Genomic DNA, 576,716 nt, shown 5'->3' with positions numbered 1-576,716 from the left:
GTTTAACTGACAAACAAACAAATTCTTCCCTTACCACTCCTAAACACTTTTTGCATAATAATTTGGAACACAGTGTACATGTGCTTTTCCACAAAACACCAGTGGTTCACGTAGTGAATCTTACAGTTCTAACTTGCCAACCGTGGTCTGTATGGAGTTGTTCAATAAAGGGCCCAAAATTAAGATAACATAGATGGGAGAGGTCTCTATGAATAGGAATTCCTAAGTATTTGATACCCTGTGAGGGCCAGGCAAAGGGAAAGTTGGACTGGATGGAATCCTATATGGATTTGGGGAGGGAGACATCGAGGGCCTCAGACTTCGCTGCATTGATTTTAAAATTTGACCATGTAACAAAGTGATCTATTTCAGCCATAACAGCATGGATGGATATATGTGATTGAGTGATATATACTAGGACATCATCAGCAAATAGAGAGCACTTTTACTCAGTGCCTCCCACCTCAATCCACCTAATATTGGGGTTATGGCGAATTGATGAGAGCAGGTGCTCCGTCACTAGGATGTATAAGAGAGGGGACACAGAACATCCCTGCCTTGTCCCATTGGTGATTGTGAAAGGTGATGAAAATGTTCTGACGCGCCCCCTGGGCCTTGGGACACCCGGAGCCGGACCCTTTTTGGTGGATGCTGGTGGTTGTAGTCTCCGTGGCGGCGACCCGGTTCCGTGGCTCAGGGCGGTCAAACCAGTGAGCTGAGGGATACTGACCTCCATCAGGTTGCAAATTGAATATAATTTTTTTCTGCATCTAGCTCTGAAAAAATATTTGGGCTTCTAGCTGTGTGTGGGACTTGTTGTATTAGTCCATCTATACTGACCTCCATCAGGTTGCAAACTGAATATATTTTTTTCTGCATCTACCTCTGAAAAAATATTGGGCTTCTAGCTGTGTGTGGGACTTGTTCTATTAATCCATCTATACAGACCTCCATCAGGTTGCAAACTGAATATATTTTTTTCTGCATCTACCTCTGAAAAAATATTGGGCTTCTAGCTGTGTGTGGGACTTGTTGTATTAGTCCATCTATACTGACCTCCATCAGGTTGCAAACTGAATATATTTTTTTCTGCATCTACCTCTGAAAAAATATTGGGCTTCTAGCTGTATGTGGGACTTGTTCTATTAATCCATCTATACAGACCTCCATCAGGTTGCAAACTGAATATATTTTTTTCTGCATCTACCTCTGAAAAAATATTGGGCTTCTAGCTGTGTGTGGGACTTGTTGTATTAGTCCATCTATACTGACCTCCATCAGGTTGCAAACTGAATATATTTTTTTCTGCATCTACCTCTGAAAAAATATTTGGGCTTCTAGCTGTGTGTGGGACTTGTTCTATTAATCCATCTATACAGACCTCCATCAGGTTGCAAACTGAATATATTTTTTTCTGCATCTACCTCTGAAAAAATATGTGGCCTTCTAGCAGTGTGTGGGACTTTCTCTATTAGTCCATCTATACTGACCTCCATCAGGTTGCAAACTGAATATAATTTTTTTCTGCATCTAGCTCTGAAAAAATATTTGGCCTTCTAGCAGTGTGTGGGACTTTCTCTATTAGTCCATCTATACTGACCTCCATCAGGTTGCAAATTGAATATAATTTTTATCTGCATCTAGCTCTGAAAAAATATTTGGCCTTCTAGCAGTGTGTGGGACTTTCTCTATGAGTCCATATATACTGACCTCCATCAGGTTGCAAATTAAAAATAATTTTTATCTGCATCTACCTCTGAAAAAATATTTGGGCTTCTAGCTGTGTGTGGGACTTGTTCTATTACTCCATCTATACTGACCTCCATCAGGTTGCAAACTGAATATATTTTTTTCTGCATCTACCTCTGAAAAAATATGTGGCCTTCTAGCAGTGTGTGGGACTTTCTCTATTAGTCCATCTATACTGACCTCCATCAGGTTGCAAACTGAATATCATTTTTTTCTGCATCTAGCTCTGAAAAAATATTTGGCCTTCTAGCAGTGTGTGGGACTTTCTCTATTAGTCCATCTATACTGACCTCCATCAGGTTGCAAATTGAATATAATTTTTTTCTGCATCTAGCTCTGAAAAAATATTTGGCCTTCTAGCAGTGTGTGGGACTTTCTCTATTAGTCCATCTATACTGACCTCCATCAGGTTGCAAATTAAAAATAATTTTTATCTGCACCTACCTCTGAAAAAATATTTGGGCTTCTAGCTGTGTGTGGGACTTGTTCTATTACTCCATCTATACTGACCTCCATCAGGTTGCAAACTGAATATATTTTTTTCTGAATCTACCTCTGAAAAAATATTGGGCTTCTAGCTGTGTGTGGGACTTGTTCTATTAGTCCATCTATACTGACCTCCATCATGTTGCAAATTGAATATAATTTTTATCTGCATCTAGCTCTGAAAAAATATTTGGCCTTCTAGCAGTGTGTGGGACTTTCTCTATTAGTCCATCTATACTGACCTCCATCAGGTTGCAAATTAAAAATAATTTTTATCTGCATCTAGCTCTGAAAAAATATTTGGCCTTCTAGCAGTGTGTGGGACTTTCTCTATTAGTCCATCTATACTGACCTCCATCAGGTTGCAAATTAAAAATAATTTTTATCTGCATCTACCTCTGAAAAAATATTTGGGCTTCTAGCTGTGTCTGGGACTTGTTCTATTAATCCATCTATACAGACCTCCATCAGGTTGCAAACTGAATATAATTTTTTTCTGCATCTAGCTCTGAAAAAATATGTGGCCTTCTAGCAGTGTGTGGGACTTGTTCTTTTAGTCCACCTATACTGACCTCCATCAGGTTGCAAATTAAAAATAATTTTTTGTCTACATCTAGCTCTGAAAAAATATTTGGCCTTCTAGCAGTGTGTGGGACTTTCTCTATTAGTCCATCTATACTGACCTCCATCAGGTTGCAAACTGAATATATTTTTTTTCTGCATCTACCTCTGAAAAAATATTGGGCTTGTAGCTGTGTGTGGGACTTGTTCTATTAATCCATCTATACAGACCTCCATCAGGTTGCAAACTGAATAAAAAATTTTTCTGCATCTACCTCTGAAAAAATATTTGGGCTTCTAGCTGTGTGTGGGACTTGTTCTATTAGTCCATCTATACTGACCTCCATCAGGTTGCAAATTGAATATAATTTTTTTCTGCATCTAACCCAGCCAATAGTTTTGGCCTAATACCACAGTTTGGCCACTCAGCTCTGCTCGGTTCCCATCCATTGTTTTTTTGTGCAAACAACTCCAGAGTTGTGAATTAGTTAACCACCAAAATGAGTGGAAAAAGGCCTGCTGCTGGTGGAAAGGGGAATAGGCGTGTTGGGAAGGGGAAAAAAGGTTGTGTCCGTGGGGTAGGTGTTAAAGCAACAGTAACATCTGCAGAAGAAAGACCATCTTACAGCCAAACTAAAATGTCTACTTCTTTTAGCGGACAATGTGATAAGATCCCTTTCTTACGGCCACGCCAATCGCTACAAATTCCAGATGAGGCACAAAAACAGCAGGTGCTTCAACGGATATCAAGTGCTCCTTTAAGTGGGCTCTCCTCCACATCAACTTCAACATCACAAATACTCCAGTCCTCAAAGGTGTCACCCCAATCGCACTTGCTTCCTCACAGCTCCCAAATCTCCAGCTGCCCGTCTGAGTATGAGGTAGAACAGATGGTTGAGTCTGCAGAGCTGTTTACTCATACTATAGCCTGGGAATCAGAGGTCGACTCCAGCACTTCTGTGAATCCAGACGAGGAAATGATCTGCACTGATGCCCAGAATCTTTATGAGTCGGATCCAGGACCAGACGCAGAAGGTTCTGACCATAATGTAGACCCTCATTCCCAAACTGTAACTCCTGTTGGTGGAGACAATGAGGAAGACGATGATAAGACTCAAATACCTGATTGGAGCGACAACTTTAGTTTTTTGTCAGGGCAGGAACAGGTTGGCTCTGAGGACGACGGGTGTGATAACGCACAGGGTGATGATGATGAGGTTGGAGATCCCACTTACTGTCAACCCACAGTCAGCCAAGAGATGAGGTCAGCAGAGGAGGTGGAGGAAGATGCTAGTGACGACGAGGTCAGGTTGCGCCTTCCTGGACAGAGACGTAGTACTGGAAGCACGTCAACAACTGCATCCTCAAACACAACTCTGCCTCTCACCACAAGTCGTGGTGGCTCTTCAGGTCGCATGGGTGCTAAGCCTTGCATAGCCTGGGCATTTTTTCAGATCGATAAAGATGACCCAACTCGTGTTATCTGTAACATTTGTCAGCAAAAGCTAAGTAGAGGCCAAAAAATACATAGTTTGAGTACTTCATGCATGAACCGGCACATGGACATGAAGCATAAGTTGCAGTGGGAAGCTCAGTGTGCTACAATGCGGCCTAGCCGGCCAGGCCAACCACCGTCTGCCATATCTTGTGCATCCGCGGCCTCTTCATCCTCTGTGACTGGGGGGGACAGCAGTCACACCTGTTTTGGGGCGCAGACCTGCCACCTCTTTACCCGCAACAGCCAGCGTGATTGGCAGGTCATCATTTTCTTTGGAGGTGGTAACACCAGCTGGTGTTGAGTGCTGTCCGACATCGATAGCACCACTTTGGATCAAGGCAACCTAATATGTCCGCCTGCATCTTCCTCACAGACCGGCAGTTTGCCGGGGACACCCTTATCAACCCCGTCTAAGCACAATAGCCAGCCCTCGGTCCCTCAGATGTGGACAAGTAAAAGACCATTTCCTCCTAGCCATGAGAAAGCTAAGAGGTTGAATTTCACCATCTGCAAGCTCTTGGCTACAGAAATGCTGCCTTTCCGCCTGGTGGACACAGAGGATTTTCGAGACCTTATGTCCGTCGCAGTGCCCCAGTACCAGATGCCCAGTCGGCACTACTTCTCAAAGAAAGGTGTGCCTGCGCTCCACCAGCATGTCGCACACAACATCACCGCTTCTTTGAGAAACTCTGTGTGTGACAGGGTGCATTTCACCACAGACACTTGGACGAGTAGGCATGGACAGGGGCGTTACATGTCGCTGACTGGGCACTGGGTAACTATGGTGACAGCAGGACAAGGGGCTGCTGTCCAAGTCTTGCCGTCCCCACGAGTTGTGCGTCAATCCTCTTTATGTCAAAGTTCCTCCACTGCTTCTGCCTCCTCAACCTCCTCTCGGTCTTCCACCTGCACCCAAAGCCTGTCTGGTCATGCCACAAGCTTTCTAACTGCGCAGAAGGGATCCTGCACACCTCCTTACTATGCTGGCAGTAGGGCTCAACGTCATCAGGCGGTTTTTACTTTGAAATGTCTGGGAAATGTGAGTCACACAGCTGAGGAGTTGTGGTCAGCTCTGGAGAACCAATTTCATGAATGGTTGTCTCCACTGGACCTGAAACCAGGGAAGGCCGTGTGCGACAATGCTGCAAACCTGGGTGCGGCCCTTCGCCGGGGCAATGTCACACACGTGCCTTGTATGGCTCACGTGTTGAACCTGGTTGTCCAGCAATTTTTAGCCCACTATCCCAGACTAGATGGCCTTCTGCAGAGGGCACGGTCGCTGTGTGCTCACTTCCGCCGTTCGTATCCCTCAACTCAGAGACTTACATCTCTACAGAAGTCGTTGGGCCTGCCACTTCACCGGCTAAAATGCGATGTGCCTACCCTGTGGAATTCAACTCTGCACATGTTGCAGCGACTGTGGCAGTACCGACAAGCCCTGGTGCAATACGTTCTGACGTATAGCCTGGGCCAACGAGATCCAGAGGTGGGGCAAATCACGCTGGAGGAGTGGTCTCAGATCAGGGACCTATGCACCCTTCTGCACAGTTTTGAAATGGCGACGAAGATGTTTAGTGCTGACGATGCCATTATCAGCATGACTATTCCGGTGATTTACATGCTGGAGCACATGTTAAACAGAATTCAGAGTCAGGTGGTGGCACAAGAGGAGGTGGAGGAAGTAGAGGAGGAGGAGTTGTATGCGGAAGGGCTAACATCTGCAAGGTCCAGACGGTCGGCAGCACCAAGGCGGCAGGCATGTGAGGGTGGGGGAGATGGTTTTACCAGGGCGCATGGTAGCAGCCAAACTAGTGAGGAAGGTGCAGGAGCCCAGGAAGAAGTGGAGGACGAACTGATGGAAGACTCATCAGATGAGGGAGACCTTGATCACATTTCTGTTGTGCGAGGTTGGGGGGAGAGGACAGAGGAAGGAAGCATGAATGTTACCTCGCCACCAACACAACAGGGACTTGGTGCTCCTGGATGCGCAAGACACATGAGTGCCTTCTTGCTGCACTACCTGCAACATGACCCTCGAATTGTGAGAATTAGAAATAATCCTGACTACTGGGTTGCCACACTGTTAGATCCCCGGTACAAAAGTAAATTTGCAGAAATTATTCCTGCCATAGAAAGGGATGCACGCATGCAGGAGTATCAGCAGAGACTGTTGCAGAATCTTACATGTGCTTTTCCACAAAATACCAGTGGTGCACGTAGTGAATCTCACAGTTCCAACTTGCCAACCGTGGGACCGTCAAGTGTTCAGCACTCAAACCGTAACAGAAACACAGTATCTGTTGGTAACATCAATTTTGCGGAATCATTTCACCACTTTTTTAGCCCATCCTTTGCAAGGCCACAGGAGACAAGAAGTCTGACACATAGTCAACGCCTAGAGACGATGGTACAGGAGTATCTCCAAGTAAACATTGAAGCCATGACTGTGTCACTGGACCCTTGCTCTTTTTGGCCTTCCAATCTGGATAAATGGCCGGAGCTAGCCACTTACGCCTTGGAGATCTTGTCATGCCCCGCAGCCAGCGTTCTGTCTGAACGAGTGTTCAGCGCTGCTGGTGGTGTGCTGACAGATAAGCGCACGCGGCTCTCCACTGATAATGTAGACAGACTCACGTTCATAAAGATGAACAAATCATGGATCCGAAACGACTTTTCTACCCCTGTGTCATCCTGGGGAGAGTAAAAGCTTGATGATTGGTTAAAATCACCCTACCAACCGTTTTAAGCTTTCAAATTACTAATCATGTTTATCTGTATCTTGGCTGGAAAATAATTTGGGCTTTGTAGCAGTGTGCAGCACTGATTCTATTAGGCCATCTATAATAAGCTCCACCAGATTTAAAATTACTAATCATGTTTATCTGTATCTTGACTGGAAAATAATTTGGGCTTTGTAGCAGTGTGCAGCACTGATCCTATTAGGCCATCTATACTAAAGCTTCACCAGATTTAAAATTAATAATAATTTTTAGCTGCATCTAGCCCGGAAAATAATTTTGGGGCTCCGAGATGCGCAAGACACATAAGTGCCTTCTTGCTGCACTACCTGCAGCATGACCCTCATATTGTCAGAATTCGAAGTAATCATGACTACTGGGTTGCCACACTCTTAGATCCCCCAAACTTTTCGATCAACTTTTTCATTTTAATAAAGACCAAAAAAATGGTCATTTTTGAAATTATAAGCATTAGCAGGTTGTTAGAAACTGAAATCAAACAGTTTTCAACTCAAAACTTTATTCTAGGTGATGTTACATTTTCACATAGGACCCCTTGTTCGAAAGGAGCTTCTGAACTCTCTCGTCCATTGAATTTGTCAGGTTTTGGATGGTTTCTGCTTCAATTGTTTTGCATGAGGACAGAATACCCTCCCAGAGCTGTTGCTTAGATGTGAACTGCCTCCCGCCATCATAGACACTCCTTTTAAAGATGCTCCAAAGGTTCTGAATGGGGTAGAGGTCAGGGGAGCATGGGGGTCACACCATAAGTTTGTCCCCTTTTATGCCCATATCAGCCAGAGATGCAGATGTTTTATGTGCAGCATGAGATGGTGCATTATCATGCAAAAAAATGATCTTGCTGTGAAATACACGGTTCTTCTTCTTGAACCATGGCAGGAAGTGCTGTTTGAGAAAATCCACATACATTATGGAGTTCATCTTTAGCGCCTTCAGGGATCCTAAAGGGGCCGACAATCTCTCTCCCCATGATTCCAGCCAAAAACATTACTCCACCTCCTCCTTGTTGGCGCTGTAGCCGTGTTTGCGTGGGGTGTCCATCAACCAGCCATCCTCCACTCCATCCATCTGGACCATCGAGCGCTGCACGGCACTCATCCGTGAACAAAACAGTTTTGAAATCAGTCTTCATGTAATGTTTGGCCCACTGGAGCCGTTTCTGCTTGTGTGAACTGGATAGAGGAGGTCGACAGGATGGCGTATGCACAGCTGCAAACCTCTGAAGGACCCTGCATCTTGTTGTTCGGGGGACGTTGGAGGCACCAGCAGCTTCAAAAACTTGTCTGCTGCTATGACAAGGCTATTTTGCCGCTGCTGTTTCAACCTGACGTAATTGCCTGTAGGAAAGAGTCCTCAATTTGCCCTTATCAGCACGCACACGTGTGTACTGTGAATCAGCTACATACTTCTTGATTGCCAAGACACTTCATCCTGATCACCGCACAATGTTGATTGTAGTCATGCCTTGACCTAAACACTCCACAATTTGTTGCTTCTCAGCAGCCGACACATCCTTTTTCCTTCCCATTTTGGCAGAAAATGTAGGCTGCTTAATAATGTGAGGCAGCCTTCTTAAGTAGTCTTGACTTTCATTGGACACACCTGCCAAACTAATTAGCACAGGTGTCTGCAATTGCTTACAGTGATATAAAGAGCTCTGACACACATCACCATCAATGAGTTTAACTGACAAACAAACAAATTCTTCCCTTATCACTCCTAAACACTTTTTGCATAATAATTTGGAACACAGTGTACATGTGCTTTTCCACAAAACACCAGTGGTTCACGTAGTGAATCTTACAGTTCTAACTTGCCAACCCTGGTCTGTATGGAGTTGCTCAATAAAGGGCCCAAAATTAAGATAAGATAGATGGGAGAGGTCTCTATGAATAGGAATTCCTAAGTATTTGATACCCTGTGAGGGCCAGGCAAAGGGAAAGTTGGACTGGATGGAATCCTATATGGATTTGGGGAGGGAGACATCGAGGGCCTCAGACTTCGCTGCATTGATTTTAAAATTTGACCATGTAACAAAGTGATCTATTTCAGCCATAACAGCATGGATGGATATATGTGATTGAGTGATATATACTAGGACATCATCAGCAAATAGAGAGCACTTGTACTCAGTGCCTCCCACCTCAATCCACCTAATATTGGGGTTATGGCGAATTGATGAGAGCAGGTGCTCCGTCACTAGGATGTATAAGAGAGGGGACAGAGAACATCCCTGCCTTGTCCCATTGGTGATTGTGAAAGGTGATGAAAATGTTCTGACGCGCCCCCTGGGCCTTGGGACACCCGGAGCCGGACCCTTTTTGGTGGATGCTGGTGGTTGTAGTCTCCGTGGCGGCGACCCGGTTCCGTGGCTCAGGGCGGTCAAACCAGTGAGCTGAGGGATACTGACCTCCATCAGGTTGCAAATTGAATATAATTTTTTTCTGCATCTAGCTCTGAAAAAATATTTGGGCTTCTAGCTGTGTGTGGGACTTGTTGTATTAGTCCATCTATACTGACCTCCATCAGGTTGCAAACTAAATATATTTTTTTCTGCATCTACCTCTGAAAAAATATTGGGCTTCTAGCTGTGTGTGGGACTTGTTCTATTAATCCATCTATACAGACCTCCATCAGGTTGCAAACTGAATATATTTTTTTCTGCATCTACCTCTGAAAAAATATTGGGCTTCTAGCTGTGTGTGGGACTTGTTGTATTAGTCCATCTATACTGACCTCCATCAGGTTGCAAACTGAATATATTTTTTTCTGCATCTACCTCTGAAAAAATATTGGGCTTCTAGCTGTGTGTGGGACTTGTTCTATTAATCCATCTATACAGACCTCCATCAGGTTGCAAACTGAATATATTTTTTTCTGCATCTACCTCTGAAAAAATATTGGGCTTCTAGCTGTGTGTGGGACTTGTTGTATTAGTCCATCTATACTGACCTCCATCAGGTTGCAAACTGAATATATTTTTTTCTGCATCTACCTCTGAAAAAATATTTGGGCTTCTAGCTGTGTGTGGGACTTGTTCTATTAATCCATCTATACAGACCTCCATCAGGTTGCAAACTGAATATATTTTTTTCTGCATCTACCTCTGAAAAAATATGTGGCCTTCTAGCAGTGTGTGGGACTTTCTCTATTAGTCCATCTATACTGACCTCCATCAGGTTGCAAACTGAATATAATTTTTTTCTGCATCTAGCTCTGAAAAAATATTTGGCCTTCTAGCAGTGTGTGGGACTTTCTCTATTAGTCCATATATACTGACCTCCATCAGGTTGCAAATTAAAAATAATTTTTATCTGCATCTATGTCTGAAAAAATATTTGGGCTTCTAGCTGTGTGTGGGACTTGTTCTATTACTCCATCTATACTGACCTCCATCAGGTTGCAAACTGAATATATTTTTTTCTGCATCTACCTCTGAAAAAATATGTGGCCTTCTAGCAGTGTGTGGGACTTTCTCTATTAGTCCATCTATACTGACCTCCATCAGGTTGCAAACTGAATATAATTTTTTTCTGCATCTAGCTCTGAAAAAATATTTGGCCTTCTAGCAGTGTGTGGGACTTTCTCTATTAGTCCATCTATACTGACCTCCATCAGGTTGCAAATTGAATATAATTTTTTTCTGCATCAAGCTCTGAAAAAATATTTGGCCTTCTAGCAGTGTGTGGGACTTTCTCTATTAGTCCATCTATACTGACCTCCATCAGGTTGCAAATTAAAAATAATTTTTATCTGCACCTACCTCTGAAAAAATATTTGGGCTTCTAGCTGTGTGTGGGACTTGTTCTATTACTCCATCTATACTGACCTCCATCAGGTTGCAAACTGAATATATTTTTTTCTGCATCTACCTCTGAAAAAATATTGGGCTTCTAGCTGTGTGTGGGACTTGTTCTATTAGTCCATCTATACTGACCTCCATCATGTTGCAAATTGAATATAATTTTTATCTGCATCTAGCTCTGAAAAAATATTTGGCCTTCTAGCAGTGTGTGGGACTTTCTCTATTAGTCCATCTATACTGACCTCCATCAGGTTGCAAATTAAAAATAATTTTTATCTGCATCTAGCTCTGAAAAAATATTTGGCCTTCTAGCAGTGTGTGGGACTTTCTCTATTAGTCCATCTATACTGACCTCCATCAGGTTGCAAATTAAAAATAATTTTTATCTGCATCTACCTCTGAAAAAATATTTGGGCTTCTAGCTGTGTCTGGTACTTGTTCTATTAATCCATCTATACAGACCTCCATCAGGTTGCAAACTGAATATAATTTTTTTCTGCATCTAGCTCTGAAAAAATATGTGGCCTTCTAGCAGTGTGTGGGACTTGTTCTTTTAGTCCACCTATACTGACCTCCATCAGGTTGCAAATTAAAAATAATTTTTTGTCTGCATCTAGCTCTGAAAAAATATTTGGCCTTCTAGCAGTGTGTGGGACTTTCTCTATTAGTCCATCTATACTGACCTCCATCAGGTTGAAAACTGAATATTTTTTTTTTCTGCATCTACCTCTGAAAAAATATTGGGCTTGTAGCTGTGTGTGGGACTTGTTCTATTAATCCATCTATACAGACCTCCATCAGGTTGCAAACTGAATAAAAAAATTTTCTGCATCTACCTCTGAAAAAATATTTGGGCTTCTAGCTGTGTGTGGGACTTGTTCTATTAGTCCATCTATACTGACCTCCATCAGGTTGCAAATTGAATATAATTTTTTTCTGCATCTAACCCAGCCAATAGTTTTGGCCTAATACCACAGTTTGGCCACTCAGCTCTGCTCGGTTCCCATCCACTGTTTTTTTGTGCAAACAACTCCAGAGTTGTGAATTAGTTAACCACCAAAATGAGTGGAAAAAGGCCTGCTGCTGGTGGAAAGGGGAATAGGCGTGTTGGGAAGGGGAAAAAAGGTTGTGTCCGTGGGGTAGGTGTTAAAGCAACAGTAACATCTGCAGAAGAAAGACCATCTTACAGCCAAACTAAAATGTCTACTTCTTTTAGCGGACAATGTGATAAGATCCCTTTCTTACGGCCACGCCAATCGCTACAAATTCCAGATGAGGCACAAAAACAGCAGGTGCTTCAACGGATATCAAGTGCTCCTTTAAGTGGGCTCTCCTCCACATCAACTTCAACATCACAAATACTCCAGTCCTCAAAGGTGTCACCCAAATCGCACTTGCTTCCTCACAGCTCCCAAATCTCCAGCTGCCCGTCTGAGTATGAGGTAGAACAGATGGTTGAGTCTGCAGAGCTGTTTACTCATACTATAGCCTGGGAATCAGAGGTCGACTCCAGCGCTTCTGTGAATCCAGACGAGGAAATGATCTGCACTGATGCCCAGAATCTTTATGAGTCGGATCCAGGACCAGACGCAGAAGGTTCTGACCATAATGTAGACCCTCATTCCCAAACTGTAACTCCTGTTGGTGGAGACAATGAGGAAGACGATGATAAGACTCAAATACCTGATTGGAGCGACAACTTTAGTTTTTTGTCAGGGCAGGAACAGGTTGGCTCTGTGGACGACGGGTGTGATAACGCACAGGGTGATGATGATGAGGTTGGAGATCCCACTTACTGTCAACCCACAGTCAGCCAAGAGATGAGGTCAGCAGAGGAGGTGGAGGAAGATGCTAGTGACGACGAGGTCAGGTTGCGCCTTCCTGGACAGAGACGTAGTACTGGAAGCACGTCAACAACTGCATCCTCAAACACAACTCTGCCTCTCACCACAAGTCGTGGTGGCTCTTCAGGTCGCATGGGTGCTAAGCCTTGCATAGCCTGGGCATTTTTTCAGATCGATAAAGATGACCCAACTCGTGTTATCTGTAACATTTGTCAGCAAAAGCTAAGTAGAGGCCAAAAAATACATAGTTTGAGTACTTCATGCATGAACCGGCACATGGACATGAAGCATAAGTTGCAGTGGGAAGCTCAGTGTGCTACAATGCGGCCTAGCCGGCCGGGCCAATCACCGTCTGCCATATCTTGTGCATCCGCGGCCTCTTCATCCTCTGTGACTGGGGGGACAGCAGTCACACCTGTTTTGGGGCGCAGACCTGCCACCTCTTTACCCGCAACAGCCAGCGTGATTGGCAGGTCATCATTTTCTTTGGAGGTGGTAACACCAGCTGGTGTTGAGCGCTGTCCGACATCGATAGCACCACCTTTGGATCAAGGCAACCTAACATGTCCGCCTGCATCTTCCTCACAGACCGGCAGTTTGCCGGGGACACCCTTATCAACCCCGTCTAAGCACAATAGCCAGCCCTCGGTCCCTCAGATGTGGACAAGTAAAAGACCATTTCCTCCTAGCCATGAGAAAGCTAAGAGGTTGAATTTCACCATCTGCAAGCTCTTGGCTACAGAAATGCTGCCTTTCCGCCTGGTGGACACAGAGGATTTTCGAGACCTTATGTCCGTCGCAGTGCCCCAGTACCAGATGCCCAGTCGGCACTACTTCTCAAAGAAAGGTGTGCCTGCGCTCCACCAGCATGTCGCACACAACATCACCGCTTCTTTGAGAAACTCTGTGTGTGACAGGGTGCATTTCACCACAGACACTTGGACGAGTAGGCATGGACAGGGGCGTTACATGTCGCTGACTGGGCACTGGGTAACTATGGTGACAGCAGGACAAGGGGCTGCTGTCCAAGTCTTGCCGTCCCCACGAGTTGTGCGTCAATCCTCTTTATGTCAAAGTTCCTCCACTGCTTCTGCCTCCTCAACCTCCTCTCGGTCTTCCACCTGCACCCAAAGCCTGTCTGGTCATGCCACAAGCTTTCTAACTGCGCAGAAGGGATCCTGCACACCTCCTTACTATGCTGGCAGTAGGGCTCAACGTCATCAGGCGGTTTTTACATTGAAATGTCTGGGAAATGTGAGTCACACAGCTGAGGAGTTGTGGTCAGCTCTGGAGAACCAATTTCATGAATGGTTGTCTCCACTGGACCTGAAACCAGGGAAGGCCGTGTGCGACAATGCTGCAAACCTGGGTGCGGCCCTTCGCCGGGGCAATGTCACACACGTGCCTTGTATGGCTCACGTGTTGAACCTGGTTGTCCAGCAATTTTTAGCCCACTATCCCAGACTAGATGGCCTTCTGCAGAGGGCACGGTCGCTGTGTGCTCACTTCCGCCGTTCGCATCCCGCAGCTCAGCGACTTACATCTCTACAGAAGTCGTTGGGCCTGCCACTTCACCGGCTAAAATGCGATGTGCCTACCCGGTGGAATTCAACTCTGCACATGTTGCAGCGACTGTGGCAGCACCGACAAGCCCTGGTGCAATACGTTCTGACGTATAGCCTGGGCCAACGAGATTCAGAGGTGGGGCAAATCACGCTGGAGGAGTGGTCTCAGATCAGGGACCTATGCACCCTTCTGCACAGTTTTGAAATGGCGACGAAGATGTTTAGTGCTGACGATGCCATTATCAGCATGACTATTCCGGTGATTTACATGCTGTAGCACATGTTAAACAGAATTCGGAGTCAGGTGGTGGCACAAGAGGAGGTGGAAGAAGTAGAGGAGGAGGAGTTGTATGCGGAAGGGCTAACATCTGCAAGGTCCAGACGGTCGGCAGCACCAAGGCGGCAGGCATGTGAGGGTGGGGGAGATGGTTTTACCAGGGCGCATGGTAGCAGCCAAACTAGTGAGGAAGGTGCAGGAGCCCAGGAAGAAGTGGAGGACGAACTGATGGAAGACTCATCAGATGAGGGAGACCTTGATCACATTTCTGTTGTGCGAGGTTGGGGGGAGAGGACAGAGGAAGGAAGCATGATTGTTACCTCGCCACCAACACAACAGGGACTTGGTGCTCCTGGATGCGCAACACACATGAGTGCCTTCTTGCTGCACTACCTGCAACATGACCCTCGAATTGTGAGAATTAGAAATAATCCTGACTACTGGGTTGCCACACTGTTAGATCCCCGGTACAAAAGTAAATTTGCAGAAATTATTCCTGCCATAGAAAGGGATGCACGCATGCAGGAGTATCAGCAGAGACTGTTGCAGAATCTTACATGTGCTTTTCCACAAAATACCAGTGGTGCACGTAGTGAATCTCACAGTTCCAACTTGCCAACCATGGGACCGTCAAGTGTTCAGCACTCAAACCGTAACAGAACCACAGTATCTGCTGGTAATATCAATTTTGCGGAATCATTTCACCACTTTTTTAGCCCATCCTTTGCAAGGCCACAGGAGACAAGAAGTCTGACACATAGTCAACGCCTAGAGACGATGGTACAGGAGTATCTCCAAGTAAACATTGAAGCCACGACTGTGTCACTGGACCCTTGCTCTTTTTGGGCTTCCAATCTGGATAAATGGCCGGAGCTAGCCACTTACGCCTTGGAGATCTTGTCATGCCCCGCAGCCAGCGTTCTGTCTGAATGTGTGTTCAGCGCTGCTGGTGGTGTGCTGACAGATAAGCTCACGCGGCTCTCCACTGATAATGTAGACAGACTCACGTTCATAAAGATGAACAAATCATGGATCCGAAACGACTTTTCTACCCCTGTGTCATCCTGGGGAGAGTAAAAGCTTGATGATTGGTTAAAATCACCCTACCAACCGTTTTAAGCTTTCAAATTACTAATCATGTTTATCTGTATCTTGACTGGAAAATAATTTGGGCTTTGTAGCAGTGTGCAGCACTGATCCTATTAGGCCATCTATACTAAAGCTTCACCAGATTTAAAATTAAAAATAATTTTTAGCTGCATCTAGCCCGGAAAATAATTTTGGGGCTCCGAGATGCGCAAGGCACATAAGTGCCTTCTTGCTGCACTACCTGCAGCATGACCCTCATATTGTCAGAATTCGAAGTAATCATGACTACTGGGTTGCCACACTCTTAGATCCCCCAAACTTTTCGATCAACCTTTTCATTTTAATAAAGACCAAAAAAATGGTCATTTTTGAAATTATAAGCATTAGCAGGTTGTTAGAAACTGAAATCAAACAGTTTTCAACTCAAAACTTTATTCTAGGTGATGTTACATTTTCACATAGGACCCCTTGTTCGAAAGGAGCTTCTGAACTCTCTCGTCCATTGAATTTGTCAGGTTTTGGATGGTTTCTGCTTCAATTGTTTTGCATGAGGACAGAATACCCTCCCAGAGCTGTTGCTTAGATGTGAACTGCCTCCCGCCATCATAGACACTCCTTTTAATGATGCTCCAAAGGTTCTGAATGGGGTAGAGGTCAGGGAAGCATGGGGGTCACACCATAAGTTTGTCCCCTTTTATGCCCATATCAGCCAGAGATGCAGATGTTTTATGTGCAGCATGAGATGGTGCATTATCATGCAGAAAAATGATCTTGCTGTGAAATACACGGTTCTTCTTCTTGAACCATGGCAGGAAGTGCTGTTTGAGAAAATCCACATACATTATGGAGTTCATCTTTAGCGCCTTCAGGGATCCTAAAGGGGCCGACAATCTCTCTCCCCATGATTCCAGCCCAAAACATTACTCCACCTCCTCCTTGTTGGCGCTGTAGCCGTGTTTGCGTGGGGTGTCCATCAACCAGCCATCCTCCACTCCATCCATCTGGACCATCGAGCGCTGCACGGCACTCATCCGTGAACAAAACAGTTTTGAAATCAGTCTTCATGTAATGTTTGGCCCACTGGAGCCGTTTCTGCTTGTGTGAAGTGGATAGAGGAGGTCGACAGGATGGCGCATGCACAGCTGCAAACCTCTGAAGGACCCTGCATCTTGTTGTTCGGGGGACGTTGGAGGCACAAGCAGCTTCAAAAACTTGTCTGCTGCTATGACAAGGCTTTTTTGCCGCTGCTCTTTCAACCTGACGTAATTGCCTGTAGGAAAGAGTCCTCAATTTGCCCTTATCAGCACGCACACGTGTGTACTGTGAATCAGCTACATACTTCTTGATTGCCAAGACACTTCATCCTGATCATCGCACAATGTTGATTGTAGTCATGCCTTGACCTAAACACTCCACAATTTGTTGCTTCTCAGCAGCCGACACATCCTTTTTCTTTCCCATTTTGGCAGAAAATGTAGGCTGCTTAATAATGTGAGAGAGCCTTCTTAAGTAGTCTTGCCTTTCATTGGACACACCTGCCAAACTAATTAGCACAGGTGTCTGCAATTGCTTACAGTGATATAAAGAGCCCTGACACACATCACCATCAATGAGTTTAACTGACAAACAAACAAATTCTTCCCTTATCACTCCTAAACACTTTTTGTATAATAATTTGGAACGCAGTGTACATGTGCTTTTCCACAAAACACCAGTGGTTCACGTAGTGAATCTTACAGTTCTAACTTGCCAACCGTGGTCTGTATGGAGTTGTTCAATAAAGGGCCCAAAATTAAGATAACATAGATGGGAGAGGTCTCTATGAATAGGAATTCCTAAGTATTTGATACCCTGTGAGGGCCAGGCAAAGGGAAAGTTGGACTGGATGGAATCCTATATGGATTTGGGGAGGGAGACATCGAGGGCCTCAGACTTCGCTGCATTGATTTTAAAATTTGACCATGTAACAAAGTGATCTATTTCAGCCATAACAGCATGGATGGATATATGTGATTGAGTGATATATACTAGGACATCATCAGCAAATAGAGAGCACTTGTACTCGGTGCCTCCCACCTCAATCCACCTAATATTGGGGTTATGGCGAATTGATGAGAGCAGGTGCTCCGTCACTAGGATGTATAAGAGAGGGGACAGAGGACATCACTGCCTTGTCCCATTGGTGATTGTGAAAGGTGATGAAAATGTTCTGACGCACCCCCTGGGCCTTGGGACACCCGGAGCCGGACCCTTTTTGGTGGATGCTGGTGGTTGTAGTCTTCGTGGCGGCGACCCAGTTCCGTGGCTCAGGGCGGTCAAACCAGTGGCGGAACTATTTATGTGGTTTTCATGTTTAAATGTCCGACTACGCCACCCGTGGATTGCGGTCAGAGTGAACCGCCGCTACAGGGCAGACCACTGAGGCTGGTGTTGTGGGTGCAGCAGAGCGTAGCATAACTCCCCACGGGAGGAGTATAGCCTCAGGGCAGTGTATGCGGAGGATGGGGGTGATGGTGCAGGGCAGCAGCAGTAACGACACGGAGTCAGTGATGCAGTTCAGGGCCTTTACTCACAGTTCTTATTATCCAGACCACGTCTGCAGGTAACGGCTGCCCACGTCGTACTGTGCTCACCAGGTGAGGGGCTCAGACAACTCCCAGATAACTTTGGAGCACTTCACAGGACCCCCTTTGTGTGTCCTTTGTCTGGCCTTTCTTACCAACACTTCTGTCCGGCTGCCTCGGGCCTCCTCTTGGTAAACTTGGCGCCAGTTTCCCTGACCCTATGTGGTGCCTTCCTAGCGGGTGTAGCGAGGGGCTGCGCCACATAAAATGTCAGAGCCTCCGGTTTCTAGCTGAGGGTCGTTTCCTGCCTCCACTAGTTCGGGGACCGGTCTCCCCCTTTCGCCTGACCCCTCCACGCAGGTGGATTCGGGCGTGCGGTGGCGACTCGCCCGTCCGCACCCCTGGGATCCCTTCATTCCTCGTTCCTGGAGCCTTCTCCGCTCCTCTTCCTTCCTTCTCCCTCTTCCAGGCCTGGGCCTCTGTTACTAGGCCCGCCTCCGGAGCAGAGCTCATGCAGAGCCCCTGCTCCCTGCCACTTCTGCTCAGACTTCTCTGCACTGAACTAAGATGGTGCCCACCTTTTATACTCCCTTCTCAATGCACCCAGGAACTGCTTCCTCCCTGCTCCTGCACTACAGGGTTCCCCTTTCTCAGTGTTCCCTCCCCCCACTCCAGCCAGGGACAGGGACTGTCGTGCCCATCTCAGGGGCATATTGGTCGCTCTGCCCCACGGCAATGTGGTGTAATGCATGCAGGTGTCGGGTCCTGATCCACACTCCATCCTTACCTGAGAGTGAGATATCACACCTCTGGGTGAGGTGCAATACGTCTGTAGCAACCGAGCCCTCAGGGTGCTACAGTTCCATTTATCTTCAGCCTAGGTGACGTATTGCGATACAGGGCCGTGATTTTGGCTATAAAAGGGTCCCCTAGACCCCTACCCCAAGCTTTTTAAGAGAATCATATATGGCGTGCCAGGAGACTCTATGGAATGCTTTCTCAGCATCCAACGAGAGTATCTAATTACAAATTTTTAACTGCATCTAGCCCAGGAAATAATTTGTGCCTAGTAGCAGTGTCTGCTAGTGAGCGGATTATCCCGGCTGTTAAGCAAGCTGCACCACCTGTAGTTTAGACACTTAATTTTTTCAAAGGAAATGCTTCGGGACCATGGGATACTTAGTGAAGAGCATCAGGAGGCACCCCAAGGCATAGGGGCTGGGACTGGCAGTAGGATGCCTTGCGGTGGACAGCCGAGCTCGATCCTTATAAAAGCTTTTTAACTGCAGCAGCTTTAGTGGACGCTACTGGAGCTGGAATTACCGCGGCTGCTGGCATGAGACTTGCCCTCCAATAGATCCTTGTAAATGGATTTAAAGTGTATTCATTCAAATTAGAGAGACAATTTAAATTAAAAAGCTCAGAGCTGCCTCCACCACAGGGGGGCTCGCTCGACCCACCAGCGGACAGGCACCAGTATTGGGAGAGGGGGGCTGGCCGTCAGGGTTCACCGCGGCTCTGGCACAAACCCGGCGACACGGAGGTGGCACGGGCAGGAGCGGACTGGCCGTGTCGGCTTCTCACTTTTTGGATTTTAGAAGGGCATGACATGCCTATATCTGTGTCTCCCCCTCCTTTTACTCCTCCACCTCTTTTATTTTTGCATGACTATATGTACTTGTCACTTTTCCATGTGTTAGTTATGTCTTCTGAGCAGTTTGTCAGCTTTTGGACACCTTTGAAGGTGTTTTCTATGTGTTTCAATGTGTTTTTGTTTGCCTGCCATTGGTTTTAACGGTGTTCGAAGGTGTTCGACGAACAGTTCGACGAACAGTTCGGCGAACACACGGGTGTTCGACGAACCGAACCGAACTCGAACACTACGGGGGTGGCTCAACACTAGCCATAGCTTTATGCAGGCAGGTTAGCTCCATAGAGGCAGGCTAGAAAAAGTAGGCAGGTAGCTTCGCCTTGCAGACTGGCTCTGACCAGGGGGTTCGCCTTACACCCCGAGCCGTCTGCAGTAGCCGTTCTCCCAGTACCGCCTGTGAGCCATATAGAGCGGGTCTGCTCAGTCCAGTAGCACGCCAGCTGAGTGCACGAATACCTGGCGGAAATCACACCCGCACGCTAGCGCCGACTTCTATAGCGTAGCGCCTGTATCGAAGACAGGGCTACTGCTTCTCCCACGGTCACACGTCTCCCTGCGGTTCTTGGAGATTGTGCGAACCATCTTACCCTTCCGTGTGCATTAACACGAAGGGCTTGAGATAGCTTGTAGGTGCGTCGTCGGTCGCTCTCCCTCCGTGCAGTTAACGGAGATAGAGCATACCGCTTTACCCGGTTCCGTGTGAAGTTAACACGGAAGGGTTACATTTAAGTTGTCGCCTTCCTTTCCACCCGGAAAGTGTTCGGCCGCAGTCCACCAGGCTGCATTGCAGACCCCGGGGTCGGTTGCGTTCCATTAAATTAAAGTTGTCTGCAACCGCCCTCCTAACACATAGTAACATAGTTTTTAGGTTGAAAGAAGACTAAGTCCATCTAGTTCAACCCATAGCCTAAAATGTTGATCCAGAGGAAGGCAAAAAAAAAACATGTGGCAAACATTGAGCTCCACATTGGGGAAAAAAATTCCTTCCCGACTCCATATGACAATCAGACTAGTTCCCTGGATCAACACCCTATCAAGTAATCTAGCATATATAACCTGTAATATTGTACTTTTCAAGAAAGGCATCCAGGCCCTTCTTAAATTTTAGTAGTGAATCACTCATTACAACATCATGCGGCAGAGAGTTCCATAGTCTCACTGCTCTTACAGTAAAGAATCTGCGTCTGTGATTATGATTAAACCTTCTTTCCTCCAGACGTAGAAGATGCCCCCTTGTCCCCGTCTCTGGCCTCAGAGTAAAAAGATCAGTAGAAAGGTCTTGCACATAGTAATACATAGTACATACTTGCACATAGTAATCAGATCACCCCTAAGCCTTCACTTTTCCAAAGTAAATAACCCCAAGTGTAATAACCTGTCTTGGTATTGCAGACCCCCCAGTGCTCTAATAACTTTGGTCGCTCTTCTCTGCACCCGCTCTAGTTCAGCTATGTCTTTCTTATACACCGAAGACCAGAACTGTACACAGTATTCTAAGTGTGGTCGCACTAGTGACTTGTATAGAGGTAAAATTATGTTCTCCTCATGAGCATCTATGCCTCTTTTAATGCATCCCATTATTTTATTTGCCTTTGCAGCAGCTGTCTGACACTGGCCACTAAACGTGAGCTTGTTGTCCACCAATACACCCAGGTCTTTTTCAGTTACAGTTTTGCCCAGTGTTTTACAATTAAGCATATAATTATACATTTTATTTCCTCTACCCAAGTGCATTACCTTACATTTATCCCCATTAAAGCTCATTTGCCATTTATCAGCCCAAGCTTCTAGTTTACATAGATCCTCCTGTAACATAAAATTATCCTCCTCTGTATTGATTACCTTGCAGAGTTTAGTGTCATCTGCAAATATTAAAATATTACTCTGCATGCCCCCTACAAGGTCATTAATAAATATGTTAAAAAGAAGCAGGCCCAATACTGACCCCTGTGGTACCCCACTGTTAACTGAGACCCAGTCTGAGTGTTTTCCATTAATAACCACCCTTTGTTTCCTATCACTGAGCCAATTCTTAACCCACATACTTATATTTTCCCCTATCCCCATTGTTCTCATTTTATGTATCAACCTTTTGTGTGGAACCTTATCAAAAGCTTTTGAAAAGTCCATATACACATCATCCACTGCATTTCCTCGGTCCAGTCCGGAACTTGCCTCCTCATAAAAGCTGATCAGATTAGTTTGATAGGGACGGTCCCTCGTAAACTTATGTTGATATTGGGTCATGAGGTTATTCTTCTTCAGATACTCTAGTATAGCATCTCTTAGGAAACCCTCCAGGATTTTACCCACAGTAGAGGTTAAGCCTATAATTTCCAGGTTCGTTTTTTGTCCCCTTTTTGAATATTGGCACCACATTTGTTATACGCCAGTCTTGTGGAACAGATCCTGTTATTATGGAATCTTTAAAGATTAAAAATAATGGTCTATCTATGACGTTACTTAATTCCTGCAGTACTTGGGGGTGTATCCCATCCGGGCCCTGGGATTTGTCAACTTTAGTGATTTTTAGACACCGCTGTACTTCCTGCTGGGTTAAGCAAGTGACATATAATGGAGAATTTTTGTCATCACTAATCATGTTTTCTGTCATGCGATTTTCTTGTGTAAATACGGTTGAAAAAAAATCATTTAGCATATTGGCTTTTTCCTCATCCTCATCCACCATTTCACCCAGACTATTTTTAAGGGGGCCAACACTATCATTTTTTAGTTTTTTACTATTTATGTAGTTAAAGAATATTTTGGGATTATTTTTACTTTCTCTGGCAATGAGTCTCTCTGCCTCAATCTTTGCTGCCTTGATTTGGTTTTTACAGAATTTATTTAATTTTCTGTATTTATTTAATGCCTCATCACTACCTACTTGCTTCAGTTCTCTTAATGCTTTCTTTTTTCACTTATTGCGCCCCTTACAGCTCTATTTAGCCATAGTGGTTTCCTCCTATTTCTAGCATGTTTATTCCCATAGGGTATATATTATGCACAGGCCCTACTCAGGATGCTACTAAATGTCTTCCATTTGTTTGTGTAGTTTTATGTCTCAGGATATCGTCCCAGTTTATTGCATTAAGATCATCTCTCAATTGTTGGAAATTTGCCTTCCTGAAGTTTAGTGTCCTTGTAACCCCTCTACTACACATCTTATTAAAGGATACATGAAAGCTTATTTAGTGTCACCCAAGTGACCCCCAACTCGTATATTTGATATGCGGTCTGGCTTGTTGGTTAATATTAGGTCTAGAAGTGGTCCCCTTCTTGTTGGGTCCTGAACCAGTTGTGAAAGGTAATTGTCTCTCATAGTTGTCAAAAACCTATTATCTTTACTTGAACTACAGGTTTCTGTTCCCCAATGTATTTCAGGGTAGTTGAAGTCCCCCATAATAATGACTTCTCCTTGAGTCGCTGCTTCATCTATTTGCTTTACGAGGATATTCTCTGTTGCTTCCATTATTTTTGGAGACTTATAGCAAACCCCTATCAGTAATTTATTATTTTTTCCCCCTCCCCTTATCTCCACCCACAGGGACTCTACATTTTCATTAGATTCACATATATTCTCCCACAAGATGGGTTTTAAGGATGATTTTATGGTCATTTCTGAACAGACTATAGCCCTGTAAATTAACTGCCCAGTCGTGGCTCCCGTCCAGCCATGTCTCAGATATCCCCACCATGTCATAATTATTTTCCAACAAAATTAATTCTAATTCCTCCATTTTGCTGGTGAGGTTTCTGGCATTAGTGTACATGCATTTTATGTATCTCTCTGTACCTCTATTCCTTCTTACTATATTGACTGTTCTAACCCCACCCCCAATTTCTTTATTTGTGCCCAGGTCACTTTCTGCACTATCTTCCCCAACTACAAAATGAAGACCCTCCCCCCAATCCCTAGTTTAAACACTCCTCCAACCCATTGAGGTGCAGCCCGTCCCTAGTGTAGATTATGTAGCTAACTGAGAAGTTGGCCCAGTTCTCCAGGAGGCCAAACCCCTCCTTCCTACACCAGTTTTTAAGCCACTTATTTATCTCCCTAATCTCCCGTTGCCTCTCTGGCGTGGCACGTGGTACAGGTAGTATTTCAGAGAATACCACCTTGGAGGTCCTTGCTTTAAGCTTGCAGCTTAATTCCCAGAAATCATCTTTAAGGTCTTTCCACCTACCTCTAACTTTGTCATTTGTGCCAATGTGCACCATGACCGCTGGGTCCTCACCAGCCCCTCCCAGTAATCTGTCAACCCGATCAGCGATGTGCAGGACTCGAGCGCCAGGTAGGCAGCACACTATTCGATGATCCCTGTCTTTGTGACAGATTGCCCTATCTGTTCCCCTAATAATTAAGTCCCCCACTACCAGCATCTGTCTGGCCTGCCCTGCTCTCCTACAGTACAGACCAAAAGTTTGGACACACCTTCTCATTTAAATATTTTTCTGTATTTTCATGACTTTGAAAATTGTACATTCACACTGAAGGCATCAAAACTATGAATTAACACATGTGGAATTATATACTTAACAAAAAAGTGTGAAACAAATGAAAATATGTCTTATATTCTAGATTCTTCAAAGTAGCCACCTTTTGCTTTGATGACTGCTTTGCACACTCTTGGCATTCTCTTGATGAGCTTCAAGAGGTAGTCACCGGAAATGGTTTTCACTTCACAGGTGTGCCCTGTCAGGTTTAATAAGTGGGATTTCTTGCCTTATAAATGGACTTGGGACCATCAGTTGTGTTGTGCAGAAGTCTGGTGGATACACAGCTGATAGTCCTACTGAATAGACTGTTAGAATTTGTATTATGGCAAGAAAAAAGCAGCTAAGTAAAGAAAAACGAGTGGCCATCATTACCTTTAAGAAATGAAGGTCAGTCAGTCCAAAAAATTGGGCAAACTTTGAATGTGTCCCAAGTACAGTTGCAAAAACCATCAAGCACTACAAAGAAACTGGCTCACATGAGGACCGCCCCAGGAAAGGAAGACCAAGAGTCACCTCTGCTCCTGAGGATAATTTTATCCTAGTCAACAGCCTCAGAAATTGCAGGTTAACAGCAGCTCAGATTAGAGACCAGGTCAATGCCACACAGAGTTCTAGCAGCAGACACATCTCTACAAGAACTGTTAAGAGGAGACTTTGTGCAGCAGGCCTTCATGGTAAAATAGCTGCTAGGAAACCACTGCTAAGGACAGGCAACAAGCAGAAGAGACTTGTTTGGGCTAAAGAACACAAGGAATGGATATTAGACCAGTGGAAATCTGTGCTTTGGTCTGATGAGTCCAAATTTGAGATCTTTGGTTCCAACCACCGTGTCTTTGTGCGACGCAGAAGAGGTGAATGGATGGACTCTACATGCCTGGTTCCCACCGTGAAGCATGGAGGAGGAGGAGGTGTGATGGTGTTGGGGTGCTTAGCAGGTGACACTGTTGGGAATTTATTCAAAATTGAAGGCATACTGAACCAGCATGGCTACCACAGCATCTTGCAGCGGCATGCTCTTCCATCTGGTTTGCGTTTAGTTGGACCATCATTTATTTTTCAACAGGACAATGACCCCAAACACACCTCCAGGCTGTGTAAGGGCTATTTGACCAAGAGGGAGAGTGATGGGGAGCTATGCCAGATGACCTGGCCTCCACAGTCACCAGACCTGAACCCAATCAAGATGGTTTGGGGTGAGCTGGACCGCAGAGTGAAGGCAAAAGGGCCAACAAGTGCTAACCATCTCTGGGAACTCCTTCAAGATTGTTGGAAGACCATTTCTGGTGACCACCTCTTGAAGCTCATCAAGAGAATGCCAAGAGTGTGCAAAGCAGTCATCAAAGCAAAAGGTGGCTACTTTGAAGAACCTAGAATATAAGACATATTTTCAATTGTCTCACACCTTTTTGTTAAGTATATAATTCCACATGTGTTAATTCATAGTTTTGATGCCTTCAGTGTGAATGTACAATTTTCAAAGTCATGAAAATACAGAAAAATCTTCAAATGAGAAGGTGTGTCCAAACTTTTGGTCTGTACTGTATTTCCCCCCTTACTGGAGCTGACACGCTTCCGGCTTTCAGAGGACATGCTTTGCTGCAGCAGTGCTACCCCTGTACCAACACCCCCCTCATCTGCCAACTTTGCAAACTTATTGGGGTTTGCCAGATCAGGACTATCCTCCCTGGCACTCTTCCCTCTACCCCCCCTTCTGTCACCCAGCTATCTGCCTCACTGTCCTGCAGCTCCCTACTACCACCCTCCCCCACATCTACCCCAGTGAGCAGCTGCTCAGTGAGCAGCAGACTCCTTTCCATATTGTCAATGGATCTCAGTGTTGCCAGCTGCTCTTTTAGATCCAGTACCTGGGCTTCTAAATGCACAACGTGCACACATCTCACACAGCAGTATGCACCCACGACCGGCTGTTCAAGGATTGCATACATGTGGCAAGATGTACACTGGATAGCATTGTCAATAATGGAGCTCATTTCCTAATGGGGATTGCACTAGACAGAAATGTTAAGTAAACAGAAATGTAAAGAATTAATAAAATACAGACAGCAATTTAGTTCAAATTCCTCCCTTCCAAACTCCCTGAATCCAAAGTCCCTGAACAACAAGTCACATACTTACTTCCGTTTGCACTTATCCTCCGGTCACACTCAGCTCGTTCACACTCGCTAAGGAAGAAGATTTAAAGTTTTTTTTTTTTCCCTTTTAGCAGCAATCAACACTACAGCTCAATGCCCTTCCAAAGGACTGGATGCCCCAACCAGTTACCCCTTATAAACCCTTAATTATGACCCCTCACCCTTAATTAAACCCTTGTAAGTATAGCTACACCTCAGGATTTAAGTGCAATGTAGTTAACCCTTAAATACACAGGTAGTAAAATAAGAGACTGTAAAACTGTAGAGAGAAAATAGGTTTTAAAAAGCCCAATAAAACTAAACAGGTAGTAAAGCACTCAACAGTTCACAATTCAACAACTCACAGCAATTCACACAGGTATTTTCTGCAGGATTCCCAATACCTGTGAAGTGTAATACAGAAAATCTCTGATCCTAGTCATTCCTCACAATATTGCATCATTGTACAAGAGAGGGAGCCCAATTTTAGTAGTGGTGGCTGGTTCCAAAAGTATAATATCTGGGGCTGGCATTAAAATGTAGCACTGGACTTAACAAAGGACACCCAGAGCTATCTCACCAGTTTAAATACTTTGGGAAAACTTACAGCATGCTCTGATAGTCTCCTGTATATATTGCATCACAAAATCACAATATGGTGTCAGGAAAAATATGCCAGCATATCGTTAGTAAAAAAAATTTTTAAAAAGCAGTCAAAGTCCCTACATGGGGAAGGAAATGCAAAATAAAGTTTTGTATAAATAGAGGAAAAATATACCAGCAACAAAAAATAAGAAATAACCCTCACATGATTTACTTCCCATGTAACAAGCTATACCTTAACTGTATACTATAGTAGAGAAAAAAGATTTGCAGGACCTTAGTCCAGGTAGGGAGGTAGTCCATGGCTGCCAGACTAGTGCCCTAGGAACCTCCTCCTACTTACCAGAATCCCCGGCTCCTCCTCTGATTAGCTTGTACACTATGATATTTTTGCATCCTGATGCATGCTTGATATAGTGCTGGGCCTAATAATCAGAAGAGGCGCAAGGGATTCTGGTAAGTAGGAGAAGATTTTATTCAGTGATTGACAGTCTTCCCTGCATCCACTGTGCATGCAGAGACAGTTGTCAATCACTAGGAGGACCGCCCACTAGACTAGTGTACTGCCCACTGGACTCATGTTAATACAAACACCAGGGTTGTCAAAGTATTGGCTCATATGAGCGGCATCCATGTTTGTCACAGATAGCACTCCTTCCTATTATAGTCTACAGAGCTGTTCACATGTCTGATTTTTTTTGTTGTTGGACCGAGTGATCCGCACAGCAACATGGAAACTTGTCCGATATTGACCCTAGTGTTGGAAAAAACTACTAACTTCAATCTATAGATCTATGAAAAAATCACACAGAACTTGGATGCCATCAATGTGCTCAGGGCCAGCTCCAGGTTTTCGGGTGCCCCGGGTGAAAGAGTCTCAGTGGGCCCCTTTAACACATACCACGATTCATGATGCACAGATAAGAAATATAGGTATAGTACAATGCCAAAGATTTCACTTACTTCTTACATTACATGAGCGATACAATAGCTCAGAAACCGGCGAATCCTCGCAGCGCACAGTGTGTGCCCTTGGGGGGATTCAAAAGTTTTTAATTTTAGACCTGACAGTATAGTCCTCCATATAGTATTATGGACAGCACATAGTCCTCCATACAGTATTATGGATACTACATAGTCCTCCATACAGTACAGTGAGCCCCATATATTGCTCCATATGAAATAATGGACACCATATATTGCTCCATACAGTATAATGAGCCTCATATAGTCCTCAATACAGTATAATGAGCCTGATATATTGCTCCATACAGAATAATGGGCCCCATATAATGCTCCATAAAGATTGGACCCCATATAAGTCCTCCATATAGTTTTATGGGCACCACATAGTCCTGCATACAGTATTATGGACCCCGTATATTGCTCCATTCAGTATAATGGGCACCACATAGTCCTCAATACAAAATAATGGACCCCATATAATCCTCCATACAGAATAATGGACCTCATATAATGCTCCATACAGACTAATGGACTCCATATAATGCTCCATACAGAATAATGGGCCCCATATAATACTCCATACAGAATAATGGACACCATATAATGGTCCATACAGAATAATAGACCCCATATAATGCTCCATAAAGAATAATGGACCCCATAGAGTGTTCCATAAAGTATAATGGGCCCCAAATAATGTTCCATACAGAATAATGGACCCCATATATTTCTCCACACAGAATAAAGGGTCCCATATAATGCTCCATACAGAATAATGGACCCCATATAATGGTCCATACAGAATAATGGACCCCATATAATGCTCCATACAGAATAATGGACCCCATATAGTGTTCCATAAAGTATAATGGACCCCATATATTGCTCCACACAGAAGAATGGGTCCCATATAATGCTCCATACAGAATAATGGCCCCCATATTCTGCTCCATACAGAATAATGGGTCACATATATTGCTCCATGCATATAAAATAAATAATCAAATACTCACCTCTCCTCGTTCCCCGCTGGTCGCTGACCCAGACTCCTCAGCGTCTTCTGGCTCTCTGTACTGCTTAGCAGAGGGCGCACTGTAGTGTAGTGACATCATTGCGCCCTCTGCCCTGAGACGTCAGAGAGTCAGAAGACGAGGAAGACACCGGGCAGCGGAGGAACAGGGATCAGTAAATATTTCAAACAGTTTAAAATACAATGCGGGGGGCCTGATGCCAGCGCCCACTCTGGCATAGGTCCCCCCGACTCATGGGTCCAGTAGCGTATCAGTGACCTCGGCGGCAAGTGGGCCCCGGTACTTGCCAGGGTGTGCCGGGTGGTGATGCCGGCCTTGTTTGTGCTATTCGTTTTTCATTGCTGTTTGTTAGGAAAAGGTGGAGAAACCTCCATCAATGCTTTTTCAACTGAGAAAAAGAAATGAAACTCTGATGATAAAAACTGAAATTGACCAAACTCTGATGACTCTGATTAAAAACACTGGTGACACTTGGATCGTTTTTTTTTTGTATGTGAAAAATCACTGACATGTGAATGAGGCCTAAAGCAGAAACTTTTCCAATAAACCTGTGTATAATTCTGCTCAGCTTCCTAGCTGCCATGATGATTGGAGTGATGGTATGTGACAGGTTCCCATTAACTGGATTCTTTTGAATCTGATTGTTTGTTTTTTTTAATTGAGATATTATCGAAATACAAAAAGTTGGATATCAATCAAATATTCAGAGTTCTTAAATAACCACAAAATATATACGACAACAGACCTGAAAGAGTCAGTTATGAAATGTTTGGCTTATTATTATTATTTTTTTTTAAATTGGCTTCTTGACTGAGCATTTCTGGCTCTGAGCACATACATGTTACTACAAGAACTGATCATTACTTAGAGCTAACTATTGTATAATCGGAGGTTGTTCCAAAAAGAAAAACTTTTAATTCACCTTTGATCATGTCACCAGTTTATGCTATTTCTATTGAAAGGCTTCTATATTATGGTAGTGATATTATAGGGTTATTATAGGTCTCATGCTCTACTATTATGTGACTACTAGAGAAAATGGTCAAAATGTAAGGTAGGACCATTTGTCTCTTTGCCATGTTTAGACAAATTACTTATAATTTTAATCAGCTAAATAACACCAGATAGTGCTAATATAAAATAGATAGTGAACGGTGCTGCACGATAGCAGATGTAATCAAATGGAAAAATTACTAAAAAATGGACCGAAGAATAAAATAAATTAAAAGAGAATTTTATGTAAACACACACAGACACATAGCTCAAACGAGTCACTTTTTAAATACATTTTTTCCTTTATTTTATTCTTCTGGCACTTTTTTGGTAATTTTTCCATTTTATTACATCTCCTATTGTGGGAATGCCCTTAACCTGGTATCTTCTCCCTCAGTGGCGTCCTAGTAAACTGGTGTCCTAAACCCTAGATTTTTCCATGACACTACATTAAAACATTTTTTTTACTTCTCAAGGGGCATAGAAGAAAGTGATGTTTTGGTGTCTGCATTCCAGCAGCTCTTCTACCTGAGTCTCAACATGCACCATCAGACATTTTTCTCTCTCCTGGAGTATAGTGAATTCCATTTTTCTTTTTTTTTTTGACTGCTCAGATACTACTGTTAAAAATTCAAATGGGGGAGATTTAGCAATCATGTGCCAGAATTCCTGCCAAAAAACTATCCTTTATGACTTGCAAAATATTTATTTTGCCTTTAGTGATAATGAGTCAGCTGCTAAAATGTGATCTTTAGGGTATAGGAATCTTATTGTCTGGCTCAGAGGTCAGGATGAAAGCAGCAAAATTGTGAGATTTTCTGTAAATCAATAATTAGAGATGAGTGAACCCAAACAGTAAAGTTCAGGGTTCGTACCGAACATCTACTGTTCGGGCACAAACCCTGAACACGGACTTGTTCAAAAAGTCTGTGTTACTGTTTGGGTTCGGCACCCCGAACATCGGGTGTTTCCCGCACTGTCATGTGTGTGAGAAACACCGGTGGGCTCTGATTGGCGGAAGATTGTTACTGCCGATCAGAGTGCTTCGGGCTCATGCTGTCAAATGATGGCGTGAGTCCGCAGCTGTGACTGGCGGTAAAATGGTTCCCGCTGGTCACAGGCGACGGCTGATGAGAGAATACTACTCCCATCAGCTTATGTCTGCTGTCGCTGATAACAGCAAGAGCATCAGCCGGCGCCTGAGCTCCAAGTAAAGAAAAAAAAGTTAACATGAATAAATATTGAAATAAAAAAAAACACAGTTATACTCACCTTAATGACTAATCCTTGAAGCATTGTCCACTGTAAAAAAAATTAAATAAAAAAACACCATAATATTCACTTAACACCTAATCCCTGAAGCCATTGTCTCCCGTAAAAAATCAAAAATAAAAAAACACCATAATACTCACCTTATACCTAATCCCCAAGCCATTGTCACCTGTAAAAGACAAAAAATAATAAACCACCATATTAATCACCTATCCGCCGTGACCCATACTGTCCCACGACGATCTGGTTCTCAAGCAGTGGCCGTGCCGTAAGTGAGATCACTGGGGTTCATCAGCTGATGAACTCCTGTGAACTTTGTCACAGTAGCTCAGCGCTACACTGCTGCAGGGAAGAGCAGTCACATCAGTGACTGCTGATGTGACTGTTCTACAAGTAGATAGTCGTGGGATAGCATGGATTATCTTCACTGCGGACAGATGAGTATTATGTTGGTTTATTATTTTTTCTCTTTTACAGGTGACATTGGCTTTGAGGATTAGGTGTTAGGTGAGACTAAATTTGCTTTTTTATTTTCTGTTTTTTTTTTTACAGGGGGCAAAGTCTTCAGAGGATTAGGTGTTCGGTGAGTATACCTGTTACGCTGGGTATGGGGAGAACACAGTGTATAACGACAGGAAAAGGAAAGAGTGCCCTACAAGTGAGGAAAGGGGGAGTGGAGACCTAAACAGCTCAAATGACAAAACCTGACTCCCCTATGGACCCTATATAGTTTCTGCACCTATCACCAAGCAGGAAACCTGGCCCTAGCTGACCCTATAGCTAGGCCCTAGGTAGGGAGGGGGAGGGGTGAGCACTAGTCAGCCCCACTGAAAACTAAAGTACACACAAGGGAAACAAACAAGGGAATATACTTAGCTTAAAGATGACACTGGGGAAAACAAGGCAACAATCCCCAAAGGAACGCCAAGAAAATTCTAGCCGACTACTAGAATATGAGGCCTGGATAGATAAGAAACTCTCGATCACCAGCAACTCTCTAGAGAAACTGATTGTAGTTAAGGATACAGCAAGGGTTTGGCAATTATCAGCAGAAGGTGAGGATCACCGCTGGGTCCTAAAGGTATAATCCCTAAGCAAGGTGAGGATCACCGCTGGGTCCTAGAGAGAGAGGGATAATAAAAAGATCAGGAAAATGTTTGCAAGGCTAAACGCAGTGACCTTCTACAGCCGGACCCCGTATGACTGTCTGTAAAACCTGACACACCCGTGACAATAACTATGTTTTTATTTTGAAATAAATTTGTAAAACTGTGTGAACTTTTATTTCAAATAAAGTTTTTTTTGCAGGCTGTGTCTTCATTTGCAAACTGTTACTATGGGGTTAGTAATGGGGGCATCTTATAGATGCCTCTGCATTACTAGCCCCTGGGCCTCATGTCAGCTACCAATACAAGGCTGACATGAACCTCAAACCCATTACCCCAATTTCCACCGCACCAGAACAAGTGGGAAGAGCCAAGGCTAAGTGCCATCTTATTGATGTGCCATTTCTGGGGCCGCTGAGGGTTGATGTTATTAGCCTCAGAGGGGGCTAGTATCCATGGCCCCTTCCCTGGATATTAATGTCAGCCCACAGCTGTCTGTTTAGCCTTTGCTGGTTGCAATTTATTAGGGGACCCTACGTCATTTTTTTTCTGGGATCCCCCTGTAAACTAGCCAGAAAACGCTAATCAAACAGCTGTGAGCTGTTTTTAATAGCCAGGGAACATTATCGGCTAATGGCCCCTTTCTAGGCTATTAATATCACCCTGCTCTGTCTGTTTAGCCTTTGCTGGTTAGTGAATATAGGGGGGACCTCACATCAATTTTTGGGGGGGTTTCTCCTATAATAATCAGTAAAGGCTAAGCAAACAACTGTCAGCTGATATTAACAGCCTGGGAACCTTTAGGGCTATTGGTCCATTCACAGAATATTAACATCAGCCCCAAGCCATCGGCTTTCACTCTGCTGATTATGAAAATTGCGGGGGAACCCATGCTTTTTTTTTAACCTGTTTTTTTTATTAACAAATACAGTAAAATACATACCTAAGCTAACCTTAGTTCACAGCCTCCATGTGTTCCAGCAGCTGGAAACACCAGTAACCTTAAAGGAGTTGGCCGTTCAAAACCAATAAGTCTGCAGTCACTCTGTGCGACTGCAGTCTTATGAATCCCACCAGCACACCCACTGTGAGCTGCAGGGATTCCCCAGTTTCAGACCCGGGACCGAAGGGTATGTATGAGTTATACATACCCCTGGCCAGTGGGCGCAGTCTCTCTCTCCATATACTTGTATGGAGCTAGGCCACACCCTCTAGTCGGCCATGCCCACTAGTTGGCTACGTCACTAGATGGGGCGTGGCCTCGGCTCAATACAAGTGTATAGAGCAAGGCCGCACCCCTGGCAGGGGGTATGTGAAGCGCCCCCTGGGCCGTAGGGTACTCGGTAGCCAAGCCGATTGGTGCTGGTGACCCGGACCGTGACCCAGGGCGGTCAATAAAAGGTGCAAAATAAAAAGGGGAATAAAGTTTTTAGAGATAATATTTGTGACGCCACCTGTGGTATACGGTTATATGGGGCCGCCGCTGCGGTGCAGATCCACTGGAGCTGATGGTGATGCAGCAGAATTGGTTCAGCTCTCCACAGGCAGAGCTAGGCTCCAGGGCAGTGTAGAGGATTTGAAGAGTAGGTGTTGTCGGCAGGGACAGCGTCGTGCAGGGCTGAGGGCACTGGTAATGAACAGACAACACATTAATGGCGGTTTCCTATTGCTTTACTTGGGGTTTGTCAGAGCAGACCGGGGCACTGTTACTAGCTGGTAGTGGAGGTCCGGGCGGCCTGGAAGCAAATTGGGGATCCACCTCGCCAGGTGGAGTTGTAGGCCTTCTCTCTGTGCTATTCTCTTTAGCCCTGCTGCTTGCAGCTATGCTATGGCCCTCGTCCCTGAGTAAAGCATCTTTTTCCTCACCCGTATGGCAGGCAGCTCGGGCCTTCTGCAAGTGTCGCTCCACGTGGTGGTGCTGGGCCCTATGATGCTGCTGAGCCGCCGGGCGTCTGGTGGGGCCCGGAAACCTGCAGTCTCCTGCCCTCCAGATCTTGCTGCTGGGCCTTCAGTGCCCCACAGCCACGGATTCCGGTGTCCGGTTCCTTTGCACTTCTCTCCTGAGGCGAGCTTTTCCACAGCTCCCTTCCTCAGGTTCTTCCTCGTCGCTGTCCTGTCTTCAACTCCTCTCAACTAACTCTTACTAACCCCGCATCCAGATTCCAGTTGCTAAGGGGAGAAGCTCCCTTTCCTTGTCTGGAGCCAGGAAAGTGTTGTATGCTGGCATACCTGATAAGGGGACCCCTCCTTGCTTTTAGGTGACTCGCCCCCTGGGCCGTGGGGTACTCGGCAGCTGGGCCTCTGGATGCCGGTGGGGGATATCATGGTAGCTGGCCCAGTCCATGACCCAGGGCGGTCAGAAAAAAGGGAATTATTTATAGGGGATTAGGAAAGTTCGTGACGCCACCTGTGGAATGCGGCTAAGGGGTGCCGCCGCTGCGGAGCAGTCCTCTGGAGCTGGTGTTACAGCAGCAGGGATGGCTGGCTCCAGGGCAGCGTGGGATGTAATGGATGATGGTGCAGGGGAGATGGGACCCAGCCGGGTCAGAGGAAGAACAGACACACACACCGGGGCTAGTTTCAGTACCTTTACTGCAGATGGTAGTCAGGTACGGTCCGGGGCACTTGTAGGTGGTGTGCACTTCTGGTCTTGCTCCCCAGTGAGCGGGTGTAAGGCCTCCTTTCTGTATCTTCCTGTCTCTCTACCTGGAGCTTCTGACCTGCCTGGAACAGGGTCTAGCTCCCTTGATGTTTCTCTCACCGGTCTTGCTTGGCGGCGAGGGCTTTCCCACTGGTTACCACAATCCCTGGACGCTGGGGCCTTCGTGGTACCTAGTCCTCTGAGTGTGCGCTATTCACGGGTGGACTGAGGGATATGAAATCCTCCTCCATATGCCGGATTCCCTACTGGGCATAGAGATCCCAATAGGCTCGGGCCCGGTGCCCGGCTTGCAACAGGGGACGAACCCTCTGTGGTTCCTCTGTCCATCATGGCTCTTCTCTTCCTTCTTGCCTTCTAGCCCACTCTAGGCTCTCACTGGCCAGACTAGCCCGAAGCTTGGGCCTAGCCTGGCTTTCAGCCACACAGACTTCAGCATGTCTGGTGCTCCAGCATCGTGTCACACTCCCTGACTGACTTCCTGAACTCCACCCCCAGTATATATATGACTCGCCCCCTGGGCCGTGGGGCACTCGGAGCCGGGCAATCGGGAAACGATGGGGGTAGTAGTGGCGACCCGGTCCGTGGCTCAGGGGGGTCAGACCTGTGGTAGTCCCTTTATAAGTTTTAAGCGATGTCCGACTACGCCACCCGTGGATTGCGGCTATTAGGAACCGCCGCTGCAAGGCAGACCGCTGGGGCTGATGATGTATGCAGCTGGGATGGTGTGACTCCCCACGGGAAGAGTGCGGCCCCAGGGCAGTGTAGTGGATGGTGGGAGTGATGGTGGTGAGAGTCCCAGTACCGGTAGTGCCGGAGGAGCGAAAAAGCACACAGACAACGTACTGCAGTCCAGGGTCTTTACTCACGGTTAATATCCAAGTCACTTCAGCTGGCAATGACTGCCCGAGCCGTGCTGCATCCACCAGGTGAGGGGCTCAGTCAACTCCCAGGCAGCTCGGAAGTATGGCTCAGGACCCCCTTCAATCCTTCCTCTGGCCTGCCTCACCAGTGACCCACTTTTGTCCAGCTGCCGCGAACTTGTGCGGGTAAACGTGGATCCTGTTCCCCGCTGTTCTATATGGTGCCTTCCTAGCAGGTTTAATGAGGTGTCGCACCAATAAATGATCACGACGTCCGGTCTTTGGCTGAGGGTAGTTTCTCCTCCATCAACTTGGGATCCGGCACCCTTAATCTGCCTGACCCTTCACCCTGTATTCTCGTGGGTTCTTAGGGTCCCTTCCTCCTTCTTGTTCCTGAGCCCTTCTGTTTCTTTCTCTTCTTTTCCCTTCTATGTTCCTCCATCCTCTCCTTTCTCGTGGAGCTGGGATGATAAGTAATCCCAGCTCCCCTTCACCTCCTCTCTCTCTCCACTTTCCTCCTCGGCCTCTCCCTAGGCCCACTCTGGAGTAGAGCTCCTACAGAGCCTCTACTCCCTGTCTTCTCCTCTCTTTGCACAGACTGTCCTGAACTGACTGAACTGACTGTCCTAAGATGGTGCCCACCTTTTATACCTCCCTATAGCCATGAGCCCAGGTGACCAGCAACCAATGGGCTCCTACCTACGCTCAGGAACCATCCCCTCCTGCTCCTACATCACCGGGTATTCCTCCCCCCTCCCCACTCCAGCCAGGGACATGGTCTGTCGTACCTGCATTTCTGTCTAATGGGAGTACCGTTGAGCTGTCCCTCGGAAATGGGGTGAGTGTGCTGTATGCAGCTAACTGAGCCCTGGTCCATACTCCATCCTCACCCGGGAGTGGAATATCACACTTCTGGCAGAGGTGCAATACCCCTGTAGCGGCCGAGCCCTCGGGGCGCTACATATATACCTGACAGGGCTCCATCTAGTGGACTTTGGTGGAGATGTCTGCATGTATTGAGGCCACTGGGGAGAAACCATCTGTGCAGCACCCAGGAGTTCTGTGACAGCCTGCAGCCGCAGGGCATTACACAGGCATGGCATCACTCCTTGTGAGGGAGGCAATCCAACTGTGACAACCGGACATCTGGGGTGCCACATATGTATAACTCATACATACCCTACCGTCTTGGGTCAGAAACCGGCAAATCCCTACAGTGCACAGTGCATGCACGGGGCATATTCATAAGACTGCAGTCACAAAGAATGACTGCATACTTATTGGTTTTGTCCGGGCTACCCCTTTAAAATGTTCCTCAAAGTTTCCCATGAGGTTTCTGGTCCTCGCAGATGCCGGGAGACCCGGTGGCTTTGAACTCTGGTGACCTGAGTTCAAGCCACCGGGTCTCATGGTAGCTCTAGTGCCGGACTGTTGAATGCCGGAGTGCCGAGTGCCGGACAAGCACTGGGTGCTGAGTGCAGGTCACATCATTATTGCTTGTTCTCCCTGAGATTAGCGTGACCAGGCGACAATGTTGGGAGCTGCGGTCAGCACCCGCAGTGCACATTATGTGTAAAATAAAGAATTAAAGTAAAAAAACAGCTTGGACTTCCACCGATTATTCATAACCAGCAGAGGGAAAGTCGCTAGGGAAAGGGGCCATTGGATAATCTGAAAATAAATATACAACAACAGTCGTGAAAGATTCAATTCTGAAGTGTCTGTTTTATTACTTAATTTTGTGAAAAATTTGCTTCTTCTCTGAATATTTCTGTCTGTCAGCACAGACTCTGAGAGCAAATTAAAGAGATTGCCTGGGATTTTAACATTGATGACCTATCCTTAAGATAGGTCATCAGTGTCTGATTGGTGAGGGTGCAACACCCAGTAATCCCGCAGTTCAGCTGTTGCCTGTGTTGGCGGCGGCCAGAATTGCTCAATTAAGGAGCTGCACAACACAGCTATTTCAATCGAATACCCATCCACCCTCTATTCATTTGAATAGGTGGTGCATGTGCAGTACCCGGCCGCGGCTCTATTCAGTCGACAGAACTGTGCTGTGCAGCTTCGCAACTGAGCATATCCGGCTGAGGGAGATGTTGATCGGGCATGTCTGAATTTGGACTGACAATCACTTTGTTCTCCCAGAGATGTCTGCTTTCTCATAGAGAACATAGGAATGCTCATCTGAATGAGTTCTTCTGTGAATGGCTGTCTCCCAAATGATCAGCCAAAGCATCGTTCGGCCATCTCATCCACACCCGGGTACCATCCGCACATTAGACCGCATGAAAAGCGCATCAACATATACAGTGATGCGGATTCCATGCGGTCTAATGCAAGTCAATGGCGGCAAAAGAGCAGCATTTCCGCAAAATTAATTGACATGCTGCGGATTTTTGACCGCAGCGTTTACGCTGCGGAAAAATCCGCATCATGGGCACAGCACATGCGGATTTCTATTGGGGAACATTGCTGCCCTTCTACCATGCGTTTTTCATGCGTTTCCGCGGCGTTTACGCAACTGCAAAAACGCCGCGGAAACGCATGAAAAACGCATCGTGTGAACTCAGCCTTAACCTCAGAGTCACCACAGACACAATACAGAAACCAACACTGGATAGATAAACCCTGAGCCTGGTTACAGGACATCACATGCTATTTGTATGGCCAAGTATATACAGTATATAATATGTATGTCCTGTGCCAGGTGCAGGATTGATAAATCTTGTGCAGATAACATTGTACACCTGTACCATGTATAGTGTACAGGATAATACATGAGTTGTATATGGTGTACAGTGATATATACATCAGATGTTATACAGTTTACACACTGTCATAAATATTTATATATGTGACATGCAGAAGTAGTGCTGTTGCAGAGTGTGACATGCAGAGGTAGTGCTGTTGCTTTAAAAACATTCAGCAACTATTAGAAGTAACACAAGCACATGAGACAGGAAGTTTTGTTCTCCAGAAGCGTCCAGGAATTAGAGGGGTTAACACAGTCACAGGAGAACGGGAGTGTTTTAGCAGAGCCCCAGGGATATTGTGGGCATGTTGTTTATTGTCTGGCTGGAGCTGAAGAGAAAGGTAGTGTGTTCTATATCTCACAGAAGCACCCCTGCAAGTGAAAAGGTTCAAGTCAGGAGTGAAGCTAAGCACAGGTCAGGTAGAGTTCCTGAACTAGCAGTGCAGAGTATTGTCAAGCAGAAAGATAAGGACTGGAAGAAAAGGTGTCACAGGGATCATCTCCTTCAGCAAACCCCTCCTCCTCTATCTCACTGTGCTGTAAAGAATGCTGTGTTTATTAATGTGCCTTTGCATTAGAACTGTGCTGTCCTGTACTACTGGGAAGACTGTGAACTACTGTGCTGCTAAGGAAACTGTATTGTTTGTCACTGGAGCCTGTTGCTGATAAGACTTAACTTGCACTGGCTGTGTCGCTTCTTATTAAATGCTACTCTTCTACCGTTTATGAGGACTCTTGTCAAGTGTGTCTGGTCAGGAAGTGCAACAACCTACGTGTCTGTGCCTGAGGGTCAATACCCCTGTGTGCCTGAGAGAAGTTGCAGCACATGGTCTATGGTCGCCCTGAGTAGCTGTTCCCCCAGGATTCCAAAGAATTCATGTAACCTGTCTCGCCCCTATCTGCACCTAGTGGTGTGCGTGTAACATATACAATCATAGCCGAAAGTGTTGACACCCTTGAAATTGTTACAGAAAATGAAGTATTTTTCCCAGAAAATTAATGCAGTTCCACATGTTTTGCTATACATTTGTTTATTTCATTTGTGTGTATTGGAACAAAACAAAAAAAACAGAAAAAAAGGCAAATTGGACATAATTTCACACAAAACTCAAAAAAGGGCTGGACAAAATTGTTGTTACCCTCAACGCAATATTTGGTTGTACACCCTTTGGAATAAATAGCTGCAATTAATAGCTTCCTATAACCATTAACAAGCTTCTTACACCTCTCAACTGGAATTTTGGACCACTTTTCTTCTGCAAAATGCTCCAGGTCTCACTTATTTGAAGGCGCCTTCTCCGAACAGCAAATTTAAGATCTGTCTACAGGTGTTCAATGGACTTTAGATCTAGACTCATTTGCGGCCCAGTTCAGAATTCTCCAGAACTTTGTTTCCTTCTATTTCTGGGCACTTCTTGAAGTATGTTTGGGGTCATTGTCCTGCTGGAAGACCCATGACCTAGGACTAGTGTTGAGCCACCCCCGTAGTGTTCGAGTTCGGTTCGTTGAACAACCGTATGTTCGCCGAACTGTTCGTCGAACTGTTCGACGAACACCTTCGAACACCGTTAAAACCAATGGCAGAGAAACAAAAACGCATAGAAACACATAGAAAACACCTTCAAAGGTGTCCAAAACCTGACAAACTGCTCAGAAGACACAACTAACACATGGAAAAGTGACAAGTACATATAGTCATGCGAAAAGAAAAGAGGTGGAGGAGTAAAAGGAGGGGGAGACACAGATATAGGCATGTCATGCCCTTCTAAAACCAAAAAAGTGCAAAGCCGACACGGCCAGTCCGTTCCTGCCTGTGCGACCTCCGTGTCGCCGGGTTTGTGCCAGAGCCACGTTGGACCCTGACGGCCAGTCCCCCTCTCCCAATACTGGTGCCTGTCCGCTGGTGGGTCGAGCGAGCCCCCCTGCGGTGCAGGCAGGTCTAATCTTTTTAATTTAAATTGTCTCTCTAATTTGAATGAGTACACTTTAAATCCTTTTACAAGGATCTATTGGAGGGCAAGTCTCATGCTAGCTGCCGCGGTAATTCCAGCTCTAGTAGCATCCACTAAAGCTGCTGCAGTTAAAAAGCTTTAATAAGGATCAAGCTTGGCGGTCCACCGCAAGGCGTCCTACCGCCAGTCCCAGCCCCTATGCCTTGGGGTGCCTCCCCTATGCTCTTCACTGAGTGTCCCTGGGGCCTGAACCATTTGCTTTGAAAAAATTAAGTGTCCAAACTACAGGTGGTGTAGCTTGCTTAACAGCTGGGATAATACGCTAACTAGCAGACACTGCTACTAGGCACAAAGTATTTCCTGGGCTAGATGCAGTTAAAAATTTGTAATTAGATACTCTCGTTGGATGCTGAGAAAGCATTCCATAGAGTCTCCTGGCACGCCATATATGATTCTCTTAAAAAGCTTGGGGTAGGGGTCTAGGGGACCCTTTTATAGCCAAAATCACGGCCCTGTATCGCAATACGTCACCTAGGCTGAAGATAAATGGAAAATTTTCATCACCTTTCATATTCACCAATGGTACAAGGCAGGGATGTCCTCTGTCCCCTCTCTTATACATCCTAGTGACGGAGCACCTGCTCTCATCAATTCGCCATAACCCCAATATTAGGTGGATTGAGGTGGGAGGCACCGAGTACAAGTGCTCTGCATTTGCTGATGTTGTCCTAGTATATATCACTCAATCACATATATCCATCCCTGCTGATATGGCTGAAATAGATCACTTTGTTACATGGTCAAATTTTAAAATCAATGCAGCGAAGTCTGAGGCCCTCGATGTCTCCCTCCCAAAATCCATACAGGATTCCATCCAGTCCAACTTTCCCTTTGCCTGGCCCTCACAGGGTATCAAATACTTAGGAATTCGTATTCATAGAGACCTCTCCCGTCTATGTTATCTTAATTTTGGGCCCTTTATTGAACAACTCCATACAGACCACGGTTGGCAAGTTAGAACTGTAAGATTCACTACGTGAACCACTGGTGTTTTGTGGAAAAGCACATGTACACTGTGTTCCAAATTATTATGCAAAAAGTGTTTAGGAGTGATAAGGGAAGAATTTGTTTGTTTGTCAGTTAAACTCATTGATGGTGATGTGTGTCAGGGCTCTTTATATCACTGTAAGCAATTGCAGACACCTGTGCTAATTAGTTTAGCAGGTGTGTCCAATGAAATGCAATACTACTTAAGAAGGCTGTCCCACATTATTAAGCAGCCTATATTTTCTGCCAAAATGGGAAAGAAAAAGGATGTGTCGGCTTCTGAGAAACAACAAATTGTGGAGTGTTTAGGTCAAGGCATGACTACAATCAACATTGCCAAGACACTTCATCCTGATGATCGCACAATCAAGAAGTATGTAGCTAATTCATAGTACACATGTGTGCGTGCTGATAAGGGAAAATTGAGGACTCTTTCCTACAGGCAATTACGTCAGGTTAAAGGAGCAGCGGCAAAAAAGCCTTGTCATAGCAGCAGACAAGTTTTTGAAGCTGCTGGTGCCTCCAACGTCCCCCGATCAACAAGATGCAGAGTCCATAAGAGGTTTGCAGCTGTGCATACGCCATCCTGTCGACCTCCTCTATCCACTGCACACAAGCAGAAACGGCTCCAGTGGGCCAAACAATACATGAAGACTGACTTCAAAACTGTTTTGTTCACCGATGAGTGCCGTGCAATGCTCGATGGTGAAGATGGATGGAGTGGAGGATAGCTGGTTGATGGACACCCCATGCAAACACGGCTACGGCGCCAACAAGGAGAAGGTGGAGTAATGTTTTGGGCTGGAATCATGGGGAGAGAGATTGTCAGCCCCTTTAGGATCCCTGAAGGGGTAAAGATGAACTCCATAATGTATGTGGAGTTTCTCAAACAGCACTTCCTGCCATGGTTCAAGAAGAAGAACCGTGTATTCCGCAGCAAGATCATTTTCATGCATGATAATGCACCGTCTCATGCTGCACATAACACATCTGCATCTCTGGCTGATATGGGCATGAAAGGGGACAAACTTATGGTGTGACCCCCATGCTCCCCTGACCTCAACAGCATTGAGAACCTCTGGAGCATCATCAAAAGGAGTGTCTATGGTGGCGGGAGGCAGTTCACATCTAAGCAACAGCTCTGGGAGGGTATTCTGTCCTCATGAAAAACAATTGAAGCAGAAACCATACAAAACCTGACAAATTCAATGTACGAGAGAGTTCAGAAGCTCCTTTTGAACAAGGGGTCCTATCTGCAAATGTAACATCACCTAGAATAAAGTTTTGAGTTGAAAACTGTTTGATTTCAGTTTCTAATAACCTGCTAATTCTTATAATTTCAAAAATGACCATTTTTTTGTTCTTTATTAAAATGAAAAGGTTGATCGAAGAGTGTGGGGGATCTAAGAGTGTGGGGGATCTAAGAGTGTGGCAACCCAGTAGTCAGGATTATTTCGAATTCTGACAATCTGAGGGTCATGTTGCAGGTAGTGCAGCAAGAAGGCACTCATGCGGCTTGCGCATCTAGGAGCCCCAAAATTATTTTCCGGGCTAGATGCAGCTAAAAATTATTATTAATTTGAAAGCTGGTGGAGCTTAGTATAGATGGCCTAATAGAATCAGTACTGCAAACTGCCACAAAGCCCAAATTATTTTCCAGCCAAGATACAGATAAACATGATTAGTAATTTGAAAGCTTAAAACGGTGGGTGAGGTGATTTTAACAAATCATCAAGCTTTTACTCTCCCCATGATGACACAGCGGTAGAAAAGTCATTTTGGATCCATGATTTGTTCATCTTTATGAACGTGAGTCTGTCTACATTATCAGTGGACAGCCGCGTGTGCTTATCTGTCAGCACTAGTGTTGAGCCACCCCCGTAGTGTTCGAGTTCGGTTCGGTTCGTCGAACACCCGTGTGTTCGCCGAACTGTTCGTCGAACTGTTCGTCGAACACCTTCGAACACCGTTAAAACCAATGGCAGGCAAACAAAAACACATAGAAACACATAGAAAACACCTTCAAAGGTGTCCAAAAGCTGACAAACTGCTCAGAAGACACAACTAACACATGGAAAAGTGACAAGTACATATAGTCATGCGAAAATAAAAGAGGTGGAGGAGTAAAAGGAGGGGGAGGCACAGATATAGGCATGTCATGCCCTTCTAAAATCCAAAAAGTGAGAAGCCGACACGGCCAGTCCGCTCCTGCCCGTGCCACCTCCGTGTCGCCGGGTTTGTGCCAGAGCCGCGGTGAACCCTGATGGCCAGCCCCCCTCTCCCAATACTGGTGCCTGTCCGCTGGTGGGTCGAGCGAGCCCCCCTGTGGTGGAGGCAGCTCTAAGCTTTTTAATTTAAATTGTCTCTCTAATTTGAATGAATACACTTTAAATCCATTTACAAGGATCTATTGGAGGGCAAGTCTCATGCCAGCAGCCGCGTAATTCCAGCTCCAGTAGCGTCCACTAAAGCTGCTGCAGTTAAAAAGCTTTTATAAGGATCGAGCTCGGCTGTCCACCGCAAGGCATCCTACTGCCAGTCCCAGCCCCTATGCCTTGGGGTGCCTCCTGATGCTCTTCACTGAGTATCCCATGGTCCCGAAGCATTTCCTTTGAAAAAATTAAGTGTCTAAACTACAGGTGGTGTAGCTTGCTTAACAGCCGGGATAATCCGCTGACTAGCAGACACTGCTACTAGGCACAAAGTATTTCCTGGGCTAGATGCAGTTAAAAATTTGTAATTAGATACTCTCGTTGGATGCTGAGAAAGCATTCCATAGAGTCTCCTGGCACGCCATATATGATTCTCTTAAAAAGCTTGGGGTAGGGGTCTAGGGGACCCTTTTATAGCCAAAATCACGGCCCTGTATCGCAATACGTCACCTAGGCTGAAGATAAATGGAACTGTAGCACCCTGAGGGCTCGGTTGCTACAGACGTATTGCACCTCACCCAGAGGTGTGATATCTCACTCTCAGGTAAGGATGGAGTGTGGATCAGGACCCGACACCTGCATGCATTACACCACATTGCCATGGGGCAGGGCGACCAATATGCCCCTGAGATGGGCACGACAGTCCCTGTCCCTGGCTGGAGTGGGGGGAGGGAACACTGAGGAAGGGGAACCCTGTAGTGCAGGAGCAGGGAGGAAGCAGTTCCTGGGTGCATTGAGAAGGGAGTATAAAAGGTGGGCACCATCTTAGTTCAGTGCAGAGAAGTCTGAGCAGAAGTGGCAGGGAGCAGGGGCTCTGCATGAGCTCTGCTCCGGAGGCGGGCCTAGTAACAGAGGCCCAGGCCTGGAAGAGGGAGAAGGAAGGAAGAGGAGCGGAGAAGGCTCCAGGAACGAGGAATGAAGGGATCCCAGGGGTGCGGACGGGCGAGTCGCCACCGCACGCACGAATCCACCTGCGTGGAGGGGTCAGGCCAAAGGGGGAGACCGGTCCCCGAACTAGTGGAGGCAGGAAACGACCCTCAGCTAGAAACCGGAGGCTCTGACATTTTATGTGGCGCAGCCCCTCGCTAAACCCGCTAGGAAGGCACCACATAGGGTCAGGGAAACTGGCGCCAAGTTTACCAAGAGGAGGCCCGAGGCAGCCGGACAGAAGTGTTGGCAAGAAAGGCCAGACAAAGGACACACAAAGGGGGTCCTGTGAAGAGCTCCAAAGTTATCTGGGAGTTGTCTGAGCCCCTCACCTGGTGAGCACAGTACGACGTGGGCAGCCGTTACCTGCAGACGTGGTCTGGATAATAAGAACTGTGAGTAAAGGCCCTGGACTGCATCACTGACTCCGTGTCGTTACTGCTGCTGCCCTGCACCATCACCCCCATCCTCCGCATACACTGCCCTGAGGCTATACTCCTCCCGTGGGGGGTTATGCTACGCTCTGCTGCACCCACAACACCAGCCTCAGCGGTCTGCCCTGTAGCGGCGGTTCACTCTGACCGCAATCCACGGGTGGCGTAGTGGGACATTTAAACATCAAAACCACATAAATAGTTCCGCCACTGGTTTGACCGCCCTGAGCCACGGAACCGGGTCGCCGCCACGAAGACTACAACCACCAGCATCCACCAAAAAGGGTCCGGCTCCGGGTGTCCCAAGGCCCAGGGGGTGCGTCAGAACATTTTCATCACCTTTCACAATCACCAGTGGGACACGGCAGGGATGTCCTCTGTCCCCTCTCTTATACATCCTAGTGACGGAGCACCTGCTCTCATCAATTCGCCATAACCCCAATATTAGGTGGATTGAGGTGGGAGGCACCGAGTACAAGTGCTCTCTAATTGCTGATGATGTCCTAGTATATATCACTCAATCACATATATCCATCCATGCTGTTATGGCTGAAATAGATCACTTTGTTACATGGTAAAATTTTAAAATCAATGCAGCGAAGTCTGAGGCCCTCGATGTCTCCCTCCCCAAATCCATATAGGATTCCATCCAGTCCAACTTTCCCTTTGCCTGGCCCTCACAGGGTATCAAATACTTAGGAATTCCTATTCATAGAGACCTCTCCCATCTATGTTATCTTAATTTTGGGCCCTTTATTGAACAATTCCATACAGACCACGGTTGGCAAGTTAGAACTGTAAGATTCACTACGTGAACCGCTGGTGTTTTGTGGAAAAGCACATGTACACCGCGTTCCAAATTATTATGCAAAAAGTGTTTAGGAGTGATAAGGGAAGAATTTGTTTGTTTGTCAGTTAAACTCATTGATGGTGATGTGTGTCAGGGCTCTTTATATCACTGTAAGCAATTGCAGACACCTGTGCTAATTAGTTTGGCAGGTGTGTCCAATGAAAGGCAAGACTACTTAAGAAGGCTCTCTCACATTATTAAGCAGCCTACATTTTCTGCCAAAATGGGAAAGAAAAAGGATGTGTCGGCTGCTGAGAAGCAACAAATTGTGGAGTGTTTAGGTCAAGGCATGACTACAATCAACATTGTGCGATGATCAGGATGAAGTGTCTTGGCAATCAAGAAGTATGTAGCTGATTCACAGTACACACGTGTGCGTGCTGATAAGGGCAAATTGAGGACTCTTTCCTACAGGCAATTACGTCAGGTTGAAAGAGCAGCGGCAAAAAAGCCTTGTCATAGCAGCAGACAAGTTTTTGAAGCTGCTTGTGCCTCCAACGTCCCCCGAACAACAAGATGCAGGGTCCTTCAGAGGTTTGCAGCTGTGCATACGCCATCCTGTCGACCTCCTCTATCCACTTCACACAAGCAGAAACGGCTCCAGTGGGCCAAACATTACATGAAGACTGATTTCAAAACTGTTTTGTTCACGGATGAGTGCCGTGCAGCGCTCGATGGTCCAGATGGATGGAGTGGAGGATGGCTGGTTGATGGACACCCCACGCAAACACGGCTACAGCGCCAACAAGGAGGAGGTGGAGTAATGTTTTGGGCTGGAATCATGGGGAGAGAGATTGTCGGCCCCTTTAGGATCCCTGAAGGCGCTAAAGATGAACTCCATAATGTATGTGGATTTTCTCAAACAGCACTTCCTGCCATGGTTCAAGAAGAAGAACCGTGTATTTCACAGCAAGATCATTTTTCTGCATGATAATGCACCATCTCATGCTGCACATAAAACATCTGCATCTCTGGCTGATATGGGCATAAAAGGGGACAAACTTATGGTGTGACCCCCATGCTCCCCTGACCTCTACCCCATTCAGAACCTTTGGAGCATCATTAAAAGGAGTGTCTATGATGGCGGGAGGCAGTTCACATCTAAGCAACAGCTCTGGGAGGGTATTCTGTCCTCATGCAAAACAATTGAAGCAGAAACCATCCAAAACCTGACAAATTCAATGGACGAGAGAGTTCAGAAGCTCCTTTCGAACAAGGGGTCCTATGTGAAAATGTAACATCACCTAGAATAAAGTTTTGAGTTGAAAACTGTTTGATTTCAGTTTCTAACAACCTGCTAATGCTTATAATTTCAAAAATGACCATTTTTTTGGTCTTTATTAAAATGAAAAGGTTGATCGAAAAGTTTGGGGGATCTAAGAGTGTGGCAACCCAGTAGTCATGATTACTTCGAATTCTGACAATATGAGGGTCATGCTGCAGGTAGTGCAGCAAGAAGGCACTTATGTATCTTGCGCATCTCGGAGCCCCAAAATTATTTTCCGGGCTAGATGCAGCTAAAAATTATTTTTAATTTTAAATCTGGTGGAGCTTATTATAGATGGCCTAATAGGATCAGTGCTGCACACTGCTACAAAGCCCAAATTATTTTCCAGTCAAGATACAGATAAACATGATTAGTAATTTGAAAGCTTAAAACGTTTGGTAGGATGATTTTAACCAATCATCAAGCTTTTACTCTCCCCAGGATGACACAGGGGTAGAAAAGTCGTTTCGGATCAATGATTTGTTCATCTTTATGAACGTGAGTCTGTCTACATTATCAGTGGAGAGCCGCGTGCGCTTATCTGTCAGCACACCACCAGCAGCGCTGAACACACGTTCAGACAGAACGCTGGCTGCGGGGCATGACAAGATCTCCAAGGCGTAAGTGGCTAGCTCCGGCCATTTATCCAGATTGGAAGCCCAAAAAGAGCAAGGGTCCAGTGACACAGTCGTGGCTTCAATGTTTACTTGGAGATACTCCTGTACCATCGTCTCTAGGCGTTGACTATGTGTCAGACTTCTTGTCTCCTGTGGCCTTGCAAAGGATGGGCTAAAAAAGTGGTGAAAAGATTCCGCAAAATTGATGTTACCAGCAGATACTGTGGTTCTGTTACGGTTTGAGTGCTGAACACTTGACGGTCCCACGGTTGGCAAGTTGGAACTGTGAGATTCACTACGTGCACCACTGGTATTTTGTGGAAAAGCACATGTAAGATTCTGCAACAGTCTCTGCTGATACTCCTGCATGCGTGCATCCCTTTCTATGGCAGGAATAATTTCTGCAAATTTACTTTTGTACCGGGGATCTAACAGTGTGGCAACCCAGTAGTCAGGATTATTTCTAATTCTCACAATTCGAGGGTCATGTTGCAGGTAGTGCAGCAAGAAGGCACTCATGTGTGTTGCGCATCCAGGAGCACCAAGTCCCTGTTGTGTTGGTGGCGAGGTAACAATCATGCTTCCTTCCTCTGTCCTCTCCCCCCAACCTCGCACAACAGAAATGTGATCAAGGTCTCCCTCATCTGATGAGTCTTCCATCAGTTCGTCCTCCACTTCTTCCTGGGCTCCTGCACCTTCCTCACTAGTTTGGCTGCTACCATGCGCCCTGGTAAAACCATCTCCCCCACCCTCACATGCCTGCCGCCTTGGTGCTGCCGACCTTCTGGACCTTGCAGATGTTAGCCCTTCCGCATACAACTCCTCCTCCTCTACTTCCTTAACCTCCTCTTGTGCCACCACCTGACTCCGAATTCTGTTTAACATGTGCTCCAGCATGTAAATCACCGGAATAGTCATGCTGATAATGGCATCGTCAGCACTAAACATCTTCGTCGCCATTTCAAAACTGTGCAGAAGGGTGCATAGGTCCCTGATCTGAGACCACTCCTCCAGCGTGATTTGCCCCACCTCTGAATCTCGTTGGCCCAGGCTATACGTCAGAACGTATTGCACCAGGGCTTGTCGGTGCTGCCACAGTCGCTGCAACATGTGCAGAGTTGAATTCCACCGGGTAGGCACATCGCATTTTAGCCGGTGAAGTGGCAGGCCCAACGACTTCTGTAGAGATGTAAGTCGCTGAGCTGCGGGATGCGAACGGCGGAAGTGAGCACACAGCGACCATGCCCTCTGCAGAAGGCCATCTAGTCTGGGATAGTGGGCTAAAAATTGCTGGACAACCAGGTTCAACACGTGAGCCATACAAGGCACGTGTGTGACATTGCCCCGGCGAAGGGCCGCACCCAGGTTTGCAGCATTGTCGCACACGGCCTTCCCTGGTTTCAGGTCCAGTGGAGACAACCATTCATGAAATTGGTTCTCCAGAGCTGACCACAACTCCTCAGCTGTGTGACTCACATTTCCCAGACATTTCAATGTAAAAACCGCCTGATGACGTTGAGCCCTACTGCCAGCATAGTAAGGAGGTGTGCAGGATCCCTTCTGTGCAGTTAGAAAGCTTGTGGCATGACCAGACAGGCTTTGGGTGCAGGTGGAAGACCGAGAGGAGGTTGAGGAGGCAGAAGCAGTGGAGGAACTTTGACATAAAGAGGATTGACGCACAACTCGTGGGGACGGCAAGACTTGGACAGCAGCCCCTTGTCCTGCTGTCACCATAGTTACCCAGTGCCCAGTCAGCGACATGTAACGCCCCTGTCCATGCCTACTCGTCCAAGTGTCTGTGGTGAAATGCACCCTGTCACACACAGAGTTTCTCAAAGAAGCGGTGATGTTGTGTGCGACATGCTGGTGGAGCGCAGGCACACCTTTCTTTGAGAAGTAGTGCCGACTGGGCATCTGGTACTGGGGCACTGCGACGGACATAAGGTCTCGAAAATCCTCTGTGTCCACCAGGCGGAAAGGCAGCATTTCTGTAGCCAAGAACTTGCAGATGGTGAAATTCAACCTCTTAGCTTTCTCATGGCTAGGAGGAAATGGTCTTTTACTTGTCCACATCTGAGGGACCGAGGGCTGGCTATTGTGCTTAGACGGGGTTGATAAGGGTGTCCCCGGCAAACTGCCGGACTGTGAGGAAGATGCAGGCGGACATGTTAGGTTGCCTTGATCGAAAGGTGGTGCTATCGATGTCGGACAGCGCTCAACACCAGCTGGTGTTACCACCTCCAAAGAAAATGATGACCTGCCAATCACGCTGGCTGTTGCGGGTAAAGAGGTGGCAGGTCTGCGCCCCAAAACAGGTGTGACTGCTGTCCCCCCAGTCACAGAGGATGAAGAGGCCGCGGATGCACAAGATATGGCAGACGGTGGTTGGCCCGGCCGGCTAGGCCGCATTGTAGCACACTGAGCTTCCCACTGCAACTTATGCTTCATGTCCATGTGCCGGTTCATGCATGAAGTACTCAAATTATGTATTTTTTGGCCTCTACTTAGCTTTTGCTGACAAATGTTACAGATAACTAGTGTTGAGCCACCCCCGTAGTGTTCGAGTTCGGTTCGGTTCGTCGAACACCCGTGTGTTCGCCGAACTGTTCGTCGAACTGTTTGTCGAACACCTTCGAACACCGTTAAAACCAATGGCAGGCAAACAAAAACACATAGAAACACATAGAAAACACCTTCAAAGGTGTCCAAAAGCTGACAAACTGCTCAGAAGACACAACTAACACATGGAAAAGTGACAAGTACATATAGTCATGCGAAAAGAAAAGAGGTGGAGGAGTAAAAGGAGGGGGAGACACAGATATAGGCATGTCATGCCCTTCTAAAATCCAAAAAGTGAGAAGCCGAGACGGCCAGTCCGCTCCTGCCCGTGCCACCTCCGTGTCGCCGGGTTTGTGCCAGAGCCGCGGTGAACCCTGACGGCCAGCCCCCCTCTCCCAATACTGGTGCCTGTCCGCTGGTGGGTCGAGAGAGCCCCCCTGTGGTGGAGGCAGCTCTAAGCTTTTTAATTTAAATTGTCCCTCTAATTTGAATGAATACACTTTAAATCCATTTACAGGGATCTATTGGAGGGCAAGTCTCATGCCAGCAGCCGCGTAATTCCAGCTCCAGTAGCGTCCACTAAAGCTGCTGCAGTTAAAAAGCTTTTATAAGGATCGAGCTCGGCTGTCCACCGCAAGGCATCCTAGTGCCAGTCCCAGCCCCTATGCCTTGGGGTGCCTCCTGATGCTCTTCACTGAGTATCCCGTGGTCCCGAAGCATTTCCTTTGAAAAAATTAAGTGTCCAAACTACAGGTGGTGTAGCTTGCTTAACAGCCGGGATAATCCGCTGACTAGCAGACACTGCTACTAGGCACAAAGTATTTCCTGGGCTAGATGCAGTTAAAAATTTGTAAGTAGATACTCTCGTTGGATGCTGAGAAAGCATTCCATAGAGTCTCCTGGCACGCCATATATGATTCTCTTAAAAAGCTTGGGGTAGGGGTCTAGGGGACCCTTTTATAGCCAAAATCACGGCCCTGTATCACAATACGTCACCTAGGCTGAAGATAAATGGAACTGTAGCACCGAGGACTCGGTTGCTACAGACGTATTGCACCTCACCCAGAGGTGTGATATCTCACTCTCAGATAAGGATGGAGTGTGGATCAGGACCCGACACCTGCATGCATTACACCACATTGCCGTGGGGCAGGGCGACCAATATGCCCCTGAGATGGGCACGACAGTCCCTGTCCCTGGCTGGAGTGAGGGGAGGGAACACTGAGGAAGGGGAACCCTGCAGTGCAGGAGCAGGGAGGAAGCAGTTCCTGGGTGCATTGAGAAGGGAGTATAAAAGGTGGGCACCATCTTAGTTCAGTGCAGAGAAGTCTGAGCAGAAGTGGCAGGGAGCAGGGGCTCTGCATGAGCTCTGCTCCGGAGGCGGGCCTAGTAACAGAGGCCCAGGCCTGCAAGAGGGAGAAGGAAGGAAGAGGAGCGGAGAAGGCTCCAGGAACGAGGAATGAAGGGATCCCAGGGGTGCGGACGGGCGAGTCGCCACCGCACGCCCGAATCCACCTGCGTGGAGGGGTCAGGCCAAAGGGGGAGACCGGTCCCCGAACTAGTGGAGGCAGGAAACGACCCTCAGCTAGAAACCGGAGGCTCTGACATTTTATGTGGCGCAGCCCCTTGCTCCACCCGCTAGGAAGGCACCACATAGGGTCAGGGAAACTGGCGCCAAGTTTACCAAGAGGAGGCCCGAGGCAGCCGGACAGAAGTGTTGGTAAGAAAGGCCAGACAAAGGACACACAAAGGGGGTCCTGTGAAGCGCTCCAAAGTTATCTGGGAGTTGTCTGAGCCACTCACCTGGTGAGCACAGTACGACGTGGGCAGCCGTTACCTGCAGACGTGGTCTGGATAATAAGAACTGTGAGTAAAGGCCCTGAACTGCATCACTGACTCCGTGTCGTTACTGCTGCTGCCCTGCACCATCACCCCCATCCTCCGCATACACTGCCCTGAGGCTATACTCCTCCCGTGGGGAGTTATGCTACGCTCTGCTGCACCCACAACACCAGCCTTAGCGGTCTGCCCTGTAGCGGCGGTTCACTCTGACCGCAATCCACGGGTGGCGTAGTCGGACATTTAAACATCAAAACCACATAAATAGTTCCGCCACTGGTTTGACCGCCCTGAGCCACGGAACCGGATCGCCGCCACGAAGACTACAACCACCAGCATCCACCAAAAAGGGTCCGGCTCCGGGTGTCCCAAGTCCCAGGGGGTACGTCAGAACATTTTCATCACCTTTCACAATCACCAATGGGACAAGGCAGGGATGTCCTCTGTCCCCTCTCTTATACATCCTAGTGACGGAGCACCTGCTCTCATCAATTCGCCATAACCCCAATATTAGGTGGATTGAGGTGGGAGGCACCGAGTACAAGTGCTCTCTATTTGCTGATGATGTCCTAGTATATATCACTCAATCACATATATCCATCCCTGCTGTTATGGCTGAAATAGATCACTTTGTTACATGGTAAAATTTTAAAATCAATGCAGCGAAGTCTGAGGCCCTCGATGTCTCCCTCCCTAAATCCATATAGGATTCCATCCAGTCCAACTTTCCCTTTGCCTGGCCCTCACAGGGTATCAAATACTTAGGAATTCCTATTCATAGAGACCTCTCCCATCTATGTTATCTTAATTTTGGGCCCTTTATTGAACAATTCCATACAGACCACGGTTGGCAAGTTAGAACTGTAAGATTCACTACGTGAACCACTGGTGTTTTGTGGAAAAGCACATGTACACCGCGTTCCAAATTATTATGCAAAAAGTGTTTAGGAGTGATAAGGGAAGAATTTGTTTGTTTGTCAGTTAAACTCATTGATGGTGATGTGTGTCAGGGCTCTTTATATCACTGTAAGCAATTGCAGACACCTGTGCTAATTAGTTTGGCAGGTGTGTCCAATGAAAGGCAAGACTACTTAAGAAGGCTCTCTCACATTATTAAGCAGCCTACATTTTCTGCCAAAATGGGAAAGAAAAAGGATGTGTCGGCTGCTGAGAAGCAACAAATTGTGGAGTGTTTAGGTCAAGGCATGACTACAATCAACATTGTGCGATGATCAGGATGAAGTGTCTTGGCAATCAAGAAGTATGTAGCTGATTCACAGTACACACGTGTGCGTGCTGATAAGGGCAAATTGAGGACTCTTTCCTACAGGCAATTACGTCAGGTTGAAAGAGCAGCGGCAAAAAAGCCTTGTCATAGCAGCAGACAAGTTTTTGAAGCTGCTTGTGCCTCCAACGTCCCCCGAACAACAAGATGCAGGGTCCTTCAGAGGTTTGCAGCTGTGCATACGCCATCCTGTCGACCTCCTCTATCCACTTCACACAAGCAGAAATGGCTCCAGTGGGCCAAACATTACATGAAGACTGATTTCAAAACTGTTTTGTTCACGGATGAGTGCCGTGCAGCGCTCGATGGTCCAGATGAATGGAGTGGAGGATGGCTGGTTGATGGACACCCCACGCAAACACGGCTACAGCGCCAACAAGGAGGAGGTGGAGTAATGTTTTGGGCTGGAATCATGGGGAGAGAGATTGTCGGCCCCTTTAGGATCCCTGAAGGCGCTAAAGATGAACTCCATAATGTATGTGGATTTTCTCAAACAGCACTTCCTGCCATGGTTCAAGAAGAAGAACCGTGTATTTCACAGCAAGATCATTTTTCTGCATGATAATGCACCATCTCATGCTGCACATAAAACATCTGCATCTCTGGCTGATATGGGCATAAAAGGGGACAAACTTATGGTGTGACCCCCATGCTCCCCTGACCTCTACCCCATTCAGAACCTTTGGAGCATCATTAAAAGGAGTGTCTATGATGGCGGGAGGCAGTTCACATCTAAGCAACAGCTCTGGGAGGGTATTCTGTCCTCATGCAAAACAATTGAAGCAGAAACCATCCAAAACCTGACAAATTCAATGGACGAGAGAGTTCAGAAGCTCCTTTCGAACAAGGGGTCCTATGTGAAAATGTAACATCACCTAGAATAAAGTTTTGAGTTGAAAACTGTTTGATTTCAGTTTCTAACAACCTGCTAATGCTTATAATTTCAAAAATGACCATTTTTTTGGTCTTTATTAAAATGAAAAGGTTGATCGAAAAGTTTGGGGGATCTAAGAGTGTGGCAACCCAGTAGTCATGATTACTTCGAATTCTGACAATATGAGGGTCATGCTGCAGGTAGTGCAGCAAGAAGGCACTTATGTGTCTTGCGCATCTCTGAGCCCCAAAATTATTTTCCGGGCTAGATGCAGCTAAAAATTATTTTTAATTTTAAATCTGGTGAAGCTTATTATAGATGGCCTAATAGGATCAGTGCTGCACACTGCTACAAAGCCCAAATTATTTTCCAGTCAAGATACAGATAAACATGATTAGTAATTTGAAAGCTTAAAACGGTTGGTAGGGTGATTTTAACCAATCATCAAGCTTTTACTCTCCCCAGGATGACACAGGGGTAGAAAAGTCGTTTCGGATCCATGATTTGTTCATCTTTATGAACGTGAGTCTGTCTACATTATCAGTGGAGAGCCGCGTGCGCTTATTTGTCAGCACACCACCAGCAGCGCTGAACACACGTTCAGACAGAACGCTGGCTGCGGGGCATGACAAGATCTCCAAGGCGTAAGTGGCTAGCTCCGGCCATTTATCCAGATTGGAAGCCCAAAAAGAGCAAGGGTCCAGTGACACAGTCGTGGCTTCAATGTTTACTTGGAGATACTCCTGTACCATCGTCTCTAGGCGTTGACTATGTGTCAGACTTCTTGTCTCCTGTGGCCTTGCAAAGGATGGGCTAAAAAAGTGGTGAAATGATTCCGCAAAATTGATGTTACCAGCAGATACTGTGGTTCTGTTACGGTTTGAGTGCTGAACACTTGACGGTCCCACGGTTGGCAAGTTGGAACTGTGAGATTCACTACGTGCACCACTGGTATTTTGTGGAAAAGCACATGTAAGATTCTGCAACAGTCTCTGCTGATACTCCTGCATGCGTGCATCCCTTTCTATGGCAGGAATAATTTCTGCAAATTTACTTTTGTTCCGGGGATCTAACAGTGTGGCAACCCAGTAGTCAGGATTATTTCTAATTCTCACAATTCGAGGGTCATGTTGCAGGTAGTGCAGCAAGAAGGCACTCATGTGTGTTGCGCATCCAGGAGCACCAAGTCCCTGTTGTGTTGGTGGCGAGGTAACAATCATGCTTCCTTCCTCTGTCCTCTCCCCCCAACCTCGCACAACAGAAATGTGATCAAGGTCTCCCTCATCTGATGAGTCTTCCATCAGTTCGTCCTCCACTTCTTCCTGGGCTCCTGCACCTTCCTCACTAGTTTGGCTGCTACCATGCGCCCTGGTAAAATCATCTCCCCCACCCTCACATGCCTGCCGCCTTGGTGCTGCCGACCGTCTGGACCTTGCAGATGTTAGCCCTTCCGCATACAACTCCTCCTCCTCTACTTCCTCCACCTCCTCTTGTGTCACAACCTGACTCCGAATTCTGTTTAACATGTGCTCCAGCATGTAAATCACCGGAATAGTCATGCTGATAATGGCATCGTCAGCACTAAACATCTTCGTCGCCATTTCAAAACTGTGCAGAAGGGTGCATAGGTCCCTGATCTGAGACCACTCCTCCAGCGTGATTTGCCCCACCTCTGAATCTCGTTGGCCCAGGCTATACGTCAGAACGTATTGCACCAGGGCTTGTCGGTGCTGCCACAGTCGCTGCAACATGTGCAGAGTTGAATTCCACCGGGTAGGCACATCGCATTTTAGCCGGTGAAGTGGCAGGCCCAACGACTTCTGTAGAGATGTAAGTCGCTGAGCTGCGGGATGCGAACGGCGGAAGTGAGCACACAGCGACCGTGCCCTCTGCAGAAGGCCATCTAGTCTGGGATAGTGGGCTAAAAATTGCTGGACAACCAGGTTCAACACGTGAGCCATACAAGGCACGTGTGTGACATTGCCCCGGCGAAGGGCCGCACCCAGGTTTGCAGCATTGTCGCACACGGCCTTCCCTGGTTTCAGGTCCAGTGGAGACAACCATTCATGAAATTGGTTCTCCAGAGCTGACCACAACTCCTCAGCTGTGTGACTCACATTTCCCAGACATTTCAATGTAAAAACCGCCTGATGACGTTGAGCCCTACTGCCAGCATAGTAAGGAGGTGTGCAGGATCCCTTCTGCGCAGTTAGAAAGCTTGTGGCATGACCAGACAGGCTTTGGGTGCAGGTGGAAGACCGAGAGGAGGTTGAGGAGGCAGAAGCAGTGGAGGAACTTTGACATAAAGAGGATTGACGCACAACTCGTGGGGACGGCAAGACTTGGACAGCAGCCCCTTGTCCTGCTGTCACCATAGTTACCCAGTGCCCAGTCAGCGACATGTAACGCCCCTGTCCATGCCTACTCGTCCAAGTGTCTGTGGTGAAATGCACCCTGTCACACACAGAGTTTCTCAAAGAAGCGGTGATGTTGTGTGCGACATGCTGGTGGAGCGCAGGCACACCTTTCTTTGAGAAGTAGTGCCGACTGGGCATCTGGTACTGGGGCACTGCGACGGACATAAGGTCTCGAAAATCCTCTGTGTCCACCAGGCGGAAAGGCAGCATTTCTGTAGCCAAGAGCTTGCAGATGGTGAAATTCAACCTCTTAGCTTTCTCATGGCTAGGAGGAAATGGTCTTTTACTTGTCCACATCTGAGGGACCGAGGGCTGGCTATTGTGCTTAGACGGGGTTGATAAGGGTGTCCCCGGCAAACTGCCGGTCTGTGAGGAAGATGCAGGCGGACATGTTAGGTTGCCTTGATCCAAAGGTGGTGCTATCGATGTCGGACAGCGCTCAAGACCAGCTGGTGTTACCACCTCCAAAGAAAATGATGACCTGCCAATCACGCTGGCTGTTGCGGGTAAAGAGGTGGCAGGTCTGCGCCCCAAAACAGGTGTGACTGCTGTCCCCCCAGTCACAGAGGATGAAGAGGCCGCGGATGCACAAGATATGGCAGACGGTGGTTGGCCCGGCCGGCTAGGCCGCATTGTAGCACACTGAGCTTCCCACTGCAACTTATGCTTCATGTCCATGTGCCGGTTCATGCATGAAGTACTCAAACTATGTATTTTTTGGCCTCTACTTAGCTTTTGCTGACAAATGTTACAGATAACACGAGTTGGGTCATCTTTATCGATCTGAAAAAATGCCCAGGCTATGCAAGGCTTAGCACCCATGCGACCTGAAGAGCCACCACGACTTGTGGTGAGAGGCAGAGTTGTGTTTGAGGATGCAGTTGTTGACGTGCTTCCAGTACTACGTCTCTGTCCAGGAAGGCGCAACCTGACCTCGTCGTCACTAGCATCTTCCTCCACCTCCTCTGCTGACCTCATCTCTTGGCTGACTGTGGGTTGACAGTAAGTGGGATCTCCGACCTCATCATCATCACCCTGTGCGTTATCACACCCGTCGTCCTCAGAGCCAACCTGTTCCTGCCCTGACAAAAAACTAAAGTTGTCGCTCCAATCAGGTATTTGAGTCTTATCATCGTCTTCCTCATTGTCTCCACCAACAGGAGTTACAGTTTGGGAATGAGGGTCTACATTATGGTCAGAACCTTCTGCGTCTGGTCCTGGATCCGACTCATAAAGATTCTGGGCATCAGTGCAGATCATTTCCTCGTCTGGATTCACAGAAGCGCTGGAGTCGACCTCTGATTCCCAGGCTATAGTATGAGTAAACAGCTCTGCAGACTCAACCATCTGTTCTACCTCATACTCAGACGGGCAGCTGGAGATTTGGGAGCTGTGAGGAAGCAAGTGCGATTTGGGTGACACCTTTGAGGACTGGAGTATTTGTGATGTTGAAGTTGATGTGGAGGAGAGCCCACTTAAAGGAGCACTTGATATCCGTTGAAGCACCTGCTGTTTTTGTGCCTCATCTGGAATTTGTAGCGATTGGCGTGGCCGTAAGAAAGGGATCTTATCACATTGTCCGCTAAAAGAAGTAGACATTTTAGTTTGGCTGGAAGATGGTCTTTCTTCTGCACCTACCCCACGGACACAACCTTTTTTCCCCTTCCCAACACGCCTATTCCCCTTTCCACCAGCAGCAGGCCTTTTTCCACTCATTTTGGTGGTTAACTAATTCACAACTCTGGAGTTGTTTGCACAAAAAAACAATGGATGGTAACCGAGCAGAGCTGAGTGGCCAAACTGTGGTATTAGGCCAAAACTATTGGCTGGGTTAGATGCAGAAAAAAATTATTTTTAATTTGCAACCTGATGGAGGTCAGTATAGATGGACTAATAGACCAAGTCCCACACACCGCTAGAAGCCCAAATATTTTTTCAGAGCTAGATGCAGAAAATTTTTTTATTCAATTTGCAACCTGATGGAGGTCAGTATAGATGGACTAATAGACCAAGTCCCACACACTGCTAGAAGCCCAAATATTTTTTCAGAGCTAGATGCAGAAAAAAATTATTTTTAATTTGCAACCTGATGGAGGTCAGTATAGATGGACTAATAGACCAAGTCCCACACACCGCTAGAAGCCCAAATATTTTTTCAGAGCTAGATGCAGAAAAAAATTATATTCAATTTGCAACCTGCTGGAGGTCAGTATAGAAGGACTAATAGAACAAGTCCCACACACTGCTAGAAGCCCAAATATTTTTTCAGAGCTAAATGAAGAAAAAAATTATTTTTAATTTGCAACCTGATGGAGGTCAGTATAGATGGACTAATAGACCAAGTCCCACACACTGCTAGAAGCCAAAATATGTTTTCAGAGCTAGATGCAGAAAAGAATTATTTTTAATTTGCAACCTGATGGAGGTCAGTATAGATGGACTAATAGACCAAGTCCCACACACCGCTAGAAGCCCAAATATTTTTTCAGAGCTAGATGCAGAAATTTTTTTTATTCAATTTGCAACCTGATGGAGGTCAGTATAGATGGACTAATAGACCAAGTCCCACACACTGCTAGAAGCCCAAATATTTTTTCAGAGCTAGATGCAGAAAAAAATTATTTTTAATTTGCAACCTGATGGAAGTCAGTATAGATGGACTAATAGACCAAGTCCCACACACTGCTAGAAGCCCAAATATTTTTTCAGAGCTAGATGCAGAAAAAAATTATTTTTAATTTGCAACCTGATGGAGGTCAGTATAGATGGACTAATAGACCAAGTCCCACACACCGCTAGAAGCCCAAATATTTTTTCAGAGCTAGATGCAGAAAAAAATTATATTCAATTTGCAACCTGCTGGAGGTCAGTATAGAAGGACTAATAGAACAAGTCCCACACACTGCTAGAAGCCCAAATATTTTTTCAGAGCTAAATGAAGAAAAAAATTATTTTTAATTTGCAACCTGATGGAGGTCAGTATAGATGGACTAATAGACCAAGTCCCACACACTGCTAGAAGCCCAAATATTTTTTCAGAGCTAGATGCAGAAAAAAATTATTTTTAATTTGCAACCTGATGGAGGTCAGTATAGATGGACTAATAGACCAAGTCCCACACACCGCTAGAAGCCCAAATATTTTTTCAGAGCTAGATGCAGAAAATTTTTTTATTCAATTTGCAACCTGATGGAGGTCAGTATAGATGGACTAATAGACCAAGTCCCACACACTGCTAGAAGCCCAAATATTTTTTCAGAGCTAGATGCAGAAAAAAAATATTTTTAATTTGCAACCTGATGGAGGTCAGTATAGATGGACTGATAGACCAAGTCCCACACACTGCTAGAAGCCCAAATATTTTTTCAGAGCTAGATGCAGAAAAAAATTATTTTTAATTTGCAACCTGATGGAGGTCAGTATAGATGGACTAATAGAACAAGTCCCACACGCTGCTAGAAGCCCAAATATTTTTTCAGAGATAAATGAAGAAAAAAATTATTTTTAATTTGCAACCTGATGGAGGTCAGTATAGATGGACTAATAGACCAAGTCCCACACACCGCTAGAAGCCCAAATATTTTTTCAGAGCTAGATGCAGAAAAAAATTATATTCAATTTGCAACCTGCTGGAGGTCAGTATAGAAGGACTAATAGAATAAGTCCCACACACTGCTAGAAGCCCAAATATTTTTTCAGAGCTAAATGAAGAAAAAAATTATTTTTAATTTGCAACCTGATGGAGGTCAGTATAGATGGACTAATAGACCAAGTCCCACACACTGCTAGAAGCCCAAATATTTTTTCAGAGCTAGATGCAGAAAAAAATTATATTCAGTTTGCAACCTGATGGAGGTCAGTGTAGATGGACTAATAGAATGATGCTATGCCCAAAAGATTTTACTTCACTAGGTGCAGTAAAAAAATTGGTATTCTATACACAGGTGGTATATCTTGCAACACAGATAGGCTACTCCACTGACTAACACACTCTGCAATAGGCCAAAAAGGATTAGCTTTGCTAGATTCAGCCAAATGCTGTGAAAAAAACTTGCACAGCACTGGCACAGACCTGCCTGGCAAAAACTGATTAGGAACTGATGTAACCTAGTCCTGAAAAGGACTCCAATTACAATTAGTCTTTACTCCCACAATCTATCTATTTAAGAGCACAGACCTGCTTGATAAAAGTCGTAGGAAATGCTGTAACCTAGTCCTTAAAAGGACTGCAATCACAACTATTCCCTACTCCCAAGCTATCTGTATATTTGTGCGAAAATTGGCTTGAAATTAACAAGGTATAGCGCACACAGCAACAGCGGTGCCGAATAACACGCAGCTGCAGCAGTGAGAAAATGGTGGCGACGGGGAAAATGGCTTGGTCTTATAGGGCAAGGACATGTGACATACACTGCCAATCACACATGCCCTTGCTTGTGTGAAAAAAAGCACTTCGCTCCGTGTGTGCGCTGCTGATAGGCTGACAGATTGCACCTCCCCACTGCAAATGCGGGAAAGAGAAAAAAAATGGAGATCTTCATTGTTCCTGCAGAGATCCATCCCCTGCCCCTCCCCCCGCCCCGCTGTACACTCAAACTGCGTATTAACATTAATTTTCATCATTACTGAGAAAAAATCCAGTTATGATTTTGGTGCACGAACAGTTATCGAACATAACCTCGAACAGCCGAATTTTTCTCAAATTGTTCGTGTTCGCCGACCGTCTCGAACACCGCCCAAAACAGCTCGAATTTGAGATTGGCGAACAGTTCGAGTAGAACAACGCTCATCTCTACAGATAACACGAGTTGGGTCATCTTTATCGATCTGAAAAAATGCCCAGGCTATGCAAGGCTTAGCACCCATGCGACCTGAAGAGCCACCACGACTTGTGGTGAGAGGCAGAGTTGTGTTTGAGGATGCAGTTGTTGACGTGCTTCCAGTACTACGTCTCTGTCCAGGAAGGCGCAACCTGACCTCGTCGTCACTAGCATCTTCCTCCACCTCCTCTGCTGACCTCATCTCTTGGCTGACTGTGGGTTGACAGTAAGTGGGATCTCCGACCTCATCATCATCACCCTGTGCGTTATCACACCCGTCGTCCTCAGAGCCAACCTGTTCCTGCCCTGACAAAAAACTAAAGTTGTCGCTCCAATCAGGTATTTGAGTCTTATCATCGTCTTCCTCATTGTCTCCACCAACAGGAGTTACAGTTTGGGAATGAGGGTCTACATTATGGTCAGAACCTTATGCGTCTGGTCCTGGATCCGACTCATAAAGATTCTGGGCATCAGTGCAGATCATTTCCTCGTCTGGATTCACAGAAGCGCTGGAGTCGACCTCTGATTCCCAGGCTATAGTATGAGTAAACAGCTCTGCAGACTCAACCATCTGTTCTACCTCATACTCAGACGGGCAGCTGGAGATTTGGGAGCTGTGAGGAAGCAAGTGCGATTTGGGTGACACCTTTGAGGACTGGAGTATTTGTGATGTTGAAGTTGATGTGGAGGAGAGCCCACTTAAAGGAGCACTTGATATCCGTTGAAGCACCTGCTGTTTTTGTGCCTCATCTGGAATTTGCAGCGATTGGCGTGGCCGTAAGAAAGGGATCTTATCACATTGTCCGCTAAAAGAAGTAGACATTTTAGTTTGGCTGGAAGATGGTCTTTCTTCTGCAGATGTTACTGTTGCTTTAACACCTACCCCACGGACACAACCTTTTTTCCCCTTCCCAACATGCCTATTCCCCTTTCCACCAGCAGCAGGCCTTTTTCCACTCATTTTGGTGGTTAACTAATTCACAACTCTGGAGTTGTTTGCACAAAAAAACAATGGATGGTAACCGAGCAGAGCTGAGTGGCCAAACTGTGGTATTAGGCCAAAACTATTGGCTGGGTTAGATGCAGAAAAAAATTATTTTGAATTTGCAACCTGATGGAGGTCAGTATAGATGGACTAATAGAGAAAGTCCGACACACTACTAGAAGGCCAAATATTTTTTCAGAGGTAGATGCAGAAAAAAATATATTCAGTTTGCAACCTGATGGAGGTCAGTATAGATGGATTAATAGAACAAGACCCATACACAGCTAGAAGCCCAATATTTTTTCAGAGGTAGATGCAGAAAAAAATATATTCAGTTTGCAACCTGATGGAGGTCAGTATAGATGGACTAATAGAACAAGTCCCACACACTGCTAGAAGCCCAAATATTGTTTCAGAGGTACTGTAGATGCAGATAAAAATTAGTTTTAATTTGCAACCTGATGGAGGTCAGTATAGATGGACTAATAGAGAAAGTCCGACACACTACTAGAAGGCCAAATATTTTTTCAGAGCTAGATGCAGAAAAAAATTATATTCAGTTTGCAACCTGATGGAGGTCAGTATAGATGGACTAATAGAGAAAGTCCGACACACTACTAGAAGGCCAAATATTTTTTCAGAGGTAGATGCAGAAAAAAATATATTCAGTTTGCAACCTGATGGAGGTCAGTATAGATGGATTAATAGAACAAGACCCACACACAGCTAGAAGCCCAATATTTTTTCAGAGGTAGATGCAGAAAAAACTATATTCAGTTTGCAACCTGATGGAGGTCAGTATAGATGGACTAATAGAACAAGTCCCACACACTGCTAGAAGCCCAAATATTTTTTCAGAGGTACTGTAGATGCAGATAAAAATTAGTTTTAATTTGCAACCTGATGGAGGTCAGTATAGATGGACTAATAGAGAAAGTCCGACACACTACTAGAAGGCCAAATATTTTTTCAGAGGTAGATGCAGAAAAAAATATATTCAGTTTGCAACCTGATGGAGGTCAGTATAGATGGACTAATACAACAAGTCCCGCACACAGCTAGAAGCCCAAATATTTTTTCAGAGGTACTGTAGATGCAGATAAAAATTATTTTTAATTTGCAACCTGATGGACGTCAGTATAGATGGACTAATAGAGAAAGTCCGACACACTACTAGAAGGCCAAATATTTTTTCAGAGGTAGATGCAGAAAAAAATATATTCAGTTTGCAACCTGATGGAGGTCAGTATAGATGGATTAATAGAACAAGACCCACACACAGCTAGAAGCCCAATATTTTTTCAGAGGTAGATGCAGAAAAAACTATATTCAGTTTGCAACCTGATGGAGGTCAGTATAGATGGAATAATAGAACAAGTCCCACACACTGCTAGAAGCCCAAATATTTTTTCAGAGGTACTGTAGATGCAGATAAAAATTAGTTTTAATTTGCAACCTGATGGAGGTCAGTATAGATGGACTAATAGAGAAAGTCCGACACACTACTAGAAGGCCAAATATTTTTTCAGAGGTAGATGCAGAAAAAAATATATTCAGTTTGCAACCTGATGGAGGTCAGTATAGATGGATTAATAGAACAAGACCCACACACAGCTAGAAGCCCAATATTTGTTCAGAGGTAGATGCAGAAAAAAATATATTCAGTTTGCAACCTGATGGAGGTCAGTATAGATGGACTAATAGAACAAGTCCCACACACTGCTAGAAGCCCAAATATTTTTTCAGAGGTACTGTAGATGCAGATAAAAATTAGTTTTAATTTGCAACCTGATGGAGGTCAGTATAGATGGACTAATAGAGAAAGTCCGACACACTACTAGAAGGCCAAATATTTTTTCAGAGGTAGATGCAGAAAAAAATATATTCAGTTTGCAACCTGATGGAGGTCAGTATAGATGGATTAATAGAACAAGACCCACACACAGCTAGAAGCCCAATATTTTTTCAGAGGTAGATGCAGAAAAAAATATATTCAGTTTGCAACCTGATGGAGGTCAGTATAGATGGACTAATAGAACAAGTCCCACACACTGCTAGAAGCCCAAATATTTTTTCAGAGGTACTGTAGAAGCAGATAAAAATTAGTTTTAATTTGCAACCTGATGGAGGTCAGTATAGATGGACTAATAGAACAAGTCCCACACACTGCTAGAAGCCCAAATATTTTTTCAGAGGTACTGTAGATGCAGATAAAAATTAGTTTTAATTTGCAACCTGATGGAGGTCAGTATAGATGGACTAATAGAGAAAGTCCGACACACTACTAGAAGGCCAAATATTTTTTCAGAGGTAGATGCAGATAAAAATATATTCAGTTTGCAACCTGATGGAGGTCAGTATAGATGGACTAATACAACAAGTCCCGCACACAGCTAGAAGCCCAAATATTTTTTCAGAGGTACTGTAGATGCAGATAAAAATTATTTTTAATTTGCAACCTGATGGAGGTCAGTATAGATGGACTAATAGAGAAAGTCCGACACACTACTAGAAGGCCAAATATTTTTTCAGAGGTAGATGCAGAAAAAAATATATTCAGTTTGCAATCTGATGGAGGTCAGTATAGATGGACTAATACAACAAGTCCCACACACAGCTAGAAGCCCAAATATTTTTTCAGAGGTACTGTAGATGCAGATAAAAATTAGTTTTAATTTGCAACCTGATGGAGGTCAGTATAGATGGACTAATAGAGAAAGTCCGACACACTACTAGAAGGCCAAATATTTTTTCAGAGCTAGATGCAGAAAAAAATTATATTCAGTTTGCAACCTGATGGAGGTCAGTATAGATGGATTAATAGAACAAGACTCACACACAGCTAGAAGCCCAATATTTTTTCAGAGGTAGATGCAGAAAAAAATATATTCAGTTTGCAACCTGATGGAGGTCAGTATAGATGGACTAATAGAACAAGTCCCACACACTGCTAGAAGCCCAAATATTTTTTCAGAGGTACTGTAGATGCAGATAAAAATTAGTTTTAATTTGCAACCTGATGGAGGTCAGTATAGATGGACTAATAGAATGATGCTATGCCCAAAAGATTTTACTTCACTAGGTGCAGTAAAAAAATTGGTATTCTATACACAGGTGGTATATCTTGCAACACAGATAGGCTACTCCACTGACTAACACACTCTGCAATAGGCCAAAAAGGATTAGCTTTGCTAGATTCAGCCAAATGCTGTGAAAAAAACTTGCACAGCACTGGCACAGACCTGCCTGGCAAAAACTGATAGGAACTCATGTAACCTAGTCCTGAAAAGGACTGCAATTACAATTAGTCTTTACTCCCACAACCGATCTATTTAAGAGCACAGACCTCCCTGATAAAAGTCGTAGGAAATGCTGTAACCTAGTCCTTAAAAGGACTGCAATCACAACTATTCCCTACTCCCAAGCTATCTGTATATTTGTGCGAAAATTGGCTTGAAATTAACAAGGTATAGCGCACACAGCAACAGCAGTGCCGTCTAACACGCAGCTGCAGCAGTGAGAAAATGGTGGCGACGGGGAAAATGGCTTGGTCTTATAGGGCAAGGACATGTGACATACACTGCCAATGACACATGCCCTTGCTTGTGTGAAAAAAAGCACTTCGCTCCGTGTGTGCGCTGCTGATAGGCTGACAGATTGCACCTCCCCACTGTAAATGCGGGAAAGAGAAAAAAAAATGGAGATCTTCATTGTTCCTGCAGAGATCCATCCCCTGCCCCTCCCCCCACCCCGCTGTACACTCAAACTGCGTATTAACATTAATTTTCATCATTACTGAGAAAAAATCCAGTTATGATTTTGGTGCACGAACAGTTATCGAACATAACCTCGAACAGCCGAATTTTTCTCAAATTGTTAGTGTTCGCCGAACGGCTCGAACACCGCCCAAAACAGCTAGAATTTGAGATTGGTGAACAGTTCGAGTAGAACAACGCTCATCTCTAGTCAGCACACCACCAGCAGCGCTGAACACATTTTCAGACAGAACGCTGGCTGCGGGGCATGACAAGATCTCCAAGGCGTAAGTGGCGAGCTTCGGCCATTTATCCAGATTGGAAGCCCAAAGAGAGCAAGGGTCCAGTGACACAGTCATGGCTTCAATGTTTACTTGGAGATACTCCTGTACCATCGTCTCTAGGCGTTGACTATGTGTCAGACTTCTTGTCTCCTGTGGCCTTGCAAAGGATGGGCTAAAAAAGTGGTGAAATGATTCCGCAAAATTGATGTTACCAGCAGATACTGTGTTTCTGTTACGTTTTGAGAGTTGAACACTCGACGGTCCCACGGTTGGCAAGCTGGAACTGTGAGATTCACTACGTGCACCACTAGTGTTTTGGGGAAAAGCACATGTAAGATTCTGCAACAGTCTCTGCTGATACTCCTGCATGCGTGCATCTCTTTCTATGGCAGGAATAATTTCTGCAAATTTACTTTTGTACCGGGGATCTAACAGTGTGGCAACCCAGTAGTCAGGATTATTTCTAATTCTCACAATTCGAGGGTCATGTTGCAGGTAGTGCAGCAAGAAGGCACTCATGTGTCTTGCGCATCCAGGAGCACCAAGTGCCTGTTGTGTTGGTGGCGAGGTAACAATCATGCTTCCTTCCTCTGCCCTCTCCCCCCAACCTCGCACAACAGAAATGTGATCAAGGTCTCCCTCATCTGATGAGTCTTCCATCAGTTCGTCCTCCACTTCTTCCTGGCCTCCTGCACCTTCCTCACTAGTTTGGCTGCTACCATGCGCCCTGGTAAAACCATCTCCCCCACCCTTACATGCCTACCGCCTTGGTGCTGCCTACCGTCTGGACCTTGCAGATGTTAGCCCTTCCGCATACAACTCCTCCTCCTCTACTTCCTCCACCTCCTCTTGTGCCACCACCTGACTCCGAATTCTGTTTAACATGTGCTCCAGTATGTAAATCACCGGAATACTCAAGCTGATAATGGCATCGTCAGGACTAAACATCTTCGTCGCTATTTCAAAACTGTGCAGAAGGGTGCATAGGTCCCTGATCTGAGACCACTCCTCCAGCGTGATTTGCCCTACCTCTGGATCTCGTTGGCCCAGGCTATACGTCAGAACGTATTGCACCAGGGCTTGTCGGTGCTGCCACTGTCGCTGCAACATGTGCAGAGTTGAATTCCACTGGGTAGGCACATCGCATTTTAGCCGGTGAAGTGGCAGGCCCAACGACTTCTGCAGAGATGTAAGTCGCTGAGCTGCGGGATGCGAACAGCGGAAGTGAGCACACAGCGACCGTGCCCTCTGCAGAAGGCCATTTAGTCTGGGATAGTGGGCTAAAAATTGCTGGACAACCAAGTTCAACACGTGAGCCATACAAGGCACGTGTGTGACATAGCCCCGGCGAAGGGCCGCACCCAAGTTTGCAGCATTGTCGCACACGGCCTTCCCTGGTTTCAGGTCCAGTGGAGACAACCATTCATGAAACTGGTTCTCCAGAGCTGACCACAACTCCTCAGCTGTGTGACTCACATTTCCCAGACATTTCAAAGTAAAAACCGCCTGATGATGTTGAGCCCTGCTGCCAGCATAGTAAGGAAGTGTGCAGGATCCCTTCTGCGCAGTTAGAAAGCTTGTAGCATGACCAGACAGGCTTTGGGTGCAGGTGGAGGACCAAGAAGAGGTTGAGGAGGCAGAAGCAGTGGAGGAACTTTGAGATAAAGAGGATTGACGCACAACTCGTGGGGACGGCAAGACTTGGACAGCAGCCCCTTGTCCTGCTATCACCATAGTTACCCAGTGCCCAGTCAGCGACATGTAACGCCCCTGTTCATGCCTACTCGTCCAAGTGTCTGTGGTGAAATGCACCCTGTCACACACAGAGTTTCTCAAAGAAGCGGTGATGTTGTGTGCGACATGCTGGTGGAGCGCAGGCACACCTTTCTTTGAGAAGTAGTGCCGACTGGGCATCTGGTACTGGGGCACTGCGACGGACATAAGGTCTCGAAAATCCTCTGTGTCCACCAGGCGGAAAGGAAGCATTTCTGTAGCCAAGAGCTTGCAGATGGTGAAATTCAACCTCTTAGCTTTGTCATAGCTAGGAGGAAATGGTCTTTTACTTGTCCACATCTGAGGGACCGTGGGCTGGCTGTTGTGCTTAGACGGGGTTGAGAAGGGTGTCCCCGGCAAACTGCCGTTCTGTGAGGAAGATGCAGGCGGACATGATAGGTTGCCTTGATCCAAAGGTGGTGCTATCGATGTCGGACAGCGCTGAACACCAGCTGGTGTTTCCACCTCCAAAGAAAATGATGACCTGCCAATCACGCTGGCTGTTGCGGCTAAAGAGGTGGCAGGTCTGCATCCCAAAACAGGTGTGACTGCTGTCCCCCCAGTCACAGAGGATGAAGAGGATGCGGATGCACAAGATGTGGCAGACGGTAGTTGGCCCGGCCGGCTAGGCTGCATTGTAGCACAGTGAGCTTCCCACTGCAACTTATGCTTCATATCCATGTCCCGGTTCATGCATGAAGTACTCAAACTATGTATTTTTTGGCCTCTACTTAGCTTTTGCTGACAAATGTTACAGATAACACGAGTTGGGTCATCTTTATCGATCTGAAAAAATGCCCAGGCTATGCAAGGCTTAGCACCCATGCGACCTGAAGAGCCACCACGACTTGTGGTCAGAGGCAGAGTTGTGTTTGAGGATGCAGTTGTTGATGTGCTTCCAATACTACGTCTCTGTCCAGGAAGGCGCAACCTGACCTCGTCATCACTAGCATCCTCCTCCACCTCCTCTGCTGACCTCATCTCTTGGCTGACTGTGGGTTGACAGTAAGTGGGATCTCCAACATCGTCATCATCACCCTGTGTGTTATCACACCCGTCGTCCTCAGAGCCAACCTGTTCCTGCCCTGACAAAAAACTAAAGTTGTCGCTCCAATCAGGTATTTGAGTCTCATCATCGTCTTCCTCATTGTCTCCACCAACAGGAGTTACAGTTTGGGAACGAGGGTCTACATTATGGTCAGAACCTTCTGCGTCTGGTCCTGGATCCGACTCATAAAGATTCTGGGCATCAGTGCAGATCATTTCCTCGTCTGGATTCACAGAAGCTCTGGAGCCGACCTCTGATTCCCAGGCTATAGTATGAGTAAACAGCTCTGCAGACTCAACCATCGTTACCCCATACTAAGACGGACAGCTGGAGACTTGGGAGCTGTGAGGAAGCAAGCGCGATTGGGCTGACACCTCTGAGGACTGGAGTATTTGTGATGTTGAAGTTGAGGTGGAGGAGAGCCCACTTAAAGGAGCACTTGATATCCGTTGAAGCACCTGCTGTTTTTGTGCCTCATCTGGAATTTGTAGCGATTGGCGTGGCCTTAAGAAAGGGATCTTATCACATTGTCCGCTAAAAGAAGTAGACATCTTAGTTTGGCTGGAAGATGGTCTTTCTTCTGCAGATGTTACTGTTGCTTTAACACCTACCCCACAGACGCAACCTTTTTTTCCCTTCCCAACACGCCTATTCCCCTTTCCACCAGCAGCAGGCCTTTTTCCACTCATTTTGGTGGTTAACTAATCGACAACTATGGAGTTGTTTGCACAAAAAACAATGGATGGGAAGCGAGCAGAGCTGAGTGGCCAACCTGTGTTATTAGCCCAAAAGTATTGGCTGGGTTAGATGCAGAAAAAAATTAGAATGAATTTGCAAGCTGGTGGAGGTTAGTATAGATGGACTAATAGACCAAGTCCCACACACTGCTACAAGCAGAAATATTTTTTCAGAGCTAGATACAGATAAAAAATATTTTTAATTTGCAACCTGGTGGAGGTTAGTATAGATGGATTAATAGACCAAGTCCCACACACTGCTAGAAGCCTAAATATTTTTTCAGAGCTAGATGCAGAAAAAAATTAGATTGAATTTGCAACCTGGTGGAGGTTAGTATAGAAGGACTAATAGAACAAGTCCCACACACTGCTAGAAGCCTAAATATTTTTTAAGAGCTAGATGCAGAAAAATATTATATTGAATTTGCAACCTGGTGGAGGTTAGTATAGACGGACTAATAGAACAAGTCCCACACACTGCTAGAAGCTGAAATATTTTTTCAGAGCTAGATGCAGAAAAAAATTAGATTGAATTTGCAACCTGATGGAGGTCAGTATAGATGCACTAATAGAACAAGTCCCACACACTGCTAGAAGCCTAAATATTTTTCCAGAGCTAGATGCAGAAAAATATTATATTGAATTTGCAACCTGGTGGAGGTTAGTATAGATGGACTAATAGAACAAGTCCCACACACTGCTAGAAGCTGAAATATTTTTTCAGAGCTAGATGCAGAAAAAAATTAGATTGAATTTGCAACCTGGTGGAGGTTAGTATAGATGGACTAATAGAACAAGTCCCACACACTGCTAGAAGCTGAAATATTTTTTCAGAGCTAGATGCAGAAAAAAATTTGATTGAATTTGCAACCTGATGGAGGTCAGTATAGATGGACTAATACAACAAGTCCCACACACTGTTAGAAGCCTAAATATTTTTCCAGAGCTAGATGCAGAAAAAAATTAGATTGAATTTGCAACCTGATGGAGGTTAGTATAGATGGACTAATAGAACAAGTCCCACACACTGCTAGAAGCCTAAATATTTTTTCAGAGCTAGATACAGAAAAATATTATATTGAATTTGCAACCTGATGGAGGTTAGTATAGATGGACTAATAGACCAAGTCCCACACACTTCTAGAAGCCTAAATATTTTTTCAGAGCTAGATGCAGAAAAATATTATATTAAATTTGCAACCTGATGGAGGTCAGTATAGATGGACTAATAGAACAAGTCCCACACACTGATAGAAGCCTAAATATTTTTTCAGAGCTAGATGCAGATAATAAATATTTTTAATTTGCAACCTTGTGGAGGTTAGTATAGATGGACTAATAGACCAAGTCCCACACACTTCTAGAAGCCTAAATATTTTTTCAGAGCTAGATGCAGAAAAATATTATATTAAATTTGCAACCTGATGCTGGTCAGTATAGATGGACTAATAGAACAAGTCCCACACACTGATAGAAGCCTAAATATGTTTTCAGAGCTAGATGCAGATAAAAAATATTTTTAATTTGCAACCTGGTGGAGGTTAGTATAGATGGACTAATAGACCAAGTCCCACACACTGCTAGAAGCCTAAATAATTTTTCAGAGCTTGATGCAGAAAAAAATTAGATTGAATTTGCAACCTGATGGAGGTCAGTATAGATGGACTAATAGAACAAGTCCCACACACTGCTAGAAGCCTAAATATTTTTTCAGAGCTACATGCAGATAAAAAATATTTTTAATTTGCAACCTGGTGGAGGTTAGTATAGATGGACTAATAGACCAAGTCCCACACACTGCTAGAAGCCTAAATATTTTTTCAGAGCTAGATGCAGAAACAAATTAGATTGAATTTGCAACCTGGTGGAGGTTAGTATAGATGGACTAATAGAACAAGTCCCACACACTGCTAGAAGCCTAAATATTTTTTCAGAGCTAGATGCAGAAAAATATTATATTGAATTTGCAACCTGGTGGAGGTTAGTATAGACGGACTAATAGAACAAGTCCCACACACTGCTAGAAGCTGAAATATTTTTTCAGAGCTAGATGCAGAAAAATATTAGATTGAATTTGCAACCTGATGGAGGTCAGTATAGATGCACTAATAGAACAAGTCCCACACACTGCTAGAAGCCTAAATATTTTTCCAGAGCTAGATGCAGAAAAATATTATATTGAATTTGCAACCTGGTGGAGGTTAGTATAGATGGACTAATAGAACAAGTCCCACACACTGCTAGAAGCTGAAATATTTTTTCAGAGCTAGATGCAGAAAAAAATTAGATTGAATTTGCAACCTGGTGGAGGTTAGTATAGATGGACTAATAGAACAAGTCCCACACACTGCTAGAAGCTGAAATATTTTTTCAGAGCTAGATGCAGAAAAAAATTAGATTGAATTTGCAACCTGGTGGAGGTTAGTATAGATGGACTAATAGAACAAGTCCCACACACTGCTAGAAGCTGAAATATTTTTTCAGAGCTAGATGCAGAAAAAAATTTGATTGAATTTGCAACCTGATGGAGGTCAGTATAGATGGACTAATACAACAAGTCCCACACACTGCTAGAAGCCTAAATATTTTTCCAGAGCTAGATGCCGAAAAAAATTAGATTGAATTTGCAACCTGATGGAGGTTAGTATAGATGGAATAATAGAACAAGTCCCACAAACTGCTAGAAGCCTAAATATTTTTTCAGAGCTAGATACAGAAAAATATTATATTGAATTTGCAACCTGATGGAGGTTAGTATAGATGGACTAATAGAACAAGTCCCACACACTGCTAGAAGCCTAAATATTTTTTCAGAGCTAGATACAGAAAAATATTATATTGAATTTGCAACCTGGTGGAGGTTAGTATAGATGGACTAATAGAACAAGTCCCACACACTGCTAGCAGCCTAAATATTTTTTCACAGCTAGATGCAGAAAAATATTATATTGAATTTGCAACCTGATGGAGGTCAGTATAGATGGACTAATAGAACAAGTCCCACACACTGCTACAAGCTGAAATATTTTTTCAGAGCTAGATGCAGATAAAAATTATTTTTAATTTGCAACCTGGTGGAGGTAAGTATAGATGGACTAATAGACCAAGTCCCACACACTTCTAGAAGCCTAAATATTTTTTCAGAGCTAGATGCAGAAAAATATTATATTAAATTTGCAACCTGATGGAGGTCAGTATAGATGGACTAATAGAACAAGTCCCACACACTGATAGAAGCCTAAATATTTTTTCAGAGCTAGATGCAGATAAAAAATATTTTTAATTTGCAACCTGGTGGAGGTTAGTATAGATGGACTAATAGACCAAGTCCCACACACTGCTAGAAGCCTAAATAATTTTTCAGAGCTTGATGCAGAAAAAAATTAGATTGAATTTGCAACCTGATGGAGGTCAGTATAGATGGACTAATAGAACAAGCCCCACACACTGCTAGAAGCCTAAATATTTTTTCAGAGCTAGATGCAGAAAAATATTATATTGAATTTGCAACCTGGTGGAGGTTAGTATAGACGGACTAATAGAACAAGTCCCACACACTACTAGAAGCTGAAATATTTTTTCAGAGCTAGATGCAGAAAAAAATTAGATTGAATTTGCAACCTGATGGAGGTCAGTATAGATGCACTAATAGATCAAGTCCCACACACTGCTAGAAGCCTAAATATTTTTCCAGAGCTAGATGCAGAAAAATATTATATTGAATTTGCAACCTGGTGGAGGTTAGTATAGATGGACTAATAGAACAAGTCCCACACACTGCTAGAAGCTGAAATATTTTTTCATAGCTAGATGCAGAAAAAAATTTGATTGAATTTGCAACCTGGTGGAGGTTAGTATAGGTGGACTAATAGAACAAGTCCCACACACTGCTAGAAGCTGAAATATTTTTTCAGAGCTAGATGCAGAAAAAAATTTGATTGAATTTGCAACCTGATGGAGGTCAGTATAGATTGACTAATACAACAAGTCCCACACACTGCTAGAAGCCTAAATATTTTTCCAGAGCTAGATGCAGAAAAAAATTAGATTGAATTTGCAGCCTGATGGAGGTTAGTATAGTTGGATTAATAGAACAAGTCCCACACACTGCTAGAAGCCTAAATATTTTTTCAGAGCTAGATACAGAAAAATATTATATTGAATTTGCAACCTGATGGAGGTTAGTATAGATGGACTAATAGACCAAGTCCCACACACTTCTAGAAGCCTAAATATTTTTTCAGAGCTAGATGCAGAAAAATATTATATTGAATTTGTAACCTGATGGAGGTTAGTATAGATGGACTAATAGAACAAGTCCCACACACTGATAGAAGCCTAAATATTTTTTCAGAGCTAGATGCAGATAAAAAATATTTTTAATTTGCAACCTGGTGGAGGTTAGTATAGATGGACTAATAGATCAAGTCCCACACACTTCTAGAAGCCTAAATATTTTTTCAGAGTTGGATGCAGAAAAAAATTAGATTGAATTTGCAACCTGGTGGAGGTTAGTATAGATGGACTAATAGAACAAGTCCCACACACTGCTAGAAGCTGAAATATTTTTTCAGAGCTAGATGCAGAAAAAAATTTGATTGAATTTGCAACCTGATGGAGGTCAGTATAGATGGACTAATACAACAAGTCCCACACACTGCTAGAAGCCTAAATATTTTTCCAGAGCTAGATGCAGAAAAAAATTAGATTGAAATTGCAACCTGATGGAGGTTAGTATAGATGGACTAATAGAACAAGTCCCACACACTGCTAGAAGCCTAAATATTTTTTCAGAGCTAGATACAGAAAAATATTATATTGAATTTGCAACCTGATGGAGGTTAGTATAGATGGACTAATAGACCAAGTCCCACACACTTCTAGAAGCCTAAATATTTTTTCAGAGCTAGATGCAGAAAAATATTATATTAAATTTGCAACCTGATGGAGGTCAGTATAGATGGACTAATAGAACAAGTCCCACACACTGATAGAAGCCTAAATATTTTTTCAGAGCTAGATGCAGATAAAAAATATTTTTAATTTGCAACCTTGTGGAGGTTAGTATAGATGGACTAATAGACCAAGTCCCACACACTTCTAGAAGCCTAAATATTTTTTCAGAGCTAGATGCAGAAAAATATTATATTAAATTTCCAACCTGATGGAGGTCAGTATAGATGGACTAATAGAACAAGTCCCACATACTGATAGAAGCCTAAATATTTTTTCAGAGCTAGATGCAGATAAAAAATATTTTTAATTTGCAACCTGGTGGAGGTTAGTATAGATGGACTAATAGACCAAGTCCCACACATTGCTAGAAGCCTAAATAATTTTTCAGAGCTTGATGCAGAAAAAAATTAGATTGAATTTGCAACCTGATGGAGGTCAGTCTAGATGGACTAATAGAACAAGTCCCACACACTGCTAGAAGCCTAAATATTTTTTCAGAGCTACATGCAGATAAAAAATATTTTTAATTTGCAACCTGGTGGAGGTTAGTATAGATGGACTAATAGACCAAGTCCCACACACTGCTAAAAGCCTAAATATTTTTTCAGAGCAAGATGCAGAAACAAATTAGATTGAATTTGCAACCTGGTGGAGGTTAGTATAGATGGACTAATAGAACAAGTCCCACACACTGCTAGAAGCCTAAATATTTTTTCAGAGCTAGATGCAGAAAAATATTATATTGAATTTGCAACCTGGTGAAGGTTAGTATAGACGGACTAATAGAACAAGTTCCACACACTGCTAGAAGCTGAAATATTTTTTCAGAGCTAGATGCAGAAAAAAATTAGATTGAATTTGCAACCTGATGGAGGTCAGTATAGATGCACTAATAGAACAAGTCCCACACACTGCTAGAAGCCTAAATATTTTTCCAGAGCTAGATGCAGAAAAATATTATATTGAATTTGCAACCTGGTGGAGGTTAGTATAGATGGACTAATAGAACAAGTCCCACACACTGCTAGAAGCTGAAATATTTTTTCATAGCTAGATGCAGAAAAAAATTAGATTGAATTTGCAACCTGGTGGAGGTTAGTATAGGTGGACTAATAGAACAAGTCCCACACACTGCTAGAAGCTGAAATATTTTTTCAGAGCTAGATGCAGAAAAAAATTTGATTGAATTTGCAACCTGATGGAGGTCAGTATAGATTGACTAATACAACAAGTCCCACACACTGCTAGAAGCCTAAATATTTTTCCAGAGCTAGATGCAGAAAAAAATTAGATTGAATTTGCAGCCTGATGGAGGTTAGTATAGTTGGATTAATAGAACAAGTCCCACACACTGCTAGAAGCCTAAATATTTTTTCAGAGCTAGATACAGAAAAATATTATATTGAATTTGCAACCTGATGGAGGTTAGTATAGATGGACTAATAGACCAAGTCCCACACACTTCTAGAAGCCTAAATATTTTTTCAGAGCTAGATGCAGAAAAATATTATATTGAATTTGTAACCTGATGGAGGTTAGTATAGATGGACTAATAGAACAAGTCCCACACACTGATAGAAGCCTAAATATTTTTTCAGAGCTAGATGCAGATAAAAAATATTTTTAATTTGCAACCTGGTGGAGGTTAGTATAGATGGACTAATAGATCAAGTCCCACACACTTCTAGAAGCCTAAATATTTTTTCAGAGCTAGATGCAGAAAAAAATTAGATTGAATTTGCAACCTGGTGGAGGTTAGTATAGATGGACTAATAGAACAAGTCCCACACACTGCTAGAAGCTGAAATATTTTTTCAGAGCTAGATGCAGAAAAAAATTTGATTGAATTTGCAACCTGATGGAGGTCAGTATAGATGGACTAATACAACAAGTCCCACACACTGCTAGAAGCCTAAATATTTTTCCAGAGCTAGATGCAGAAAAAAATTAGATTGAAATTGCAACCTGATGGAGGTTAGTATAGATGGACTAATAGAACAAGTCCCACACACTGCTAGAAGCCTAAATATTTTTTCAGAGCTAGATACAGAAAAATATTATATTGAATTTGCAACCTGATGGAGGTTAGTATAGATGGACTAATAGACCAAGTCCCACACACTTCTAGAAGCCTAAATATTTTTTCAGAGCTAGATGCAGAAAAATATTATATTAAATTTGCAACCTGATGGAGGTCAGTATAGATGGATTAATAGAACAAGTCCCACACACTGATAGAAGCCTAAATATTTTTTCAGAGCTAGATGCAGATAAAAAATATTTTTAATTTGCAACCTTGTGGAGGTTAGTATAGATGGACTAATAGACCAAGTCCCACACACTTCTAGAAGCCTAAATATTTTTTCAGAGCTAGATGCAGAAAAATATTATATTAAATTTCCAACCTGATGGAGGTCAGTATAGATGGACTAATAGAACAAGTCCCACATACTGATAGAAGCCTAAATATTTTTTCAGAGCTAGATGCAGATAAAAAATATTTTTAATTTGCAACCTGGTGGAGGTTAGTATAGATGGACTAATAGACCAAGTCCCACACATTGCTAGAAGCCTAAATAATTTTTCAGAGCTTGATGCAGAAAAAAATTAGATTGAATTTGCAACCTGATGGAGGTCAGTATAGATGGACTAATAGAACAAGTCCCACACACTGCTAGAAGCCTAAATATTTTTTCAGAGCTACATGCAGATAAAAAATATTTTTAATTTGCAACCTGGTGGAGGTTAGTATAGATGGACTAATAGACCAAGTCCCACACACTGCTAAAAGCCTAAATATTTTTTCAGAGCAAGATGCAGAAACAAATTAGATTGAATTTGCAACCTGGTGGAGGTTAGTATAGATGGACTAATAGAACAAGTCCCACACACTGCTAGAAGCCTAAATATTTTTTCAGAGCTAGATGCAGAAAAATATTATATTGAATTTGCAACCTGGTGGAGGTTAGTATAGACGGACTAATAGAACAAGTTCCACACACTGCTAGAAGCTGAAATATTTTTTCAGACCTAGATGCAGAAAAAAATTAGATTGAATTTGCAACCTGATGGAGGTCAGTATAGATGCACTAATAGAACAAGTCCCACACACTGCTAGAAGCCTAAATATTTTTCCAGAGCTAGATGCAGAAAAATATTATATTGAATTTGCAACCTGGTGGAGGTTAGTATAGATGGACTAATAGAACAAGTCCCACACACTGCTAGAAGCTGAAATATTTTTTCAGAGCTAGATGCAGAAAAAAATTAGATTGAATTTGCAACCTGGTGGAGGTTAGTATAGATGGACTAATAGAACAAGTCCCACACACTGCTAGAAGCTGAAATATTTTTTCAGAGCTAGATGCAGAAAAAAATTTGATTGAATTTGCAACCTGATGGAGGTCAGTATAGATGGACTAATACAACAAGTCCCACACACTGCTAGAAGCCTAAATATTTTTCCAGAGCTAGATGCAGAAAAAAATTAGATTGAATTTGCAACCTGATGGAGGTTAGTATAGATGGACTAATAGAACAAGTCCCACACACTGCTAGAAGCCTAAATATTTTTTCAGAGCTAGATACAGAAAAATATTATATTGAATTTGCAACCTGATGGAGGTTAGTATAGATGGACTAATAGAACAAGTCCCACACACTGCTAGAAGCCTAAATATTTTTTCAGAGCTAGATACAGAAAAATATTATATTGAATTTGCAACCTGGTGGAGGTTAGTATAGATGGACTAATAGAACAAGGCCCACACACTGCTAGCAGCCTAAATATTTTTTCACAGCTAGATGCAGAAAAATATTATATTGAATTTGCAACCTGATGGAGGTCAGTATAAATGGACTAATAGAACATGTCCCACAAACTGCTACAAGCTGAAATATTTTTTCAGAGCTAGATGCAGATAAAAATTATTTTTAATTTGCAACCTGGTGGAGGTAAGTATAGATGGACTAATAGACCAAGTCCCACACACTTCTAGAAGCCTAAATATTTTTTCAGAGCTAGATGCAGAAAAATATTATATTCAATTTGCAACCTGATGGAGGTCAGTATAGATGGACTAATAGAACAAGTCCCACACACTGATAGAAGCCTAAATATTTTTTCAGAGCTAGATGCAGATAAAAAATATTTTTAATTTGCAACCTGGTGGAGGTTAGTATAGATGGACTAATAGACCAAGTCCCACACACTGCTAGAAGCCTAAATATTTTTTCAGAGCTAGATGCAGAAAAAAATTAGATTGAATTTGCAACCTGGTGGAGGTTAGTATAGATGGACTAATAGAACGAGTCCCACACACTGCTAGAAGCTGAAATATTTTTTCATAGCTAGATGCAGAAAAAAATTAGATTGAATTTGCAACCTGGTGGAGGTTAGCATAGATGGACTCATAGAACAAGTCCCACACACTGCTAGAAGCTGAAATATTTTTTCAGAGCTAGATGCAGAAAAAAATTTGATTGAATTTGCAACCTGATGGAGGTTAGTATAGATGGACTCATAGAACAAGTCCCACACACTGCTAGAAGCCTAAATATTTTTCCAGAGCTAGATGCAGAAAAAAATTAGATTGAATTTGCAACCTGATGGAGGTTAGTATAGATGGACTCATAGAACAAGTCCCACACACTGCTAGAAGCCTAAATATTTTTTCAGAGCTAGATACAGAAAAATATTATATTGAATTTGCAACCTGATGGAGGTTAGTATAGATGGACTAATAGACCAAGTCCCACACACTTCTAGAAGCCTAAATATTTTTTCAGAGCTAGATGCAGAAAAATATTAGATTGAATTTGTAACCTGATGGAGGTCAGTATAGATGGACTAATAGAACAAGTCCCACACACTGATAGAAGCCTAAATATTTTTTCAGAGCTAGATGCAGACAAAAAATATTTTTAATTTGCAACCTGGTGGAGGTTAGTATAGATGGACTAATAGATCAAGTCCCACACACTTCTAAAAGCCTAAATATTTTTTCAGAGCTAGATGCAGAAAAATTTTATATTAAATTTGCAACCTGATGGAGGTCAGTATAGATGGACTAATAGAACAAGTCCCACACACTGATAGAAGCCTAAATATTTTTTCAGAGCTAGATGCAGATAAAAAATATTTTTAATTTGCAACCTGGTGGAGGTTAGTATAGATGGACTAATAGACCAAGTCCCACACACTGCTAGAAGCCTAAATATTTTTTCAGAGCTAGATGCAGAAAAAAATTAGATTGAATTTTCAACCTGGTGGAGGTTAGTATAGATGGACTAATAGAACAAGTCCCACACACTGCTAGAAGCCTAAATATTTTTTCAGAGCTAGATGCAGAAAAATATTATATTGAATTTGCAAACTGGTGGAGGTTAGTATAGACGGACTAATAGAACAAGTCCCACACACTGCTAGAAGCTGAAATATTTTTTCAGAGCTAGATGCAGAAAAAAATTAGATTGAATTTGTAACCTGATGGAGGTCAGTATAGATGCACTAATAGAACAAGTCCCACACACTGCTAGAAGCCTAAATATTTTTCCAGAGCTAGATGCAGAAAAATATTATATTGAATTTGCAACCTGGTGGAGGTTAGTATAGATGGACTAATAGAAAAAGTCCCACACACTGCTAGAAGCTGAAATATTTTTCCAGAGCTAGATGCAGAAAAAAATTTGATTGAATTTGCAACCTGATGGAGGTCAGTATAGATGGACTAATACAACAAGTCCCACACACTGCTAGAAGCCTAAATATTATTCCAGAGCTAGATGCAGAAAAAATTAGATTGAATTTGCAACCTGATGGAGGTTAGTATAGATGGACTAATAGAACAAGTCCCACACACTGCTAGAAGCCTAAATATTTTTTCAGAGCTAGATACAGAAAAATATTATATTGAATTTGCAACCTGATGGAGGTTAGTATAGATGGACTAATAGACCAAGTCCCACACACTTCTAGAAGCCTAAATATTTTTTCAGAGCTAGATGCAGAAAAATATTATATTAAATTTGCAACCTGATGGAGGTCAGTATAGATGGACTAATAGAACAAGTCCCACACACTGATAGAAGCCTAAATATTTTTTCAGAGCTAGATGCAGATAAAAAATATTTTTAATTTGCAACCTGGTGGAGGTTAGTATAGATGGACTAATAGACCAATTCCCACACACTTCTAGAAGCCTAAATATTTTTTCAGAGCTAGATGCAGAAAAATATTATATTAAATTTGCAACCTGATGGAGGTCAGTATACATGGAATAATAGAACAAGTCCCACACACTGATAGAAGCCTAAATATTTTTTCAGAGCTAGATGCAGATAAAAAATATTTTTAATATGCATCCTGGTGGAGGTTAGTATAGATGGACTAATAGACCAAGTCCCACACACTGCTAGAAGCCTAAATAATTTTTCAGAGCTTGATGCAGAAAAAAATTAGATTGAATTTGCAACCTGATGGAGGTCAGTATAGATGGACTAATAGAACAAGCCCCACACACTGCTAGAAGCCTAAATATTTTTTCAGAGCTAGATGCAGATAAAAAATATTTTTAATTTGCAACCTGGTGGAGGTTAGTATAGATGGACTAATAGACCAAGTCCCACACACTGCTAGAAGCCTAAATAATTTTTCAGAGCTAGATGCAGAAAAATATTATATTGAATTTGCAACCTGATGGAGGTCAGTATAGATGGACTAATAGAACAAGTCCCACACACTGCTAGAAGCCTAAATATTTTTTCAGAGCTAGATGCAGAAAAAAATTAGATTGAATTTGCAACCTGGTGGAGGTTAGTATAGATGGACTAATAGAACAAGTCCCACACACTGCTAGAAGCCTAAATATTTTTTCAGAGCTAGATGCAGAAAAATATTATATTGAATTTGCAACCTGGTGGAGGTTAGTATAGACGGACTAATAGAACAAGTCCCACACACTGCTAGAAGCTGAAATATTTTTTCAGAGCTAGATGCAGAAAAAAATTAGATTGAATTTGCAACCTGATGGAGGTCAGTATAGATGCACTAATAGAAAAAGTCCCACACACTGCTAGAAGCCTAAATATTTTTCCAGAGCTAGATGCAGAAAAATATTATATTGAATTTGCAACCTAGTGGAGGTTAGTATAGATGGACTAATAGAACAAGTCCCACACACTGCTAGAAGCTGAAATATTTTTTCAGAGCTAGATGCAGAAAAAAATTAGATTGAATTTGCAACCTGGTGGAGGTTAGTATAGATGGACTAATAGAACAAGTCCCACACACTGCTAGAAGCTGAAATATTTTTTCAGAGCTAGATGCAGAAAAAAATTTGATTGAATTTGCAACCTGATGGAGGTCAGTATAGATGGACTAATACAACAAGTCCCACACACTGCTAGAAGCCTAAATATTTTTCCAGAGCTAGATGCAGAAAAAAATTAGATTGAATTTGCAACCTGATGGAGGTTAGTATAGATGGACTAATAGAACAAGTCCCACACACTGCTAGAAGCCTAAATATTTTTTCAGAGCTAGATACAGAAAAATATTATATTGAATTTGCAACCTGATGGATGTTAGTATAGATGCACTAATAGAACAAGTCCCACACACTGCTAGAAGCCTAAATATTTTTTCAGAGCTAGATACAGAAAAATATTATATTGAATTTGCAACCTGATGGAGGTTAGTATAGATGGACTAATAGAACAAGTCCCACACACTGCTAGCAGCCTAAATAATTTTTCACAGCTAGATGCAGAAAAATATTATATTGAATTTGCAACCTGGTGGAGGTTAGTTTAGATGGACTAATAGAACAAGTCCCACACACTGCTAGAAGCTGAAATATTTTTTCAGAGCTAGATGCAGAAAAAAATTAGATTGAATTTGCAACCTGATGGAGGTCAGTATAGATGGACTAAGAGAACAAGTCCCACACACTGCTAGAAGCCTAAATATTTTTTCAGAGCTAGATGCAGAAAAATATTATATTGAATTTGCAACCTTGTGGAGGTTAGTTTAGATGGACTAATAGAACAAGTCCCACACACTGCTAGAAGCTGAAATATTTTTTCAGAGCTAGATGCAGAAAAAAATTAGATTGAATTTGCAACCTGATGGAGGTCAGTATAGATGGACTAATAGAACAAGTCCCACACTGCTAGAAGCCTAAATATTTTTTCAGAGCTCGATGCAGAAAAATATTATATTGAATTTGCAACCTGGTGGAGGTTAGTATAGATGGACTAGTAGAATGATGCTATGCCCAAAAGGTTTTACTTCACTAGGTGCAGTAAAAAAATTAGTAATCTATACACACTTGGTGTAGCTTGCAACACAGATAGGCTACTCCACTGACTAACACACTCTGCAATTGGCCAAAAAGGATTTGCTTTGCTAGATTTAGCCAAATGCTGTGAAAAAAACTTGCACAGCACTGGCACAGACCTGCCTGGCAAAAAGTGATAGGAACTGATGTAACCTAGCCCTGAAAAGGACTGCAATTACAATTAGTCTTTACTCCCACAACCTATCTATTTAAGAGCACTGACCTGCCTGATAAAAGTCGAAGGAAATGAAGTAACCTAGTCCTTAAAAGGACTGCAATCTCAACTCTTCCCTACTCCCAAGCTATCTGTAGATTTGTGCGAAAATTGGCTTGAAATTAACAAAGTATAGCGCACACAGCAACAGCGGTTCCGTCTAACACGCAGCTGCAGCAGTGAGAAAATGGTGGCGACGGGGAAAATGGCTGGGTCTTATAGGGCAAGGACATGTGACATACACTGCCAATGACACATGCCCTTGCTTGTGTGAAAAAAAGCAGTTCGCTCCGTGTGTGCGCTGCTGATAGGCTGACAGACTGCACCTCCCCACTGTAAATGCGGGAAAGAGAAAAAAAAAGGGAGATCTTCATTATTCCTGCAGAGATCCATCCCCTGCCCCTCCCCCCGCCCCGCTGTACACTCAAACTGCATATTAACATTAATTTTCATCATTACTGAGAAAAAATCCAGTTATGATTTTGGTGCACGAACAGTTATCGAACATAACCTCGAACAGCCGATTTTTTTTTCAAATCGTTCGTGTTCGCCGAACGGCTCGAACACCGCCCAAAACAGCTTGAATTTGAGATTGGCGAACAGTTCGAGTCGAACACCGCTCATCTCTACCTAGGACGCAAATCCAGCTTTCTGACACTGAGCAATACATTGCGACCCAAAATCCTTTGGTACTCTTCAGATTTCATGATGTCTTGCCCACAGTCAAGGCACCCAGTGCCAGTGGCAGCGTAACAACCCCAAAACATTTTTGAACCTCTGCCATGTATGACTGTAGGTCTTATTCCATTTTCGGTAGACAGTAGCATGATGTGCTTTACTAAAAAGCTCTATCTTTGTCTCATCTGTCCACAAGACAGAAGAATCTTGACTTTCTCACATACATTTTGGCAAACTGCAATCTAGATTTTTTATGTCTCTGTGTCAGCAGTGGGGTCCTACTGGGTCTCCTGCCATAGCATTTAATTTCATTCAAATGTGATAGTTAGAGCTGACACTGATGCACCCTGAGCTTGCAGAACCGCTTGAATTTCTTTGGCACCTTATTGGGGATGCTTATTCACCATCCGGACTATCCTTATCCTGCGCTGCAACCTTTCATCAATTTTTCTCTGCCGTCCACGTCCAGAGACATTAGCTACAGTGCCATGAATGTAAACTTCTTGATTACGTTGTGCACCGTGGACAAAAGGACATCAAGATCTCTGGATATGGACTTGTAACCTTGAGATTGTTGATATTTTTAAACAATTTTGGTTCTCAATTCCTCAGACAGTTCTCTTCTCCTCTTTCTGTTCTCCATGCTTAGTGTGGCACACACAGACACACAATGCAAAGATTGAGTCAACTTCTCCCCTTTTTATCTGGTTTCAGGTGTGATTTTCATATTACCCACACCTGTTACTTGCCACAGGTGAGTTTGAACGAGCATTCTATGCTTTAAGCAAAGTTATTTACCCACAATTTTGGAAAGTTGCCGACAATTTTATATGGCTCATTTTTGGGGTTTTGTGTGAAATTATGTCCAATTTGCCCTTTTTTTTCTTTTTTTTTGCATTGTTCCAATACATACAAAGGAAATAAACATGTGTATAACAGAAAATGCAATAATTTTCTGGGAGAAATATTTCATTTTCTGAAACAATTTCAAGAGTGCCAGCACTTTCGGCCCTCATTGTATACACCATTATACCATCACATATAATTTTATATTTACTATCACATTATTTAATATACCATCACATATTATGTTATTGATGACATTTAGTATCTGTAATCATATCATACATCAGTAGAAATGAATTAATTCACAGAACCCTGATCCAGTAGTCAGGTCAGTAGCCTGTAGCCACAGGACAAATTTTCTGAATCAGCTCCCATCTAGAGGCATTTCTAGCTCCTCCTTTGATTTGCAGTCCTGGTACAACGTCATTTTTGCGGTATGACACATACATGACATTACACTGGGCTACAAATCAATAGAGCCTTCTGGGATGTCGGCAGGTAGGATGTGGTTCACAGGGCTCCCATCCAGAAGCTATAGACTACAGACCTGGCCACTGGACCAGGGTCCTGTAAATTAATGTGCTCATTTGTTAATACTAGTGATGAGTGAGCATGCTCGCTACTGCTCGGTGCTCGCCTGAGCATCTCACTTCTCGAGATGCTCGGCGCTCGCCGAGTATTTCCGGGGTTGCTCGGCGGAAGCTCGGGGCCCCTACCTGCATGTTTGGAGCTCCTTAGAGTGCCAATCAACATGCAGGGATTGTCTGCCACACACTGTAATGCTGCTGCCTTGTTGGTTGTGGCATTACAGTGATTGGCTGGCCGCACAGCGTCATCAGGTCTATATCAGACCTGGCGCCGCTGTACTCGTCACAGTCTCTCCGGAATCAGGCAGTGTAGGGAGAGGTGCTGATGAGCTAGGGAGAGATTTGCTTGTTTCTTACTTAGTGTAGGTATACCACCATATATTATTCTCATATCCATCTCAACTAACAGTCCTTCTGAGGACTAATCCAGCTGCATAGATATCATTTCTAGGCAGTCAGTGTATGTGGCAGACTTCAGTGCATATAGCAAGAGGGTCCATTCCAGTTCTGTCTGCTGGTGCTTTTACAGATATTTGTAGAAATAGCCCAAGGTATCAGGGGCCAGGAATAATTTTTTTTTGGATCTTAATCCTGATTATTTGCTTAAAAAGCAATCCAGACAACGCAGTTTTTCTGCACCATTTGCTTGTTGGCACTGCAGAATACAGCCAGATCCATTCTATATTACAGCGCTAAAAATCCATCTATTTAAAACTGTGGTTTGTCCGTCACATGGATCACATATAAGTGCGCTGAAAATTCTGCCTTTTCTGGCCTCCATAGAAATTTTGTTTCAGTGTGTCAGCGAAGTTATTGACACGAGGTCGCTGTTAAAAATAGTTACCGACAGGCCAGCTATTTAAAACTGTGGTTTGTCCGTCACATGGATCACATATAAGTGCGCTGAAAATTCTGCCATTTCTGGCCTCCATTGAAATTTTGTTTCAGTGTGTCAGCGAAGTTATTGACAGGAGGTCGCTGTTAAAAATAGTTACCTACAGGCCAGCTGTTTAAAACTGTGGTTTTCTGTCACACGTATCACATGTCACGTCGGTCCAACTCCAGCCATTTGTATTGAACGTAGAAAATATTGTCCTCCATTTAAAATGGGCAAGGCACGTGGCAAGGGATGGGGAAGAGGACGTGATGGAGATGATGGTGATAGCAGAGGACGAGGCCGAGGCCGTGAGCTAGATGAAATTCTGCCACAACAAACACCAACATCTTCTCGCTCGACATTCCTGTCCCAATTAATAGGGGACCACAGAACACCACTATAGAACACAGAGCAGAGTGAAAAGGTTTTTGGTTGGATAGCAGATGCTTCCAGGCACTTAGCTACCACCACCACATGTCTTCCACACGGTCAAGTCTCAGTAGCCGTGAGCTTGGACCGCATATTCCTCACCCTGATCCTCCTTCCACCATGCCGAGTGCCCGGTACAACTGATCCCACACTTGGATACTCCAAAGAGATGTTACCTTTTCCATTTATAGATTCGGGCCTCTCGTCCGGTCCACTTGAAGTGGGGCAAGAGAAGATCACATGTAGCAATGGCCAAATATTTGAGCAGCCACAGTCACACGAAGGCAACAGTGGGAAACTGTCACAAGAGGTGGACGATGATGACACAATTGGCAGAAAGTCAATAGGAGGACCAGAGTGCAGAAGTGGAAGACGAGGTTGTGGATGATATAGTAACTGACCCAACCTGGCAGGGGGACATACAGAGTGAGGACAGCAGCACGCAGGGGGAGGGAGTCGTAGCACCACAACAGGCAGGAAGAAGAAGTATGGTGGCCGCAGATAGAAAGAGGGCAACCATTCCCCATGACATCAACAAGATGGAAGTTGCCAATACAACTGTTAGGTCTTCCAAAGTCTAGTTGTTTTTTAAAGACTCTGCCAATAACCCCAAAAAGGACATTTGCACCACCTGCGAGGCCAGTATCAGCAGGGGTAGCAAAACAACCAGTCTGACCACCACCAGCATGATCAGGCACATGGCAGAAAAACACCCGACTAAGTGGGCTGAACCCCAGGGTCCAGGAACAATGTCTGCGGGTGGCACCACTGCTTCTTTCACTGTTGTGCGCGCAGGCCAATCCTCTGTCCATGGCGCATGCGAAGACGCCTCCTGCCCTGCACCTGTTGTTGCACATTCTCAAGTAGCACCATCAGCAAGCACGTCCATGTCCTTGTCCCAGCGCAGCGTTCAGTTGTCCCTACCCCAGTCCTTGGAACGCAAGCACAAATACGCAGCCAATGCCACACAGGCCACACTACTAAATTCACACATTTTGCAACTGCTTGCTCTCGAAATGTTGCCTTTTAAGCTCGTGGAGATGGAAGTTTTGTGCAACTTGATGGAGGCTGTCCCTCGGTACTTGGTCCCCAGCCATCACTATTTCTCCCGGTGTGCCATTCCCGCATTATACGAGCACATGTCCCACAACATTAGCCGTGCCCACAACAACACAGTTACTGGGAAAGTCCACCTAACCACGGAAACGTGGACAAGTGCTTGTGGGCCGGGACGGTACATCTTGCTGATGGCACACTGGGTTAACATAGTGGAAGCCGGGACCCAGTCGGATCTTGGGACGGAACACGTCCTACCGACGCCAAGGATTGCGGGCCCTGGGTCAATAATGGTTGCCCCCACATTCTACAGCTCCTGCACAACCTCCTCCTCTTCAGCATCCATCTCCGAAATGACCACATCAGTCGCAAGCTGGAAGCACTGCAGCACTGCCTCGGCCAAGCGGCAACAGGCTGTGCTGAAGTTAACATGCTTAGGAGACAAACCACACAATTCTGAAGAGTTGTGGACAGCTCTGAAAGAGCAGGCATATCTTTGGATGACACCGCTGAACTTACAGCCAGGCATGGTCGTATGTGACAATGGCCGGAACCTGGTGGCAGCTCTGAGGCGAGGCAAACTCACACATGTACCATGCCTGGCCCATGTGCTTAACCTCGTGGTTCAGTGGTTTCTCAAAACCTAACCGGATCAGTCAGATCTGCTTGTCAAAGTACGCCGCCTGTGTACCCATTTTAGAAAGTCACCTACAGCTTCCGCAGCCCTTGCCAAGTTTCAGCAGCGTTTGCAGCTTCCGGCTCACTGACTGGTGTGTGATTTCCCCACGCGTTGGAACTCTACATTACAAAATTTGGGAACGATTTGTGAGCAGAAGAGGGCAGTTGTTGAGTACCAGCATCAACAAGGCCATCGGTATTGAGTTCAGACTCCACACATAAAACCTCAGGAGTGGACATGGATGTCAGACATATGTACCATCCTCCAAAACTTTGAGTACTCCACCAAGATGGTGAGCGGCGATGACGCCACAATTATCATCACCATTCCGCTTCTCTTTCTTCTGAAGCGCTCTCTGCTCACAATCAAAGAGGATGCATTGTAGGCGGAGCACGATGAGATGGAGCAAGGAACCATAAAGGGTGATTACACACAGCCCAGCCTCATCTCATCCCAATGTGGATTGGGTGACAATGAGGAGGAGCTAGTTTCCTGCACTATAGATGTTACTACCTGCACAACTGTCACACCGTCTGTCAGGGCCAGCGTCAGCACCCGGGCAAGTGCTGGGGCCCTGAGAAGGCAGTGGGGCCCACTCATCATCGGGCACCCCGCTGTGCTATGAGACCCGTGAGCGGTGCAGTGCCTGTGTCAGCACCTGCTCCCCCTGCTTGCTTAGGGCTGCGGCACAATACTTACCTTTCCCCGTGACTCTGCAGCAGCTCCGATCTCCTCCGCGGCTGCTGCACTGTGACATCTCAGGTCAGAGGGCGTGGTGACGTCTTTACACCTCACTCTCTCCTGAGCCGTCACAGACAGTGCATAGCGGGAAGACGGCGGCGCGGGTGAGGTGTCCAGAGCTGCGGCAGCAGGTGAGAAGTGAGGTGAGTATTTGAATTTTTTTAAAATATTTATGGAGGCATGGGGCATTATATGGTGGGGGGGGGTAAGTGACATCCTGTATAGGGGATTATATGGGGAGGAACAAGTGACATCCTGTATGGGGCATTATATGGGGGGGAACAAGTGACATCTTGCATGGGGCATTATATGGGGGGTGACCAGTGACATCCTGCATGGGGCATTATATGAGGGGAGAGGTGACATCCTACATGGGGCATTATATGGAGGGGAGAGGTGACATCCTGCATATGGCATTATATGGGTGGAGAGGTGACATCCTGCTTGCGGCATTATATGGGGGGGAGGTGACATCCTGCATGGGGCATTATATGTGGGGGAGAGGTGACAGTCTGCATGGGGCATTATATGGGGGGAGAGGTGACATCCTGCATAGGACTTTATATGAGGGGGGAGGTGACATCCTGCTTGGGGCATTATATGGGGGGAGAGGTGACATCCTGCATGGGGCTTTATATGGGGGAGAGGTGACATCCTGCATGGGGCATTATATGGGGGGGAGGTGACATCCTGCATGGGGAATTATATAGGGGGGGAGAGGTGACATCCTGCATAGGGCATTATATGGGGGGAGAGGTGACATCCTGCATGGGGCATTATAAGGGGGGTGACAACCTGCATGGGGCATTATTTGGGGGCCAGTATTCTGTATGGAGCGTTATAAGGGGGCCAGTATCCTATATGGAGTGTTATATGGGGGCCAGTATCCTGTATGGAGCATTATATGGGGACCAGTATCCTGTATGGAGTGATATATGGGGACCAGTATCCTGTATGGAGCGTTATATGGGGACCAGTATCCTGTATGGAGTGTTATATGGGGACCAGTATCCTGTATGGAGCGTTATATGTGGGCCTGTATCCTGTATGGAGCATTATATGGGGACCAGTATCCTGTATGGAGTGTTATATGGGGGCCAGTATCCTGTATGGAGCTTTATATTGGGACCAGTATCCTGTATGGAGCGTTTTATGGGGACCAGTATCCTGTATGGAGCATTATATGAGGACCAGTATCCTGTATGGAGCGTTATATGGGGACCAGTATTCTGCATAGAGCGTTATATGGGGACCAATATTCTGCATGGAGCAATATATGGAGCCCATAATACTATATGGAGGACTATACTGTCTGGTCTGCACTGTGTGCTGTGAGGATTCGCCGGTTTCTGAGCTATTGTAGAATTTACTATAGACATCGCTCATGTAATGTAAGAAGTGAAATCTTCGGCCTTGTACTATATATATATATTTCTCTGCGGTATCTGTGCATCAAGAATCGTGGTATGTGTTAAAGGGGCCCACTGAGACTCTTTCACCCAGGGCCCACAAAAATCTGGAGCCGGCCCTGCCGTCTGTTCAGCGTGGATGGCCTGGGGACAGGGAGGAGGAGGAGGAGAGCATGGTCAGTCGTCCTCCTCCAAATTTTTGGCAGCCGTTGCTTCACTGCATAGGCAAACATTATGGGAGACCCACTTCCTAATAATGGGAATATTGTTTTTAGGAGGATCTCCGACCTCTAAGTCTCTTCCAAGGGGCATTGGAGTGCCTCCAAATTTTTGGCAGCCGTTGCTTCACTGCTTAGGCAAACACTATGGGAGACCCACTTCCTAATAATGGGAATATTGTTTTTAGGAGGATCTCCGACCTCTAAGTCTCTTCCAAGGGGCATTGGCGTGCCTCCAAATTTTTGGCAGCCATTGCTTCACTGCATAGGCAAACACTATGGGAGACCCACTTCCTAAAAATGGGAACATTGTTTTAAGAAGTCCAAATACAAATGCACAGGCAACCAGCACTGCCGCGACTCAGTCCTTGTGCAGAGACTCCAGAAGCTCGACCTCATCAGCTGGAGCAATCAATCTTACCATTGGGTGCAACTCCCTCCAGAAACAAAGTAAGTCACAATTCATACATGAAGAAAGCGAGGTGGCACACCGATGTAATAAAATCTTCTATTATTCCATTTCCATTAAAAATGCAGGGACGCGGCGCCTGGGCCCGTAGAAGCGTGATAGACACGCGAAACGGCCGTCGTCCGCAAAAGGCGCCGCTTCCCTGCATTTTTAATGGAAATGGAATAAAAGAAGATTTTATTACATCGGTGTGCCACCTCGCTTTCTTCATGTATGAATTGTTTTTAGAAGGCTCTCTGACCTCTATGTCTCTTGCAAGGGGCATTTGAGTGCCTCCAAATTTTTAGCAGCACTTGAAGTCACTGCATATGCAATAACAGTATAAGAGATCCACTCGTTAATAATGGGAACAACAAAGCATAGCCAGCTGATGGCTCTCTAACAATAGTGAGGGGTGACTGTCGGCCCTTTAAGAATAGTAAGGGTTGCCTGATGGCCCTATAAAAATAGGCTTTGTGACTTTCAGAGTCCCTCCATCATAAATGAAAACGGATGTGTCTGATGATGTGTCACACACTACATGGCCAGATAAGATTGTAAAATGTTAAAATGACATTTCCTGGTGAATGCATTTGTCACGGTTGAAAGTAATGCAAAAGTGCAAAAACGCATAAAAAACGCTACGTGTGAACATAGCCCAAGGTGTGGAGGAGCATTTTTGTTTTTGTATATTTATTTTGCCTTATATACAAGTCATTACCCTGGAAAGGATGTTCCTTAACATATTTCCCAGGAAAATTCATTTTGGTTTCGTTTTTGTATGTTTTATTGTGTCCGTAAAAGTGGTGTAATACCTCTGACAACATTGTTGACAGCAGTGACCTGGGAGTCAGAAATGCTTTCAGTGGTCTTCCCCATGCTGTTCCCATGTCATTTGAGCACTGTTCCCATCGATTTGGACAATTTTTAGGCCCTCTGCAGACTGCCGGGGGGAGCCGCCTGAAAAATGTTCGAGTTTCGCATATACTTATATTGGGCTCGTTGCTCGGGTCGAGCACCCGAGTATTCCAATGTGCTCGACCCGAGCATTGAGCACCCGGGCATTTTAGTGCTCGCTCATCACTAGTTAATACCAGTCATGTATTATCCTGTATACATTTTTTCCCACCAAATTTGTGCAGAATAGTGCAAAGTGTGCACATAGCCTGAAACAAGATTTTCACCATATTTTTTCATGTATCCAGGTCTACTATACAGAAAGGATATAACTAGAGAAATTGAAAGCAAAAGAACTGTATTAGTAGGAACCTAATAGTGGAAATGCATGTTCCCGGGGAAGAGATTGAAGAAGACACAAGGTCAGGTGACACCGTGTTGCAGTTACTAATTCTAAATGGCCTGGTCAGGCCGAGAAGGGTGGAGTTGGTGCCAGAACCTACACCAGGCAGATCGTGTGGCTGCAAGGTTGGCTTACAGCTACCATCACCAGAGAAGGGTCCGAGAACAGTCAGATGCCGGAGAAAGCCTGATTTGTGAGGAAAATCCATGACCAGTGCCAGTAAAAGACTGTAAGCAGCGCCAGTAGATGACCATAACCAGATGCAAGCCAGGCTCAGGAGACGATCTGGCTGTATTAGAGGACTGTTCCTGTACTCCCAGCATAGACGTACAGTACAGGGTGTGGGTTGGGGCCGTGCTTCAGGGAATGGAGATGGCCAGTGCGACGAGCACACTCTATACCCAGTGACTCGCATATTTATAACTTGTGGCCTAGCAGGAAATACCAGTGACCCCCGCTGGGGCCCATGTAGTGATCAGAGGAGCTTAGAGAGACTACAATGGGGATGGGCCTAGAACTGAGAGTGAAGCCTGAAAAGCTGACTCATAAAGGCATTAATAGTGTTTGGAATTACTGTGTTCTGATAGTGTCATAACATACTGTATTGACCTTGTTACTGTAGCCCACAATATAATGCTTACCTGTAGATATTTATACTGATAGATACTGGTTGACTACAACTGTTTCCTCATTGTCTGCACCTTTGCATCCAAGTAACTTGCTTACATACACATCCAGATATATATTAGATCAAAATTACACCTGGTTTTGTAAATAAACTGATAACCTCAGTATGACATATATTTGTTAAAGCAGGTAAGTAAGAGAGAGTTATTATCCATATTGGTTTACAGGAACTCGCCGCACCATTACCCCAATGCAGGTTTTACGTCACTCGTATCCTCAGAATGAGATATATGAACTATCAATCTATAAGGAACTGGAGTACATTCCTGTAGGAGGGGTACAGCACTTATAAGTTGAGACTAATTCATTATGTGGCATATGCCTCTTAATAAATTAGACGCATCTTACTCCAATACGCCCCTTCTTTAAGATTGGAGTGATACATACTAATAAGGATAGTCCGCTAATCATGGGCCACTGGTTTGTGCTCCTTCGCCCTTCCTGAATTTTTTTTCCAGCCAGCCTCTGGTGGGGACCCTTAACGGCCTCATGAGAGTACACTTGCTGTGTTCCAAATGGTTAATCTCTTCTTTTATTTTCCCCAGGAGCTAAGTACTGTAGGTCTGTATCTTCCATTTTCTCTGTTGAAATAACATGCCTGCTTTGCAAGAATTAAAGAGTTTGTATGGAAAAGGATTTGGATTCATATGAAGAGTTTGGCTGAAATCAGCTTCTATCACTTGCCAAATGTAAAGGAGAAGAATATATAAATGTAATGTGACACAGCTACGTAAGGTAAATTTTGCATAAATGAAATGTTTAAAGATTTCATAAATGGGTTGTGTGCAAACAGGTTTAGAAAATAAATAAAATACAATGGATGAAAATATGACCTTTATTTCTAGTATATGCATGATTGTTAACTTTATGTGCCAGAAGAAAAGAAATCAAGTATTTGATCTGAAAATTTCAAACTATTTCAAGCGTATCGACAATTGTAAAAAAGTCAACTGTAAAGATAATTGACCACACTAATATCTTCAATCATATATAATTAAGCCAAAAAAGCATATCCAAAAACCTCTGTTTAATAAGCCTATCACTACATGGACTTTATAACATCTTGTTTCTAATACAAATAGAGTTTTTTATATATTTCTCAATATTTGACAGACTTTTAATAGACATAGCAGTGCATTGTAGGTACTTATTATCTAGGTATAACCACATTCTTTCCTATATTTGTATCCCCCTATTCCATATTTTTTTATGTGTTGAAATGAAGATGTTTTTAGCCTTTTTCAAAAAAAGCCTTTTTTTTAGTGTTTGTTAAGGTAATTGGTCAAACCTTATTATTATTATAAACCTATTGGGTGTTTCAAAGTAGCCAGAAGCCTCCCTAACAGTTAGGCTATGTGCCCACGTTGCGGACCTGAAGCATATTTTTTACGCTTCTCCCTGGCGGGAAAATCGCATGCGGATATTACATGCGGTTTTCCCGCCAGGTAGAAGCGTTTGTGAGGCGTCTTTGCATGCATTTCCGCATGCGGGTTATCAAGCACTTCTCCAAGCATCACTTGGAAAAGTGCTTGACAACTTGTTCAGAATGGTAAAAAATAAAAAAATAAACTTTATACTCACCTTCTGATGCATTCTCTGCCCCGTCCGGAGGCTTGAGCGGCTCACGCTGTTGTGTGCAGGACCTGCGGTGACGTCATTGAGTCATGTGGTGGGTCACATGACTCAATGACGTGGCAGGTCCTTCAGACAACAGCGCGACGGAGGGAAAACATCAGAAGATAAGTATAAACTTTATTTTATTCTTTTTTTTACAGGTTCTTTGGTACCCAGGTCTGGATGAGAGTCTCCTCTCATCCAGACTTGGGTACCATCCGCACATTGATTCCGCTGCACTTCCGCAAAATTAATGAACATGCTGCGGATTTTTGACCGCAGCATATACGCTGTGGAAAAAACCGCAGCAAGGGCATTGACATTGCGGAATGCCATTGGGGACCATGGGGTGCGGATATACATGCGTTTTTCAAGCGTTTACGCTGCGGAAATTCCGCAGCATATACGCTTGAAAAACGCTACGTGGGCACACAGCCTTAAAGGTTAATTGAAATGTAAAACGTCTGGCAACACTAGGCAGAGAGCACTGTCAACTGATTTGTTCAATAGGAGTTACGGTACTTCTTTCTGTTGGAAAGAACCAACAAGCCACCAGACCCAAGAAATCACAAGTCTCTAAACCACAATTCATTAAAACGAGTGATATTTATAGGAGATGTAGAAAGTTGTGAGTAAAATAATGGGGAGCAGATAGATGGTGCAAAATTTTGCAGTTTCTGTGATGTAATATGTATATTTTGGGTCCTTTCCCTTTCCTTTTCCCTTTCCTTTCCCTTTCCATTATCCTTCTTTTCATTTGCTTTTCTTCCTTTCCTTTTCCACCTCCTTTCCCTTATCTTCCTTTCTTTCCTTTGCTTTTCTTGCTTTTCTTTACTTTCAATTCCCTTCTCTTACCTTCCCTTCCCTTCCTTTGCATTCCTTACTTTTCCCTTACCTTCCCTTCTTTTTATTTTCTTTTCTTTTACTTCCTATCTTCCTTTCCTTCCCTTTCCCTTACCTTATTTTCCTTTGCTTTTCTTTACTTTCAATTCCCTTCTCTTCCTTTCCAGAAAAAAAGGAAAAAAAAGAAGAGAAGAGAAGGGAAATGAAAGAAAGGGTACGGAAATGAGATAAGGGATAGAAAGGAAAGAAAATATATTTTCCTATCAAGGTTCTTCTTGAGCCACCTGCTTCTGGTGTATTATCAGAGGTGTTCTATATGCTTTTAACAATCAGAAGTCTCTCACTTCGGCTATCCCTCCCCTCTTGCAGCATGCAGTCTCACAGACACACTGAGATACACACTGAGAATGATACTGCAGCTGCTTCTTTTTCCAACTTATCTTTAGACAAATTACATTTTTTGATGATTGTGATTTTTTTAACATTCACAAGAAAAGGGAAACTACATGTAAAACTTTATGATGTAGCATTCTTTAAAGAGGACCTATGACCAGGTCAAAAGTGGATAGTTTTTTTAAATACATTTTATTCCCGCTGCTTCCCTTAGTATTCTATTTTTTTATTTTTTATTTTTTTATAGTCCGATAGAAGGCTCCTATCTATGTAGCTTTTTATTTAGTGCTAATTTTTGTGGTCTATACCTGGGGTCTTACAAGATAAATATACAGAGTAGCCTAAAGACGTGACCCCAGAGATTCTTGTAAGCGCCACCCTCTTAATAAAGACCAAAATATTAGCACTTTATAAAAAGGCCCTTATCTCTGGAACTAAATGGCGGCTGTAAGTAAAAAAAAAGGAATACTTGGGAGCAGCGGAAATAAAGCAAAAGCAAAAACTGGTCACTTTTGAACTGGTGACAGGTCCTATGTAAGGAAAAGCTTGGCATGCCATGAATGTTTGTTAGTTGCAATTTGCTTAGTCTGGCAACTCCAATGCAAAGTGGATAAGAGGTCAAACTATGCAAACTGCAGCTGGACCACCCAGGGGATACGTTGCAATAAATGAGGAATACGGTGGTTCAGAGTCTGTGCTGCCCAAGGTTCCAATATACGATCACAAAGGTAAAGCATTGATGCTTTTTATATCAACGCATTTCAAGGTTTTCAAACCTCTTCATCATGACCAAACTACAATGATAACAACCACAACCAATCATAGTGGTTTGGTCCTGCTGATGAAGTTGCTCGAAAACCTTGAAATGCGTTAACATAATAAACTGCATTCATGCTTAACCTTCGTGTGTGATCGTATCTTTGAACCTTGGGCAGTGCGAACTCTGAAGCACTGTATTCCTCATTTATTACAGCTGTTTATAATCATAGGTACATTTTGGATGTCTAACCAAACCTATATACACGTAAGCCAAGAGTTGAGCAAATCCAATGAATATTAGCCCCTTTCCGATGTGGTTAGTAATAGTACGCACCACGTCGGAAACGCCGGTTCAGCAGGGGCTCCGGCTCTGTGCCCACACTGCACCAGGCACCTGTCAGCTGATTTATACAGCTGACATGTGCCCACAACAGCCACAGGTGGAATCACGATCTACCCGCTGCTGTTGACCAGTTAAATGTCAATCTCTGACAGCGGTATTTAACTCGCGCTTCCGGGAAGCGAGTCCTAGGCCCCACCCATCGGTGACCCCATCACTGATGGGTTGGCATGACAACCCGGGGTCTGCAGCAGACCCCTGTGGTTGTCATTTCTCAATTGCTATGAGCGCCACCCAGCATTTCTACTACATAGAGCATTTCTACTACATAGAGTCGATCCGCTCATTGCCTCTATGTAGCAGAGGCGATCGGATAGCTGCTGCTTCTAGTCTCCTGTGGAGAATATTGAAGTATGCAAAAAGTGTAACAAAAAATGTTTTTAAAAATATTAAAAAAATTAAAAAAATCTAAAAGTTTAAATCACCCCCCTTTTGTCCCATTCAAAATAAAATAATAAAAAATAAACCCCACATACACATATTTGGTATCGCCGCATTCAGAATCGCCCGATCTATCAACATAAACAAAGAATTAATTCAGTCTGTAAACGGTGTAAGGAGAAAAAAATTCCAAACGCCAGAATTATGTTTTTTTTGGACCCAGCAACAATACAATAAAATGCAATAACGGGCAATCAAAACATTGGCTATACCCCAAAATGGTATCAATAAAAATGTCATCCCGGCGCGCAAAAAATAAGCCCGCACCCGGCCCCAGATTCCGAAAAATGGAGACGCTATGGTTCTCGGAAAATGGAGCCAATTTTTTTTTTTACCAAATTTTGGAATTTTTTTTTACCACTTAAATAAAAAAGAACCTATACATGTTTGGTGTCTATGAACTCGTAATGACCTGGAGAATAATAATGTCCGGTCATTTTTAGCATTCAGTGAACGTGGTAAAAAAAAAAAAAAAAACAACTGTGGAATTTATTTTTGTTGCAATTTCACCGCACTTGGAATTTTTTTCCCGTTTTCCAGTACACGATATGGTAAAATCAATGATGGTGTTTAAAAGTATAACCCGTTCCACAAAAAATAAGCCCTGACATGGCTATATTGACCAAAAAATAAACGAGTTCTGGCTCTGGAAAGAAGGGGAGCAAAAAATGAAAACGCAAAAGTGGAAAATGCTCTGGTCATTAAGAGGTTAGGATTCACTATGTATTTCAATTGAACACTAGACAATCAACTTTTCTTTCCTTTGAAAAATCAGAGATATTTTTTCAAGGGTGGGTTGGTTTGATCTACAAGTAAAGTAGCAATTTTTCTCAGACTTTAAAAAACTAACGAGGTAAAATGCAGCACTTGTACTCTGGAGGGACACTCCCCAGACCGCTTGCTGTTGGTCTGATACTTAATTCTTCCATTGAAACCACGGGTTTGAAGGTGAAATTTTGCAGTAAGGATGTAAAGAAAAGAAAGAGTTCCATCCGAGCCAGACTTTCCCCCAGACAAATTCGCTTTCCTAGCCAGAGAAAGAGAGAGAGACCATTAATTACAGAATGGCAGGGCTTGATGATATTAAAATTCATGTAGCTATTAAATAAAAATCATCAGTACAGTAATACTTTGCAATTAGTTTTAAGTGACTCTTTAAAGTCTTCTTTCTTAATTTTAAAGTCAATTACGCTAAATCAGAGGCCTTGGACATATCTCTCCCACAGACTGAAGTCTCAGAAGTTATGACTAAATTTCTATTGAAAAGGCAGAAAGAATCTTTAGGGGTCCATATTCCCTCGGATTCTAATAAATTATTTGAGTTTAACCATCAAGCTTTACTGAGTAGAACATATGGAGATCTATTGAAATATTGAAATTGAAGCTATCTTGGTTTGGAAGAATGAACGCCATCAAAATTGACATTTTACCTCTTTTCTTGCACATTTTTCATACAGTCCCGATCTCTCCTCCTCATAGCTTCGTTCGTAAACTAAAGTTAGCTATGATTAAATTCATTTGGGGTAAGATTAAACCTTGCATAAACATACAGATACTCTCTCGTCATAAATCAATGGGTGGTGCTAGCCTTCCAAATTTCAAGAGATATTTTCAGGCCTCTGCCTTGCTGAGAATCCTAGATTGGCACTTTTATGCAGACTCTAAACAATGGGCAGGGGTGGAACAGGAAGGCTTAGAAGTCCCTCTACAACATCTACCATGGTGTCAAGAAGACTCAGTGTCCTTGGTCAAGTGCAAATTAACTAGGGAAACACTTAGATCATGGTATGCCCTGAGGAAAAAAGTGTTTCCAGATAAAACTAACAGTCCACTCATATCAATATTTTATAACTCTTCCTTTCTACCCTGACATCTACGCAGGTCCTTCCTCGGTCGGTGGGCAGTGGAGGATACCCGATTGTTTCAAATATTGAAAAATGATACCTTCTTTTGTAACTTTACAAACAAAATCTCCAAATGTGAAAATCAAATGATTTGAATACTTGCAAATGTGATCCTTTCTAGTAGCACATAACCCTAATGTAAATTCGCTCTCAAACTACACCTTCTTTGAGAACATGTTCCTTGAGGAAAATGGACCGATTGACGCTATTTCTGTGATCTATGAGGGATTGGGTAGAGAGGAAGGAACAGAGAAGCTGGCATATCAGCGAGCATGGGAAAGGGACTTGGGGATTAGCTTGTCCCCTTTTGAATGGGCAAAAGGGTTTCTCTTCACACATAAGCTCACTAATGCTGGGACTGCACAAGAGAAGAACTATAAAATACATGATGGTATCACTACCCTTTTAAATTACATGCAATATACCCTACAGTCTCAGAAATGTGTCAGAGATGTGAATGTGTAGTGGGTTCCATGATTCATATCTGGTAGGAGTGTTCTAGAATTAAACCATTTTGGCTGAACATATTCGATAATTACCAACATATCACAGGTAACAGAGTAACAAGGTCTCCTCAAATAGCTCTCCTGTCAATTCTCCCTTCTTAAATAGGTACTCAAAAGAAAGACCTACTTCAATTTTGCTTAACAGCGGCATGGACGGTAATCCCTCAGTTTTGGAAACTTTAAAACCCACCTAGCATATTGGATTGGTACAATCAAATCGTGAATTTATGTAGAATGGAAGAACTTTCTGCAGAATGTAATGGAACCAACGATAAATTCAGAAGGGTTTGGAGCGGATGGATTCTGTTTCAGGATTCACATGATTTTCATACCCTGTTTTAACACTTTTAACAGATTTATGTGATTGTGCTCATAAACAGCTACATTGGCATAAGGACCCCCCCTCTCCATCCTTCATCCCATGTCTTTTCTCTCTCTTTTTCTTTCTTCTGTTTATATGATTTCTTCAGACATAATATAAAAGTTACCTCAACATAAGAAGAACCTCTTATTGGTGATTATTACATAAACAATATGATGTTCAAGGTATTACAATGTGAATTGATATTGAAAGAGGTGATCTCATTGGAACTGTAGACATTTTATATATTGTTATGTTTTCTTCGAATTCAGCATATTTTTTTATTTGCAAAATGTATAATAATCAATAATTAATGTTTGGTTAATGTTTAATAAAACAGAATGAATATAAAGTCTTCTTTCCAAAAATAGTATAGAATGGAGCAGGGGTGGGCAGTTTATTTTTATGTGAGGGGCCATGTGAAAGACCATCACTGTTGTAGTGGGCTGATCAAATAGGCTGATGTTAATTCTGCTCAATATTAATATTGTTATTAAGAAAATGTATTATTATTAATGTTGCAAATTAATATTAACTGTATCGCTTAATATGGAACAGAATTAAAGGGAAACTGTCAGCATGATTTCACTCAATCTATTTATTTGTGCATATAACTCTTTCAAAGTCCAGCAATACCTTTACATGGCGAATCCATTCCTCCATTACTGAGAAATCAGAATTTGAATTTATATGCAAATAAGGCTAAACAATTATTTGTAGATCTGATGCCTCTGTCACTCCAGCTCTATTCTCCTCCCCCTTGCCTGAAGACACACAGCATAGAAGCTGTCAGTCAAGTGGTTCACGGCAATGGTGAGCAGGGAGTGGAGCTGGAGTGACAGAGGTTTCAGATCTACCATAGCACTTCAGTATTTGAACTGATATGCAATTGAGGCTAATTTCTGGAGTATTGGAGGAGTGGATTGTATGAAAAGCCATTGCTGGACTCATCCTTGAAAAAGCTACATGCACATATAGCTAATTTAAGGGTGAAATCCTGCGGCCAGTTTCCCTTTAAGTATGTTGACTAACTGCTACTATTAAATCATATTAAATCATGTTATGATAGGTATTATTGTAACACGAATTCTTACCCAACAACCCTCCACATAGCATAATAACCTCACTGCCCCCCCAAACAGCATGGCCTCACTAAGCCCCCTCACACAATATGATGGCACACTGGCATTTTCTCTTTTTGGGCTATGGCCCTACATTTCTCTTCCATCTCCTCATCACACTTCTTCTATGTATGTTTGGGAGACATAGAAGCTTCTTGAAACCTACTTTCTGGCAACATCCAAGCAAAGAAAAGAGAAGCTACAAATAAAACTTTATATATCACACCAATTTAAAGGTGTGATACTGTTTTTGGATGGATTTCTTCTAGTGCTGGAAAATTGATTCAAGAATGATTTGCCAAGCGTGCTATAATAAAATAATCAAAGGACAGAGTCAAAGTCATAAAAAGTGTAAAAACAACACTCCTTACCAGCTGCAAAGGGCATGTGAGCATCATTCTTCTTAAAAAGACCTTTTTCATCCAAAAAATTGTTTGGGTTGAACACGTTTGGCTCAGTATAATACTCAGCATCATAATGAACGGAAGTCAAGAGCGGAGTGATTAATGTTCCCTAAAAGAAAGATAAAATTAAATAAATAAACAGAAAAGAAAGGGCAGTTTAATTCACTGGGTTGATATATTCTAAGATGTCAGAAATAGAGATGAGCGTTGTTCTACTCGAACTGTTCGCCAATCTCAAATTCGAGCTGTTTTGGGCGGTGTTCGAGCCTTTCGGCGAACACGAACAATTTGAGAAAAATTCGGCTGTTCGAGGTTATGTTCGATAACTGTTCATGCACTAAAATCATAACTGGATTTTTTCTCAGTAATGATGAAAATTAATGTTAATACGTAGTTTGAGTGTACAGCGGGGTGGGGGGAGGGGCAGGGGATGGATCTCTGCAGGAACAATGAAGATCTCCATTTTTTTTTTCTCTTTCCCGCATTTACAGTGGGGAGGTGCAATCTGTCAGCCTATCAGCAGCGCACACACTGAGCGAAGTGCTTTTTTTCACACAAGCAAGGGCATGTGTCATTGGCAGCGTATGTCACATGTCCTTGACCTATAAGACCAAGCCATTTTCCCCGTCGCCACCATTTTCTCACTGCTGCAGCTGCGTGTTAGACGGCACCGCTGTTGCTGTGTGCGCTATACCTTGTTAATTTCAAGCCAATTTTCGCACAAATCTACAGATAGCTTGGGAGTAGGGAATAGTTGTGATTGCAGTCCTTTTAAGGACTAGGTTACAGCATTTCCTACAACTTTTATCAGGCAGGTCTGTGCTCTTAAATAGATAGATTGTGGGAGTAAAGACTAATTGTAATTGGAGTCCTTTTCAGGACTAGGTTACATCAGTTCCTATCAGTTTTTGCCAGGCAGGTCTGTGCCAGTGCTGTGCAAGTTTTTTTCACAGCATTTGGCTGAATCTAGCAAAGCTAATCCTTTTTGGCCTATTGCAGAGTGTGTTAGTGAGTGGAGTAGCCTATCTGTGTTGCAAGATATACCACCTGTGTATAGAATACCAATTTTTTTACTGCACCTAGTGAAGTAAAATCTTTTGGGCGTAGCATCATTCTATTAGTCCATCTATACTGACCTCCATCAGGTTGCAAATTGAATATAATTTTTTTCTGCATCTAGCTCTGAAAAAATATTGGCCTTCTAGCTGTGTGTGGGACTTGTTGTATTAGTCCATCTATACTGACCTCCATCAGGTTGCAAACTGCATATATTTTTTTCTTCATCTACCTCTGAAAAAATATTGGGCTTCTAGCTGTGTGTGGGACTTGTTCTATTAATCCATCTATACAGACCTCCATCAGGTTGCAAACTGAATATATTTTTTTCTGCATCTACCTCTGAAAAAATATTGGGCTTCTAGCTGTGTGTGGGACTTGTTGTATTAGTCCATCTATACTGACCTCCATCAGGTTGCAAATTGAATATAATTTTTTTCTGCATCTAGCTCTGAAAAAATATTGGGCTTCTAGCTGTGTGTGGGACTTGTTGTATTAGTCCATCTATACTGACCTCCATCAGGTTGCAAACTGAATATATTTTTTTCTGCATCTACCTCTGAAAAAATATTGGGCTTCTAGCTGTGTGTGGCACTTGTTCTATTAATCCATCTATACAGACCTCCATCAGGTTGCAAACTGAATATATTTTTTTTTGCATCTACCTCTGAAAAAATATTGGGCTTCTAGCTGTGTGTGGGACTTGTTGTATTAGTCCATCTATACTGACCTCCATCAGGTTGCAAACTGAATATATTTTTTTCTGCATCTACCTCTGAAAAAATATTGGGCTTCTAGCTGTGTGTGGGACTTGTTGTATTAGTCCATCTATACTGACCTCCATCAGGTTGCAAACTGAATATATTTTTTTCTGCATCTGCCTCTGAAAAAATATTGGGCTTCTAGCTGTGTGTGGGACTTGTTCTATTAATCCATCTATACAGACCTCCATCAGGTTGCAAACTGAATATATTTTTTTCTGCATCTACCTCTGAAAAAATATTGGGCTTCTAGCTGTGTGTGGGACTTGTTGTATTAGTCCATCTATACTGACCTCCATCAGGTTGCAAACTGAATATATTTTTTTCTGCTTCTACCTCTGAAAAAATATTGGGCTTCTAGCTGTGTGTGGGACTTGTTCTATTAATCCATCTATACAGACCTCCATCAGGTTGCAAACTGAACATATTTTTTTCTGCATCTACCTCTGAAAAAATATTGGGCTTCTAGCTGTGTGTGGGACTTGTTGTATTAGTCCATCTATACTGACCTCCATCAGGTTGCAAATTGAATATAATTTTTTTCTGCATCTAGCTCTGAAAAAATATTGGGCTTCTAGCTGTGTGTGGGACTTGTTGTATTAGTCCATCTATACTGACCTCCATCAGGTTGCAAACTGCATATATTTTTTTCTTCATCTACCTCTGAAAAAATATTGGGCTTCTAGCTGTGTGTGGGACTTGTTCTATTAATCCATCTATACAGACCTCCATCAGGTTGCAAACTGAATATATTTTTTTCTGCATCTACCTCTGAAAAAATATTGGGCTTCTAGCTGTGTGTGGGACTTGTTCTATTAATCCATCTATACAGACCTCCATCAGGGTGCAAACTGAATATATTTTTTTCTGCATCTACCTCTGAAAAAATATTTGGCCTTCTAGCAGTGTGTGGGACTTTCTCTATTAGTCCATCTATACTGACCTCCATCAGGTTGCAAATTAAAAATAATTTTTATCTGCTTCTAGCTCTGAAAAAATATTTGACCTTCTAGCAGTGTGTGGGACTTTCTCTATTAGTCCATCTATACTGACCTCCATCAGGTTGCAAATTAAAAATAATTTTTATCTGCATCTAGCTCTGAAAAAATATTTGGCCTTCTAGCAGTGTGTGGGACTTTCTCTATTAGTTCATCTATACTGACCTCCATCAGGTTGCAAATTGAATATAATTTTTTTCTGCATCTAACCCAGCCAATAGTTTTGGCCTAATACCACAGTTTGGCCACTCAGCTCTGCTCGGTTCCCATCCATTGTTTTTTTGTGCAAACAACTCCAGAGTTGTGAATTAGTTAACCACCAAAATGAGTGGAAAAAGGCCTGCTGCTGGTGGAAAGGGGAATAGGCGTGTTGGGATGGGGAAAAAAGGTTGTGTCCGTGGGGTAGGTGTTAAAGCAACAGTAACATCTGCAGAAGAAAGACCATCTTCCAGCCAAACTAAAATGTCTACTTCTTTTAGCGGACAATGTGATAAGATCCCTTTCTTACGGCCACACCAATCGCTACAAATTCCAGATGAGGCACAAAAACAGCAGGTGCTTCAACGGATATCAAGTGCTCCTTTAAGTGGGCTATCCTCCACATCAACTTCAACATCACAAATACTCCAGTCCTCAAAGGTGTCACCCCAATCGCACTTGCTTCCTCACAGCTCCCAAATCTCCAGCTGCCCGTCTGAGTATGAGGTAGAACAGATGGTTGAGTCTGCAGAGCTGTTTACTTATACTATAGCCTGGGAATCAGAGGTCGACTCCAGTGCTTCTGTGAATCCAGACGAGGAAATGATCTGCACTGATGCCCAGAATCTTTATGAGTCGGATCCAGGACCAGACGCAGAAGGTTCTGACCATAATGTAGACCCTCATTCCCAAACTGTAACTCCTGTTGGTGGAGACAATGAGGAAGACGATGATAAGACTCAAATACCTGATTGGAGCGACAACTTTAGTTTTTTGTCAGGGCAGGAACAGGTTGGCTCTGAGGACGACGGGTGTGATAACGCACAGGGTGATGATGATGAGGTTGGAGATCCCACTTACTGTCAACCCACAGTCAGCCAAGAGATGAGGTCAGCAGAGGAGGTGGAGGAAGATGCTAGTGACGACGAGGTCAGGTTGCGCCTTCCTGGACAGAGACGTAGTACTGGAAGCACGTCAACAACTGCATCCTCAAACACAACTCTGCCTCTCACCACAAGTCGTGGTGGCTCTTCAGGTCGCATGGGTGCTAAGCCTTGCATAGCCTGGGCATTTTTTCAGATCGATAAAGATGACCCAACTCGTGTTATCTGTAACATTTGTCAGCAAAAGCTAAGTAGAGGCCAAAAAATACATAGTTTGAGTACTTCATGCATGAACCGGCACATGGACATGAAGCATAAGTTGCAGTGGGAAGCTCAGTGTGCTACAATGCGGCCTAGCCGGCCGGGCCAACCACCGTCTGCCATATCTTGTGCATCCGCGGCCTCTTCATCCTCTGTGACTGGGGGGACAGCAGTCACACCTGTTTTGGGGCGCAGACCTGCCACCTCTTTACCCGCAACAGCCAGCGTGATTGGCAGGTCATCATTTTCTTTGGAGGTGGTAACACCAGCTGGTGTTGAGCGCTGTCCGACATCGATAGCACCACCTTTCGATCAAGGCAACCTAACATGTCCGCCTGCATCTTCCTCACAGACCGGCAGTTTGCCGGGGACACCCTTATCAACCCCGTCTAAGCACAATAGCCAGCCCTCGGTCCCTCAGATGTGGACAAGTAAAAGACCATTTCCTCCTAGCCATGAGAAAGCTAAGAGGTTGAATTTCACCATCTGCAAGTTCTTGGCTACAGAAATGCTGCCTTTCCGCCTGGTGGACACAGAGGATTTTCGAGACCTTATGTCCGTCGCAGTGCCCCAGTACCAGATGCCCAGTCGGCACTACTTCTCAAAGAAAGGTGTGCCTGCGCTCCACCAGCATGTCGCACACAACATCACCGCTTCTTTGAGAAACTCTGTGTGTGACAGGGTGCATTTCACCACAGACACTTGGACGAGTAGGCATGGACAGGGGCGTTACATGTCGCTGACTGGGCACTGGGTAACTATGGTGACAGCAGGACAAGGGGCTGCTGTCCAAGTCTTGCCGTCCCCACGAGTTGTGCGTCAATCCTCTTTATGTCAAAGTTCCTCCACTGCTTCTGCCTCCTCAACCTCCTCTCGGTCTTCCACCTGCACCCAAAGCCTGTCTGGTCATGCCACAAGCTTTCTAACTGCGCAGAAGGGATCCTGCACACCTCCTTACTATGCTGGCAGTAGGGCTCAACGTCATCAGGCGGTTTTTACATTGAAATGTCTGGGAAATGTGAGTCACACAGCTGAGGAGTTGTGGTCAGCTCTGGAGAACCAATTTCATGAATGGTTGTCTCCACTGGACCTGAAACCAGGGAAGGCCATGTGCGACAATGCTGCAAACCTGGGTGCGGCCCTTCGCCGGGGCAATGTCACACACGTGCCTTGTATGGCTCACGTGTTGAACCTGGTTGTCCAGCAATTTTTAGCCCACTATCCCAGACTAGATGGCCTTCTGCAGAGGGCACGGTCGCTGTGTGCTCACTTTCGCCGTTCGCATCCCGCAGCTCAGCGACTTACATCTCTACAGAAGTCGTTGGGCCTGCCACTTCACAGGCTAAAATGCGATGTGCCTACCCGGTGGAATTCAACTCTGCACATGTTGCAGCGACTGTGGCAGCACCGACAAGCCCTGGTGCAATACGTTCTGACGTATAGCCTGGGCCAACGAGATCCAGAGGTGGGGCAAATCACGCTGGAGGAGTGGTCACAGATCAGGGACCTATGCACCCTTCTGCACAGTTTTGAAATGGCGACGAAGATGTTTAGTGCTGACGATGCCATTATCAGCATGACTATTCCGGTGATTTACATGCTGGAGCACATGTTAAACAGAATTTGGAGTCAGGTGGTGGCACAAGAGGAGGTGGAGGAAGTAGAGGAGGAGGAGTTGTATGCGGAAGGGCTAACATCTGCAAGGTCCAGACGGTCGGCAGCACCAAGGCAGCAGGCATGTGAGGGTGGGGGAGATGGTTTTACCAGGGCGCATGGTAGCAGCCAAACTAGTGAGGAAGGTGCAGGAGCCCAGGAAGAAGTGGAGGACGAACTGATGGAAGACTCATCAGATGAGGGAGACCTTGATCACATTTCTGTTGTGCGAGGTTGGGGGGAGAGGACAGAGGAAGGAAGCATGATTGTTACCTCGCCACCAACACAACAGGGACTTGGTGCTCCTGGATGCGCAACACACATGAGTGCCTTCTTGCTGCACTACCTGCAACATGACCCTCGAATTGTGAGAATTAGAAATAATCCTGACTACTGGGTTGCCACACTGTTAGATCCCCGGTACAAAAGTAAATTTGCAGAAATCATTCCTGCCATAGAAAGGGATGCACGCATGCAGGAGTATCAGCAGAGACTGTTGCAGAATCTTACATGTGCTTTTCCACAAAATACCAGTGGTGCACGTAGTGAATCTCACAGTTCCAACTTGCCAACCGTGGGACCGTCAAGTGTTCAGCACTCAAACCGTAACAGAACCACAGTATCTGCTGGTAACATCAATTTTGCGGAATCATTTCACCACTTTTTTAGCCCATCCTTTGCAAGGCCACAGGAGACAAGAAGTCTGACTCATAGTCAACGCCTAGAGACGATGGTACAGGAGTATCTCCAAGTAAACATTGAAGCCACGACTGTGTCACTGGACCCTTGCTCTTTTTGGGCTTCCAATCTGGATAAATGGCCGGAGCTAGCCACTTACGCCTTGGAGATCTTGTCATGCCCCGCAGCCAGCGTTCTGTCTGAACGTGTGTTCAGCGCTGCTGGTGGTGTGCTGACAGATAAGCGCATGCGGCTCTCCACTGATAATGTAGACAGACTCACGTTCATAAAGATGAACAAATCATGGATCCGAAACGACTTTTCTACCCCTGTGTCATCCTGGGGAGAGTAAAAGCTTGATGATTGGTTAAAATCACCCTACCAACCGTTTTAAGCTTTCAAATTACTAATCATGTTTATCTGTATCTTGGCTGGAAAATAATTTGGGCTTTGTAGCAGTGTGCAGCACTGATTCTATTAGGCCATCTATAATAAGCTCCACCAGATTTAAAATTACTAATCATGTTTATCTGTATCTTGACTGGAAAATAATTTGGGCTTTGTAGCAGTGTGCAGCACTGATCCTATTAGGCCATCTATACTAAAGCTTCACCAGATTTAAAATTAATAATAATTTTTAGCTGCATCTAGCCCGGAAAATAATTTTGGGGCTCCGAGATGCGCAAGACACATAAGTGCCTTCTTGCTGCACTACCTGCAGCATGACCCTCATATTGTCAGAATTCGAAGTAATCATGACTACTGGGTTGCCACACTCTTAGATCCCCCAAACTTTTCGATCAACCTTTTCATTTTAATAAAGACCAAAAAAATGGTCATTTTTGAAATTATAAGCATTAGCAGGTTGTTAGAAACTGAAATCAAACAGTTTTCAACTCAAAATTTTATTCTAGGTGATGTTACATTTTCACATAGGACCCCTTGTTCGAAAGGAGCTTCTGAACTCTCTCGTCCATTGAATTTGTCAGGTTTTGGATGGTTTCTGCTTCAATTGTTTTGCATGAGGACAGAATACCCTCCCAGAGCTGTTGCTTAGATGTGAACTGCCTCCCGCCATCATAGACACTCCTTTTAATGATGCTCCAAAGGTTCTGAATGGGGTAGAGGTCAGGGGAGCATGGGGGTCACACCATAAGTTTGTCCCCTTTTATGCCCATATCTGCCAGAGATGCAGATGTTTATGTGCAGCATGAGATGGTGCATTATCATGCAGAAAAATGATCTTGCTGTGAAATACACGGTTCTTCTTCTTGAACCATGGCAGGAAGTGCTGTTTGAGAAAATCCACATACATTATGGAGTTCATCTTTAGCGCCTTCAGGGATCCTAAAGGGGCCGACAATCTCTCTCCCCATGATTCCAGCCCAAAACATTACTCCACCTCCTCCTTGTTGGCGCTGTAGCCGTGTTTGCGTGGGGTGTCCATCAACCAGCCATCCTCCACTCCATCCATCTGGACCATCGAGCGCTGCACGGCACTCATCCGTGAACAAAACAGTTTTGAAATCAGTCTTCATGTAATGTTTGGCCCACTGGAGCAGTTTCTGCTTGTGTGAAGTGGATAGAGGAGGTCGACAGGATGGCGTATGCACAGCTGCAAACCTCTGAAGGACCCTGCATCTTGTTGTTCGGGGGACGTTGGAGGCACCAGCAGCTTCAAAAACTTGTCTGCTGCTATGACAAGGCTTTTTTGCCGCTGCTCTTTCAACGTAATTGCCTGTAGGAAAGAGTCCTCAATTTGCCCTTATCAGCACGCACACGTGTGTACTGTGAATCAGCTACATACTTCTTGATTGCCAAGACACTTCATCCTGATCAGCGCACAATGTTGATTGTAGTCATGCCTTGACCTAAACACTCCACAATTTGTTGCTTCTCAGCAGCCGACACATCCTTTTTCTTTCCCATTTTGGCAGAAAATGTAGGCTGCTTAATAATGTGAGACAGCCTTCTTAAGTAGTCTTGCCTTCCATTGGACACACCTGCCAAACTAATTAGCACAGGTGTCTGCAATTGCTTACAGTGATATAAAGAGCCCTGACACACATCACCATCAATGAGTTTAACTGACAAACAAACAAATTCTTCCCTTATCACTCCTAAACACTTTTTGCATAATAATTTGGAACACAGTGTACATGTGCTTTTCCACAAAACACCAGTGGTTCACGTAGTGAATCTTACAGTTCTAACTTGCCAACCGTGGTCTGTATGGAGTTGTTCAATAAAGGGCCCAAAATTAAGATAACATAGATGGGAGAGGTCTCTATGAATAGGAATTCCTAAGTATTTGATACCCTGTGAGGGCCAGGCAAAGGGAAAGTTGGACTGGATGGAATCCTACATGGATTTGGGGAGGGAGACATCGAGGGCCTCAGACTTCGCTGCATTGATTTTAAAATTTGACCATGTAACAAAGTTATCTATTTCAGCCATAACAGCATGGATGGATATATGTGATTGAGTGATATATACTAGGACATCATCAGCAAATAGAGAGCACTTGTACTCGGTGCCTCCCACCTCAATCCACCTAATATTGGGGTTATGGCGAATTGATGAGAGCAGGTGCTCCGTCACTAGGATGTATAAGAGAGGGGACAGAGAACATCCCTGCCTTGTCCCATTGGTGATTGTGAAAGGTGATGAAAATGTTCTGACGCGCCCCCTGGGCCTTGGGACACCCGGAGCCGGACCCTTTTTGGTGGATGCTGGTGGTTGTAGTCTCCGTGGCGGCAACCCGGTTCCGTGGCTCAGGGCGGTCAAACCAGTGGCGGAACTATTTATGTGGTTTTGATGTTTAAATGTCCGACTACGCCACCCGTGGATTGCGGTCAGAGTGAACCGCCGCTCCAGGGCAGACCGCTGAGGCTGGTGTTGTGGGTGCAGCAGAGCGTAGCATAACTCCCCACGGGAGGAGTATAGCCTCAGGGCAGTGTATGCGGAGGATGGGGGTGATGGTGCAGGGCAGCAGCAGTAATGACACGGAGTCAGTGATGCAGTCCAGGGCCTTTACTCACAGTTCTTATTATCCAGACCACGTCTGCAGGTAACGGCTGCCCACGTCGTACTGTGCTCACCAGGTGAGGGGCTCAGACAACTCCCAGATAACTTTGGAGTGCTTCACAGGACCCCCTTTGTGTGTCCTTTGTCTGGCCTTTCTTACCAACCCTTCTGTTCGGCTGCCTCGGGCCTCCTCTTGGTAAACTTGGCGCCAGTTTCCCTGACCCTATGTGGTGCCTTCCTAGCGGGTGTAGCGAGGGGCTGCGCCACATAAAATGTCACAGCCTCCTGTTTCTAGCTGAGGGTCGTTTCCTGCCTCCACTAGTTTCGGGGACCGGTCTCCCCCTTTGGCCTGACCCCTCCACGCAGGTGGATTCGGGCGTGCGGTGGCGACTCGCCCGTCCGCACCCCTGAGATCCCTTCGTTCCTCGTTCCTGGAGCCTTCTCCGCTCTTCTTCCTTCCTTCTCCCTCTTCCAGGCCTGGGCCTCTGTTACTAGGCCCGCCTCCGGAGCAGAGCTCATGCAGAGCCCCTGCTCCCTGCCACTTCTGCTCAGACTTCTCTGCACTGAACTAAGATGGTGCCCACCTTTTATACTCCCTTCTCAATGCACCCAGGAACTGCTTCTTCCCTGCTCCTGCACTATAGGGTTCCCCTTCCTCAGTGTTCCCTCCCCCCACTCCAGCCAGGGACAGGGACTGTCGTGCCCATCTCAGGGGCATATTGGTCGCCCTGCCCCACGGCAATGTGGTGTAATGCATGCAGGTGTCGGGTCCTGATCCACACTCCATCCTTACCTGAGAGTGAGATATCACACCTCTGGGTGAGGTGCAATACCTCTGTAGCAACCGAGCCCTCAGGGTGCTACAGTTCCATTTATCTTCAGCCTAGGTGACGTATTGCGATACAGGGCCGTGATTTTGGCTATAAAAGGGTCCCCTAGACCCCTACCCCAAGCTTTTTAAGAGAATCATATATGGCATGCCAGGAGACTCTATGGAATGCTTTCTCAGCATCCAACAAGAGTATCTAATTACAAATTTTTAACTGCATCTAGCCCAGGAAATACTTTGTGCCTAGTAGCAGGGTCTGCTAATCAGCGGATTATCCCGGCTGTTAAGCAAGCTACACCATCTGTAGTTTGGACACTTCATTTTTTCAAAGGAAATGCTTCGGGACCACGGGATACTCAGTGAAGAGCATCAGGAGGCACCCCAAGGCATAGGGGCTCGGACTGGCAGTAGGATGCCTTGCGGTGGACAGCCGAGCTCGATCCTTATAAAAGCTTTTTAACTGCAGCAGCTTTAGTGGACGCTACTGGAGCTGGAATTACGCGGCTGCTGGCATGAGACTTGCCCTCCAATAGATCCTTGTAAATGGATTTAAAGTGTATTTATTCAAATTAGAGAGACAATTTAAATTAAAAAGCTTAGAGCTGCCTCCACCACAGGGGGGCTCGCTCGACCCACCAGCGGACAGGCACCAGTATTGGGAGAGGGGGGCTGGCCGTCAGGGTTCACCGCGGCTCTGGCACAAACCCGGCGACACGGAGGTGGCACGGGCAGGAGCGGACTGAACGTGTCGGCTTCTCACTTTTTGGATTTTAGAAGGGCAGGACATGCCTATATCTGTGTCTCCCCCTCCTTTTACTCCTCCACCTCTTTTCTTTTCGCATGACTATATGTACTTGTCACTTTTCCATGTGTTAGTTGTGTCTTCTGAGCAGTTTGTCAGCTTTTGGACACCTTTGAAGGTGTTTTCTATGTGTTTCTATGTGTTTTTGTTTGCCTGCCATTGGTTTTAACGGTGTTCGAAGGTTTTCGACGAACAGTTCGGCGAACACACGGGTGTTCGACGAACCGAACCGAACTCGAACACTACGGGGGTGGCTCAACACTAGTCAGAAAGCCTTCTTGTACGTGTCGCATCTCATCATGAAAGACTTTATCCTAAGTCGACTTACCTAAGAGCTATATATCGTGTTTCTGTTCTTTTAAAAATATTGGAAACGTCATCTAGACACATTAGAACTTTTGACTTATATGATCTATGCATTAAAAACGCCTCCATTTCCTAGAATAAAGAGGCATGAGTTCTGGGATCTTTGGCAGGACCGAGACCAGTTATTTTAGTGCCCTTGTCATAAGAAGCCAATTTTGCCTCCCACAGCTATCCCCAAGCAAAGTAATATGTCAGAAACTAATGGAACAGGATCCCTAACATACCCTCCCCCATCAATGGTTCAGATAACAAGTGCTCTGATGACCACTTCCACAAGAATTGTGTGAGAGTAGGATTTATATTTATCTATCCTGACTTCATCTTGAGTATTGCCTCTGTAGGCAACAATCCCCACTCCACAAACTATCATACCCACGCGGAAACCTCAAACACCTTGACCTACACTCACTCTCTGAATCCCTCCTCCATCTTACAGACATCAGTTCCTTACATGATGCAGATATTGCTGCCATATTATATAACATCACAACAACTGCAGCTCTCAATTCGATCGCCTCCCTCACACATACCAAAGCTCACAGAATTAACAGACAACCCTGGCACACTGCACACCAGCCTAACCAAGGAACTGTGATGGGTCTCCAGGGTTTCTGAGCATAGATGGAAAGGGTCCCACTCCAATGAGCACTTCATCGCGTTCAAACAGTCCCTCACTACCTTCAAGTCCACACTTACTACAGCAAAACAAACATACAACTCATCTCTCCTATCCTCCCTGTCTCACAACCCCAAACAACTATTCAACACCTTCAATTCTCCCCCCCCCCCGCGCCTCCTCTCTCTCCTCTCATCTCAGCCGAAGACTTTGCCTCATTCTTCAAGCAGAATATTGACACCATGGGACAAAGTTTTTGCCTAAAGTCCCCCCCAGCCCCTACTCACACCTACTCAATACTCCTCCTCCAAAACCAGCTTCTCCACCATTACGGAAGAGCAACTTTCCTCTTTACTCTCCAAATCATGTCTCACCACCTGTGAACTTGACCCAATCCCGTCCCACCTCATCCCAAACCTTACCACTATCTTCATCCCAACCCTAACCCACCTTTTCAACCTGTCACTAACAACTGGTATCTTCCCCTCATGCTTCAAACATGCCTCGATCACACCCATTGTAGCATCGGCGTCTCTGCCCCGTTCTAGGCAGAGACGCCGTCCCTCTCACCTCCCCGCTCCTGGCGCGGCGTCCTCCAGCGCTTCTCTCCCCGCTGCTTCCGGCACGCGCTCCTTCCCCGGCAGTGTGCTTAGGGCGCGCGCGCTCCCCCTCTCTTAAAGGGACCACGCGCGTCGTCCTAAGGAGTCCCCGGCCAATTGCCGGAGGACCTCCCATATAAAAGGCACCTCCTCCAAAATGGAGGTGCCCGAGCAATGTTGTAGCTCTGTTCACTGCTCTGCTTCAGCCCTCAGGTCCCGTTGCCAGTTACCTGCCAGATACCTGCCAGTCTACTGTCTATTCCTGCCTGATATCCTGCTACCTTCCTGCTAGCCTGAGGTCCGACGGTCTGCCTTCCAACTTCTGTCAGTCTGTCTAAGGACCAGCTTGCCCGCTCACCTGGGAGCGCACATCTTCTACCTGCCTGCTTGCCTGAGGTCCGACGGTCTGCCTTCCAACTCCTGTCAGTCTGTCTAAGGACCAGCTTGCCCGCTCACCTGGGAGCGCTCATCTGCTGCCTGTCTGCTAGCCTACCAGGAGGCTCTGCCGTCACGTGCTGTGACCACCCGCCTGTCCAGAGACTCCTGCCCGCTCACCTGGGAGCGCTCATCTGCTACCTGTCTGTTGGTCTTCCTGGAGGCTCTGCCGTCACATGCTGTGACCACCCGATTATCCAGAGACTCCCGCCTGCTCACCTGGGAGCTCACGTCTATCATCTGCCGCCACAGGTCGTACCAATCCTTACCCAGAGACTGCCCCGGTCACTTGCCGTGACCTCCTGCCCGTTCATCCAGAGACTGCCCCGGTCACTTGCCGTGACCTCCTGCCCGTTCATCCAGAGACTGCCCCGGTCACTTGCCGTGACCTCCTGTCCGTTCTTTCAGAGACTGTCCCAGTCACCTGCTGTGACTGCCTGCCCGTCTACCCTGGTCGCCACCCGCTCCCTTACAAGGATCGCCCCCTTGTATAGTAGCTCAGAGGTTCCGCCTCCCAGACCCGTTACACCCATCCTCAAAAAGCCCTCCATTGTCCCATCCTCTCTGACTAGCTGTCGCCCCATATCACTTCTCCCCTGTGCCTCAAAACTAATGGAACAACATGTCCACTTTGAACTGTCCTCCCACCTCTCCTCCTGCTCTCTCTTTGACAGCTTCCAATCTGGCTTCCGACTGCACCATTCTCCTGAAATTGCCCTGACTAAAGTGACCAACGACCTACTAACTGCCAAATCCAAGCGACACTACTCTGTCCTCTTCCTCCTAGACCTGTCATCTGCCTTCGACAGAGTGGACCATTCCCTCTTACTACAGACTCTCATCTCTCGGCATCACAGACTTGGCCCTATCTTGGATCTCCTCATACTTAACAGACCAGACATTCAGTGTCTACCACTCACACACCACCTCCTCATCTCTCCCCCTATCTGTCGGTGTCCCCCAAGGTTTAGTCCTAGGACCCCTCCTCTTTTCCATCTACACCTTTGGCTTGAGACAGCTCATTGAGCCTCTCGGCTTTCAGTATCACCTCTACGGTGATGACACACAGATCTACCTCTCCGGACCCGACATCTCCTCCCTACTAACCAAAATCCCACAATTTCTGTCTGCTATTTCATCCTTCTTCTCTGCTAGATTTCTAAAACTTAACATGGACAAAATAGAATTCATCATCTTTCCACCATCTTATTCATCCCCCCCACCATCTTATTCATCAACGTCAATGGCTGTTCACTCTCCCCAGCCCGCAACCTTGCTGCCTTGGGGTAACCCTGGACTCTGATCTCTCCTTCAAACCACATATTCAAGCCCTTTTCACGTCCTGCCGACTCCAACTCAAAAATATCTCCCGGACACGCACATTCCTCAACCACGAATCTGCGAAAACACTAGTGCACGCCCTCATCATCTCCCACCTCGACTACTACAACCTCCTGCTCTGTGGCTTCCCTTCCAACACTCTCGCGCCCCTCCAATCTATCCTAAACTCTGCTGCCCGACTAATCCACCTGTCTTCCCGTTATTCTCTTACCTCTCCTCTCTGTCAATCCCTTCACTGGCTCCCCATTTCCCAGAGACTCCAGTTCAAAACCCTAACCATGGCATACAAAGCCATCCACAACCTGTCTCCTCCATATATATCAGTGACCTAGTCTCCCGGTACATACCTACAATCAACCTCCGATCCTCACAAGATCTCCTTCTCTACTCCCCTCTTATCTCCTCTTCCCACAATCATATACAAGATTTCTCCTGTGCATACCCCCTACTCTGGAACTCTCTACCCCAACATATCAGGGTCTCGCCTACCGTGTAAACCTTCAAAAGGAGCCTGAAGACTCACCTCTTCCAACAAGCATACAACCTGCAGTAACCCTCGCTTCACCATAACGCTGCACGACCAGCTCTACCCCCACCTACTGCATCCTCACCCATTCCTCGCTCATCCTGTACCAGTCACCGTCACGTTTTGTTCATGATCATTGTAATTGTTCTTGTATGTATACCCCTTTTTCATATGTAAAGCTCCATGGAATAAATAGTGCTATAATAATAAATAATAATAATAATTCTAAGTCCATTTTCTGCTTTCTTAAATGCAGTTTGAGCCAGTATGTGTGTGTGAGATAAGAAGTATTTGGAATGTCTTTGTCTAAAGACTTAGAGAAACATAAGGAAGAAACAAAACTAGAAAGTGAGAGATTCCTGAAATCCAAAAGCTGGGTGTAGACAGAATTACCTTTAGCCAATGAGATGTACTCCATGTATTCTAATGTCAGCACATATGTATAGATAAGCTGAGCCAATTATATTGTTACCATATATGACTATTAACAAGCTATAAAACTTTGACCTATGATGTAATAAAGTCAGATCTGCCCTGATGCTCAATGTATCAGAGGTGGTTCTTCCGTGCACATATTTGAATGTTATAATTTAATTTGGAACAGGCACAACGTCTCAGAATGTCCCACATTATGTGGCGATAACAATTGTTATCTTACTTACCAAAAAATACAAGCAAAAGTAAAAAAAAGTAGTGTAATTTAGAGGTGTTATTTAACAGAGAGTGCAATTTCAAAGTTAGATATAGAATAATTCATTGTTTGTAGGCTATTTACACAACACCAAGGACAAATAGAGATATTCATCTCTGACATACTATATTTTAAATGTCAAACCCGAGGATAATAATGGAAACTAATATCACTTAACTATAATGGGGGCCATTTGATTTCAATTAAGTTGTCTGGAATTTGAAATATAGCCTAATGGAAACTAAACAGACCCCATTATAAAGTGAAATGATGTTTTTTGAGTCCATCCTTTTATGGTGGATCTGGTGCTGTATTCTTGTACTAATAGTGATTCTGCTGCTGTATTTCTGTATCAATGGTGGTTCTGGTTGTAGTATCAGCGTCTCTGCCCCCTGACAGGCAGAGACGTCGTCCCTCTTACCACCGCGCTCCCTGCCCGGCTTCCTCCGGCGCTCCTGCTTCTGCTGCTGCCGGCGCGTGCAGCTTCCCGGGCACTGTGCTTAGGGCGAGCGTGCTCCCTCCCTCTTAAAGGGACCGCGCGAGCCGTCCTAATGAGTCCCCGGCCAATGGCCGGAGGACCTCTCATATAAAAGGCACCTCCTCCAAAATGGAGGTGCCCGTGCAAGGTTGCAGCTTTGTGTGTTAAACTCTGCTTCAGCCATCAGGTCCCACTGCCAGCCTGACTACCAGTCCAGCCCGCCAGCCTGACTATAAGTCCAGTCCACCAGCCTGACTACTAGTCCAGCCAGCCAGCCTGACTACAAGTTCAGTCCGCCAGCCTGACTACAAGTTCAGTCCACCAGCCTGACTACAAGTTCAGTCCGCCAGCCTGACTACCAGTCCTGTCCGCCAGCCTGACTACCAGTCCTGTCCGCCAGCCTACCAGTCCAGTCCGCCAGCCTGACTACCAGTCCTGTCCGCCAGCTTGTCTACTCTCCAGCCCGACAGTCTGTCTACAGTCCAGTCCACCATTCTTTCTATAGGCCTTGCCCGCCTGCTTACCTGGAAGCACCTGCCTGTTACCTGCCGTGCCTGCCAGCCCGCTTACCTGTAAGCACCTGCCTGTTACCTGCCGTGCCTACCAGCCAGCCTACCTGGAGGCTCCTGCTTGTTACGTGCCGTGTCTGCCAGTCCGTCTACCCGGATCACCCGTCAGCCTGCCTGCCGTGCTCATCTGCTGTACCGGTCAATCCCTGCCTTCTGACCCGTGGGAGTCACCTGGTCTCATACAAGGTCGGTTCCAGAGTAGCACCTGGTCGGTCTGCTCGGTCCTTCCCTGGTCACGGAGTCGATTGAGCCACAGTACAACCTTGGTCAGTCCGAGTTGATACCGAGTTATGCCCCTCTGGTCCCTCCTTGCACCGCAGCCTGAGGTTCCACCACCCGGATCCATAACAGTTTGCATGGGCCATGGAACCCGGTGGCCCCCAGGCCCCTTCGCTTGCTGACCTGTACCAGGAGGTTTCTCATCAGAGATCCCAACAGGAAACCAGCCTGACCTACCTGCGGTCAGTCAACTCTCACCTGGACACACTGTCTGTTCCACCTGTGGCCGCCTCAAGTCAAGCGACACCCGCTCCGGCAGTGCCACAGCCTACCAATACCACGGCATCCAGCATAGGACCCCGAATTTCTACGCCTCCTCGTTTTGGAGGTGACCCCGTCCTATGTCAGGGCTTTCTGAACCAGTGCACGCTGCACTTTGAACTTCTGGCACATCAGTTTCCCTCCGACCGGGCCAAGGTGGCGTTCATCATGTCTCACCTCACCGGGGAAGCATTGGCATGGCTAAACCCTCTATGGTAGAGAGGGAATTCCCTGGTGTCCGACCTTCCGGCTTTCCTCACTGCCTTCCGGAAGGTCTTCGATGAACCCGGATGAAGGATTTCTACTGCCTCCTCATTGCTCCGTCTCCGCCAAGGGAGTCTCACCGTGGACCAGTATGCCATACGGTTCCGTACCCTCGCTTCTGAGGTTGCCTGGGACAACGAGGCCCTGGTGTCCACCTTCTGGGAGGGTCTTTCCGGTCGGATTAAGGATGAGTTAGCCTGCCGGTACATTCCTACCACCCTGGATGATCTGGTGTCAGTAGCTACTTGGATTGACATCCGTTTCCTAGAACGTGCTAAGGAGACTACCCGGGAGAGAAGATTTCCCCATCTTGCTCCTGTTTTCCAGAAAGTGGCTTCCCAAACAGCAACTCCCCGGGCACGCTCGCCCGAACCCATGCAGATCGACCAGACCAAGATGGTCAAGTCCCACCAAGAGACACGCTGAGCCGAGGAGAGCTATTTCTACTGTGGTTGTAAGGAGCACCTGATCCGCTCCTGTCCGGTGAAGCCGGGAAACTATAGTGTCTAGGACCGCTCGGAGAGGTCATCCTGGGCAAGATTAAATCCTCTCCATTCTTGACTTTGTCCGTCTCTATCTCCTGTGGAGAGAACCGCTTCTTTGAAACCACACATCTGGATTCCGGAGCCACTGGGAATCTCATTTCCCAGTCCCTTGTAGAGAAGTATCAGATTCCTACCAAACCTCTGGCTGAACCATTGGCAGTCACTTCCGTGGATGGAAGACTCCTTCCGGTGACCATCTTGCTCGTCACAGAGCCCGCAACCCTGAAGGTGGGAATGCTGCACTCTGAGAGAATCTCCTTCCATGTGCTTTCCGGACTCTCTCACCTCCTTTTGCTAGGTCTACCCTGGCTACAGAGACATGAACCCAATCTGAATTTGCAATCCGGTGAGGTGCTCCATTGGGGGCAGGATTGCCAAGAGACCTGCCTGGTTCCGGTTCGCCCGGTTCGACCTCCATCTACTCCGGCTAATTTACCTGATCTACCAGCACCTTACTGGTCCTATGCTGATGTCTTTGACAAGAAGGAGGCAGAGACACTGCCACCTCATAGTCCATATGATTGCCCTATCGACCTGGTACCCGGTGCCACTCCACCCCATGGGCGTATTTACCCATTGTCGTTGGCCAAAACCCGGGCCATGTCACAGTACTTGGAAGAAAATCTGGCTAGGGGATTCATCCGGAAATCTTCCTCCCCGGCTGGAGCCGGATTCTTCTTCGTAAAAAAGGAAGACGGTTCACTACGCCCCTGTATCGATTATAGAGGACTCAACCAATTACTATCAAAAACAAATACCCCCTGCCGCTCATCTCTGAGCTGTTTGACCGGCCAAAAGAAGCGAAGATCTTCACCAAGCTCGATCTTTGTGGGGCGTATAACTTGGTCCGGATCCGCCAAGGAGACAAGTGGAAGACGGCATTCAATACCCGGGACGGTCACTATGAATACCGTGTGATGCCCTTCTGTCTCTGTAATGCTCCCGCCATCTTCCAAGAATTAGTTAACGACATCTTCCGTGATCTCTTATATTCTTGCGTAGTGGTGTACCTGGACGACATCTTGGTCTTCTCTCCGGATCTTCCTACACATCAGAGGGATGTTCGTCAGGTCCTGCTTAGGCTCAGGCAGAATCACCTTTATGCAAAATTTGAGAAATGCCTCTACGAGCAGACCTCTCTTCCGTTTCTGGGCTATATTATCTCTAAGACAGGTCTACGGATGGACCCCGAGAAGGTCTCTGCCGTCTTACAGTGGCCCCGTCCGAAGGGGTTGAAGGCGATTCAGCGATTTCTGGGCTTCGCCAGACTGCTCCCATCTCTGCGCTCACCCGAAAGGGAGCAAATCCTAATCAATGGCCGTCCGAAGCGGAGGAGGCCTTCCTCTCCTTAAAACAAGCCTTCTCTTCTGCCCCTGTGCTGCACCGTCCAGATAGCAACAAACAGTTCTTTCTGGAGGTTGATGCTTCCTCTTCCGGAGCCGGAGCGGTGCTCACCCAGAAATCTTCATCCGGGAGAATGGTAACCTGCAGCTTCTTCTCCAAGCTCTTCTCCCCGTCTGAGCGCAACTACTCCATAGGAGACCGAGAACTGCTAGCCATCAAATTGGCGCTGGAGGAGTCGCATTACCTGCTCGAGGGGACTCTGCACCCGGTGGTCATCTATACTGACCACAAAAACCTGGCATATCTACAGAATGCCCAAAGACTCAATCTGTGTCAGGCCCGGTGGTCTTTGTTCTTCGCCCGCTTCAACTTTACCCTACATTACCGCCCGGCGGACAAGAACGTTAAAGCCGACGCTTTGTCCCGATCCTTCCTGTTTTCTGATCAAGAGGAGGAGCATATGCATATCATCGATCCCTCCAAAGTGATGAATGTGGCCCCCTTGGACCTGTCTCGTCTCCCACCCGGTAAGACGTTTGTAGCGGTTCCGGATCTTAAGAAGGTTCTTCACTGGGGTCATTCATCCAAACTAGCTGGCTATGCTGGCCAGAAGAAGACCTTCCTGCTCATTACCTGGCATTACTGGTGGCCTACCCTGCGCCAGGATGTGGTAGACTTCGTCACGGCCTGTTCGTCCTGTGCCTGCAACAAGGTTCCCAGACATCTTCCAGCCGGCCGTCTCCTGCCGCTTCCCGTACCTGCTGCCCCGTGGCAACACATTGCTATGTACTTTATTACTGATCTTCCTGTTTCTGCTGGTTGTACAGTCATTTGGGTGATCGCTGACCGCTTTTCTAAAATGGCCCACTTCATCCCTCAGCCTGGTCTCCCATCTGCATCTGTGTTGGCTAAGGACTTTTTCCATCACATCTTTTGTCTCCACTGCCTACCCCTCCACATTGTGTCTGATCAGGGTGTCCAGTTCACTTCACGCTTCTGGAGAGCTACGTGTAAGCTGCAGGATGTGACCAATGGCCAAATGGAACATATCAACCAGATCCTTACCAGCTTCCTCTGGCACTTCATCAACGCTCACCATACCGATTTGGTGGAGCTCCTACCATGGGCCGAGTTCTCCTATAACAACCATGAGAGCGAATCTTCTTCCAAGTCCCCATTCTTTGTGGTCTACGGTCAACATCCCTGGATTCCGTTTCCCGTTTCCGCTTCAGTGAACAACCCTGCCACGGAGTCTCTGGTCAGCGAATTTTCTACTATTTAGGAGGACACTAGATCCGCACTTCTTCAATCCTATGAGTGGATGAAGAGACATGTGGATAAGAGACATCTGGATCTGCCTCAATTCCGTCCGGGAGACAAGGTTTGGCTTTCCTTCAAACATGTTCATCTCAAAATACCCTCCTATAAGTTGGGTCCACGGTTCATCGGTTCATTTGAAGTCCTCAAGCAAATCAATCCAGTAGCCTACAAGTTAAAACTCCTGGCCACCTTACAGATTCCCAACTCCTTCCACGTATCTCTCCTCAAACCAGTTGTGCTTAATTCTTTTTCCGACAATCCAGGTACCTCCCCAGCTCCGGTCTCCGCTGAGGACGTCTATGAGGTAGAGAACATTCTGGCCACCAAGAGGGTAAGAGCAAAAAACTTTTTTCTGGTGGATTGGAAGGGGTTTGGCCCAGAGGAGGGAACTTGGGATCCCAGGGAGTACATCCACACCCCGCTTCTCCTTAAAGAATTTCTTTCAGGCCTAAAAAAGAGGGGGCATAAAGGGGGGGGTTCTGTAGTATCGGTGTCTCTGCCCCCTGACAGGCAGAGACGCCGTCCATCTTACCACCGCGCTCCCCGCCCGGCGTCCTCCGACGCTCCTGCTTCTGCTGCTGCCAGCGTGCGCAGCTTCCCGGGCACTGTGCTTAGGGCGTGTGCGATCCCTACCTCTTAAAGGGGCCGCGCGCGCCATCCTAAGGAGTCCCCGGCCAATGGCCGAAGGACCTCTCATATAAAAGGCACCTCCTCCAAAATGGAGGTGCCCGTGCAAGGTTGTAGCTTTGTGTGTTAAACTCTGCTTCAGCCCTCAGGTCCCACTGCCAGCCTGACTACCAGTCCAGCCCGCCAGCCTGACTACAAGTCCAGTCCGCCAGCTTGACTACCAGTCCTGTCCGCCAGCCTGACTACCAGTCCTGTCCACCAACCTGACTACCAGTCCTGTCCACCAGCCTGACTACCAGTCCTGTCTGCTAGCTTGTCTACTCTCAAGCCCGACAGTCTGTCTACAGTCCATTCCGCCAGTCTGTCTATGGGCCTTGCCCGCCTGCTTACCTGGAAGCACCTGCCTGTTACCTGCCATGCCTGACAAGCCCACTTACCTGTAAGCACCTGCCTGTTACCTGCCGTGCCTACCAGCCAGCCTACCTGGAGGCTCCTGCTTGTTACCTGCCGTGTCTGCCAGTCCGTCTACCCGGATCACCCGTCAGCCTGCCTGCCGTGCTCATCTGCTGTACCGGTCAGTCCCTGCCTTCTGACCCGTGGGAGTCACCTGGTCTCATACAAGGTCGGTCCCAGAGTAGCACCTGGTCCCTCTGCTCGGTCCGTCCCTGGTCACGGAGTCGATTGAGCCGCCGTATGACGTTGGTCAGTCTGAGTTGATACCTAGTTACGCCCTTCTGGTCCCTCCTTGCACTGCAGCACTGAGGTTCCACCACCCAGATCCGTAAGACTGGTGTAGTATTCTGACAGTGTTTTTGGTGACATATTCATGTAGTAATGGTGGGTCTGGTGATGTATTCATATACTGATGGTGGTTCTGGTTCTATTTTCATGTACTGAAGATGGCTCTGGTGATGCATTCATGGAATGATGATGGTTCTCCTGATGTAGTTATCATTCATCAGACGAAGCATTATCAGTACGTCAATATGAAAAAAAAAATCATCATCACTATATAAATAGAACACCAGAGCCATTAACAGTACCTGAATATAGCACCAGAACCAGTAAATAAATATGGCACTAGAACCACCACCAGTACATGAATATAGCATCAGAATTACCATCAGTACATGAATATGGCACCACAGCCACCATCAGTATGTGAGCATGGCACTAGAACCATCATTCAAGTACATGAATCCATTACCAGAACCATCATCTGTATATAAATATGGTACCAGAACCAACATCAGCTCATAGATACCATAAATGTATTACCAGAACCACTAACAGTATGTGAATAGAGCACCAGAACCACCATCAGTACATGACTACAGTACATCACCAAAACCACTATTAGTACATGATTACGGCACAAGAACCATCAGCAGAAAATAAATAAAATTCCAATACGATCAGTAAATGAATAGTCACCAGAAATACCATCAGTACATGAATACAACACCAGAACCACCATCAGTACACGAATAGAACACCAGTACCATCATAAGAACATGAATACATCACTAGAACCACCATAAGTACTTAAATACAAGAACAAAGCTTAGTACAGAGATCAATTGTAATGTCAGGTCAGCCCCATACACATTTGTATGACATGAACCTACAACTGCCAGTATGTCCTCAGCAATGGAAAGGAGATACTGGCAGGTGTTGTTGCCAGCCATTATCAGACTGTAGACCATACAGGCAGCATAGTAGTTATGATAAGTAGTCAGTATCACAGATAAATATTTACTCCCAGGTACCATATAGGTAAGGTGACATCTTCTCTGATTGAGCTGTTCTCTTTCTTTTTATCCCTAATTTGCCCAGATGCCATGATGACTTTTCACAGCCAAGTTCATGTCTGCAGACTTCCATCTTCTCCGGTCTTCTGCAGCACATACCGAAACGGTGCCCTTAAAACTCAGAGTGTTATTAAAATGCCCTCTGCATAAAAATATCTGTCCACACTATGCCCTTAATAAGCCTTCTATGGTATATGGCATTCACGCTGTCCCTATGAGCTACACCTGCTACACCGTCTACCTCAGTGAGCTACAGTGGGAAAAATAAGTATTTGATTCACTGCAAATTTTGCAAGTTTTCCACCTACAAAGAATGGAGAGGTCTGAAATTTTTATCATAGGTACACTTCAACTGTAAGAGACAGAATCTAAAAAAAACAAACAGAAAATCACATTGTATGATTTTTAAGTAATTATATTGCATTTTGTTGCATGAAATAAGTATTTGATCACTTACCAACCAGCAAGAATTCTGGCTCTCACAGACCTGTTAGTTTTTCTTTAAGAAGCCCTCCTATTCTGCACTCATTACCTGTAGTAATTGCACCTGTTTAAACTCATCTGTTCACACAGTCAATGAATCACACTCCAGCCTCTCCACTATGGCCAAGACCAAAGAGCTGTTTAAGGACACCAGGGCCAAAATTATAGACCTGCACAAGGCTAGGATGGGCTACAGGATAATAGGAAAGCAGCTTGGTGAGAAGGCAACAACCGTTTTCACAATTATTAGAAAATGGAAGAAACACAAGATGATGGTCAATTTTCCTTGGTCTGGGGCTTCATGCAAGATCTCTCCTTGTGGGGTAAGGGTGATTCTGAGAAAGGTCAGAAATCAGCACAGAACTACATGGGAGGACTGGGTCAATGACCTGAAGAGATCTGGGACCACAGGCTAAAATATTACCATTAGTAAAATACTAAGCTGTCATTGATTAAAATCCTGCAGGGTACGCAAGGACCCCCTGCTCATCACACCACATGTCCAGGCCCATTTGAAGTTCGCCAATGACCATTTGGATGATCCAGAGGAAGCATGGGAGAAGGATATGTGGTCAAATGAAACCAATATAGAACTTTTTGGTATCAACTCAACTCGCTGGGTTTGAAGGAAGAAGGATGAGTACAACCCCAAGAATACCATCCAAACTGTAAAGCATGGTGGGGGAAACATCATAGTTTGGGGGTGTTTTTCTGAAAAGGAGATAGGACAACTCCATCATTTTGAAAGGTGAATGGATGGGGTCATGTATCGTGAGATTTTGGCCAATAACCTCCTTCCCTCAGTAAGAGCATTGAACATGGGTTGTGGCTGAGTCTTCCAGTATGACAATGTACACACAAATTGCCAAACGCAAGTAGAGATCCCTTATAAAGGGGGAAAACACACACTTTAAAAACACACAACACTAAATGTTCCTTCAGTGAAGGGTTATTCATCCATAATGATTAAGGTGCTCTGTGCTTATATGGTGACAGTAATCCAAACTCAACTGCCTCCCCAACATGTTTAACCATGCGGCGTCATCAGGGGAAAGAGGCTATACTGAGCTTGTCAAAATGCTGTCTGACCTTTTGAGTTGGAAGAAGTCTTAAGGGAGGCAGTGATGGATAACCTAATAACATCTGAAGAGTCTAATTTCAGTATGAATAAGTGTCCTACGATTGTAACCTTTTATACACTTCCCAAAGTGCATAAAAATTAACTGCCGATGCCCGGTAGACCTATTATGTCCAGGAATGATTCCCTAATGGAGGGGGCAAGTCGTTATTTGAATGAATTGCTCTCCCTCTTTGTCCTCACCCTACCCTCCTATGTGAGGGATACAAAGGATATGGTGTGCAAATTGAGACATATTACTGTATCAGAAATGACCAAGCAAGTAAGATTGGGTGTTGAGAGCTTACATAGCAATAGAAGACACAATCTGGGAACAAATACAGTAGCATATTTTCTTAATGCTATAGGCAGACATTTAGAAAACATAATTCCTTTCTGCTCAGATTATTGCTATTTGTGTTGGAGCATAATTATTTTACCTTTGGCTGTACCCTCTATCATCAGATACAGGGTACTGCCATGGATACGTCGTGTGTACCAACCTTTGCAATTTTTTTCTTAGGGTGGTGGGAGGACACTTTCGTTTTTGGTGAGGACCTTTCTTTCTCTACGAGTCACATTTTGTTTTGGGGTCGTTATATTGACGATGTGCTGATTTTGTGGGATGGGGATATGGATATTTTTTTAGATTTTGCATCCATCCTGAATAAGAACCAAATGGGCATGTTATTTATACATGAAGTCGGGGACAAACTGATAAATTTCCTTTATCTAACTATATCTATCAGTCATGAGGGTATGGTACATGCTAACACCTACTGGAAGCCAACTGCTACCAATAATCTTTTGGATTGGAGCAGTTGGCATCTACCGGAACTAAAAGCAAGTATCCCAGTATGGCAATACCTGTGTGCACGGCAAAATTGTTTGGATGCAGAAACTTTCAGGCAGGAAAGTAACAAACTCTTTCGGAGATTCTCCTTAAGAGGTTATCCGAAAGAAATACTGCACAAAGCATTTAACAGGGCTTAAAAAACAAATTGTGAGTCTCTTTTGAATCAGATCAAAAGAAAATCAGAGGAGAAAATTATACGGTTCATCGGAACATTAATGAGCAGGCTGAAAATGCCCTTAAAATTATAAGAAGATATTGGCCAATCTTAAGGGCTGACCCAGATATTGGAGAAGTCATTGGGATTAATCCCAATATCACCTATAGAAGAGGCTAGAACCTGAAAGATAGGAGATAGGCCTGAGGAGAATAAACAATTGAATAGGATGCTTTTATCTGCATACACAAAAATGTAATAATATTTGATAAAACGGAATTGGGATAGGTCTGACCATGTTGTATAATTTTACTCTGATTTATGTGGGATGCAATTAGTTAATGAGATATACAGTGGGGAAAAAAGTATTTAGTCAGCCACCAACTGTGCAAGTTCTCCCACTTAAAAAGATGAGAGAGGCCTGTAATTGACATCATAGGTAGACCTCAACTATGAGAGACAGAATGAGAAAACAAATCCTGAAAATCACATTGTCTGATTTGGAAACAATTTTTTTTCAAATTTTGGTGGAAAATAAGTATTTGGTCAATTACAAACAAGCAAGATTTCTGGCTCTCACAGACCTGTAACTTCTTCTTTAAGAGGCTCCTCTTAAAAAAAGACACGTCAAACAGTCACACTCCAAACTGCACTATGGTGAAGACCAAAGAGCTGTCGAAGGACACCAGAAACAAAATTGTAGCCCTGCACCAGGCTGGGAAGACTGAATCTGCAATAGGCAAGCAGCTTGGTGTGAAGAAATCAACTGTGGGAGCAATAATTAGAAAATGAAAGACATACAAGACCACTGATAATCTCACTCGATCTGGGGCTCCACACAATATCTCACCCTATGGGGTCAAAATGATTTCAAGAACAGTGAGCAAAAATCCCAGAACCACATGGGGGGACCTAATGAATAACCTGCAGAGAGCTGGGACCAATGTTACACAGGCTACCATCAGTAACACACTACGCCGCCGGGGACTCTGATCCTGCAGTGCCAGTCGTGTCTACCTGTTTAAGCCATTACATGTCCGGGCCTGTCTGAAGTTTGCTAGAGAGCATTTGGATGATCAAGAAGAGTATTGGGAAAATGTCATATGGTCAGATGAAACCGAAGTAGAACTGTTTGGTAGAAACACAACTCGTCGTGTTTGGAGGAGAAAAAATGCTGAGTTGCATCCTGTGAGGCAGTGACCGGGATCGTATACGAGGGACGTTATATATCCCCCAGAATGTGTACAGAGACCTATTAAATCCATTGGAGTGCATTGCAGTCACAAACTCACCTGCGGCTGCAATGCAGGAATGAAGGTGAGCATTGACCTGGTCAGGCTATCTGGCTAAGGCAGATTAAGTAAAACCCGGCAGGGCCTTCATTTCTTGGGGGAGGCTACAGGAAGGCAGTGGGGCGGCCTCCCCCTCCAACCCGGGTTTTCCAGTGGCTCAAGCCACAGGTCCTTTAAAAACTCTGCACTAAGGATTAGTGTTGTTCAGTGTTGGGACCTGCTAGGAGCATAGCAGGAAAACTCGGCAGGACTGTATATAGCTGAACCCACACCTGGGAAGGCTCTGCACCCATCAGGCTCTGAGCGGCTCGGCGCGGCCATTGTCCACGGCAACCATTGTGTATGGACTTTCTGTTAACTCGGCTGCGAACCAGAGGACTTTCTGTTAACCCGTGAGTTGCTGAAATAAAAGCTGGTTATGTTGGACTTGCTTGGGTCACTGCCTTAGTTACTGCACGGTGTGAACACCGCTGCCTTACAGCTTGGTGGAGAATGCGGGCAGAGTGACTGAGGCATACACCACCATCAGCTGCATGACCACAATTCTGACGGCCACCTTTCAGCCTAACCCCGTGGACAAAATGGAGGAGCGGTTAAGGCAATTGGTCCTCACGCAGCGGCAGCAGCAGGAGCAGCTCAAGCAGCAGCAGCACACCAATGAGCTGATCGTGCAGCAACTTACAGCCCTGCAGGAGACGCCGATGGCACCAGCCCCGGAGTGTCAAGAGGCCCGGGACAAGGTTCGCTCAGCATTCAGGAAGATGGGACCGGAGGACGACGTGGAAGCCTTCCTGACCATTTATGAACACACAGCGGAGCGGGAAAACCTACCAGCCGGACAGTGGGCAGAAGTGGTGGCTCCGTTTCTGGTCGGCGACACCCAAGAGGCCTACTTCGACCTCAGTCGGGAAGACGCCCTGGACTACCAGAGGCTCAAAGGTGAGATCCTTGCCCGACTGGAGGTCAATACATACGTGAGGGCTCAGCGCGTATTTTCATGGGCCTATGTGGAGACTCGACCCATCCGGTCTCAGGCGTATGACCTTTTGCAGCTGGTAAAGAGGTGGCTCCAGCCTGAGTTTTTGACTCCAGCCCAGATGGTGGAGAGGGTGGTGGTCGACCAGCTGGTGATGACTCTGCCAGCCGCTGTCCAACGTTGGGTGGGGCAAGGGGATCCTGGCACCCTCAACCAGGTGGTCAGCCTGATTGAGCGCTACTCAGCCACTCAGGACTTTATCCGAGACTCTGCCCCCTTGCGGCTGTCACGCCGATCCCTGCCAACCCAGGAACCGGGTCCTCTGCTAAGGACAGTCAGCACCGTACCCGTGCAGAAGGGGTAAACTGAAATGATAGTGGCAGGAGACCGGTTCCCCCCCAAACAGTCATAAGACGTAACAGTACTTCCACCATGAGGTTCTGGCAGTGTCAGGGCCTGGTACATGTGGTTGCTAACTGCCCCCTGATTACGGAACCCATGGACTGCGGGTATAACCGCCGGGTCTTAATGTATGCCCAGACCATCTGCACTGCGAGTGCCGACCCCTCAGACAGTAAACCTCAACTGTGCCAGGTACTGGTTAATGGGTACCCCACGGAGGCCCTCCTAGACTCGGGGTGCCTAGTGACTTTGGTACATGGGTCGCTGGTGGCAGGAGACAACCCCAATGGACGGACAGTCGGGGTTGTGCATATCCATGGAGACCTCCAAGAGTACCCAACCACGGAGGTAGTTTTGTCCACGCCATGTGGATTCATAAAACATGTGGTGAGGGTGGTAAAAACTCTTCCCTATGGGACTGTGTTGGGAAGAGACTTGCCCCTGTTCTGGACTTTGTGGAAAAACAAAATCCACTCTCCGCCGGTAAAATGTATTACAGGCGTTGTACCCGACGAACCCGAGTCAGGGGTACCTGCCGTAGGGGTGTCCAACCTAGGGACAGAGTGTGACCCCGATAGATTTCCCCTAGAGGTGCTGGCAGGAGAGGTCGAGGAGATCCCATCGATACCTGAGCTGGAAGTGTCCTGGGGCACGTTTGGGACAGATCAGCTACAGGATCCCACCTGACTCGGGCGCGGGAAAGGGTGTTAGAGGTAAATGGCGTAGCTCAACAGCCCCGTACAGATACTGTATTTCCACGCATGGTAGTCAACGGTGAGTTGCTCTATAGGGTAGACAAAATCAGGGACAAGGTCGTGGAACAGTTAGTAGTACCTCAGTCGTACTGTCGGGCGGTGCTGGAGATGGCACACACACACCTGCTGGGTGGACACTTATGAGTTAAAAAGATGCAAGAGCGTATCTTGCAGCGGTTCTTTTGGCCAGGGATTTACGCGGAGGTCTAAAGGTACTGCGAATACTGCCCCGAATGTCAGTTGACGACACCCACCACAAGTTTCCGTAGCCCATTGGTACCCCTGCCAGTGATAGAGGTACTTTTGAATGGATTGCAATGGACTTGATAGGGCCCATTGTAAAATCTGCCCATGGCCACCAACATATACTGGTGGTCGTCGACTATACCACCCGGTACCTGGAAGCTATACCGCTATGCCACACCTCGGCAAAACTGATTGCACGGTTGCTGTTTGCCATGTTCTGTTGCCTTGGACTACCTAAGGAGATCCTGACGGATCAAGGGACCCTTTTATGTCCAAAGTGACAAGGGAACTGTGCAAACTACTAAAAATTAAACAATTGCACACCTCGGTGTACCACCCTCAAACTGAATGGCTAGTAGAACGGTTCAATAAAACCCTCAAGTCCATGTTAAAAAAGGTGGTTTCTAAGGACGAAAGGGATTGGGACATGTTGCTACTAGTGTTGAGCCACCCCCGTAGTGTTCGAGTTCGGTTCAGTTCGTCGAACACCCGTGTGTTCGCCGAACTGTTCGTCGAACTGTTCGTCGAACACCTTCGAACACCGTTAAAACCAATGGCAGGCAAACAAAAACACATAGAAACACATAGAAAACACCTTCAAAGGTGTCCAAAAGCTGACAAACTGCTCAGAAGACATAACTAACACATGGAAAAGTGACAAGTACATATAGTCATGCGAAAATAAAAGAGGTGGAGGAGTAAAAGGAGGGGGAGACACAGATATAGGCATGTCATGCCCTTCTAAAATCCAAAAAGTGAGAAGCCGACACGGCCAGTCCGCTCCTGCCCGTGCCACCTCCGTGTCGCCGGGTTTGTGCCAGAGCCGCGGTGAACCCTGATGGCCAGCCCCCCTCTCCCAATACTGATGCCTGTCCGCTGGTGGGTCGAGCGAGCCCCCCTGTGGTGGAGGCAGCTCTAAGCTTTTTAATTTAAATTGTCTCTCTAATTTGAATGAATACACTTTAAATCCATTTACAAGGATCTATTGGAGGGCAAGTCTCATGCCAGCAGCCGCGTAATTCCAGCTCCAGTAGCGTCCACTAAAGCTGCTGCAGTTAAAAAGCTTTTATAAGGATCGAGCTCGGCTGTCCACCGCAAGGCATCCTACTGCCAGTCCCAGCCCCTATGCCTTGGGGTGCCTCCTGATGCTCTTCACTGAGTATCCCATGGTCCCGAAGCATTTTCTTTGAAAAAATTAAGTGTCTAAACTACAGGTGGTGTAGCTTGCTTAACAGCCGGGATAATCCGCTGACTAGCAGACACTGCTACTAGGCACAAAGTATTTCCTGGGCTAGATGCAGTTAAAAATTTGTAATTAGATACTCTCGTTGGATGCTGAGAAAGCATTCCATAGAGTCTCCTGGCACGCCATATATGATTCTCTTAAAAAGCTTGGGGTAGGGGTCTAGGGGACCCTTTTATAGCCAAAATCACGGCCCTGTATCACAATACGTCACCTAGGCTGAAGATAAATGGAACTGTAGCACCCTGAGGGCTCGGTTGCTACAGAGGTATTGCACCTCACCCAGAGGTGTGATATCTCACTCTCAGGTAAGGATGGAGTGTGGATCAGGACCCGACACCTGCATGCATTACACCACATTGCCGTGGGGCAGGGCGACCAATATGCCTCTGAGATGGGCACGACAGTCCCTGTCCCTGGCTGGAGTGGGGGGAGGGAACACTGAGGAAGGGGAACCCTGTAGTGCAGGAGCAGGGAGGAAGCAGTTCCTGGGTGCATTGAGAAGGGAGTATAAAAGGTGGGCACCATCTTAGTTCAGTGCAGAGAAGTTTGAGCAGAAGTGGCAGGGAGCAGGGGCTCTGCATGAGCTCTGCTCCGGAGGCGGGCCTAGTAACAGAGGCCCAGGCCTGGAAGAGGGAGAAGGAAGGAAGAGGAGCGGAGAAGGCTCCAGGAACGAGGAATGAAGGGATCCCAGGGGTGCGGACGGGCGAGTCGCCACCGCACGCCCGAACCCACCTGCGTGGAGGGGTCAGGCCAAAGGGGGAGACCGGTCCCCGAAACTAGTGGAGGCAGGAAACGACCCTCAGCTAGAAACCGGAGGCTGTGACATTTTATGTGGCGCAGCCCCTCGCTACACCCGCTAGGAAGGCACCACATAGGGTCAGGGAAACTGGCGCCAAGTTTACCAAGAGGAGGCCCGAGGCAGCCGGACAGAAGGGTTGGTAAGAAAGGCCAGACAAAGGACACACAAAGGGGGTCCTGTGAAGCGCTCCAAAGTTATCTGGGAGTTGTCTGAGCCCCTCACCTGGTGAGCACAGTACGACGTGGGCAGCCGTTACCTGCAGACGTGGTCTGGATAATAAGAACTGTGAGTAAAGGCCCTGGACTTCATCACTGACTCCGTGTCGTTACTGCTGCTGCCCTGCACCATCACCCCCATCCTCCGCATACACTGCCTGAGGCTATACTCCTCCCGTGGGGAGTTATGCTACGCTCTGCTGCACCCACAACACCAGCCTCAGCGGTCTGCCCTGCAGCGGCGGTTCACTCTGACCGCAATCCACGGGTGGCGTAGTGGGACATTTAAACATCAAAACCACATAAATAGTTCCGCCACTGGTTTGACCACCCTGAGCCACGGAACCGGGTCGCCGCCACGAAGACTACAACCACCAGCATCCACCAAAAAGGGTCCGGCTCCGGGTGTCCCAAGGCCCAGGGGGCGCGTCAGAACATTTTCATCACCTTTCACAATCACCAATGGGACAAGGCAGGGATGTCCTCTGTCCCCTCTCTTATACATCCTAGTGACGGAGCACCTGCTCTCATCAATTCGCCATAACCCCAATATTAGGTGGATTGAGGTGGGAGGCACCGAGTACAAGTGCTCTCTATTTGCTGATGATGTCCTAGTATATATCACTCAATCACATATATCCATCCATACTGTTATGGCTGAAATAGATCACTTTGTTACATGGTCAAATTTTAAAATCAATGCAGCGAAGTCTGAGGCCCTCGATGTCTCCCTCCCCAAATCCATATAGGATTCCATCCAGTCCAACTTTCCCTTTGCCTGGCCCTCACAGGGTATCAAATACTTAGGAATTCCTATTCATAGAGACCTCTCCCATCTATGTTATCTTAATTTTGGGCCCTTTATTGAACAACTCCATACAGACCACGGTTGGCAAGTTAGAACTGTAAGATTCACTACGTGAACCACTGGTGTTTTGTGGAAAAGCACATGTACACTGCGTTCCAAATTATTATGCAAAAAGTGTTTAGGAGTGATAAGGGAAGAATTTGTTTGTTTGTCAGTTAAACTCATTGATGGTGATGTGTGTCAGGGCTCTTTATATCACTGTAAGCAATTGCAGACACCTGTGCTAATTAGTTTGACAGGTGTGTCCAATGAAAGGCAAGACTACTTAAGAAGGCTGTCTCACATTATTAAGCAGCCTACATTTTCTGCCAAAATGGGAAAGAAAAAGGATGTGTCGGCTGCTGAGAAGCAACAAATTGTGGAGTGTTTAGGTCAAGGCATGACTACAATCAACATTGTGCGATGATCAGGATGAAGTGTCTTGGCAATCAAGAAGTATGTAGCTGATTCACAGTACACACGTGTGCGTGCTGATAAGGGCAAATTGAGGACTCTTTCCTACAGGCAATTACGTCAGGTTGAAAGAGCAGCGGCAAAAAAGCCTTGTCATAGCAGCAGACAAGTTTTTGAAGCTGCTTGTGCCTCCAACGTCCCCCGAACAACAAGATGCAGGGTCCTTCAGAGGTTTGCAGCTGTGCATACGCCATCCTGTCGACCTCCTCTATCCACTTCACACAAGCAGAAACGGCTCCAGTGGGCCAAACATTACATGAAGACTGATTTCAAAACTGTTTTGTTCACGGATGAGTGCCGTGCAGCGCTCGATGGTCCAGATGGATGGAGTGGAGGATGGCTGGTTGATGGACACCCCACGCAAACACGGCTACAGCGCCAACAAGGAGGAGGTGGAGTAATGTTTTGGGCTGGAATCATGGGGAGAGAGATTGTCGGCCCCTTTAGGATCCCTGAAGGCGCTAAAGATGAACTCCATAATGTATGTGGATTTTCTCAAACAGCACTTCCTGCCATGGTTCAAGAAGAAGAACCATGTATTTCACAGCAAGATCATTTTTCTGCATGATAATGCACCATCTCATGCTGCACATAAAACATCTGCATCTCTGGCTGATATGGGCATAATAGGGGACAAACTTATGGTGTGACCCCCATGCTCCCCTGACCTGTACCCCATTCAGAACCTTTGGAGCATCATTAAAAGGAGTGTCTATGATGGCGGGAGGCAGTTCACATCTAAGCAACAGCTCTGGGAGGGTATTCTGTCCTCATGCAAAACAATTGAAGCAGAAACCATCCAAAACCTGACAAATTCAATGGACGAGAGAGTTCAGAAGCTCCTTTCGAACAAGGGGTCCTATGTGAAAATGTAACATCACCTAGAATAATGTTTTGAGTTGAAATCTGTTTTATTTCAGTTTCTAACAACCTGCTAATGCTTATAATTTCAAAAATGACCATTTTTTTGGTCTTTATTAAAATGAAAAGGTTGATCGAAAAGTTTGGGGGATCTAAGAGTGTGGCAACCCAGTAGTCATGATTACTTCGAATTCTGACAATATGAGGGTCATGCTGCAGGTAGTGCAGCAAGAAGGCACTTATGTGTCTTGCGCATCTCGGAGCCCCAAAATTATTTTCCGGGCTAGATGCAGCTAAAAATTATTATTAATTTTAAATCTGGTGAAGCTTTAGTATAGATGGCCTAATAGGATCAGTGCTGCACACTGCTACAAAGCCCAAATTATTCTCCAGTCAAGATACAGATAAACATGATTAGTAATTTTAAATCTGGTGGAGCTTATTATAGATGGCCTAATAGAATCAGTGCTGCACACTGCTACAAAGCCCAAATTATTTTCCAGCCAAGATACAGATAAACATGATTAGTAATTTGAAAGCTTAAAACGGTTGGTAGGGTGATTTTAACCAATCATCAAGCTTTTACTCTCCCCAGGATGACACAGGGGTAGAAAAGTCGTTTCGGATCCATGATTTGTTCATCTTTATGAACGTGAGTCTGTCTACATTATCAGTGGAGAGCCGCGTGCGCTTATCTGTCAGCACACCACCAGCAGCGCTGAACACACGTTCAGACAGAACGCTGGCTGCGGGGCATGACAAGATCTCCAAGGCGTAAGTGGCTAGCTCCGGCCATTTATCCAGATTGGAAGCCCAAAAAGAGCAAGGGTCCAGTGACACAGTCATGGCTTCAATGTTTACTTGGAGATACTCCTGTACCATCGTCTCTAGGCATTGACTATGTGTCAGACTTCTTGTTTCCTGTGGCCTTGCAAAGGATGGGCTAAAAAAGTGGTGAAATGATTCCGCAAAATTGATGTTACCAGCAGATACTGTGGTTCTGTTACGGTTTGAGTGCTGAACACTTGACGGTCCCACGGTTGGCAAGTTGGAACTGTGAGATTCACTACGTGCACCACTGGTATTTTGTGGAAAAGCACATGTAAGATTCTGCAACAGTCTCTGCTGATACTCCTGCATGCGTGCATCCCTTTCTATGGCAGGAATAATTTCTGCAAATTTACTTTTGTACCGGGGATCTAACAGTGTGGCAACCCAGTAGTCAGGATTATTTCTAATTCTCACAATTCGAGGGTCATGTTGCAGGTAGTGCAGCAAGAAGGCACTCATGTGTGTTGCGCATCCAGGAGCACCAAGTCCCTGTTGTGTTGGTGGCGAGGTAACAATCATGCTTCCTTCCTCTGTCCTCTCCCCCCAACCTCGCACAACAGAAATGTGATCAAGGTCTCCCTCATCTGATGAGTCTTCCATCAGTTCGTCCTCCACTTCTTCCTGGGCTCCTGCACCTTCCTCACTAGTTTGGCTGCTACCATGCGCCCTGGTAAAACCATCTCCCCCACCCTCACATGCCTGCCGCCTTGGTGCTGCCGACCGTCTGGACCTTGCAGATGTTAGCCCTTCCGCATACAACTCCTCCTCCTCTACTTCCTCCACCTCCTCTTGTGTCACAACCTGACTCCGAATTCTGTTTAACATGTGCTCCAGCATGTAAATCACCGGAATAGTCATGCTGATAATGGCATCGTCAGCACTAAACATCTTCGTCGCCATTTCAAAACTGTGCAGAAGGGTGCATAGGTCCCTGATCTGAGACCACTCCTCCAGCGTGATTTGCCCCACCTCTGAATCTCGTTGGCCCAGGCTATACGTCAGAACGTATTGCACCAGGGCTTGTCGGTGCTGCCACAGTCGCTGCAACATGTGCAGAGTTGAATTCCACCGGGTAGGCACATCGCATTTTAGCCGGTGAAGTGGCAGGCCCAACGACTTCTGTAAAGATGTAAGTCGCTGAGCTGCGGGATGCGAACGGCGGAAGTGAGCACACAGCGACCGTGCCCTCTGCAGAAGGCCATCTAGTCTGGGATAGTGGGCTAAAAATTGCTGGACAACCAGGTTCAACACGTGAGCCATACAAGGCACGTGTGTGACATTGCCCCGGCGAAGGGCCGCACCCAGGTTTGCAGCATTGTCGCACACGGCCTTCGCTGGTTTCAGGTCCAGTGGAGACTAGAGATGAGCGTTGTTCTACTCGAACTGTTCGCCAATCTCAAATTCGAGCTGTTTTGGGCGGTGTTCGAGCCGGTCGGCGAACACGAACAATTTGAGAAAAATTCGGCTGTTCGAGGTTATGTTCGATAACTGTTCGTGCACCAAAATCATAACTGGATTTTTTCTCAGTAATGATGAAAATTAATGTTAATACGCAGTTTGAGTGTACAGCGGGGCGGGGGGAGGGGCAGGGGATGGATCTCTGCAGGAACAATGAAGATCTCCATTTTTTTTTCTCTTTCCCGCATTTGCAGTGGGGAGGTGCAATCTGTCAGCCTATCAGGAGCGCACACACGGAGCGAAGTGCTTTTTTTCACACAAGCAAGGGCATGTGTGATTGGCAGTGTATGTCACATGTCCTTGCCCTATAAGACCAAGCCATTTTCCCCGTCGCCACCATTTTCTCACTGCTGCAGCTGCGTGTTAGACGGCACCGCTGTTGCTGTGTGCGCTATACCTTGTTAATTTCAAGCCAATTTTCGCACAAATATACAGATAGCTTGGGAGTAGGGAATAGTTGTGATTGCAGTCCTTTTAAGGACTAGGTTACAGCATTTCCTACGACTTTTATCAAGCAGGTCTGTGCTCTTAAATAGATAGATTGTGGGAGTAAAGACTAATTGTAATTGGAGTCCTTTTCAGGACTAGGTTACATAGGTTCCTATCAGTTTTTGCCAGGCAGGTCTGTGCCAGTGCTGTGCAAGTTTTTTTCACAGCATTTGGCTGAATCTAGCAAAGCTAATCCTTTTTGGCCTATTGCAGAGTGTGTTAGTCAGTGGAGTAGCCTATCTGTGTTGCAAGATATACCACCTGTGTATAGAATACCAATTTTTTTACTGCACCTAGTGAAGTAAAATCTTTTGGGCATAGCATCATTCTATTAGTCCATCTATACTGACCTCCATCAGGTTGCAAACTGAATATAATTTTTTTCTGCATCTAGCTCTGAAAAAATATTTGGGCTTCTAGCGGTGTGTGGGACTTGGTCTATTAGTCCATCTATACTGACCTCCATCAGGTTGCAAATTAAAAATAATTTTTTTCTGCATCTAGCTCTGAAAAAATATTTGGGCTTCTAGCAGTGTGTGGGACTTGGTCTATTAGTCCATCTATACTGACCTCCATCAGGTTGCAAATTAAAAATAATTTTTTTCTTCATTTATCTCTGAAAAAATATTTGGGCTTCTAGCAGCGTGTGGGACTTGTTCTATTAGTCCATCTATACTGACCTCCATCAGGTTGCAAATTAAAAATAATTTTTTTCTGCATCTAGCTCTGAAAAAATATTTGGGCTTCTAGCAGTGTGTGGGACTTGGTCTATTAGTCCATCTATACTGACCTCCATCAGGTTGCAAATTAAAAATAATTTTTTTCTTCATTTAGCTCTGAAAAAATATTTGGGCTTCTAGCAGTGTGTGGGACTTGTTCTATTAGTCCTTCTATACTGACCTCCAGCAGGTTGCAAATTGAATATAATTTTTTTCTGCATCTAACCCAGCCAATAGTTTTGGCCTAATACCACAGTTTGGCCACTCAGCTCTGCTCGGTTACCATCCATTGTTTTTTTGTGCAAACAACTCCAGAGTTGTGAATTAGTTAACCACCAAAATGAGTGGAAAAAGGCCTGCTGCTGGTGGAAAGGGGAATAGGCGTGTTGGGAAGGGGAAAAAAGGTTGTGTCCGTGGGGTAGGTGCAGAAGAAAGACCATCTTCCAGCCAAACTAAAATGTCTACTTCTTTTAGCGGACAATGTGATAAGATCCCTTTCTTACGGCCACGCCAATCGCTACAAATTCCAGATGAGGCACAAAAACAGCAGGTGCTTCAACGGATATCAAGTGCTCCTTTAAGTGGGCTCTCCTCCACATCAACTTCAACATCACAAATACTCCAGTCCTCAAAGGTGTCACCCAAATCGCACTTGCTTCCTCACAGCTCCCAAATCTCCAGCTGCCCGTCTGAGTATGAGGTAGAACAGATGGTTGAGTCTGCAGAGCTGTTTACTCATACTATAGCCTGGGAATCAGAGGTCGACTCCAGCACTTCTGTGAATCCAGACGAGGAAATGATCTGCACTGATGCCCAGAATCTTTATGAGTCGGATCCAGGACCAGACGCAGAATGTTCTGACCATAATGTAGACCCTCATTCCCAAACTGTAACTCCTGTTGGTGGAGACAATGAGGAAGACGATGATAAGACTCAAATACCTGATTGGAGCGACAACTTTAGTTTTTTGTCAGGGCAGGAACAGGTTGGCTCTGAGGACGACGGGTGTGATAACGCACAGGGTGATGATGATGAGGTCGGAGATCCCACTTACTGTCAACCCACAGTCAGCCAAGAGATGAGGTCAGCAGAGGAGGTGGAGGAAGATGCTAGTGACGACGAGGTCAGGATGCGCCTTCCTGGACAGAGACGTAGTACTGGAAGCACGTCAACAACTGCATCCTCAAACACAACTCTGCCTCTCACCACAAGTCGTGGTGGCTCTTCAGGTCGCATGGGTGCTAAGCCTTGCATAGCCTGGGCATTTTTTCAGATCGATAAAGATGACCCAACTCATGTTATCTGTAACATTTGTCAGCAAAAGCTAAGTAGAGGCCAAAAAATACATAGTTTGAGTACTTCATGCATGAACCGGCACATGGACATGAAGCATAAGTTGCAGTGGGAAGCTCAGTGTGCTACAATGCGGCCTAGCCGGCCGGGCCAACCACCGTCTGCCATATCTTGTGCATCCGCGGCCTCTTCATCCTCTGTGACTGGGGGGACAGCAGTCACACCTGTTTTGGGGCGCAGACCTGCCACCTCTTTACCCGCAACAGCCAGCGTGATTGGCAGGTCATCATTTTCTTTGGAGGTGGTAACACCAGCTGGTCTTGAGCGCTGTCCGACATCGATAGCACCACCTTTGGATCAAGGCAACCTAACATGTCCGCCTGCATCTTCCTCACAGACCGGCAGTTTGCCGGGGACACCCTTATCAACCCCGTCTAAGCACAATAGCCAGCCCTCGGTCCCTCAGATGTGGACAAGTAAAAGACCATTTCCTCCTAGCCATGAGAAAGCTAAGAGATTGAATTTCACCATCTGCAAGCTCTTGGCTACAGAAATGCTGCCTTTCCGCCTGGTGGACACAGAGGATTTTCGAGACCTTATGTCCGTCGCAGTGCCCCAGTACCAGATGCCCAGTCGGCACTACTTCTCAAAGAAAGGTGTGCCTGCGCTCCACCAGCATGTCGCACACAACATCATCGCTTCTTTGAGAAACTCTGTGTGTGACAGGGTGCATTTCACCACAGACACTTGGACGAGTAGGCATGGACAGGGGCGTTACATGTCGCTGACTGGGCACTGGGTAACTATGGTGACAGCAGGACAAGGGGCTGCTGTCCAAGTCTTGCCGTCCCCACGAGTTGTGCGTCAATCCTCTTTATGTCATTTTTCCTCCACTGCTTCTGCCTCCTCAACCTCCTCTCGGTCTTCCACCTGCACCCAAAGCCTGTCTGGTCATGCCACAAGCTTTCTAACTGCGCAGAAGGGATCCTGCACACCTCCTTACTATGCTGGCAGTAGGGCTCAACGTCATCAGGCGGTTTTTACATTGAAATGTCTGGGAAATGTGAGTCACACAGCTGAGGAGTTGTGGTCAGCTCTGGAGAACCAATTTCATGAATGGTTGTCTCCACTGGACCTGAAACCAGGGAAGGCCGTGTGCGACAATGCTGCAAACCTGGGTGCGGCCCTTCGCCGGGGCAATGTCACACACGTGCCTTGTATGGCTCACGTGTTGAACCTGGTTGTCCAGCAATTTTTAGCCCACTATCCCAGACTAGATGGCCTTCTGCAGAGGGCACGGTCGCTGTGTGCTCACTTCCGCCGTTCGCATCCCGCAGCTCAGCGACTTACATCTCTACAGAAGTCGCTGGGCCTGCCACTTCACCGGCTAAAATGCGATGTGCCTACCCGGTGGAATTCAACTCTGCACATGTTGCAGCGACTGTGGCAGCACCGACAAGCCCTGGTGCAATACGTTCTGACGTATAGCCTGGGCCAACGAGATTCAGAGGTGGGGCAAATCACGCTGGAGGAGTGGTCTCAGATCAGGGACCTATGCACCCTTCTGCACAGTTTTGAAATGGCGACGAAGATGTTTAGTGCTGACGATGCCATTATCAGCATGACTATTCCGGTGATTTACATGCTGGAGCACATGTTAAACAGAATTCGGAGTCAGGTGGTGGCACAAGAGGAGGTGGAGGAAGTAGAGGAGGAGGAGTTGTATGCGGAAGGGCTAACATCTGCAAGGTCCAGACGGTCGGCAGCACCAAGGCGGCAGGCATGTGAGGGTGGGGGAGATGATTTTACCAGGGCGCATGGTAGCAGCCAAACTAGTGAGGAAGGTGCAGGAGCCCAGGAAGAAGTGGAGGACGAACTGATGGAAGACTCATCAGATGAGGGAGACCTTGATCACATTTCTGTTGTGCGAGGTTGGGGGGAGAGGACAGAGGAAGGAAGCATGATTGTTACCTCGCCACCAACACAACAGGGACTTGGTGCTCCTGGATGCGCAACACACATGAGTGCCTTCTTGCTGCACTACCTGCAACATGACCCTCGAATTGTGAGAATTAGAAATAATCCTGACTACTGGGTTGCCACACTGTTAGATCCCCGGTACAAAAGTAAATTTGCAGAAATTATTCCTGCCATAGAAAGGGATGCACGCATGCAGGAGTATCAGCAGAGACTGTTGCAGAATCTTACATGTGCTTTTCCACAAAATACCAGTGGTGCACGTAGTGAATCTCACAGTTCCAACTTGCCAACCGTGGGACCGTCAAGTGTTCAGCACTCAAACCGTAACAGAACCACAGTATCTGCTGGTAACATCAATTTTGCGGAATCATTTCACCACTTTTTTAGCCCATCCTTTGCAAGGCCACAGGAGACAAGAAGTCTGACACATAGTCAACGCCTAGAGACGATGGTACAGGAGTATCTCCAAGTAAACATTGAAGCCACGACTGTGTCACTGGACCCTTGCTCTTTTTGGGCTTCCAATCTGGATAAATGGCCGGAGCTAGCCACTTACGCCTTGGAGATCTTGTCATGCCCCGCAGCCAGCGTTCTGTCTGAACGTGTGTTCAGCGCTGCTGGTGGTGTGCTGACAGATAAGCGCACGCGGCTCTCCACTGATAATGTAGACAGACTCACGTTCATAAAGATGAACAAATCATGGATCCGAAACGACTTTTCTACCCCTGTGTCATCCTGGGGAGAGTAAAAGCTTGATGATTGGTTAAAATCACCCTACCAACCGTTTTAAGCTTTCAAATTACTAATCATGTTTATCTGTATCTTGACTGGAAAATAATTTGGGCTTTGTAGCAGTGTGCAGCACTGATCCTATTAGGCCATCTATAATAAGCTTCACCAGATTTAAAATTAAAAATAATTTTTAGCTGCATCTAGCCCGGAAAATAATTTTGGGGCTCCGAGATGCGCAAGACACATAAGTGCCTTCTTGCTGCACTACCTGCAGCATGACCCTCATATTGTCAGAATTCGAAGTAATCATGACTACTGGGTTGCCACACTCTTAGATCCCCCAAACTTTTCGATCAACCTTTTCATTTTAATAAAGACCAAAAAAATGGTCATTTTTGAAATTATAAGCATTAGCAGGTTGTTAGAAACTGAAATCAAACAGTTTTCAACTCAAAACTTTATTCTAGGTGATGTTACATTTTCACATAGGACCCCTTGTTCGAAAGGAGCTTCTGAACTCTCTCGTCCATTGAATTTGTCAGGTTTTGGATGGTTTCTGCTTCAATTGTTTTGCATGAGGACAGAATACCCTCCCAGAGCTGTTGCTTAGATGTGAACTGCCTCCCGCCATCATAGACACTCCTTTTAATGATGCTCCAAAGGTTCTGAATGGGGTAGAGGTCAGGGGAGCATGGGGGTCACACCATAAGTTTGTCCCCTTTTATGCCCATATCAGCCAGAGATGCAGATGTTTTATGTGCAGCATGAGATGGTGCATTATCATGCAGAAAAATGATCTTGCTGTGAAATACACGGTTCTTCTTCTTGAACCATGGCAGGAAGTGCTGTTTGAGAAAATCCACATACATTATGGAGTTCATCTTTAGCGCCTTCAGGGATCCTAAAGGGGCCGACAATGTCTCTCCCCATGATTCCAGCCCAAAACATTACTCCACCTCCTCCTTGTTGGCGCTGTAGCCGTGTTTGCGTGGGTTGTCCATCAACCAGACATCCTCCACTCCATTCATCTGGACCATCGAGCGCTGCACGGCACTCATCCGTGAACAAAACAGTTTTGAAATCAGTCTTCATGTAATGTTTGGCCCACTGGAGCCGTTTCTGCTTGTGTGAAGTGGATAGAGGTGGCGTATGCACAGCTGCAAACCTCTGAAGGACCCTGCATCTTGTTGTTCGGGGGACGTTGGAGGCACAAGCAGCTTCAAAAACTTGTCTGCTGCTATGACAAGGCTTTTTTGCCGCTGCTCTTTCAACCTGACGTAATTGCCTGTAGGAAAGAGTCCTCAATTTGCCCTTATCAGCACGCACACGTGTGTACTGTGAATCAGCTACATACTTCTTGATTGCCAAGACACTTCATCCTGATCATCGCACAATGTTGATTGTAGTCATGCCTTGACCTAAACACTCCACAATTTGTTGCTTCTCAGCAGCCGACACATCCTTTTTCTTTCCCATTTTGGCAGAAAATGTAGGCTGCTTAATAATGTGAGAGAGCCTTCTTAAGTAGTCTTGCCTTTCATTGGACACACCTGCCAAACTAATTAGCACAGGTGTCTGCAATTGCTTACAGTGATATAAAGAGCCCTGACACACATGACCATCAATGAGTTTAACTGACAAACAAACAAATTCTTCCCTTATCACTCCTAAACACTTTTTGCATAATAATTTGGAACGCGGTGTACATGTGCTTTTCCACAAAACACCAGTGGTTCACGTAGTGAATCTTACAGTTCTAACTTGCCAACCGTGGTCTGTATGGAATTGTTCAATAAAGGGCCCAAAATTAAGATAACATAGATGGGAGAGGTCTCTATGAATAGGAATTCCTAAGTATTTGATACCCTGTGAGGGCCAGGCAAAGGGAAAGTTGGACTGGATGGAATCCTATATGGATTTAGGGAGGGAGACATCGAGGGCCTCAGACTTCGCTGCATTGATTTTAAAATTTTACCATGTAACAAAGTGATCTATTTCAGCCATAACAGCAGGGATGGATATATGTGATTGAGTGATATATACTAGGACATCATCAGCAAATAGAGAGCACTTGTACTCGGTGCCTCCCACCTCAATCCACCTAATATTGGGGTTATGGCGAATTGATGAGAGCAGGTGCTCCGTCACTAGGATGTATAAGAGAGGGGACAGAGGACATCCCTGCCTTGTCCCATTGGTGATTGTGAAAGGTGATGAAAATGTTCTGACGCACCCCCTGGGCCTTGGGACACCCTGAGCCGGACCCTTTTTGGTGGATGCTGGTGGTTGTAGTCTTCGTGGCGGCGATCCGGTTCCGTGGCTCAGGGCGGTCAAACCAGTGGCGGAACTATTTATGTGGTTTTGATGTTTAAATGTCCGACTACGCCACCCGTGGATTGCGGTCAGAGTGAACCGCCGCTACAGGGCAGACCGCTAAGGCTGGTGTTGTGGGTGCAGCAGAGCGTAGCATAACTCCCCACGGGAGGAGTATAGCCTCAGGGCAGTGTATGCGGAGGATGGGGGTGATGGTGCAGGGCAGCAGCAGTAACGACACGGAGTCAGTGATGCAGTTCAGGGCCTTTACTCACAGTTCTTATTATCCAGACCACGTCTGCAGGTAACGGCTGCCCACGTCGTACTGTGCTCACCAGGTGAGGGGCTCAGACAACTCCCAGATAACTTTGGAGCGCTTCACAGGACCCCCTTTGTGTGTCCTTTGTCTGGCCTTTCTTACCAACACTTCTGTCCGGCTGCCTCGGGCCTCCTCTTGGTAAACTTGGCGCCAGTTTCCCTGACCCTATGTGGTGCCTTCCTAGCGGGTGGAGCAAGGGGCTGCGCCACATAAAATGTCAGAGCCTCCGGTTTCTAGCTGAGGGTCGTTTCCTGCCTCCACTAGTTCGGGGACCGGTCTCCCCCTTTGGCCTGACCCCTCCACGCAGGTGGATTCGGGCGTGCGGTGGCGACTCGCCCGTCCGCACCCCTGGGATCCCTTCATTCCTCGTTCCTGGAGCCTTCTCCGCTCCTCTTCCTTCCTTCTCCCTCTTGCAGGCCTGGGCCTCTGTTACTAGGCCCGCCTCCGGAGCAGAGCTCATGCAGAGCCCCTGCTCCCTGCCACTTCTGCTCAGACTTCTCTGCACTGAACTAAGATGGTGCCCACCTTTTATACTCCCTTCTCAATGCACCCAGGAACTGCTTCCTCCCTGCTCCTGCACTGCAGGGTTCCCCTTCCTCAGTGTTCCCTCCCCCCACTCCAGCCAGGGACAGGGACTGTCGTGCCCATCTCAGGGGCATATTGGTCGCCCTGCCCCACGGCAATGTGGTGTAATGCATGCAGGTGTCGGGTCCTGATCCACACTCCATCCTTATCTGAGAGTGAGATATCACACCTCTGGGTGAGGTGCAATACGTCTGTAGCAACCGAGCCCTCGGTGCTACAGTTCCATTTATCTTCAGCCTAGGTGACGTATTGTGATACAGGGCCGTGATTTTGGCTATAAAAGGGTCCCCTAGACCCCTACCCCAAGCTTTTTAAGAGAATCATATATGGCGTGCCAGGAGACTCTATGGAATGCTTTCTCAGCATCCAACGAGAGTATCTACTTACAAATTTTTAACTGCATCTAGCCCAGGAAATACTTTGTGCCTAGTAGCAGTGTCTGCTAGTCAGCGGATTATCCCGGCTGTTAAGCAAGCTACACCACCTGTAGTTTGGACACTTAATTTTTTCAAAGGAAATGCTTCGGGACCACGGGATACTCAGTGAAGAGCATCAGGAGGCACCCCAAGGCATAGGGGCTGGGACTGGCACTAGGATGCCTTGCGGTGGACAGCCGAGCTCGATCCTTATAAAAGCTTTTTAACTGCAGCAGCTTTAGTGGACGCTACTGGAGCTGGAATTACGCGGCTGCTGGCATGAGACTTGCCCTCCAATAGATCCTTGTAAATGGATTTAAAGTGTATTCATTCAAATTAGAGGGACAATTTAAATTAAAAAGCTTAGAGCTGCCTCCACCACAGGGGGGCTCTCTCGACCCACCAGCGGACAGGCACCAGTATTGGGAGAGTGGGGCTGGCCGTCAGGGTTCACCGCGGCTCTGGCACAAACCCGGCGACACGGAGGTGGCACGGGCAGGAGCGGACTGGCCGTCTCGGCTTCTCACTTTTTGGATTTTAGAAGGGCATGACATGCCTATATCTGTGTCTCCCCCTCCTTTTACTCCTCCACCTCTTTTCTTTTCGCATGACTATATGTACTTGTCACTTTTCCATGTGTTAGTTGTGTCTTCTGAGCAGTTTGTCAGCTTTTGGACACCTTTGAAGGTGTTTTCTATGTGTTTCTATGTGTTTTTGTTTGCCTGCCATTGGTTTTAACGGTGTTCGAAGGTGTTCGACGAACAGTTCGACGAACAGTTCGGCGAACACACGGGTGTTCGACGAACCGAACCGAACTCGAACACTACGGGGGTGGCTCAACACTAGTGGAGACAACCATTCATGAAATTGGTTCTCCAGAGCTGACCACAACTCCTCAGCTGTGTGACTCACATTTCCCAGACATTTCAATGTAAAAACCGCCTGATGACGTTGAGCCCTACTGCCAGCATAGTAAGGAGGTGTGCAGGATCCCTTCTGCGCAGTTAGAAAGCTTGTGGCATGACCAGACAGGCTTTGGGTGCAGGTGGAAGACCGAGAGGAGGTTGAGGAGGCAGAAGCAGTGGAGGAACTTTGACATAAAGAGGATTGACGCACAACTCGTGGGGACGGCAAGACTTGGACAGCAGCCCCTTGTCCTGCTGTCACCATAGTTACCCAGTGCCCAGTCAGCGACATGTAACGCCCCTGTCCATGCCTACTCGTCCAAGTGTATGTGGTGAAATGCACCCTGTCACACACAGAGTTTCTCAAAGAAGCGGTGATGTTGTGTGCGACATGCTGGTGGAGCGCAGGCACACCTTTCTTTGAGAAGTAGTGCCGACTGGGCATCTGGTACTGGGGCACTGCGACGGACATAAGGTCTCGAAAATCCTCTGTGTCCACCAGGCGGAAAGGCAGCATTTCTGTAGCCAAGAGCTTGCAGATGGTGAAATTCAACCTCTTAGCTTTCTCATGGCTAGGAGGAAATGGTCTTTTACTTGTCCACATCTGAGGGACCGAGGGCTGGCTATTGTGCTTAGACGGGGTTGATAAGGGTGTCCCCGGCAAACTGCCGGTCTGTGAGGAAGATGCAGGCGGACATGTTAGGTTGCCTTGATCCAAAGGTGGTGCTATCGATGTCGGACAGCGCTCAACACCAGCTGGTGTTACCACCTCCAAAGAAAATGATGACCTGCCAATCACGCTGGCTGTTGCGGGTAAAGAGGTGGCAGGTCTGCGCCTCAAAACAGGTGTGACTGCTGTCCCCCCAGTCACAGAGGATGAAGAGGCCGCAGATGCACAAGATATGGCAGACGGTGGTTGGCCCGGCCGGCTAGGCCGCATTGTAGCACACTGAGCTTCCCACTGCAACTTATGCTTCATGTCCATGTGCCGGTTCATGCATGAAGTACTCAAACTATGTATTTTTTGGCCTCTACTTAGCTTTTGGTGACAAATGTTACAGATAACACGAGTTGGGTCATCTTTATCGATCTGAAAAAATGCCCAGGCTATGCAAGGCTTAGCACCCATGCGACCTGAAGAGCCACCACGACTTGTGGTGAGAGGCAGAGTTGTGTTTGAGGATGCAGTTGTTGACGTGCTTCCAGTACTACGTCTCTGTCCAGGAAGGCGCAACCTGACCTCGTCGTCACTAGCATCTTCCTCCACCTCCTCTGCTGACCTCATCTCTTGGCTGACTGTGGGTTGACAGTAAGTGGGACCTCCAACCTCATCATCATCACCCTGTGCGTTATCACACCCGTCGTCCTCAGAGCCAACCTGTTCCTGCCCTGACAAAAAACTAAAGTTGTCGCTCCAATCAGGTATTTGAGTCTTATCATCGTCTTCCTCATTGTCTCCACCAACAGGAGTTACAGTTTGGGAATGAGGGTCTACATTATGGTCAGAACCTTCTGCGTCTGGTCCTGGATCCGACTCATAAAGATTTTGGGCATCAGTGCAGATCATTTCCTCGTCTGGATTCACAGAAGCGCTGGAGTCGACCTCTGATTCCCAGGCTATAGTATGAGTAAACAGCTCTGCAGACTCAACCATCTGTTCTACCTCATACTCAGACGGGCAGCTGGAGATTTGGGAGCTGTGAGGAAGCAAGTGCGATTGGGGTGACACCTTTGAGGACTGGAGTGTTTGTGATGTTGAAGTTGATGTGGAGGAGAGCCCACTTAAAGGAGCACTTGATATCCGTTGAAGCACCTGCTGTTTTTGTGCCTCATCTGGAATTTGTAGCGATTGGCGTGGCCGTAAGAAAGGGATCTTATCACATTGTCCGCTAAAAGAAGTAGACATTTTAGTTTGGCTGGAAGATGGTCTTTCTTCTGCAGATGTTACTGTTGCTTTAACACCTACCCCACGGACACAACCTTTTTTCCCCTTCCCAACACGCCTATTCCCCTTTCCACCAGCAGCAGGCCTTTTTCCACTCATTTTGGTGGTTAACTAATTCACAACTCTGGAGTTGTTTGCACAAAAAAACAATGGATGGGAACCGAGCAGAGCTGAGTGGCCAAACTGTGGTATTAGGCCAAAACTATTGGCTGGGTTAGATGCAGAAAAAAATTATATTCAATTTGCAACCTGATGGAGGTCTGTATAGATGGATTAATAGAACAAGTCCCACACACAGCTAGAAGCCCAATATTTTTTCAGAGGTAGATGCAGAAAAAAATATATTCAGTTTGCAACCTGATGGAGGTCTGTATAGATGGATTAATAGAACAAGTCCCACACACAGCTAGAAGCCCATTATTTTTTCAGAGCTAGATGCAGAAAAAAATTATATTCAATTTGCAACCTGATGGAGGTCAGTATAGATGGACTAATAGAATGATGCTATGCCCAAAAGATTTTACTTCACTAGGTGCAGTAAAAAAAATGGTATTCTATACACAGGTGGTATATCTTGCAACACAGATAGGCTACTCCACTGACTAACACACTCTGCAATAGGCCAAAAAGGATTAGCTTTGCTAGATTCAGCCAAATGCTGTGAAAAAAACTTGCACAGCACTGGCACAGACCTGCCTGGCAAAAACTGATAGGAACTGATGCAACCTAGTCCTGAAAAGGACTCCAATTACAATTAGTCTTTACTCCCACAATCTATCTATTTAAGAGCACAGACCTGCCTGATAAAAGTCGTAGGAAATGCTGTAACCTAGTCCTTAAAAGGACTGCAATCACAACTATTCTCTACTCCCAAGCTATCTGTAGATTTGTGCGAAAATTGGCTTGAAATTAACAAGGTATAGCGCACACAGCAACAGCGGTGCCGTCTAACACGCAGCTGCAGCAGTGAGAAAATGGTGGCGACGGGGAAAATGGCTTGGTCTTATAGGGCAAGGACATGTGACATACACTGCCAATGACACATGCCCTTGCTTGTGTGAAAAAAAGCACTTCGCTCCGTGTGTGCGCTGCTGATAGGCTGACAGATTGCACCTCCCCACTGCAAATGCGGGAAAGAGAAAAAAAAATGGAGATCTTCATTGTTCCTGCAGAGATCCATCCCCTGCCCCTCCCCCCACCCCGCTGTACACTCAAACTGCGTATTAACATTAGTTTTCATCATTACTGAGAAAAAATCCAGTTATGATTTTGGTGCACGAACAGTTATCGAACATAACCTCGAACAGCCGGGTTACTCGGGCGGGAGCTCGGGTCTCCGCTCTGCACATTTGACGCTCTTTACAGAGCCAATGAACATACAGGGATTGCCAGCCAGTCACTGGAATGCCGCAGCCATGTTGTTTGTGGGCATTACAGTGATTGGCTGGCCGCACAGCGTCACCTCGAGTATTTAAAACTGAGCGTCGCCATCTTGGAAACAGTCGCCCAGGATCAGACAGTGTAGGGAGAGTGCTGCTGAGTTAGGGAGAGATATATAGTGCGAAATAGGTAGTGTAGGGTCTTTAAAGCCTGCCAAATCAAACAAACAGTCCTTCTCAGGACTAATATTCATCCCAGATATCAGACAGGCAGGCAGGCTGTATAGGAGATGCAGTGGTTATACCAGCAAACACTGCATTACAGTCCTGTGTGCTCCTGTTGGTCAAATTGCTAGACTTATCCCCCGGTCTCAGGGGCCGGGAAAAATCCTTTTTTTTTTCATCTAAATCCTGTATTTTTTTTTTCCTAAGTCAGACTGTACAAATACTCGTCTTATTTACGTTTTGGTATCCCCCCCCCCAAAAAAAAAAATTGAGTGTGTCTGTGACTGTTCAGACACAAATATATCTGTTCAAAAGAGTCTGGAGTAGGCCAGAGAAATAGAACTGTGATTTTGCAGTTCCACGGGTCAAATCTCTGTAAGATCCTGCTTTTGGCATTTTTTGCCGAAAAAAAAACTATAATAGTCTCTCCCTGACTGTTCAGACACAAATATATCTGTTTAAAAGAGTCTAGTGTAGGCCAGAGAAATAGAACTGTGGTTTTGCAGTTCCACGGGTCAAATCTCTGTATTATCCTGCTTTTGGCATTTTTTGCCATAAAAAAACTGTAATAGTGTCTCCCTGACTGTTCAGACACAAATATATATGTTTAAAAGAGTCTGGTGTAGGCCAGAGAAACAGAACTGTGGTTTTGCAGTTCCACGGGAAAAAATCTCCGTATTATCTTGCTTTTGGCATTTTTTGACATAAAAAAGCCTGTAATAATGTCTCCCTGACTGTTCAGACACAAATACAGTATATCTGTTTAAAAGAGTCTGGTGTAGGCCTGAGAAATAGAACTGTGGTTTTCCTCTTTCACGGTTCTAATCTCCTTTTTATTACCCTTTTTCCATGGATAGTGCGAGTGTAAGCTATTTTACTTCATTTACAATGGGCAAGGCGCATGGCAAGGGACGTGAAACTGGATGTTCTGGTGATGGTGCGTGTAGAGGACGGGGCCGTGGCCAAGGTGAAAATGTGCCACGACCAACAGCCACATCTTCTCGCTCCCACTTCTTGACCGAATTACTAGGGAAGCACACTACAACACCAGTATTGCGAACTGATCAGTGTGAACAGGTTATTAATTGGATAGCAGATAATACTTCCAGTTACCTTGGCACCAATACCTCCGGTCTGTCTTCCACACGGTCAAGTTTTAGTAGCCGTGAGTCTCAACCGCATACTCCTCCTCACCCTGATGCTCTTTCCTCCCACCATGCTGAGTGTCGTCAGACAGCAACTGATCCCACACTTGGACACTCTGAAGAGCTGTTCACTGGTCCATTTCCATATTTGTGCCCCTCACCTGCTCCGCTTGAATTGGTGGAAGAGGAGATACCATGTAGCGATGCCCAAATATTTGAACAGCCACGGCCAGAGGATGTCGACACTGGCAATTTGTCACAAGAGGTGGACAATGATGAGACACAATTGCCACGAAGTGAGGAGGAGGATCGTGGTGAGCAAGTGGAAGAGGAGGAGATGGTGGATGATCTAGTAACTGACCCAATGTGGCAGGAGGAAACGCAGAGCAAGGCCAGCAGCACACAGGGGGAGGGAGGCAGATTACCCCAACAGGAAGGAAGAAGCAGTGTGGTGGCCGCACACAGAAGGCGGGCAATAGTTCCCCGTAACACCAACACGAGGGACGTTGCCAGTACAACCGGAAGGTCTTCCAGAGTCCGGAATTTTTTTAAAGACTTTTTAATGCCATGCCAGCATCAGCAGGGGTGACAAAACTACCAGCCTGACCACCACCAGCATGATCAGGCACATGTCAACAAAGCACCCGACTTTGTGGGGCAAACCCCAGGGTCCATGACCAGTGTCAGCGGGTGTAACCACTGCTTCTTCCGCTGTTGTGCGTGTAATAGAACCCCCTGTTGTGTGTGCAAGGCAATCCCCTGTCCATACTGCATGCAAAGATGCCCCCTCCTCTCAGTCTTCACTTGTTATGGCAGTTTCTCAAGAAACAGCATCAACGTCCACGTCCACGTCCCACCGCTGCGTTCAATTGCCCATATCCCAGAGCTATGAACGAAAGCGCAAATTCGCAGCTAATGCCCCACAGGCCACAGTCCTAAATTCGCACATTTCACGACTGCTTGCTTTGGAAATGCTGCCTTTTAGGCTAGTGGAGATGGAATCCTTCCGCAACCTTATGGCGGTGGCCGTCCTTCGGTACTCGGTCCCCAGCCATCACTATTTTGCCTGGTGTGCCATCCCCGCACTACACAAGCACGTGTCCCAAAACATCTGTCGTGCCCTCAACAACGCATTTACTGGGAGAGTCCACCTGACAACGGACACGTGGACAAGTGCTTGTGGCCAGGGACAGTACATGTCCCGTGCGGCACACTGGGTAAACATAGTGAAAGCCGGGACACAGTCGGACCTTGGGACGGAACACATCCTCCCCACACCGAGGATTGCGGGCCCTATGTCAGTCAGAGTTGCCCCTATAGTGTACAGCTCCTGCGCATCATCCTCCTCCTCCTCCTCACGTTCAGCCTCCATCTCAGATATCCCCACATCAGTTACAAGCTGGAAGCACTGCAGTACTGCCTCAGCCAAGCGGCAACAGGCTGTGCTGAACTCATAAGCTTAGGTGGTAAACCTCATACTGCTTGTGAGTTGTGGACAGCTGTGAAAGAGCAGGCAGATCTGTGGCTGAGACAGCTGAACCTACATCTAGGCATGGTCGTGTGTGACAATGGCCGTAACCTGGTGGTGGCTCTGAGGCGAGGCGAGATCACACACGTACCATGCCTGGCTCATGTGCTTAACCTTGTGGTTCAGCGGTTTCTTAAATCGTACCACGAGTTGCCAGATCTGCTCGTCAAAGTACGCTGCCTGTCAGCTCATTTTCGCAAGTCGGCTACAGCTTCCGCCACCCTTGCTGTGTTGCAGCAGCGTTTGCAGTTTCCGGCACACCGACTGGTGTGTGATGTCCCCACACGTTGGAACTCTACCCTCCACATGTTGCAAAGGATTTGTGAGCCGAAGAGAGCAGTTGTGGAGTACCAGCTGCAACAAAGCTGTTGATATTCAGGTCAGACTCCACACATAAGACATCAGGAGTGGACTTGGATGACTGACATATGTACCAACCTGACAAACTTTGAGGAGTCCACCAAGATGGTGATTGGCAATGATGCCATCATTAGCGTCAGCATCCCACTTGTCTGTCTTTTGCTACGCTCTCTGCAGAGAATTAAAGAGGAGGCATTGCAGCCAGAGTATGATGAGATGGATCAAGAAGCCATAGCGGGTGATTACACACAGCCCAGCCTCATCTCATCCCAAAGTGCATTGGGGAACTATGAGGGAGAGGAGGAGGAGGAGGAGAAAGAACAGGAGCTGGTATCACGCGCTGTAGACGGTAGTACCTGTACAACTGTCATACAGTCGGTTCAGCGTGGGTGGCCTGAGGACAGGTGGGAGGAGGAGGAGGAGGAGGAGAGCATGGTCAGTCATCATCTTGGTGAGGACACGGAAGCTTTGCCCGGCACGCATGGCTGACTTTATGTTACGCTGCCTTAACCGTGACCCTCTTGTTGTCAAAATGTTGGGTGACAGTCATTACTGGTTGGTGAAACTTTTAGACCCCGCTTCAAGGAGAACTTTCACTCTCTTATTCCTGAGGTGGAGAGGTCTACAAAAATGGGGCAGTATCAGAATGCCCTTGCTGCAGAACTGTTAAAAAAATTCCCATCTGAACATGCTAGCGTCAGAGGTCACAGTTCGTTGACCAACCAAGGCGTACAGGCGGGAGAGACGCAACTTCAATCCAGCAGAGGCAGGGGAACACTGTCAACGTTCTGGGACAGTTTTCTGAGACCCACCCAGCTTACAGGCCCTGAGACGCGGGGTACTCTCACAAGGAGTGGAAAGTTTCAAAAGATGGTGAAGGAGTACCTTGCCGACCGTACCAGCATCCTCCGTGATTCCTCTGTGCCTTTTAATAATTGGGTATCCAAGCTGGACACTTGGAATGAACTCACTCTGTACTCCTTGGAGGTCCTGGCCTGCCCTGCCGCTAGCGTGTTATCGGAGCGTGCTTTAAGTGCCGCTGGGGGAATTATAACTGATAAGCGCATTCGCCTGTCAACTGACAATGCTGACAAGCTGACCCTTATCAAAATGAACAAGGGCTGGATTGGTCCAGATTTCTCATCACCACCAATTGACAGCAGAGTAACATAAAGTCAAATCCACTGTGTTATTTCTGGAGGTGTATTCCCATGCACCGATTCACACCCACACATGGGTATACGCTTACTCATTTTGGCTGTATTTTGCTCTTCTCCTTATCCTCAGCCTCCATCACCACTATACCACCAGGGTGACCATGGTCCGTGTTGCCAGCATTGCAAATTCCTCTGTCCTAATTTTTGGCAGCTTTTGCTTGGAAGGCATAGGCAAAGACTATGGAAGACCCACTCCACAATAATGGGAATAATGTTTTTAATATGCTGTACTGCATGGCTCTTGTAAGGGCATGAAAACCGTCTTGTTAAGCTACTGCGACCTCCACCACTTTTCCAAGGGGCATTGATATTGTCTTTTTATTCCACTGCGACCTCCACCATTCTTCCAAGGGGCATTAAAACTGTCTTTTAGTATGCTGTAATCCACGTCTGTTTCAAGGGGCAATGCAGTTCCTCATAATTTTTGGAAAGCTTTCCATTCACTGCTTAGGCCAACAGTGCACAGGAGACAGGAAAAAACAGTTTAGTTAAGGTCCTCTGACCTCCATGTCACTTCCAAGGGGCATTGGAGTGCCTCAAAATTTTTGGTAGGCATTGCACTCACTGTATGCCCTATAACTGTGTAGCCGAACGCTCCTTTTGGTACAGAAACATATCCTACAAGACATGTGTGGTTGACTGGCCTGATATTGATGTGAATGGTCCCTGTTCCTCCTGCTCTTTCTCCTTTACCACCACCTCATCCATCATTCATCACCTAAAGCTTTGTTTTAACGGGAGTCATAGAACTGGGATAGTAGCAGGAAAACATCCAGCAATCATCGGAGGAGGTAGGATATGCGCCAAAACGCTGACCCCCTCAAGCCTAGCCGCTACTACATATATGCACTTGCATTCCAAGAAAACAAAGCAGATGCTCACTTCTATCATCATCATCATGCTCCTCACCTTGGCACTCTCAACTCCCCTGATGGAGAAGCCAGGGCACACCGGAGGAGTCTGGTTCTCTGGTGGGCTCGTCCAATGCTGCCCTAAAGCAGGCCAGGCTAAGAAAAGTGTGGGGGAAGTTGACAGGAGAAATAGGGGTGGCTGGGGACCGTTTATGGACACCCGGCCGCCCCCAGGCGGCTGGGCACCGTGTGTGGACACCCGGCCGTGGGGCGGCTGGGGACCGAGTATGGACACCCGGACGTCCCCTGGCGACTGGGGACTGAGCGTGGACACCCGGCCGCCGGGTGGCTGGGGACTGAGTATGGATACCAGGCCGCCGACGCAGCCATGTCTTGGTGGCCGGCGTCTGCCTCCACATGCCTAAAAGGCCCAATTTCATGTGCAAGCAAGCTAGCAGTATGGTATTGCAGTCTGGGGATGGGTGGGTGGCAGGGTGCACACTTACGCTTGTGTAGCACCCTGAGGATTCGGCTGCTACAGGGGTATTGCACCTCAACCCAGAGGTGTGATATTCCACTCCCGGGTAAGGATGGAGTGTGGATCTGAGCTCGGTAGGCTGCATGCACTACACACATCCCATTTCCGAGGAACAGGCCGACGGTACTCCCACTTAGAAATGTGCAGGTACGACCGAGTCTGTTCCTGGCTGGAGTGGGAGGGGGGTGGTACATCCCAAGTAGTGTAGGGGCAGATAGGGGGAGCAGCCTGGGTAAAGATAGGAGCTCATTGGGTGCTGGTCACCTGAGCTCACACATAGAGGGTGTATATAAGGTGGGCACCATCAGAGAACAGGGTCAGTCTGTCAGCCTTTTGCAGAGAGAAGTCAGAGGAGGAAAAGGAGCAGAGCAGTCCCAGAGAGAGAGAGAGGAGAAAGCCAGAAAGACCCAGAGGGGGAAACAGAAAAGGAACTCTGAGAACCCAAGGTCCATCAGCGGGTGAAGAGTTGGCATTAGGGTACCGGAACCCAAGCTGGTGGGGGCAAAAACACACCCTAGCCAGAGACCGGAGGCCGTGGGCAGCGTCTGCCACGGCCACCCACCACATCCACCCCGAAGGCATACCACGTGGAGGGTCAGGGAACCCAAGGCCAAGGGTCTCCCAACAGAAGGCCCGAGGGAGCTGGACCTGGGTGGATCAATAGTGGGGACGGCCAGAGAAAGGACAGAAGGAGAGCTCAGGGTCACGCTCCGGACTCGCTTGGGGGTTGGCTGGATCCAGGACCTGGTGGATGCAGCACGGCTCGGGAGGTCACTTGAAGCTGGAGTGACCGGAACATCAGCAGTGAGTAAATACCCTAAACTGCACAACCCGACTCTGTCTTCATTTTACATCTACGCTGCACCACCACAACCCCCATCCTCTGCACCTGACCCCCTGAGGCTATACCCCACCCGTTGGGGGTTATACCACCAAAAGCTGCACCTACACCATCAGCCTCAGCGGACCCTGCTGCAGCGGCGGCCATAGTGACCGCAATACAACAGGTGGCGTAGTCGACAATAAAGAACTTAATAACATCTGTAGGACTGCCACATACAACTGAGTTTGACACCCTGGGCACGGACCGGGTCACAGCCACTCGGAAGACTACAACTCCCATCTGATCCGGCTCCGGATATTCCCCCTAAAGAATATGGCCCAGGGGGCGCGTCACTTGCATTCCAAGAAAACAAAGCAGATGCTAACTTCTATCATCATCATCATACTCCTCACCTTGGCACTCTCAACTCACCTGATGGAGAAGCCTGGGCCCACCAGTGGAGTCTGGTTCTCTCGTGGGCTCGTCCAATGCTGCCCTAAAGCAGGCCAGGCTAAGAAAAGTGTGGGTGAAGTTGACAGGAGAAATAGGGGCGGCTGGGGACCATTTATGGACACCCGGCCGCCCCCAGGTGTCTGGGGACCGTGTGTGGACACCCGGCCGCGGGGCAGCTGGGGACCCAGTATGGACACCGGGCCACCCCCTGGCGGCTGTGGACCAAGCGTGGACACTCGGCCGCCGGGCGGCTGGGGACTGAGCATTGATACCTCATTGCCGAAGCAGCCATGAGGTAGTGGCCAGCTTCGGCCTCCTCCAAACTAAAAGGAACTATTTCAAGTGCAAGCTGGCAGTATGGTATTGCAGCCTGGGGGTGGGTGGGTGGCAGGCTGCACACTTGCGCTTGCATTGCAAGGAATGGGGGAGGTACAATTGAACACTGCCCTGGGACAAGGACTTGCACGGGGATAGTTGCAAGTCTGCATCTTCTGATGCAGCAAGGATTACTTCTGATTGGCACACTTTTAGGCAGTGACCTGGGTGTCAGAGATGCTTCTAGGGGTCTTCCCCATGCTGTTCCCATGTCTTTTCAGCACTGTATGCATGTGTCACACAGCACATGGCCAGATAAGATTGCAAAATGTTAAAATTACATTTCCCGGTGAATGCATTTGCCACGGTTGAAAGCAATACAAAAGTGCAAAAACGCATAAAAAATGCTACTTGTGAACATAGCCCAAGGTGTGGAGGAGTATCTTTGTTTTTGGTTATTTATTTTACCTTATACACAAGTCTTTACCCTGGAAAGGAAGTTCCTTAACATATTTCACAGGAAAACCGTTTCAGTTTCGTTTTTGAAGGTTTTATTGTAAGCCCGTAAAAGTGGTTTAATACCTCTGACTACGTTGTTGACAGCTGTGACCTGGGGGTCAGAAATGCTTCCTGGGGCGATGCCCATGCTGTCCCCATGTCATTTGAACACTGTCACTATCGTTTTGGGCACTTTTTAGGCTTTCTACAGACTGCCGGGGGTGCCGACGCAAAAATGCTCAGGTCTCCCATAGACTAACATTGGGCTCGTTGCTCGGGTCGAGCACCCGAGTATCACGGTGAGCTCGGCCTGAGCTTCGAGCACCCAAGCATTTTAGTGCTCACTCAACACTAATCGGTACCCGACAATTTAGAACAGAAAGAATAGAGCATCATACATAGATTAGATAGATAGAAACATGTCAGCCACAGCTGGGGGCTGATATTAGTAGCCTGGGAAGCTCCGTGGGTATTACCCCCTTCCCAGGCTTCAAACATCTGCCCCAGCCATCTTCTTAACCTCCGCTAGAAACTTAAATTAAGGGGAACCCCACGCCAATTTTTCTTTTAATAACACTAAATGACAAGTACAGTAACCAACACTGTCACTGTACTTATTATATACAGTATGTGACTGACATGTTTCTATCTATCTAATCTCTGTGTGATACTCTATTCTATCTGTTCTAAATTGTCGGGTACCGATGTATGCCGCTGATGAATTGCCGGCCGGCTTTTTTAAAGAGACAAAAACACTATTTTTTTTTTTTAATAAATCCTTTATTTTAACACTAAATAACAAGTACAGTAACCAACACTGTCACTGTACTTATTATATATATGACTGACATGTTTCTATCTATCTAATCTATGTGTGATGCTCTATTCTTTCTGTTCTAAATTGTCGGGTACCGGTGTATGCCGCTTATGAATTGCCCGCCGGCTTTTTTAAAGAGATGGGTGCATGAAAATTGGAGGCCACTAGTGTGCTTCAAGTGCCCTGCTATGTTTTTCATGCACTCTCCTATATACCCTGCATGCCTATTTGCCTATATAGTCTGCCTGCTTGACGTTTAATTGAGCACTGTTCCCATCGATTTGGGCAATTTTTGACCTTCTGCAGACCGCCGGAGGGGACCTCTAGAAAAATGCTTGAGTTTCCCATAGACTTACATTGGGCTCGTTGTTCGGGTCTAGCACCCGAGTATTCCAATGTGCTCGACCCGAGCTTCGAGCACCCGAGCATTTTAGTGCTCGCTCATCACTAATAATAATACATGGACTGGTCGCCAGCCAGTATGTGTACAGTCCTGACAGAGGCTATTAAGTACATGGATGGTATGAACCTGAAATTGAAGAAGATTTTAATATGGGGGAAAACTGTGACGGACAGATAGTGTGTTTAGGCGGTACAAATATAATAATCCATTATACAGTAGTTGTCTGCTGGGTGAGATAACATTGACTAATATAAGATTTTGGTTATGTGTCTCCCCCTGTGTGATCAAGAATAGCTGAAGGAGTGATGCATTAGGATTCAATGGCATGCGCAGTGCATGCCTGATGGCAGCGATGTGAGCGCGCTCTGGTGGGCGTTGATATGTGAGGCACGGAGAGAAGATAAGCGTAATCCCGTGCCCCTGGCATGCCCATAGGAATACGCATAGCAATGATGCTATCTCCACTCTGGAGAGCGGAGGATGTCCGGCAGCATGACACGCACGCTGGATATGACCCGTTTTGACTAGCGAGGAACATGATTATGTGGGGACTACAAAATGTAGAGATATGGGTAATAAGTGAACTAATTTGATTGGAGGGGGACCCCTTAGTTGTTACCTTCTTATGGTGGAGTGGTTTTGATTTGTTAAGGCAACATATCATTATAGTTTTAACTATATGTATTCCTGGTAATGAAGTCTCAAGTCTTACTATTGGCTATGACGTCAGTGGCTTCCACTGGTTAGTAGAATGAAGACATTCTGTGACATACAGAAGTAGTGCTGTTGCTTCAAAAGCATCCAGCAACTATAAGAGTTAAGATAGTCACAAGTGACGGCAAATGCTGTGCTTCAGAAGCATCCAGCAACTAGAGGGGTTAACACAGTTACAGGAGACAGGGAGTGTTTTAGAAGAGCCCCAGGTGAATTGCGGGGAACTTGCTATTGTAGTCTGGCTGGAGCTGAAGAGAGAGGTGGTGTGTTATCTGTATCTGACAGAAGGCAACTGAACAGGATTCAGACCAGGAGATAAACTAAACACAGGTCAGTTAAACTCTCTGAACTAACAGTGCAGAGTATTATCGGGCAGGAAGATAAGGACTGGAAGCAATTGTGTCACAGGGATCATTTCCCCTATCAAACCCTCCTTCCTCCATCTCCTTGCAGGATAATGAATGCTGTTTACTAGTGAGTCCTTGTGAAGGAAAAGCCTGCTGTTTATGCATAGAAGTGTGCTGCCAAGAGATCTAATCTGTGCTGAATTATGCTACTGAAGAGACCGACGTTATTGTGCCTGCTTTATGAGAATGTACTGTAATGAAGATTGTTGCTGTAATATCCCTGAATTGCAATGGCCATGCTTCAGTTTAAATTCCACTGTTAAACTGTTGAAAAAGACTCTTGTCAGATGTGTCTGGTCAGCAACTGAATCTATCGTGTGCCTGAGAGAAGCTGCAGCCTATGGTCGCCCTGAGTAGCTGTTCCCCCAGGATTCCAACGAATTCATGAAACCCGTCTTGCCCTATCTGAACCTAGTGGCGTCCGTGTAACAATGAGACAAACAGAGTAATTGGATGACCTTTGGTAGTGAGGTCACACCTAAGCTTTTAAAAGGTTAGACAGCATTTTGAGAAGCTCAGTATAGCCTCTTTCCCATGGTGAAACATGTTGGGGAGGCTAATGCCTGCTAATTTTAACTAGCATAACCTGAATGTTGAACACAGTGATGAAACAAGAGATGTGCTTTAAAGCTAATAAATAAATCTCAGAGTAGCTAAGTAACTCCTATTAGAAAATGAATTGAAAAGGAGTATGTCAATTGGAGAGCACTGATGACAACTAAGTGCTATAACTCAAAGTGTAATACATTTAAGGAGTGTTTAAACTATTGATTGGGGGGGAGGGTATTCATTTTATAGGTTGGGAAGATAGTGCAGATAGTGACCTGGGCACAAATAAAGAAATTGGGGGTGGGGTTAGAACAGTCAATATAGTAGGAAGGAATAGAGGTACAGAGAGATACATAAAATGCATGTTCACTAATGCCAGAAGCCTCACCAACAAAATGGAGAAATTAGAATTAATTTTGTTGGAAAATAATTATGACATGGTGGGGATATCTGAGACATGGCTGGATGAGAGCCATGACTTGGCAGTTAATTTACAGGGCTATAGTCTGTTCAGAAATGACCGTACAAACAAGTGAGGGGGGGTGTGTGTTCATATGTAAAATCATCCTTAAAACCCATCTTGCGTGAGAATATATGTGAATCTAATTAAAAAGGAAGAGTCCCTGTGGGTGGAGATAAGGGGAGGGGGAAAAAATAATAAATTACTGTAGGGGTTTGTTATAAGTCTCCAAAAATAATGGAAGCAGCGGAGAATATCCTCATAAAGCAAATAGATGAAGCAGCGACTCAAGGAGAAGTCATTATTATGGGGGACTTTAACTACCCTGAAATACACTGTAGTTCAAGCAAAGGTAATAGGTTTTTGACAACTATGAGAGACAATTACCTTTCACAACTGGTTCAGGACCCAACGAGAAGGGGGCCACTGTTAGACCTAATATTAACCAACAGGACTGACCGCAAATCAAATATACGAGTTGGGGGTCACTTGGGTAATAGTGATCACAAAATAATAAGCTTTCATGCATGCTTTAATAAGATGTGTAGTAGAGGGGTTACAAGGACACTAAACTCCAGAAAGGCAAATTTCCAACGGTTGAGAGATGATCTTAGTGCAATAAACTGGGACGATATTCTGAGACATAAAACTACACAAAGCAAATGGGAGACATTTATTAGCATCCTGAATAGCACATGTGCACAATATATACCCTATGGGAATAAACATGCTAGAAAAAGGAGGAAACCACTATGGCTAAATAGAGCTGTAAGGGGTGCAATAAGTGACAAAAAGAAAGCATTTAGAGAACTAAAGCAAGTAGGTAGTGATGAGACATTAAATAAATACTGAAAATTAAATAAAACCAAAAACCAAATCAATGCAGCAAAGATTGAGACAGAAAGACTCATTGCCAGAGAAAGTAAAAATAATCCCAAAATATTCCTTAACTGCATAAATAGTAAGAAACTAAAAAAATGATAGTGTTGGCCCCCTTAAAAATAGTATATGTGAATTGGTGGATGAGGATGAGGAAAAAGCCAATATGCTAAATGATTTTTTTTCAACAGTATTTACACAAGAAAATCGCATGACAGAAAACATGATCAGTGATAACAAAAATTCTCCATTACATGTCTCTTACATAACTCAACAGGAAATACGACGGCGTCTAAAAATCACTAAAGTTGACAAATCCCCGAGCCCGGATTGGATACACCCGTGAGTACTGCAGGAATTATGTAAAGTCGTAGATATACCATTATTTTTAATCTTTAAAGATTCCATAATAACATAATCTGTACCGCAGGACTGGCGTATAGCAAATGGGGTGCCAATATTCAAAAAGAGGACAAAAACTGAACTTAGAAATTATAGGCCAGTAAGCTTATCCTCTACTGTGGGTAAAATCCTGGAGGGTTTCCTAAGAGATGCTACTGTGGCACCCCAGGGGTCCAGTTGCCACAGTGGCATTGCTTCCCTCACAAGAGGTGATGCCATGCCTGGAAGCAAGCATGGGTCCCCTAATTAGGTTTTTCTAAACATGCAACACTGTCCTGGCTCCAGACCAGCAAGGGGAGTCCCTCCCCTTGGCAACTGGGATCTGGGGGCGGGGTTAGTTAGACTTAGTGTGAGGAGTTGAAGTGAGGACATCGAGGAGAGAGGAGCTGGGGAGTGGAGCTGCGTAGCAGTTCATCCCAGAAGGAGCCAACTCAGAGGAACCGGACACGGGAGTCCGAGGCTGTGGGGCACTGAAGGCCCAGTGGCAGAACTCAGAGGACAGGAGTCTGCAGGTCTCCTGGCCCCATCAGATGCCCTGAGGCTCAGCAGCACATAGGGCCCAGAACTGCCACGTGGGAGCGGCGCATCAGGAAGGCCCGAGCAGCCTGCCATACGGGTGAGCACAAAGACATTGCACTCAGGGACGAGGGCCACTGCACAGCTACAAGCAGCAGGGCCAAAGAGATTAGTGGAAAGGGAAGGCCCCCAACTTCACCTGGTAAGGTGGATTCCTTACTTGCTTCCAGGCTGCCCGGACTTCCACTTCTAGCCAGTACCCCAGTCCCGGTTTGCCTAATCACCGCCAGTAAAGATAAGAGGAAACCACCAATTATTGCTGTGCCATCAAACCCTGCACTACAACGCCCAGCATCACCTATAACATCTACACTGCCCTGGAGCTAAGCTCTACCTGTGGAGAGCCACACTAGCTTTGCTGCACTAACATCAGCTCCAGAGGACCTGCTCCGCAGCGGCGGCTCCCTTTAGCCACATACCACAGGTGGCGTCACGAACTTTGTACATAAAAACGATAAAATCCCCTTTTTACTGACCGCCCTGGGTCACGGACCGGATCACCGCCACTGTGACATCTCCCCTAGCAACGACCGGCCTGGCACCGAGTACCAAACGGCCCAGGGGGTGCGTCACTATACTAGAGTATCTGAAGAAGAATAACCTCATGACCCAATATCAACATCGGTTTACGAGGGACCTTCCTGTCAATCTAATCTGATCAGCTTTTATGAGGAGGCAAGTTCTGGACTGGACCAAGGAAATGCAGTGGATGTTGTGTATATGGAGTTTTCAAAAGCTTTTGATACGGTTCCACCCAAAAGGTTGATACATAAAATGAGAACAATAGGGATAAGGGAAAATATATGTAAGTGGGTTAAGAATTGGCTCAGTGATAGGAAACAAAGGGTGGCTATTAATGGAACACACTCAGACTGGGTCTCAGTTAACAGTGGGGTACCACAGGGGTCAGTATTTGTCCCGCTTCTTTTTAACATATTTATTAATGACCTTTTAGGGGACATACAGGGTAATATTTCAATATTTGCAGATGACACTAAACTCTGCAGGGTAATCAATACAGAGGAGGACAATTTTATATTACAAGAGGATCTATGTAAACTAGAAGCTTGGGCTGATAAATGGCAAATGAGCTTTAATGGGGATAAATGTAAGGTAATGCACTTGGGCAGAGTAAATAAAATGTATAACTATATGCTTAATTGTAAAACATTGGGCAAAAGTGTCACTGAAAAAGACCTGGGTGTATTGGTGGACAACAAGCTCACATTTGGTAGCCAGTGTCAGGCAGCTGCTGCAAAGGCAAATAAAATAATGGGATGCATTAAAAGAGGCATAGATGCTCATGAGGAGAACATAATTTTACCTCTATACTAGTCACTAGTGTGACCACACTTAGAATACTGTGTACAGTTCTGGTCTCCAGTGTATAAGAAAAACATAGCTGAACTAGAGCGGGAGCAGAGAAGAGCGACCAAGGTTATTAGAGGACTGGGGGGTCTGCAATACCAAGACAGGTTATTACGCTTGGGGTTATTTAGTTAGGAAAAACGAAGGCTTAGGGGTGATCTTATTACTATGTACAAGTATATGAGGGGACAGTACAAAGACCTTTCTACTGATCTTTTTACTCTGAGGCCTGAGACGGGGACAAGGGGGCATCTTCTACGTCTGGAGGAAAGAAGGTTTAATCATAATCACAGATGCGGATTCTTTACTGTAAGAGCAGTGAGACTATGGAACTCTCTGCCACATGATGTTGTAATGAGTGATTCACTACTAAAATGTAAGAAGGGCCTGGATGCCTTTCTTGAAAAGTATAATATTACTGGTTATAAATAATAGATTCCTTGATAGGGCGTTGATCCAGGAAACTAGTCTGATAGTCGTATGGAGTCAGGAAGGAATTTTTTTCCCCAATGTGGAGCTTAGTGTTTGCCACATGTTTTTTTTTTGCCTTCCTCTGTATCAACATGTTAGGCTATGGGTTGAACTAGATGGACTTAGTCTTCCTTCAACCTTAAAAACTATGTTACTATGTTATATGAGAATTAATAGTGACAAGATAGATGGTTACTCTTAGGCTATCGGTGAAAGATATGTTGAAAGCCTTAGAAGGCCATATTGTACATAGACCGACAGTTGTTGTGACCTGATTAGTTGCCTATAGGTCCACTACAAGTGGTGATTTCCTCTGATCGTCAATATATGAAGCAGTTGAGTTTGCATTACTGTCACCATATAAGCACAAAGCACCTTAATCATTATGGGTGTATAACCCTTCGCTGAAGGGACAGTTAGTATTGTGTGTTTTTAAAGTGTATGTTTTCCTCCGTTAATTATAATTTGAATTAAAATAAAAGTTAGATTTTAAATCTAGGTCTTAATAAGGGATCTCTATTTGCCTTTGGCAATTTGTGAGTACAAGAAGTAAATAGTTTTGAGCAAATTTGTTCGGTGAATATTCAAAAGTTTCAAATTCAGCACAAATATGGTAGATTCGGTTTCGTTATCGCAAATGCGAGCAAATTTTCTTAAAATCGGAAAAGTTTGATGAATTTGCGCGGGACCGCGAATACAGGAATATGACGGTGTTTTGAACAGTTTTGATAGCATAGTGCAAGTGTATGATGAGTGGAGACATGTGCCAGGTGAGTGTGGGGGCTGTGGAGCGCTTAGAACAGGTCAGATCAGCAGCACACTTTTTTTTTTCCTGTGGGTGGTAAGAGATATAAGCTAGATAGATGGGCGCTTGTGTGGTAGTCAGATAGTGTAGATAATTCCTGGCCTGTGTACCTCTGCAACCACAGGTGCAGAACATTTTTGGTGTTCTTGTGCAATTACTGAGATTCTGACTGAAACAGAGGGCCTCTTACTAGGCCCAGTCCAAAAAATATTTTTTCCTGTGCCAAAAGTCATACAGTGCTATAAGCCAGCTACTGCATCAGTGGCGGTCAAAGTCAGCTGGACGCAGAGCTTCTGAAAATATTTTTTGCTCTATGAAAAGTGTTACAGCTGGCTAGATCTGAGCTTGAAATATTTTGGAGCATATATTCTATGTCATACTGGCCTCATCCACATTAAAAAAAAAAATTCTTCTGTTCCTAAAGTAATACAGCAGGGGAGATCTCAGTTTGAAATTGTTTGGAGAATATCTTGTAGGTTTTATCGGCATCATGCACACTAACAAATGTCTTTTGTTTGTTAGTAATGTTATACGGCAGGCCATATCTGACCTTGTTATTTAGTGTCGCAGAAATTCAGGTGAATTATTGTACAGAAAAAAAACATTTTTCTTTAGTTAATTGCGTGCTCCTACTACTGTATCTGACCAACATGAGTGGGAAAAAGAGAGGGCGTGGTGGAAGGGGGAAATAGGCTTGGTGCTTAAGGTGTACGTGGGGTACATGGTAATGTTAGTGAAAGCACTAGTGAACCAACACAAATAGGTCCTATCCAAAGACAACTGACAACTTATGTTAGTGGACGGCCTACTGCACTTCCTTCCTTTGGCAGCCGCACAATGATACGCTTTATTGATAAGGCCCAGAAAGAGCAGGTGCTTCAGTGTATGGCAAGCTCTACTTCCAGTGCCCTCTCCTCTTCTTCCTCCACCTCAACATCACACGCAGTACAGTCCACAGAGGTGGTACCCCAATTACCCTCGCTTCCTCCCGCGTCACAACTGGCCAACTGCCCAACTGACTGTAGCGAACCACAGATGGGCACTACGACAGCTAAGAGATACTAACACCTACTCTAGAATGTCGTTTAATCCCACTGCCTCCTTCTCCGCCACCCTCCAGGGGATCCTGGCCTGGGCCTGTGAACAACATATCATTGATAAGAAAACCATCGAGGCGTTAACGGTACGCTCTCCCCGGATGGCTACGTTCTATCTGCTCCCTAAAATCCACAAGGACGCCCTCTGCCCCCTGGGCGTCCGATCGTGTCTGGTTTGGGGGGTCTTAGTGGACCGATTTGTACCTATATTGATAATCATCTCCGGCAATTTGCGGAAACACTACCCTCCTACATTAAAGACACGAAGGTCATCCTCAGGCGGGTCGATGGCGTCCTCGTGGATGAGAGCACTCTCATGGTCACGGCTGACGTTGAGAGCCTGTATACCTGCATTAAGCATGATCTCGGTTTGACAGCGGTCCGCCTCTTCCTCGGGACTTCCGATCTGGATGGCCCATCACGTGATTTTCTCCTCGAGTGCCTCCACTTTGTCCTCCATCACAATTATTTTCTTTTTAAAGATTTGGTATACCTACAGAGGCATGGCACGGCAATGGGGGCGGCCTTCACGTCCTCGTACGCAAACCTCTTCCTGGGCGCTTGGGAGAGGGAAATTTTTGGTGGCAAGGGGGTGCAGGGCGTGGTCTGGGTCGTGACATGGCTCAGGTACATAGATGATGTTTTCTTTCTTTGGCAGGGTACAGTGGAGGAGCTCGATTAATTCATGAGGAGGTTGAACCTTAATGAATGGGGTATTAAGTTGACATATACTTACCATCAACAAACAATGCACTTTTTGGACATCACTCTGGAGGTTGAGAAGAATTGTCGCATCCAGACTGATGTATTTCGTAAACCAACGGCAGTCAACTCCCTGGTTCATGCCTCCTCTGCACATCATAAATCAACTATTAGGGCCGTCCCGATTGGACAGTTCCTTAGGATGAGGCGGATCTGCTCCTCTGATTCTCAATCTGAGAGACAGGCGGCTGATCTTACTGACTGCTTTAAAAGCCGAGGGTATAGCAACAGGTGCATCGGCCGTGGCTATGGGAGGGCACGGGGTACCTCGCGTAACCGCTTGTTGTACCCCGTCCCAACGGACAGGAAGAACAATTCGGGGAAGGTCTGCTACATCTCCACCTTCAACCATGAGTGGGAGAAGATACGGCGGATCTTCTCCCGACATGGGGGGTCCTCGGTTCGGAGCCCTCGCTGCGTGACCACATTGGAGATTTTTATAATGACTCCTCGCAAAGTCAAAAATTTGGGAAACCTGTTGGTTTCCAGCCACTATGTCCCCCCACCTACTAATCCCTTCCGATCCCACGGACCCGTGAAGGGGTTCTTCCCATGCGGTCACTGCCTGGCATGCGCGAATGTCATGCGCTCTGTTTCCTTCACCTCATCAGATGGCTCCCGTGAATTTCAGATCTGCAGTTACATCTCATGGGGCTCCACATATGGAATCTACTACGCCACGTGTGCTTGCCAATTAATTTATATTGGCTTGACCACTAGGGAGCTGAGGGTGAAAGTTTGGGAACATGTGCGTGACATTTGTGCGGCCAGGTCAGTGACCGACCTCCGGGAACTTAGGACTCTCCCATGTCACTTTCGGCGCAAACATAATTGCGATCCAAAATCTGTGTGCGTGGGATAGATATCCTACACTTAGGATCCCGTGGAGGAAATGGGGGGAAAATTGTGGCCCAGAAAGAGGCCAGATGGATCATCAACCTTGACACCATGGCTCCGCGAGGTTTGAATGAGTCATTGGGTTTTGCTTCCTTTCTATGAATAATATGATTTATTTGTTCTCCTGTCAGTCCCATTATTTAAATATCTGCCTTTTTTTTAATTGTACTTTAAAATGTTATATTGTATCTATGCTTATTGTTTGTTCTTTTCTCTGATTAACACCTGAGTGGGACCTGACTTCACTCTCTGAGCCACCAGACTGGAAAGAATATTTGGCGTGTCATTTCAACTACTCTTCTCATGGGACTGCCAGCTGTCTATATTCTACTGTATTGATTGGGGATTTCCCAGTTTCATATGTGTGTATATATGAGTACTATGACACGGGTAGTCTTGTTATATGATGTAATGGATTTACTAATATCGCCAGTTTTTTGTGGTATCTAAACCTTCCCATATGTCTGTTTTCCCCTGTGGCACTTTGATGCACCTTACATCACACTGTGCGGTGCGCGTGCGTGGTGGTTCCCCGGTTACCTGGCCCGGGCTTGGCTGTCTCCGCTCGGCCGCGTGCTCCCTGTATGTGTGTCCTTGCACTCCTGGGTGCGCGCTGCCGCTTGACGGCCAGTGCTCGTGCCCTGGGACTCCGGGGGCCATACGCATGCGACATGAAGCACTTACTGTGAAGGAACTTCCAGTCACATGACCTCAATTTTGTCATGTGATTTGTGGGAGGGTGTATTTAAGGTCCTGCTATACAGTTCTGAGCATGCCTCATGAAAAAGCCAGCGGTTATAGCGGCGAAAGACGCGTCGGGGCATTTTTTTGCCGCGACACCACCTTGCTGCGGCCCTCCACACTATCTCCCATCACACCCAGCGGTAAGCATTGCCAGTCTGACTCATACGTAAGCACTGCCTGTCTGACTCATACGTTGTATCATAACCTTGGAACCAAATTATTTATACTATTTTCATGAATTGAACTAGGGTTTCCAACTGGTCTTGTACCTCTCAGCTGTGATGTGGTAAACGCTATGGGGGGACTTGTGTTAGAGCACGGCAGCTTTACTTCCCAGCACATTGCACCTTTTCCTGTTATGATAAAAACTTTCTGATTGAATACTTCAAAATTTTATATTTGTATTAAATAAAAAATTCTATTTTTATGCCATATTTACTCATCGTTTCTCTTAATTTCTACTAGATGGGCAAGTCTGTAGAACTCTTCACCCATTCTACACCATGTGCATCAGAAGTGTACTCCAAACAGTCACAGAGTCAAGGGGAGAAAAGCATCTGCACCGATGCCCAAAGTTTTTTTAGCTTGGATTTGGGGCAGGACGAAGTAGGGTCTGAGCAGGTTCCTAACCCTCGTCAACAAACGTTAACCGCAGGGGAGAGAGGTGATCCCATGAGACTCAGATACCTGGGGACTGTACTGTGCTGTCAGGGCAACAAGAGGAGAGGGGTCACTCTGATGGCGAGGAATGGGATAACACATTGGATGATGACAAGGTTGAAGATCCTACTTGGTGTGAACCCAGTGTCACGCGGCTGAGTAGCTCATCTGCGGAGGTGGAGGAGGAAGACAAAGAGGTTACATTTCGCCCTACGGTGCAGACACGGAGTGATGCTAGCATGAGGAGCACTGCATCCTTAGTCACAACCGTGGCTGTGGCCAGCAGCGGTCACCGGTCTGCAGCTTGCAGGGGCAGCAAGGGTTGCCTAGCATGGGCCTTTTTTGTCTCTGCAAAGGATGAGCCAACTCACGTTATCAGCAAACTTTGCGATAAAAAAATTAAAAGAGGGAAAAACTGCAATAATTTGACTGCTACATGCATGAACATTCACATGCTCAAACAACATTCTTTACGCTGGTAATCTTACCGTGCTGAAATGCGGACCAGCGCACCTCAACAGCCATCAGCTGCCCCATCAAACGCATCCGCTACTTCTTCCTCCTCCTCTGTTATCGTGCCAAGTATTGTCACACAGGTCTCCCATCGCAGAAAATCCGGTTTACCCGCTCCAGTCAGGCTGAGTGACAGCCCTTCAGCTGTAATGGAAGGGACACGCCTGCTGTGCTTGTTTCACCAAGCAAACCACATATTTCTCAATCCACTGCAACATCTGCACCTCACTCACGCTCCACCAGTTTTTCTGGTTCACCATACTCCCCCATCTCTCAGCACCTTAGCCAGTCTTTGGTCCCGCAGTTGTGGTCACGTAAAAGATTGTTTCATCCTACGCAAGATAAAGCTAAGAGGTTGAACTCCACCATCTCCAATCTGTTGGCCACGGAAATGCTGCCTTTCCGCCTGGTAGATACAGATGGTTTCAGAAAACTGATGGCTGTTGTAGTCCCCCAGTACCAGTTGCCCAGTCGCCATTACTTATCTAAGAAAGCTGTGCCTGCGCTACACCAGCATGTCGCAGATAACATCACCCATATCTTGTCTACATCTAGGTGTGCCAGGGTGCATTTCACCACAGACACCTGGACGAGTAAGCATGGCCAAGGGCGTTACATCTTGCTGACTGGTCACTGAATGACTCTGGTGGCTGTGGGGTCAGGCGGGGAAGGGGTGGCTCCACAAATCTTGGAATCCCCAAGACTTGCAGAAGAAACCTCTGTATTTCCCACTTCCTCCGCTGCTTCAGCGTCTTCCACCTCCTCTAGGGCCTTCACCTGCGCACTCAACCTCTGCCTTAATGAAACATGCGTTCCAAGGGTGCAGAGCGAATACACACCACCTCTGTACTGCGCAGTCAGGGCTCACTGTAATCAGGCAGTCTTCAAATTAATATGCCTTAGAGATCGCAGTCATACAGGTGAAGAGTTGTGGGCAGCTCTCCAGGCTCAGTTTGAGCAATGGCTGTCTCCGCTGAACCTAGAGCCAGGGAAGGCCGTGTACAATAATGGTGCAAACCTGTTAGCGGCCCTAGGCCGAGGTAAGCTCACACACCTGCCTTGCATGGCTCACGTCCTCAACCTGGTGGTAGAGCGATTTCTCTGCCACTTTCCCGGCCTGGATGTGTAGCTTCACAAAGTGCGGAAGCTGTGTGCACACTTCTGCCATTTGCACCGCTCATGTCATCGACTTGCATCGATACAGAGGTCTTTGTCCATGCCAGTTAACAGATTGATCTGCGATGTGCCGACACGGTGATAGGGCGTTGATCCAGGAAACTAGTCTGATTGCTGTATGTGGAGTCAGGAAGGAATTTTTTCCCCAATGTGGAGCTTAGTGTTTGCCACATGGTTTTTTTTTGCCTTCCTCTGTATCAACATGTTAGGCTATGGGTTGAACTAGATGGACTTAGTCTTCCTTCAACCTTAAAAACTATGTTACTATGTTATATGAGAATTAATAGTGACAAGATAGATGGTTACTCTTAGGCTATCGGTGAAAGATATGTTGAAAGCCTTAGAAGGCCATATTGTACATAGACCGACAGTTGTTGTGACCTGATTAGTTGCCTATAGGTCCACTACAAGTGGTGATTTCCTCTGATTGTCAATATATGAAGCAGTTGAGTTTGGATTACTGTCACCATATAAGCACAAAGCACCTTAATCATTATGGGTGTATAACCCTTCGCTGAAGGGACAGTTAGTATTGTGTGTTTTTAAAGTGTGTGTTTTCCTCCATTAATTATAATTTGAATTAAAATAAAAGTTAGATTTTAAATCTAGGTCTTAATAAGGGATCTCTATTTGCCTTTGGCAATTTGTGAGTACAAGAAGTAAATAGTTTTGAGCAAATTTGTTCGGTGAATATTCAAAAGTTTCAAATTCGGCACAAATATGGTAGATTCGGTTTCGTCATCGCAAATGCGAGCAAATTTTCTTAAAATTTTCTTAAAATCGGAAAAGTTTGATGAATTTGCGCGGGACCGCGAATACAGGAATATGACGGTGTTTTGAACAGTTTTGATAGCATAGTGCAAGTGTATGATGAGTGGAGACATGTGCCAGGTGAGTGTGGGGGCTGTGGAGCGCTTAGAACAGGTCAGATCAGCAGCACACTTTTTTTTTTCCTGTGGGTGGTAACTTTAACTGAGGAAAGCGCGACCAGCCAATCATAGCGCAGGAAGCATCTACACTGTCCAGACATAAGGGCTTCTGCAATTGGCTGCAGAAGTCACATGTCCTCTCAATATAAAAAGCGGCCATGTTCCCTCAGTGCCATTATATCCATGTCACTGCTGGAGACTGACGCAGCTCAGTGTTCTCCTGTGTAGTGAGAGATATAAGCTAGATAGATGGGCGCTTGTGTGGTAGTCAGATAGTGTAGATAATTCCTGGCCTGTGTACCTCTGCAACCACTGGTGCAGAACATTTTGGTGTTCTTGTGCAAGTACTGAGATTCTGACTGAAACAGAGGGCCTCTTACTAGGCCCAGTCCAAAAAATATTTTTTCCTGTGCCAAAAGTCATACAGTGCTATAAGCCAGCTACTGCATCAGTGGCGGTCAAAGTCAGCTGGACGCAGAGCTTCTGAAAATATTTTTTGCTCTATGAAAAGTGTTACAGCTGGCTAGATCTGGGCTTGAAATATTTTGAAGCATATATTCTATGTCATACTGGCCTCATCCACATTAAAAAAAAAATTTCTTCTGTTCCTAAAGTAATACAGCAGGGGAGATCTCAGTTTGAAATTGTTTGGAGAATATCTTGTAGGTTTTATCGGCATCATGCACACTAACAAATGTCTTTTGTTTGTTAGTAATGTTATACGGCAGGCCATATCTGACCTTGCTATTTAGTGTCGCAGAAATTCAGGTGTGTGCTGAATTATTGCACAGAAAAAAAACATTTTTCTTTAGTTAATTGCGTGCTCCTACTACTGTATCTGACCAACATGAGTGGGAAAAAGAGAGGGCGTGGTGGAAGGGGGAAATAGGCTTGGTGTTTAAGGTGTACGTGGGGTACATGGTAATGTTAGTGAAAGCACTAGTGAACCAACACAAACAGGTCCTATCCAAAGACAACTGACAACTTATGTTAGTGGACGGCCTACTGCACTTCCTTCCTTTGGCAGCCGCACAATGATACGCCTTATTGATAAGGCCCAGAAAGAGCAGGTGCTCCAGTGGATGGCAAGCTCTACTTCCAGTGCCCTCTCCTCTTCTTCCTCCACCTCAACATCACACGCAGTACAGTCCACAGAGGTGGTACCCCAATTACCCTCGCTTCCTCCCGTGTCACAACTGGCCATCTGCCCAACTGACTGTAGCGAACCACAGATGGGCACTACGACAGCTAAGAGATACTAACACCTACTCTAGAATGTCGTTTAATCCCACTGCCTCCTTCTCCGCCACCCTCCAGGGGATCCTGGCCTGGGCCTGTGAACAACATATCATTGATAAGAAAACCGTCGAGGCGTCAACGGTACGCTCTCCCCGGATGGCTACGTTCTATCTGCTCCCTAAAATCCACAAGGACGCCCTCTGCCCCCTGGGCATCCGATCGTGTCTGGTTTGGGGGGTCTTAGTGGACCGATTTGTACCTATATTGATAATCATCTCCGGCAATTTGCGGAAACACTACCCTCCTACATTAAAGACACGAAGGTCATCCTCAGGCGGGTCGATGGCGTCCTCGTGGATGAGAGCACTCTCATGGTCACGGCTGACGTTGAGAGCCTGTATACCTGCATTAAGCATGATCTCGGTTTGACAGCGGTCCGCCTCTTCCTCGGGACTTCTGATCTGGATGGCCCATCACGTGATTTTCTCCTCGAGTGCCTCCACTTTGTCCTCCATCACAATTATTTTCTTTTTAAAGATGTGGTATGCCTACAGAGGCACGGCACGGCAATGGGGGCGGCCTTCGCGTCCTCGTACGCAAACCTCTTCCTGGGCGCTTGGGAGAGGGAAATTTTTGGTGGCAAGGGGGTGCAGGGCGTGGTCCGGGTCGTGACTTGGTTCAGGTACATAGATGATGTTTTCTTTCTTTGGCAGGGTACAGTGGAGGAGCTCGATTAATTCATGAGGAGGTTGAACCTTAATGAATGGGGTATTAAGTTGACATATACTTACCATCAACAAACAATGCCCTTTTTGGACATCACTCTGGAGGTTGACAAGAATTGTCGCATCCAGACTGATGTATTTCGTAAACCAACGGCAGTCAACTCCCTGGTTCATGCCTCCTCTGCACATCATAAATCAACTATTAGGGCCGTCCCGATTGGACAGTTCCTTAGGATGAGGCGGATCTGCTCCTCTGATTCTCAATCTGAGAGACAGGCGGCTGATCTTACGGACTGCTTTAAAAGCCGAGGGTATAGCAACAGGTGCATCGGCCGTGGCTATGGGAGGGCACGGGGTACCTCACGTAACCGCTTGTTGTACCCCGTCCCCACGGACAGGAAGAACAATTCGGGGAAGGTCTGCTACATCTCCACCTTCAACCATGAGTGGGAGAAGATACGGCGGATCTTCTCCCGACATGGGGGGTCCTCGGTGCGGAGCCCTCCCTGCGTGACCACATTGGAGATTTTTATTATGACTCCTCGCAAAGTCAAAATTTGGGAAACCTATTGGTTTCCAGCCACTATGTCCCCCCACCTACTAATCCCTTCCGATCCCACGGACCCGTGAAGGGGTTCTTCCCATGCGGTCACTGCCTGGCATGCGCGAATGTCATGCGCTCTGTTTCCTTCACCTCATCAGATGGCTCCCGTGAATTTCAGATCTGCAGTTACATCTCATGGGGCTCCACATATGGAATCTACTACGCCACGTGTGCTTGCCAATTAATTTATATTGGCTTGACCACTAGGGAGCTGAGGGTGAAAGTTTGGGAACATGTGCGTGACATTTGTGCGGCCAGGTCAGTGACCGACCTCCGGGAACTTAGGACTCTCCCATGTCACTTTCGGCGCAAACATAATTGCGATCCAAAATCTGTGTGCGTGGGATAGATATCCTACACTTAGGATCCCGTGGAGGAAATGGGGGGAAAATTGTGGCCCAGAAAGAGGCCAGATGGATCATCAACCTTGACACCATGGCTCCGCGAGGTTTGAATGAGTCATTGGGTTTTGCTTCCTTTCTATGAATAATATGATTTGTTTGTTCTCCTGTCAGTCCCATTATTTAAATATCTGCCTTTTTTTTTATTGCATTTTAAAATGTTATCTTGTATCTATGCTTATTGTTTGTTATTTTCTCTGATTAACACCTGAGTGGGACCTGACTTCACTCTCTGAGCCACCAGACTGGAAAGAATATTTGGCGTGTCATTTCAACTACTCTTCTCATGGGACTGCCAGCTGTCTATATGCTACTGTATTGATTGGGGATTTCCCAGTTTCATATGTGTGTATATATGAGTACTATGACACGGGTAGTCTTGTTATATGATGTAATGGATTTACTAATATCGCCAGTTTTTTGTGGTATCTAAACCTTCCCATATGTCTGTTTTCCCCTGTGGCACTTTGATGCACCTTACATCACACTGTGCGGTGCGCGTGCGTGGTGGTTCCCCGGTTACCTGGCCCGGGCTTGGCTGTCTCCGCTCGGCCGCGTGCTCCCTGTATGTGTGTCCTTGCACTCCTGGGTGCGTGCTGCCGCTTGACGGCCAGTGCTCGTGCCCTGGGACTCCGGGGGCCATACGCATGCGACATGAAGCACTTACTGTGAAGGAACTTCCAGTCACATGACCTCAATTTTGTCATGTGATTTGTGGGAGGGTGTATTTAAGGTCCTGCTATACAGTTCTGAGCATGCCTCATGAAAAAGCCAGCGGTTATAGCGGCGAAAGACGCGTCGGGGCATTTTTTTGCCGCGACACCACCTTGCTGCGGCCCTCCACACTATCTCCCATCACACCCAGCGGTAAGCATTGCCAGTCTGACTCATACGTAAGCACTGCCTGTCTGACTCATACGTTGTATCATAACCTTGGAACCAAATTATTTATACTATTTTCATGACTTGAACTAGGGTTTCCAACTGGTCTTGTACCTCTCAGCTGTGATGTGGTAAACGCTATGGAGGGACTTGTGTTAGAGCACGGCAGCTTTCCTTCCCAGCACATTGCACCTTTTCCTGTTATGATAAAAAATTTCTCATTGAATACTTCAAAATTTTATATCTGTATTAAATAAAAAAATCTATTTTTATGCCATATTTACTCGTCGTTTCTCTTAATTTCTACTAGATGGGCAAGTCTGTAGAACTCTTCACCCATTCTACACCATGTGCATCAGAAGTGTACTCCAAACAGTCACAGAGTCAAGGGGAGAAAAGCATCTGCACCGATGCCCAAAGTTTTTTTAGCTTGGATTCGGGGCAGGACGAAGTAGGGTCTGAGCAGGTTCCTAACCCTCGTCAACAAACGTTAACCGCAGGGGAGAGAGGTGATCCCATGTGACTCAGATACCTGGGGACTGTACTGTGCTGTCAGGGCAACAAGAGGAGAGGGGTCACTCTGATGGCGAGGAATGGGATAACACATTGGATGATGACAAGGTTGAAGATCCTACTTGGTGTGAACCCAGTGTCACGCGGCTGAGTAGCTCATCTGCGGAGGTGGAGGAGGAAGACAAGGAGGTTACATTTCGCCCTACGGTGCAGACACGGAGTGATGCTAGCATGAGGAGCACTGCATCCTTAGTCACAACCGTGGCTGTGGCCAGCAGCGGTCACCGGTCTGCAGCTTGCAGGGGCAGCAAGGGTTGCCTAGCATGGGCCTTTTTTGTCACTGCAAAGGATGAGCCAACTCACGTTATCAGCAAACTTTGCGATAAAAAAATTAAAAGAGGGAAAAACTGCAATAATTTGACTGCTACATGAATGAACATTCACATGCTCAAACAACATTCTTTACGCTGGTAATCTTACCGTGCTGAAATGCGGACCAGCGCACTTCAACAGCCATCAGCTGCCCCATCAAACGCATCCGCTACTTCTTCCTCCTCCTCTGTTATCGTGCCAAGTATTGTCACACAGGTCTCCCATCGCAGAAAATCCGGTTTACCCGCTCCAGTCAGGCTGAGTGACAGCCCTTCAGCTGTAATGGAAGGGACACGCCTGCTGTGCTTGTTTCACCAAGCAAACCACATATTTCTCAATCCACTGCAACATCTGCACCTCACTCACGCTCCACCAGTTTTTCTGGTTCACCATACTCCCCCCTCTCTCAGCACCTTAGCCAGTCTTTGGTCCCGCAGTTGTGGTCACGTAAAAGATTGTTTCATCCTACGCAAGATAAAGCTAAGCGGTTGAACTCCACCATCTCCAATCTGTTGGCCACGGAAATGCTGCCTTTCCGCCTGGTAGATACAGATGGTTTCAGAAAACTGATGGCTGTTGTAGTCCCCCAGTACCAGTTGCCCAGTCGCCATTACTTATCTAAGAAAGCTGTGCCTGCGCTACACCAGCATGTCGCAGATAACATCACCCATATCTTGTCTACATCTAGGTGTGCCAGGGTGCATTTCACCACAGACACCTGGACGAGTAAGCATGGCCAAGGGCGTTACATCTTGCTGACTGGTCACTGAATGACTCTGGTGGCTGTGGGGTCAGGCGGGGAAGGGGCGGCTCCACAAATCTTGGAATCCCCAAGACTTGCAGAAGAAACCTCTGTATTTCCCACTTCCTCCGCTGCTTCAGCGTCTTCCACCTCCTCTAGGGCCTTCACCTGCGCACTCAACCTCTGCCTTAATGAGACATGCGTTCCAAGGGTGCAGAGCGAATACACACCACCTCTGTACTGCGCAGTCAGGGCTCACTGTAATCAGGCAGTCTTCAAATTAATATGCCTTAGAGATCGCAGTCATACAGGTGAAGAGTTGTGGGCAGCTCTCCAGGCTCAGTTTGAGCAATGGCTGTCTCCGCTGAACCTAGAGCCAGGGAAGGCCGTGTACAATAACGGTGCAAACCTGTTAGCGGCCCTAGGCCGAGGTAAGCTCACACACCTGCCTTGCATGGCTCACGTCCTCAACCTGGTGGTAGAGCGATTTCTCTGCCACTTTCCCGGCCTGGATGTGTAGCTTCACAAAGTGCGGAAGCTGTGTGCACACTTCTGCCATTTGCACCGCTCATGTCATCGACTTCCATCGATACAGAGGTCTTTGTCCATGCCAGTTAACAGATTGATCTGCGATGTGCCGACACGGTGGAATTCCACTCTGGACATGTTACAGCGACTGTGCCAGCAGCAACGAGTTCTGACGCAGTATGTCATGGCGCATAGCTTGGGGCAATGCAGTATCGACTTGCGGCATATCACGTTTGCGGAGTGGGAACTGATTAAGGACCTCTGCACACTTCTGCATGGTTTTGAAATGGCTACTAAACTGGTTAGTGCTGACTAGAGATGAGCGTTGTTCTACTCGAACTGTTCGACAATCTCAAATTCGAGCTGTTTTGGGCGGTGTTCGAGCCGTTCGGCGAACACGAACAATTTGAGAAAAATTCGGCTGTTCTACGTTATGTTCGATAACTGTTCGTGCACCAAAATGATAACTGGATTTTTTCTCAGTAATGATGAAAATTAATGTTAATACGCAGTTTGAGTGTACAGCGGGGTGGGGGGAGGGGCAGGGGATGGATCTCTGCAGGAACAATGAAGATCTCCATTTTTTTTTTCTCTTTCCCGCATTTACAGTGGGGAGGTGCAATCTGTCAGCCTATCAGCAGCGCACACACGGAGCGAAGTGCTTTTTTTCACACAAGCAAGGGCATGTGTCATTGGCAGTGTATGTCACATGTCCTTGCCCTATAAGACCAAGCCATTTTCCCCGTCGCCACCATTTTCTCACTGCTGCAGCTGCGTGTTAGACGGCACCGCTGTTGCTGTGTGCGCTATACCTTGTTAATTTCAAGCCAATTTTCGCACAAATCTACAGATATCTTGGGTGTAGGGAATAGTTGTGATTGCAGTCCTTTTAAGGACTAGGTTACAGCATTTCCTACGACTTTTATCAGGCAGGTCTGTGCTCTTAAATAGATAGATTGTGGGAGTAAAGACTAATTGTAATTGGAGTCCTTTTCAGGACTAGATTACATCAGTTCCTATCAGTTTTTGCCAGGCAGGTCTGTGCCAGTGCTGTGCAAGTTTTTTTCACAGCATTTGGCTGAATCTAGCAAAGCTAATCCTTTTTGGCCTATTGCAGAGTGTGTTAGTCAGTGGAGTAGCCTATCTGTGTTGCAAGATATACCACCTGTGTATAGAATACCAATTTTTTTACTGCACCTAGTGAAGTAAAATCTTTTGGGCATAGCATCATTCTATTAGTCCATCTATACTGACCTCCATCAGGTTGCAAATTGAATATAATTTTTTTCTGCATCTAGCTCTGAAAAAATATTGGGCTTCTAGCTGTGTGTGGGACTTGTTGTATTAGTCTATCTATACTGACCTCCATCAGGTTGCAAACTGCATATATTTTTTTCTTCATCTACCTCTGAAAAAATATTGGGCTTCTAGCTGTGTGTGGGACTTGTTCTATTAATCCATCTATACAGACCTCCATCAGGTTGCAAACTGAATATATTTTTTTCTGCATCTACCTCTGAAAAAATATTGGGCTTCTAGCTGTGTGTGGGACTTGTTGTATTAGTCCATCTATACTGACCTCCATCAGTTTGCAAACTGAATATATTTTTTTCTGCATCTACCTCTGAAAAAATATTGGGCTTCTAGCTGTGTGTGGGACTTGTTGTATTAGTCCATCTATACAGACCTCCATCAGGTTGCAAACTGAATATATTTTTTTCTGCATCTACCTCTGAAAAAATATTGGGCTTCTAGCTGTGTGTGGGACTTGTTGTATTAGTCCATCTATACTGACCTCCATCAGGTTGCAAACTGAATATATTTTTTTCTGCATCTACCTCTGAAAAAATATTGGGCTTCTAGCTGTGTGTGGGACTTGTTCTATTAATCCATCTATACAGACCTCCATCAGGTTGCAAACTGAATATATTTTTTTCTGCATCTACCTCTGAAAAAATATTGGGCTTCTAGCTGTGTGTGGGACTTGTTGTATTAGTCCATCTATACTGACCTCCATCAGGTTGCAAACTGAATATATTTTTTTCTGCATATACCTCTGAAAAAATATTGGGCTTCTAGCTGTGTGTGGGACTTGTTCTATTAATCCATCTATACAGACCTCCATCAGGTTGCAAACTGAATATATTTTTTTCTGCATCTACCTCTGAAAAAATATTGGGCTTCTAGCTGTGTGTGGGACTTGTTGTATTAGTCCATCTATACTGACCTCCATCAGGTTGCAAACTGAATATATTTTTTTCTGCATCTACCTCTGAAAAAATATTGGGCTTCTAGCTGTGTGTGGGACTTGTTCTATTAATCCATCTATACAGACCTCCATCAGGTTGCAAACTGAATATATTTTTTTCTGCATCTACCTCTGAAAAAATATTGGGCTTCTAGCTGTGTGTGGGACTTGTTGTATTAATCCATCTATACTGACCTCCATCAGGTTGCAAACTGAATATATTTTTTTCTGCATCTACCTCTGAAAAAATATTGGGCTTCTAGCTGTGTGTGGGACTTGTTCTATTAATCCATCTATACAGACCTCCATCAGTTTGCAAACTGAATATATTTTTTTCTGCATCTACCTCTGAAAAAATATTTGGCCTTCTAGCAGTGTGTGGGACTTTCTCTATTAGTCCATCTATACTGACCTCCATCAGGTTGCAAATTAAAAATAATTTTTATCTGCATCTAGCTCTGAAAAAATATTTGGCCTTCTAGCAGTGTGTGGGACTTTCTATATTAGTCCATCTATACTGACCTCCATCAGGTTGCAAATTGAATATAATTTTTTTCTGCATCTAACCCAGCCAATAGTTTTGGCCTAATACCACAGTTTGGCCACTCAGCTCTGCTCGGTTCCCATCCATTGTTTTTTTGTGCAAACAACTCCAGAGTTGTTAATTAGTTAACCACCAAAATGAGTGGAAAAAGGCCTGCTGCTGGTGGAAAGGGGAATAGGCGTGTTGGGAAGGGGAAAAGAGGTTGTGTCCGTGGGGTAGGTGTTAAAGCAACAGTAACATCTGCAGAAGAAAGACCATCTTCCAGCCAAACTAAAATGTCTACTTCTTTTAGCGGACAATGTGATAAGATCCCTTTCTTACGGCCACGCCAATCACTACAAATTCCAGATGAGGCACAAAAACAGCAGGTGCTTCAACGGATATCAAGTGCTCCTTTAAGTGGGCTCTCCTCCACATCAACTTCAACATCATAAATACTCCAGTCCTCAAAGGTGTCACCCCAATCGCACTTGCTTCCTCACAGCTCCCAAATCTCCAGCTGCCCGTCTGAGTATGAGGTAGAACAGATGGTTGAGTCTGCAGAGCTGTTTACTCATACTATAGCCTGGGAATCAGAGGTCGACTCCAGCGCTTCTGTGAATCCAGACGAGGAAATGATCTGCACTGATGCCCAGAATCTTTATGAGTCGGATCCAGGACCAGACGCAGAAGGTTCTGACCATAATGTAGACCCTCATTCCCAAACTGTAACTCCTGTTGGTGGAGACAATGAGGAAGACGATGATAAGACTCAAATACCTGATTGGAGCGACAACTTTAGTTTTTTGTCAGGGCAGGAACAGGTTGGCTCTGAGGACGACGGGTGTGATAACGCACAGGGTGATGATGATGAGGTTGGAGATCCCACTTACTGTCAACCCACAGTCAGCCAAGAGATGAGGTCTGCAGAGGAGGTGGAGGAAGATGCTAGTGACGACGAGGTCAGGTTGCGCCTTCCTGGACAGAGACGTAGTACTGGAAGCACGTCAACAACTGCATCCTCAAACACAACTCTGCCTCTCACCACAAGTCGTGGTGGCTCTTCAGGTCGCATGGGTGCTAAGCCTTGCATAGCCTGGGCATTTTTTCAGATCGATAAAGATGACCCAACTCGTGTTATCTGTAACATTTGTCAGCAAAAGCTAAGTAGAGGCCAAAAAATACATAGTTTGAGTACTTCATGCATGAACCGGCACATGGACATGAAGCATAAGTTGCAGTGGGAAGCTCAGTGTGCTACAATGCGGCCTAGCCGGCCGGGCCAACCACCGTCTGCCATATCTTGTGCATCCGCGGCCTCTTCATCCTCTGTGACTGGGGGGACAGCAGTCACACCTGTTTTGGGGCGCAGACCTGCCACCTCTTTACCCGCAACAGCCAGCGTGATTGGCAGGTCATCATTTTCTTTGGAGGTGGTAACACCAGCTGGTGTTGAGCGCTGTCCGACATCGATAGCACCACCTTTGGATCAAGGCAACCTAACATGTCCGCCTGCATCTTCCTCACAGACCAGCAGTTTGCCGGGGACACCCTTATCAACCCCGTCTAAGCACAATAGCCAGCCCTCGGTCCCTCAGATGTGGACAAGTAAAAGACCATTTCCTCCTAGCCATGAGAAAGCTAAGAGGTTGAATTTCACCATCTGCAAGTTCTTGGCTACAGAAATGCTGCCTTTCCGCCTGGTGGACACAGAGGATTTTCGAGACCTTATGTCCGTCGCAGTGCCCCAGTACCAGATGCCCAGTCGGCACTACTTCTCAAAGAAAGGTGTGCCCGCGCTCCACCAGCATGTCGCACACAACATCACCGCTTCTTTGAGAAACTCTGTGTGTGACAGGGTGCATTTCACCACAGACACTTGGACGAGTAGGCATGGACAGGGGCGTTACATGTCACTGTCTGGGCACTGGGTAACTATGGTGACAGCAGGACAAGGGGCTGCTGTCCAAGTCTTGCCGTCCCCACGAGTTGTGCGTCAATCCTCTTTATGTCAAAGTTCCTCCACTGCTTCTGCCTCCTCAACCTCCTCTCGGTCTTCCACCTGCACCCAAAGCCTGTCTGGTCATGCCACAAGCTTTCTAACTGCGCAGAAGGGATCCTGCACACCTCCTTACTATGCTGGCAGTAGGGCTCAACGTCATCAGGCGGTTTTTACATTGAAATGTCTGGGAAATGTGAGTCACACAGCTGAGGAGTTGTGGTCAGCTCTGGAGAACCAATTTCATGAATGGTTGTCTCCACTGGACCTGAAACCAGGGAAGGCCGTGTGCGACAATGCTGCAAACCTGGGTGCGGCCCTTCGCCGGGGCAATGTCACACACGTGCCTTGTATGGCTCACGTGTTGAACCTGGTTGTCCAGCAATTTTTAGCCCACTATCCCAGACTAGATGGCCTTCTGCAGAGGGCACGGTCGCTGTGTGCTCACTTTCGCCATTCGCATCCCGCAGCTCAGCGACTTACATCTCTACAGAAGTCGTTGGGCCTGCCACTTCACCGGCTAAAATGCGATGTGCCTACCCGGTGGAATTCAACTCTGCACATGTTGCAGCGAATGTGGCAGCACCGACAAGCCCTGGTGCAATATGTTCTGACGTATAGCCTGGGCCAACGAGATCCAGAGGTGGGGCAAATCACGCTGGAGGAGTGGTCTCAGATCAGGGACCTATGCACCCTTCTGCACAGTTTTGAAATGGCGACGAAGATGTTTAGTGCTGACGATGCCATTATCAGCATGACTATTCCGGTGATTTACATGCTGGAGCACATGTTAAACAGAATTCGGAGTCAGGTGGTGGCACAAGAGGAGGTGGAGGAAGTAGAGGAGGAGGAGTTGTATGCGGAAGGGCTAACATCTGCAAGGTCCAGACGGTCGGCAGCACCAAGGCGGCAGGCATGTGAGGGTGGGGGAGATGGTTTTACCAGGGCGCATGGTAGCAGCCAAACTAGTGAGGAAGGTGCAGGAGCCCAGGAAGAAGTGGAGGACGAACTGATGGAAGACTCATCAGATGAGGGAGACCTTGATCACATTTCTGTTGTGCGAGGTTGGGGGGAGAGGACAGAGGAAGGAAGCATGATTGTTACCTCGCCACCAACACAACAGGGACTTGGTGCTCCTGTATGCGCAACACACATGAGTGCCTTCTTGCTGCACTACCTGCAACATGACCCTCGAATTGTGAGAATTAGAAATAATCCTGACTACTGGGTTGCCACACTGTTAGATCCCCGGTACAAAAGTAAATTTGCAGAAATTATTCCTGCCATAGAAAGGGATGCACGCATGCAGGAGTATCAGCAGAGACTGTTGCAGAATCTTACATGTGCTTTTCCACAAAATACCAGTGGTGCACGTAGTGAATCTCACAGTTCCAACTTGCCAACCGTGGGACCGTCAAGTGTTCAGCACTCAAACCGTAACAGAACCACAGTATCTGCTGGTAACATCAATTTTGCGGAATCATTTCACCACTTTTTTAGCCCATCCTTTGCAAGGCCACAGGAGACAAGAAGTCTGACACATAGTCAACGCCTAGAGACGATGGTACAGGAGTATCTCCAAGTAAACATTGAAGCCACGACTGTGTCACTGGACCCTTGCTCTTTTTGGGCTTCCAATCTGGATAAATGGCCGGAGCTAGCCACTTACGCCTTGGAGATCTTGTCATGCCCCGCAGCCAGCGTTCTGTCTGAACGTGTGTTCAGCGTTGCTGGTGGTGTGCTGACAGATAAGCGCACGCGGCTCTCCACTGATAATGAAGACAGACTCACGTTCATAAAGATGAACAAATCATGGATCCGAAACGACTTTTCTACCCCTGTGTCATCCTGGGGAGAGTAAAAGCTTGATGATTGGTTAAAATCACCCTACCAACCGTTTTAAGCTTTCAAATTACTAATCATGTTTATCTGTGTCTTGGCTGGAAAATAATTTGGGCTTTGTAGCAGTGTGCAGCACTGAATCTATTAGGCCATCTATAATAAGCTCCACCACATTTAAAATTACTAATCATGTTTATCTGTATCTTGACTGGAAAATAATTTGGGCTTTTTTAGCAGTGTGCAGCACTGATCCTATTAGGCCATCTATACTAAACCTTCACCAGATTTAAAATTAATAATAATTTTTAGCTGCATCTAGCCCGGAAAATAATTTTGGGGCTCCGAGATGCGCAAGACACATAAGTGCCTTCTTGCTGCACTACCTGCAGCATGACCCTCATATTGTCAGAATTCGAAGTAATCATGACTACTGGGTTGCCACACTCTTAGATCCCCCAAACTTTTCGATCAACCTTTTCATTTTAATAAAGACCAAAAAAATGGTCATTTTTGAAATTATAAGCATTAGCAGGTTGTTAGAAACTGAAATCAAACAGTTTTCAACTCAAAACTTTATTCTAGGTGATGTCACATTTTCACATAGGACCCCTTGTTCGAAAGGAGCTTCTGAACTCTCTCGTCCATTGAATTTGTCAGGTTTTGGATGGTTTCTGCTTCAATTGTTTTGCATGAGGACAGAATACCCTCCCAGAGCTGTTGCTTAGATGTGAACTGCCTACCGCCATCATAGACACTCCTTTTGATGATGCTCCAGAGGTTCTGAATGGGGTAGAGGTCAGGGGAGCATGGGGGTCACACCATAAGTTTGTCCCCTTTTATGCCCATATCAGCCAGAGATGCAGATGTTTTATGTGCAGCATGAGATGGTGCATTATCATGCAGAAAAATGATCTTGCTGTGAAATACACGGTTCTTCTTCTTGAACCATGGCAGGAAGTGCTGTTTGAGAAAATCCACATACATTATGGAGTTCATCTTTAGCGCCTTCAGGGATCCTAAAGGGGCCGACAATCTCTCTCCCCATGATTCCAGCCCAAAACATTACTCCACCTCCTCCTTGTTGGCGCTGTAGCCGTGTTTGCGTGGGGTGTCCATCAACCAGCCATCCTCCACTCCATCCATCTGGACCATCGAGCGCTGCACGGCACTCATCCGTGAACAAAACAGTTTTGAAATCAGTCTTCATGTAATGTTTGGCCCACTGGAGACGTTTCTGCTTGTGTGAAGTGGATAGAGGAGGTCGACAGGATGGCGTATGCACAGCTGCAAACCTCTGAAGGACCCTGCATCTTGTTGTTCGGGGGACGTTGGAGGCACAAGCAGCTTCAAAAACTTGTCTGCTGCTATGACAAGGCTTTTTTGCCGCTGCTCTTTCAACCTGACGTAATTGCCTGTAGGAAAGAGTCCTCAATTTGCCCTTATCAGCACGCACACGTGTGTACTGTGAATCAGCTACATACTTCTTGATTGCCAAGACACTTCATCCTGATCATCGCACAATGTTGATTGTAGTCATGCCTTGACCTAAACACTCCACAATTTGTTGCTTCTCAGCAGCCGACACATCCTTTTTCTTTCCCATTTTGGCAGAAAATGTAGGCTGCTTAATAATGTGAGACAGCCTTCTTAAGTAGTCTTGCCTTTCATTGGACACACCTGCCAAACTAATTAGCACAGGTGTCTGCAATTGCTTACAGTGATATAAAGAGCCCTGACACACATCACCATCAATGAGTTTAACTGACAAACAAACAAATTCTTCCCTTATCACTCCTAAACACTTTTTGCATAATAATTTGGAACACAGTGTACATGTGCTTTTCCACAAAACACCAGTGGTTCACGTAGTGAATCTTACAGTTCTTACTTGCCAACTGTGGTCTGTATGGAGTTGTTCAATAAAGGGCCCAAAATTAAGATAACATAGATGGGAGAGGTCTCTATGAATAGGAATTCCTAAGTATTTGATACCCTGTGAGGGCCAGGCAAAGGGAAAGTTGGACTGGATGGAATCCTATATGGATTTGGGGAGGGAGACATCGAGGGCCTCAGACTTCGCTGCATTGATTTTAAAATTTGACCATGTAACAAAGTGATCTATTTCAGCCATAACAGCATGGATGGATATATGTGATTGAGTGATATATACTAGGACATCATCAGCAAATAGAGAGCACTTGTACTCGGTGCCTCCCACCTCAATCCACCTAATATTGGGGTTATGGCGAATTGATGAGAGCAGGTGCTCCATCACTAGGATGTATAAGAGAGGGGACAGAGAACATCCCTGCCTTGTCCCATTGGTGATTGTGAAAGGTGATGAAAATGTTCTGACGCGCCCCCTGGGCCTTGGGACACCCGGAGCCGGACCCTTTTTGGTGGATGCTGGTGGTTGTAGTCTCCGTGGCGGCAACCCGGTTCCGTGGCTCAGGGCGGTCAAACCAGTGGCGGAACTATTTATGTGGTTTTGATGTTTAAATGTCCGACTACGCCACCCGTGGATTGCGGTCAGAGTGAACCGCCGCTCCAGGGCAGACCGCTGAGGCTGGTGTTGTGGGTGCAGCAGAGCGTAGCATAACTCCCCACGGGAGAAGTATAGCCTCAGGGCAGTGTATGCGGAGGATGGGGGTGATGGTGCAGGGCAGCAGCAGTAATGACACGGAGTCAGTGATGCAGTCCAGGGCCTTTACTCACAGTTCTTATTATCCAGACCACGTCTGCAGGTAACGGCTGCCCACGTCGTACTGTGCTCACCAGGTGAGGGGCTCAGACAACTCCCAGATAACTTTGGAATGCTTCACAGGTCCCCCTTTGTGTGTCCTTTGTCTGGCCTTTCTTATCAACCCTTCTGTCCGGCTGCCTCGGGCCTCCTCTTGGTAAACTTGGCGCCAGTTTCCCTGACCCTATGTGGTGCCTTCCTAGCGGGTGTAGCGAGGGGCTGCGCCACATAAAATGTCACAGCCTCCTGTTTCTAGCTGAGGGTCGTTTCCTGCCTCCACTAGTTTCGGGGACCGGTCTCCCCCTTTGGCCTGACCCCTCCACGCAGGTGGATTCGGGCGTGCGGTGGCGACTCGCCCGTCCGCACCCCTGAGATCCCTTCGTTCCTCGTTCCTGGAGCCTTCTCCGCTCCTCTTCCTTCCTTCTCCCTCTTCCAGGCCTGGGCCTCTGTTACTAGGCCCGCCTCCGGAGCAGAGCTCATGCAGAGCCCCTGCTCCCTGCCACTTCTGCTCAGACTTCTCTGCACTGAACTAAGATGGTGCCCACCTTTTATACTCCCTTCTCAATGCACCCAGGAACTGCTTCCTCCCTGCTCCTGCACTACAGGGTTCCCCTTCCTCAGTGTTCCCTTCCCCCACTCCATCCAGGGACAGGGACTGTCGTGCCCATCTCAGGGGCATATTGGTCGCCCTGCCCCACGGCAATGTGGTGTAATGCATGCAGGTGTCGGGTCCTGATCCACACTACATCCTTACCTGAGAGTGAGATATCACACCTCTGGGTGAGGTGCAATACCTCTGTAGCAACCGAGCCCTCAGGGTGCTACAGTTCCATTTATCTTCAGCCTAGGTGACGTATTGCGATACAGGGCCGTGATTTTGGCTATAAAAGGGTCCCCTAGACCCCTACCCCAAGTTTTATAAGAGAATCATATATGGCGTGCCAGGAGACTCTATGGAATGCTTTCTCAGCATCCAACGAGAGTATCTAATTACAAATTTTTAACTGCATCTAGCCCAGGAAATACTTTGTGCCTAGTAGCAGGGTCTGCTAGTCAGCGAATTATCCCGGTTGTTAAGCAAGCTACACCACCTGTAGTTTGGACACTTCATTTTTTCAAAGGAAATGCTTCGGGACCACGGGATACTCAGTGAAGAGCATCAGGAGGCACCCCAAGGCATAGGGGCTCGGACTGGCAGTAGGATGCCTTGCGGTGGACAGCCGAGCTCGATCCTTATAAAAGCTTTTTAACTGCAGCAGCTTTAGTGGACGCTACTGGAGCTGGAATTACGCGGCTGCTGGCATGAGACTTGCCCTCCAATAGATCCTTGTAAATGGATTTAAAGTGTATTTATTCAAATTAGAGAGACAATTTAAATTAAAAAGCTTAGAGCTGCCTCCACCACAGGGGGGCTCGCTCGACCCACCAGCGGACAGGCACCAGTATTGGGAGAGGGGGGCTGGCCGTCAGGGTTCACCGCGGCTCTGGCACAAACCCGGCGACACGGAGGTGGCACGGGCAGGAGCGGACTGAACGTGTCGGCTTCTCACTTTTTGGATTTTAGAAGGGCATGACATGCCTATATCTGTGTCTCCCCCTCCTTTTACTCCTCCACCTCTTTTCTTTTCGCATGACTATATGTACTTGTCACTTTTCCATGTGTTAGTTGTGTCTTCTGAGCAGTTTGTCAGCTTTTGGACACCTTTGAAGGTGTTTTCTATGTGTTTCTATGTGTTTTTGTTTGCCTGCCATTGGTTTTAACGGTGTTCGAAGGTGTTCGACGAACAGTTCGACGAACAGTTCGGCGAACACACGGGTGTTCGACGAACCGAACCGAACTCGAACACTACGGGGGTGGCTCAACACTAGTGCTGACGATGCCGTCATCAGCATCACTATTACTGTCATATACATACTGGAGAAAACTTTGAATAACCTGCGGCAGGAGGTGGTGGCCCCAGAAGAAGGGGAGGATGCGGTAGGGATACCAATGTCTCAAATTTTCAGACTGTCGTCACACAGGTGGATGCCAAGTGAAGGTGGATTACAACGATCGAGGGGGTTTGGTGACACTAGGCAAACTGTTAGTGCCTACTGCAGTCTGATACAGACTCTGCCTGCTGCAGTCTGATACAGACTCTGCCTGCTGCACTCTGATACAGATACAGACTCTGCCTACTGCAGTCTGATACAGACTCTGCCTGCTGCACTCTGATACAGATTCTGCTGCTGCATTCTGATACAGACTCTGCTTGCTGCACTCTGATGCAGACTCTGCCTGCTGCACTCTGATACAGATTCTGCCTGCAGAACTCTGATACAGTCTCTGCCTGCTGCACTGTGATACAGACTCTGCCTGCTGCACTCCTGATACAGACTCTGCCTACTGCACTCTGATACAGATTCTGCCTGCTACACTCTGATACAGACTCTGCATGCTGCACTCCTGATATAGACTCTGCCTACTGCACTCTGATACAGACTCTGCCTGCTGCACTCTGATACACACTCTGCCTGCTGCACTCTGATACAGATACAGACTCTGCCTGCTGCATTCTGATACAGACTCTGCTTGCTGCACTCTGATGCAGACTCTGCCTGCTGCACTCTGATACAGACTCTGCCTGCTGCACTCCTGATACAGACTCTGCCTGCTGCACTCTGATACAGACTCTGCCTGCTGCACTCCTGATACAGACTGTGCCTGCTGCACTCTGATACAGACTCTGCCTGCTGCACTGATACAGACTCCGCCTGCTGCACTCTGATACGGACCTTGTCTGCTGCACTCCTGATACAGACTGTGCCTGCTGCACTCCTGATACAGACTCTGCCTGCTGCACTCCTGATACAGACTCTGCCGGCTGCACTGATACAGACTCTGCCTGCTGCACTCTGATACAGACTCTGCCTGCTGCACTCCTGATACAGACTCTGCCTACTGCACTCCTGATACAGACTCTGCCTGCTGCACTCTGATACAGACTCTGCCTGCTGCACTCTGATACCTACTCTGCCTGCTGCATTCTGATGCAGACTCTGCCTGCTGAACCATCTAGTTTGTCCTATTGGGTACAGCTGCTGCGTGTCCATTGATCTGTCCTGGAGTGGCACCTGGCATTCATTGGGAGCCAAGTCTAACCTCTCCATCAGAGGCACTAGTGAACAGTCTGGTGCTCGCTTAGTCACGCCCATCCAGGCTCTCCGGGGTCCGTGGCACAGTGGTTCCACAAACCACATCCGTGACAGTGCGCCCTCGCAGGCAGGGTCCTCTCTCCTGTTGTACCAGTCGGTGACCTCTTTTGACATGTAAAGCGCAACTGAATAAATGTTGCTGTCACAGTAATAATAATTATAGCACTTGTACTCTGGGTTAATTGATGGCACTTCCCTGGTGTCTACACCTAATTTGATGTGTTTTGGCAGCTTTTGGTCCCCATTCTAGTTGTTGTATATACATTTTTTTGGTTCCCTCATTGACTCCTATGGGATTCGGGTATGTTCGACGAACATTCAGCGAATATCAATTTGTTCGACGAACTTTTAGAACCGAACATTGAAATGTTCGCTCATGCCTAGAAGTAAACCCTGGCTGACCTTGAACAGTATTTTCTAGTGTGTGTTCCAGCATGACAATGACCCGAAACACACAGCCAGGGCAACTAAGTAGTGGCTCCGCAAGAAGCATTTCAAGGTCCTGGAGTGTCCTAGCCAGTCTGCAGATTTGAACCCAATAGAAAATCTTTGGAGGGAGCTGAAACCCAATATTGCCCAGCGACAGGCCCGAAACCTGAAAGATCTGGAGAAGATCTGTATGGAGGAGTGGGCCAAAATCTCTGCTGCAGTGTGTGCAAACCTGGTCAAGAACTACAGGAAACTTCAGACCTCTGTAATTACAAACAAAGGTTTCTGTACCAAATATTAGGTTCTGTATTTCTATTGTATTATATACTTTTTTCATGCAATAAAATGCAAATTAATTATGTAAAAAATCACACTGTCTATCACAGTTGAAGTGTACCTACGATGAAAATTACAGAGTCAGACCTCTCCATTCTTTGTAGGTGAGAAAACTTGCAAAATTGGCAGTGTATCAAATACTTATATTTCCCACTGTATAATTACTCCACACTGTTAGCTATTATCAGCTATAAGTCCGCCCTTATGAACCATGGCCTATAACATAACAGGGCAGCACAGTGGCTCAGTGGTTAGCACTGCAGCCTTGCAGCGCTGGGGTCTTGGCTTCAAATCCCACCAACTACAACATCTGCAAGGAGTTTGTATGTTCTCCCCATGTTTGCGTGGGTTTCCTCCGGGTTCTCTGGTTTCCTCCCACACTCCAAAGACATACTGATAGGGAATGTAGATTGTCCCCCAATGGGGACAATGCCCATGATGTCTGTAAAAATTGTCTCAATTGTAAAGCACTGCGGAATATGTTGGCGCTATATAAATAAAAAAAATATTATTATTATTATTATTATTACATGGCTTTCACCTCTCCACTGTTTTCCCTTATACTTTCCTTATCTCTACAATGTCCCCTGCCATGCTAACCTCTCTCCATATTATGCCTCCATTTCACACAGCCCCCTCTCCATATCTATTGTGTGCCCCATATTCACACTATGCCCTCATAGTGCCCACCATGCTGCCTTCTCCAAACTGTACCCCTTCCTCACACAGTCCTACAGAGAATGATAATCACCACAGTCACTCTTACAGTTTGGTATCCAAAACAGCCCCCAATATACACTAAGATTTCTACCACCACCCCTCATAAAGTATGGTCATCAAAGCTCCCCATATATTATGATGTCCTTCACAGCCCCCCATACAGTATGATGTCCACCACCGATCCCCATTATATAGTATGGTCACCACCACAGTCCCCCATATATAGCATAATGTTAACCACAGCCACCGTTATATAATATGATGGTCCCCACAGCACCCCATATGGTAACATGGCCCCCACAGTTCCCCATACAGTATGATGGCCTCCACAGCCCCTTATATACTGTATAATGTGTATATATGGTCATGACAGCCCACAGTATAATGTACCACATAGCTCCCTATTCAGTATGTACATCATATGCCCCAGTATTATGTCACTCACAATGCCCTATACAGTATGGTCACTACAGCATACACCCAGTATAATGTCTCCCACGGCCCCCTATATAGTATGGACACCACAGCCCCCAATATAATGTCCCCATAGTCCTCTATACAGTATGGACACCACAGCCCCCCAGTATACCGGGGGGGCTGTGGTGTCCATACTGTATAGAGGACTATGGGGACATTATATTGATATATCGCCTATAAGACTGTTCATTCCCCAGAGCCCCTTATGTGATGTTTCTCACAGCCCCCATTTAGTAGTCAAATAATATAAGAAAAATAAAGAAGAGTTTATATTCACCTAATCCAGGCTCCCCATTCTCTGCTGCCTTTGTCTCCTTTTCTATCTTGAGTAGCCGTGGGCACTGGCGGCGCGATGCAGTAATTTCAACAGGTAGTCTGATGTCATCTGCGAGGTGCTATCATCCAACAAGGTGCAGGTCGGAAGTAGCTTTAAATACCTGAATACAAATGAGTGCGGAGAGGGAGTGACCGCCAGGGCGCATCCAGACAGAGCAGTGTTAGTTACTCGCTGACACCGCTCACCTGTGCCTGTGCCCCAGCTGACAGTGTGCTGAAAGCCTGTGGTCGGAAGAAGGCACAGCCGTACGGATAGTGATGTAAATTTTTTTTAAACTGCACACTCCTCACAGAGAAAAGAAGTAGCATCCCAGGCAGGTCCTACCCTGCCTACCCTTCATTCCAGCCCTGATCTTTGGCTAAGATTCAGCTCACACGGTTCTTTGAGAAATTAAAGAGCACAATGAGCAGCCAACATTTTCTGACCATGTAGACTATGTTCACACCCAATTAAAATTCTAACTTGTGCTTCCAGCACAGAGATTTCAGGCTGACTCTTGGATTTCTGCCATGATTTGCATTTTGGACTGTCATTTAATGGTGCTAATCCTCAACCATTCTTTGCAGAATCCATCCAAAATAAGTAGCATGCAACCTCTTTTGACAGTGGTAATTTTTTCCTTATTGGTGCCAAAAATCTATAAGGAAATGTATTATTGCATGTGAATACGGCTGTGGAAATCCCATTGACAGTCATGGGATATAGATTGTCGTTGAATTTTACTTGAAATGGTCACAAACCTTTGGAATTGAGAATCCTCTGAAAACTGTATTTTTTGATGTGCTGCGAGGAAGACTGATAGGTATGACATCACAGAATCTCATGAATTCATAGATAGTTGCCTCGGTGTAGGGCATCTTACTCCTATCCGCTATTGATGGGCTTCTATTTCGTCCAACAACGCTATCAATTTCCTTTTGAATTCTCTCTGGATCAGGGTAAAGAAACATGTTATTACATGATTGTATAATGGGCCAGGTATCATAAAATGTAACCAAAATTCATCCAAATAACAAAACACCAATAATACACCATTTGATTCAGTGGTGTATTTCTATCAATATATGTAACATTTTCTGAAGGGTGGATGTTAAGTGATGACCGACTCAGCCAAAATTCAAATTCAGCAGGTTGCTCATACAGTGTTTGTCCAGGAAATTTGCATTGATTTTATTAGTTGTGAATTGATATTACATCGCTATTCCTTGAGGTTCCGAGAGACACCACTGTATGTTAAATGTCATGTCCCACAACTTGGGAATCATACAGGATTGGATTGTCATTGTATTGTTGTTGTTATACTGCTATAAAATCAAGTTTGCCTTTCAGAAGTTTGTCCTTTCTCTCTCACTGTAGCCCAGTTCTAATGTAAGTAACCCCTTCCTTCTACCTCCTCAATTAGTGTTTGTCATCCATCTTGCTAGGTTAATCTTTGCATATCTCTGTTTCAGAATTGTCTTTTTACTTGGTGCAATTGTTAGAGCTGCTGCTGTTACTATTGTGCATAATGCAAAAATTTAGTCTGACAATAAACTTCTGGAATTTTGATACATGCCTCTACAGTCGAGTTAAGCTATTTGATGAAGTTTCTTTGTGTGAGTACTGGTTCAATGCAAACATCCATGGAAACACAGTCTCAAGAGCTTCACACTTGCAAACTAGTTATGGAGTTAGAATAATAAACATATGTAAAACTTTTTTTTTAAAATAAAGTTAGTAATACTGATCCAAAACCTCACCTGTTCTGCTGCACAGCCCTTTTCCTGACCATTTTTTTTTTTGTCCAATTACCAGTGTGGTGTTCACTGAGACATTATCTGCATCCTCCAGTGGCGGAAATCTTCGGGCATCTTCCAGTGCCCAGCATTTTTGAAGGCTCATGTGTTGGTTAGGCCATAACAATATGCATAAGATATCACAATGTCGTGTATTGGCACCAAGGCCTACTCAACACAGAAGACTTCAAAGTTGCTGATCACCAGAAGACACTGAAGATGAACATTTGAAGACCTCACTAATGATCATACAGACGCCTTCTAAAACCTAGGGGTAACGGCTGAATGAGTAATTTTCTAAAAATTGGTTTTAACTCTTATTTTCAGCCTCTTTGAATCCAGTTAATAGTAACTGATTGGTCACCATTTTGCTGGATTTGAGTGAATTGAATCTTCCAAAAAAAAATTTGTGAAATTCGATGCAAATTCAATTCACCTTCAAGTGACTCTTTCATCTCTAGTATGCATCCTTTGCTTATGCTACAATAATCACCATATATGAGTTCTGAGTTCACCTGCTATCTCTGGATATTTCATAAGGATAAGGATTCCATATCGCAGAGTCGTACTGACAGTCTCTGTTCCACCAAAGAGCAGATTTTGAATGGTTCTTTGCAAACTTTTGATATAGAAGCTGGTATCTGGGATATCCGCCTCCTAAGAATATAAAAATGTTAAATTACCTAGAACAGATTGGTTTTGCTAAATTACAAGAAAGATAATAAAATTTTGACTCGGCGCATTCTACCATAAACATGGAGTCTTCAGCATATGCTCAAACAAGAAGTACTGGAAATATCATACTCACTAGCATCTGGCCAAGTGATTTTGATTAATTAATTACTTGATATGACTGATGATTAGGAAAGAGTCAGAGCGCCATATAACTCGGATGAGGATCACAAGGCAATGATCGGACCTGCCATTAGGTCTCCCAACCTGAGCTTGACAGCTGCATAGAAATTTATGCTGTCACGCTCAGGTCGGGAGAGATGCCGGCCAGTCCGAGCATTTCCTTTCTATCCTCGTCCGAGTTATATAGTTATATGGCCATCTTATTCTTTCCTTACTGCCAGAATTTTACTTATTTGGGGTCATAAGCAAAGCAAGGCTATATGCATCGAGTTGTTGATGAGTTTATGGGAGGCACTTTTTCTTAAACGTTACATGTAAGACAATATTAGATCACTTTAGATAAAAAATTTTCAAGCAAGTCCTGCAGGCTGTAGTGAGTTCCTTATCGGGGTGTCCTTCTCACTGGTGTAAGCGCAATGTGGGGGACTCGTCCACAAAAAAACCCCAACGTAGGCCCTGGGCGTGGCTGCAGGGCATAGCTGATCCACTTGTTGGACCACGTGCTGGGCCATGCCAAATGGGTTTTTGTTCAGTGGTCTATAAAACCAACAAGAAGCACCTTAATAAGTGCTAACCTTTTACAATATAAGTTTTTGGGTTAATCACCGTCCTTAACCGCAAAGTCCTTTTACCTTAACCGGGTACTATAAAAACTTTCTAGCACACAAGAATTATACTAATACCCTTCCGGGTAACTATATACATTTTTTTTCTCTGATTTTTAACTCAGTTCAGTGGTGGTGCTCCCTCCGGGGAAACGTTTGGTCACCACTGGATGACTATGCCGGGTCATCAGCTTCTGATGGCAGGGGTACGTCCTCCTCCTCCTCCACTCTGCGCACATTTAGGGCATACAACCCATGTTCTCCACGGTGACGGGTGTAGGTGACACTGTCTCTGGGGTACAGATCCCGTCCCGTGTGTCCCTGTTGTAGGTGGGACTCCACGTCACACTGGTTGACAAATACGTCCGTGGCTACCTGAGGCTCCCGGATAAAGCCCCAGCCCTTGTACAGGTTGACCTTTAATACGGTGCCCAGCATTCTCAAACTTGTGTTGTATTCACAGAGCTGCAGCAGCTGGGATGGATGGATGGGATTCCACAGCACAGGGCCACAGCAGCTGGATGGATGGGATCACACAGCACAGAGTTGCAGCAGCTAGGATGGATGGATGGGATCACACAGCCCTCTGCAGGGGGAGGTGACAATCTCCCCCTCTCACTCTGATGCAAAGGGGAAGGCTGCACCTTTCAGCCTGAGTGACTGACAACTTTGGTACAGTCTATGCAAGTGGGAGGGGCCTATTTTGGCGCCGTTTCCAAGGCTCCGCCCATGATCGGACACCCCACATATCATTAACTCCGAATGTGCTACAGTAATGGCTGCGGTTTATACAGTTGTACACAGCCTTTGTGGCACACAGGATCCGGTTAATGGGTCGGTAGCTCCTGTTCATAACGCCAAAGTTGACACTCCCCCTGGGGCCATGGGGTACTCAGTAGCCGGACTGGTCTGTTCCTTATTTGGGGGTAGTCACGGCAGCAGTGGCCTGGTCCATGGCCCAGGGCGGTCAATGAATGAAAAGTCAATTGGGGGAACAAAGAAAAGGGGAAATAAAGTTTGTGACACCACCCATGGTTTGTGGCTATATGTGGCTGCCGCGGCTGTTCAGATCCACTGGGGCTGTTGGTGACGCAGCACAGATGGTTTAGATCTCCACTGGTAGAGCTAGGCCCCAGGGCAGTATATAGGTCTTGATGAGGTAGATGTTGTTGGTGTAGTGCAAGGCAGGTGATGCAGTAATTAAGTGAAGGACACAGCGGGGTGCAGTCTTCAAGTATTTACTCACAGTTGTCAAGATGCTCCAGATTACAATGACCAGATTATAACCCCCCACGTCATCCTGTGTCCTCCGGGGAAGTGATCCAGCCAACTGTCAGGTAACTTAGGTGCACTTGAATGGGACCCCTTTCTGTGTACCTCTCCAGGTCATCTCCCTGTGCTGGCTCTCTCCCTCCTGCCCTGCACCTCACACACAGTGTCCTGAGCCAGTGGCCCCGGGCCTTGTTCGGCGACGTATGGTCTGTGGTTGTTGGTTACGGCACTTGAAGATACCGCAACCTCCGGTTTGCTAGCTGAGTCTTGTAGTCCTCCACTAGTCTGGGGCCGGTCCACCACTGCGGCTTGATCCCTCCACAATCAGCGTGAACTCGGGAGCACAGGTGGCATCCTGCACTCGCCGTGCCCCTAGGATCCCTTCTAACTCTGGAGCCCTCCTCACTGCTCCGGTGTTCTCTCCTCACTCTCCTCCTAGGCCCCTTTTACTGAGCCCCTTCGCCATCAGGACCTTACTCCTCACGGTCCTCTGAACAAACATCTCCACTGGAACTGCTAACTAACTCTTTCTAGATGTTTCTACCCTTGCTTTTATACTGTTCTGTCAGTGCTCCCCTAAACTACTTCCTCCACCTACCTCCTCTACTTAGTTCCGCCTTCCTAACAAGGACCAGGCCTGTGCTCTCCCTTAGGAGCTATCTGATCCTTCCCTTATGAAGTGGTGTAGTGTTGGATGTGAGTGGTTGGGTCCTGGGTAGTGCTCCCTCCTTATCTGAGAGTGAGGTACCACACTTCTGGCTGAGATGCAGTACCTCTGTGGCAACTGGACCCGCAGGGCGCCACAAAAGGACTTGGGAAACCATATCTAATCCAGCTGTCATTTCTCCCAGGAAGTACTCTAAAGCTGCTTTCACTCGAAATGTAGCCTTTTAGGTTCGTGGAGGCGGAAGCTTTTCACAACCTCATGCCTCATGTCTCGTCTCCATACTCGGTACCCAGCCGCCACTATTTCTCCCGGTGTTGTCTCCACCTTCTACAAGCGCGGGTCCCTGAACATTACTGCTGGTACTTTTCTGTGGGAATCTCCTTGCCTCCTACCAGCCTGGAATATTTCCAGTAAACTATGGTACGACGCCATGGTATTATCACTGCCCCCAGCATCAGTAGCGAAGCCATCCTCAATTTCCTTCTCAGGAATTTTATTTGATAGACAGAGTGGCTGCCCAAATACATTAGTTTCTCACAAAGGAGCTTAAGATAGAGTGGCAGTAGGTGCAAGTTTCTCCAGCCTGTTAGATATTAGAGGGTGAACGGCAGCACATTGGATCAGTGGTTAGAACTGAAGCCTTGCAGCGCTGGGATCCTGGGTTCAAATCCCAGCAAGGACAACATCTGCAAGGACTTTGTATGTTCTCCCCGTGTTTGCGTGGGTTTCCACCTCAGTAAAAAAGCAGCCATAGAGTGTCCGAGAACCTTCTCACACACTTTTCTTAGCCAGGACTGCTTCTCGGCAGGGTTGGACGGTCCTACCAGAAAATCCTCTGGTGTGCCCTGGCTTCTACATGAGGAGAGTTCATGATAGCGCTAACTTTGCAGCTGCTATAGGGCTCTTGAGCAGGGCAGAAAGGTGAGCCCTCAGAATCAAATCCTCTGGTGGGCCCAATGTTTTTCAATCTGAAACAGCTTCTCAGTGGGAGTTGTATTTCACCACAGCCATATTCTTTAGCTCGGTGAAAGGACCTGGCATAGAGGGAAACCGTATCTACTACGGCTGTCATTTCTCCGTCACCAGGTTCCGCCCATTGTCACACACGACCATGCCTGGCTGTATGTTCAGCGGTGAGAGCCATAGATGAAGCTGCTGTGTTACAGTTTTCAACAACTCTGCAGCGCTGGACGGTTTGTCACCTAAGCATTAAACATGTTATCTTCAGCACAGCCTGTTGCCGCCTGACCAAGGCAGTGCTGCAGTGCTTTCAGCTTGTGACTGATGTGGTCATTTCGGAGATGGAGGAGGAGGTGAAGGAGCTGAACAATGTGATTGCATTGAGGTTACATTGGCGACTTTTATACTAAAGAAAGATCCTTCTGTTTTTTTTATTTTACGTTACTTTTTAAAGCAAATGCATTCAATGGGAAATGTAATTTTAAAATTTTACAACCTTATCTGGCAATGTGGTGTGTGATACATCATCAGACACATCCTGTTTCATTTATGATGGAGGGACTCTGAAAGTCACAAAGCCTATTTTTATAGGGCCATCAGGCAGCCCTTACTGTTCTTAAAAGGCCAGCAGTCGGCCCTCGCTATTGTTATAGAGCCATCAACTGGCTATGCTTTGTTGTTCCAGTTATTAATGAGTGGGTCTCCTATACTGTTATTGTATATGCAGTGACTGCAAATGTAGCACCCTGAGGATTCGGCTGCTACAGGAGTATTGCACCTCAACCCAGAGGTGTGATATTCCACTCCCGGGTAAGGATGGAGTGTGGAACTGAGCTCGGTAGGCTGCATGCACTACACACATCCCATTTCCGGGGAACAGGCCGACGGTACTCCCACTTAGAAATGTGCAGGTACGACCGAGTCTGTTCCTGGCTGGAGTGGGAGGGGGGTGGTACATCCCATGTAGTGTAGGGGCAGATAGGGGGAGCAGCCTGGGTAAAGATAGGAGCTCATTGGGTGCTGGTCACCTGAGCTCACACATAGAGGGTGTATATAAGGTGGGCACCATCAAAGATCAGGGTCAGATGCAGAGGATCAGATGCAGAGAGTCAGTCAGCTGCAGAGAACAAGTCAGGAGCAGAGGAGAGAAGAAAGACAAAGACCCAGAGTGAGAGAGGAGAAAAGAGAGAGACCCAGAGCACAGAAGAGAAGGACTCTGAGATCCCAACTCAAAGCACCGGGTGAAGAGTCGGCATCAGGGTACCGGAACCCAAGCTGGTGGGGGTAAAAACATTCCCCAGCCAGAGACCGGAGACCGTGGGCAGCGTCTGCCACGGTCACCCATCACATCCACCCCGAAGGCACACCACATGAAGGGTCAGGGAACCCAGGGCCAAGGGTGTCCCAACAGAAGGCCCGAGGGAGCTGGACCTAGGTGGATTACTGGTGGGGACGGCCAGAGAACGGGACAGAAAGAGAGCTCAGGGCCACGCTCCGGACTTGTTTGGGGGTTGGCTGGATCCAGGACCTGGTGGACGCAGCACGGCTCGGGTGGTCACTAGCAGCTGGAGTGACCAGTACAACATCTGCAGTAAGTAAACACCCTTAACTGCACAACCCGACTCTGTCTTCACTGCCGTCTGCACTACACCACCACAACCCCCATCCTCTGCGCCTGTCCCCTCTGAGGCTATACCCCTCCCGTTGGGGGTTATCCCACCAAGCTGCGCACCCACCATCAGCCTCAGCGGACCCTGCTGCAGCGGCGGCCACAGTGACCGCATCACAACGGGTGGCGTAGTCGACACAAAAGAACTCTTAATAACATCCGTAGGACTGCCACATAACACTGAGCTTGACGCCCTGGGCACGGGGCCGGGTCACAGCCGCTCGGAGACTACAACCCCCCATCTGATCCGGTGCCGGGTATTCCCCTCAAAAAGGAATATGTCCCAGGGGGCACGTCAACTTTGGCGTAGTCGGCAGGATTACGTGCCCGCAACACCCGGGTACTGCGTGCCTGAAGAAAAGTGCAAGTTTACCTCAGAAAGAAGTCTCCCGCCGGTTCCGGAGGGTCCACGCCATCGGACTCCATCACCAGTCGTTTCCCGCCGATTGTCCGCCATTTCCAACTTGTTCCCGCCATCTGCAGAGTTTCCCGCCACTGGGCGACGCTTCCCGCCAAAACCGCAGATTTCCCGCCTTGGAAGAGCAGCGGACGCCATTATGGGCGTGCCAAAGGAGGGCAAGAGGCCACCTCCCATCGTGGGCCAGGACAGAAAATGGCGCCAAAAGTGGAAACCGCCCCCGCCAACAGAGACTGTGATGCTAGAGGTGTCTGTCAGCGTGAAAGAACAGCCCCTGGAGCTGACAATCACCAAGTGGCCCCGGGACCGCCCTCGAAGGGGGAGGAGACGAAAGAAGAGAGAAAAGATGGGTGTCGCTTGGAGCAGTCTGGAGCGAGCGCACCCGGAGACAAGAAGTCTGGAGAGGAGTAGCAGAGAAGCTCACCCGGAGATGTCCAGAGAGCAGAGCAGCACCGGCCCGCTGGCCAGGAGCCTGCTGGAAGAAGAGCAGAGCAGCACCGATCCGTTGGTCAGGAGCCTGCTGGACACCACGACCCCACTAGGCCTAGTGGAGGTCCTTGCACAGCTCCCCCGAGACCGGGAGTGTGCGCAGACTGCCCTGGAGGGCCTCGCACGGAGGATGGCCCGGGTACAGCGCGAGATATTGGCGGAATGGAGCCGGGAGATGGCCCAGCAAGCTGAAACCAAGACGCAAGCTGAAACCAAGACCCGGAGCATGCCAGCCGAGATGAGGAAGGAGACCGCCTCTGAGGATGGCGCGGGAGGACCCAAGGCCGGAGACGGCGCCGAGGAGGGAGCCGAACGCATGGAGGCAGGTAAAGGGGACGCCTATACCCCAAGCCGTGACACCGCTTACCTGCCCCAGCTCCCCGTCGCAGAGCCCGAAAGTCCCCCTGCTGTGCCCGAAAACGCCATGTCACCGACGCAGACTAGGCCCCAACCGGAAGCCGCCGCGACCCCTGTGACGTCACACGCCTCGACCCCGAGCGTGACCAAGCAGGAAGTACCACCAGCCTGGTCGCAAGGCCTAGTACCCCCGGGCGCCGCAATACCAACAGCGCCCCCTACCTCCGCGGAGCCTCCGGCCTGGCCGCAAGGCCAGGTAGCCCAGGGCGCCGCCGTATTAACGGTGCCCTTCACCTTCCAGGTGCCCCAGGCCTGGCCGCAAGGCCTGGGCAACACGGGCACCACCACCACCGCGCCCGCACCCGTAAAACCAAGGGTGCCGCGTCTGGGAGAGGACTTGTTTGCCCAGCACACGTGGCCGGACGGGCAGCCTTTCATCTGGCCCCAGAAGTATTACGAACTGGAGCACCAGAGGAGGGTTGGGGCCATGTGTGCACCCCTGATTCCGGCTCCGAAGCCCGTAATAAGGATCTCGCCCCCGCTAGCGGAAGCACAGTTTGAGTGGGACCCCACCGGAGAAGATCTAATGGGGTTCACTCAGGAAACTAGGGCAGCTGCAGCAGAGCGTGCGGAGTGCTGCCGCCAACAGCTCGAGGAGTTTGCGAGGGAGCGGAGAGAGAGGCGGGTCCGGGAACAACAGGCCCAAATAAGGAGCGCCGAGCAAAAGAGCCGGACCAGGAGGGACCCCCGTGCAGCGCACAGTCCCCGTACCACCGGGACTGTAATCAAGTTCAACCAGCAGCATGGGTGGGGCTTCATTCGAGACAACAACACCCCCGGCGACGTCTTTGTCACGCGCAGAGACGTGGAGTCCCATCTGCCGGAGGGGCACAGAGGTCGTGACCTCTACATCGGAGACGAGGTCACCTTTACCCGGCACAAGTGTGCCAAGGGACCTTATGCCCTCCACGTACACCACCTGACGGAGGAGGAGTTGCGGTGCGAGGAGGAGGAGCAAGAGGACCCGGACGGGTCTGAAGTTACCACCAGCTATAAGCAAAGAGCAGGAGGAAGACGCCGTTGAGTGCGGCAGAGCAGGTGCTGTAAATAAGTTACCCAATCGGGGTATAAAGAAACTGAAACTGTTGCTACATATATATAGTCCCCGTTGGGACCAGCTGAGTGAACTGTTTACCCGTTAACCCCTTAATCCCACAGGCTGAGGACTGTGAGCAGCCATTCCCTTCCCTCTACCTGGCCGAGGACTGAGAGCGGCCAACTTCCCCTGTATATAGTTGCGCTTCCTAAAGCGCCCCCTACCGGTTTTATAGGAAAACCAGTTTTTCTAAGAGACTGTCGCACTTTTCCCGGACACACGTTGCACAGTGTCCGGAGGAGGAACCTGAAACAAGAGACGACGAGAATGTTTATATGAAAAGTTTTATATATATAATGTTTTATATGTTTTATTATGTTTTTATGAAAAAAAAAAATTGTATGTTTTGGTGTTATTTATGTCTTACAGCCCGAGGACGTGCTGTGATTTACCAGGGGGGAATGTAGCACCCTGAGGATTCGGCTGCTACAGGAGTATTGCACCTCAACCCAGAGGTGTGATATTCCACTCCCGGGTAAGGATGGAGTGTGGAACTGAGCTCGGTAGGCTGCATGCACTACACACATCCCATTTCCGGGGAACAGGCCGACGGTACTCCCACTTAGAAATGTGCAGGTACGACCGAGTCTGTTCCTGGCTGGAGTGGGAGGGGGGTGGTACATCCCATGTAGTGTAGGGGCAGATAGGGGGAGCAGCCTGGGTAAAGATAGGAGCTCATTGGGTGCTGGTCACCTGAGCTCACACATAGAGGGTGTATATAAGGTGGGCACCATCAAAGATCAGGGTCAGATGCAGAGGATCAGATGCAGAGAGTCAGTCAGCTGCAGAGAACAAGTCAGGAGCAGAGGAGAGAAGAAAGACAAAGACCCAGAGTGAGAGAGGAGAAAAGAGAGAGACCCAGAGCACAGAAGAGAAGGACTCTGAGATCCCAACTCAAAGCACCGGGTGAAGAGTCGGCATCAGGGTACCGGAACCCAAGCTGGTGGGGGTAAAAACATTCCCCAGCCAGAGACCGGAGACCGTGGGCAGCGTCTGCCACGGTCACCCATCACATCCACCCCGAAGGCACACCACATGAAGGGTCAGGGAACCCAGGGCCAAGGGTGTCCCAACAGAAGGCCCGAGGGAGCTGGACCTAGGTGGATTACTGGTGGGGACGGCCAGAGAACGGGACAGAAAGAGAGCTCAGGGCCACGCTCCGGACTTGTTTGGGGGTTGGCTGGATCCAGGACCTGGTGGACGCAGCACGGCTCGGGTGGTCACTAGCAGCTGGAGTGACCAGTACAACATCTGCAGTAAGTAAACACCCTTAACTGCACAACCCGACTCTGTCTTCACTGCCGTCTGCACTACACCACCACAACCCCCATCCTCTGCGCCTGTCCCCTCTGAGGCTATACCCCTCCCGTTGGGGGTTATCCCACCAAGCTGCGCACCCACCATCAGCCTCAGCGGACCCTGCTGCAGCGGCGGCCACAGTGACCGCATCACAACGGGTGGCGTAGTCGACACAAAAGAACTCTTAATAACATCCGTAGGACTGCCACATAACACTGAGCTTGACGCCCTGGGCACGGGGCCGGGTCACAGCCGCTCGGAGACTACAACCCCCCATCTGATCCGGTGCCGGGTATTCCCCTCAAAAAGGAATATGTCCCAGGGGGCGCGTCACAAGGGCTTCCAAAAATTCGGACGCAACCCAATACCCATTTGAAGAAACATAGAGGATGGTTTCAGTAAAAAAAAGTTCCCAATATAAAGGAGCGGGTCTCTTATAGTGGTAATGCCCATGCTGTGGCTGCAAGGGCTGCCAAAATTTTGGAAAAAACCCACTAAGAATTTAAAGACACATAGAGCAGGGCCACAGTAACGAGTATGACATGTTCCCATTAGAAAGGAAAGGGTCTGCTATACAGTTATAGGGTATGCAGTGAGTCCATTTACTGACGAAATTTAGGAAAAACTCCACTAACAATTTAAAGACACATAGAGCAGGGCCACAGTAATGAGTACGACATGTTCCCATTAGAGAGGAGAGAGTCTGCTATACAGTTATAGGGTATGCAGTGAGTCCAACGGCTGACCAAATTTAGGAAAAACCCCACTAACAATTTAAAGACACATAGAGCAGGGCCACAGTAACGACAAATTCCCATTAGAAAGGAGAGGGTCTCCCATTGCGTTGGCCTATACAGTGAATGCAAGGGCTGCCAAAAATTGGGAGGCACTCCAATGCCCCTTGGAAGAGACTTAGAGGGCCTCATAAAAAATGTTCCCATTAGAAAGGAGCGGGTCTCCTATACTTGTAATGCCCATACACTAAGTGTATGGGCTCACAAACATTTACCCCTGGGGGGGTATACATGAGTATACTTTATAAAAAAAAATTTTTACGGGCATCATAAACACTCTTTAAAAAAATTATGTGGGTGTTGCATCACGGTCCACGGTCAACCTGGTGATATGGTGGAGGAGGATGATGATGAGGAGAAGGAGGAGGACAAGAGCAAATAGCCAAAATCAAGAAGCGTATACCCATGTGTGGGTGTGAAAAGGTGCATGGGAATACACCTTCCAAAAATTCCACTGGACTTAAGTTTATGTTATGCTGCTATCATTCGGTGGAGTTGAGAAGTCTGGCCCAATCCTGCCCTTGTTCATTTTTATAAGAGTCAGCCTGACAGCATTTTCAGTTGACAGGCGGATGCGCTTATCAGTTATAATTCCACCAGCGGCACTAAAAACTAGCTCTGATAAAACGCTAGCAGCAGGGCAGGCCAGGACCTCCAAGGCATAGAGAGCCAGTTCATTCCACATATCCACCTTGGATACCCAATAATTATAAGGCACAGAGGAATCACCGAGGATGTTGGTACGGTCGGCAAGGTACTCCCTCAGCATCTTCCCAATCTTTGCATTCCTTGTGAAAGTAACCCGCGCCTCAGGGCTTGTGTGATGGTAGGGGCTGAGAAAATTCTCCCAGAACTTTGACAGTGTTCCCCTGCCTCTGCTGGATTGGAGCTGCGTCTCTCTCGCCTGTAATCCTTGGTTGTCCAACGAACTATGACCTCTGCCGCCAGCGTTTTCAAAGGGACAGTTTTTTAATAGTTCCCCAACAAGGGCATTCTGGTACTGCCCCATTTTTGTAGACCTGTCCACCTCAGGAATAAGAGATATAAAGTTCTCCTTGCAGCATGGGTCTAGAAGTGTCACCAAACAGTAATGACTGTCACCCAAAATTTTGTGAATGCGAGGGTCATGAGAAAGGCAGCATAACATAAACTCAGCCATGCGTGTGTAGCACCCTGAGGGTTCGGCTGCTACAGGGGTATTGCACCTCAACCCAGAGGTGTGATATTCCACTCCCGGGTAAGGATGGAGTGTGGAACTGAGCTCAGAAAGCTGCATGCACTACACACATCCCATTTCCGAGGAGCAGACCAACGGTACTCCCACTTAGAAATGTGCAGGTACGACCGAGTCTGTTCCTGGCTGGAGTGGGAGGGGGGTGGTACATCCCAGTAGTGTAGGGGCAGATAGGGGGAGCAGCCTGGGTAAAGTTAGGAGCTCATTGGGTGCTGGTCACCTGAGCTCACACATAGAGGGAGTATTTAAGGTGGGCACCATCTAAGATCAGGGTCAGTCTGTCAGCCTTTTGTCAGAGCAGAGCAGAGGAAGAGAGCAGAGGAGAAGAGCAGCTCCAAGGCCCAGAGAGAGAGAGGAGAGAAAGAGAGACCCAGAGGGGGAAACAAGAAGGAACTCTGAGAACCCACATACAAACCTAGGGTGAAGAGTTGGCAATAGGGTACCGGATCCCAAACTGGTGGGGGCTTAAGCACACCTCAGCCAGAGACCGGAGGCCGTGGGCAGGATCTGCCACGGCCACCCACCACATCCACCCTGAAGGCAAACCACGTGTAGGGTCAGGGAACCCAAGGCCAAGGGTCGCCCAACAGAAGGCCCGAGGGAGCTGGACTTAGGTGGATCCCTGGTGGTGACGGCCAGAAGAAAGGACAAGAAGGAGGGCTCAGGGACACGCTCCGGACTTGCTTGGGGGTTGGCTGAATCCAGGACCTGGTGGACGCAGCACGGCTCGGGTGGTCACTCAAGGCCGGAGTGACCGGAATATCTGCAGTAAGTAAACACCCTGAACTGCACAACCCGACTCTGTCTTTACTTATCACCTACGCTGCACCACCACAACCCCCATCCTCTGCACCTGACCCCCTGAGGCCATACCCCTCCCGTTGGGGGTTATACTATCTAAAGCTGCACCAACACCATCAGCCTCAGCGGACCCTGCTGCAGCGGCGGCCGTAGTGACCGCAATTCAACGGGTGGCGTAGTCGACATAACGAACTTTGTAACATCTGTAGGACTGCCACATACTCTGAGCTTGACACCCTGGGCACGGACCGGGTCACAGCCACTCGGAGACTACAACCCCCATCTGATCCGGCTCCGGGTATTCCCCTAAAGAATATGGCCCAGGGGGCGCATCACGTGCAAGACTGCTAACAGGCAAGACTTCCATGTCCTCACCAAGAAGACGAGTGACCAGGCTTTCTTCCTCCTCCTCCTCTTTGTCCTCCGGCCATCCACGCTGAAAAGACGGTATGAAAGTTGTGCAGGTAGTACCGTCTATAGCGCATGAAACTAGCTCCTGTTCTTCCTCTTCCTCATTGTTTCCCAATCCATGTTGGGATGAGATGAGGCTGGGCTGTGTGTAATCACCCTGTATGGTTCCTTGTTCCATCTCATCGTGCTCCACCTACAATGCATCCTCTCTGATTGTGAGCAGAGAGCGTTTAAGAAGACAGAGAAGTGGGATGGTGACACTAATTATGGCGTCATCGCCGCTCACCATCTTGGTGGAGTCCTCAAAGTTTTGGAGGATGGTACATATGTCTGACATCCATGTCCATTCCTGAGGTCTTATGTGTGGAGTCTGAACTGAATACCGATGGCCTTGTTGATGCTGGTACTCAACAACTGCCCTCCTTTGCTCACAAATCCTTCCCAACATCTGCAGTATAGAGTTCCAACGCGTGGAGACATCACACACTAGTCTGTGGGCCGGAAGCTGCAAATGCTGCTGAAGCACGTCAAGGGTGGCGGAAGCTGTAGCTAACTTTTTAAAATGGGCACACAAGCGGCGTACTTTGACAAGCAGATCCGGTAGCTCCGGGTAGGATTTGAGAAATCGCTGAACCAAGAGACTAAGCACATGGGCCAGACATTGTACATGTGTGAGCTCACCTCTCCTCTGAGCCGCCACCAGGTTCCGGCCATTGTCACACACTACCATGCCTGGCTGTAGGTTCAGCGGTGTGAGCCACAGATCTGGCTGCTCTTTCAGAGCTGTCCACAACTCTTCAGCATTGTGCGGTTTGTCACCTAAGCATATAACATATAACATAAGCATATAAGCATATAACACAGCCTGTTGCTGCTTGGCCGAGGCAGTGCTGCAGTGCTTCCAGATTGTGACTAATGTGGTCATTTTGGAGATGGAGGCTGAAGAGGAGGAGAAGGCAGAGGAGGATGAGGTGCAGGAGCTGTGGACTGTGGGGGCAACCCTGGTTGACCTAGGGCTTGCGATCCTTGGCGTCTGAAGGACTTGTTCCGTCCCAAGGTCCGACTGGGTCCCATCCCTGCCCACAAGCACTTGTCCACGTGTCCGAGGTTAGGTGGACTTTCCCGGTAACTGCGTTGTTGAGGGCACTGTTAGAACCCTCCTGTTTGTTTTTTCCATCTTGTGTTTTGCGGTCACGTGACCATCTGCCTTTATATTCCAGCTCCACCCTTTTGGCTGTGCTGGACTTCAGTGTTTGACTGTTTCTCCAGCCAGGTGCTTCAGTGCCTTTCTCTGTCAGTTCGCTTGGTCCTTCTGGGACCTCTAGTACCTTTTGTCAGTTTGTCTTTTTTGTGTTCTGCAACTACTTCTCTGTTTAGGAGGTGCCCCATTTTTGTACCAGTCCTTAGTTCGTTTAGGGACCCCTCCCTTTATGCTATAGGTCTTCGTTCAGACTAGCCGAGGACTAAGGCAGGTCTGTTCGCTAGGAACAGGCAGCCCGCTACATCGTAGGGATTCAGCTTAGTCTTACTGTAGGGACAGCCTTCCCCTATCTTTCCTTAGTTCATGTTGCAGATCATAACAGTAAGTCCAGCCCAAAAATCTAAAAGGAAAGAAATTCGGGGATCAGTATGGTTTCCGTACAGGATTTGGCTCAACGCCTGCAGGGATTGTCTCTGGAGGTGGCCGAGCTTCAGCAACACGTGAGTAGCTGTACTGGAGCGCATTTTGTTGAACCTAAGGTGGGACTGCCTGATGTTTTTTATGGTAAACAGCAATATTTTTTTTCCTTTAAAAATGCTTGTTTGTTATATTTTCGTTTGAGACCAAGATCCTCTGGCAATGAATCACAGCGCATTGGTTTTATTATGTCACTTTTGCGCAATGAACCACAGGGATGGGCCTTTTCTCTCCAACCTAATGATCCATGTTTAAGGTCTGTTGAAGAATTTTTTTCTGCTATGGGGCTATTATATGACAATCCTGATCGAATCTCATCTGCTGAGGCAGAACTCAGGCGTTTGAATCAGGGGTATGGTGATGTTGAAAATTATTGCACACACTTCAGGAGATGGGCCTCAGAAGTTAAATGGAATGATTCTGCGCTGAAATGTTTATTTCTTGCTGGTCTGAGTGAAAGGGTTAAGGATCTGCTAATTGCATTCCCTGCACCTGAGACTTTGCAGGATGCCATGCAATTAGCTGTTTGTGTGGACAGGAGGCTGAAGTTCAGGCTGAATGAGGCAAAGACTTCTGTAATGTCAGTTCCTAGTCCCCCAAAAATCTGCTCAGACGGCGGAGAACTGATGGAGGTTGGGGCGATGTCACTCCGCTCTCAGTAAAGAGACCGGAGGTTCGCCGAGGGATTATGTCTTTATTGTGGTAAAGCTGACCATTTGATTAAGTATTGTGAGCTTCGTTTAAGTAAAGAAAAAAAAAAGGTCAGTTACGCCCGTATAGCTTGTTTATGCTATGCAGGAGTATTTCTTTCTGGGAGTACTACTTTGCAGGGAGATTTGATTGAATTTCAGGTATTTGTGGATTGTGTTTCTACACTTAATATGATTGCTAAAGGGTTTTTGGAAAACCTTAAATTGAAATCCAAACCTTTGTCATCACCTATTTCTGTGATTGCAATTGATAACACTCCCTTGAAATGTATTACTCACAAGGTTGCTGCATTTCCACTCACTATCAATGGAGTTCACCAAGAAATTTTGGACTTGGTTGTTTTAGATAATTTACCCTCTCTGGTTGTTCTAGGATTGCCTTGCTTAAAACGGCACAATCCTTTACAGGACTGGTCTACTAATGTGATTAAGTCTTGGAGTCCAAAGTGCTATGATAAATGTTGTAATGGTCGCATTGCGGCGGTGGAAAAAGGGGAATTAGCTGTACCTATTCAAGATTTTTGGAGGGTTTTTTCGGAGGAGGAGTCGCAAGTTTTACTTCCTCATAGGTAGGGATTATGATTGCGCCTTGCTTTATCTCGCAGCTTCTCTCCTATGGTCGGTGACGAGGAGGAGAGCATTTTACTGAAAAGTGTTGTGGTGGCGGCATTGGACTCCGTGTTGGAGAATGGGATTCTGAAAGCTCAAGATGATGCTCCATCTAACACTCCCCATGGAAGGCTGCTCGTGCCCTGAGCGTTTAGGAGAGATTTTTTGTGGAGTGTCATGAGTCTCGGTTGGCAGGTCATCCAGGAATTTCGGAGACTAAGAGACATATTAGTTGCAGATTTTGGTGGCCTGGATGGCAGAAGGAAGTCTTTAAGTGGGTGCATCAATGTACTGTGTGTGCTAGGTCAAAGGCTTCACATACTCCTGCTGTGGGGTTGCTTTGCTCTCTGGAGGTTCATAGTGCGCCTTGGACGCATCTCACAATGGATTTTATTACTGATCTTCCTGTGTCCGAGGATTTTACTGTCATCTGGGTGGTCGTGGACCGTTTTAGTAAGATGTGTCATTTGGTTCCATTCATTAAGTTGACCTGCACCAAGAAACTCGCTAAGGCGTTTGTTAAAGAGATTGTCAAGCTCCATGGCGTTCCCACGGATATTGTTTCTGATAGAGGACCTCAGTTTGTGGCTCGCTTTTGGCGTGCTTTTTGTGACAGTTTGGGAGTCCATTTGTCATTTTCGTCTGGTTATCATCCTGAGTCTAATGGACAGACTGAAAGAAAGAACCAGGATGTTGAACAGTTTTTACGTTGTTTTGTGGCGGACAATCAAGAGTTGTGGTCTGAGTTTCTGCCTCTCGCAAAATTTGCTCTTAACAATCATACATCCTCATCTGCTAGGTGTACTCCTTTTTTTTGTTGTACTGGGAGACATCCGTCTTTTGGTTCGTTCTCCAAATTGGGGTCAGTGGTGCCGGAGGAGGAGAATTTTTCCAGTGATTTGGAGAGAGTTTGGACTAATGTACATTGCAACCTTCAAGAGGCTAACAAGAAGTCCAATAAGTATTTTGACAGGAAACGTAAGGAGGTTTTGTTTACTGTGGGTGACAAGGCTTGGTTGTCCTCGAAGAACCTGCGGTTGAGGATTCCCTCTAAAAAACTGGGTCCTAAGTTTGTGGGTCCATTTAAAGTGCTTCAGGTTGTTAACCCGTCTGCTGTTAGGTTGGATGTCCCTACTTCCTGGTAGATTAATCCTGTGTTTCATGTTTCCTTGTTGGAAAAGGCTGATGTATCTGATAGGGACGCCACTGTCACGGTTCCTCCTGTGGTGGAAGATGGCGAATATGAAATTTCTTGTATCTTGAATTCTAGATGGCATAGAGGGAGATTACAGTATCTCGTCTCCTGGAAGGGTTTCGGTCCCGAAGACAACTCCTGGGTAAGGACGGATGATGTCTCTGCTCCTAGGCTTGTTAAAGCTTTCCGCAAGAGGTTTCCGGATAGGCTTGGGCCTGGAGGATCCGGAGGATCCTCATAAAAGAGGGTGTACTGTTAGAACCCACCTGTTTGTTTTTTCCATCTTGTGTTTTGCGGTCTGCCTTTATATTCCAGCTCCACCCTTTTGGCTGTGCTGGACTTCAGTGTTTGACTGTTTCTCTAGCCAGGTGCTTCAGTGCCTTTCTCTGTCAGTTCGCTTGGTCCTTCTGGGACCTTAAGTACCTTTTGTCAGTTTGTCTTTTTTGTGTTCTGCTACTACTTCTCTGTTTAGGAGGTGTCCCATTTTTGTCCCAGTCCTTAGTTCTTTTAGAAACCCCTCCCTTTATGCTATAGGTCTTCGTTCAGACTAGCCAAGGACTAAGGCAGGTCTGTTCGCTAAGAACAGACAGCCCGCTATATCGTAGGGATTCAGCTTAGTCTTACTGTAGGGGCAGCCTTCCCCTATCTTTCCTTAGTTCATGTTGCAGATCATAACAGACACGGCTAATGTTTTGGGACACGTGCTTGTGTAATACCGGGGACGGCACTCCGGGAGAAATAGTGGCGGCTGGGGACTGAGTACCGAGGAACGGCCACCGCCATCAGGTTGCGGAATGCTTCTGTCTCCACGAGCCTAAAAGGCAACATTTCTAGCGCACGCAGTCGCGAAATGTGGGAACTTTATAGTGTGGCCTGTGGGGCGTTGGCTGCGTATTTGCACTTGCGCTGCGCTGGGACAAGGAAGTGGACGTGCTTCCTGATGCTGCAACTTGAGAGTGTGCAATGACAGATGCAGGGCAGGAGGCATCTTCGCATGCACCATGGACATGTGATTGGCTTGCATTTCCCAACAGCGGATAAAGCAGTGGTGCCACCCGCAGACACTGTTCCTGGATCCTGGGGTTTGGCTCACAAAGTCGGATGCTTTGCTGCCATGTGCCTAATCATGCTGTTGGTGGTCAGGCTGGTCGTTTTGCCACCCCTGCTGATGCGGGCCTGGCAGGTGGTGCAATAGCCTTTTTGGGGTTATCGGCAGAGTCTTTAAAAAACAACCAGACTCGGGAAGACCTAACAGTTGTACTGGCAACTTCCTTCGTGTTGGTGTTATGGGGAACGGTTGCTTACCTTCTTTCTATGGCCATCACACTGCTTCTTCTTGCCTGTTGGGGTGCCCTGCCTCCCTCCCCATGTGTGCTGCTCTCCTCGCTCTGCATGTGCTCCTGTCAGGTTGGGTCAGTTACTATATCATCCACCACCTCCTCTTCCACTTCCACATTCTGGTCCTCCTCCTGAATTTCTAGCAATTGTGTCTCATCATCGTCCACCTCTTGTGACACTATCCCACTGTCGCCTTTGTGTGACCGTGGCTGCTCAAATATTTGGGCATCGCTACATGTGATCTCCTCTTGCCCCACTTCAAGTGGACCGGGCGAGAGGCCCGAATCTATAAATGGAAAAGTGAACAGCTCTTTGGAGTGTCCAAGTGTGGGATCAGTTGTCTCTGGGCATTCGGCATGGTGGGAGGAAGGAGGTTCAGGGTGAGCAATATGCGGTTCAGACTCACAACTACTGTGACTTGACTGTGTGGAAGACAAGGTGGTGGCGGTGGTGGCTAAGTGACTGGAAGCATTATCTCCTATTCAACCAATAACCTTTTCACACTGCTCTGTGTTCAATAGTGGTGTTCTGCGGTCCCCTATTAATTGGGACAGGAAGGTCGAGCAAGAAGATGTGGTTGTTTGTTGTGGCACAATTTCAGCTTGCCCATGGCCTCGGCCTCTGCATGCACCATCACCATTACGTCCAGTTCCCCATCCCTTGCCACGTACATTGCCCATTTTAAATGGAGGACAATATCTTCCACGCTCACTACAAATGACTGAATTTGGAGTGAACTTATATATGATCCGTGTGACAGACAAACCACAGTATTAAATAACTGGCCTGTAGGTAATTATTTTGAACAGTAAACTGGTGTCAATTGCTTCACTGACACACTGTAACAAATTTTTAATGGAGGTCAGAAATGGCAGTATTTTCTGAAAACGTATATGTGATCCATGTGACGGAGAAAACACAGTTTTAAATACCTGGCCTGTAGGTAACTATTTTGAACAGCAAACTGGTGTCAATTGCTTCACTGACACACTGAAACAAATTTTTAATGGAGGCCAGAAATGGCAGTGTTTTCTGAAAACTTATATGGCAGTATTTTCAGCGCAATTATATATGATCCGTGTGACGGACAAACCAGAGTTTTAAATAGCTGGATTTTTAGCGCTGTAATATGGAAGGACCTGGAAGTGTTCTGCAGTGCCAACAAGCAAAAGGCGCAGAAAAACTATGTTCTCTGGATTGCTTTTTAAGCAAACAATGAAGATTAAGATCCGCAAAAAAATATTCCTGGCCCCTGAGACCTGGGCCTATTTCTAGAAATATCTAACAGCAGCAGCAGACAAAACTGGAATGGAGCCTCTTGTGCTATGTGCATTGTTGTCTGCTATATATCCTGCCTGCCTGCCTATATACAGTGCCTGCCTGATATCTCTGCAGATGGATTAGTCCTCAGAAGGACTGTTTGTTGAGATGGATATGTGTCTCTAATATAGTTTGGTACACCTACACTAACTAGAAACAAGCAAATTTCTCCCTAGCTCAGCAGCACCTCTTCCTACACTGTCTGATTCCGGAGTGACTGTGACGAGCACGGCGGCGCTAGGTCTGATATAGACCTGATGACGCTGTGCGGCCAGCCAATCACTGTAATGCCACAACGAACATGGCTATGACATGTGTGGCAGGCAGTAGAGATGAGCGGTGATCGACTCGAACTGTTCGCCAATCTCAAATTCGAGCTGTTTTGGGAAGTGTTCGAGCCGTTAGGAGAACACGAACAATTTGAAAAAAATTCGGCTGTTCGAGGTTATGTTCGATAACTGTTCATGCACCAAAATCATAACTGGATTTTTCTCAGTAATGCTGAAAATTAATGTTAATACGCAGTTTGAGTGTACAGCGGGGCAGGGGGAGGGGCAGGGGATGAATCTCTGCAGAAATAATGAAGATCTCCATTTTTTTTTCTCTTTTCCGCATTTACAGTGGGGAGGTGCAATCTGTCAGCCTATCAGCAGCGCACACACAGAGCGAACTGCTTTTTTTCACACAAGCAAGGGCATGTGTCATTGGCAGTGTATGTCTCATGTCCTTGCCCTATAAGACCTAGCCATTTTCCCCGTCGTCACCATTTTCTCACTGCTGCAGCTGCTTGTTAAACGGCACCGCTGTTGCTGTGTGCGATATACTTTGTTAATTTCAACCCAATTTTCGCACAAATCTACAGATAGCTTGGGAGTAGGGAATAGTTGTGATTGCAGTCCTTTTAAGTACTAAGTTACATCATTTCCTATGACTTTTATCAGGCAGGTCTGTGCTCTTAAATAGATAGGTTGGGAGTAAAGACTAATTGTAATTGCAGTCCTTTTCAGGGCTAGGTTACATCAGTTCCTATCACTTTTATCAGGCAGGTCTGTGCTCTTAAATAGATAGGTTGGGAGTAAAGACTAATAGTAATTGCAGTCCTTTTGAGGGCTAGGCTACATCAGTTTCTATCACTTTTTGCCAGGCAGGTCTGTGCCAGCGCTGTGCAAGTTTTTTTCACAGCATTTGGCTAAATCTAGCAAAGCAAATCCTTTTTGTCCTCTTGCAGTGTGTGTTAGTCAGTGGAGAAGCCTATCTGTGTTGCAAGCTACACCACCTGTGTATAGAATACAATTTTTTTTACTGCACCTAGTGAAGTAAAACCTTTTGGGCATAGCATCATTCTATCAGTCCATCTATACTAACCTCCACCAGGTTGCAAATTCAATATAATTTTTATCTGCATCTAGCTCTGAAAAAATATTTCGGCTTATAGCAGTGTGTGGGACTTGTTCTATTAGTACATCTATACTAACCTCCACCAGGTTGCAAATTCAATATAATTTTTTTCTGCATCTAGCTCTGAAAAAATATTTCGGCTTGTAGCAGTGTGTGGGACTTGTTCTATTAGTCCATCTATACTAACCTCCACCAGGTTGCAAATTCAATATAATTTTTTTCTGCATCTAGCTCTGAAAAAATATTTCGGCTTGTAGCAGTGTGTGGGACTTGTTCTATTAGTCCATCTATACTAACCTCCACCAGGTTGCAAATTCAATATAATTTTTTACTGCATCTAGCTCTGAAAAAATATTTCGGCTTGTAGCAGTGTGTGGGACTTGTTCTATTAGTCCATCTATACTAACCTCCACCAGGTTGCAAATTCAATATAATTTTTTTCTGCATCTAGCTCTGAAAAAATATTTCGGCTTGTAGCAGTGTGTAGGACTTGTTCTATTAGTCCATCTGTACTAACCTCCACCAGGTTGCAAATTCAATATAATTTTTTTCTGCATCTAGCTCTGAAAAAATATTTCGGCTTGTAGCAGTGTGTAGGACTTCTACTATTAGTCCATGTATACTAACCTCCACCAGGTTGCAAATTCAATATAATTTTTTTCTGCATCTAACCCAGCCAATACTTTTGGGCTAATACCACAGTTTGGCCATTCAGCTCTGCTCGGTTCCCATCCATTGTTTTTTGTGCAAACAACTCCAGAGTTGTGAATTAGTTAACCACCAAAATGAGTGGAAAAAGGCCTGCTGCTGGTGGAAAGGGGAATAGGCGTGTTGGGAAGGGGAAAAAAGGTTGTGTCCGTGGGGTAGGTGTTAAAGCAACAGTAACATCTGCAGAAGAAAGACCATCTTCCAGCCAAACTAAGATGTCTACTTCTTTTAGTGGACAATGTGATAAGATCCCTTTCTTACGGCCACGCCAATCGCTACAAATTCCAGATGAGGCACAAAAACAGCATGTGCTTCAATGGATATCAAGTGCTCCTTTAAGTGGGCTCTCCTCCACTTCAACTTCAACATCACAAATACTCCAGTCCTCAGAGGTGTCACCCCAATCGCACTTGCTTCCTCACAGCTCCCAAGTCTCCAGCTGCCCATCTAAGTATGGGGTAGAACAGATGGTTGAGTCTGCAGAGCTGTTTACTCATACTATAGCCTGGGAATCAGAGGTCGGCTCCAGAGCTTATGTGAATCCAAACGAGGAAATGATCTGCACTGATGCCCAGAATCTTTTTGAGTCGGATCCAGGACCAGATGCAGAAGGTTCTGACCATAATGTAGACCCTCGTTCCCAAACTGTAACTCCTGTTGGTGGAGACAATGAGGAAGACGATGATGAGACTCAAATACCTGATTGGAGCGACAACTTTAGTTTTTTGTCAGGGCAGAAGAGGTTGGCTCTGAGGACGACGGGTGTGATAACACACAGGGTGATGATGATGAGGTTGGAGTTCCCACTTACTGTCAACCCACAGTCAGCCAAGAGATGAGGTCAGCAGAGGAGGTGGAGGAGGATGCTTGTGACAACAAGGTCCTTCCTGGACAGAGACGTAGTACTGGAAGCACGTCAACAACTGCATCCTCAAAAACAACTATGCCTCTGACCACAAGTCGTGGTGGCTCTTCAGGTCGCATGGGTGCTAAGCCTTGCATAGCCTGGGCATTTTTTCAGATCGATAAAGATGACCCAACTCGTGTTATCTGTAACATTTGTCAGCAAAAGCTAAGTAGAGGCCAAAAAATACATAGTTTGAGTACTTCATGCATGAAGCGGCACATGGATATGAAGCATAAGTTGCAGAGGGAAGCTCACTGTGCTACAATGCGGCCTAGCCGGCCGGGCCAAACACCGTCTGCCACATCTTGTGCATCCGCGGCCTCTTCATCCTCTGTGACTGGGGGGACAGCAGTCACACCTGTTTTGGGACGCAGACCTGCCACCTCTTTACCCGCAACAGCCAGCGTGATTGGCAGGTCATCATTTTCTTTGGAGGTGGAAACACCAGCTGGTGTTCAGCGCTGTCCGACATCGATAGCAGCACCTTTGGATCAAGGCAACCTAACATGTCCGCCTGCATCTTCCTCACAGACTGTCAGTTTGCCGGGGACACCCTTCTCAACCCCGTCTAAGCACAACAGCCTGCCCTCGGTCTCTCAGATGTGGACAAGTAAAAGACCATTTCCTCCTAACCATGAGAAAGCTAAGAGGTTGAATTTCACCATCTGCAAGCTCTTGGCTACAGAAATGCTGCCTTTCCGCCTGGTGGACACAGAGGATTTTTGAGACCTTATGTCTGTCGCAGTGCCCCAGTACCAGATGCCCAGTCGGCACTACTTCTCAAAGAAAGGTGTGCCTGCGCTCCACCAGCATGTCGCACACAACATCACCACTTCTTTGAGAAACTCTGTGTGTGACAGGGTGCATTTCACCACAGACACTTGGACGAGTAGGCATGGACAGGGGCGTTACATGTCGCTGCCTGGGCACTGGGTAACTATGGTGACAGCAGGACAAGGGGCTGCTGTCCAAGTCTTGCCATCCCCACGAGTTGTGCGTCAATCCTCTTTATCTCAAAGTTCCTCCACTGCTTCTGCCTCCTCAACCGCCTCTCGGTCCTCCACCTGCACCCAAAGCCTGTCTGGTCATGCCACAAGCTTTCTAACTGCGCAGAAGGGATCCTGCACACCTCCTTACTATGCTGGCAGCAGGGCTCAACGTCATCAGGCGGTTTTTACTTTGAAATGTCTGGGAAATGTGAGTCACACAGCTGAGGAGTTGTGGTCAGCTCTGGAGTACCAGTTTCATGAATGGTTGTCTCCACTGGACCTGAAACCAGGGAAGGCCGTGTGCGACAATGCTGCAAACCTGGGTGCGGCCCTTCGCCGGGGCAATGTCACACACGTGCCTTGTATGGCTCACGTGTTGAACCTGGTTGTCCAGCAATTTTTAGCCCACTATCCCAGACTAGATGGCCTTCTGCAGAGGGCACGGTCGCTGTGTGCTCACTTCCGCCGTTCGCATCCCGCAGCTCAGCGACTTACATCTCTACAGAAGTCTTTGGGCCTGCCACTTCACCGGCTAAAATGCGATGTGCCTACCCGGTGGAATTCAACTCTGCACATGTTGCAGCGACTGTGGCAGCACCGACAAGCCCTGGTGCAATACGTTGTGACTAGTGTTGAGCGAGCACTAAAATGCTCGGGTGCTCGAAACTCAGGCCGAGCTCACTGTGATACTCGGGTGCTCGACCCGAGCAACGAGCCCAATGTTAGTCTATGGGAGACCCGAACATTTTTGCGGTGGCTCCCCCGGCAGTCTGTAGAAAGCCTAAAAAGTGCCCAAAACTATAGTGACAGTGCTCAAATGACATGGGGACAGCATGGGGATCGCCCCTGGAAGCATTTCTGACCCCCAGGTCACTGCTGTCAACAACGTGGTCAGAGGTATTAAGCCACTTTTACAGGCTCACAATAAAATGTTCAAAAATGAAAGTGAAAGTGCTTTCCTGTGAAATATGTTAACCCCTTAACGACCATGGGTCTTTCTGTTTTTGTGTTTTCCTTTTTTGCTCCCCTTCTTCCCAGAGCCAGAACTTTTTTAATTTTCGTTCAATATGGCCATTTGAGGGCTTATTTTTTGCGGGATGAGTTGTACTTTTAAACACCATCACTAGTTTTACCATATCGTGTGCTAGAAAATGGGAAAAAAATTCCAAGTGCAGTGAAACTGCAAAAAAAATGCAATTCCACAGTTGTTTTTTGGGTCCTTTTTCTACCACGTTCAAAGATTGCTAAAACTGACCTGCCATCATTATTTTCCAGGTCGTTACGAGTTCATAGACACCAAACATGTATAGGTTCTTTTTTATTTAAGTGGTGAAAAAAAAATCCAAAGCTTGCTAAAAAAACAAAAAAAAATTATGCCATTTTCCGAGACCCTTAGCTTCTCCATTTTTCGGGATCTGGGGCCAGGTGAGGGCTTATTTTTTGCGTGCCGGGCTGACGTTTTCATTGATACCATTTTGGGGTAGATCCGATGTTTTGATCGCCCGTTATTGCATTTTATTGCAAAGTTTTAGCGACCAAAAAATCTTAATTCTGGCGTTTAAAATTTTTTTCTCGTTACGCCGTTTACTGATTGTATTAATTCTTCTTTTATATTGATAGATCGGGCGATTCTGAACGCGGCGATACCAAATATGTGTATGTGTTTTTTTTTTATATATATATATTTTATTTTGAATGGGGCGAAAGGGGGGTGACTTAAACTTTAATATATATATTTTTTTTTTATTCTTTTAAAAACTTTTTTTTTACACTTTCTGCTTGCTTCTATAGTCTCCAGAGGAGACTAGAAGCAGCAGTTGTCTGATTGCTTCTACTGCATACAAGCGATGAGCAGATCGCTTGTATGCAGGAGAAATGCTCACTTGCTATGAGCGCTGACCACTAGGTGGCGCTCATAGCAATTGAGACATGACAACCACAGGCGTCTGCTGCAGACCCTGAGTTGTCATGCCCACCCATTGGTGACCCGCGATCACGTGACGGGGTCACTGATGGGCGGGGCTTAGGACTCCCGGAAGCGCGAGTTAAATGCCACTGTCAGAGATTTAACATGTTAACAGCCGCGGGTGGATTGCGATTCCAATAATCAGCTGACATGTGCTCGTTTCAGTGTGGGCTCACCGCCGGAGCCCCCGCTGAACCGGCCTTCCCGACCTGGTGCGTACTATTACTGACCAGGTCGGAAAGCGGTTAAGGAACATCCTTTCCAGGGTAAAGACTTGTGTATAAGGTAAAATAAATAACCAAAAACAAAAATACTCCTCCACACCTTGGGCTATGTTCACAAGTAGCATTTTTTATGCGTTTTTGCATGTTTGTATTGCTTTCAACCATGACAAATGCATTCACCGGGAAATGTCATTTTAACATTTTACAACCTTATCTGGCCATGTGCTGTGTCACACATGCATACAGTGCTAAAAAGACATGGGAACAGCATGGGGAAGACCCCTGGAAGCATCTCTGACACCCAGGTCACTGCCTAAAAGTGTGCCCATCAGAAGTGATCCTTGCCGCATCAGAAGATGCAGACTTGCAACTATCCCCGTGCAAGTCCTTGTCCCAGGGCAGTGTTCAATTGTACCTCACCCATACCTTGCAATGCAAGCGCAAGTATGCAGCCTGCCACCCACCCACCCCCAGGCTGCAATACCATACTGCTAGCTTGCTTGCACTTGAAATTGGGCCTTTTAGGCATGTGGAGGTGGAATCTGGCCACCACGTCATGGCTGAGTCGGTAGCCTGGTATTGATACTCAGTCCCCAGCCGCCCCGCGGCCGGGTGCCCAAACACAGTCCCCAGCCGCGTGGGGGTGGCCGGGTGTCCATAAACGGTCCCCAGCCGCCCCTATTTGTCCCAGTGCGCCTTATACACAAGCGCGCATACCAAAACATTACCTGTGCCCTCCCCAGTGCATTTAGTGGGAAGGACAGCCTAACCACAAACACGTGGACAAGTGAATGTGGCCAGGAATGGTCCATCTCACTGACGCCTTCACACTGGGTTAATATTGTGGAAGCCAGGACACAGTTGGACACTGGGATGCAACACGTCCTCCAGACATAGAGGATTGCGGGTCCTGGGTCAATCAGGCTTCAACACAAAGTTCAGAAGGTAGACAGCAGCAGTGGTCGGCCTCCTACACAACGAATAAATTATTCATGATCATGAGGCCATCCACCTCCTTAGCTTTCTGTTCCTTGGAATGCAAGCACATGTATGTAGTAGCAGCTAGGCCTGAGGTGGTCAGCGTTTTGGCGCATATTCTACCTCCTTCAAGGAATGCTGGATGTTTTCCTGCTACTATCCCAGTTCTATGACTCCCGTTAAAACAAAGCTTCAGGTGATGAATGATGGATGAGGTGGTGGCAAAGGAGAAAGAGCAGGAGGAACAGGGACCATTCACATCAATATCAGGCCAGCCAACTACACATGTCTTGTAGGATATGTTTCTGTACCAAAAGGAGCGGTTCAGCTACACAGTTATAAGGCATACAGTGAATACAATGCCTACCAAAAATTTCGAGGCACTCCAATGCCCCTTGGAAGTGACATGGAGGTCAGAGGGCCTTAACTAAACCGTTTTTTCCATTTATAGCAACTGGGTCTCCTGTACACTGTTGGCCTAAGCAGGGAATGGAAGGCTTTCCAAAAATTATTAGGCACTGCAATGCCCCTTGAAACAGATGTGGATTACAGCGTATTAAAAACCATCTACCCATTATTGGGGAGTGGGTCTCCCTTAGTGTTCGCCTATGCATTGAAAAGCAAAAGCTGACAAAAATTAGGAGGAAATGCAATGCCGTTGCAAGAGTCGTGGAGGTTAGAGGTAATTAAAAACAACATGTCAATGCCCCTTGGAAGAGCTGTGGAGTTCAGAGTGGTTTAACAAGATGGTTTTAATGCCCTTTAGAAGAGACGTGGAGTTCAGAGTGGTTTAACAAGACAGTTTTAATGCCCCTTGGAAGAGATGTGGAGGTCACAGTAGCTTAATAAGATGGTTTTAATGCCCCTTGGAAAAGACGTGGAGTTCAAAGTGGTTTAACAAGACAGTTTTAATGCCCCTTGGAAGAGTGGTGGAGGTTACAGTGGAATAAAAAGACAATATCAATGACCCGTGGTAGAGACGTGGAGGTCACAGTAGCTTAAACAAGACGGTTTTAATGCCCCTTGGAAGAGTGGTGGAGGTCGCAGTGGAATAAAAGGACAACATCAATGCCCCTTGGAAGAGTGGTGGAGGTTACAGTGGAATAAAAAGACAATATCAACTCCCTGTGGAAGAGACGTGGAGGTCACAGTAGCTTAACAAGACGATTTTAATGCCCCTTGGAAGAGTGGTGGAGGTCGCAGTGGAATAAAAAGACAATATAAACGACCCTTGGAAGAGACGTGGAGGTCACAGTAGCTTAACAAGACGTTTTTAATGCCCCTTACAAGAGCCATGCAGTACAGCATATTAAAAACATTATTCCCATTATTGGGGAGTGGGTCTCCCATAGTCTTTGCCTATGCCTTCCAAGCAAAAGCTGCCAAAAATTAGGAAGGGGGAACTTGCAATGTCCCTTACAAGAGCCATGCAGTACAGCATATTAAAAACATTATTCCCATTATTGGGGAGTGGGTCTCCCATAGTCTTTGCCTATGCCTTCCAAGCAAAAGCTGCCAAAAATTAGGACAGAGGAACTTGCAATGCTGGCAACATGGACCACGGTCACCCTGGTGGTATAGTGGTGGTGGAGGCTGAGGATAAGGAGAAGAGCAAAAAACAGCCGAAATGAGGAAGCGTATACCCATGTGTGGGTGTGAAGCGATGCATGGGAATACACCTCCCGAAATAACACAGTGGATTTGACTTTATGTTACTCTGCTGTCATTTGGTGGTGATGAGAAGTCTGGCCCAATCCAGCCCTTGTTCATTTTGATAAGGGTCAGCTTGTCAGCATTGTCAGTTGACAGGCGAGTGCGCTTATCAGTTATAATTCCCCCAGCGGCACTAAAAACACGCTCCGATAACACTCTAGCGGCAGGGCAGGCCAGGATCTCCAAGGCATACAGAGTGAGTTCATTCCAAGTGTCCAGCTTGGATACCCAATAATTAAAAGGCACAGAGGAATCATGGAGGACGCTGGTACTCCCTCACCATCTTTTGAAACTTTCCACTCCTTGTGAGAGTACCCTGCGCCTCAGGGCCTGTAAGCTGGGCAGGTCTCAGAAAACTGTCCTAGAACATTGACAGTGTTCCCCTGCCTCTGCTGGATTGGAGTTGCGTCTCTCTCGCCTGTATGCCTTAGTTGGGCAGTGAACTGTGACCTCTGCCGCTACCGTGTTCAGATGGGAATTTTTTTAATAGTTCAGCAGCAAGGGCCTTCTGGTACTGCCCCATTTTTGTAGACCTCTCCAACTCAGGAATAAGAGAGTGAAAGTTCTCCTTGTAGAGGGGGTCTAAAAGTGTCATCAACCAGTAATGACTGTCACGGTTAAGGCACCGTAACATAAAGTCAGCCATGGGTGCCAGACTGGTAACGGGCAAGACTTCGGTGTCCCCACCAAGATGACGACTGATAGTGTTGAGCGATCACTAAAATGCTCGGGTGCTCGAAGCTCGGGCCGAGGTTACCGTGATACTCGGGTGCTCGACCCGAGCAACGAGCCCAATGTTAGTCTATGAGAGACCCGAGCATTTTTGCGGCAGCACCCCCAGCAGTCTGTAGAAAGCCTAAAAAGTGCCCAAAACGATAGTGACAGTGCTCAAAAGACATGGGGGCAGCATGGGGATCGCCCCTGGAAGCATTTCTGACCCCCAGGTCACTGCTGTCAACAACGTGGTCAGAGGTATTAAGCCACTTTTGCGGGCTCACAATAAAACGTTCAAAAACGAAACTGAAACGGTTTTCCTGTGAAATATGTTAAGGAATTTCCTTTCCAGGGTAAAAACTTGTGTATAAGGTAAAATAAATAACCAAAAACAAAAATACTCCTCCACACCTTGGGCTATGTTCACAAGTAGCATTTTTCATGCGTTTTTGCACTTTTGTATTGCTTTCAACCGTGACAAATGCGTTCAACGGGAAATGTCATTTTAACATTTTACAACCTTATCTGGCCATGTGCTGTGTGACACATGCATACAGTGCTGAAAAGACAAGGGATCAGCATGGGGAAGACCCCTGGAAGCATCTCTGACCCCCAGGTCACTGTCTAAAAGTGTGCCCATCAGAAGTGATCCTTGCCGCATCAGAAGATGCAGACTTGCAACTATCCCCGTGCAAGTCCTTGTCCCAGGGCAGTGTTCAATTGTACCTCCCCCATTCCTTGCAATGCAAGCGAAAATATGCAGCCAACCACCCACCCACCCGCAGGCTGCAATACCATACTGCTAGCTTTCACTTGAAATGGGGCCTTTTAGTTTGGAGGAGGCCGAAGCTGGCCACTACCTCATGGCCGCTTCGGCAGCGAGGTATCCATACTCTGTCCCCAGCCGCCCGGCGGCCGGGTGTCCACGCTCGGTCCCCAGCCGCCAGGTGGCGGCCAGGTGTCCATACTCGGTCCCCAGCCGCCCTGATTTCTCCTGTCACCTTCCCCCACACTTTTCTTAGCCGGGCCTGCTTTAGGGCAGCATTGGACGAGCCCACCAGAGAACCAGACTCCTCCGGTGGGCCCTGGCTTCTCCATCAGGGGAGTTGAGAGTGCCTATGTGAGGAGCATGATGATGATGATAGAAGTTAGCATCTGCTTTGTTTTCTTGGAATGCAAGCGCATGTATGTAGTAGCGGCTAGGCCTGAGGTGGTCCGCGTTTTGGCGCATATCCTACCTCCTCCGAGGATTGCTGGATGTTTTCCTACTACTATCCCAGTTCTATGACTCCTGTTAAAACAAAGCTTCAGGTGATAAATGATGGATGAGGTGGTGGCAAAGGAGAAAGAGCAGGAGGAACAGGGACCATTCACATCAATATCAGGCCAGTCAACCAGATATGTCTTGTAGGATATGTTTCTGTAACAAAAGGAGAGGTTCGGTTACACAGTTATAGAGCATACAGTGAGTGCAATGCCTACCAAAAATTTCGAGGCACTCCAATGTCCCTTGGAAATGACATGGAGGTCAGAGGGCGTTAACTAAACCTTTTTTTCCCCATTTATAGCAACTGGGTCTCCTGTGCACTGTTGGCCTAAGCAGTGAATGGAAGGCTTTCCAAAAATTATGAGGAACTGCAATGCCCCTTACAAGAGCCATGTGTGGCACCCCAGGGGTCTGGTCACCACAGTAAAAGAGATATTACGTCGGAGAGCAAGTGGGAGGTTTCCTGGTCAGGATCCCTTAAACATGCAACATCCTCCTGCCCCAGTCCTGGGAGGGAGAATTCTGCCCTTATAAACTGGATCTGGGGCGGGGTTGAGTGAGTCAGAGAACAGTCAGAGTCAGAGTGAGAGCAAGGGAAAGTAATAGCAAGGAGCTCTGTAGGAGCTAGGAGCTAAAGACCAGGGGCTGGAAGCTGAGCAGAGCTCGCCCTGGCAGAAGACAATAGGAATCGGACACAGGAGTCCGAAGCTGTGAGGACTTATATATCCAGCAGCAGAAACCAACCGGCAGGGGATTTCAGGTCCTCTGGCCATAGAAGCCCGGAGGCTCAGTCACAAGCAAGGGACCAGCACCGCCGTCGTGGAGCGGAGGCTAACAGAAGGCCCCAAGTCACCAGACATACGGGTGAGCACTACACGGTACACTCAGGGACGTGGGCTACTTCTACCCGCTTACAGCAAGGTAGCCAGGAAGAGTGCAGACAGACGGGGAGGCCTACAACTCCACCTGGCCAGGGGAACTCCTGCTTGCTCACAGACTGACCAGGCCTCTTATGCTAGCCAGTACTCCCGGGAGGGTCTACCTTATAATCATCAGTAAAGACCCTGAACTGCACTGCAAACACTCTGAGTCATTCCTGCTGCGCTCGTGCACCATCACCCCCATCATCCACACTCGCTGCCCTGAGGCTATACTCCTCCCGAGGGGAGTTATCCCATTCTATTCTGCGCACACAAAACCAGCCTCAGCGGTCTGCCTCGCAGCGGTGGTACTCCCTGACCGCAATCCACGGGTGGCGCAGTCGGACAATTAACCTCAAAACCTAAGAAAGACTGCCACTGGTTTGACCAGCCTGAGCTACGGGACCGGGTCACCGCCACGGAGACTACAGACCCCAGAGACCCGGCACCGGGTATCCCACACACGTGTACACACGGCCCAGGGGGCGCGTCACATGCAGTACAGCATATTACAAACATAAGTCCCATTATTGGGGAGTGGGTGTCCCATAGTATTTGCTTATGCCTTGCAAGCAAAAGCTGCCAAAAATTAGGACGGAGCAACTTGCAATGCCCCTTACAAGAGCCATGCAGTACAGCATATTACAAACATAAGTCCCATTATTGGGGAGTTGGTGTCCCATAGTATTTGCTTATGCCTTGCAAGCAAAAGCTGCCAAAAATTAGGACGGAGCAACTTGCAATGCCCCTTACAAGAGCCATGCAATACAGCATATTACAAACATAAGTCCCATTATTGGGGAGTGGGTCTCCCATAGTATTTGCTTATGCTTTCCCAGCAAAAGCTGCCAAAAATTAGGACGGAGCAACTTGCAATGCCCCTTACAAGAGCCATGCAGTACAGCATATTACAAACATAAGTCCCATTATTGGGGAGTGGGTGTCCCATAGTATTTGCTTATGCTTTCCCAGCAAAAGCTGCCAAAAATTAGGACGGAGCAACTTGCAATGCCCCTCACAAGAGCCATGCAGTACAGCATATTACAAACATAAGTCCCATTATTGGGGAGTGGGTGTCCCATGGTATTTGCTTATGCTTTCCCAGCAAAATCTGCCAAAAATTAGGACGGAGCAACTTCCAATGCCCCTTACAAGAGCCATGCAGTACAGCATATTACAAACATAAGTCCCATTATTGGGGAGTGGGTCTCCCATAGTATTTGCTTATGCTTTCCCAGCAAAAGCTACCAAAAATTAGGACGGAGCAACTTGCAATGCCCCTTACAAGAGCCATGCAGTACAGCATATTACAAACATAAGTCCCATTATTGGGGAGTGGGTCTCCCATAGTATTTGCTTATGCTTTCCCAGCAAAAGCTGCCAAAAATTAGAATGGAGAAACTTGCAATGCCCCTTACAAGAGCCATGCAGTACAGCATATTACAAACATAAGTCCCATTATTGGGGAGTGGGTGTCCCATGGTATTTGCTTATGCTTTCCCAGCAAAAGCTGCCAAAAATTAGGACGGAGGAACTTGCAATGCTGGCACCCTGGTGGTATAGTGGTGGTGGAGGCTGAGGATAAGGAGAAGAAGATTAAACAGCCGAAACGAGGAAGCGTATACCCATGTGTGGGTGTGAAGCTGTGCATGTGAATACACCTCCCGAAATAACACAGTGGATTTGACTTTATGTTACTCTGCTGTCATTTGGTGGTGATGAGAAGTCTGGCCCAATCCAGCCCTTGTTCATTTTGATAAGGGTCAGCTTGTCAGCATTGTCAGTTGAGAGGCGAGTGCGCTTATCAGTTATAATTCCCCCAGCGGCACTAAAAATACGCTCCGATAACACGCTAGCGGCAGGGCAGGCCAGGACCTCCAAGGCTTACAGAGCGAGTTCATTCCAAATGTCCAGCTTGGATACCCAAATAATTAAAAGGCACAGAGGAATCACGGAGGACGCTGGTACGATCGGCACGGTACTCCCTCACCATCTTGTGAAACTTTCCGCTCCTTGTGAGAGTACCCCGCGCCTCAGGGCCTGTAAGCTGGGCGGGTGTCAGAAAACTGTCCCAGAACGTTGACAGTGTTCCCCTGCCTCTGCTGGATTGGAGTTGCATCTCTCTCGCCTGTACGCCTTGGTTGGGCAACGAACTGTGACCTCTGCCGCTAGCGTGTTCAGATGGGAATTTTTTTAAGAGTTCTGCAGCAAGGGCCTTCTGGTATTGCACCATTTTTGTAGACCTCTCCACCTCAGGAATAAGAGAGTGAAAGTTCTCCTTGTAGCGGGGGTCTACAAGTGTCACCAACCAGTAATGACTGTCACCCAACATTTTGACAACGCGAGGGTCACGGTTAAGGCAGCGTAACATAAAGTCAGCCATGCGTGCCAGACTGGTAACGGGCAAGATTTCCGTGTCCTCACCAAGATGATGACTGACCATGCTCTCCTCCTCCTCCTCCTCTTCCTCCTCCCCCCTGTCCTCAGGCCACCCACGCTGTACCGACGGTATGACACTTGTACAGGTACTACCGTCTACAGTGCATGATAGCAGCTCCTGTTCTTCCTCCTCCTCCTACTCCTCCTCCTCCTCTCCCTCATTGTCCCCCAATGCACGTTGGGATGAGATGAGGCTGGGCTGTGTGTAATCGCGCGCTATGGCTTCTTGATCCATCTCATCATACTCTGGCTGCAATGCCTCCTCTTTAATTCTCTGCAGAGAGCGTTGCAAAAGACAGACAAGTGGGATGCTGACACTAATGATGGCGTCATCGCCACTCACCATCTTGGTGGCCTCCTCAAAGTTTGTCAGGATGGTACATATGTCAGACATCCAGGTCCACTCCTGAGGTCTTATGTGTGGAGTCTGACCTGAATATCGACGGCCTTGTTGCAGCTGGTACTCCACAACTGCTCTCTTCTGCTCACAAATCCTTTGCAACATGTGGAGGGTAGAGTTCCAACGTGTGGGGACGTTACACACCAGTCGGTGTGCCGGAAGCTGCAAACGCTGCTGCAACACAGCAAGGGCGGCGGAAGCTGTAGCCAACTTGCGAAAATGAGCTGACAGGCGGCGTACTTTCACAAGCAGATCTGGCAACTCGGGGTACGATTTAAGAAGCCGCTGAACCACGAGGTTAAGCCCATGAGCCAGGCATGGTACGTGTGTGATCTCACCTCGCCTCAGAGCCGCCACCAGGTTACGGCAATTGTCACACACGACCATGCCGGGATGTAGGTTCAGCGGTCTCAGCCACAGATCTGCCTGCTCTTTCACAGCTGTCCACAACTCACAAGCAGTGTGAGGTTTATCACCTAAGCTTATGAGTTTCAGCACAGCCTGTTGCCGCTTGGCGGAGGCAGTACTGCAATGCTTCCAGTTTGTAACTGATGTGGTGATATCTGAGATGGAGGCTGAATATGAGGAGGAGGAGGAGGAGGAGGATGCGCAGGAGCTGTACACTGTGGGGGCAACTCTGACTGACATAGGGCCCGCAATCCTCAGTGTGGGGAGGATGTGTTCCGTCCCAAGGTCCGACAGTGTCCCGGCTTCCACTATGTTTACCCAGTGTGCCGTCAGAGAGCTGTACCGTGTCTGGCCACAAGCACTTGTCCACGTGTCCGTTGTCAGGTGGACTCTACCAGTAACTGCGTTGTTGAGGGCACGGCAGATGATTTGGGACACGTGCTTGTGTAGTGCGGGGATGGCACACCGGGCAAAATAGTGTCGGCTGGGGACCGAGTACCGAGGGACGGCCATAAGATTGCGGAAGGATTCCGTCTCCACCAGCCTAAAAGGCAGCATTTCCAATGCAAGCAGTCGTGAAATGTGCGAATTTAGGACTGTGGCCTGTGGGGCGTTAGCTGCGAATTTCCGCTTTCGTTCAAAGGTCTGGGATATGGACAATTGAACGCTGCGGTGGGACGTGGACGTGGACGTTGATGCTGTTTCTTGAGAAACTGCCATAAGAAGTGAAGACTGAGAGGAGGGGCATCTTTACATGCAGTATGGACAGGGGATTGCCTTGCACACACAACAGGGGGTTCTATTGCACGCACAACAGTGGAAGAAGCAGTGGTGACACCCGCTGACACTGGTCGTGGACCCTGGGTTTCGCCCCACAAAGTCGGGTGCTTTGCTGCCATGTGCCTGATCATGCTGGTGGTGGTCAGGCTGGTAGTTTTGTCACCCCTGCTGATGCTGGCATGGCAGGTGGAACATATGGCCTTTTTGGGGTTTTCAGCAGAGTCTTTAAAAAAATTCCAGACTCTGGAAGACCTACCGCTTGTACTGGCAACGTCCCTCGTGTTGGTGTTACGGGGAACGGTTGCCTGCCTTCTGTCTGCGGCCACCACACTGCTTCTTCCTGCCTGTTGGGGTACTCTGCCTCCCTCCCCCTGTGTGCTGCTGGCCTCACTCTGCATGTCCTCCTTCCACGTTGGGTCAGTTACTAGATCATCCACCACCTCCTCCTCTTCCACTTGCGCACCACGATCCTCCTCACTTCCTGGCAATTGCGTCTCGTCATCGTCCACCTCTTGTGACAGATTGCCAACGTCGACTTCCTGTGGCCGTGGCTGTTCAAATATTTGGGCATCGCAACATGGGATCTCCTCTTCCACCACTTCAAGCGAATCAGGCGAGGGGCCCAAATATGGAAATGGACCAGTGAACAGCTCTTCAGAGTGTCCAAGTGTGGGATCACTTGCTGTCTGAAGACACTCGGCATGGTGGGAGGAAGGAGCATCAGGGTGAGGAGGAGTATGCGGTCGAGACTCACGGCTACTAAGAGTTGACCGTGTGGAAGACAGACCGGAGGTGGTGGTGCCCAGGTAACTGGAAGTATTGTCTGCTATCCAATTAATAACCTGTTCACACTGATCAGTTCTCAATACTGGTGTTGTTCTGTGCTTCCCTAGTAATTCGGTCAAGAAGAGGAACGAGAAGATGTGGCTGTTGGTTGTGGCACATTTTCACCTTGGCCACGGCCCCGTCCTCTGCACGAACCATCACCAGAACGTCCACTTCCACGTCCCTTGCCACGCGCCTTGCCCATTGTAAATGAAGTAAAATAGCTTATACTTGCACTATCAATGGAAAAAGGGTAATAAAGAGTAGATTAGAACCGTGGAAGAGGAAAACCACAGTTATTGTTTACTGGGGTATACCACACTTTTTAAAATAGAGATATTTGCGGCTGAACAGTGAGCGACACACTCAAACTGCTTTTTTTTTAGATACCAAAGGCCCAAAACTGGATAGTACAGCGATTTGACCCGTGGAACTGCGAAACCACACTGGGATGTCGGGCCTACACAAGACTATTTTCAACAGATATATTTTTGTGTCACAACAGTCAGGAGACACTACTGTTTTTCTTTACGGAAAAAACTACCAAAGCCTGAATAATAGAGATTTTTTACCGTGGAACAGCAAAACCACAGTTATAATTTACTGGTGTATACCAGGCTTTTTAAAATATATATATATTTGCGGCTGAACAGTGAGCGACACACTCAAACTGTTTTTTTTAGATACAAATGGCCCAAAAGTGGATAATACAGAGGTTTGTACCGTGGAACCGCAAAACCACACTTGTATTTCTCGGGCCTACACCAGACTATTTTCAACAGATATATTTGTGTCTGAAAAATCAGGGAGACACTATTTTTTTTTTTTACAACAAAAAATGCAAAAAGCAGGATAATAGAGATTTTTTAACGTGGAACAGCAAAAGCACACTTCTGTCTCTCTGGCCTACACCAGACTATTTTCAACAGATATATTTGTGTCTGAAAAATCAGGGAGACACTATTATTATTTTTATACAGCAAAAAATGCCAAAAACAGGATAATAGAGATGTTTTACCGTGGAACATCAAAACCACAGTAATAATTTACTGGTGTATACCAGGCTTTTTAAAATATATATATATTTGCGGCTGAACAGTGAGCGACACACTCAAACTGTTTTTTTTAGATACAAATGGCCCAAAAGTGGATAATACAGAGATTTTTTACCGTGGAACAGCAAAAGCACACTTCTGTCTCTCTGGCCTACACCAGACTATTTTCAACAGAGATATTTGTGTCTGAAAAATCAGGGAGACACTATTTTTTTTTTCTTTTTACAGCAAAAATGCAAAAAGCAGGATAATAGAGATTTTTTACCGTGGAACAGCAAAAGCACAGTAATAATTTACTGGTGTATACCAGGCTTTTTAAAATATATATATATTTGCGGCTGAGCAGTGAGCGACACACTCAAACTGTTTTTTTTAGATACAAATGGCCCAAAAGTGGATAATACAGAGGTTTGTACCGTGGAACTGCAAAACCACACTTGTATTTCTCGGGCCTACACCAGACTATTTTCAACAGATATATTTGTGTCTGAAAAATCAGGGAGACACTATTTTTTTTTTTTTTTTACAGCAAAAAATGCAAAAAGCAGGATGATAGAGATTTTTTACCGTGGAACAGCAAAAGCACACTTCTGTCTCTTTGGCCTACACCAGACTATTTTCAACAGATATATTTGTGTCTGAAAAATCAGGGAGACACTATTATTATTTTTATACAGCAAAAAATGCCAAAAACAGGATAATAGAGATGTTTTACCGTGGAACATCAAAACCACAGTAATAATTTACTGGTGTATACCAGGCTTTTTAAAATATATATATATTTGCGGCTGAACAGTGAGCGACACACTCAAACTGTTTTTTTAGATACAAATGGCCCAAAAGTGGATAATACAGAGGTTTGTACCGTGGAACTGCAAAACCACACTTGTATTTCTCGGGCCTACACCAGACTATTTTCAACAGATATATTTGTGTCTGAAAAATCAGGGAGACACTATTTTTTTTTTTTTTTACAGCAAAAAATGCAAAAAGCAGGATAATAGAGATTTTTTACCGTGGAACAACAAAAGCACACTTCTGTCTCTCTGGCCTACACCAGACTATTTTCAACAGATATATTTGTGTCTGAAAAATCAGGGAGACACTTATTATTTTTATACAGCAAAAAATGCCAAAAACAGGATAATAGAGATGTTTTACCGTGGAACATCAAAACCACAGTAATAATTTACTGGTGTATACCAGGCTTTTTAAAATATATATGTATTTGCGGATGAACAGTGAGCGACACACTCAAGCTGTTTTTTTTAGATACAAATGGCCCAAAAGTGGATAATACAGAGGTTTGTACCGTGGAACTGCAAAACCACACTTGTATTTCTCTGGCCTACACCAGACTATTTTCAACAGATATACAGTGCCTACAAGTAGTATTCAACCCCCTGCAGATTTAGCTGGTTTGATAAGATGCAAATAAGTTAGAGCCTTCAAACTGCAAACGAGAGTAGGTTTTATGAACAGAAGCATAAATCTTACAAACCAAAAAGTTATGTTGCTCAGTTGAATTTTATTAAATTTTAAACATAAAAGTGTGGGTCAATTATTATACAACCCCTATGTTTAATATTTTGTGGAATAACCCTTGTTTGCAATTACAGCTAATAATCGTCTTTTATAAGACCTGATCAGACCGGCACAGGTCTGTGGAGTTATCTTGGCCCACTCCTCCATGCAGATCTTCTCCAAGTTATCTAGGTTCTTTGGGTGTCTCATGTGGACTTTATTCTTGAGCTCCTTCCACAAGTTTTCAATTGGGTTAAGGTCAGGAGACTGACTAGGCCACTCCAACACCTTGACTTTTTCCCTCTTGAACCAGGCCTTGGTTTTCTTGGCTGTGTGCTTTGGGTCGTTGTCTTGTTGGAAGATGAAATTACGACCCATCTTAAGATCCTTGATGGAGGAGCGGAGTTTCTTGGCCAAAATCTCCAGGTAGGCCGTGCTATCCATCTTCCCATGCATGCGGACCAGATGGCCAGGCCCCTTGGCTGAGAAACAGCCCCACAGCATGATGCTGCCACCACCATGCTTGACTGTAGGGATGGTATTCTTGGGGTCGTATGCAGTGCCATCCAGTCTCCAAACGTCACGTGTGTGGTTGGCACCAAAGATCTCGATCTTGGTCTCATCAGACCATAGAACCTTGAACCAGTCTGTCTCAGAGTCCTCCAAGTGATCATGAGCAAACTGTAGACGAGCCTTGACATGACGCTTTGAAAGTAAAGGTACCTTACGGCTCGACTGGAACGGAGACCATTGCGGTGGAGTACGTTACTTATGGTATTGACTGAAACCAATGTCCCCACTGCCATGAGATCTTCCCGGAGCTCCTTCCTTGTTGTCCTTGGATTAGCCTTGACTCTTCGGACAAGCCTGGCCTCGGCACGTGAGGACACTTTCAAAGGCTGTCCAGGCCATGGAAGGCTAACAGTAGTTCCATAAGCCTTCCACTTACGGATGATGCTCCCAACAGTGGAGACAGGTAGGCCCAACTCCTTGGAAAGGGTTTTGTACCCCTTGCCAGCCTTGTGACCCTCCACGATCTTGTCTCTGATGGCCTTGGAATGCTCCTTTGTCTTTCCCATGTTGACCATGTCTGAGTGCTGTTCACAAGTTTGGGGAGGGTCTTAAATAGTCAGAAAAGGTTGGCAAAAGAGATCTTTAATCCACACATGTGAAGCTCATTATTCTTGGTGCCTGAACTACTTCTTAATACTTTAGGGGGACCAAACAGAATTCTTGTGGTTTGAGGGGTTGAATAATAAATGACACTCTGAATTAACTTTTAACGTTTTAAAAAAATAACAAAAAAAAAAAAACAAAACAATATTTGCTGCAGTGCATTTCCCACTTCCAGGCTGATCTACAGTACAAATGTCACAATGCCAAGTTAATTCCGCATGTGTCAACCAGCTAAATCTGCAGGGGGTTGAATACTACTTGTAGGCACTGTATTTGTGTCTGAAAAATCAGAGGCACACTTTTTTTTTGGGGGGGTGGGGTGGGGGCACCAAAAGGTTAATAAGATGGGTATTTGTACATTGTGAAGGAGGAAGAAAAAAAGAGGATTTAGATTAAAAAAAAAGGATTTTTCCTGTCCCCCGGGACCTGGAGCTAAGTCCAGCAATTTCAGCAACAGGAGCAGCACACAGGACTGTAATGCAGCGTTTGCTGGTATAACCACTGCGTCTCCTATACAGCCTGCCTGCCTGATATACCTGGGATGGATATTAGCCCTGAGAAGGACTGTTTGTTTGATCTGGCAGCCTTTACAGACCCTACACTAACTATTTTGCAGAATATATCTCTCCCTAAATCAGCAGCGCTGTCCCTACACTGTCTAATCCGGAGCGACTGTGTCCAAGATAGCGGCGCCCGGTTTTAAATACTCGAGGTGACGCTGTGCAGCCAGCCAATCACTGTAATGCCCACAAACAACATGGCTGCGGCATTACAGTGACTGGCTGGCAATCCCTGCATGTTCATTGGCTCTGTAAAGAGCGCCAAACATGCAGGGCGGAGACCCGAGCTCCCGCCCGAGTAACCCGGAAATGCTCGGTGCTCACCGAACATCCCGAGTAGCGTGATGCTCGGGCGAGTACCGAGCAGTGTCGAGCATGTTCGCTCAACACTAGTTGTGACGTATAGCCTGGGCCAATGAGATCCAGAGGTGGGGCAAATCACGCTGGAGGAGTGGTCTCAGATCAGAGACCTATGCACCCTTCTGCACAGTTTTGAAATGGCGACGAAGATGTTTAGTGCAGACGATGCCATTATCAGCATGACTATTCCGGTGATTTACATGCTGGATCACATGTTAAACAAAATTCGGAGTCAGGTGGTGGCACAAGAGGAGGTGGAGGAAGTAGAGGAGGAGGAGTTGTATGCGGAAGGGCTAACATCTGCAAGGTCCAGACGGTCGGCAGCACCAAGGCAGCAGGCATGTGAGGGTGGGGGAGATGGTTTTACCAGGGCGCATGGTAGCAGCCAAAGTAGTGAGGAAGGTGCAGGAGCCCAGGAAGAAGTGGAGGACGAACTGATAGAAGACTCATCAGATGAAGGAGATCACATTTCTGTTGTGCGAGGTTGGGGGGAGAGGGCAGAGGAAGGAAGCATGATTGTTACCTCGCCACCAACACAACAGGGACTTGGTGCTCCTGGATGCGCAAGACACATGAGTGCCTTCTTGCTGCACTAACTGCAACATGACCCTCGAATTGTGAGAATTCGAAATAATCCTGACTACTGGGTTGCCACACTGTTAGATCCCCGGTACAAAAGTAAATTTGCTGAAATTATTCCTGCCATAGAAAGAGATGCAAGCATGCAGGAGTATCAGCAGAGACTGTTGCAGTATCTTACATGTGCTTTTCCCCAAAACACTAGTGGTGCACGTAGTGAATCTCACAGTTCCAACTTGCCAACCGTGGGACCGTCGAGTGTTCAGCACTCAAAACGTAACAGAAACACAGTATCTGCTGGTAACATCAATTTTGCGGAATCATTTCACCACTTTTTTAGCCCATCCTTTGCAAGGCCACAGGAGACAAGAAGTCTGACACATAGTCAATGCCTAGAGACGATGGTACAGGAGTATCTCCAAGTAAACATTGAAGCCATGACTGTGTCACTGGACCCTTGCTCTTTTTGGGCTTACAATCTGGATAAATGGCCGGAGCTCGCCACTTACGCCTTGGAGATCTTGTCATGCCCCGCAGCCAGAGTTCTGTCTGAACGTGTGTTCAGCGCTGCTGGTGGTGTGCTGACAGATAAGCGCACGCGGCTCTCCACTGATAATGTAGACAGACTCACGTTCATAAAGATGAACAAATCATGGATCCGAAACGACTTTTCTACCCCTGTGTCATCCTGGGGAGAGTAAAAGCTTGATGATTTGTTAAAATCACCTCACCAACCGTTTTAAGCTTTCAAATTACTAATCATGTTTATCTGTATCTTGGCTGGAAAATAATTTGGGCCTTGTAGCAGTGTGCAGTACTGATTCTATTAGGCCATCTATACTAAACTCCACCAGATTTAAAATTACTAATCATGTTTATCTGTATCTTGGCTGGAAAATAATTTGGGCCTTGTAGCAGTGTGCAGTACTGATTCTATTAGGCCTTCTATACTAAACTCCACCAGATTTAAAATTACTAATCATGTTTATCCGTATCTTGGCTGGAAAATAATTTGGGCTTTGTAGCAGTTTGCAGTACTGATTCTATTAGGCCATCTATACTAAGCTCCACCAGCTTTCAAATTAATAATAATTTTTAGCTGCATCTAGCCCGGAAAATAATTTTGGGGCTCCTAGACGCGCAAGACACATGAGTGCCTTCTTGCTGCACTACCTGCAACATGACCCTCAGATTGTCAGAATTCGAAATAAAACACACTACAGGGTTGCCACACTCTTAGATCCCCCACACTCTTCGATCAACCTTTTCATTTTAATAAAGAACAAAAAAATGGTCATTTTTGAAATTATAAGCATTAGCAGGTTATTACAAACTGAAATCAAATAGTTTTCAACTCAAAACTTTATTCTAGGTGATGGTACATTTGCACATAGGACCCCTTGTTCGAAAGGAGCTTCTGAACTCTCTCGTCCATTGAATTTGTCAGGTTTTGGATGGTTTCTGCTTCAATTGTTTTGCATGAGGACAGAATACCCTCCCAGAGCTGTTACTTAGATGTGAACTGTCTCCCGCCATCATAGACACTCCTTTTGATGATGCTCCAGAGGTTCTCAATGGGGTTGAGGTCAGGGGAGCATGGGGGTCACACCATAAGTTTGTCCCCTTTTATGCCCATATCAGCCAGAGATTCAGATGTGTTATGTGCAGCATGAGACGGTGCATTATCATGCATGAAAATGATCTTGCTGCAGAATACACAGTTCTTCTTCTTGAACCATGGCAGGAAGTGCTGTTTGAGAAACTCCACATACATTATGGAGTTCATCTTTACCCCTTCAGGGATCCTAAAGGGGCTGACAATCTCTCTCCCCATGATTCCAGCCCAAAACATTACTCCATCTCCTCCTTGTTGGCGCCGTAGCCGTGTTTGCATGGGGTGTCCATCAACCAGCCGTCCTCCACTCCATCCATCTGGACCATCGAGCGTTGCACGGCACTCATCGGTGAACAAAACAGTTTTGAAGTCAGTCTTCATGTATTGTTTGGCCCACTGGAGCCATTTCTGCTTGTGTACAGTGGATAGAGGAGGTCGACAGGATGGCTTACGCACAGCTGCAAACCTCTGAAGGACCATGCATCTTGTTGTTCGGGGGACGTTGGAGGCACCAGCAGCTTCAAAAACTTGTCTGCCGCTATGACAAGGCTTTTTTGCCGCTGCTCTTTTAACCTGACGTAATTGCCTGTAGGAAAGAGTCCTCAATTTTCCCTTATCAGCACGCACACGTGTGTACTGTGAATCAGCTACACACTTCTTGAATGTGTGATGTTAAGATGAAGTGCCTTGGCAATGTTGACTGTAGTCATGCCTTGACCTAAACACTCCACAATTTGTTGCTTCTCAGCAGCCGACACATCCTTTTTCTTTCCCATTTTGGCAGAAAATGTAGGCTGCTTAATAATGTGGGACAGCCTTCTTAAGTAGTCTTGCCTTTCATTGGACACACCTGCCAAACTAATTAGCACAGGTGTCTGCAATTGCTTACAGTGATATAAAGAGCCCTGACACACATCACTATCAATGAGTTTAACTGACAAACAAAAAAATTCTTCCCTTATCGCTCCTAAACACTTTTTGCATAATAATTTGAAACACCAGTGGTTCACGTAGTGAATCTTACAGTTCTAACTTGCCAACCGTGGTCTGTATGGAGTTGTTCAATAAAGGGCCCAAAATTAAAATAACAGAGACGGGAGAGGTCTCTATGAATATGTATTCCTAAGTATTTGATACCCTGTGAGGGCCAGGCAAAGGGAAAGTTGGACTGGATGGAATCCTGTATGGATTTTGGGAGGGAGACATCGAAGGCCTCAGACTTCGCTGCATTGATTTTAAAATTTGACCATGTAACAAAGTGATCTATTTCAGCCAAAACAGCAGGGATGGATATATGTGATTGAGTGATATATACTAGGACATCATCAGCAAATGCAGAGAACTTGTACTCGGTGCCTCCCACCTCAATCCACCTAAAATTGGGGTTATGGTGAATTGATGAGAGCAGGTGCTCCGTCACTAGGATGTATAAGAGAGGGGACAGAGGACATCCCTGCCTTGTCCCATTGGTGATTATGAAAGGTGATGAAAATGTTCCATTTATCTTCAGCCTAGGTGACGTATTGCGATACAGGGCCGTGATTTTGGCTATAAAAGGGTCCCCTAGACCCGTACCCCAAGCTTTTTAAGAGAATAATATATGGCGTGCCAGGAGACTCTATGGAATGCTATCTCAGCATCCAACAAGAGTATCTAATTACAAATTTTTAACTGCATCTAGCCCAGGAAATACTTTGCGCCTAGTAGCAGTGTCTGCTAGTCAGCGGATTATCCCAGCTGTTAAGCAAGCTACACCACCTGTAGTTTGGACACTTAATTTTTTCAAAGGAAATGCTTCGGGCCCCCGGGACACTCAGTGAAGAGCATCGGGATGCACCCCAAGACACAGAGGCTGGTACTGGCGGTAGGACGCCTTGTGGTGGACCGCCAAGCTCAATCCTTATAAAAGCTTTTTAACTGCAGCAGCTTTAGTGGACGCTACTGGAGCTGGAATTCCCGCAGCTGCTGGCATCAGACTTGCCCTCCAAAATATCCTTGTAAAAGGATTTAAAGTGTACTCATTCAAATTAGAGAGACAATTTAAATTAAAAAGCTTAGACCTGCCTCCACCGCAGGGGGGCTCGCTCGACCCACCAGCGGACAGGCACCAGTATTGGGAGAGGGGGGCTGGCAGTCAGGGTTCACCGCAGCTCTGGCACAAACCCAGCGACACGGAGGTCGCACGGGCAGGAACGGACTGGCCGTGTCGGCTTCGCACTTTTTTGGTTTTAGAAGGGCATGACAAGCCTATATCTGTGTCTCCCCCTCCTTTTACTCCTCCACCTCTTTTCTTTTCACATGACTATATGTACTTGTCACTTTTACATGTGTTAGTTGTGTCTTCTGAGCAGTTTGTCAGCTTTTGGACTCCTTTGAAGGTGTTTTCTATGTGTTTCTATGTGTTTTTGTTTGCCTGCCATTGGTTTTAACGGTGTTCGACGAACAGTTCGGCGAACATACGGGTGTTCGACAAACCGAACCGAACTCGAACACTACGGGGGAGGCTCAACACTAGCAGGCAGTCCCTGCATGTTCATTGGCTATGTAAAGAGCGCCAAATATGCAGGGAGGACATTCAAGATAAAAATTTAATTTAAAGAATAGAATATTTTCTGATGACAAATTCCCTTTAGGTCTGGCAAAAGTCCTTTTGTTAAGTGGTTTCAAAGTCTACTTTGGAAATCCCTATTTGACATATGGACCCCCTACCAATAACCTGATCACATGATGTTCCACTTCCAATTCCGCCGACGGTCAACTGTACTCTAGAATGATTGAGAGGGCTCAGTTTTCCTGCACTGCCTCTACAGGTGAAATTTAGTATTACAGAGATTGCATTGAAATCAATCAGAAATCAGCAATAAATAAACATGTTGGATCCTCTAGAGAAAGAGACACTCTGTGTAGTCATTCTCAAGTAATGTTAGGCAGATATATTAGGGTCTTACACAAGGATCCCCTCTTGTATCCCTAATTATGTATTTGAAATACATTTTATGAATCAGATGATCATCATGTGAAAATTTTAGAATTGGCAATTTTTACCTCTTTTATCTTGATGAGGAAGCAGTCTATATAATCTCGTGGATTTTTTGGATCAAGCGTCTTCTCGTGATTCTCGATTAAGTCTGCTGAAATGTCATAGATATCTTGAAAATTTCTCCTCATTTTCTTATGTGGACCAGGCAAATATTCCATAAGATCTGGAAACATGTTGTAGAGCTAAGGCAGAAGAAAAAAAATAAATAATCTTTTTTTAAGGAAAATTAATGTTTAAGGGAAACGAAAGGTAGATCCAGCACCATAGTTCTTAATGAAGTCATAATTAAAGGGGTTGTCCCACAAACTATATCTTAATCAATAGATGCTAGAATAATAAGTGCCAAGATTGGATGTGTTAAAAAATGTTTCTGTTCTGAGATAAATGTGCCCCTACAATGTACTGTGTAACGGCTGTGTCCGACTTTCCAGAGCTTCTCCAGTTCATGGTGGGCACATCCCACCTCCAGGGGGAAGGCATTTGTCTCTTATGATAAGTGAGCATACTAATGAAACATCAGTGGTTCCCAACTGCCACTTTCTAAGGTAACACTTTCTGCCTGTTTTATCACAATAGCGTGTGTTTCTGCCATATCATCATTCCTGTAAGCTCATCATAATTCAAGTCAGTGACATAAAAGTTCAGCGGCCGGTGGAGCTCCTACATCGCTGACTTGATTTATGATGAGCTCAGAGGGCTGGAGACATGGAAGAAACAATCACTCGTGTGTTACCTCAGGTAGAGAAATGTTTTATCGTCTATATACTCAATTATTATAAGTGATCAAGTGGTATGTCTTGCCATGAACTGGAGCAACTCTGAATGGTCGGACACAGCCATTACACAGTAGACAGCAGGGGCACATTTATAAGATTATCTCAGCGTAGGAACATTTTTTTTAACACATCTAATTGTGGAACTATTTTTTATTCCAAGATCTATTGATTAAAATGTACTTTGCGGGATGCTCCCCTTAAGCATGAGTTCTGACACACCTAGAGGATGTTCTCAATTTTTCATGCAACTATTCTGTGTGTTTTTCATGGTGGCCACTTTGCTTCCTGATTTTATAGAATTTATTAACAAAGAAGAATATTTAGAGGTGAAAGAGACCAGAGATAGGCTCTCCCTTGAGGATGAGGTAAGTTGCTCCAACAGATAGATTAAAAAATAAGAAGTGATTAAAAGAAAAGATGCACTGCAAACCACTCATACAATACAAAAAGAGTGATTCCTACTTGTCTTAGAGAAAATGGTAGTCCAAATGAAGTACTTCAGATATAAGCGTACAGCTTTCAGGGGTCCTTTGAAGAAGTCACAACTGAAACTAGAGGTGATAGACACGTGCCGGAGTCTGTAGAACGAGCTGTGAGTATTGCAGAAAATGGGTTCAGATGGCGTGTTAACACCGGAGATAGAGGGCTGCAGAGACTCTCAGAGACTCGGGCTTTCAGGTACATGTAGCCGTTGCACTAGGTGGATACAGGGATGAAGATCATGGGTGAGAAGGACTGCAGACAGCCTGATAGGTGTGCCGGCCAGTCACACCTGTAGGTAAAGCTGATGATCAAGGACGTGAGCGCTTAGTATCTGTGTGACGTCACAACAGCTGGGGGATTCCACTGAGGGAAAACCAGTCCAGCGCTTATCCAACAAGTTCCAAGGTCACGGCCTCCTTCGTCAGGAATTTGCAGACACAAGGCGCTCCCTTGTATATATAGGTGGATAATCATCCCATAAATTAGCAAAAAAAAAGACATTTAATTAAAGGCAAAAAGCTTGATCTCACTGTTGAGGCCATGTGGTTTCAGTGAGTTCATTCTGAATATCCATCCACTTTCTGCTTTGCACATTAGTTTGACATAATCACCACCTCTCCAATGTTTTTTAATTTGTTCAATTCCCCAAAATTTAGTGCCTATTAATTTACCTTTATGGGCCATTTTATAATGTAAAGAAAGCGGATGACCTTTATATTGTTTAATAATATTGTTTGCATGTTCTTTTAATCTCACCTTTAATTGTCTTTTTCTTCTCCCTATATAGTGCTTATTACAAGGACATTGTATACAATAAATTATTCCTCTTGATTGACAAGATATGTGTGTATAGATACTGATTGTTTCTTCATCATTAGAAAAAGATAGTACTGATTCTTTCGCCTTAGTTCCTTTGCACATAGTACACACCTTGCAAGGAAAAAAACCTTTTGTCCATTTCTCATTTATTACCCCATTTTCTTTATACACCACTGTAGGGGCTATCTTACTTGTCAGATATTTGTCCTCCCATATACAAAACTAGGCTTAGGAGGCACGTAGTCTCTAGTGTTGAGCCACCCCCGTAGTGTTCGGGTTCGGTTCGTCGAACACCGGCATATTCGCCGAATGGTTCGTTGAACACCGTCGAACACCGTTAAAACCAATGGCAGGCAAACAATAACACATAGAAACACATAGAAAACACCTTGAAAGGTGTCCAAAAGCTGACAAACTGCTCAGAAGACACAACTAACACATGGAAAAGTGACAAGTATATATAGTCATGCGAAAAGAAAAGAGGTGGAGGAGTAAAAGGAGGAGGAGACACAGATATAGGCATGTCATGCCCTTCTAAAATCAAGAAAGGATGGAGTAAAAATCTAAAATCAGCCTACCAACACCCAGACGTCGTGACAAGAAAATTAAAAAAATAAATATCTTTAGGTAGAATGGCGGTTCCATTCAGAACACTTTCCTTACAAGACATAGTGGTATCCCCGTTGGGAGTCGTGCCAAAAACAGAACCCAATATATTCGGACTAATCCACCGTTTGTCATATCCAAGGGGCAGGTCAGTAAAAGACAACATTGACGCGGAACCAAGTATAGTAGTATATACTGTACCTCCTTTGACAAGGCAATCAGGTGGGTTAAGAAGTTGGGAAGGGGCACCCTAATGGCCAAAACAGACATTGAGGTGGCGTTCCGGTTACTTACTACCTGTGCCTCTTAATAGTGTCTGCCTATTGGGCTGCTTCTGGGAAGGAGCATACTATATAGATCGCTGTTTGCCCATGGGGGTCTCCATATCCTGGTCACTATTTGAGGCGTTAAGTTGCTTCCTCGAATGGGTCGTCATGGACATTTCTAAGGGGGCACATATTATCCATTACTTAGATGACTTCTTATGCCTGGGCCCAAAAGATTCGCCACAGTGTGAATACACGCGGTAGTCCACCTGTGAGAAGGAGAGAGCTGGAGGGAGAGCGGACACCACAGAGCCGAGGGGTTAGATGGAGAACGGAAGAAGGAAAGAGGGCGAGGGAGGTAAGGGAGTACGGTGGAAGGCCGGCCTGAGCTCCCCCATGTTCTTGCTGGGCGGGGAACAGCCCTGGGAAGAAAAGCCGCTTGCGCATCCCTTTGAGATTACGGGCGCGAGCGGTCAGAGAGACTACGCTGGAGTGCGAAGCCGACACGACCAGGCCGTTCCCCCCCATGCGACCTCCGTGTCGCCGGGTTTGTGCCAGAGCCGCGGTGAACCCTGACGGCCAGCCCCCCTCTCCCAATACTGGTGCCTGTCCGCTAGTGGGTCGAGACCCCCTGCGGTGGAGGCAGGTCTAAGCTCTCTAATTTATATTGGCACTGTAATTTGAATGAGTACACTTTAAATCGTTTTACAAGGATCTATTGGAGGGCAAGACTGGTGCTAACTAGAGATGAGCGGTGTTCGACTAGAATTGTTCGCCAATCTCAAATTCGAGCTGTTTTGGGTGGTGTTCGAGTTGTTCGACGAACCCGAACGATTTGCAAAAAATTCGGCTGTTCGAGGTTATGTTCGATAACTGTTCGTGCACCAAAAGCGTGTCCTGCATGTCTGACGCTATTTAGAGCACCAATCATGCAGGGATTGTCTGCCACTCACTGTAATGCCACAGCCATGGTGGTTGTGGCATTACAGTGATTGCCCAAATCGATGGGAACAGTGCCAACAGTGAAACATGAAAAGCCGGCAATTCATCAGCGGCATACACCGGTACCCGACAATTTAGAACCGAAAGAATAGAGCTTCACACATAGATTAGATAGATAGAAACATGTCAGTCACACATATAAGAAGCACAGTGACAGTGTTGCTTACTGTACTTGTCATTTAGTGTAAAGGATTTACCAAAAAAAATAATAGTGTTTTCATGCACCGTCTCTTTAAAAAAGCCGGCTGGCAATTCAGCATCTGTACCCGACAATTTAGAATAGAAGGAATAGAGAATCACACATAGATTAGATAGATAGAAACATGTCAGCCACATATATACGAAGTACAGTGACAGTGTTGCTTACTGTACTTGTCATTTAGTGTAAAGGATTTATTAAAAAATATAATAGTGTTTTCGTGCACCATCTCTTTAAAAAAGCCGGCCGGCAATTCAGCATCTGTACCCAACAATTTATAACAGACAGAATAGAGCTTCACACATAGATTAGATAGATAGAAACATGTCAGTCACATACATATGAAGTACTGTGACAGTGTTGCTTACTGTACTTGTCATTTACTGCAAAGGATTTATTAAAAAAAATAATAGTGTTTTCATGCACCGTCTCTTTAAAAAAGCCGGCCGGCAATTTAGCATCTGTACCCGACAATTTATAACAGAAAGAATAGAGAATCACACATAGATTAGGTAGATAGAAACATGTCAGTCACATATATATGAAGTACTGTGACAGTGTTGCTTACTGTACTTGTCATTTACTGCAAAGGATTTATTAAAAAAAATAATAGTGTTTTCATGCACCGTCTCTTTAAAAAAGCCGGCCGGCAATTCAGCATCTGTACCCGACAATTTATAACAGACAGAATAGAGCTTCACACATAGATTAGATAGATAGAAACATGTCAGTCACATATATAATAAGTACAGTGACAGTGTTGGTTACTGTACTTGTCATTTAGTATTAAAATAAAGGATTTATTATTTAAAAAAATTGGCGTGGGGTTCCCCGTAATTTTAGTCTCTAGCGGAGGTTAAGCAGACAGCTGGGGCAGATGTTTGAAGCCTGGGAAGGGGGTAATACCCACGGAGCTTCCCAGGCTACTAATATCAGCCCCCAGCTGAATACCTAGCCTTTACTAGCTATTAAAATGGAGGACCCCCCCCAAAAAAAATGACGTGGGGTCCCCCCTAATTTAATAGCTAGCAAAGGCTAGGCAGACAGCTGGGGGCTGATATTAATAGCCCAGGAAGGGAGCCATGAATATTGGCCCCCTCCCAGGCTAGAAACACCAGCCGTCAGCCGTCCCAGAAATGGCGCATCCATAGGATGCGCCAACTCTGGCACTTAGCCTCGCTCTTCCCACTGCCCTGTAGCGGTGGCAGTGGGGTAATAGGGTTGGGGTTGATGTCAGCTTATAATGCCAGCTGACATCAAGCCCAGGTTAGTAATGGAGAGGCGTCTATAAGACACCCCCATTACTAACCCCATAGTCAAAGTTAAAAGAAAACACAAACACCCAGAATAAAGTCCTTTAATTGAAATAAAGACACATTCCTTTATTGTTCTAAATTAAACCATACTTACCGTCACGCCCATTCCAGCTGAAGCCAACGATCTCCTGCAATAAAAGAAAAATAATAAAGCAACCTCATCCTTACCTTTCCATGGTTCCCACGACAGCTTCAGCTCTGCTACATCGAGATAACAGGCTGGACCGCAGCAGAACGCTGCCATCCAGCCTGTCATCCCGCAGACACTGAGAAGCGCAGGCATGCTTGCGCTCTGCAGTGTCTGGCTGTGACGGCATAAAGATGAGACGAGTTCATGTCCAATGAACTCGGCGCACCTCATGCACGTCACTGACAGCGTGGGAGAATTCTCCTGCACTCAGCACTTCAGCGTGAGAATTCTCCCACGCTGTCAGTGACGTGCATGAGGTCAGCTGAGTTCATTGGACATGAATGAGCTCACCTCATGCACGTCACTGACAGCGTGGGAGAATTCTCACGCTGTAGCGCTGAGTGCAGGAGAATTTTCCCACACTGTCAGTGACGTGCATGAGGTGAGCTGAGATCATTGGACATGAATGAGCTCACCTCATGCACGTCACTGACAGCGTGGGAAAATTCTCCTGCACTCAGCGCTTCAGCGTGAGAATTTTCCCACGCTGTCAGTGACGTGCATGAGGTGAGCTCATTCATGTCCAATGAACTCAGCTGACCTCATGTACGTCACTGACAGCATGGGAGAATTTTCACGCTGAAGTGCTGAGTGCAGGAGAATTCTCCCACGCTGTCAGTGACGTGCATGAGGTGCGCCGAGTTCATTGGACATGAGCTTGTCTCATCTTTATGCCGTCACAGCGAGACACTGAGGAGCGCAAGCATGCCTGCGCTTCTGAGTGTCCGCGGGATGACAGGCTGGATGGCAGCGTTCTGCTGCGGTCCAGCCTGTCATCTCGATGTAGCAGAGCTGAAGCTGTCGTGGGAACCATGGAAAGGTAAGGATGAGGTTGCTTAATTATTTTACTTTTATTGCAGAAGACATTGGCTTCAGCTGGAATGGGCGTGACAGTAAGTATGGTTTAATTTAGAACAATAAAGAATTGTGTGTTTATTTCAATTAAAGGACTTTATTCTGGGTGTTGTGTTTTTTTAAATACTTTACTAGAAATTCATGGTGGTCATGTCTAATATTGGCGTGACCCCATGAATTTCGGGCTTAGGGCCAGCTGATAATGCCAAGCTGGCCTTAACCCCTTTATTACCCAGTGAGCCACCGCACCAGGGCCCTGGATGAGTTGGGTACAGCGCCAGAAGATGGCGCTTCTATGAACGCGCCATTTTCTGGGGCGGCTGCGGACTGCAATTTGCAGCAGGTGGGGCCCAGAAAGCTTGGGCCTCCCTGCGCTGCAGATTCCAGCTCCCAGCTGCCTAGTTGTACCTGGCTGGGCACAAAAATAGGGCGAAGCCCCACGTATTTTTTTTTTTAATTATTTCATGAAATTCATGAAATAATGAAAAAAAAATTGATGTGGGGCTTCGCCCTATATTTGTGTCCAGCCAGGTACAGCAGGCAGGAACGGGCTGCTCCCAACCACCAGCTGCCTATTTGTACCTAGCCGGACACAACAATATAGGGAAGCCCTTTTTTTCTTAATTATTCCATGAATTTCATGAATTTAAAAAAAAAATACGCGGAGCTTCGCCCTATTTTTGTGTCCAGCCAGGTACAACTAGGCAGCTGGGGGCTGGAATCTGCGGCGCAGGGAGGCCCAAGCTTTCTGGGCCCCACCCGCTGCAAATTGCAGTCCGCAGCCGCCCCGGAAAATGGCGCGTTCATAGAAGCGCCATCTTCTGGCGCTGTACCCAACTCATCCAGGGCCCTGGTGCGGTGGCTCACTGGGTAATAAAGGGGTTAAGGCCAGCTTGGCATTATCAGCTGGCCCTAAGCCCGAAATTCATGGGGTCACGCCAATATTAGACATGACCACCATGAATTTCTAGTAAAGTATTTAAAAAAAACACAAACACCCAGAAAAAAGTCCTTTAATTGAAATAAACACACAATTCTTTATTGTTCTAAATTAAACCATACTTACCGCCACGCCCATTCCAGCTGAAGCCAATGATCTCCTGCAATAAAAGTAAAATAATAAAGCAACATCATCCTTACCTTTCCATGGCTCCCACGACAGCTTCAGCTCTGCTACATCGAGATGACAGGCTGGACCGCAGCAGAACGCTGCCATCCAGCCTGTCATCCCGCAGACACTGAGAAGCGCAGGCTTGCTTGCGCTACTCAGTGTCTGGCTGTGACGGCATCCAGATGAGCCGAGGTCATGTCCAATGAACTCGGCTCACCTCATGCACGTCACTGACAGCGTGGGAAAATTCTCACGCTGAAGCGCTGAGTGCAGGAGAATTTTCCCACGCTGTCAGTGACGTACATGAGGTGAGCCGAGTTCATTGTCGGCTCATCTGGATGCCGTCACAGTCAGACACTGAGGAGCGCAAGCATGCCTGCGCTTCTCAGTGTCTGCGGGATGACAGGCTGGATGGCAGCGTTCTGCTGCGGTCCAGCCTGTCATCTCGATGTAGCAGAGCTTAAGCTGTCCTGGGAACCATGGAAAGGTAAGGATGAGGTTGCTTTATTATTTTTCTTTTATTGCAGGAGATCGTTGGCTTCAGCTGGAATGGGCGTGATGGTAAGTATGGTTTAATTTAGAACAATAAAGAATTGTGTCTTTATTTCAATTAAAGGACTTTATTCTGGGTGTTTGTGTTTTTTTTTTAACTTTGACTATGGGGTTAGTAATGGGGGTGTCTTATAGACGCCTCTCCATTACTAACCTGGGCTTGATGTCAGCTGGCATTATAAGCTGACATCAACCCCAACCCTATTACCCCCTGCCACCGCACCAGGGCAGCGTGGAAGAGCGAGGCTAAGTGCCAGAATTGGCGCATCCTATGGATGCGCCATTTCTGGGGCGGCTGACGGCTGGTGTTTCTAGCCTGGGAGGGGGCCAATATTCATGGCTCCCTTCCTGGGCTATTAATATCAGCCCCCAGCTGTCTGCCTAGCCTTTGCTAGCTATTAAATTAGGGGGGACCCCACGTCATTTTTTTGGGGGGGGTCCTCCATTTTAATAGCTAGTAAAGGCTAGGTATTCAGCTGGGGGCTGATATTAGTAGCCTGGGAAGCTCCGTGGGTATTACCCCCTTCCCAGGCTTCAAACATCTGCCCCAGCTGTCTGCTTAACCTCCGCTAGAGACTAAAATTACGGGGAACCCCACGCCAATTTTTTTTAATAATAAATCCTTTATTTTAATACTAAATGACAAGTACAGTAACCAACACTATCACTGTACTTATTATATATGTGACTGACATGTTTCTATCTATCTAATCTATGTGTGAAGCTCTATTCTGTCTGTTATAAATTGTCGGGTACAGATGCTGAATTGCCGGCCGGCTTTTTTAAAGAGACGGTGCATGAAAACACTATTATTTTTTTTAATAAATCCTTTGCAGTAAATGACAAGTACAGTAAGCAACACTGTCACAGTACTTCATATATATGTGACTGACATGTTTCTATCTATCTAATCTATGTGTGAAGCTCTATTCTGTCTGTTATAAATTGTCGGGTACCGCTGCTGAATTGCTGGCCGGCTTTTTTAAAGAGACGGTGCACGAAAACACTATTATATTTTTTAATAAATCCTTTACACTAAATGACAAGTACAGTAAGCAACACTGTCACTGTACTTCGTATATATGTGGCTGACATGTTTCTATCTATCTAATCTATGTGTGATGCTCTATTCCTTCATGTCTAAATTGTCGGGTACCGGTGTATGCCGCTGCTGAATTGCCGGCCGGCTTTTTTAAAGAAAGCGTCTTCTGAGCAGTTTGTCAGCTTTTGGACACCTTTGAAGGTGTTTTCTATGTGTTCCTATGTGTTTTTGTTTGCCTGCCATTGGTTTTAACGGTGTTCGACGGTGTTCTAAGGTGTTCGACGAACAGTTCGACGAACAGTTCCTCGAACATCCCGGTGTTCGACGAACCGAACCGAACCCGAACACTAGGGGGGTGGCTCAACACTAGTGCTAACAGCCGCGGTAACTCCAGCTCCGGTAGCGTCCACTAAAGCTGCTGCAGTTAAAAAGCTTTTATAAGGATCGAGCTTGGCAGTCCGCTGCAAGGCGTGCTACCGCCAGTCCCAGCCCCTTTGACTTGGAGCTCCTTCCCGATGCTCTTGACTGAGTGTCCCGGGGACCCGAAGCGTTTCCTTTGAAAAAATTAAGTGTCCAAAGCACAGGTGGTGTAGCTTGCTTAACAGCTGGGCTACTCCACTGACTAGCAGAAACTGCTAATAGGCCCAATGTATTGCCTGGGCTAGATGCAGTTAAAAATTTGTAATTAGATCTACAGGTGGTGTAGCTTGCCTAACAGCTAGGCTACTACGCTGACTAGCAGACACTGCTACTAGGCCCAAAGTATTACCTGGGTTAGATGCAGTTAAAAATTTGTAATTAGATCTACAGGCGGTGTAGCTTGCTTAACAGCTGGGCTACTCCGCTGACTAGCAGACACTGCTACTAGTCCCAAAGTATTGCCTGGGCTAGATGCAGTAAAAAATTTGTAATTAGATCTACAGGTGGTGTAGCTTGCAAAACAGCTGGGCTACTCCACTGACTAGCAGACACTGCTATTAGGCCCAAAGTATTGCCTGGTCTAGATGCAGTTAAAAATTTGTAATTAGATCTACAGGTGGTGTAGATTGCTTAACAGCTGGGCTACTCTGCTGACTAGCAGACACTGCTACTAGCCCAAAAGGATTTCCTGGGTTAGATGCAGTAAAAGGTTGTTATAAGATGCACAGGTTGTGTAGCTTGCTTCAGATGGGCTACTCTGCTGACTACGAGACACTGCTACTAGCCCAAAATGATTGGCTGGGTTAGATGCAGTAAAAAATTGTTATTAGATACACAGGCGGTGTAGCTTGCTTCACAGCCGGGCTACTACGCTGACTAGCAGACACTGAAGCTTTGGAGCAGATCTCTGATTCCCAGGCTATAGTATGAGTAAACAGCTCTGGAGACTCAACCATTTGTGTTACCCCAAGCCACAGTGTATGTAGCTTCTTACGGTTAAAGGGGGGGGGGGGACCCGACCCATCTGGAATTGACGATACCAACGTCATGTAAAGCACAGCAAGGGGACTCCAAAAAGAGTCTCCATTTTTTCCAAAAATTGTGGCACAAACACCACTTAAGTGGCATCAATTGCCCCAGAGTTGCTTAAAATGGTTGGTGAGGTGATTTTCCAAAATCCTCAAACTTTTAGTCTCCCCAGGATGATACAGGGGTAGAAAAGTCCTTGCGGATCCATGATTTGTTCATCTTTATGAAAGTGAGTCTGTCTACATTCTCAGTGGACAGTCGCGTGCGCTTATCTGTCAGCACACCACCAGCAGCGCTGAACACACGTTCAGAGAGAACGCTGGCTGCGGGGCACGACAAGATATCCAAGGCGTGAGTGGCGAGCTCAGGCCATTTTTCCAGATTGGAAGCCCAAAATGAGAAGGGTCCAGTGACAGAGTCATGGCTTCGATGTTCACTTGGAGATACTCCTGTACCATCCTCTCTAGGCGTTGAGTATGTGTCAGACTTCTTGTCTCCTGTAGCCTTGCAAAGGATGGTCTAAAAAATTGGTGAAACGATTCCACAAAATTGCTGTTACCAACAGAAACGGTGTTACTGTTACGGTTTGAGTGATGAAGACTCGACAGTTCCACGGTTGGCAAGTTAGAACTGTGAGATTCATTACGTGCACCACTGGTGTTTTGTGGAAAAGCACATGTAATATTCTGTAGCAGCCTCTGCTGATAATCCTGCATGCGTGAATCCCTTTCAATGGCAGGAATTATTTCGGCAAATTTACTTTTGTACCGGGGATCTAAGAGTGTGGCAACCCAGTAGTCGGGATTACTTCGAATTCTGACAATCCGAGGGTCATGTTGCAGCTAGTGTAGCAAGAAGGCATTCATGTGTCTTGCACATTCAGGAGGACCAAGTGCTTGTTGTGTTGGTGGCGAGGTGAGAATCATGCTTCCTTCCTTTGCCCTCTCCCCCGAACCTCGCACAACAGAAATGTGATCAAGGTCTCCCTCATCTGATGAGTCTTCCATGCCCATTGCCAGTTCGTCCTCCACTTCTTTCTCGGCTCCTGCACCTTCCTTAACAGTTTGGCTGCTACCATGCGCCCTCGTTAATCCCTCTCCCCCACCCTCCCATGCCTGCTGCCTTGGTGCTGGTGACCGTCTGGACCTTGGAGATGTTATCCCTTCCGCATACGACTCCTCCTGTACTTCCTCCCCCTCCTTTTGTCCCACCACCTGACTCCGAATACTGTTTAAAGTGTGCTCCAGCATGTAAATGTCCGGAATAGTCATGCTGATAATGGCATCGTCAGCACTAAACATCTTCGTCGCCATTTCAAAACTGTGCAGAAGGGTGCATAGGTCCCTGATCTGAGACCACTCCTGCAGCGTGATTTGCCTCACCTCTGGATCTCGTTGGCCCAGGCTATACGTCATAACGTATTGCATCAGGGCTCGTCGGTGCTGCCACAGTCGCTGCAACATGTGCAGAGTTGAATTCCATCGTGTCGGCACATCGCATTTCAGCCAGTGAACTGACAGGCCCAATGACTTCTGTAGAGATGTAAGTCGTTGAGCTGCGGGATGCGAACGGCGGAAGTGAGCACACAGTGACCATGCCCTCTGCAGAAGGCCATCTTGTCTGGGATAGTGGGATAAAAATTGCTGGACAACCAGGTTCAACACGTGAGCCATACAAGGCACGTGTGTGACATTGCCCCGGCGACGGGCCGCACCCAGGTTTGCAGCATTGTCGCACACGGCCTTCCCTGGCTGCAGATTCAGTGGAGACAACCATTCATGAAACTCGGTCTCCAGAGCTGACCACAACTCCTCAGCTGTGTGACTCACATTTCCCAGACATTTCAAAGTAAACACCGCCTGATGAAGTTGAGCCCTGCTGCCACCATAGTAAGGAGGTGTGCAGTATTTCCATCTGCACAGTTAGAACGCGGGTGGCATTACCAGACAGGCTTTGGGTGCAGGTGGAGGACCGAGAGGTGGTTGAGGAGGCAGAAGCAGTGGAGGAACTTCTAGATAAAGAGGATTGACGCACAACTCATGGGGACGGCAAGACTTGGACAGCAGCCCCTTGTCCTGCTGTCACCATAGTTACCCAGTGCCCAGTCAGCGACATGTAACGCCCCTTTCTATGACTACTCGTCCAAATGTCTGTGGTGAAAGGCACCCTGTCACAAACAGAGTTTCTCAAGGAAGCGGTGATGTTGTGTGCTACATGCTGGTGTAGCGCAGGCACAGCTTTCTTTGAGAAGCAGTGGCAACTGGGCATCTGGTACTGGGGCACTGCGACGGACATAAGGTCTCGAAAATCCTCTGTGTCCACCAGGCGGAAAGGCAGCATTTCTGTAGCCAACAGCTTGCAGATGGTGAAATTCAACCTCTTAGCTTTGTCATGGCTTGGAGGAAATGGTCTTTTACTTGTCCACATCTGAAGGACCGAGGGCTGGCTGTTATGCAAACTGTCGGTCTGTGAGGAAGAAGCAGGCGGACATGTTATGTTGCCTTGATCCAAAGGTGGTGCTCTCGATGTCGGAGAGCGCTCAACAATAGTGTTGAGCCACCCCCGTAGTGTTCGAGTTCGGTTCGGTTCGTCGAACACCCGTGTGTTCGCCGAACTGTTCGTCGAACTGTTCGTCGAACACCTTCGAACACCGTTAAAACCAATGGCAGGCAAACAAAAACACATAGAAACACATAGAAAACACCTTCAAAGGTGTCCAAAAGCTGACAGACTGCTCAGAAGACACAACTAACACATGGAAAAGTGACAAGTACATATAGTCATGCGAAAAGAAAAGAGGTGGAGGAGTAAAAGGAGGGGGAGACACAGATATAGGCATGTCATGCCCTTCTAAAATCCAAAAAGTGAGAAGCCGACACGTTCAGTCCGCTCCTGCCCGTGCCACCTCCGCGTCGCCGGGTTTGTGCCAGAGCCGCGGTGAACCCTGACGGCCAGCCCCCCTCTCCCAATACTGGTGCCTGTCCGCTGGTGGGTCGAGCGAGCCCCCCTGTGGTGGAGGCAGGTCTAAGCTTTTTAATTTAAATTGTCTCTCTAATTTGAATGAATACACTTTAAATCCATTTACAAGGATCTATTGGAGGGCAAGTCTCATGCCAGCAGCCGCGTAATTCCAGCTCCAGTAGCGTCCACTAAAGCTGCTGCAGTTAAAAAGCTTTTATAAGGATCGAGCTCGGCTGTCCACCGCAAGGCATCCTACTGCCAGTCCCAGCCCCTATGCCTTGGGGTGCCTCCTGATGCTCTTCACTGAGTATCCCGTGGTCCCGAAGCATTTCCTTTGAAAAAATTAAGTGTCCAAACTACAGGTGGTGTAGCTTGCTTAACAGCCGGGATAATCCGCTGACTAGCAGACACTGCTACTAGGCACAAAGTATTTCCTGGGCTAGATGCAGTTAAAAATTTGTAATTAGATACTCTCGTTGGATGCTGAGAAAGCATTCCATAGAGTCTCCTGGCACGCCATATATGATTCTCTTAAAAAGCTTGGGGTAGGGGTCTAGGGGACCCTTTTATAGCCAAAATCACAGCCCTGTATCGCAATACGTCACCTAGGCTGAAGATAAATGGAACTGTAGCACCCTGAGGGCTCGGTTGCTACAGAGGTATTGCACCTCACCCAGAGGTGTGATATCTCACTCTCAGGTAAGGATGTAGTGTGGATCAGGACCCGACACCTGCATGCATTACACCACATTGCCGTGGGGCAGGGCGACCAATATGCCCCTGAGATGGGCACGACAGTCCCTGTCCCTGGCTGGAGTGGGGGGAGGGAACACTGAGGAAGGGGAACCCTGTAGTGCAGGAGCAGGGAGGAAGCAGTTCCTGGGTGCATTGAGAAGGGAGTATAAAAGGTGGGCACCATCTTAGTTCAGTGCAGAGAAGTCTGAGCAGAAGTGGCAGGGAGCAGGGGCTCTGCATGAGCTCTGCTCCGGAGGCGGGCCTAGTAACAGAGGCCCAGGCCTGGAAGAGGGAGAAGGAAGGAAGAGGAGCGGAGAAGGCTCCAGGAACGAGGAACGAAGGGATCCCAGGGGTGCGGACGGGCGAGTCGCCACCGCACGCCCGAATCCACCTGCGTGGAGGGGTCAGGCCAAAGGGGGAGACCGATCCCCGAAACTAGTGGAGGCAGGAAATGACCCTCAGCTAGAAACAGGAGGCTGTGACATTTTATGTGGCGCAGCCCCTCGCTACACCCGCTAGGAAGGCACCACATAGGGTCAGGGAAACTGGCGCCAAGTTTACCAAGAGGAGGCCCGAGGCAGCCGGACAGAAGGGTTGGTAAGAAAGGCCAGACAAAGGACACACAAAGGGGGTCCTGTGAAGCGCTCCAAAGTTATCTGGGAGTTGTCTGAGCCCCTCACCTGGTGAGCACAGTACGACGTGTGCAGCCGTTACCTGCAGACGTGGTCTGGATAATAAGAACTGTGAGTAAAGGCCATGGACTGCATCACTGACTCCGTGTCGTTACTGCTGCTGCCCTGCACCATCACCCCCATCCTCCGCATACACTGCCCTGAGGTTATACTCCTCCCGTGGGGAGTTATGCTACGCTCTGCTGCACCCACAACACCAGCCTCAGCGGTCTGCCCTGGAGCGGCGGTTCACTCTGACCACAATCCACGGGTGGCGTAGTCGGACATTTAAACATCAAAACCACATAAATAGTTCCGCCACTGGTTTGACCGCCCTGAGCCACGGAACCGGGTCGCCGCCACGGAGACTACAACCACCAGCATCCACCAAAAAGGGTCCGGCTCCGGGTGTCCCAAGGCCCAGGGGGCGCGTCAGAACATTTTCATCACCTTTCACAATCACCAATGGGACAAGGCAGGGATGTTCTCTGTCCCCTCTCTTATACATCCTAGTGACGGAGCACCTGCTCTCATCAATTCGCCATAACCCCAATATTAGGTGGATTGAGGTGGGAGGCACCGAGTACAAGTGCTCTCTATTTGCTGATGATTTCCTAGTATATATCACTCAATCACATATATCCATCCATGCTGTTATGGCTGAAATAGATCACTTTGTTACATGGTCAAATTTTAAAATCAATGCAGCGAAGTCTGAGGCCCTCGATGTCTCCCTCCACAAATCCATATAGGATTCCATCCAGTCCAACTTTCCCTTTGCCTGGCCCTCACAGGGTATCAAATACTTAGGAATTCCTATTCATAGAGACCTCTCCCATCTATGTTATCTTAATTTTGGGCCCTTTATTGAACAACTCCATACAGACCACGGTTGGCAAGTTAGAACTGTAAGATTCACTACGTGAACCACTGGTGTTTTGTGGAAAAGCACATGTACACTGTGTTCCAAATTATTATGCAAAAAGTGTTTAGGAGTGATAAGGGAAGAATTTGTTTGTTTGTCAGTTAAACTCATTGATGGTGATGTGTGTCAGGGCTCTTTATATCACTGTAAGCAATTGCAGACACCTGTGCTAATTAGTTTGGCAGGTGTGTCCAATGAAAGGCAAGACTACTTAAGAAGGCTGTCTCACATTATTAAGCAGCCTACATTTTCTGCCAAAATGGGAAAGAAAAAGGATGTGTCGGCTGCTTGAGAAGCAACAAATTGTGGAGTGTTTAGGTCAAGGCATGACTACAATCAACATTGTGCGATGATCAGGATGAAGTGTCTTGGCAATCAAGAAGTATGTAGCTGATTCACAGTACACACGTGTGCGTGCTGATAAGGGCAAATTGAGGACTCTTTCCTACAGGCAATTACGTCAGGTTGAAAGAGCAGCGGCAAAAAAGCCTTGTCATAGCAGCAGACAAGTTTTTGAAGCTGCTGGTGCCTCCAACGTCCCCCGAACAACAAGATGCAGGGTCCTTCAGAGGTTTGCAGCTGTGCATACGCCATCCTGTCGACCTCCTCTATCCACTTCACACAAGCAGAAACGGCTCCAGTGGGCCAAACATTACATGAAGACTGATTTCAAAACTGTTTTGTTCACGGATGAGTGCCGTGCAGCGCTCGATGGTCCAGATGGATGGAGTGGAGGATGGCTGGTTGATGGACACCCCACGCAAACACGGCTACAGCGCCAACAAGGAGGAGGTGGAGTAATGTTTTGGGCTGGAATCATGGGGAGAGAGATTGTCGGCCCCTTTAGGATCCCTGAAGGCGCTAAAGATGAACTCCATAATGTATGTGGATTTTCTCAAACAGCACTTCCTGCCTTGGTTCAAGAAGAAGAACCGTGTATTTCACAGCAAGATCATTTTTTTGCATGATAATGCACCATCTCATGCTGCACATAAAACATCTGCATCTCTGGCTGATATGGGCATAAAAGGGGACAAACTTATGGTGTGACCCCCATGCTCCCCTGACCTCTACCCCATTCAGAACCTTTGGAGCATCATTAAAAGGAGTGTCTATGATGGCGGGAGGCAGTTCACATCTAAGCAACAGCTCTGGGAGGGTATTCTGTCCTCATGCAAAACAATTGAAGCAGAAACCATCCAAAACCTGACAAATTCAATGGATGAGAGAGTTCAGAAGCTCCTTTCGAACAAGGGGTCCTATGTGAAAATGTAACATCACCTAGAATAAAGTTTTGAGTTGAAAACTGATTTCAGTTTCTAACAACCTGCTAATGCTTATAATTTCAAAAATGACCATTTTTTTGGTCTTTATTAAAATGAAAAGGTTGATCGAAAAGTTTGGGGGATCTAAGAGTGTGGCAACCCAGTAGTCATGATTACTTCGAATTCTGACAATATGAGGGTCATGCTGCAGGTAGTGCAGCAAGAAGGCACTTATGTGTCTTGCGCATCTCGGAGCCCAAAAATTATTTTCGGGCTAGATGCAGCTAAAAATTATTATTAATTTTAAATCTGGTGAAGCTTTAGTATAGATGGCCTAATAGGATCAGTGCTGCACACTGCTACAAAGCCCAAATTATTTTCCAGTCAAGATACAGATAAACATGATCAGTAATTTTAAATCTGGTGGAGCTTATTATAGATGGCCTAATAGAATCAGTGCTGCACACTGCTACAAAGCCCAAATTATTTTCCAGCCAAGATACAGATAAACATGATTAGTAATTTGAAAGCTTAAAACGGTTGGTAGGGTGATTTTAACCAATCATCAAGCTTTTACTCTCCCCAGGATGACACAGGGGTAGAAAAGTCGTTTCGGATCCATGATTTGTTCATCTTTATGAACGTGAGTCTGTCTACATTATCAGTGGAGAGCCGCGTGCGTTTATCTGTCAGCACACCACCAGCAGCGCTGAACACACGTTCAGACAGAACGCTGGCTGCGGGGCATGACAAGATCTCCAAGGCGTAAGTGGCTAGCTCCGGCCATTTATCCAGATTGGAAGCCCAAAAAGAGCAAGGGTCCAGTGACACAGTCATGGCTTCAATGTTTACTTGGAGATACTCCTGTACCATCGTCTCTAGGCGTTGACTATGTGTCAGACTTCTTGTCTCCTGTGGCCTTGCAAAGGATGGGCTAAAAAAGTGGTGAAATGATTCCGCAAAATTGATGTTACCAGCAGATACTGTGGTTCTGTTACGGTTTGAGTGCTGAACACTTGACGGTCCCACGGTTGGCAAGTTGGAACTGTGAGATTCACTACTTGCACCACTGGTATCTTGTGGAAAAGCACATGTAAGATTCTGCAACAGTCTCTGCTGATACTCCTGCATGCGTGCATCCCTTTCTATGGCAGGAATAATTTCTGCAAATTTACTTTTGTACCGGGGATCTAACAGTGTGGCAACCCAGTAGTCAGGATTATTTCTAATTCTCACAATTCGAGGGTCATGTTGCAGGTAGTGCAGCAAGAAGGCACTCATGTGTGTTGCGCATCCAGGAGCACCAAGTCCCTGTTGTGTTGGTGGCGAGGTAACAATCATGCTTCCTTCCTCTGTCCTCTCCCCCCAAACTCGCACAACAGAAATGTGATCAAGGTCTCCCTCATCTGATGAGTCTTCCATCAGTTCGTCCTCCACTTCTTCCTGGGCTCCTGCACCTTCCTCACTAGTTTGGCTGCTACCATGCGCCCTGGTAAAACCATCTCCCCCACCCTCACATGCCTGCCGCCTTGGTGCTGCCGACCGTCTGGACCTTGCAGATGTTAGCCCTTCCGCATACAGCTCCTCCTCCTCTACTTCCTCCACATCCTCTTGTGCCACCACCTGACTCCGAATTCTGTTTAACATGTGCTCCAGCATGTAAATCACCGGAATAGTCATGCTGATAATGGCATCGTCAGCACTAAACATCTTCGTCGCCATTTCAAAACTGTGCAGAAGGGTGCATAGGTCCCTGATCTGAGACCACTCCTCCAGCGTGATTTGCCCCACCTCTGGATCTCGTTGGCCCAGGCTATACGTCAGAACGTATTGCACCAGGGCTTGTCGGTGCTGCCACAGTCGCTACAACATGTGCAGAGTTGAATTCCACCGGGTAGGCACATCGCATTTTAGCCGGTGAAGTGGCAGGCCCAACGACTTCTGTAGAGATGTAAGTCGCTGAGCTGCGGGATGCGAACGGCGGAAGTGAGCACACAGCGACCGTGCCCTCTGCAGAAGGCCATCTAGTCTGGGATAGTGGGCTAAAAATTGCTGGACAACCAGGTTCAACACGTGAGCCATACAAGGCACGTGTGTGACATTGTCCCGGCGAAGGGCCGCACCCAGGTTTGCAGCATTGTCGCACACGGCCTTCCCTGGTTTCAGGTCCAGTGGAGACAACCATTCATGAAATTGGTTCTCCAGAGCTGACCACAACTCCTCAGCTGTGTGACTCACATTTCCCAGACATTTCAATGTAAAAACAGCCTGATGACGTTGAGCCCTACTGCCAGCATAGTAAGAAGGTGTGCAGGATCCCTTCTGCGCAGTTAGAAAGCTTGTGGCATGACCAGACAGGCTTTGGGTGCAGGTGGAAGACCGAGAGGAGGTTGAGGAGGCAGAAGCAGTGGAGGAACTTTGACATAAAGAGGATTGACGCACAACTCGTGGGGACGGCAAGACTTGGACAGCAGCCCCTTGTCCTGCTGTCACCATAGTTACCCAGTGCCCAGTCAGCGACATGTAACGCCCCTGTCCATGCCTACTCGTCCAATTGTCTGTGGTGAAATGCACCCTGTCACACTCAGAGTTTCTCAAAGAAGCTGTGATGTTGTGTGCGACATGCTGGTGGAGCGCAGGCACACCTTTCTTTGAGAAGTAGTGCCGACTGGGCATCTGGTACTGGGGCACTGCGACGGACATAAGGTCTCGAAAATCCTCTGTGTCCACCAGGTGGAAAGGCAGCATTTCTGTAGCCAAGAGCTTGCAGATGGTGAAATTCAACCTCTTAGCTTTCTCATGGCTAGGAGGAAATGGTCTTTTACTTGTCCACATCTGAGGGACCGAGGGCTGGCTATTGTGCTTAGACGGGGTTGATAAGGGTGTCCCCGGCAAACTGCCGGTCTGTGAGGAAGATGCAGGCGGACATGTTAGGTTGCCTTGATCCAAAGGTGGTGCTATCGATGTCGGACAGCGCTCAACACCAGCTGGTGTTACCACCTCCAAAGAAAATGATGACCTGCCAATGACGCTGGCTGTTGCGGGTAAAGAGGTGGCAGGTCTGCGCCCCAAAACAGGTGTGACTGCTGTCCCCCCAGTCACAGAGGATGAAGAGGCCGCGGATGCACAAGATACGGCAGACGGTGGTTGGCCCGGCCGGCTAGGCCGCATTGTAGCACACTGAGCTTCCCACTGCAACTTATGCTTCATGTCCATGTGCCGGTTCATGCATGAAGTACTCAAACTATGTATTTTTTGGCCTCTACTTAGCTTTTGCTGACAAATGTTACAGATAACACGAGTTGGGTCATCTTTATCGATCTGAAAAAATGCCCAGGCTTTGCAAGGCTTAGCACCCATGCGACCTGAAGAGCCACCACGACTTGTGGTGAGAGGCAGAGTTGTGTTTGAGGATGCAGTTGTTGACGTGCTTCCAGTACTACGTCTCTGTCCAGGAAGGCGCAACCTGACCTCGTCGTCACTAGCATCTTCCTCCACCTCCTCTGCTGACCTCATCTCTTGGCTGACTGTGGGTTGACAGTAAGTGGGATCTCCAACCTCATCATCATCACCCTGTGCGTTATCACACCCGTCGTCCTCAGAGCCAACCTGTTCCTGCCCTGACAAAAAACTAAAGTTGTCGCTCCAATCAGGTATTTGAGTCTTATCATCGTCTTCCTCATTGTCTCCACCAACAGGAGTTACAGTTTGGGAATGAGGGTCTACATTATGGTCAGAACCTTCTGCGTCTGGTCCTGAATCCGACTCATAAAGATTCTGGGCATCAGTGCAGATCATTTCCTCGTCTGGATTCACAGAAGCGCTGGAGTCGACCTCTGATTCCCAGGCTATAGTATGAGTAAACAGCTCTGCAGACTCAACCATCTGTTCTACCTCATACTCAGACGGGCAACTGGAGATTTGGGAGCTGTGAGGAAGCAAGTGTGATTGGGGTGACACCTTTGAGGACTGGAGTATTTGTGATGTTGAAGTTGATGTGGAGGAGAGCCCACTTAAAGGAGCACTTGATATCCGTTGAAGCACCTGCTGTTTTTGTGCCTCATCTGGAATTTGTAGCGATTGGCGTGGCCGTAAGAAAGGGATCTTATCACATTGTCCGCTAAAAGAAGTAGACATTTTAGTTTGGCTGGAAGATGGTCTTTCTTCTGCAGATGTTACTGTTGCTTTAACACCTACCCCACGGACACAACCTTTTTTCCCCTTCCCAACACGCCTATTCCCCTTTCCACCAGCAGCAGGCCTTTTTCCACTCATTTTGGTGGTTAACTAATTCACAACTCTGGAGTTGTTTGCACAAAAAAACAATGGATGGGAACCGAGCAGAGCTGAGTGGCCAAACTGTGGTATTAGGCCAAAACTATTGGCTGGGTTAGATGCAGAAAAAAATTATATTCAATTTGCAACCTGATGGAGGTCAGTATAGATGGACTAATAGAGAAAGTCCCACACACTGCTAGAAGGCCAAATATTTTTTCAGAGCTAGATGCAGATAAAAATTATTTTTAATTTGCAACCTGATGGAGGTCAGTATAGATGGACTAATAGAGAAAGTCCCACACACTGCTAGAAGGCCAAATATTTTTTCAGAGCTAGATGCAGATAAAAATTATATTCAATTTGCAACCTGATGGAGGTCAGTATAGATGGACTAATAGAACAAGTCCCACACACAGCTAGAAGCCCAAATATTTTTTCAGAGGTACTGTAGATGCAGATAAAAATTATTTTTAATTTGCAACCTGATGGAGGTCAGTATAGATCGACTAATAGAGAAAGTCCCACACACTGCTAGAAGGCCAAATATTTTTTCAGAGCTAGATGCAGATAAAAATTATTTTTAATTTGCAACCTGATGGAGGTCAGTATAGATGGACTAATAGAGAAAGTCCCACACACTGCTAGAAGGCCAAATATTTTTTCAGAGCTAGATGCAGAAAAAAATTATATTCAGTTTGCAACCTGATGGAGGTCAGTATAGATGGACTAATAGAGAAAGTCCCACACACTGCTAGAAGGCCAAATATTTTTCAGAGCTAGATGCAGATAAAAATTATTTTTAATTTGCAACCTGATGGAGGTCAGTATAGATGGACTAATAGAGAAAGTCCCACACACTGCTAGAAGGCCAAATATTTTTTCAGAGCTAGATGCAGATAAAAATTATTTTTAATTTGCAACCTGATGGAGGTCAGTATAGATGGACTAATAGAGAAAGTCCCACACACTGCTAGAAGGCCAAATATTTTTTCAGAGCTAGATGCAGATAAAAATTATATTCAATTTGCAACCTGATGGAGGTCAGTATAGATGGACTAATAGAACAAGTCCCACACACAGCTAGAAGCCCAAATATTTTTTTCAGAGGTACTGTAGATGCAGATAAAAATTATTTTTAATTTGCAACCTGATGGAGGTCAGTATAGATGGACTAATAGAGAAAGTCCCACACACAGCTAGAAGGCCAAATATTTTTTCAGAGCTAGATGCAGAAAAAAATTATATTCAGTTTGCAACCTGATGGAGGTCAGTATAGATGGACTAATAGAGAAAGTCCCACACACTGCTAGAAGGCCAAATATTTTTTCAGAGCTAGATGCAGATATAAATTATTTTTAATTTGCAACCTGATGGAGGTCAGTATAGATGGACTAATAGAGAAAGTCCCACACACTGCTAGAAGGCGAAATATTTTTTCAGAGGTAGATGCAGATAAAAATTATATTCAATTTGCAACCTGATGGAGGTCAGTATAGATGCACTAATAGAACAAGTCCCACACACAGCTAGAAGCCCAAATATTTTTTCAGAGGTACTGTAGATGCAGATAAAAATTATTTTTAATTTGCAACCTGATGGAGGTCAGTATAGATGGACTAATAGAGAAAGTCCCACACACTGCTAGAAGGCCAAATATTTTTTCAGAGCTAGATGCAGAAAAAAATTATTTTTAATTTGCAACCTGATGGAGGTCAGTATAGTTGGACTAATAGAGAAAGTCCCACACACTGCTAGAAGGCCAAATATTTTTTCAGAGCTAGATGCAGAAAAAATTATATTCAGTTTGCAACCTGATGGAGGTCAGTATAGATGAACTAATAGAGAAAGTCCCACACACTGCTAGAAGGCCAAATATTTTTTCAGAGCTAGATGCAGATAAAAATTATTTTTAATTTGCAACCTGATGGAGGTCAGTATAGATGGACTAATAGAGAAAGTCCCACACACTGCTAGAAGGCCAAATATTTTTTCAGAGCTAGATGCAGATAAAAATTATATTCAATTTGCAACCTGATGGAGGTCAGTATAGATGGACTAATAGAACAAGTCCCACACACAGCTAGAAGCCCAAATATTTTTTCAGAGTTACTGTAGATGCAGAAAAAAATTATATTCAGTTTGCAACCTGATGGAGGTCAGTATAGATGGACTAATAGAGAAAGTCCCACACACTGCTAGAAGGCCAAATATTTTTTCAGAGCTAGATGCAGATATAAATTATTTTTAATTTGCAACCTGATGGAGGTCAGTATAGATGGACTAATAGAGAAAGTCCCACACACTGCTAGAAGGCGAAATATTTTTTCAGAGCTAGATGCAGATAAAAATTATATTCAATTTGCAACCTGATGGAGGTCAGTATAGATGGACTAATAGAACAAGTCCCACACACAGCTAGAAGCCCAAATATTTTTTCAGAGGTACTGTAGATGCAGATAAAAATTATTTTTAATTTGCAACCTGATGGAGGTCAGTATAGATGGACTAATAGAGAAAGTCCCACACACTGCTAGAAGGCCAAATATTTTTTCAGAGCTAGATGCAGAAAAAAATTATTTTTAATTTGCAACCTGATGGAGGTCAGTATAGTTGGACTAATAGAGAAAGTCCCACACACTGCTAGAAGGCCAAATATTTTTTCAGAGCTAGATGCAGAAAAAATTATATTCAGTTTGCAACCTGATGGAGGTCAGTATAGATGAACTAATAGAGAAAGTCCCACACACTGCTAGAAGGCCAAATATTTTTTCAGAGCTAGATGCAGATAAAAATTATTCTTAATTTGCAACCTGATGGAGGTCAGTATAGATGGACTAATAGAGAAAGTCCCACACACTGCTAGAAGGCCAAATATTTTTTCAGAGCTAGATGCAGATAAAAATTATATTCAATTTGCAACCTGATGGAGGTCAGTATAGATGGACTAATAGAACAAGTCCCACACACAGCTAGAAGCCCAAATATTTTTTCAGAGTTACTGTAGATGCAGAAAAAAATTATATTCAGTTTGCAACCTGATGGAGGTCAGTATAGATGGACTAATAGAGAAAGTCCCACACACTGCTAGAAGGCCACATATTTTTTCAGAGGTAGATGCAGAAAAAAATATATTCAGCTTGCAACCTGATGGAGGTCTGTATAGATGGATTAATAGAACAAGTCCCACACACAGCTAGAAGCCCAATATTTTTTCAGAGGTAGATGCAGAAAAAAATATATTCAGTTTGCAACCTGATGGAGGTCAGTATAGATGGACTAATACAACAAGTCCCACACACAGCTAGAAGCCCAATATTTTTTCAGAGGTAGATGCAGAAAAAAATATATTCAGTTTGCAACCTGATGGAGGTCTGTATAGATGGACTAATACAACAACTCCCACACACAGCTAGAAGCCCAATATTTTTTCAGAGGTAGATGCAGAAAAAAATATATTCAGTTTGCAACCTGATGGAGGTCTGTATAGATGGATTGATAGAACAAGTCCCACACACAGCTAGAAGCCCAATATTTTTTCAGAGGTAGATGCAGAAAAAAATATATTCAGTTTGCAACCTGATGGAGGTCTGTATAGATGGATTAATAGAACAAATCCCACACACAGCTAGAAGCCCAATATTTTTTCAGAGGTAGATGCAGAAAAAAATATATTCAGTTTGCAACCTGATGGAGGTCAGTATAGATGGACTAATACAACAAGTCCCACACACAGCTAGAAGCCCAATATTTTTTCAGAGGTAGATGCAGAAAAAAATATATTCAGTTTGCAACCTGATGGAGGTCTGTATAGATGGATTAATAGAACAAGTCCCACACACAGCTAGAAGCCCAATATTTTTTCAGAGGTAGATGCAGAAAAAAATATATTCAGTTTGCAACCTGATGGAGGTCAGTATAGATGGACTAATACAAAAAGTCCCACACACAGCTAGAAGCCCAATTTTTTTTTAGAGGTAGATGCAGAAAAAAATATATTCAGTTTGCAACCTGATGGAGGTCTGTATAGATGGATTAATAGAACAAGTCCCACACACAGCTAGAAGCCCAATATTTTTTCAGAGGTAGATGCAGAAAAAAATATATTCAGTTTGCAATCTGATGGAGGTCAGTATAGATGGACTAATACAACAAGTCCCACACACAGCTAGAAGCCCAATATTTTTTCAGAGCTAGATGCAGAAAAAAATTATATTCAATTTGCAACCTGATGGAGGTCAGTATAGATGGACTAATAGAATGATGCTATGCCCAAAAGATTTTACTTCACTAGGTGCAGTAAAAAAATTGGTATTCTATACACAGGTGGTATATCTTGCAACACAGATAGGCTACTCCACTGACTAACACACTCTGCAATAGGCCAAAAAGGATTAGCTTTGCTAGATTCAGCCAAATGCTGTGAAAAAAACTTGCACAGCACTGGTACAGACCTGCCTGGCAAAAACTGATAGGAACTGATGTAACCTAGTCCTGAAAAGGACTCCAATTACAATTAGTCTTTACTCCCACAATCTATCTATTTAAGAGCACAGACCTGCCTGATAAAAGTCGTAGGAAATGCTGTAACCTAGTCCTTAAAAGGACTGCAATCACAACTATTCCCTACTCCCAAGCTATCTGTAGATTTGTTCGAAAATTGGCTTGAAATTAACAAGGTATAGCGCACACAGCAACAGCGGTGCCGTCTAACACGCAGCTGCAGCAGTGAGAAAATGGTGTCGACGGGGAAAATGGCTTGGTCTTATAGGGCAAGGACATGTGACATACACTGCCAATGACACATGCCCTTGCTTGTGTGAAAAAAAGCACTTCGCTCCGTGTGTGCGCTGCTGATAGGCTGACAGATTGCACCTCCCCACTGTAAATGCGGGAAAGAGAAAAAAAAAATGGAGATCTTCATTGTTCCTGCAGAGATCCATCCCCTGCCCCTCCCCCCACCCCGCTGTACACTCAAACTGCGTATTAACATTAATTTTCATCATTACTGAGAAAAAATCCAGTTATGATTTTGGTGCACGAACAGTTATCGAACATAACCTCGAACAGCCGAATTTTTCTCAAATTGTTCGTGTTCGCCGAACGGCTCGAACACCGCCCAAAACAGCTCGAATTTGAGATTGGTGAACAGTTTGAGTAGAACAACGCTCATCTCTACTCAACACCAGTAGGTGTTTCCACTTCCAAATGAACTGATGACCTGCCAATCACACTAGCTGTTGCGGGTAAAGAGGTGGCAGGTCTGCGTCCAAAAACATGTGTGACTGCTGTCCCCCCAGTTACAGAGGATGAAGAGACCGCGGATGCACAAGATGGGGCAGACGGTGGTTGGCCCGGCCCACTAGGCCACATTGTAGCACAGTGAGCTTCCCACTGCAACTTATGCTTCATATCCATGTGGCAGTTCATGCATGAAGTACTCAAACTATGGATTTTTTTACCTCTACTTAGCTTTTGGTGACAAATGTTTCAGATAACAATAGTTGGGTCATCCTTTGCGATCTCAAAAAATGCCCAGGCTATGCAAGGCTTAGAGCCCATGCGACCTGAAGAGCCACCACGACTTGTGGTCGGAGGCAGAGTTGTGGTTGAGGATGCAGTTGTTGATGTGCTTCCAGTACTCCGTCTCTGTCCAGGAAGGCGCAACCTAACCTCGTCATCACTAGCATCCTCCTCCACCTCCTCTGCTGACCTCATCGACTGGCTGACTGTGGGTTGACAGTAAGTGGGATCTCCAACCTCGTCATCATCACCATGTGTGTTCTCACACCCGTCGTCCTCAGAGCCATCCTCTTTCTGCCCTGACCGAAAAGTCAAGTTGTCGCTCCAATCAGGTATCTGAGTCTCATCATCGTCTTCCTCATTGTCTCCACCAACAAGAATTACAGTTTGGGAATGAAGGTCTACATTATGCTCAGAACCTTCTTCATCTGGTCCTGGATCCGACTCATAAACATTCTGGGCATCAGTGCAGATCATTTCCTTTTCTGGATTCACAGAAGCTCTGGAGCAGACCTCTGATTCCCAGGCTATAGTATGAGTAAACAGCTCTGCAGACTCAACCATCTGTGTTACTCCATACTTAGACGGGCAGCTGGAGACTTGGGAGCTGTGAGGAAGCAAGTGCGATTGGAGTGGCACCTCTGAGGACTGGAGTATTTGTGATGTTGAAGTTGAGGTGGAGGAGAGCCCACTTGAAGGAGAACTTGATATCCGTTGAATTTGTAGCGATGGGCGTGTCCGTAAGAAAGGGATCGTATCACATTGTCCACGAAAAGAAGTAGACAACTTAGTTTGGCTGGAAGATGGTCTTTCTTCTGCAGATGTTATTGTTGCTTTACAACCTACCCCACGGACACAACCCTTTTTTCCCTTTCCAACACGCCTATTCCCCTTTCCACCAGCAGCAGGCCTTTTGCCACTCATTTTGGTGGTAAATTAATTGGCAACTCTGTAGTTGTTTGCACAAAAAACGATGGATGGGAACCAAGAAGAGCTGAGTGGCCAAACTGTGGTACTAGCCCAAAAGGATTGACTGGGTTAGATGCAGTAAAACAATTTAATTAGATACACAGGCGATGTAGCTTGCTTCACAGCTGGGCTACTTCAATGACTACGATACACTGCTACTAGGCCCAAAAGGATTTCCTGGGTTAGATGCACTAAAAAATTAGAATTAGATACACAGGCGGTGTAGCTTCCTTCACAGGTGGGTTACTCCTCTAACTACCAGACACTGCTACTAGGCCCATAAAGATTTCCTGACTTAGATGCAGTAAAAAATTAGAATTTAATACACAGGTGGTGTAGCTTCCTTCACAGGTGGGCTACTCTGCTGACTACCAGACACTGCTACTAGACCAAAAAGATTTCCTGAGTTAGATACAGTAAAAAATTAGAATTAGATACACAGGCGGTGTAGCTTCCTTCACAGGTGGGCTACTCCGCTGACTACGAGAGACTGCTACTTGGCCGAAAAGGATTTACTGGGTTAGATTAAGTAAAAATTGTTATCAGATACACAGGTGGTGTACCTTGATTCAGATGGGCTACTCTACTGACTACCAGACACTGCTACTAGGCCCAAAAAGATTTCTTGGGTTAGATGCAGTAAAAAATTAGAATTAGATACACAGGCGGTGTAGCTTCCTTCACAGGTAGGCTAATCCACTGACTACCAGACACTGCTACTAGGCCCAAAAAGATTTCCTGGGTTAGATTCAGTAAAAAATTAGAATTAGATACACATGCAGTGTAGCTTCCTTCACAGGTGGGCTACTCGTCTGACTACCAGACACTGCTACTAGGCCCAAAAAGATTTCCTGGGTTAGATGCAGTAAAAAATTTGAATTAGATACACAGGTGTTGTATCTTCCTTCACAGGTGGGCTACTCCGCTGACTACTAGATACTGCTACTAGGCCCAATAAGATTTCCTGGGTTAGATACAGTAAAAAAATTTGAATTAGATACACAGGCGGTGTAGCTTCCTCCACAGGTGGGCTACTCCGCTGACTACGAGAGACTGCTACTTGGCCCAAAAGGATTTACTGGGTTACATGAAGTAAAAATTGTTATTAGATACACAGGCAGTGTACCTTGCTTCAGATGGGCTACTTTACTGACTACCAGACACTGCTACCAGGACCAAAAATATTTTTTGGGTTAGATGCAGTAAAAAATTAGAATTAGATACACAGGCGGTGTAGCTTCCTTCACAGGTGGGCTACTCCACTGACTACCAGACACTGCTACTAGGCCCAAAAAGATTTCCTGGGTTAGATTCAGTAAAAAATTAGAATTAGATACACAGGCAGTGTAGCTTCCTTCACAGGTGGGCTACTCGTCTGACTACCAGACACTGCTACTAGGCCCAAAAAGATTTCCTGGGTTAGATGCAGTAAAAAATTAGAATTAGATACACAGGCGCTGTAGCTTCCTTCACAGGTGGGCTACTCCACTGACTACCAAACACTGCTACTAGGCCCAAAAAGAATTCCTGGGTTAGATGCAGTAAAAAATTAGAATTAGATACACAGGCGGTGTAGCTTCCTTCACAGGTGGGCTACTCTGCTGATTACCAGACACTGCTACTAGGCCCAAAAAAAATTTTCCTGGCTTAGATGCAGTAAAAAATTAGAATTAGATACACAGGCGGTGTAGCTTCCTTTACAGGTGGGCTACTCCGCTGACTATGACACACTGCTACTATGCCCAAAAGGATTTACTAGGTTAGATGCAGTAAAAAATTGTTATTAGATACAAAGGTGGTGTAGCTTGCTTCAGATGGGCTACTCCACTGACTGCCAGACACTGCTTCTAGGCCCAAAAGGATTTCCTGGGTTAGATGCAGTAAAAAATTAGAATTAGATACACAGGCCGTGTAGCTTCCTTCACAGGTGGGCTACTCCACTGACTACCAGACACTGCTACTAGGCCCAAAAAGATTTCCTGGGTTAGTTGCAGTAAAAAATTAGAATTAGATACACAGGCGGTGTAGCTTCCTTCACAGGTGGGCTACTCCGCTGACTACCAGACACTGCTACTAGACCCATAAAGATTTCCTGGGTTAGATGCAGTAAAAAATTAGAATTAGATACACAGGCAGTGTAGCTTCCTTCACAGGTGGGCTACTCCGCTGACTACGAGACACTACTACTATGCCCAAAAGGATTTACTGGGTTAGATGCAGTAAAAAAATGTTATTAGATACACAGGTGGTGTAGCTTGCTTCAGATGGGCTACTCCACTGACTACCAGACACAGCTACTAGGCCCAAAAGGATTTCCTGGGTTAGATGCAGTAAAAAATTAGAATTAGATACACAGGCGGTTTAGCTTCCTTCACAGGTGGGCTACTCCGCTGACTACCAGACACTGCTACTAGGCCCAAAAAGATTTCCTGGGTTAGATGCAGTAAAAAAATAGAATTAGATACACAGGCAGTGTAGCTTCCTTCACAGGTGGGTCACTTCGCTGACTACCAGACACTGCTACTAGGCCCAAAAAGATTTCCTGGGTTAGATGCAGTAAAAAATTAGAATTAGATACACAGGCGTTGTATCTTCCTTCACAGGTGGGCTACTCAGCTGACTACTAGACACTGCTACTATGCCCAAAAGGATTTCCTGGGTTAGATGCAGTAAAAAATTTTAATTAGATACACAGGCGGTGTAGCTTCCTCCACAGGTGGGCTACTCCGCTGACTACGAGACACTGCTACTCTGCCCAAAAGGATTTAATGGATTAGATGCAGTAAAAAATTGTTATTCGATACACAGGTGGTGTAGCTTGCAACTAAGATAGGCTACTCCAATGACTAGCAGACACTGCTACAGGCCCAAAAGGATTGGCTGAGCTACATTTCACCAAATGCTGTGAAAAACACTTGCACAGCACTGGCACAGACCTGCCTGGCAAAAAGTGCTATGAACTGATGTAACCTAGTCCTCAAAAGGGCTGCAATTAGAACTAGTCCCTACTCTCTAAACCTATCTCTCTATGTAACTGGAAATTCGCTCTCAATTCACACAGTTATACTGTATAGCGCCCACAGCAGCAGTGGTGCTGTCTAACACTCAGCTGCAGCAGTGAGAAAATGGTGGTGACGGGGAAAATGGCTGGGTCTTATAGGGCAAGGACATGTGACATACACAGCCAATGACACATGCCCTTGCTTGTGTGAAGAAAAAGCACTTTGCTGCGTGTGTGCGCTGCTGATAGGCTGACAGACTGTACTGCCCCACTGTAAATGCGAGAAAGAAAAAAAAATGGAGATTCGCATTATTTCTGCAGAGATCCATCCCCTGCCCCTCCCCCCGCCCACTCTAAACTGAAACTGTCTACATTGATTAACATTATTACTGTGAAAAAATCCAGTTACACTTTTGGTGCACGAACAGTTATCGAACATAACCTCGAACAGCCGAATTTTTTGCAAATCGTTCGAGTTCGTCGAACGACTCGAACACAGCCCAAAACAGCTCGAATTTGAGATTGGCGAACAGTTCGAGTCGAACACCGCTCATCTCTAGTTGTCTCCAATAATTTTGTCCTCCATTAATAACGGCCAATACTTTTGGACAATTATTTTTAATTTACCACATTCGTGATTATACTGGGTGATTATTGGGATTTTAAAAACATCATTATTAGTGTTGAGCAAGCACTAAAATGCTCTGGTGGTCGAAGCTCGGGCTAAGCTCGCCATGATACTCAGGTGCTCGACCCGAGTAACGAGCCCAATGTTAGTCTATGGGAGACCCGAGCATTTTTGCGGCTCCACTCCCGGCAGTCTGTAGAAAGCCTAAAAAGTGCCCAAAACGATAGTGACAGTGCTCAAAAGACATGGGGACAGCATGGGCATCGCCCCAGGAAGCATTTCTGACCCACAGGTCACTGCTGTCAACAACGTGGTCAGAGGTATTAAGCCACTTTTACGGGCTCACAATAAAACGTTCAAAAATGAAACTGAAACGGTTTTCCTGTGAAATATGTTAAGGAACTTCCTTTCCAGGGTAAAAAATTGTGTATAAGGTAAAAGAAATAACCAAAAACAAAAATACTCCTCCACACCTTGGGCTATGTTCACAATTAGCATTTTTTATGCGTTTTTGCACTTTTGTATTGCTTTCAACTGTGACAAATGCATTCACTGGAAAATGTCATTTTAACATTTTACAATCTTATCTTGCCATGCATACAGTGTTGAAAAGACATGGGAACAGCATGGGGAAGACCCCTGGAAGCATCTCTGACACCCAAGTCACTGCCTAAAAGTGTGCCCATCAGAAGTGATTCTTTCCGCATCAGAAGATGCAGACTTGCAACTATCCCCGTGAAAGTTCTTGTCCCAGGGCAGTGTTCAATTGTACCGCCCCCATTCCAAGTATGCAGCCTGCCACCCACCCACCCCCAGGCTGCAATACCATACTGCTAGCTTGCTTGCACTTGAAATGGGGCCTTTTAGTTTGGAGGAGGCAGAAGCTGGCCACTACCTCATGGCTACTTCGGCAGCGAGGTATCCATACTCAGTCCCCAGCCTCCCGGCGGCTGGGTGTCCAAGCTCGGTCCCCAGCCGCCAGGGGGCGGCTGGGTGTCCATACTCGGTCCCCAGCTGCCCCCATTTCTCCTTGGAACATCCCCTCACACACTTTTCTTAGCCCGGCCTGCTTTAGGACAGCATTGGACGAGCCCATCAGAGAACCAGACTCCTCCGATGGCCCCTGGCTTCTCCATCAGGGAAGTTCAGAGTGCCAAGATGAGGAGCATGATGATGATGATAGAAGTTAGCATCTGCATTGTTTTCTTGCAATGCAAGCGTAAGTGTGCAACCAAACACCCACCCACCCCCAGGCTGCAATACCATACTGCTAGCTTGCACTTGAAATAGAGCCATTTAGTTTGGAGGAGGCCGAAGCGGGCCACTAGTTCATGACTGCTTCGGCAGCGAGGTATCCATACTCAGTCCCCAGCCGCCCGGCGGCTGGGTGTCCACGCTCGGTCCCCAGCCGCCAGGGGGCCGCCGGGTGTCCGTACTCGGTTCCCAGCCGCCCCGCGGCCGGGTGTCCACACACGCTCCCCAGCCGCCTGGCGGCGGCCGGGTGTCCATAAACGGTCCCCATCCGCCCCCATTTCTCCTTGGAACATCCTCCCACACACTTTTCTTAGCCCAGCCTGCTTTAGGGCAGCATTGGACGAGCCCACCAGAGAACCAGACTCCTCCGGTGGGCCCTGGCTTCTCCATCAGGGGAGTTGAAAGTGCCAAGATGAAGAGCATGATGATGATGATAGAAGATAGTGTCTGCTTTGTTTTCTTGGAATGCAAGCGCATGTATGTAGTAGTGGCTAGGCCTGAGGTGGTCAGCGTTTTGGCGCATATCCTACCTCCTCCGAGGATTGATGGATGTTTTCCTGCTACTATCCCAGTTCTATGACTCCCGTTAAAACAAAGCTTCAGGTGATGAATGATGGATGACGTGATGGCAAAGGAGTAAGAGCAGGAGGAACAGGGACCATTCACATCAATATCAGGCCAGTCAACCACACATGTCTTGTAGGATATATTTCTGCACCAAAAGGAGCGGTTTGGCTACACAGTTAAAGGGCATGCAGTGAGTGCAATGCCTACCAAAAATTTTGAGGCACTCCAATGCTCATTGGAAGTGACATGGAGGTCATGGAGGTCAGAGGGCTTTAACTAAACCATTTTTTACATTTATAGCAACAGGGTCTCCTGTGCACTGTTGGCCTAAGTAGTGAATGGAAGGCTTTCAAAAAATTATAAGGAACTGCAATGCCCCTTGACGTGGATTACAGCATACTCAAAACCTTCTACCCATTATTGGGGAGTGGGTCTCACTTAGTGTTTGTCTATGCATTGAAAAAAGCGGACTAAAATTAGGAGGAAATGCAATGCCCCTTGAAAATGTTATGGAGGTTGCAGTAGCTTAACAAGACGGTTTTAATGCCCCTGGGAAAAATGGTGGAGGTCGCAGTAGCTTAACAAGACGGTTTTAATGCCCCTTGGAAGAGCGGTGGAGGTCGCAGTAGCTTAACAAGACGGTTTTAATGCCCCTTGGAAGAATGGTGGAGGTCACAGTAGCTTAACAAGTTGGTTTTAATGCACCTTGGAAGAGATGTGGAGGTCGCAGTGGAATAAAATGACAATATCAATACCCCTTGAAAATGTGGTGGAGGTCGGAGTAGCTTAACAAGACGGTTTTAATGCCTCTGGGAAAAGTGGTGGAGGTTGCAGTAGCTTAACAAGACGGTTTTAATGCCCCTTGGAAGAGACGTGGAGGTCGCAGTAGCTTAACAAGACGGTTTTAATGCCCCTTGGAAGAGTGGTGGAGGTAACAGTAGCTTACAAAGACAGTTTTAATGCCCCTTGGAGAAGTGGTGAAGGTCGCAGTAGCTTAACAAGACGGTTTTAATGCCCCTTGGAGAAGTGGTGGAGGTCGCAGTAGCTTAACAAGACCATTTTAATGCCCCTTGGAAGAGACGTGGAAGTCGCAGTGGAATTAAAAGACAATATAATTGCCCATTGAAGATGTCGTGGAGGTTGAAGTAGCTTAACAAGACTATTTTAATACCCCTGGGAAAAGTGGTGGAGGTCGCAGTAGTTTAACAAGATGATTTTAATGCCCCTTGGAAGAGACGTGGAGGTCGCAGTGGAATAAAAAGACTATATCAATGCCCCTTGAAAATGTGGTGGAGGTCACAGTAGCTTAACAAGACGGTTTTAATGCCCCTTGGAAGAGACGTGGAGGTTGCAGTGGAATAAAAAGACAATATCAATTCCCCTTGAAAATGTGGTGGAGGTCGCAGTAGCTTAACAAGACGGTTTTAATGCCCCTGGGAAAAGTGGTGGAGGTCGCAGTAGCTTAACAAGATGGTTTTAATGCCCCTTAGAAGAGATGTGGAGGTTGCAGTGGAATAAAAAGATAATATCAATGCCCCTTGAAACTGTGGTGGAGGTCGCAGTAGCTTAACAGGACTGTTTTAATGCCCATTGGAAGAGTGGTGGAGGTCACAGTTGATTAAAAAGATGGTTTTAATGCCCCTTTGAGAAGTGGTGGATGTCGCAGTAGCTCAACAAGACGGTTTTAATGCCCCTTGGAGAAGTGGTGGAGGTCACAGTAGCTTAACAAGATGGTTTTAATGCCCCTTGGAGAAGTGGTGGAGGTCGCAGTAGCTTAAAAAGACGGTTTTAATGCCCCTTGGAGAAGTGGTGGAGGTCGCAGTAGCTTAACAAGACCGTTTTAATGCCCCTTGGAAGAGACGTGGAAGTCGCAGTGGAATAAAAAGACAATATAATTGCCCATTGAAAATGTCGTGGAGGTTGCAGTAGCTTAACAAGACTATTTTAATACCCCTGGGAAAAGTGGTGTAGGTCGCAGTAGTTTAACAAGATGGTTTTAATGCCCCTTGGAAGAGACGTGGAGGTCGCAGTGGAATAAAAAGACTATATCAATGCCCCTTGAAAATGTGGTGGAGGTCGCAGTAGCTTAACAAGACGGTTTTAATGCCCCTGGGAAAAGTGGTGGAGGTCGCAGTAGCTTAACAAGATGGTTTTAATGCCCCTTAGAAGAGATGTGGAGGTTGCAGTGGAATAAAAAGATAATATCAATGCCCCTTGAAACTGTGGTGGAGGTCGCAGTAGCTTAACAGGATGGTTTTAATGCCCCTTGGAAGAGTGGTGGAGGTCACAGTAGATTAAAAAGATGGTTTTAATGCCCCTTTGAGAAGTGGTGGATGTCGCAGTAGCTCAACAAGACGGTTTAATGCCCCTTGGAGAAGTTGTGGAGGTCGCAGTAGCTTAACAAGATGGTTTTAATGCCCCTTGGAAGAATGGTGGAGGTCGCAGTAGCTTAAGACAAAGGTTTTAATGCCGTTTGGAAGAGACGTGGAGGTCGCAGTGGAATAAAAAGACAATATTAATGCCCCTTAAAAATGTGGTGGAGGTCGCAGTAGCTTAACAAGATGGTTTTTATGCCCCTTGGAAAAGACGTGGAGGTCGCAGTGGAATCAAAGGACAATATCAATGCCCCTTGAAAATGTGGTTGAGGTTGCAGAAGCTTAACAATATGGTTTTAATGCCCCTGGGAAAAGTGGTGGAGGTCGCAGTAGCTTAACAAGATGGTTTTAATGCCCCTTAGAAGAGATGTGGAGGTCGCAGTGGAATAAAAAGATAATATCAATGCCCCTTGAAACTGTGGTGGAGGTCGCAGTAGCTTAACAGGATGGTTTTAATGCCCCTTGGAAGAGTGGTGGAGGTCACAGTAGATTAAAAAGATGGTTTTAATGCCCCTTTGAGAAGTGGTGGATGTCGCAGTAGCTCAACAGGACGGTTTAATTCCCCTTGGAGAAGTGGTGGAGGTCGCAGTAGCTTAAAAAGATGGTTTTAATGCCCCTTGGAAAAATGGTGGAGGTCGCAGTAGCTTAAGACAAAGGTTTTAATGCAGTTTGGAAGAGACGTGGAGGTCGCAGTGGAATAAAAAGACAATATTAATGCCCCTTAAAAATGTGGTGGAGGTCGCAGTAGCTTAACAAGATGGTTTTTATGCCCCTTGGAAAAGACGTGGAGGTCGCAGTGGAATCAAAGGACAATATCAATGCCCCTTGAAAATGTGGTTGAGGTTGCAGAAGCTTAACAATATGGTTTTAATGCCCCTGGGAAAAGTGGTGGAGGTCGCAGTAGCTTAACAAGACGGTTTTAATGCCCCTTGGAAGAATGGTGGAGGTCGCAGTAGCTTAACAAGATGGTTTTAATGCCCCTTGGAAGAGACATTGGGGTCGCAGTGGAATAAAAAGACAATATCAATGCCCCTTGAAAATGTGGTGGAGGTCGCAATATCTTAACAAGACGGTTTTAATGCCCCTGGGAAAAGTGGTTGAGGTTGCAGTAGCTTAAAAAAACGGTTTTAATGCCCCTTTGAGGAATGGTGGAGTTCGCAGTAGCTTAACAAGATGGTTTTAATTCCCTTTGGAGAAGTGGTGGAGGTCGCAGTAGCTTAACTAGACAGTTTTAATTCCCCTTGGAGAAGTGGTGGAGATCGCAGTCGCTTAACAAGGCTGTTTTAATGCCCCTTGGAAGAGACGTGGAAGTCGCAGTGGAATAAAAAGACAATATAATTGCCCATTGAAAATGTCGTGGAGGTTGCAGTAGCTTAACAAGACTATTTTAATACCCCTGGGAAAAGTGGTGTAGGTCGCAGTAGTTTAACAAGATGGTTTTAATGCCCCTTGGAAGAGACGTGGAGGTCGCAGTGGAATAAAAAGACTATATCAATGCCCCTTGAAAATGTGGTGGAGGTTGCAGTAGCTTAACAAGACGGTTTTAATGCCCCTGGGAAAAGTGGTGGAGGTCGCAGTAGCTTAACAAGATGGTTTTAATGCCCCTTAGAAGAGATGTGGAGGTCGCAGTGGAATAAAAAGATAATATCAATGCCCCTTCAAACTGTGGTGGAGGTCGCAGTAGCTTAACAGGATGGTTTTAATGTCCCTTGGAAGAGTGGTGGAGGTCACAGTAGATTAAAAAGATGGTTTTAATGCCCCTTTGAGAAGTGGTGGATGTTGCAGTAGCTCAACAAGACGGTTTAATGCCCCTTGGAGAAGTGGTGGAGGTCGCAGTAGCTTAACAAGATGGTTTTAATGCCCCTTGGAAGAATGGTGGAGGTCGCAGTAGCTTAAGACAAAGGTTTTAATGCCGTTTGGAAGAGACGTGGAGGTCGCAGTGGAATAAAAAGACAATATTAATGCCCCTTAAAAATGTGGTGGAGGTCGCAGTAGCTTAACAAGATGGTTTTTATGCCCCTTGGAAGAATGGTGGAGGTCACAGTAGCTTAACAAGATTGTTTTAATGCACCTTTGAAGAGACGTGGAGGTCGCAGTGGAATAAAAAGACAATATCAATGCCCCTTGAAAATGTGGTGGAGGTCGCAGTAGCTTAACAAGACGGTTTTAATGCCCCTTGGAGAAGTGGTGGAAGTCGCAGTAGCTTAAAAAGACGGTTTTAATGCCCCTTGGAGAAGTGGTGGAGGTCGCAGTAGCTTAACAAGACCATTTTAATGCCCCTTGGAAGAGACGTGGAAGTCGCAGTGGAATAAAACGACAATATAATTGCCCATTGAAAATGTCGTGGAGGTTGCAGTAGCTTAACAAGACTATTTTAATACCCCAGGGAAAAGTGGTGTAGGTCGCAGTTGTTTAACAAGATTGTTTTAATACCCCTTGGAAGAGACGTGGAGGTCGCAGTGGAATAAAAAGACTATATCAATGCCCCTTGAAAATGTGGTGGAGGTCGCAGTAGCTTAACAAGATGGTTTTAATGCCCCTTAGAAGAGATGTGGAGGTCGCAGTGGAATAAAAAGATAATATCAATGCCCCTTGAAACTGTGGTGGAGGTCGCAGTAGCTTAACAGGATGGTTTTAATGCCCCTTGGAAGAGTGGTGGAGGTCACAGTAGATTAAAAAGATGGTTTTAATGCCCCTTTGAGAAGTGGTGGATGTCGCAGTAGGTCAACAAGACGCTTTAATGCCCCTTGGAGAAGTGGTGGAGGTCGCAGTAGCTTAACAAGATGGTTTTAATGCCCCTTGGAAGAATGGTAGAGGTCGCAGTAGCTTAAGACAAAGGTTCTAATGCCGTTTCGAAGAGACGTGGAGGTCGCAGTGGAATAAAAAGACAATATTAATGCCCCTTAAAAATGTGGTGGAGGTTGCAGTAGCTTAACAAGATTGTTTTTATGCCCCTTGGAAAAGACGTGGAGGTCGCAGTGGAATCAAAGGACAATATCAATGCCCCTTGAAAATGTGGTTGAGGTTGCAGAAGCTTAACAATATGGTTTTAATGCCCCTGGGAAAAGTGGTGGAGGTCGCAGTAGCTTAACAAGACGGTTTTAATGCCCCTTGGAAGAATGGTGGAGGTCGCAGTAGCTTAACAAGATGGTTTTAATGCCCCTTGGAAAAGACATTGGGGTCGCAGTGGAATAAAAAGACAATATCAATGCCCCTTGAAAATGTGGTGGAGTTCGCAATATCTTAACAAGACGGTTTTAATGCCCCTGGGAAAAGTGGTTGAGGTTGCAGTAGCTTAAAAAGACGGTTTTAATGCCCCTTTGAGGAATGGTGGAGTTCGCAGTAGCTTAACAAGATGGTTTTAATTCCCTTTGGAGAAGTGGTGGAGGTCGCAGTAGCTTAACTAGACAGTTTTAATTCCCCTTGGAGAAGTGGTGGAGATCGCAGTCGCTTAACAAGGCTGTTTTAATGCCCCTTGGAAGAGACGTGGAGGTCGCAGTGGCATAAAAAGACAATATCAATGCCCTTTGAAAATGTGGTGGAGGTCGCAGTAGCTTAACAAGACAGTTTTTATGGCCCTGGGAAAAGTGGTGGAGGTCGTAGTAGCTTAACAAGATGGTTTTAATGCCTCTTGGAAGAGACGTGGAGGTCGCAGTAGCTTAAAAAGACGGTTTTAATGACCCTTGGAAGAGTGGTGGAGATCACAGTAGCTTAAAAAGACGGTTTTAATGTCCCTTGGAGAAGTGGTGGAGGTCGCAGTAACTTAGCAAGACGGTTTTAATGCACCTTGGAAATGTAGTGGAGGTCACAGTAACTTAACGTGACGGTATTAATGCCCCTTGGAAGAATGGTGGAGGACGCAGTAGCTTAACAAGATGGTTTTAATGCCCCTTGGAAGAGATGTGGAGGTCGCAATGGAATAAAAAGACAATATCAGTGCCCCTTGAAAATGTGGTGGAGGTCGCAGTAGCTTAACAAGACGGTTTTAATGCCCCTGGGAAAAGTGGTGGAGGTCGCAGTAGCTTAACAAGACGGTTTTAATGCCCCTTGGAAGAGACGTGGAGGTCGCACTAGCTTAACAAGACGGGTTCAATGCCCCTTTGAAGAGTGGTGGAGGTAACAGTAGCTTAAAAAGACGGTTTTAATGCCCCTTGGAGAAGTGGTGGAGGTCGCAGTAGCTTAAAATGTCGGTTTTAATGCACCTTGGAAGAATGGTGGAGGTCGCAGTGGAATAAAAAGACAATATCAATACCCCTTGAAAATGTGGTGGAGGTCGGAGTAGCTTAATAAGACGGATTTATTGCCCCTGGGAAAAGTGGTGGAGGTCGCAGTAGCTTAACAAGACGGTTTTAATGCCCCTTGGAAGAGACGTGGAGGTCGCAGTAGCTTAACAAGACGGTTTTAATGCCCCTTGGAAGAGTGGTGGAGGTAACAGTAGCTTAAAAAGACGGTTTTAATGCCCCATGGAGAAGTGGTGGAGGTCGCAGTAGCTTAACAAGGCGGTTTTAATGCCCCTTGGCAAAGTGGTGGAGGTCGCAGTAGCTTAAAAAGACGGTTTTAATGCCCCTTGGAGAAGTGGTGGAGGTCGCAGTAGCTTAACAAGACGGTTTTAATGCCCCTTGGAAGAGATGTGGAGGTCGCAGTGGAATAAAAAGACAATATTAATGTCCCTTGAAAATGTGGTGGAGGTCGCAGTAGCTTAACAAGACTGCTTTAATACCCCTGGGAAAGTGGTGGAGGTCGCACTGGTTTAACAAGATGGTTTTATTGCCCCTTGGAAGAGACGTGGAGGTCGCAGAGGAATAAAAAGACATTATCAATGCCCCTTGAAATTGTGGTGGAGGTCAAAGTAGCTTAACAAGACGGTTTTAATGCCCCTTAGAAGAGACGTGGAGGTCGCAGTGGAATAAAAAGACAATATCAATTCCCCTTGAAAATGTGGTGGAGGACGTAGTAGCTTAACAAGATGGTTTTAATGCCCCTGGGAAAAATGGTGGAGGTCGCAGTAGCTTAACAAGACGGTTTTAATGCCCCTTAGAAGAGATGTGGAGGTCGCAGTGGAATAAAAAGATAATATCAATGCCCCTTGAAACTGTGGTGGAGGTCGCAGTAGCTTAACAAGACGGTTTTAATGCCCCTTGGAAGAGTGGTGGAGGTCACAGTAGATTAAAAAGACGGTTTTAATGCCCCTTTGAGAAGTGGTGGATGTCACAGTAGCTCAACAAGACTGTTTTAATGCCCCTTGGAGAAGTGTTGGAGGTCGCAGTAGCTTAACAAGATGGTTTTAATGCCCCTTGGAAGAATGGTGGAAGTCGCAGTAGCTTAAGACGATGGTTTTAATGCCGCTTGGAAGAGACGTGGAGGTCGCAGTGGAATAAAAAGACAATATTAATGCCCCTTAAAATTGTGCTGGAGGTCGCAGTAGCTTAACAATATGGTTTTAATGCCCCTGGGAAAAGTGGTGGAGGTCGCAGTAGCTTAACAACACTGTTTTAATGCCCCTTGGAAGAGCGGTGGAGGTCACAGTAGATTAACAAGATGGTTTTAATGCCCCTTGGAAGTGTGGTGGAGGTCACAGTGGAATAAAAAGACAATATCAATGCCCCTTGGAAAAGTGGTGGAGGTCGAAGTAGCTTAACAAGATGTTTTTAATACCCCTTGGAAGAATGGTGGAGGTCGCAGTAGCTTAAGAAGACGGTTTTAATGCCCCTTGGAAGAGACATGGAGGTCGCAGTGGAATAAAAATTAAATTTAAATGCCCCTTGAAATTTTGGTGGAGGTCACAGTAGCTTATCAAGATGGTTTTAATGCCCCTGGGAAAAGTGGTGGAGGTCGCAGAAGCTTAACAAGACGGTTTTAATGCCCCTTGGAAGTGTGGTGGAGGTCACAGTGGAATAAAAAGACAATATCAATGCCCCTTGGAAGAGTGGTGGAGGTCGCAGTAGCTTAAAAGGAAGTTTTTAATGCCCCTTGGAACAATGGTGGAGGTTGCAGTAGCTTAACAAGACCGTTTTAATGCCCCTTGCAAGAGACGTGGAGGTCGCAGTGGAATAAAAAGACAATATCAATGCCCCTTGAAAATGTGGTGGAGGTCGCAGTAGCTTAGCAAGATGGTTTTAATGCCCCTTAGAAGAATGGTGGAGGTCGCAGTAGCTTAATAAGACAGTTTTAATGCCCATTGGAAGAGACATGCAGTACTGCATCTTAAAAACAGTATTCCCATTATTGGGGAGTGGGTCTCCCATAGTCTTTGCCTATGCCTTCCAAGCAAAAGCTGCCAAAAATTAGGAAGGAGGAACTTGCAATGTTGGCAAACAAGAGCCATGCAGTACAGCATCTTAAAAACATTATTCCCATTATTGGGGAGTGGGTATCCCATAGTCTTTGCCTATGCCTTCCAAGCAAAAGCTGCCAAAAATTAGGAGGGAGAAACTTGCAATGCTGGCAACACGGACCAAAGTCACCCTGGTGGTATAGTGGTGGTGGAGGCTGAGGATAAGGAGAAGAGCAAAATACAGCCGAAATGAGGAAGCGTATACCCATGTGTGGGTGTGAAGGGGTGCATGGGAACACATCTCCCAAAATAGCAGAGTGGATTTGACTTTATGTTACTCTGCTGTCATTTGTTGGTGATGAGAAGTCTGGCCCAAACCAGCCCTTGTTAATTTTGATAAGGGTCAGCTTGTCAGCGTTGTCAGTTGACAGGCGAGTGCGCTTACCAGTTATAATTCCCCCAGCGGCACTAAAAACACGCTCCGATAATACGCTAGTGGCAGGGCAGGCCAGGACCTCCAAGGCGTACAGAGCGAGTTCATTCCAAGTGTCCAGCTTGGATACCCAATAATTAAAAGGCAAAGAGGAATCACGGAGGACGCTGGTACAGTCGGCAAGGTACTCCCTCACCATCTTTTGAAACTTTCCACTCCTTGTGAGAGTACCCCGCGTCTCAGGGCCTGTAAGCTGGGCGGGTCTCAGAAAACTGTCCCTGAATGTTGACAGTGTTCCCCTGCCTCTGCTGGATTGGAGTTGCGTCTCTCTCGCCTGTACACCTTGGTTGGTCAACGAACTGTGACCTCTGCCGCTAGCGTGTTCAGATGGGAATTTTTTTAAGAGTTCTGCAGCAAGGGCCTTCTGGTACTGCCCCATTTTTGTAGACTTCTTCAACTCAGGAATAAGAGAGTGAAAGTTCTCCTTGTAGCGGGGGTCTAAAAGTGTCACCAACCAGTAATGACTGTCACCCAACATTTTTACAACGCGAGGGTCACGGTTAAGGCTGCCTAACATAAAGTCAGCCATGCGTGCCAGACTTGTAACGGGCAAAACTTCCATGTCCTCACCAAGATGACGACTGACCATGCTCTCCTCCTCCTCCCCCCTGTCCTCAGGCCACCCACGCTGAACCGACGGTATGACAGTTGTACAGGTACTACCGTCTACAGCGCATGATAACAGCTCCTGTTCTTCCTCCTCCCCGTCCTCCTCTCCCTCATTGTCCCCCAATGCACGTTGGGATGAGATGAGGCTGGGCTGTGTGTAATTGCCCGCTATGGCTTCTTGAGCCATCTCATCATACTCTGGCTGCAATGCCTCCTCTTTAATTCTCTGCAGAGAACGTTGCAAAAGTCAGACAAGTGGGATGCTGACTCTAATGATGGCGTCATCGCCACTCACCATCTTGGTGGACTCCTCAAAGTTTGTCAGGATGGTACATGTCAGACATCCAGGTCCACTCCTGAGGTCTTATGTGTGGAGTCTGACCTGAATATCGACGGCCTTGTTGCAGCTGGTACTCCACAACTGCTCTCTTCTGCTCACAAATCCTTTGCAACATGTGGAGGGTAGAGTTCCAGCGTGTGGGGACATCACACACCAGTCGGTGTGACGGAAGCTGCAAACATTGCTGCAACACAGCAAGGGCGGCGGAAGCTGTAGCCGACTTGTGAAAATGAGCTGACAGGCGGCGTACTTTGACGAGCAGATCTGGCAACTCGGGGTACGATTTAAGAAACCGATGAACCACGAGGTTAAGCATATGAGCCAGGCATGGTACGTGTGTGATCTCGCCTCGCCTCAGAGCCGCCACTAGGTTATGGCCATTATCATACACGACCATGCCTGGATGTAGGTTCAGTGGTCTCAGCCACAGATCTGCCTGCTCTTTCACAGATGTCCACAATAGAGTTGAGTCACCCCCGTAGTGTTCGAGTTCGGTTCGGTTCATCGAACACCCGTATGTTCGCCTAACTGTTTGTCGAACTGTTCGTCGAACACCGTCGAACACCGTTAAAACCAATGGCAGGCAAACAAAAACACATAGAAAACACCTTCAAAGGTGTCCAAAACCTGACAAACTGCTCAGAAGACACAACTATCACATGGAAAAGTGACAAGTACATATAGTCATGTGAAAAGAAAAGAAGTGGAGGAGTAAAAGGAGGGGGAGATACAGATATAGGCATGTCATGCCCTTCTAAAACCAAAAAAGTGCGAAGCTGACACGGCCAGTCCGTTCCAGCCCGTGTGACCTCCGTGTCGCCAGGTTTGTGCCAGAGCTGCGGTGGACCCTGACGGCCAGCCCCCCTCTCCCAATACTGGTGCCTTTCCGCTGGTGGGTCGAGCGAGCCCCCCTGCGGTGGAGGCAGGTCTAAGCTTTTTAATTTAAATTGTCTCTGTAATTTGAAAGAGTACACTTTAAATCCTTTTACAAGGATCTATTGGAGGGCAAGTCTGATGCCAGCAGCCGCGGGAATTCCAGCTCCAGTAGCGTCCACTAAAGCAACTGCAGTTAAAAAGCTTTTATAAGGATCGAGCTTGGCGGTCCACCACAAGGCATCCTACCGCCAGTCCCAGCCTCTGTGCCTTGGGGTGCCTCCCCGATGCTCTTCACTGTGTGTCCCGGGGGCCCGAAGCATTTCCTTTGAAAAAATTAAGTGTCCAAACTACAGGTGCTGTAGCTTGCTTAACAGGTGGGATAATCCGCTGACTAGCAGACACTGCTACTAGGGCCAAAGTATTTCCTGGGCTAGATGCAGTTAAAAATTTGTAATTAGATCTACAGGCGGTGGCTACTCCGCTGACTAGCAGACACTGCTACTAGGCCCAAAGTATTGCCTGGGCTAGATGCAGTTAAAAATTTGTAATTAGATCCTCTCTTTGGATGCTGAGGAAGCATTCCATAGAGTCTCCTGGCACGCCATATATTATTCTCTTAAAAAGCTTGGGGTAGGGGTCTAGGGGACCCTTTTATAGCCAAAATCATGGCCCTGTATCGCAATCCATCAGCTAGGCTGAAGATAACTGGAACATTTTCATCACCTTTCATACTCACCAATGGGACAAGGCAGGGATGTCCTCTGTCCCCTCTCTTATACATCCTAGTGATGGAGCACCTGCTCTCATCAATTCGTGATAACCCAAATATTAGGTGGATTGAGGTGGGAGGCACCGAGTACAAGTGCTCTGCATTTGCTGATGATGTCCTAGTATATATCACTCAATCACATATATCCATCCCTGCTGTTATGGCTGAAATAGATCACTTTGTTACATGGTCAAATTTTAAAATCAATGCAGCGAAGCCTGAGGCCCTCGATGTCTCCCTCCCCAAATCCATACAGTATTCCATCCAGTCCAACTTTCCCTTTGCCTGGCCCTCACAGGGTATCAAATACTTAGGAATTCGTATTCATAGAGACCTCTCCCATCTATTTTATCTTAATTTTGGGCCCTTTATTGAACAACTCCATAAAGATCTTAATTCTTGGACGGTGAAGGATTTTTCCTGGTTCGGCAGAATAAGTATACTAAAAATGAACGTCCTACCTAAACTCTTATACTTCTTCCAGACCATTCCCGTGGTAATTCCCTCAAATTTTTGGAAAAGGCTACGCAGTAGCTTTTAGTCTCCCCGGGATGACACAGGTGGGGCAGATGGTGGTTGAGCTTCGCACTGCAACTTATGCTTCATATCCATGTGACGGTTCATGCATGAAGTACTCAAACTATGTATTTTTTGGCCTCTACTTAGCTTTTGGTGACAAATGTTACAGATAACACGAGTTGGGTCATCCTTAGCGATCTGAAAAAATGCACAGGCTATGCAAGGTTTAGAGCCCATGCGACTCTGCTGCTAGCAATAATATCAAATGATTGGCTGGGTTAGATGCAGAGCGTCTGGGTTTGGTTGGGGGTCCCCACAGTCTGCCTAGGCTATATGCAGTTAAAAATTCTCATTAGATACACAGGCGGTGCAGCTTGCTTCGCAGCTGGGCTAATATGCCTAAAGTATTGGTAGACTCTATACTAAATAAGGAAGGATTCACTGACTGTGGTGGCCCCTCCGTGGGCCGTGGTGATTGGTGGAGATTTTGTCCATGATTATAGGAGAAAGCTCCTTAATAGAGAAAGTTGGTGGATTTATACTTTAAATACACGTGTACCAGCGGGTTTAAACATCAGACATGATTTGATGTATCATTAAGAGTGATCATATATAGATTATTATTATATATATGTTCCTTTTTTCTTCTTTTCTTTTTCTTTTTGATTATTTACAATTATATGCATTGTTTCTATGCTATACGATTTTAACATGGTATGTGTGTTTAAATTTCTGATTAACTCAGCCTTGAACAGGTGCATAGCAGGACATGACATATAAATACCACTTCCTTGCTGTTTTTTTGCTATGCAATGATTAAGAACTCGTATATATATTGTGCAGAAAGAAGGGTGAAAGTCCGCCCAGGCGGAAGGAAATTGGAGTTTCATAACACATATTTTAACTGGAGAGGTATTAGAGGCCTGCAATGGCCACAGGTACTAATGGAGGTAATCAAGGTAGGGAGAGAGGCAAGAGGTCCGGTCATTTTAGTTATACAGGCCGGGGGAAACGACATAGCTTATCACAAGAGCGCATAACTAATGGAAATAATGAAACTAGACACTCAGCGCTTCAGAGAATTTTTCACAAAACTAACTATAGTATGGTCAGAGATTGTGCCGAGAATGGTATGGCAAGGTGCGTGAGACATCACGGCCATTGAACGGACAAGGCAGGTAATAAATATTCGGATGGCAAAATTTATAAGAGACAGAGGCTGTGTAGTGATAAGACACCGACAACTGGAAGGAGATAAAGCAGGCCTCATACGGCCCGACGGTGCTCACTTAATGGATATTGGACTGGACATATTACTGTCAAGACTCTAGGACGGAGTGGAAAAAGCGTTAAGAGTGATGGATGGGGGTCGGAGTCCTGCATACAAGTAAGCAGGATCCTCCGTGGCGTGGAAATAGAAAGGACATGTTGGAGAGTTACACTTGTTGGCCAACTTGCCGTTGTGGAGACTGGAGACACAGGGCATGCTGCAACAAGCTGAATTATTTTAGAAATAAAATGCATTTCTAATGGAATGAGTATAAACAGTTAATAAAGCTGTGACCGATCCTCACCCATCCAGTTGTAAGAGTTACATGATTGTATTGTCAATGAAAGGGGAGCGTTAGGGGGCTGAGCGTCTGGGTTTGGTTAGGGTTCCCCACAGTCTGCCTAGGCTAGATGCATTTAAAAATCATTATTAGATACACAGGCGGTGCAGCTTGTTTCGCAGCTGGGTTACTACGCTGACTTGACTAGCAGACACTGAAGCTTTGGAGCAGACCTCTGAGTAAACAGCTCTTCAGACTCAACCATCTGTGTTACCCCAAGCCATAGTATATGTATTTTCTTACGGTTAAAGGGGGGGGGGGCGGGGGGACCCAACCCACCTCTAATTGACGATGGCAACGTCACGTAAAACAAAGCAAGGGGACTCCAAAAAGAGTCTCCATTTTTTCCAAAAATTTGTGGCACAGACACCACTTAAGTGGCATCAATTGCCACAGAGTTGCTTAAAACGGTTGGTTAGAATGAGTACCACACAATGCTACTATGCCCAAAATTATTTTCCAGACAAGATGCAGTTAAAAAATATTAGTAATTTGCAAGCTGGTGGAGCTTAGTATAGATGGCATAAAAGAATGAGTACCGCACACTGCTACAGGCCAAAAATTATTTTCCAGACAAGATGCAGCTAAAAATTATTAGTAATTTGCAAGCTGGTGGAGCTTAGTATAGATGGCATAATAGAGTGAGTACCGCACACTGCTACAGGCCCAAAATAATTTTCCAGACAAGATGCAGCTAAAAATTATTAGTAATTTGCAAGCTGGTGTAGCTTAGTATAGATGGCATAATAGAATGAGTACCACACACTGCTACAGGCCCAAAATAATTTTCCAGACAAGATGCAGCTAAAAATTATTAGTAATTTGCAAGCTGGTGGAGCTTAGTATAGATGGCATAATAGAATGAGTACCACACACTGCTACAAGCCCCAAATTATTTTCCAGACAAGATGCAGCTAAAAATTATTAGTAATTTGCAAGCTGGTGGAGCTTAGTATAGATGGCATAATAGAATGAGTACCACACACTGCTACAAGCCCCAAATTATTTTCCAGACAAGATGCAGCTAAAAATTATTAGTAATTTAAAAGTTTAAAAAGGTTGGTGAGGTGATTTTACGAAATCCTCAAGCTTTTACTCTCCCCAGGATGACACAGGGGTAGAAAAGTCCTTGCGGATCCATGATTTGTTCATCTTTATGAATGTGAGTCTGTCTACATTCTCAGTGGACAGCCGAGTGCGCTTATCTGTCAGCACACCACCAGCAGCGCTGAACACACGTTCAGAGAGAACGCTGGCTGCGGGGCATGACAAGATCTCCAAGGCGTAAGTGGCGAGCTCCGGCCATTTATCCGGATTGGAAGCCCAAAAAGAGCAAGGGTCCAGTGACACAGTCATGGCTTCGATGTTTACTTGGAGATACTCCTGTACCAACATCTCTAGGCGTTGACTATATGTCAGACTTCTTGTCTCCTGTGGCCTTGAAACGGATGGGCTAAAAAAGCTGTGAAATGATTCCGCAAAATTGCTGTTACCAGCAGATACTGTGTTTCTGTTACGGTTTGAGTGCTAAACACTCGACAGTCCCACGGTTGGTAAGTTAGAACTGTGAGATTCACTACGTGCACCACAGGTGTTTTGTGGAAAAGCATATGTAAGATTCTGCAACAGTCTCTGCTGATACTCCTGCATGCGTGAATCCCTTTCTATTGCAGGAATTATTTCGGCAAATTTACTTTTGTACCGGGGATCTAAGAGTGTGGCAACCCAGTAGTCAGGATTATTTCTAATTCTGACAATTTGAGGGTCATGTTGCAGGTAGTGCAGCAAGAAGGCACTCATGTGTCTTGCGCATCCAGGAGCACCAAGTCCCTGTTGTGTTGGTGGCGAGGTAACAATCATGCTTCCTTCCTCTGCCCTCTCCCCCCAACCTCGCACAACAGAAATGTGATCAAGGTTTCCCTCATCTGATGAGTCTTCCATCAGTTCGTCCTCCACTTCTTCCTGGGCTCCTGCACCTTTCTCACTAATTTGGCTGCTACCATGCACCCTGGTAAATCCATCTCCCCCACCCTCACATGCCTGCCGCCTTGGTGCTGCCGACCGTCTGGACCTTGCAGATGTTAGCCCTTCCGCATACAACTCCTCCTCCTCTACTTCCTCCACCTTCTCTTGTTGCACCACCTGACTCCGAATTCTGTTTAACATGTGCTCCAGCATGTAAATCAGCGGAATAGTCATGCTGATAATGGCATCGTCAGCACTAAACATCTCCGTCGCTATTTCAAAACTGTGCAGAAGGGTGCATAGGTCCCTGATCTGAGACCACTCCTCCAGCATGATTTGCCCCACCTCTGGATCCCGTTGGCCCAGGCTATACGTCAGAACGTATTGCACCAGGGCTTGTTGGTGCTGCCACAGTCACTGCAAAATGTGCAGAGTTGAATTCCACCGGGTAGGCACAACGCATTTTAGCTGGTGAAGAGGCAGGCCCAACGACTTCTGTAGAGATGTAAGTCGCTGAGCTGCGGGATGCGAATGGTGGAAGTGAGCACACAGCGACCATGCCCTCTGCAGAAGGCCATCTAGTCCGGGATAGTGGCCTAAAATTGCTGGACAACCAGGTTCAACACGTGAGCCATGCAAGGCACGTGTGTGACATTGCCCCGGCGAAGGGCCACACCGAGGTTTGCAGCATTGTCGCACACGGCCTTCCCTGGTTTCAGGTCCAGTGGAGACAACTATTCATGAAACTGGTTCTCCAGAGCTGACCACAACTCCTCAGCTGTGTGACTCACATTTCCCAGACATTTCAAAGTAAAAACCGCCTGATGACGTTGAGCCCTGCTGCCAGCACAGTAAGGAGGTGTGCAGGATCCCTTCTGTGCAGATAGAAAGTGTGTGGCATGACCAGACAGGCTTTGAGTGCACGTGGAGGACCGAGAGGAGGTTGAGGAGGCATAAGCAGTGGAGGAACTTCTAGATAAAGAGGATTGACGCACAACTCGTGGGGACGGCAAGACTTGGACAGCAGCCCCTTGTCCTGCTGTCACCATAGTTACCCAGTGCCCAGTCAGCGACATGTAACGCCCCTGTTTATGCCTACTCATCCAAGTGTCTGTGGTGAAATGCACCCTGTCACACACAGAGTTTCTCAAAGAAGCGGTGATGTTGTGTGCGACATGCTGGTGGAGTGCAGGCACACCTTTCTTTGAGAAGTAGTGTCGACTGGGCATCTGGTACTGGTGCACTGCGGCGGACATAAGGTCTCGAAAATCCTCTGTGTCCACCAGGCGGAAAGGCAGCATTTCTGTGGCCAAGAGCTTGCAGATGGTGAAATTCAACCTCTTAGCTTTCTCAAGGCTAGGAGGAAATCGTCTCTTACTTGTCCACATCTGAGGGACCAAGGGCTGGCTGTTGTGCTTAGACGGGGTTGAGAAGGGTGTCCCCGGCAAACTGCCGGTCTGTGAGGAAGATGCAGGCGGACATGTTAGGTTGCCTTGATCCAAAGATGGTGCTCTCGATGTCGGAGAGCGTTCCACACCAGCTGGTGTTTCCACCTCCAAATAAAATGATGACCTGCCAATCACGCTGGCTGTTGTGGGTAAAGAGGTGGCAGGTCTACGTCCCAAAACAGGTGTGACTGCTGTCCCCCCAGTCACAGAGGATGAAGAAGCCGCGGATGCACAAGATGGGGCAGATGGTGGTTGGCCCGGCCCGCTAGGCCGCATTGTAGCACAGTGAGCTTCCCACTGCAACTTATGCTTCATATCCATGTGATGGTTCATGCATGAAGTACTCAAACTATGGATTTTTTGGCCTCTACTTAGCTTTTGGTGACAAATGTTACAGATAACACGACTTGGGTCATCCTTATCGATCTGAAAAAATGCCCAGGCTATGCCAAGCTTAGCACCCATGCGACCTGAAGAGCCACCACAACTTGTGGTCAGAGGCCGAGTTGTGTTTGAGGATGCAGTTGTTGACGTGCTTCCAGTACTACGTCTCTGTCCAGGAAGGCGCAACCTAACCTCGTCATCACTAGTATCCTCCTCCACCTCCTCTGCTGACCTCATCGACTGGCTGACTGTGGGTTGACAGTAAGTGGGATCTGCAACCTCGTCATGATCACCTTGTGTGCTCTCACACCCGTCGTCCTCAGAGCCAACCTCTTCCTGCCCTGACAAAAAACGCAAGTTGTCTCTCCAATCAGGTATTTGAGTCTCATCATCGTCTTCCTCATTGTCTCCACCAACAGGAGTTACAGTTTGGGAACGAGGGTCTACATTATGGTCAGAACCTTCTGCGTCTGGTCCTGGATCCGACTCATAAAGATTCTGGGCATCAGTGCAGATTATTTCCTCGTCTGGATTCACAGAAGCTCTGGAACCGACTTCTGATTCCCAGGCTATAGTATGAGTAAACAGCTCTGCAGACTCAACCATCTGTTCTACCCCATACTCAGACGGGCAGCTGGAAACTCGGGAGCTGTGAGGAAGCAAGTGCGATTGGGGTGACACCTCTGAGGACTGGAGTATTTGTGATGTTGAAGTTGAAGTGGAGGAGAGTAGAGATGAGCGTTGTTCTACTCGAACTGTTCGCCAATCTCAAATTCGAGCTGTTTTGGGCGGTGTTCGAGCCGGTCGGCGAACACGAACAATTTGAGAAAAATTCGGCTGTTCGAGGTTATGTTCGATAACTGTTCGTGCACCAAAATCATAACTGGATTTTTTCTCAGTAATGATGAAAATTAATGTTAATACGCAGTTTGAGTGTACAGCGGGGCGGGGGGAGGGGCAGGGGATGGATCTCTGCAGGAACAATGAAGATCTCCATTTTTTATTCTCTTTCCCGCATTTGCAGTGGGGAGGTGCAATCTGTCAGCCTATCAGCAGCGCACACACGGAGCGAAGTGCTTTTTTTCACACAAGCAAGGGCATGTGTGATTGGCAGTGTATGTCACATGTCCTTGCCCTATAAGACCAAGCCATTTTCCCCGTCGCCACCATTTTCTCACTGCTGCAGCTGCGTGTTAGACGGCACCGCTGTTGCTGTGTGCGCTTTACCTTGTTAATTTCAAGCCAATTTTCGCACAAATATACAGATAGCTTGGGAGTAGGGAATAGTTGTGATTGCAGTCCTTTTAAGGACTAGGTTACAGCATTTCCTACGACTTTTATCAGGCAGGTCTGTGCTCTTAAATAGATAGATTGTGGGAGTAAAGACTAATTGTAATTGGAGTCCTTTTCAGGACTAGGTTACATCAGTTCCTATCAGTTTTTGCCAGGCAGGTCTGTGCCAGTGCTGTGCAAGTTTTTTTTCACAGCATTTGGCTGAATCTAGCAAAGCTAATCCTTTTTGGCCTATTGCAGAGTGCGTTAGTCAGTGGAGTAGCCTATCTGTGTTGCAAGATATACCACCTGTGTATAGAATACCAATTTTTTTACTGCACCTAGTGAAGTAAAATCTTTTGGGCATAGCATCATTCTATTAGTCCATCTATACTGACCTCCATCAGGTTGCAAACTGAATATAATTTTTTTCTGCATCTAGCTCTGAAAAAATATTTGGGCTTCTAGCAGTGTGTGGGACTTGGTCTATTAGTCCATCTATACTGACCTCCATCAGGTTGCAAATTAAAAATAATTTTTTTCTTCATTTAGCTCTGAAAAAATATTTGGGCTTCTAGCAGTGTGTGGGACTTGTTCTATTAGTCCTTCTATACTGACCTCCAGCAGGTTGCAAATTGAATATAATTTTTTTCTGCATCTAGCTCTGAAAAAATATTTGGGCTTCTAGCGGTGTGTGGGACTTGGTCTATTAGTCCATCTATACTGACCTCCATCAGGTTGCAAATTAAAAATAATTTTTTTCTGCATCTAGCTCTGAAAAAATATTTGGGCTTCTAGCGGTGTGTGGGACTTGGTCTATTAGTCCATCTATACTGACCTCCATCAGGTTGCAAATTAAAAATAATTTTTTTCTGCATCTAGCTCTGAAAAAATATTTGGGCTTCTAGCAGTGTGTGGGACTTGGTCTATTAGTCCATCTATACTGACCTCCATCAGGTTGCAAATTGAATAAAAAAAATTTCTGCATCTAGCTCTGAAAAAATATTTGGGCTTCTAGCGGTGTGTGGGACTTGGTCTATTAGTCCATCTATACTGACCTCCATCAGGTTGCAAATTAAAAATAATTTTTTTCTGCATCTAACCCAGCCAATAGTTTTGGCCTAATACCACAGTTTGGCCACTCAGCTCTGCTCGGTTACCATCCATTGTTTTTTTGTGCAAACAACTCCAGAGTTGTGAATTAGTTAACCACCAAAATGAGTGGAAAAAGGCCTGCTGCTGGTGGAAAGGGGAATAGGCATGTTGGGAAGGGGAAAAAAGGTTGTGTCCGTGGGGTAGGTGCAGAAGAAAGACCATCTTCCAGCCAAACTAAAATGTCTACTTCTTTTAGCGGACAATGTGATAAGATCCCTTTCTTACGGCCACGCCAATCGCTACAAATTCCAGATGAGGCACAAAAACAGCAGGTGCTTCAACGGATATCAAGTGCTCCTTTAAGTGGGCTCTCCTCCACATCAACTTCAACATCACAAATACTCCAGTCCTCAAAGGTGTCACCCAAATCGCACTTGCTTCCTCACAGCTCCCAAATCTCCAGCTGCCCGTCTGAGTATGAGGTAGAACAGATGGTTGAGTCTGCAGAGCTGTTTACTCATACTATAGCCTGGGAATCAGAGGTCGACTCCAGCGCTTCTGTGAATCCAGACGAGGAAATGATCTGCACTGATGCCCAGAATCTTTATGAGTCGGATCCAGGACCAGACGCAGAAGGTTCTGACCATAATGTAGACCCTCATTCCCAAACTGTAACTCCTGTTGGTGGAGACAATGAGGAAGACGATGATAAGACTCAAATACCTGATTGGAGCGACAACTTTAGTTTTTTGTCAGGGCAGGAACAGGTTGGCTCTGAGGACGACGGGTGTGATAACGCACAGGGTGATGATGATGAGGTCGGAGATCCCACTTACTGTCAACCCACAGTCAGCCAAGAGATGAGGTCAGCAGAGGAGGTGGAGGAAGATGCTAGTGACGACGAGGTCAGGTTGCGCCTTCCTGGACAGAGACGTAGTACTGGAAGCACGTCAACAACTGCATCCTCAAACACAACTCTGCCTCTCACCACAAGTCGTGGTGGCTCTTCAGGTCGCATGGGTGCTAAGCCTTGCATAGCCTGGGCATTTTTTCAGATCGATAAAGATGACCCAACTCGTGTTATCTGTAACATTTGTCAGCAAAAGCTAAGTAGAGGCCAAAAAATACATAGTTTGAGTACTTCATGCATGAACCGGCACATGGACATGAAGCATAAGTTGCAGTGGGAAGCTCAGTGTGCTACAATGCGGTCTAGCCGGCCGGGCCAACCACCGTCTGCCATATCTTGTGCATCCGCGGCCTCTTCATCCTCTGTGACTGGGGGGACAGCAGTCACACTTGTTTTGGGGGCGCAGACCTGCCACCTCTTTACCCGCAACAGCCAGCGTGATTGGCAGGTCATCATTTTCTTTGGAGGTGGTAACACCAGCTGGTCTTGAGCGCTGTCCGACATCGATAGCACCACCTTTGGATCAAGGCAACCTAACATGTCCGCCTGCATCTTCCTCACAGACCGGCAGTTTGCCGGGGACACCCTTATCAACCCCGTCTAAGCACAATAGCCAGCCCTCGGTCCCTCAGATGTGGACAAGTAAAAGACCATTTCCTCCTAGCCATGAGAAAGCTAAGAGGTTGAATTTCACCATCTGCAAGCTCTTGGCTACAGAAATGCTGCCTTTCTGCCTGGTGGACACAGAGGATTTTCGAGACCTTATGTCCGTCGCAGTGCCCCAGTACCAGATGCCCAGTCGGCACTACTTCTCAAAGAAAGGTGTGCCTGCGCTCCACCAGCATGTCGCACACAACATCACCGCTTCTTTGAGAAACTCTGTGTGTGACAGGGTGCATTTCACCACAGACACTTGGACGAGTAGGCATGGACAGGGGCGTTACATGTCGCTGACTGGGCACTGGGTAACTATGGTGACAGCAGGACAAGGGGCTGCTGTCCAAGTCTTGCCGTCCCCACGAGTTGTGCGTCAATCCTCTTTATGTCATTTTTCCTCCACTGCTTCTGCCTCCTCAACCTCCTCTCGGTCTTCCACCTGCACCCAAAGCCTGTCTGGTCATGCCACAAGCTTTCTAACTGCGCAGAAGGGATCCTGCACACCTCCTTACTATGCTGGCAGTAGGGCTCAACGTCATCAGGCGGTTTTTACATTGAAATGTCTGGGAAATGTGAGTCACACAGCTGAGGAGTTGTGGTCAGCTCTGGAGAACCAATTTCATGAATGGTTGTCTCCACTGGACCTGAAACCAGGGAAGGCCTTGTGCGACAATGCTGCAAACCTGGGTGCGGCCCTTCGCCGGGGCAATGTCACACACGTGCCTTGTATGGCTCACGTGTTGTACCTGATTGTCCAGCAATTTTTAGCCCACTATCCCAGACTAGATGGCCTTCTGCAGAGGGCACGGTCGCTGTGTGCTCACTTCCGCCGTTCGCATCCCGCAGCTCAGCGACTTACATCTCTACAGAAGTCGTTGGGCCTGCCACTTCACCGGCTAAAATGCGATGTGCCTACCCGGTGGAATTCAACTCTGCACATGTTGCAGCGACTGTGGCAGCACCGACAAGCCCTGGTGCAATACGTTCTGACGTATAGCCTGGGCCAACGAGATTCAGAGGTGGGGCAAATCACGCTGGAGGAGTGGTCTCAGATCAGGGACCTATGCACCCTTCTGCACAGTTTTGAAATGGCGACGAAGATGTTTAGTGCTGACGATGCCATTATCAGCATGACTATTCCGGTGATTTACATGCTGGAGCACATGTTAAACAGAATTCGGAGTCAGGTGGTGGCACAAGAGGAGGTGGAGGAAGTAGAGGAGGAGGAGTTGTATGCGGAAGGGCTAACATCTGCAAGGTCCAGACGGTCGGCAGCACCAGGGCGGCAGGCATGTGAGGGTGGGGGAGATGATTTTACCAGGGCGCATGGTAGCAGCCAAACTAGTGAGGAAGGTGCAGGAGCCCAGGAAGAAGTGGAGGACGAACTGATGGAAGACTCATCAGATGAGGGAGACCTTGATCACATTTCTGTTGTGCGAGGTTGGGGGGAGAGGACAGAGGAAGGAAGCATGATTGTTACCTCGCCACCAACACAACAGGGACTTGGTGCTCCTGGATGCGCAACACACATGAGTGCCTTCTTGCTGCACTACCTGCAACATGACCCTCGAATTGTGAGAATTAGAAATAATCCTGACTACTGGGTTGCCACACTGTTAGATCCCCGGTACAAAAGTAAATTTGCAGAAATTATTCCTGCCATAGAAAGGGATGCACGCATGCAGGAGTATCAGCAGAGACTGTTGCAGAATCTTACATGTGCTTTTCCACAAAATACCAGTGGTGCACGTAGTGAATCTCACAGTTCCAACTTGCCAACCGTGGGACCGTCAAGTGTTCAGCACTCAAACCGTAACAGAACCACAGTATCTGCTGGTAACATCAATTTTGCGGAATCATTTCACCACTTTTTTAGCCCATCCTTTGCAAGGCCACAGGAGACAAGAAGTCTGACACATAGTCAACGCCTAGAGACGATGGTACAGGAGTATCTCCAAGTAAACATTGAAGCCACGACTGTGTCACTGGACCCTTGCTCTTTTTGGGCTTCCAATCTGGATAAATGGCCGGAGCTAGCCACTTACGCCTTGGAGATCTTGTCATGCCCCGCAGCCAGCGTTCTGTCTGAACGTGTGTTCAGCGCTGCTGGTGGTGTGCTGACAGATAAGCGCACGCGGCTCTCCACTGATAATGTAGACAGACTCACGTTCATAAAGATGAACAAATCATGGATCCGAAACGACTTTTCTACCCCTGTGTCATCCTGGGGAGAGTAAAAGCTTGATGATTGGTTAAAATCACCCTACCAACCGTTTTAAGCTTTCAAATTACTAATCATGTTTATCTGTATCTTGACTGGAAAATAATTTGGGCTTTGTAGCAGTGTGCAGCACTGATCCTATTAGGCCATCTATAATAAGCTTCACCAGATTTAAAATTAAAAATAATTTTTAGCTGCATCTAGCCCGGAAAATAATTTTGGGGCTCCGAGATGCGCAAGACACATAAGTGCCTTCTTGCTGCACTACCTGCAGCATGACCCTCATATTGTCAGAATTCGAAGTAATCATGACTACTGGGTTGCCACACTCTTAGATCCCCCAAACTTTTCGATCAACCTTTTCATTTTAATAAAGACCAAAAAAATGGTCATTTTTGAAATTATAAGCATTAGCAGGTTGTTAGAAACTGAAATCAAACAGTTTTCAACTCAAAACTTTATTCTAGGTGATGTTACATTTTCACATAGGACCCCTTGTTCGAAAGGAGCTTCTGAACTCTCTCGTCCATTGAATTTGTCAGGTTTTGGATGGTTTCTGCTTCAATTGTTTTGCATGAGGACAGAATACCCTCCCAGAGCTGTTGCTTAGATGTGAACTGCCTCCCGCCATCATAGACACTCCTTTTAATGATGCTCCAAAGGTTCTGAATGGGGTAGAGGTCAGGGGAGCATGGGGGTCACACCATAAGTTTGTCCCCTTTTATGCCCATATCAGCCAGAGATGCAGATGTTTTATGTGCAGCATGAGATGGTGCATTATCATGCAGAAAAATGATCTTGCTGTGAAATACACGGTTCTTCTTCTTGAACCATGGCAGGAAGTGCTGTTTGAGAAAATCCACATACATTATGGAGTTCATCTTTAGCGCCTTCAGGGATCCTAAAGGGGCCGACAATCTCTCTCCCCATGATTCCAGCCCAAAACATTACTCCACCTCCTCCTTGTTGGCGCTGTAGCCGTGTTTGCGTGGGGTGTCCATCAACCAGCCATCCTCCACTCCATTCATCTGGACCATCGAGCGCTGCACGGCACTCATCCGTGAACAAAACAGTTTTGAAATCAGTCTTCATGTAATGTTTGGCCCACTGGAGCCGTTTCTGCTTGTGTGAAGTGGATAGAGGAGGTCGACAGGATGGCGTATGCACAGCTGCAAACCTCTGAAGGACCCTGCATCTTGTTGTTCGGGGGACGTTGGAGGCACAAGCAGCTTCAAAAACTTGTCTGCTGCTATGACAAGGCTTTTTTGCCGCTGCTCTTTCAACCTGACGTAATTGCCTGTAGGAAAGAGTCCTCAATTTGCCCTTATCAGCACGCACACGTGTGTACTGTGAATCAGCTACATACTTCTTGATTGCCAAGACACTTCATCCTGATCATCGCACAATGTTGATTGTAGTCATGCCTTGACCTAAACACTCCACAATTTGTTGCTTCTCAGCAGCCGACACATCCTTTTTCTTTCCCATTTTGGCAGAAAATGTAGGCTGCTTAATAATGTGAGAGAGCCTTCTTAAGTAGTCTTGCCTTTCATTGGACACACCTGCCAAACTAATTAGCACAGGTGTCTGCAATTGCTTACAGTGATATAAAGAGCCCTGACACACATCACCATCAATGAGTTTAACTGACAAACAAACAAATTCTTCCCTTATCACTCCTAAACACTTTTTGCATAATAATTTGGAACGCGGTGTACATGTGCTTTTCCACAAAACACCAGTGGTTCACGTAGTGAATCTTACAGTTCTAACTTGCCAACCGTGGTCTGTATGGAATTGTTCAATAAAGGGCCCAAAATTAAGATAACATAGATGGGAGAGGTCTCTATGAATAGGAATTCCTAAGTATTTGATACCCTGTGAGGGCCAGGCAAAGGGAAAGTTGGACTGGATGGAATCCTATATGGATTTAGGGAGGGAGACATCGAGGGCCTCAGACTTCGCTGCATTGATTTTAAAATTTTACCATGTAACAAAGTGATCTATTTCAGCCATAACAGCAGGGATGGATATATGTGATTGAGTGATATATACTAGGACATCATCAGCAAATAGAGAGCACTTGTACTCGGTGCCTCCCACCTCAATCCACCTAATATTGGGGTTATGGCGAATTGATGAGAGCAGGTGCTCCGTCACTAGGATGTATAAGAGAGGGGACAGAGGACATCCCTGCCTTGTCCCATTGGTGATTGTGAAAGGTGATGAAAATGTTCTGACGCACCCCCTGGGCCTTGGGACACCCGGAGCCGGACCCTTTTTGGTGGATGCTGGTGGTTGTAGTCTTCGTGGCGGCGATCCGGTTCCGTGGCTCAGGGCGGTCAAACCAGTGGCGGAACTATTTATGTGGTTTTGATGTTTAAATGTCCGACTACGCCACCCGTGGATTGCGGTCAGAGTGAACCGCCGCTACATGGCAGACCGCTAAGGCTGGTGTTGTGGGTGCAGCAGAGCGTAGCATAACTCCCCACGGGAGGAGTATAGCCTCAGGGCAGTGTATGCGGAGGATGGGGGTGATGGTGCAGGGCAGCAGCAGTAACGACACGGAGTCAGTGATGCAGTTCAGGGCCTTTACTCACAGTTCTTATTATCCAGACCACGTCTGCAGGTAACGGCTGCCCACGTCGTACTGTGCTCACCAGGTGAGGGGCTCAGACAACTCCCAGATAACTTTGGAGCGCTTCACAGGACCCCCTTTGTGTGTCCTTTGTCTGGCCTTTCTTACCAACACTTCTGTCCGGCTGCCTCGGGCCTCCTCTTGGTAAACTTGGCGCCAGTTTCCCTGACCCTATGTGGTGCCTTCCTAGCGGGTGGAGCAAGGGGCTGCGCCACATAAAATGTCAGAGCCTCCGGTTTCTAGCTGAGGGTCGTTTCCTGCCTCCACTAGTTCGGAGACCGGTCTCCCCCTTTGGCCTGACCCCTCCACGCAGGTGGATTCGGGCGTGCGGTGGCGACTCGCCCGTCCGCACCCCTGGGATCCCTTCATTCCTCGTTCCTGGAGCCATCTCCGCTCCTCTTCCTTCCTTCTCCCTCTTGCAGGCCTGGGCCTCTGTTACTAGGCCCGCCTCCGGAGCAGAGCTCATGCAGAGCCCCTGCTCCCTGCCACTTCTGCTCAGACTTCTCTGCACTGAACTAAGATGGTGCCCACCTTTTATACTCCCTTCTCAATGCACCTAGGAACTGCTTCCTCCCTGCTCCTGCACTGCAGGGTTCCCCTTCCTCAGTGTTCCCTCCCCCCACTCCAGCCAGGGACAGGGACTGTCGTGCCCATCTCAGGGGCATATTGGTCGCCCTGCCCCACGGCAATGTGGTGTAATGCATGCAGGTGTCGGGTCCTGATCCACACTCCATCCTTATCTGAGAGTGAGATATCACACCTCTGGGTGAGGTGCAATACGTCTGTAGCAACCGAGCCCTCGGTGCTACAGTTCCATTTATCTTCAGCCTAGGTGACGTATTGTGATACAGGGCCGTGATTTTGGCTATAAAAGGGTCCCCTAGACCCCTACCCCAAGCTTTTTAAGAGAATCATATATGGCGTGCCAGGAGACTCTATGGAATGCTTTCTCAGCATCCAACGAGTGTATCTACTTACAAATTTTTAACTGCATCTAGCCCAGGAAATACTTTGTGCCTAGTAGCAGTGTCTGCTAGTCAGCGGATTATCCCGGCTGTTAAGCAAGCTACACCACCTGTAGTTTGGACACTTAATTTTTTCAAAGGAAATGCTTCGGGACCACGGGATACTTAGTGAAGAGCATCAGGAGGCACCCCAAGGCATAGGGGCTGGGACTGGCACTAGGATGCCTTGCGGTGGACAGCCGAGCTCGATCCTTATAAAAGCTTTTTAACTGCAGCAGCTTTAGTGGACGCTACTGGAGCTGGAATTACGCGGCTGCTGGCATGAGACTTGCCCTCCAATGATCCTTGTAAATGGATTTAAAGTGTATTCATTCAAATTAGAGGGACAATTTAAATTAAAAAGCTTAGAGCTGCCTCCACCACAGGGGGGCTCTCTCGACCCACCAGCGGACAGGCACCAATATTGGGAGAGGGGGGCTGGCCGTCAGGGTTCACCGCGGCTCTGGCACAAACCCGGCGACACGGAGGTGGCACGGGCAGGAGCGGACTGGCCGTCTCGGCTTCTCACTTTTTGGATTTTAGAAGGGCATGACATGCCTATATCTGTGTCTCCCCCTCCTTTTACTCCTCCACCTCTTTTCTTTTCGCATGACTATATGTACTTGTCACTTTTCCATGTGTTAGTTGTGTCTTCTGAGCAGTTTGTCAGCTTTTGGACACCTTTGAAGGTGTTTTCTATGTGTTTCTATGTGTTTTTGTTTGCCTGCCATTGGTTTTAACGGTGTTCGAAGGTGTTCGACGAACAGTTCGACGAACAGTTCGGCGAACACACGGGTGTTCGACGAACCGAACCGAACTCGAACACTACGGGGGTGGCTCAACACTAGAGGAGAGTCCACTTAAAGGAGCACTTGATATACGCTGAGCCTCATCTGGAATTTGTAGCGATTGGCGTGGCCGTAAGAAAGGGATCGTATCATATTGTCCGCCAAAAGAAGTAGACATCTTAGTTTGGCTGGAAGATGGTCTTTCTTGTGCAGATGTTACTGTTGCTTTAACACCTACCCCACAGACACAACCTTTTGTTCCCTTCCCAACATGCCTATTCCCCTTTCCACCAGCAGCAGGCCTTTTTCCACTCATTTTGGTGGTTAACTAATTGACAACTCTGGAGTTCTTTGCACAAAAAACAATGGATGGGAACCGAGCAGAGCTGAGTGGTCAAACTGTGGTATTAGCCGAAAAGGATTGGCTGGGTTAGATGCAGTAAAACAATTTTATTACATACACAGGTGGTGAAGCTTAGTATAGATGGACTAATAGAATGAGTCCCACACACTGCTACAAGCCCAAAATTATTTTCCGAGCTAGATGCAGATAAAAATAATTTGTAATTTGCAAGCTGGTGGAGCTTAGTATAGATGGACTAATAGGATAAGTCCCACACACTGCTACAAGCCCAAAATTATTTTCCGAGCTAGATGCAGATAAAAATTATTTGTAATTTGCAAGCTGGTGGAGCTTAGTATAGATGGCCTAATAGAATGAGTCCCACACACTGCTACAATGCCCAAAATTATTTTCTAGACAAGATGCAGCTAAAAATTATTTGTAATTTGCAAGCTGGTGTAGCTTAGTATAGATGGCCTAATAGAATGAGTACCACACACTGCTACTATGCCCAAAATTATTTTCCAGACAAGATGCAGCTAAAATTATTTGCAATTTGCAAGCTGGTGGAGCTTAGTATAGATGGACTAATAGAATAAGTCCCACACACTGCTACAAGCCCAAAATTATTTTCCGAGTATGATGCAGATAAAAATTATTTGTAATTTGCAAGCTGGTGGAGCTTAGTATAGATGGACTAATAGAATAAGTCCCACACACTGCCACAAGCCCAAAATTATTTTCCGAGCTTGATGCAGATAAAAATTATTTGTAATTTGCAAGGTGGTGGAGCTTAGTATAGATGGCCTAATAGAATGAGTACCACACACTGCTACTATGCCCACAATTATTTTCCAGACAAGATGCGGCTAAAAATTATTTGTAATTTGCAAGCTGGTGGAGCTTAGTATAGATGGACTTATAGAATAAGTCCCACACACTGCTACAAGCCCAAAATTATTTTCCGAGCTAGATGCAGATAAAAATTATTAGTAATTTGCAAGCTGGTGGAGCTTAGTATAGATGGCCTAATAGAATGATGCTATGCCCAAAAGGTTTTACTTGGCTAGTGTAATGCAGCGACGTGCTTGCATTATGGTAATGGTCTAGAATGTGTTTTACCTGACCATATACCTTTCCCTCAGGTGACTGGTCACATGACTGTGACATCACACAGGTCCTGTATGCACAGTAAAGGTCTGTATACATGACTGGGACAGCACACAGGACCTATACACACAGCTGACTGATCACATGACTGTGACATCAGCAAGGTCCTGTCAGTTTGTGTGTGTGTGCACAGGATATATAAACCCTGGTAATTTGAGACAGGTGTGTTCGGTGTGAGGCGTGAGGCCTGTGCTCCGTGTGTGTGGGACACTGTTTGTGAGAGGCCTAGTGAGGCCAAGTGAAGCCTGGTGCCTGAAAGGCAAAGCCTGGATCCTGTGTGGATGCTAGTGACCTTTGAGGGAGAGCCGGCTTGGCATAAAAGAGTCCTGAAAGGCGCAGGCTGGATGTGAGTGAAGACATACCAGTAGCCTTCGAGGAACGATGGCTGGAGACCCCTACCTTGGAAGCCGCAAAGCCACAGTGGTGGCGGAGTAATGGACTGAGACAGCTAAACCCGGCAAAGGTAATACCCTGTGTTATACGGACATTGCTATCTGATTACCTTGCTGAAGGCTGTACCTGCAGCAAGTGGGCCGGTCTGCCACTTGGCTCGTGAACATTATATGTATATGTGAGTCGGCGTGCCACTGAGTTGGACCCGGTGAACTGTGGTTTATGAAGTGCAATAAACTGCAGCATTGTGAAATACCGGAAGGACATTGCTGGTGTGCTTTGATTTACCCGGTGCAGCGAGTATCCCCCATTATGATGACTAGTGCTGCCTTACATATGGTTCAAGAATGCGGGCAGCGGCAGCCCGGTTGCTAGCGGCAACGATAACCCGGTTGCTAGGGGCAACGACACAGGACGACGAGTGTAGATAAAGCATCTTGCTGCAACTCGGCGGGGTTGCGAAGATTGGCGTCGCACTCAAATCCGGTTGTTTGCTGCAACTCGGCGGGGTTGCGAAGATTGGCGTCGCACTCAAATCCGGTTGTTTGCTGCAACTCGGCGGGGTTACGAAGATTGGCGTCGCACTCAAACCTGGTTTGCTGTGGCTCGGCGGGGCTCATGAAATTAAAAGCATCTGACTGCAACTCGGCGGGGTTGCGAAGATTATCGTCGCACTCAAACCTGGTTTGCGGTGGCTCGGCGGGGCCACTAATATTTTTCCGGGAGAGCGGTGAAGTTCTAGTGTGAACAGCGTACCGCGATGGCTGCGAGCAAAGCAGCAGATCTGTCTGGAACTATTGAGCGGTTGAAGGGCCGGTTGGGACCGGAGCAGGTATTTGGGAAACTTTTACTGGACATGGTGCAGGAACCGCAGGAGCTGTGGGCACCAGGTGGAATGGCGGCAGTGGACCATTCTATGGACTCTCCGGGGGCGCCAGTGTTGTCCCAGAGTGCCCGGGGAGGAGGTAAGAGATGTTGTGAACTGAGTCCTAAGACTACTGCTGATTTTTTGTGTAAAAATTACCCTGCCGGTGTGGTTGTTAAAAAGGGGGTGGAGTCTAAAAAGGGGCGGATTTTCACAAGAGTGTGGACTGCAGAAAACTGGAAATTGTTACTGGTTGTGGGTCGGTACCTACTAAAAATGACAATGTGACCATTGATAACGGGGTAACTCCAGTAGAAGGGGGTGACGTCAAAGTGGGAGGTGACCTGTTAGTCCACAACACCATGGGGAGGGACACAGACCCCGTAGCTGACTGTGACACTATGAAAGTAAAAAGTGAGTTCAGTCAGGAGGGGCTAGATGAGGGGAGAGAGTTCCCCTCTCGTCGTCGACGGCGCAAGGGCCACAAAAAGGTTGCTCCGGTAGTACTCCCTGAAAATGAAAATAAAGCGAATGTAGTACTGTGTGCCTATGCTTCAAGTGTGGATCCTCCTTTAGAGGTAGAAGAGGAGATGACGTTGCCATTAGCAACCTCCGGTACAGTACTGAGACTGACGGATCAGGATCCGACAGCCCTGAAAGGGGAGGCGGCCAGTCATGACCAAGTGCGGGAGCCTATCAGGCCGCAGTGTCAGATTGACGTGCAGCAGATATGTGGAAACCTGGGAAGCGTGTCCTCAGACCAGCTGAACCTGGAGTCTGAGCAGCAGAAAATATACCAGGTTATGAGGAACTGGCAGCGAGACATGGAGGGAAGCAATGCGGAAATTAACCATTGAAAGGAAATGTTCTACGGAATAAAGGAGGACCGCCGTAAAATCAAGGAGGAGGTTTTTCAATTACAGATTGACAAAACGGTGTATGAAGATGAGTTATGCGAGGTGAAAGATCGCTTCTCCCTGGTACAGTTAGAGCTGTCAGCCCTCAAAGAGGCGCTGCAGCATGAAGTTGCTGGGCGTGAACAAAACCTAGAACGATTGCGCGAACAGTTCAACCAGGAGCTGTGTGACTCCAAGAAGGAGTGTGATGAAAAGTTCGGTATGGAACTGCAACAACTTAAGAGAGATTATGAGGATCTCCTCAAGGTAAAAGAAAAACTAGAGGAGGATAAGGCGGGTGCAGAGCACGTGCGCCAAGTGGGTGAGACCACTCTGCAAGAGACCCGTGAGGAGAATGATTATCTCCGTGGAAAGACCCTAGGTCTGGAAGCTCAGGTGAAGGAGCTACAGATGTCCTGTGAAACTCTCCAGAGGGCAGAGACGTGCCTTAAAGAAACAGTCAGCAAGATGGAAGCTGAGCGGAAAAAGATGGAGGAGTCCATCGGAGAAGCCACAGACCAGGGCCAGGAGTTGGCCGCTGGTGAGGGGAGGTATGAAGCAGATACCTCCTCGAGTGATGCGAGCTTGGATGATTCGATGGAAGTAAGAGCCGAGATCAGGGAGCTCAAGGAATTGCTTCAGGCCCATTTGAAGCAGGAAGAGCTTCAGAGACAGGCCGCTGAGAGGCGAGTGACGGAACTAGAGGAAGAGGTTTCCGGGCTCAAAAGTCGCCTGACAAAGTATCACTCGGTGAACGAGGCCTCCTTGGAGAAGGAAAAGGGCAAACACGTTGCGCTCACTCCCTTATACCATGAGAAGGTGGACCTGAGGAGAGCTAAGAGCATGGTAACAGAAGATAAATATGAAGTGGAAGTGGTCAAGACGAAAATTCGTGAATTTGTAGCTGTGAGTCAGCTCAGGGTAAGCATACAGGGGGAAGAAGCTGAAAGTCAGTTATCCCTGAACCCTGAGCTGGTTGATCGTCTGGAAACTACTGGTGAGACCGAAACGTCTTGGTACAAATGCCTCGTAGATGTACCCGAGGATTTGAGGGAAGAATGCACCCGTGAGTCCATGCATGAAGAGTTTAAGAAGGCTGTGGGAGCCTGTAAGGTGTACTTGACCTCTGAAGCTAAACAGCTGGTGGTTCTGTCCATGACCGAAGTCACAGTGAAGAGGGTGGCGATCCTAAGTGATATGCATTGGCGATGTATTCGCACGAAGCGGTTTCTCCGGTTGAAGACGGAACAAGCCGCTAGACAACTAGAGCTGATGAGGAAAGCTCAGAGTATGCTTGAAGAGGTCATCCGGGTGCCTCATGTTCTGGTGAGAAAGCTCATTGGGAGAAGCGGTCGAGCCATGCAGATGATGGTCAAGAAATCTGGTGTGGTGAAAGTAAGCAGTCCACGTGATCAGGACTGGATACCAGACGAAGACGGCATGGTGTCCTTCTCCGCTGTAGGAACAGAAGAAAGCCTAGAATATATACGCATGCTGATTGAGTACCGAGTGATCTACCTGCAGGAGGTAGAACAATTGAATCTCGCTAGACTGCGAGTAGATAGACAGCATCATCTGAGCAGCAGAAGATGGAAGCCATCTAGAAATAGTGAGACCCGACAGAGAAAGGGCCCCCTCAATAACAGAACAGCTACAGCTGGAGTTAGGAACCTTTCAAGATGTCCTGAGAGTAGTGGGCGTGGGTTTAGAGGTAGTGAGACCTCCAGTAACTCAGGTTTGAGCAGCCCATACAAACGACCCCATAGAGGACGGGACAGTACGGAGTCGAACCGGACCTTAGATACCAGGGCATGTGAGTCACACCGCTGTATGACTGACTGCTGGGAGCGGGGGAGACCTGACAAGGTTACAACTGACCGCTGGGAGCGGGGGAGCTCTGACAAGGTTACGACCCGGAAAGGTGACCCGACGAAGTCAGTGACAGTAACAAATGGTAGGTCCCTAAGGAATGGGCTAATGTCATTGACTAATATTCCAGGGGCTGAACAGAGCAATTGACAAGTACATGGTCTCGGTATGAGCTGTGGGATATGAGGTGATTGTGTATATTATGTGTTCAACCCCACAAGTTTGAACAGAGGGGGGGATATGTAATGCAGCGACGTGCTTGCATTACGGTAATGGTCTAGGATGTGTTTTACCTGACCATATACCTTTTCCCTCAGGTGACTGGTCACATGACTGTGACATCACACAGGTCCTGTATGCACAGTAAAGGTCTGTACACATGACTGGGACAGCACACAGGACCTATACACACAGCTGACTGATCACATGACTGTGACATCAGCAAGGTCCTGTCAGTTTGTGTGTGTGTGCACAGGATATATAAACCCTGGTAATTTGAGACAGGTGTGTTCGGTGTGAGGCGTGAGGCCTGTGCTCCGTGTGTGTGGGACACCAATTGTGAGAGGCCTAGTGAGGCCGAGTGAAGCCTGGTGCCTGAAAGGCAAAGCCTGGATCCTGTGTGGATGCTAGTGACCTTTGAGGGAGAGCCGGCTTGGCATACAAGAGTCCTGAAAGGCGCAGGCTGGATGTGAGTGAAGACATACCAGTATCCTTCGAGGAACGACGGCTGGAGACCCCTACCTGGGAAGCCGCAAAGCCACAGTGGTGGCGGAGTAATGGACTGAGACAGCTAAACCCGGCAAAGGTAATACCCTGTGTTATATGGACATTGCTATCTGATTACCTTGCTGAAGGCTGTACCTGGAGCAAGTGGGCCGGTCTGCCACTTGGCTCGTGAACATTATATGTATATGTGTGTCGGCGTGCCACTGAGTTGGACCCGGTGAACTGTGGTTTATGAAGTGCTATAAACTGCAGCATTGTGAAATACCGGAAGGACATTGCTGGTGTGCTTTGATTTACCCGGTGCAGCGAGTATCCCCCCTTACACTAGGTGCAGTAAAAAAAATTGTATTCTATACACAGGTGGTGTATCTTGCAACACAGATACGCTACTCCACTGACTAACACACACTGCAAGAGGCCAAAAAGGATTTGCTTAGCTAGATTTAGCCAAATGCTGTGAAAAACACTTGCACAGGACTGGCACAGACCTGCCTGGCAAAAAGTCCTAGGAAATGCTGTAACCTACTCCTCAAAAGGACTGCAATTACAACTAGTCCCTACTCCCAAGCTGTCTATTTAAGAGCACAGACCTGCCTGCTAAAAGTCTTAGGAAATGCTGTAACCTAGTCCTCAAAAGGACTGCAATTACAAGTAGACCCTACTCCCAACCTATCTATTTAACAGCACAGACCTGCCTGCTAAAAGTCATAGGAAATGCTGTAACCTAGTCCTCAAAAGGACTGCAATCACAACTATTCCCTACTCCCAAGCTATCTGTATATTTCTGAGAAAATTGGCTTGAAATTAACACTGAAAGTATAGCGCACACAGCAACAGCGGTGCCGTCTAACACGCAGCTGCAGCAGTGAGAAAATGGTGGCGACGGGGAAAATGGCTGGGTCTTATAGGGCAAGGACATGTGACATACACAGCCAATGACACATGCCCATGCTTGTGTGAAAAAAAGCAGTTCGCTCCGTGTGTGCGCTGCTGATAGGCTGACAGATTGCACCTCCCCACTGTAAATGCAGGAAAGAGAAAAAAAAATGGAGATCTTCATTATTTATGCAGAGATCCATCCCCTGCCCCTCTCCCCACCCCGCTGTACACTCAAACTGCGTATTAACATTGATTATCAGCATTACTGTGAAAAAATCCAGTTATGATTTTGGTGCACGAACAGTTATCGAACATAACCTCGAACAGCCGGATTTTTTTCAAATCGTTCGTGTACGCCAAACGGCTCGAACACCACTCAAAACAGTTCGAATTTGAGATTGGCGAACAGTTCGAGTCGAACACCGCTCATCTCTAGTCCACAACTCACAAGCAGTGTGAGGTTTATCACCTAAGCTTATGAGTTTCAGCACAGCCTGTTCCCGCTTGGCTGAGGCAGTACTGCAGTTCTTCCAGCTTGTTACTGATGTGGTGATATCTGAGATGGAGGCTGAACATGAAGAGGAGGAGGATGAGGTGCAGGAGCTGTACACTGTGGGGGCAACTCTGACTGACATAGGGCCCGCAATCCTCGGTGTGGGGAGGATGTGTTCCGTCCCACGTCCGACTGGGTCCCGGCTTCCACTATGTTTACCCAGTGTGCCGTCAGGAAGATGTACCATCCCTGACCACAAGCTCTCCCAGTAACTGCGTTGTTGAGGGCACGGCAGATGTTTTGGGACACGTGCTTGTGTAGTGAAGGGATGGCACACCGGACAAAATAGTGTCGGCTGGGGACCGAGTACCGACGGACGGCCACCGCCATAAGGTTGCGGAAGGATTCCGTCTCCACCCCTCTAAAAGGCAGCATTTCCAATGCAAACAGTCGTGAAATGTTCGAATTTAGGACTGTGGCCTGTGGGGAATTGGCTGCGAATTTGTGCTTTCGTTCAAAGCTCTGGAATATGGACAATTGGATGCTGCGGTGGGACGTGGATGTTGATGCTGTTTCTTGAGAAACTGCCATAACAAGTGAAGACTGAGAGGGGGGGCATCTTTGCATGCAGTATGGACAGAGGATTGTCTTGCACGCACAACAGGGGGTTCTATTACATGCACAACAGTGGAAAAAGCAGTGGTGACACCCGCTGACACTGGTCGTGGACCCTGGGGTTCGCCCCACAAAGTCGGGTGCTTTGCTGCCATGTGCCTGATCATGCTGGTGGTGGTCAGGCTGGTAGTTTTGTCACCCCTGCTGATGCTGGCATGGCAGGTGGTACAAATGGCCTTTTTGAGGTTATCAGCAGAGTCTTTAAAAAAATTCCAGACTCTGGAAGACCTACCGGTTGTACTGGCAATGTCCCTCGTGTTGGTGTTACGAGGAACTGTTGCCTGCCTTCTGTGTGTGGCCACCACACTGCTTCTTCCTGCCTGTTGGGGTACTCTGTCTCCCTCACCCTGTGTGCTGCTTGCCTTGCTCTGCGTGTCCTCCTGCCACGTTGGGTCAATTACTAGATCATCCACCACCTCCTCCTCTTCCACTTGCGCACCACGATCCTCCTCCTCACTTCGTGGCAATTGTGTCTCATCATCGTCCACCACTTGTGACAAATTGCCAGCGTTGACTTCCTCTGGCTGTGGCTGTTCAAATATTTGGCCATCGCTACATCGGATCTCCTCTTCCACCACTTCAAGCGGAGCAGGCGAGGGGCACAAATATGGAAATGGACCAGTGAACAGCTCTTCAGAGTGTCCAAGTGTGGGATCAGTTGCTGTCTGACGACACTCGGCATGGTGGGAGGAAGGAGCATCAGGGTGAGGAGGAGTATGCAGTCGAGACTCGCGGCTACTAAAACTTGACCGTGTGGAATACAGACCAGAGGTGGTGGTGCCCAGGTAACTGGCAGTATTATCTGCTATCCAATTAATAACCTGTTCACACTGATCAGTTTGCAATACTGGTGTTGTAGTGTGGTTCCCTAGTAATTTGGTCAAGAAGTGGGAGCGAGAAGATGTGGCTGTTGGTTGTGGCACATTTTCACCTTCGCCACGGCCCCGTCCGCTACACGCACCATCACCAGAACGTCCAGTTCCACGTCCCTTGCCACGCGCCTTGCCCATTGTAAATTAAGTAAAATAGCTTACACTCGCACTATCAATGGAAAAAGGTTAATAAAAAGGAGATTAGAACCGTGGAAGAGGAAAACCACAGTTATATTTTTCTGGCCTACACCAGAATCTTTCAAACAGATATATTTGTGTCTGAACAATCAGGGAGACACTATTACTGTTTTTCTTTACGGAAAAAATACCAAAAGCTGGATAATACAGAGATTTGAACCGTGGAACTGCAAAACCACAGTTATATTTTTCTGGCCTACACCAGGCTCTTTCAAACAGATATATTGGTGTCTGACCAGTCAGGGAGACACTAGTACATTTTTTTTTAAGGCAAAAAATGCCAAAAACAGGATAATACAGAGATTTGACCCGTGGAACTGCAAAACCACAGTTATATTTTTCTGGCCTACACCACACTCTTTTAAACAGATATATTGGTGTCTGACCAGTCAGGGAGACACTATTACGTTTTTTTTTTACGGCAAAAATTGCCAAAACAGGATATTACAGAGATTTGACTCGTGGAACTGCAAAACCACAGTTATATTTTTCTGGCCTACACCAGACTCTTTTAAACAGATATATTGGTATCTGACCAGTCAGGGAGACACTATTACAGGTTTTTTTTTACGGCAAAAATTGCCAAAAACAGGATAATACAGAGATTTGACCCGTGGAACTGCAAAACCACAGTTCTTTTTTTCTGGCCTACACCAGACTCTTTTAAACTGATATATTGGTGTCTGAACAGTCACAGACACACTCAATTTTTTTTTTGGGGGGGGGGGGATATACCAAAAGTTTAATAAGACGCGCATTTGGACAGTCTGACTGAGGAAAAAAAAATACAGGATGTAGATAAAAAAAATAATAATTTTTCCTGGCCCCTGAGACCGGGGTGATAAGTCTAGCAATTTGACCAACAGGAGCACACAGGACTGTAATGCAGCGTTTGCTGGTATAACCACTGCGTCTCCTATACAGCCTGCCTGCCTGATATCTGGGATGGATATTAGCCCTGAGAAGGACTGTTTGTTTGATTTGGCAGGCTTTAGAGTCCCTATACTAACTATTTCGGACTATAAATCTCTCCCTAGTTCAGCAGCACTGACCCTACACTGTCTGATCCGGAGCGACTGTGTCCAAGAAGGCAGCGCCCGGTTTTAAATACTCGAGGTGACGCTGTGCGGCCAGCCAATCACTGTAATGCCCACAAACAACATGGCTGCGGCATTCCAGTTACTGGCTGGCAATCTCTGCATGTTCACTGGCTCTGTAAAGAGCGCCAAACGTGCAGGGCGGAGACCCGGAAATGCTCGGTGCTCGCCGAACATCCCGAGTAGTGAGATGCTCGGGCGAGTACTGAGCAGTGTCGAGCATGTTCGCTCAACACTAATCATTATTGTTCTTTTTTTTATATCACACATTTTTTATTTAGCAACAACTGATTTCTAGGAATTTTCCCTACCTGTTCTCTCAGATTCTCAAGGTCTGTATGATTATAGCCTTTTTGGGTGAATTGGTCTATCATCTTTTCAGATTCATTCTGGTAATCTTCATAATAAGTACAGTTCCTCCTTGTCCGCATAAATTGGCCTTTAGGAATATTTTTGAGCCACGCAGGTGACTCACCCCATGGGGCCGTAGGGTACTGGGCAGCCGGGCCGGTCCTGTATTGGGGTAGTCACGGTGGCAGTGACCCGATCCGTAGCCCGGGCAGTCAAATAAAGAGCAGTGAAAGTCAATTTGGGGAAATAAAGATTTGGGGATAATGTTCGTGACGCCACCCTTGGTATGTGGCTATATGGGGCCGCCGCTGCAGTGCAGATACACAGGGGCTGATGGTGACACAGCAGAGTTGGTTCAGCTCTCCACGGGCAGAGCTAAGCTCCAGGGCAGTATATGGTGATTTTTACAAGTAGATGTTGCCGGCAGGGACAGTGTAGTGCAGGGCTGGTGACGCAATAATTAGTCAAGGACACAGTGGGGTGCAGTTTTCAGGCTTTACTTACAGTTGTTAAGCTGCTCTAAGTTACAATTGTGACGCACTGCGGCTGCAGGCTGTCACAGAACTCCTGGGTGTAGCACAGACGGATTTTCCCCAGTGGCCTCAATACATGCAGACACCTCCACCCAAGTCCACTAGATGGAGCCCTGTCAGGTATATATATAGTGGGGGGTGGAGTTCAGGAAGTCAGTCAGTGGGAAGCAGGGAGTGTGACACGATGCTGCAGCACCAGACAAGCTGAAGTCTGTGTGGCTGAAAGCCAGGCTAGGCCCAAGCTGCGGGCTAGTCAGGCCAGTGAGAGCCTAGAGTGGGCTGGAAGGAGAGGAGAGAGGAGTTGAGGGGGCAGAGGAGCATCATAGGTTCACCCACGAGTATACAAACCAGACAACGGGTCCGCGCCTACAGGGTCCCTTTATACCCAGTAGGGATCACCGGTATACCAGGAGGACTACAAGTCCCTGGCCGACCTGAAGCTAAACCCATTACAGGAACAGGAACCACGAAGGCCCCGGCTCCCAGGGATAGTTGTTGCCGGCGGAAGGTCCTACTACCAAGCGACAGGTGAAGAGAGCAACACGACACAGAAGCTAGGCCCAGTTGCAGGCTGGCCAGGAGCTTAGAGAGAGGGAGACATGGACCAGGAGGCCTTATACCCACTCACTGGGGAGAAGTCCTGAAGTGCACCCTTCCTACTGAGTACCCTGTACCGTACCTGACATCCGCACCAGTAAAGGTATTGAAGCGATTCCCCTGTCTCTGTCACTTACTCCTGCTGCACCATCCCGACTGCACTACAAGCCCCAGCATCACCACCACCACCCACAGTCAAACTCTACACTGCCCTGAGCTCCCTGTAGGGAGCTGCTCCATCCTAGCTGCCTATCAACTGCCTCAGAGGTCTGCAGCAGCGCTGTTACAAATTACCAGAAACCACAGGTGGCATCACGATCAAACTACAAATCCCATATAAACTATCCCCTTTTTGCTGACCACCCTGGCCAACGGACCGGGCCAGCCACTGTGACATATTCCCCCCCCCCCAGCATCCATAGGCCCGGACACCAAGCACCCCACTGCCCTGGGGGCGCGTCACAATGGCCAGGTTATAATCGCCCACGTCGTCCTGTGTCCTCCGGTGAAGTGATCCAGTCAACTCTCAGTTATTTTGGAAGCACTTGAACGGGACCCCTTTCTGTGTACCTCTCCAGGTCGTTTCTCTGCGCTATCCTCTTTGGCCCTGCTGCTTAAAGCTATGCTCCAGCCCTCGTTCCTCAGCAAACTTCTATTCCTTGCCCGTATGGCAGGCAGCTCGAGCCCTTTTTAGGTGTCGCTCCTTCGTGGCGGCGATGGGCCCCAGGATGCTGCATAGCCATCGGGCGTTTAGTGGGGCCAGGAGACCTGCAGTCTCCTGCCCTCCGGATTTAGCTTTTGGGATTTTAGTACCCGAACAACCATGGACTCCGGTGTCCTGTCTCTTGCGCTTTTCTCTGGGGCGAGCTTGGTCACAGCTCCCTTCCCCAGGTTCTCCTTCGTCCCTCTCCTGTCTCCAACTGCCTTTTCTCACTCCAACTGACTTTTCTAAACCCCGCCTCTAGGCTCCAATTTAAACGGGAAGCTCACCCTTCTGGTCTGGAGCCAGGAAATGTGCTGGATGCTGGTGTTACATGATAAGGGGACCCCTCTTTGCTTCTAGGCATGGCATCACCCCCTGTGAGGGTGGCAATGCCAATGTGGCATCCCTACTCCTGGGGTGTCACACAGGTAAATGGCAACTACTTATGTCAATATAACTGTTACTATCAGGAGGCTTTCTATAACTTTTTGTAATTAGCTGCCCATTTTCCATAAAAACTGTGATATCTAAAAAATTAACTGACGATGTACTGGTGGCTGACGTAAATTTCAGATTAAAATAGTTTTTATTAATTTCCATCATCAATAAAACGTTTCCATAGGACAAGACCCGCGCCAGGCCCCTGGTGGGGAGGGAGGTGAAGCACTCGTACCTCCACAAGTAGAGATTAGCAAAACGCGGCACGAATCAGGTCCCCATCTCGATTATGTCAAATAAATGTCCAAAGCGGAAAGCAGATAGATATTCAGAATGAACTCACTGAAACCACATGGCCTCAACAGTGAGATCGAGATTTTTGCTTTTAATTAAGTTTTTTTGGAGTTTTTTTTGCTAATTTATGGGATGATTATCCACCTATATATACAAGGGAGCGCCTTGTGTCTGCAAATCCCTGACGAAGGAGGCCGTGACCCCGGAAACGCGTTGGATAAGCGCTGGACTGGTTTTCCCTCAGTGGAATTCCCCAGCTGTTGTGACGTCACACAGATACTAAGCGCTCACGTCCTTGATCATCAGCTTGTCCTGCAGGTGTGATCGGCCGGCACATCTATCAGGCTGTCTGCAGTTCTTTTAACCCATGATCTTCATCCCTATATCCACCTAGTGCAACGGCTGCATGTACCTGAAAGCCCGAGTCTCTGAGAGTCTCTGCAGCCCGCTATCTCCGGCGTTAACATGCCGTCTGAACCCATTTTCTGCAATACTCACAGCTCGTTCTACAGACTCCGGCACTTATCCGTCACCTCAAGTTTCAGTTGTGACTAGAGATGAGCGGTGTTCGACTAGAACTGTTCGCCAATCTCAAATTCGAGCTGTTTTGGGCGGTGTTCCAGTCGTTCGACGAACGCAAACGATTTGCAAAAAATTCGGCTGTTCAAGGTTATGTTCGATAACTGTTCGTGCACCAAAAGCGTAACTGGATTTTTTCACATCATACAGGGATTGTCTGCCACTCACTGTAATGCCACAGTCATGGTGGTTGTGGCATTACAGTAGTTGCCCAAATCGATGGGAACAGTGCTCACAGTGAAACATGAAAAGCCGGCAATTCAGCAGCGGCATACACCGGCACCCGACAATTTAGAACAGAAAGAATAGAGCATCACACATAGATTAGATAGATAGAAACATGTCAGTCACATATATAATAAGTACAGTGACAGTGTTGGTTACTGTACTTGTCATTTAGTGTTAAAGGATTTATTATAAAAAAATAATAGTGTTTTCATGCACTGTCTCTTTAAAAAAGCCGGCCGGCAATTCAGCATCGGTACCTGACAATTTAGAACAGAAAGAGTATAACATCACACTTAGATTAGATAGATAGAAACATGTCAGTCACATATATAATAAGTACAGTGACAGCTGGTGCTTCTAGCCTGGGAGGGGGTCAATATTCAAGGCACCCTTCCTGGGCTATTAATATCAGCCCCCAGCTGTCTGCCTAGCCTTTGCTAGCTATTAAAATAGGGGGGACCCCTCGTCAATTTTTTTTGGGTCCCCCATTTTAATAGCTAGTAAAGGCTAGGTATTCAGCTGGGGGCTGATATTAGTAGCCTGGGAAGCTCCGTGGGCATTACCCCCTTCCCGGGCTTCAAACATCTGCCCCAGCCGTCTGCTTAACCTCCGCTAGAGACTAAAATTACGGGGAACCCCACGCCAATTTTTTTTTAAATAAATCCTTTATTTTAACTCTAAATGACAAGTACAGTAATCAACACTATCACTGTACTTATTATATATGTGCCTGACATGTTTCTATCTATCTAATCTATGTGTGATGCTCTATTCTTCCTGTTCTAAATTGTCGGGTACCGATGCTGAATTGCCGGCCGGCTTTTTTAAAGAGAGTGTATTCTGAGCAGTTTGTCAGCTTTTGGACACCTTTGAAGGTGTTTTCTATGTGTTTTTGTTTGCCTGCCATTGGTTTTAACGGTGTTCGACAGTGTTCTAAGGTGTTCGACGAACAGTTCCACAAACATCCCGGTGTTCGACGAACCGAACCAAACCCGAACACTACGGGGGTGGCTCAACACTAGTTGTGACTTCTTTAAAGGACCACTGGAAGCTGTACGCTTATATCTGAAGTGCTTCATTTGGACTACCATTTTCTCTAAGACAGGTAGGAATCACTCTTTTTGTATTTTGAGTGGTTTGCAGCGCATCTCTTTTCTTTTAATCATTTCATTATTACTTGCACCATGGCATACGGTGCTTTGAGATTGCGGCTCTTTGCCTATCTGATCTTACTATAGCTGCAGCGCTATTGCAGTTTTTTTTAAATATTTTACTCTAATAAATAAGAAGTATATAGAAATACTTTTTATTTAAAAAACACAATGTGTTTCGGCTGCATCCATCCTTTCGCAGGTGCCTCAGCACAACTTCACCAAGTAAGATTTTTTTCTCCAGATTTGGTTTTACTACATTCAGAAAGGGCTAGTTTCTCTCCTCCATATACTGGTATAAAGAAGAGTTTTTATCAACTTGGTGTTAGATCTACCTTTAATTTTCTTCGGTATTTGTGAAAACCTTTTTGATCCGTAACACTAGTGTGGGTGACCTGCATTTAATTTTTGTATATATATATACATAGTGAATATTTGTTGCTTCCAGGATGTCATGATACATATTAAAGGGGTATTCTAAGCATAAAAATCCCTTTGACAGTTGAGACTTAGATGCTATGTGCTATTCGAAAGACTACAGAGCAGGTTGAGGGCAATTGCACAAGCCCTGAACCAGTTGCCTAAGTTGAAACTCATGGGTTCCAATGTAAAATTTTTAACATGGCCCCAACTATCATAGGTCTTTGATGGTATTGGTTTTTCCATATGGGCCAAATGGATCTTTTGGGCCTTCTTGAGCTTCAGAGGCGAGGAGTGACTACAACTCTTACACCCACTGTAGTTATGTCCCTGCCCTAAACCCCCTATACATCTGAATAGAGAAGCAGAGAGGTAGGTATAGATTTTTGGTTTAGGGAAGGGAATAGTACCTAGAAATGGTACACTTTTGTGACACCATTGGCATCCATAAGTTTATCATTTTTGGCAAATTCTATCACTTGGAGTGGGAGTAAGTAGATAGGATTAACCCTTTAAACAGAACCGTGCGTGTGCTGCCATATAGAATCCAAACATCGCAATTGCCTCAATTGGATGCCAAATTTTAAGGCTGGAGCCATCACTATCATAATTGTACTGCATAGCGTATTGTTATACTCACAGTCCCCCACGTGCTACTCATGATACAGAAGTTGTTGTAGATACTGGCAGTGATTGCTAACAGTCTCTTGTCCTCGTAATCAAAGCGATTGCCAGAGATTATGGAGCAGATCACATTGGAGACTGCCCGAGCCAAGTATACCGTAAGATCCACTGGAGATCCTAAGTAGCAAAAGGTACAAAGAGACATTATCTTATATTAACTAAACAAAGTGTAAATTAAGTTTTTATGGTTTACATATAGATCAAATCTATGGAAAATATTAGGCCATTTCGTACGTACGTTGCATTATTTATCTGGTACTGATTTTAAATTTCAGCTTGTATTATAGTTTAGAGCTGCATTTATAATTCTGCAGGCTTCGGAGTACAAATCTCCCAGAATTCCTTGATGGCTCAGTGTATGATCCTTAATTCCAGTTTGTATTACAGTCCAGAGCTGCATTTATAATTCTGTAGGCTTCGGAGTGCAAAGCTCCCAGAATTTCTTGATGGCTCATTGTCACCACAGAGCTTACTCTTGTGATTTACAGTATTGAGAGAAAAATCACACGTCTGATGACTTAAAAATAAACGTTGATCCTTATTTACCTGATCCTGCTCTATTGCCCTTGGTCATCATTCTCTGTCTCGGTAGCTCTGACTTTGTGGGTGTCACTGGTAGCAAGGGCGATAGTGTCATGCCCTGCTATCTCCTGCTGGGCAGTGTAATTGCCATCCAACCACTTCCTGACTGATCTACTTGCCTTACATCTCTGCCTCACCCCTGAACTTGCCCTCATCTTTCCTCTTAATCAAGACCCTGTCTATAGATTTTGTCATTGTCCCTATTTCTGTCTCTGACCTGTCTTGGGGGCCATTCTACTTTCAACTTGTTCCACCGGCCAGTAGATCGATGCAGCCTTGGAGTCACTGCAGTGAAGGACAAATCCCTGTACAGGGACGGAAGGGTGAAAAACAGGGCATTCCCTGGTACCTGCTAAGAAAAGTGGCTAGTGCCTAGTCTGGCTACGGAAGATCTACTGTATTAAAATTTGATAGATACCCAACTACAGAAAAATGCAAGTATCAAAAAACAGATTAGTCGATACACCCACAGAATTGCATCCCCCTGACATTTGGGATGCCTATTTAAAATGTGAGCTCAATTCAAATTACACTACTTCATTTTTATGGGGCTGAAAAGCATTACTTGACAAAATTCATGGAAATCATCATCAATTTTGGAACGTCAGCACAATAAACACTAACATACATTGTAAATGTTTCTATGACCTTACTCTTTGTGTTTTCAAACTCCTTGATGAGGAATTGCGTCTCCTCCAGGATCCTATCTTCTATGCTCTTTTTCCCCATTCCAAAGTTTCTCAGTGTCTGCAAAGCAAATCGCCGGCGATTCCTCCATTGCTCACCATTGGTAAATCCTATATCTATGGGGGCAAAAGTTTACTCATAAAGGGAAACTATAATAAGCACATGAATCAATCCCACAACAACCTCACACATTTTATAACAGTATTATAGCAGTGTTCTTTTATTTACCTATTAGAGATGAGCGGTGTTCGACTAGAACTGTTCGCCAATCTCAAATTCGAGCTGTTTTGGGTGGTGTTCGAGTTGTTCGACGAACCCGAACGATTTGCAAAAAATTCGGCTGTTCGAGGTTATGTTCGATAACTGTTCGTGCAGGAAAAGCGTGTCCTGCATGTCTGGCGCTATTTAGAGCACCAATCATGCAGGGATTGTCTGCCACTCACTGTAATGCCACAGCCATGGTGGTTGTGGCATTACAGTGATTGCCCAAATCGATGGGAACAGTGCCAACAGTGAAACATGAAAAGCCGGCAATTCAGCAGCGGCATACACCTGTACCCGACAATTTAGAACCGAAAGAATAGAGCTTCACACATAGATTAGATAGATAGAAACATGCCAGTCACATATATATGAAGTACAGTGACAGTGTTGCTTACTGTACTTGTCATTTAGTGTAAAGGATTTATCAAAAAAAATAATAGTGTTTTCATGCACCGTCTCTTTAAAAAAGCCGGCTGGCAATTCAGCATCTGTACCCGACAATTTAGAATAGAAGGAATAGAGAATCACACATAGATTAGATAGATAGAAACATGTCAGCCACATATATACGAAGTACAGTGACAGTGTTGCTTACTGTACTTGTCATTTAGTGTAAAGGATTTATTAAAAAATATAATAGTGTTTTCGTGCACCGTCTCTTTAAAAAAGCCGGCCGGCATTTCAGCATCTGTACCCGACAATTTATAACAGACAGAATAGAGCTTCACACATAGATTAGATAGATAGAAACATGTCAGTCACATATATATGAAGTACTGTGACAGTTGATGTCAGCTGGCATTATAAGCTGACATCAACCCCAACCCTATTACCCACTGCCACCGCACCAGGGCAGCGTGGAAGAGCGAAGCTAAGTGCCAGAATTGGCGCATCCTATGGATGCGCCATTTCTGGGGCGGCTGACGGCTGGTGTTTCTAGCCTGGGAGGGGGCCAATATTCATGGCTCCCTTCCTGGGCTATTAATATCAGCCCCCAGCTGTCTGCCTAGCCTTTGCTAGCTATTAAATTAGGGGGGACCCCACGTCATTTTTTTGGGGGGTGTCCTCCATTTTAATAGCTAGTAAAGGCTAGGTATTCAGCTGGGGGCTGATATTAGTAGCCTGGGAAGCTCCGTGGGTATTACCCCCTTCGCAGGCTTCAAACATCTGCCCCAGCTGTCTGCTTAACCTCCGCTAGAGACTAAAATTACGGGGAACCCCACGCCAATTTTTTTTAATAATAAATCCTTTATTTTAATACTAAATGACAAGTACAGTAACCAACACTGTCACTGTACTTATTATATATGTGACTGACATGTTTCTATCTATCTAATCTATGTGTGAAGCTCTATTCTGTCTGTTATAAATTGTCGGGTACAGATGCTGAATTGCCGGCCGGCTTTTTTAAAGAGACGGTGCACGAAAACACTATTATATTTTTTAATAAATCCTTTACACTAAATGACAAGTACAGTAAGCAACACTGTCACTGTACTTCGTATATATGTGGCTGACATGTTTCTATCTATCTAATCTATGTGTGATGCTCTATTCCTTCTATTCTAAATTGTCGGGTACCGCTGCTGAATTGCCGGCCGGCTTTTTTAAAGAGACGGTGCATGAAAACACTATTATTTTTTTTAATAAATCCTTTGCAGTAAATGACAAGTACAGTAAGCAACACTGTCACAGTACTTCATATATATGTGACTGACATGTTTCTATCTATCTAATCTATGTGTGATGCTCTATTCTGTCTGTTATAAATTGTCGGGTACCGCTGCTGAATTGCCAGCCGGCTTTTTTAAAGAGACGGTGCACGAAAACACTATTATATTTTTTAATAAATCCTTTACACTAAATGACAAGTACAGTAAGCAACACTGTCACTGTACTTCATATATATGTGACTGACATGTTTCTATCTATCTAATCTATGTGTGATGCTCTATTCCTTCATGTCTAAATTGTGGGGTACCGGTGTATGCCGCTGCTGAATTGCCGGCCGGCTTTTTTAAAGAAAGCGTCTTCTGAGCAGTTTGTCAGCTTTTGGACACCTTTGAAGGTGTTTTCTATGTGTTCCTATGTGTTTTTGTTTGCCTGCCATTGGTTTTAACGGTGTTCGACGGTGTTCTAAGGTGTTCGACGAACAGTTCGACGAACAGTTCCTCGAACATCCCGGTGTTCGACGAACCGAACCCGAACACTACGGGGGTGGCTCAACACTATTACCTATGCCTTCTATAAGAGAAAATTCCAAAATTAGTTCATAAACCATCATGTGCATCAAAGTGTAAAAGAGTATGTGAAAAAGTGCATGTAAAGAGGTATACTGTATATAACTGTATGAAATATATATGCAAAAAATTATATATAAATTATACATAACAGGCAAGGAGCTGTGTGGAAATGAAAATAGCAAAAACAGGGAAAAAAATAGCAAGATACAAAAGAATGAATAATAAATAATAAAAATGTATAAAATAAAAAATGAAAAATGATAGATAAATAACAGAATAAAAAAAATAAAAAAAGGAATAGATATGGTGTATACTCTATATGGGTATATGCACATTCATATAAATCTACACACATAGACCCACACAAATCCATAAATTACATATAAAGAAAAATTGGATAGTGAAAGTGTGCATATCAGTAAAATAGAAGTAAATAGATTTGATAAAGGGAGAGGAGGGGACATGACAAGTACACTGTAGGGAAAGAAAGAAAAATACCAAGCCAAACTTAAATCAACCAAACCACCCATGATTTGCTTACAAGAAAAGAGAAAATAGTTTTATATATATATATATATATATATATATATATATATAAATATATATATATATTTACAGATATATATATATGTGTATATATATATATATGTACACATATATACAGAAAAGTCTTATGTATATAGACATGTATATATACTGTATGTACAGGTGCTTCTCACTAAATTAGAATATCATCAAAAAGTTAATTTATTTTAATGAAATTCATATTTTACATAGAGTCATTACAAACAGAGTGATCTATTTCAAGTGTTTATTTCTGTTAATGTTGATGATTATGGCTTACAGCCAATGAAAACACAAAAGTCATTATCTCAGGAAATCAGAATACTTTATAACAACAGCTTGAAAAATGATTTTAAAATCCAAAATGTTGGCCTACTGAAATGTATGTTCAGTAAATGCCCTCAATACTTGGTCGTGACTCCTTTTGCATCAATTACTGCATCAATGCGGCGTGGCATGGAGGCGATCAGCCTGTGGCACTGCTGAGGTGTTATGGAATCCCAGGTTGCTTTGATAGCAGCCTTCAGCTCGTCTGCATTGTTAGGTCTGGTGTCTCTCATCTTTCTCTATAGGGTTAAGGTCAGGCGAGTTTGCTGGCCCATCAAGCACAGTGATACTGTTGTTTTTAAACCAGGTATTGGTACTTTTGGCAGTGTGGACAGGTGCCAAGTCCTGCTGGAGAATGAAATTTCCATCTCCAAAAAGCTTGTCGGCAGAGGGAAGCACGAAGTGCTGTAAAATGTCCTGGTAGACGGCTGCGCTGACTTTGGTCTTGATAAAACACAATGGACCTAAACCAGCAGATGACATGGCTCCCCAAACCATCACTGATTGTGGAAACTTCACACTAGACCTCAAGCAGCTTGGATTGTGGCCTCTCCACTCTTCCTCCAGACTCTGGGACCTTGATTTCCAAATGAAATGCAAAATTTTTTTTCATCTGAAAACAACACCTTGGACCACTGAGCATCAGTCCAGGTCTTTTTCTCCTTGACCCAGGTAAGACGCTTCTGGCGTTGTCTATTGGTCATGAGTGACTTGATACAAGGAATACGATACTTGTAGACCATGTCCTGGATACGTCTGTGTGTGGTGGCTCTTGAAGCAATGACTCCAGCAGCAGTCCACTCCTTGTGAATCTATCCCAAATTTTTGAATGGCCTTTTCTTAACAATCCTTTCAAGGCTGCAGTTATCCCAGTTGCTTGTGCACCTTTTTCTTCCACACATTTTCCTTCCACTCAACTTTCATTTAATATGCTTGGATACAGCACTCTGTGAACAGCCAGCTTCTTTAGCAATGACTTTTTGTGGCTTACCCTCCGCGGCAGTGAGGGGAGCGGCGTCTCTGCCCGGCAGGAGGCAGAGACGCTGACACTACAGGGTTAAGGTGAGGCGAGTTTGCTGGCTAATCAAGCACAGTAATACTGTTGTTTTTAAACCAGGTATTGGCACTTTTGGCAGTGTGGACAGGTGCCAAGTCCTGCTGGAGAATGAAATTTCCATCTCCAAAAAGCTTGTCGGCAGAGAGAAGCATGAAGTGCTCTAAAATTTCCTGGTAGACGGCTGCGCTGACTTTGATCTTTATAAAACACAGTGGACCTACACCAGCAGATGACATGGCTCCCCAAACCATCACTGATTGTGGAAACTTCACACTAGACCTCAAGCAGCTTGATTGTGTGCCTCTCCACTCTTCCTCCAGACTCTGAGACTTTGTTTTCCAAATGAAAATTGGAACTCTGGGACCTTGTGGAGTATGTCAATGACTGCCTTCTGGACATCCGTCAAGTCTGTAGTCTTCTCCATGATTCTGGAGCCTACTGAAACAGACTAAGGGACTTTTTTAAACGCTTAGGAAGCCTTTGCAGGTGTTTTTTGTTAATTATTCTAATTTACTGAGATGGGGTCCAGAACATGGGGGCATAATGGTAACACCCACGTACGGCTTCCGGGACACCCTGTGTGCGCATCATCACAATACGTCATGGACTTCCTTCCTCTAGATGGTGCCACCCCTTGACAAAAGAAACGCTGAAACGAGTGTCGAGGTAGGTGCATCTTGTCCCTGGGAGTCTCTGCTGCTGCTACTACCACTAAATTATGAATGCATAAATGATATATAAAGAAAAACTGGATAGTGTAAGTGTGCATATCAGTAAAATAGAACTGAAAGAACTGAAAAGATTTGATAAGGGGAAAGGAGGGGACATAACAACTACACTGCATGGAAAGAAAGAAAAAATACAAAGTCCAAAATATGACAAGGACAGATTTTCATTCCCTGGATATACAATAATTGCACGTATTTACATACAAACTGTGCGTAAAATGACTGGTCACAGGATAGGGGATAAACTGTTGATCACCTAGGGTCAAACTGCTGGGACCCCCAGCGATGTAGAAAATGGAGAACTGTAACCTCTTAGAATGAGGTTCTACAGACCCATCTTGAATGGAGTGAAGGTGTGCTTGCTCAACATTCGCTCCACCCATTGCCAATGAAATCGCTGGAAATAGATAATCAAAGCATTCAACTATTTCCTGCAATCACATAGACAATGAATGGAGTGGACTTTGAGTAAGCTGCCTCCACTCCATTTAATGGGGCTGCCGAGCCCCATTCTTAGGAGTCTCAGAATTCCCATCTCGGTATCAATAATAATAATAATAATAGTTATAGTTTTTATTTTTATAGCGCCAACATATTCCGCAGCACTTTACAAATTTTAGGGGGACATATACAGACTATACAGAATAAGCATATCTCATATCGAAAGGAGTGAGGGCCCTGCTCGCAAGCTTACAGTCTATGAGGAAAAGGGGGAGACACAAAAGGTAAAAAGTACATATATTGTATAATGCAGCCTTGATATACTAAATAGGATAAATAATAATACATGGACTGGTCGCCAGCCATATCGATGAGTATCCCTTCGATCAGACCTTCAGAGATCGGCAAAGGATAGGCGATAATTTGTGATTTTGGGAATATTTAATTACAGCAGTGTTTCTCAACTCCAGTCCTCAAGACTCCCCAACAGATAAGGTTTTCAGGATCTCCTTAGTATTGCACAGGTGATGGAATTATTATCAAGGCATCAAAAAATGCCACAGGTTCTCTCACCTGTTCAATACTAAGGAGATCCTGAAAACCTGATATGTTGGGGGGTCCTGAGGACTGGAAATGAGAAACACTGATTTAGAGAATATTCAATGTTGACATTGGCGTAATATTACCGTGTTCTCCTATGAAGTTGAGGAAAACTGGATATTCTCCTCTATCACCAAACACATCATTTTGGTCAATCAAGGCCTCCTTCAGTGCTTTGTAGCCACATATGACGACTCCAGGTTTAGGTCCTAAGTAAAGGGTGTACACTGGCCCATATTTCTGTTTTAGCTGTGAAAAAATAAATGAACACATCAATATTTTAGCATAAAATAACTTCAACAGGATGGATAGTTAGAGAACACTCTATATATTATATTGAGACAAACCATATGGCTGCTATACAGCAGTTGGAGAGAGGACGCCCAGGATTGGTGGGTTTGTACAAACCTAGGGGAGGCTGTAGTTGTGTCCTATTGCAACACTTAGGAAGATCTATTTGGGATGATAGATAAGTCTAGTGAGATCTGGTTGATCTCTTATATATAACCCTGAAATAAACTGGACTAAGTGAAGTACACAAAAGGGAGAAATGGGCCAGTGGGAGCCATTGGGAATCACGGCCAAGAAATAAAACACTTTAGCCTGAGTCTGAAGTGTGGCATAATTAACCCATTGTGAGACTGCTTAATGGATGGTACCTGGGAGAGAACTTGAGTGTGGACAAAGCCCTTAAGAAATAGAGTTTGCATCAAAGAGAATGAGCCGTTAAGAACATGTGGTATAAAAAAAAAGAATGTGATAGACTCTAGCCAGAGATACGCCAGTGCTAAAAACATTAGTGTGAGAATGGTGTGAACTAAAACGGTGCTGGGAGTTGTTTCCATTAAAAGAACAGAGACCTGAGTGACGAGATTGTTTAACTTAATAATGAAAAATGCCTTAATCGATCACATTTAATCCTGGGCCATAATTTATGGTGCAAGTTTAAATCTCCAACTTCTTCATTCTAGAAAGAGCATATCTGATTCCCACAGTAAGACACAGCTGAAGACCCAAAGCAGAAGACAGGAACGGTTTATTACGGCTTCTGTCTTTTCTTTTACTGGCTACATAGAGCTCAATGAGCGCTAAGTAGAAAATAGATTAATCAACTCTGCCAATGCTTCTATTAGACCTGGCAAACATGTCATCTGGCATACTAGACCTGACATAGCAGAATTATAAAAGTTCTGAGAAAAAAGTTATATTTTTTTTTCATATGTTTTATTATATTTGGAACATAGAAAAACATACATACTTTTGTTATCCACATGACACTAATAACCCGGATAATTACTTCAATATGATCTTCAATGTAAAACATGAACAGTAAAAAATCTAAGCAAACAAATTAATAAAAAATTTATTATTTTTCTATTGTTGCATTGCAAAAAGAAATTATATTAATTACGGTACTTAGTAACCCAACCCATAATAACCTAGTCTAACCCAAGGCAGAGAAAAAAACTGTTTGACTTTATTGAACTTTCACTGAGATTGTCTTCTTTCTTTAAAGAGAAGCTGTCACTTGCTCTAAATTTGTAATTTTCTCTGGTGGTCTCCAGAATCTGGCAGAATTTTGCTTTTCTTCCTATGCCTCTCCAATCCTTAGATTTAGCTCCCTCTTTTCTGTATATAAATCTAGTCCTTTTTTTAGTCAGTTGGGTGTTGCCATCAACTCTCCTCTTTGGGGGTCTTTTTGGTACCACACCCAATTGTCTAAAAAGACTAGATTTATATATAAGGAAAAGAAGGCCATATCTCGGGAACGGAGAGGCGCAGTAAGAAAAGGAAACCCATGTCATATTTGGGAGAACAGCGGCATTTACATCAGAAAAAAGCAATTATTTTTGTCAAGTGACAGGTTCTCTTTACAGGAAACTATTCAGGAATAACACCCTACAGACTATTAATTTATTGTTGATTTTCCAACTGCATCTCCTGTGAGTTTGCTCCAAGCATTTTCTACTCTTCAGTATAATAACAGCACCTAAAAGCCTCGGACTTCACATCATGCTCAGACTTTGAGGAAATCAGTATTATTCCAGCTGGAATCTCTAAGAGACATTCCAAAAAGAATTACTACTTTTATGAGAAGAGAATTATACTGGATCTCCAAACTCCAATCCTTTCATCCATAAGGACTATATGAGATCATCGAGTGGGTAAAAAAACCCTAAACTGCTGCTTTGAAGTGTAATTTTATACAGTATTATTGAGTAAAGCAAATAAGTGATTGGACTATGCCATTGTAACCTTGAATTGAAGTAAATTAAATATTCTCCTTGTATAAACATGTTACATAACAACATCACTGATCTTTCATGCAGAAAGTTTCATCATTTGAACCTGTAGTCACAAGGGTGACATATTGTAAAAGACGACCTCCATGCCAGGGTGTTCAGTTGCAAAAGAGCTGTTTATTCCGCCATCCCAAAACACACAATGTTTCGACCCTGTGTGAGTCTTTGTCAAGTATAGGTGAAAAACACGGCGCCATCCTTATGTAATGTTGGGAGGTTAAGCCTTTGCAGTAATTGGTGATCTGTTGTGAACCACACTACATAAGGACGGCCCCGTGTTTTTCACCTATACTTGACAAAGACCCATACAGGGTCGAACGTGTGTTTTGGGATGGAGGAATAAACACCTCTTTTGCAATTTAACACCCTGGCATAGACGCTGTCTTTTACTTTTGTATGCTGCTGATATTTCCTCAAATGGGTTCCTTGAGGATTATGGACGTGCATCCCTTGCAGTGAGTGCTGCTGACCACCATGTTTCTTGAAGGGTGACACATTGGTCACTGTCCTCAATAGTGTAACTGGTTGTTTTTCATAGATACCATACTCTCACCACCTACGACTATGAGCTCTGTACTATCTGGTTACCCCTGAATGCACAGAGTCATTGGTCTCTTAGTAATGTACCATACTAATTACCTTCTTCTTTCTTCAGTGTTTTATGGCTTTTTTTCCCTATCTCTATGACTAAGCTGTGAGATGTGACAGTCTCTCATTATTCAGATTCACCGCAAAATGGCGGCTGCATTCCATGCCTCTGCTTTTATACAGACTATGATAATCCCTCCTGATTGGCTATGCTATACAATGTGACGTAATAGCTACAAGACATTATGAGGAAGCCTCCCCAGCTGTGCCAGAGGTCACATGATCCTTCTCTGACTGATGCAATCATCTGCAATAAGCAAAATTATTATTTCAGCCAGGTATGTTTTACAGAGAATGCATACAAAATTTTCAGAGAAAACATACTTTAAAATGGGGCAAGGGATGAGATGAGTAGGATGATTGGTCACAGGTATATTTCCACCAGCTATTCTTCGCTGCACTAAGCTAGATGGATAGGTTCCTCCCTACACTGTAGACACTTAGGATAAGATCTGTCAATTATGCAAAGTCAGGCGGGGAACAGCCTACGGTGACAGCCCTCTGTGACTTGTCATCCTTGTCAAATGGTCCCCACTTTAAATTTTGTTAACTTTGAAACTTTATAGTGTTGGAGAGTAAAATACATATTTGCAATAGCGGAACTGATCTCTGATTCATGCTGTTGGTGGTTAGAGTGGTAAGAATCATCTGACAGGTTTCCTTTAGCTACGTCTCACCTGAGCTCTATTTTTATATAAAGGATTTTCTCCGGGGTCTGTATTTATTTAGGGTGTCTGTTCTGTGGTCTGTTTTTAGGTGGTTTGGTATAGAAGTTTGTAATATTTTCGAGATTCTACTGTGGTTTATGCATTTGTTTAGAGGTCTTGTCTAGGGTATGAGTATATTTAGACAGGTCGGTCTGAGGTCTGCAATCATATAGTTTATCTGACATAGAGTCAGTATCCGTTTAGGGGGTCTAGTCTGAGAACTGTATTTAGAAGTGTTCAGCTTAGGGGTTTATATTATATAATAATAATATAATCTTTTTATTTATATAGCGCACACATATTCTGCAGTGCTTCACAATTCAGATAATTTACAGACAATATCAGCACTGTCCCCATTGGGGCTCACAATCTACATTTGTCCTATCAGTATGTCTTTGGAGTATGGGAGGAAACCGGAGAACCCGGAGGAAACCCAATGCAAACATGGGGAGAACATACAAACTCCTTGCAGATGTTGTCCTTGAAGGGATTTGAACCCAGGATCCCAGCGCTGCAAGGCTGCAGTGCTAACCACTGAGCCACCACGCCGCTCAGTTTAGGGAGTCTTTTCTGAGGTCTATATTTGTTAAGTGTGTTTAGCCTGGGGGTATTTAAAAATGTAAATGTAATCTCTGCCCATCTAGCCTGATCTTCAGCTCCTCAGTGTCTCTCTTCCCCGCTGAAATCTCTCACTGCTCAGTACAACCTGCAGTCAGGCTGGGAGGGGACTGAATACACTTGCACTTAAAAGCTCCCTCACTGAGTAGCTGAACTCATAAGTGGGAGTTTCAAAGTAGGTACCTCATCAGATCTATTTAATTATATATGCTGTATATATAGTCAAATTAGGTAACAGATCAGGTTTCAATGGAATTGAACACTATAGAGTCAGCAAAGTAAAAAAAAAAGTTAATCATTAAACAACCCTAAATTTATGTTTTAGGATTTGTGAGCTATTTAAAGGGGTCTTCCAACAAACAAAGTTAATTTTAGTTAGCATTTTAATCAATAGATCTTTGAATAATGATTAGTTCCACAATTGGATGTGTTTAAAAAAAATGCTGTGCTGAGATAATCTTATACATGTGCCCCTGCTATAGTATATGCTGTGTAATGACTGCTTCTGACTATGGAGGAACATGGTCTGATCATCTCCTGACCTGGGGAGGAAGCAAAAGAGAGGATACAGACAGGACAGCACAGGATCACAAATTATTCTTTCTTTCAGGTGAAACATTACTTAAAAACAGGCAGTGAAATGTTTTATTTCACAAAAAAAATAATTTGTAATCCCATGCTGTAATGTCTGTATACTCTTTTCCTTCCTCCCCTGCCCAGGAGATGTGGTATGATCAGACCATGTTCCTGTACAGTCAGACACAGCCATTACACAGTACACAGCAGGGGCACATTTACAACTCCTGGAAAAAATTATGTAATTACCCGGCTCGGAGGAAGTTCATTCAGTTGTTTAATGTTGTGGAAAAAAAGCAGATCACAGACATGGCACAAAACTAAAGTCATTGCAAATGGCAACTTTAGGGCTTTAAGAAACACTAAAAGAAATCAAGATTAAAAATGTGGTACTCAGTAAGGGTAATTTTTTTCAGACCAAGCAGAGGGAAAAAATTATGGAATCACTCAATCACTGTGAATCCGGCATTTGTTCACCGGCGTCCGCCTGTGCTGCCTTGTAGGTCTCTGACTTCGACCTGTCAGGCTGGTTTCCTCAGTGCATCCCGAGCGCATCTCCTTCTCTCTGCAGCTTGGCGCCGAAATCACCTGAGGTTTGGCGCGCTCGACCGTTATATTTAAAAACTCCTCATTGGACGTCACCTGACCAGGTCTCACATTCAAAACTGTTCCCCCTTCAACATTCCTGAGGCATCTTGGTTCCGTTTGATTGCGGTCAACCAGCAGATGACAATAAGGCTTTTTGACTTCTATTACATTAGCATTCCACTGGGTCCTACTATAAAACCAGATGCCTGTACAGGGGTTAAAGGATATTGGGATTTCTCTGAAGTCTGCCAGAAGGAGTCTGTCCGAGGCAGCCTTTGAGCCTGTGGCCTCGGGCAGACATTACAATAAAGGCACAACCACTCAATTTTTGGGGAAATGCCCAACTAAACATTGTAGCAATACAAAAATAGAGTATCCATAATATCTTAACGCCCAAGGGATCTGACTTTACATCAGGCCCAGAATTTTAGTCAAATTAATATTATTCCAGTTGGAATAAAAAAAAGACATTGCAAAAAGATTTACTTCTTTGAAGAGAAAGAAATCATACAGGATTTTCAAATTCAGGTCCTTTCATCAGGTCTAAATGAGACCACCAAGTTGGAATAAAAGAAACTTGAACTGCTGTTTTTAAGTTCAACGACTAGAGCCAATATGTTCTGATAGGTCTTTGTGATTACAAATAGGAGGAAATTAAATATTTCCCTTGTACAAACACGTTACATAACACTCAACATTCAGAGTAATTATGCAGGAAGTTTCAGCATTTGTTTGAGTCTCTAGACCCAAGAGTTTAACTGTCTACCTGCTAGACTGTAATCTTCTTCTCTCTTTTTTATAGTATCCTGTTTTAGATAGGACGATGGAAGTCATATCGAAGTTTTAATTTTTTTGTGTCCAGGTAATGTATTCATTTTCCATGAAAGTCCTGGGGCACTCGAATGGGCACTGAAATTTGGTTGATATACATGGAATACAAAAATGCCATGTCCCAGTACTAGCAACATATTTAAATTTATTATGTCTGTGGCCAAGGCTTGCCTCAGTCCCAGCAAGATCAAAAACATCCCATCGCGCCCAACTGCTCTCTGCACTATTGTGAAAATTTTCCTACACAGGGTTCTTTCCCAGCACACTAACAATGCTCAGGGTATTACTCTACATATTTAACTCATCATTTGCTTTCACTAGGTCCCTCCTGAATTTAAAATCCAATTCTTGCTGTAAAGGTGGCAGAAACACTACCAGTGAGCCAGTGAGAGAGGATTTTCTCTGACTAAAAAGCTCAATAGCATTTTTTTTTTTACTAGCGTAATGTACTGGTTTACAAAATATACTGTATCTCTATGCCAGTATTTTCTAGGTGGAAGAACAATTACTAATCAAAAGTTACATTTTGTATCTGTTATTAAAGATACTAAAAATTACCGTTCAAAAATAATTACACCAAATTCATTTTTGAAATATATTTTTATGAAAAAAATCACAAAACGGTAAATAATAGTCAAATTTAGTTTTCTTGTAATCGTAAATCGATGCAATAGAGTTTAGCACATTACTTATGGTGATCAGTAAATGATGGAAATAAAAATGGCTCAAAAGGTTTTTTTTTACCCAATAATAACATTTAATTATTTGGTTAGCTTCGTGTATGGCTATTGTAGATATGATAGTGGGAAGGTAAAAACAACAGGAAAAATTCTTCTGACTATCTGAAGGAATATTTACTGGTAATAAAAGTGTTACAGCAGAGGTCTCCAACCTTTCTTACCATGACAGTCACATTCAACTTTGAGAAATGGTTGTGAGTTACATACTGACCTATCACACCCCGACCCTCACAATAGTGACCCTCTGAGACCAAATTCCTGTATAATTACAGCCAAAGCTTCTTCATAAAAAGGACACTGCGACCTTGTGCCCCCTCCCATATAGGCAGTAGTCTAATTAAATCTAAGGGTTCCCACTTTACCCTTACTTGGTAGTCTCATATCAAGCACACCCTCCACACCATCGCATCCAGCTTCAAGTTGCCCTCTAACAGTATCCTCCTATCTCTAGCTTACTATATTTATCATTCCCCTCCCACAAGTATATGCATATCCAGATCTTCTTTTCTGTGCAGGGTTATTCATAAAAGTCATAATCTGGAAAATTCATCTTCATAGATGGTTGCTAGATCTAAGTGCTAATTCACCAAGCTGGCAGACAGTCACAAGCTACTCATCTTTGGTATGCGAGCCACATGTGCCTCCCGAGACACAGGTTTGAGATTCTTGCATTGCAGCATACTATTCTCCTTATAGGGGTACGAGCTATTGAACCCATTCTACGCCCGGGTGGTGAGCATTTTTATTGGTATATGGTCTCCCATGTTGGTATGTGCTGCCCCCGTCCTTGTATTTGTGCTGCCCCCATCCTGTCCCCACCATGTAATCCTGGTATGCGTGGTACCCCTCACCCCCAATCCTGGTATGCGTGAAACCCCTCACCCCCAATCCTGGTATGCGTGGCACCCCTCACCCTCAATCCTGGTATGAGTGGCACCCCTCACCCCCAATCCTGGTATGCGTGGCACCCATCACTTCAAATCCTGGTATACGTGGCACCCCTCATCCCTATCCTGGTGTGTATGGTATCCCTCAATCCTGGTATGCGTGGCACCCATCACCCCCCATACCAGTATGCGTGGCACCCCTCACCCCCAATCCTGGTATGTGTGGCACCCCTCATCCTGGTGTGCGTGGCACCCCTCACCCCCAATCCCGGTATGCGTGGCACTCCTCATCCCAAATCCCGGTATGCGTGGCACCCCTCATCCTTATCCTGGTGTGTATGGTATCCCTCATCCTGGTATGCATGGTACCCCATCCCTCATCCCTATCCTGGTGTGTATGGTATCCCTCATCCTGGTATGCATGGCACCCCATACCTCATTCCCAATCCTGGTATGCGTGGCACCCCTCATCCCTATCCTGGTATGCGTGGCACCCCTCATCCCTATCCTGGTATGTATGGCACCCCTCATCACTATCCTGGTGTGTATGGTATCCCTCATCCTGGTATGCATGGCACTCCATCCCTCATCCCCAATCCCGGTATGCGTGGCAGCCCTCATCCCCAATCCCGGCATGCGTGGCACCTCTCATCCCGAATCCCGGCATGCGTGGCACCCCTCATCCCCAATCCCGGCATGCGTGGCACCGCTCATCCCCAATCCTGGCATGCATGGCACCCCTCATCCCTAATCCCGGCACCCCTCATCCCCAATCCCGGCACCCCTCATCCCCAATCCCGGCATGCGTGGCACCCCTTATCACCAATCCTTGTATGCGTGGCACCCCTCATCCCCAATCCCGGTATGCATGGCACCCCTCATCCCCAATCCCGGTATGCATGGCACCCCTCATCCCCAATCCTGGTATGCGTGGCACCCCTCATCCCCAATCCCGGTATGCGTGGCACCCCTCACCCTCAATCCTGGTATGCATGGTCCCCTCACCCCTCAATCCTGGTATGCGTGTTACCCCTCACCCCCCAATCCTGGTATGCGTGGCACCCCCCACCCCCCAAACCTGGTATGCGTGGTACCCCTCACCCCCCAATCCTGGTATGCATGGCACCCCTCATCCCCCAATCCTGGTATGTGTGACATCCCTCACCGCCCAATCCTGGTATGCGTGGTACCCCTTACCCCCCAATTGTGGTATGTGTGGTACACCTCACCCCCCAATCCTGGTATGTGTGGTACCCCTCACCCCCCAATCCTGATATATGCATGGTCCCCTCACCCCACAATCCTGTTATGTGTGGCCCACTCATCCCTTTCACACTGTACACACATACAAAAAAAATAAAGTTATGCTCACCTTTCTTCTCTGTACTCCAGCGCTGCGGTGTCCTCTTCTGCTGGAGGCCGGGGGAGGAGTGCAGCGCCGGAGCACCGCGCTGTCTGGCGCCATTTTGCTGAAGACACACTGTAAATGTGTCTTTAGTAAAATGGAGCCGGATAGCGCAATGCGCACGCGCCGGTCTGACGCCTTCACTCCGCCCCCGGTCTCCAGCGAAGAGAGACGCCGCGGCAACGCTCCTACCGGTCAGGTAAGTATGTACAGTACAGACCAAAAGTTTGGACACACCTTCTCATTTAAAGATTTTTCTGTATTTTCATGACTATGAAAATTGTACATTCACACTGAAGACATCAAAACTATGAATTAACACATGTGGAATTATATACTTAACAAAAAAGTGTGAAACAACTGAAAATATGTCTTATATTCTAGGTACTTTAAAGTAGCCACCTTTTGCTTTGATGACTGCTTTGCACACTCTTGGCATTCTCTTGATCAGCTTCAAGAGGTAGTCACCGGAAATGGTCTTCCAACAATCTTGAAGGAGTTCCCAGAGATGCTTAGCACTTGTTGGCCCTTTTGCCTTCACTCTGCAGTCCAGCTCACCCCAAACCATCTCGATTGGGTTCAAGTCTGGTGACTGTGGAGGCCAGGTCATCTGGCGCAGCACCCAATCACTCTTCTCCTTGGTCAAATAGCCCTTACACTGCCTGGAGGTTTGTTTGGGGTCATTGTCCTGTTGAAAAATAAATGATGGTCCAACTAAACGCAAACCGGATGGAATAGCATGCCGCTGCAAGATGCTTTAGTAGCCAAGCTGGTTCAGTATGCCTTCAATTTTGAATAAATCCCCAACAGTGTCACCAGCAAAGCACCTCCACACCATCACACCTCCTCCTCCATGCTTCACGGTGGGAACCAGGCATGTAGAGTCCATCCGTTCACCTTTTCTGCGTCGCACAAAGACACGGTGGTTGGAAGCAAAGATCTCAAATTTGTACTCATCAGACCAAAGCACACATTTCCACTGGTCTAATGTCCATACCTTGTGTTCTTTAGCCCAAACAAGTCTCTTCTGCTTGTTGCCTGTCCTTAGCAGTGGTTTCCTAGCAGCTATTTTACCATGAAGGCCTGCTGCACAAAGTGTCCTCTTAACAGTTGTTGAAGAGATGTGTCTGCTGCTAGAACTCTGTGTGGCATTGACCTGGTGTCTAATCTGAGCTGCTGTTAACCTGCGATTTCTAAGGCTGGTGACTCGGATAAACTTATCCTCAGAAGCAGAGGTGACTCTTGGTCTTCCTCTCCTGGGGCGGTCCTCATGTGAGCCAGTTTCTTTGTAGCGCTTGATGGTTTTTGCAACTGCACTTGGGGATACTTTCAAAGTTTTCCCAATTTTTCGCACTGACTGACCTTCATTTCTTAAAGTAATGATGGTCACTCGTTTTTCTTTACTTAGCTGCTTTTTTCTTGCCATAATACAAATTCTAACAGTCTATTCAGTAGGACTATCAGCTGTGTATCCACCAGAATTCTGTACAACACAACTAACGGTTCCAATCCCATTTATAAGGCAAGAAATCCCACTTATTAAACCTGACAGGGCACACCTGTGAAGTGAAAACCATTTCCAGTGACTACCTCTTGAAGCTCATCAAGAGAATGCCAAGAGTGTGCAAAGCAGTCATCAAAGCAAAAGGTGGCTACTTTGAAGAACCTAGAATATAAGACATATTTTCAGTTGTTTCAAACTTTTTTGTTAAGTATATAATGCCACATGTGTTAATTCATAGTTTTGATGCCTTCAGTGTGAATGTACAATTTTCATAGTCATGAAAATACAGAAAAATCTTTAAATGAGAAGGTGTGTCCAAACTTTTGGTCTGTACTGTAAGTATGGCGCCGGAGATCGTGGTATGCGTTCAGTGTCTACGCATACCGCGCGATCTCCGGCGCCATACACCTCCTCTTACCTGTAACGGCTGGATGCGTGCTTCTCTCTGGAGCCAGACTGCGCGTCACGCATGCGCAGTCTATCGAGGCTTCAGACAGAGACACGCATCCCGCCTTATATTATAGATATTCACACATTTTACTACAGTTTTTTAGCAAAATGGTAGAAAAATATATTTGAGTAGAAAAATTGAGTGGATTCCAAGAAAACCTGATTGAAATTGATAATTGCTGCAGAAAAGCAAGGAGAAATTCCCAAGATGTCTGGCTGGAGCAACCTACAAAAATACAGGGAGGGCAATAGGTACAAGTGCATCTCACTAAATTAGAATATCATCAAAAAGTTAATTTATTTCAGTTCTTCAATACAAAAAGTGAAACTCATATATTATATATAGTCATTACAAACAGAGTGATCTATTTCAAGTGTTTATGTCTGTTAATGTTGATGATTATGGCTTACAGCCAATGAAAACACAAAACTCCATTAACTCAGTAAATTAAAATAATTAACAAAAAAACACCTGCAAAGGCTTCCTAAGCGTTTAAAAAGGTCCCTTAGTCTGTTTCAGTAGGCTTCACAATCATGGGAAAGACTGCTGACTTGACAGATGTCCAGAAGGCAGTCATTGACACACTCCACAAGGTCCCAGAGTTCCAATTTTCATTTGGAAATCAATGTCCCAGATTCTGGAGGAAGAGTGGAGAGGCCACAATCAAGCTGCTGGAGGTCTAGTGTGAAGTCTCCACAATCAGTGATGGTTTGGGGAGCCATGTCATCTGCTGGTGTAGGTCCACTGTGTCTTATCAAGACCAAAGTCAGCGCAGCCGTCTACCAGGACATTTTAGAGCACTTCATGCTTCCCTCTGCCGACAAGCTTTTTGGAGATGGAAATTTCATTCTCCAGTAGGACTTGGCCCCTGTCCACACAGCCAAAAGTACCAATACCTGGTGTAAAAACAGCAGTATCACTGTGCTTGATTGGCCAGCAAACTCGCCTGACCTTAACCCCATAAATAATCTATTATAGAGAATCTATGGGGTATTGTCAAGAGGAAGATGAGAGACACCAGACCCAACAATGCAGACGAGCTGAAGGCTGCTATCAAAGCAACTTGAGAAAGAAGGAATTCTGCGGTGTTAGTGAAGCGCTAGAACAACTAGACAGGGGATTAGGTTATAACACACAAACCTTTTATTGTTTAGTACTGAGAGGATGATAGGAGTTATACTTCACCCAAGACTACGATGTAAGACACAGATGAAGTTATTCTTCCCTTATCTGGACATTTGGACTGACGCCCAGAAATTAGATTGTAACTTGTTTTTAGCTGTCTCAGCAACCTTCTACTGCTATGAATTATCACTTTTCTGCTTATGAAACTTTCTTATCAACATTCCAATGTTATGAATCATCACTTCACTGCTTGTGAAACAAAGGCATTTTACTGCGCATGTGTGACAAAAAAACTATGATTATTAGTATAAATAAAGGGACAGCACCTATAGAGGCAGACGCGCTCAGGGGCTTCCCAGTACTTGATTATACACTACGTGTCTGTGTATTTCTTGTTACGGGGATACCCCGACTCCAACAAGGACCCTCCATGGCTGAATGATCCTAACAATTCCTGGCGCCCGAACAGGGACCCGAGGTCTGCGTATTCCTTCAAGTTCATCGACCGGCACGAGTAACCGCTGAGATTGGGACATCGGAACAGCAGATGACAAACCTGGCCAGGTAAGAGACACTGTTAGTTCTCTTACATCTGCTCTGCGATAGTCCGTAAATTTCATGCATATCTTGTGTTGGGATTGAGGAACTAGTAGAGAAGGATACCTATAGCTCGGGTCATTCATGTATATACTGTAGGATCTGCCGAAGGAGAGGTCAGAGAAGGTTATGAAATGGATGGTATGAAAGAGATGTGGATGTCGGGAATAGCCTCATAAGCCGCACTAAGGTAGATGACATAAGTATTACGGAGATTGCCTAACTGAGTCATAAGGTTGTGTCCTTTCGGGGAAACCTTCGCTCACGCTTAACTCCCGAACCTTTGTCCTCCTTTTTGACGGATAAGAGATTGACAGAATGAGCCCATGGAAGTAATGATAATACTCCAGGGACACGATATATAATGGAGACTGTATGGTTCATTTTATGTATTGTTGGTCTTGCCCTTGTTGCCATATATATATGTGTTAGAATTACTCTACACTTCAGACAAAACGGTCCAGAGAAACCGTTTCAGATACTGGCTCCTTAGGACAGAATAGGTAACGAGGAAAGGTAAAATATAGAATATATTTTATCTAACCCAAAAAGCCTCCTAAGGTAGGAATAGTCAGGAAAAATGGGCAACAAACAGACTAAGACCACAAATGATGAACAAGATGTCTATACAATCGTGAAAGAAAGGTGTGGTGTAGAAGCAACTAAGAATTTAGGGAAAGTTTGCAAAACTTTTCAGGTAGCAAGGCATGACAGGTTCAACAGGAAACTATGGGAGGACATTGGATTAGAGAATGCAGGAAAAAAGCCAGGGATATAGAAGATGGTACCTATGTCCCAAGAGAATCACAAGAAAAGACAGTACAGGCTTCTGCTTCTGCAGCAAGCGAGTGACTAGACGTGATGCAAACCACTTTGACTGGAAGGCGCCCAATAATTCAGGTAAAAGTAGCAGGAAAACAATGCCCTTTTCTAATAGATACCGGAGCAACTTCCTGCGTCCTCAATGAAGACGCCTTACCAAATGCTGATTGTTTATCAGATGATGTAACCTATACCGAAGGGTATGATGGAGGAATCAGGCCACTCCCATATAGTATTCCCCTTGAAACAAAGATAGGATCTAAAATATTTTTATCTAAATTTCTTTTTGTCAAAGGGGCACCTACTTGTCTTCTAGGTACAGACCTATTAAAGCAGACAGAAATGAATATCCAATTTTTGGAGGATGGTAGAGTCCAAATTTTGGTGCCTGATGACCAAGAGTCTCTAGAAAACATTGTAAAAGTCCAAGCCTTAGAGGATGAGAAAGATCCTGCCCCTACCCAAATTATTTTAGATCTTTCTGAGGTACCAGAAAAATTATGGGCACAACATGACACCGATGTAGGACTAATGCCAATAGCTCCAGTAAAAGTCACTCCTGTTCCAGGTGTGACACTACCCCAATTGAGACAGTATCCTATTAGTGCCCAACAAGAACACGCCATAGGAGAACAGATAAAAGATTATCTAAAAACTGGAGTACTGATAGAAGTAAAGTCACCAGCCAATACACCGTTGTACCCCGTAAAAAAGAAATCTACTGAGGGGTCAGCTGCTAGATACCGGATGGTACATGATTTAAGAGAGATAAATAAAATTTTGGAACCTATTACTCCTGTTGTGCCAAATCCACACACGTTGCTATCACAGATCCCAGCAACAGCACGAGTATTTTCTGTCATAGACTTATCAAATGCATTTTTTTCAGTACCATTACACCCAGACTGTTACAAACTGTTTGCATTTACATTTAAGAATAGACAATTAGCATGGACAAGATTACCACAGGGTATGATACATTCACCTACCTTGTACTCAGAAGCTATGAGATCAGTTCTTCAAAATTTCAAACCTACGGATGAGGTTGTAATTCTTCAATATGTTGATGACCTATTATTATGTGCCCCTGCTCAAGAGTCCGCAAACAGCAACACAATAAGATTGTTAATATTTCTAGCAGACATGGGCTGTAAAGTTAACAAGAAAAAAGTACAACTTTGTATGACTACGGTAGTATTTCTAGGACACTGCATTTCACAAGGTATTCGGCACCTCACCGCCGACAGACTAAAAATCATTAGAGATCTTGTTCCTCCCAAGAACTACAAAACATTAAGAGCATTTTTGGGAATAGTATCACACTGCAGACAATGGGTTATACATGCTAGTCAGCCTATGCAACCTCTATATGATTGTTTAAAAATCGAGCCTTTTCAGTTAACTGAATCAGCGCTCATAGCCTTTCAAGACCTCAAGAAAGGTCTCATGTCAGCCCCGGCCTTGGGAATCCCAGACTACGCCAAACCATTCCAATTAATGGCTGCGGAAATGTCTAATCATGCTACAGGAGCACTAACACAGAAACATGAAAATAAACAAAGACCTGTCGCATACTATTCTGCTCAATTAGATAATGTTACCAAAGCTGCACCATCATGTGTCAGAGTAGTAGCAGCTGTCTCTCTTTTGGTAGAAAAAGCCTCAGAAATAGTACTAGACCATGCCTTAATAGTACAAACTACACATGATGTACATGGCATACTGAATCAGGTATTGCCAAAACACATTTCAATGGCTAGACATCTTAGATTACAATGCTCCTTACTAATGCCACCAAACCTCACTTTTCGCCGCATATTGTCTCTAAATTTAGCCACTCTGTTACCACTAGAGACAAAGGGGGGAGTGGAAGGAGGTCAGGAAGACGAAGATGAAAATTTTTTACAATACCACGAACAAGACAATATAATACATGATTGCTTACAGTGTATAGAACAAGAAACACAAGGGCTACCTAATGTACAGGACACCCCTCTTGACAATCCAGACCTACATATGTATATAGATGGTAGTAGGTATGCAGATGAAACTGGTAACTAGAGATGAGCGGTGTTCGACTAGAACTGTTCGCCAATCTCAAATTCGAGCTGTTTTGGGCGGTCTTCGAGTTGTTCCACGAACCGAACGATTTGCAAAAAATTCGGCTGTTCGAGGTTATGTTCGATAACTGTTCGTGCACCAAAAGCGTGTCCTGCATGTCTGGCGCTATTTAGAGCACCAATCATGCAGGGATTGTCTGCCACTCACTGTAATGCCACAGCCATGGTGGTTGTGGCATTACAGTGGTTGCCCAAATCGATGGGAACAGTGCCAACAGTGAAACATGAAAAGCCGGCAATTCAGCAGCGGCATACACCTGTACCCGACAATTTAGAACCGAAAGAATAGAGCATCACACATAGATTAGATAGATATAAACATGTCAGCCACATATATACGAAGTACAGTGAAAGTGCTGCTTACTGTACTTGTCATTTAGCGTAAAGGATTTATCAAAAAAAATAATAGTGTTTTCATGCACCGTCTCTTTAAAAAAGCCGGCCGGCAATTCAGCAGCGGTACCCGACAATTTATAACAGACAGAATAGAGCTTCACACATAGATTAGATAGATAGAAACATGTCAGCCACATATATACGAAGTACAGTGAAAGTGTTGCTTACTGTACTTGTCATTTAGCGTAAAGGATTTATCAAAAAAAATAATAGTGTTTTCATGCACCGTCTCTTTAAAAAAGCCGGCCGGCAATTCAGCAGCGGTACCCGACAATTTATAACAGACAGAATAGAGCTTCACACATAGATTAGATAGATAGAAACATGTCAGTCACATATATATGAAGTACAGTGATTGTGTTGGTTACTGTACTTGTCATTTAGTATTAAAATAAAGGATTTATTATTAAAAAAATTGGCGTGGGGTTCCCCTTAATTTTAGTCTCTAGCGGAGGTTAAGCAGACGGCTGGGGCAGATGTTTGAAGCCTGGGAAGGGGGTAATACCCACGGAGCTTCCCAGGCTACTAATATCAGCCCCCAGCTGAATACATAGCCTTTACTAGCTATTAAAATGGGGGACCCCCCAAAAAAAAATGACGTGGGGTCCCCCCTAATTTAATAGCTAGCAAAGGCTAGGCAGACAGCTGGGGGCTGATATTAATAGCCCAGGAAGGGAGCCATGAATATTGGCCCCCTCCCAGGCTAGAAACACCAGCCGTCAGCCGCCCCAGAAATGGCGCATTCATAGGATGCGCCAATTCTGGCACTTAGCCTCGCTCTTCCACGCTGCCCTGGTGCGGTGGCAGGGGGTAATAGGGTTGGGGTTGATGTCAGCTTATAATGCCAGCTGACATCAAGCCCAGGTTAGTAATGGAGAGGCGTCTATAAGACACCCCCATTACTAACCCCATAGTCAAAGTTAAAAAAAACACAAACACCCAGAATAAAGTCCTTTAATTGAAATAAAGACACAATCCTTTATTGTTCTAAATTAAACCATACTTACCGTCACGCCCATTCCAGCTGAAGCCAACGATCTCCTGCAATAAAAGAAAAATAATAAAGCAACCTCATCCTTACCTTTCCATGGTTCCCACGACAGCTTCAGCTCTGCTACATCGAGATGACAGGCTGGACCGCAGCAGAACGCTGCCATCCAGCCTCTCATCCCGCAGACACTGAGAAGCGCAGGCTTGCTTGCGCTGCTCAGCGTCTCTCTGTGACGACATCCAGATGAGCCGAGTTCATGTCCAATGAACTCGGCTCACCTCATGGACGTCACTGACAGCGTGGGAAAATTCTCCTGCACTCAGCGCTTCAGCATGAGAATTCTCCCACGCTGAAGCGCTGAGTGCAGGAGAATTTTCCCACGCTGTCAGTGACGTGCATAAGGTGAGCTCATGTCCAATGAACTCAGCTCACCTCCTGCACGTCACTGACAGCGTGGGAGAATTCTCCTGCACTCAGCGCTTCAGTGTGAGAATTCTCCCACGCTGAAGCGCTGAGTGCAGGAGAATTTTCCCACGCTGTCAGTGACGTGCATGAGGTGAGCCGAGTTCATTGGACATTAACTCGGCTCATCTGGATGTCCTCACAGAGAGACACTGTGGAGCGCAAGCAAGCCTGCGCTTCTCAGTGTCTGCGGGATGACAGGCTGGATGGCGGCGTTCTGCTGCGGTCCAGCCTGTCATCTCGATGTAGCAGAGCTGAAGCTGTCATGGGAACCATGGAAAGGTAAGGATGATGTTGCTTTATTATTTTTCTTTTATTTCAGGAGATCGTTGGCTTCAGCTGGAATGGGCGTGATGGTAAGTATGGTTTAATTTAGAACAATAAAGAATTGTGTGTTTATTTCAATTAAAGGACTTTTTTCTGGGTGTTGTGTTTTTTTTAAATACTTTACTAGAAATTCATGGTGGTCATGTCTAATATTGGCGTGACCCCATGAATTTCGGGCTTAGGGCCAGCTGATAATGCCAAGCTGGCCCTAACCCCTTTATTACCCAGTGAGCCACCGCACCAGGGCCCTGGATGAGTTGGGTACAGCGCCAGAAGATGGCGCTTCTATGAACGCGCCATTTTCCGGGGTGGCTGCGGACTGCAATTTGTAGCGGGGGGGGGGCCCAGAAAGCTTGGGTCTCCCTGCGCTGCAGATTCCAGCCCCCAGCTGCCTAGTTGTACCTGGCTGGACACAAAAATAGGGCGAAGCCCCACGTACTTTTTTTTTAATTATTTCATGAATTTCATGAAATAATTAAGAAAAAAAGGCCTTCCCTATATTGTTGTGTCCGGCCAGGTACAAATAGGCAGCTGGTGGTTGGGGGCAGCCCGTTCCTGCCTGCTGTACCTGGCTGGACACAAATATAGTGCGAAGCCCCACGTCAATTTTTTTTAAATTATTTCATGAATTTCCTGAAATAATTTAAAAAAATTGAAGTGGGGCTTCGCACTATATTTGTGTCCAGCCAGGTACAGCAGGCAGGAACGGGCTGCCCCCATCCACCAGCTGCCTATTTGTACCTGGCCGGACACAACAATATAGGGAAGCCCTTTTTTTCTTAATTATTTCATGAATTTCCTGAAATAATTTAAAAAAATTGAAGTGGGGCTTCGCACTATATTTGTGTCCAGCCAGGTACAGCAGGCAGGAACGGGCTGCCCCCATCCACCAGCTGCCTATTTGTACCTGGCCGGACACAACAATATAGGGAAGCCCTTTTTTTCTTAATTATTTCATGAATTTCATGAAATAATTAAAAAAAATTGAAGTGGAGCTTCGCACTATATTTGTGTCCAGCCAGGTACAGCAGGCAGGAACGGGCTGCCCCCAACCACCAGCTGACTATTTGTACCTGGCCGGACACAACAATATAGGGAAGGCCTTTTTTTCTTAATTATTTCATGAAATTCATGAAATAATTAAAAAAAAAGTACGTGGGGCTTCGCCCTATTTTTGTGTCCAGCCAGGTACAACTAGGCAGCTGGGGGCTGGAATCTGCAGCGCAGGGAGGCCCAAGCTTTCTGGGCCCCCCCCCGCTACAAATTGCAGTCCGCAGCCACCCCGGAAAATGGCGCGTTCATAGAAGCGCCATCTTCTGGCGCTGTACCCAACTCATCCAGGGCCCTGGTGCGGTGGCTCACTGGGTAATAAAGGGGTTAGGGCCAGCTTGGTATTATCAGCTGGCCCCAAGCCCAAAATTCATGGGGTCACGCCAGTATTAGACATGACCGCCATGAATTTCTAGTAAAGTATTTAAAAAAAACACAACACCCAGAATAAAGTCCTTTAATTGAAATAAACACACAATTCTTTATTGTTCTAAATTAAACCATACTTACCATCACACCCATTCCAGCTGAAGCCAACGATCTCCTGCAATAAAAGAAAAATAATAAAGCAACCTCATCCTTACCTTTCCATGGTTCCCACGACAGCTTCAGCTCTGCTACATCGAGATGACAGGCTGGACCGCAGCAGAACGCCGCCATCCAGCCTGTCATCCCGCAGACACTGAGAAGCGCAGGCTTGCTTGCGCTGCTCAGCGTCTCTCTGTGACGACATCCAGATGAGCCGAGTTCATGTCCAATGAACTCAGCTCACCTCCTGCACGTCACTGACAGCGTGGGAAAATTCTCCTGCAATCAGCGCTTCAGCGTGAGAATTTTCCCACGCTGTCAGTGACGTGCATGAGGTGAGCCGAGTTCATTGGACATGAACTCGGCTCATCTGGATGTCGTCACAGAGAGACGCTGAGCAGCGCAAGCAAGCCTGCGCTTCTCAGTGTCTGCGGGATGACAGGCTGGATGGCGGCGTTCTGCTGCGGTCCAGCCTGTCATCTCGATGTAGCAGAGCTGAAGCTGTCGTGGGAACCATGGAAAGGTAAGGATGAGGTTGCTTTATTATTTTTCTTTTATTGCAGGAGATCGTTGGCTTCAGCTGGAATGGGAGTGACGATAAGTATGGTTTAATTTAGAACAATAAAGGATTGTGTCTTTATTTCAATTAAAGGACTTTATTCTGGGTGTTTGTGTTTTTTTTAACTTTGACTATGGGGTTAGTAATGGGGGTGTCTTATAGACGCCTCTCCATTACTAACCTGGGCTTGATGTCAGCTGGCATTATAAGCTGACATCAACCCCAACCCTATTACCCCCTGCCACCGCACCAGGGCAGCGTGGAAGAGCGAGGCTAAGTGCCAGAATTGGCGCATCCTATGAATGCGCCATTTCTGGGGCGGCTGACGGCTGGTGTTTCTAGCCTGGGAGGGGGCCAATATTCATGGCTCCCTTCCTGGGCTATTAATATCAGCCCCCAGCTGTCTGCCTAGCCTTTGCTAGCTATTAAATTAGGGGGGACCCCACGTCATTTTTTTTGGGGGGTCCCCCATTTTAATAGCTAGTAAAGGCTATGTATTCAGCTGGGGGCTGATATTAGTAGCCTGGGAAGCTCCGTGGGTATTACCCCCTTCCCAGGCTTCAAACATCTGCCCCAGCCGTCTGCTTAACCTCCGCTAGAGCCTAAAATTAAGGGGAACCCCACGCCAATTTTTTTAATAATAAATCCTTTATTTTAATACTAAATGACAAGTACAGTAACCAACACTATCACTGTACTTCATATATATGTGACTGACATGTTTCTATCTATCTAATCTATGTGTGATGCTCTATCTTTCTGTTCTAAATTGTCGGGTACCGCTGCTGAATTGCCGGCCGGCTTTTTTAAAGAGACAGTGCATGAAAACACTATTATTTTTTTTGATAAATCCTTTACACTAAATGACAAGTACAGTAAGCAACACTGTCACTGTACTTCATATATATGTGACTGACATGTTTCTATCTATCTAATCTATGTGTGAAGCTCTATTCTTTCTGTTCTAAATTGTCGGGTACAGATGCTGAATTGCCGGCCGGCTTTTTTAAAGAGACGGTGCATGAAAACACTAATATTTTTTTTAATAAATCCTTTACACTAAATGACAAATGCAGTAACCAACACTGTCACTGTGCTTCTTATATGTGTGACTGACATGTTTCTATCTATCTAATCTATGTGTGATGCTCTATTCCTTCTTGTCTAAATTGTCGGGTACCGGTGTATGCCGCTGCTGAATTTGCCGGCCGGCTTTTTTAAACAGAGTGTCTTCTGAGCAGTTTGTCAGCTTTTGGACACCTTTGCAGGTGTTTTCTATGTGTTTCTATGTGTTTTTGTTTGCCTGCCATTGGTTTTAACGGTGTTCGACGGTGTTCTAAGGTGTTCGACGAACAGTTCGACGAACAGTTCCTCGAACATCCCGGTGTTCGACGAACCGAACCGAACCCGAACACTACGGGGGTGGCTCAACACTACTGGTAACTTTCACACAGGTTATGCCATTGTATCAGATCATGATGTTATTGAAGCTGAGCCAATGCAGGCCAGCTGTTCAGCCCAGGAAGCTGAACTATTAGCTCTAATACGAGCATTACAGTTAGCAAAAGAAAAAAACGCTAATATTTTTTACTGATTCTAGATATGCATATGGTATTGTACATGATTTTGGATGTATATGGAGAGCTAGAGGTTACATGACAGCTTCAGGTCAACCAGTAAAACATGGACAGATGATTAGACAAATCCTAGAATCAGCTGCCTCAACCAAACAAGTAGCAGTAATAAAAGTACCTGCACATGTAAGACTCAACACCGAGATAGCTAGGGGTAATGACCGAGCCGACAAGGCTGCTAAGCGAGCTGCAGTAAAACCTCTGACAACTGACCACACTATTAGTGCAGTATCAGAATTTGACTTAATTACACGGCTCAAAGAAGCCCACCAGCAGGTGAGTAGAGAAGAAAAAGAAGAGTGGCAGAAACAGGGGGCAGAAGAAAAAGAAGGACTATGGAGAAAAGGAGATGAGCTTTGTCTCCCCCGAGCGTGGTACCCTGTTGTGGTCAGTGAAGCCCACGGACCTACACATGTGTCTGCAAACGGTATGATACAGAGGGTCAGACAGAAGTGGTTAGCCCCAGGGTTCGGCCAGGTAGCTCGAGCAAAATGTGGTTCTTGTGAAATCTGTTTAGCCCACAATCCAGGACAGACTGTTAAGACCCCCCAGAAGCACCATGTAAGACCACTATATCCGTTCCAGAGACTTCAGATCGATTACATCCAGATGCCTAAGCATGGACACTATGAGTATGTACTGGTATGTGTGGACATGTTTTCGGGGTGGCCAGAGGCTTATCCAGTTCATACAGCCACGGCTAAAGTCACTGCAGTAAAAATAGCACATGAACTGGTACCCCGTTATGGTATCCCAGAAGTGATCGAGTCAGATAGAGGTACACATTTTACTGGAGAGATCTTTCAGAATGTAATGAAAATGTTGTGTATAAAAAGTGAACTACACACCCCTTACCACCCACAGAGTTCTGGTAAGGTTGAGAGAATGAATGGAACACTTAAGTTAAAAATACAGAAAGCCATGGCAGAAACACAGAAACCATGGACTGAGTGTCTCCCAATAGCATTGTATTCAGTCAGAAACACCCCCCAGGGAAAGAGCAAACTCACCCCCCATGAAATATTGTTTGGTAGAGTTGCCAATACAGGATTGTATTTCCCACAGACTTTAATGTTAGAAACTGAAAGCTTAACTGCTTATGTACAAAATTTATGTAAGCATGTGTCTAAAATACACTCTTTAGTGTTCTCTTCCATTCCAGATCCTGATTCCATTGAGGGAACGCACAAGCTGCAACCAGGAGACGAAGTTTACTTAAAAAGACATAACAGAAGAACGCTAGAACCCAGATTTGAGGGTCCATATCAGGTGTTATTGACAACTCCAACTGCAGTAAAATTGGAAGGAAAATCAGCATGGGTACATGCAAGCCATTGCAAAAAGAAATAGTGGTGATTGTACTTGTGTTAGCTATAACGATAGATCAGGGAGACCTGTGGGATAAACTAAGTTCCCCAAAACCTGCAGATAATAAATTTATAAAACATCATGAGACATTGGTAAACGGGCTGCTCGATGGCGGACAGAAAATAGCAGACTGTTGGATTTGTACGCATTCTCCAATATCAGCCACGAGCATACCCTTCCTGGCCGTACCCATGACCCCTGAGGAAGTGTTTACATGGACTAATTGCTCAGACAAATTAGCAAATAACCAAACCGTTAATTCTAGATTATGGAACACCACTGTTGCCATCCCAGTTGTGGGGTGGGTGGGATTTCCCTGGTGGCAAGGTAATATGACCGGAAAAATAAACAACTTACAATATTTAGCGTTTAAAGGAGGTGTATGGGTTCCTAGAAATAAGACGGGACTAACAGACTTAGGGTTAATTCCTACAGAAAATATACAACTCAGTTTTAGTAGCACAGTATCTTCTTCTCAACCTTTTAAACCTGATATAGTAGAAAAATACATACACAATAATGGTTGGAAATATTCACAATTATTCCCCGATGGAAACAATGATACATGTTCAAAGATACCAGGTAATATATTATGTAATGAGTCAAGTGCATATGACCCAGGTACACCGACTTGTGAAAATCCAGATGCAGGATACTGTAGTCCATTAGGTCAAAAACCCCCTTGGTGTATACTTCAGAATGTATCTAAATTTTTAGATTTGGTACATAGGTTGGTGCTCCAACACTCTGCAATATGGGATCTGCCTGAAGGAACCTTCTGGATTTGTGGAAATGGAGCATACAAATGGCTCCCAGTAGGAATAAAAGGTGCATGTACTCTAGGACGCTTAACACCGGCCACATTTATAGTTCAGAATCAGCAGGTAGATATGCAAGCAGTACCTAAACACACACTATACAAAAGAGCAGCCGACAACTCGCCTAGACCTTCAGGTAGGCCACATGTGGTCCAAATGGGAATTCCTAATAAAATATTCAGCACTTTCTTTGTGTATCCAATGTTGATGCAGATGTGGGATAAATTAGTTCAGGCCACCGACTATCTAGATGATCAGATATGGGATATTATGGATATACTTAATACTAGTATAGCTGTCCAAAATCAACTTATAATTGTTACTAATCAACATACTGTAGTATTAGACTACCTAACTGCGGCCCAGGGAGGAATGTGTCAAATTATTGGTCCAACCTGTTGTCATTACATAGATCCAAACAGTACAATGAGTATGAGGTTCAAGCTGGCAGATATACAACGATTACGGGATGAATATGACAGACACAATGACCAAAATAAAGATAGCTGGTGGTCAGACACCTTCTCCTTTCTCAACCCAAAGAACTGGTTTAAGGGTATTGGAGGTTGGGTGGCTGGAATTCTGCAAGGTATATTACAGATTGTGCTAATTATAGTAGTCATATATGTAGTGTTTAAAATAGGATTAAAAATTATTTTAATATGCATAAATAAGCTTTGTAACACGGACTCAAGAATATGAAAGAAAAGAACTCCCGGACCAGGTTTTCTACCAAAAGTCCATAAGGAAGAATCAAAGGGGGGACTGGGAGGATGATAGGAGTTATACTTCACCCAAGACTACGATGTAAGACACAGATGAAGTTATTCTTCCCTTATCTGGACATTTGGACTGACGCCCAGAAATTAGATTGTAACTTGTTTTTAGCTGTCTCAGCAACCTTCTACTGCTATGAATTATCACTTTTCTGCTTATGAAACTTTCTTATCAACATTCCACTGTTATGAATCATCACTTCACTGCTTGTGAAACAAAGGCATTTTACTGCGCATGTGTGACAAAAAAACTATGATTATTAGTATAAATAAAGGGACAGCACCTATAGAGGCAGACGCGCTCAGGGGCTTCCCAGTACTTGATTATACACTACGTGTCTGTGTATTTCTTGTTACGGGGATACCCCGACTCCAACAAGGACCCTCCATGGCTGAATGATCCTAACAGTACGCTCTCACACTGTGGCGTTAGCGTACTAAACAATAAAAGGTTTGTGTGTTATAACCTAATCCCCTGTCTAGTTGTTCTAGCGCTTCACTAACACCGCAGAATTCCTTATTTTTTGATTGCTAATCTCCCCTGTGGAGAGCGGTGGAAGCTGCTCTGTTTACAACTAGCCTACTATAGGACCTGCCGTGATGTCATTGTGGAACGCCCACTTTGGTCACACGGTCCTGGTCATGTGACCGCTGAAGCAGACAGAAGCTCCTTACAACAGTTCCTGATAAGTTGTGATCATCTTACAGACTCCCACCTGGAAGCGTTTTCCCTTGTTGTGCGGGGCTCCTTTGCACAACAGGGCCAGGTGAGTGGTCACTACATCTCCCCCTTCATCCCCCCCCCCAAACCTCAGGCTCTTCACCATTGGCGCTCCTACTGTTTTTGTTTTCCATCAAAGCAACCTGGGCTTCCATAACCCCTCAGCAGAGTCACAGGCTGATCGCCTCCATGCCACATTGCCGCATTGATGCTGTAATTGATGCAAAAAGAGCCCCGACCAAGTATTGAGGGCATTTACTGACCTTACATTTTTAGTAGGACAACATTTTGGATTTTAAAAACTTTTTTCAAGCTGTTGTTATAAAGTATTCTAATTTACTGGGATATTGACTTTTGTGTTTTCATTGGCTGTAAGCCATAATCATCAACATTAACAGAAATAAACACTTGAAATAGATCACTCTGTTTATAATGGCTCTATGTAATATATGAGTTTCACTTTTTGTATTGAAGAACTGAAATAAATTAACTTTTTGATGATATTCTAATTTAGTGACATGCACCTGTATAATGCACCAGGGACCTCCACCACTAAATTTCCTAATATCTCCCCCCGCAGATCTTGCTAGCAGCTACACATAAAGACAAGAGAGCTTGGATAAATCCACAGGGAACCTCCAACAATATACCTTCCTACTATATTCCTTAGTTTTGCTTTTGGCCATATCCCTAGGAGTGAGGTTGGAGATTTCCAGATTTCTTAAAAAAACGTAGCCTTGTAATACTGTGTTATGATAGGTGATAAATTACTAATTACTGGGACCACCATCAATTCTGAGAATGGAGCAGTGGAGTTCCCAATTTTGAACAATGGCAGTGCGTGTTTCTTAATGATCTCTTCATTGCCTATAGGGCTGTTGGAGCTAGGTGAGCAAAGTACTAGGCCTTCCCTGTCAGTCCCATAGACAAAAAATGGAATGCTCTTTTTAAAGAGAAGTTTCCCTTGTAGACCGTGAGCTCTCGTGGGCAGGGTCCTCTCTCCTCCTGTACCAGTCAGTGACTTGAATTGTTCAAGATTATTGTACTTGTTTTTTATTATGCATACCCCTTTTCACATGTAAACTGCCAAGGAATAAATAGTGCTATAATAATAAATAATAATAATAAATAATATGGTATACTTTATATTAGTAAAGAAAGCATTGTGAAAAAGGTGAAAGATGGAAAGCTTCGTTGATGCATTTTTGTAAGAGTCCATTGTGAAGACACGGGGTCTGCAGTAGGCATAATACTAGTGATGAGCGAGCAATAAAATGCTCTGGTACTCGTTGTTTGGGTCGAGCACATTGGAAAACTCGGGTGCTCGACCCGAGCAACGAGCCCAATGTAAGTCTATGGGAAACTCGAGCATTTTTCAAGCAGCTCCCCCCGGCGGTCTGCCGAGTGCCTAAAAATTGCCCAAATTGATGGGAACAGTGCTCAAATGACATGGGAACAGCATGGGGAAGACCCCTGGAAGCATCTCTGACTCCCAGATCACTGCTGTCAACAACGTTATCAGAGCATTACGCCATTTTTACGGACTCACAATAAAACATACAAAAACGAAACCAAAATGGATTTTCCTTGGGAAATATGTTAAGGAACATCCTTTCCAGGGTAATGACTTGTATCAGGGGCGGAACTACCGCCCGTGCAGCCGGTTCATTGAACGGGGGCCCCGAGGGAGAGGGGGCCCCTCCAGCCTCCAGCAGGGCCGCCATCAGGGCATGTCTGCCCTGACTCCAGTGTGGGGCCCAGCCGGTAGGGGCCCCCTTGGAGCCCCGTTGGGGGCCCCCTCTTGTGAGTCTCTCTCCTCATGGGGCCCCCGGCCCCATGCTAAGCGCCGGGTCCGGGACATCTCAGCGCTGCGCTGCGCTCCTGCGGCAGCGCCTTCATGATTCCCCTGATTTCCGGTCATGTGACGGCGCCGTCACATGGCCGGAAGTCAGGAGAACCTAGTGTCAGCGATTTGGACGAGCGCCAGGATTCTGCAGGGATCGCATGGGGGTAAGTATAACAAGTTTTGTTTTTTTCAAAATACAATTTACTAGGAGTGGGGGGAATGGGAGGTGTGTGTGTATGTGTGTGTGTGTGTGTGTGTGTGTGTGTGTGTGTGTGTGTGTGAGATAAGAGATGCACATGGGGGGGGGGAGATGATAAAAGATGCACATGGGGTGGGGGGGATGAGAGAGGTGCACATGTGGGGGGAGGGGGATGAGAGAGGTGCACGTGGGGGGAGGGGGATGAGAGAGGTGCACGTGGGGGGGGAGATGATAAAAGATGCACATGGGGTGGGGGGGATGAGAGAGGTGCACATGTGGGGGGGGATAAGAGATGCACATGGGGGGGAGATAAGAGATGCACATGGGGGGGAGATAAGAGATGCACATGGGGGGAGATAAGAGATGCACATGGGGGGGAGATAAGAGATGCACATGGGGGGGAGATAAGAGATGCACATGGGGGGGGGATGAGAGAGGTGCACATGTGGGGGAGGGGGATGAGAGATGTGCACATGTGGGGGGGATGAGAGATGCACATGGGGGGATGAGAGATGCACATGGGGGGATGAGAGAGGGGCACATGTGGGGGAGGGGGATGAGAGAGGGGCACATGTGGGGGAGGGGGATGAGAGAGGGGCACGAGAGATGTGCACATGGGGGGGTGGTGAGAGCTGCTCATGGGGTGGTGAGAGCTGCACATGGGGGAATTGGGAGAAAATGAGCTGCACATGGGGGAATTAGGAGTAGGGGGATAATGAGCTGCACATAATGAATGTGGGGTGGGGGAGAGTAAATGATAAATGACGATGGGGTGGGGAGAGCACGGACATGATATAATGAATTGGGGCAGGGGGTGCATGTAAGTAATGAATGCGGGGAGCAGGAAGTATAGAGTAGAGGTTCTAATTAAATTATATATTAAGTGCCTATTTACAGTTAATGGGGGCACCGTGGTGGATTACAATTTATATTTGGAATGGTAGGTTGCATAATAACTAACCATATATTGATGGTGGATGCACGTCTGTATTCAGCTGCGTAATGTAGAAGTTGGGGAATGTGCTCTAGATAACTGTGTTATTTTATGCAGAGACGAGTCCTGGCTGGAAGACGTGATGGCGGTCTGTGCTGGATGAAGGAGGAAAGCGTAGCTGAAGGACTTCACCTAGAGACGTCACCAGTGAGTCAGTGCATTACATGTACACTTACACTATATACTATGTACCGGGCTCCTGTGTATAATGTCACTGGTGATCACTGTATTACCTATACACTATATACAGAGCTCCTGTGTATAATGTCACTGGTGATCACTGTATTACCTGTACACTGACACTATATACAGAGCTCCTGTGTATAATGTCACTGGTGATCACTGTATTACCTGTACACTATATACAGAGCTCCTGTGTATAATGTCACTGGTGATCCCTGTATTACCTGTACACTATATACAGAGCTCCTGTGTATAATGTCACTGGTGATCACTGTATTACCTGTACACTGACACTATATACAGAGCTCCTGTGTATAATGTCACTGGTGATCACTGTATTACCTGTACACTGACAATATATACAGAGCTCCTGTGTATAATGTCACTGGTGATCCATGTATTACCTGTACACTATATACAGAGCTCCTGTGTATAATGTCACTGGTGATCCCTGTATTACCTGTACACTATATACAGAGCTCCTGTGTATAATGTCACTGGTGATCACTGTATTACCTGTACACTGACACTATATACAGAGCTCCTGTGTATAATGTCACTGGTGATCACTAGATTACCTGGACACTTACATTATACATACCATGTATAGAGCTCCCGTGTATAATGACACTTATGGTAATATTAGTAATGTGGTGGTAATATTAGTAATGTGGTGGTAATATGTGGTCTGGTCATGGTGTGGCAGTTTTTCTCCCTTCTGTGTGGTATTATTCGGTCACTATGTTGTGGTAATATGTGGTCTGGTGATGGTGTGGCGGTATTCCCTGTATGTGGTATTATTGGTCATTTAAAAAAAAAATGTATATGACACATTCCCTTAAAGAAAACTAAATAAAAATATATCTAAAAAGAGTATTGGATATTTTAAGAAAATTTTAATAGGTTAGAGTAGGGCCCGGCCAGAAGAGTCTACCTTATCGTAGTGGCAGCTTTAAAAATCTTTTGGCCAAAACAAAAGCTGTTGGCTATGTATGTGGCACCGTCACATGGCCGAACGTCAGGAGAGCCTGGTGGCAGCGACGTGGACGAGCGCCAGGATTCTGCAGGGATCGCATGGGGGTAAGTATAACAAGTTTTATTTTTCTTAAATACAATTAATTAACTAGGAGTGGGGGGGATGAGAGATGCACATGAGGGGGGGTGAGAGATGCACATGGGGGGGGATGAGAGATGCACATGGGGGGATGAGAGATGCACATGGGGGGGATGAGAGATGCACATGGGGGGGATGAGAGATGCACATGGGGGGGATGAGAGATGCACATGGGGGGGATGAGAGATGCACATGGGGGGGATGAGAGATGCACATGGGGGGTGAGAGATGCACATGGGGGGGTGAGAGATGCACATGGGGGGGTGAGAGATGCACGGGGGGGGATGAGAGATGCACGGGGGGGATGAGAGATGCATCGGGGGGGTGAGCTGCACATGGGGGGGATGAGAGCTGCACATGGGGGGGTTATGTTTACATAACTTTGTTGCCTTATGAAGCGCAGGGGGGGGGCCCCAAAAAATTTCTTGCACAGGGGCCCACTACAGTCTGTGTCCGCCCCTGACTTGTATAGAAGGCAAAATAAATAACCAAAAAACAAAAATACTCCTCCACACCTTGGGCTATGTTCACATGTAGCGTTTTTGATGCGTTTTTGCACTTTTCCATTGCTTTCAACAAAGACAAATGCATTCACCAGGAAATGTCATTTTAACATTTTACAACCTTATCTGGCCATGTGGTGTGTGACCCATCATCAGACACATGCATACAGTGCTGAAAAGACATGGGAACAGCATGGGGAAGACCTCTGGAAGCATCTCTGACTCCCAGGTCACTGCTTAAAAGTGTGCCCATCATAAGTGATCCTTGGCGTATGTGAAGATGCCTCCCACCATGCACCTGTCATTGCAGACTTGCAACAATCACCATCCACGTCCTCGTCCCAGTGCAGTGTTCAGTTGTCCCTACCCCATTCCTTGGAATGCAAGCGCAAGTATGCAGCCAGCCACCCACCAATCCACAGGCTACAATACTATACTGCCAAATTTTTGACAGCTGCTTTCACTTGAAATGTTGCCTTTTAGGCTCGTGGAGGCGAAAGCTGTCCACAATTTTATGGCGGCGGTGACCGGGTGTCCATACTCGATCCCCAGCCGCCACTATTTGTCCCGGTGTCGTCTCCACCTTCCACAAGCACGGGTCCCTCAACATTACCTGTGCCCTCCCCAGTACAGTTACTGGGAAGGACCGCCTAACCACAAACACGTGGACAGGTGAATGCGGCCTGGGACGGAACGGAGCCATTCCACAGCTTTTTTTGCTGAGTTGTATTTCACCACAGCCATATTCTTTAGCTTGGTGAAAGGACTTGGGAAACCATATCTAGCCAGCTGTCATTTCTCCCAGGAAGTCCTCTAAAGCTGTTTTCACTTGAAATGTTGGCTTTTAGGCTCATGGAGGCGGAAGCTTTTCACAACCTCATGCCGGCGGTGGCCGGGTGTCCACACTCGGTCCCCAGACGCTACTGTTTCTCCAGGTATTGTCTCCGCCTTCCACAAGCACTGGTCCCACAACATTACCCTTGCCCTCCCCAGTGCACTTATTGGGAAGGACCGCCTAACCACAAACACGAAGACAGGTGAATGAGGCCAGGGACCGTTCAGAGCCAGTCCACAGCTTTTTTTGCTGAGAGTTGTATCTCACCACAGCCATATTTTTTAGCTCGGTGAAAGGACTGGCATAGAGGGAAACCATATCTACTCTGGGTGTCATTTCTCCCAGGAAGTCCTCTAAAGCAGCTTTTGCAGAAGCAATGGCAGCCGGTCCAACATCAACTCGCACTTCTCGGTGGTGCTTTGACAGACAAGCATCTTTCTTTGCACATTTAATTTCATGACTACAGAGTTGGGCAATGGCCTGATCTGCAATCCGGTTTGAGAAATAACATGCATAAGCATATCCGATCCACATTTAAAAAACAGCCATAGAGTGTACGGGAACCTTCCCACACACTTTTCTTAGCCAGGGCTGCTTCTTAGCAGGGTTGGACGGACCCACCAGAAAACCAGAGACTCCTCCGGTGGGCCCTGGCTTCTCCTTCAGGAGAATTCATAATGCCCCAAGGTGAGGCCATGATGATGATAGAGGCCACCATCTGCTTAGTTTTCTATTACTTGGAATGCAAGCGCAAGTATGCAGCCAGCCACCCACCCCCAGGCTGCAATACTAAACTGCCAGATTTCTGGGCAGCTGCTTGCATTTGAAATGTGGCCTTTTAGGCTTGTGGAGGTGGAAGCTTTTCACAACCTCATGCCTCATGTCCATACTCGGTCCCCAGCCGTCACTATTTCTCCCGGTGTTATCTCCGCCTTCTACAAGCGCTGGTCCCCTGGTACTTTTCTGTGGGAATTTGCTTGCCTCCTACCAGCATGGAATATTTCCAGTAAACTATGGTACGACACCATGGTATTAGCACTGCTCCCAATAACAGTAGCGAAGCCATCCCCCATTTTCCTTTTCAGGAATTTTATTTGGTAGACTTGAGTGGCTGCCAAAATACATTATTTTTTTCACAAAGGAGATAGAGTGGCAGTAGGTGCAATTTTTTCCAGCCTGTTAGATATTAGAGGGTGAACGGCAGCACATTGGATCAGTGGTTAGCACTGAAGCCTTGCAGCGCTGGGATCCTGGGTTCAAATCCCAGCAAGGACAACATCTGCAAGGACTTTGTATGTTCTCCCCATGTTTGAGTGGGTTTCCACCTCAGTAAAAAAGCAGCCATACAGTGTCTGGGAACCTTCCCACACACTTTTCTTAGCCAGGACTGCTTCTCGGCAGGGTTGGGCAGTCCCACCAGAGAATCCTCTGGTGTGCCCTGGCTTCTACATCAGGAGAGTTCATGATAGTGCTAACTTTGCAGCTGCTATGGGGCTCTTGAGCGGGGGAGAAAGGTGAGCCCTCAGAATCAAATCCTCTGGTGGGCACAATGTTTTTCATTCCGAAACAGCTTCTCAGTGGGAGCTGTATTTCACCACAGCCATATTCTTTAGCTCGGTGAAAGGACTGGCATAGAGGTAAACCGTATCTACTCCGGCTGTCATTTCTCAGTCACCAGGTTCCGCCCATTGTCACACACGACCATGCCTGGCTGTATGTTCAGCGGTGAGAGCCAAAGATCAAGCTGCTGTTTTACAGCTTTCAACAACTCTGCAGCACTGGGCGGTTTGTCACCTAAGCATTAAGCATGTTATCTTCAGCACAGCCTATTGCCGCTTGGCCAAGGCAGTGCTGCAGTGCTTTCAGCTTGTGACTGATGTGGCCATTTTGGAGATGGAGGAGGAGGTGCAGGAGCTGAACAATGTGATTACATTGAGGTTACATTGGCGACTCTGTTTTATACTAAAGAAAGATCCTACTGTTTTTTTTTTTTTACGTTACTTTTTAAGGCAAATGCATTCACCGGGAAATGTCATTTTAACATTTTACAACCTTATCTGGCAATGTGGTGTGTGACACATCATCAGACACATCCTGTTTCATTGATGATGGAGGGACTCTGAAAGACACATAAAGCAGGGCCACAGTAACGAGTACGACATGTTCCCATTAGAAAGGAGAGAGTCTGCTATACAGTTATAGGGTATGCAGTGAGTCCAACGGCTAACCAAATTTAGGAAAAACCCCACTAAGAAATTAAAGACACATAGAGCAGGGCCACAGTAACGACAAATTCCCATTCGAAAGGATAGGGTCTGCTATACAGTTATAGGGTATGCAGTGAGTTCAACGGCTGACCAAACTTAGGAAAAACCCCACTAAGAAATTAACGACACAAAGAGCAGGGCCACAGTAACGACAAATTCCCATTACAAAGGAGAGAGTCTGCTATACAGTTATAGGGTATGCAGTGAGTCCAACGGCTGCCCAAATTTAGGAAAAACCCCACTAAGAAATTAAAGACACATAGAGCAGGGCCACAGTGACAAGTACGACATGTTCCCATTAGAAAGGAGAGGGTCTGCTATACAGTTATAGGGTATAGTGAGTCCAACGGCTGACCAATTTAGGAAAAACCCCACTAACAATTTAAAGAGACATAGAGCAGGGCCACAGTAGCGAGAAATTCCCATTATTAGGGAGTGGGTCTCCCATAGTGTTGGCAAATGCAGTGAATGCAAGGGTTGCCCAAAATTTGGAGGCACTCCAATGCCCCTTGGAAGAGACGTGGGCCTCATAAAAAAATGTTTCTATTAGAAAGTAGTGGGCCTCTTATATTTGTAATGCCCATGCACTAAGTGTATGGGCTGACAAACATTTACCCCTGGGGGTATACATGAACATAATGTATAAAAAAAATTTTTTACGGGCATCATAAACACTCTTTAAAAAATTATGTGGGTGTTGCATCATGGACTATGGTCACCCTGGTGATATGATGGTGAAGGATGAGGAGAAAGAGGAGGACAAGAGCAAATAGCCAAAATCAGGAAGCGTATACCCATGTCTGGGCATGAAAAGGTGCATGGGAAAACACCTCCCAAGAAAAGATACTGGATTTGAGTTTATGTTACGCTGCTATCATTAGGTGGTGTTGAGAAGTCTGGCCCAATCCAGCCCTTGTTCATTTTTATAAGAGGTCAACCTGTCAGCATTTTCAGTTGACAGGCGGATTCGCTTATCAGTTATAATTCCCCCAGCGGCACTAAAAACCCGCTCTGATAAAATGATGGCGGTAGGGCAGGCCAGGACCTCCAAGGCATAGAGAGCCAGTTCATTCCACGTATCCACCTTGGAAACCTAATAATTAAAAGGCACAGAGGAATAACGTAGGATGTTGGAACTGTCAGCAAGGTACTCCCTCAGCATCTTCCCAAACTTTGCACTCCTTGTGAGAGTACCCCGCTCCTCAAGGCCTGTGCGATGGGGGGATCTGAGAAAACTCTCCCAGAACTTTGACTGTGTTCCCCTGCCTCTGCTGGATTGAAGTTGTGTCTCTCTCGCCTGTCCAACAAAGTGTGCCCTCTGCCGCCAGCGTTTTCAGATGGGAATTTTTAAATAGTTCCGCAACAAGGGCCTTCTGGAACAGCCATATTTTTGTAGACCTGTTCGCCTCAGGAATAAGAGATAAAGTTCTCCTTATAGCGTGGGTCTAGAAGTGTCACTAAACAGTAATGACTGTCACCCAAAATTGTGAGAACACGAGGGTCATGGGAAAGGCAGCATAACATAAACTCAGCCATGCGTGCCAGACTACTAACAGGCAAGACTTCCGTGTCCTCACCAAGAGGATGACTGACCATGCTCTCCTCCTCCTCCCTGTCCCCTGGCCATCCACGCTGAACAGACGGTATGACATCTGTGCAGGTAGCACCGTCTATAGTGCATGAAACTAGTTCCTGGCCTTCCTCCTCCTCCTCTTCCTCATTGTCACCCAATCCACGTTGGGATGAGATGAGGCTTGGTTGTGTGTAATCACCCTGTATGGTTCCTTGCTCCAACTCATCGTGCTCCGCCTGCAGTGTATCTTCTTTGATTGTGAGCAGAGAGCATTTCAGAAGACAGAGAAGCGGGATGGTGATGCTAATTATTGCTTCATGGGAGCTCACCATCTTGGTGGAGTCCTCAAAGTTTTGGAGGATGGTACATATATCTGACATCCATGTCCACTCCTGAGGTCTTATGTGTGGAGTCTGAACTGAATACTGATGGCCTTGTTGATGCTGGTACTCAACAACTGCCCTCTTCTGCTCACAAATCTTTCCCAACATCTGCAGTGTAGAGTTCCAACGTGTGCGGACATCACACACTAGTCTGTGAGCCGGAAGCTGCAAATGCTGCTGAAACACGGCAAGGGCGGCGGAAGCTGTAACTGACTTTCTAAAATGGGCACACAGGCGGCGTACTTTAACAAGCAGATCCGGCAGTTCCAGGTAGGATTTGAGAAGCTGCTGAACCATGAGGTTAAGCACATGGGCCAGGCATGGCACGTGTTTGAGCTTGCCTTGCCTCAGAGCCGCCACCAGCTTCCGACCATTGTCAAGCATGACCATGCCTGGCTGTAGGTTCAGCAGTGTGAGCCACAGATCTGCCTGCTCTTTCAGAGCTGTCCACAACTCTTCAGCATTGTGCGGTTTGTCACCTAAGCATATTAGCTTCAGCACAGCCTGTTGCCGATTGGCCGAGTCAGTGCTGCAGTGCTTCCAGCTTGTGACTGATGTGGTTATTTCAGAGATGGAGGCTGAAGAGGTGGAGGCTGAGGAGGATGAGGTGCAGGAGCTGTAGACCGGGGGGGCAACCCTGACTGACCTAGGGCCCGCAATCCTTGGCGTCGGGAGGACGTGTTCCGTCCCAAGGTCCGACTGGGTCCCGGCTTCCACTATGTTAACCCAGTGTGCCATCAGCGAGATGTACCATCACTGCCCACAAGCTCTTGTCCACGTGTCCGTGGTTAGGTGGACTTTCCCAGTAACTGCGTTGTTGAGGGCACGGCTAATGTTTTGGGACACGTGCCTGTGTAATGCGTGGACGGCACACTGGGAGAAATAGTGGCGGCTGGGGACCGAGTACCGAGGGATGGCCGCCGCCATCAGGTTGCGGAATGCTTCCGTCTCCACGAGCCTAAAAGGCAACATTTCGAGTACAGGCAGTCGTGAAATGTGAGAATTTAGTAGTGTGATCTGTGGGGCATTGGCTGCATATTTGTGCTTGCGTTCCAAGGACTGGGGTGTGGACAACTGAACGCAGCGCTGGGACAAGGACATGGAGGTGCTTCCTGATGCTGCTACTTGAGAGTGCGCAACGACAGGTGCAGGGTAGGAGGCATCTTTGCATCCACCATGGACAGGGGATTGGCTTGCATGCACAACAGTGGAAGAAGCAATGGTGCCACCCGCAGACACTGTTCCTGGACCCTGGGGTTCGGCCCACAAAGTTGGGTGCTTTTCTGCCATGTGCCTGATCATGCTGGTGGTGGTCAGGCTGGTCGTTTTGCCACCCCTGCTGATGCTGGCCTGGCAGTTGGTGCAAATGGCCTTTTTGGGGTGATCGGCAGAGTCTTTAAAAAACAATCAGACTCTTGAAGACCTAACAGTTGTACTGGCAACTTTCTTCATGTTGGTGTTACGGGGAACGGTTGACTGCTTTCTGTGTGCGGCCACCTCACTGCTTCTTCCTGCCTGTTGGGGTGCTCTGCCTCCCTCCCCCTGTGTGCTGCTGTCCTCGCTCTGCATGTCCTCCTGCCAGGTTGGGTCAGTTACTCTATCATCCACCACCTCGTCTTCCACTTCCGCACCCTGGTCCTCCTGACTTTCTGGCAATTGTGTCTCATCATCGTCCACCTTTTGTGACACTTTCCCACTGTCGCCTTCATTCGACCGTGGCTGCTCAAATATTTAGGCATCACTACACGTGATCTCCTCTTGCCTCGCTTCAAGTGGACCGGGCGAGAGGCCCGAATCTATAAATGGAAAAGTGAACAGCTCTTCAGAGTGTCCAAGTGTGGGATCAGTTGTCTCCGGGCACTTGGCATGGTGGGAGGAAGGAGGATCAGGGTGAGGAATATGCGGTCGAGACTCACAGCTACTGAGACTTCACTGTGTGGAAGACAGGGTGGTGGTGGTGGTGGTGGCTAAGTGACTGGAAGCATTATCTGCTATCCAACCAACAGCCTTTTGACACTGCTCTGGGTTCAATAGTGGGGTGCTGTCCCCTAGAAATTGGGACAGGAAGGTCAGGCGAGAAGATGTGGCTGTTTGTTGTGGTACAATTTCAGCTTGTTCACGGCCTTGTCCTTGGCCTCTGCATGCACCATCACCATCACGTCCAGTTCCCCGTCCCTTGCCACGTGCCTTGCCCATTTTAAATGGAGGACAGTATCTTCCACGTTCACTACAAATGACTGAGTTTGGAACGAACTTATAAGTGATCCATGTGATGGAGAAAACAGAGTATTAAATACCTGGCCTGTGGGTAAGTAGTTTGAATAGCAAACTGGTGGGAATTGCTTCACAGACACACTAAAGGAAATATTTAATGGAGGTCAGAAATGGCAGTATTTTCTGACAACATATATGTGATCCGTGTGATGGTAAAACAGAGTTTTAAATACCTGGCATGTAGGTAAGTAGTTTGAACAGCAAACTGGTCGGAATTGCTTCACTGACACACTAAAGGAAATTTTTAATGGAGGCCAGAAATGGCAGTATTTTCTGAAAACGTATATGTGATCCGTGTGACGGAGAAAACAGAGTTTTAAATACCTGGCCTGTAGGTAAGTACTTTGACTTTGAACAGCAAACTTGTGTGAATTGCTTCACTGATACCCTGAAAGAAATTTTTAATGGAGGCCAGAAATGGCAGTATTTTCTGACAACGTATATGTGATCCGTGTGACGGAGAAAACAGAGTTTTAAATACCTGGCCTGTAGGTAAGTAGTTTAAACAGCAAACCAGTGTCAAAAGTGTCGCTGACACAGTGAAAAAAAATTGGAATTGGGGCCAAAAATGGCAGTATTTTCTGAAAATGTATATGTGATCCGTGTGACGGAGAAAACACAGTTTTAAATAGCTGGATTTCTAGCGCTGTAATATGGAAAGGACCTGGCTGTATTCTGCAGTGCCAACAAGCAAATGGTGCAGAAAAACTGTGTTCTCTGGATTGCTTTTTAAACAAATAATGAGGATTAAGATCCAAAAAAAAGTATTCCTGGCCCCTGAGACCTGGGCCTTTGTATAGAAATGTCTAACAGCAGCAGAAGGCAGAATTGGAATGGAGCCTCTTATCCTATGTGCACTGCAGTCTGCTATATACACTGCCTGCCTGCCTATATACCCTGCCTGCCTGATATCTCTGCAGATGGATTAGTTAGTCCTCAAAAGGACTGTTTGTTAAGATGGATATGTGTAATGTACGGTTTTTCTCCCTACACTACCTAATACACAAGCAAATCTCTCCCTGACGCAGCAGCACCTCTCCCTACTCTGCCTGATTCTGACTGTGATGAGCATGGCGGCGCCAGGTCTGATATAGACCTGATGATGCTGTGCGGCCATCCAATCACTGTAATGCCACAACCACCATGGCTGCGGCATTATAATGAGTGTCAGGCAATCCCTGCATGTTGTTTGGCGCTTTAAAGAGCGGCAAACATGCCGGGAGGGGACCCGAGCTCCGGCTGAGCAACCCCGGAAATACTCGGCGAGCGCAGAGCATCTCGAGCAGTGAGATGCTCGGACGAGCACCGAGCAGTAGCGAGCATGCTCGCTCATCACTACATAATACCACTCAGACAACACAGGGTGAGGGTAAAACAGTGCTGCAACACTTTTTTTAACCACCAAACAGACAATAAACATATAGAACAGTCACAGCAAATACCAAAGATGGTGCAAAGTTACACACTTACCCTTTTGCTGGCCTGCCTAGGAATTGAACAGCTACAACTTTGGGACTTCCAGGGCCAACTACCTCAACCTGTGGCCCCCCACTTTTGGTGAGCACCCACAGAGAGGAGCTAGCGGCAAACTTAGGAAGCTGACAGTCCATCGATGTACAAGGCCAGGAGACCCGAGAGTCCCACTCTGGCCTCTCTGTGAGTTTACAAGGGGCAAGATGACCGGCTGGTCCCAGTCTGGCTTCTCCGAATGTTTCCATGGGTTTCAGGCGACTGGAGGGTCCCATTTGGTCACCCCAAACAGCATATTCATGGGGCTAGGTTACTTCATTATTCCAACCTGGTCTTCACAAATTCATCCATGGGTTCTCTGATGGTCAATGGAGCAGATCCTTATCCTTACAGTCAGGGCCATGTACCCTTAGGCCGGAATCATGTAGAATTCAAATCTATGTCTCTCTGGAGGAAGACATGCTATCAAGCTGATGTCCCAAGGAGTCTGACTGATATTTGATCTTTCTTTCAATTCTGACTACTACAGAGGCATATGTCTCTTAAATAGTTGCAATTGCACTTTCAAGTACACTTCCACAGGTTAAGAATTAGGGATGATATTATTTCACAGGGCTCGGTCTCATTGTTTGTGCATTTAATCAATTTACATAGTTGGTATAGTAGGGGGCTCTTTATATCAACAATTAGCTGGCTTTAGTACAATATGTAATTAGCATATTAAGAAACATTATTATTTTCAAACCAAGAGAAAGCAACATTCAGGTTTATACACAGAATAGTATGTCCTTCTTGACCAGCCAAAGAAAAACACATTAGTGATGAGCTGTTAGAACCCTCCTGTTAGTTCTTTTTCTATTTTGTTGGTCACATGACTTTCTGCCTATATAATCCAGCTCCGCCCCTTCTGGCCTTGCTGGACTTCAGTGTTACATTTACTCTTAAGCTAGCCAGGTGCCTTGTACCTAACTCTGTAGTTTGCTTGGTCTTTGGACCACTAGTACTTTTTGTTTGTTTGTCTTTGCTCTGCTACAATTTCTGCTAGGAGGTGTCCAACTATATCCCAGTCCTTAGTTCTTGTAGGGACCCCTCCCTTATATCTATAGGTCTGTTTTCAGACTAGCCGAGGACTTAGGCGGGTCTGTTCACAGGGAACAGGTCCCCCGCTGCATCGTAGGGAATCAGCTTAGTCCTATTGAGGGACAGTTTTCCTATCTTTCCTTAGTGCTTGTAGAAGTTCATAACAGTAAGTCCAGCCCAAAATAAAACACTCTAAGGAAAGTAATCCAGATATCAGCATGGTGTCGGTTCAGGAGATGGCTCAACACCTGCAGGGACTGTCTTTGGAGGTGGCCGAGCTCCAGCAACACGTGAGTAGCTGTCCTGGAGCGCATTTTGTCGAACCGAAGGTAGGACTGCCCGATTTTTTTTATGGTAAACAGCAAGATCTTTTTTCCTTTAAAAACGGTTGTTTATTATATTTTCATTGAAGACCCAGGTCCTCTGGGAATGAATCACAGCGCATTGGGTTTATAATGTCACTTTTGCGCAAAGAACCACAGGGATGGGCCTTTTCTCTACAACCTATTGATCCGTGTTTTAGATCTGTGGAGGATTTTTTTTCTGCTATGGGGTTGTTGTATGATGATCCTGATCGAGTCTCATCTGCTGAAACGGAATTAAGACGTTTGAAGCAGGGATCAGGTGATGTGGAAAATTATTGTACATACTTCAGAAGATGGTCGGCTGAAGTGGAATGGAATGACTCAGCATTAAAATGTCTGTTTCTTGCTGGTCTAGGTGAAAGGGTTAAGGATCTGCTGATTGCCTTCCCAAAACCTGGAACCTTGCAGGAGGCAATGCAATTAGCTATTCGTGTAGACAGGAGACTGCATGCTAGGATTAATGAAGAGAAATCTACTGCTATGGCAGCTTCTAGTTTTCAGAGGGTCTTTCAGAGGTGGAGAACCGATGGAGATTGGGGCAATGTCACCCCACTCTCAGGAAAAAGACCGCAGGTTTGCTAAGGGATTATGTTTTTATTGCGGTAAATCTGACCACTTTATTAAGAACTGTGTGCATCGTTTGAACAAAGAAAAAAAAAAAGAGGTCAGTTACGCCCGTATAGCTTGCTTAAACTCAAAAGGAGTATTTCTTTCTGGAAGCACCTCATTCCAGGAGGAGTTGATTGAATTTCGGGTATTTGTGGATTGTGCTTCTACACTCAATGTGATTGATAAGGGATTTTTGGAAAAATTTAAATCAGAATCCAAACTTTTGTCATCTCCTATTTCTGTGGTTGCTGTTGATGGCTCTCCCTTGAAATGTATTACTCACAAGGTTTTTGAATTTCCCCTCACCATTAATGGTATTCACCAAGAGAATTTGGATTTGGCGGTATTAAATAATTTGCCTTCTCCAGTGGTTTTGGGGTTGCCTTGGTTAAAATTGCACAATCCTGTACTGGACTGATCTACCCATGAAATTAAGTCTTGGAGTCCTAACTGTCATGATAAATGTTGTAACGGTCGCATTGCTGCTGTGGAAAGAGGGGAATTACCTGTACCTATTCAGGATTTTTGGAAGGTTTTTTCTGAGGAGGAGTCACAAGTTTTGTCTCCTCATAGGGACTGTAATTGCACCATTGAGTTTGTTCCTGGAGCTACTCTTCCCAAGAGTCGCTTATTTAATTTGACTATCCCTGAGAGAAAGGCCTTGGAGGAATACATACAGACAAGCTTGGCCGCCGGTCACATTAGACCTTCTAAGTCTCCTGTAGCTGTTGGATTTTTTTTTGTAAAAAAAAAAGGACGGCGGTTTATATCCATGTCTGGACTTTCGCGAAATTAATAAAATTACCGTACGCAATTCCTACCCACTGCCATTAATTCCTGACTTGTTCAACCAGTTAGTGGGGGCCAAGTGGTTCTCTAAAATTGATCTCCGGGGGGCATACAATTTGTTACGTATGAAGGAAGGTGATGAATGGAAAACTGCTTTTAACACTCCTGTGGGTCATTTTGAGAATCTGGTTATGCCTTTTGATCTTACCAATGCACCAGCGTTTTTTCAGAACCTTATTAATGACATCCTAAGACCGTTGATTGGTAAGAATGTGGTGGTGTATTTGGATGACATTTTGATTTATTCGCCAGATCTGGAGTCTCATTGGCAGAGCATGCTTGAGGTATTGCAGTTGTTAAGTGACAATTCGCTTTTTGCTAAGCTGGAGAAATGTGAGTTCGCTGTGCAGAGAATTAGTTTTTTGGGCTACATTATCTCCAGCGAGGGCTTTGAGATGGACCCGGTGAAGGTTCAGGCAGTGCAGGAATGGCCTAGGCCTATTGGTTTGAAATCGATACAGAGATTTTTGGGTTTCGCCAATTATTACAGAAAATTCATTAAGAATTTTTCTATAATTGTTAAGCCGCTGACCGATCTCACCAGGAAAGGTGCGAATACGGTCCAGTGGACTACGGAGGCCATTGAAGCTTTTGTGTATCTCAAGGAGAGGTTCAGTTCTGCCCCCATCCTTATGCAGCCTGATGAGACCAAGCCTTTTTTGGTTGAGGTTGATGCTTCTTCGGTGGGGGTCGGGGCTGTTATGTCTCAGGAAAACAAGGATGGAGTACATCCCTGTGCCTTTTTTTCAAAAAAATTTTCTGAGACCGAACTTAATTACGATGTTGGTAATCAGGAATTGCTGGCTATTAAACTTGCATTTGAACATTGGCGTCATCTCTTGGAAGGTGCTAAATTTCCCATTCAGGTTTTCACTGATCATAAGAATCTGATCTATCTTGATGCTGCCAAGCGCTTGAATGCCCGTCAGGCTAGGTGGGCACTTTTTATTTCGCGGTTTAATTTTTCTGTTACTTACATCCTGGGTACCAAGAATGTAAAAGCTGATGCTTTATCTCGCAGCTTTTCTCCCATGGTTGGTACCGAGGAGGAGGAGAGCATTTTACAGGAAGGTGTTATGATAGCAGCATTGGACTCCGTTTTGGAAGATGGGATTCTGAAATCCCAGGAGGATGCCCCGTCTAACACTCCCCATGGGAGGTTGTTTGTGCCTAGGAACTTTAGGAGAGATTTGTTTGTGGAGTGTCAAGAGTATCGGTTGGCAGGTCATCCAGGAATTTCTGAGACTAAGAGACTTCTAGGTCGCAGTTTTTGGTGGCCTGGGTGGCAGAAGGAAGTCATTAAGTGGGTGCGTCAATGTACTGTGTGTGCTAGATCTAATTCTTCACATGCTCCTGCTGCGGGGTTGCTTTGCCCTCTGGAGGTTCCTAGTGCACCTTGGACGCATCTTGCTATGGATTTTATTACTGACCTTCCTGCCTCTGAGGGTTTCACTGTCATCTGGGTGGTCGTGGACCATTTTAGCAAAATGTGTCACTTGGTTCCTTTCATCAAACTGCCCTGCGCTAAGACACTCGCTAAGGCTTTTGTTAAGGAAATTGTCAGACTCCATGGCGTTCCTACCGACATTGTTTCCGATAGGGGACCTCAGTTCGTGGCTCGTTTTTGGCGTGCCTTTTGTGACAGGTTGGGAGTTCATTTGTCATTTTCATCTGGATATCATCCTGAGTCTAATGGACAGACAGAAAGAAAGAACAAGGATGTTGAACAGTTTTTGCGTTGTTTTGTGGCTGACAATCAAGAGGGGTTGTCTGAGTTTCTACCACTTGCTGAATTTGCTCTTAACAACCATACATCCTCTTCTGCTGGGTGCTCTCCTTTTTTTACTTGTACTGGGAGACATCCGTCGTTTGGGTCATTCTCCAAATTGGTATCGGCTGTGCCGGAGGAGGAGAATTTTTCCGGTGATTTGGAGAGAGTTTGGACTGATGTACGTTGTAACCTTCAAGAGCCTAACGAAAAATCTAAGAGGTACTTTGACAGGACAGGTCAAGAGGTTTTGTTTACAGTTGGTGACATGGTTTGGTTGTCCTCTAAGAATCTGCGGTTGAGGATTCCTTCTAAGAAATTGGGCCCGAAATTTGTAGGGCCATTTAAGGTACTTCAGGTACTTAACCAATCTGCTGTTAGGTTGGAGGTTCCCACCTCTTGGAAGATTAATCCGGTGTTTCATGTTTCCTTATTGAAAAAAGCTGAGGATTCGGATAGGGATGCCACTGTCTCTGTTCCTCCAGTGGTGGAAGACGGTGAATATGAAATTTCTCGCATTCTTAATTCTAGGTGGCATAGAGGGAGATTGCAGTATATCGTCGCTTGGAAAGGTTTCGGTCCCGAGGATAACTCCTGGGTAAAGGCGGATGATGTCTCTGCTCCTAGACTTGTTGGAGCATTTCACAGGAGGTTTCCTGATAGTCCTGGGCCTGGAGGATCCGGAGGATCCTCATAGAAGAGGGGGTACTGTTAGAACCCTCCTGTTAGTTCTTTTTCTATTTTTGTTGGTCACATGACTTTCTGCCTATATAATTCAGCTCCGCCCTTCTGGCCTTGCTGGACTTCAGTGTTACATTTACTCTTAAGCTAGCCAGGTGCCTTGTACCTAACTCTGTAGTTTGCTTGGTCTTTGGACCACTAGTACTTTTTGTTTGTTTGTCTTTGCTCTGCTACAATTTCTTCTAGGAGGTGTCCAACTATATCCCAGTCCTTAGTTCTTGTAGGGACCCCTCCCTTATATCTATAGGTCTGCGTTCAGACTAGCCGAGGACTTAGGCGGGTCTGTTCACAAGGAACAGGTCCCCCGCTGCATCGTAGGGAATCAGCTTAGTCCTATTGTAGGGACAGTTTTCCTATCTTTCCTTAGTGCTTGTAGCAGTTCATAACATGAGCGAGCACTAAAATGCTCGGGTGATCGAAGCTCGGGTCGAGCACATTGGAATACTCGGGTGCTCGACCTGAGCAACGAGCACCATGTAAGTCTATGGCGGTCTGCAGAAGGTCAAAAATTGCCCAAATCGATGGAAACAGTGCTCAATTAAACGTCAGGCAGGCAGAATATATAGGCAGACAGGCAGGCAGGGTACATAGGAGGGTGCATGAAAAACAAAGCAGGGCACTTGGAACACACTAGTGCCTTCCGATTTTCATGCACCCTTCTCTTTAAAAAAGCTGGCTGGCAATTTAGCAGCGGCATACACTGGTACCCGACAATTTAGAACAGAAAAATAGAGCATCGCACATAGATTAGATAGATAGAAACATGTCAGTCACATATATAATAAGTACAGTGATAGTGTTGATTACTGTACTTGTCATTTAGTGTTAAAATAAAGGATTTATTAAAAAAAAAAATTTGGCTTGGGGTTCCCCGTAATTTTAGTCTCTAGCAGAGGTTAAGCAGACGGCTGGGGCAGATGTTTGAAGCCTGGGAAGGGGGTAATACCCACGGAGCTTCCCAGGCTACTAATATCAGCACCCAGCTGAATACCTAGCCTTTACTAGCTATTAAAATGGGGGACCCCCCAAAAAAATGATGTGGGGTCCCCCCTATTTTAATAGCTAGCAAAGGCTAGGCAGACAGCTGGGGGCTGATATTAATAGCCCAAGAAGGGTGCCATGAATATTGGCCCCCTCCCAGGCTAGAAACACCAGCCGTCAGCCGCCCCAGAAATGGCGCTCAGCTGCCATCCAGCCTGTCATCTCAATGCCATCCCAGCGTGGGAGAATTCTCCTGCTGAAGCCCTGAGCGCAGGAGAATTTTCCCACGCTGTCAGTGACGTGGATGAGGTAAGCTCATGTCCAATGAACTCAGCTCACCTCATGCACGTCACTGACAGCGTGGGAGAATTGCCTGCGCTCTGCAGTGTCTATGAAGGATGGCATGCTGGATGGCAGCACTCAGCTGCCATCCAGCCTGTCATCTCAATGCCATCTCAGCGTGGGAGAATTCTCCTGCGCTCACCGCTTGCGCAGGAGAATTCTCCCATGCTGTCAGTGACGTGCATGAGGTGAGCTGAGTTCATTGGACATGAACTCGGCTCATCTGGATGCTGTCACAGCGAGACACTGAGGAGCTTCACTGAGAAGCTTCTCAGTGTCTGCGGCATGGCAAGCTGGATGGCAGCTTTCTGCTGCGGTCCAGCCTGTCATCTCGATGTAGCAGAGCTGAAGCTGTCCTGGGAACCATGGAAAGGTAAGGATGAGGTTGGTTTATTATTTAATTTTTATTGCAGGAGATCATTGGCTTCAGCTGGAATGGGCGTGACGGTAAGTAGAGTTTAATTTAGAACATTAAAGAATTGTGTGTTTATTTCAATTAAAGGACTTTATTCTGGGTGTTTGTGTTTTTTTTTAACTTTGACTATGGGGTTAGTAATGGGGGTGTCTTATAGATGCCTCTCCATTACTAGCCTGGGCTTGATGTCAGCTGTCATTATAAGCTGACATCAACCCCAACCCTATTACCCCACTGCCACCGTTACAGGGCAGTGGGAAGAGCGAGGCTAAGTGCCAGAATTGGCAAATCCTATGGATGCGCCATTTCTGGGGCGGCTGACGGCTGATGTTTCTAGCCTGGGAGGGGGCCAATATTCATGGCACCCTTCCTGGGCTATTAATATCAGCCCCCAGCTGTCTACCTAGCCTTTGCTAGCTATTAAAATAGGGGGGACCCCACGTCATTTTTTTGGGGGGTTCCCATTTTAATAGCTAGTAAAGGCTAGGTATTCAGCTGGGGGCTGATATTAGTAGCCTGGGAAGCTCCGTGAGTATTACCCCCTTCCCAGGCTTCAAACATCTGCCCCAGCCATCTGCTTGACCTCCGCTAGAGACTAAAATTATGGGGAACCCCACGCCAATTTTTTTTTTAATAAATCCTTTATTTTAACACTAAATGACAAGTACAGTAACCAACACTATCACTGTACTTATTATATATGTGACTGACATGTTTCTATCTATCTAATCTATGTGTGATGCTCTATTCTTTCTGTTCTAAATTGTCGGGTAACGATGATGAATTGCCGGCCGGCTTTTTTAAAGAGACAAGTGCATGAAAACACTATTATTTTTTTTTAATAAATCCTTTAACAGTAATGACAAGTACAGTAACCAACAGTGTCACTGTACTTATTATATATGTGACTGACATGTTTCTATCTATCTAATCTATGTGTGATGCTCTATTCTTTCTGTTCTAAATTGTCGGGTACCGGTGTATGCCGCTGCTGAATTTCCGGCTTTTCATGTTTCACTGTGAGCACTGTTCCCATCGATTTGGGCAACCACTGTAATGCCACAACCACCATGGCTGTGGCATTACAGTGAGTTGCTGACAATGCCTGCATGATTGGTGCTCTAAGTAGTGCCAGACATGCAGGACGGGGACCCGAGCCCCCGCCCGAGCATCGCGCAAGTATTCGGCGAGCTCCGAGCATCTCGAGTGGTGAGCATGCTCGCTCATCACTAAAACACATACATTCACAAGTCAACACAAACACAATAGTGTATTTATCTTGGCTTAACAAATCTAGACGCCTGGCTGATTAAGATTAGAAACTGTTTCGTCACACCCATCCTAATACATGGATGAAAATTTCTCCATATTTAATAGGTAATTTTTGGCTGAATTATATTGGATTACTAGTATGACACTATTAGTGAAGAGTGAACTTCTACCAAATTTTAGTCCAGAGGCTTCCACGGACCCTGACTTAAGCCTTTTTACAGATGCACATATTTCCTGACTGATTCTTCTACTGTGGTTGATGTGATTGTTATTAAATCAGCCCTTTTACAAACCTTGATAAAGATTAGTAGATTCACACCTGGATCCACACAATAATGGTGGTTTCAGGTATATTCCAGTATTATGATCACTAAAACAATGCACCAACACTCTGAATTTGCTTTTCGATAAGGTAATCAACACCTTATCCATATATTGACACAGTATTATAAATTCTCAGAATACTTAATAACAGGTATAAGGAAACGTATTGAATTACGTACTGTTTACCTTTCCTACAACTGGTGCTTGTAATCTACTTTTAGGGATTGTTTTACACATTCGGGAGGGTTGTTATAGAATTTTCTTATTTGGATTGGATAACTTTGAGTAAGATCACATAACTTATTGTAAACGGGTAGAATTGTTATAGATATTACATAAAATAAACATCTCATGTATAGATCACTTTGCATTAGATATCAGTTCCTAATCTTGTTGGGAAAAACTGATTTATAATAGAAAATGGAATAATTATAAGTCAGAGCTATTAAAAGGTGAACTCCAGCAAGCAATTGTGATCTGTGAAGATGCCTGGAGGCAAGTGTTTTATTTTCCCACAGTGTCCCTGAAGGGAAAATCGAGTATTACACAATTCTAGTAGAGAGTTCGATTAAATTCAAATTTGTCAGTTTGAATGAATTTGTCCAAGAAACTAGATTTACATTGAAGTTATGTTATGTAATTTGAACGTGCCTTATTTAGGGTCTCTCAAAACTCTAGAACCTAATAATCATTGGGTACGATGGTACGATGATGACATACAACACATTCATATGATTCCATACATCATTATGTGATCATGTTTGCACTAATATATGGCCTTCACCCCACAAGTAGCTCTCACCTTCATGAGTGTGCTGACTATGTCACTCGTGTTGATCTGAAGAAGATTTCCCAGGAATGGAATTGGCATTGGTCCTGGAGGAAGTGTTGACTTCTCTTTGAGGATCTTCATGTAGCTCAAGATGATAAAAGACAGGCAGAAGAGGAAAAGAAGAACAATGGTGCTGGACCAGTCCATCCTGCAAAAAGTCAGTTTTATATAGAACTGAATAATAATTTACATATTCACCAATCATGATGTACAACAAGTTAAAGCAAATCTCCAGTTTTTAACACCATGCTGTTATTAGGTCCAATATATTTTTTGGAATGTGGTCAAGGAGGCAGCTAAAACACTGCTATCAGACTAAGGAGAAAAATCCTAATGACAGGTTCCCTTTATGTTTTTCTCTACGTAGATAACATGCATTAAACAGAAAATGATGTACAAAAAAGGGAAAGAACCACTCACTTCCAATATCAAGGAATTAACAAGATTTTAAGAATCAGCTTTTATGAGAAGTTGAGATGGTCTAAGGGTGGGATTGGGAGGTATTATAGATACTGTGGTAGATCTGCTCACTCGGCTGCACATGGAGGTAGACACGGAACACTGTATCTTTAAATTTTCAGTTGGTTTATTAAGCAGCATAAACTAATGTAGAGTTCATGAAAATAAACACAGGTCATCTGGCATAACGGCAAAACAAAAAAAGAAAATGTCAAATAAAGTCCTTGCACCGGCCACTTGGGATTAGCAAAAGCCACACAGTTCAAATTATCACAAATAAACACAAGCTCCTCTCTCTGGAGCTGGCCTCCAGATACTGAAGGACACCTGAGTGAAAAGGCTGGCTATTTAAAGCCCAAGCCACACACTGAGGTGGAGATATGGTGAATGACCTCCTGCCCACACTTTGGTCATTCATCTATCAAACATGCCTTTTCAAATCTGTCTGATTAACCCTCTCTGCACTTACTATGCAGGAGAAGACTCCCATGTTTCACATCACTGTAGCGAACAGCCTCAGTGAAACATATCTCCCCTCCAATATTCTGCCAGTGACTTTGTCACAATACCTAAAAAAATGGACTGATTGTCTTGAATTCGGAGATTATCATAGTATAACTGGCAAATTAATATGGGGATTACTATGACTTTGGGCAAGTTTTGAGTCACAACTTGATCACATATACTTCTTCATGCTGCGATGTAGCAGCATAGTACAATTTTTGGCAATGCTACAAGTTTCACAGCCAAAGTTGACATGTAATCAAAGCCTTATCAGGAAAGTATATTTCTGTGTAAACACAGTCTTTTAGTCTAGAAATACACTCTAGATTATCATAAGCATTAGTCATTGAACAACCATATATATGCTCTCCAAGAATTCATCCCATCCCATGAAGGTCAGTGGACTCCAATTATAATTTTGGTAAATATTTCTCTACCTTTTAAATTCTTTAATCTATCTGTAATTATTAATATTATTTATTTTACAGATGTGACCTTAGAATGTGTAAAGTCACAGTGACAAAAAATGCATCGAGTCTGGACATGCTTGGTCTAATAAATCCTTTTGGGAAATTTGATCTCTGTTTGTAGAGCCTACATCTAATACTTAGCATTGTCCTGGTGACATTTTGAAACTTAGAGGAACATTCAAGGCAATATATGATAAAACTGCAGGAGCAATTAATGAAGGATTTGGATGTATATTATTTGACCTAATATTACTTTTAAAGCATTTTTTTTCTTTTACCTCTATCTGTTATTAAGTAAAGTAATCCGTCAAGTCAAATGGTCATCCATGGAAAGACTTGGCACTAGCCATTCCTCTTAGCAGGTCCCAAAGGTTACCTCTTTTACCTGTTACTGGGGCCCTTGAATTGCATCCATGGAGAAACTGCGGGCTGGTAGAGTGATAAGAAGGAAAAATTTGTACAAGCCAAGTCAGAACTAGAGAAGAGGAGACAATGCCAAAATCAGAACCTAAGGAAAGCCAAGTCGTGGTGGTCAAACAGAATGATCAGGCAGAGATAGTAATTGGTTAGATAAGGAGGTCAAATCAGGCCAGGTGTATGTGGCAGGAGAAAAAAAAGTGCGCCCGGAACAGAGGTCAATTGCATATAAAGAGTAGAAGAACAAACAAAAATTACTGGGAACTGGCCAAGAGGGTAATTATATAGAGCACTTACTGTATGTCAAACTAGTCTGCTTATTGATCGGTTGGCCAGATCTAACAATGCTCTGGCCAAAAGGACCTTCAAAAACAACATTCATAATGATAAATTTATTGGTTTGATGACACATGTGCTACTAAGCCAGAGGCGAGAGCACTGGACATCCTGAGTCAGCTCCAGAAGAATTATATGAGTGGTGATGAGTGCACCACCCAACATGGGGAGAGCCAAATCCTATGTCAGATTCTGCCTCCAGGAATTAATCATCTGAAAGTAGGGAAGCCTGATGCAGTAGCAAGGCCAAGCTACAGATTAGACAGATTAGACCTGAAACAACTTGCGATATTTGGGAATAGCTGCTTGATAGTTTTGGATTAGGTGTTTTTAGATTTCCCTCCCTAGTTGGCTTGGTGCCAATGTGTTTTTAAGCAAGGGGGTCAATCTGTACATCATTACAGGTCTTCATGAAAGGTTAATAGCAAGATAGGGGCCATGTACCAGAATGGATCAACATCTTACTATTATATTATGGCTAGCAATGAGTAACTGGTTGTAAGGGGTGATGATTTTGGGTTCCACTTCAATGTAAGATTTATCATCTTAGGCTGTGGAATTTTTGGAGGGTAACATTTCCTTTGCTTTTGAAAATGCTACAATAATTATAATTTTGGTTAAACGATTAACAGAAAAACATGTTTTTGAAGTAATGTCATGGGTGTGGAATTTAGAATCATTTACTTTATAACAGTATCTGGTTAAGGGGATGACAGTGTTTAAATCGGGTTTTTGTTACATCTATTAAAAAAAAATTGCAATTTTTTTCTCATACCACAATCTTCATTAAAAAAAAAAGTAATCTTGCAATTTTCACACTGGCGACTGGAGCTATTTTAGACATATGCTGTCCTTTTAGAAAAAAAGTTTTTACCTGGCTCTTCAGATCATCAGAGGCAGAACAATGACAGGTAACTAGTGTTGAGCATTCCGATACTGTAATATCGGGTATCGGTCGATATTCGCGGTATCGGAGTTCCGATACTGAGTTCCTATATTTTTACAATATCGAATACCGGAATCGGAAGTTCCCATAATGCCTGCGCTCTGCAGTGTCTCTGAATGATGACAAGCTGGATGGCAGCGCTCAGCTGCGATCCAGCCTGTCATCAGAATGCCATCCCAGAATTCTCCTGATTGTTTAAAAGCCGGCGGGCGGTAAAAAGCCGCCGGCTTTTAAACAATCACACAGCCCCATACTGCTTCCCCGCAGCCTCCCACCCCGATCCTCCGCTCCCCTCTCACCTCCCTTCCCGATCGCAAGTTAGGACCGGGCGGGGAGCGCAGCACCAGGGAGCGAAGGACCCGGGCGGGGAAGCCGGCAGTGAAAAGACTTCACCACGGCTTTCCCGTTCTGTGCTGCGCTTTCCCGCCGGTTATTTCAAATGAACAGCTGAGGTATCAGGTGATGCCGATCAGCTGTTCATTTGAAGTAGCCACGGTGCCCTCAGAGGGTTCATGTGAGTTCATGCTTGACTGCATTGCATGCACTCACATGAACTTTCCCACGGCCGCACAGGTCAGCCTCACCTCCCAGACCATCAGCCTGTCATGATTGGTGTCTGCGCGATGTGTGTGCGCGATGTGTGTGCGCGATGTGTGTGCGCGATGTGTGTGCGCGTGTTACGGGGCCAGGTGGTGGAACCTCTGTGCTGAGGTGCAAGGAGGGACCCAGAGGGGCGTGACTAAGTATCCACCCGAACCGACCCTGGTCATACGGCAGCTAACGACACAGTGACCAGGGAGGATCCGGGCTGAGGGACCAGGTGCTACTTTGGGGACGACTTTGTAAGAGAGCAGGTGGCTCTAACGGGTCATATGGCTGGGACTGACTGGTATGGCGGATGGACACGGCAAGCAGGCGGAAGTCTCTGGTAGCTGGCAGGTGGACACAGTTCGAGAAAGCAGGGCAGGTAGCAGTCTATAGGTTTTACCCGGAAGATGGTCACAACAAATGATGGCAGGGTCTCCAGGCAGGCTGGCAGGAAACAGGCAGGTGCTCCCAGGTGAGCGGGCAGACAGATGAGGCGGGTAACTGGCAGGTAACTGGTGGGCGCTCCCAGGTGAGCAGGCAGACGGACACAGCAGGTAACAGGTGGGTGCTCCCAGGTGAGCGGGCAGACAGACGAGGCAGGTAACAGGCAGGTAACTGGTGGACGCTCCCAGGTGAGCGGTCTGACAGACGAGGCAGGTAACAGTCAGGTAACCGGTGGATGCTCCCAGGTGAGCAGTCAGACAGACGCGGCAGGTAACTGGCAGGTAACTGATGGACGCTCCCAGGTGAGCGGTCTGACAGCCGAGGCAAGTAACAGTCAGGTAGGCAGGACGAGAAGTCAGGCTAGCAGCGGAACCTGAGGGCTGAAGCACAGGTGAGACACAGTGCAAACAACTTTGCTCGGGCACCTCCATTTTGGAGGAGGTGCCTTAAATATGGGAAGTCCTCCGGCAATTGGCCGGGGATTCCTTAGGACGACACGCGCTGCCCCTTTAAGAGAGGGGGAGCGCGCGCGCGCGCGCCCTAAGCACAGTGCCCGGGAAGGAGCGCGCGCCAGCAGCAACGAGGGAAGGAGCGCAGGAGGACGCCGCGCACTGAACAGGAAGGTGAGAGGGACGGTGTCTCTGCCTAGCAGGAGGCAGAGACGCCGATGCTACAGCGCGCAGGCAGACATAGGCCGATGTGACACTACTACTCCCATCGGCCTATGTCTGTCCCCCGTCCACTCGTGCCAGCAGGATCAGCTTGATGGGAGCAGTAGTTCCCATCAGCCTGATCCTGCTATTTAAGTTGCCCTTTAAACTGGTCCATATGTTATTTTGTCCCCCATAGTTTTCTATTTTTGTCCCTATACATGTTTTATTTAGGCCCCCATATTTTTTTGAGGGGGTTGTTGATCCCCAATAAATTTTAAATAAATTTCATTGGTGGCCAGTGGTTACCTGAAATAAATTAGTTTATACATTACCTGTCCCCGCCGATCGCCACCTAAAATAAAGTAAAAAATAAAAAACTACACCTATACTCACCTAGACACCTAATTCCCCGAAGCCATCGATCTCCTCTAATAAAATATAAAATAATAAACCACAACCTTATCCTTACCCCCCGTAGTAGTCCACGAGTGTCCCACGATGATCTCCAGTTTAGAGCAGCCACATAGAATGTGACCGCTCTGAACCGCTGCCGCCGCTAGAATGACGGGGCCGTAAAGCAGCCCCGTCATTGCATAAGCGGGTTCACCGGAGTTCAGGCAGCACTGCTCCGGTTACCTCCTTTACGGCCCTGCTGTACCGTGAGAAATTCCCACGGTACAGCAGTGCCGTAAAGGAGGTCTCCGGAGCTGCGCTGACTGAATGCACTCCGGTGACCTCAGTCAGTGGCTCACGCTGCCGGGAGCGGATGTGTTCCCGGCAGTGTGAGCTTACAGCAGCCATGACAGCTGTCACATCTCCAGATGTGACAGCTGTGCATGGGAGATCAGCGCAGGAACGTGGACAGGTAACTATTTTTTTTTAGTAAACTACGAATTAAATAAAATGGTGTGTTTTATTTCAAACAAATTATTTTTTTCTGGGTGTAGTGTGTGTTTTTTCATTTTAACACTTTGTAGGTTAGTAATGGGTGTGTCTTATAGACGCCCATCATTACTAACCTGGGCTTCATGGCAGCTGGCGCTGACATGAACCCCAGCACTGTTACCCCCTGCCACCGCACCAGGGCAGCGTGGAAGAGCGAGGCTAAGTGCCAGAATTGCCGCATCCTATGGATGCGCCATTTCTGGGGCAGCTGAGGGCTGGTGTTTCTAGCCTGGGAGGGGGCCAATATTCATGGCACCCTTCCTGTGCTATTAATATCAGCCCCCAGCTGTCTGCCTAGCCTTTGCTAGCTATTAAAATAGGGGGGTCCCCACGTCATTTTTTTGGGGGGGTCTCCCATTTTAATAGCTAGTACAGGCTAGGTATTCAGCTGGGGGCTGATATTAGTAGCCTGGGAAGCTCCGTGGGTATTACCCCCTTCCCAGGCTTCAAACATCTGCCCCAGCCGTCTGCTTAACCTCCACTAGAGACTAAAATTATGGGGGATCCCACGCCAATTTTTGTTTTAATAAATCCTTTATTTTAACACTAAATGACACTTGAGGGGTTAATAAAGATGCAGTCCCTAAATTATTATTTATTTTTTAATTAATTTTTCCCAAAAATTTTGACGTGGGCTTTGCCATATTTTTGTATGCCAGCCAGGTACAGCATCCAGGAACGGGCTGCCCCCAACTCCCAGCTGCCTATTTGTACCTGGCCAGACACAACAATATAGGGAAGCCCTTTTTTTTAAATTATTTCATGAAATAATTAAAAAAAAACTGACGTGGGGCTGCGCACTATATTTGTGTCCAGCCAGGTACAGCAGGCAGGAACGGGCTGCCCCCAACCACCAGCTGCCTATTTGTACCTGGTTGGACACAACAATATAGGAAAGCCCTTTTTTTCTTAATTATTTAATGAATTTCATGAAATAATTTTAAAAAAAAAATACGTGGGGCTTCGCCCTATTTTTGTATCCAGCCAGGTACAACTAGGCAGCTGGGGGCTGGAATCTGCAGCGCAGGGAGACCCAAGCTTTCTGGGCCCCACCCGCTGCAAATTGCAGTCCGCAGCCACCCCGGAAAATGGCGCGTTCATAGAAGTGCCATCTTCTGGCGCTGTACCCAACTCATCCAGGGCCCTGGTGCGGTGGCTCACTGGGTAATAAAGGGGTTAGGGCCAGCTTGGTATTATCAGCTGGCCCTAAGCCCGAAATTGATAGGGTCACGCCAATATTAGACATGACCTCCATGAATTTCTAGTAAAGTATTTAAAAAAAAACACAACATCCAGAATAAAGTCCTTTAATTGAAATAAACACACAATTCTTTATTGTTCTAAATTAAACCATACTTACCATCACGCCCATTCCAGCTGAAGCCAACGAGCTCCTGAAATAAAAGAAAAATAATAAACCAACCTCATCCTTACCTTTCCATGGTTCCCAGGACAGCTCCAGCTCTGCTACATCGAGATGACAGGCTGGACCGCAGCAGAAAGCTGCCATCCAGCCTGTCATCCCGCAGACACTGAGAAGCGCAGGCATTTTTGCGCTCCTCAGTGTCAGGCTGTGACGGCATCCAGATGAGCCGAGTCTCTCACGCTCACCGCATGCGCAGGAGAATTCTCCCACGCTGTTAGTGACGTGCATGAGGTGAGCTGAGTTCATTGTCGGCTCATCTGGATGCCGTCACAGCCAGACACTAAGGAGCGCAAGCATACCTGCGCTTCTCAGTGTCTGCGGGATGACAGGCTGGATGGCAGCTTTCTGCTGCGGTCCAGCCTGTCATGTGAATGTAGCAGAGCTGGAGCTGTCCTGGGAACCATGGAAAGGTAATGATGATGTTGCTTTATTATTTTTCTTTTATTGCAGGAGATTGTTGGCTTCAGCTGGAATGGGCGTGACGGTAAGTATGGTTTAATTTAGAACAATAAAGAATTGTGTCTTTATTTCAATTAAAGGACTTTATTCAGGGTGTTTGTGTTTTTTTTAACTTTGACTATGGGGTTAGTAATGGGGGTGTCTTATAGACGCCTCTCCATTACTAACCTGGGCTTGATGTCAGCTGGCATTATAAGCTGACATCAACCCCAGCCCTATTACCCCACTGCCACCACTACAGGGCAGTGGGAAGAGCGAGGCTAAGTGCCAGAATTGGCGCATCCTATGGATGCGCCATTTCTGGGGCAGCTGACGGCTGGTGTTTCTAGCCTGGGAGGGGGCCAATATTCATGGCTCCCTTCCTGGGCTATTAATATCAGCCCCCAGCAGTCTGCCTAGACTTTGCTAACTATTAAAATAGGGGGGACCCCACTTCATTTTTTTTGAGGGGGTCCCCCATTTTAATAGCTAGTAAAGGCTAGGTATTCAGCTGGGGGCTGATATTAGTAGCCTGGGGAGCTCCGTGGGTATTACCCCCTTCCCAGGCTTCAAACATCTGCCCCAGCCATCTGGTTAACCTCCGCTAGAGCCTAAAATTACGGGGAACCCCACGCCAATTTTTTTTTTAATAAATCCTTTATTTTAACACTAAATGACAAGTACAGTAAGCAACACTGTCACTGTACTTCATATATATGTGACTGACATGTTTCTATCTATCTAATCTATGTGTGATGCTCTATTCTTTCTGTTATAAATTGTCGGGTACAGATGCTGAATTGCCGGCCGGCTTTTTTAAAGAGACGGTGCATGAAAACACTGTTATTTTTTAAATAAATCCTTTACACTAAATGACAAGTACAGTAACCAACAGTGTCACTGTACTTCGTATATATGTGGCTGACATGTTTCTATCTATCTAATCTATGTGTGATGCTCTATTCTTTCTGTTCTAAATTGTCGGGTACCGGTGTATGCCGCTGCTGAATTGCCGGCTTTTCATGTTTCACTGTGAGCACTGTTCCCATCGATTTGGGCAACCACCTCCCCCAATACATTCTACATTATTGTTAGTTGTTTTCCTTCATGTAGAATTAACCTACAAGGAAAGAAAGGGTTTATTTTCATTCCGATATTTGTGTTCCATTGACTTGCATTGGTTTCCGGTTTCGGAATCGGCGATATCCGATACTTTTTGGCTATCGGCCCGTTCCAATCCGATCCGATATTTCCGGATATCGGAAGGTATTGCTCAACACTACAGGTAACACATCTATATACAGGATCCAATATTCACAATAGGTGATGTCACAGCTCACCTCCTCCTCATGTACAATGACTGATAACACCTCTACATACAGGAGATAACACAGGATCCACCATTCACAATATGTAATGTCACAGCTCACCTCCTCCTCATCCTGTACAATGACTGATAACACCTCTATATAAAGGAGATAACACATTATCCACTATTCATAATATGTGAGGTCACAGCTCACCTCCTCCTCCTGTAGAATGACTGATAACACCTCTATAACCAATAGATAACACAAGATCCGCCAATCACAATAGGTGATGTCACAGCTCACCTGCTCCTCCTGTACAATGACTGATAACACCTATATATACAGCAGATAACACAGGATCCACCATTCACAATAGGTGGTATCACAGCTCACCTCCTCCTCCTCCTCCAGTACAATGACAGATAACACCTATATATACAGTAGATAACACAGGATCCACCAATCACAATAGGTGATGTCACAGCTCACCACCCCCCCTCCTCCTGTACAATGACTGATAACACCTCTATATACAGTAGATAACACATATACCACAATTCACAATAGGTGATGTCACAGCTCACCTCCTCTTGTACAATGACTGATAACACCTCTACATACAGTAGATAACACAGGATCCATCATTCACAATAAGTGATGTCACAGCTTCCCTCTTCCCCCTTCTATATAATTACTGATAACACCTCTATATACAGGAGATAATACAAGATCCACCATTCACAATAGATGATATTACAGCTCATCTCCTGCTCCTCAAGTACAATGACTAATAACACCTCTATATGCAGTAGATAAAACACGATCCACCAATCACAATAGGTGATGTCACAGCTCACCTCCTCCTCCTGTACAATGACTGATAACAACTCTATATGCAGTTGATAAAACACGATCCACCAATCACAATAGGCGATGTCACAGCTCACCTCCTCCTCCTGTACAATGACTGATAACACCTCTATATACAGTAGATAACACAGCATCCATCATTCACAATAGGTGATGTCACAGCTCACCTCCTCCTCCTGTACAATGACTGCTAACACCTCTATATACAGTAGGTAACACAGGATCCACCATTCACAATAGGTGATGTCACAGCTCACCTCCTCCTCCTGTACAATGACTGATAACACCTCTATATACAGTAGATAACACAGGATCCTCCATTCACAATAGGTGATATCACAGCTCACCTCCTCCTCCTGTACAATGACTGATAACACCTCTATATACAGTAGATAACACAGGATCCACCATTCACAATAGGTGATGTCACAGCTCACCAGTGCTGTTTCTCAGACCCCCATCAATCTGATATTGATGAACTATTCTGTGGATAGTTCTTTAATATCATAGTAAACAAAAAGAAATCCTTTAAAAACAAATAAATGCAAAATCTCTATTCCAATAAAGTGATCTAAGGGGTAAGGTTTCTCCTTGTGTGACATGCCAGGTCTGGCACCCCAGTATGAGGAGACTTAAATGCATTGCATGCTCCTCTGGGAAATTATGCAAATGGCTCTTCATAGCGAAAGAGGACTTGAACTCTAGTGCCATCTATTATAAGTAGCAATCCTACAAGTCAATGTCGACCCTGTAAAGAGTCGTGCAATATGACTTAAGATAAAAGCCAAATCAGAATCTCAATTTGCAGGCACGGTGTTTCGGGGTATTGCCCCTCGTCAGTGCAAAGTATGAGATCTGATTTGGCTAGATGAGAGGCTAAGACTGGGGGATTAAGTACTCTTTCTCTATGAAGAGACAATTTTCATATTCCAATAATGTAAAAGAAAACTGAAACATTTACAATAGTCATGTAGTAAGTAACAAACGGTTTAGTGTCTGAATTCCCCCAACCTACCTGCTATTTCCAGTATAAAATGCAATTTTCAAAACAATTTTGGAAAATATCTGGGACAGGACCGGGCATCCCCTTTAAATACAATAAAGTATAGTAGGGTATACTAATTGTAGTGGAATACAGTACAGCCTTGTATAGTAAATGTAATAAAGTAGAACATATTATAATGCAGAATAATGTGATATTAGATAGAATAATAAAATGTGATATACTAAAGTACCTTATAGTAAAACGCAGAACAATATATTATGTGGTATAATACAATAAAGCATAGTAAGATATACTAAATACAGTACAATCTCGCTTAGTAAATTTAATATAGTGGGACATAATAGAATACAGAATAATATAATATTGGATGGAATAATATAAAGTATAGTAGAATAATATTTAGTAATAAAGTAAAATATTGTACAGTTATGAAGACACAGTACATCAGAATATTGGTTAGAATAATATACTGTATATAAAGTCTAGTAGAATAATATATAGTAATTTAGAAATATATAATACATTTATATGTACAATATAGCATAATATTGGATAGAATAATATAGAATAACATGGTATAATATAATATTGTACAGTACAGTATGCTATATAAATATAATAATAGTATAATATAGTGTAGCAAAATATTATATAGTGTAAATAATGCAGTCTAATATACTGTAGTAGGGTATGTATTATAACTTTGTGCATAATAATAAATATAGTTTATATAATATAATCTAGTATAATATCTGGGTAGAAAATTATCTAGAAGAGCATAATAAAGTTACAGCTTAGATGAGTGTAATATGTGACGATTTATAATCTTACGACTACTTATCGAAGTGTTCTTTGATTTCTACATGAAGTAAGGAATGTTTCTCACCTGAAGCAGCAGACTTCTCCCTCCGAGTCAATTCTCTCCGAGTCTCTCTCCGAGGTGGTGATTGTTATCTGAGGTTTATAAGAGAAGCAGCCAGCTGGAGAATAAATGAACACTACTTACTGCTTTAATAGTGTTTGCTGGTATTAGCTAGAATAGTAGTGGAACAAATGCCATTGTTCCTTTTGAATCACCCCCTTTTCTTGCAGATTGTGAGCTCAGCCCTTTCTCCTTATGTTTATGCTGTAATATTGCATCTGACTATAAGTATGTGTCCCTTTATCCTGCAATTGATTGGGATATTTTGGTGCTTTATAAATAGAATGTTCATTAAAGGGAATCTGTCAGCAGGTTTTTGCTATGTAATTTGAGAGCACCGTGATGAAGGGGCTGAGATCCTGACTCCAGTGATATTGCTTTTGCGGGGATGTGTGTGGCTGATTCAATAAAATCAGTGTTTTATTAGCAGGAGATTATCACTACAGGACTAGGTATCTCGTGCTTCCTAGTCAACTGCTCTTTGTAACCCCATCCCCATCACTGATTGGAAGCTTTCTGTCAATATACAATGTACACAGAAAGCTGCCAATCAGTTGTGTGGGCAGGGTTATACAAGGCTCAGCATTCAGATCTCTGCTAGATCTGCAGCAGTAAATTAAGTAATACATCACTGGAATCAGGATCTCTGTCCCTACTTCATTCTTCTGACATATTACATGACAAAAATCTCTTTAAAGATTCACATAAGTATTGAAGTTTACAGTTCTCAATAAGTTTATGACAAGCAATGGACTGACCCTCAGGGAAACAGGTGAACTTCCCCGGTGGGCCTTTAGGCACCCATCCTATACATGTGCAGTACACTTGATGCACTATACAGACAGAGGCAGCATATGGCTGGCTTTCTCATATTTTTTTTACAAGTTAAATATGCATAATCTAAGAAGACATAAAGGAGCAGCAGACCACCCAGTATCCTCCATCCCAAAGCTCACCGCCTTCTTGAAATGGCGAGCAGGGACCCTTTACCCTCCAATCAAGTTGCAACTTCTTGTTTCCACTGCTTGTGACCTGCCATTTTGTGAGGATGGTTCCCCAGGCCACAGCGCTAAGAGGGTCCCTAGTCCGTCAGTCTACTGGCTACTGATTTGGTTGCCACCTTTCCATTTAAGTACTGTATATGAAAAATGTATCAGCTGGGAATTTGTAAATGAGGGTCAGGTAATATTTACATGTAGCCGTAGTATGGGCCCCCAGAATGAATTAGACTGATCAGCCCCTCCACTCTAGTCCAACACTGTCTTGAGAATTTTATCCTCAAAGTCATTGTTCCCAATTGGCAATTTTAATGCATCACAGACAGGTGGCGCCGGTGCAGCAAGGCAATCTATTTGGAAGAATGGTAACAAAGAGCTGGAACAATGGAATAACTGAACTAGAACAAGGGAAGCAGATCTGGAATAGCAATGTAGCAGAGTAGAATCAGCAATCTGGATCGATTTAGGTTTGCAGTGGCAGCTAAATGTAGGGGAACTTGTACAGTGATATAGCAGAATTGACTCTGTGAAGAGGAACTGGATTAGCACATGTAAGTTTGCAATAGAGGCCAAATATAGTAGAGCTAATATGGAGGATGCAGCAGTGCTGGAACCACAGAATAGAATTAAGGCAATCTGGAAACTCTACCTTCCTCAAGGACAGATTGATGGTGTCAAAGAGCAGTGGCCGAATATACAGATGTAGTATTTCTTAACCTAACATAATACAGTAACTATACCGTGTCACAAAAATATATGTTTCTGAAAACTGTACCTGGACACTTAAATTGGGCATCTACTACTTGGACAGCCCCTCCTAAATCCTTATATTCCCCCCAGTAATCCAGTAATATAATAAGAGCTCTATTCACCTCCAGTGCCTGCACCGTTCCAGCTGTGTTAGCACTGCCTCTTCCTGGGATTGCGTGACATTGTTATGTCACTCAATCCCTGCTGCCAATCAGCGCTAGCAGCAACACCCGGCACCCCCACTGATCAGCTTTTCCCCGGACTGGAACTGCTCTGTTACGGAGCTGCACAGCACAGCTTCGTCGATGGAATAGTGACCGCGGCCAGGTACTGCAATCTACCCCCCCTATTAATTTGAATGGAGGCGGATGTGCAATACCTGGCCGTGGTCACTATACAGTCGATGGAGCTTTGTAGCTCTGTAATGGAGCATTTCCAGTTGCCCCCAACACCGCGAAAAGCTGATCGGCAGGGGAAGGTGGGTGTCGCACCCCCACCAATCAGACATTGATGATCTATCCTAAGGATAAACCATCAATGTTAAAAAAAGAGATAACTAGCTCATATCACCTGATACTCACAGGAATCCCAGGCTCACGGATTACTGTCCAGCATACACTTGCAAGGATATACAGTACAGACCAAAAGTTTGGACACATCTTATTTAAAGATTTTTCTGTATTTTCATGACTATGAAAATTGTACATTCACACTGAAGGCATCAAAACTATGAATTAACACATGTGGAATTATATAGTTAACAAAAAAGTGTGAAACAACTGAAAATATGTCTTATATTCTAGGTTGTTCAAAGTAGCCACCTTTTGCTTTGATGACTGCTTTGCACACTCTTGGCATTCTCTTGATGAGCTTCAAGAGGTAGTCACCGGAAATGGTCTTCCAACAATCTTGAAGGAGTTCCCAGAGATGCTTAGTACTTGTTGGCCCTTTTGCCTTCACTCTGTGGTCCAGCTCACCCCAAACCATCTCGATTGGGTTCAGGTCTGGTGACTGTGGAGGCCAGATCATCTGGCGCAGCACCCCATCACTCTCCTTCTTGGTCAAATAGCCCTTACACATACTGGAGGTGTGTTTGGGGTCATTGTCCTGTTGAAAAATAAATGATGGTCCAACTAAACGCAAACCGGATGGAATAGCATGCCGCTTCAAGATGCTGTGGTAGCCATGCTTGTTCAGTATGCCTTCAATTTTGAATAAATCCCCAACAGTGTCACCAGCAAAGCACCCCCACACCATCACACCTCCTCCATGCTTCACGGTGGGAACCAGGCATGTAGAGTCCATGCGTTCACCTTTTCTGCGTCGCACAAAGACACGGTGGATGCAACCAAAGATCTCAAATTTGGACTCATCAGACCAAAGCACAGATTTCCACTGGTCTAATGTCCATTCCTTGTGTTCTGTAGCCCAAACAAGTCTCTTCTGCTTGTTGCCTGTCCTTAACAGTGGTTTCCTAGCAGCTATTTTACCATGAAGGCCTGCTGCACAAATTCTCCTCTTAACAGTTGTTGTAGAGATGTGTCTGCTGCTAGAACTCTGTGTGGCATTGACCTGGTCTCTAATCTGAGCTGCTGTTAACCTGCGATTTCTGAGGCTGGTGACTCGGATAAACTTATCCTTAGAAGCAGAGGTGACTCTTGGTCTTCCTTTCCTGGGGCTGTCCTCATGTGAGCCAGTTTCTTTGTAGTGCTTGATGGTTTTTGCAACTGCACCTGGGGACACTTCCAAAGTTTTCCCAATTTTTCACACTGACTGACCTTCATTTCTTAAAGTAATGATGGCCACTCATTTTTCTTTACTTAGCTGCTTTTTTATTTCCATAATACAAATTCTAACAGTCTATTCAGTAGGACTATCAGCTGTGTATCCACCTGACTTCTGCACAACACAACTGATTGTCCCAACCTCATATATAAGGCAAGAAATCCCACTTTTTAAACCTGACAGGGCACAAATGTGAAGTGAAAACCATTTCCTGTGACTACCTCTTGAAGCTCATCAAGAGAATGCCAAGAGTGTGCAAAGCAGTCATCAAAGCAAAAGGTGGCTACTTTGAAGAACCTAGAATATGAGACATATTTTCAGTTGTTTCACACTTTTTTGCTAAGTATATAATTCCACATGTGTTAATTCATAGTTTTGATGCCTTCAGTGTGAATGTACAATTTTCATAGTCATGAAAATACAGAAAAATCTTTAAATGAGAAGGTGTGTCCAAACTTTTGGTCTGTACTGTATAAAGAAGGTTAAATCTGGTGCCACATGCGATAAATCCTTTTATTCCAAAATTAAAAATCACAACATGTCCCTAGGAGGGGAACAACTGGACGCGTTTCGAGGACACAGGCCTCGAAACGCTTCCAGTTGTTCCCCTCCTAGGGACATGTTGTGATTTTTAATTTTGGAATAAAATGATTTATCGCATGTGGCACCAGATTTAACCTTCTTTATACATCAATGTTAAAGTTCCAGACAATCCCTTTGAGGAAACAGTATAAATGATTGTTGTGTATTGCCAGCCTGGACATCCTGCCAACTTCTCCCACACAGAAAATGCCACTGAACTTGTCCTTAAGTAACATGGCTTATCTAAGGTCTCTGACTTGGATAAACATTCTCTATTTTACCTCAAGTAACTCTATAAAAAAAATAACCTTAAAGTACCATCAATAAAATAATTGATTGTGTGCTGCTAGCAGAATCCTTCCATCTGAAACGTACCATCCATTAACCCCTTGCCTTCACAGCCGATTTTTGTTTTTCTACACTTTTGATTTTTTTTCCTCTCCTTCTTCCAAGAGCTATAAAATAGCCATATGAGGGCTTTTTTTGTTTGTTTTTGGACGAGATGTACTTTTGATTTACTCCATTCATTTTACCGTATAATGTGCTAAAAAAAAGGGCAAAAAATACAAATGGGATGAAATTGAGAAACATAAACAATTCTGTCATTATTTTTGGAATTTTTGTTTTTACGGTGTTCATTGCATGGTAAAAAATCACCTGGCATCATGATTGTTTAGGTCATTACAATTATGGCAATAACATTTTTTTTCATTATATTATTTACATGGTGAAAAAAAATTCAGAAATTTATAGAAAAAAAATAATTTTGGTTTGTGCTGCCATTTTTAAAGAAACTGAACATTTCTTTTCATTAATTGAGATGTGTGACAGCTTGTTTTTTTTTGAGTGGTGTGCTGATGGTTTTATTAATACAAATTTAGGGTACAGTTAGGTCCATATATATTTGGACAGAGACAACATTTTTCTAATTTTGGTTCTAGACATTACCACAATGAATTTTAAACAAAACAATTCAGATGCAGTTGAAGTTCAGACTTTCAGCTTTCAATTGAGGGTATCTACATTAAAATTGGATGAAGGGTTTAGGAGTTTCAGCTCTTTAACATGTGCCACCCTGTTTTTAAAGGGACCAAAAGTAATTGGACAGATTAAATAATTGTAGATAAAATGTTAATTTCTAGTACTTGGTTGAAAACCCTTTGTTGGCAATGACTGCCTGAAGTCTTGAACTCATGGACATCACCAGACGCTGTGTTTCCTCTTTTTTGATGCTCTGCCAGGCCTTCACTGCGGTGGTTTTCAGTTGCTGTTTGTTTGTGGGCCTTTCTGTCTAAAGTTTAGTCTTTAACAAGTGAAATGCATGCTCAATTGGGTTGAGATCAGGTGACTGATTTGGCCATTCAAGAATATTCCACTTCTTTACTTTAATAAACTCCTGGGTTGCTTTGGCTTTATGTTTTGGGTCATTGTCCATCTGTAGTATGAAACGAGGACCAATCAGTTTGGCTGCATTTGTCTGGATCTGAGCACACAATATGGCTCTGAATACATCAAAATTCATTTGGCTGCTTCTGTCCTGCGTCACATCATCAATAAACACTAGTGACCCAGTGCCACTGGCAGCCATGCATGCCCAAGCCATCACACTGCTTCCGCCGTGTTTTACAGATGATGTGGTATGCTTTGGATCATGAGCTGTACCATGCCTTCGCCATACTTTTCTCTTTCCATCATTCTGGTAGAGGTTGATCTTGGTTTCATCTGTCCAAAGAATGTTCTTCCAGAACTGTGCTGGCTTTTTTAGATGTTTTTTAGCAAAGTCCAGTCAAGCCTTTTTATTCTTGATGCTTATGAGTGGCTTGCACCGTGCAGTGAACCCTCTGTATTTACTTTCATGCAGTCTTCTCTTTATGGTAGATTTGGATATTGATACGCCTACCTCCTGGAGAGTGTTGTTCACTTGGTTGGCTGTTGTGAAGGGATTTCTCTTCACCATGGAGATGATTCTGCGATCATCCACCACTGTTTTCTTCTGTGGGCACCCAGGTCTTTTTGCATTGATGAGTTCACCAGTGCTTTCTTTCTTTCTCAGGATGTACCAAACTGTAGATTTTGCCACTCATAATATTGTAGCAATTTCTCGGATGGGTTTTTTCTGTTTTTGCAGCTTAAGGATGGCTTGTTTCACCAGCATGGAGAGCTCCGTTGACCGCATGTTTACTTCACAGCAAAACCTTACAAATGCAAGCACCACACCTCAAATCAACTCCAGGCCTTTTATCTGCTTAATTGAGAATGACATAACGAAGGGATTGCCTACATCTGTCCATGAAATAGCCTTGGAGTCAATTGTCCAATTACTTTTGGCCCCTTTAAAAACAAGGTGGCACATGTTAAGGAGCTGAAACTCCTAAACCCTTCATCCAATTTTAATGTGGATACCCTCAAATGAAAGCTGAAAGTCTGAACTTCAACTGCATCTGAATTGTTTTGTTTAAAATTCATTGTGGTAATGTCTAGAACCAAAATTAGAAAAATGTTGTCTCTGTCCAAACATATATGGACCTAACTGTACATACAAAGTTTTTATAGCTTTTTATTGCATTTTTTAGGGAGGTGTGGTGATAGAAATTCTGACATTTTAATTTATTTTCTCTTTATGACGTTTACCTATCAGTTAATTAATTTGATATTTTAATACATTAGATTATTAAGGACACTGTAATACCGAATATGTTTATTTTGTTTTCATTTTTAATGGGGGGGGGGGATTTTTTAATCTCTTTTATATATATATATTTTTTTTCATTTAGTCTGCATAGGGGATTTGAACCTGCGATTGTTCCATTGTTTGTACTATACACAATAGTATTGCGGTACATAGTTAAAACTGAGGTCTCCTATGAAGCTGAGCCCGTGGCTTGAATTCACAGGAGAAGCAAGATGATAGTAGAGCTGAATTTGTAACAGAGTCACAAATAGAGCAGGCAGTGTTATCCAGCTGCTGTATATAGCTGAGCAGAGTTTACCACAGACTCTAAATCAGAGCTGGCATAGCAGTAATGCAGGGTTAATTAATGTAGTATAGCTGGGTTAGTCACAAAATCAAAGGCAGAGCTGGCTAGTGGTATAGCAGAGTTAACCAGCGATGCAACAGAGCTGGGTTTAAAACAGTCTAAGGCAGAGTTTGCACTTTGGTATAGCATCATTATTTAGCGATATGGCAGAGCTAGGTTTGTTGCAGAGTCCAAGGCAGAGCTGGCAATTGGTGTAGCATAGCTTCTCAGCCATGTCACAGAGGTGGGTTTTTGTCATAGAAGCCAAGAAAGGGTTGGCAAATCAGTATAACAGAGTTCCTCAGTGATGTAGCAAAGTTGTTTTTTTCACGAGTTTCTAGGAAAAGCAGGTAGGCCTCGGAGACACCAAAATTTTTTTACTTCGGCAGCATCCTGGCACCCAAAATTGTTTTTTGAAGCCTGATGTCAGAGTTGAGTGTGGGGGGGAGCACAGTAACCTGATACACCAAGGAAGGGAAAGAGCTGGTAGGGGAAGAGGACACAGTGCCTGGCACAGGAGTCAGGGCAGGTGAGTAACATTTCTTGCCGCCTGAGTACATAGCTGTACAGTATTAACATCTAGAAGTGTCGGTTTTATTTATACCAGAAGGATAATCCTTCTTTCCAAAACTAGGTCCTCTAACACTACAAACTCTTTATAGGGGTATAGGTCATATAAATGTAGTTCCCTAATTTTTAATCTAAATATAATACCAGAGCAAAGCTCAATACATACAGTATTAGAACCAAGCTGGTTACATTCATACAGTATCAGAACCAAGCTCACTACATACAGTTAGGACAAGAAATATTTGGAGAGCGACTGAATATTTGTGATTTCAGTTCCGCAGGCCACTATTTTTGATTTAATAGGAAACCACTGAGATCCAATTGAAGTGGAGACTTTCGGGTTTAATAAAAAGGGTTGAACAAAAATGTTTAGTAATTGCAGCTATTTTTTCTGCAAAGCTTCCTGATTTCAGGGGCTCAAAAGTAATTGGACAAATTAACTTTACCATGAATAAAATATTCATTTTTAATACTTTGTAGAGAATCCTTTGCAGGCAATGATTGCCTGCAGTCTGGAAGCCATAGACGTCACCAAACACTGGGTTTCCTCATTTGTGATGCGTTGCCAGACCTTTACTGCAGCTGACTTCAGTTATTGCTTGTTTATGGGTCTTTCTGCCTTAAGTTTTGACTTAAGCATGTGAAATGCAGCTCAATGGGGTTGAGATTAGTGTTGAGCGAACATGCTCGACACTGCTCGGTGCTTGCCCGAGCATCACGCTACTCGGGATGTTCGGTGAGCACCGAGCATTTCCGGGTTACTCGAGCGGGAGCTCGGGTCTCCGCCCTGCATGTTTGGCGCTCTTTACAGAGCCAATGAACATGCAGGGATTGCCAGCCAGTCACTGTAATGCCGCAGCCATGTTGGTTGTGGGCATTACATTGATTGGCTGGCCGCACAGCGTCACCTCGAGTATTTAAAACCGGGCGCTGCCATCTTGGACACAGACGGCTGGGATCAGACAGTGTAGGGACACCGCTGCTGATTTAGGGAGAAATATATACTGCAAAATAGTTAGTGTAGGGTCTGTAAAGGCTGCCAGATCAAACAAACAGTCCTTCTCAGGACTAATATCCATCCCAGATATCAGGCAGGCAGGCTGTATAGGAGACGCAGTGGTTATACCAGCAAACGCTGCATTACAGTCCTGTGTGCGCCTTTTGCTGAAATTGCTGGACTTAGCTCCAGGTCTCGGGGGCCAGGAAAAATCCTTTTTTTTCATCTAAATCCTCTTTTTTTTTCCTCCTTCACACTGTACAAATACCTGTCTTATTAACCTTTTGGTGTCCCCCCCCCAAAAAAAACAAAACAAAAAAAAAAGTGTGTCTGTGACAGATCAGACACAAATATATCTGTTGAAAATAGTCTTGTGTAGGCCAGAGAAACAGAAGTGTGGTTTTGCAGTTCCACGGTTCAAACCTCTGTGTTAACCACTTTTGGGCCATTTGAATCTAAAAAAAACTGTTTGAGTGTGTCGCTCACTGTTCAGCCGCAAATATATATATTTTAAAAAGTCTGGTATACACCAGTAAATTATAACTGTGGTTTTGCCATTCCACGGTAAAAAATCTCTATTATCCAGCTTTTGTTATTTTTTCCGTAAAGAAAAACAGTAATAGTTTCTCTATAATTGTTTAGATTGTTTAAAAGAGTCGGGTGTAGGCCAGAGAAATAGTACTGTGGTTTTCCTCTTCCACGGTTCTAATCTACTTTTTATTACCCTTTTTCCATTGATAGTGCGAGTGTAAGCTATTTTACTTCCTTTACAATGGGCAAGGCACGTGGCAAGGGACGTGGAACTGAACGTTCTGGTGATGGTGCGTACAGAGGATGGGGCCGTGGTCAAAGTGAAAATGTGCCACAACCAACAGCCACATCTTCTCGCTCCCACTTCTTGACCGAACTACTAGGGAAGCACAGAACAACACCAGTATTGCGAACTGATCAGTGTGAACAGGTTATTAATTGGATAGTAGATAATACTTCCAGTTACCTGGGCACCACCACCTCCGGTCTGTCTTCCACATGGTCAAATCTTAGTAGCCGTGAGCCTCGACCGCATACTCCTCCTCACCCTGATGCTCCTTCCTCCCACCATGCCGAGTGTCGTCAGACAGCAACTGATCCCACACTTGGACACTCTGAAGAGATGTTCACTGGTCCATTTCCAGATTTGTGCCCCTCGCCTGCTACGCTTGAAGTGGTGGAAGAGGAGTTCCCATGTAGCGATGCCCAAATATTTGAACAGCCACGGCCACAGGAAGTCAATGCTGGCAATTTGTCACAAGAGGTAGACGATGACGAGACACAATTGCCAGGAAGTGAGGGGGAGGATCGTGGTGTGCAAGTGGAAGAGGAAGAGTTGGTGAATCATCTAGTAACTGACCTAACGTGGCAGGAGGACATGCAGAGCGAGGCCTGCAGCACACAGGGTGAGGGAGGCAGAGTACCCCAACAGCCAGGAAGAAGCAGTGTGGTGTCCGCACACAGAAGGCAGGCAACAGGTCCCCGAAACACCAACACGAGGGACGTTGCCAGTACAACCTGTAGGTCTTCCAGAGTCTGGAATTTTTTTAAAGACTGCTGATAACCCCAAAAAGGCCATTTGTACCACCTGCCATGCCAGCATCAGCAGGGGTGACAAAACTACCAGCCTGACCACCACCAGCATGATCAGGCACATGGCAGCAAAGCACCCGACTTTGTAGGGCGAACCCCAGGGTCCACTACCAGTGTCAGCGGGTGCCACCACTGCTTCTTCCACTGTTGTGCGTGCAATAGAACCCCCTGTTGTGTGTGCAAGGCAATCCTCTGTCCATGCTGCATGCAAAGATGCCCCCTCCTCTCAGTCTTCACTTGTTATGGCAGTATCTCAAGAAACAGCATCAATGTCCACGTCCGCGCCTCACTGCAGCGTTCAATTGTCCATATCCCAGACCTTTGAATGAAAGCGGAAATTCGCAGCTAATGCCCGACAGGCCACAGTCCTAAATTCGCACATTTCACGACTGCTTACGTTGGAAATGCTGCCTTTTAGGCTGGTGGAGAGGGAATCCTTCCGCAACCTTATGGCGGTGGCCGTCCCTCGGTACTCGGTCCCCAGCCGACACTATTTTGCCCGGTGTGCCATCCCCGAACTACACAAGCATGTGTCCCAAAACATCTGCCGTGCCCTCAACAACGCAGTTACTGGGAGAGTCCACCTGACAACGGACACGTGGTCAAGTGCTTGTGGCCAGGGACGGTACATCTCCCTGACGGCACACTGGGTAAACAAAGTGGAAGCCGGGACCCAGTCGGACCTTGGGACGGAAAACATCTTCCCAACATGGAGGATTGCGGGCCCTATGTCAGTCAGAGTTGCCCCCACAGTGTACAGCTCCTGCGCATCATCCTCCTCCTCCTCCTCATGTTCAGCCTCCATCTTAGATATCACCACATCAGTTACAAGCTGGAAGCACTGCAGTACTGCCTCCGCCAAGCGGCAACAGACTGTGCTGAAACTCATGAGCTTAGGTGAGATACCTCACACTGCTTGTGAGTTGTGGACAGCTGTGAAAGAGCTGGCAGATCTGTGACTGAGATCGCTGAACCTACATCCAGTCATGGTCATGTGTGACAATGGCCGTAAACTGGTGGCGGCTCTGAGGCGAGGCGAGATCACACACATACCATGCCTGGCTCATGTACTTAACCTCGTGGTTCAGCGGTTTCTTAAATCGTACCCCGAGTTCCCAGATCTGCTCGTCAAAGTATGCCACCTGTCAGCTCATTTTCGCAAGTTGGCTACAGCTTCCGCCGCCCTTGTGTGTTGCAGCTACATTCGCAGCTTCCGTCACACTGACTGGTGTGTGATGTCCCCACACGTTGGAACTCTACCCTCCACATGATGCAAAGGATTTGTGAGCAGAAGAGAGCAGTTGTGGAGTACCAGCTGCAACAAGGCCGTCGATATTCAAGTCAGACTCCACATATAAGACCTCAGGAGTGAACCTGGATGTCTGACATATGTACCATCTCGACAAGCTTTGAGGAGTCCACCAAGATGGTGAGTGGCGATGACGCCATCATTAGCGTCAGCATTCCACTTGTCTGTCTTTTGCAACGCTCTCTGCAGAGAATTAAAGAGGAGGCATTGCAGCCAGAGTATGATGAGATGGATCAAGAAGCCGTAGCGGTCGATTACACACAGCCCAGCCTCATCTCATCCCAAAGTGCATTGCGGGACAATGAGGGAAAGGAGGAGGAGGAGGAGGAGGAGGAGGAAGAGCAGGAGCTGGTATCATGCGCTGTAGATGGTAGTACCTGTACAACTGTCATACCGTCGGTTCAGCGTGGATGGCCTGAGGACAGGGGGGAGGAGGAGGAGGAGGAGGAGAGCATGGTCAGTCGTCATCTTGGTGAGGAAACGGAAGTCTTGCCTGTTACCAGTCTGGCACGCATGGCTGATTTTATGTTACGCTGCCTTAACCGTGACCCTCGCGTTGTCAAAATGTTGGGTGACAGTCATTACTGGTTGGTGACACTTTTAGACCCCTGCTACAAGGAGAACTTTCACTCTCTTATTCCTGAGGTGGAGCGGTCTACAAAAATGGGGCAGTACCAGAAGGCCCTTTCTGCAGAACTGTTAAAAAAATTCCCATCTGAACACGCTAGCGGCAGAGGTCACAGTTCGTTGCCCAACCAAGGAGTACATGCGAGAGAGACGCAACTTCAATCCAGCAGAGGCAATGGAACACTGTCAACGTTCTGGGACAGTTTTCTCAGACCCTCCCTTCAGACAGACCCTGAGGCGCGGGGTACTCTCACAAGGAGTGGAAAGTTTCAAAAGATGGTGAGGGAGTACCTTGCCGACCGTATCAGCGTCCTCCGTGATTCCTCTGTGCCTTTTAATTATTGGGTATTCCATCTGAACACTTGGAATAAACTCGCTCTGTATGCCTTGGAGGTCCTGGCCTGCCCTGCCGCTAGCGTGTTATCGGAGCGTGTTTTTAGTGCCACTGGGAGAATTATAACTGATTAGGGCACTCGCCTGTCAACTGACAATGCTGACTAGCTGACCCTTATCAAAATGAGCAAGGGCTGGATTGGGTCAGACTTCTCATCACCACCAAATGACAGCAGAGTAACATAAAGTCAAATCCACTGTGTTATTTTGGGAGGTGTATTCACATGCACCACTTCACACCCACACATGGGTATACACTTCCTCATTTTGGCTGTTTTATGTTCTTCTCCTTATCCTCAGCCTCCACCACCACTATACCACCAGGGAGACCGTTGTCCATGTTGGCATTATTGAAAGTTCCTCCATCCTTAATTTTGTCAGCTTTTGCTTGGAAGGCATAAGCAAAGACTGTGGGAGACCCACTCCCCAATAATGGGAATAATATTTTTAAGATGCTGTACTGTATGACTCTTGTAAGGGGCATAAAAACCGTCTTGTTAAGCTACTGCGACCTCCACCTCTTTTCCAAGGGGCATTAAAACCGTCTTGTTAAGCTACTGGGACCTCCACGTCTCTTCAAAGGGGCATTAAAACCATCTTGTTAAGCTACTGTGACCTAGACCACTTTTCCAAGGGGCATTAAAACCGTCTTGCTAAGCTACTTCGACCTCCACTACTTTTCCAAGGGGCAGTAAAACCGTCTTGTTAAGCTACTGGGACCTCCACCACTTTTCCAAGGGGCATTAAAACCGTCTTGTTAAGCTACTGGGACCTCCACGTCTCTTACGAGGGGCATTAAAACCGCCTTGTTAAGCTACTGTGACCTCAACGTCTCTTCCGAGGGGCAATAAAACCATCTTGCTAAGCTACTGCGACCTCCACCCCTTTTCCAAGGGGCAGTAAAACCGTCTTGTTAAGCTACTGTGACCTCCACCATTTTTCCAAGGGGCAATAAAACCATCTTGTTAAGCTACTGCGACCTCCACCACTTTTCCAAGGGGCATTAAAAGCGTCTTGTTAAGCTACTGGGACCTCCACGTCTCTTCCAAGGGGCATTAAAACCGTCTTGCTAAGCTACTGTGACCTCCATCACTTTTCCAAGCGGCATTAAAACCATCCTGTTAAGCTACTGTGACCTCCACGTCTCTTCCGAGGGGCATTAAAACTATCTTGTTAAGCTACTGGGACCTCCCCGTCTCTTCCGAGGGGCATTAAAAGCATCTTGTTAAACCACTCTGAACTCCACAGCTCTTCCAAGGGGCATTGAAATGTTGTTTTTAATTAACTCTAACCTCCACGACTCTTCGAACGGGCATTGCATTTCCTCCTAATCTTTGGCAGCTTTTGTTGGAAGGCATAAGCAAAGACTATGGGAGACCCACTCCCCAATAATCTGAATAATGTTTGTTATATGCTGTACTGCATGGCTCTTGTAAGGGGTATTACAAGTTCCTCCATCCTAATGTTTTGCAGCTTTTGCTTGGAAGCCATAAGGAAAGACTATGGGAGACCTACTCCCCAATAATGGGAATAATGTTTTTAAGATGCTGTACTGTATGGCTCTTGTAAGCGGCATTCAAACCGTCTTGTTAAGCTACTGTGACATCCACCTCTCTTCCGTGGGGCATTAAAACCATCTTGTTAAGCTACTGTGACCTCCACGTCTCTTCCGAGGGGCATTAAAACCATCTTGTTAAGCTACTGTGACCTCCACGTCCCTTCCGAGGGGCATAAAAACCCTCTTTTTAAGCTACTGTGACCTCCACGTCTCTTTTGAGGGGCATTAAAACCGGCTTGCTAAGTTACTGTGACCTCATCCACTTTTCCAAGGGACATTAAAATCGTCTTGTTAAGCTACTGCGACCTCCACGTTTCTTCCAAGGGGCATTAAAACCATCTTGTTAAGCTACTGTGACCTCCACGTCTCTTTCAAGGGGCATTAAAACCGTCTTGTTAAGCTACTGTGACCTTCACCACTTTTCCAAGGGGTCATTAAAACCATCTTGTTAAGCTACTGCGACCTCAACCACTTTATCAAGGGGCATTAAAACCGTCTTGTTAAGCTACTATGACCTCCACGTCTCTTCCGAGGGGCATTAAAACCATCTTGTTAAGCTACTGTGACCTCCACGTCTTTTCCGAGGGGCACCAAAACCGTCTTGTTAAGCTACTGTGACCTCCACGTCTCTTTCGAGGGGCATTAAAACCATCTTGTTAAGCTACTGTGACCTTCACTACTTTTCCAAGGGGTCATTAAAACCGTCTTGTTAAGCGACTGTGACCTCAATCTCTTTTCCAAGGCGCATTAAAACCGTCTTGTTAAGCTACTGTGTCCTCCATGTCTCTTCAAAGCGGCATTAAAAGCGTCTTCTTAAACCACTCCGATCTCCACTGCTCTTCCAAGGGGCATTGAAATGTTGTTTTTAATTACCTCTAACCTCCACGACTCTTCCAACGGGCATTGCATTTCCTCCTAATTTTAGTCAGCTTTTGCTTTTCAATGTAAAGGCGAAAACTAAGGGAGACCCACTCCCCAATAATGGGTAGAAGGTTTTTAGTACGCTGTAATCCACATCAGTTTCAAGGGGCATTGCAGTTCCTCATAATTTTTGGAAAGCCTTCCATTCACTGCTTAGGCCAACAGTGTACAGGAGACCCAGTTGCTATAAATGGTAAAAACGGTTTAGTTAAGACTAGTGTTGAGCCACCCCCGTAGTGTTCGAGTTCGGTTCGGTTCGTCGAACACCCGTGTGTTCGCCGAACTGTTCGTCGAACTGTTCGTCGAACACCTTCGAACACCGTTAAAACCAATGGCAGGCAAACAAAAACACATAGAAACACATAGAAAACACCTTCAAAGGTGTCCAAAAGCTGACAAACTGCTCAGAAGACACAACTAACACATGGAAAAGTGACAAGTACATATAGTCATGAGAAAAGAAAAGAGGTGGAGGAGTAAAAGGAGGGGGAGACACAGATATAGGCATGTCATGCCCTTCTAAAATCCAAAAAGTGAGAAGCCGACACGTTCAGTCCGCTCCTGCCCGTGCCACCTCCGTGTCGCCGGGTTTGTGCCAGAGCCGCGGTGAACCCTGACGGCCAGCCCCCCTCTCCCAATACTGGTGCCTGTCCGCTGGTGGGTCGAGCGAGCCCCCCTGTGGTGGAGGCAGCTCTAAGTTTTTTAATTTAAATTGTCTCTCTAATTTGAATGAATACACTTTAAATCCATTTACAAGGATCTATTGGAGGGCAAGTCTCATGCCAGCAGCCGCGTAATTCCAGCTCCAGTAGCGTCCACTAAAGCTGCTGCAGTTAAAAAGCTTTTATAAGGATCGAGCTCGGCTGTCCACCGCAAGGCATCCTACTGCCAGTCCCAGCCCCTATGCCTTGGGGTGCCTCCTGATGCTCTTCACTGAGTATCCCGTGGTCCCGAAGCATTTCCTTTGAAAAAATTAAGTGTCCAAACTACAGGTGGTGTAGCTTGCTTAACAGCCGGGATAATCCGCTGACTAGCAGACACTGCTACTAGGCACAAAGTATTTCCTGGGCTAGATGCAGTTAAAAATTTGTAAGTAGATACTCTCGTTGGATGCTGAGAAAGCATTCCATAGAGTCTCCTGGCACGCCATATATGATTCTCTTAAAAAGCTTGGGGTAGGGGTCTAGGGGACCCTTTTATAGCCAAAATCACGGCCCTGTATCACAATACGTCACCTAGGCTGAAGATAAATGGAACTGTAGCACCCTGAGGGCTCGGTTGCTACAGACGTATTGCACCTCACCCAGAGGTGTGATATCTCACTCTCAGGTAAGGATGGAGTGTGGATCAGGACCCGACACCTGCATGCATTACACCACATTGCCGTGGGGCAGGGCGACCAATATGCCCCTGAGATGGGCACGACAGTCCCTGTCCCTGGCTGGAGTGGGGGGAGGGAACACTGAGGAAGGGGAACCCTGTAGTGCAGGAGCAGGGAGGAAGCAGTTCCTGGGTGCATTGAGAGGGAGTATAAAAGGTGGGCACCATCTTAGTTCAGTGCAGAGAAGTCTGAGCAGAAGTGGCAGGGAGCAGGGGCTCTGCATGAGCTCTGCTCCGGAGGCGGGCCTAGTAACAGAGGCCCAGGCCTGCAAGAGGGAGAAGGAAGGAAGAGGAGCGGAGAAGGCTCCAGGAACGAGGAATGAAGGGATCCCAGGGGTGCGGACGGGCGAGTCGCCACCGCACGCCCGAATCCACCTGCGTGGAGGGGTCAGGCCAAAGGGGGAGACCGGTCCCCGAACTAGTGGAGGCAGGAAACGACCCTCAGCTAGAAACCGGAGGCTGTGACATTTTATGTGGCGCAGCCCCTCGCTACACCGGCTAGGAAGGCACCACATAGGGTCAGGGAAACTGGCGCCAAGTTTACCAAGAGGAGGCCCGAGGCAGCCGGACAGAAGTGTTGGTAAGAAAGGCCAGACAAAGGACACACAAAGGGGGTCCTGTGAAGCGCTCCAAAGTTATCTGGGAGTTGTCTGAGCCCCTCACCTGGTGAGCACAGTACGACGTGGGCAGCCGTTACCTGCAGACGTGGTCTGGATAATAAGAACTGTGAGTAAAGGCCCTGAACTGCATCACTGACTCCGTGTCGTTACTGCTGCTGCCCTGCACCATCACCCCCATCCTCCGCATACACTGCCCTGAGGCTATACTCCTCCCGTGGGGAGTTATGCTACGCTCTGCTGCACCCACAACACCAGCCTCAGCGGTCTGCCCTGTAGCGGCGGTTCACTCTGACCGCAATCCACGGGTGGCGTAGTCGGACATTTAAACATCAAAACCACATAAATAGTTCCGCCACTGGTTTGACCACCCTGAGACACGGAACCGGGTCGCCGCCACGAAGACTACAACCACCAGCATCCACCAAAAAGGGTCCGGCTCCGGGTGTCCCAAGGCCCAGGGGGTGCATCAGAACATTTTCATCACCTTTCACAATCACCAATGGGACAAGGCAGGGATGTCCTCTGTCCCCTCTCTTATACATCCTAGTGACGGAGCACCTGCTCTCATCAATTCGCCATAACCCCAATATTAGGTGGATTGAGGTGGGAGGCACCGAGTACAAGTGCTCTCTATTTGCTGATGATGTCCTAGTATATATCACTCAATCACATATATCCATCCATGCTGTTATGGCTGAAATAAATCACTTTGTTACATGGTCAAATTTTAAAATCAATGCAGCGAAGTCTGAGGCCCTCGATGTCTCCCTCCCCAAATCCATATAGAATTCCATCCAGTCCAACTTTCCCTTTGCCTGGCCCTCACAGGGTATCAAATACTTAGGAATTCCTATTCATAGAGACCTCTCCCATCTATGTTATCTTAATTTTGGGCCCTTTATTGAACAACTCCATACAGACCACGGTTGGCAAGTTAGAACTGTAAGATTCACTACGTGAACCACTGGTGTTTTGTGGAAAAGCACATGTACACTGCGTTCCAAATTATTATGCAAAAAGTGTTTAGGAGTGATAAGGGAAGAATTTGTTTGTTTGTCAGTTAAACTCATTGATGGTGATGTGTGTCAGGGCTCTTTATATCACTGTAAGCAATTGCAGACACCTGTGCTAATTAGTTTGGCAGGTGTGTCCAATGAAAGGCAAGACTACTTAAGAAGGCTCTCTCACATTATTAAGCAGCCTACATTTTCTGCCAAAATGGGAAAGAAAAAGGATGTGTCGGCTGCTGAGAAGCAACAAATTGTGGAGTGTTTAGGTCAAGGCATGACTACAATCAACATTGTGCGATGATCAGGATGAAGTGTCTTGGCAATCAAGAAGTATGTAGCTGATTCACAGTACACACGTGTGCGTGCTGATAAGGGCAAATTGAGGACTCTTTCCTACAGGCAATTACGTCAGGTTGAAAGAGCAGCGGCAAAAAAGCCTTGTCATAGCAGCAGACAAGTTTTTGAAGCTGCTTGTGCCTCCAACGTCCCCCGAACAACAAGATGCAGGGTCCTTCAGAGGTTTGCAGCTGTGCATACGCCATCCTGTCAACCTCCTCTATCCACTTCACACAAGCAGAAACGGCTCCAGTGGGCCAAACGTTACATGAAGACTGATTTCAAAACTGTTTTGTTCACGGATGAGTGCCGTGCAGCGCTCGATGGTCCAGATGGATGGAGTGGAGGATGGCTGGTTGATGGACACCCCACGCAAACACTGCTACAGCGCCAACAAGGAGGAGGTGGAGTAATGTTTTGGGCTGGAATCATGGGGAGAGAGATTGTCGGCCCCTTTAGGATCCCTGAAGGCGCTAAAGATGAACTCCATAATGTATGTGGATTTTCTCAAACAGCACTTCCTGCCATGGTTCAAGAAGAAGAACCGTGTATTTCACAGCAAGATCATTTTTCTGCATGATAATGCACCATCTCATGCTGCACATAAAACATCTGCATCTCTGGCTGATATGGGCATAAAAGGGGACAAACTTATGGTGTGACCCCCATGCTCCCCTGACCTGTACCCCATTCAGAACCTTTGGAGCATCATTAAAAGGAGTGTCTATGATGGCGGGAGGCAGTTCACATCTAAGCAACAGCTCTGGGAGGGTATTCTGTCCTCATGCAAAACAATTGAAGCAGAAACCATCCAAAACCTGACAAATTCAATGGACGAGAGAGTTCAGAAGCTCCTTTCGAACAAGGGGTCCTATGTGAAAATGTAACATCACCTAGAATAAAGTTTTGAGTTGAAAACTGTTTGATTTCAGTTTCTAACAACCTGCTAATGCTTATAATTTCAAAAATGACCATTTTTTTGGTCTTTATTAAAATGAAAAGGTTGATCGAAAAGTTTGGGGGATCTAAGAGTGTGGCAACCCAGTAGTCATGATTACTTCGAATTCTGACAATATGAGGGTCATGCTGCAGGTAGTGCAGCAAGAAGGCACTTATGTGTCTTGCGCATCTCGGAGCCCCAAAATTATTTTCCGGGCTAGATGCAGCTAAAAATTATTATTAATTTTAAATCTGGTGAAGCTTTAGTATAGATGGCCTAATAGGATCAGTGCTGCACACTGCTACAAAGCCCAAATTATTTTCCAGTCAAGATACAGATAAACATGATTAGTAATATTAAATCTGGTGGAGCTTATTATAGATGGCCTAATAGAATCAGTGCTGCACACTGCTACAAAGCCCAAATTATTTTCCAGCCAAGATACAGATAAACATGATTAGTAATTTGAAAGCTTAAAACGGTTGGTAGGGTGATTTTAACCAATCATCAAGCTTTTACTCTTCCCAGGATGACACAGGGGTAGAAAAGTCATTTCGGATCCATGATTTGTTCATCTTTATGAACGTGAGTCTGTCTACATTATCAGTGGAGAGCCGCGTGCGCTTATCTGTCAGCACACCACCAGCAGCGCTGAACACACGTTCAGACAGAACGCTGGCTGCGGGGCATGACAAGATCTCCAAGGCGTAAGTGGCTAGCTCCGGCCATTTATCCAGATTGGAAGCCCAAAAAGAGCAAGGGTCCAGTGACACAGTCGTGGCTTCAATGTTTACTTGGAGATACTCCTGTACCATCGTCTCTAGGCGTTGACTATGTGTCAGACTTCTTGTCTCCTGTGGCCTTGCAAAGGATGGGCTAAAAAAGTGGTGAAATGATTCCGCAAAATTGATGTTACCAGCAGATACTGTGGTTCTGTTACGGTTTGAGTGCTGAACACTTGACGGTCCCACGGTTGGCAAGTTGGAACTGTGAGATTCACTACGTGCACCACTGGTATTTTGTGGAAAAGCACATGTAAGATTCTGCAACAGTCTCTACTGATACTCCTGCATGCGTGCATCCCTTTCTATGGTAGGAATAATTTCTGCAAATTTACTTTTGTACCGGGGATCTAACAGTGTGGCAACCCAGTAGTCAGGATTATTTCTAATTCTCACAATTCGAGGGTCATGTTGCAGGTAGTGCAGCAAGAAGGCACTCATGTGTGTTGCGCATCCAGGAGCACCAAGTCCCTGTTGTGTTGGTGGCGAGGTAACAATCATGCTTCCTTCCTCTGTCCTCTCCCCCCAACCTCGCACAACAGAAATGTGATCAAGGTCTCCCTCATCTGATGAGTCTTCCATCAGTTCGTCCTCCACTTCTTCCTGGGCTCCTGCACCTTCCTCACTAGTTTGGCTGCTACCATGCGCCCTGGTAAAACCATCTCCCCCACCCTCACATGCCTGCCGCCTTGGTGCTGCCGACCGTCTGGATCTTGCAGATGTTAGCCCTTCCGCATACAACTCCTCCTCCTCTACTTCCTCCACCTCCTCTTGTGCCACCACCTGACTCCGAATTCTGTTTAACATGTGCTCCAGCATGTAAATCACCGGAATAGTCATGCTGATAATGGCATCGTCAGCACTAAACATCTTCGTCGCCATTTCAAAACTGTGCAGAAGGGTGCATAGGTCCCTGATCTGAGACCACTCCTCCAGCGTGATTTGCCCCACCTCTGAATCTCGTTGGCCCAGGCTATACGTCAGAACGTATTGCACCAGGGCTTGTCGGTGCTGCCACAGTCGCTGCAACATGTGCAGAGTTGAATTCCACCGGGTAGGCACATCGCATTTTAGCCGGTGAAGTGGCAGGCCCAACGACTTCTGTAGAGATGTAAGTCGCTGAGCTGCGGGATGCGAACGGCGGAATTGAGCACACAGAGACCGTGCCCTCTGCAGAAGGCCATCTAGTCTGGGATAGTGGGCTAAAAATTGCTGGACAACCAGGTTCAACACGTGAGCCATACAAGGCACGTGTGTGACATTGCCCCGGCGAAGGGCCGCACCCAGGTTTGCAGCATTGTCGCACACGGCCTTCCCTGGTTTCAGGTCAAGTGGAGACAACCATTCATGAAATTGGTTCTCCAGAGCTGACCACAACTCCTCAGCTGTGTGACTCACATTTCCCAGACATTTCAATGTAAAAACCGCCTGATGACGTTGAGCCCTACTGCCAGCATAGTAAGGAGGTGTGCAGGATCCCTTCTGCGCAGTTAGAAAGCTTGTGGCATGACCAGACAGGCTTTGGGTGCAGGTGGAGGACCGAGAGGAGGTTGAGGAGGCAGAAGCAGAGGAGGAACTTTGACATAAAGAGGATTGACGCACAACTCGTGGGGACGGCAAGACTTGGACAGCAGCCCCTTGTCCTGCTGTCACCATAGTTACCCAGTGCCCAGTCAGCGACATGTAACGCCCCTGTCCATGCCTATTCGTCCAAGTGTCTGTGGTGAAATGCACCCTGTCACACACAGAGTTTCTCAAAGAAGCGGTGATGTTGTGTGCGACATGCTGGTGGAGCGCAGGCACACCTTTCTTTGAGAAGTAGTGCCGACTGGGCATCTGGTACTGGGGCACTGCGACGGACATAAGGTCTCGAAAATCCTCTGTGTCCACCAGGCGGAAAGGCAGCATTTCTGTAGCCAAGAGCTTGCAGATGGTGAAATTCAACCTCTTAGCTTTCTCATGGCTAGGAGGAAATGGTCTTTTACTTGTCCACATCTGAGGGACCGAGGGCTGGCTATTGTGCTTAGACGGGGTTGATAAGGGTGTCCCCGGCAAACTGCCGGTCTGTGAGGAAGATGCAGGCGGACATGTTAGGTTGCCTTGATCCAAAGGTGGTGCTATCGATGTCGGACAGCGCTCAACACCAGCTGGTGTTACCACCTCCAAAGAAAATGATGACCTGCCAATCACGCTGGCTGTTGCGGGTAAAGAGGTGGCAGGTCTGCGCCCCAAAACAGGTGTGACTGCTGTCCCCCCAGTCACAGAGGATGAAGAGGCCGCGGATGCACAAGATATGGCAGACGGTGGTTGGCCCGGCCGGCTAGGCCGCATTGTAGCACACTGAGCTTCCCACTGCAACTTATGCTTCATGTCCATGTGCCGGTTCATGCATGAATTACTCAAACTATGTATTTTTTGGCCTCTACTTAGCTTTTGCTGACAAATGTTACAGATAACACGAGTTGGGTCATCTTTATCGATCTGAATAAATGCCCAGGCTATGCAAGGCTTAGCACCCATGCGACCTGAAGAGCCACCACGACTTGTGGTGAGAGGCAGAGTTGTGTTTGAGGATGCAGTTGTTGACGTGCTTCCAGTACTACGTCTCTGTCCAGGAAGGCGCAACCTGACCTCGTCGTCACTAGCATCTTCCTCCACCTCCTCTGCTGACCTCATCTCTTGGCTGACTGTGGGTTGACAGTAAGTGGGATCTCCAACCTCATCATCATCACCCTGTGCGTTATCACACCCATCGTCCTCAGAGCCAACCTGTTCCTGCCCTGACAAAAAACTAAAGTTGTCGCTCAAATCAGGTATTTGAGTCTTATCATCATCTTCCTCATTGTCTCCACCAACAGGAGTTACAGTTTGGGAATGAGGGTCTACATTATGGTCAGAACCTTCTGCGTCTGGTCCTGGATCCGACTCATAAAGATTCTGGGCATCAGTGCAGATCATTTCCTCGTCTGGATTCACAGAAGCGCTGGAGTTAACCTCTGATTCCCAGGCTATAGTATGAGTAAACAGCTCTGCAGACTCAACCATCTGTTCTACCTCATACTCAGACGGGCAGCTGGAGATTTGGGAGCTGTGAGGAAGCAAGTGCGATTGGGGTGACACCTTTGAGGACTGGAGTATTTGTGATGTTGAAGTTGATGTGGAGGAGAGCCCACTTAAAGGAGCACTTGATATCCATTGAAGCACCTGCTGTTTTTGTGCCTCATCTGGAATTTGTAGCGATTGGCGTGGCCGTAAGAAAGGGATCTTATCACATTGTCCGCTAAAAGAAGTAGACATTTTAGTTTGGCTGGAAGATGGTCTTTCTTCTGCAGATGTTACTGTTGCTTTAACACCTACCCCACGGACACAACCTTTTTTCCCCTTCCCAACACGCCTATTCCCCTTTCCACCAGCAGCAGGCCTTTTTCCACTCATTTTGGTGGTTAACTAATTCACAACTCTGGAGTTGTTTGCACAAAAAAACAATGGATGGGAACCGAGCAGAGCTGAGTGGCCAAACTGTGGTATTAGGCCAAAACTATTGGCTGGGTTAGATGCAGAAAAAAATTATATTCAATTTGCAACCTGATGGAGGTCTGTATAGATGGACTAATAGAACAAGTCCCACACACAGCTAGAAGGCCAAATATTTTTTCAGAGGTAGATGCAGAAAAAAATTATATTCAATTTGCAACCTTATGGAGGTCAGTATAGATGGACTAATACAACAAGTCCCACACACAGCTAGAAGCCCAATATTTTTTCAGAGGTAGATGCAGAAAAAAATATATTCAGTTTGCAACCTGATGGAGGTCTGTATAGATGGATTAATAGAACAAGTCCCACACACAGCTAGAAGCCCAATATTTTTTCAGAGGTAGATGCAGAAAAAAATATATTCAGTTTGCAACCTGATGGAGGTCTGTATAGATGGATTAATAGAACAAGTCCCACACACAGCTAGAAGCCCAATATTTTTTCAGAGGTAGATGCAGAAAAAAATTATATTCAGTTTGCAACCTTATGGAGGTCAGTATAGATGGACTAATAGAACAAGTCCCACACACAGCTAGAAGGCCAAATATTTTTTCAGAGGTAGATGCAGAAAAAAATTATATTCAGTTTGCAACCTTATGGAGGTCAGTATAGATGGACTAATAGAACAAGTCCCACACACAGCTAGAAGGCCAAATATTTTTTCAGAGGTAGATGCAGAAAAAAATTATATTCAGTTTGCAACCTTATGGAGGTCAGTATAGATGGACTAATAGAACAAGTCCCACACACAGCTAGAAGGCCAAATATTTTTTCTGAGGTAGATGCAGAAAAAAATATATTCAGTTTGCAACCTGATGGAGGTCTGTATAGATGGATTAATAGAACAAGTCCCACACACAGCTAGAAGCCCAATATTTTTTCAGAGGTAGATGAAGAAAAAAATATATGCAGTTTGCAACCTGATGGAGGTCAGTATAGATGGACTAGTACAACAAGTCCCACACACAGCTAGAAGCCCAATATTTTTTCAGAGCTAGATGCAGAAAAAAATTATATTCAATTTGCAACCTGATGGAGGTCAGTATAGATGGACTAATAGAACAAGTCCCACACACAGCTAGAAGGCCAAATATTTTTTCAGAGGTAGATGCAGAAAAAAATTATATTCAGTTTGCAACCTTATGGAGGTCAGTATAGATGGACCAATAGAACAAGTCCCACACACAGCTAGAAGGCCAAATATTTTTTCAGAGGTAGATGCAGAAAAAAATATATTCAGTTTGCAACCTGATGGAGGTCTGTATAGATGGATTAATAGAACAAGTCCTACACACAGCTAGAAGCCCAATATTTTTTCAGAGGTAGATGAAGAAAAAAATATATGCAGTTTGCAACCTGATGGAGGTCAGTATAGATGGACTAGTACAACAAGTCCCACACACAGCTAGAAGCCCAATATTTTTTCAGAGCTAGATGCAGAAAAAAATTATATTCAATTTGCAACCTGATGGAGGTCAGTATAGATGGACTAATAGAACAAGTCCCACACACAGCTAGAAGGCCAAATATTTTTTCAGAGGTAGATGCAGAAAAAAATTATATTTAGTTTGCAACCTTATGGAGGTCAGTATAGATGGACTAATAGAACAAGTCCCACACACAGCTAGAAGGCCAAATATTTTTTCAGAGGTAGATGCAGAAAAAAATTATATTCAGTTTGCAACCTTATGGAGGTCAGTATAGATGGACTAATAGAACAAGTCCCACACACAGCTAGAAGGCCAAATATTTTTTCAGAGGTAGATGCAGAAAAAAATTATATTCAGTTTGCAACCTTATGGAGGTCAGTATAGATGGACTAATAGAACAAGTCCCACACACAGCTAGAAGCCCAATATTTTTTCAGAGGTAGATGAAGAAAAAAATATATGCAGTTTGCAACCTGATGGAGGTCAGTATAGATGGACTAGTACAACAAGTCCCACACACAGCTAGAAGCCCAATATTTTTTCAGAGCTAGATGCAGAAAAAAATTATATTCAATTTGCAACCTGATGGAGGTCAGTATAGATGGACTAATAGAATGATGCTATGCCCAAAAGATTTTACTTCACTAGGTGCAGTAAAAAAATTGGTATTCTATACACAGGTGGTATATCTTGCAACACAGATAGGCTACTCCACTCACTAACACACTCTGCAATAGGACAAAAAGGATTAGCTTTGCTAGATTCAGCCAAATGCTGTGAAAAAAACTTGCACAGCACTGGCACAGACCTGCCTGGCAAAAACTGATAGGAACTGATGTAACCTAGTCCTGAAAAGGACTCCAATTACAATTAGTCTTTACTCCCACAATCTATCTATTTAAGAGCACAGACCTGCCTGATAAAAGTCGTAGGAAATGCTGTAACCTAGTCCTTAAAAGGACTGCAATCACAACTATTCCCTACTCCCAAGCTATCTGTAGATTTGTGCGAAAATTGGCTTGAAATTAACAAGGTATAGCGCACACAGCAACAGCGGTGCCGTCTAACACGCAGCTGCAGCAGTGAGAAAATGGTGGCGACGGGGAAAATGGCTTGGTCTTATAGGGCAAGGACATGTGACATACACTGCCAATGACACATGCCCTTGCTTGTGTGAAAAAAAGCACTTCGCTCCGTGTGTGCGCTGCTGATAGGCTGACAGATTGCACCTCCCCACTGCAAATACGGGAAAGAGAAAAAAAAATGGAGATCTTCATTGTTCCTGCAGAGATCCATCCCCTGCCCCTCCCCCCACCCCGCTGTACACTCAAACTGCGTATTAACATTAATTTTCATCATTACTGAGAAAAAATCCAGTTATGATTTTGGTGCACGAACGGCTCGAACACCGCCCAAAACAGCTCGAATTTGAGATTGGCGAACAGTTCGAGTAGAACAACGCTCATCTCTAGTTAAGACCCTCTGACCTCCATGTCATTTCCAAGGGGCATTGGAGTGCCTCGAAATTTTTGGTAGGCATTGCATTCAATGTATGCCCTATAACTGTGTAGCCAAACCGCTCCTTTTGTTACAGAAACATATCCTACAAGAGATATGTGGTTGACTGGCCTGATATTGATGTGAATGGTCCCTGTTCCTCCTACTCTTTCTCCTTTGCCACCACCTCATCCATCATTTATCACCTGAAGCTTTGTTTTAACGGGAGTCATAGAACTGGGATAGTAGCAGGAAAACATCCAGCAATCCTCGGAGGAGGTAGGATATGCGCCAAAGCGCTGACCACCTCAGGCTTAGCCGCTACTACATACATGCGCTTGCATTCCAAGAAAACAAAGCAGGTGCTAACTTCTATCATCATCATCATGCTCCTCACCTTGGCACTCTCAACTCCTCTGATGGAGAAGCCAGGGCCCACCGGAGGAGTCTGGTTCTCTGGTGGGCTCGTCCATTGCTGCCCTAAAGCAGGCCAGGCTAAGAAAAGTGTGTGGGAAGGTGACAGGAGAAATAGGGGCGGCTGGGGACCGTTTATGGACACCCGACCACCCCCAGGCGGCTGGGGACCGTGTGTGGACACTCAGCCGTGGGGCGGCTGGGGACCGAGTATGGACACCCGGCCGCCCCCTGGCGGCTGGGGACCGAGTGTGGACAACCCGGCTGCCGGGCGGCTGGGGACTGAGTATGGATACCAGGCATGATGTGGTGGCCAGATTCCGCCTCCACATGCCTAAAAGGCCCAATTTCAAGTGCAAGCAAGCAAGCAGTATGGTATTGCAGCCTGGGGGTGGGTGGGTGGTTGGCTTCATATTTGCGCTTGCATTACAAGGAATGGGGGAGGTACAATTGAACACTGCCCTGGGACAAGGACTTGAACGGAGATAGTTGCAAGTCTTCAATGACAGGTGCAGGGTGGGAGGCATCTACGCATGTACCATGAACAGGGGTTTGGCATGCACACACTACAGCGGAATAGGCTGTCCTTCCCACTAAATGCACTGGGGAGGGCACAGGTAATGTTTTGGTATGCGCGCTTAATCCTATGTATAAGGCGCACCGGGACAAATAGGGGCGGCTGGGGACCGAGTATGGATACCTCGCTGCTGAAGCAGCCATGAGGTAGTGGCCAGCTTCGGCCTCCTCCAAACTAAAAGGCCCCATTTCAAGTGCAAGCTAGCAGTATGGTATTGCAGCCTGGGGGTGGGTGGGTGGCAGGCTGCACACTTACACTTTCATTCCAAGAAAACAAAGCAGATGCTAACTTCTATCATCATCATCATGCTCCTCACCTTGGCACTCTCAACTCCCCTGATGGAGAAGCCAGGGCCCACCTGAGGAGTCTCTGGTTGTCTGGTGGGCTCGTCCAATGCTGCCCTAAAGTAGGCCAGGCTAAGAAAAGTGTGGGGAAGGTTCCCGGGACAAATAGTGGTGGCTGGGGACTGAGTATGGAGACCTCGCCGCCAACGCAGCCATGAGATAGTGACCAGCTTCCGCCTCCTACAAACTAAAAGGCCCCATTTCAAGTGCAAGCTAGCAGTATGGCATTGCAGCCTGGGGGTGGGTGGGTGGCAGGCTGCACACTTACGCTTTCATTCCAAGAAAACAAAGCAGATGCTAACTTCTATCATCATCATCATGCTCCTCACCTTGGCACTCTCAACTCCCCTAATGGAGAAGCCAGGGCTCATTGGAGGAGTCTGGTTCTCTGGTGGGCTCGTCCAATGCTGCCCTAAAGCAGGCCAGGCTAAGAAAAGTGTGTGGGAAGGTGACAGGAGAAATAGGGGCATCTGGGGACCGTTTATGGACACTCGGCCGCCCCCAGGCGGTTGGGGACCTTGTGTGGACACCCGGCCGCGGGGCGGCTGGGGACCGAGTATAGACACCTGGCCGCCCCCTGGCGGCTGGGGACAGAGCGTGGACACCCGGCCGCCGGGCGGCTGGGGACTGAGTATGGATACCTCGTTGCCGAAGCAGCCATGAGGTAGTGGCCAGCTTCGACCTACTCCAAACTAAAAGGCCCCATTTCAAGTGCAAGCTAGCAGTATGGCATTGCAGCCTGGGGGTGGATGAGTGGCAGGCTGCACACTTACGCTTGCATTCCAAGAAAACAAAGCAGATGCTAACTTCTATCATCCTCATCATGCTCCTCACCTTGGCTCTCTCATCTTCTCTGATGGAGAAGCCAGGGCCCACCGGAGGAGTCTCTCGTTGTCTGGTGGGCTCGTCCAATGCTGCCCTAAAGCAGGTCAGGCTAAGAAAAGTGTGGGGAAGGTTCCCGGGACAAATAGTGGTAGCTGGGGACTGAGTATGGAGACCTCGCCACCGACGCAGCCATGAGGTAGTGGCCAGCTTCAGCCTCCTCCAAACTAAAAGGCCCTATTTCAAGTGCAAGCAAGCAATATAGTATTGCAGCCTGGGGGTGGGTGGGTGGTTGGCTATATATTTGCGCTTGCATTGCAAGGAATGGGGGAGGTACAATTGAACACTGCCCTGGGACAAGGACTTGCACGGGGATAGTTGCAAGTCTGCATCTTCTGATGCGGCAAGGATCACTTCTGATGGGCACACTATTAGGCAGTGACCTGGATGTCAGAGATGCTTCCAGGGGTCTTCCCCATGCTGTTCCCATGTCTTTTCAGCACTGTATGCATGTGTCACACAGCACATGGCCAGATAAGGTTGTAAAATGTTAAAATGACATTTCCCTGTGAATGCATTTGTCACGGTTGAAAGCAATACAAAAGTGCAAAAACGCATAAAAAATGCTACTTGTAAACATAGCCCATGGTGTGGAGGAGTATTTTTTTTTGGTTATTTATTTTACCTTATACACAAGTCTTTACCATGGAAAGGAACTTTCTTAACATATTTCACAGCAAAGCAGTTTCAGTTTAGTTTTTGAACGTTTTATTGTGAGCCCTTAAAAGTGGCTTAATACCTCTGACCACGTTGTTGACAGCAGTGACCTGGGGGTCAGAAATGCCTCCTGGGGCGATCCCCATGCTGTCCTCATGTCATTTGAGCACTGTCACTATCGTCTTGGGCACTTGTTAGGCTTATAAAAGACTGCCGGGGGTGCCGCCACAAAAATGCTCGCATCTCCCATAGACTAACATTTGGCTCGTTGCTCGGGTCGAGCACCCGAGTATCACGGTGAGCTCGGCCCGAGCTTCGAGCACCCGAGCATATTAGTGCTCACTCAACACTAGTTGAGATCTGTGATGACTCGGCCATTGCAGAATATTTCACTTCCTTGGCTTAAACTCCTGGGTTGCTTTCACAGTATATTTTGGGTTATTGTCTATCTGTACTGTTCAGCACCGTCCAGTCAACCTTACTGCATTTGTCTGAATCAGAACAGAAAGTATAGCCCTGTACACCTCAGAATTCATCCAGCTACTTCTTTCTTCAGTTTTGTCATCAATAATCTATAGTGACTCAGTGTCATTGGAAGCCATGGATTCCCATGCCATCACACTGCCTCTACCATGTTTTATAGAGGATGTGGTGTGCTTTGGATCAAGAGCTTTTCTAAGCCATCTCCAAAATTACTTCTTCCCATCATTCTGGTGCAGGTTGATTTTAGAATAATCTGTCCAAAGAATGTTTTTCTGGAACTGGGCAGTTTCTTTAGATTTTTTTTTGGCAAAATATAATCTGGCCTTTCTGTTTTCAAGGTCTTTTAATGGTTTGCACATTGTAGTGAACCCTCTGTAAGGGGGAAGACCGGGGTGTAATTGCTTTCAGAGCAAGGGATGTACCTCCTGTTGAAGGGGGAAGACAGACTGCGAGCACAGGAGTCATGTGACTGGGAAGTTGGGGGTGTGTCCAGAGAGAGAGCTGGGAAGTCAGGTGACCAAGGGACTCCGGGTGTGACTGGAGAGAGGGAGAGACGAGGACATTTTGCGCGGGAAAGCGGAGCTGAGTCCTGCGCAGGAGAACAGTGTGAGAGGGTCCAGGGTCCTGGCTCGAGTACTGGGAGCAGGAGTCAGGTGGAGTGGACCGGAGGAGTCAAGCCCGACTATAGAGACAAGGGACACAGGGTCCGTGGAGCCGAGGCACGTGAGGTGCCGTGTTATGGACTAGGGGCTCAGCGGGTAAAACCGGAGACCGCCCGCTGCCGCCAGAAGACGGAGCATTGTTTGGGCGGGGAAGCCTGAAGAAATCATCACCTGCATCCACTGGCGACTTCCTTGTGAGGAGCCAGAGTCAGCTAAGTGTACAAACTAATGTTTACAACCGGTTTGGCTCTGTTACATCTTGCCAGACTGTGAACTGTTAGTTATAGACTTTCACCTGCTATTTTCCTTGTTTTCCCCTCATATTTTCCTTGTTGCTCCCTGCGTGGAGATTTACCTTGTTCTTATAACCCCCCCTGTTTATTAACCCCGTATTGGCTGCTCTGTGTTTCTGTGTCACTGCATCTAAAGTACCCGTGTTACACCTCTGTATTTGCTCTCATGAAGTCTTCTCTTTATGTTAGACTTAGATACTGAAACTCCTACTTCCTGGAGAGTGTTCTTAACTTGGGTGGATATTTTGAAGGGGTCTTTCTTCATCATGGAAAGGATTCTGCAATCATCCACCACTGTTGTCTGCCATGGATGTCCAGACATTTTAGAATTCCCAAGCTCATCAGTGCTCTCTATTTTTGTAGAATGTACCAAATTGTTGATTTGGCCACTCCTAACTTTTATGCTAACTCTGTGATGGATTTCTTTTTTTCAGCCTAATGATGGACTGTTTCTCTTCTATTAAGAGCTCCATTGACCACATGTTGTTAGTTCACAGCAACAGCTTCCAAATGCAAATGTCAAACTTGGAATTAGCTCCAGACCTTTTATCTACTTAATAATGGCTTAATGAAGGAAAAGCCCATTCAGAGCTTATGAGATTCAGTAATTGCCCAATTACTTTTTGTAACGGGTCTGGGAGGCGGAACCTCTGGGCTACTATACAAGGGAGCGGTCCTTGTAAGGGAGCGGGTGGCGACCAGGCAGGCAGTCACAGCAGGTGACCGGGACAGTCTCTGGGTGTACGGGCAGGAGGTCACGGCAAGTGATCAGGGCAGTCTCTGGAAGAACGGGCTGGAGGTCACGGCAAGTGACCGGGGCAGTCTCTGGAAGAACAGGCTGGAGGTCACGTCTCTAGGTAAAGGGTAGGTACGACCTGTGATGGCTGAACCTCCAGGTAGGCTAGCAAGGCAGATGGAGGATGTGTGCTCCCAGGTGAGCAAGCGAGAGTCTCTGAAATAGCAGGTGGTCACAGCACGTGACGGAGGAGCCTCCAGGTAGGCAAGCAGGCAGGTAGCGGAGAAGCGCTCCCAGGTGAGCGGGCAAGAGTCTCTGGAATAGCTGGTGGTCACAGCACGTGACAGCGGAGCCTCCGGGCAGGCAAGCAGGCAGGTAGCGGAGAAGCGCTCCCAGGTGAGCGGGCAAGCTGGTCCATAGACAGACTGACCGGGGTTGTAAGGCAGACCGTCGGACCTCAGGCAAGCAGGCAGGTAGCTGATGTGCGCTCCCAGGTGAGCGGGCAAGTTGGTCCTTAGACAGACTGACCGGAGTTGTAAGGCAGACCGTCGGACCTCAGGCAGGCAGGCAGGTAACAGGAAATCAGGCAGGATTAGGACAGCAAGCTGGCAGGAATCTGGCAGGTAACTGGCAGGTAACTGGCAACGGGACCTGAGGGCTGAAGCAGAGTAGAACGGTGCAACAACATTGCTCGGGCACCTCCATTTTGGAGGAGGTGCTTTATATATGGTAAAGTCCTCCGGCCATTGGCCGGGGTCTCCTTAGGACGGCGCGCGCGGCCCCTTTAAGAGGGAGGGAGGGCGCGCGCGCGCGCCCTAAGCACAGTGGCCGGGAAGGAGCGCGCGCTGCCAGCAGAGCGGGAGAGGGACGCCGGGCACGGAGCAGAGCGGTGAGGGGAACAGCGTCCCTGCCTAGCAGAGGGCAGGGACGCCGGCACTACAGTACCCCCCCCCCTTTAGGCCCCCCCTTTTTTAGACCAGATAGAAATTTAGCTAGGATGAGAGGGGCATGGATGTTCTCCCGGGGCTCCCACGTTCTCTCCTCAGGACCAAACCCCTTCCAATCTACCAGAAAAAAGGTCTTTCCTCTTACCCTTTTGGTGGCAAGAATGTTCTCTACCTCAAACTCGTCCTCAGCAGAAACCGGAGCAGGAGGCGTACCTGTAGACTTGGAAAAAGAGTTAAGCACCACGGGTTTGAGGAGAGATACATGGAAGGAGTTAGGGATCCGTAAGTTGGCCGGGAGTCTCAATTTATAGGCCACCGGGTTGATCTGACTGATGACCTCCAGAGGACCGATGAACCGAGGCCCTAACTTGTAAGAAGGTATCTTGAGTCGAACATATTTAGATGAGAGCCAGACTTTATCTCCTGGACGAAATTGTGGAGGATCCAGGCGTTTTTTGTCAGCGTGTCTTTTCATACGCTCGGATGACAGAAGGAGTGCGGACCGGGTACTCTCCCATATGGAGGAAAATTTGCTAACGAGAGATTCCGCAGCCGGGTGGTCCACAGAGGTGGAGACAGGCAAAGGAATCCGAGGATGCTGACCAAAGACTACAAAAAACGGGGATTTGGAGGAGGATTCGCTCTCGTGATTATTATAAGAGAACTCGGCCCATGGTAGGAGATCCACCCAGTCAGAATGGTGGGCATTAACGAAGTGCCGGAGATAACTGGTCAGGTTCTGATTGATCCGCTCCACTTGACCATTGGACTGTGGGTGGTAAGCGGAAGAGAAGTCCAGGGTGACGTCTAGTAGTTTACAAGTGGCTCTCCAGAAACGTGAGGTGAACTGTACCCCACGATCCGACACGATGTGGAGGGGCAGGCCATGAAGACGGAAGATGTGGCGGATAAAGTCTTTAGCCAGCTCAGGTGCAGACGGAAGGCCTGGCAGGGGAATAAAGTGAGCCATCTTGGAAAAGCGGTCAGCGACCACCCAAATGACCGTACAACCGGCAGAGACGGGGAGATCAGTTATAAAGTCCATTGTTATATGCTGCCAGGGGGCAGCAGGTACAGGAAGCGGAAGGAGGCGTCCGGCTGGCAGATGTCTCGGGACTTTGTTGCGGGCGCAGGACACACAGGCAGAAACAAAGTCTATTATGTCCTTGTGCAGGGTAGGCCACCAATAGTACCGGGCAATAAGCTGGAGGGTCTTTTTCTGACCGGCGTGGCCAGCTAGTTTAGACGAATGGCCCCAGTGTAGGATCTTCTCCCGATCAGGTACTGAAACAAACGTCTTACCGGGAAGGAGACGATTTAGACTCACGGGAGCCACCTGCATTACTCTGGCGGGATCGATGATATGTTTAGGTTCTTCCTCGAGATCGGACACCAGAAAGGATCGGGACAAGGCGTCTGCTTTGACGTTTTTGTCAGCCGGACGAAAATGAAGAACAAAATCAAAGCGAGCAAAAAACAAGGACCACCGGGCTTGGCGCGGGTTAAGTCTCTGGGCATGCTGGAGGTAAGCCAAGTTCTTGTGGTCAGTGTAAATTATTACCGGATGAAGAGCCCCCTCGAGTAGGTAACGCCACTCCTCCAACGCCAGCTTGATGGCCAATAACTCTCGGTCTCCTATGGAATAGTTGCGCTCAGAAGAGGAGAAGAGTTTGGAGAAGAAGCCACAAGTTACCATTCTCCCGGAAGATGATTTTTGAGTAAGTACCGCTCCGGCTCCAGAGGAGGAGGCGTCAACTTCCAGGAAGAACTGCTTGTTGCCGTCCGGGCGATGCAGCACCGGGGCGGAAGAGAAGGCCTGTTTTAGGGAAAGAAAGGCCTCCTCTGCTTCGGGCGGCCACTCTTTGGGATTAGTACCCTTACGGGTGAGCGCGGAAATTGGGGCAGTCCGGGAAGAGAAGTGTGGGATGAAGAGGCGGTAATAGTTGGCGAAGCCCAGGAACCGTTGAATAGCCTTCAACCCCTCTGGTCGGGGCCATTTCTCGATGGCAGACAGTTTCTCAGGATCCATTTGTAGGCCGGTCTGAGAGATAATGTAGCCCAGAAACGGAAGCGAGGTCTGCTCAAAGAGGCACTTCTCATATTTAGCGTAGAGATGGTTCTGCCTGAGCCTGAGCAGGACCTGACGAACATCCCTCCGGTGAGTCTGGAGATCCGGAGAGAAGACCAAGATGTCGTCCAGGTACACCACTACGCAGGAGTAGAGAAGGTCCCGGAAGATGTCATTGACCAACTCTTGAAAGACGGCAGGAGCGTTACAGAGGCCAAAGGGCATTACCAGATATTCATAGTGGCCGTCCCGGGTATTGAATGCCGTCTTCCATTCATCCCCCTGACGGATACGAACCAGGTTGTACGCCCCACGGAGGTCCAGTTTGGTGAAGATTCTAGCCCCCCTCAGACGATCAAATAACTCCGGAATGAGCGGAAGGGGGTACTTATTCTTCACCGTGATCTGGTTAAGGCCTCTATAGTCTATACAGGGACGGAGAGAGCCGTCCTTCTTTTTGACGAAAAAGAAGCCTGCTCCCGCCGGGGAGGTAGATTTCCGGATGAATCCCCTGGCCAGATTCTCCTCAATATATTCGGACATCGACCGGGTCTCAGCAGCGGATAATGGATAAATACGCCCACGGGGAGGAGAAGTACCAGGTAACAGGTCGATAGGGCAGTCGTATGGTCTATGAGGGGGTAGTGTCTCTGCCTCCTTTTTATTAAAGACATCAGCATAAGACCAATAAGGAATCGGAAGTCGAGGTAGATTAGCTGGGGTAGGAGAAGGATGGACGGGATGAACGGGAACCAGACAGGTCTTATGGCAGCCCTGTCCCCAGCGAAGGACTTCTCCGGTCTGCCAGTCAAGAATGGGTGCATGTTTCTGGAGCCAAGGTAGGCCTAGCAAGAGGGCGTGAGAGAGTCCAGGCAGAACATGGAAGGAGATACTTTCAGAATGCAGCATTCCCACCTGCAGAGTAATGGATTCGGTGATGAGTTGGATGGGGCGTGGTAAGAGCCCCCCATCCACGGCAGCAACAGACAAGGGTACAGCCAGAGGTTTGGTGGGGATGCGGTATTTCTCTACCAGGGACTGTGAAATAAGATTCCCGGCTGCTCCAGAGTCCAGTTGGGCTCGTTCGAAATAACGGTTCTCCCCGTAGACGATTGAAACTGACAACAGCAGGGATGGAGAGGATTTATTCTTGTCTAGGTGGACCTCTCTGAGCGAACCTAGACACAGGCGTTTCCCGACCTCTCCGTGCAGGCACGGATCTGGTGCTCCTTACTGCCACAGTAGAAGCAGGTCCCCTCGGCACGGCGTAAGTCCTGACGGGTCTTGACCATCTTGGTCTGGTCGACCTGCATAGGCTCAGGAGGGTGTACCTGGTTAGAGACAGAAGGAGTGACGGGTTTCTGAAAAGTAGGAGCTAGACGTGGTAACCTCCTCTCACGGGTGACCTCTCTGGCACGCTCCTGGAACCGTAGGTCAATCCGGGTGGCAAGAGTTATTAAGTCATCGAGAGTGGTAGGAATGTCCCGACCGGCAAGTTCATCTTTAATACGGCCGGACAGACCCTCCCAGAAGACGGAAACCAGAGCGTCGTTATCCCAGGCCAGCTCCGAGGCAAGGGTACGGAACCGTATGGCATATTGGCCCACGGTGAGACTTTCCTGACGGAGGCGTAGCAACGATGATGCGGATGAGGTCTTCCGTCCGGGTTCGTCGAAGACTTTCCGGAAAGCCGTGAGAAAAGCAGGCAAGTTGGACACCAGGGGGTCTCCTCTCTCCCATAGAGGATTTAGCCAGGCCAGGGCCTCCCCGGTGAGATGGGACATGATGAATGCAATTTTGGCTCGGTCGGAGTTAAACTGGTGGGACAATAGTTCAAAGTGCAGGGTGCACTGATTTATGAAGCCCCGAGCCTGGGCTGAGTCGCCTCCGAAGCGAGGAGGTGCAGAAAGCCGAGGTCCGGGGTAGGATATCATGGTGTTAGTGGACAGCGGAGCTGCCGGATTGCGAGACATGGCACTGGCGGAGGTTGTTGGTGGAGCAGTCAGAGTGTCCAGGCGAGTATTGACATTCCGCAGGTGACCCAGGATGGACTCCTGTTGGGACCTTTGACGGGACAGTTCATGACACAGGTCCGAGAGCGAGGGAGCTTGGGTGCCACCGGGTTCCATGGCCCGAGCAAACTGTAACGGGTCTGGGAGGCGGAACCTCTGGGCTACTATACAAGGGAGCGGTCCTTGTAAGGGAGCGGGTGGCGACCAGGCAGGCAGTCACAGCAGGTGACCGGGACAGTCTCTGGGTGTACGGGCAGGAGGTCACGGCAAGTGATCAGGGCAGTCTCTGGAAGAACGGGCTGGAGGTCACGGCAAGTGACCGGGGCAGTCTCTGGAAGAACAGGCTGGAGGTCACGGCAAGTGACCGGGGCAGTCTCTAGGTAAAGGGTAGGTACGACCTGTGATGGCTGAACCTCCAGGTAGGCTAGCAAGGCAGATGGAGGATGTGTGCTCCCAGGTGAGCAAGCGAGAGTCTCTGGAATAGCAGGTGGTCACAGCACGTGACGGAGGAGCCTCCGGGTAGGCAAGCAGGCAGGTAGCGGAGAAGCGCTCCCAGGTGAGCGGGCAAGAGTCTCTGGAATAGCTGGTGGTCACAGCACGTGACAGCGGAGCCTCCGGGCAGGCAAGCAGGCAGGTAGCGGAGAAGCGCTCCCAGGTGAGCGGGCAAGCTGGTCCATAGACAGACTGACCGGAGTTGTAAGGCAGACCGTCGGACCTCAGGCAAGCAGGCAGGTAGCTGATGTGCGCTCCCAGGTGAGCGGGCAAGTTGGTCCTTAGACAGACTGACCGGAGTTGTAAGGCAGACCGTCGGACCTCAGGCAGGCAGGCAGGTAACAGGAAATCAGGCAGGATTAGGACAGCAAGCTGGCAGGAATCTGGCAGGTAACTGGCAGGTAACTGGCAACGGGACCTGAGGGCTGAAGCAGAGTAGAACGGTGCAACAAAATTGCTCGGGCACCTCCATTTTGGAGGAGGTGCCTTATATATGGTAAAGTCCTCGGCCATTGGCCGGGGACTCCTTAGGACGGCGCGCGCGGCCCCTTCAAGAGGGAGGGAGGGCGCGCGCGCGCGCCCTAAGCACAGTGGCCGGGAAGGAGCGCGCGCTGCCAGCAGAGCGGGAGAGGGACGCCGGGCACGGAGCAGAGCGGTGAGGGGAACAGCGTCCCTGCCTAGCAGAGGGCAGGGACGCCGGCACTACACTTTTGTTCCCTTGAAAAAGAGCAACCTACATATTAAAGAGTTGCCATTCCTAAATCCTTTCTCCAAATAGGATGTGAACATCCTCAACTGAAGCTGAGAGTCTGCACTTTAAAGCCATATTGATTATATAAATGTATCTTGATTGTGTTTTGGTAAACAGCTAAATGTCAAAACTTGTGTCACTGTCCAAATATTTCTGGACCTAACTGTACATACAGTAGCAGAACCAAGCTAGTTATATTCATGCAGTACCAGAACCAAGCTCATTACATACATATAGTGCCAGAACCAAGCTGGTTACATTCATGCAGTATCAGAACCAAGCTCATTACATACATGTAGTACCAGAACCAAGCTCTGTCATTACATGCATACAGTACCAGAACCTAGCTGGTTACAATCATACAGTATCTGAATCAAGCTCATCAAGTAAATACACTATCAGTGCCAATACTAAGTACATAACGATATAGCAGAAAATGCGGGCCGTGAATGATGCTGGCACCCCCATGTTTCACAGTTGGGATGGTGTTCTTAGGCTTCCAAGCTTCTCCCTTTTTCCTCCAAACGTAACGATGGTCATTATTCCCAAATTCAATTCAGACCACAGGACATGTCGCCAAAAATTAAGGTCTTTGTTTCTGTGTGCATTTGCAAACATGAAACGTTTTTTATGTTTCTTTTGGAGTAATGGCTTCTTCCTGGCAGAGTGGCCTTTCAGATGATTTCTTTAGACTTACAACCAAAGGTGTGTCTCTAATTAACTTAGATGTTGCCAAAAAATCTATCTGAAGCTTCCAAACACATGACATCATCATATGGGCAGTCCAGAATTGTTGAAAGGCATAGTAATCTTAGTGTATGTAAACTTTTGACTTTGCAGTAATAAAAATGCCTGAAAACATTCTCTCTCTCATTATTCTGGCATTTGGCAAATATTAAAAATTATGGTAATCCTAATTGACCTAAAACGAGAAAGGTTTATTCTCTTCTCATGTCATATATTGAGAAAAACATGCAGATGTGTCTTTTTATATAGTGTATGTAAACTTCTGATTTCAACTGTATGGAGTGGGCTCAGAAACGGAAACTTCTTAATATGATGGGTGCCAGCTGTGTCATGCAGCCAGGACCTGCAAGTGACATCTGTGATTTGAGCTACAGTATCTCTATCTCTTAGCAGTTTTACTCCCTTTTATTACATGGTCAATAGGAGTGTGGTAAAATGACAACACAGAAGGTTGCAAGACTCTTTCTAACACAAAGAAAAATGTAATATTGGTTAAAAGATTTTATATAGAAAAATCAAATAATAAAATAATAAACATTATTACTATTATATGATAAAACAATTGAAGAAAAGAAAAAAAAAATGAAAAAGAACTGCAACCTCAAAAAATATGTAACACACAGTTTATGAGATACTGTAGTAACACCTATCTCGCACCTATCTCGCACATCTCGCTTCATTGATAAGTTCTGGTAATGTATTGCCAAATGACTGAACTAAAACAATAAATAATGCAGAACACAAAAGTAGATATCCTTCCGGAGCTATTGGATATTGCATTTCCTGACTAATAAACCTTCACTTATCAGACTGGACTCTTCCACTGTTGTTGGCATCGAAGCGCTTAGATTCATTAATTTGCACACATTGGCGGCAGCAGTCTAGCTACATTTCTTCCATTTGAAACGACAGGTTCACTTATGTTATATGGTATTTTGGGTGTTGTCGTTTTCTGCTCTATGATATCCATGCTTTTACTTAGGACTCCAAATAAAATCAAAATTACCTGTGTGCTGTGATGTTACATAGGACTGCAAGTAACATCTACTACAGTATCTTTGCTCCGAGAGTTATTACTATTATTTGCAGTGTTGCACATGACTGCAGGTAACATCTACTCCATTATCTGCACCGAATTATCAGTAAATGGTATCTTTAGTGTTACATAGGACTGCAGACAACATCTACTACATTATCTGTACTCAGAGAGTCCTCATAGTGTACATAGTGTACATGGGACTGCAGGTAAAATCGACTTTATTATCTGTACTGAGCTATCACTAAGTGTTATGTGTAGTGTTACCTAGGACTGCAGGTAACATCTACTCCATTATCTGTTCTAAGTTATCAATTAATATGTCTGTAATGTTACATAGGACTGCAGGTAACATCTACTCTATTGTCTATACTGAGTAGTCACTGTGTGTTCTGTCTGATGTTACATGGGACTGCAGGTAACATCTACTGCTTTATTTGTACTCAGAGAGTTATCATTATGTGTTAACTATACTGTTACATAGGACTGCTGTTAACTGCTACATTTTCTGTATTCAAAAAGTTACTGATGTTCGTTATCTGTAGTGTTACATAGGACTGCAGTTAACATCTACCCGTTATCTGTTCTAAGTTATCACTGTGTGTTATCAGTGGTGTTACATAGGACTGCAGGTAACATCTACTACTACTATTGTCTGAACTAAGTTATCACTACAGTAAGTGTTACCTCTAGTGTTATTACATAGGACTGAGGATAACATCTACTCCATTATCTGTAATGAGTTATCACTGTTTGTTATCTGTAGTGTTACATAGGGCTGCTAGTAACATCTACTACATTATCTTTACTCATAGAGTTATCACAATGTGTAATCTATGATGTTGCATGGGACTACTGCATTACCTGTGTGCTCTCTGTAGTGTTACATGGGACTGCAGGTTAAACATATGCATTATCTGTACTCAGAGAGTTATCACCATCTATTATATGTACCTTTACATGGGACTGCAGTTAGGAACTACTAAATTATCTGTACTCAGAGAGATATCACTGCTATATGTGATGTTATATTTTTTTGGTGGTTGAGGAAGAGTGGGAGCAAAACATAAGTCTTGGGGCTTATGCTCCAGACCTGAGCAACAGAGAACCCCCCCCCCCAAAAAAAAAAAAATAGTGCCACACAAATGCCCTAAATAAAAATGATGTTATTGCACAAATGTCCCACAAAAAATATTAGTGCCATACACATGCTCTACATAAAAATGATATTGTTGCACAAAAAGAGAAATAATGTCACACATTCCCCCCAGAAAACTGAGAGTGCCACATAAAATCATCAGTGAGCGCCATTTATGCCCCATGTCTGATACAAATGTTTTTTGCATAATAAATGTACTTTTTAATACATTTCAGATGCACATGATTGGGTTATAGCTGGATATATATATTTTTTAAGTTTCTAATAGAACGGCTGATTGCAAAATTCATCACCTTAAAAATCTGCAGCAACAATTTCATATACATTCCCAAAAATACTCTTATTGCTCTCAATAAGAGGAAGAAAATGATAGATAACAGTCATGGAATCAATATCACAACTGACGAAGAGACCTAAATGGACTCTAAAGCTCTCCAATATCTTTTATTTTAAGTATCTATCAAATGATTGCAGTTTTTATGTTCTCCCCGTGTTTGTGTGGGTTTCCTATGTAGCACCCTGAGGATTCGGCTGCTACAGGGGTATTGCACCTCAACCCAGAGGTGTGATATTCCACTCCCGGGTAAGGATGGAGTGTGGAACTGAGCTAGTAGGCTGCATGCACTACACACATCCCATTTCCGGGGAACAGACCGATGGTACTCCCACTAGAGAAATGTGCAGGTACGACAGTGTCTGTTCCTGGCTGGAGTGGGAGGGGGGTGGAACATCCCAGTAGTGTAGGGGCAGATAGGGGGAGCAGCCTGGGTAAAGCTAGGAGCTCATTGGGTGCTGGTCACCTGAGCTCACACATAGAGGGAGTATATAAGGAGGGCACCATCTTAGATCAGGGTCAGTCAGTCAGTCAGTTGTCAGTCTGTGAGACGTCAGTCTGTCAGAGTGTAACCTGAGAAGCAGAGCAGAGGAGAAGAGAGAGAGACCCAGAGGCGCAGAGGGGACCCCAAGAGCCCATAAGAGAGCTAATAGGGTGAAGGGTCGGCAACAGGGTACCGGATCCCAAGCTGGCAGAGGCTACAGCACACCTTAGCCAGGAACCGGAGGTCGTGGGCAGGATCTGCCACGATCACCCACTAAATCCACCCGGAAGGCAGACCAAGAATAGGGTCAGGGAGCCCAGAGGAGGCTTGACCAACAAGAGGCCCGAGGGAGCCGGACTTAGGTGGATCCCTGGTGGTAACGGCCAGAAGAAGGGAGAGACAGAAAGGAGCTCAGGACCACACTCCGGAGTTGCCTGGGAGTTGACCGAGTCCAGGACCTGGTGGACGCAGCACGGCTTGGGTGGTCACTGCTGTACACAGTGACCCGAGCAACACCAGTAAGTAAAACCCTGGAACTGCATTTTATGCCTCTGAGTCTCCTTGCTGCACCTTCACAACCACCATCCTCCACGGCTGACCCCCTGAGGCTATACCCCTCCCGTTGGGGGTTATACTACCTAAGCTGCACACACATCACCAGCCTCAGTGGACCCTGCTGCAGCGGCGGCCGTATTGACCGCAATTCAACGGGTGGCGTAGTCGACACAAAAGAACATCTAGTAACATCATAAGGACTGCCACACACTGAGCTTGACACCCTGGGCACGGACCGGGTCACCGCCACTCGGAGACTACAACCCCCATCTGATCCGGCTCCGGGTATCCCTAACAACATGGCCCAGGGGGCGCGTCACCTACAGGTTCTCCGGTTTCCTCCCACACTCCAACGACATACTGATAGGGAATGTAAATTGCGAGCCCCAATGGGGACAGTGCTGATAATGTCTGTAAAGCGCTGTGGAATTAATGGCGCTATATAAATGAGTAAAATAAAATAAATAAAATCTATTTTCTACTTATTAAGAGCAATAAGACTTTTTCAAGTGGCTACTAGCCCTGCAACAAACTTTCACTTTTTGCATAAAAAGAAGCAGATGTCACCACCACGTACCTTACCAGAATTACCAAACGTGATGAGGATGAGGCTTACTGTATCTTCCCTGAAAATACAGTGACTGATGTAATACCATCATCACCATCACACACATATTCACTACTCATAAAGCACCAAAGGACAAAGTTCAGTTGGCAGCAGGAAAGAAATCAGGGTCATGTTGCACAGTCTGTCTGGAATTTCCAGCTCTGTCTACTGGACAATACAGGCTCCATAGAGTTACTCAGTAACATTCCATGTTGATATATAAAATAGATATAGTAAACAATAATGCCGAGAAATATATTACCCTGTAAGGCTGTGTGCCCACGATGTGTTTTTAATGCGTTTCTGTAGCGTTTTTGCAGCTGCGGAAACGCATTAAAAACGCATGGTAGAAGGTCTGCCCTGTTCCCCAATGATAATCCGCATGTGCTGTGCACATGCTGCGGAAATTTCCGCTGCGGATTATCATTGCGGAAAAAAACACAGCACTACCGGAAGCGCTGCATTTTCGCCGCCATTGACTTGCATTAGAACGCGACAATTCCGCAAGACTGCATCTGTACTTGCGTAATTGTGTGTATAGTACCCAGGTGTGGAGGACAGGAGAGTCACATACACACCCAGGAAACATAGAAACTATAAAAAAAAGAATAAAATAAAAAATAAAGATTATATTTACCTTATGACGGCCCGCGCTGCGCTCCTTCTCCTTTGCTGGCGCATCGCGTTGGACTGTAGGACCTGCGGTGACGTCACGTGACGATAGGTCCTTCAGTACAGGGCATTGCAATATCCCGGCAGCCAGGAACGAGCGCAGCAGCACACCCGGGCCATCGGAAGGTAAGTATAGGTTTATTTTTTTATTTTTAACCATTCTAAAGGTCACACTATATAAATCCCTGCTGTTTGCATGGATTTATATAGTGTGACCTAGTTGTCAAGCACTTTCCAAGTGATGCTAAAATCGCCTGGAAAGCGCTTGTCAATCCGTATGCAGAAATGCAAGTGAAGATCGGCTTCATTTTCGCATGTCCCTGGCAGGAAAACGCATGTACAATTCACATGTACAATCCGCATGCGTTTTTTTTCTGCCAGGGAGATGCAGAAACGCTCAGGAAAAATCCTGAGCATTTCTGCATCGTGGGCACATAGCCTAAAAGAAAGACCTTGAAAATGTTCTGTAACATTTTGTATCTGACGCGCCCCCTGGGCCAGTGCTGTTTGGGGGATTACCCGGAGCCGGATCAGATGGGGGGTTGTAGTCTCCGAGTGGCGGCGACCCGGTCCGTGCCCAGGGTGTCAAGCTCAGTGTGTGGCAGTCTTTACAGATGTTACTGATGTTCTTAGTGTCGACTACGCCACCCGTTGATTTGCGGTCAAAAGGCCGCCGCTGCAGCAGGGTCCGCTGAGGCTGGTGGTATAGGTGCAGCTGTGGTAGTATAACCCCCAACGGGAGGGGTATAGCCTCAGGGGGTCAGGTGTAGAGGATGGTGGTAGTGGTGGTGCAGTGTGGATGTTAAGAAGACTCAGAGTCGGGCTGTGCAGTTCAGGGTTTTTACTTACTGCTGTTCTGTTGGTCACTCTGGCCTTGAGTGACCGCCCGAGCCGTGCTGCGTCCACCAGGTCCTGGACTCGGCCAACCCCCAAGCAATTCAGGAGCGTGGTCCTGAGCTCTCTTTCTGACTGTCCTCTCTACTGGCCGTTCCCACCAGGGGTCCACTTATGTCCGGCTCCCTCGGGTCTCCTGTTGGGTGAACCTTCTTTGGCTTCCCTGACCCTATGCTCGGTGTGCCTTCTTAGTGGACTTGGTGAGGGGCTGCTCCACATGTAATGTCGCAGCCTCCGGTTCTTAGCTGAGGGTAGTTTCTCTCCTCCACTAATTTGGGATCCGGTTCCCTTGCGTGCCAACCCTTCACCCTTCTGGTCTAATTCTGGGTTCTTGGGGTTCCTTCTTCTTCCCCTCTGGGTCCTTCTCTTCTCCTCTCTCTCTGCAGGCGCTCCTGGACCTCTCTCAGGACAGACTGACCCTCTACAGAAGACTGACCCTGTCTCTAGATGGTGCCCACCCTATATACTCCCTCTATGTGTGAGCTCAGGTGACCAGCACCCAATGAGCTCCTAGCCTTACCCAGACTGCTCCCCCTATCTGCCCCTACACTACTGGGATGTTCCACCCCCCTCCCACTCCAGCCAGGGACAGACACTGTCGTACCTGCACATATACTGGTGGGAGTACCGTCGGTCTGTCCCCCGGAAATGGGATGTGTGTAGTGCATGCAGCCTACTGAGCTCAGTTCCACACTCCATCCTTACCCGGGAGTGGAATATCACACCTCTGGCTTGAGGTGTAATACCCCTGTAGCAGCCGAGTCCTCAGGGTGCTACATATCCGTACTAAGAATAGATGGAACAATGAGCATGAGTCCAGGATCACACCACACAGTACCAGGCAGCTATAGATAAAAAAATGTTAGGAAGCTTTCAATCAAGTCTATATGTAAAGTTGCTTCAATTTATATTTCAGATGTATTGGTAGAATTAAAGGACATACAATTTATCACCTTCCTGACATTGGATGTGCTGGTATGTCCAACGTTGGCAAAACAGTTCCAAAAATTAAAATAATTGAAAAAGTGGAGATGGTCATTGCCATGCACCCTCCACCGGCTTCCTAGATAGTCACGCTGGTGATGAGATAGATGCCACTACCTCAAGGCCTGACATGCAGGAGATTTGCATGAAGTGACTGTGCTCCCCATATCTCCACTTACTTTCTTTTTGAGAAAGGTCTTTAACATATTCCCCTGATGAATGTCTGATTGTGTTAAAGTGAAACGCTCTTGGTTGAACTGTGATTCTGGATGCCTTTAGGCTGACTGTCAGATGAGTATACAGGGGTCAGAGGGACTATCTGTTAATTGTGCTGTTGTATCTATGTACATAGGATAAGAGTGGAGATGATCCACACTCTGGCCCCTGGGAAGATTCCCAGGGACCACAGTGCACGCAGTGTTCTCTACTGAATGTTGTGGTGAGTGCAATGAAAGATTATGTCCTCATGCTGGCCAGTGCTAATGTCAGAACATAGCTTGTGAGCAGAGTTAGCGCACTATGCTCTCCCCTCCCACAGAGGAAGACAGCAGCACCTCCTGTGATGTCTATACTGGAGCCCCAGCATCTCCTTTAATGTCTATACCGCAGCCTCAGCATCTCCTATGATGGCTACACTGCAGCCCCAGCATCTCCTGTGATGGCTATACCGCAGCCCCAGCATCTCCTGTGATGTGTTTACAGCAGCGTCATGTCTCCTGTGATGTCTATACTGCAGCCTCTTGTATCCTGTGATATGTATGCTACAGCTCCTTATCTCCTGTGATGTCTATTCCGCAGCCTTATGTCTCCTGTGATGTATATGCCATAGCCTCATGTCTCCTGTGATGTATATGCCATAGCCTCATGTCTCCTGTGATGTATATGCTGCAGCCCCATGTATCCTGTGATATGTATGCCACAGATCCTTATATCCTGTGATGTCTATTCTGCAGCCCTATGTCTCCTTTGATCGCCTCCATGCCACGCCACATTGATGCAGTAATTTATATAAAAGGAGCCACGACCAAGTATTGAGGGCATTTACTGAACATACATTTCAGTAGGACAACATTTCGGATTTTAAAAACATTTTTCAAGCTGTTGTTATAAAGTATTCGAATTTACTGAGATAATGACGTTTGTGTTTTCATTGGCTGTAAGCCATAATCATCAACATTAACAGAAATAAACACTTGAAATAGATCACTCTGTTTGTAATGACTCTATATAATATATGAGGTTCACTTTTTGTATTGAAGAACTGTGAGATGCACCTGTACATTAGACCCAGGAACCTATGCTCGTCACAGTCTACCCCATCAAACAGGCAGAGTAGAAAGATGTGGAGAGCGAGGGAGAGAATTAGCGCTCATTTTAGGCAGGCTTTCCACACCAATGTTATTTATTTAATCTTCACCAACAGTCCTTGTAAGGGCTCATTCTGATGAATATCAATACTGCTATTAGCAGTAGTTAGGCAGAGTTTGTGGAGAGCTAGTATAGTACAGAATAGGGTCCATTGCATGTTCTTTCTGCTGCTGGAATTCATATCAATAGCCCTAGATATCAGGACTAATAATATTTTTTTTGCTCTTAATCATGATGATTTTGGTAAAAAGCAATGTTATACACCATTTATACTGCTCCATCTGCTTGTTAACAGCATACAGCCAGATTTAGTTGATTTGAATATCATTACTCTATAATGCAAGCAGAGAAACTCGTCCATAATCTCAGATGTTCAAATATTACTATAATAATCCAGACATTTTTTGGAAGCTGCCAAATATTATATGCCATCTAAATTGTGGCAGTTGTGCATTCAAAACATATCCACACTTGGCATCTGACCAATAGCATCACTGTAATGCCAATGCATGGTCATCACAAGTGATCAAATATTACTGCGGTAATAATCCTGATATTTTTTGGAAGCTGTCAAATATTGTACTCCATTTAAAATGGGAAAGACTTGTGGTAAGGGACGAGGAAGTGGATGTGATGGTGATGGTGCACACAGAGGCCGAGGTCATGGCCCTGGGCAAGGTGAAACTGTGCCCAGGCCAGGCGTCAGCACCCGGTGCACCCGGGCAAGTGCTGGAGCCCTGAGCAGGCAGGGGGGCCCACTCACCGTCGGGCACCCCTGCGCGGTGCTTGCTCAGGGCCCTGGCAGCCGGCACAATACTTACCTCTCCCCGTGCCTCCGCAGCAGCTCCGATGTCTTCCGCATGCTCTGACTGTGACGTCTCAGGTCAGAGGGTGCGGTGACGTCTTTCCACTGCGCCCTCTGCTGAGCCGTCACAGCACAGAGTGGGAAGATGCCAGCGACGCTGAGGACTCCAGTCAGAGCAGCGGCAGCAGGTGAGGAGAAGTGATGTGTTTGATTTTTTTTTCTTTATGTATGGACACATGGGGAACTATATGGGGGGGCTGACATCCTGCATGGGGCATTATATGGGGGGGTAAGTGACATCCTGCATGGGGCATTATATGTTGGGGGGTGATGACATCCTGCATGGGGTATTATATGGGGGAGGAAGTGGCATTCTGCATGGGGCATTATATGGGGAGGGATTGACATCCTGCACGGAGCATTTTATTGGGGGGGGGTACTGACATTCTGCATGGGGCATTATGTGGGGGGAAGTGACATACTGCATGGGGCATTATCTGGGGGGAGTGACATCCTGTTTGAGGGATTATATGGGGAGGAAGTGACATCTTGCGTGGGGCATTTTATGGGGGGGTGGAGTGACATCCTGCATGGGGCATTATGTGTATGGGGGGGAACAGCCCGCATGGGGCATTATGTGGGGAGGCAAAGCCTGCATGGGACATTATATGGGGGCCAGTATCCTGTATGGAGCGTTATAAGGGGGCCAGTATCCTGTATGGAGCATTATATGGAGGGCCAATATCCTGTGTGGAGCATTATATGAGGGCCAGTATTCTGTATGGAGCATTATATAGGGTCCATTATTCTGTATGGAGCAATATATGGGGCCCATAATACTGTATGGAGGACTATGTGGTGCCCATAATACTATATGGAGGACTATACTGTCCGGTCTGCATTGTGTGCTGCAAGGATTTGCCAGTTTCTGAGCTATTGTAGAATTTACTATAGATATCGCTCATGTTATGTAAGAAGTGAAATCTTTGGCATTGTACTATATATATATTTATTTCTCTGCGGTATCTGTACATCATGAATCATGGTATGTGTTAAAGGGGCCCACTGAGACTGGCCACAATTCTAAACTGCCACATTTACAGACTGCTGGTGCTGTAAATGTTGCCTTTTAGGCTCATGGAGACAGAATATTTCCACACCCACATGGCAGTGGCTGTCCCTCGCTACTCGGTCCCCAGCTGCCACTATTTCTCCCAGTGTGTCGTACTTGTCTTACACAAGCACATGTCTCAGAACATTAATCATGCCGTCACCAACGTAGTTACTGGGAAGGTCCACCAAATCAAGGAAACATGGACAAGTGCTTGTGGCCAGGTATGGTACATTTAACTGACGACAAACTGGGTGAATATTGTGGAAACCAGGACCCAGTCGACCCTGGGACGGAAAACGTACTACCGACGCCGAGGATTGCGGGCTCTAGTTAAATCAGGATTGCACCCACCTTCTACAGCAGCTCCTGCACCTCCTCCTCCTCTTCTTCAGCCTCCATCTCTGAAATGACCACCTCAGTTGCAAGCTGGAAGCACTGCAGCACTGCCTCGACCAAGCAGCAACAGGCTCTGCTGAAGCTAATCTGCTTAGTTGACAAACCGCACACCATTGCAGAGTTGTTGAAAGCTGTTACAGAGCACGCAAGTCTGTGGTTCTCACCCCTTAACCTACAGCCAGGCATGGTCGTGTGTGACAATGGCACGTACCTAGTGGCAGCTCTGAAGCTTGGCAACCTTGCACATGTACCATGTCTGGCCCATGTGCTCAACTTAGTGGCTCAGCGATTTCTCTAAACCTACCCTGATCTGCCTGAGATGCTTGTGAAAGTACGTCGCGTGTGTGCCCATTTTGGAAAGTGAGCTATAGCCTCCACCGCCCTGGCAGTGCTGCAGCAGCGTTTACAGCTTCCAGTTCACCGACTGGTGTGCGATATCACCACACGTTGAAACTCAACGTTGCAGATGTTGGGAAGGATTTGTGAGCAGCAGAGGGGCAGTTGTTGAATACCAGCTACAATGTGCTCATCGGTATTCTGGTCAGCCTCCGCACATAAGAGCTGATGAGTGGGCATGGATGTCAGACATCTCTGCAAGTGATGAGTGAACACTAAAATGATCGGGTGCTTATTGCTCAGGTCGAGCAAATTGGAATGCTCAAGTGCTCGAGTGCCCCCCGGCGGTCTGCAGAGGGCCTAGCAATTGCCCAAATCGATGGGAACAGTGCTCAAATGACATGGAAACAGCATAGAGAAGCCCCTGGAAGCATCTCTGATTCCCAGGTCACTGCTGTCAACAATGTTGTCAGAGGTATTACGCCACTTTTACGGACTCACAATAAAACATACAAAAACAAAACCAAAATGGATTTTCCTGGGAAAAATGTTAAGGAACATCCTTTCCAGGGTAATGACTTGTATGTCAGGCAAAATAAATAACTAAAAACAAAAATGCTCCTCCACACCTTGGGCTATGTTAACACGTAGCGTTTTTGATGCGTATTTGCACTTTTGCATTGCTTTCAACGGTGAAAAATGCATTCACCAGGAAATGTCATTTTAACATTTAACTACCTTATCTGGCCATGTGGTGTGTGAGATATCATCAGACACATCCTATATCATTTATGAAGGAGGAACTCTGAAAGTCACAACCACTATTTTTATAGAGCCATCAGGCGACCCTTACTTAAAGGGCCAGCAGTCGGCTATGCTTTGTTGTTCCCATTATTAAAGAGTGGGTCTCCTATACTGTTATTAGGTATGCAGCATCTGCAAGGGCTGCCAAAAATTTGGAAGCACCCCAATACCCCTTTGAAGAGAAATATAAGAGGGTCTCAGTAAAATAAAATGTTCCCATTATAAAGGAGTGGGTCTACTATAGTGGTAATGCCCATGCAGTGACTGCAAGGGCTTCCAAAATTTAGGAAAATCCCCAATACCAATTTAAAGACACATAGAGCTTGGCCACAGTAGCAACATGTTCTCATTAGAAATGAGCGGGTCTACTATACAGTTATAGGGTATGCAGTGAGTCCAACGGCTGCTAAAATGAAGGAAATACCCAAATAACAATTTAAAGACCGATAGAGTTGGGCCACAGTAACAACATGTTCCCATTAGAAAGGAGTGGGTCTCACATACTGTTTGCCTATGCAGTGAATGCAACAGCTGACAAAAATTTGGAGGAACTCCAATGTCCCTTGCAAGAGACGTAAAGGTCGGAAGGCCTCCTGAAAACAATCTGTTCCATATATCAGCAATAAAAATCCAGAAATTTGAATTGAACATGGAAAATATTGGCCTCCTTTTCCATTCTGTTGCAGTGTGTCGGTGAAGCTATTCACACTAGGTCTCCGTGTAGAATAATATTAGTAAATTACAGGCCTACAATTTAAAGCCGTTGTTCTCTGTCAGACATATCACCTAAAAGACTATTCAAAAATCATACATTTCTTCCATTTTCATTTTGTTGCAGTGTGTCGGTGAAGCTATTCACACTACTTGTCACGCACTGTCTAGCGCTGTGTATCTGCAGTCTATTCTAGATGCCGCTGTAACTTAAACTGTGAAATTCCCTCTTGCACTGCATGGGTCAATGCCAGTTCTATTGCCGTGTCCTGGTGGATGTGAGTTTCTGTTTGAGTCTCCTCCCCCTAGTCTTTAAGTAGCCTTTCCTTCCACCAGGTGTTGCTGCTGATAGAGTTTCACTCTATACCTGGAAGCCCTGCTGTGCAGTCCTGTTCGTTTGTGCTGCTGAAGTCCTTTCCTTTGAGATTGCTGTACCTTTGTTCTGTGGAGGGAGGTGAGGGGGATTAGCGCAGGGCTTGTGGAGGAGTTAAGGCCGCGTCACACTAAGCGATGCAGCAGCTATCCCAACAACGATACGACCTGTCAGGGATCATTGCTGCATCGCTAATGCATCGCTGGTGAGCTGTCAAACAGGCAGGCTCACCAGCGATCAGGGGAGCAGCGATATCGTGGAAAGAATCTTTCCACGATGTCCTGCTCCGGTTACCAGCCTGCTGCTCAAGCAGGAGCAGGCTGGTAACTATGGTAAACATCGGGTTACTAAGTGCGCGTGTGCCCCTAGTAACCCGCTGTTTACCATGGATACCACTCTGCTACGGTGCGCGGGAGGTTACCGTTCACCTTAGCAGAGTCGTATCCATGATAAACATCGGGTTACTAGGGGCATACGCGCACTTAGTAACCCGATGTTTATCATGGATACGACTCAGCTAAGGTGAACGGTAACCTCCCGCGCACCGTAGCAGAGTGGTATCCATGGTAAACAGCGGGTTACTAAGTGCGCGTGTGCCCCTAGTAACCCGATGTTTACCATGGATACCAGCCTGATCGTTGGTCCCGCTGGTCACACACAGCGATGTGTGCTGGCCAGCGGGAGGCCAACGACCAAAAAATGGTCCAGGACACTTTGCAGCGATCAGCGACCTCACAGCAGAGGCCTGATCATTGCAAAGTGTCACACATAGCGACATCGTTGGTGAGGTCGCTGTTGCGTCACCAAAATCGTGACACAGCAGCGATCTCGCTAGCGAGATCGCTATGTGAGACGGGGGCTTTAGGGCTTAGGGTGGAGACCCGAACCTTTTCACCATCAGAGATATCTTCGGGGTCAGGGCTATTCAGGGTTCCCAGTCTATGGACAGACTAGTTTTCCCTGCTCACCCTGCCCATATCTGCCATTTCCTCACCAGCATTTCCACTACACCGTGACACTACTTCTCCGTGTAGAATAATATTAGTAAATTACAGGCCTGCTATTTAAAATCGTGGTTCTCTGTCAGACATATCACATATAACTGCGTTCCAAAATCAGCCATTTCTCGTGAACGTGGAAAATATTGTCCTCCATTTAAAATGGGCAAGGTGCGTGGCAAGGGTCGGGGAAGTGGACGTGATGGTGATGGTGCATGCAGATGACGAGGACATGGCCATGGGCAAGGTGAAATTGTGTCACAACAAACATGCACATCTTGTCAATCGACCTTCCTTTCCCAATTATTAGGCGACCGCAGAGCACCACTATTGAACACAGAGCAGTGTGAAAAGGTCATTGGTTGGATATCAGATAATGCTTCCAGTCACTTGGCCACCAACACCTCCACCCTGTCTTCCAAGTCTCATTAGCCATGAGTCTGAACCGCATATTCCTCACCCTGATACGCCTTCCTCCCACCATGCCGAGTGCCCGGAGACAACTGATCCCACACTTGGACACTCAGAAGAGCTGTTCACTTTTCCATTTGTAGATTCGGGACTCTCATCCGGCCAGCTTCAAGTGAGTCAAGAGCAGAACGTGTCTAGTGATACCCAAATATTGGAGTAGCCACAGTCACACGAAGGCGACAGTGGTAAAGTGCATTTACTGTCGCAAGAGGCGAATGATGATGATGAGAAACAATTGCCAGAAAGTCAGGAGGAGGACCAGGGTGCAGAAGTGGAAGATGAGGTGGTGACACACAGAGCAAGGACAGCAGCACACAGGAGGAGGGAGGCGTAGCACCATAACAGGCAGGAAGAAGCAGCGTGGTGGCCGCTGACAGAAAGCGGAAAAGCGTTTCTCGTAATGCCAACGCGACAGAAGTTGCCAGTACAACTGTTAGTTCTTCCCGAGTCTGGTTATTTTTTAAAGAATCTGCCGATAACCCCGAAAAGACCATCTGTTCCACCTGCCAGGCCAGCATCAGCAGGGGTAGCAAAACTAGCAGCCTGACCACCAAAAGCATGATCAGGCACATGGCAGCAAAGCGCACCCGACTAAGTGGGCCGAACCCTACGGTCCAGCAATAGTGTGTGCAGGTGACACCACTGCTTGTTCTGCTGTTGTGCGTGCACGCCAATCCCCTGTCCATGGCGCATGCCAAGCTAACTCCCGCCCTGTACCTGTCATTGCACACTCTCAACTAGCACCATCAGCAAGCACGTCCACGTCCTTGTCCCAGCACAACGTTCAGTTATCCCTACCCCAGTCCTTGAAACGCAAGCGCAAATATACGCAGCAAACACCCCGCAGGCCACACTACTAAATTCACACATTTTGCGAATGGTTGCGCTCTAAATGTTGCCTTTTAGGATCATGGAGACAAAAGCTTTCTCCCGGTGTGCCATCCCCGCATTACATGAGCACGTGTCCCACAACATTAGACGTGCCCTCAACAACGCAGTTACAGGAAAATTCCACCTAACCACAGACACGTGGACAAGTGCTTGTGGGCAGGGACGGTACATCTCGCTGATGGCACACTGGATTAATATAGTGGAAGCCGGGACCCAGTCAGACCCTGGGACGGAACACGTGCTCCCTAGGTCAATCAGCATTGCCCCCACATTCTACAGCTCCTGTACCTCCTGCTCTTCAGCGTCCATCTCCAAAATGACCACATCAGTTGCAAGCTGGAAGCACTGCAACACTGCCTCAGCCAAGCGGCAACAGGTTGTGCTGAAGCTAATATGCTTAGGTGACAAATCACACATTGTGGACAGCTCTGAAACAGTAGGCAGATCTGTGGCTGACACCGCTGAACCTACAGCCAGGCATGGTCGTGTGTAATAATGGCCGGAACCTGGTGGCGGCTCTGAGGTGAAGTGAGCTCACAAACGTACCATGCCTAGCTCATGTGCTTAACCTCGTGGTTCAGCAGTTTATCAAACCCTACCCAGATCTGTCGGATCTGCTTGTCAAAATACGCTGCCTGTGTGTCCATTTTAGAAAGTCAGCTACAGCTTCCGCGGCCCTTGCCGTGCTTCAGCAGCGTTTGCAGCTTTCAGCTCACGGACTGATCTGCGATGAACCCATGCTTCAGACTCCACACATAAGACCTCAGGAGTGGACATGGATGTCAGACATATGTACCATCCTCCGAAATTTTGAGGACTCCATCAAGATGGTGATCGGTGATGACGCCATAATTAGTGTCACCATCCCGCTTCTCTGTCTTCTGAAATGCTCTCTGCTCACAATTAAAGAGGATGCATTGCAAGTGGAGCACAATAAGATGGAGCAAGGAACCATACAGGATGATTCCACACAGCCCAGCCTCATCTCATCCCAATGTGGATTGGGTGGCAATGAGGAAGAGGAGGAGGAAAAACAGGAGCTAGTTTCCTTCGCTATAAATGGTACTACCTGCACAACTGTCATACCGTCTGTTCAGCGTGGATGGCCTGAGGACAGGGAGGAAAAGGAATATGAGGAGGAGGAGAGCATGGTCAGTCATCCTCTTGGTGAGGACACGGAAGTCTTGCTTCTTTGTAATTTGGCACACATGGCTGAGTTTATTTTCCGCTGCTTTCCCCGTGACCCTCGCGCTGTCCAAATTTTGGGTGATAGTCATTATTGGTTGGTGACACTTCTAGACCCAAGCTACAAGGAGAACTTTATGTCTGTTATTCCCTTGCAGGACAGGCCTAATAAAATGGTGCAGTACGAGAAGGCCCTTGTTGCGTAATTATTAAAAAAATTCCCATTTGAAAACGCTGGCGGCAGAGGTCACAGTTCTTTGGACAACCAAGGAGTACAGATGAAAGAGACACAAATGCAATCGAGCAGAGGCAGAGGAACACTGTCAAAGTTCTGAGACAGTTTTCTCAGACCCTCCCATCGCGCAAGCCCTGATGCGCTGGGTACTCTCTCAAGGAATGAAAAGATTTGGAAGATGGTAAGGGAGTACCTTGCCGACCATACCAACGTCCTCCATTATTCCTCTGTGCCTTATAATTATTGAGTATCAAAGCTGGACACGTGGCATGAACTGGCTCTCTACACCTTGGAGGTCTTATCCTGCCCTGCCGCTAGCGTTTTGTCAGAGCGGGTGTTTAGTGCCACCGTTGGAATTATAACCAATAGGCGCTTCCGACTGTCAACAGAAAATGCTGACAGGCTGACTCTTATAAAAATGAACAAGGGCTGGATTGGGCCAGACTTCTCAACACCACCGAATGATAGCAGCGTAACATAAACTCAAATACAGTGTCTTTTTTGGGAGGTCTAACGCTATTCCCATGCACCTCTGTCTTCACACCCAGACATGGATATAAGCTTCCTGATTTTGTCTATTTGCTCTTGTCCTCCTCATCCTCCACCACCATATTACCACCATATGTACCATATTAACATATCTACATCTCTTGTATGGGAGACATACTTCCTAATAATGGGAGCATTTTTTGCAGGAGGCCTTCCGACCTTACATCTTTTGCAAGGGGCATTGGAGTTCCTCCAAATTTTTGGCAGCCATTGCTTCACTGCATAGGCAAATAGTATGGGAGACCTACTTCCTAATAATGGGAGCATTGTTTTCAGGAGGCCCTCCATTCTCTACGTCTCTTGCAAGGGGCATTGGAGTTCCTCCAAATTTTTGGAAACCGTTGCTTTCACTGCATACCCTTTAACTGTATAGCAGACCCTTTCCTTTCTAATGGGAACATGTCATTACTGTGGCCCAGCTCTTTGTGTCTTTAAATTGTTAGTGTGTTTTTTCCCAAATTTTGGCAACCCTTGCAGTCACAGCATGGGCATTACCACTATAGGAGACCCGCTCCTTTATAATGGGAACCTTTTTTAATGAGGCCCTCCTTTATGTCTCTTCAAAGGGGTATTGGGTTGCGTCCAAATTTTTGGCAGCCCTTGCAGTCACTGGATACGCAATAACAGTATAGAAGACCCACTCATTAATAATGGAAACAAAAAAGCATAGCCGGCTGATGGCTCTCTAACAATAGCGAAGACTGACTGCTGGCCCTTTAAGAATAGTACGGGCTGCCTGATGACCCTATAAAAACAGGCTTTGCGACTTTCAGAGTCCCTCCATCATAAATGAAACAGGATGTATCTGATGATGTGTCACATACCACATGGCCAGATAAGGTTGTAAAATGTTAAAATTACATTTCCCGGTGAATGCATTTCTCTTAAAAAATAAAGTAAAAAAAAAAAAATAAAAAAAAATAAAAACACAGTAGGATCTTTGATTAGTATAAAAACCAGACTCGCCAATGTAACCTCAATGTAATCAGATTTTTCAGTTCCTGCACCTCCTCCTCCATCTCCGAAATGACCACATCAGTCACAAGCTGAAAGCACTGCAGCACTGCCTTGGCCAAGAGACAACAGGCTGTGCTGAAGATAGCATGCTTAATGCTTAGGTGAGAAACCACCCACCGCTGCAGAGTTTTTAAAAGCTGTAACACAGCAGCCTGATCTGTGGCTCTCACCTCTGAACATGCCGCCAGGCATCTTCGTGTGTGACAATGGGCGAAACCTGGTGGTGACCTAGAAATGACAACCAGAGTAGATACGGTTTTCCTCTATGCCAGTCCTTTCACCGAGCTAAAGAACATGGCTGTGGTGAAAACAATTCCCACTGAGAAGCAGTTTCAAACTGAAAAACATTGGGCCCTCCAGAAGATTTGATTTCTGAGGCCTCAACTTTCTCCCCCGCTCAAGAGCCCCATAGCTGCTGCAAAGTTTTCGCCTGTCATGAACTCTCCTGATGGAGAAGCCAGGGCCCACCCGAGGATTCTCAGGTGAGCCCATCCAACCCTGCCAAGAAGCAGCCCTGGCTTAGAAATGTGTTGGGGAAGGTTCCCGGACACTCTATGGCTGCATTTTTAATTTGGACTGGCTCCGTACTGGAGGTACTTCCCACCTAAGTGCACTGGGGAGGGCACGGGTAATGTTGTGGGACCCGTGCTTGTGGAAGGTGGAGACGACACTGGGAGACACCCGGCCGCCATGAGGTTGTGGACAGCTTCCGCCTCCACGAGCATAAAAGGCCACATTTCAAGTGCAAGCAGCTGCCCAGAAATCTGGCAGTTTACTATTGCGGCCTGTGGGTGGGTGGGTGGCTGGCTGCATACTTGCGTTTGCATTCCAAGTAACAGAAAACTAGCAGATGGTGGCCTCTATCATCATCATGGCCTCACCTCGGCACTATAAACTCTCCCGAGGGAGAAGCCAGGGCCCACCGGAGGAGTCTCCGGTTCTCTGGTAGGCCCGTCCAACTTTGCCGAAAAGCAGCCCTGGCTAAGAAAAGTGTGTGGGAAGGTTCCCGGACACTCTATGGCTGCACTCTATGGTCGCACACAGACTGCACCTGTGTGCAACCTGCTGGCTTCCCTCAGCAATGCATGTTGCACGCACAGTCACAATTTTTTCCGGAGGTTTGATACCTTATGCATTCAGTCCTGATGAAGGTCTGAGTCAAGGCTGAAAACATTTAACCTTTGAATGCAAAAATAAAAAGGAACTTTATTTCTTATTGAGTGCCAAGTTTTCTGTTCTACATGAAGTACTGGTTGGATGCCCTCCTTGTGCACCAGGCCTACTAGCTACAAGAGTGCCGTATATCATCTTGAAAAAGATGTTATGATGGGTTCCAAACTATTCTATGGACTCCCATCTCCACTGCCAGTCGTACGTAACGACCACCCCCCAACTCTCGCTACCTTACTGCTAGCAGGCCCGCTAGCATGTCTCCAGCCCTGGTCCACAGGCTTCTGCACCTGCCGCTGTCATGCCATCTTGGTCTGGCTCCAATATTCCTCCGTTCGCTTCCTCGAGAGTCTTGTGGGATTCTGCCATCTTTGTTGCCTTGTTTCCCACTACGCATGTAACACTGTATGCATTATTAATTCAATCCAGAATTTTTTTTCCACAATAAAACACAAAGTATGTTATACTCTATGGATGATTAATTGAATCCAGAAAATTTTTTAAACGCTTTTTTGGAGAGTTATCTACCACCGAAATGTAATAGAAAGCATGTAGTATTCTATGGATGACTAACTGAATCCAGAATAGAGATGAGCTGTGTTCGACTCGAAGTGTTCGCCAATCTCAAATTCGAGCTGTTTTGGGCGGTGTTCGAGCCGTTCGGCGAACACGAACGATTTGAAAAAAATTCAGCTGTTCGAGGTTATGTTCGATAACTGTTCGTGCACCAAAATCATAACTGGATTTTTTCTCAGTAATGCTGAAAATTAATGTTAATACACAGTTTGAGTGTACAGCGGGGCAGGGGGAGGGGCAGGGGATGGATCTCTGCAGAAATAATGAAGATCTCCATTTTTTTTTCTCTTTCCCACATTTACAGTGGGGAGGTGCAATCTGTCAGCCTATCAGCAGCGCACACACGGAGCGAACTGCTTTTTTTCACACAAGCAAGGGCATGTGTCATTGGCAGTATATGTCACAAGTCCTTGTCCTATAAGACACAGCCATTTTCCCCGTCGCCACCATTTTCTCACTGCTGCAGCTGCGTGTTAGACGGCACCGCTGTTGCTGTGTGCGCTATACTTTGTTAATTTGAAGCCAATTTTCGCACAAATCTATAGATAGCTTGGGAGTAGGGAAGAATTGTGATTGCAGTCCTTTTAAGGACTAGGTTACATAATTTCCTGCGACTTTTATCAGGCAGGTCTGTGCTCTTAAATAGATAGGTTGGGAGTAAAGACTAATTGTAATTGCAGTCCTTTTCTGGGCTAGGTTACATCAGTTCCTATCACTTTTATCAGGCAGGTCTGTGCTCTTAAATAGATAGGTTGGGAGTAAAGACTAATTGAATTTCAGTCCTTCTCAGGGCTAGGTTACATCAGTTCCTTTCACTTTTTGCCAGGCAGGTCTGTGCCAGGGCTGTGCAAGTTTTTTTCGCAGCATTTGGCTAAATCTAGATAAGCAAATCATTTTTGGCCTATTGCAGAGTGTGTTAGTCAGTGGAGAAGCCTATCTGTGTTGCAAGCTACACCACCTGTGTATAGAATACCAATTTTTTTACTGTACCAAGTGAATTAAAACCTTTTGGGCATAGCATCATTCTATTAGTCCATCTATACTAACATCCATGTAGTGTCGGCGTCCCTGCCTCCTGCTAGGCAGGGACGCTGTTCCCCTCACCTCTCCGCTCCATGCCCGGCGTCTTCCTCCCGCTCTGCTGGCAGCGCGCGCTGCTTCCCAGTCACGGTGCTTAGGGCGCGCGCGCGCACGCTCCCCCTCTCTTAAAGGGGCCGCGCGCGCCGTCCTAAGGAGTCCCCGGCCAATGGCCAGAGGACTTCACCATATATAAGGCACCTCCTCCAAAATGTAGGTGCCCGAGCAATGTTGTTGCAAAGCCTTCACTCTGCTTCAGCCATCAGGTCCCGTTACCAGTTACCTGCCAGTCATCTGCCAGATTCCTGCTTGTTACCTGCCAGTCACCTGCCAGATTCCTGCTTGTTACCTGCCAGTCACCTGCCAGATTCCTGCTTGTTACCTGCCAGTCACCTGCCAGAATCCTGCTTGATACCTGCCTGATATCCGCTTACCTGCTTGCAAGCCTGCGGTCCGACGGTCTGCCTTCCGACACCTGTCAGTCTGTCTATGGACCAGCCTGCCCGCTCACCAGGGAGCGCTCACCTACTATCTGTCTGCTAGCCTACCTGGAGGCTCCGCCGTCACGTGCTGTGACCACTTGCCTGTCCAGAGACTCTTGCCCGCTCACCTGGGAGCGCTTACCTGCTACCTGCCTGCTAGCCTGGAGGCTCTGCCGTCACTTGCCGTGACCACCTGCCCGTCCAGAGACTCTTGCCCGCTCACCTGGGAGCGTCCACCTGCTACCTGTCTGCTAGTCTACCTGGAGGCTCTGCCGTCACTTGCCGTGACCACCTGCCTGTCCAGAGACTCTCGCCCGCTCACCTGGGAGCGCTCACCAGCCACCTGCCTGCTTTCCTTCTACCCAGAGACTGTCCCTGTCACTTGCCGTGACTACCTGCCATTCTACCCAGAGACTGTCCCTGTCACTTGCCGTGACTACCTGCCCGTCTTCCCTGGGAGCCACCCGCTTCCTTACAAGGACCGCCCCCTTGTATAATAGCTCAGAGGTTCCGCCTCCCAGACCCGTTACAGTTTGCTCGGGCCATGGAACCCGGTGGCACCCAAGCTCCCTCGCTCTCGGACCTATGTCATGAACTGTCCCGTCAGAGGTCCCAACAGGAGTCCATCCTGAGTCACCTGCAGAGTGTCAACTCTCGCCTGGACACTCTGACTGCTCCACCAGCAACCACCGCTAGTGTCATGACTCGCAACCCGGCAGCGCCGCTGCCCACCAATACCATGGTATCCTGCCCCGGACCCCGGCTTTCTGCACCTCCTCGCTTCGGAGGTGACTCCGCTTAAGCTCGGGGCTTCATAAACCAGTGCACCCTGCACTTTGAACTCTTGTCCCACCAGTTTATCTCCGACCGGTCCAAAGTAGCCTTTATCATGTCCCACCTCACGGGGGAGGCTCTGGCTTGGCTAAATCCTCTATGGGAGAGAGGAGACCCTCTGGTGTCCGACCTGCCAGCCTTTCTCACGGCTTTCCGGAAAGTCTTCGACGAACCCGGACGGAAGACCTCATCCGCATCGTCTCTGCTACGCCTCCATCAAGGAAATCTCACCGTGGGCCAATATGCCATACGGTTCCGTACCCTTGCTTCGGAGCTGGCCTGGGATAACGACGCCCTGGTGTCTGTCTTCTGGGAGGGTCTGTCCGGCCGTATTAAAGATGAACTCGCCGGTCGGGACATTCCTACCACTCTCGACGACTTAATAACACTTGCCACCCGGATTGACATCCGGTTCCAGGAGCGCGCCAAAGAGGTCACCCGTGAGAGGAGGTTTCCACGTCTAGCCCCTACCTTCCAGAAACCCGTCACTCCCTCCGTTACTCCCCAGGCACACTCACCTGAGCCTATGCAGGTCGACCAGACCAAGATGGTCAAAACCCGTCAAGACTTACACCGTGCCGAGGGGAGCTGCTTCTACTGTGGCAGTAAGGAGCACCGGATCCGTTCCTTCCCAGAGAGGTCGGGAAACGCCTGTGTCTAGGATCGCTCAGAGAGGTCGCCCTAGACAAAAGTAAACCCTCTCCATCCCTGATGCTGTTAGTCTCTATCATCTGCGGAGAGAACCGCTATTTCGAACTGGCTCAACTTGACTCAGGAGCTGCTGGAAATCTCATCTCTCAATCCCTGGTAGAGAAATACTGCACTCCCACCAAACCTCTGGCTGTACCTTTATCTGTCGCCGCCGTGGATGGGGGCCTCTTACCACATCCCATCCAACTCATCACCGAATCTCTAACTCTACAGGTGGGAATACTGCATTCTGAGAGAATTTCCTTTCATGTTCTGCCTGGACTCTCTCACGCACTCTTGCTAGGTCTACCTTGGCTCCAGAAACATGCACCCGTGCTTGACTGGCAGACCGGAGAAGTCCTTCGCTGGGGACAGGACTGCCATAAGACTTGTCTAGTTCCCGTTCATCCTGCTCGTCCTTCTCCTACCCCAGTCAATCTACCCGGTCTACTGGTTTCCTATTGGTCTTATGCGGATGTCTTCAATAAAAAAGAAGCAGAGACATTATCCCCTCATAGACCATACGACTGCCCAATCGATCTGATACCCGGCTCTACTCCTCCCCGTGGGCGTATCTACCCTTTGTCGGCTGCAGAGACCCGGTCCATGTCAGAATATATTGAGGAGAATCTGGCCCGGGGATTTATCCGGAAATCTACCTCCCCGGCGGGAGCAGGCTTCTTCTTCGTCAAAAAGAAGGACGGCTCACTCCGTCCATGTATAGATTATAGAGGCCTTAACCAGATTACAGTGAAGAATAAATACCCCCTCCCGCTCATTCCTGAATTATTTGACCGTCTGAGGGGGGCTAGAATCTTCACCAAACTGGATCTCCGTGGGGCGTATAACCTGGTCCGTATCCGTCAGGAGGATGAGTGGAAGACGGCATTCAACACCCGGGACGGCCACTATGAGTACCTTGTAATGCCCTTCGGTCTCTGTAACGCTCCTGCCGTCTTTCAAGAGTTGGTCAATGACATCTTCCGTGACCTTCTCTACTCCTGCGTGGTGGTGTACCTGGACGACATCTTGGTCTTCTCTCCGGACCTTCCTACTTACCTGAGGGATGTTCGTCAGGTCCTGCTCAGGCTCAGGCAGAACCACCTCTACGCTAAATATGAGAAGTGCATCTTTGAGCAGAGCTCTCTTCCATTTCTGGGCTACATAATCTCTCAGACCGGCCTACAAATGGATCCTGAGAAACTGTCTGCCATCCAGAAGTGGCCCCGACCAGAGGGGTTGAAGGCTATTCAGCGGTTCCTGGGTTTCGCCAACTATTACCACCTCTTCATACCGCACTTCTCTTCCCGGACTGCCCCTATCTCTGCGCTCACCCGTAAGGGCACTAATCCCAGAGGATGGCCACCTGAAGCTGAGGAGGCCTTTCTTTCCTTAAAACAGGCTTTCTCCTCCACCCCGGTGCTGCATCGTCCGGACGCAATAAACAATTCTTCCTAGAAGTTGACGCTTCCTCCTCCGGAGCCGGGGCGGTACTTACCCAAAAGTCATCTTCCGGAAGAATGGTAACCTGCGTTTTTTTCTCCAAACTCTTCTCCTCTTCTGAGCGCAATTATTCTATTGGAGACCGAGAATTGTTAGCCATTAAGTAGAGATGAGCGTTGTTCTACTCGAACTGTTCGCCAATCTCAAATTCGAGCTGTTTTGGGCGGTGTTCGAGCCGTTCGGCGAACACGAACAATTTGAGAAAAATTCGGCTGTTCGAGGTTATGTTCGATAACTGTTCGTGCACCAAAATCATAACTGGATTTTTTCTCAGTAATGATGAAAATTAATGTTAATACGCAGTTTGAGTGTACAGCGGGGTGGGGGGAGGGGCAGGGGATGGATCTCTGCAGGAACAATGAAGATCTCCATTTTTTTTTTCTCTTTCCCGCATTTACAGTGGGGAGGTGCAATCTGTCAGCCTATCAGCAGCGCACACACGGAGCGAAGTGCTTTTTTTCACACAAGCAAGGGCATGTGTCATTGGCAGTGTATGTCACATGTCCTTGCCCTATAAGATCAAGCCATTTTCCCCGTCGCCACCATTTTCTTACTGCTGCAGCTGCGTTTTAGACGGCACCGCTGTTGCTGTGTGCGCTTTACCTTGTTAATTTCAAGCCAATTTTCGCACAAATATACAGATAGCTTGGGAGTAGGGAATAGTTGTGATTGCAGTCCTTTTAATGACTAGGTTACAGCATTTCCTATGACTTTTATCAGGCAGGTCTGTGCTCTTAAATAGATAGGTTGTGGGAGTAAAGACTAATTGTAATTGGAGTCCTTTTCAGGACTAGGTTACATCAGTTCCTATCAGTTTTTGCCAGGCAGGTCTGTGCCAGTGCTGTGCAAGTTTTTTTCACAGCATTTGGCTGAATCTAGCAAAGCTAATCCTTTTTGGCCTATTGCAGAGTGTGTTAGTCAGTGGAGTAGCCTATCTGTGTTGCAAGATATACCACCTGTGTATAGAATACCAATTTTTTTACTGCACCTAGTGAAGTAAAATCTTTTGGGCATAGCATCATTCTATTAGTCCATCTATACTGACCTCCATCAGGTTGCAAATTGAATATAATTTTTTTCTGCATCTAGCTCTGAAAAAATATTGGGCTTCTAGCTGTGTGTGGGACTTGTTGTATTAGTCCATCTATACTGACCTCCATCAGGTTGCAAACTGCATATATTTTTTTCTGCATCTACCTCTGAAAAAATATTGGGCTTCTAGCTGTGTGTGGGACTTGTTCTATTAATCCATCTATACAGACCTCCATCAGGTTGCAAACTGAATATATTTTTTTCTGCATCTACCTCTGAAAAAATATTGGGCTTCTAGCTGTGTGTGGGACTTGTTGTATTAGTCCATCTATACTGACCTCCATCAGGTTGCAAATTAAAAATAATTTTTATCTGCATCTACAGTACCTCTGAAAAAATATTTGGGCTTCTAGCTGTGTGTGGGACTTGTTCTATTAGTCCATCTATACTGACCTCCATCAGGTTGCAAATTGAATATAATTTTTATCTGCATCTAGCTCTGAAAAAATATTTGGCCTTCTAGCAGTGTGTGGGACTTTCTCTATTAGTCCATCTATACTGACCTCCATCAGGTTGCAAATTAAAAATAATTTTTATCTGCATCTACCTCTGAAAAAATATTTGGGCTTCTAGCTGTGTGTGGGACTTGTTCTATTAATCCATCTATACAGACCTCCATCAGGTTGCAAACTGAATATATTTTTTTCTGCATCTACCTCTGAAAAAATATTGGGCTTCTAGCTGTGTGTGGGACTTGTTGTATTAGTCCATCTATACTGACCTCCATCAGGTTGCAAACTGAATATATTTTTTTCTGCATCTACCTCTGAAAAAATATTGGGCTTCTAGCTGTGTGTGGGACTTGTTCTATTAGTCCATCTATACTGACCTCCATCAGGTTGCAAATTAAAAATAATTTTTATCTGCATCTACAGTACCTCTGAAAAAATATTTGGGCTTCTAGCTGTGTGTGGGACTTGTTCTATTAGTCCATCTATACTGACCTCCATCAGGTTGCAAATTGAATATAATTTTTATCTGCATCTAGCTCTGAAAAAATATTTGGCCTTCTAGCAGTGTGTGGGACTTTCTCTATTAGTCCATCTATACTGACCTCCATCAGGTTGCAAATTAAAAATAATTTTTATCTGCATCTACCTCTGAAAAAATATTTGGGCTTCTAGCTGTGTGTGGGACTTTTTCTATTAATCCATCTATACAGACCTCCATCAGGTTGCAAACTGAATATATTTTTTTCTGCATCTACCTCTGAAAAAATATTGGGCTTCTAGCTGTGTGTGGGACTTGTTGTATTAGTCCATCTATACTGACCTCCATCAGGTTGCAAACTGAATATATTTTTTTCTGCATCTACCTCTGAAAAAATATTGGGCTTCTAGCTGTGTGTGGGACTTGTTCTATTAATCCATCTATACAGACCTCCATCAGGTTGCAAACTGAATATATTTTTTTCTGCATCTACCTCTGAAAAAATATTGGGCTTCTAGCTGTGTGTGGGATTTGTTCTATTAATCCATCTATACAGACCTCCATCAGGTTGCAAACTGAATATATTTTTTTCTGCATCTACCTCTGAAAAAATATTGGGCTTCTAGCTGTGTGTGGGACTTGTTGTATTAGTCCATCTATACTGACCTCCATCAGGTTGCAAACTGAATATATTTTTTTCTGCATCTACCTCTGAAAAAATATTGGGCTTCTAGCTGTGTGTGGGACTTGTTCTATTAATCCATCTATACAGACCTCCATCAGGTTGCAAACTGAATATATTTTTTTCTGCATCTACCTCTGAAAAAATATTGGGCTTCTAGCTGTGTGTGGGACTTGTTCTATTAATCCATCTATACAGACCTCCATCAGGTTGCAAACTGAATATTTTTTTTTCTGCATCTACCTCTGAAAAAATATTGGGCTTCTAGCTGTGTGTGGGACTTGTTGTATTAGTCCATCTATACTGACCTCCATCAGGTTGCAAACTGAATATATTTTTTTCTGCATCTACCTCTGAAAAAATATTGGGCCTTCTAGCAGTGTGTGGGACTTTCTCTATTAGTCCATCTATACTGACTTCCATCAGGTTGCAAATTCAAAATAATTTTTTGTCTGCATCTAGCTCTGAAAAAATATTGGGCTTCTAGCTGTGTGTGGGACTTGTTGTATTAGTCCATCTATACTGACCTCTATCAGGTTGCAAATTAAAAATAATTTTTATCTGCATCTACAGTACCTCTGAAAAAATATTTGGGCTTCTAGCTGTGTGTGGGACTTGTTCTATTAGTCCATCTATACTGACCTCCATCAGGTTGCAAATTGAATATAATTTTTATCTGCATCTAGCTCTGAAAAAATATTTGGCCTTCTAGCAGTGTGTGGGACTTTCTCTATTAGTCCATCTATACTGACCTCCATCAGGTTGCAAATTGAATATAATTTTTATCTGCATCTAGCTCTGAAAAAATATTTGGCCTTCTAGCAGTGTGTGGGACTTTCTCTATTAGTCCATCTATACTGACCTCCATCAGGTTGCAAATTAAAAATAATTTTTATCTGCATCTACCTCTGAAAAAATATTTGGGCTTCTAGCAGTGTGTGGGACTCATTGTATTAGGCCATCTATACCAAGCTCCACCAGCTTTGAAATTAATAATAATTTTTAGCTGCATCTAGCCCTGAAAATAATTTTTCCCAATAGTGGTAGCAATAGAAATATGGGACGCGCGCCTGGCTAACAAAAATATACGCTTCATAACACAAAACACCAGCCTAGCGCACTGCATTAATAAGATGGCATCATTGTCTCTCCCAGTGCTAGGCCTACTACGCAGGCTAGTATTCCTGTGCCTAAAACACAATGTATGGGTCCGCGCTAGCCACTATGCTGAGGGGTATAAAGCTGCTGCTAACGCTTTATAACAATTCAATTGGCAGATTTTCACAGAGCTCTTCCACAACGCCCACCCATCGGGCAAAAGTTGCCCACCCTCCCTATGGGATCTAGTGGCGAATAGTTGATGCCATTAATCAGAGCGTCAGTTGCCCCGTCAATGTGGCAAGCATACGGTAAGGCATGGGAAGAGTGGACACGACTAGTAGCAGGCAGACGGGTTGACCAATGTGAACAAGCCAGATCACAAGTCACCATAGAATTTCTCCACCAGCTAATGATGAGGGGCATATCAGGGGCGTCAGCGCAGCGGTGTCTGACCGGAGTAGCATTTCACTTCCAACTACTGAATTGGGGAGATGTGACAAAGATTCATTATCAGACAATCCATAAAAGGGTGGAAAAGGGGTCAGCCAAGTCAGGAATGTAGACGTCCCGTCCCGTGTCACTAAAACTGATTTCTCACATCTTATCCCTAACACCATTAACATGACACTCACAATTTGAAGCAACACTAATGTCTACTGCATTTGTGATCGCCTTCTTCGGGGCGCTATGTATAAGCGAATTAGTCCCTCAATCCAAAATTACCACCAGTGGACGCTTATTACACCAGGAAGTAGTCATAGCCAATAATGCAATAAGTGTACGCATACACCAATCGAAAACGGTTCCAGCGGGCAGGGGTACTTGGGTACTTCTACAACCCACAAACGGTACACTGAGTCGGGTAACAATTGTAAAAACATATCTAACCATCAGATCACAAAGTAATTTCTTCGTATCACACATTGATGGAACGCCATTATCAAGATACCTGTTCCAAGCTATATTTAATAAATGCATAACATCGGCAGGGAACCACCCCATTATTACGGGACACACTCATTCCGCATAGGTGCGGCCATGGAAGCAGCAAGAGCAGGACTGTCAGAAACGGAAGTTCAGAGGATAGGGAGATGGCGATCCACGTGTTTGGCGAGATAAATAAGACCGGACTTGTTATCCTAACGTGGTTTGTTTCTTTTACAGGTGACGCTAAGCCAACAGAATGAGTGATTGGCCACTCGTATATATATTGGGCACAAAAAAGGGCGAAAGTCCGCCCAGGCGGGAGGAAATTAGAGTTTCATAACACATATTTCAACTTGAGAGGTATTAGAGGCCTGCTATGGCCACAGGTACTAATGGAGGTAATCAAGGTAGGGAGAGAGGCAAGAGGTCCGGTCATCCTAGTTATACAGGCCGGGGGAAACAACCTAGGTCATCACAAGAGCGCATAACTAATGGCCATAATGAAATTAGACACTGAGCGCTTCAGAGAATTTTTCACAAAATTAGCTATAGTATGGTCAGAGATTGTGCCGATAGCGGTATGGCAAGGTGCGCTAGACATCTCGGCCATCGAATGGACAAGGCGGGTAATAAATATTCGGATGGCAAAATTTAGAAGAGACAGAGGCGGTGTAGTGATACGACACCGACAACTGGAAGGAGATAAAGCAGGCCTCATACGGCCCGACGGTGTTCTCTTAATAGATATTGGACTGGACATATTCCTGTCAGGACTCCAGGACGGAGTGGAACAAGCGTTAAGAGTGATGGGTGGGGGTCAGAGTCCTGCATACGAGTACGCTGGATCCTCCGTGGCCTGGAAATAGAAAGGACATGTTGGAGAGTTACACTTGTTGGCCAACTTGCCGGAGTGGGGACCCAGGGCATGCTGCAACAAGCTGAATTATTTTAGAAATAAAGTGCCTTTCTAATGAAATGAGTATAAAGAGTTAATAAAGCTGTGACCGATCCTCACCCATCCAGTTGTAAGAGTTACATTATTGGGTTGTCCATGAAAGGGGGGCGGTAGGGGGGCTGAGCATCTGGGTTTGGTTGGGGGTCCCCACAGTCTGCCTAGGCTAGATTAATTTAAAAATTCTTATTAGATACACAGGCGGTGCAGCTTGCTTCGCAGCTGGGCTACTACGCCCAAAGTATTGCCTAGGCTAGATGCAGTTAAAAATTCTACGCTGACTAGCAGACACTGAAGATTTGGAGCAGACCTCTGAGTAAACAGCTCTTCAGACTCAACCATCTGTGTTACCCCAAGCCATAGTGTATGTAGTTTCTTACAGTTAAAAGGGGGGGGTGCGACCCAACCCACCTGGAATTGACGATGCCAACGTCACGTAAGACACAGCAAGGGGACTCCCAAAATTGTGGCACAGACACCACTTAACCCTAGAACGCATACCTGTGGCCTTTCAGGCCCGCCCAGTTAATTGTTTTCTATTTTCTGCAAGATTGCTTTAGTTAGAATTTTGAAACTCTAGGTATACTTCATGTATATAGTTGTTTGTCATTTGAGTTTGAGTTATTCCATGTTATTTGCACACGGGCCTAAAGGGCCCCAGGTATGTGAAAGTGTAGATTTTTATGGTCATGCGTTCTAGGGTTAAGTGGCATCAATTGCCCCACTGTTGCTTAAAACGGTTGGTGAGGTGATTTTACCAAATCCCCAAGCTTTTAGTCTCCCAAGGATGACACAGGGGTAGAAATGTCCTTGCGAATCCATGATTTGATCATCTTTATGAACGTGAGTCTGTCTACATTCTCAGTGGACAGCCGCGTGCGCTTATCTGTCAGCACACCACCAGCAGCGCTGAACACACGTTCAGAGAGAACGCTGGCTGCATGGCATGACAAGATCTCCAAGGCGTGAGTGGCGAGCTCCGGCGATTTTTCAAGATTGGAATACCAAAATGAGCAAGGGTCCAGTGACACAGTCATGGCTTCGATGTTCACTTGGAGATTCTCCTGTACCATCCTCTCTAGGCATTGACTATGTGTCAGACTTCTTGTCTCCTGTGGCCTTGCAAAGGATGGTCTAAAAAAGTGGTGAAACGATTCCACAAAATTGCTGTTACCAGCAGATACTGTGTTACTGTTACTGTTTGAGTGATGAAGACTCGACAGTCCCACCGTTGGCAAGTTAGAACTGTGAGATTCACTACGTGCACCACTGGTGTTTTGTGGAAAAGCACATGTAAGATTCTGCAACAGATACTCCTGCATTCGTCAATACCTTTTTATGGCAGGAATTATTTTGGCAAATATACTTTTGTACTGGGGATCTAAGAGTGTGGCAACCCAGTAGTCGGGATTACTTTGAATTCTGACAATCCAGGGGTCATGTTGCAGGTAGTGCAGCAAGAAGGCACTCATGTGTCTTGCGCATCCAGAAGGACCAAGTCCTTGTTGTGTTGGTAGCGAGGTAAGAATCATGCTTCCTTCCTCTGCCCTCTCCCTCCAACCTCGCACAACAGAAATGTGATCAAGGTCTCCCTCATCTGATGAGTCTTCCATGCCCATTGCCAGTTCGTCCTCCACTTCTTCCTCGGCTCCTGCACCTTCCTCAACAGTTTGGCTGCTACCATGCGCCCTGGTTAATCCCTCTCCCCCACCCTCCCATGCCTGCCGCCTTGGTGCTGCCAACCGTCTGGACCTTGGAGATGTTATCCCTTCCGCATACGACTCCTCCTCTACTTCCTCCACCTCCTCTTGTCCCACCACCTGACTCCGAATTCTGTTTAACATGTGCTCCAGCATGTAAATCACCGTAATAGTCATGCTGATAATGGCATCGTCAGCACTAAACATCTTCGTCGCCATTTCAAGACTGTGCAGAAGGATGCATAGGTCCCTGATCTGAGACCACTCCTCCAGCGTGATTTGCCCCACCTCTGGATCTCGTTGGCCCAGGCTATACGTCAGAACGTATTGCACCAGGGCTTGTCGGTGCTGCCACAGTCGCTGCAACATGTGCAGAGTTGAATTCCACCGTGTCGGCACATCGCATTTCAGCCGGTGAACTGGCAGGCCCAACGACTTCTGTAGAGATGTAAGTCGTTGAACTGCGGGATGCGAACGGCGGAAGTGAGCACACAGCGACCGTGCACTCTGCAGAAGGCCATCTAGTCCGGGATAGTGGGCTAAAAATTGCTGGACAACCAGGTTCAACACGTGAGCCATACAAGGCACGTGTGTGACATTGCCCCGGCAAAGTGCCGCACCCAGGTTTGCAGCATTGTCGCACATGGCCTTCCCTGGTTGCAGGTCCAGTGGAGACAACCTTTCATGAAACTGGGTCTCCAGAGCTGACCAAAACTCCTCAGCTGTGTGACTCACATTTCCCAGACATTTCAAAGTAAACACTGATGCGTTGAGCCCTGCTGCCAGCATAGTAAGGAGGTGTGCAGGATTCCTTCTGCGCAGTTAGAAAGCAGGTTACCAGACAGGCTTTGGGTGCAGGTGGAGGACCGAGAGGAGGTTGAGGAGGCAGAAGCAGTGGAGGAAGTTCGAGATAAAGAGGATTAACACACAACTCGTGGGGACGGTAAGACTTGGACAGCAGCCCCTTGTCCTGCTGTCACCATAGTTACCCAGTGCCCAGTCAGCGACATGTAACGCCCCTGTCCATGCCTTCTCGTCCAAGTGTCTGTGGTGAAGTGCACCCTGTCACACACAGAGTTTCTCAAAGAAGCGGTGATGTTGTGTGCGACATGCTAGTGGAGCGCAGGCACACCTTTCTTTGAGAAGTAGTGCCGACTGGGCATCTGGTACTGGGGCACTGTGACGGACATAAGGTCTTGAAAATCCTCTGTGTCCTCCAGGTGGAAAGGCAGCATTTCTGTAGCCAACAGCTTGCAGATGGTGAAATTCAACCTCTTAGCTTTCTCATGGCTAGGAGGAAATGGTCTTTTACTTTTCCACATCTGAGGGACCGAGGGCTGGCTGTTGTGCTTAGACGGTGTTGAGTAGGAAGATGCAGGCGGACATGTTAGGTTGCCTTGATCCAAAGGTGGTGCTCTCGATGTCGGAGAGTGCTCAACACTAGCAGGTGTTTCCACTTCCCAATGAACTGACGACCTGCCAATCACACTGGCTGTTGCGGGTAAAGAGGTGGCAGGTCTGCGTCCAAAAACATGTGTGACTGCTGTCCCCCCAGTCACAGAGGATGAAGAGGCTGCGGATGCACAAGATGGGGCAGACGGTGGTTGGCCCAGCCGGCTAGGCCGCATTGTAGCACAGTGAGCTTCCCACTGCAACTTATGCTTCATATCCATGTGACGGTACATGCATGAAGTACTCAAACTATGTATTTTTTGGCCTCTACTTAGCTTTTGCTGACAAATATTACAGATAAAACGAGTTGGGTCATCCTTATCGATCTGAATAAATGCCCAGGCTATGCAAGGCTTAGAGCCCATGTGACCTGAAGAGCCACTACGACTTGTGGTCAGAGGCAAAGTTGTGGTTGAGGATGCAGTTGTTGACGTGCTTCCAGTACTCCGTCTCTGTTCAGGAAGGCGCAACCTAACCTCATCGTCAATAGCATCTGTGATGCCCCGCTGCGCTTGGTATCACAGATCCTAAAAGAGTGCATTGATGGAATCCTCCACAAGAGGCCCCCATAAACATTCACACATCTCCACCTTCCACCTCAGACCAGCAGAGGGAGCCCGTTAGGGATATAAATAGGGAAGGTGGAGCTAGGCAGTTCAGTTCCTCTGAAGAGTTCCTGCAGTAGAGAAGCCTAAGAGAGGTCAGTCTGCAGTGGAGCTCAGTCTAGTCTAGAGAACGCAGTTAATAGTTCAGCAGTGGAGCACGAGGCTCCTGCTTGCTAGATTCAGGGAGCCCAGATAGAGCTTAAGGTGTGCCGGTGCCGTAAGATCAGTGAAGCGCGGCAAGCTGCCGTTAGTGTGTATAGCCTAGTGAGGGCCCGAGTAGGCCGAAGGCGAGTGGCGAGTTAGTACATAAGGGGCAGAGGAGCTTAACCAGCTCACCCCGAAGCATTTACCGGACACAGGATCCGAGCTTACCGGTATCTCTATGACCCAGTAAGGCATAACCGGAATCCCTGGAGAACTACAAGTCCCAGGATCGCTAAGGTGCTGATATGTAACAGAGCCAGGAGACGCTTAGGCCCCGCATACTGGGAGCGTGAACTCCAAGAGAAGGCCCTACCACAAAGTCAGCCAGCGCAGGACAGAGACAAAGTTAGGCCTAGCTCCAGGCAGGTCAGAAACTTACTACGCAGAGGCAAGAAACAGGAGGCCCTACACCCGCTCATTGGGGAGGATCCTGATATGCACCCTTCACCCTACAGTGCTCCGGGATGTGCTTGAATTTCCACCAGTAAAAGGTACTGAAGTGACTACCGTGTCCGTTCCCGTTCTTGCTCTGACCCAGCTGGGTCTCGCCTGTCCTGCATTCCCCCTGCATACGCTGCCCTGAGACCTAGCTCCACCTGTGGGGAGCTATACCATCGAGCTGCCTTATCACCGGCCTCAGTGGACTGCTGCAGCGCTGGTGCTTGTCACCAGATACCACAGGTGGCGTCATTAACTCTTATAAAATTAACAATTATCCACCCTTTTAAAGAGAGACCCCAGGGTACGGGCCAGGGAGCCGACCACCGCGACATCCCCAAGGTCAGGCAAATGCCCGGGTACCGAGTCATCCCCATCCCCAGGTCTAGTCACATCCTCCTCCACCTCCTCTGCTGACCTCATCGACTGTCTGACTGTGGGTTGACAGTAAGTGGGATCTCCAACCTCGTCATCATCACCCTGTGTGTTATCACACCCGTCGCCCTCAGAGCCAACCTCTTCCTGCCCTGACCGAAAAGTCAAGTTGTCGCTCCAATCAGGTATTTGAGTCTCATCATCGTCTTCATCATTGTCTCCACCAACAGGAGTTACAGTTTGGGAACAAGGGTCTACATTATGCTCAGAACCTTCTTCATCTGGTCCTGGATCCAACTTATAAAGATTCTGGGCATCGGATCAGATCATTTCCTCATCTGGATTAACAGAAGCTCTGGAGCAGACCTCCGTTTCCCAGGCTATAGTATGAGTAAACAGCTGGGCAGACTCAGCCATCTGTGTTACCCCATACTCAGACGGGCAGCTGGAGACTTGGGAGCTGTGAGGAAGCAAGTGCGATTGGGGTGACACCTCTGAGGACTGGAGTATTTGTGATGTTGAAATTGAGGTGATGGAGAGCCCACTTGAAGGAGCACTTGATATCCGTTGAAGCACCTGCTGTTTTTGTGCCTCATCTAGAATTTGTAGCGATGGGCGTGTCCGTAAGAATGGGATCGTATCACATTGTCCACGAAAAGAAGTCGACATCTTAGTTTGGCTGGAAGATGGTCTTTCTTCTGCAGATGTTACTCCCCCCCCCACCGTGGGGGGCCTCGACCCACCGGCGGACAGGCACCAGTATTGGGATAGGGGGGCTGGCCGTCAGGGTCCACCGCGGCTCTCTGGCACAAACCCGGCGACACAGAGGTGGCACAGGCAGAAACGGACTGGCCGTGTCGGCTTCTCACTTTTTGGATTTTAGAAGGGCATGACATGCCTATATCTGTGTCTCCCCCTCCTTTTACTCCTCCACCTCTTTTCTTTTCGCATGACTATATGTACTTGTCACTTTTCCATGTGTTAGTTGTGTCTTCTGAGCAGTTTGTCAGCTTTTGGACACCTTTGAATGTGTTTTCTATGTGTTTCTATGTGTTTTTGTTTGCCTGCCATTGGTTTTAACGGTGTTCGAAGGTGTTCGACGAATAGTTCGACGAACAGTTCGGCGAACACACGGGTGTTCGACGAACCGAACCGAACTCGAACACTACGGGGGTGGCTCAACACTACCATTAAGCTGGCACTGGAGGAGTGGCGTTACCTGCTCGAGGGGGCTCTTCACCCGGTAATAATTTACACGGACCACAAGAACTTGGCTTACCTTCAGAGCGCCCAGAGACTTAACCCGCGCCAAGCCCGGTGGTCCTTGTTTTTGATTTTGTTCTTCATTTTCGCCCAGCAGACAAAAACATCAAAACTGACGCCTTGTCCCGATCCTTCCTGGTATCTGATCTAGAGGAGGAACCTAAGCACATCATTGATCCCGCCAGAGTAATGCAAGTGGCCCCCGTGAATCTAAATCGTCTCCCTCCCGGTAAGACGTTCGTAACAGTACCTGATCGGAAGAAGGTCCTACACTGGGGTCACTCGTCTAAGCTAGCTGGCCACGCCGGTCAGAAAAAGACCCTCCAGCTCATTACCCGGCATTACTGGTGGCCTACCCTGCACAAGGATGTAATAGACTTTGTTTCAGCCTGTGTGTCCTGCGCCCGCAACAAAGTTCCGAGACACCTGCCAGCCGGTCGCCTCCTTCCTCTTCCAGTACCTGCTGCCCCGTGGCAGCATATAGCTATGGACTTTATAACGGATCTCCCTGTCTCTGCCGGTTGTACGGTCATTTGGGTGGTCGCTGATCGCTTTTCCAAGATGGCGCACTTCATTCCCCTGCCGGGCCTCCCGTCTGCACCCGAACTGGCTAAAGACTTTATCCGCCACATCTTCCATCTCCATGGCCTGCCCCTCCATATCGTGTCAGATCGTGGGGTTCAGTTCACCTCACGCTTCTGGAGAGCCACATGTAAGTTGCTTGACGTCACTCTGGACTTCTCCTCCGCTTACCATCCACAGTCCAATGGTCAAGTGGAGCGGATCAATCAGAACCTGACCAGTTACCTCCAGCACTTCGTTAATGCCCACCATTCGGACTGGGTGGATCTCCTACCATGGGCCGAGTTCTCTTACAATAATCACGAGAGCGAATCTTCCTCCAAATCCCCGTTTTTTGTAGTCTTCGGTCAGCATCCTCGGATCCCATTTCCCATCTCCACCTCGGTGGACAATCCGGCTGCAGAATCTCTCGTTAGCGAATTCTCCTCCATTTAGGAGAGTACCCGATCCGCACTCCTTCAGTCGTCCGAGCGGATGAAAAAACACGCTGACAAAAAACGCCTGGATCCTCCACAATTCCGTCCTGGAGATAAAGTCTGGCTCTCGTCCAAATATGTCCGGCTCAAGATTCCCTCCTACAAGTTAGGGCCTCGGTTCATCGGCCCACTGGAAGTTATCAAACAAATCAATCTGGTGGCCTATAAATTGAAACTCCCGGCCAACTTACGGATCCCTAACTCCTTCCATGTATCTCTCCTCAAACCCGTGGTACTTAACTCTTTTTCCAAGTCTACAGGTACGCCCCCTGCTCCGGTTTCCGCTGAGAACGAATTTGAGGTAGAGAACATTCTGGCCACCAAAAGGGTAAGAGGAAAAACCTTTTTTCTGGTAGATTGGAAGGGGTTTGGTCCTGAGGAGAGAACGTGGGAGCCCCAGGAGAACATCCATGCCCCTCTCATCCTTGATCAATTTCTCTCTGGCCTAAAAAAGGGGGGGCCTAAAGGGGGGGGTACTGTAGCGTCGGCGTCCCTGCCTCCTGCTAGGCAGGGACGCTGTTCCCCTCACCTCTCTGCTCCGTGCCCGGCGTCTTCCTCCCGCTCTGCTGGCAGCGCGCGCTGCTTCCCGGTCACGGTACTTAGGGCGCGCGCACGCGCGCTCCCCCTCTCTTAAAGGGGCCGCGCGCGCCGTCCTAAGGAGTCCCCGGCCAATGGCCGGAGGACTTCACCATATATAAGGCACCTCCTCCAAAATGGAGGTGCCCGAGCAATGTTGTTGCAAAGCCTTCACTCTGCTTCAGCCCTCAGGTCCCTTTACCAGTTACCTGCCAGTCACCTGCCAGATTCCTGCTTGTTACCTGCCAGTCACCTGCCAGATTCCTGCTTGTTACCTGCCAGTCACCTGCCAGATTCCTGCTTGTTACCTGCCAGTCACCTGCCAGAATCCTGCTTGATACCTGCCTGATATCCGCTTACCTGCTTGCAAGCCTGTGGTCCGACGGTCTGCCTTCCGACACCTGTCAGTCTGTCTATGGACCAGCCTGCCCGCTCACCTGGGAGTGCTCACCTACTACCTGTCTGCTAGCCTACCTGGAGGCTCCGCCGTCACGTGCTGTGACCACCTGCCTGTCTAGAGACTCTTGCCCTCTCACCTGGGAGCGCTCACCTACTACCTGTCTGCTAGCCTACCTGGAGGCTCCGCCGTCACGTGCTGTGACCACCTGCCTGTCCAGAGACTCTTGCCCGCTCACCTGGGAGCACTTACCTGCTACCTGCCTGCTAGCCTGGAGGCTCTGCCGTCACTTGCCGTGACCACCTGCCCGTCCAGAGACTCTTGCCCGCTCACCTGGGAGCGTCCACCTGCTACCTGCCTGCTAGCCTAGAGGCTCGGCTGTCACTTGCCGTGACCACCTGCCTGTCCAGAGACTCTTGCCTGCTCACCTGGGAGCGTCCACCTGCTACCTGTCTGCTAGTCTACCTGGAGGCTCTGCCGTCACTTGCCGTGACCACCTGCCTGTCCAGAGACTCCTGCCTGCTCACCTGGGAGCGCTTACCAGCCTCCTGCCTGCTGTCCTTCTACCCAGAGACTGTCCCTGTCACTTGCTGTGACTACCTGCCCTTCTACCCAGAGACTGTCCCTGTCACTTGCCGTGACTACCTGCCCGTCTTCCCTGGGAGCCACCCGCTTCCTTACAAGGACCGCCCCCTTGTATAGTTGCTCAGAGGTTCCGCCTCCCAGACCCGTTACACTCCATCAGGTTGCAAATTCAATAAAAAAAAATTCTGCATCTAGCTCTGAAAAATATTTAGGCTTCTAGCAGTGTGTGGGACTTGTTCTATTAGTCCATCTATACTGATCTCCATCAGGTTGCAAATTCAATATAATTTTTTTCTGCATCTAGCTCTGAAAAAATATTTCGGCTTGTAGCAGTGTGTGGGACTTGTTCTATTAGTCCATCTATACTGATCTCCATCAGGTTGCAAATTCAATATAATTTTTTTCTGCATCTAGCTCTGAAAAAATATTTCGGCTTCTAGCAGTGTGTGGGACTTGTTCTATTAGTCCATCTATACTGACCTCCATCAGGTTGCAAATGCAATATAATTTTTTTCTGCATCTAGCGCTGAAAAAATATTTCGGCTTCTAGCTGTGTGTGGGACTTGTTCTATTAGTCCATCTATACTGACCTCCATCAGGTTGCAAATTCAATATAATTTTTTCCTGCATCTAGCTCTGAAAAAATATTTCAGCTTCTAGCAGTGTGTGGGACTTGTTCTATTAGTCCATCTATACTAACCTCTACCAGGTTGCAAATTCAATAGAATTTTTTTCTGCATCTAGCTCCGAAAAAATATTTCGGCTTCTAGCAGTGTGTGGGACTTGTTCTATTAATCCATCTATACTAACCTCCACCAGGTTGCAAATTCAATATAATTTTTTTCTGCATCTAGCTCTGAAAAAATATTTTGGCTCCTAGCAGTGTGTGGGACTGGTTCTATTAGTTCATCTATACTGACCTCCATCAGGTTGCAAATTCAATATAATTTTTTTCTGCATCTAACCCAGCCAATACTTTTGGGCTAATACCACAGTTTGGCCACTCAGCTCTGCTCGGTTCCCATCCATTGTTTTTTGTGCAAACAACTCCAGAGTTGTGAATTAGTTAACCACCAAACTGAGTGGAAAAAGGCCTGCTGCTGGTGGAAAGGGGAATAGGCATGTTGGGTAGGGAAAAAAGGTTGTGTCCGTGGGGTAGGTGTTAAAGCAACAGTAACATCTGCAGAAGAAAGACCATCTTCCAGCCAAACTAAGATGTCTACTTCTTTTAGCGGACAATGTGATAAGATCCCTTTCTTATGGCCACGCCAATCGCTACAAATTCCAGATGAGACACAAAAACAGCAGGTGCTTTAATGGATATCAAGTGCTCCTTTAAGTGGGCTCTCCCCCACCTCAACTTCAACATCACAAATACTCCAGTCCTCAGAGGTGTCTCCCCAATCGCACTTGCTTCCTCACAGCTCCCAAGTCTCCAGCTGTCCGTCTGATCATAGAATCATAGAATCATAGAATGGTAGAGTTGGAAGGGACCTCCTTGGTCATCTGGTCCAACCCCCTGCTCAAAGCAGGATTCACTAGATCATCTCAGACAGATGTCTGTCCAGCCTCTGTTTGAAGACGTCCATTGAAGGGGAACTCACCACCTCTCGTGGCAGCCTGTTCCACTCATTAATCACCCTAACTGTCAAAAAGTTTTTTCTAATATCTAATCTGTGTCTCCTCCCATTTAGTTTCATCCCATTGCTTCTAGTCTTTCCTTGTGCAAATGAGAATAAAGATGATCCTTCTACAATGTGACAGCCCTTGACATATTTGTAGACAGCTATTAAGTCTCCTCTCAGTCTTCTTTTTTGCAAGCTAAACATTCCCAAATCCTGCAACCGTTCCTCATAGGACATGGTTTGCAGACCAGTCACCATTCTGGTCGCTCTTCTCTGAACTTGCTCCAGTTTGTCTATGTCTTTTTTAAAATGTGGTGCCCAAAACTGTACACAGTATTCCAGATGAGGTCTGACCAAAGAGGAGTAAAGACCGATAATGACTTCACGTGATCTAGACTGTATGCTTCTGTTAATACATCCCAGAATTGTATTTGCCTTTTTTGCTGCTGCATCACACTGTTGACTCATGTTCAGTCTATGATCTATTAGTATACCTAAGTCTTTTTCACATGTACTGTTGCTTAGCTCTATTCCTCCCATTCTGTATATGCTTTTTTCATTTTTATTGCCCAGATGTAGTACTTTGCATTTTTCCCTGTTAAAAACCATTCTGTTGGTTGCTGCCCACTGCTCCAGTTTATTTAGGTCTTTTTGAATCCTCTCTCTCTCTTCTCTAGTATTAGCTATCCCTCCTAGCTTTGTGTCATCAGCAAATTTAATCAGTTTACCCTCAATTCCTTCATCTAAATCATTGATAAAGATGCTGAACAATACAGGTCCCAGGGTCGGAGCCCTGTGGTACCCCACTTGAGACATTCATCCAGCTGGATGTGAAGCCATTTACAACCACCCTTTGAGTCCGATCACTAAGCCAGTTATGAATCCACCTAACAGTTGCCTGGTCCATTGCATACTTGGTCATTTTTTCAATAAGGATGGTGTGAGATACTTTGTCAAATGCTTTGCTGAAGTCAAGATATACTATATCTACAGCATTTCCCTGATCCACCCAGTCAGTGATTCTGTCATAGAAGGAAATTAAGTTAGTCTGACATGACTTGTTAGTTACAAACCCATGCTGACTCTGGTTAATCACTTCATTCTTATCCATGTACTTACATACATGTTGTTTAATAATTTGTTCAAAGATCTTTCCTGGTATAGAAGTCAGACTCACCGGCCTATAGTTCCCTGGGTCCACCTTCTTCCCCTTTTTGAAGATAGGAACAACATTTGCTCTTCTCCAGTCTTCTGGGACTTCTCCTGTTCTCCAAGAATTTTCAAAGATTATGGAGAGTGGTTCTAAAATTTCTTCTACGATCTCCTTCAGTACTCTGGGGTGTAATTCATCTGGACCTGGAGACTTGAACTCATTTATGTTAGCTAAATATTCCCTCACAATCTTTCTGTTTACAGATAACTTGGATTCCTCTATTCCTTTAAAAGGACAGTGAAGATCAGTTGATGTTACATTTTCTTTTTGAGAGAAAACAGATGCAAAATAGGAATTAAAAAGTTTGGCCTTCTCAACATCCTCTCTTACCATTTCTCCATTTTCATCCTGTAAAAATCCTATAGCATCTTTGACTTTTCTTTTACTTTTGACATACCCCCAAAATCCTTTTTTATTGCTTTTGACATCTCTTGCAAGCCTTAATTCATTGTCAGCTTTAGCTAACCTGATACGTGCCCTACAGGATCTGCAGACTGCATTATAATCTTCTTTAGATATGCCTCCCTCTTTCCATTTAATAAACATTTCTTTCTTTCTTTTTAGCATGTGTTTAAGTTCTGTGTTCATCCATCCTGGTTTCCTTAAATGCTTCCCATTCTTCCTACTTTTCGGGATTGTTAACGATTGTGCTTTGAGAATCTCATTTTTAAAAATTTCCCATCCTTCCTGGACATTTTTGTCCTTAAGGACATCCAGCCATTGGATCCCTCCTATTCTCTTTCTGAGTCTCTTAAAATCTGCCTTTCTAAAATCTAACCTTGAAGTTTGAGTCTTCACATGTCTTCCTCCTCTAGTTATCCAAAATTCTATAATAGCATGATCGCTGCCTCCTAGGGTCCCAGCCACCTTTACCTCCTCAACCATTTCCTCCCTGTTTATAAGGATTAGATCCAAAGTAGCAGATCCCCTTGTTTTCTCCCCTACCTTTTGGAAGATAAAGTTGTCAGCAAGAGAGGATAAGAATTTGCTTGACCTGTTAGTTTTACTTGAGAGAGATTCCCAACAAATGTCTGGATAGTTGAAATCTCCCATGACCACTACGTCATATTTTTTGGAGAACTTGGTCATTTGATACATAAAGAGTTCATCCATATCTTCAGCTTGCCCAGGTGGCCTGTAGTAAATGCCTACAATGGTGTCCTTTCCGTTGTTCTCTCCTTGTATTCTTACCCAAACAGTTTCCACAGAACTCCCAGTCTCTGAAGCTTCAATCTCTGTGCAGATATACGCTTTTCTAACATACAATGCAACACCTCCTCCTCGTTTATCAAGTCTGTTTCTTGCAAATAAGTTGTATCCTTTTAGCCTTTTATTCCAATCATGTGTTTCGTCCCACCAAGTTTCAGTGATTCCAATGACATCATATTCCTTTTCCTGCATTAGTAGTTCCAATTCTCCTTGTTTGTTGCCCATGCTTTGTGCATTTGTATAAAAACATTTTAGTTTGTGATTGGTTTCTCTTCCTCCCATATTTTTATTATTTAGATTTTTTTGTCTTTGTTCTTCTTTTCCACTTCCAGTAGCAGAGATCTCAATAGTATTTGTCAGCTGTATGGCTTTTTCTGGCCTTTTGCTTCCCTTCCCACATTGTTCTAGTTTAAAGCTCTTCTGATGAGTGTAGCAAGGTGACTTCCAAATACATGTTTTCCAGTCTTCGTAAGGTGCACCCCATCTCTAGCAAGTAGTCCATCGTATAGGTAATTCATTCCTTGATCCAGAAATCCAAATCCTTGTTGACGGCACCATCGACGTAGCCAGTTGTTCACCTGTAGAATCTTATTCCACCTCATTGTTCCATGGCCATCCACTGGGAGGATGGATGAGAAGAGCACCTGCGCTCCCAATTCTTTCACTTTCTTGCCTAAGTCTTCAAAGTCACTGCAGATGGTTTCCAGGTCCTTTCCTGCGGTGTCATTTGTCCCCACATGTATTAGCAGGAATGGGTAGTGATCTGTAGGTCTGAAGAGTCTTGATATCCTGTCAGACACATCTTTAATTTTTGCTCCTGGAAGACAGCACATTTCTCTTGAGGTTATGTCTGGTCTGCAGATAGCGGCCTCTGTTCCTCTTAACATGGAATCCCCCATGACCACCACTCTCCGTTTTTTCTTCACAACATTCTTCTTTCTCCATCCAGGAGGATTCTGAGGGCTTACAAGGTTATTCATTGCTGGCAAAGTCTTATTTTGCTGTATTTCTTCATGGTTCTCCTGCGTGAGAGCCTGGTACTGGTTCTTGAGCAGTATGGGTGCTGACTGCCTCTCGATCCTCCTGCTTCTGTGGGTCACATGCTTCCATTCCTCTGTTTCGTCAGGTGCAGTTCGAATTTCTTCTCTTTCTGAATCATGAAGAGATAATGCTGCTCTGTCTAAGAACTCTTCACCTTCCTTAATGATTTTCAAGGTAGTTAACCTCTCTTCTAGATTTCGCAACTTTTCCTCCAACAGGGACACAAGCTTGCATTTCTGGCGTGTGAAGTTTGGCTTTTCCACTGGCAAGTCTGTGAACATGTAGCAGGATATGCAGCTCACCAAATGGCTCCTGGACTCTTCCATGTTCTTATTGTTAATGTTCTGAAAACAGTGAAAAAAGCTTAAAAAAAAGCTTCAAAATGCGCGCGCGGTTTACCGATGTCCTCTTTTCAGCTCCAACAGCCAAAATCCAGTGTTCTTTGAGCTCGCGGAGACTCTTCACTTACCCCAAAATGCAGTGGGAATATGCAAATTATCTCCTCAGGACTCCTCCCCTGAGTATGGGGTAGAGCATATGGTTGAGTCTGCAGAGCTGTTTACTCATAATATAGCCTGGGAATCAGAGGTCGGCTCCAGAGCTTCTGTGAATCCAGATGAGGAAATGATCTGCACTGATGCCTAGAATCTTTATGAGTCGGATCCAGGACCAGACGCAGAAGGTTCTGACCATAATGTAGACCCTCGTTCCCAAACTGTAACTCCTGTTGGTTGAGACAATGAGGAAGACGATGATGAGACTCAAATAACTGATTGGAGCGACAACTTTAGTTTTTTGTCAGGGCAGGAACAGGTTGGCTCTGAGGACGAGGGGTGTGATAACACACAGGGTGATGATGATGAGGTTGGAGATCCTACTTACTGTCAACCCACAGTCAGCCAAGAGATGAGGTCAGCAGAGGAGGTGGAGGAGGATGCTAGTGACGACGAGGTCAGGTTGCATCTTCCTGGACAGAGACGTAGTACTGGAAGCACGTCAACAACTGCATCCTCAAACACAAATCTGCCTCTGACCACAAGTCGTGGTGGCTCTTCAGGTCACATGGGTGCTAAGCCTTGCATAGCCTGGGCATTTTTTCAGATCGATAAAGATAACCCAACTTGTGTTATCTGTAACGTTTGTCAGCAAAAGCTAAGTAGAGGCCAAAAAATACATAGTTTGAGTACTTCATGCATGAACCGGCACATGGACGTGAAGCATAATTTGCAGTGGGAAGCTCACTGTGCTACAATGCGGCCTAGCCGGCCGGGCCAACCACCGTCTGCCACATCTTGTGCATCCGTGGCCTCTTCATCCTCTGTGACTGGGGGGACAGCAGTTACACCTGTCTTGGGACGCATACCTGCCACCTCTTTACCCGCAACAGCCAGCATGATTGGCTGGTCATGATTTTCTTTGGAGGTGGAAACACCAGCTGGTGTTAAGCGCTGTCCGACATCGATAGCACCACCTTTGGATCAAGGCAACCTAACATGTCCGCCTGCATCTTCCTCACAAACCGGCAGTTTGCCGGGGACACCCTTCTCAACCCCAGTCTAAGCACAACAGCCAGCCCTCGGTCCCTCAGATGTGGACAAGTAAAAGACCATTTCCTCCTAGCCATGAGAAAGCTAAGAGGTTGAATTTCACCATCTGCAAGCTCTTGGCTACAGAAATGCTTCCTTTCCGCCTGGTGGACACAGAGGATTTTCGAGACCTTATGTCCGTCGCAGTGCCCCAGTACCAGATGCCCAGTCGGCACTACTTCTCAAAGAAAGGTGTGCCTGCGCTCCACCAGCATGTTGCACACAACTTCACCGCTTCTTTGAGAAACTCTGTGTGTGACAGGGTGCATTTCACCACAGACACTTGGACGAGTAGGCATGGACAGTGGCGTTACATGTCGCTGACTGGGCACTGGGTAACTATGGTGACAGCAGGTCAAGGGGCTGCTGTCCAAGTCTTGCCGTCCCCACGAGTTGTGCGTCAATCCTCTTTATCTCAAAGTTCCTCCACTGCTTCTGCCTCCTCAACCTCCTCTCGGTCCTCCACCTGCACCCAAATCCTGTCTGGTCATGCCACAAGCTTTATAACTGCGCAGAAGGGATCCTGCACACCTCCTTACTATGCTGGCAGCAGGGCTAAACGTCATCAGGCGGTTTTTACTTTGAAATGTCTGGGAAATGTGAGTCACACAGCTGAGGAGTTGTGGTCAGCTCTGGAGAACCAGTTTCATGAATGGTTGTCTCCACTGGACCTGAAACTAGGTAAGGCCGTGTGCGACAATGCTGCAAACCTGGGTGCGGCCCTTCACCGGGGCAATGTCACACACGTGCCTTGTATGGCTCACGTGTTGAACCTGGTTGCCCAGCAATTTTTATCCCACTATCCCGGACTAGATGGCCTTCTGCAGAGGGCACGGTCGCTGTGTGCTCACTTCCGCCGTTCGCATCCCGCAGCTCAGCGACTTACATCTCTACAGAAGTCGTTGGGCCTGCCACTTCACCGGCTAAAATGCGATGTGCCTACCTGGTGGAATTCAACTCTGCACATGATGCAGTGACTGTGGCAGCACCGACAAGCCCTGGTGCAATACGTTCTGACGTATAGCCTGGGCCAACGAGATCCAGAGGTGGGGCAAATCACGCTTGAGGAGTGATCTCAGGTCAGGGACCTATGTACCCTTCCGCACAGTTTTGAAATGGCGACGAAGATGTTTAGTGCCGACGATGCCATTATCAGCATGACTATTCCAGTGATTTACATGCTGGAGCACATGTTAAACAGAATTCGGACTCAGGTGGTGGCACAAGAGGAGGTGGAGTAAGTAGAGGAGGAGGAGTTGTATGCGGAAGGGCTAACATCTGCAAGGTCCAGACGGTCGGCAGCACCAAGGCGGCAGGCATGTGAGGGAGGGGGAGATGGTTTTAACAGGGCGCATGGTAGCAGCCAAACTAGTGAGGAAGGTGCAGGAGCCCAGGAAGAAGTGGGGGACGTACTGATGGAAGACTCATCAGATGAGGGAGACCTTGATCACATTTCTGTTGTGCGAGGTTGGGGGGAGAGGACAGAGGAAGGAAGCATGATTGTTACCTCGCCACCAACACAACAGGGACTTGTTGCTCCTGGATGCGCAAGACACATGAGTGCCTTCTTGCTGCACTACCTGCAACATGACCCTCGAATTGTGAGAATTAGAAATAATCCTGACTACTGGGTTGCCACACTGTTAGATCCCCGGTACAAAAGTAAATTTGCAGAAATTATTCCTACCATAGAATAGGATGCACGCATGCAGGAGTATCAGCAGAGACTGTTGCAGAATCTTACATGTGCTTTTCCACAAAACACCAGTGGTGCACGTAGTGAATCTCACAGTTCCAACTTGCCAACCGTGGGACCGTCGAGTGTTCAGCGCTCAAACCGTAACAGAAACACAGTATCTGCTGGTAACATCAATTTTGCGGAATCTTTTCACCACTTTTTTAGCCCATCCTTTGCAAGGCCACAGGAGACAAGAAGTCTGACACATAGTCAACGCCTAGAGACGATGGTACAGGAGTATCTCCAAGTAAACATTGAAGCCATGACTGTGTCACTGGACCCTTGCTCTTTTTGGGCTTCCAATCTGGATAAATGGCCGGAGCTAGCCACTTACGCCTTGGAGATCTTGTCATGCCCCGCAGCCAGTGTTCTGTCTGAACGTGTGTTCAGCGCTGCTGATGGTGTGCTGACAGATAAGCGCACGCGGCTCTCCACTGATAATGTAGACAGACTCACGTTCATAAAGATGAACAAATCATGGATCCAAAACGACTTTTCTACCCCTGTGTCATCCTGGGGAGAGTAAAAGCTTGATGATTTGTTAAAATCACCTCACCAACCGTTTTAAGCTTTAAAATTACTAATCATGTTTATCTGTATCTTGGCTGGAAAATAATTTGGGCCTTGTAGCAGTGTGTAGTACTGATTCTATTAGGCCATCTATACTAAGCTCCACCAGATTTAAAATTACTAATCATGTTTATCTGTATCTTGGCTGGAAAATAATTTGGGCTTTGTAGCAGTGTGCAGTACTGATTCTATTAGGCCATCTATACTAAACTCCACCAGATTTAAAATCACTAATCATGTTTATCTGTATCTTGGCTGGAAAATAATTTGGGCTTTGTAGCAGTTTGCAGTACTGATTCTATTAGGCCATCTATACTAAGCTCCACCAGATTTAAAATTACTAATCATGTTTATCTGTATCTTGGCTGGAAAATAATTTGGGCTTTGTAGCAGTTTGCAGTACTGATTCTATTAGGCCATCTATACTAAGCTCCACCAGCTTTCAAGTTAATAATAATTTTTAGCTGCATCTAGCCCGGAAAATAATTTTGGGGCTCCTAGATGCGCAAGAAACATGCGTGCCTTCTTGCTGCACTACCTGCAACATGACCCTCAGATTGTCAGAATTTGAAGTAAACCTCACTACTGGGTTGCCACACTCTTAGATCCCCCACACTCTTCGATCAACCTTTTCATTTTAATAAAGAACAAGAAAATGGTAATTTTTGAAATTATAAGCATTAGCAGGTTATTAGAAGCTGAAATCAAACAGTTTTCAACTCAAAACTTTATTCTAGGTGATGTTATATTTGCACATAGGACCCCTTGTTCGAAAGGAGCTTCTGAACTCTCTCGTCCATTGAATTTGTCAGGTTTTGGATGGTTTCTGCTTCAATTATTTTGCATGAGGACAGGATATCCTCCCAGAGCTGTTGCTTAGATGTGAATTGCCTCCCGCCATCATAGACACTCCTTTTGATGATGCTCCAGAGGTTCTGAATGGGGTTGAGGTCAGGAGAGCATGGGGGTCACACCATAAGTTTGTCCCCTTTTATGCCCATATCAGCCAGAAATGCAGATGTGTTATGTGCAGCATGAGACGGTGCATTATCATGCATGAAAATGATCTTGCTGCGGAATACACGGTTCTTCTTCTAGAACCATGGCAGGAAGTGCTGTTTGAGAAAGTCCACATACATTATGGAGTTCATCTTTACCCCTTCGGGGATCCTAAAGGGGCCGACAATCTCTTTCCCCATGATTCCAGCCCAAAACATTACTCCACCTCCTCCTTGTTGGCGTTGTAGCCGTGTTTGCGTGGGGTGTCCATCAACCAGCCATCCTCCACTCCATCCATCTGGACCATCGATCGTTGCACGGCACTTATCGGTGAACAAAACAGTTTTGAAGTCAGTCTTCATGTATTGTTGGGCCCACTGGAGCCGTTTCTGCTTGTGTGCAGTGGATAGAGGAGGTCGACAGGATGGCTTATGCACAGCTGAAAACCTCTGAAGGACTCTGCATCTTGTTGTTCGGGGGACGTTGGAGGCACCAGCAGCTTCAAAAACTTGTCTGCTGCTATGACAAGGCTTTTTTGCCGCTGCAGTTTTAACTTGACGTAATTGCCTGGAGGAAAGAGTCCTCAATTTTCCCTTATCAGTACGCACACTTGTGTACTGTGAAACAGCTACAAACTTCTTGATTGTGCGATGATCAGGATAAAGTGTCTTGGCAATGTTGATTGTAGTCATGCCTTGACCTAAACACTCCACAATTTGTTGTTTCTCAGCAGCCGACACATTCTTTTTCTTTCCCATTTTGGCAGAAAATGTAGGCTGCTTAATAATATGGGACAGCCTTCTTAAGTAGTCTTGCATTTCATTGGACACACCTGCCAAACTAATTAGCACAGGTGTCTGCAATTGCTTACAGTGATATAAAGAGCCCTGACACACATCACCATCAATGAGTTTAACTGACGAACAAACAAATTCTTCCCTTATCACTCCTAAACACTTTTTGCATAATAATTTGGAACACAGTGTACATGTGCTTTTCCACAAAACAACAGTGGTTCACGTAGTGAATCTTACAGTTCTAACTTGCCAACCGTGGTCTGTATGGAGTTGTTCAATAAAGGGCCCAAAATTAAGATAACATAGATGGGAGAGGTCTCTATGAATACGAATTCCTAAGTATTTGATGCCCTGTGAGGGCCAGGCAAAGGGAAAGTTGGACTGGATGGAATCCTGTATGGATTTGGGGAGGGAGACATCGAGGGCCTCAGACTTCGCTGCATTGATTTTAAAATTTCACCATGTAACAAAGTGATCTATTTCAGCGATAACAGCAGGGATGGATATATGTGATTGAGTGATATATACTAGGACATCATCAGCAAATGCAGAGCACTTGTACTCGGTGCCTCCCACCTCAATCCACCTAATATTGGGGTTATGTCGAATTGATGAAAGCAGGTGCTCCGTCACTAGGATGTATAAGAAAGGGGACAGAGGACATCCCTGCCTTGTCCCATTGGTGATTTTGAAAGGTGATAAAAATGTTCCATTTATCTTCAGCCTAGGTGACGTATTGCAATACAGGGCCGTGATTTTGCCTATAAAAGGGTCCCCTAGACCCCTACCCCAAGCTTTTTAAGGGAATAATATATGGCATGCCAGGAGACTCCATGGAGTGCTTTCTCAGCATCCAACGAGAGTATCTAATTACAAATTTTTAACTGCATCTAGCCCAGGAAATACTTTGTGCCTAGTAGCAGTGTCTGCTAGTCAGCGGATTATCCCAGCTGTTAAGCAAGCTACACCACCTGTAGTTTGGACACTTAATTTTTTCAAAGGAAATGGTTCAGGCCCCCGGGACACTCAGTGAAGAGCATCGGGGAGACACCCCAAGGCATAGGGGCTGGGACTGGCGGTAGGACGCCTTGCGGTGGACCACCGAGCTCGATCCTTATAAAAGCTTTTCAACTGCAGCAGCTTTAGTGGACGCTACTGGAGCTGGAATTACGTGGCTACTGGCATGAGACTTGCCCTCCAATAGATCCTTGTAAAAGGATTTAAAGTGTATTCATTCAAATTAGAGAGACAGTTTAAATTAAAAAGCTTAGACCTGCCTCCACCACAGGGGGGCTCGCTCGACCCACCAGCAGACAGGCACCAGTATTGGGAGAGGGGGGCTTGCCGTCAGGGTCCACCGCAGCTCTGGCACAAACCCGGCGACACGGAGGTCGCACGGGCAGGAACGGACTGGCTGTGTCGGCTTCGCACTTTTTTGGTTTTAGAAGGGCATGACATGCCTATATCTGTGTCTCCCCCTCCTTTTACTCCTCCACCTCGTTTATTTTCGCATGACTATACAGTACAGACCAAAAGTTTGGACACACCTTCTCATTTAAAGATTTTGTTGTATTTTCATGACTATGAGAATTGTACATTCACACTGAAGGCATCAAAACTATGAATTAACACATGTGGAATTATATACCTAACAAAAAAGTGTAAAACAACTGAAAATATGTCTTATATTCTAGATTCTTCAAAGTAGCCACCTTTTGCTTTGATGACTGCTTTGCACACTCTTGGCATTCTCTTGATGAGCTTCAAGAGGTAGTCACCGGAAATGGTCTTCCAACAGTCTTGAAGGAGTTCCCAGAGATGCTTAGCACTTGTTGGCCCTTTAAAAAATCTTTAAATGAGAAGGTGTGTCCAAACTTTTGTTCTGTACTGTATGTACTTGTCACTTTTCCATGTGTTAGTTGTGTCTTCTGAGCAGTTTGTCAGCTTTTGGACACCTTTGAAGGTGTTTTCTATGTATTTCTATGTGTTTTTGTTTGCCTGCCATTGGTTTTAATGGTGTTCGAAGGTGTTCGACGAACAGTTCGACGAACAGTTCGGCGAACATACGGGTGTTCGACGAACCGAACTCCAACACTACGGGGGTGGCTCAACACTAATCCAGAAACATTTTTGAACACTTTTTTGGAGTGTTGTATACCACTGTAATGTAACACAAAGCACGTAAAACTGTATGGATGACAATATAGTAAATTTTTTCACCCCCAAAAAAATAATGCGGTGAACTGCCACAGCTATATATTTAGCAATGGACTGCAAAGCCCTAAACTCTGTCTAGAGACTGTATTTAGCCACTCTCCCTGCTCCTGCAACTATCCCTCCCTAGGCTAAATGCAGAATGTATCTGATACAAACAGCAAAGCACAGGATTTGTCCTTACAAGGACTGTTAATATGATGGTTCAGCATCGGCAACAGTATCACCACTAGAGGACTCTAGTTCGTTAAACTGTGCACAAACAGGCCTGGTCAACCACTCTCTCGCTCCAATAAGGGCTGTCCCTGACCTGTGCAATGCAGTCAGTGTGCCTTTTGTAACCTCTGATGAGGTAATGCAGCCAGTCAATCACAGCAATTCCACTACCAAGATGGCTATGGCATTACAGTGACTGGCAGGCCAATCCCACATGTTTATTGGTTGTTATTCAAGCTTCGAATCTGAGCACTAGCCAATGCTCGTCGAGTACCGAGCACATCCAAGCACCCAGATACTCAAGTGATATTCGAGTATCACCGAGCATTCCTAGAAATAAAATTAAGCTCTACTAAAAGCATTTTCCTGGTGTTTTTACAGCAAGACCCATTTTCTGTAAAGAGCATACAACACAGCAAAGTGATCTCATTATTGAAAGTTATCAGTCAGGAGGACGGTACAAAAACTTTCCAAGACTTTAGGCATATCATGGAGCACTGTGAAGATATCAAAAAAGAGGCTTGAGTTTGGCACAACATTGACATTACCTAAAGCTGAACGTCCCTCAAAAATTGATGAAAAAAACAAGAAGAAAATTGGTCCAGGAGGCGCCGAGATGCCTACTATAGCCTTAACCCCTTCACAACCTTGAGATTTTCTGTTTTTGCATTTTAGTTTTTTGCTTCTCTTCTTCCCAGAGCAATTACTTTTTTATTTTTCTATCAATATGGCCATATGAGGGCTTGTATTTTTGAACGACACCATTGATTTTACCATATAGTGTACTGGAAAATGAGAAAAAACTTCCAAGAGGGTGAAAATAAAAAAAAGGGCAATTCCATTTTTTTTTTTTAAGTTATTTTTTAACATGTTCACTAAATACTAAAACTGACCTGCCATTATGATTTTCCAGGTCATTATGAGTTCGCAGATACCAAACATGTATAAGTTCTTTTTTAATTGGTGAAAAAAAAATCCAAAGTATTTGAAAAAAAATGGTGCCATTTTCTGAGACCCGTAGAGTCTTCTGAAACCCGTAACATCTGGGGCCGGGTGAGGGCTTATTTTTTGCACACCTAGCTGATGTTTTTATTGATTCCATTTTGGGGTAGATACAATGTTTTGATCACCTGTTATTGCATTCTATTGCAATTGCAACCAAAAACAATAATTCTGGCATTTAGATTTTTTCTCTATTTACCTATTGGATTAATTTAGTTTATATTTTGACAGAAGGGAGTTTCTGAACTCAGTGATACCAAATATGAGTATTTTTCACTTTTTTATTGTTTCATTTTGAATGAGGTAAGAGGGGCGTGATTTAAAGTTTTATATTTTTTTAATATTTTTAAAACCTTTTTTTTTCTACTTTTTACTTGCTCCAATAGTCTCCATAGGAGACTTGAAGCTGCAATCATCCAATTGTTTGTGCTACACATAACAGGGCTTCAGCCCTGCTATGTGCAGCAAAAATCATCATCTTCTATGAAAGCCATCCAGACGTCCATAGCAGATCTACTATGACAAACAAAGGGATCTTCTGCCAAACCCTGTTGTCATGCCAACTTATTGGCGTCCCATGATCATGAGACAGGGGTGCCGACGTCCGTGGTTTGCAACGCGCTTCCTTTAAGCGTCAGTTAAATGCCGCTGTCAAAGATTGAATTGCTGTAATAAACAAACACCAAAACATTCAACTTTCGGTAGAAATGTAATCATTCTAAAAATCAGTATTGTGATACTTGTTTATATTGTGTATTATATTAAAAAAGAAAAAAATATTATTTTGTGTCTCCTTATTCTGACCGAAAAGCAAAAATTCTGGCACTATTTTTAATATAGCGTATACTTTTTTGGGATAAATGATATTTTAAAAGTTTGACGCAGTGATATCAAATATGATTATTCTTTTATTGTTTAGGTTTTTTATGTAGCAAATTAAACATTTATCTATTGTGTTTTTTAACCTTTAACATTTTTTTGTAATTCTTTTTCTTAACCCACTTCAGGATTTTTTTTCGTTTATGGTGTTTACCATTATGTTGTTTATGGTGTTTACCATATATTTTGATATATCTGACTTTTCTGAATGCGGTGAGACCACATATGTGTATTTTTTTTTAAATATCTTTATTTCACATGTACGGGGGATGTTGTGAGGGGATTAAACTTATAAAAATAAGTTTAAATCACCTCCTTTTCCCCAAATCTAAATAGCAAAATCTGAAAAAATTACATATTTTCTGCCATTTTGCCAAGTTTTGAGTTTTGTAAAACAGAGATGGAAAAATCCAGTGAGTGATGAACTGTTAAATACCTTTGACAAGAATTTTATAAGTCTACCTGGAAAACATATAGTATCTTATCACCATTCTCATCTCAAAATAAACGGTAAACAAAATATTTTGAAGATATTGTAGAGGATATATCCTGATTAAATCTTATATGAGTGGATCCACATTCAAAAGTTAACAATTAATGAGTGTTGATGAGAGACCAAAGTCAATTGCAGTTTTAAGATTGCATCAAAAGCTCCATGTAGGCCGACAGTATGTCCCATGTGTTAGCAGCCTAAAAGGGACTTGATTCATAGCATTGTCCTAATATTAAACAATTTGAAATCCAAAAAGCCAAATTTACACATGATAATTGGGATGTTTGGGTATTATCAAGTTCTCAATTTCTGTTATTTCATCAGTAACAGACAGGTGCTTCTCACAAAATTAGAACATCATCAAAAATTTTATTTATTTCAGTTCTTCAATACAAAAAGTGAAACTCATATATTATATAGAGTCATTGAAAATAGAGTGATCTATTTCAAGTGTTTATTTCTGTTAATGTTGATGATTATGGATTACAGCCAATGAAAATACAAAAGTCATTATCTCAGTAAATTAGAATAATTAACAAAAAACACCTGCAAAGGCTTCCTAAGCTTTTAAAAAGGTCCCATAGTCTGTTTCAGTAGGCTCCACAATCATTCGGAAGACTGCTGACTTGACAGATGTCCAGAAGGCAGTCATTGACACACTCCACAAGGAGGGTAAGCCACAAAAGGTCATTGCTAAAGAAGCTGGCTGTTCACAGAGTGCTGTATCCAAGCATATTAATGGAAAGTTTAGTGGAAGGAAAAAGTGTGGTAAAAAAAGGTGTACAAGCAACTGGGATAACTGCAGCCTTGAAAGGATTGTTAAGATAAGGCCATTCAAATATTTGGGGGAGATTCACAAGAAGTGGACTGCTGCTGGAGTCATTGCTTCAAGAGCCACCACACACAGACGTATCCAGAAAATGGGCTACAAGTGTCGGATTCCTTGTGTCAAGCGACAGAAGTGTGGTACCTGGGCCAAGGAGAAAAAGACCTGGACTGATGCTCAGTGGTCCAAGGTGTTGTTTTCACATGAAAGTAGATTTTGCATTTCATTTGGAAATCAAGGTCCCAGAGTCTGGAGGAAGAGTGGAGAGGCCACAATCCAAGCTGCTTGAGGTCTAGTGTGAAGTTTCCACAATCAGTGATGGTTTGGGAGCCATGTCATCTGCTGGTGTAGGTCCACTGTGTTTTATCAAGACCAAAGTCTAAAGCAGGTGTGATGGAGTGCACCAAAATACCCACTATGGTATCATATACATAGATTGAAATGTGGGTGCTTTTTCCGGCATTGAAAATGAGACAATAATGCAAGGGAGAAAGGAGAGAAACAATGCAAAAAGGGATATCCACACCAAATAGCCAAAAGTATACAAATTTATTCAAGAAAGATCAGTGCACACACATGAAAACATCGGAAACATTTAAAAACTAATGACTGAAAGGACCATGTCCACAAAAAGCTTGATATATTGTAGGATAAACAGTTACATATAAACAGAATATACCAAAGAATATACAAACAATGCTGCAACCCACTCCTAAAGCATGATAACCAAAACTGCTGGACAGATATTAATGCATAGTAACAAACATCACAGCCCCAAGGCGTCCCTATGCAAGAAGTATGTCTCAATCATACAGGCTACATGGACAAATCCTGCCAAGTAAATGTATAAGAAGCACGCCCAAAGATAGAAGGTATATGCCTCTACAGCTGAAGCCCCCACTGTTCTGTCAGAATATATACCTCAAGTACTACCTGCTATACCTAGCAAAACGGGACCAGGTGTATCATGGAACTATGTTTTTGAGCCCTTGGGACAGGGGCAGATGATGGCATTATTGACATTCTTCATCTTGCAATTTATGTAAGACTTAAGAGGAAACTGCTGATGATTAAGGGGGTTTGAAAAGTTGTTTCTAGTGGGACACATGAAGAGACAGACGTTGCAGTCCCCACATGGAAACGAGCCCTTCAAGACTATGCCCTGATTTAGTGTCAATGTGGGTCTAGTAAATTGACTGGAGGTAAGTAGATTCGGTGCTCTTCTGGCTTACATCAAAGGCTCCGGACTTACAACAGTGGATGTGTGCGCTTCCAGGGTAAGGACGGGCCAATTCCTCTTCCGTATGTGCCTCATCTGGTTCCATCCAGTAATGTAGTCCGTAACAGATCTCGGCCTCAAATACTGTGCACGGTTCCAGAGTACCTGCAATGAATCCTGTTTACAGCTCTTGGCCCTCTGGAAAGCCATTGATATAATCCTCTTAGGGTAACCCTTTGTTGGAACCTCTGCGTCAGAGCCCTTGCCTGGGTTAGAAAGCCCCCACCCAAGGAGCCGTTCCGGCGAACCCTAAGGAACTGTCCAATGGGCACGCCACTTTTGGTGTGCGCAGGATGAAAGCTGCTGAACTGGAGTAAGCTATTCTTCCAGGTTGGCTTCCAATAGAGATCTGTGATCAGTTGGGCACCAGAGATGTCAATCTGGAGATCCAGGAAGGTGACCGTGCTGGATGAGAAGGAATGTGTGAGAAAGATATTAAAATCATTGCAATTAAGATATTTTATGAATTGCACACATTCCATTTCTGTACCTGACCAGACAAAAAACACGTTGTCAATATACTGATACCAGTGTGTTACACACTGTTGGAATATGCTGAAGCGGTACACCACAGTCTCTTCCCACCAGCCTAAGAAAATATTTGCATACGCCTGTGCGCATGATGCGCCCATGGCCACACCACAACAACAGAGACCTGTTGATATAATTGATGATCGAATAAGAAATAATTGTGACAGAGCACAAAATTAAGGAGATCTATCACAAACGAATTGTGCATTTGATCTTGCCCTTCCAATTTATTCAGAAAAAAAGTGAGCGCCTTAATCCCATTCTTGTGGTCAATGTTTGAGTAAAGGGATTCTATGTCACAGGTTACAATGAGCGCTGAGTCCGGTAAGGTAATGCCATGGCAGATGTCAATAAAGTGAGAGGAGTCCCTGATGTAGGAAGGCAGTGGCGGAATTAATGGCTGTAGAATAAAATCAACATAAGTTCCTGCCTTCTGGCACAAACTCCCTATACTAGAAGCAATGGGCCTCCCAGGTGGCTTGGTTGCATTCTTATGCACCTTGGGGAGAAGGTAGAAGGTGGAGATAACTGGGAAGTCCACCCACATAAACTTCTCATTTAATGAAATTATGCCAAGGTTATATGCTCGGTTTAACAGACCCTGAAACCTCTTAGTAAAAACTTGGGTTGGGTCTTTGGGTAACTTCTAATAAAACCGGGGGTTACTAAGTTGCCTCTGTGTTTCCTCTAGATAGAGGTTAACCGGCCAGCGCAAAACGTTACCCCCTTATCAGCTTCCTTGATCAGGAAGCTGTTATTGCTTTGGAGGGTCTGCAGAGCCTTCTTCTCCATAGGTGTAAGATTACATGAGGGGGAGATCTGTTCTGGCATACCCATAATATCCATTTTAACCAATTAAAAAAAAATATTGTCTATATAGTATATACACTGTGTTCCAAATTATTATGCAAATAATATTTTCTCAGATTTTCCCAAATTACCTATATGAATTGCAGTCATTGTAATTTTCCAGTCAAATAACTATTAGAGTACAATTGAAAGGTTTTTGTACAAACTGCCTATGATAACAGTATATTTTTAAAAAAATAAAAAACTCAAACTGCACTCAAAATGCATGTCCCAAATTATTATGCACAGCAGAGTTTTCAAACTTTTCATTTTAATAAAGAACAAAAAAAATGGTCATTTTTGAAATTATAAGCATTAGCAGGTTATTACAAACTGAAATCAAACAGTTTTCAACTCAAAACTTTATTCTAGGTGATGTAACATTTGCACATAGGACCCCTTGTTCGAAAGGAGCTTCTGAACTCTCTCGTCATTGAATTTGTCAGGTTTTGGATGGTTTCTACTTCAATTGTTTTGCATGAGGACAGAATACCCTCCCAGAGCTGTTGCTTAGATGTGAACTGCCTCCCGCCATCATAGACAATCCTTTTGATGATGCTCCAGAGGTTCTCAATGGGGTTGAGGTCAGGGGAGCATGGGTGCCACACCATAAGTTTGTCCCCTTTTATGCCCATAGCAGCCAGAGATGCAGATGTGTTATGTGCAGCATGAGATGGGGCATTATCTATGACCAGCCCCGATGAAGCCACTAGTTGGTGATACGCATGGGTTCTTCCCATGTCCAGGTCTTCCTCTCCCCTCCTCCGCTGCTAGGTCCCATTTTGCTAGGTATAGCCGGTAGTACTTGTGGTATATATTCTGACAGAACACCTTCTATCTTTGGCATGATTTGTCCGTGTACCCTGTATGACTGAGACAAATGTTTTGCACACACTCCCCCATAGGGACGCCTTGGGGCTGTGATGTCTGTTATTATGCATTAATATCTGTCCAGCAGTTTTGGTTATCATGCTTTAGGAGTGGGTTGGATCATTATTTGTATATGCTTTGGTATATTCTGTTTATATGTAACTGTTTATACTACAATATATCAAGATTTTGTGGACATGATCTTTTCGGTCATTAGTTTTTAAATGTTTTTAATGTGTTCACGTGTGTGCACTTTCTTGAATAGATTTGTATACTTTTGGCTATTTGGTTTATCACTTTTTGCATTGATTCTCTCCTCTCTCCCTTGCAATATTATCAAGATCAAAGTCAGCGCAGCCGTCTACCAGGAAATTTTAGAGTACTTCATGCTTCCCTCTGCCGACAAGCATTTTGGAGATAGAAATGTCATTCTCTAGCAGGACTTGGCACCTGTCCACACTGCCAAAAGTACCAATACCTGGTTTATACAACAGTATCACTGTGCTTGATTAGCCAGCAAACTCGCCTGACCTTAACCCCATAGAAAATCTATGGGGCATTGTCAAGAGGAAGATGAGAGACACCAGACCCAACAATGCAGAGGAGCTGAAGGCTGCTATCAAAGCAACCTGGGCTTCCATAACACCTCAGCAGTGCCACAGGCTGATCGCCTCCATGCCACATTGCCGCATTGATGCAGTAATTGATGCAAAAGGAGTCCCCACCAAGTATTGAGGGCATTTACTGAACATACATTTCAGTAGGCCAACATTTCTGATTTTAAAAACATTTTTCAAGCTGGTGTTATAAAGTATTCTAATTTACTGAGATAATGACTTTTGTGTTTTCATTGGCTGTAAGCAATAATCATCAACATTAACAGAAATAAACACTTGAAATAGATTGCTCTGTGTGTAATGACTCTATATAATATATGAATTCACTTTTTGTATTGAAGAACTGAAAAAAATAAATTTTTTGAAAATATTCTAATTTTGTGAGAAGCACCTGGAGATTGTCGAAGATCACACGAATATTCATGGACTGTTATTGACTGTTAAACGGTGTTCAGTAGAATAAATGTTAAACCTCAGTACTCTTTCTATGGCCACTGACTGGCTGCAGTGGTCGCAGGATGTCACATTGTCATGTGACTGCCAGGAAACACAGCTCCAACATCAGGGAAACATCAGATTTTTTTTTAACTGTATATACTAGAAAAACTGATAACACTTGGATCAAATTCGTATGAAACTCTGACCAAAAATCACTGATGACACTCAGTTAGTTTTTCTCATAGGTAAAAAAAAACCTGATGTCTGAGGCTATGTGTGCACATTCAGGATTTGATTGCAGAAATTTCCGCAGTGTTTCTGCATCTCTTGGCAAGAAAAACGCAACAGAAAAAAAACGCGTGTTTTGCCGTGGTTTTGCCCCTTTTTTGACGTATTTTTTGATGTGGTTTTTAATGCATTTTTAATGCATTTTTTCAAGCATTTTTGTACATCAATGCATGCTTTTTGGAGCATAATAAAGTTATTTGAAAGGAGAAATGTGGGACATTGCGTTAACCCTAGGATTACCGTCAGACCTGGGGTGAGTATATTGGTTAATTTAAATGATTAAAGAATGTGTCTGTTGTACTTCAAATAAAGTGCTTACTCCGTGTCTGTGTGTTTATTTAGCTCTTTACTTTAATTAGGTGCAGTAATGAAAGGGTCTGATTGACACCTTGTCATCACCACACAAAAGGTCTAGGTGTCAGCTAATGCATAAACCCAATCTTCATTAGCATTTCCATTCATATAATTTCTGGGGCAGCTGAGAGCTGCTATTTGTAGCCTAGAAAGGTGCCATTAGACAAACTTTTTCCCTGGCTTTAATAACAGATCACATCTGTTTCGTTAGCCGCTATGTCCCTCTGATCAGCACTCAGCAGCGCTTTGGATGCAGCGTATTTTTGCTGGATCCAAAATGCTGTGTTCTAATGCTGCACTTTTGTTGTCAATACTTGCGGATCCACCGCATATAATGGCAATTCAATCGGTCAAAATCTGCGATGGGCGTCTCCGCTACAGAAATTTACATGATGCGGGTGAGTTTGGGTACAAGGCCACAGTCAGGAGCCACTGCAGATTTGAAGCTGTGTATTTATGCAGCATCAAACCCACAGCAGCCAGATGTTACAGCATAGTGAATGGGATTTCCACTATGCATGCATATGAGGCTGCAGATCACCCATGGACACTGACATGCCGCACATCTTTCAGGACAACAGCGTGTCAAATTCTCTCGCGGAGTTGCTTTTCTCTGCAACAGATATTTGATCACTAGAAAGTATTGAATGCGATAAATCTGCAAGGTTCAGTAAACACGTGTGAATTTACCTGCGTTCGATAGAAGGCAGCGTTTCGGATGCAGCAAAATTATGCTGCGTTTAAAGCGCTGCTGCATCCAGATCGTAGGCACATAGCCTAAAAAAATGATGTGGGCTCCCATGTCATTTTTTATAACCAGCAGAGGAAAAGCTGACGCTGGGAGCTGATATTAGTAGCCGGGGAAGGGGCCATTAGCCAAAAATGTTTCCTGCCTATTAATAACAGCCCACAGCTGTTTGCTTAGCCTTTACTGGCTAGATTAAAGGGGATCCCCTGAAAAATATTTATGTAGAGTCCCCCTATAAAATTTAACCAGAAAAGGCTAAACAGACAACTTGGGGCTGATATTAATAGCCAGGGAAGGGGCCATGGATACTAGCCCACTCCACGGCTAATAATAGCACCCCTCAGCAGTTCCAGAAATGGTGCATCCATAAGATGCGCCAAATCTGGCGCTTAGCCTCTACTCTTCCAACTGCCCTGTAGTGGTGGCGAGTGGGGTAATGAGGTTGTGGTTCATGTCAGCCTTCTATTGACGGCTGACATGAAGCCCAGGTTAGTAATGGACCGCTTTGTAAAGTTTTCAATGCTTTTTCAATAAAAGACACCACCAGAATAAAGTATTTTATTGAAATAAAATTACACATGGTTTTAATATTTTTTTTATTACACGCCCAGTCCCCGAATCCCTTGATCTGCGGTAAAAAAACAAAAATAACAAACAACCATATCCCTCAACTGTCCGCCATCACGATGTAATCCAGATTGTCCCTCGGCAATCTGTGTCACTTCTACAGCAGCCACATCAATCACTAATGGGACTGCTGTAGAAGTCAGCAATGTACACTGACTGGAGTGTAAAATTACTCCTGTCAGTGCTCATTGCTCAGCTGCAGGAGTGAGGTAACTTTGGTACATCAGCTGAAGATCAGCTGATCAGCGCCGGTGAACTCAGCAGCAGTGGTACGTGGGAACATTCTCACGAATGTTCCCACGCAGCACCGGTGCCGTAAAGTGAGGTCCCGAGCTCATCAGCTGATTTCCAGATGTGAATTCGCATGACCTCAGCCGGCACCGCAGTGATGTACTCTGCCGGGAGCGAGGGCGTTTCCGTCAGTGTACCGCCGGCCGCCGGGGGCCACCGGGGGACATCACGAGGACACCGGGAGGACGGCGGGGAATGCCGGACAAGTGAGAATAGGTATTTTTTTAGTTTTTACACTCGCCACGCACACACCGACTTGGCTGAGGAGACCACTGCTCCCCTCAGCCACGCCACTCTCACTGTTATCAGCCAGAGCAACAGTCAGATGATTGGAGAAGTAGTCTTCCCCTGCCGACCCGCGTACCACTCTATTTGCATTTTTGCAGCGTATTTGACCCATTGGCTAGTCAAATACGCAGCAAACAACCGCAGCAAATCCACAAATATATTTATACCTGCGGGTTTGCTGAGTTCAATTAAAGTCAATGGGTGGGAAACGCTGCATTTATGCTACATAGAATAGACATGCTGCGTATTTAAACGCAATGACAATCCTGAGCGGAAAACTCCACATCATTTGCACAGCACATCAGGATTGTCATTGCATTAGCTGGCATACAGATCACATAGCATTTTTGATGCATTTCCGCAAGGAAAAAACGCTGCGAAAATGCATCAAAAATGCACAGTGTGCACTTAACCTTAATGAGGCCTTAAACACTTCAGGGGCCAGAACTAATAGTGACCAGGTGAGCTTTTAGTGTTCAGGTCAAGCAGATGCGATGCTCAAGGGAAGTAGTTTGACACTTAATTAAAAACTCATTGCTAATGTTAAAGAGGAACTGTCACCAGATAAAATGAGGCCAAATATTCCCCTTATTTTATTCCCTCTGCTTCCCTGAGTATTCTGTTTTTATTTTTTATGGGAACATAGTAAAAGCAAAAAGTAACCACTTTTAATCCAGTGGCAGGTCCTCTTTAAGTTATAACTAGTGTTGAGCTTTCCGATACTGAAATATCGGGTATCGACCGATATTCGCTGTATCGGAGTTCCGATACTTTTACAATATCGAATACCGGAATCGGAAGTTCACATAATGCCTGCGCTCTGCAGTGTCTCTGAAGGATGACAAGCTGGATGGCAGCACTCAGCTGCGATCCAGCCTGTCATCAGAATGCCATCCCGCTAGAGACTAAAATTACGGGGAACCCCACGCCAATTTTTTTTTTAATAAATCCTTTATTTTAACACTAAATGACAAGTACAGTAACCAACACTGTCACTGTACTTATTATATATGTGACTGACATGTTTCTACCTATCTAATCTATGTGTGAAGCTCTATCTTTCTGTTTTAAATTGTCAGGTACCGCTGCTGAATTGCCTGCCGGCTTTTTTAAAGAGACGGTGCATGAAAACACTGTTATTTTTTTAAATAAATCCTTTAACACTAAATGACAAGTACAGTAACCAACACTGTCACTGTACTTATTATATATGTAACTGACATGTTTCTATCTATCTAATCTATGTGTGAAGCTCTATTCTTTCTGTTCTAAATTGTCGGGTACCGGTGTATGCCGCTGCTGAACTGCTGGCTTTTCATGTTTCACTGTGAGCACTGTTCCCATCGATTTGGGCAACCACCTCCCCCAATACATTCTACATTATTGTTAGTTGTTTTCCTTCATGTAGAATTAACCTACAAGGAAAGAAAGAGTTTATTTTCATTCCGATATTTCTGTCCCATTGACTTGCATTGGTTTCCGGTATCGGAATCGGCGATATCCGATACTTTTTGGGTATCGGCCCGATCCAATCCGATCCGATATTTCCTGATATCGGAAGGTATCGCTCAACACTAGTTATAACACAGATGATAAAAACAACAAAAACAAAGCATAATTAAAGGTGTCTCTCAAAACTTGATGAAATAGGTCTCATTCAGACGTCCATTTTTCATGTACGCGTTCTAGCTATATTTTTCCCGAGTAGAACATATACCCATTATAGTTCGACGGTACTGCTCACATGTAAGTGCTCTTCTGCGGACTATGGGGCCGATACATGAAGACTGGCATTACGCATGCTAGTCTTAATGAATGGGTTTGCTGGAGTGCGATATGCCTAATTCATTAAGAGATGTAAGCCACTTAATAAATAAGGTATATCTTTTAACTAGCGTGCACCACTGCAACAAATGTACTCCAATCAGAAACTGGAGTACATTTAGAAGTAAGTTATGCTAGTGTTGTAATTTTTCATAAATTTGATAGGTGGTCATAGCCATGCACCCATGTTATGCCCATGAAAATACCAAAAACCACAACTGCCATGTTGCACAAAAATCAGGAACTTCAGATTTACGCTACTGTCTTAACCTGCCATTCATATATTATACAGTGTCTTGAAAAAGTATTTATACCCTATTACCTTTTACACCCAAAAACTTAAAAGTATTTAATTGAAATTTTAAGTGATACCAGCACAAGTTAGTAAGTATTTGTGAAGTATAAGGGAAATTATACATGGTTTTCCAATTATCTTAAAAATATTAATCTGAAAATTGTGATCTGCATTTCTATTCAGCCCCCTGAGTCAATACATCATAGGACCATATTTCGCTACAATTACTGCTTTTGTGGTCTGTCTCTACCAGCTTTGTACATCTAGAGGCTGAATTTTTGCCAATTCTTCTTTGCAAACTAGCTTTAGTTCAGTGAGTTCTGATGCAGAGCATCTGTGAACAGCAATTTTCTTGTCTTTCTACAGATGGGATGTGGACTGGATCAATGGGATGTGGGCTATGACTGGGCTATTCACAGACATGATTATGCTTTGATCAAAACCATTCTATTGTAGCTCTCGCAAGATGTTTAGGGTCGTTGCCCTGTTAGAAGGTGAACCTAGGCCCCAGTCTCAAGTCTTTTGAAGCCTCTAACATGTTTTCATCCAGGATTGCACTGTATTCAACTACTTCCATCTTCCCATCAACTCTGACCAGCTTCCCTGTCCCTGCTGAAGAAAAGCATCCCCACATCATGATGCTGTGCCCATCATGTTTGATGGTGGGGATGGTATTTTTAAAGTGATGTGCTGTGTTAGTTTTCCACCGCGCATAGCATTTTGCATTTAACCGAAAAAGTTCTACTTTGGTCTCATCTGACCAGAGCACCCTCTTCCACATGGTAGCAGTGTTCCCTATATGGCTTTTTTTCAACCTGCAAATGGGACTTCTTATTGCTTGCTTTCAAAAATGGCTTTCTATTTGCCACTCTTCCATTAACGCCAGATTTGTGGAGTATATGACTAATATTTGTCCTGTGGACAGATTCTTCCACCTGAGCTGTTGATCTCTGCAGCTTCCCCAAAATAACTATGGGCCTCCTGGATGTGTTTCACTGGTGCCTCTGTCTCCTGCCCCTCTTCCCCGGCAGAGACGCCGACTCTCTTACCGCCGCGGGTCCAGGTCGGGGTGTCCCGCTCCTCTGCCCCTACTCCACACCGAGGCTGTCCGGGGTGCGCAGATCCCCGGGCACTGTGCTTAGGGCACACGCTCGCTGTCTGCCTCTTGAAGGGGCCACACACGCTGTCCTAATGTGTCCCCGACCAATGGCAGGAAGACTTGCAATTTAAGGCACCTCCTTCAACATGAAGGTGCCTGTGCAATGTTAAAGTTTATTGCCTAAAAACTTCTGTCAGTTCTCAGGTGCCAGTGATTCTTGCCCACCAGCCTGTCTACCAGCTGTGCCTGCTGCCAGTCTACCAGTCGTGCCCGCCTGCCAACCATGCCCACCTGCCTGTCTACCAGCTGTGCCCGCCTGCCTATCTACCAGCCCTTCCCGCCTGCCTGTCTATCTGTCGTGTCTTTCTGCTCCAGTCCCTTGGGGGTCATCTGCCGTCCAGTAGAGGTCAGTCCTGGAGTAGCACCTGGTCCACCTTCCTGGTCCTTCCTCGGATTGCGGAGTCATCTAGCCGCCATACATCTAAGCTCAAATTTGGTGAGGTCCCTAGTTATGCCCCTCCAGACTCTCCTCACACCAAGGCACAGTGGTTCCACAACCTGTCCCATTACGGGCTGCTTCTCTAATTAGTGCTCTCTTGCTTGAAATGTCAGCTATGCGACTCCTAAAGGAAATTTGTTACTCAGAATTTCATTTAGGGGTTATAATATAAATGCATGTCACAATTTTCAAATGTATATTTTTTAAATAACTAGAAACCATGTATCATTTCCTTCAGACTTGACTAATACTTGCTACTTTGAGCTGATGTATCACATAAAATCCTAATGAAATATATTTCAACTTATGGTTGTAACATGGAAAAATGTGGAAAAGGTCACAGGGTATGAATATTTCTTCAAGAAACTGTATATCTCAGTACAAGGTAATTTTAACAACCCTGTAAAAGCCTGAAAATGCTTACAGTTCAACCACATTGCAAGATATTGAGCAGCCATAAGAAAGACAGATATCATAGCCAAATAATTATAATGTTGTTGCATGCCACAAGTTCACCTTCCATTAAGGAATATTGGACAAGATAATTATTACGGTTATGGAACAAAGAAATCTGAACATCGCCCGCTAGGAGATTCCACTGCTGTAGCCTGGGACCTAAGATGTCAGACTTACACATGGGCTGATCCAAATCTCTAATAAGATCGTTCAGTTCACTTTGTGTTATAAGTTGCGGTTCAGTTGAGGTTGCTGACAGGAAGTCTGGGTCGTAAGAGGAAGATATTTCATGACACCAAGTACCCTCTTCTTCCTCACTTGACTAGATTGAAAATGTTTCTGGTGATTTTGGAACCAGCAGTTCTTCTGTATGTGGTACTGGGCATATTGAAGATGGAATTTTGGATACTGTAAAGTCCACTTCTTCTTCCTTGAAACTCCTTTCCTAATGGGGTGCACCAAGAAGAAATAGCAATTGGTAGTGTGATCAGTTGTCTCTCTCCAGATCATTGGGACTGCAAAAGGCATACATAGATTGTCTCTTCCCATGCAACCACTGGGTAAGATGTGATGCACATCTATTGCAGCATATATGTGGAGCCCAACTCTTGTCCTGATTTCCTATTCTGCAGCCAAAATACAGGTTGTAGGTTTTCCTTATCATGGTAGTCAAGTTTCGCCTTTGTGACGCAAAAGTAGTTTCTGCTACATATGCAGAGAAGTTATCTGCTTTGATAATGCAAGAACAAGGCATATCTGAAAAAACATATAGAAACATGTCCATATACTAAGAAACTAAGCTAAGAAATCCTAAAACTGTATACCTTACACAGAGAGCATTTATAAAAGTAGGTGATGCAATTGTAATTAAGATTACGTCGTCGGAGCCGAGTTGGCATTTTTTGATTGCTCACCCTAAGATGATAGAATACTGAAGGCTCAATAGGCTAAATAGATGATGTAATAAACGAGCTTTTACAATGCAATGATGATGATGAATTAAGAAAGATGCAATTTTTCTATTCGTCTGCATGAAAGATGTCATAAATAATTACAACCTCCTCTGGATCTTGAAAATTAGAGCCAATCAGCAAATTTAAGCATCATATTCGTTTTCAGCACCACAAAATTAGTTAACTTCAATTGTTTTCGTCTCTGAACCAATTTGACTGTAGAATAGTGTAATCCATGTACTTTGCATCTCAACAGACAGTAACATTAAGGGTATATCAGGACATGAGAAAGTGAGTCATTGTCTGATTTTGCCATGAGGGCCCCCATTCTGCCTCTAGCAATACCCCATCAAAGGAAACTTTTGAAAGGCATCCTCTGTTGATACACAAACAATTTCTCTTATTTATGGGATATAAGGTGATGTATGAGACTCACTTCTTTGATTACCCTCTGAAAAACTACTTAAAGTTAGAAAACAGGTTTCGGCTGTGTGCCCACGATGCTTTTTTAAGCATTTCCAGAGCGGCAAAAATGCTGTAGAAGGCTTGCCATGTCCCCCAATGATAATCCGCATGTGCTTTGCACATGCTGCGGAAATTTCCGCTGCGGATTATCATTGCGGAAAAAAATGCAGCACTACCAATTATTTTGCGGAAGTGCTGCGTTTTTGCCGCCATTGACTTGCATTAGAACGCGCCAATTCTGCAAGACTGCATCTGTACTTGCGTAATTGGTGCGTTCTAATGTGCGGATGGTACCCGGGTGTGGAGGAGAGGAGAGTCTCATCCACACCCAGGTACCATTAAAAAAGCTGTAAAAAAAGAATAAAATAAAAAATAAATATATACTTACCTTCTGGCAGCCCATGCTGCGCTCCTCCTTGCTTCCCGGCACTTCGCGATGTATCTACTGTATTCTCACCCATCCCTTGTAGATTGTGAGCCCTCGCGTGCAGGGTTCTCGCTCCTCCTGTACCAGTCGCTGTCACATTGAGTTCAAGATTATTGTAATTGTTCTTGTATTATACCCCTTTATCACATGTAAAGTGCCATGGAATAAATGGCGCTATAATAATAAATAATAATAATAATAATAATGAAGGACCTGCGCTGATGTCAGAGTCATGTGACGAGTCACGCGACGCTGACGTCGGCAGGTCCTTCACTCTACCGCTGCCGGCAGCCGGGACTGAGCGAAGCAAGCCAGTGCGGGCCATCGGAGGGTAAGTATATATATTTTTTTTTATTTTTTGACATTCTCTCGGGTCACACTATATAAATCCCTGCTGTTTGCATGGATTTATATAGTGTGACCAAGTTGTCAAGCACTTTCCAAGTGATGCTAAAATCGCTTGGAAAGCGCTTGTCAACCCGCATGCGGAAATGCATGTGAAGAACGCTTCACTTCCGCATGTCCCTGGCAGGAAAACGCATGTACAATCCGCATGTAAAATCTGCATGTACAATCCGCATGCGTTTTTTTCTGCCAGGGAGATGCAGAAACACTCAGGAAAAAATCCTGAGCATTTCTGCATCGTGGGCACAAAGCCTTAGAAAGGCATCCTTTGCTCATCTTCTTATCTTATCACGTAAAATCTCTACTTTGTTCCTGGATAATTAAAGTTTGTCATTAAAAGTATGTAAACTGAAAATGTTGAGCCATAAACGGGTAATTAGAGCTAAGTGCAGGGTGGCTTCCAGTTTAAAGCTTTGTTTGATGCATGCCCAATAAAGCTTCACACCTCAACATGGATGTGTACCCTAAACCCTCATCTTACAAGTCTAATGATAAATCAATAGAGCTAACTAGGCTGTAAAAGAATGGAGATGCTCAAAATCCCTGCGTTCAAACACATGAAACATGCACTCTATCTCTAAGCTACATCTGCTGGACCATAGAGCTCCTGGTCTCCTAATAGTAACTAACCCTTGGATATTTGCCTAGAGCCAGTCATCCCAGGCCTGTTGTGTTTGCTATGTACGGCTAATTCCATAAAAAACCTTGTATCTCAAAACTGGCCCCAGTGACCATGGGTTCTGCACGTTCTAAACCAGACGACCCTGCAGGAGAAGCAACTGCGATAGAAGGCTGGGGGCTGGGATCAAACCTTTGCCCAATGCTTCTTGGAGCCCAAGGCCTCCAGTTGCACCCTCTTGTCAGCCATACTTGCTTGGATCAGTAGGCATCTGGTAAGAGGCAAATCAATGTATGCATGGGCCTCCAGCCATAATGACGAGCAGCAGGCAGTCAATGCGGGGGTCACAGTTACAGCCTCCGCTCTCTATACACAGAGTGGTGACTGTACCCGTGCTGGCACCGCCCCATGAGTGAAACCTGAAAGAGGCCAGGGGGAATAAAGTTCATTTCCTCCCGGCAGCGGAAGTCTAAGGGTAACATCAGTTTAACCCCATATCTGTAGGTTAATAGCGTTTTTTCACATGACTGGTTCCCTTTAAAAGGAATGTTTTGTCAGAAAATGGTTTATTGTTTACATCAGATTTTTGTGTAACAAGTATTTGTTTTGGTTTTTGGTAATGTTTTATTTTTTTTTTCCATATCACAAACTTTATTAAAAAGTAAAATTAATCATCTTGCAAATTTCATACTGGTCACTGCGACCAATATTGACTTGTACTTCCCATTTTTCCAGGAAGAGCTTTCAGCAGGCTCCTTATCAGCAGAGGCAGGATTACAGTACAATGGCAAATAACACCTCTATACACAGCTGATAACATTGGATCCACCAGTCACAACAGGCAATGTCATAGCTGACCGGCTCTGGTCTTCCTCATCCACCTTCTGATGAGTTTCACTGGTTGGAAGCAGCTTATTGGAAGCTATTATTAGTCTGAAGCAATTTTTTAAGCAATTTTAGCTATTTTATCAGTCTTTCTTTGTCCTGCTCCACTGGACCATACATTTTCCAGAATTCTATGGAGGATTATTTCTGATGGTTGCCCGTAACAATTTAACTATTTTTAGCCGATGCAGTAAAATGTTCTTTAATGTCCTTTAAATCTGTTGTCTGCATCCGAAAAACAATATCTAGGAAAAAAGGGGCTTAGAATAAATAAACACAGTAATATAGACTTTAAAGTCCAGAAACATGACTTGCTTTAGTTTATTTTGCATCCATAATAATAAACGGCCCTTTATAGTTTAGGCAAAAAAAAACCTGGAAATAAATGATGATTTTACTCTGTCCTGTAATGTGACTTGCTTTGCCTTTGTTGTGTAACAAGCAGGTTGAGTCCAGGTTAAAAGAATTATCCACTGTGCTCAGGGCTGCACCCCCTATTGGTATGTCAGACAAAGGACCGAAAACTGATGACACATGGACCGTATATTGATTACACAAGACCGTACACTGATGACACACGGACCGTACACTGATGACATAGGACCATACACTGATGACACACGGACCGCACACTAATGACTAGTGTTGACTGAATTTGTTTGGCATTTCTAATTCGTGTTTGGGGTTCTGACTTGTTCATGCCAAAAAATCGTCTCTGCCCATGAACATTCCTGATTTGCCACGCTGTCACGCAGATGTCATCTGTGTGACAGTGTGACAAATCAGGAATGTTCATGGGTCGGAGCAGATTTGTTGGCACAAACAAGTCAGAACCCCAAAAATGCCGAACAAATTCGCTCAACACTACTAATGACACGGTATGCATGGCTCCCCTCATCCACAATCCTGGTATGCGTGGTACCCCTCACCCCCCAATCCTGGTATATGTATGGTCCCCTCACCCCACAATCCTTGTATATGCATGGTCCCCTCACCCCACAATCCTGATATGTGTGGCCCCCTCTTCCCTTTCACACTGTACACACATACAAAAAAAAATAAACAGTTATACTCACCTTTCTTATCTGTACTCCAGCGCTGCAGCGTCCTTTTCTGCCAGAGGCCGGGGGAGGAGAGCGGCGCCGGAGCACCACGCTGTCCGGTGCCATTTTGTTGAAGACACACTGTAAATGTGTCTTCAGTAAAATGGTGAAGGATAGCGCTATGCGCATGCGCCGACCCGACGCCTCACTCCTGCCCCCGGTCTCCGGTCAGAAGACAGGCGCCGCGGAAACGCTCCTCCCGGTCAGGTACAGTGGTGGCCAAAAGTATTGGCACCCCTGCAATTCTGTTAGATAATACTCAGTTTCTTCCTGAAAATGATTGCAATCACAAATTCTTTGGTATTATTATCTTCATTTAATTTGCTTGCAAGGAAAAAACACAAAAGAGAATGAAGCAAAAATCAAATCATTGATCATTTCACACAAAACTCCAAAAATGTCCCAGACAAAAGTATTGGCACCCTTAGCCTAATACTTGGTTGCACAACCTTTAGCCAAAATAACTGCGAACAACCGCTTCCGGTAACCATCAATGAGTTTCTTACAATGCTCTGCTGGAATTGTAGACCATTCTTCTTTGGCAAACTGCTCCAGGTCCCTGATATTTGAAGGGTGCCTTCTCCAAACAGCCATTTTGAGATCTCTCCACAGGTGTTCTATGGGATTCAGGTCGGGACTCATTGCTGGCCACCTTAGATGTCTCCAGTGCTTTCTCTCAAACCATTTTATAGTGCTTTTGGAAGTGTGTTTTGGGTCATTGTCCTGCTGGAAGACCCATGACCTCTGAGGGAGACCCAGCTTTCTCACACTGGGCCCTACATTATGCTGCAAAATTTGTTGGTAGTCTTCAGACTTCATAATGCCATGCACACGGTCAAGCAGTCCAGTGCCAGAGGCAGCAAAGCAACCCCAAAACATCAGGGAACCTCCGCCATGTTTGACTGTAGGGACCGTGTTCTTTTCTTTGAATGTCTCTTTTTTTCTCCTGTACACTCTATGTTGTTGCTTTTTGCCAAAAAGCTCTACTTTTGTCTCATCTGACCATAGAACATTCTTCCAAAACGTTTTAGGCTTTCTCAGGTAAGTTTTGGCAAACTCCAGCCTGGCTTTTTTATGTTTCGGGGTAAGAAGTGGGGTCTTCCTGGGTATCCTACCGTACAGTCCCTTTTCGTTCAGACGCCGACGGATAGTACCAGTTGACACTGTTGTACCCTCAGACTGCATGGCAGCTTGAACTTGTTTGGATGTTAGTCGAGGTTCTTTGTCCACCATCTGCACAATCTTGCGTTGAAATCTCTCGTCAATTTTTCTTTTCCGTCCACATCTAGGGAGGTTAGCCACAGTGCCATGGGCTTTAAACTACTTGATGACACTGCGCACGGAAGACACAGGAACATTCAGGTCTTTGGAGATGGACTTGTAGCCTTGAGATTGCTCATGCTTCCTCACAATTTGGTTTCTCAAGTCCTCAGACAGTTCTTTGGTCTTCTTTCTTTTCTCCATGCTCAATGAGGTACACACAAGGACACAGGACAGAGGTTCAGTCAACTTTAATCCATGTTAACTGGCTGCAAGTGTGATTTAGTTCTTGCCAACACCTGTTAGGTGCCACAGGTAAGTTACAGGTGCTGTTAATTACACAAATTAGAGAAGCATCACATGATTTTTCAAACAGTGCCAATAGTTTTGTCCACCACCTTTTTTAGGTTTGGTGTGGAATTGTATCCAATTTGGCTTTAGGACAATTCTTTTTGTGTTTTTTCATTGAAGACAAATTAAATGAAGATAATAATACCAAAGATTTTGTGATTGCAAACATTTTCAGGAAGAAACTGAGTATTATCTGACAGAATTGCAGGGGTGCCAATACTTTTGGCCACCACTGTAAGTATGTAGGTATGGCACCGGAGATCGCGGTATGCGATCTCTGGCACAATACACCTCCTCTTACCTGTAACGGCTGGATACCTGCTTCTGTCTGGAGCCAGACTGCGCGTCACGCATGCGTAGTCTATCGAGGCTTCAGACAGAGCTACGCATCCCCGGTTATATTATAGATGTGCACAGAAGAAGCATATTAAAGGAGTTGTCCAGGTTTGTCATGTCATACAAGTGAATTGAGTGAGGCCGCGCAAGTCTAGTCTATGCTGTGCACCTGAATAAATAATTGCTCCTCACTGTGCTCCCTGCCCAAAAAGTAACGCCCACACTGTCCCTCTTATGATACATGGCCTCCACACTGTTCCCCTCATGATACAGGGCCTCCACACTGTCCCCCTTATGATACATGGCCTCCACAGTGTCCCCCTTATGAAACATGGCATCCACAGTGTCCCCTTTATGATACATGGCCTCCACACTGTCCCCCCTATGATACGTGATCTCCACACTGTCCCCCCAATGATACATGGCCTCCACAGTGTCCCTTATATATACTATAACCACCATCCCCCCGCATTAACTATGTCCGCCACACTGGCTTTCCTTAAGAACAATATTCATCAAACTATCTCCTCTTAACAAATATGGCCTAATACTGCCTCCCATACTGTGCCTTTACTTTGTATACTGAGTGAACACCCCTATTCCCCCTCCCACAGTCCACGGTAAAATTTCCTCGCATCATCAGCTCCACTATGGAGCATTTACCTTCTCCCTTCGCCTCCTTTGTGGTGCTCTATCACACACAGCGTGCACCCCCTTGCACGCCTCTATCTCTCGCACCATGCACTCCCTTGAACAACTTGATCTCACACCCTCTTCACCCCCTTGCATGCCTCTATCTCTCGTACTCTGCACCCCCTTGCACACCCCGATCTCACGCACCCTGCAACCCTTGCACTCCTCTATCTCATGCATCCTGCACTCCCTTGCATGCCTCTACCTTATGCACCCTGCACCCCCCTTATCTCACACACCCTGCACCCCCTTGCATGCCTCTATCTCACACACCCTGCACCCTCTTGCACGCCTCTATCTCATGCACCCTGCACCCCATTGCATGCCTCTACCTCACGCACCCTGCACCCCCTTATCTCACACACCCTGCACCCCCTTGAACGCCCCTCTCAAGAACCCTGCACCCCTATATCTCATGCACCCTTCACCCCTCTATCTCACGCACTCTGCATCTCTTTGCACCCCTCTATCTCACACTCTGCACCCCCTTACACTCCTCTCTCACGCACCCTCTACCCCCCTGCACCACTCTCTCATGCACCCTGTACCCCCTTGCATGCTTCTATCTCATGCACCTGGCACGCCTCTATCTCACGCACTCTGCATCCCCTTATATCACACACTCTGCACCCCTTCATCAAACACTCTGCACCCCCTTGCATCCCTCTATCTCATGCACTCTGCACCCCCTTGCACACCTCTATCTCACACACTCTGCACCCCTTCATCACACACTCTAGACCCCCTTATATCACACACTCTACACCCCCTTATATCACACACTCTGCATCCCTTCATCACACATGCACCCCCTTGCACACCTCTATCTCACACACTCTGCACCTCCTTATCTCACACCCTCTGCACCCCTTCATCACACACTCTGTACCCCCTTGCACCCCTCTATCTTCCACATCCTGCACTCCTTTATCTCTCACACCCTGCACCCCCTTGCATCCCTCTATCTCACACTCTGCACTCATCTGTCAAAGTCTGTGTCCCTCTATTTCCCACACCCTATACCCCCACACATCCCTCTGTCAGTGTGCACCCCCACAGGTCACAGAGCCTGTACCTCGCTATCACATACACCCTGCACTCCCTATGTACCCTGTTCCCTCATTACCACTCACACATTTTTCCATCTCCTGCAGCTTCTCCTGCAGTTTCCAGCAGGCAAAATTCTGTGGCTCCTCCCCCTCTTCAGTCACATGATCCAGGTCTTGTACCATTGGTATGTATTTTCTTCCATTTAGGCAGAAAGCCGTTTACTGCTCCTCTGCCCCTGCTGCGACTTGCACATGAAATCTCCCCCTCATCCTTAAAAACATGCTGGTTTTGATACTTGGTCTGGCCAAGGGGAAGGGGGTTTAAAAAACAAGAAAAATATATATATTTTTTTACCTTCAAGATGGCGCCGTCCCTTTAACCTGCCACCCTAGGCATCCACCCTCCAGTGCCTAGTGGCTAATACGGCCCTGACTGTGCCCAAAGGAAACTCTTTGCGTGCCAAGTGCCAATCATCCTGCCCAAGAGATGGTTTCATTTGGGGTTTGAATTAGACGGGTATTCCCATTTCCAAGATACTATCCTGAAATGTAGTAGGTGTAATACTAATACTATTAGCAAATACTTCCATTTAGAATGTAGTATAGTTCTTCTTATTATCTATGTTGCTTACCTCCTGTGCAGGGTATTGCAGTAGCTCAGGTATGCATGATTATAACCACTCATATAGTTAGTTGTTAGTGATTGTAATCATGGATAACGAAGCTACTGCAATGCCCTGCACATGGGGTAAGAGACACATTGAATCAAAAGAACTATACTGCATTTCTAATTGGAGGTATTTGTTAATATTATTATACCTACTACATATTGGGGTAAAAGATTGGAAATGGGAATACCCCTTTATTTTTAAGATGTGGTGTGGTGTCTAATTTAAGGTCAGCTCTTAGTATCTCAATTAATTTTAAGAATCTCTGTGAGTTTAAAGGGAAAGTAGATCTCAAATACTCTAAAATACAAAACTGAGCAGGTGCTCACCCTTCCTGGATCCAGCGCTAGTTCCCCACCCCTTGTCAAGTCCTAGTGTTTTGGCTGCCAAGGTATCGTCAAGAAGACAGCACACACTGTAACGCTGAAGCCAATCACTGAGATCAGCGGCTATGCAGAAGTAAGTCATGCGAGCTGCTGATCTCAATTATTGGTTATGCCAGCGATTCATGCTGTCGATATGACGTTACCCTTGCAGCCAAAATACCAAGACATTCTCAACGGTGGACAGGTCTAGGCAGTGGCAGACTGAAAAACATTGGGTCCACCAGAGGATTTGATTCTGAGGGCCCATCTTTCTCTCCCACTCAAGAGCCCCATAGCAGCTGCAAGATTTGCACTATGCACTTGACGCGCCCCTGGGCCTGAGTCGCGCAGCGTTGCGCACGCGGGAGCCTGCCCGGAGCCGGATCGGATAGGGGTAGTAGTCTCGTGGCGATGACCCGGTCCGTGCCCAGGGAGTCAGACTAAGTGACGGTATATTAGCAGTAGATGTAGGACGACTACGCCACCCGTTGAATGCAGCTATGGAGCTGCCACTGCAGGGCAGACCGCTGAGGCCGGTGGAAGGATGGTGCAGCGTGGATGGTGTAACCCCCAACGGGAGGGGTATGGCCTCAGGGCAGCCGACGTGGATGATGGGGGTAGCAGGAACCACTCAGAGACGATGCGGTGTAGTTCAGGGTCTTTACTGGTGACAAAGATAGACCCTCCCGGAGTACTGGCTAGCGGTCGGGGCCTGGTCAGTCCTTGAGCAGATGGGATCCCCCTTGGCCAGGCGGAGTTGTAGGCCTCCCCAACTAATTGTACTCTTCTGGCTTCCTTGCTAGAGGCGGGTAAAGGTAGCCCACGTCCCTGAGTGTACCGTGTGGTGCTCACCCGTATGGCCGGTGACTCGGGGCCTTCTAGTGGCTTCCGCTCCACGACGGCGGTGCTGGTCCCACGCGTGTGACCGTGCCTTCGGGTTTCTTGGCCAGAGGACCTGAAATCCCCTGCCGGTCGGTTTCTGCTGCTGGGTCAAGGTTAATCCCCACAGCCTCGGACTCCGGGTCCGGTGGTAACTCTTCAATCAGGGCGAGCTCTTCAGCTGCCAGCCCCTGATTCCTTTTAGCACTGCTCCCACTGAGCTCCTGATCTTTCTTTCCTAAGCTGCTCCTCTTCTTCTCTACTCTTCTTCTCTCTAACCCTGCCTCAGCCCCAGTTTTATATAGGGGAAGTTCTTCCCCTCCCAGGACCGGGCAGGAGGTGTGGCATGAATAGGATTCCTGACCAAGAGACCTCCCACCTGCTCTCAGACATAACATTGCTATTACTGTAGAGACCAGACCCCTGGGGTGCCACATTCCCCCCTAGTGAAATTTAGTACTCCGGGACTAAACATACTTTTGTAAACATAACAAGGTGTAAACAATAACATACTGATAAAGACAACACATAAGGTGGTCACGGCGTGTCCGCAACCGGGTGTAACTTTTGAGGAAAACAAGGGTGTCCATTTCACCAACACAGGGAGACGTAACCAGGTAGGGGTCTGTCCTGCCCCGAGTCCTTAACAGTCTTTCAGTCCGTCCTGGGTTACGCTCCAACTATATGCACAAAGGATTCCCGGTAAATCCACCAAGACTCCTATAAATAACTAGAAAGACATAATTATACACAAGCAACAATAAACAGGTAAACATTAATGAAATAGCTTGAACATTTAGATCCTCCACCGTATGGGCAGCTGGCCTCTAGTGACCCTAGTGGACCTACGGAGCTGGTTGATTGGTCCTGAGCTACAGGGTATAGGAGCTGTCAAGGGTAAACTGGGCAGCCGTCTACGGACTCTTTGGGTCACTAGGGGTATGGCGGGCTCACTATAAGCAGAGGGTTGATTTTCCTGGTCTGCTTGTGTGGGACCTTCTGCCTCCTGGACCGGCTGTTCTTCCAGTTCTACCTGTGTCTCCGTAGGCACTTGGGATGCTGGTTGGAGGAACGTGAGGACGGGTACCACAACAGCACCATTGACTTGAGTCCAAGACCGAGGGAAGTCTCCGAGCACAGTACTAACCATATCTTCCCTTTCCTCTATGGGTCGAGGGTCCTCTTGTTCCTCTTCAGGGTTCCGTAGCTGTTCGGGACACTTCTTTAGGTGATCCCGGGATACAATGGCTGTGGTTTCCCCTCCGTCTTTACTGATTGTACAGATCTTTGGGTTGTCGTGGCTTGAAGGCAGTACGGTGTACGGGTCCTTCTCCCATTGGTCGTCCAACTTGTGGAGCCGTCTTTTCCTCTTCAAGACCTGCTCTCCGGGCACCAGGGGAACAGCGGGAGCATACTGGTTGTAGGTTTTCTCTTGTCTTTCCCTAGCTTGACAGAGACTACGCTCCACGCTCTCCTGTACTTTTCGGTATTGCTGCTGCCTCTCTGTGTCCCAGTTGGCTTCTGGTGAAGTGTCCTCGGGTGTCAGGACTCCCATTTCCAGATCAACAGGAAGGTTACCAGGTCTTGCCCTCATTAGGTAAGCTGGGGTACAGTTGGTGGAACCTACAGGGATGTGGTTGTATAGGTCCACCAGGTCGGGCAGCTTCTCAGGCCACAGACTGCGTTCCTCCAGGGGCAATGTTTTCAGGAGATCTATCACCACCTGGTTCATTTTCTCACAAAGTCCATTAGTTTGCGGGTGATAGGGTGTTGTTCTTATCTTCCGGCATCCATACAGGGTGCAGAACTCCTGGAAGACCTCCGCTTCAAAGGCAGGCCCCTGGTCCGTCAGCACCTGCTCCGGGTATCCATGCGGACGGCAGAAGTGCTGCTGGAAGGCTCTAGCTGCTGTGTGAGCCGTTAAGTCCTTGACGGGGACGACAACCAAGAACCGGGAGTAGTTATCCACGATGGTTAACGCGTAGACGTAGCCACTTCTGCTTGGGGTCAGTTTTACATGATCCAAGGCTACCAGTTCCAACGGCTGTCTGGTGATGATGGACCGCAGGGGAGTCTTCTGGCTGGCACGGTCCCTCCTTCTTAAGTTGCATGGGCCACAGTCTCTGCACCACCTCTCGATGGTTCCTCTCATGCCTACCCAATGGAACCGCCCGCGCAGCAGGAACTCCAGCTTCTTCCATCCGAAATGCCCAGCACCGTCGTGGTATGCCTCCATCACCATAGCTGCGTCTCTTCTTGGCACCACTACTTGCCAGATTAGTTCATGCGTCCGGGAGTTAACCATTCTGCGGCACAACTTTCCCTTGTAAAGGAACAGTCGACTCTTCTCAGCCCACAGTTGCTTGGCTTCCTCCGGAGCGTCTGGGTCAAGGCGTGCATCTGGCCGAGTCAGCATCTCCTTTACCAGACGGACGGCAGGGTCACTGTCTTGCGTCTCCACCCAGTTGTAATGAGGTAAGGGGTTGAACGTAGCGGTTTGCTTACTTCTTACACGGTGGGAATACTGGATAGTCCCATGACGGTGGAACGCGGGGAGCTCAACTTCTTCCAGTTCCTCTGAATCTTCCCCTACGTCCGGTAGGTTTGGCATCCTGGACAGGGCGTCTGCGTTGGTATTGGAGCGTCCTGCCCGGTATTTGATTGTAAACTCATAGTTGGACAAGCGGGCCATCCATCTCTGCTCTAGGGCACCGAGTCTTGCAGTGTCCAGGTGTGTCAATGGGTTGTTATCCGTGTACACAGTGAACCGGGAAGAAGCGAGGTAGTGCTTAAAGCGTTCGGTGACTGCCCACACCACTGCCACGAACTCTAGCTTAAATGAGCTGTAATTCTCAGGGTTTCTTTCGGTGGGTCGCAGTTTTCGGCTGGCGTAAGCAATTACCCATTCTTTCCCCTGCTGGATCTGGGATAGTACGGCTCCTAGCCCGATGTTACTGGCGTCGGTGTAGAGGATAAAGGGCTGGCTATAATCAGGGTACACCAGGATTTCATCCCCCGTGAGGGCCATCTTCAGCTGGCGGAAGGACTCTTCTTCCAACTTCTCCCATCTGAAGGGCGGCTTCTGGTTCTTGGCCTTCCTGGACTGGCCTATCAGGAGGTCCTGCATAGGAGCTGCCTTTTTGGTGAAACCGGGAATGAACCTTCGGTAGTAGCCTACCAACCCGAGGAACTGCCTCACTTCCTTTACGCTGGAGGGGCTTGGCCATTCCTTAATTGCGGTGATCTTATCAGGGTCGGGAGCCACTCCGTCAGCACTCATCACGTGTCCCAGGTACTGCACCTTTGGCTTCAGGAGGTGACACTTGGAAGGTTTCACCTTTAGGCCGTAACTTGCCAGAGCTTCAAACACTTCCGCCAGGTGCTTCAGGTGGTCCTCGTAGGTCTTGGAGTAGATGATGACATCGTCCAGGTATAACAGGACCGTCTCAAAGTTCCGGTGTCCCAGACAGCACTCCATCAATCGCTGGAAGGTTCCTGGTGCGTTGCAGAGTCCAAACGGCATGCAGGTAAACTCGCTAAGTCCCATCGGGGTGGTGAATGCGGTCTTCTCCCGATCCGCCTCTGCTACAGGAACCTGCCAGTACCCGCTAGTGAGATCCAAGGTGGAGAAGAAGTTAGCAGATTTTAAAGCAGCCAAAGACTCCTCTATTCTTGGTAAGGGGTACGCATCTTTGTGTGTGATACGGTTAATTTTCCGGTAATCTACACACATTCTCATGGTGTTGTCTTTCTTTTTGACCAAGACTAGTGGAGCTGCCCAGGGGCTACAGCTATCCCTGATTACCCCAGCCTCCTTCATGTCTCTAAGCATCCCATTGGCGTGTTGGTAGTGTGCAGGGGGTACGGGCCGATACCTCTCTTTTATGGGAGGATGGTCTCCCGTGGGGATGTGGTGTTCTACCCCCTTGACTCGCCCGAAGTCTAACGGGTGTTTACTAAACACTCTCTCGTACTCTTGAACCACCCGGTAGACTCCCTGTTTCTGGTGGGAGGGAGTGGAGTCAGTACCCAAATGTAGTTGCTGACACCAATCCTCCATTATTTTCTCAGAGCCGTTACCTTCCTCCGGATGAGATGGAGGCAAGGGTTCCACAGACTGTATAGAATTTTGGTTGATAGTATATAATTTGGCTAGCGTAGCATACCGGGGCAGGTATACTTCCCTTTTCCCAATATTTATTATGCGAACGGGTACCCTCCCATGGCGTACATCAACTACCCCCCGGGCTGTCAAAATGGTGGGCCTACTGTCTGAGTAGACTGGCTCTACCATGGCCTGGTAATCTCTACCTCTCAGACCAATAGCTGCCCGGCACCAAATCATCATTTCACTTTTCGGGGGTATGGCAATAGGGAAAGGGTCACACATTCTTACGCTACCAATCTCACCGCCGGAGAGTTCCACTTGTTGCCGTCGCATCAGTGCCCGGATCTCTTTCTGGAGCACTCGCTGCTGGCCGGAGCTGGCGTTCTTGGCAACCTGCTGTAAAATGAAAATCACCTCTGCAAGACAATTTTCAATCACATTAGTTCCTAGAGTTATCTTTGGGTGACTCTCGCGCTTGTCAATGTCCACAATGATCAGTCCCTGTGCTGCCAGTTCGACTCTACCGATTTTAATGGTCATCTCTTTAAATCCGATCTGCGGCACGGGTTGACCATTGCTGGCAGTGATACTCAAGTCGTCGTCAGGGTAGCGGGTTATATCCGAGTCATTCCAGTACTGCTTGAAGAGCACGTACGGGATGGTGGTGACCTGTGACCCGGTGTCCAGTAGGGCACTCATAGGAATGCCATCCAGTACCACAGGCAAGACTGGACGTCCTCCCACATATTTGTCGCGCCAGTTCGATGGGCCTGGTGATCTTTTTCCTGGGGGTTGGCCCTCTACCCCAGGTTGTGCCAGTTTAAAGGACAGTACCTTGCCATATGTCCGGGTTGATTGCAGCGGCGGCAGATGGGTTGTCCGTCCTCGTTGTATCGGTCGCTGGGTCTTCCTCTGGCCGGTGGGGTCCTCTTTGGTCGACGCCACGGGATGTCCTCCGGTCCGGATGCCAGCTGGATCTTCCCTGGAGTGGAAACCTGTAAAGACTGCACAGTTCGGGTTAGCGCAGCAACGCTTTTAGCTAGCTCTTGGACCTGATGGTGCAGGTCTGGAGCCGGGTCATTGTTCAAAGCCTGCGCATCAGCCCCCACAGGCCTTGCCGACAAGGGCGCCGCCTCCTGGTGGTAAGTGATAGCTGGGCGCCTGTGGGTCACAACGCCACCCGGTGCCGGTTCTCGGAGCACCCGGATGGCTCTGTCCTTGAACTGTGCAAAGTCCAGATGAGGATCCTGTAAGGCTATGGCCCGCAACTGGGTTCGGTGGACATTGCAATATAGTCCCTCTATAAATTGTTCGGTCAACAGCCTGTCCTCGTTTCCCACGCTGTCGGGGTCGGTCTGCTTAATGGCTCTCAGGGCCTCTTGTAGGTTTAGTGCATAGTCCCTTATACTCTCATGTGCTCGCTGCTTGCACCCATAGAATTTAAGCTTAATCTCGGCTGAGGTGCGGGTATCAAAGGTGTCCCTCAGCCGGGTTAGTATCCCCGCGACAGTCCTCCTCCCAGGTGGCCAGGACTTTACCTCCCTTTGGGCTGCCCCGGTTAGTTGGGCCACCAGGATGCTCACTTTTTGCTCTTCTGTGAGGGGGTACACCTGGAAGAGGCTATCCAGCTTTTCTCTAAAGTCATTCAGGGTATGTGACTCCCCTGAGTATTGGGGTAGCCAGGCTGCTCCCGGGATATAGGGCATGGTAAAAGGCATGACTGCAGCAGCGCTGGCGCTGGCGGGGGTTGAGGCAGTGAAGCTCTCCTCCGTATCCGACATCTTCCTCTCCCCTAGTGGACCGTGGCCTACCTTGCGATGATCCTCTTCCATAGGCCGCGGCTCCGCAGTGGATCGTCAGGGTTGAGGACCTTCCGTCGCGCTCCTGTGACGTCAGCGTCTGCTGGGCTCCTTCCAGGACCTTACGCAACGTCTGGACGTGAGGCGGGGCTTCAGTTCTCGCGCGCTTTTGGAATCCACGCCCCTCTTCTTCCCGCGCGGCGTCTTCAAGATGGCGTCCAACGGCGGGAAAACTCCACGGAAGGCGGGAAGAAGGCTGAAAATGGCGCCGGATGGCGGGAATCTTCACCGATGGCGGGAAGAAGGCTGAAGATGGCGCCGGATGGCGGGAAGAAGGCTGAAGATGGCGCCGGATGGCGGGAATCTTCACCACAGGTAAGTTTAAAAGTCTCTTTTTTCAGGCACGCAGTACCCGGTGGTTGCGGGCACGAAATCCTGCCGACTACGCCAAAAGCTGACGCGCCCCCTGGGCCATGTTCAAGGGATACCCGGAGCCGGATCTGGATAGGGGTAGTAGTCCTTGTGGCGGTGACCCGGTCCGTGCCCAGGGTGTCAGACTAAGTGGCGGTATATTAGCAGTAGATGTAGGACGACTACGCCACCCGTTGAATGCAGCTATGGAGCTGCCACTGCAGGGCAGACCGCTGAGGCCGGTGGAAGGATGGTGCAGCGTGGATGGTGTAACCCCCAACGGGAGGGGTATGGCCTCAGGGCAGCCGACGTGGATGATGGGGGTAGCAGGAACCACTCAGAGACGATGCGGTGTAGTTCAGGGTCTTTACTGGTGACAAAGATAGACCCTCCCGGAGTACTGGCTAGCGGTCGGGGCCTGGTCAGTCCTTGAGCAGATGGGATCCCCCTTGGCCAAGCGTAGTTGTAGGCCTCCCCAACTAATTGTACTCTTCTGGCTTCCTTGCTAGAGGCGGGTAAAGGTAGCCCACGTCCCTGAGTGTACCGTGTGGTGCTCACCCGTATGGCCGGTGACTCGGGGCCTTCTAGTGGCTTCCGCTCCACGACGGCGGTGCTGGTCCCACGCGTGTGACCGTGCCTTCGGGTTTCTTGGCCAGAGGACCTGAAATCCCCTGCCGGTCGGTTTCTGCTGCTGGGTCAAGGTTAATCCCCACAGCCTCGGACTCCGGGTCCGGTGGTAACTCTTCAATCAGGGCGAGCTCTTCAGCTGCCAGCCCCTGATTCCTTTTAGCACTGCTCCCACTGAGCTCCTGATCTTTCTTTCCTAAGCTGCTCCTCTTCTTCTCTACTCTTCTTCTCTCTAACCCTGCCTCAGCCCCAGTTTTATATAGGGGAAGTTCTTCCCCTCCCAGGACCGGGCAGGAGGTGTGGCATGAATAGGATTCCTGACCAAGAGACCTCCCACCTGCTCTCAGACATAACATTGCTATTACTGTGGAGACCAGACCCCTGGGGTGCCACACACTCTCCTGAAGAAGAAGCCAGGGCCCACTGGAGGATTCTCCAGTTCTCTGGTGGGCCAGTCCAACTCTGGGTCTAAGTGTTTTGGCTGCAGGGGTAACGTTACAAAGACAGCGCACATAAAACTGGGACTAATCACCAAGATCACTGGCTGTGCTGAGGTAGACGACACATGCCAAGGCTGAGGTCAGTTACTGGGTGATATGCGCTGTCGACGTGATGTTACCCTGCAGCCAATACACCAAGACCCTTACAATGGCGGGAAGCCTGCTCTAAACCATCAGCTATTTCTCCTGACTACACCTTATGTATGCTTAGCGCAGCTGAGGGCACATGTTTTTTAGTGACAAAGGAGTCAATTTCTGCCAGTCAATGCTGGAAATATTGGGTGCCACCCCCGAGGAGCCACAAGAGAACAATACAGGGTTTCCATATGTATGTACAGTGTCTATTCATATTATGCTTTCTCACAATAAATGGATAGCTAGACGAGGCCTGGTTGCGTGGTCACAACGATCACTTACCCAGATAGACATTTTATTTTGGGGGGATTTTGTCAAAGATTATGTATATTCAAGAAAACCTAGCATAGTTGATCCGACTATCCTTTCACTAAAATTCACAATATCCCTCTAGTTTACGTGCAGGGTTTAAAGATAAGGGAACCAGAGTGGGGAATTATGAAAATGAGTGTCTCCTTAAAGGGAATGTGTTTTCAGAAAATGACTTTTTATATAAATCAGGTTTTTTTGTTAGATATAAGTTTTCTTTTATAACAATTTTTGGGAAATTTCTTTTTACTTGTCACAATCTGTGTTAAATCAAAAAATCCTGCAACTTTCACACTGGCCACTGGAACTTTTTTTGGACTTTAACTTCCTATTGTTCCATTAAACACCACGTTTACAAGGCTATGGCAATTGATCCTGCCTATCTTTTGTATTGAACCGTCAAATGAGCTTGTGCTAAGGTCATTGTGAAGACAGAAGGAGCAGGGTCAAAAGTGACATTACCTATTGTGATTGATGGATCCTGTGTTATCAGCCTAGTATAAAGTTGTTAACTGTCATTGTAATCATGAATCTCAAAAAAGTCCCAGTCGCTGGTGTGAAAATTGCAGGATTACTAATTTTTTTTTTTTAATAAAAATTGTTAACTGAAAAAAAAACAAACATTGCCAACATATTTTTTTTAAATACATGTAACACAAACTTCGCTTTAAGGAAAACTTTTCATCAGAAAATGACCCATTTTTTATGTTAAGCATATTGTTTAAGAATTTTTTGTTATGTTTATTTATTTTTTTCATTTTTAATGCCATTATCTGTCTTATAAAAAGCTGGATATCTTGCATTTTTTCCCCTAACTACTGCATGAAAATAGGCTGATACTTCTTGATCTGTAGGGATTACTTTTCAGCAGTCATCTCATTATCATCACAGACATGATTGATTACAATGGAAGGTAAAACCTTCATGCAGGTAACACAAGCTCACTCCCCATTATTTTCTCATTTTTATTAGTAAAAAAAACTATAAGTTGTACAATCACTTTGAAGGCGATATATACATCTTTGCACATTTTTTACTATTATTCATTTGCTTCCTAATTGCAAATTTTAGGGTGACCATAATTATTACACCTTACATTATTTCTATGTAAGATAGTAAAAGCCAAGTTCTTACATATCTTTCTGTCCGCCAATGGGTATTCAATCACAGAGAAAAACAACAGTGAATATTTAAGCAAATGAGGCAGTAAGTGAACCAAGGGCGGAATGATTCCTAGCTACTGTATCAATCATCCAATTTCCTCCCCCCCCCATGTGTTTAATTGACATCTTATATGTGCTGCTGCCTCTTCAACTATTACTGATATACTAGGGGAAATCGAATAACCCTAGGTTGAATCCACATTTAAATAAAGATTCAAAGATGATTTTCTTAGCGATAGAAAATCCATTTGTGAACGGGAAGTTATCTTCAAACTTGTCTTTTTTCACCTTATAATAGTCACTATTGAACATTTCCAACTGTTTTTCTGCTGTAGAGTCTGTGCAACTTCACATAGCTGGCTGTACTGCTGCTTCTAGCACAGATGCAAGAGCTTGTTGCTCCTGAATCCTGTTGGTCAGAACTGATATCAACTGCTGTGTCTGCTCTACCCATCACTCCTCTCACAGTAGCACAGTGTTAGCTATATCAGCGGGGAAACATCAGTACAATGAGCTAAAAAAGAAAGAACACAGATGCTGCAGAAGGAGGGGGGACATCACACATCAGACAGCATAAGAGTCTGCAAATTAATAGGGAAATCATTGTTTTAGAAGGAGAAATCAGTACCAAAATGAAGCTGTGCTAATACATGAAAGCTAGTGCAAGGAGCAGCATCTTGCACACATAGACCTTACATCCAGCAAGTATTACTGGGATCAGTTTATTCAGTAAATTTTGGTTCTTTTGGCTCGCAAAACTGAAAAAAAGCAGTGGATTTGCTTCAGAAATGTGTGACTTAAATTATGTCTGCCTGATAACCATATCTGCTTTGGAAGGCACTTCTCAAAATTGCTTAGTGATGACAAAATTCACAATTTACCCTTGATTTGAAGCACAACACATTGATGGGCTAGTGTTTTTTCACATAACTGTGGAGCAAAATTATAAAATTCTGTATGAATTCAATGTAGTTTAAAGGGATTTTCGGTCTTTTACAAAAATGTAACAATTTCAGGAATGGTTTTAGAACAATAAAATGACTTGTACTCACCTGCTGTAACCTTCTTGGATCTAGTGCTGGTCACACCACAAAGAAACAAATGACTTCTCATTCTTAAATCACCTGACATCGGAGACTTGTGATTGGCTGCAGCAGTCATATTATTCTAATGAAACATCCCAATCACTTGTCTGCTGCAGCCAATCACTACCTTTAGTGGTCAAGTTACTGAAGAACATGATGTCATTGCTTCATATCCTGGTGCAGATTACTGGAGTGGCCAATGCTGGATCCACAGGGATGAGAGCCAGTGAGTGTGCCTTATTTTATCACTTTAAAACTATCCTTAATATTTGTAAGAATTTAACCCCTTGATAAGGGTTCTGCACTATTGGGCATCCCCTGCTTATTTAATTCAGCACCCCAATTAAATTAAAAGCAATTGATATCTGCCACAGCTGCATCACTATTCCTGGTGGATGGTATTCCATTGCGAACGAAAGATCAATGTTTTTCAATAGTGTACATCGTATCTCAATAAATTTTTGACATATTACTGCAGATTTTTTTTACCATGGTGAAAGTTTTTTTTACATTTTGTTCTGATAATACATTTGAGAGCTGCTTCTTATCCACCAATATAAATGACAATGCTGCTCTCTATTGGTCGGCACCAAATCCATTTTCTATACCAACGAATTACACGTGAATTGCTCTTCACTAAGTAGCCTAGCGAGGTACTGCTCTGAGCTGGTAAATAGGGGGCACATTGCCAACGCCGCTGACTGATGGGGTCAGGTCAATCTCTTCAGGTTGCACCGTGGGCTTGAAAGTCAAATTTTGCAGAAAAGTAGTAAAAAATATGAAAATCTCCATGCGGGCCAACCCTTCCCCCAAGCAGATACGTTTACCTGAAGAATAAAAACACATAGGATCATTAACATAATAGTAAAGGAAGAGTTTTCTTTGCATATTACATGTAGGCTTTTTTTGGACATTTTCTCCCAGACTATTCCCAACATTGTAATGAATGGCAGCCCAGAAAAGAGGATATATCATTGGTAGCTCCAACTGTGATTTCTCAGATGAAGCTTCTTCTGCTCCATTGCTCATCTCTGATGCATTATAGGAGCTTTGTGTATTGGCAGGGGTCAGTATGGGCACTGTAACCATTCTTTGTCTATTTAGTCCCATATGCAAAAACCCCCAATGTGCTATGTGAGCTGAAAACTTTTTATCATAGTAGGAGGGAACTTTTTCAGTAATGTTTTCTACAGTGACTTTTCCATGGGATCGGATCAGATTGGCTAAACTTTTTCATGATTACACACATCAATGAGTCTTGGGCTCCCATGGTCCTCTTGCCGATACACTGATTGTCCTTTCCTGGACCACTGCATACTGGAACACCCGCCACAAGACCTGCCATTTTCAAGATGCCATCACAATTTGACCCTTGCCATAATTCTCATACTCTTACGTTTGCCCATTTTTTGTGCTTCCAACACATCAACCTGAGGAACTTGATACAGTATACAGTATATCCCTCTAAATAACCGGTGCCATTGTCATGAGTTAATGTTAATTACCTCACCTGCTGGTGGTTTTATTATTATGGTTTATTTATTTATTTTACTCACTTATATACCATATTTCCATGAATTCGACAGTGCTTTTACAGACATTGTCGCTGTCCCCATCGGGGTTCACAATCTAGTCACAAAGTCACAAAGACTCTAGTATGTCTTTGGAGTGTGGGAGGAAACCGGAGAACCCGGAGGAAACCCACGCAAACACGGGGAGAACATCCAAACTTCTTGCAGATGTTGTCCTTGGTGGGATTTGAACCCAGTACTCCAGCGCTGCAAGGCTGAAGAGGTAACCACTGAGCCACCATGCTGCCCATGGTTGATCAATATTCCTAAAGCGCTGGGCGCTATTAATATTTTAGGTAGGAGACTAGCAGCCTTCACTGAAGAGCATGCTCAGAACCAGAAGTACAGCCTGCTGAAGCCATCCTTCTGTGTTTTTATTGAAATGGATTTCTTCTTCATCGTCATCCACACCATAATGCAAATCTACGATCAGGGCCATAAATTAGAAGACCAGGAGATACATAGGAGGTAATTGATTCTATTGCCCTGAACAAGCAGAGTGAATTGCACATGCGCCAGTCTTCTCATTTTGCCAGGGTCACATGGTCGTTGTTTCTCCCTTGCGAGAGAATCGGGCCGATTATGTTAAAGACACTCTTTTCAAACTCTGTTGGAGATTGAGCCAAGTGTGATCCGATTCTCGCATGTGAGGATAGCATCACAGGTGGGAGAAGATGGAGAACTTAATTTCTCCATCTTCTCCATTGTCTCTGCCCACAGATGTTGGACTGCGCACAGAGGGAATCCGATAGACTTGTATGGTTGTGTGCGATCCGAATATCAGAGCCACTCTCAGCTGCAATTGTTTTCTCATGCTGAATTGGCATGAGAAAAAAAACCTCGCAAATCCTTAGTAAAACATTGGGCCGAGTGCTATCCGATAAAATATTAGAGAGCACTCGGCAGCATAATGCACCGTGTGAGCTAGTACTTAGGGAGGCAAATGCTGTGGAGGGGCAAGGAACATTTTTTTTTTACATCAAATTTAAGATATAGAAAGAAGATAGCACTGGTGTTGAATGGAGAAACCTTATGGTTCCCTTTAAATGCTGGTTTCATAAAGAGTTGTACTTGATACAATTAGACACCATTTTGAAAGTCTACGGGGGACAGTACAGAATATAATATTACAATGTTTGACGCAGACGACTCATGCATCATGTAGATAAAAGAAACCTGGTCGATGCGTATTAAAAAAAGAGTTCATTACATTTTCCTAAATTTTACCTTTGGATTTTTATTTCATTGGATCTATGAGTTAGTAAATATACATGCTCATTTAATGTCATTATTATGTACCTGTAGAGAAAGGCATAAAAGCCTCATTATTCTTGAACCGATTATTTTCATCCAAGAAGTTTTCTGGGTTGAACATTTCAGGTTCCTTGAACTTCTCAGGATCATTGTGGACTGAGGTGAGGACTGGGATCACATTTGTGCCCTGTAAGACAGTCATATATAATATTCATTATTATGTTTCATACATTGCATTATTTTTTAATGATCCTCTCAAGATTTCCGCTCTTTGCTACCATTCCTCCATACTGTCTATATCAACAACAAAATACAATGTATACTAAACCCTATTAAAGGTTAAGTCTAACAAGACTCTGGGCTAGAATGAGACACTTATGACTTTTTCCCTATTTGTTATCAAGGTGAGTATTGTACATTTATATGAAAAAGTTTGGGCACCCCTATTAATCTTAAGCTTAATGTTTTATAAAAATTGGTGTTTTTGCAACAGCTATTTCAGTTTGATATATGTAATAACTGTTGGACACAGTAATGTTTCTGCCTTGAAATGAGGTTTATTGTACTAACAGAAAATGTGCAATCTGCATTCAAACAAAATTTGACAGGTGCATAAGTATGGGCACCTCACCAGAAAAGTGACATTAATATTTAGTAGATCCTCCTTTTGCAAAAATAACAGCCTCTAGTCACTTCCTGTAGCTTTTAATGATTTCCTGGATCCTGGATGAAGGTATTTTTGACCATTCCTCTTTACAAAACAATTCCAGTTCAGTTAAGTTTGATGGTCGCCGAGCATGGACAGCCCTCTTCAATTGATCCCACAGATGTTCAATGATATTCAGGTCTGGTGACTGGGATGGCCATTTCAGAACATTGTAATTGTTCCTCTGCATGAATGCCTGAGTAGATTTGGAGCGGTGTTTTGGATCATTGTCTTGCTGAAAGATCCATCCCCTGCGTAACTTCAACTTTATCACTGATTCTTGAACATTATTGTCAAGAATCTGCTGATACTGAGTGGAATCCATGCGTCCCTCAACTTTAACAAGATTCCCGGTGCCGGCATTGGCCACACAGCCCCAAAGCATGATGGAACCTCCACCAAATTTTACTGTGGGTAGCAAGTGTTTTTCTTGGAATGCTGTGTTTTTTTGCCGCCATGCATAACGCCTTTTTGTATGACCAAACAACTCAATCTTGGTTTCATCAGTCCACAGGACCTTCTTCCAAAAAGAAATTGGCTTCTCCAAATGTGCTTTTGCATACCTCAGCCGACTCTGTTTGTGGCGTGCTTGCAGAAACGGCTTCTTTCGCATCACTCTCCCATACAGCTTCTCCTTGTGCAAAGTGCGTTGTATAGTTGACCGATGCACAGTGACACCATCTGCAGCAAGTTGATGCTGCAGCTCTCTGGAGGTGGTCTGAGGATTGTCCTTGACTGATTTCACCATTCTTCTTCTCTGCCTTTCTGATGTTTTTCTTGGCCTGCCACTTCTGGCCTTAACAAGAACTGTCCCTGTGTTCTTCCATTTCCTTACTATGTTCCTCACAGTGGAAACTGACAGGTTAAATCTCTGAGACAGCTTTTTGTATTCTTCCCCTGAACAACTATGTTGAATAATCTTTGTTTTCAGATCATTTGACAGCTGTTTTGATGAGCCCATGATGCCACTCTTCAGAGGAGATTCAAACAGGAGAACAACTTGCAAGTGGCCACTTTAAGTAGCTTTTCTCATGATTGCATACACCTGGCTGTGAAGTTCAAAGCTCAATGAGGTTACAAAACCCAAAAAAGTGCTTTAGTACGTCAGTAAAAAGTAGGTAGGAGTATTTAAAACAAGAAAATGATAAGGGTGCCCATACTTATGCACCTGTCGAATTTTGTTTGAATGCAGATTGCACATTTTCTGTTAGTACAATAAACCTCATTGCAAGGCAGAAACATTACTGTGTCCAACAGTTATTACATATATCAAACTGAAATAGCTGTTGCAAAAACACCAATTTTTATAAAACATTAAGCTTAAGATTAATAGGGGTGCCCAAACTTTTTCATTTAACTGTATATTATTTGTATTATTTGCAGTATTTTCAAGCTCAAACCAAAATACAATAGAGTTGCACAACTGCACATTTCTCTATTTTTCTATTCTCTGCGTATGCTCCAGTAATTTTGGCTAACAAATACTGCAAATGCATAATACTGACCTGAATAGTTAATTTACAAAATCATATCTTCGTACACTATGTAGTGTCCATTGCCAAAACCTGCAGCTCAGTACATATTGAAGTGAATCTGGCCCCCAGCTGATCGGTTGGGGTGCTGGATTGACATATCTGATCTTGATGACCTATCCAAGAATAGATCATCAATATCCTAAGTTTGGACAACTCTTTTAATGGGACATACTAAGTCATTCATAATATTGTAGATACAATTTTTGGAAAACACCAATTCTTGCAGGATTGGCCAACACACTGTTCTCCGAACTAGTCACTTTGCTGTAGATAAGCAAAGGTTCATTTTCCTTTGTCTACTAAATTAATCCAAGCCAAATGTTTGATGTGCCCCATCATCTGAGTAGGATTTATTTGAGCCTTGTCTACTAATCTAACTACTTTCTACCCTTCACCTATTAAACAAATATTCAATGTCACCTGCTTACCCTTCAAATTTGTTTATGGTTGAAAAGGTTTTTTCTTAACTTCTATATGATTTATGACCCTATATGTATTCGCAATACCTTCTAAAATCAAGAATTGCAACTTATATCCGTATGCTCAAATCAGCCATATGGCATTGGATTAGCTATTGGGGTTGCAGTTGCACCTGGACCTTGGCTCAAAAGGTCCTCTGCCATTTAAGAAGACATCAATATTCTAAATGGCTCATGGTAGGGCATGTATGTCCCTGTTACAGATTTTGAATTGAGGCCCAGAAGTTTCAAGTTCTGACAAATGGACAGTGGTTATGGTTATGTGAAGGACTCTAACGTCACTTCAACCGTGACATGGGCTTTACTTCTCACCTTAGGCAGATAATAACCTCTGAACTGGGTATCTTGTATGACACAATGTGGTAGACTCAGTGGAATTATACTGGTAAAACGTTGTATCTCGTGGATCACAGCATCAGTGTATGGCATCTTACTTCTGTCCTCCACTGTTGGGCAACGGTTTCTTCCAATCACTTTGTCTATCTCTTGGTGAACTTTTTCTGGTTGGATACAAAATAATTCATTTGAATTCTAAGCATCAGTATATCTAAAGTGATACTAGAACTAACTAGTCTAAATATGAAATGGTGGATGATTGGTCAAGGGAGTAGCTAAAGGGGATTCAGATGTCTCCATGTCTTGGCGTCTGCGGAGGCCTTTGAGTCAGATAAGAATATTCAAGGATTATAAATGACACTTGGTACATGGCGGAGGGCCCAGCTATAGATTTTACATTGTGGCTAGTGTTGAGCATTCCGATACTGTAATATCGGGTATCGGCCGATATTCGCGGTATCGGAATTCCGATACTTAATTCCGATACTTTTACAATATCGGATACCGGAATCGGAAGTTCCCATAATGCCTGCGCTCTGCAGTGTCTGTGAAGGATGACAAGTTGGATGGCAGCGCGATCCAGCCTGTCATCAGAATGACATCCCAGCGGGGGAGAATTCTCCTGATTGTTTAAAAGCCGGCGGGCGGTATAAAGCCGCCGGCTTTTAAACAATCACACAGCCCCATACTGCTTCCCCGCAGCCTCCCACCCCGATCCTCCGCTCCCCTCGCCACCTCCCATCCCGATCGTAAGTTAGGACCGGGCGGGGAGCGCAGCTCCAAGGAGCGGGGAGTGAAGGACCCGGGCGGGGAAGCCGGCAGTGAAAAGACTTCACTGCCGGCTTTCCCGTTCTGTGCTGCGCTTTCCCGCCGGTTATTTCAAATGAACAGCTGAGGTATCAGCTGATGCCGATCAGCTGTTCATTTGAATTAGCCGCGGTGCCCTCAGAGGGTTCATGTGAGTTCATGCTTGACTGCATGAACTCACATGAACTTTCCCACGGCCGCACAGGTCAGCCTCACCTCCCAGACCATCAGCCCGTCATGATTAGTGTGTGTGCGGGGTGTGTGTGCGGTGTGTGTGCGCGATGTTTGTGCGGGTGTGCGCGGTGTCTGTGCGATGTGTGCGGGTGTGTGCAGTGTGTGTGCGGGTGTGTGCGTGCAGGCAGACATAGGCCGATGTGACACTACTACTCCCATCGGCCTATGTCTGTCCCCCGTCCACTCCTGCCAGCAGGATCAGCTCGATGGGAGCAGTAGTTCCCATCAGACTGATCCTGCTATTTAAATTGCCCTACTGTGTCCCCAATAAATGTTAAATACATGTCATTGGTGGCCAGTGGTTACCTACAATAAATTAGTTCATACATTACCTGTCCCCTCCGATCGCCACCTAAAATAAAGTAAAAAATAAAAAACTACACCTATACTCACCAAGACACCTAATTCCCCGAAGCCATCGATCTCCTGTAATAAAATATAAAATAATAAACCACAACCTTATCCTTACCCCTCCGTAGTAGTCCACGAGTGTCCCACGAAGATCTCCAGTTCAGAGCAGCCACATAGAATGTGACCGCTCTGAACCGCTGCCGCCGCTAGAATGACGGGGCCGTAAGGGTTCACCGGAGTTCAGGCAGCGCTGCTCCGGTTAGCTCCTTTACGGCCCTGCTGTATCGTGAGAAATTCCCACGGTACAGCAGTGCCGTAAAGGAGGTCTTCGGAGCTGCGCTGCCTGAATGCACTCCGGTGACCTCAGTCAGTGGCTCCCGCTGCCGGGAGCGGACGTGTTCCCGGCAGCGTGAGCTTACAGCAGCCATGCACAGCTGTCACCATCTCCAGATGTGACAGCTGTGCATGGGAGATCAGCGCAGGAACGTGGACAGGTAACTATTATTTTTAGTAAACTAAGAATTAAATAAAATTGTGTGTTTTATTTCAAATAAATTATTTTTTTCTGGGTGTAGTGTGTTTTTTCTTTTTAACACTTTGTAGGTTAGTAATGGGGGTGTCTTATAGACGCCCATCATTACTAACCTGGGCTTCATGGCAGCTGGCGCTGACATGAACCCCACCACTATTACCCCCTGCCACCGCACCAGGGCAGCGTGGAAGAGCGAGGCTAAGTGCCAGAGTTGGCGCATCCTATGGATGCGCCATTTCTGGGGCGGCTGACGACTGGTGTTTCTAGCCTGGGAGGGGGCCAATATTCATGGCACCCTTCCTGGGCTATTAATATCAGCCCCCAGCTGTCTGCCTAGCCATTGCTAGCTATTAAAATAGGGGGGACCCCACGTCATTTTTTGGGGGGGGGTCCCCCATTTTAATAGCTAGTAAAGGCTAGGTATTCAGCTGGGGGCTGATATTAGTAGCCTGGGAAGCTCCGTGGGTTTTACCCCCTTCCCAGGCTTCAAACATCTGCCCCAGCCGTCTGCTTAACCTCCTCTAGAGACTAAAATTATGGGGGATCCCACGCCATTTTTTTTTTAAATAAATCCATTATTTTAACACTAAATGACATTTGAGGAGTTAATAAAGATGCAGTCCCTAAATTATTATTTATTTTTTAATTAATTTTTCCCAAAACTTTTGACGTGGGCTTCGCCATATTTTTGTATGCCAGCCAGGTACAGCATCCAGCTTCTATGAACGCGCCATTTTCCGGGGCGGCTGCGGACTGCAATTTTCAGCGGGGGGCAGAAAGCTTGGGCCTCCCTGCGCTGCAGATTCCATCCCCCAGCTGCCTAGTTGTACCTGGCTGGACACAAAAATAGGGAGAAGCTCCACGTTTTTTTTTTTTTTTATTATTTCATGAAATTCATGGAATAATTAAGAAAAAAAGGGCTTCCCTATATTGTTGTGTCCAACCAGGTACAAATAGGCAGCTGGTGGTTGGGGGCAGCCCGTTCCTGCCTGCTGTACCTGGCTGGACCCAAATATAGTGCAAAGCCCCACGTCAATTTTTTTTTAATTATTTCAGGAAATTCATGAAATAATTAAAAAAAAATTATGTGGGGCTTCGCCCTATATTTGTGTCCAGTCAGGTACAGCAGGCAGGAACGGGCTGCCCCCAACCACCAGCTGCCTATTTGTACCTAGCCGGACACAACAATATAGGGAAGCCCTTTTTTTCTTAATTATTCCATGAATTTCATGAAAAAATTTAAAAAAAAAATACGTAGGGCTTCGCCCTATTTTTGTGTCCAGCCAGGTACAACAAGGCAGCTGGGGGCTGGAATCCGCAGCGCAGGGAGGCCCAAGCTTTCTGGGCCCCACCCGCTGCAAATTGCAGTCCACAGCCGCCCCGGAAAATGGCGCGTTCATAGAAGCGCCATCTTCTGGCGCTGTACCCAACTCATCCAGGGCCCTGGTGCGGTGGCTCACTGGGTAATAAAGGGGTTAAGGCCAGCTTGGCATTATCAGCTGGCCCTAAGCCCGAAATTCATGGGGTCACGCCAATATTAGACATGACCACCATGAATTTCTAGTAAAGTATTTAAAAAAAACACAAACACCCAGAAAAAAGTCCTTTAATTGAAATAAAGACACAATTCTTTATTGTTCTAAATTAAACCATACTTACAGTCACGCCCATTCCAGCTGAAGCCAACGATCTCCTGCAATAAAAGTAAAATAATAAAGCAACCTCATCCTTACCTTTCCATGGTTCCCAGGACAGCTTCAGCTCTGCTACATCGAGATGACAGGCTGGACCGCAGCAGAACGCTGCCATCCAGCCTGTCATCCCGCAGACACTGAGAAGCGCAGGCATGCTTGCGCTCCTCAGTGTCTCGCTGTGACGGCATCCAGATGAGCCGAGGTCATGTCCAATGAACTCAGCTCACCTCATGCACATCACTGACAGCGTGGGAAAATTCTCCTGCACTCAGCGCTTCAGCGTGAGAATTTTCCCACGCTGTCAGTGACGTGCATGAGGTGCGCCGAGTTCATTGGACATGACCTCACCTCATGCACGTCACTGACAGCGTGGGAAAATTCTCACACTGAAGCGCTGAGTGTAGGAGAATTCTCCCACGCTGTCAGTGACGTACATGAGGTGAGCCGAGTTCATTGTCGGCTCATCTGGATGCCGTCACAGCCAGACACTGAGGAGTGGAAGTATGCCTGCGCTTCTCAGTGTCTGCGGGATGACAGGCTGGATGGCAGCGTTCTGCTGCGGTCCAGCCTGTCATCTCGATGTAGCAGAGCTGGAGCCGTCGTGGGAGCCATGGAAAGGTAAGGATGAGGTTGCTTTATTATTTTTCTTTTATTGCAGGAGATCGTTGGCTTCAGCTGGAATGGGCATGATGGTAAGTATGGTTTAATTTAGAACAATAAAGAATTGTGTGTTTATTTCAATTAAAGGACTTTTTTCTGGGTGTTTGTGTTTTTTTTAAATACTTTACTAGAAATTCATGGTGGTCATGTCTAATATTGGCGTGACCCCATGAATTTCGGGCTTAGGGCTAGCTGATAATGCCAAGCTGGCCTTAACTCCCTTTATTACCCAGTGAGCCACCGCACCAGGGCCCTGGATGAGTTGGGTACAGCGCCAGAAGATGGCGCTTCTATGAACGCGCCATTTTCCGGGGCGGCTGCGGACTGCAATTTGCAGCGGGTGGGGCCCAGAAAGCTTGGGCCTCCCTGCGCTGCAGATTCCAGCCCCCAGCTGCCTAGTTGTACCTGGCTGGACACAAAAATAGGGCGAAGCTCCACTTTTTTTTTTTTTAAATTCATGAAATTCATGGAATAATTAAGAAAAAAAGGCCTTCCCTATATTGTTGTGTCCGGCCAGGTACAAATAGGCAGCTGGTGGTTGGGGGCAGCCCGTTCCTGCCTGCTGTACCTGACTGGACACAAATATAGGGCGAAGCCCCACATCAATTTTTTTTAATTATTTCATGAATTTCCTGAAATGATTTAAAAAAAACTGACGTGGGGCTTCGCACTATATTTGTGTCCAGCCAGGTACAGCAGGCAGGAACGGGCTGCACCCAACCACCAGCTGCCTATTTGTACCTGGCCGGACACAACAATATAGGGAAGCCCTTTTTTAAAAAAATTATTTCATGAAATAATTAAAAAAAAATTGACGTGGGGCTTCGCACTATATTTGTGTCCAGCCAGGTACAGCAGGCAGGAATGGGCTGCCCCCAACCACCAGCTGCCTATTTGTACCTGGTTGGACACAACAATATAGGGAAGCCCTTTTTTTCTTAATTATTCCATGAATTTCATGAAATAATTTAAAAAAAAAATGCGTGGGGCTTCGCCCTATTTTTGTGCCCAGCCAGATACAACTAGGCAGCTGGGGGCTGGAATCCGCAGCGCAGGGAGACCCAAGCTTTCTGGGCCACCCCCGCTGCAAATTGCAGTCCGCAGCCGCCCCAGAAAATGGCGCGTTCATAGAAGCGCCATCTTCTGGCGCTGTACCCAACTCATCCAGGGCCCTGGTGCGGTGGCTCACTGGGTAATAAAGGGGTTAAGGCCAGCTTGGCATTATCAGCTGGCCCTAAGCCCGAAATTCATGGGGTCACGCCAATATTAGACATGACCACCATGAATTTCTAGTAAAGTATTTAAAAAAACACAACACCCAGAAAAAAGTCCTTTAATTGAAATAAACACACAATTCTTTATTGTTCTAAATTAAACCATACTTACAGTCACGCCCATTCCAGCTGAAGCCAACGATCTCCTGCAATAAAAGTAAAATAATAAAGCAACCTCATCCTTACCTTTCCATGGTTCCCAGGACAGCTTCAGCTCTGCTACATCGAGATGACAGGCTGGACCGCAGCAGAACGCTGCTATCCAGCCTGTCATCCCGCAGACACTGAGAAGCGCAGGCATGCTTGCGCTCCTCAGTGTCTCGCTGTGACGGCATCCAGATGAGCCGAGGTCATGTCCAATGAACTCAGCTCACCTCATGCACATCACTGACAGCGTGGGAAAATTCTCCTGCACTCAGCGCTTCAGCGTGAGAATTTTCCCACGCTGTCAGTGACGTGCATGAGGTGCGCCGAGTTCATTGGACATGACCTCACCTCATGCACGTCACTGACAGCGTGGGAAAATTCTCACACTGAAGCGCTGAGTGTAGGAGAATTCTCCCACGCTGTCAGTGACGTACATGAGGTGAGCCGAGTTCATTGTCGGCTCATCTGGATGCCGTCACAGCCAGACACTGAGGAGTGGAAGTATGCCTGCGCTTCTCAGTGTCTGCGGGATGACAGGCTGGATGGCAGCGTTCTGCTGCGGTCCAGCCTGTCATCTCGATGTAGCAGAGCTGAAGCTGTCGTGGGAGCCATGGAAAGGTAAGGATGAGGTTGCTTTATTATTTTACTTTTATTGCAGGAGATCGTTGGCTTCAGCTGGAATGGGCGTGATGGTAAGTATGGTTTAATTTAGAACAATAAAGAATTGTGTGTTTATTTCAATTAAAGGACTTTATTCTGGGTGTTTGTGTTTTCTTTTAACTTTGACTATGGGGTTAGTAATGGGGGTGTCTTATAGACGCCTCTCCATTACTAACCTGGGCTTGATGTCAGCTGGCATTATAAGCTGACATCAACCCCAACCCTATTACCCCCTGCCACCGCACCAGGGCAGCGTGGAAGAGCGAGGCTAAGTGCCAGAATTGGCGCATCCTATGGATGCGCCATTTCTGGGGCGGCTGACGGCTGGTGTTTCTAGCCTGGGAGGGGGCCAATATTCATGGCACCCTTCCTGGGCTATTAATATCAGCCCCCAGCTGTCTGCCTAGCCTGTGCTAGCTATTAAATTAGGGGGGACCCCACGTTATTTTTTTTGGGGGGGTTCCCCCATTTTAATAGCTAGTAAAGGCTAGGTATTCAGCTGGGGGCTGATATTAGTAGCCTGGGAAGCTCCGTGGGTATTACCCCCTTCCCAGGCTTCAAACATTTGCCCCAGCTGTCTGCTTAACCTCCGCTAGAGCCTAAAATTAAGGGGAACCCCACGCCAATTTTTTTTTAAATAAATCCTTTATTTTAACACTAAATGACAAGTACAGTAATCAACACTGTCACTGTACTTCATATATATGTGACTGACATGTTTCTATCTATCTAATCTATGTGTGATTCTCTATTCTTTCTATTCTAAATTGTCGGGTACAGATGCTGAATTGCCGGCCGGCTTTCTTAAAGAGACGGTGCATGAAAACACTATTATTTTTTTAAATAAATCCTTTACACTAAATGACAAGTACAGTAAGCAACACTGTCACTGTACTTCATATATATGTGACTGACATGTTTCTATCTATCTAATCTATGTGTGATTCTCTATTCTTTCTATTCTAAATTGTCGGGTACAGATGCTGAATTGCCGGCCGGCTTTCTTAAAGAGATGGTGCATGAAAACACTATTATTTTTTTAAATAAATCCTTTACACTAAATGACAAGTACAGTAAGCAACACTATCACTATACTTCTTATATATGTGGCTGACATGTTTCTATCTATCTAATCTATGTGTGAAGCTCTATTCTGTCTGTTATAAATTGTCGGGTACCGCTGCTGAATTGCCGGCCGGCTTTTTTAAAGAGACGGTGCACGAAAACACTAATATTTTTTTTAATAAATCCTTTACACTAAATGACAAGTACAGTAAGCAACACTGTCACTGTACTTCATATATATGTGACTGACATGTTTCTATCTATCTAATCTATGTGTGAAGCTCTATTCTTTCTGTTGTAAATTGTCGGGTACCGGTGAATGCCGCTGATGAATTGCCGGCTTTTCATGTCATTCTACATTATTCTTAGTTGTTTTCCTTCATGTAGAATTAACCTACAAGGAAAGAAAGGGTTTATTTTCATTCCAATATTTGTGTCCCATTGACTTGCATTGGTTTCCGGTATCGGAATCGGCGATATCCGATACTTTTTGGGTATCGGCCCGATCCAATCCGATACGATATTTCCTGATATCGGAAGGTATCGCTCAACACTAATTGTGGCCCATCAAGCTCCATGTTATGTCTCCACTGTTGGATTTTTGCTGGATACCTGGCAATTCCTAGTTATTAGTGTTGAGCGAACATGCTCGACACTGCTCGGTACTCGCCCGAGCATCACGCTACTCGGGATGTTCGGCGAGCACCGAGCATTTCCGGGTTACTCAGGCGGGAGCTCGGGTCTCCGCCCTGCATGTTTGGCGCTCTTTACAGAGCCAATGATCATGCAGGGATTGCCAGCCAGTCACTGTAATGCCGCAGCCATGTTGTTTGTGGGCATTACAGTGATTGGCTGGCCGCACAGCGTCACCTCGAATATTTAAAACCGGGCGCCGCCATCTTGGACACAGTCGTTCCGGATCAGACAGTGTAGGGACAGCGCTACTGATTTAGGGAGAGATATATCCTGCAAAATAGTTAGTGTAGGGTCTGGAAAGGCTGTCAGATCAAACAAACAGTCCTTCTCAGGACTAATATCCATCCCAGGTATATCAGGCAGGCAGGCTGTATAGGAGACGCAGTGGTTATACCAGCAAACGCTGCATTACAGTCCTGTGTGCTGCTCCTGTTGCTGAAATTGCTGGAATTAGCTCCAGGTCCCGGGGGCCAGGAAAAATCCTTTTTTTTTATCTAAATCCTCTTTTTTTTTTCCTCCTTCACAATGTACAAATACCCATCTTATTAACCTTTTGGTGTCCCCCCCCCCAAAAAATAAAAAAAAGTGTGCCTCTGATTTTTCAGACACAAATATATCTGTTGAAAATAGTCTGGTGTAGGCCAGAGAAATAGAAGTGTGGTTTTGCAGTTCCACGGTTCAAACCTCTGTATTATCCACTTTTCGGCCATTTGTATCTAAAAAAAACAGTTTGAGTGTGTCGCTCACTGTTCAGCCGCAAATATATATATATTCAAAAAAGTCTGGTATACATCAGTAAATTATAACTGTGGTTTTGCTGTTCCACGGTAAAACATCTCTATTATCCTGCTTTTGGCATTTTTTGCCGTAAAAAATAAATAGTGTCTCCTGATTGTTCAGACACAAATATATCTGTTGAAAATAGTCTGGTGTAGGCCCGAGAAATACAAGTGTGGCTTTGCAGTTTCACGGTTCAAACCTCTGTATTATCCACTTTTGGGCCATTTGTATCTAAAAAAAACAGTTTGAGTGTGTCGCTCACTGTTCAGCCGCAAATATCTCTATTTCAAAAAGTGTGGTATACCCCAGTAAACAATAACTGTGGTTTTGCCATCCCACGGTAAAAAATCTCTATTATTCAGGTTTTGGTAGTTTTTTCTGTAAAGAAAAACAGTAGTGTCTCCTGACTGTTGTGACACAAAAATATATCTGTTGAAAATAGTCTTGTGTAGGCCCGACATCCCAGTGTGGTTTCGCAGTTCCACAGGTCAAATCGCTGTACTATCCAGTTTTGGGCCTTTGGTATCTAAAAAAAAAGCAGTTTGAGTGTGTCGCTCACTGTTCAGCCGCAAATATCTCTATTTAAAAAAGTGTGGTATACCCCAGTAAACAATAACTGTGGTTTTGCCATCCCACGGTAAAAAATCTCTATTATTCAGGTTTTGGTAGTTTTTTCCATAAAGAAAAACAGTAGTGCCTCCTGACTGTTGTGACACAAAAATATATCTGTTGAAAATAGTCTTGTGTAGGCCCGACATCCCAGTGTGGTTTTGCAGTTCCACGGGTCAAATCGCTGTACTATCCAGTTTTGGGCCTTTGGTATCTAAAAAAAAAAAGCAGTTTGAGTGTGTCGCTCACTGTTCAGCCGCAAATATCTCTATTTAAAAAAGTGTGGTATACCCCAGTAAACAATAACTGTGGTTTTCCTCTTCCACGGTTCTAATCTACTCTTTATTACCCTTTTTCCATTGATAGTGCAAGTGTAAGCTATTTTACTTCATTTACAATGGGCAAGGCGCGTTTCAAGGGACGTGGAAGTGGACGTTCTGGTGATGGTTCGTGCAGAGGACGGGGCCGTGGCCAAGGTGAAAATGTGCCACAACCAACAGCCACATCTTCTCGCTCCCACTTCTTGACCGAATTACTAGGGAAGCACAGAACAACACCAGTATTGAGAACTGATCAGTGTGAACAGGTTATTAATTGGATAGCAGACAATACTTCCAGTTACCTGGGCACCACGACCTCCGGTCTGTCTTCCACACGGTCAACTCTTAGTAGCCGTGAGTCTCAACCGCATACTCCTCCTCACCCTGATGCTCCTTCCTCCCACCATGCCGAGTGTCATCAGACAGCAAGTGATCCCACACTTGGACACTCTGAAGAGCTGTTCACTGGTCCATTTCTATATTTGGGCCCCTCGCCTGATACGCTTGAAGTGGTGGAAGAGGAGATCCCATGTTGCGATGCCCAAATACTTGAACAGCCACGGCCACAGGAAGTCGACGTTGGCAATCTGTCACAAGAGGTGGACGATGACGAGACACAATTGCCAGGAAGTGAGGAGGAGGATCATGGTGCGCAAGTGGAAGAGGAGGAGGTGGTGGATGATCTAGTAACTGACCCAACGTGGTAGGAGGACATGCAGAGTGAGGCCAGCAGCACACAGGGGGAGGGAGGCAGAGTACCCCAGCAGGCAGGAAGAAGCAGTGTGGTGGCTGCAGACAGAAGGCAGGCAACCGTTCTCCGTAACACCAACACGAGGGACGTTGCCAGTACAAGCGGTAGGTCTTCCAGAGTCTGGAATTTTTTTTAAGACTCTGCTGATAACCCCAAAAAGGCCATATGTTCCTCCTGCCATGCCAGCATCAGCAGGGGTGACAAAACTACCAGCCTGACCACCACCAGCATGATCAGGCACATGGCAGCAAAGCACCCGACTTTGTGGGGCGAAACCCAGGGTCCACGACCAGTGTCAGCGGGTGTCACCACTGCTTCTTCCACTGTTGTGCGTGCAATAGAACCCCCTGTTGTGTGTGCAAGGCAATCCCCTGTCCATACTGCATGTAAAGATGCCCCCTCCTCTCAGTCTTCACTTGTTATGGCAGTTTCTCAAGAAACAGCATCAACGTCCACGTCCACGTCCCACCGCAGCGTTCAATTGTCCATATCCCAGACCTTTGAACGAAAGCGGAAATTCACAGCTAACGCCCCACAGGCCACAGTCCTAATTTCGCACATTTCACGACTGCTTGCATTGGAAATGCTGCCTTTTAGGCTGGTGGAGACGGAATCCTTCCGCAATCTTATGGCGGTGGCCGTCCCTCGGTACTCGGTCCCCAGCCGACACTATTTTGCCCGGTGTGCCTTCCCCGCACTACACAAGCACGTGTCCCAAAGCATCTGCCATGCCCTCAACAACGCAGTTACTGGGAGAGTCCACCTGACAACGGACACGTGGACAAGTGCTTCTGGCCAGGGACGGTACATCTCTCTGACGGCACACTGGGTAAACATAGTGGAAGCCGGGACCTAGTCGGACCTTGGGACGGAACACATCCTACCCACACCGAGGATTGCGGGCCCTATGTCAGTCAGAGTTGCCCCCACAGTGTACAGCTCCTGCGCATCCTCCTCCTCATGTTCAGCCTCCATCTCAGATATCACCACATCAGTTACAAGCTGGAAGCATTGCAGTACTGCCTCCGCCAAGCGGCAACAGGCTGTGCTGAAACTCATAAGCTTAGGTGATTAACCTCAAACTGCTTGTGAGTTGTGGACAGCTGTGAAAGAGCAGGCAGATCTGTGTCTGAGACCGCTGAACCTTCCTCCCGGCATGGTCGTGTGTGACAATGGCCGTAACCTGGTGGCGGCTCAGAGGCAAGGTGAGATCACATACGTACCATGCCTGGCTCATGTGCTTAACCTCGTGGTTCAGCGGTTTCTTAAATCGTACCCCAAGTTGCCAGATCTGCTCGTGAAAGTACGCCGCCTGTCAGCTCATTTTTGCAAGTCGGCTACAGCTTCCGCCGCCCTTGCTGTGTTGCAGCAGCGTTTGCAGCTTCCGGCACACCGACTGGTTTGTGATGTTCCCACACGTTGGAACTCTACCCTCCACATGTTGCAGAGGATTTGTGAGCAGAAGAGAGCAGTTGTGGAGTACCAGCTGCAACAAGGCCGTCGATATTCAGGTCAGACTCCACACATAAGACCTCAGGAGTGGACCTGAATGTCTGACATATGTACCATCCTGACAAACTTTGAGGAGGCCACCAAGATGGTGAGTGGCGATGATGCCATCATTAGTGTCAGCATCCCACGTGTCTGTCTTTTGCAATGCTCTCTGCAGAGAATTAAAGAGGAGGCATTGCAGCCAGAGTATGATGAGATGGATTACGAAGCCGTAGCGGGCGATTACACACAGCCCAGCCTCATCTCATCCCAACGTGCATTGGGGGACAATGAGTGAGAGGAGGAGGAGGAGGAGGAGGAAGAACAGGAGCTGCTATCATGCATTGTAGACGGTAGTACCTGTACAAGTGTCATACCGTCGGTTCAGCATGGGTGGCCTGAGGACAGGGGGGAGGAGGAAGAGGAGGAGGAGGAGGAGAGCATGGTCAGTCATCATCTTGGTGAGGACACGGAAATCTTGCCCGTTACCAGTCTGGCACGCATGGCTGACTTTATGTTACGCTGCCTTAACCGTGACCCTCGCGTTGTCAAAATGTTGGGTGACAGTCATTACTGGCTGGTGACACTTTTAGACCCCCGCTACAAGGAGAACTTTCACTCTCTTATTCCTGAGGTGGAGAGGTCTACAAAAATGGGGCAATACCAGAAGGCCCTTGCTGCAGAACTCTTAAAAAAATTCCCATCTGAACACGCTAGCGGCAGAGGTCACAGTTCGTTGCCCAACCAAGGCATACAGGCGAGAGAGATGCAACTCCAATCCAGCAGAGGCAGGGGAACACTGTCAACGTTCTGGGACAGTTTTCTGACACCCGCCCAGCTTACAGGCCCTGAGGCGCGGGGTACTCTCACAAGGAGTGGAAAGCTTCAAAAGATGGTGAGGGAGTACCTTGCCGATCGTACCAGTGTCCTCCGTGATTCCTCTGTGCCTTTTAATTATTGGGTAACCAAGCTGGACACTTGGAATGAACTCGCTCTGTACGCCTTGGATGTCCTGGCCTGCCCTGCCGCTAGCGTGTTATCGGAGCGTGTTTTTAGTGCCGCTGGGGGAATTATAACTGATAAGCGCACTCGCCTGTCAACTGACAATGCTGACAAGCTGACCCTTATCAAAATGAACAAGGGCTGGATTGGGCCAGACTTCTCATCACCACCAAATGACAGCAGAGTAACATAAAGTCAAATCCACTGTGTTATTTCGCGAGGTGTATTCACATGCACCGCTTCACACCCACACATGGGTATACGCTTCCTCGTTTCGGCTGTTTAATCTTCTTCTCCTTATCCTCAGGCTCCACCACCACTATACCACCAGGGTGCCAGCATTGCAAGTTCCTCCGTCCTAATTTTTGGCAGCTTTTGCTGGGAAAGCATAAGCAAATACCATGGGACACCCACTCCCCAATAATGGGACTTATGTTTGTAATATGCTTTACTGCATGGCTCTTGTAAGGGGCATTGCAAGTTGCTCCGTCCTAATTTTTGGCAGCTTTTGCTGGGAAAGCATAAGCAAATACTATGGGAGACCCACTCCCCAATAATAGGACTTATGTTTGTAATATGCTGTACTGCATGGCTCTTGTAAGGGGCATTGCAAGTTGCTCCGTCCTAGTTTTTGGCAGCTTTTGCTTGCAAGGCATAAGCAAATACTATGGGACACCCACTCCCCAATAATGGGACTTATGTTTGTAATATGCTGTACTGCATGGCTCTTGTAAGGGGCATTGCAAGTTGCTCCGTCCTAATTTTTGGCAGCTTTTGCTGGGAAAGCATAAGGAAATACTATGGGAGACCCACTCCCCAATAATGGGACTTATGTTTGTAATATGCTGTACTGCATCGCTCTTGTAAGGGGCATTGCAAGTTGCTCCGTCCTAATTTTTGGCAGCTTTTGCTTGCAAGGCATAAGCAAATACTATGGGACACCCATTCCCCAATAATGGGACTTATGTTTGTAATATGCTGTACTGCATGTGACGCCCCCCCTGGGCCGTGTGTACACGTGTGTGGGATACCCGGTGCCGGGTCTCTGGGGTCTGTAGTCTCCGTGGCGGTGACCCGGTCCCGTGGCTCAGGCTGGTCAAACCAGTGGCAGTCTTTCTTAGGTTTTGAGGTTAATTGTCCGACTGCGCCACCCGTGGATTGCGGTCAGGGAGTACCACCGCTGCGAGGCAGACCGCTGAGGCTGGTGTTGTGTGCGCAGCGTAGAATGGGATAACTCCCCTCGGGAGGAGTATAGCCTCAGGGCAGTGAGTGTGGATGATGGGGGTGATGGTGCATGAGCGCAGCAGGAACGACTCAGAGTCTTTGCAGTGCAGTTCAGGGTCTTTACTGATGATTATAAGGTAGACCCTCCCGGGAGTACTGGCTAGCATAAGAGGCCTGGTCAGTCTGTGAGCAAGCAGGAGTTCCCCTGGCCAGGTGGAGTTGTAGGCCTCCCCGTCTGTCTGCACTCTTCCTGGCTACCTTGCTGTAAGCGGGTAGAAGTAGCCCATGTCCCTGAGTGTACCGTGTAGTGCTCACCCGTATGGCTGGTGACTTGGGGCCTTCTGTTAGCCTCCGCTCCACGACGGCGGTGCTGGTCCCTTGCTTGTGACTGAGCCTCCGGGCTTCTATGGCCAGAGGACCTGAAATCCCCTGCCGGCTGGTTTCTGCTGCTGGATATATAAGTCCTCACATCTTCGGACTCCTGTGTCCGGTTCCTATTGTCTTCTGCCAGGGCGAGCTCTGCTCAGCTTCCAGCCCCTGGTCTTTAGCTCCTAGCTCCTACAGAGCTCCTTGCTGTTACTTTCCCTTGCTCTCACTCTGACTCTGACTGTTCTCTGACTCACTCAACCCCGCCCCAGATCCAGTTTATAAGGGCAGAATTCTCCCCTCCCAGGACTGGGGCAGGAGGATGTTGCATGTTTAAGGGATCCTGACCAGGAAACCTCCCACTTGCTCTCCGATGTAATATCTCTATTACTGTGGTGACCAGACCCCTGGGGTGCCACACATGGCTCTTGTAAGGGGCATTGCAGTTCCTCATAATTTTTGGAAAACCTTCCATTCACTGCTTAGGCCAACAGTGCACGGGAGACCCAGTTGCTATAAATCGAAAAAAAGGTTTAGTTAACACCCTCTGACCTCCATGTCATTTCCAAGGGGCATTGGAGTGGCTCGAAATTTTTGGTAGGCATTGCACTCACTGTATGCCCTATAACTGTGTAGCCGAACCGCTCCTTTTGTTACAGAAACATATCCTACAAGACATATCTGGTTGACTGGCCTGATATTGATGTGAATGGTCCCTGTTCCTCCTGCTCTTTCTCCTTTGCCACCACCTCATCCATCATTTATCACCTGAAGCTTTGTTTTAACGGGAGTCATAGAACTGGGATAGTAGCAGGAAAACATCCAGCAATCCTCGAAGGAGGTAGAATATGCGCCAAAACGCTGACCACCTCAGGCCTAGCTGCTACTACATACATGCGCTTGCATTCCAAGGAACAGAAAGATAAGGAGGTGGATGGCCTCATGATCATAAATAATTTACTCGTTGTGTAGGAGGCCGACCACTGCTGCTGTCTACCTTCTGAACTTTGTGTTGAAGCCTGATTGACCCAGGACCCGCAATCCTCTATGTCTGGAGGACGTGTTGCATCCCAGTGTCCAACTGTGTCCCGGCTTCCACAATATTAACCCAGTGTGAAGGCGTCAGTGAGATGGACCATTCCTGGCCACATTCACTTGTCCATGTGTTTGTGGTTAGGCTGTCCTTCCCACTAAATGCAATGGGGAGGGCACAGGTAATGTTTTGGTATGCGCGCTTGTGTATAAGGCGCACCGGGACAAATAGGGGCGGCTGAGGACCGTTTATGGACACCCGGCCACCCCCACGTGGCTGGGGACTGTGTGTGGGCACCCGGCCGCGGGGCGGCTGGGGACTGAGTATGGACACCCGGCCGCCCCCTGGCGGCTGGGGACCAAGCGTGGACACCCGTCCGCCGGGCGGCTGGGGACTGCGTATGAATCCCAGGCTACCGACGCAGCCATGACGTGGTGGCCAGATTCCACCTCCACATGCCTAAAAGGCCCAATTTCAAGTGCAAGCAAGCTAGCAGTATGGTATTGCAGCCTGGGGGTGGGTGGGTGGCAGGCTGCATACTTGCGCTTGTATTGCAAGTTATGGGGGAGGTATAATTGAACACTGCCCTGGGACAAGGACTTGCACGGGGATAGTTGCAAGTCTGCATCTTCTGATGCGGCAAGGATCACTTCTGATGGGCACACTTTTAGGCAGTGACCTGGGTGTCAGAGATGCATGGCCAGATAAGGTTGTAAAATGTTAAAATGACATTTCCCGGTGAATGCATTTGTCACGGTTGAAAGCAATACAAACGTGCAAAAACGCATAAAAAATGCTACTTGTGAACATAGCCCAAGGTGTGGAGGAGTATTTTTGTTTTTGATTATTTATTTTACCTTATACACAAGTCTTTACCCTGGAAAGGATGTTCCTTAACCCGTTTCCGACCTGGTCAGTAATAGTACGCACCAGGTCGAGAAGGCCGGTTCAGCGGGGGCTCCGGCGGTGAGCCCGCACTGAAGCGAGCACATGTCATCTAATTATTGGAATCGCAATCCACCCGCGGCTGTTAACATGTTAAATCTCTGACAGTGGCATTTAACTTGCGCTTCCGGGAGTCCTAAGCCCCGCCCATCAGTGACCCCGTCACGTGATCGCGGGTCACCAATGGGTGGGCATGACAACTCAGGGTCTGGAGCAGACGCCTGTGGTTGTCATGTCTCAATTGCTATGAGCGCCACCTAGTGGTCAGCGCTCATAGCAAGTGAGCATTTCTCCTGCATACAAGCGATCTGCTCATCGCTTGTATGCAGTAGAAGCTATCAGACAACTGCTGCTTATAGTCTCCTCTGGAGACTATTGAAGCATGCAGTAAGTGTAAAAAAAAAGTTTTTAAAAGAATAAAAAAAATAAAAAATATATAAAAGTTTGTCACCCCCCTTTCGCCCCATTCAAAATAAAATATATATATATAAAAAAAAAACCACATACACATATTTGGTATCGCCGCATTCAAAATCGCCCGATCTATCAATATAAAAGAAGAATTAATACAATCAGTAAACGGCGTAACGAGAAAAAAATTTTAAACGCCAGAATTACGTTTTTTTGGTCGCTACAACTTTGCAATAAAATGCAATAACGGGCGATCAAAACATCGGATCTACCCCAAAATAGTATAAATAAAAACCTCAGCCCGGCACGCAAAAAATAAGCCCTCACCTGGCCCCAGATCCCGAAAAATGGAGAAGCTAAGGGTCTCGGAAAATGGCGTCATTTTTTTTTGTTTTTTTTAGCAAGCTTTGGATTTTTTTTTCACCACTTAAATAAAAAAGAACCTATACATGTTTGGTGTCTATGAACTCGTAACGACCTGGAAAATAATGATGGCAGGTCAGTTTTAGCAATCTGTGAACGGAGTAAAAAAAGGACCCAAAAAACAACTGTGGAATTGCATTTTTTTTGCAGTTTCACTGCACTTGGAATTTTTTTCCCATTTTCCAGCACATGATATGGTAAAACCAGTGATGGTATTTAAAAGTACAACTCGTCCCGCAAAAAATAAGCCCTCACATGGCCATATTGAACGAAAATTAAAAAAGTTCTGGCTCTGGGAAGAAGGGGAGCAAAAAAGGAAAACACAAAAACAGAAAGACCCATGGTCGTTAAGGGGTTAACATATTTCACAGGAAAGCACTTACACTTTCGTTTTTGAACGTTTTATTGTGAAACCGTAAAAGTGGCTTAATATCTCTGACCACGTTGTTGACAGCAGTGACCTGGGGGTCAGAAATGCTTCCAGGGGCGATCCCCATGCTGTCCCCATGTCATTTGAGCACTGTCACTATCGTTTTGGGCACCTTTTAGGCTTTCTACAGACTGCCGGGGGTGCCGCCGCAAAAATGTTCGGGTCTCCCATAGACTAACATTGGGCTCATTGCTCGGGTCGAGCACCCGAGTATCACAGTGAGCTCGGCCCGAGCTTCGAGCACCCGAGCATTTTAGTGCTCGCTCAACACTACTAGTTATATGACAAGTGGCTATTTAATTTGATGTCTAGCTGAGTAGTTGGCTTGCCTAAGCGGTCTCCACAGACTTTAGTGAAAAGGGTCATGTGCATGTGCAGACAACTATGCAAGTGGATGGGTGGGTGTGTTTTAGTCTGGTTCGGACAACAGAGTTTACCATTAAGTTTTTGGACAATAGAAAACTTATAATGCAGCTGAGGATACTTCTTACCTGTGATTTCTGGGTATTTCATCAGAATAAGGATCCCATATCTTAAAGTAGTGCTAACAGTTTCTGTTCCTCCAAAAAACAGATTTAGGGTAGTCATCACAAGGGTCTTCATGCTGAAGGTGCTCGTAGGATTTTCTTTCTCCTAAAACCAGCCGAAATAATTTATATTTAACCTACACCAACATAGAAGCATAAGCCATCGCAGTATTTTTCTATCAATCTTTATTACATCAATTTAATTAAAATAGATGAAAAAGGGAAAAACCAAACAGAATAATCACCAATAACTGGTAATACCAATTCATCACACAAGGGGGAGCTCAGACTATATACAAAAACTATGATAAATGTCGGTACAACAAATCTAAATTACTACCATAAAGATTAGCGTATCAAGGTATTTTTCAGAACCAAGGCATCCAAGCTCAAGTAGAGATATGGGTAAAGTGCATACATTTTGCGGTTAACTTCTTCCAGGGGAATAGGTCTGGAAGAACGTAACCGCGAAACGCGCATCGGGGCCAGTGACACCGCAACAGGTCGTACCTGTCATCTCTAGCACTCTGCTCTTCATGTTAGTACCGTTCATCTCCAGCACTCTGCTCTCTATGTTTGTTGTTTATGTGGTATGCTTTGCTGCTTTGCATGACAGTAGATATCTCCTTGCACTATTCTAGGCACCTTATAATGTGGCACTTGCTGTTGAGGATTTTCTATATACTTTGCATGCTACTAGATGTATACATATATATTTTTTTGAACTGTACTAGGCACTTTATAGTGTGGGTTATTAAGATGCATACCTAGGTATAACCTCATATTATAGATAGCAAGATTTATTACCCACATAGGCATTGTATATCGTTGCCTTCTTCAGTACACATGTACAAATTGGGCTCTGTTTGATCCTACAATTATACACTCTGTTGATGGAAAAATATATGCACTTTACCCATATCTCTACTTGAGCTTGGATGCCTGGGTTCTGAAAAATACCTTGATATACTAACCTTTATGGTAGTAATTTAAATTTGTTGTACTGAAATTTATCATCGTTTTTGTAGGGAGTCTGAGCTCCCTCTTGTGGGATGAATTGGTATTACCCATTATTGATGTTTATTCTGCTTGGTTTTTCCCTTTTTAACCTATTTTAATTAAATTGATGTAATGAAGATTAATAGAAAAATACTGTGATGGCTTATGCTTCTATGTTGGTGTAGGTTAAATAATTTAGGTTGAAGTGCCATCTATACAATGACCCTATCTTAGGTTTACCGAAAGGCTTTATATACAGAAGACATTATTAAAAAAAGACAGAGGTGAAAAAGCACAGAGTCTCTCATTGATAACTATTTCTTGAGCATCTGATTTATTTACTTACCTTTTGCATTTTGATAAGGAAACAGTCTATGAAGTCACGTGGACAATCTGGCTGAAATGTTTTCTGATGATCTATCACATTCTCCAGCACAAAGTCTTTAAGTTTTTCTAAATTTTTGAAAATGCGATGGTGAGGTCCTGGTAGATAATTCATGATGCCAGGGAACATGTTATAAAACTGTTCAGGATAAAAGTAATGGTTAATATTTTCAGACAGCTAATATATATATATATGATGCTTATACCATGGTAATAATGAAAGTGAATTATCTGTTGAATCATCGGGGTTTGACTTTATAAGACCATCCAGAGCTCACTACTTGAAAATGTAGTATACCTTGTGTAAGTTCAACTCTTAGGCTGTGTGCCCACGATGCGTTTTTTTTAAGCGTTTCCGCAGCGGCAATTCCGCCGCGGAAACGCTTAAAAAACGCTTGGTGGAAGGCCTGCCATGTTCCCCAATGATAATCCGCATGTGGTGTGCACATGCTGTGGAAATTTCCGCTGCGGATTATCATTGCGGAAAAATCCACAGCACTATCATTAATTTTGCATAATCGCAAAGTTTTCACTTGCATTAAATCACCTAATATCCGCATGACTACATGTGCACATGTGGATATTCTGCGATTCAATGTGCAGATAGTACCCGGGTCTGGAGAAGAGGAGACTCTCCTACAGACCCGAGTAACATAGTACCTGTAAAAAAAAAAGAATTTAAAATAAAAAATAAACGTTATACTTACCTTCTGATGGCCCCCGGTCTTCTCTCCGGTGCATCCTGGCTTCCCGGCGGCTCGCGATGGTGTAAAAGGACCGTCCATGACCTCATTTAGTCATGTGACAGGTCACGTGACCGCTGACGATGGCGGTCGCATGACCTGTCACATGACTAAATTACGTCATGAAAGGTCCTTTTACACCACCGCGAGCACATGCGTTTTTTCTGCCAGGGAGATGCAGAAACGCTCAGGAAAAATCCAAAGCATTTCAGCATCGTGGGCACTTAGCCTTATAGCAATGTCCCTAACCTGTGCCTGTCTCCGCACTGGTTCCCCATTCACTACAGAATGTAATTTAATCTAATATTTCCCACAAAGTACATTTTCATCTGCTACCCTATCCCTGCTCTCTTCTGCGCTTCCAATAATCTAAGATTAAAATTCTCCATAATTTTAAACTCCTACACCAAACTCCAAGACTTCTCTCGAGCTGCACAAGTAATCTGGAATGCAATTCCTCATACAATCCCGTTAATTCCCAATGTCAACAGTTTTAAACTTGCCCAAAAATCATATTGTTTTAGGCAGACAAATCACATTCACTAATCTAATTCTTCCCTGATTCGCAATCTCAACATTTTTCATTAGAACTTGGTCTTGCATTTGATCTATTTTCCCCAAAACTCCATGCACTCAAATCCACTTCATAACTGTGAATATGTGAGGGGGTGGTTGAAGACTCCCACTCCACTCCCATCTAAAGCTGTTTTATCAGATATATATTACATGTATAAACATAAAAGATGTTATTGGTGTTTAGTAGAAATGTATAACATGTATAAACATGAGAGATGTTATTTGAGTTTTGGCCATTAGATGGCAGCTGCTTGCACATTCATTCTACTGTCACCTGTGTGTCTTTTGGCACACAGGAAAATAACCAGTTTGAACCGCCTCAAGAGACAGTTGAAAACTGATGGATTTCGGAGGATTGAAGGCTGCCATCTTAGAGTGCAGTTGTAAAGACAGTGAATAGAGACAGACGTGAGAGGGTTCCTGTCACAGACAGACTGTTCCTGTAATTCTTTTCAGAGAAGAAGAAACACATTGGGGGGATGACTATGTTTGGATGCAGACTTGGATTCTCCCCCAAAAGCATCAACTGTGACGTGAATGGTCTTCTGCTAGCCTGTCAGGCTAAAACTACTCTTCAGGTGGCAAGCCCAGAATCCCCTCCACGGTCTCCCTGCTAAATGGCCGTTCAATCGATCAGGCAGCCTTTTCCGTGATCAGTTAACGGCCGGTAAGTCCTGTGCTCAGGCCCCACCACAGGGATCAATATGGGCGTATGCACGCAGTCTATAGAGAGAGTTTGGCGCCAAACATAAATTGTCAGTTAGAGACATTGTTTGCTAATAGGGCTGTGTGAATATTAGCTAGATACTCCCCTCAGTGGGAGAGCTTGTGTATAGAGAGCATAACTGAATTGTAATTTTAGAGAGCTATTAAGTTTGTAAATCTCTGCGCTGCACCACTGCAGGGGCTGCCTCTTGCACTCATCTAAATACAACCTTGCTCTGGGAAACTCCCGGTTACTGCATTAGGCATAACCTCAGGTCAGGCAAATTATAGTCTATCTGATAGAACATACTGGGCCTATCGGTTGTGTAGCGCAGGGGTCCTAGCTGATCTGAGCTAGGTATGTGTGATATTTATCTGTGTTTCTTTCTTACGTTTCCGGGGTAACACTGTTTTTGTTGTTAGTAAAAATTAGTTTCTTAACAAATTGCCTAGTCATGTTCTTTGTCATCAGCCCACTGTATTCTGAGAGAGACCACCCCTTTACATGGTCTACAAATACACAAATACTGGCTCATGATTATGTCATGCAGATATACATTTTCTACTGTATCTTATTTAATATAAGAACCTCTTGCATTTACATCTTGTGTCACCCCTAGTTTCTCATAGATTGTAAGCTCTTGGGAGCAGGGTCTCACTCCTCTTGTTTGAGATTGTTGAATATTTTGTTACTGATATTAATAATACTAATATTTTGTTTGTTACTCAGTAATGTGTGTACATGTACTGTATCTTTTGAACTTTAACATGCTGCAAAATATTTTGGCACTATGTAAATGCATGGATGCTATATACATGAGTGTACCTAACCTGCCACAGCCACTCTTACCTAGAAGATCTCCCATTAGGCTCAAGACTCTCCTACTATGACACTCATATATGACCTGTGTGGCATGTGGAAATGGGTTGTCTTAATCAGACCAGATAATCCTCTTCAAGTAGTAGGTCAACTCATCACATTTAATGCTAATCCACAATTTTGTGGGCCATAAAAATCCTCCTAGAATACAGAAATTTCAGACTCGTCATATTATTAATTGACTCCATCTACATGGGCTTGGGGAGCCGCTAAACAATAAAACCAAGGAGGTTATAGCTAATGTCCTCTTTCTTTACTATAATCTTCCAGGTTGGCCAGTCTTCTAGTACTACTGACTCGCCCCCCTGGAGCCGTGGGGTACTCGGTAGCCAGGCCGGTCCTGTATTGGGGTAGTCACGGTGGCAGTGACCTGGTCCGTGGCCCAGAGCGGTCAAATAAAGGACAGTAAATTGGGGAAAAAAGTGTTTGGGGATAAAGTTTGTGACGCCACCTGTGGTATGCGTCGATGTGGGGCCGCCGCTGCGGTGCAGATCCTCTGGGGCTGATGGTGACGTGGCAGAGTTGGTTCAGGTTTCCACAGGCAGAGCTAAGCTCTAGGGCAGTATATGGTGATTTGAAAAGGTAGATGTTGTCGGCAGTGACAGTGTAGTGCAGGGTTGAGGGCGCATAATGATCAGACAACACAAGAATGGCGGTTTCCTCTACCTTTACTTGAGGTTTGACAGTGAAGACCGGGGCACTGGTAATAGCTGGTGATGGAGATCTGAGCGGCCTAGAAGCAATTTGGAGATCCACCTCACCAGGTGGAGTTGTAGGCCTTCCCTCTGCGTTATCCTCTCTGGCCCTGCTGCTTAAAGCTATGCTGCGGCCCTCATTCCTGAGCAATTGTTTATTCCTCGCCCATATCGCAGAAGGCTCGAGCGCTTTTCAGGTGTCGCTCCTTCGTGGCGGCGCCGGGTCCTAGTATGCTGCTGAGCCACCGGGCGTTTGGTGGGGCCAGGAGACCTGCAGTCTCCTGCCCTCCGGATTTAGCTGTCGGGACTTTAGTACCTGAACAACCACGGACTCTGGTGTCCTGTTTCTTGCGCTTTCCTCTGGAGCGAGCTTGGTCACAGCTCCCTTCCCCAGGTTGTCCCTCGTCGCTCTCCTGTCTCCAACTCCCTTTTCTCACTCCAACTGACTTTTCAAAACCCCACCTCCAGGCTCCAATTTAAAGGGGAGGAGCTCCCCCTTCTAGTCTGGAGCTGTGAAAAGTGTTGGATGCTGGTGTCACCTAATAAGGGGACCCCTCCTTGCTTCTAGGCATGGCATCACCCGCTGTGAGGTAGGCAATGTCAATGTGGCAACCTGACTCCTGGGGTGCCACAGTACCCCGTAAACCCATGATTTCTCTATGTGGCTCTGATTTATGCAACTTGGAATAGATGGATCTATAATGGTTAAATCTTTAGCTGTGATGTTCAGTAAAATTTTTAGGCATAGATGGGAACACGGGTAAAATTAAAGGAATTGTCCGGGACAGTGATATTCTATATTCTTAGGACAGGTCATCAATATCAGATCGGTTTTGTTGCCACTGGAAGGACACAGTGAATGGAGTCAAGATAGCTCTTTATTCTTTGTAGTGGTCGTTCTCAAGTACTCAAGTTATCAAGGGCTGAAGCACCCAAGAATGCTCAATACACAATCTATGGAGATATGGAATTCTTGTTGCCTTTACTGGGAATTTTAGGAGACGATGGCACCAAATATCAGCATATCGGTGGAGGGCACCATATAACATCCAGAGGATTATTCTGAAAAGATAGACACCTTAGAAGCCAATCTATCCACAGAAAACCCTGGCGGGTCCATCTTCTGTCAGCAACTGCAGTAAAAGAGGCACGGACCACTACCAACCATTTAGGAGTGAAGAGAATCCAACGGCGACAGTGACATCTAAAAGACCCTCATCCTGACCCTGACCTTGGACCCTTTTTGACCTCCTCCAGATACCTGGAGACATTGCAATAAAGATAGCAGAGTGGATTGCCGGTGGTCCGGGGAGCAGCACAGTGCATCAATTGAGAAGAGAGGAAATACAGCGAATACTATACACACTGTCACCTGTGTCCCTATAGACCTCACCTGACCCTCCTCAGGTGTAGCAGTAGTGAAAAATCTGGGGATCGTGGATCTCTGTTCTCTCTATGTGGGCGCATACAGGGAGACTTGCGGTCCTGAAACAGTCAGACAGCGCAGAGGGTAGTTTAAGGGGTCCCTGACAGTCATTACACCCCGACCCTGACCCTCACCTGGATCTTTTGTGAACCTCCATCAGCCTCTTGGAAGCTCTGCAACAAGGATACAGATAGGATTTACCAGCGGCTCTGTGGAACTGCCGGTGGTCCGTGGAGCAGGACAGCGCTCCAACAGAAGTGAGTGACAGCAAGGCAGACACTACTTACAGTGCCACCTGTATCCCTATAGACATCACCTGATCATTTTCAGGTGAAGCAGCAGTGGGATCTCTGAGGAGGAATCAGGGGATCACGGATCTCTGTTACCCCTGTTTGTGGCACATGCAGGGAGACTTGCGGTTCAGTTAGAGGAGCGCAGAGAATAATCTAAGGGGACCCTGACAGTCATAATACCCTGACCCTAACCCTAACCCTCACCTGGATCTTTTGAGAACCTTCCTCAGTCTCTTGGAAGCGCTGCAGCAAGGACACAGACAGGATTTACCGGCGGGTCTGTGAAATCGCTGGCGGTCCGTGGAGCAGCACAACGCACTAATAGAGGTGAGTGACAGCAAAGCAGACATCACTTACATTGCCACCAGTGTCATTATAGACATCACCTGACCCTTCTAAGGTGAAGCAGCAGTATGATTTTTGAGGAGGAATCAGGGGAGCGCGGATCTCTGCTGCCACTGCTAGCGGGCGTACGCAGGGAAACTTGCGCTCCTGGAATACTCAGAGGAGTGCGGAGAGTAATCTAAGGGGACCTTGACAGTCATAATACCCTGACCCTCACCCAGATTTTTTGTGGACCTCCACCATACCTTGGAAGCGCTGCAACAAGGTCTTGGGCAGGAATTAGCAGTGGATCTGCATTAAAAAAAAGCGCATTAGCTCTCCTGCTGGCAACTGAGGTGAAAACACCGAAGCACTGAAGCCAGTGTCATCAAAACCCCTATCTGCTTATATTTGCAGGGGTCACCTGAGAATCTGTGGAGTTATGATCCCTCTGTTTGCGGGATCATATTCAGTGGGTTGTGTGGCACTATCTTAGTATAATAAAAATGGAATAAAACCTTTGGTGAATCTATTACATAAAAATCACTTTGAGTTTAACCATTATTTGGGATTTTCTGACCATCACTTGGATTCCTAAAAGTATTCAAGTAAGGAAACAAGCATAAGCTATTGTTGGATCTGCAGAATAATACAGTATCTCTTCCCCTGCTGATAACCGAAGTTAAATAACGGAGCCCAGGAGCCGGCACCTTTAATGCTTCAACTACTGCATTGCTACCTGGTGCTTCACCAGTTTTCACCTCAAAGACGGGGGCAAAAGCTTTAATAATCCTTTGTTTTGTTAAAGCAACTATATTAACGACTCTTATATTTGTCGAGTAAATTTAAGCACGATAAGCTGATTTAATTGTTTTATAATTACTCAAAGGTTATATGTTCACTCGTCTTATATAACAACAACATTATATTCATATTAACCTAAACTGGTTATATAGTCTTATAAGCCAAAGAGCATTGTTGAAACTTAATTGACATACGTTACTTACTACGTTTTATGTACCCTTATGAGTACAGCTACATTGAGTGTTGTATTATTCTATTATATTTCTCATACTTAACCTAAATACTTATATTGAATGATACTAATTTTTGTCTGCCGATAGATAAAATGATATACTCTCAATTAGACTTAACTAGTTCACAATGGATAAAAATAATCTTACTAATAAAACAAAAGTTACACAAGAAAGTAACTCTACAGTCAGCCCTAATAAGGTTCGCCCACAAAGAATGAAACAGTCCCAAAAATCCTCATCTCTCACAAGCTCTTCTAGACACTCACCTGAAATAGAGTCCGCTATTTCTAGTTATATTAAAGGGGCAGAAGGAGCATCATACAACCCAGGTAATGGAGAGGACACAAATACTAAAATGTTGAAAGAATTAGACAATATAATTAATGACCAACCAACTAAAATGGAAATTTCTATTCCCACTAATTCTAATAAAAAATCTAAAAGAAACAAAGAGGAATTAGTTAAAAAAAAACAAAAAAAAAGACACAATATCTGAATCGGAGGACGAATTTTATGATGCTTCCCTATCGCAAAGCCCTGAAAAAAGTAGACCTAGACTAGACAAAGACACTACTTCTAATGACACCCCAGTAATCAGACCAAAAACATATACAAAAATTGATCAAGTACAAGCTTCATGGAAAAATGCTTCTGAACAGTATGTAAAAGATCTAGTATATGCATTGAATGACAACTTCGAATCAGTCTTTGACAAACAAACCAAACTTTTACAAGCTAACTTAGAATTGATTAACCATAGACTCGACAATGGTGACACAAGAATTGATGTCCTGGAAAAAAAGAGTGATGGTTTAAATGAACAACAACAGGATAGCCAAAAAGAAATCCAATACTTACGGACCAAATTAGCAGATCTTGAAGATCGGAACCGACGTAATAACGTTAAAATAAGGGGTACATCAGAGAAAATTTCACAAAATAAACTTCCCCATCACATCAAAAACATTTTGCAAAAAGTACTCCCATCGATTCCAGAACTCAAACTAATGATAGCCAGAATACATTGTTTGTCACGCCCCAATTCAATTCCCACTGAAATCCCCAGAGATACAACTCTCCGCTTCCATTTCTACTCCACAAAAGAAAAACTATTGGAGTATATGAAAGAGAAAAAACAATTTCCTGAACCATACGATCACCTTAAAATTTACGCCGATCTATCTAAAGAAACTCTACAAGCAGGACAATCCTTTATCGAATTTACATCTATCCTCCGTAAAAAAGGAATACTATATAGATGGGGATTCCCCACTAAAATACTAGTCAACTACAGAGGTAGAATTATTTCAATCCTATCGCCACAGGAAGGGATGGAATTTTTCTCACACCTGGACAAGGAGGTAGATCCATCGGGGATATTCAAGGCCGAAGGACTGAACAATAAAGATATAATTTTTCCAAATTCCTTTCGGTCTTAAATTGTTACCTGAAGAAAAAGGTAACAAACTCTCATGTACAAACAGGAATCTTCTAAAAATATGTAGATGAGATTCCGGAGCTAGATCACAAACTTTTCCCGTGAGGAAGAATACCCACTGAAGGACTGGGTTCTTCCAATATTGAACTGTTTTGATATTAGATATTACTAAAGGTTTCTAATTTGTTTTAATGGATACTAAATTTCTGACTTTAAATGTGAGAGGATTAAATAGTCCAAAGAAAAGATTTGTAACATGGAAAGAAATTAAAAACAGTAAAGCCGATATTATATGTCTCCAAGAAACTAAACTAACTAGGGAAGATCACCCAAAGTTTGAACATAAAGATTACCCATTTATCTTCAAATCATTGAATGCAAAAAAAAAAGCAGGAGTCATAACCATCATTAAAATACCAGCTCGATTGAACTATTATCTGAATACTCAGACTCTGAAGGAAAGTACCTTATCTTAGTTTGCTTAATTAACAATCATTTAACGACTATTGCCAATGTTTCTACGCCAAATAAAGCGCATATGCATTTCCCTGATAATCTAGCAACCAAAATCAAGATATAAAAAAAGGAACTCTGTTATTATTAGGAGATTTTAATCTTGTACCAGATGGTACTCTACATTCCACTGCTCCCAACAGAGGTTCCTTTCCCACTCTTAAAAAATGGTTACATAAACAAGAATACTTAGACGTATTTAGATGTTTGAACGCAACTTCATTGGAGTACTCATTTTATTCTGAGGTCTACAAAACTTTCTGTAGTGTAGACTTAATTCTAACGGACTCACCTTCAATCTCGAAATTTAAAAAAGTAGTAATAAATGCAAAAACCTTCTCAGACCATTCACCAATATTATGTGAAATATCTTTGGGAAGGCCCAACTATTCAAATTTCTTATGGAAATGCAATTCTTCCCTCTTGCAATCTCCATTGTACAAAAAAGAAATAGAACAAACCATTAGTAATTATTTCAAAGAAAATAAAATTGATAATATATGCCCATTTATCATACGGAACGCCCACAAGGCGGTAATTAGGGGTTTGTTGACTCACATCTCCTATAAAAACAACAAGATCAATAAAGAAAAAGTTTCTAAATTACAATCAGAACTCAAAGCTAAGGAAACCTTACAACAGAATTTACTTAGCCCCTCACCAAAACTACATTCAGAAATCCTCAAAATTAGAACTGAATTAAGGTCAGCTTTATATAACAAATATGACAAATTTGCTAGAATAATGAAATCTAACTATTATTCATCTTTTAACAAGTCAACCAAATTAATGGCCCAAAAACTTAAAGCAATAAGAATAAAAAAAATAATTAATAGGATTTATCACAGGGGATTATTAGTGACCCACCCTAAAGATATCGCTAATGCTTTTGCGGAATACTACACCAATCTATATAACTTGAAATTTGATAGAAACACTTCGCAACCTACTAAGGGAAAAACGGAGGATTTTATTTCCCAAATTAATCTACCTTCAATCCCTGAACAACAATTAAAGCATCTTAATTCTCCAATAACTGAAGGCGAAGTTATAGAAGTTATTAAAAAACTGAAAACCAAAAAATCACCTGGCCCTGATGGTTATTCTAACAAATATTACCTACTTTTTAGCCCTTTATTAGTCCCACATTTGACAGAAGTTCTTAATAAGGTCTCAAGAAAAGGAGAATTTCCCCCAGAAATGTTATAGGCCACTATAACATTAATCTCCAAGCCCAAAGGAGACTAAGAACAAGTCAAAAATTATAGGCCCTTAACTCTTATTAATACAGGATTATACAGGATGTCAAAATCTTTTCAAAAATCATTGCAAATAGACTGAAGAAAATTCTACCAAAAATTATCCATAAGGACCAACTTGGATTTATCGAAGGACGACAAACGACTGATGGCGCCAGAAAAATCTTTAATGTAATCAATATCATAAAACAGACTATGACTCCATCAATTTGATTAACGTTAGATGCCGAAAAAGCCTTCAACAGAATCAACTGGGACTTCCTTAATGCAACACTTCTTAAATTTGGATTTAATTCTCAATTTATAAGAACAACTTTGACACTTTATGCCATATCTTTTATCTCTTAATTATTGAAAAATTTTCAAAACTATCCTACTATAAAATTAACGCTACTAAATCAACAATTTTGGACTTTTTTATTGAGGATTCTACGAAAAACGATATGAAGAGCTTTTCTTCCTTTGAATGGGAAGCAGAAGCTATCTCATATTTGAGAATACACTTAACCAGATACCGATATAACACAATAAGTCTCAATCTAAAAACTATTACGAAATCTATACAAAGTGAATAGTGTTGAGCGAGTATGTTCTGTTAATCCTTTCGCCGAGTACACTCGGGCCGAGCACCGAGTATTTATAGCTGCTCGGTGATATGCTTGAATCACTCCCGTGTGCATGATTTGCGACTGTTTGACAGTTTTATTACATGGGAGGAATGTCTATTTCTTACACATTCCTCACAAGTAATAAAGCTGCCAAACAGTTGCAAATCATGCACACGGGAGCGATTTAACCATATCACCAAGCAGCTATAAACACTCGGAGCTTGGCCGGAGCGTACTCGGACAGAACATACTCGCACAACACTAAAAGTGAACTAAACAATTTTTCCAAATACGAGTTATCTTGGGTGGGCAGAATTATTACTTTTAAATTATTCTCTTTACCAAAAATACTATATATCTTTAGGGCCATTCCATTGGTTATTCCTATTAATACCTTGAGAAAACTTCAAACTATTCCGAACAGTTTTATATGGAACCAAAAGAAAGCCAGGGTAGCAAGTAAAACATTAGTTAAGAGTAAACTTAACGGAGGATTAGCTCTCCCTAGCATTATTAATTATTATAACACAAATTTAATTAAACAATCTGTAAATTGGATCAAAACGGAAAATCTTCCAGCATGGGTAGAAATTGAGCAGTACTTAAAAGCATTCCATTAAAAGAGCTAATTCTAAACCATCTACTGTCTCCTTCCTTTAGACTCCCCCACACCCGCCATTTTGTCAGCTACTATCCAGGCATGGAAATTTCTTGCAGAACAACAAAGTAAAGGGAGATGTAGGTATGACCAATTAAAACATGTATCATTAAAGTTCCTCGAACTAATGTCAAACGAGAAACTTCCTGATACATGGAGATCAAAAAACATAACTAAATTTAAAGATCTTCACAATGGTAATGATTTTTTCTCAAACCAACAATTAAAAGATCAAAATTACTTTACCAACGAGGACCTTATCTCCCTTGACGCAATAAAAAAATTATTACACTTTCTTCTCAAAAAAAATCGTTAGTTACTGAGCCTGTTAGTTCTATGATCTGTAACCCCAATAATAACCTATATTTGAAATCAAAGAATATTTGTGGTCTCCTAAATAAAGACTCAGAATTCAAGAAAACATCTTTCATAAACAATTAGGAAAAAGATTAAATATTACTTTTACTTCAGAACAATGGCAATCTTCATTTAAATCTATGTATTCATCTAACATTTGTGCCTCATTACATGAATCTTTTTTTAAAATAGTATCGAGATGGTATTTCACTTCAGTAAAATTAGCTAAGGCTTTTCTGGATCAATCCGCTTCCTGTTGGAGAGACTGCGGTTCAAAAGGGGATTTAATCCATATGTTTTGGGGATGCCCTAGATTACTTCCCCTTTGGAACGATGTAAAAATTTTGATTAACAAAATCACACAACTAAAATTGGCTACAACGTCTCAAATGGCTCTGCTTTCCCTTGATCTAGAAAATATCAACCCAAATTATGAGCCAATTATAATCCATACTAGATGGTGGCCCGATTCTAACGCATCGGGTATTCTAGAATATGTTTGCGGCTGACCGGGCGCAATCAGCAGCGCGGTGTTTAAATTTGGCACCAATATCGCTGATTGGTCGCGGCCGGTGGCCTCGACCAATCAGCGATTTTGGTGCCAAATATAAACACGCTCTCCTGTCCTCACTAACACGGTTTGCTGATTGGTCGCGGCCGCCGGCCACGACCAATCAGTGATATTGGCGCCAAATTTAAACACCACTAGCGCCGGTCATCTCCTGCCTGAATCGCAGCTGACATCCGTGCAGCAGATGAGCCGCTAACGGCTGCCATCTTTTTCTGAAATCCCACGTCGCTGATTGACCGCGGCCGGACCAATCAGCGACGCGGGATTTCCTGGACAGAAGGGCAGACATACAGACAGACAGAGAGACAGGCGGGATAAGACGATTATATATATTAGATTTTCTTAGTAACCAAAAATGCTATAGCGGCACTATGGAAAGAAATGTACCTACAATTAGTGAACTTACTAACAAAATTACTTTACACAATTCTTATGAAAGAAGTCATGCAATAGCGAATAATTATTACGAATCATATTACAAAAGATGGAAACCTTGGATTTGCTACTCTTCCTAATACTGACTATTTACCGTATTTTTTGGACTATAAGACGCACTTTTTTCCTCCAAAATTTTGGAGGAAAATGGGGGGTGCTTCTTATAGTCCGAATGTTGGGGGGGTGTATCGGTGGAGGAGTGGGGCACAGGAGGCAGCAGCCGCCTGCTGCAGCCTACACTGTCCCCGCTGCTAAAGAAAATTAATATTCACTGCTCCCCATGCCCATGGGCAGCAGCGCGGCTACACTTTGTGCCGGCTATGAAGGAGAGTGAAGTCACTGCTCCCTGCGCACACAGTCCCGACGTGGGGAGCAGTGACTTCCGGCAGCTGATCTCTCCTTGTGAGCCGCGCATGGCAGTGACGTCATGCGCGGCTCACATGGAGAGATCAGTGCAGGAAGACAGGACGCAGTCCTGGAGGAGAGAAGAAAGGTGAGTAGGAGTTTTTATTTTTTTTATGTGCAGAATGATGGGGATTAGGGGGACCATGTATACTAGGCTAAGGATGAGGGGGCCATACATACTAGTGTAAGGATGAGGGGTGCCATGCATACCAGGATAGGGATTAGGGGTGCCATACATACCAGGATAGGGATTAGGGGTGCCATGCATACCAAGATAGGGATTAGGGGTGCCATGCATACCAGGATAGGGATTAGGGGTGCCATGCATACCAGAATGGGGATTAGGGGTGCCATGCATACCAGGATGGGGATTAGGGGTGCCATGCATACCAGGACTGGGATAAGGGGTGCCATGCATACCAGGACAGGGATGAGGGGTGCCATGCATACCAGGACAGGGATGAGCGGTGCCATGCATACCAGGACAGGGATGAGGGGTGCCATGCATACCAGGATGGGGATTGCTGTGCCATGCATACCATGATAGGGATTAGGGGTACCATGCATACCAGGATAGGGATGAGGGGCCATGCATACCAGGACAGGGATGAGGGGTGCCATCCATACCAGGATAGGGATGAGGGGTGCCATGCATACCAGGACAGGGATGAGGGAGCCATGCATACCAGGATAAGGATGAGGGGTGCCATGCAAACCAGGATAGGGATGAGGGGTGCCATGCATACCAGGATAAGGATGAGGGAGCCATGCATACCAGGATGGAGGGGTTACATGCACACCAGGATGGGGATGGGGACCACGTATAAAAGGAAGGGGGGGCATATATACCAGGATGGGGGATATTGTCAGAATTGGGGGACATTACCGCTATACCAGTGTCAGCAGAAGACCCCCTCCCCCTTAAAAGTGCATCATGAACACATTTTTGGCTTAAATTTTTTTTTTCCTCCTCTAAAACCTAGGTGCGTCTTATGGTCCGGTGTGTCTTATAGTCCGAAAAAATACGGTATTATTCCTCTCTAATTATAAATACGATTAGTAAACTAAATGACAAAATGGTTTAACAATTATTATATGTATGAAAACATTACGCTTAAGGTTATATATATGTATTTATATTTACCTATCCTTCATTCCCTCAGACTACCCTCCAGTTGGACTTCCCCAATAAAACAAAGTAAGAACCTATGTTGTCGCATCCTCCCCAAATAACCCTTTTCCCTTTCCTATCCAAATGTATGTTAATTAAAAACTTAATAAAATTGTTTGAAAAAGCATATCGGTGGAGGTACTTGGTGTTGGATACTCACAAATCTGCTATTGATGACCTCTCCCTAGGCTGTCAAGGTTTCACTCCCTTTAATTTAAATGGGTTACATACCTCTTATATTAAGATTTTGTGATGAACATGAGCTATATATAATTACTAATAAATCCGAGTGCAGTTCAAAGATATTTTTCCTAAAATTGTCTCAAAAAAGTGTTTGAATTTTAAGGGACATTTGCATAAAAGAAAACCCAACTAACCCAAATGTACCATAGCCATAATGACAGTAGCACACCAAACTAAGCACTGCCTCTCTTACCATCTGTATCCTCACAAGGACCCCATAGTAGTCGTGGTTTCAGCCTCCATAGTAGGTACAAAGATAAAGTGAAGTAAAACACAAAATTAAATTTTGTTCCTCTTACCATTCCCCAACCAGAGCTTAAGACTTGAAAATTGTCGTTGATGAGTTGAACAAGTGACAGGAACCTCTTGTCTTCATATTCCAACCGATTACCGAAGATGATTGAGCAGATGACATTGGAAACGGCTCGGCTCAAGAAGAAAGTTGGATCAAAGGTTTTTTCTGCAGAGTAAACAAAGTTAATAAAGATCAGTTTTAATAAAGAAATCAACTTGGAAATCAATTGTAGTAAATCTTTTCAGTATTTTCTTCTGCAAAGGAAAAAAGACTTTTTAGAAAGAGTCAGTACAGAAAATTTTTAAAAGAACATGCAACTTTTCAGGATTTCCTGGTCCTTACGCTTTGTGTTCCTAAACTCTTCCAACATGAATTGCGCTTCCTCTTGAATTCTTTCTTCTATACTCCTCTTTCCCATTCCAAAATTTCGAAGGGTGACCAATGCAAAACGCCTGAGTAGCTTCCACTTCTCACCATTGGAAAATGCTATCCCTAAGTTAGGAGAAAATATGCATACACAGTAAAAGTTGAACTCGTAACATTAAGGACTTATTAAGATGACTATAATATTTGCATCCACATTATGGATCTGGGTGTAATAGCCTGAACTCAAACCATGGTAAGGCTTTTGATGCTTTTAGTTTGGGTCTACAGATCTACGATTAACACTTGTTTGAAAGAGCATTTAATGACTATGTTAATATAGTCAGAAAGATCCTATAGAAAAAAAAAAACTAAAATATCAATGGAAAAGGATTTCTCGAGAATAAAGTTGCTTGACTCATCTGTGATTCATTGGACCTTTTGAAACTTAAGGTACAGCTCAATTCAAGTGAATTTAGATAAATGAAATTACCGTACCAGCCCAGTGCAAGGAATGATGATATCAGGTACATACAGACAGGAATCTTATGCAAGAAGAGTATGTGGACTGCTTGGTTTCCAGTAGAGCATCTCTCCCATGTTTTCAATAATCCATCAGTAATTGTAATGCATGAAATTTATTAGCTTGGGTCATTTTTCAGGTGACATTGAGCCCCTTATCTAATGGTCCCAGTGCACTGCACTTTTCTGCCTTTGAGGCTCAAATATTTTTTTAATCAATGGTCAGACATTCACTGATCAGTATGTAAGGAGGTTAAAATGCAGTCCGCTGACACCTAACAAGCAAAGTGGACTGCTGCCATATTGGATCCACCTGTGATACTATAATCATGCTGTGTCATGGGTGTGTCAAAAGTGACAGACAGTCGCCCTGCAGTGGGTTGCAGGAGATCTCCATGTTTGGCATTGCAGACATCTGCTTAGATAGGAGGCTGTCTTTTGGACCGAGCATCTTCCTCTCTCTTGCTAATTAGCTCTCTTGCCTGGGTGTATATATATGACGCGCCCCTGGGCCTGTGTCGCGCTGCGGTGCGCACGCGGGAGCTTACCCGGAGCCGGATCCGTGGAGGGTTGTAATCTCGTGGCGGTGACCCGGTCCGTGCCCAGGGAGTCAAACTAGACGGCAGTCTATTAGTAGTAAATAGTTGATGACTACGCCACCCGTTGAGTGCAGCCAGGAAGCTGCTGCTGCAGGGCAGACCGCTGAGGCCGGTGGTAGGATTGTGCAGCGTGATAGTATAACCCCCAACGGGAGGGGTATGGCCTCAGGGCAGCCGACGTGGATGATGGGGGTAGCAGGAACCACTCAGAGACGGTACGGTGTAGTTCAGGGTCTTTACTGGTAACAACGACAGACCCTCCCGGAGTACTTGCTAGCAAACGGGGCCTGGTCAGTCTTTGAGCAGATGGGATCTCCCCTGGCCAGGCGTAGTTGTAGGCCTCCCAAACTGACTGTACTCTTCTGGCTACCTTGCTAGAAGCTGATGTAAGTAGCCCACGTCCCTGAGTGTACCGTGTGGTGCTCACCCGTATGGCCGGTGACTCGGGGCCTTCTAATGGCTTCCGCTCCACGATGGCGGTGCTGGTCCCACGCGTGTGACCGTGCCTTCGGGCTTCTGGGCCAGAGGACCTGAAATCCCCTGCCCGACGGATTCTGCTGCTGGGTAGGAGTTAGTCCCCACAGCCTCGGACTCCGGGTCCGGTAAAGAATCTTCTTAGTCAGGGCGAGCTCTGTAGCTGCCAGCCCCTGACTCCTTGTAACTCTGCTGTTTCCTATGCTGCTTCTCTTCTCCACTCTCCTTGTCTGACTCACCCTGCCTCAGCCCCGGGTTTATACAGGGGAAGTTCTTCCCCTCCCAAGACTGGGCAGGAGGTGTGGCATGCACAGGATCCCTGACCAAAGGACCTCCCACCTGCTCTCAGACATAATATCTCTATCACTGTGGCAACCAGACCCCTGGGGTGTCACATTCCCCCCTAGTGAAATTTAGTACTCCGGGACTAAACACATTTAGAAAAACATAACAAAGTATAACAATAACAATACTATAAGAAAAACACATAAGATGGTTACGGCGTGTCCGCAACCGGATGCAGTCTTTGAAGAAAAGCAAAGGTGTCCATTTCACCAACACAGGGAGACGTAGCCAGGTAGGGGTCTGTCCTACCCCGAGTCCTTAACAGTCTCTAGTCCATCCTGGGTTACGCTCCAACTATATACAAGGATTCCCGGTAAATCCACCAAGGTTTCCTAAAAATAACTAGAAACACAAAATTATACACAAGCAACAAGACACAGAAAAACATAAATAAAACAATTTATACACTTTAAATTCTCCAGCGTGAGGGTAACTGGCCTCTAGTGGCCCGAGTGGACCTACGGAGCTGACTGTCTGGCCCTGAACTACAGGGTGTAGGAGCTGTCAAGGGTAAACTGGGCAGCTGTCTACCGGCTCTTTGTCTCACTAGGGGTACGGCAGGCTCACTATAAGCAGAGGGTTGATTCTCCTGTTCTGCTTGTGTGGAGTCTTCTGCCTCCTGGACCGGCTGTTCTTCTAGCTCTACCCGTTGCTCCGTAGGTTCTTGGGATGATGGTTGGAGGAAGGTGAGTACGGGTACCACAACTGCACCATTGACTTGAGTCCAAGACTGAGGAAAGTCCCCGAGCACGGTACTAACCATATCTTCCCTTTCTTCCACGGGTCGATGGTCTTCTTGTTCCTCTTCAGGGTTCCTCAGTTGTTCGGGACACTTCTTCAGGTGGTCCCGGGATACAATGGCTGTGGTTTCCCCTCCGTCTTTACTGATGGTACAGACCTTCGGGTTCTCGTGGCTTGAGGGCAGTATGGTGTACGGGTCCTTCTCCCACTGGTCGTCCAACTTGTGGAGCCGTCTCTTCCTCTTCAAGACCTGCTCTCCGGGTACCAGGGGAACAGCGGGAGCATACTGGTTGTAAATTTTCTCTTGTCTTTCCCTAGCCTGACAGAGACTTCGCTCCACGCTCTCCTGTACTCTCCGGTACTGCTGCTGCCTCTCTGTGTCCCAGTCTGTTTCTGGTGAAGTGTCCTCGGGGGTCAGGACTCCCATTTCCAGGTCAACAGGTAACTTACCAGGTCTTGCCCTCATTAGGTAAGCCGGGGTACAGTTGGTGGAACCTACCGGGATGTGGTTGTATAGGTCCACCAAATCGGGCAACTTTTCAGGCCACAGACTGCGTTCTTCCAGGGGCAACGTTTTTAGAAGATCCATTACCACCTGGTTCATTTTTTCACAAAGTCCATTAGTCTGCGGATGGTAGGGTGTCGTCCTTATCTTCCGGCAGCCATACAGATTGCAGAATTCCTGAAAGACCTCCGCTTCAAAGGCAGGTCCCTGGTCCGTCAGCACTTGGTCCGGGTACCCGTGTGGACGGCAGAAGTGCTGCTGGAAGGCTCTAGCTGCTGTTTGAGCCGTTAAGTCCTTGACGGGGACGACAACCAAGAACCGGGAGTAATGATCCACGATGGTTAACGCGTAGACGTAGCCACTTCTGCTTGGGGTCAGTTTTACATGATCCAAGGCTACCAGTTCCAACGGTTGCCGGGTGACGATGGACTGCAGGGGAGTCTTCTGGCTGGCTCGGTCCTTCCTTCTCAGGTTGCACGGGCCACAATCTCTGCACCACTTCTCGATGGTTCCCCTCATGCCTACCCAGTGGAACCGCTCGCGCAGCAGGAACTCCAGCTTTTGCCACCCAAAGTGTCCAGCTCCGTCGTGGTATGCCTCCATCACCATGGCTGCGTCTCTTCGTGGCACCACTACTTGCCAGAGTAATTCATGCGTCCGGGAGTTAACCATTCTGCGGCACAACTTCCCTTTGTAAAGGAACAGTCGACTCTTCTCTGCCCATAGTTGTTTGGCTTCCTCCGGAGCGTCTGGTTCAAGGCGAGCCTCCGGCCGAGTCAGCATCTCCTTCACCAGTCGGACGGCAGGGTCGCTGTCTTGCGTTTCCGCCCAGTTGTAGTGGGGTAAGGGGTTCAACGTAGCAGCCTGCTTACTCCTTACCCGGTGGGAATACTGAATAGTCCCATGACGGTGGAACGCAGGGAGTTCAACTTCTTCCAGTCCCTCCGGATCTTCTCCTCCGTCCGGCAGGTTGGGCATCCTGGACAGGGCGTCCGCGTTGGTATTGGAGCGTCCTGCCCGGTATTTAATTGTGAACTCGTAGTTGGACAGACGGGCCATCCACCTCTGCTCCAGGGCACCGAGTCTTGCCGTGTCCAGGTGTGTCAGCGGGTTGTTATCCGTGTACACGGTGAACCGGGAAGAAGCGAGGTAATGCTTAAAGCGCTCAGTGATTGCCCATACTACGGCCAGGAACTCTAACTTAAATGAGCTGTAATTCTCGGGGTTCCTTTCGGTGGGTCGCAGTTTTCGGCTGGCGTAGGCGATTACTCGTTCCTTCCCCTGCTGGATCTGGGACAGTACGGCTCCTAGCCCGATGTTACTGGCGTCGGTGTAGAGGATAAAGGGCTGGCTATAATCCGGGTACGCCAGGATTTCGTCCCCCGTGAGGGCCATCTTCAGCTGGCGGAAGGACTCTTCTTCCAGCTCTTCCCATTTGAAGGGCGGCTTCTGGTTCTTGGCCTTCCGGGACTGGCCTATCAGGAGGTCCTGCATAGGTGCTGCCTTTTTGGTGAAACCGGGAATAAACCTTCGGTAGTAGCCTACCAACCCGAGGAACTGCCGCACTTCTTTTACGCTGGAGGGACTTGGCCATCCCTTAATTGCGGTGATCTTATCGGGGTCGGGAGCCACTCCGTCAGCGCTCACCACGTGTCCCAGGTACTGCACCTTTGGTTTCAGGAGGTGACACTTGGAGGGTTTCACCTTTAGGCCGTAACTCGCCAGAGCCTCGAACACTTCCGCCAGGTGTTTCAGGTGGTCCTCATACGTCTTGGAATATACGATGACATTGTCCAGGTACAACAGGACCGTCTCGAAGTTTCTGTGGCCCAGACAACACTCCATTAGGCGTTGGAAGGTTCCTGGTGCGTTGCAGAGTCCGAACGGCATGCAGGTGAACTCGCTAAGTCCCATCGGGGTGGTGAATGCGGTCTTCTCCCGGTCCGCCTCTGCTACAGGAACCTGCCAGTACCCGCTAGTGAGATCCAAGGTAGAGAAGAAGTTAGCAGATCTTAAAGCAGCCAATGACTCCTCTATCCTTGGTAAGGGGTACGCATCCTTGTGTGTGATACGGTTGATTTTCCGGTAATCTACACACATCCTCATGGTGTTGTCTTTCTTTTTGACTAAAACTAATGGGGCTGCCCAGGGGCTACAACTATCCCGGATTACCCCAGCCTCCTTCATATCTCTAAGCATCCCCTTGGCGTGTTGGTAATGTGCAGGGGGTACGGGTCGATACCTCTCTTTTATGGGAGGATGATCTCCCGTGGGGATGCGATGTTCTACCCCCTTGACTCGCCCGAAGTCTAACGGGTGTTTACTAAACACTCTCTCATACTCTTGAACCACCCGATAGACTCCTTGTTTCTGATGTGAGGGAGTGGAGTCAGTACCCAAATGTAGTTGCTGACACCAGTCCTCCATGTCTTTCTTAGAGCCGTTACCTTCCTCCGGGTGAGATGGAGGCAAGGGTTCCACAGATTGTATAGAACTTTGATTAGTGGTATATAATTTGGCTAGCGTGGCATACCGGGGCAGGTACACTTCCCTCTCCCCGATATTTATTATGCGAATGGGCACCCTCCCATGGCGTACATTGACCACCCCCCGTGCTGTCAAAATGGTGGGCCTACTGTCTGAGTAAACTGGTTCTACCATTGCCTGGTAATCTCTACCTCTCAGACCAATAGCTGCCCGGCACCAAATCATCATTTCACTTTTTGGGGGCATGGCAATAGGAAAAGGGTCACACATTCTTACGCTACCAATCTCACCGCCGGAGAGTTCCACTTGTTGCCGTTGCATCAGTGCCCGGATCTCTTTCTGGAGCACCCGCTGCTCGCCGGAGCTGGCATTCTTGGCAACCTGCTGTAAAAGGAAAATCACCTCTGCAAGACAATTTTCAATTACATTAGTTCCTAGAGTTATTTTTGGGTGACTCTCATGTTTATCGATATCTACAATGATCAGTCCCTGTGCGGCCAGTTCGACTCTACCAATTTTGATGGTCACCTCTTTAAATCCGATCTGTGGCACGGGCTGACCATTGCTGGCGATGATACTCAAGTCGTCGTCGGGGTAGCAGGTAATATCCGAGTCATTCCAGTACTGCTTGAAGAGCACGTACGGGATGGTGGTGACCTGTGACCCGGTGTCCAGTAGGGCACTCATGGGAATGCCATCCAGTACCACAGGCAAGACTGGACGTCCTCCCACATATCTGTCGCGCCAGTTCGATGGGCCTGGTGATCTTTTTCCTGGGGGTTGGCCCTCTACCCCAGGTTGTGCCCGTTTAAAGAACAGTACCTTGCCATATGTCCGGGTTGATTGCAGCGGCGGCAGATGGGTCGTCCGTCCTCACTGTATCGGTCACTGGGTCTTCCTCTGGCCGGTGGGGTCCTCCTTGGTCGACGCCACGGGATGTCCTCCGGTCCGGATGCCAGCTGGATCTTCCCTGGGGTGGAAACCTGTAAAGACTGCACAGTTCGGGTTAGCGCAGCAACGCTCTTAGCTAGCTCTTGGACCTGATGGTGTAGGTCTGGAGCCGGGTCATTGTCCAAAGCCTGCGCATCAGCTCCCACAGGCCCTGCTGACAAGGGCGCCGCCTCCTGGTAGTAAGTGGTAGTGGGGCGTCTGTGGGTCACAACGCCACCTGGTGCCGGTTCTCGGAGCACCCGGATGGCTCTGTCCTTGAACTGTGCAAAGTCCAGATGGGGATCCTGTAAGGCCATTGCCCGCAACTGGGTTCGGTGGGCATTGCAATATAAACCCTCTATAAATTGTTCAGTCAACAGCCTGTCCTCGTTTCCCACCCCATCAGGGTCGGTCTGCTTTATGGCCCTCAGGGCCTCTTGTAGGTTTAGTGCATAGTCCCTTATACTCTCATGCGCTCGCTGCTTGCACCCGTAGAATCTAAGCTTAATCTCGGCTGAGGTGCGGGTATCAAAGGTGTCCTTCAGCCGGGTTAGTATCCCTGCGACAGTCTTCCTCCCAGGTGGCCAGGATTTTACTTCCCTTTTGGCTGCCCCGGTTAGTTGGGCCACCAGGATGCTCACTTTTTGCTCTTCTGTGAGGGGGTACACCTGGAAGAGGCTATCCAGCTTTTCTCTAAAGTCATGCAGGGTATGTGACTCCCCTGAGTACTGGGGTAGCCAAGCTGCTCCCGGGATATAGGGCATGGTGAAGGGCATAACTGCAGCAGCGGTAGCGCTGGCGGGGGTTGAGGCAGTGAAGCTCTCCTCCGTATCCGACATCTTCCTCCCCCCTAGTGGACCGTGGCCTACCTTGCGATGATCCTCTTCCGTAGGCCGCGGCTCCGCAGTGGATCGTCAGGGTTGAGGACCTTCCGTCGCGCTCCTGTGACGTCGGCGTCTGCTGGGCTCCTTCCAGGACCTTACGCAACGTCCGGACGTGAGGCGGGGCTTCAGTTCTCGCGCGCTTTCGGAGTCCACGCCCCTCTTCTTCCCGCGCGGCGTCCTCAAGATGGCGTCCAATGGCGGGAAAACTCCACGGATGGCGGGAAGAAGGTCGAAGATGGCGCCGGATGGCGGGAAAACTTCGCGGATGGCGGGAAGAAGGTAGAAGATGGCGCCGGATGGCGGGAAACCTTCACCACTGGTAAGTTTGAACAGTCTTTGCTTTTCAGGCACGCAGTACCCGGTGGTTGCGGGCACGAAATCCTGCCGACTACGCCAAAGTTGACGCGCCCCTGGGCCTGTGTCGCGCTGCGGTGCGCACGCGGGAGCTTACCCGGAGCCGGATCCGTGGAGGGTTGTAATCTCGTGGCGGTGACCCGGTCCGTGCCCAGGGAGTCAAACTAGACGGCAGTCTATTAGTAGTAAATAGTTGATGACTACGCCACCCGTTGAGTGCAGCCAGGAAGCTGCTGCTGCAGGGCAGACCGCTGAGGCCGGTGGTAGGATTGTGCAGCGTGATAGTATAACCCCCAACGGGAGGGGTATGGCCTCAGGGCAGCCGACGTGGATGATGGGGGTAGCAGGAACCACTCAGAGACGGTACGGTGTAGTTCAGGGTCTTTACTGGTAACAACGACAGACCCTCCCGGAGTACTTGCTAGCAAACGGGGCCTGGTCAGTCTTTGAGCAGATGGGATCTCCCCTGGCCAGGCGTAGTTGTAGGCCTCCCAAACTGACTGTACTCTTCTGGCTACCTTGCTAGAAGCTGATGTAAGTAGCCCACGTCCCTGAGTGTACCGTGTGGTGCTCACCCGTATGGCCGGTGACTCGGGGCCTTCTAATGGCTTCCGCTCCACGATGGCGGTGCTGGTCCCACGCGTGTGACCGTGCCTTCGGGCTTCTGGGCCAGAGGACCTGAAATCCCCTGCCCGACGGATTCTGCTGCTGGGTAGGAGTTAGTCCCCACAGCCTCGGACTCCGGGTCCGGTAAAGAATCTTCTTAGTCAGGGCGAGCTCTGTAGCTGCCAGCCCCTGACTCCTTGTAACTCTGCTGTTTCCTATGCTGCTTCTCTTCTCCACTCTCCTTGTCTGACTCACCCTGCCTCAGCCCCGGGTTTATACAGGGGAAGTTCTTCCCCTCCCAAGACTGGGCAGGAGGTGTGGCATGCACAGGATCCCTGACCAAAGGACCTCCCACCTGCTCTCAGACATAATATCTCTATCACTGTGGCAACCAGACCCCTGGGGTGTCACATATACCTGGTGTCTGGTGTATGAGAGGGCGTCGCCGTTTATATTCATTTCTACTTGTGAAGCTTAGCAGAAGCAGTACTTCGTCCTCTCTGGAGCTTTAGGCCGTGTGCACATTTGGAGTTCATCTAAAGCTAAGCCATTTAACCCTGTTTTGTCAACCCTTGTTGTCTTTAGAGTTTTAGTGGAGGTTGACAAGTGCTCATCTCCTTCCATCCCTAGCAGTAGCCTTACGCCAGGGAAAGTAGGGAAAGGCACACGATCGGCGATAGCTGAGGATGCTATATAGGGACGTTAGTTGAAACAGGGTGACACTAGACCAGACTAGGAGGTCTCCACTTCCCCCTTTCCCTAGTGTCTGGGCTCCCTCTCCCTTTTCCCTCTGTTTTGCACTTATACCTGGCGTGACATGCTGATTTTGTAGAAGTCTAATTTTGTTTGCAACCATACCATGTAAATCTTAAAGGGTTTGTCCAAGCTTATGGTAATGATAGATCAACAACATCAGGACCCCCATTGATTAGCGGTTTTTAGCCCTGTAAGTGGCTAGATAATAACAGTAAATGGATAAGAATACCACCCATAACCCATCCCTGTTGTGCGATTGTTGGGTGTAGATTTGTTGCCATGGTGGGCTGTTCAAAGCCCCTGTGGTTGCCATGTTGGTACTTTTGGGGCTGGGCTTTATAGGAGTCTCCATGGGCTGGGCTTCATAGGAGACTCCATGGGCTGGGCTTAATAGGAGACTCCATGGGCTGGGCTTCATTGGAGACTCCATGAGTTGGGCTTAATAGAAGACTCCATGGGCAGGGCTTCATAGGAGACACCATGGGCTGTGCTTTATATGAGACCATGAGCTGGGTTTTATAAGAGACTGTGATTATAGCTACATACTACAATATAGTTGTATTATAGATGAGAGGGATGGCATGGGATGTGATCAGATAGAAGATTCAAGTCCCCTGAAGGGGACTAAAAAAATAGTTAATCATAAAAAATAAAAACAAAACTTTGAATCATGTTGCTATTTAATTTTTACTGCACAATTAATGCTGTAAAAACCAATCCCCAAAAAACTATGGCGGTATTACTTTTTTTTTCACCATTTCACCTCAATTGTAATTTTTATAATAAAATGAGTGGTGTAATTCAATTTGCAACCTGTCCCACAACAAAAAAAAACAAGCCGTCATACGGAGAGAAATATAAAAAAGTTAATGATCTTGGAAAAAGAGGAAGAAAAGAATGAATAAGTAAAAATAAAAATTAGCCTCAACACTGTGGGTAGGGTATTAATTTTATAGGTGGGGAAGATAGTGCAGATAGTGACCTGGGCACAAATAAAGAAATTGGGGGGGGGGTTAGAACAGTCAATATAGTAGGAAGGAATAGAGGTACAGAGAGATACATAAAATGCATGTACACTAATGCCAGAAGCCTCACCAACAAAATGGAGGAATTAGAATTAATTTTGTTGGAAAATAATTATGACATGGTGGGGATATCTGAGACATGGCTGGATGGGAGCCATGACTGGGCAGTTAATTTACAGGGCTATAGTCTGTTCAGAAATGACCGTACAAACAAGCGAGGGGGGGGGGGTGTTTATATGTAAAATCATCCTTAAAACCCATCTTGCGTGAGAATATATGTGAATCTAATGAAAATGTAGAGTCCCTGTGGGTGGAGATAAGGGGAGGGGGAAAAAATAATAAATTACTGATAGGGGTTTGTAATAAGTCTCCTAAAATAATGGAAGCAGCGGAGAATATCCTCATAAAGCAAATAGATGAAGCAGCGACTCAAGGAGAAGTCATTATTATGGGGGACTTTAACTACCCTGAAATACACTGGGGAACAGAAACCTGTAGTTCAAGCAAAGGTAATAGGTTTTTGACAACTATGAGTGACAATTACCTTTCACAACTGGTTCGGGACCCAACAAGAAGGAGGGCACTGTTAGACCTAATATTACAAAACAGGCCAGACCGCATATCAAATATACGAGTTGGGGGTCACTTAGGTAATAGTGATCACAAAATAATAAGCTTTCATGTATCCTATAATAAGATGTGTAGTAGAGGGGTTACAAGGACACTAAACTTCAGGAAGGCAAATTTCCAATGGTTGAGAGATGATCTTAGTGCAATAAACTGGGACGATATCCTGAGACATAAAACTACACAAAGCAAATGGGAGACATTTATTAGCATCCTGAATAGGACCTGTGCACAATATATACCCTATGGGAATAAACATGCTAAAAATAGGAGGAAACCACTATGGCTAAATAGAGCTGTAAGGGGCGCAATAAGTGACAAAAAGAAAGCATTTAGAGAACTAAAGCAAGTAGGTAGTGATGAGGCATTAAATAAATATAGAAAATTAAATAAATTCTGTAAAAACCAAATCAAGGCAGCAAAGATTGAGGCAGAGAGAATAATTGCCTGAGAAAGTAAAAATAATCCCAAAATATTCTTTAACTACATAAATAGTAAGAAACTAAAAAAATGATAGTGTTGGCCCCCTTAAAAATAGTCTGGGTGAAATGGTGGATGAGGATGAAGAAAAAGCCAATAAGCTAAATGATTTTTTTTCAACAGTATTTACACAAGAAAAACACATGACAGAAAACATGATCAGTGATAACAAAAATTCTCCATTAAATGTCACTTGCTTAACCCAGCAGGAAGTACGGCGGTGTCTAAAAATCACTAAAGTTGACAAATCCCCGGGCCCGGATGGGATACACCCGCGAGTACTGCAGGAATTAAGTAACGTCATAGATAGACCATTATTTTTAATCTTTAAAGATTCCATAATAACAGGGTCTGTACCACTGGACTGGCGTATAGCAAATGTGGTGCCAATATTCAAAAAGGGGACAAAAACTCAACTTGGAAATTATAGGCCAGAAAGCTTAACCTCTACTGTGGGTAAAATCCTGGAGGGCTTCCTAAGATATGCTATACTAGAGTATTTGAAGAAGAATAACCTCATGACCCAATATCAACATGGGTTTACGAGGGACCGTTCCTGTCAAACTAATCTGATCAGCTTTTATGAAGATGTAAGTTCTGGACTGGACCAAGGAAATGCAGTGGATGTTGTGTATATGGACCTTTCAAAAGCTTTTGATACGGTTCCACACAAAAGGTTGATACATAAAATGAGAACAATGAGGATAGGGGAAAATATATGTAAGCGGGTTAAAAACTGGCTCAGTGATAGGAAACAAAGGGTGGTTATTAATGGAACACACTCAGACTGGGTCTCAGTTAACAGTGGGGTACCACAGGGGTCAGTATTGGGCCCGCTTCTTTTTAACATACTTATTATCGATCTTGTAGGGGGTATACAGAGTAGTATTTTATTATTTGCAGATGACACTAAACTCTGCAGGGTAATCAATACAGAGGAGGGCAATTTTATGTTACAGGAGGATCTATGTAAACTAGAAGCTTGGGCTAATACATGGCAAATGAGCTTTAATGGGGATAAATGTAAAGTAATGCACTTGGGCAGAGGAAATAAAATGTATAATTATATGCTTAATTGTAAAACACTGGGCAAAACTGTCATTGAAAAAGACCTTGGTGTATTGGTGGACGACAAGCTCACGTTTGGTGGCCAGTGTCAGGCAGCTGCCGCAAAGGCAAATAAAATAATGGGATGCATTAAAAGAGGCATAGATGCTCATGAGGATAACATAATTTTACCTCAATACAAGTCACTAGTGCGACCACACTTAGAATACTGTGTACAGTTCTTGTCTCCTGTGTATAAGAAAAACATAGCTGAACTAGAGAGGGTGCAGAGAAAAGCAACCAAGGTTATTAGAGGACTGGGGGGTCTGCAATACCAAGACAGGTTATTACACTTGGGGTTATTTTCTGTGGAAAAACGAAGGCTTAGAGGTGACCTTATTACTATGTACAAGTATATGAGGGTACAGTACAAAGACCTTTCTACTGGTCTTTTTACCCTGAGGCCTGAGACGGGGACAAGGGGGCATCTTCTGCGTCTGGAGGAAAGAAGGTTTAATCATAATCACAGACGGGGATTCTTTACTGTAAGAGCAGTGAGACTATGGAACTCTCTCTGCCGCATGATGTTGTAATGAGTGATTCACTACTAAAATTTAAGATGGGCATGGATGCCTTTCTTGAAAAGTATAATATTACAGGTTATATATACTAGATTCCTTGATAGGGTGTTGATCCAGGGAACTAGTCTGATTGTCGTATGGAGTCAGGAAGGAATTTTTTTCCCCAATGTGGAGCTTAGTGTTTGCCACATGTTTTTTTTTGCCTTCCTCTGGATCAACATGTTAGGCTATGGGTTGAACTAGATGGACTTAGTCTTCCTTCAACCTTAAAAACTATGTTACTGACTGAGCTCAGTGGCACAGTTATTTTTCCTACACCAGTACCTACTGCTGGTGCCTGGTTAAGATGACACTTTCTTTACTAGAAATCATCCTATACCAGTACCTACTACCCGGTGCCTTATAAAGATCTCACTTAACTTTCCGTACTACAAATCACCAAGTTGTGTGTGACCATTGAGCCAGTAAATAACACTGGGAGATATCAGCTCTGGAGCCTTCAGAATAGTGAATGCAACACTGGACTGTAACACAAACTGTCACTCAAAATCATTACAAAATGTGATGTCATGTGTTTACAAAGTAACTTCGCTTTTACATAATTTACAATGCACTCACATTTCTACAGAGATTTGCAGATACCATTTTAATTCCAGATATTTGTGCCAGATCATGTAAGCCAGTAGACAATGTTTGGGCCAAGAGTTTTACACATTACATAATGTAATGGATTCAGTTACCAATCTAAGCTGTTTTCACAATATTTACTGTGCAGATCATTTTTATCCACAGAGAATGGGGCACATTTTGTTGGAGGGCCGTGAAGTGTTCATGTCTGAACAATGGTAAGAACACAACATCATGAATATCTATTGGTAATGACTAAGTCACAAGCACTAGTCTAGTATTGCAAAGCTGCAGGTCACAGCTCAGCCACAAAATAAAAAGCTTAGATCAGGATTAATTATTATTATGTGATGTAGTTTTGACTGGGAGCTTAGCCAACAGTCACCATGCAAGGTGTTGATGTACCCAAGCTAACAAACTCTTGTTTCTGTCTCCTGGAATCTATAATACCATTACAAAACATACATCGGAACAGAAAATCAAGTATTACGGGAATTCTCTGACTGTACAAGGAGAGTGAATTGTGTGACCCCCATTTTCATCCTATAGACTGTCCATATATCTGTTACTACTGGCTGTTTCTTTAAAAAGACTACTTAGATGTTTATTGGTTATGCCATGTATATACAGTATGTGATGTATCGCCATGCAATGCTTTATTGCAGACCAGATGGTTGGCAGGTTGTGGTGTACATGGGTGCCATTACATGTTGAGTGATGTGATTGGAAAAGTAACAAAGGTCTTCTGAGTGACAGGAGAGATAGAGAGGACAAGCAAGGTCCAGGGAGCTAGCGAAGATTGGAGCTGTCATGCAAGGTGTGGGAAAGACTTAGTGCAACACAAAGGGAAGAGAGAAACAGTTCTCATGGCAGTAATTTTCCCATTCAACAATCTCCTCGGTTTGCCAATCCACCAACGGATTATGTTTAACAAGCCAAGGAATACCCAAAGCAATAGGTGTGGGAAGATTGTGCAAGACATAGCAAGGGATTATTTACCAATGAACTGACCCCACCCTCAGTTTTATATTAGGTACAATCTAAGTAAATGCTTTCTGTGCAAGTGGCGCCGAGTCAATGGCAAAGATGGAAATAGGTTCAGCTAAAGCACAGCAAGCGAGACCATGAGTCTTCACAAACTCAGCACCAACCATGCTGACTCTGGCTCCACTGTCAACAAACACAGAAATTTTCTTGGTTTTGCTATCTAGCACCACCTCTGCTGACAGGACAAAGCAAGAACTGCAGGTTGGTAACAAATGAACCCCTTGTTTATCCAACTCCAGACTGCCAAGAGTTAATCGAGTCTCCTTTTGTTTAGGAATTGAATGACAGATGGCAAAAAAAATTATATTTTTCCCACAAAAAACATACTCTTTTTCTCCTGCGAATCTCCTTGGAGATGTATGTTGTATAGTCACTCCCTAAATGGATGGGTTCCTCCACCTCCCCCAGCACTGGCTCAACCCCAGACCGCTCCCCCAGTAATGAACATCACCGGCACCTCCCTCTGGAACACAGCAGGTATTTATACACACAGGCCAGGGTGTTAATTAGCCAGAGGAAAGTAGCCGCTGAGACCTAGAGATAGTCTCTAAGAAGATGCCTGTAATGCCAAATGTAGAGATCTCCTGCAACCCACTGCAGGGCGACTGTCTGTCACTTCTGACACACCCATGACAGGAGCTTGTTGATGCTGAGGCATTCTGCATATAAGCCTATGATCCTATAAGCCTATAAGAGGGGGAATTTTGGAGGCAATTTTGGGATGTGTGGACAATCTGCATGCTGAGAATCTGGTCAAGAGATAGGCCTGGACATGGTCACCAGTGGGGTCAAGCTTCTCTATCTGCTTTGAAGTAGTGTAGATGGAAGGCTGCAGCTATAAAAGTGGTCAATCAAAGGTCAGGTGGTATCATAATATATGCCTGAGTGAAGAGAAAAGTCCCCTGCCAAGAGTAAGGGAGCCTTCGAGAGTAAAACAGTACCACTGCTTTTGGCAAGCAATGCCTAGAGCATTTGTAAGGGGGAGTTAGCAGAATGGCAACTAGTATGGTCATAAAGGAGGTGGGCCACCACAACCATCAACCTAGAATGGACAGCTTTGGGAAGACTGCTTTGGCTGTACAGATACTGTAGCAAGTTAAAAAGACCAGTGTTTGGTGTGTCTTAGTGGGAATCAATCCCAGGTGAAGTAGTAGTTGGATCCTATTGGGGGCCAAAGATGATCCCTGTTATTGCAGGCTAAAAAACTAGCTACTATGAGGTCTAGTTGCCCTGAAGGCCTTAGTTGTGGCATGGTAGTAGACAGTGTGAGTTGTGGCACAATGGAAACCCTTTAGACTCAGGGCCAGGGTGGGAGGACTATCCCATTACTTCTGGGTTATTTTTGGACTTACAGCTATTTGCTGGGGGTTCCAACAGAATACCACCCTGGGGTCGCTATATCATTAGGTGACCCTTCTGACACATAAAGATTGTTCAAAGTGCACAATCTCTTTAAATTATGGGTAGAGATGAGAGAATAAATTTACTCTTGCCTGAATCAATGGCCAGGTCAGTATTCCATTGCCTCTGGGAAGAAGGCCTCCTCATGAGAAAAGCTGACCTACAACAATGGTATGTGTGTGTCATGATGTATTCACACCAGGATGGTTAATTAAAAGAGAATCTGCGAATGTAAGCAGGTACAAGGCGTTTTGCAGTGCTCCCCTCCAGCGGCCATGAAATTCTGACCTGGCAGCCGGACCAGAGTTCTTTGAATTGATTTGCTCACCTCTATTTATGAGTAAAACTTCAGTTTATCCAAAACCATTCTCTCATATTAATATTAAAGCACATGATCCTATCTTAAATGAATAACAGCTCATTATTCAAGTCTCTGGTACTAAGATACTTACCATTCCCTTGAGTGAATCTATAAAATGCGGGGAACTCTCCTCTGCCACTAAAATCTTCAGACTGTTCCACCAGAGCTTCACGAACTGCCTTGTATCCATAGAGGATAACATTGGGCCTTGGTCCTAGGTAGATGGTGAAGACTGGACCATATTTGTTGTTCAGCTATAAATATAAGTGCATAAATATAATAATTATGAGAAAAAATATCAAAATATTACAGACAATTAATTGTGCTGATTTGAGTTTTGGTGAGCAATAATCAGAAAGGAAGAGAAAACAGTGGGTCATAGAAAAACTACCCACTTTCAAGATGTCAGACAGCTACTTCTTGTCCAAAAATAAATCAAAGGAAGAACTATGTAGTACATATAGCTGATCTTACAAGAGAGAGATTGTACTATAGAAAAATACATAGTTGTCAACAATCCCAGATTTCTCTGAACTTCTGGTCAAAAAGGGGGCGGGATTTATATAAACCCCACACTGAAGTAGGAGGCTTAGGGTAAGCTGGGGGCATTACTTGGAAGGGTGGGGTAGATTCACTTTGATTTTGGACTACATATAAAAAAAATATTTAAGGGCCCAATTAATCACTTTCTTTAAGTCACTTTTCTTTTGTTTGTCATTTGGTACTCATTGATGCTTTTCACACCAAATTCTTTAAAATTGTATAGGATTTTTGTGTAAAATGTGTATTTTTGTCTTTAAACTTTTTTGAAATTTTATATAACAAAAAGTTGCATGCTCCACTAAAATGTTGCAAAATTTGCACAAAATATTCAGGTGTACATAAAATCACCCATGCCGGAGAACCGGATTACATGTGTGCAAATTTTTTGTGACATTTTAAAATTTTGCAATTGATGAATCAGCCGAAAACATCTGGAAACCCCAATCCCCGTTTACAATTGTGAACAAAAAAAACAAACATAAAACAAAACCGGTGAACATGTATGAAAAAGACTTTTAAATAGGTGCAACTGAAAGAAGAATAAGGCGCAAATTAAAAACAGGCAAAAAGCAACAATTATACAAATAAAAAGGTGCAAACGCAATAATGATTCGGGCCCTAAGATTTCTAATAGTGCTTTAGTTGAGCAGATTTACTAATCTAAATACTGTACCTCTTTCAGAGACTTGACCAAATTTTTTGTATCTAGCTGATGGAGGTTGCCCAGAAGAGGCAAAGGTTTAGGGCCTGGTGGAAGTTTGCTCTTTTTCTTCTTAAGTAATATCAGAAAGGAAAAACAGAGAACGAAGAGTGCTATTGTCATAGAGCGAAATTCAGTCTTTTCCCAACCTAATAAAAGACATTAAAGTTAGAAACTTAAGTTTTATGGAGTCCAATGTATAGAAAATACCCTTTGTGATCAGCATGTTATTGGGTTGGAGGAGCTAAGCCAATCGATGCATAAGTTTTTAGGAAAAGATTTAGCATAGATTCTAAGTTATTCATCTAAATACCTCCTCTTAGGCTTAGGAGTCCAGTGGGCGGTCCATCTGAGTGACTGTCCTCTATCTATAATTTAGATTCTTACATTTTAGAGATATATTATAAATAGTAATGATATATGACAGATCAATATTAAGGTTGGTGTGAATAGATTCGCCGGACCCTGGACAGAAGCTTTCAGAACTGCCTCTTACCTAACCGCATCCGAGGCTCTTCTTTTGATTAGTTGGCTGTGAACGATGTCACATGTTCATTATGCCACCACAATGATATCATGCCAGCCATATAATTAAAATCAAAGCTGTAGATGCCATCAGGTAAGAAGCAGTTCTCACGACTCTCTTCCAGAAGATGGAGATCATTGTCCTAACCAATGGAATCGATTCACACCAATTTTGCTTTGGCACTTCCCCTAAAATACATAATAAACCGTATTAGAAACATCACCTCTTTGGTAATATTAATTACTCATTCTAATTCACATATAACCTTAGCATTGAAGATATGAATATAAATTAAGTAAAAAACGTACTTGTATGAGTGAGGCCTTACTCTAGAACTCCAAATGGCAGTAATACAGTATATTTAAAAAAATTCTCTTTGGGAAGTATTCCCATCTCGCACAATTAAAAATTGCAAAGGAAGAAAAAAAAGAAAAAATATAACAATGGAAAGTATTAAAACTGAACCTAAAAACTTTCCTCCCACCACCATCCCCACAGCACCCATCCATGAGCACCGGACCATAGAAAAAGATACTAATTTAATTAATGTTAACTTTGTGTTTGCAATATGACAAAATATAGGCAAACTAATGATATCTGTCATTTGTGAAGAAACCGATAGGTTATTTTTAACAGTTACTGTCAGAATTATAATAATTACATACTGTAGGACATGGTGTACTTATGTATTAATGTAGTCTAATTATTTTCTTTAAGGTTTACATTTTCCAAATTCTCTAAAGTTGGTAATTTAAATTAGGTAAAATGTATAATGGATCTATCTATCTATCTATCTATCTATCTATCTATCTATCTATTCTATCTATATTAAATTGTCCAAGTGTAAAATCAATGTCTTTAAATTTCTAAATTGCGAGATATAAAGCTTCTCGGATACTCATTGGAAAATCTCCAAAGGTAGGTGTAACATTTCATTACGTTGACATCTGGTTAAAAGATCTGGGTGTAAATCCTTGCACTATACATGGTAATAGTTAATTAAACCAATTCTACATTACATTAATGCATATAAAATGTCCTGACCTGTCACCATGTTAGGAAACATTTTTAGTGTTGATTTTCAGCCGTGGTGAGGACTTGGTAAGATTCTTCTGTGTCTTGCTTGTAGAAGAAGAGATGAGTTGGGGTTTCCCCCTTCCTTCAATAAGTAAGAGCAGTTTGACACTGACATAGAAGTTTCAATGTACCATCTATGGTGTTACACAATGCTGCTCAGGGGATCGTATAACACCTATACACCTTTTTTGGATTCTATCCAAAGTACATTTGTTCTGTACCTCAAAGGTTAAAGAGATATAAGCCAGCTCATACTGAAAATCTAAAAAAAAACACCAAGGTTTCAGTAGGGACAGTTCATTTATGTTTATAGGAAAGTTGCCGAGTCAAATTGGAGAAAGATGACTACATATTATGTCATGGGGCCTTATTGTACTTCCATAATCCTCCAATGTCATTAGAAGTAAAACTTTTTAGGACTGTTTCTGTATGAATCTGTCAGAAAACAATTTAAGTTCATGTTCCATCTGATCCCATCATACAAAGGATTCTTTAGTAATGCTTCTAGGAAAGAATATTTCCAACATATAGCATTCAATGGAGCATCATACGATAGTCATTCAAGGAATTTTGTGTGTCACCTTAAAACCTCTTGCTCTGTGCACAAGGGCTCTAAAGGGTATTCTTATATATCTATAAGAAATGCCAGAAATGTATGGTCGATGTAAGTCAAAATGATGGAACCTGTTATGATCTGCAACAAGAACTAAGGAAAGATAGGGGAAAGCTGTCCCTACAGTAAGACTAAGCTGAATCCCTATGATGTAGCGGGCTGCCTGTTCCTTGTGAACAGACCCGCCTTTGTCCTCGGCTAGTCTGAACGAAGACCTATAGAAATAAGGGAGGGGTCCCTAAAAGTACTAAGGACTGGGACAAAAATGTGACACCTCCTAAACAGAAATTGTTCTAGAACACAAAAGACAAACTGACAAAAAGTACTAGAGGTCCCAGAGGACCAAGCAAACTGACAGAGATAGGCACCGAAGCACCAGGCTAGCAAAACAGTCAAACAACACTGAAGTCCAGCAAAGCCAGAAGGGCGGAGCTGGAATATATAGGCAGATGGTCACGTGACTGCAAAACACAAGATAGAAAAAACTAACAGGAGGGTTCTAACAGAACCCATATCTGTCTCTAGAAAAGGGGTCCACTGTCCATCCCGCCATGATGTCCA

The 576,716-nt window shown here is 45.8% G+C and overlaps 2 protein-coding genes and 1 long non-coding RNA gene across 7 annotated transcripts; 1 reads left to right on the top strand and 2 right to left on the bottom strand.

The window, feature by feature from the left end:
- Positions 1-97,130: 97,130 nt before the first annotated feature.
- Positions 97,131-432,866, bottom strand: LOC141154941 (cytochrome P450 2F3-like). 4 transcript variants are annotated; one of them, XM_073641507.1, is made up of 12 exons: positions 432,749-432,866; positions 389,841-389,934; positions 388,964-389,035; positions 378,113-378,290; positions 329,458-329,620; positions 323,114-323,263; positions 321,835-321,995; positions 243,743-243,919; positions 197,871-198,012; positions 196,321-196,508; positions 102,808-102,949; positions 97,131-99,571 (listed from the first exon to the last, which is right to left on the bottom strand). In XM_073641507.1, the coding sequence occupies exons 4-12, from the start codon at positions 378,287-378,289 to the stop codon at positions 99,390-99,392; spliced, it is 1,482 nt and encodes a 493-aa protein (XP_073497608.1). In that variant the 5' UTR covers position 378,290; positions 388,964-389,035; positions 389,841-389,934; positions 432,749-432,866; the 3' UTR covers positions 97,131-99,389. The 4 variants fall into 4 exon arrangements, with proteins under 4 accessions (XP_073497608.1, XP_073497611.1, XP_073497610.1 ...); XM_073641510.1 differs by having other exon boundaries at positions 432,754-432,790; XM_073641509.1 differs by lacking the exon at positions 388,964-389,035.
- An 81,295-nt stretch (positions 432,867-514,161) lies between these two features.
- LOC141154939 (cytochrome P450 2F3-like) lies at positions 514,162-575,706 on the bottom strand. The gene is made up of 10 exons (XM_073641506.1): positions 575,510-575,706; positions 573,913-574,088; positions 572,788-572,950; positions 556,277-556,426; positions 555,939-556,099; positions 541,265-541,441; positions 539,884-540,025; positions 521,464-521,651; positions 518,477-518,618; positions 514,162-516,433 (listed from the first exon to the last, which is right to left on the bottom strand). Exons 1-10 carry the CDS (start codon positions 575,529-575,531, stop codon positions 516,252-516,254), a joined length of 1,503 nt encoding a protein of 500 aa, XP_073497607.1. The 5' UTR covers positions 575,532-575,706; the 3' UTR covers positions 514,162-516,251.
- Positions 542,977-556,122, top strand: LOC141154940 (uncharacterized). 2 transcript variants are annotated; one of them, XR_012247498.1, is made up of 3 exons: positions 542,977-543,288; positions 555,389-555,423; positions 555,953-556,122. It is a non-coding gene; the product is annotated as an uncharacterized lncRNA (long non-coding RNA). The 2 variants fall into 2 exon arrangements; XR_012247497.1 differs by lacking the exon at positions 542,977-543,288 and adding an exon at positions 546,341-546,947.
- Positions 575,707-576,716: the final 1,010 nt, after the last annotated feature.

The sequence above is a fragment of the Phyllobates terribilis genome, unplaced genomic scaffold (genome assembly GCF_046119375.1).
Source record: "Phyllobates terribilis strain yellow unplaced genomic scaffold, ASM4611937v1 Scaffold_7__3_contigs__length_470593459, whole genome shotgun sequence".
NCBI classification, from domain to species: Eukaryota; Metazoa; Chordata; class Amphibia; order Anura; family Dendrobatidae; genus Phyllobates; species Phyllobates terribilis.
This window is presented reverse-complemented; position numbering and strand designations above follow the sequence as displayed.

What these genes read in the sequence shown, in the direction of transcription:
- LOC141154941 (XM_073641507.1), bottom strand. Translation starts at nt 378,289, where the DNA reads ATGGACTGGTCCAGCACCATTGTTCTTCTTTTCCTCTTCTGCCTGTCT. An exon ending in GAAATATCCAGAGATAGCAG is followed by an intron (nt 196,509 to 197,870) that starts GTGAACTCAGAA and finishes ACCCTGATCCAG; the next exon opens with AGAGAATTCAAAAGGAAATT. An exon ending in GAGGATTCTCAATTCCAAAG is followed by an intron (nt 102,950 to 196,320) that starts GTTTGTGACCAT and finishes TCTTTCTTTTAG; the next exon opens with GGAACATTAATCACTCCGCT.
- LOC141154939 (XM_073641506.1), bottom strand. Translation starts at nt 575,531, where the DNA reads ATGTTTCCTAACATGGTGACAG. An exon ending in GTTTCCTAACATGGTGACAG is followed by an intron (nt 574,089 to 575,509) that starts GTCAGGACATTT and finishes GTCTTTTATTAG; the next exon opens with GTTGGGAAAAGACTGAATTT. An exon ending in GAGGTTATTATCTGCCTAAG is followed by an intron (nt 518,619 to 521,463) that starts GTGAGAAGTAAA and finishes ACTGTCTTACAG; the next exon opens with GGCACAAATGTGATCCCAGT.